General features: G+C 40.5%; 10 protein-coding genes across 17 annotated transcripts; 5 read left to right on the forward strand and 5 right to left on the reverse strand.

The window, feature by feature from the left end:
* Positions 1-128,787: 128,787 nt before the first annotated feature.
* On the forward strand, positions 128,788-168,097 carry RPN2 (ribophorin II). Of its 3 annotated transcripts, XR_009631305.2 has the most exons (19): positions 128,788-128,891; positions 131,252-131,445; positions 135,009-135,104; positions 136,763-136,938; positions 138,161-138,236; positions 143,786-143,920; positions 146,458-146,634; positions 148,023-148,141; positions 148,543-148,648; positions 152,043-152,134; positions 153,253-153,367; positions 154,843-155,037; positions 155,802-155,888; positions 156,618-156,713; positions 157,236-157,311; positions 159,566-159,695; positions 162,762-162,851; positions 166,110-166,149; positions 167,796-168,097. XR_009631305.2 is itself a non-coding variant. In XM_060772220.2 (18 exons), the coding sequence occupies exons 1-17, from the start codon at positions 128,879-128,881 to the stop codon at positions 162,811-162,813; spliced, it is 1,935 nt and encodes a 644-aa protein (XP_060628203.2). In that variant the 5' UTR covers positions 128,788-128,878; the 3' UTR covers positions 162,814-162,851; positions 167,796-168,097. The 3 variants fall into 3 exon arrangements, 2 of the variants coding, with proteins under 2 accessions (XP_060628203.2, XP_060628204.2); XM_060772220.2 differs by lacking the exon at positions 166,110-166,149; XM_060772221.2 differs by lacking the exons at positions 162,762-162,851; positions 166,110-166,149.
* A 799-nt stretch (positions 168,098-168,896) lies between these two features.
* Positions 168,897-176,995, reverse strand: GHRH (growth hormone releasing hormone). Its single transcript, XM_060772222.2, has 6 exons — positions 176,837-176,995; positions 172,953-173,047; positions 172,031-172,162; positions 170,772-170,876; positions 169,610-169,741; positions 168,897-169,193 (listed from the first exon to the last, which is right to left on the reverse strand). Exons 2-6 carry the CDS (start codon positions 173,024-173,026, stop codon positions 169,133-169,135), a joined length of 504 nt encoding a protein of 167 aa, XP_060628205.2. The 5' UTR covers positions 173,027-173,047; positions 176,837-176,995; the 3' UTR covers positions 168,897-169,132.
* Positions 176,996-185,454: 8,459 nt separating this feature from the next.
* MANBAL (mannosidase beta like) lies at positions 185,455-287,219 on the forward strand. The gene is made up of 4 exons (XM_060772218.2): positions 185,455-185,547; positions 191,902-192,086; positions 194,778-194,899; positions 287,209-287,219. The coding sequence occupies exons 2-3, from the start codon at positions 191,937-191,939 to the stop codon at positions 194,883-194,885; spliced, it is 258 nt and encodes an 85-aa protein (XP_060628201.1). The 5' UTR covers positions 185,455-185,547; positions 191,902-191,936; the 3' UTR covers positions 194,886-194,899; positions 287,209-287,219.
* SRC (SRC proto-oncogene, non-receptor tyrosine kinase) lies at positions 226,528-339,748 on the forward strand. Of its 5 annotated transcripts, XM_060772214.2 has the most exons (16): positions 226,528-227,286; positions 272,056-272,122; positions 298,208-298,283; positions 305,939-306,184; positions 307,056-307,155; positions 310,356-310,373; positions 322,346-322,381; positions 324,653-324,751; positions 325,927-326,030; positions 328,834-328,983; positions 332,035-332,190; positions 334,124-334,303; positions 334,963-335,039; positions 336,374-336,527; positions 337,377-337,508; positions 338,885-339,748. In XM_060772214.2, exons 4-16 carry the CDS (start codon positions 305,947-305,949, stop codon positions 339,091-339,093), a joined length of 1,653 nt encoding a protein of 550 aa, XP_060628197.1. In that variant the 5' UTR covers positions 226,528-227,286; positions 272,056-272,122; positions 298,208-298,283; positions 305,939-305,946; the 3' UTR covers positions 339,094-339,748. The 5 variants fall into 5 exon arrangements, with proteins under 5 accessions (XP_060628197.1, XP_060628196.1, XP_060628198.1 ...); XM_060772213.2 differs by lacking the exon at positions 272,056-272,122; XM_060772215.2 differs by lacking the exon at positions 272,056-272,122 and having other exon boundaries at positions 322,349-322,381.
* A 20,419-nt stretch (positions 339,749-360,167) lies between these two features.
* On the reverse strand, positions 360,168-371,696 carry BLCAP (BLCAP apoptosis inducing factor). The gene is made up of 2 exons (XM_060772212.2): positions 371,512-371,696; positions 360,168-362,000 (listed from the first exon to the last, which is right to left on the reverse strand). Exon 2 carries the CDS (start codon positions 361,862-361,864, stop codon positions 361,601-361,603), a length of 264 nt encoding a protein of 87 aa, XP_060628195.1. The 5' UTR covers positions 361,865-362,000; positions 371,512-371,696; the 3' UTR covers positions 360,168-361,600.
* Positions 371,697-374,092: 2,396 nt separating this feature from the next.
* On the reverse strand, positions 374,093-389,878 carry PIGT (phosphatidylinositol glycan anchor biosynthesis class T). Its single transcript, XM_060772211.2, has 12 exons — positions 389,676-389,878; positions 384,631-384,808; positions 383,838-383,965; positions 382,393-382,493; positions 382,071-382,157; positions 380,048-380,135; positions 379,860-379,957; positions 378,660-378,825; positions 377,809-378,009; positions 376,515-376,680; positions 376,304-376,387; positions 374,093-375,245 (listed from the first exon to the last, which is right to left on the reverse strand). Exons 1-12 carry the CDS (start codon positions 389,851-389,853, stop codon positions 374,993-374,995), a joined length of 1,728 nt encoding a protein of 575 aa, XP_060628194.2. The 5' UTR covers positions 389,854-389,878; the 3' UTR covers positions 374,093-374,992.
* Positions 389,879-398,730: 8,852 nt separating this feature from the next.
* Positions 398,731-438,462, reverse strand: DBNDD2 (dysbindin domain containing 2). Its single transcript, XM_060772210.2, has 4 exons — positions 438,096-438,462; positions 413,627-413,782; positions 412,835-412,981; positions 398,731-399,435 (listed from the first exon to the last, which is right to left on the reverse strand). The coding sequence occupies exons 1-4, from the start codon at positions 438,460-438,462 to the stop codon at positions 399,233-399,235; spliced, it is 873 nt and encodes a 290-aa protein (XP_060628193.2). The 3' UTR covers positions 398,731-399,232.
* A 28,212-nt stretch (positions 438,463-466,674) lies between these two features.
* LOC132773193 (neuritin-like) lies at positions 466,675-483,843 on the forward strand. Of its 2 annotated transcripts, XR_009631304.2 has the most exons (4): positions 466,675-467,360; positions 470,432-470,594; positions 480,966-482,289; positions 483,465-483,843. XR_009631304.2 is itself a non-coding variant. In XM_060772209.2 (3 exons), the coding sequence occupies exons 1-3, from the start codon at positions 467,315-467,317 to the stop codon at positions 481,189-481,191; spliced, it is 435 nt and encodes a 144-aa protein (XP_060628192.2). In that variant the 5' UTR covers positions 466,675-467,314; the 3' UTR covers positions 481,192-483,421. The 2 variants fall into 2 exon arrangements, 1 of the variants encoding a protein (XP_060628192.2); XM_060772209.2 differs by lacking the exon at positions 483,465-483,843 and having other exon boundaries at positions 480,966-483,421.
* A 2,712-nt stretch (positions 483,844-486,555) lies between these two features.
* Positions 486,556-498,304, reverse strand: SYS1 (SYS1 golgi trafficking protein). The gene is made up of 4 exons (XM_060772208.2): positions 498,115-498,304; positions 492,022-492,291; positions 488,282-488,349; positions 486,556-488,034 (listed from the first exon to the last, which is right to left on the reverse strand). The coding sequence occupies exons 2-4, from the start codon at positions 492,181-492,183 to the stop codon at positions 487,794-487,796; spliced, it is 471 nt and encodes a 156-aa protein (XP_060628191.1). The 5' UTR covers positions 492,184-492,291; positions 498,115-498,304; the 3' UTR covers positions 486,556-487,793.
* An 18,954-nt stretch (positions 498,305-517,258) lies between these two features.
* On the forward strand, positions 517,259-518,569 carry LOC132777208 (uncharacterized protein F54H12.2-like). The gene has a single exon (XM_060779568.2). It carries the CDS (start codon positions 517,259-517,261, stop codon positions 518,567-518,569), a length of 1,311 nt encoding a protein of 436 aa, XP_060635551.2.
* Positions 518,570-542,680: the final 24,111 nt, after the last annotated feature.

A 542,680-nucleotide genomic window follows, 5' to 3' on the forward strand; every position in this document is an offset into this window, starting at 1 on the left:
AAAAAACTATTCTCCCAAATCTAACACCTTAAGGTTTTCTTTACTTACATTTGAATCAGCATGGCATAATGGTCTGAGTCTGAAACAGGAATCAGAGACCCTAGGGATCAATCCCTGCTCAGCCATGGAAACTCACTGGGTTACCTTAGGCTAATCACATTCTCAGCCTCTCAGGAATGGTAAATGTCCCCTGAATAAATCTCACCACAAAAATTCTATGATGTGATCATCATTAATCAGAGACAACATGAAGAGACATAGCAACAACACAAAGCTACACAGGATCACATGTGTTATGTTGTCATTTCCATACATGAAAGGAGGTTTTAGATTTGGCTTGTGCTACATTTCAGCAGCAGAATAGTGGAGCATGGCATCAAGCAATACTTACAATATGAAATGCAATATTGTACAAATAATCTGAGTGCACATTGTAACTGCCTCTGCCACTGGAAGGTGTTGTCTAACACAGTATCCCCCACCCCCACCCCTTTTTTTTTGCAGGATTCATTGTTTCCCAAAGAACGGACTGCCAGAATGAAAAAGGAGAGTGTCCTTCCCCTAGGTGAGCTTCTACTCAACTGACAATGGACCACAGCAGCCCAAACCACTTCCAAAGACTTAACCCCGAAAGCTATAATTCCTTTTCAATTTGAATTCTGAGACATGTGTTAATTCAGACCAGTGCACATCTCAAACCTCGCCAAAGCAGTCCATTTACCATTTACCACACCCTCAGAACTAAGTATCTAGTTCCTTGAATTAATTGTATCTTTTTTGTCCCAAAAGTATCATTTTAAATGAATTTCTTGTCTTTTTCTACCCTTGGCTATATTTTGCTCCATCTATCTGTGCTTATCTGCATTTGTGCTGATTCCCTGATGCTCATGAGCAGATAATATGGACTTTAAAAGAGCAAAACATAACCCCATATAAACCACACAACCATGTGTGCCACAATTCCAGAATATATGTTGGAGGAAAGTCCTGAGAGTGCCTTGGACTGCGAGAAGATCCAACCAGTCCATCCTTCAGGAAATAAAGCCTGACTGCTCATTGGAGGGAAAGATACTAGAGACAAAGTACTTTGGCCACATCATGAGGAGACAGCAAAGCCTAAAGAAGACAATTGTGTTGGGGAAAGTGGAAGGTAAAAGGAAGAGGGGCTGACCAAGGGCAAGATGGATGGATGGCATCCTTGAAGTGACTGGACTGACCTTGAAGGAGCTGGGAGTGGTGATGACTGACAGGGAGCTCTGGCGTGGGCTGGTCCATGAGGTCACGAAGAGTCGGAGATGACTGAACGAATGAACAACAACTATATATATATATATATATATATATATATATATATATATATATCACTCTATCCTTGAATGTAATAGAAGGCAAATGACATGGACTGTCACTGGTGGAGCCGGCCAGCCTCGGTTCTCAATCAATCAGAGACTGGGTTGGGAAAACTTGAACTCAGACAATGTTAATGCATGAGATTTTTTACTGTATAAGAATGGTTGTATGTCCCATAATCCTTACACTTGTTCATTTTGGACACCCATTGCTGTACTTGCGTCTCTTCTGCAGTTTGAATAAAGCTTCTATTGTTTGCCTTCTATTGGTGAATCGGATTCTCTGGGGACATTGGTTTAGCTAGGCTTGCTAGGTGCAGCTTCCCAGAATTTGTATCTGTAGTCTATAGAACTGGTAACCACGGTCTATAGGATTTAAATTCTGGCTTCAGAGAGAGAACTTGCTTGCAGTGGCACAGTAGCAGAAGTAGCCCCAATGTGCCCTTGCTCTGGAACGCTCCTGGCTGCATAGGAGCAGCTCCAGAGGGTTTTAACCCAGCGCATTCTGATAGCCGTAGACACAGCCAAAACTTTCAGTTTAACTGCTCTGGCTGCACCCTGTGGAAACTTGTGGTTTGTAGGCACTAGAGCTTTCTGGCTGACAATTCTAAACACTTCTCCTTAAAGGGCAAATTCCAGGATTCCATAGGATGGAACTATGACCACTAAAGTAGAATCAAAGTATTACAGTGTAAAAGGGCCCTAAATCAAGAAAGACAAGTCCAAGTCAGTAGTTACCTCATTGTCTAGGTCTTTATGGAAAATGCGCTCAACTGTTTGCCTGATACTATCAATAAATCATGGCTGTTCAACAGTTCATCTTTAAGATGTACTGTGAATATTCACCAGTGAATGAAAAAGCTCGCCACTCTTGAGTCCCTCAATGAGGGAGAGAGGGAGGGATATAAAACAAAGTTAATAAATAAATAAAAGGATTCACAGGCCTTTTGTCAAAAAAAAATCCAGTCCTTATTCTTCTGATGAAATTGGCACGTTCTGAAAAATAGAGCCTCTTGCATTGCGTTATGTTAGTGAGAAAAACCCTGGGACGGTCCCTTTTAAGGCACAAATGACGAAGGTATTCTGGAAGCTCTGGAAAAGAAGTCTAGGAAATTGGCTTCCACATCCACACTATTGGCCATCAATTCACTGTAAATGTCTCATACTGGGCCAAGCTGGCTATTGATGGAATAGTTTCTGATCTAACACTCCTGGCTGCAGCCAAGATCCAGATGGGTCTTATTAACTTTGCAAAAACCATCATTTTAATTGGCTGACAAAGAAATACTTCCAAGAATGACCCCACTTCTCTTAATTCCAAAATATAAATTTAAGCCCCTCTAATGAGATTTGCAGCGGAATCCTTGTTATTTCACTGCTGAGTGGTCATTTCCCCTTTCCCAAGCTATATTTCCCATCTTGTCCACTAGCTTATTCAACTCTATGAAGTATATGGTACATGAACTTTGACATATAGGAATATAGCTGTTTTCATACTATTTTGGGCATCTTTTGGGCAGCTTGACTTCCACAGATTCCTGAGAGGGGGTGTTAAGGCACTACTTAAGCCTCCCTCCTTTATATTATTCTGTCAACTGATGGCTCCTATTCCTCCACCCCCGGCTTTTCCATTTTTCTGTTTCCTATGTCTGCACTCCTGGGCATATTGCAATAAAAAGTTCTGAAAGTGAACCAGGCTGCCGTCCAGACGGTAAAGAATGTTTATATGTTGGTCTGCTTCCACATATGTAGATGACTATTTCACACACATACATACATGAGAGAGAAAAGGAGAAATGGAAGAAGACAGAGAAAAAGAATAAGTCACTGGCTCCTTGTTAACTTTTGTCAGCCAAGTGAATCCAGCCAAATCTGAAGCATTTGGGCCTTTCTGAAATGCAAGAGAAAGGAGGAGGGATGGCAGTGGCAGGGATCAAAATAAAATAACTTTAGGATTTGGAAACTTGCATTTTCAGGGTTTAAAGAGAGTCAGAGGAGTGTTTTGTTAATGTTAACTGCCTTGGCAGGCAATGCCTTCTTATTTTCAAACCAGTTTAATGCAGTGCTTCTGCCGTTACAAAGCTCTTGTACTAAAGGCAACTGAAAGAGAAATATCTCTGGTCAGTGACTTAGAAGCCTTGCTTACTTGCTCTTTTCTGTTTCAGGCAAGGATTTTAAATACTGATGCAATTTAGGATTACTGTACTTTATGCCTCTGCCATCTCCTCTGTGCTGAATTTGTGCATAAAATAAATTATAGTTTAGTCATCTATATATGAGGGGGTGCTGATAAGTCTTTGGCTTTACCCAGAAAGAAATGAGATAGGAAGATGAAACTTTACATTTATTGCACATACTCTCCACTGATATCAACACACATTCTGTAAACCTTGAAAAAAGAAAGATTTCAGTTGTGCCTCAAACCACTCATCCGTAGCAGCCATGGCATCAGAAATGGTGTGAAATTTGGTACCCTTGAGGTGTTTCTTCAGGTTTGGAAACAGATGATAGTCATATGGAGCTAGACCTGGTGAATAAGGTGGATGGTCAACCAGGTTGGAAGCCTAGCTCCACCAGTTTTTCCATGGTCGCTTGTGCAGTGTGAGTGGAGGTATTGTCTTGCAGGACAGCTTGCCACACCTTTTGGCCTTCAAAGCTGCCTTCAATTGGTCCAAAAGTTCAGTGTAATACCTTGCATTGATGGTGGAACCATTTTGATGGTTCCACCCTCCTTATCCCAGAACACAGGTGCTATCACCTTAGTGGCTGATTTTTGCATCCCGAACTTCTTTGGACAAGGAGAACAATGGTACCTCTACTCTTTTGACTGCTCCTTGGCTTCAGGGTCATACAAATAAATCCAGGTCTCATCCATAGTGACCAGTCAATCCAGGAAGTTCTTATCAGTTCGGAAACGCTGACAAAAGGACCAGAAAGTTTTCACTCACATGCTTTTCTGATCTGTTGTCAAACATTTGGGGACCCACTTTGCAGATAGCATCTTCATGTCCAAATGTTCATGGATAATGAAATAAACACATTCACGAGAAATCCCCATGATGTCTGCTATTCCTTTAGCTGAAATTCGCCAATTCTCCAGTATGAAGTTGTGCACAACATCGACAATCTCTGGAACATCATCTCTGGAACAACGTCCAGGAGATTCCTCATCATTGGTGCTGAAGTGGCCCGTATTAAATTTGGCAACCCAGCTCTTAACTGTTGAATATGTAGGGCATTGATCCCCCAATGTCTGCAACATATCACCATGACTATCCTTCACGGAGTTTCCTTGCAGAAACAAGAGTTGTATCACTCCCCTGCTCTCATTTGCTGTGAATATCGCCTTAGACTCTGCCATTTTGGTTTCCCGAGTGCCTAGATTACTGTTACCATAAGCTACGATAGAGTTGCCTTAGAGGGTCTTGAAAATTGCTAGGGAGGTTTTCTCTCTAGGAATTTTTGAGGTCCTCGGTGGCAATGCTATAGTAACTTCTTGTGGAAGTCATTATTTCCAAAAGGGTTCACTATTATCCACATTAGATGGTAAGTTCAGAATATATTCCATGCAGATACAATGGTCATAAAATACTAAATGATGTGTTGGATCAAATTTTTGAATTGCAGTCCTTTTCAGTTTAGTTAATATCAGGCAAGCAAGGTGTTTCATGACAAAATTGTGAAACGGTCAATCTTATTTACATTACCATCTTTGGAGGCTGCCTTTTTTCAGGTTAGGATGCCATTCCTGACAGCTGCTACCAGTAGAAACAGCATCTTGTAAGGCGGTTAAGTATTCATTTATTATTTAAACTGTTTCTCTCCCTCCAACCATCCCACCAGATCAAAACAATAATTTTTATAACAAATTAAAATAGGCTGGAATAATGAATGCATAAATTTGATGTCTCAAGCACATTCAAGATGAAGATCTTTTCCCAAGGTATGATGAATAGTCACAGAGGACAGACTCCTTCTGTTTTTTTCTCCTTTGTTGTTCACAATTGTATGTTGACTCTTCTGAGCCCTGAACAAATGAAGTGAGTTTGCCTGAAGAAAAGAAACAAAAATTGGCATGAAATGACTCACACTGAAACTGAAAATCCATATGGGGTACCTATGTGGTGAAAGGAGCTCTCGACACCATTCCATTAGGAACTATTAGGTCATGACAGAGTCTTTCTGTTAAAGAGATGGAAAGAACAATCTTAGAAATTAGGCGAAGTATAGACAGGGAACAACAAGGATACAGGTTTCTCCATTATCCGGAGAGAGGATGAAGGATGTTCTGTCTCACTGCCAGGCTGTAGTTGCTTGTCATTACAAATCCCTGTTAACACCTCCAAAAGCTCACTTTAAAAGCTCTGTAATTTGGAACAGAACATAATCAGTACAATGGAGACATTTCTTTTCCCCCTCCTGTTACTCACAAACGATGTCACATGGGACTATTAATGTGTCTCCCAATGTGCTGTTGCATTGATGTGGTTCGTGCACTGGAAGTTCAAGGAGATTGTGGTTGGAAGAATGTATTTAACATAGTATAAATACATCCAAATATTCTTAAAAACCATTAGAGAGTGCAGTTCCCATACTAGAGAATAGGAGTTGTTCCAGACATTCTTGTACATTCGCTGGGATTAGGAGCACAGAAGCCCCATGAAAGTGAAAAACCCATTAATTTTTCTTTTGAGCGAACAGCTCTTTAGAAATCTCTAGGTTCTTCAGTGTGTCTCTGGTCAACGTTGTGAAAAACATGGCCGCTGAAGAAGAGGAAGAGGAGGAGGAGGAGGAGCAGGAGGAGGAGGAAGAAGAAGAAGTTGTTTTGTTTATATCCCACCCCCTCTCCAGAAGGGACTCAGAGCGGCTTACCTAAGTCCAAACTAACAGTATAAATGAGTAAGCTAGCCAATGTTAACAATCCAATGTCAGTGATGCCAGATACAAGAGTCCTTGGAAAACAACAGATTACCCAAAAGTTCAGGTTGAGGTCAGAAACATGAAGTACAAACAAACAAATACGCCAGTGCCAAGATACAGAGTTCCAGAAGTTGGTCAGAAATCCTTCAATATGAAGCCAGGAAGAAGAAGAATCAGGTCCTAGATCAAGTCAGGACATAAGCCAGATAATGGCATTGTCTGCAGTGAGGGAATAAGAGAACTAAGATATATATCTCCAGATTTCAGCTGCTCCTTCATGAAAAAGCGTTTTTCAGTTAATCTGCAAGACAGGGAGAGACCGGCCCTCTGTAATAAAGGTGAAAGTAATCCTTCTGTAGTTTGCTCAGACATTTCAGCCTCACCTACAGGGGCTTGCACAGATTGCTGTGGAGTGTTTGGTTTAGTTGAAAGCTTATCTTCAGCAGTGGCTGAGCTAGGCATAGAAGACTCATGGGAGTTGCTGGCCTGCACTTCCTCCTCTGGCCCTTATAGAAACTTCTTGGCCTCACAATCTGAGCTGGCCATGACAGTCTACTTTGCCAAAGGCTGACTCTAGAGTTGGGGTGGAAGACCCAGAGATTACCATAGAGACCAAAATAAATCCGTGAATAATCAAATCTGCTAAAGTTAAACCCACAAGTACAAACTACAACTCTGTTTCCCTGTGTTTTCCATACACTATAACAGCATTAGAATGAATGTTTATATGTCTTTTTTGATTATTTTTTTTTGCTAGATTCTGAGCATATCTGTACTTCCTTGCAATACCCTAATGCCTGAAGGATTCCTTCAGCATAGATAAGACTCCTAAATCACCAAAGGAATCTTCAGCACTTGTGGATAAAGGTTATGGATAAAGCTTTGATTCCTTACAATCAGCAATATCACTGTTGATCCAGGCCCTGGCAAAGTTGGTTAGTGGTTCTGCCACTGTGGCAATGAAAAATCCATTGCATTTCCTGCTATTGTTCTAACTTCAGTGGGAACTCTGCTCATACAGGATGTGATGATGTTCACCTCTTCAAAAGCTTCAGTTCAGTTTTGAACAACTGCAGGAGAGTGGGATGTATACCAAGTGGATTTGTCTCCCTACAATAATGGCTGCCCCTTGAGCCAGGTATGTCTGACAAGCAGAATTCATCATTTCTCATAATACAGAGAAGATGGGGTTGTTCCTCCACTGCACCTCCGGGCAGGAATTAGTCATATTTCAATGGCATCACCTTTTTTTTTTAGCTGCCATTTTGGCTAGCATTGTAAATAGTTTTCAGGAAATATGTTGCATGGGTAATGTATACTACTGCATTTGCAACTGGTTTGGGATCAATTTTACTAGTTTTGGGTTAAAAGGATTGAAACATTGGCATTAAAAATTAGAGGCAAGGGAGATGTTAGGGGTTGCTCTTTGGACTCAAAATTGCTGCATTCAGTCAGTGTGCTGCACTATGTCCATCTCTGATATAAAAGAAAGGTAGGTATGTAAAAGATGCACCTTTATTTTTTTTTAAAAGAGAGAAAACATTGCTGGAGAAAAATAACCCAAGAAACGTAATGGGCCAGCTGTGCCACGTGGTGCTACAAATGGCTTTGGTTATATTAAGTAGTTTATAGAGGCGCACCATTTGTATCTGATTAGCTGTAATAGCTTCATTATTTTCTGTTGTTATTCTGGCTAAGCCAATCCGCAGGAAAGCCTGGAAGAGAAACCTTTACTTAGAAAAAAATGTCCAAAACTAGGAATTTGAATTGTATTGTCTTGCCTAAGCCTACAATATGTGTTGGCTTGAAGATCCTTCTGTGTATTATATTACCAAGCTCCATAAGGAAATCATTGTATAATTAATAGAGCTATTTCACTATCCAGCAACATGAGTGTTTTTATGCATGGTTCTATTATGTTATCTCCAGGAACTGTGCAGTATTTGCAGGATTTATGCTAATGCACTTTCACTGACAATATTTACAAGATGCCTGTCACAAAACATGTTGTCTAGTATTCCTGAAGACATTCATGTAAAAACTGCAGAGTGATATTTTCGATTTTTTGGCAAACAGACAAATTCCTATGGCTCCAACAAATCATTTGAGCATTGGTAGTTTTTGATGCCACAAGAAACAAGATAGCTGATCAGATTGCAGACAAAGAATGGACTTTAGTCCACACTAGTGCAATGCTCTTAAAACCCCGAATGCATTTTTGAATTAGTTATTCCTTTGTGCTTTTGTATAGTACATTTTGGACCTTTGTGCTTGGTTTGATAATGAGCACAAACTTGTCCCTCTTTTAAAAACCAGTATATTCTTAAATTGGGATAGGCAGAATTACCTAAAGGTTGTTGTTGTTTTTTAAGTGAGGCACGTGCATACACATATTTGATTTTATACACTGCTGAACTTTGAGAATGGCATGCACAAGACAGGAGCATATTGTTTATTTAAGATATTCAAGGCATTTGCATGCTTCTTTTTATTTCAAAAACTTGATAGTGGTTCATGATAGCACAATGTTAAAAATGAACCAACAATAAAATAAAAAACACAATAAAATTCTGGTTCAAGAATCTAATAATGGGCAACAGTAGCACAACATTAAAAATGAAAAGTCATAATAAACTCAAGCAATAAAACAACAACAGAATAATAAAGGGTGTCATTAAAAGAGAACACTATGTGCAGAATCAAGACAGGAACAAGGAAGCACGTAGATATATATTGATGGTGAACAAGTGGATAGCCTATATATGTTCAGCCAAAATATATTTTATTTAAAGGTTTGTAATATTTGCCAAGGGGTACAAAGGCATAAACAAACCAGAAATTGTGATATGTCATTGCCAAAAATCCAAGCAGGCACCAAACAGAGTGCAGTGGGAGTAACTTTGGAAGCAGTTTGACATAGTAATACCTCACAAGTGACATGTGAATCAAACAGGATTGAGTTACTGAGGCTGGTTCCACACAGGGAAGAAATCTGCACTGCCCCGAGGCCTTCTGTCCCTACACCAGACCACAAAGCCTGCACTTTCAGTGAAGAGTGTTTAAATGCTCTCCCAGAACCCTCAAGAGGATATCCAGACACCCTAACCCTCTCCCCAAACCCCCTTTAAAACCCCTTAAAAATAAAATAATTTACTTGGTCACCATTCCCCCTTCTTTAGATTTCTCCTGGTGCCTAGAAATGACACACTAAGAGAGCTCTAGAGAAGGGGGAATGGCAGCTGGGTAATTTATTTTATTTTTAAGGGGGTTTAAAGGGGGGGTTTGGGGATGGGGTTACAGCCCTATGGGTTTTCCAGGCTGATTCAGCCCAGAAAACACGAGAGGGATGTGTAGACTGCCCTTTCAGAAGTCCCAGGACTTCCGAGGGGACTGTCCACACAGAACCCATACTGGATTAGACTCAAGTTTTTCAAGAAGACCAGATCTAATCCAATCCCGCTTTGTCTCAAATTAATTTGCTTTTACCAGAGGTGTCGTTTGGATGCCTCTGATAAAAGTGCGTGAGCATGTGCATTTTGGACCCTGTCTGGATGTGCCCTGACTGCCCACTTTCAACATCAAAAGTATATCATGGATAAAATCTATACAAAAAGGGGTTATGTCCATAACCTGAAAGTAGAGCAATGAAATTATGGAGAAGAAAATATGATTTGGAAAAATAATGTAAAGGAAACATAAATGTAAACAGTTTGCATATGGGAAAATCTGCCCCTGGCTACTTACTCTCCCACCAGCAGATCATGTCTGTTGTAGAGTCAGTCGAGAGACTGTAAAATAAACATAGACAACAGAGTATAAAATAATTGAACACATAATTGGAATTTAGTAGTTTAATTTGTAAAGAGCTTATAGGTACAATTAATGCAGACCAATATGGGAATGTTCCTTTTTAGAACCAGAAATAGAGTATTTGTTTTCCTTTCAGTCCTATGGTTATATCCAATATTCAACCAAGTTTGGGAAATCCGTTTTCTTTTTCCTGGAAACAAAAAGTATGCACTTGGCCCTCCATATCCAGGAATTCTGCATTCAGGGATTCAATCAACCATGGAAAATTATTGTGTGTGTGGGGGGGGGGGGGGGGGGCTAATTCCAAAAAGCAAACTTCAATTTTGTTGTGTACCTTGTACAGTGCTCATATGTAAGCATACCTGCTAGCTATTTCACAGAAGCTCAGATTCTCTCTAGTACTCATTCAAGATGTTCACCATTTTCAACATAGGTTGCCATTGTATTAGTGTGACTTGAATATCTATGGATGTTAGTGTTCTTGGGTAAGAAAGGGTCTTGGAACCAAATCTCAGCAGATACCAAGGGTCCCCTCTATTTGATTAACACTGCTTGCTATAGTTATTATTATCTTAAAATGAATTTCTGTCTGTGTACAATATGTGCAACCCACTTCTGTGCATGATCAGAGTAGATCCTAGCACCATCAACGATCTATATTGCATCATCAAATGTACTTTACAATAAAATATGCAAAAACAATGGGTCCTGCCAGAAACGTACAATCTAAAAAATGTATGTGTGCACATAAACACAAAGAAGGGAAGTGGAAGAGTATACAATAAAACAATACAGTACAATTGAAAAATTAATCATCCAGATAAAAAATGAATAAAAAAGCACAGTATAATACAAAGCAAACTGAGCATACATGTAATTAAAATGTATAAGACTACAAAACCATGAACTAAAATCCCCAAAGCTTTGGAAAATATGTAAGTTTTCAACTGAGATTTAAAAACAATGTGGTCCCAGTGTTTAGTGTTAAGAAAGTGGGTACAAGAAGGTAGTAGTTACTAGTGAGTGACTGATGTCCTCTGTGCAAAGCGTATCATCCATCTATCCACTCACTTATGCCAAGGAAAACAATTCCACCAAGGCTGATGTTATCCTAAGGGTGGAACATCAAAGCTACAGATGCAATTAGATATTGCTTTTATCTGCCTGGCAACTGTGTGTGCACATGCGAGCACATACACACACACACTGTATGTGTCAAGCCTGTTGCATTTACTGCAGCTTACTTTGAAGGAAGCATGTACAGGATTTACAGCCTATATTGGTTTAGTACCTAAACCTGAAGGAGCTAGATCTCTGAGTAAAGAAATAACAACATACTGAATAGATTGCAACAGCTATTTCATGAACATAACTATTTAATAACTGGAAAACTGGGCTCTATCCAAGAACTATAATTGCATTCCCTGGCAATTCCCCAACCCCAAATTTAGAGCATTTTAAACATCATCAAAGCTGCCAAAAGTCCAGCAATAGCAAAAGCAACGCCACCTTTCTATCAAGAAATAATAAGATTGAGAGTTTGATAACTCTCATATATGTGTATATATTGGTGTCAAGGTGACCCACAGAACCTGTCACTCTTCTTTGCTCTCTGTGGTATGGCACTCTTTAAATAACCTTGCTTACTTCAAAGATGACACCACTGAAATGGTATAAGACACATCTTTTTCTAATCCTTGATGCAATATGAATAACATCTCAGAGGGAATTCCTCAAATGTTGTTCGTGTCTGTGGCCAGTTGCCCAATCTTTATTGCTATGATGTTGCCTCTTATTACAGAAGGCATTTGGTTGTGCTTTCCTCTGTTTAACCATCCCTACAATTATGTTCAAAACTCATTCTAAATCATAGAACTACTTCCACAAAAACCTAAAATTTGAGACAACAACACAGGATATTTCTACTGATGAACTTTGTTCCTTTCAAGTTCAATTCCTACCCCCTTGTCTCAAAGGTGTCTGATAGCAGAAGAATCCAAATTCTTCTACAGGATAAACATAGAAATAAACCCAAATCTGAGATCTGAAAAATTATCCTAAATAATTTACTGCATAGAGGACCTCGATTTAGACAGATGTTAAGTCTATAAACAGTTACCTTGACACATGGAGAGCAGACTGTGAGTAATCATATAGACTTAGCTACTCAGTGTTTTACTAAGTACTGAGATGTATTGCATTTCTATTGAAATTAAAACAATTAGTTCAAAATTGACAACATACTTATAAATTAGCATTTGCAAATATTATGCAAATGTCTGTTTTATTTTCTTGTGGTTTTTTTGGGGGGGGGGGGGTGTATTTCTTGACAGAGAGGTGATCATCCTAAAAGTACAAGACCATCCTGTGTCTGAATGCACATCTGGATATCACAATCCTGTGCTCAATTAACACCAAGATCAACAGTTGAGTGATTCCCACAAACCAATGCCAAGTGCTAAAACAGCAAGACTGAAATTTAAAAAAACCCCAGTAATACTGACATTCAATGTGTTGTTGAAGGCTTTCATGGCTGGAATCACTGGGTTGCTGTGAGTTTTCCAGGTTGTATGGCCATGTTCCAGAAGCATTATCTCCTGAATGCTTCTGGAATATGGCCATGCAGCCCAGAAAACTTACAGCAACCCAGTAATACTGAACTTGTGATGAATGTAAAAAAAAATGAATGTCTTAAAAATGAAGCTCTTAAGTTTCCACATGTGAGTGTGAGTTTGATGGGAGACAGAACCCAAAAGCTGGCAACACGGGAAACCTCCCATGTTGCCTGGGTGGTGGAGGGAAGCCACGTGCACTGTGCATACACCTTGCTTCCCTCCATATGATTGCCAGGCCAACCAGTGAAACATGGCAAAAGGAGACAAAGCAACTGCTTCCTCCTCCATTAAGAACAGTGCCACCGGAGCATGTGAGATGAAGTCCCTAATGTGATGAGGTAGTAAATTAGTTGGATGATGCACTATACAAACTCTTCTGGATAATATTCCCTTAAATGTCACAGACTTTTTAATTAGCTATTTCCTTAGGCTTTTCAGAAAGATTCCCAAATACTACAAGTTACAAGCAAGCAACCTTCTATGTACATTGCTGTATTCTTATGAGAGAGAATGCAGAGCATTGAAGTCTGAATAGCTGAAATAAATCTCATTAAGCTCAGGTGGTTGTATGAAAAACAGATATCAATTTTCAAAAACATATACTTATGCTTCTACTTGATTTCTGTGAGCTTGTAGGTATTATATATGTTTAAACAAACATGTGCACATCATCTTTATTATCATTCTAAAACTCTTCTATAATTTCAAATATATTATGAGTCAAAGATAGCCCAACATTTTTAGTTATATTATCACCTGTGATCATAACTCTACCATCTTATTTCTCTTGCAAGTCACTGTATATTTTACCTTGAAGATCCATAATTTCATCAATGTGCATCCTCCTCTTGCTGATGCAGATCAAAACTATTTCACATCATCATGTTTATAGCAGCCATGGATTTTCTGGAGACATGCTTCTTTTAAATTAGCTAGGCGTGTCCTGTCAGAGTTTACATTCCTGATCCTTAGAAGGGGCAAACAAATAGTGCCAAAGACTGCATTGACTTGAAACAAACCATGATTTCATTTGCATCACCATTTTCTTTCATGCAGATGTAACCAGAATCAGCAGATAGCTCTCATGGGAAACGGATTCCCTGGGTTTTATTCTGAACTTCAAAAGAGCTATTTGAGGGAGAAGGTTCAATACCTTGAATAGCTCCTACACTGTTTAGGCTTAGGGCCCACATGCATGTCCCACACTGGTTTGAATGGCAGTGTAAATGCAGCCACAAACTCACAGATTAGCTAAACCAAATAATATGGGAGTTACTACTGGATGTAATATTATGGACCTAAATGATGTTGCTTAGATGTTTCTCTCCCATGCTACTACCTCATTCTTCTTAGAATTTACTGCTTTTACTAGTGTTGAATTTGCTATTACTTGTGCAAAAATTCTCCATGTAATAACATCCTTCCAACATAAAAGCAATGTATTGCTTTACTAGTATATAACCTTTTTACTGCATCTGTAGTGCTGTAGTAGAGAACATCCAGGAGATACAGTTTGTAAAGAGGACCATTCTCATCATTCCCTTTTCTTCTCTTTGAATTCGGCTTTACAATCGGTAAAACAAGCAAGCATTTACTTGCACTATGTCATCGATGTTTGCTGTTGTAGCTAAACATTTATCACTCTCATCCCAACTTGAAATGTCTGTCCTACTTGTGATTCTTTTTTTTTTAAGGTTTGGGAGGACTGATTTTAGTTGTCAGTTAAGCACACACTGCCTCACTTTGTGCTTTACATCTCCTCAAAGACCTGCAGGCTGTTACTTGTACTTTCCTTCTCAGCAATCAGTGTTTAGAAATTCTTGTTTGTTCTTAAAGTACTTGTTTGTCATCTCTGTCATGCCCCTCCAAGCTGATGTAAAGTAGAGAAAAAGACTCTTTAAAGACACATATACAGGAAATGGAGAGCCAATTGTATTAAATGCATATACTTAACTCTCCATATTCATGCCCATGGCTTGACAATATTTTGTTTTTTTAAAACAATCCCAAAAGCAAACCTAGATTTTACTTTTTTATATAAGGGACTTGAGACTACAGCAGTGGTTCTCAACCTGTGGGTCTCCAGGCGTTTTGGCCTACAACTCCCAGAAATCCCAGCCAGTTTACCAGCTGTTAGAATTCCTGGTAAACTGAAGGTCAAAACATTTGGGGATCCACAGGTTGAGAACCATTGCTCTAAACATTTCATATAATGAGACTTGAGCCTTTACAAATCTTGATCTATATTGATGGTTCTGGAAGCAAATCCCACTGGATACCAAGGGCCCACTGTAATTAAAACCTGACCAAATGTCATATAAAACAGTCGGTTTTGGCAGCCCAATGGAGGCACAAAGGGACAAAAACAGACTAACTTTCTTTGGGGTGTGGTTCCACAATTGAGGTGCCACTGTAGAGAAAGCCCTGTCCCATATATCCATACCAGCTGCCATTATGTTGAATGTCAGTTATTTAGGGATGCAATAAATTGAATGAAGGGGAAGGGAGTTGACGAGCAAACAGAGATAGCTCAGTTTGTGATATTTCTGTAATGCCATAGAACCAAAATGCCATAGAACCAAAAGCCATACATCATGTCTGGCTTTTGATTTCAAGGGTCTACTCTAACAGGTGTAATCCGCATGTGTAGACCACTGTCTACAGCTGTATCTGCACTGATGAATTATAATAGTTTGACACTGCATTAACTGTAGAATAATGAGATTTGTAAATTTATGAGATATTTGTCAGAGAGCTCTGGTGCCACAAAAGAAATTAAATTCCAGGATTCCATAGGATGGAGCTATGACAGTTAAAGTGGATTCAAATTGCTATAATTCTGTACTGATATACGACCTCTGTGTTGCTGTTAGCTTTCAGAAGGTAATTGTGAATTTTATAAATAGGAAAGCCCTTAGAGGGAATTTGTCTGAGGTGCTAGTGAATGATCAAATTGCTAAAAAACAAAGCTTCCTGCAGGAATCACTTAGCAAATATCATGTTTTCTACTCTCACACCTTTTTCAGAGAATTCATGATAAATGAGAGAGCAACATAAAACTTGTGCTGGAATAGAGTTCCCAGTTTCCTGAATATCAGATAGATTGCTTCATCCTGGAGTTTTGTCCTGAGGAACTGTGTGATGGAAGCATTCTATCTACACCCAATATTCCATCTCATATCCCTTGACTGTTTTGTCTCCTCCTCATCTAAAAGGTTAGTATTTATTATTTTCATAAAGAATCTAGTGTAATCACTTCCCCTGCAGAAATACGATCACTGTGGAATGTTTTAAGGCCACTTCTTCATAGTCTCCATATGAACATCCAATCCCTTTTTCAGAATTTTGCCAGATTTCTGTCTACACTTTGTACAAATGACTTGCAATATTTGTGGCCCTTTCTGAGTAATATCACTTATGGTGTTCAGAAAGGGCTACAGTGGAATTCATTGATTCTGACGTACAATCCAGATAAGGGTTGCACGGATGATCCCATATAAAAAAGCATTACTAGTTATTCACAGCTAACATGCTATGACAAGTAATTCACCTTGCAAATAATTTCACAGGAGTAGCTTTAGCCTATAGAGTTGTAAAGGGTTCCGGTACAGCTTACCTGTCCAAACGCATCTTCTCCTATGAACCATTGCAGAAATTAGGATCATCTGGGGAGGTCCTGCTCTCGGTCCGACCACCCTTGCAAGCACAAGTGGTGGATATGAGAGACATGGCCTTCTCAGTGTGGCCCCTCATCTGTGGAACTCCCTCCCCAATCAGAACAGTCCCCTCCATCCTGTTTTTTTTTGGGGGGGGGACTTAAGACATGGTTATGGGACTAAGCATTTGAGCGATAACTATAGCAATGCAGTACTTGAGATCTCTTAAAGTGATGGATTAATGGACTGATCCTGAAATACTATTTTGAACTTGCGTGATTTTAATTGCTGTTTTAACAATTTATGTTTTATTACTGGCTTTAATTGTAATTGTTATTTTTTGGGAATCTGTTTGTTTGTTTGGGCATTAAATTGTTGCCTGTTGTGAGGCTGCCCTGAGTCCCCTTTAGGGTGAAAAGGGTGGGGTACAAGTATGGGAAATAAACAAACAAACAAACAAACAAATACAGTAGTACAATCATCTCTACTATTGCTTGGAAGAGGATCACTACAAAAGTGAAAAACTGTAAACAAAAAAAACCTGGATTTTTTTTTTACTTGAGAGAACACCCCTCTGGGAACATCTAGGTCCCCCAGCATGACTATAATCCAGTTCAATGTGGATTTTCTATAGCTGTGTGAAAGGGGCCATACTGGAGGAACTAGAAGTTGTTCTCTCTGGGACTGCCTAGGTCCTCTGGTTGATTCCATGGTCAACTTCAGGCAGAAGACCTAGATATTCCTAATGAGAACATTTCCATCAACCCCCCCAAAAATCAAACCTGTAAATGTGGTGGGTCACTTGCATATTTTTACTTGTTCACATGTATGGCCATATTCCACCCAAAATGGATCACAGTTAATAGCAATCTGGCAAAATAAATTACACTTTCATAGGAATTGTGGAAAGCATTTTACAAAAATATTGGTGGAATTTTTCTTTTAAAAAAGAATATAAGAAATATTGAATGTTATAATCAAATTACCAAGTCATAATGCCTGAATACAGGGCTCGTGGCAGTATGGTGGAAGTCTCTATCCACCAGCCCTCCGTTTATTTATTTCTTAGTATTTCCCCCACTTAACTGTTAAAGAAATTCATGGGCCTGCAGAAGGAATCAACACTCCAGCCCACTATAGATCCTCTGGAAAAATTATTATCTAGAGATTTTTTGAGATTAGGGGAGGTAAATGACATCTGCCAACAGGCATGTAGCCGGGGGGGGGGGGCTGGGGGGCTTCAGCCTCCCCCCCCAAAAAAAAATTCTCATGGCCTTACTGGTGCATTATTTAAACTGTTATGTTTATTCATACCATGATCTGATCACCACACCCAATATATCCCATATGCATGGGGGTATTGGGGTAACGATACAAAAGGTTTGCTAGGGTAGACCCTCTTTCACTCAGACTCAGCCCCCCCCCCCGAAACAAATTCAGCCCCCCCCCCTCCTGAATTGAAATCCTAGCTACGGGCCTGTCTGCCAACCAATGACTAAAGATGACACTGCAAACTACAACCAGCTTTTAATTGATTTTTAATTAATCCATTCTAAAAACAACATCTATGTGCATACCTTTAGGTTCCCCTAGTGTCTAGTTCAAGTTTAAGAAATCTTAGGGCTTGGAACACTGACAGAGACAAACATACTGACACTGGGAGTTGTTGTTTTTTATGACAGTTAAAGGGCAGTTCCACACAAGGCTTTAACCTAGGTGCAATCTGGTTTCCTAAACCCGATTGCGCCCAAGTTGAAGTCCATACATCTCTCCCCTACATCCGTGCTTTCCTGGGGGGGGGGGGGGGGGTCCAGATGGCTTACTGGAGTTTTCTTTTTAAAGGCATTTTAAAGGGGTTTTAGTAGGAGGTGGGGGTTGTCTTGGGTTTGTTGGATCCAGGAGCCCAAGAAACCTTAGACAGTTGTGCGGATAGGCACCAGAATTGCACGATGCAATCCCCGGGCCCAATCCACACAACGCCAGCAACTGGAAAGACCCAGATCTTCTGAAAGACCTGGGTCTTTCCAACTGTCAAATTACTTTGAGACAAAGCAGGATTTTCTTGCTTCGTCCCGAAGGAATTCGTTTTTACCTGAGGCGTTGTTTGGACACACTAAGGGAAAACACGGGAGGGTGCATATTTTGGGTGCTTGCAGTTTCATAGCAAGTGGGAAGGTATAAGTTTGTCCCAGTGGTCAACAGTAGATTAACTGAGGACTCTTCTACACAGCTGTATAAAATCTACATTATCTGCTTTGAACTAGATTATATGGCAGTGTAGACTAAGATAATACAGTTCAAATCAGATAATGTGAATTTTCTGCTTTGATAACCTGAATTATCTGGATAGTGTAGAAGGGGCCTGAAAGGCAATCAAAACACTGTATTGCTTCCTACCCAACAACCTTACCTTACTTTAACTAAAGGTTGCCACATTCGCAATCGCAGCCCAAAAGATCAGAGCCAAAGTAGCAAAATCCATACTGGGGGTCAGAAATGCAAACAGTTTGGAATGACACAAAGCAGACACTGTTATTGTCATGTTTCTGCTTTCATAATTTTAAAGAACGTGTTTTAGTTTTAATTCTTACGTTTTAAGGTTTATATTGGAAAGTGTTTATAAAGTTAGTATTTTACTGATGTCATGGCCTATGGCTAGTACAATAAACAATTCATTCATTCATACTTTAACAATATAGATAAGATACAGAAGGGAGAGCACAGGAGCAGATGCCAAGTGTATCGTATCTTTACTCAGACTGAGACTCATAACCAGCAGAAGTAAATATGTTTTCCATTCATATTAGTACTGGGATGTGGAGGTACCTCATTTGAGGATACTTTCATGTGTGCCATACTTAATTGTTGGAAAAATAGCTGCGAAGCAATCTAGGGTAATCTGGTAATTGTTGTCTCTTTATTATGGTTGCTCTTCATGCATTCAAATCAGCTGGAATTAATATTCTGGTGGTTTGTCATTAAGGACATTTCTGTCGAGGCACAGTTCCTTTGTTGATATTCCAGAAAACACTCCGGTTCCTTGTGACCACAGAATGGAGACCAGCAGAGTCTGTACTTTTGTCTCATATATCATTTATCCCAGAATACATGGGAGGATTGGTAAAATGTGGCCATTGTGACATTTGGCTGTATATATCATGTCCCTCCTTGAAAGACATCCAAGGCTCTGTTCTGCATGTATTAAAATTTGCTATTACTGAGAGAAGAATATTGTAACAGTATGCTATTCCTTCCCTTGAGCCTCTTCTGACAATCCTCGACTGTCCTTTGGGCTCTGAAGGAGTTAAGACAGAAAGACTCACAAAGAACTCTCATAAATAAGACACAAGAAACCGAATGAGTTTTCTCTGTGCCAGGAGTTATATTAAATCTAATTAGCCAGGCTGTTTGAGGATGTGCTCTGTTAAAGCCATACATTTCCACTCACTCTATAGTTTTTCCACACACTTGCTTACACGGGCTTTAAAAACAGAAGCCAAGCTATGCTTCACTTCCTCTTGCATTTTTCCATTTCTCCCAAATATGGCTTTGTAATTACTATTTCTGCACATATGCTGCAGCCATTTTGTACTGTGGGCAGGCATTTGTATTTCCACCCCTCCTCAAGTTTTTGACTTCTATAAGTTTATGTACTATGTATGTATCTCTGACAGCAAATGAATGAGGAGAAGGAGAAACAAAAAGGAAGGAAAGGAGAAGGAAAACAAGGTGGAGGTGGAAGCAAAAGGAAAACGCTGATCTTTATTGTACTAGTCAAATATTAGGAAAAATGAATAATAACAATCCCCATTTTTCTCTGCATCCTGTTTTTTCCATAAAGTGTCACCACCAGTTACAGGCAGTCCCCAAGTTTTGAACAAAACAGCTTTCTGTAGATTTGTTCTTAAGTTGAATTTGTAAGTCAGAACATGAACATTTTTTAAGTTAATGCCATCCAAATGTGTATATATTTTAGCTTTAGATAGCATAAGGAAGGGTTAACAGCACACCCCTGTAGTGTTAATTTTGCTGTCTGTGGCCCAGTTCAAAAGAATTCACTTCACTTTCTGTCCCTATGATAAGATTTTGAAAAACTTGGCTTGTTGTGGAAACAATCCTTGGTGAGAAAGCTTCAGTAGAGATACCTTTCCTCCATGGGAAATTCACTTTTTCAGGAGTGAATCTCCCTTTCCAAAGGGTAGATTTCTCTCCCTGTTGTTTGAGCCCCATTCTAAACTATGAGTCATTTGTAAGTCAGATGTTTGTAACTCAGGGACTGCCATTTTAGTCATAAATACATAAGTGTTTGAATATCTAAAGAGAAGCTTTATCTCATTTTGTCATGCAGATTTATCAAGAACTTCAAGTGAGGCTAGTGACTACCACCAATGGAAAAATGATGCATTTACAACAAGAGAAGAGCAAGTTTTGGAAGCAGCCTATAATAGATAGAGGATGTATTTGGGAGCAAAATCCCAGCGCTTGCCACCAATATAATAAGTTGGAGATTTATTTGTGAGCAAATCCCACCTGCTGCAAACCAAATATAATGGATGGAGGCTTTATTTGGGGTGTTCAAAACCCAAAGACTGAACACCAGTTATAAAAGTTTGAGGTTTGACACCAATATGTAAAGATAGAGGGATTATTTAAGAACAAATTCCAGCCTTTGTACACCACTTAGTATGGAATGTGCCTTTAGGCACTTTAAAAACTAAAACCAAAAAGTTGTAATAAAGCTGGAACTTTCTTCTGACCGAAAAATCTTTTGAAATAACTCTGGCATCCACCAAACTTAAAAGCAATGGTAAGCCCTTGGCTTATTTCGGGTATCTTCTGGCTAGAATGTGCTGGATTCGCACCCAGGCCTGTGCACTGAGGCAACACTGAAAAGATCTCTTCTCTAAAATATATGCTGCTACCATTAAACCTTTTACTTCTTCAGTAAAAATGCTTTAACACTTCTTGTACAGAGGCACACATGAGGCAGATGTAGTGAACAATAAAACAAAGATGTTTATTTAAGAGAACTGGAACAAAATAGGCAATAAGCTTAGTTGGTTTGAAAGATTGTCTTAAAAGCGTGTGGTTTCTTTAAGCAGTTCAAAACCTTAGTTGCAAGTAACACTCATTTCTCCCTCCAGAGATTACCGACAAGATTTCTTCTCTGAAAGTAACCCCAAACTGCACACAGACAGTCCCTTTCCTTTGGGATCTGTCTCTCCACTCCCCAGCTATCTTCCCTAATAACTGTAATCTTCCCACTAGCCATCTCTGCTAGCTAACTGACCACTTTAGGCCTCTCTCACTAATCTCTTCTCCACTCTAAGCTCCTTCTCCTTTGACACCCAGTTTCAATCTCTCCCTGACAGGGTTTTAAAACATCCCCTTAAAGTCATTTTCCCCCTTTTCTAAGTTAAGCTCTGCCCACTCTCTCCCAGCCAATCACTAACTCCTCTCATTTCCCTCCAAGTACCTAAGCTCACCCTCTTCAGGAAATGAGATTTTAAAATGGATGCCCTGGCACCCTTTCCAAAACGGCTGCTGAACTTCCTGTGCCTACATTTTTAGGTTTTTCCTAGTCTAACAGGTAGGGAATTCACTACACAGCCCAACCCAGAAATCTTCTCCCAAGGGAGGTAACCATGCCTGTTTTTCAGTACTAATGCATTTTGACCAGGTATTTTTAAAATAAAGATTTGATTAATTTGTTTACTAGTGAGTTGTTTTGATGTTTTTGCCTCTTATTTTGTACTTTTGATATTGAATGTGCCTTTAAAATATTATGAAACATCATGTGATAGGTTTGCCTTAAGTCAGAAACAACCTGAAAGCGCACAGGAGCTTCACTACACATCAGCCTCGAATTCACATGATGAACTTCCTTCATTTACAAGGGATCCCAGGATTATGTTTGTTGCTGTGTGCGGTCAAGCTGTTCCTAACTTAAATCAATCTCTACAAGTCACGCTAGATCAAATATTTTTATACCATCTCACACACAATGCTTTTTAGTGAAGACTATCTATATCTGACTGACTGAAATGAAATTATGTATTAGTGGGGAAACTTTGGTCCCAGGGCTACATGTGGCCTTCCAACTGCCCAACCTTGGCACAAAAAATTGAGGCAGTCTTACTATTAATGTTTTTCTGAAACCTTCTAATTTCAGTAAATGTTGCTTGTTACCTGGTTGTATGACAAGCAACACCTGCTGAAATTCTCTCTTCTACTCAACATCTCCAGTTTGCACTCTAGCAATCCTACTTGTAAGGTTTTAGGTGTCTTCTGAAACCCAAAAATCTTTAATAACATCCATAACCCACTCTCACTCCAAGTTACTCAACCAGGAAATAGGACTATGCTGCTCAATTATATTTCACAAGAATTCTATAACATAAACCACAGTCTGTCTGACTGAGCTTCATGGCTGAGAAAAGATATGGACATGGGTCTCTCAGGTCTTGATCTGATTTTTTAACCACTTCACCACACTGTTGTCTAGTAGTTAGTACTCTGTAGTTAGAAACAGGATTGGAATCCTGTAGAACTCTGCCAAGTTCTCCATTATTATTCTCCCTTTAACCTTTCCCTGTGCTCCCTGGTAATTATGCTTGTAGTTTCACACTGATGGAACTTCTACATGCCAAGTAACCTATTACTGGCTAGGATTGTCTCCAGCTGTTTCCTGTGCAGAGGTAGAGTCCATTTCCCTTTGCAAGAAGCAACTGGTGATGTGTGGATTTTGCCAAAAAATGCAGTCCTTTTGTCATTTTCTCCTCCCAACCATTTGCAGCTGTTTGAGGCACAAGAATGAGCCTTGATGTCACAAAGGAAGAGTTTATGTTCCTTACCTTTAGTCTCATAGTGTGCCAAACTGAGATGCAATCCCTTTCCTGTTCTCCTGGCATTCCCATATGTTCATCTGGAGTTGTGCTAATATTTGGCATCATTCGCAACTAGTGATCGTATTTGGTGTGAACCACAAGTGTTTCCATTTTAAGGGCTGGAGCATTCAGTCCAGCACATTAACTGCCTTGACATTCAGAGTTCAGACTGGGAATACCTTTTCCTAGTGTGTTTCATTTCAACATATTAATCTCATACCATCCAACATTTTGTTGATAAAGACCAGAATGTATGCGGCCAAGAAACATCACAGTGTGGTTATCGAATGTGGCCAGGGCAAAACTTAATTAAGGAAAATACACAAAACGACTATTTTAAGTAAAGGATTCCTAGAATGTAAACTTCAGAGATGGATACAAATCAATGAATATGATACTTTGTATATGTGTGCATATAGCATACTTAATTAAGAAGTGTTGTGAAACTGCGTTCATTCTGCAATATAGATCATTTATGCAAATAGGTAGCTTATGTGAATCTGTAAAAAGAAATCAAAGCTAAAGAGAGGAGGGGAAATGGTTATCTGTATTATATACCTTATTTTAGAGAAATTATAACAAGGGAAATCTGTGTGTCTGTCAGAGAGAATGAAGATTTGTTTACACTTACAAGAAAACAACAACCCAGATTCACCCCAAATGGAAGGCTGTCTGTCTTCACAAGGCATAGTAACTTCCAGTGAGTTGTGGTCTTGTTTTGTTTTGTTTTGCTTTACACTGATTTTTCTCTACTTTGAACAAAGTTGGGGGGATATCATCTCAGCAGTCCTGATGGGTTAAAAGGAAACAAATTAGACAATATTTTATAGACAAATTTTATATATGGTACGTATTTGTACATAACCCATTTCAGTTATGTATTTTTGCATGAAACATATTCTAATATCTACATGTTTGTAGGCAATTTCCCCTAATACACACACTGAACAAAATAAGGACCATTTTTCTTGTGGATTGTACTGTTCTCCTGGAACATATTCCTTCCCCCCAAAAAACACAACAAAACATCATTGCTTTGGCAACCCTCCATTAATTCAACTCATTCATTTATTTACTTCCCCTGTATCTCACACACATAAGTTCCATGTCCTATTATGATGGTCCTTGAAAAACCTAAACAGTGGTTTAGCTTTTACTGCCCATGAGTAATGCTTTATTGTAGAGAAGTATGTAAGCTTGTGTGTACACGGTATATAGCTAGGAGCAATCCAGTTGTTCCTCTTTCTTAAGTGCAGACAATGGCTTTATTAGACCGGCTGTTTTCAACTGGTCCTTTGAGGGACAAGCAAAATCCTTGTTTCCAACCTCAACATCTGGAAGTTGGTCATATTTAAACAAACTGTATTACATAACCATTGACATCTGGAGTCTGTTACCACTGGAGGGGGGGGTTAATCAATATGATCTTTCTTAAGAATGTGGCAATAGTCTCATGTGAGCTGAAATCCCTTATGAATCCCTGCAACTATTTTTCAAAAATTCAATATCCCTGCTGTCCTTTGACCTTTTATCTCTAGTGTTGCATCTGTATGTACCTATGTGCATAATATTCCTCCTTGGCTGCAGTCATAAAAAGAAATGTTGAAGTGATGGACATATGGAGAGAAGATTGAGATAGAGATATATTGCCTAGAAGACCCTCAGGGAGGCTTTCAAAGTCAAAGCAGGTGGAGCAAATGGAGCAGGGCTCAAGGATTCCAAGCTCGTCTCGTTTGAGTTCAAGTTATTTAAGTGCATTGGGAGAAGATAAATAAAACTCACATCCTGGATAAAACAGCATAGTCTAGTGCTCCATGATCCAAAAGAAATGTGCAAGGTTGTGCTTAGGCAGCTGAGAAATGAAATGGAAAAATGCAGGGAAAAATGGTTCTCACTGCGGTTGCAAGGTGAGGCTTGAGAGCTTTTACTTCCACTTTTCTTCTGAGCTTGCATATCTCTGCATCTGAAGATTAAATTCAGCATGATGATTTAAAAAGGAAAGGGCTATCCAGGAAAATGTGATGCAAAAAGAGTGATATGGAAAATCTTCCAAAAGAAGATATTAAAAATAGTAGGAATTACCATAAAGAGAAAAATTGCTATTTAAAGAAATTTCATTGTCTACCCACCATCTGAAAACTGAATGAATACCAAAGATATGAGAGTGGCACATACAAAAAATCATCAAGAAAATGAGTTTTTTTTTAAAAAAAAATACAACACTAAGAAGATCCCATATTGGCCATCTTAGATATCTGAAGGATTCTGCCAGTTGTAGGCCCTAAATACCCTAAAGCAGTGCTTCTCAAACTCTTCTCCAGGTGTTTTGGACTTCAGTTCCCATAAATCACAGTCAGCTTACCAGCTGTTAGGAATTGTGGGAGCTGAAGTCCAAAACATCTGGAGGAGCAGAGTTTGAGAAACTCTGTGTTGAAAATCAGCAGCCTGTGTTTGTGTTTTAGGATCCTGATGTGGGAAATGATAGTGCCGAGGCTGTGGGAAATGATGAGGGAAATGATGTTGCCGAGGCTGAGGTACAAGATGGAGATGGTTTGGCCAATGATTTCCTTACAGACAATGACAGAGAGGCCCCAGTGCAAAGGGCAGTTTCTCATAAGAATATCCCTGGGCCTAGCAGTGATAACTCACTCCTCCTCTCTGTGAGCTCTCGAGATTTGGGTTTGGAAAACAATCTGATACCTGGGAATTTTAATGAGCAGCCAGAGCAGCCAGCTAAGGAGCTGAAGAATAGGTGGCTGGAGATTAGCCAGGATTGGCAACAATCTCAGTATTTACATCGCTCCGAAAGACTGTGCCTGATAAAGGGAAAATGTGGAGGGAAATGAAACCAATTTCTGAGTTTTGGGATATAAAGTTTGCTTCAAGGGAAAACGTGGCAGATCAGGCATCGTTTGGAAACCAAGTACTTGTACAATGGAAGTCTTTTTCAAGGGGTCTTGTTTCTGTGGAGTTTTTTTAGTCTTTTGGATTGTCTTTGCATCCTGCTTGATTCCTGCCTGGATTAATGCTGTCTTGGATTGCCTGTATTTCTTGTGTGGGTTACTACTGTTTATGGACTAATACTTTTTGGAACCTTCGGATTTTCTTAGAAGTATTTATTTCTTCTGGCTATTTCCTAAGCTTCAATAAAAGAAGATTTGTTTCTTTATTCTTCATGTGGTGTGTTTTAAGTCAGAGGGCTTCTTCTGGACCTGGAGTGCAACACTCTTCCCTAAAAGTATCAAATTCTATCGGATCTAAGAAACTAAGCAGAGTGAGCCCCAAATGGGAGACAATCAATTACTACTAGGTTATATTTCAGAGGAACAAACTGGCAAGACTACCTCAGAGTATTCCTTCCTAAGAAAACCTGTAAAATCCATAAGGTTGACAGGCAACCTGAAGGCACATACACACCAAGTATATATCAACACCTATCTTCTCCATTTACAGAACCAACCCCCAAGGTTAAAAAGGCATAGTTTCCCTCTGTAGGTTCGCCATCTCCTTGCAGTATAATATCCAAATGCTGCTCATATTCCCTGACAGGTAGCAGTAGAAATGTGGGATATGAGAGCAAGAAGAAACAATAAGTAGGAATAACACACACTATTTTTACAAATGGAGTTCGCAGCCTGGAATTCAACCACTGTTTGTTTTCAAATGGGTCTTGTTTTCAGTCAGGCCCTATGGTCCAGTGAATTGTGTTCTCTCTTGTTTCAAGAGGGGTTTGAAAAAAATTAGTATCTATTTTAATGGATAATTAAGAAAACAACACGTGCCATCAAGTGACTATATGCCAGGCCAAGATTTTAAAAGGTAAATGCTAGAGAACCTCTGCCATGCAGCATGTCACCCCCCCCCCCCTTTTAAAAAACTAAGTCTCTTTGTTTAATTCTGGAAAGGCTCCTCTATATCAGCATTACGTCTTGCATGCACAATTTTGCTTTATTTTCACATTTGGGAAAATGACCTAATGTCACGATCAATTTTCTACTTATTGTACCCAGAAAGGCTAGGAATAAATGGAAGCAGCAAGGAGAAAAACAAGGGCTTCAATCAGATTCACTTAGTCTTTCATTCTCGCTTGTTTTGATTTGATCCTTTGCTCCCCTTTCCCACCTCCCTCTTTTCAAACTTGAAAGTCACTGCATACTGAATTGGCATTGCCAGTGAGTGACTGTTACCTTATAATTAACTCCATCTCAAAGGTCCATGGGAGACATTTCTGGGGCATTCCATGGCCTGTGTGAACAATGGAAAGCATTTCTGCCATCTAGATGAGATTCAGTTCCTCCCCTGTCTCCCATAAGTAATTCTAATGGGATCTCAGGAGCTATTTGAGTGACAGGAGGGAACAACCAATTTTACAAGGTGCTCAGTGATCACAAAGAAGTATTTCTCCCTTCTGTAAGCCTTTTTTTCTTCCACAGGACTGAAGCAATGTATTCTGTTCTAGACTTTCCATTTGGAGAAGAAGAGAGACAAAATTTCAGAAGAGGGGAAACTGATAATACATTAAGAGAATTGAAGGTTTGTGAAAATACATCATACCTAGTAATTAGACTATGTTTTGTGGCAGTGTGGTAGAGCAAATAGAGTACAGTGTTTGGATTTTGAATATCTGTATTTGAGGTTTTTCCTGGTCCGGAGAAGGAGGTGGACAATCACAACAGTAACAGCAACAGTGACCGCTGCCACCTAAGGAGGTTTTGAGCCACACTCTCTTTCAGCCTAATGTTGTGGTAAAATGGAACAATCTCGTGTGACTACATTAAACTACAGTACTTGAAATACTGCATCACCAATTTTAAAAGATGTCAAGAGAAATTAGGCAAGTATTCAAGTGTAAACCAATGACTCCATCCAAAATGAGATGAATGTTATAGATTGCAAATAGACAGGATCTGCTATTTGATGCAGAATCATAGTTCTATTTTAAAGTGTTCCATGATACCAGGCATTGGGTGTAATTTATCATCATCTGAAGTCAATTTTCTCTGTCACCATGACCATACAATCCTCTCCAAGTTAAAGTGGTTTTGGTAGAGGAATGTTAATTTGGACTCTGAAAACTGACACACTTTGATGTATGTACAGTAGAATCTCACTTATCCAACATAAACAGGCCAGCAGAAAGTTGGATAAGTGAAAATCTTAGATAATAAGAAGAGATTAAGGAAAAGCTTGTTAAATGTCAAATTACATTATGAATTTACAAATTTAACACCAAAACATCTCAATGTATTGAAACATCTGTGGATCAGGGCGGGAGGCAGACTATGTTGGATAATACAGAACTTTGGATGAACAAAGGTTGGATAAGCGAGACGCTACTGTATTCCGAACATACATCCTTCCCTCCCTTTAAATTTACAGCTGATATAAAGCAAGTGGTACCTGGCTTGCTTAAGCTTCAATGTAATTCTGCCCCAATTAAAATAAAGCGCACACTTATGCACTGATCTATACTGTTAATACTTGGAACAAGGCACTAGTATTTGGAACTACATCTGCATAGCCCTGGGTCCCTATTGTTTAGGTCTGTTCAACTCTCTGCCCACAAAGCAGGATATTAATTAATAGTTTGGGTATCCCTTTGTCTGTAAATGCTCCCCTTCCAGCCATGTCTCCTCTCTTATTTTGACTTCCAACATGTCTGCAGTTGGAACATCCAGTTCATAAAACAATTGCTCCTAATTAAAGTTTCTTTGTACAGTCTGGGTAGATGAAAAGCAGCAGTCCAGTAGAGTCCAGAAGGGTACAAGGCAGCCTTACTGAAATATACAGAGAGTAGAAATCAACAGGATAATGAAGATCAGCTGTACAGCCTAATACACATCCTTCAGTACATACCAATTTATTTACTCTTATGTAAATGTGTAGAGATTGCAGTACATCTTTGACAGTAATAAAATATCTGCCATCAGGATTTCACAGATAATAGCCAAGTAAGGGAAGGACAATGAAATGTCAGGATGATGGCAGATGTCAGAATATCAAGAACTGTAAGAGATCAGACCAAAGGATTATTTAGGCCAGAATTCTATTTGTAGTTTCTAACCCAATGTCTCTGGGAAATCTGCAAACAGTACCTCCATGGGTTGCTGTGAGTTTTCTGGGCTATAGGGCCATGCTCCAGAAGCATTATCTCCTGATGTTTTGCCCACATCTATGGCAGGCATTCTCTGAGGTTTGTAGCCATTCCCCCATGAATACAGCCCAGAAAACTCACAGCAACCCAGTGATTCTGACCATGAAAGCCTTCAACAACAGTACCTTCATGCTCTAGGTAGATGCCATTCTGTCTGGCACTGAGGACAAAATATAGCTATCACGAATAGTAGCCATTCCTCCATGAACTTATATACAGTCAGCCCTCCATAGCTATGGATTCTGTATCCATGGATTCCAACAGCCATAGCTTGAACATATTTTTTAATTTAAAAAAGTAAACCTTAATTTTGCCATTTTATATAAGGGACATCATTTTACTACAGCAGTATATATGATGGGACATGAGCATCCATGGATTTTGGTCTGCGCAGGTGATCCTGGAGCCAAACAGTAGCAGAGATCAAATCCATTGTAGTTCCCTTTTAGTGGACATGGCTTAGTGTTAGAGTCCATTCCTAGCAGTGTGTGAAGAAGTATTTTCCTTTTGTCTAAAGCAGCAATGCAAAGAATAATGGATACAGACCTTTGAAGAGAAAGGGTGTCTTGATTCATTGAATCATCTTGTCAAAAATCAACAATTGCAGCAAGAGATGTTTCAAGAATGAAATGTCAAGCACTTCTTTCCCTTCCCCTGACAATCTCCTGACATCCTCATAAAATGAGTCTTTTTCATTTCGGTTAAGAAAAACTCACACACTCCCCTAGGGAAGGGGAAAGGAGAAAGGAATATTGATCAAAAAGATACTGCCCAGTGTTTATAATTGTTTAAAGGCAGCAATTTTCATTTGTGCTGAATTTTTTATGCATTTTGCACACAAATACAGTTACTAGGTGTGCCCATTTATATGAAATGAGCAGTCATACCAATGAGGGAAGTTCAATATTATTTCATTTTTTCTGTCACAGATGAATAAAGTATCAGAATGTAGCTCCATAGTCTTTTCTGATATTCCTACAATTCAGCTGCATTGGTTGAAACTCCCTCATTATTTTCTCAACGCCATCTTAATTTTATACATCCCTATTAGGTCTCCCTTTTTTCAACTTCCTAAAGCTAAAAAACAAACTCAAGTTATAACCTCCCTCATAAAGGAGTTACTTGGAGCCATCAAATAATAGAAAGGTAGTGTTGGAAGTGTCCACATCTAGTCAAACCATACAATAATACACAAGCATATTGTGATATATCTACCTTGTAGATGGCTAGGCCGGAGCCTGCCTGACTGTGGCTGGCCTCCTGGTTGATAAGCAGAGCAGGAGGAGGAGTCAGGCTGACTCCTGATTGGATAGAGCAATCAGGGGAGGAGTCAGGATAGAGAGGGAAAATAAGCTGACAGTTTAGAGAAAAGAGGAGAAGGGTTTTAGCGAGGAAGACAGAAGGTGGGATTTTAGAAAGTGGAAGTTACTGCAGGGGCTGACAGAAGTGAGAGAACTTTTAGGGAATCTCTAAGGCAGGGGTCCCCAAACTACGGCCCGCGGGCCACTTCCGGCCCGCCAAGGGCCCTGATCCGGCCCGCGGAGGAGGAGCGCCCCCCCCCACACAGTGCTCCTCCTTTGGCTGGCTCACGCTATCTGTTAGGCCTGATGGACAGCACGAGCCAGCCAAGGGAGGCTGCTCCGCATGGTCTACTCGCACGTAAAGCACCTCGCGAGGTGCTTTACGCGTAAGTAGACCACACGGAGCAGCCTCCCTTGGCAGGCTCACGTTGTCCATCGGGCCTGATGGAAAGCCTGAGCCAGCCAAGGGAGGCTGCTCCGCGTGGTCTACTTGCGCGTAAAGCACCTCGCGAGGTGCTTTACTCGTAAGTAAACCGCGCGGGCCTGCTCCTCCCTTGGCAGGCTCGCGCTGTGCATCGGGCCTGAGCCAGGCAAGGGAGCCTGAGCCAGCCATGGGAGGCTGCTCAGCGTGGTCTACTTGCGCGTAAAGCACCTCGCGAGGCGCTTTACACGCAAGCAGACCACGCGGAGCAGCCTCCCTTACTCGCAAGTAAGCCGCGCGGGCCTGCTCCTCCCTTGGCAGGCTCGCGCTGTGCATCGGGCCTGATGGACAGCCTGAGCCAGCCAAGGGAGGCTGCTCCGCGTGGTCTACTTGCACGTAAAGCACCTCGCGAGGTGCTTTACTCGTAAGTAAGCCGCGCGGCCTGCTCCTCCCTTGGCAGGCTCACGCTGTCCAAGGGAGGCTGCCCTGGTGCGCCATGCAGTCATGCTGGCCACATGACCTTGGAGGTGTCTACAGACAACGCTGGCTCTTCGACTTAGAAATCCAGATGAGCACCACACCCCAGAGTCAGACACGACTGGACTTCATGTCAGAGGAAAACCTTTAACCAGGAAAATCTTGGAAGATCCAGGGTGGGAGAAAGAACTCTTGTCTGTTGGAGGTAGGTATGAATTTTTCAATTGGCCATCTTGATTGCCATTTCATAGCCTGACAGTTTTTAGGGAGAATCCTTTGTTGAGAGGTGATTAGCTGGCCCTGATTGTTTCTTGTCTGGAGTTCCCCTGTGTTTGAGTGTTGTTATTTATTTACAGTTATAATTTTAGATTTTGTTCAGACTAGAAATAGGAAGATTTCCCATTCTCTGCTCCTGGAATTACTGCCTAAAGAGGGCTAGAAAGAACCCCCTCTAAGAGTCCTTCCACACAGCAAAATAAGATATGTGCAATGTGCATAGGAATTTTTTAATTGATTTTTTTTAAAAAAAACTATAGTCCGGCCCTCCATCGGTCTGAGGGACACTAAACTGGCCCCTGGTTTAAAAAGTTTGAGGACCCCTGCTCTAAGGTTTTGGAATAAGGGGAAGGCAGGAAGCCAGAGCTTTACTGAGTTAGAAGAACTAGTAAAGGAGGGCTGTGCCTTAGTGAGCCTTGTAAAGGTTTCACAGATACCTTATTGCCATTTTGTCTTGGGTCTGTATCCCAGGGAATACTGTGTCTAATAGTAGAACAGTGGTTTAAAGAGATTCTCAGATATAAAAGTTATTATGTCAGAGTGAAGTGTTTGATTCCAGCAACCAAAGTTTTATGATTACTTCAAGATACTGTACCACTCATTACATCGAGTAGTTGTTCATTTTTAATACAAAATAAACTCTTAATTGTTTCATCGTTAATTAGAGTGGACCTCAATCCTTTCGCCTCTTTTAGAAGTAATTCTCTCATCATAGTTATAATATACTCAAGCCAAATTTACCTCGTATACATTCACACCCTGTTTGGTTCCTCAGGCCATATTACTGAGGTGGTGGCGGCTACTACTATCAAGATCAGTAGGTCAATCACTTAGACCAACGTAGGGTCAGCCTTTTTGGTGATTTTTATCCTATTGGGGGCAAAGGTGTGTTGGTAGTTTGACCGCCCTGCCCAGGGTTGACCCTTTAAGTTCCTTTATACATATCACTCCTGGAAGGTGCCCATCTAAGCTCTGTTTAAAGACCTCCAATGAAGAAGAGTCCACCATTACTTGAAGCTATCTATTCTACTGTCAAATAAGTTTTAAAGTCAAGATGTTCTTCATAATGTTTAGCTGGAATCTGTTTTCTTGTAATTGGAATTCATTGGTTCATGTTGTAGCCTCTGGGAACAGAAAATAAGTTTTCTCCCACCCTCATAACATTTTAGTTATTCTTTTCTCCAACTTTTCCACATCTGTGATATCAAGAGGAGTCATGATTTAAACAATTTGCCTGGTCAGTACTCTTCTGAGTCAGCCTGCAGCAGTAGCCACTCTCAGAAGTACACTGAAAAGAGCTTATATGTAGTGACATACACAGCGACACATAGAAATGCATAACAAAACAGTGTTGTTGACACTGCACCTCTGCAGAAAGTACGCATTGCCCCAGAATATTGGGACCATCTACATGGTTTGGATTATAAGCAATAATGCTTCAGAAATAAAATACTTCTAAGACCTCCGACCTCATGCAGAGAGCAGAGATAGAGGAGAAAAAGAACCTCAACTATGGGTTGAATGCCAAAAACTATGGAACCTGGAAAAACATAGGACAGTGGTTAGGAACAAAGCATATATGAATGTTGTAGAGCTCACTGGATTGAGGTTTGCCCTTATTGCTAATGAAACTGCATTTCAGAAGTGAATCAATAGGACAAATTGGGCTTGCATCCAAATTCTTTGGTCTAACAGTGTTGGGGATCAGTCTGTGAAACTAAAGATTGGATGGATTCCATCCAGATTAAAATGTCAAACTAACACAACTGTGATCTATGTTTGTTTTTGTGATTAAAAATCCCTGGAGTGCCACTAGTTTTTGGTTTCTTGGGAGGTTTTCTTATCCTTTAAATTATTCTTTGATATAAGGTTATTTTAGTTGAGAGCAATAATATTTACACAAGTCACTGATCATGCTGAGAATGGATGCCATCTGTTAAACACTACTGATCTGGAACCAGATTATACAACAAAGATTATGGGGTCACAATAGAAAATAGCAGCTTTGTGTTCTTTACAATAATGTCTAGTCAACAAAAATGTTTGACATGATCATCAGTGAGTTTCCTGGCCCCTGATGAACCTTGTATATCTGTCTCTGTGTCTAGATCCATTCATCCATCACACTGCCTTCCTCCCAGAGTGGGAACCAAGGTGGCTTTCTGATGTTTTAGATATCAGGACTTGGGGAACAAAATATGGGGGGGACTGGTGTGATACAGTGGTTTGAGTATTGGATTATGACTTTGTTTGGCCAAAGAAGTCCACTGGATGACTTTGTGGAGTCACACAATTTCAGACCTAGAAAAACCTTTAATAGCTTTAGCTTAGGATTGCCATAAATTGGAATTTAATTTTGTATTTTGCACTAGTTGACAATATCCTTCTGAGCTCAAATGTAACTACTTTTGCAGCCATACATGGCTTGAGAAACTACATCCACACAAGCTTTTGTTATTGTTGTGTAAAGAAACAAAAGTCTCTCATTTACTGTTCCTGTCATTACTACCAGGCATGAAATGGGTGAAAGGAATGGCAAGACTTAGGGTATCAATGCTAGGGAAGTATCATATCCCTATTTAGCCCCAAATGGAGTCTAGAACAACAGAGATTCTGAACTTCAAGATGACCTCAGAACTCTTCAATCATTCCCAGACTAGATGACGAAAACCTCTGTCTGACGATTCCAGATCCATCTAGAGCCAACAAGCGTGTATGCTTTATATGATACCTGCTTTCTAGCCCTTTTGCAAATGGCAGTAACCCATTGGTGCACATCAACCTTCAAGAACATGGAAATATTGCTTGTTGTAGATCACAACTCCAGAATTATCTTCATAATTAACCCAATCAAGCTCACAATTCACCTTGAGATTCTGGCTGCTAGTCTGCTACCAGAGACAATTCAAAGTGCTGGCTTTAGCCTATAAAGCCCTAAATGGTTCTGGCCCAATTTACCTGTCTGAACGCATCTCCCCTTGTGAACCATCTAGGACCTTAAGATCGTCTGGGGAAGCCCTGCTCTGGATCCCGCCTTCATCACAAGTACATTTGGCAGGGACAAGAGACAGGGCCTTGAGTCACCGACAGGCTGAGAAAGGCAGTATAGAAATACAGTAAATAAATAAATAAATAAATAAATAAATAATGCATTCAGGATCTTACAAAATCAGCTTGCCTTGAGATAGCAGTACATCATGAATCATGACAAAATAGTTAATATTTTTCTTGCACCTATACATCGTGATGGGCATTGACTGAAAAAATAGATGAAAGATACTGAAAGAGGTTTTTAAAGAGACGCTGATTGGTCACATGTTGGGAGTGCTTTGATTGTGTATTCCTGCAAAGCATGAGATTAGACTGGGTGGTCCTTGGAGTCTCTTCCAATTCCATGTTTCTATGGTTCTGTGAAGAAACCAACACAAAAACACACACATTTGTTGATTTCTTTAGTATCTGCAACATCTTTCCGGTTTTTTTTCTTCAGTCAATGGCTGCTAGTCAATGACTGTATCTGGACAATCATCAATATTATTACAGTATTGCTTTCCCATATGGATACCAGAGCCACAAGAAGTTTAATGAAGGAGAGCAAAAGGATGGAGTGGGAGGATTTCCTTTTTTTAAATTATCAAGTAATTCTCAAATCCCCCCCCCCCCCCTTACTTCTCAGGTGTGTGCCATGAACATGTGCACAGCTAATATCTCAGCCAGGAAGGTAAACCCAACACTAATCTAGGATCAGAGCATAACTATTTCCTCTTTCTATCCCTGCCCCACGCAAAGGATATTTTGGCCACCTGTTGACCCAGTCAGGCTGCCAGTGGTTGCAAATTCCAGAAAGGACTCTGCTCCCTCCCTGGATCAGTTACCAAAAAAAAGGAAGCTGATTCCCCCACCCGCAGTCCAGCAGGGTATTTTTCATTTCCTGAAAGGCTGGATGCTGCTCCTGTCTCCTCCTGTTCTTGGGGAACATTTACTTTTTTATGAATCTTACATTTGATGTCTATATAACTGAAAATGCATTTTTATGTATGAGTAAAAAGCAGGCAGGCATCCCCCAAAGTTAACCATAAAGGAAAGAATGGCCCATTAGAGACTTTTCTCAAATTTCTATGTCAACACTGATTTCAGTTTGCATCTAGTGAGGATGTTAGGTGTTAGGAATTGCCAAAGTTCCCCGTTGCTTTTGTTCGGAATTGTCCTTGGCCTTCAGCCTCTGTTGTGTGGAGTGATAAACTAGTGAAGGATGGTGCAGATGGAGGTTCTTCACTTGTTTTCCCTACTCTTTTGTCTACTAGTGATAATATGGCTTAGACCAGGGGTCCTCAAACTAAGGCCCGAGGGCCAGATACGGCCCTCCAAGGTCATTTCCCTGGCCCTCGCTCAGGGTCAACCTAAGTCTGAAACTACTTGAAAGCACACAACAACAATCTTATCTCATCAGCCAAAAGCAGGCCCACACTCCCCATTGAAATACTAATAAGTTTCTATTTATTTAAATTGTTCTTCATTTTAATTATTGTATTGCTTTTAAGTGTTTTTTGCACTACAAATAAGATATGTTCAGGGTGAATAGAAATTCATTTGTGTTTTTTTTTTTTTCAAATTATAATCCGGCTCCCTTACACTTTGAAGGCCTGTGACCTGGCCCTCTGTTTAAAAAGCTTGAGGACCCCTGGCTTAAACAGAGAATAATTTTAAAAGACAATGGTCGAGCTTCCAACACACTTAAGTAATTTCTCATAGCTCAACCCCAATCCTGGGGTTTTTAACCTGTGGGTCACGGACAATCATTGGGCCCCGAGGACTAAAATCTGGTCCTCGAGCCTCCTTCTACTTTATTTTATTTTATTTCCACTCCTTTCGCACCACCTGTCACTCCTTCACTGTCACTGACCATGGCATATGTTCTGTACCAGAAACTAAAGCTGATATGGTCTATCCAATGGAATTTTCTGAATCAGCACCCAAACCAAATCTAAAGTTGATAAAAACTAATACATAACCCTTTTGGTACTAATGTTGGAGAGTGGTCCCTGGTCAAAGTGGTTCCTGGTCAGATGATCCCTGGTCAAAGTGGCCCCTGGTCAAGTGGTTCCTGATCAAAGTGGTCCCTGGTTGGGTGGTCCCTGGTCAAAGTGATTCCTGGTCAAAAAAAGTTAAGGACCACTTATGTAAAGTGTACATGCACATTTGCAGTGCAGTACAAACAAAAGAACAATATGTCATTAATAGTTAATCTGATGATATTATAATTAGATCTTTTTTGGAAGGCAACCATTTTTACTGATGTAAAAAAATAGATTATCTGATTCCAGTGGAACTAAGGGGGAAGCAAAAGTAAATGGCAGTAATTGAAGGAAAAGGCATGGTCAGATATCTGTTTTTCCACACTATTATTGCTTAAAAAAAATATAGAAATAGAATACCTAGAATGTATCAGTTATAGGATGAGAAGCAATGGAGACTGATGCCTTCCCTAATAGCAAACCTGAAAAGAATATTTAAAGAGAAAACAGAAGTCTATGTCATAGGGCTAATGTAAACAAAACTTTTTTAAAATAGCATTGTCCATTATGGCATCATCAATGCATTAACTGATTTTTATGGGGGCTTTGTGCAATGCCCTCCCCCACTCCTCTAATCCTCCTTGGTTATATCATGATATACCTTGGAAAATCCATTATGGAGAAAAAAGGGAGTAATTGTAGCATGCCTCCTAACTGCCAGTACTAGAAAAGTTGCATCTAAAATGGCCCTTATGCTCCATTCATTATTTTTTTAAAAAAAATCTTGTCTTGGATTCTTGTTATTTTACTCTACTGTGAATTCCCTACTCCCACTTAACACAGAATGCATTTCAGCAAGGCTTTAATCCTTCTATGAGAGCCTAGGATTTTGAAAACGCATTCTGCAAAGAGGCATGCTAATTCCACCAGCATTTGCGTATTCTAAATACCTTCTAGCAGTGTCTTAATACAGAGGCAGGGGCAGAAACAGAAGAAAGGCACTCAGATTCAGCCTCCCTTTCTCTTCCTGTCCCTTATTTCTTTCTCCCATCTCTTTCTAAACCTAATGTATGTTCAAGTGCTTTCCTGGATTCTTGACAACTGGAAGTTTGACTCCTTTCAAGCAGCAGGATTCCATTTGGTAAGCAAATGCTGCATAAATCACATCACTTGTAGTTCAAGTGTTATCTACACTAGACAGTTTTCATAGAGAAATCTATGTAAAACTGATAAAGTCTTAAAAGGTGTAGGTAGATTCCTTCATTCTCCTCCGCACTTTTCATTTTGTCTACACTAAACTCCCCAACGTTATAGCAGCCTGATTTCACATTTAACTGCCATGCTTCAATACTATTGAATCCTGAAATTTCTAGTTTGGTGAAGTACACTTAATTCTCTGTTAGATATTTCTAGTTCACTCCTCTGAACTACAGCACTAGAGTCCTTTAACATAATTATAAGCACCATGTTTCACTCCAGATCCCAAGATTCCTAAAGACTGAGTCAGGCAGTTAAAGAGGTCTCAAACTGTTTAAACAATGTATTGTCGAAGGCTTTCATGGCCGGGATCACTGGGTTGTTGTAGGTTTTTCCGGGCTATATGGCCATTTTCTGGCTGATTTCTCTGGTTGGAGTAGTAGATCCACCCAGAGGAACAGTGTTCTTGCCATACATCAAGGGAACCACTGACCACATTGGGAAACTGATGAGGAAACACAACATACAAACCACTTACAGACCCACCAAGAAAATCCAACAAATGCTACGTTCAGCAAAGGACAAGAGGGATCCTCTCACCTCTGCAGGAATCTACCGTGTACCATGCAGCTGTGGACAAGGCTACATAGGGACCACCAAACGCAGCGCCCAGACATGCATCAAGGAACATGAAAGGCACTGCAAACTACTCCAACTAGAGATGCAGGTGAAACGTCAGGAGAAAAATTGCCTCCAGAACATGGCCATATAGCCCGGAAAAACCTACAACAACCCTGTTTAAACAATGTACCATAGAAACAATCCACATATCAGAGAAAGTTGTATCAGAGACAAAAGGTTGCATCACTGACAAATATCAAGACTTAAATAGGTTTAATTAGTTCTGCTGCCATAATTTGCGGTCAGCGTATTTGGGGTTGAATGTAAAATGTTCCAACTTTGATCCAACAACTTTGATTCATTTTTTAAATACATATATAATTTATTTATTTTTTTCTGCATTCAAATAGTCTACGTGGTTGGCACGACTATGGAAGCAAATTGCCATCTGCATATGCTGAGATGTTTCTTGCTGTGTTGAACATTGTGGACATTTCCATTCATTGTTGGATTTTTCTTCTTCTGTAGGCATCAGTTCCCCTTCTGGCTCTACAGCAATGCACCGGACTAATGTAAACAGTGTGTGTGCATGTGTGTGCATCAGAGAAAGATGAGTGATCAGAGAAAGATGCATTGTGGTGCTTGGTGATGTCATAACACAGAGAGTGGGAAAAGACTAATATATTGCATTACAGATCTGGCTCAGAAACACATAGTAAGTTGTCTATTCAGACTGCTAAACATGCATCCAATCCATACTTCCATGTAAGACAATCTTCAACTTTGCTGATAGTCAGATATGTACAGTATAAACAGATGTACATAGTTGTAGCAGTTGAAAAGAGAATGCAAGGTTAGGTCAGCAAGAATTAGACTTGCAACTTGAGAAAAATAGGCAAAAAAGATTTTAATTCAAGGGTGGGAAAATGGACTAAAGATGAGTAGGCAAGATGAAAGATCTGCAGAGACAAAATCAAAATGCTTCCACGTGCAGAGGCCATATCAAATAATAAAAAACAATAAGCAATACCAAATAAGAGTAAAATTTGAATGCCATTTTCCTAGAATCATATGCAAAAATAAAACCATGTGAATTATTTGAAAAGCTATAGAGCTGAAGACATATTTCCTGTAGCTGTATAACTGGACCTATAATTTGGAAACAAGACTGCAAACTGTAATGAGGCTATTCACCTAATGGTAGTTTCATAAATACGATACATTATCTGTTCCTGTATTTATTGTTGAAATGTGTGCTGTAGATAACCATACTGAAGTTAATGACTCCCAGCAGAAACATACAATAGAATTGTACTGGAAGACCTAGAAAATGTTTAGCAAGGACATCTCTCTAGCAATATCAGGTCTCCAGTATGACTTTATAGACAATGTCTGGCACAAGCATAACATAAAATCATGCTAGAAACATGCAAGTAAGTGTCATGGCTGTTGGGCTCATATTCTTTCCAACAAACTCCTGAGGGGAGACTAGGTATCTCTCCCAGAGTATCCCCACTAGTTTTAAACTACAACCCCAGGATTCTGTGGCAAAAAGAAAACCTGAAGTTTGCAGATATGTTCATGATCTGTATTGACAAACTAAGCATGAGGAGCTCTGTCATCTGTTGACTCACCAGATCTGATGCTTAAAACAAGAACCTAAGGAACAAATAGGAACCGGTATGACAATTCATGCCTAGAACCTGGTCATCATTGTTTTCCTAACTCAAAAGCAGCCATGTGAACTGCGTTCTTGGAACAGGAAAGCATCAGAATGTGAGATGGGGCTAACCTTTCATTCCTTTTACCAGTTACTTAGGTGTCATTTTATAAACAGAGAGCTTGTCATTTTCAGAATGCTACATGTATGGCGCAGTGGGTTAAAGCACTGAGCCACTGAGCTTGTTGATCGAAAGGTCGCAGGTTCGATTCCGGGGAGCGGCGTGAGCTTCCGCTGTCAGCCCTGGCTTCTGCCAACCTAGCAGTTCGAAAACATGCAAATGTGAGTAGATCAATAGGTACCGCTCCAGCGGGAAGGTAACGGCGCTCCATGCAGTCATGCCGGCCACATGACCTTGGAGGTGTCTACGGACAACACTGGCTCTTTGGCTTAGAAATGGAGATGAACACCACACCCCAGAGTCAGACATGACTGGACTTAATGTCAGGGGACTACCTTTACCTTTACCTTACATGTATGTTGTCTGGCCCCTTTTAATCAGACCATTAGACAGGGAAGGCAGGCTTGATGATTCAAGAAGGTCAGAGCCATGCTTCAACATAATGTCTCTCAATTTCCAATAGATCATGGCACAATCCTCAGAAGGGCCACAGCTGGTGTTTCCAGTGTAAGTGGTCTTGCTCTCTTGCATCTCTTTAACATGTTGCCTTTGCAACTCTTAGGTGTTGTTGGGGTTTTTTAAAGGTCATGTGGGAAATTTAGCAGGTATACATGACCACTTGTGCATATGTGTGTGGAATGCTTGGGAACCCCAATCTTTCTGGTTAACTGCTTTGTGCAAAGCAACAGATGAATTGAACAGATGTGGACAAACACACATGCAACCATCCATCAGACTGGGACATGTCTGTTCAGATTCTGATAAAAGAGATCAGATGTTCTGTCTTCTTTGCCAGGAGACAGTTTCCACCAAACAACTGAAGTGGTGCCAGTTCTCACGTTATATTAGCCACACAGTTATCCTGATCGCTGCTCAATTGAGTCTAATATCATAGAACTGCTAATGCCCAATATTCTGTTCCTGAAAAGATATCATAACCATTAATTAAAACTATATATTTATCATGGCATGCCATAAACCATGAATGTGTCTAATCAACATCTGTAGCCTCCAGTAGAACTGAATGAGGAAATCTTTTCATGGAAATTTCATAACAGTGAATTGTGGCTTGGGATAATCAATATGAGGTTTGGAAATGGAGATGGAACATCTATACTTCTCTAAATATTATTGTACCACAACTCACATTATCCCTGACTTCATCCATGGTGACTGGGGATGAAGGAGTTCTTAACCAACGATATCCAGAAGGTCAAAGTATCTCTGCCACTACTCCAGAGTGGAACACTTCCCTCTAATAGCAAATCTGGGTGTTTATGACTTTGAAAGGTTGTAAGGAACTTCATTCAGAAGTTTACCCTCATATCCAATGAGAATAATTGGAGGCCAAATTGTGGAAGTGGAAATTAATTCTGAAATATCCTTGTTATCCTTCTGAAGGTTTCATATTTGGAAAAATGCATATGACTAGCTAGCTAAAGCAGGTGTAGTCAACTGTGGAAGGCTAGGAAGGTTGCATTAGTCCAGTAAATACCTTGCAGTGGTCCATCTGTTTCTGCAAAAAAAAACCCCCCTATTACAATATTTCCCCTATTTATCTTTAAGGTAACCATTGAATTTTCATGTTCTAGGTTTCAAAAAATTGCTCAAAATTCACCGGGGGGGGGGGGGGGAGGCGTCCTGCATAATCTGGTGGAAATGCACCCAACACTTTCTAATGGACATTGTGGAGCATTTCTGTGCCATTTTTCTTGGAGAGGGAGAATTTTGCAAAAATTATTTTTGACCTCTGGAGAGTCAGAGGATTTCAAATTTGCTGGGAGTGTCTTCCACACCCCCTGGAATGGATTTGTGCCCGTTGCGGACCACAATATAGCCAGGGGATATGCATGTGTCCAGATTATGCCCACCCTGATCTAAATGTATCCGTCATGGGACTACCAATGTAAATTAATGCATATTCCCAAATTGAAATTTCATAATGCTACATGATAGAGCATAGGAAGGTTCAAGGCAGGGAGGGAAAGATGTAAATCTGTCTCTTTCCTCTTAGCTCTCCTGAAACTCACTCCTCTAAGAATCTTGAACAAGATGGTTTGGGCCTTGAGTGGCAGTGCTTATCTTAGGTGATTGTGATATGCTGCAACATTTTGGTTTTTATTTTGAATTCCACTTGAAAGAAAAATATTTCTGGATCAGACTCAAGTTCCATTTAGTCACAATTACTAATCATGGAGGGCAAACCTGCAAGAGGAGCTCATTTGGTGAGAAAGCCAGAGCATCTTGAGGTGGCAGTGTTGGATTATTTAGATCAGTGAAGCAATGACAGAAAAAGATCTGTGTAACTCTTTAATCACACACATATACATTTTATCTGCTCCAAATGTCTCCTATCTAAAGCTGTTGCTTAAAAAATGCTTTTACTTTTCTTCTCCAGAAGATTAAGCTGTCATCAACTCCATATCTCACTCCCACTGTGAATGAAATAAATGGTTTCAGCAAATTTAAATTCTCCCCACAACCAGACACAATGTAGAGAATATCATACTAATCCAATTTAGAACATTATTATTAAGAAGGGTTGTATGGATAATGTATTGACTTTCCAAAATCAATATACATATTCTTCATATCTTCTTCATAGATGATCAGCATAAAAGTGTGAGTACTCTCCAAAATATTCAGGGAAAAGTATCTCAAGTAATTGAAAGGAACTTCCATAGCTTGGTAAATTGGGCATACATTCATTTGCTAGTTTGAATTAAGAAATGCTATTTTATGCCTTCAGGTTGTTTCTGACTTATAGTGACCCTAAAGTGAACCTATCATGGAGTTTTCTTGGCAAGATTTGTTCAGAGGGCCCTTTCTCTGAGGCTGAATGAGTGTGACTTGCCCAAGGTCACCCAGTAGGTTTCTGTGGCTGAGTAGGAATTTGAACCCTGATTTGCAGAGTTGTAGTCCAACCCTCAAAGCACTACACCATGCTGGCTCCACAAATTAATCCATCGACTTAATTACTAAATGACAAGCCAGTAACTGAGAACTATTTTAGTTGCTATGTTTTACTGCCTTAGTTACCACTCAACTCATTGCCAGTGGTATGGAGCTCCCACAAGGATGATAAAACATCCAAACATCTGGGTGTCCCCTAGGCAACATCCTTGCAGATGGCCAGTTCTCTCACACCAGAAGTGACTTGCAGTTTCTCAAGTCATTCCTGATACAAAAACAAATGCCAGTGCTGTTTGGAATTTTTTTTTGTACTGACTGTTTTTAAAAAGCATCTCAAAACAAAAACACTGATGCATTGTCAAAGGCTTTCATGGCCAGAATCACTGGGTTGTTGTAGGTTTTTCGGGTTGTATGGCTATGTTCTAGAAGAATTCTCTTTTAACGTTTCACCTGCATCTGTGGCAAGCATCCTAAGAGGTTGTTGTGACAACATGCTTGCAACAGATGCAGGCGAAACGTCAGGAGAGAATACTTCTAGAACATGACCATACAATGCAAAAAACCTAAAACAACCCAAAAACACCAATCTTTGTGAAGTCTCACAACCTCTGAGGATGCCTGCCATAGATGCAGGCAAAACGTCAGGAGAGAATACTTCTAGAACATGACCATACAACCCAAAAAACCTAAAACAACCCAAAAACACCAATCTTGTGTTTTTGACACTGTCACTTTCCTTTACTGCATGATTTATTGTTATCTTTGTTTGATGACAAAGCCTATGAACTTCAAAAGTTGGTGTAATAAAGGTGTCACTGCAAGGCAGGCTGTGAATAACAAGTCAATATTATATAAATGTCATTAACTCAGGGCATATCTACACATACCCTATAATCTGAGGCTGCTTCAGCATAGCATTAATCCAGACTAGCCCTGGTGGTGGCTACACTCTCTATCTCTGTCCCACAGCAGCAAAATCTAGATTGCCGAGCTGAGCCAAAACCTGTTTGGCTCTTCTGGATGGTTACCTTACCTTGGTTGTCCTGATGGTTTTTGCTGGATGTCCACAGATATCAGCAAAGGTGCCTGGTGATGGCCAGGAGTAATCCCAATCTACACAGCCATCTGCTGCAGCAACAGGAACAGACAAGTTTAAATTAGAGCCAGTCCATCTGTCCACACTCACTCCAATGTGTGGACAGATTGATGGGCTTTGTATGATGCAGAGTAAAACCAGGTTAGCCAGCTTTATCCTGCTTTATAGACCAAAAGTCTCTGGGTGTCATTTGGACATCTAGGAGTGATTTCTGGTACAAATTTGATTTTTGTGCCAGTGTAAAAAGCCTCAGTGGGTGAACTGTAACTGGGGTTACCAATTGGGTTTGACCTTATGTGTTAAAAATAAGCTGTTGTTGCTCATTACAATGTGAGAGCAACCCCCCCCCCTTTTTTTTTTACTAGCTATTTCAATTTTTTGTTTTCAAAAACTTAGATTGATAAAGAAAATGGCATCAAATTTGGAAAAAAGTCCTTTCAAAATGTTTCTTAAAATGACTTAAAATGAATGGTGACCTGGAAATGGTGCTCCTTGTGACACATATGTCAAACCTAAGGCCCATGGTCTGAACTGCCATGTCATTTTATGTTGCCCTCCTGATGCTGGACTACAACTCCATCATTAGACATCAACGACTTAAATCAAGAAATAGTTTTCTAAGATCTACAGAGACACTCGCTGGAACACCTCAGCAAGCGAGAGTCCAAAAGTGGCAGGCTCAAACCCAGAACCTCAATCAATGGCTGATACCAAATGAGAGACTCTCCCCTGGTCACACAGAAATCTGGGCGACTTGGAAGGCGCTGAACAGACTGCGCTCTGGCACCACGAGATGCAGAGCCAACCTTAAGAAATGGGGCTACGAAGTGGAATCCATGACATGCGAGTGTGGAGAAGAGCAAACTACAGACCATCTACTGCAATGCAACCTGAGCACAATGGAGGACCTTCTTGCGGCAACACCAGAGGCACTCCAAGTGGCCTGCTACTGGTCAAAGGACATTTAATCAACTACCAAGCTTGCAAACTTTGTGGTTTGTTTGTTTGTTTGTTTGTTTGTTTGTTAAAAAATGTAATGCAACTGTTTGGTCTGTCCTGACAGGATAAATAAATAAATAAATAGATAGATAGATAGATAGATAAATAAATAAATTAGACATCATGACTAGAGCTGATGGGAGTTGTGATACAACCGAAAGGCTGCAGAAAGGATATTGGGATCTGGGTTGTGGACAGGATGTCCGACTCTAAAATGCCCTTTAACCTCTTCCTATCCTCAGAGTCACAAGTGCTGTTGGGTTGCAATTCCTATGCTTGCCATAGATGAACGCGAAACGTCAGGAGATAATGCCTCTAGAACATGGCCATATAGCCCGAAAAATCCTACAACAACCCAATTCCTATTATCTTCATTCCAAATGTTGTTGTTCAGTAATACCTGGGGACCCAAATTGGAGTAAAAACTAAAAGAGCACTGAGCATTACATTGAAAGAAATAGTTTGCCCTCTCTATCCATGAATTCTCTGTCCATGGATTCAACCATAAGGCTGATGTGGCCCTCAGTGACAACAAGTTTGACACCCCACTTTATGACAGTGAATGTAGCAAGTTTATTCAGACTTGTTTGAAATTTCACTTTCTTAGGGCCCTTCCAAACAGCCATATAATGGCATAAAATCCAACAATATCTGCTTTGAACCGGGGTAATCTGAGTCCACATTGCCATATAATCCAGTTCAAAGCAGATAATATGGGATTTTATACAGCTGTGTGGAAGAGGCCTTGTACACTAATTAGCAGTGCCTGAGAAAGTCAAATGGGTAACTTGTTACCCATAGTTACATTGCTTCAGCTACATTATTTCCAAGCTCTGGGAATCTTCCTGTATTATTACCTAAAAGGGAGACATAATATCTGCATGTCAGACTCAGATTCTACTGGCAGCTGCTTTCCATCACTGGCAGTATCATAACCACCCCTAGTAAAGGCAGAGCTGCACGGCAGATGTGAAATAAATGGTCCAAACAGAAGGGGAGAGCCCTCTCTACGCATAGATGGAGGCAGCTGAGAGAGCTGGCTCCACATATCTGAGCCTCCTCTTCTGAAACACGGCTGGGAGGCCATCTGCTGTCTCCTCTCCAGCAGGGCCCTCCAATTTTAAATAAATATTTAAAAATCAAAACATAAATACAAGGTTTCATGGAGCAAGGCAAGAATGAAAAGCACTTTCACTGTTTTATCTTCCCAGATGCTTTTCCAACTGGCCCAGAGGCACAGCCAAAACTTAACTATGCTGAGAGGCTTTATGAAAAATTTTGATCAATGGGAAAGAAAGCTCAACTTGGAGTATTTGTTGAAACAAAGGGATGCCAGCTATGCCTCTTCTTACAAAGGGTAAGAATCATGTGACATATCCTACCCCATTCTGTTGATATGCAAATTATAGCAAGCTCAAGATGCATAGCTAGATGTGAGGAATGCTAAAAGTTGCAGTCCCACAACATCTGATTACATGACACCAGGGCCATAGCCAGAAAAAAATGTCGGGGAGGGTTGAAAATTGGGGGGGGGGGGTTTGAAACCTGCCTCTTAGCTCACGCTGAAGCAGGGCAGAGCAGCCTTCAATAGCCTGCAGCTCCACCCCTGTCAACCACCTCCACCAAGTCTGGCCTCCTTAATGAGAGCATTCAACACCCCCCCCCCCCAACTTGGTTGCTTCGCTACATTGGCTATTGCTGCAAGTAATGACAGTGTGAATAAATTGTCGATATTTGCTTGAGATAGTGCTTGCAGTTCTGGAGGGACTCTTAATTTTTTGCATCTCATAGACTTAGCATGTGGATTTGGTTAACCAGTTAAAATTCATGAGTAAACCAGGTTTATTTTTTTAACCTGAAAAATTGAGGGGGGGTTGAACCCCTAACCCCCCCCCCTCGCTACAGTCCTGCATGACACCCACTCCTCTGTTCTGCATATACAATGTGTCGCTCCATGCTGACATCAAGCAGGTTACTTGCTACCTGTTTTATAATCAACTGCTCCTATGTTGTGAAATGGCTAGTACAATTATGGCTCCCCAGGACATTTAAAGGTGTCTTCTCATAAATTTGTTATTCTCATAACATCCTTGTGTAAACTTGAGAAGTTGTGATTGTCCTAAAGTCACTCAGATGAGCTTACCTGAGTAATAGGACTTTGCACTTGGTGTATTTCTGCATCCTTGTTCAACATTCTAACCCAAAACAAGGAAACAAAAGGTCTTTCTACACAGGCCCTAAAATCCAAGAGAAACTGGAATAAAAGGGGTGGTGGCTAGATAACATGCTAAATTGCATCATTGGCTGGAAAACACGGGTTCATAAGGTGTGCTTAAAATCCGAGATGGGGGGGATGTGCATATTACTGTATCACTGTATATCCCGTAACTCAAGAAAAAAAATTGAGACTTTGTTATGATATGCTGGTGTGTACTGCTTCAGCGCATGTGCAAATTTTAAAATCTTGAATCATCTGATGAGAGCTGTAAATAGATGGTGCCACAGACACACAGGTTGCTAAATGGAAGCACAAATGGAAAGCAATTCCCATGAGAACTCTCTGCAACTATTCCTTTGTTCTTATATTTATGAAATTAAATAGTACTGTGTTGTTTTAATCCTTAATGATGTTGTACTTGGTTGTATTTGTATATTTTGTAATTGCATATATGCTGTAAACCGACCTGAGTCCCTCAGTTGAGGTGAGAAGGCCGGTATAGAAATCTTCCAAATAAATAAATAAATAAATAAATGTACACAGTGGGCACCACTGTTGCACTTAAACTAGAATTATATCCAAAACCTTGAAAACATGAACATGACCATAATCCAAAGGCTTGATATTTGAACTTGACTATAATTCCAAAGTCTTGAAATTTTCAAAAAAGATTTATAATCCATACAGTTGGCATGGAACAGGAAAACAAGATGCAGAACTCCTAACTCGGAGCTCCCAAGACATGCAAGTTTACGCATGAAAATCCAATGTTGATCTCTGCACCAAACACTGACTCCAATTCCTTAAGAATATTCCCCCTTGCCCATATCATCACCCTTTCTCACACCAGGGCTCCCTTTGTTTATCTTTCAGTCTCTGAGAACAACAAATTTATCTCTGTTTCGCACTATCCCTTCTGATCTGTAAACCCTGTGTTATCAGTAACCCTCCTGTCACCCCACAATCCTTTCAGAGTCAGTCCCTGGCCAAATCTCATAAAGAATTACTGCCTGTTTTCCCAACAGCAGATCTACCCAAAACATTCACACTGTCTTAAAAAACACTTTTGCTTTCCCCCATAGAAACATCAGGCTCCAACAGAAAATCCCCATCCTTATCCTCAGAGGCTTCATAGGCCTCAAAATCAGGACCAACAAAGTCCAAAGACTACATCTTGAGAACCGCTGTCATAGGGAATGGTTGGTTAATAGTCTCTAAAAATAACTCATAATTAATGACTGGCCCAATAAATGAATGAGATCCTTTCTCCATAACTCATTGCTCACAGTTAATAAATTACATTTCTTCTCATGTCTTTCCATCATTATCTAACCGTATTTTTGCTATTCAGTAAGCAATTTCCTCTTATGAGACAATTGCCCAGCATTCCTCAAGCTGAGCATACTTATTTCCGTTTAATATATTTGTTTAAAGACTCACTGTTTCATACACTTTTGAATCAACAGCACTTTTTCATCATAATGGGATTTCTATAGTCCATTTTCTATTACCTCAGCCTTCTATCTGGGAAGTTGTAAACCCATTTAATGAAAGAATAAAAGCAGAGCTTAAGAAAGACTGCACTTAAAAGCAAGAGGCAAAGAGAGACCTTTCATTGCCTTCACAACTATGGCTAGAAAATCTCAGGTTTTTTTTTTATTCTTCTATGCCTTTTTGAAGAAATCTTTCATTTTTAATGAGTCCCTAAGGGCTGGGAAGTATTACATGCAAAAAAAATTGGTCATTTTTGACTGTGTCATTCATGTATTTATTTACTTTATAGGATATTACATAATCACTCTTATTTTCATGGTTGTCACAGTTCCAATTACACACCCCAAAATAGTGGAAAATAAAGTTTATTTTTCCCCCTAGCTCATGGCATGGATCATTTTCAAAGTCTATTTGCCAGTGACACAATTTGATTTTTTTTCTAAGTATTTTCTACCGAGGCTTAGATTTTATATGTTTGCTTTTAGCACATGAAGCCACTATTCCATGGCAATTGTGCAGACATACTGGCACATACTGGCATAACTTCAGTTGCATAATTGATTTGTGGCCCCATGAGCCTAACTTCCACATATCCTCATAACCCATCTTCCTGTACAACCCTTGTCCCCTTTAAAAATATATATTTTAAAGAAATTTTGCAGTTGCAACAATGGTTTGCTTCATGAGCAGGGTCTACCAATCCACATGGAATTAGGAGTGAATTGCTCTGAGCAGATCGCCAAGTATTTCACAAGAAGGAAGCCTAGCCCATCTTTCACCTTAATAACATAGAACCAAATGGCATATACACTATGACTTCCATATCAATGAGACTGGTATCCACTACTTCAATTATCCATATCTTCTCTGGGTATTTACTAGATACTCATTGTGACTCTTTGGTATTCTTGGGTCAAAAGTCCTTCATTTCAATAGGGTTTGTTATTATCCACATTATCATGTATCCATGTGAAGTTTGGGAACATATCCCTCATGGATAGGGGAATTGTATTGTAAACTGGGTAAAGGGGAGGGGGGAAAGTTAGCAACCTCTCCTATTAGTGATAGGTGCATACAAGCAGTTTATGTGTCCATAGATCTTTTTAAAAAAATACTATAAAGGGGTTTTCTTTTACTGTTATTCTCTCCCCAAAAACTTTGTATGCTTAGCAGTTGTCAAGTCTCACAAGAGACTTCTGTTTCTTATGAGAAGTGGGAGATGATTCAGAACATGGAGATTTAGGTGCTCTGAACTACTCAGAGAAGGAAAATACAAGTGCACTCTGCTGGAGAGTCCACCCTTATTTCTCTCCTCCCTCACTGAGCTTAGACCAGCTGCTGCTTTATGATCTGATTTCCATCCCTTCCCAAGCAGTCCTGGGCATTGACAACTGCACAGAGCTATGCACACTGTAGGATTTTGGCCTGTGACTGATTTTTTAGCCTGATCACATGGATGAGGTTCCGCATAGTGATTCATCAGCCTCCGTGGCAAATCTGGGTGTCATTGGGGCAGCAACAGGGCAATACTAGTGCCCTGGCTGTCAGCTGACGCTTCCCCATCAGACATGGGGAAGGGTTGCTGTGTGGCTGACACCCGTGGAAGCCCCATTATTCCTTATGGAACATGGAGAGGATTCTGTGTTGATGGTGGAAGTATCCTTCCATGCTGCCACCCCAGTTCATCCATGGAGCCCCGCTGGAAGTCACCCTACATCATCTGATGGGCAGCATGGGGCTCCATGGGTTAACAGGGACAGAAGCATCCTAAGATACTTTTTTGCTCCATGTAATAAAGCTGTTTATCTTTGTTTTTGTGTGATGTGGGAAACAGAGATTCAGGTTTTCAGTTCTAGAAGAGAATGGTTACCTCCGTTTGTTCCAAAAAGTGGCTGCTAGCATCTGGAAGAAAAGAGCATAGACACAATTCAAATGTTTATCTTTTTGCTCTCCCTTAGAATCATAGAATTATAAAGTTGGCTACTTCCAACTTTAGGGAGGTAGATCCAGTTCAGTTATTGGAGGCAGAGGAGGGTAACCCTCCCTCTGCCATCAGTAGGACATCAATACAAATGGAACTTCTATGCAGCTGTTTTAAGCAAAAAGAAATACAGAGGATGATCAAATTGCAGATCTCCCACGTTATGTCAATTTTGGCCTCCATACAAAAATGCTTTTGCTGAGCAATGCAGTCCAATCGATTAAAACCTAAAACGGGTCTCAAAAATTACTTGAAAATATCTGATCCTGACAACTTGATAAACTTAGTGAATTTTGCCTACAGCAGCTTCAAAGCTTTTCTCTGGGCATGAAGGATTAAAATGGACTCTAGCAATCCTTCCTAAAACAACTTCCTTCCCTTTTCCTTTCCTCACTTGGGAAAACTGTAGCATAATCCAATCTTTAAATAAAAATCCTACATAAAACTCTTGGGCTTTGCCTGTATTTTCTTTCTGATGCCTGCAGATTACATGTTGAAAAATGTGTCAACAAGCCCCCAAATCCAGATTCCAAGGCTCTGTTAAGCTGATCATACTCATATATAAATACTAATAATGTATCTGATTTTAAAGTGATGTTTGCACTACAGATCCTGCAAAAGTTCCAAATAGCTAACAACATTTCGAAAAGAATAGGAACACTGTAATGTCTTGGATTTCTGGAACTTTTAGTCCAAAAAAGTAATTTTTTCACATTCTGAAATCTATTAATAGGGAACACCTTGGGTTCTTCTGTTGACTGTTCCAAGTATGCCATTTTAAAGCAATATTGTTTACCAATATTTATCTCGTTCCAATTATTCTGAGCAATAATATAACACTGTACTGTTCTAAAACAAGATAATAACAAAAGCTCCAAATAGAATGTTTTTTTTTCCCAGTGAAATGACTTTATTGAAACAACTCAACTGTAATCTAAAAGTCCACATGAGATTTACTGACCAGAAATATTCTGCTACCTATCTTGTATCTGCTGCATTTGTCACAGCTCTATATCTAAATTGTATGCAACATACTTGCTAGATCAAACCAGATGTCCTGTTGCAAATAATTTGGGAACACCACTCATCTACTGCTTGGAGATAGGGAAGCACATGGCACAAGCTGACTTTTGGCAAACATTTTTGCTTATAGGCATGCTGTGTTTCAAAAGAGCCAGTTAAGTGGGCTGGAGTGTGCCAGGAATTCTTGAGTCAGCTGCAACCAGGAGAATCATGGAGTGGGCATTGCAATAGAAACCACAGCAATCTGCCTGGCCACCCAGAGACCAAATCTAATCTTCTGTAAGAAAAAAAAGTAATGGTTTCAAAGCAGCTGTTTAAGGATTCAACTCTTGGACAGTCTGACATAGAAATGAAGCAGCTGAACCTTACCATCCCTATTGCCATTCAGTGTGATCAGTCCATTGTTTGAACATGGCCTCTCTCTCTCTCTCTCTCTCTTTTTTGAAGAGCTGTATGGTCAAAATCTGCTTTTAAAGCAATAGACAGAAAACACTAAGGCCAGAGACCTTGAGACCTTGAAGTTGCCCACCAGTTGTTATTGCCTGGACAGCAAAATAAGCAGACACACAAGCCACCTAGTCATAATCTTCCATATTATAGTGGGACTATTTCTATTCAATGACAGTGTTTGTTTTGCATCTATGGATATAAATCAGCAGGTGTAACTTTTACACAGATTGATGTCCCCCTTTATCTTGTTGGTGGTTGTTTTTTGTTCTGTTTTGTTTTTTTAGATGAAGAAGATTGATACATTTTCTCTTTTTGGTATTGCTTTCTGATATACAATATGTGTCTGTAACACTAACAGGGTAAGGGTAAAGGACGGTGTTATTATATCCTCTCAAACAAAAATACAGTTTTATTTTCATATAACAGCTCTTTTCGGCATTAGCATTGCTTTTCTCCCTGAAACATCTGGATACCAATTGGAGCACCAGATCAGTGTGCCATGCTCAGGCTATATTAGACTGCTGTGAATTGAGCAAACGATACTATAGAGTGAAAGGGGCCATAGAAAGAAAGCCATTTTTGATGCACACATGTCAAAAGATTTCATATCTTGATTGTTCTATGGAATCTTGACATTTTCCAATATTAAGAATTGAGCATTGTTTTGGTGGTGGAACCTAAGCTATTACTCTGAGGATTTTGTGCAGAAGGTCTGTGCCAGCATTGCAGAGGAGGGGAGATGTTTTCTAAGGCAAGCAGGGTAATAAAGAATGAAGAAATTGTTATTTATGGAATAAGTGTATGCCCCAGGAAAAGGATATTAGGCCCAAATGTTGCATACCAAAACACTTGTAATGTGCCATGCATATCCTGTATGTGATTTTGCTCAGGTCACAGGAAATGAGATTTTAAAAGCTCGGGCTGCAAAGCTCATAGTGTGTTCCTGTTGTGAATAGACACAGGTTTATTTAGAAGTAAGTCCTGTCAAATGAAATGGAACTTACAAGCAACTTCAAGTATCCATTACTACCTGGATTCTTTTTCTTTTCCCCAAAAAAGTACTTCATTAGCATGTTTTTATAACTGTGATGGAACAATATGTTCCACTATGCAAGACATTTTTTTAAAAAAAAAATAGGGATTCAGTGTGATGTAACTGAGGTTTGGATTGTGACTTGGGAAATCTGAGCTCTAATCCTCATTGAGACGTATGAGGTATATTTTACTGGACTCAGAAATCCAAAGGGTTCTGGGTTTATGGGTCGAGTAAATATTAGATTACTGTGGATGAATCTAACATAAGTAAAAATAAAAAGTACTCACTCCAAAGGTAGTGCTAGCCATCTACATGGTGTACAATGACTTCCAGCAAGAATTTGCACCTTTTACCTTTTACCCAACATTTTCCCACAGTAAACAAAGTCAGGGGATACTCTGGAGAATCCAGCAAATTCTGGAGAATCCTTGAGGTTTGCAGCCATGTGGAGAGCTGAATCAGGTCCTATTTGACTTGATTCATTGTTCACATGCACACCGCCACCCTCATGCTTCCCCTGTTCTGCCCACAATTGATGAAGCAATGACCCCAAGGAGGATCTTTACAGCCATTATATGCTTGCCTAGGAAGGCAGTGGTAGGGCAGAATGAGAAGTCGGTGGTACTGATTCGCATTTAGACAAGGGGCCGTAATATGACATTGGAATGCTTTCATACTATAATTATGGTACTAATTGGCTAAATCTGGGGCAACACCGGGTCAAATTACTCTGGATTTCACCCAGATTTGTGCAGGTGTATACAAAATTAGGACATGAAGCAATAGATTCATACTACATGAAAAGAGATTCCACTTAAACATTACAGAGGACCTGGTGGTCTGACCTGTTCAACAGTGGAACATTCTGCCTCAAAGTGTAGAGAAATCTCCAGCTCTGGAAGCTTTTAAACAGAAGCTGGATGGCCATCTAGTTGGTAGCCATGTGCTATGCAACATTTGCACACAGCGTCTCCCACCTCCTTCCCTCTGTGCCCCCAGTTGTTTTAGGCCTAAATAGGAATCAGTGCTTATTTCACATTTCATTTTAATAGTTCTAACGATTTGTGCTACTACACCCACTATTTTAAAAGTACATATTTGGTTCCCTTCACCCTCATGCTTTTGCTAGTTAAAACATAATTTCCCTCCTATTTTTTCCTGCTCCGACCCACCTCTGTGCTATAGCTTTAGGCTACAGATGACCCATTCATGTCAGAAAAATGTACAGTGCCCTGGGGGCTCAGAAATACCATGGTCTGGGCATTGCTCCTGACCTCACCTGGCTGGAGAGTAAGTCTGAGATGTGCCTTGGGTCACATGTCATTGTAGTCTGGTATTTGCTCAGCTTGGAGCTGTCTATGTGCAGAATCAGGAAATGTAAAAGCAGGCTGAGCTGGGCTTGCCAAGAACGGAGACTGATGAGTATGAAGTGACTGCCACGTCTCTGAGAAGAAACAATGGGCCTCTACCACCAGAGAAGCCAACCAGCTAAAACTGTCCCTAGAATATCTAGGAATTCACATATAATCTTTGTGAATGCTGCCTGCTGCAAGCCAAGCAAACAGATGAAAGGAAACTTATGAGAAGCTTTTGATAATGATCCTTGGAACAGGGGGACAGACTCATTTTGTTATCTACTTTTGGCTGATTTTATACATTCCTGGAGGGTTTATAGTCTAGGAATTCTTGTATATTATTTGATACTAGCATGATGTTCTTATTTCGCATTAGGGGCAAATTAGCACTGTAGTTAGATTTTAAAAATTCTTCCTTCAAAGCTATTGGGCTACAATGTGATGTTTTCAGTAAGCAGGAAAAGAACAAAAATGTGTTGCACTGCAAGCATTTAATATAATAATAATAATAATAATAATAATAATACTTTATTTGTACCCCGCTACCATCTTCCCAAGGGACTCGGTGCGGCTTACATGAGGCCGAACCCAAACACAACAATACAAGCAATAATAACAACAATACAAGCAATTAAAAAACATAGACAATAAAATACACAACAATATCAATAAGACAACACACAATTAAAAACAGTGGAAAAGCCAAATGTAGAGTTAAAATTGGAAATAATGCTGGGACATGGATGAAAGGTGATACTGGTGTTTGTGGAAGGGCATATGAGCAGACCTAAAGAAATGTAAAGTGCTTTGGAGGACAAATGTAAAGTGTTTTGGAGGGCAAAGTGCTATGGGATAATTTATTTCTAGTCTGCCTTTTTCTCAAAGATGGGATCCAATGAAGCTTTAAAAATTAATCAAAACATAAGAAAAAAATATGGGTAGATGAAAAGATACAAAAACTTCACTTGGAGTGGCATTAAGATGTAGAATTAAAAGTTTAAAAAACATTTGAACTGATCATTTTAATTCAAGTATCTTTTTTTACTTCTGGCTGTTTCCCAAATCTGTATCTTGTTTAATGTTTGCTCCTGATTTCCTTTCAGCCTTGACATCTGGAACTTTATTGCATAAACCTGTTATTCCACTACAGCAGCACTATTATTCATAGACATACTGAGTAGAACACATTTGATATTGCAATTCTCTTCATTTACACAATTTCATCAATTGAGCCATTTGTGGTCCTACAATCATAATTGGTGTTGCACTCAAGCCATGGAACACCTTTTAACTCAGCACCACACAGTCCAGTAGTGAATAACTACAGTGGTTTATTTACAAAAGCATGTACAAAAGGGGGAAAGGGGAATTTCCCAAAAAGCAGTAGGAAAGGTACTATGAAATAGCAATAGTCCATATATACAAAAGATCAATATTCCAAAAAAGCAAGATACATGAAATCCAGGAAGTAAAGAACATAGGCATAAATCCATAAACATGAAAACCAGAACTTTTCCCAGGCAAAACTCTTTCTGGAACATAGGCAAACATAGGAGACTTGAATCATGAACTGGAGAGCTGAAACAGGAACTTGATTCTATGGCAACGTTGCCTGCTCTGGAGACACCAAGTAGAAATCACTTAATCTAAGTTCAGGCTTGACCAAGAAGCCATGAAGTCATATCTTTGAGACTTGGGCTTCAAGGACTTCTCACTGAGTCTTTCTGAACACCTAATTAATCTGTCTTTCACTCCCTTCATGAGAAGACCTAATCTGATATCATGGGAAGACTCCCCATCTGCACCATCTGCATCTGAAGGCTGCAGTTGGTAAGGAACAGACATTGGAATCACAAACATCCTGTGTCTCTGCAACTGCAGGCACTTCTCTCTGATCTAATGTCTGTGATTCACCCTGATCACACACAGACTCCTCAGTTGAAAAACCATTATCCCCCTCATCCTCTGAGGAATCCCCAGCATCTTGGTACTGAGCCCCCAAACTTGGTGTAATTGGTGTAACTCCATCTTTTCCCACTACTGTTTTTTTTTAAAAAAAAAAATTCAAAGCAATGTTTACAATTTCAGCTTTTATTGATAAGCAACCAAAATGCAAATATAACTATAAAATATAAAATAAACAGGAAGCAGACATCTTTGGAATATTGAAGAGGGAATGGAGAGAGAAAAAGAGATACCTCTTTCTTGCCTGCCCCAGATACCTCTTTCTTGCCTGAACAGATGTGGAAGGGACCCATCTTACCAAGGTAGGTGACAGGAACAATGTAGGATTGGGAGCTACTGATGGGTTCTATCCATTAATAATTAGAAACAGAATAATCATGGGAATGAGGCCAATATGATATTGTGCCAATATTATTCAAGGGAAACCTATTCATGAACAGTTTTTCTCAGTTCAAAGAGCACTGGTTCAATCAATAGTCATTTCATCCTACCTAAAATTATACTTAACATGCTGGCTGAGGAAAGACTAGCTAAGCATTAGAGACAACGTAAAGAACTTTGAATGATGAAAAGAAGCATTATGTGAGTACGTGTGGTGTAGACCACTGAAAGGTTGCAGAGATATTGGGCATTCTCATAAGATGTACCAATCCATTTTGGTCCATAAATTGAAATATTGAAAAGTATTTTTAAAATCTTTATTATATCAAAAGTAAAACTTTATGAAAAATTAAATAGGGTACAAATGAATGGCAGCTAGCAATATAGGCCTTGAGGATTTCTAACCCCATTATTTTTCCTTATCCAGCTACTCCCTCACATACATTACATCGTACAGTGCTCTAGTATAAACATCATACAAAAGGAAATGATGGCTCATAGACCCAGGCACGTTTCTGAGCCCTTAGGGGGTTGTCTATTACTTCAGGCTGTCAGCTAAATCCAAATCATGGCAATAATATTTCATGGGCAGTCCAAACCTACACACATCTATCACCTGAAGAGCTAATACAACTGCAACTTTGTCTGGAATATGTATTCTGACGCCACTAATAGCTTTTGGGTTTGTTCAGCCTGCAGCCATGGCTAATGGACAGAAAACTATTGAGGCAATCAACAACCCCCTTCAGCAAGTAAGTTCACATGAGTAACCTGTAACAGGGATCCTGCATCTGATCGTCACCGTTTTCCAATTACAATTTGGTTGTTGATCTATAATTCTAAGGATGCTGCAATACAGCCTTTACCTATAACTTTGTAAAGTAACACAACCCAATACAGGAATCAGTTTTTAGGCCTATCCCTGGAGTTATTTGAGGCACTAATTCAAAAACCTGCATTGCATGGGCAAACTTTGCCCATGCAATGCAATTCCGACTGTTAGGAATCGCAGGAGTTGAAGTCCAAAACACCTGGAGGGCCAAAGTTTGCCCATGTCTGAGCTAGCAGATGGCTACTGGTAGATGCCATATGTTCTGTATCTCAGAAACTAGAGCTGATAGGAGGAAACTGGTGCCATTTTTAGAATCACCAGGGCTTACATTTGAGGCACCAAAATCTGTGTTGGCCAGTATAATTGTTCAAACTGTGGACTTTGAATAGGCATCTGATAAGGCTTTCGTTTGAACAGAATGCTGAACTAGATATGTTTTTTGTTCTTGCAGCAGATCTGTTCTTATGTTCTCTTTGACATATTCCACCTTTGCAGATGAGGTCTAGAGTACCATAAATGAAAGCACAAGTGCTAGTCTTTTAAAATGTTTTATTTTTAATGCCAGAGGGATTTTTTCCTTTTTTTGCCTCAAGTGGCACCATAGTCTTTGGCCATCATTAACAAATTACTTGAATATGTGTGGTATTCACAGGTGAAAGCTATGACTTGTAACTAAAATTCTTTAGAAAGGAATAACAAGAATAAGAAGCACAGTAAGTCATAAGGTAAGCCTGGACTCTAAATTGTGCAAGACTTATTTTTTTTGTGTTAAGTTGTTCATTTCTCCTTATGGAGGAAAAGAGCCAAGAAAAAATCATTTTGACAAAGTTTCTGGAACTTTCCACCATATACCCATTTATCCCACCTCAACACCCTCAAGTGATATCTCCCCCCATTCCCTGTCAACACATACACTTGTTCTGCAGCCTGTTGGTGAAAGAGAAAAGTCCCTGAAAGTAGCAGGTGTCCTTAAGACCTGTCAAAACACATCAAGGCTGTATTTGGAGTTCTGCTGGCCCTCAGCACTCAACCTGACCCCTGCATCCAACAGCGCCAACCCAGTCCCTGCGGCCCTGCAGTAATTAGGGCTCAAAAATGATGTGGAGGGGAGCTAGGAATTTTTAGTGTCCAAACTAGTTAAATGTGTTGCATTCTCTCTCTCTCCAAAAACCAACCACTGATTCCAGTCTTCTCCAATCCCAATGTCTCATGCATGAATTAAAGATGCTCAAAGGGCCAATGCTAACATGAGAAACACTGTGTATGTGTGAGTTTAGGTGTCTACAATGATAGCAGCTATAGAAGTTATGCACAATGTGCTAGAGTTCGAGTTAATTGAATTGTTTAGACACTAAAATTTGTGACCCAGAGATATCACTGTTGGGATACAATGCTATGTTGTACACATTCTTCCAAGAATTATACTAACACCCTAATTCTTCCTGTGTCCAGTTCCAGTTGCCTGCCTAACATTTAAAGCATTTAAACATTGTGAGGTCCAAATACCTGAAGGATGTCCTGCTCACATAGCATGCTGCCTATGGCTTGAGATCTTCAAATGAGACCTTCCTCCAAGAGTGCAATGTATTATGTCCACACCAAGAAGGGGAGTTTTTCTGAGGTGGCACCACATCTTTCAAATATTCTCCCTAAGCAGCTGAATGGATTGCTTTAACCTTGCGTGAAATAACTTCACACTGCACTATTTTAGCCTCACTTGTACTTCCTTTTCAGCCTGGAAAGAAGTGACAAGTGGAGTGCCACAGGGTTCTGTCCTGGTTCTGTTCAACATCTTTATGAATGACTTAGATTAAGGGTTAAAAGGCATGATCATCAAAAAAAATTGGTGGGGGAGATAGCTATGCTCCAGAAGACAGGAGCAGAATTCAGAACGATCTTAACAAATTAGAGATAGGCCAAAACTAACAAAAGGAAGTTATTGACAAATGCAAGATGCTCCACTTAGGCATAAAAATTTAAATGCAAAGATGGGGTATGTCTGGCTTGACAACAGGGGATGGTGGTGGTGGTAGGACCTCTGTGTGGAGAAGATGGTGAAATGCTGATGGGGGTAGGGAAAAGGCAGACCTATTCAGCACCTTATTCGCCTCAGTCTTCTCCCAAAAAGAAATCCATTTTCAACCTGAGCTCAACAACAATCCATGTGAAAAATGTGATGTAGCAGCTAAAAAAGCCAATGAGATTTTGGCCTGCATATATGTATGTATGTATGTATGTATGTATGTATGTATTTTACAATTTAGCTAGAGCATTCTCGGATGGAGGGCGATTAATAAGTAATTAAATATGATGATGATGATGATGATGATGATGATGATGATGATAAATAGGAGTCTAGTATCTAGATCCAAGGAAGTCATGCTACCTCTCTATTCTGCCTTTGTCCCACATCTGGAATATCATGTCCAATTCTGGGCACCACAATTGAAAGGAAATGTTGACAAGCTGGAATGTGTCCAGAGGAGGGCAACTAAAATGATCAAGGGTTTGGAGAAAAAGCCCTATGAATAGTGGCACAAAGAACTGGGCATGTTAGCCTGCAGAAAAGAAGGCTGAGAGGAGTCATGATGGCCATGTATAAATATGTGAGGGGAAGTCATGGGGAGGAGCGTACAAGCTTGTTTTCTGCTGCCCTGGAGATTAGGACATGGAACAATGGCTTCAATCTACAGGAAAAGAGACCTTCTTAACTGTGAGAGCTGTTCAGCAATTGAACTCTCTGCACTGTGTGGTGGAGAATTCTTCTTTGGAGGCTTTTAAGCAGAGGCTGGGTGGCCATCTGTCAAGAGTGCTTTGAATGTGATTTTTCTGCTTCTTGGCAGGGGTTGGACTGGATGGCCCACAAGGTATCTTCCAACTCTATAATTCTATGATTCTAAGTAGCCATATGTCTTGCTTTAAGGAGGACAGCACAATTTGAAGGGTTTCGGTGTATAGTCCTTTATCTGAAGGTATCTTTTATTCTAAAACTCCAGCCCAGAATTAGTTTAAAGAAAAATGATTATAAAAAAGAGAGCAGGAACCTTGAAGTTATTTATTAACAGTTAGTAACTGGATGATGGTTTGAGCTGTGTGTGTGTGTTTATGTGCCTTCAAGATGACCCCATAATTTTTAAGGCAAGGAATACTCAGATGTGTTTTTGCCAATTCCTTCCTCTGAAATATAGCCTACGTAGTACTTGGTATGCACTGACAGTCTCCCATCCAAGAAGTACTGACCAAGTCTGACCTTGGTTAGCTTCCAAAATCAGACAGGACTTGGTGTTTTTAGGGTATTTAGGCAGCTAAGCTGAGCAGGCACAGGAATTGGCACATTTATTATTTGCTCACACTGTTTCCCCATGTGAGCAAATAATGGATGGCATTTCCATTTAAATGGAAGTAATTAATGCTAAATGCTCCATGTAAATTAATGCAATTAATGCTAAATGTGCATTAATTGGGACAATTTGTTGTGCAAATCTGTATCCAATTTTATCACTTTTAAAAAGTAATTCATTTTTAATACATTATTCTAAAAAAAAAAAAATACCACTCTGTATTTAGCTCCATCCTCAAGGCTATCCCTAAGCATAGCCCAAGTACTCCAGATACTTTCAGATGGATAAAAGGGACACTCATTATTTTCATGCTATTCTTTTGTTCAAGTGCAAACATTCAGCTAGCAGTGATTTTTTTAAAAATACTGGTCTAGAAATAGGTTTTGTTATAATCCATCAAGGCTTTTTCTTATTCAGAGACAGTCTTTGCAGGTGTGTCCTAGCAGGGGAATCCCTCTCTGGAAAAATATTCTTCTTTCTGGAAAACATTAACCTACCGGTTGGCCAAAATACTTCATCGTATAAGCCATAAGTTGCACATGTTGTCAGAGGAAGTTAAATAATAGGACACAAGTCAATAGCAACAAACAGAATTGCTGCTGAATATGTATTTTTGTCATCAGTGGGCCTGTAAAATCTCTCCCATCACAGAGATCATTCTTGTTATTAAAAAAAAGCATCTATTTAATTTCAAACCAATGCTGGAGATAGTTTTAGCATATTTCTTTGATTGGCCCACAACCTGAAATAGTCTATCAGCTTCAAGAAAATATTTCATCTCAGTGACAGTAAAGGGCAACAACTCGCACAGAAATAACATGGGAGTTGCTGCCTTGGATTTGGTCCACGCATCATTGGTTAGCAACCAGCACCAGATGTTTCTGAGGAAGAAATAATCATTGTAGTAGATAAATTATATATGAATGGTACTTTTCTCCCTCCACAAAAGAATACAGTAAGACCTAAATCTTTTACTGACGCTGTGGCCAAGCAGGATGTATGGACATCTGTCCTCTCTGATTTTTTGTTTATTTCCTATTTTGTAGTTTTAAATCATCTGTATACCCCTTAGCCAGAAGCATTTGTCACGTGAGTTATGCATTCCTGTCTTCTAGGTAGCACAGCATGCGATCCTATAACCAGACTCATTTGCACCGAGGGGGTTTCTGCCTCTACTATCTTCATTACAGTATCTAAGCTAGAGTTTGGAAAAGTTATTGTACTCTCTCCAGATGCATGAAAACTGGAGCACATGTGGCCAAGCAACATTAGAGTGTAGTCAAGATACAAAAGTGATTAATGATGAAGAATCTACAACTAGAAGAAGCTGCAGCCATTGGCTTTTCCCAAAGCTTAATAAGCAAGATTCTGCACTGTCCTTTCCTCCTCCTTCTATGCTACTGAATTAATTGAGAGCAATTGTCTTTTGCATTTTCGGTTTGTTTTACAAGAATTCAAGGGGGGAAAGGAGGAGGAGAGTGACATTTTAAAGGCAGGATGATACAGGATTAATGAGAATTGTCCCTGGCAAACTGGGACTATTGGAGAGTCACTTCACTTAGGTGATCCCTAATTGTCTGAGTATGATGTCCTTCCAAGTGTAGTGTCTTGGCAGTGGATACATAGGTGACTATGGAGCCCCATTCTTGATCCGCATGTTCTTCCACAGTGAGGGCATCTGTTTCCAGGTGGAAGGTGGTCCCAGTCAGGGTTGGCTTGACACACCTTCATCTTGGCACGTTTCTCTCTTTCGCCCTCCATTCATGCCTCTTCGAATTTCACAGCATTGCTGGTTACAGCTGACCTCCAGTCAGAGCGCTCGAGAGTCAGGGCTTCCCAGTTCTCAGTGTCTATACCACAGTTTTTAAGGTTAGCTTATAGCCCATCTTTAAATCTCTTTTGCTGTCCACCAACACTGGAGAGTATGCTATGCAGCACAAACTATTCCCCTTCCTCCATTCGCCATTTTAAGCAGCAGCTGTGGACATACCTGGAGCTTAACAGCTGCAGGGAGGAGGCTCTTGGCATTCTACAAAAGACTACAGAATAGCACCTGGTGCTCCAAAAAAAAGGAGACATATATCCAATCATCCCTCCAAATTTGTGGTTTTGACTCCTGCAGATCAGATTACTTACAGATTAGATTTAAAAGGTTCTCTTTAGGAATCTCTAAGTATTCCAGTGTGATTCTATGGTCATCTTAGGGCCCTTCCTGGAAGGCCAATAACCCCTGACCTGGCTGTCACTGATTTTCCAAAGGTGTCCAAATGATGCTCAGGTAAACCTGAATTAATCTGGAGTAAACTTGAACTTCCCAGTTTACCCTGGATTAATTTGACACCTGGAAAGGTCTGGGCCTTAATGTAAGTCCCTAATCTTTCCAGGTGTAAGATTGTTTCTGCGAACCCGGAGGTCAAGCCCTACAGCAATCCCAATTCTTCAGGCTCCTGGAGCCCAAAGAAGCAGGATGGAGCATGCAGCTAGGACCCTTTTTGGTTTAAAGGTGTGAGGCTTTACCACAGTATTTAAACCAAGGTATATCCTGCTGTATAATAAAATGTCACTCAGGCTTGTGAAACAAATAACAGTATCTTTACTTTAGTTCAAAAGTTCAAACATGATAACATTGGTTTCTTTGAATATAGGCAGATAACAGAGGAATAAAATAGCCCCTTTTAAATAGTTTTTGAAATAAGCCTCATGCCTTAAAATGATCAGTCCTTTAGATAGTTGGCAGCCAGCAATATCTATTCACTGACCAAAGAGAGAACAAATGCAGAATGACAGTTAGAACCGTTGGCCTCAGCTGCTCCTCAGAGGCATCAGCCAATCAGAACCCTGGCCCCTGGTACACTCAGCCAATTGGATGCTGACACATCTCTCTCCAGTTAACCCACCATATCATGGTGTGTTATTTTTCCAAATCCTAACAAAAGGGGGGCTGCAGGCTAGCTTTATGCCCTCCGGGGCCAATCAGAGGTTGACCCGGGAGAGCATGTAGCCACCCCCCCCCCCCCCCCCCAGGGAAAGCCTGGGCTTTGGGGTGGGTGAGTGGATTAAATTCTGGGAGAAACTGAAATATAATTTTCCTTGAGTGTTGTACTCTCAGGTAAAAAAGGGGGACATGTTTTTTTACTTGCAGTTTTTCACTTTCATGGGAGTCTTGTTCCCCTAATCCCAGTGAATCTGTAGGGCTGGCTGTAAGCCACATTTTTGTGTGCACAAATCACTAACAGGATTCCAGCTATTACAAAGCTGCTCCCATTCCCATCAGGCAGAATGACCAAGTTATAATGCTACTTCAATTCTCTCCTTTAAAAAAAGAAGCCCCAAGCAGTAACGTTGGTTCCTCAGCAGCTGCCAATGGAGGCCACTGCTGAATTTGATGCCAGACTGTTCCATGGCCAAAAACTGCTTTCCAAAATAAACAAGATTACTATAGTCTTCTGTTTTCTAAGTTAACTTAGCACAAAAAATCCCAATAAGGCTGGCACATTTAAAAAATAAATATGGCCCGGGCATTTAAAACAAACAGGCCAGTTGGTGAAAAACCTTTGCAAATGAGCTGGTGTGGAGCCAAAGGTCCCTTGGCTGCTTGTCCTGTACATGAAGCTCTATACAAACATGATTGCAATAACATTCATGAGTCCAGGGGAAAGTCAAAGGCTCCATCATCTGTTGGTAGCGACAAAAATATCAAAGTGTTGTGAATATGATGATTATGATGGTGGTGGTGGTGATGGTGGTGGTGGTGGTGGCGGCGGCATGCTGCTTCAAACATCTACAGTACATCCAGCTTTACACCTAACGAAAGGGTTCATGAAGCTATGATTAAAACATTAATACTTCTACTATGAATGTAATTTGAAGCTAAAGACCCGAGAAAAATGAACACAGCTTGAAATGCAAGCCTGTTCATAGATCTCTGTTAGGAAATTATTCCATACTAAGAGCAAATACGTCCTTCTGTTTGAAGTGTTGATTGGCTAGGCCTTCTTCCACTCCTCTGTCTAGCTGTGAAGGACCACCAATCTCAAAGTCCTTTTTCTTCTCTCCCTGTACTTTTTTTTTTAAGTATGCTTATTTAAAAATAAAACCAGCCAGGCATGAAAAAGCAGCAAGTAACCATTGACAAGAATAAACATGTTTGGAACTTGAAAAGCATACTATACTCAAAGCATGTATATGTGACCAACATAATTTCAAAACAAGCGAAGACCTGTATAGGTTTGGAAATATAGACTCTAGAGATATTTATTTGTTAATGTTAAAATAAATAGAAATAAACTATTTGTGGAACATATGGTGGAAGAAAAAACACAAAATTACAGAAAAACCAGTAAAAGGGAAGCAATAAATCCATTTTCAAATCAATTTATGTATACATGTTAATAGTTTAGACTTATATGTAAGTATAGTAGAGCTGTATGATGTGTAGTTTGATATGCAATTGTGTTTGTGGGTGCATAAATATTGTTGTTTATTTGTTTATTTGTGTCTTGTAATTGTAATAAAAATATTGAGGGGAGGAGAATAAGTTTATGTCTATAATTAGTAGCATCACTAGCAGAATCATAGCAAGCAAACACAAATAAAAATGTAAAATTTCCAGAACATTTGGAAATTATTGCACTAGGGAGGCAAACCAGCAATGAATTAGGATGGTCTGTCTCCTGCTATTGATGAGTGAAAACTGTCAATAGCTGCCAATCCTGCAACATTCTCATTATCTATGTTGTGTGATGGCACGATTTCGCTCCTATGCTAGCATGCAGGCGCTGATGTCAGGGAGCAAGAGTCTCAGTAGTATTTGGCCTTTTTAAAATAACTATAGCTACAACTGCAAACATGTTTTTATAGAGAGAGTGAGCAAGATAGAGAGAGAGAGAGAGTATAATACTGTCTTGTCTGATATATTTATAACGTAGCATATTTAAAATATAACTTCAAATTGAATTTTCCCTTTTTGAATTTAATTTTTTGTGTTCATTTGTAAAGCACCCACCCAATCTCTTTGGAACCTTTTTGGTTTTGCCTGTTTGAGAAAGGGCAGAAAGCAATTTTAAAAAACCAGAAGAAATAATCAGCATTAGTAAAACCAAGAATATTACTTTGTCTCCACTAGTTGCCTATAATGTCAAGCAGACATAACACACTTATTCCAGTAAAAAGAACTGAGAAAAGGAAACCAAGACTAGGAATTGTAAAGACCTTATAGTGTACATGGTCTAACTTACAAGTGTTCCTTTTACATAGATTTAAGAAATGATGTTGGGGCAATAAATATGTGAACACGTCTTAAACATTTCACTCATCATTCTAAAAGTAAATATTCCATAATCCAACTGCTTTAAAAATTTCCTGGAAAAATGCTTTTAATGGGGGAGGGAAATGTTATTTTTCTGATTTTTTTTCTGGCTTTTTTTCCTTGAGCCTTCACATTTCTAACCACATGAAGAAAACCCATAGAAAAGTTATGTTTGACTATAACTCCAGAATCCCCTTCCCAGCATGTTCCCAGAGTTTGATAGATTGAAAAAGGATTGCAGGCAATCTCTCAGGCCTCATCTACACTGCCATACAATACAGTTTCAAACTGCATGAAATGGTTAGTGTAGACTCATATAATACAGTTTGGAGCCAAAGCTATCTTTGGACTGAAGCTGTTTTTCAGGACATAATAAGCTGAAACAACTGGCACCTTGTCATCCAAGCAGGTGATTGACCTACTTTTGGTTGAAACTAAGGGCTTGCCTACATCAACCCTTTACCCCAAAGCAGACCAGAAGTCAAACCTGGAGAACATCATCCAGGAACTTCAACTCCTTAGTACAGGATAAATTGTGTTGAGATGGTTAACCCATATTATGCAAAGTCAGGGAATGCTCTTAATTTCATCAAAACTTCATAGCAACTTCCCAGTTCAGAATGAGTGTGTACAGTAGACCGGCTCCAAAGAATTCCAGTCTGCTGCCCACACAGGCAAACATTGCTTTCCCCGTTGCAGCACAGGAAAAGAGCCATAGATTGGGGCCATGTGACTGGGGCCATCACAGTGACAGTCTCCCAGACAGCTCCATGGCAAAGGGAACAGAACGACAAATAAGGGTGACTATCCAAAGGAGCTGAACTGATTTCAAGCTGACTGGAATGGCAGGGCTCCATGCCTGCCAGTGCCATGGCTTAGTCTGAACAGTTCTTTGGCATCCAGGGCTGATCCAAGGCGTTTCTGCTCTGGGCTAGCCCCAGATTTTGGTGTATATATGCACCCCTAGAGGCAAAGAATTTGTTGTATTTCCTAACTAATTTCCCCAAGCCTATGGGGAAATGTTGCCTTAAACATTGTAGGGCATAAAATATAGGGTGAACTTTTAAGTTTGGGTATTATTGCCCAGACTACAAACTCTACTTCATTGGATGTGGCTTGGGTGAAAAATGAAAAATGAAATCTGTGTTTCCGGATTACAAAATATACACCCTTATTTAAAACTATCCTCTTTTTGAAAGGCTATCTAGTCCAAATATGGTTAGATGGTTGAGAACCATAAGAGGAAAGAGCAGTTAGCACCTGGACATTGGAATCAACATACACCCACATAACCAGGTTTCCCCATAAATGTCTAAATACATGCAAATTAGCGCCTGCATTTGTCTCCTTTTTATCCTTCTTTGAATATTCTTTTTGGGTTTTGCTCTTTCAGGAGATGCATAAGTGAACATTCTACATTTATCACAGAGATCTCAAGAATAGTGACTAGGTGAGTATGATGAAGCATTTCTAATAGACAGGGAGTACTGTTTTGATCTTGCTTATTTAGCTAAGACATTTATTTCCTTGATGGTCATGTTGGTTCCTTTTCTTTCTTTCTTTTTAGTCAGAATTGCTAGTGCAGGCATGCAAACCAGGTTTATTTCAGACACAGAACTTGGAAGTAATGTGCAACAAATAATGAAGATATCTATAGCAGGTATCATTATATTTGGGATTAACGACACATGACAATGTTCCTTTTTCTAAAACCAAAAATCAACTGGGAACATTGTTTCATTCCCTCATAGGTATAACAAGTGATATTTACTCATTACTTTGTGTATACTAAAATACTTTATCAGACATTTTGAGGGTTTTTCTGCACAATTTTAGGTGGTTTGAAATGTTAGGTTATTTCTTCCTTTTTTAGATCATTTTTAAAGGAATTGAAAAATAATTTAAAATTAGTCATACCAACAAAGCCACAAGCTATCATGATATTTTATTGGGAAAAGACAACAAGTTACTAGGAAAAGGGCTTTGGAACAAGCTATATAAAAATTACTTTTGTCAAAGTAGCATTCAGTATTCTGTCCTGATCCTCCAGGTCTTTCATGGGATTAAATTCTCACTTTTGCTCCACCATAAATGACATGTAATGAAACCACAGTGCCCTCTGGTGAAAGAGAGCTGGACCATAAGGAAGGCTGAGTGAAGGAAAATAGACGCTTTTGAACTGTGTTGTTGGAGGAATATTCAGAGAGTGACCTGGACTGGGAGAAGATCAAACCAGACCATAGTCCAGGAAATAAAGCCCGAATGCTCACTGAAGGGAAGGATATTAGAGGCAAAGATGAAGTACTTTGGCCACATAATGAGAAGGAAAGAAAGCTTAGTGAAGATAATGATGCTGGGGAAAATGGAAAGGAAAAGGAAGAGGAGCCAACCAAGGGCAAGATAGATGGATGTTATCCTTGAAGTGACTGGCTTGACTTTGAAGGAGCTGGGGGTTGTGATGAAGAGTCGGAAGCAACTGAATGAATAAAACACCCAACACATCATGTCGCCTTGAGTCCCACTATCGGGGTAGACAAGGATGGGATTCTGTGTTTGTGAACCGCTGTGAGTCGCCTTCGGGCTGAGAACAGCGGTATAGAAGCAAAGTAAATAAATAAATAAATAAATACAAGTATGGCAAATAAATAAATAAATGATGTTTGCAGTTGGGGGGTTTTGTGCTTTAAAATCAATGAAGATACCATTTTCATTTGTTATACATCATTAGAATGTTGGGGGGGGGGCGTTATCCTAAAGTAAGACACTAACACATACTTCATAAAATCATGGAACTGGAAGAGAGCACAAGGGCCATCCATCCCGCTATGTGGAAATACACAATCAAAGCACCCTTGATCGATAGTCATGCAGCCTCTGCTTAAAAATCTCAAAAGAAGGAGACTCCACCAGGCTCCAAGACAGAATATTCCACTGCCAAGCAACTCTTACTGTCAGGAAGTTCTTCCTAATAGGTAGATGGAATCTCTTTTCTTGAAATTTGAATCCATTGTCCTAGTCTCTGGAGCAGCAGAAAAGAAGCTTGTAAACTCAAGCAGGTATGCTTTATGTCTTGTAAGGACTTTATCACATGTGGGAAGTAAACTAGCAGTGAAGCAGAACTGACACCTTTGGGAATGGTTCCTATTATGCAATGCCATGCACACCCTTTTCCTGCTCTGACAATTAATCCAACCCCAGCTATTAATGGGCAAATTGATTCCCCTCCTCCGCCATTCTCCCCCTTCACCATCACTATACCTGAGGGGTATTCACCATACCTCAACGTGCAAAATTGCTTTAAAAGAATTTATTTTTAAAACAAATATGAAGCAGTGGAATTGTGAGAAGGCAAAGTTCAAGGTTATGCAGAAGTACAAGTGCAGGGCCATAGTTTTGCAAGGTGATGTGGTTACATGAATGGAGTGATGTGTGATCACAAACATGATGATGGTGGTGGTGATGGTGGTGATTTTGTAGTTGTTTATATCCCCTTTCTCTCTCTTAAATATGACTAAAAGCAGCTAATGCTAGTATGTAGCCACCATAAGTGATCAGGTGCTATGGAATAGCAGCTTCGTGCAGTAAAGTTCTAAGTCATATAAACTTGCTATGCAACCTGAATGAGACAAAGGGAATTTTAATGTCTTGCATCCAACATGACAAAGACCAAAGTATATAAACAAAATCTTGGCTTTTGTAATGAAGATTTCCCATCACACTGTCATAAATCCTGAATAGTTCCATTGACATCAACGAATCATTCTGGGTTTCTGCTGAAATAGCCTAGTCTCTAGAGCCACATGAAATATTTGTAGCCAAATCTAAGATGACATAAAACCCACAAAACTCAATTGGTTTTGAATTTCATTTCAACTCAGGCTCTCAGATCAGCCTCATCAAAAGATTCTTTCAGGTTCATGAACCTTTCAGTCAAATCTTGGCCCAGGTTCAAACTAGCCCAGCTCTGATTTACTGTTTCTGCATTGGAATGATGTGCCGTTCATGGCTTTGGCTCATTGTGATGCAAAACTTGTCAGATTCAGCTCTGTTTAACTTTGAGATTGAGAGGACCCAGAGGGTTAACCCGAAACTCAATACCAAATGCATGGATAGGATGGCATGAGAAACTGTGCTGACTAAAAACAAAATAAAATAGATGCACAAACTCTGAATGCTAAGAAGGTTGAATGCTGAGTTCAGCATAGCAGACTATGACCCTGTCGAGAACCAAAATCAAACCACATCTTTATATGAGCACTGGTCCAAGGTCTGCATCTAACCAAGCCATACTTCAAAGTTGGCATGATTTCAAAGGCAATTTACTTAACCAAAGAAGCACTTAGGATCCATGGCGTCTGCTAACTGTTGAAATACATAAAGACACATTAGTATTATAAAACGGTTTGGAAAATGGCAGTGTTTTCTCATAAGACACTATGATGAAGACATTTTCCTTTTCTCAGATATGCATTTAAGATAACTAAACAAAGTAATTGCTCAGTAAGAAAAAGAGATGAATATCTTTAGTATAAGTGTAACAAATGTTCCAATAAGTGGTTTCTTTAAAAGTCAATATTGCACTATAAGTTATAGCTACAGTTTGACCTCGTGCTTCCTCTCTTCTCTGCTGGAATGCAGTGAAACCCAAATCTTAAACCTTCCTTCATGTAAAGGAATGCAGCATAACACATAAGAGCCTAGGTTGGGGAGTTATTGTGTGTCTTCAAGTCAATTCCATCTTATGCCAACTCTATGATAGAGTTTTCTTGGTAAGGTTTATTTTAGAAGGTTTGCCATTGGCTTTCTCTAAGGGTAAGAGATGGAAACTCAGTGGTTTTCCATTGCTTGAATGGGGATTTGAAGTCTGGTCTCCTGCAGTCTCGGTTGAACACTTAAACCACTTAACTGAAATGAATATTTGAGTACACCATGAATGGGCTAAAAATCTGGAGGAAATATGTATTCACATGGCATACATTTGTCTCTTCTTTCTTTTAATTCAGTGCACTGCACATTTTATATCATTACTATAAACCATATGTGAGAAAATGTCCCTTACTATATTTGGCATAGGATACTCTTCTCAGGGTTGACCTTTGCTAGCTGTTTCACATAGTGTGTAAAATATTTGATTTCCCCAAACAGATTGTCCAAAAAATGTGGGAGGGACACAGAGTTTCATATTATGACTTGAAACCTCATCAGACGGGGTTGACATCAGCAGCAAACATCAGTTCATCAATAGTTTACTCATGGAGCCTTCCAGCTACCACCCCATGACATAGAGGAACTTCTGGTGGGAATCTGTGATTAACCTAAAGTGAAACTAGTTTATATGGAAACATGGGAGGTTTCCTGTGTTGCACCAGCAACAATGGGGGGAAGCCGAGTGGTCAATGCTTCCCCCCATGGGGTGAGTCGGGTGATGCGGGCTGTGGGGTGATGGATTCCCCACACCCCCAGATGGGCACCACCAGATTTGCCACAATGCATGGCAATTCAAGTGGCCCATCTGGTGAGGTCATAATATGTATTGATGCAAACGTCTATACTTTAAATAGCACACCATCAGAAGGAAGACTGTGGCCGGGTGAACTGTACATCTGCTCAGTCTTTTCATGCACATGCTAGCTAATTACAAGGCTCTAGCTGTTCCTTTTTAGGGGTCTTTATGTTTAAACTGGACTTTGACTGAATAGCCTTTCAAGCAGAGTTGGAGAACCACTGCTCTACCCATCTACTCTATATACTTGTGCATAAGTTGACCTCAACTTATAAGTTGACTTCCTCAACTGAGAACAGCATGGAGGGAAGCCAGGCAGTGATGCTTTCCCCTGTGTGATGGGAAAGGCAGTAATTCGGGGCACAGGACAATGGTTTCCCTACTACCTGCTGGATTTGCCTTGCTGCCCCACGGATGCCCCCGCTGTCCCCTGGCTTGAGGACCTCAATGTGATGAGGTCCTAAATCAAGAGCAGGTTTTGGAGACAGAATTATGGATCTTAATAGGACCCATGCATAAGTCAAGTGTCATTCCATGGAGAAGACAAAATGCCAGAGCAGCATCAGGTGGCCAGCTGCCCCATTTTCTTGCTTAGGCATTCAAAAAGCCCTTTTACCACTCTACTCAGGGAAGGTGATGATTTATTTATTTATTTATTTGCCACACGTTTATGAATTCCTTTTTAAATAAAAGTTAAGGTACAGTTTTTACTGTTATATGAAAAAGAGTAATTCCCTTGTCTGAGTAGATGACAGCTTAGGACCTCATCACACTTAACAATTTAAGTGTCCTAGGATGCTTGCCAGCCAGTTGAGGGATGAATGGGAAGACAACCCATAACACGATGTCCCTCAACTTCCAGTGGAGACCCTGCCTCCAACCATCGTGGAAGCTTTCTAGGGCGCTTACTCATCAACATAAGAAGCAAGCACACTTTTGCCCCAATTGGGCGATGCTTCCTCAATGTGATGGGGAAAATGGAGTCTGTGCACCTGCTGTTTCACCATGCTTGCTGGCAAAATGGCATGGGAGGAGGCTGGTCCTATGTGTGACCCAGTGCATTGGCTTTATCTACTTTCTCAGGGCTCCTTTGAATGGAAGCACAAGTAATTACATAACATGCTGTTTTCTGCCTTGTTGCTCTTTTTTGGCAGAAAGATGGTGTAAAAATATTAATACTAATAATAGTTGTTATTAAATTTAGCTTAGTCAGACTTTTGTCCCAAATGCACTTTCAAGGAAGACAGCAACATATCTGCAACCATGACAAATTGGAGCATACTCTTCTAAAGCATAGTTGTGCTGGCAATTTGGCAAAAGACTGGTGAAAGGATTTCCTGACCCATTAGGGAAGACAGATTGGTGCATTCATTTTCTGGCAGCAGTTTTGCATATTACAGAAAGATTTTTTGGAAAGGAAAAGGAAGACTATTTGAGATTTTAGAAATAATTAATGTTCTGCTTGCTTTCTTCAAACAACGTAAGCACTCATAAATCTCAAAACATCCAGAAGCAATTATAAACTTACAAGTGAGTCCAGAATTATGCCCTTTGGGATATTGACTAAGAGGATTAGTTGTTCTGTAATTAAGCACATAACAAAGGCAAAAAAAAAACATTATGTAGCCTGATCTTTGGACAGATATGAACAAAAGACCATCATTTTGTGTCACAAAACATATAATTTATCTCCCGTCAATTCCAATTTACACTTTGGTGGACCACACGAGCCAACTCTAAGAGTGAATGTGTCATGGAAGGACAGCTATATTTGTGTTAAATGTGGATAGGTCATGCTTTTGTTATTGTGTTTTCAGTCTTGCCTGTCACATTTTTCGCTAAATCACATTATTTTTTGTTATATTGAAACAGACTTTCAATTCTACATCCAGTCTCCATACGCCAACTGTCTAATTGTGGCCTAATCACTCTATAGTCTTAAGTACTGTATTAGTTTTCCTGATAAAATTCGATAAGAAGTTTTTTACTGGACACATTGGTAGAAGAAAATGATTCATGGCGTAGGCCCCTTCCACACAGCTGAATAAAATCCCACATTATCTGCTTTTAACTGGTATATATGGCAGTGTAGACTCAGATAACCAAGTTCAAAGCAGATTTTCTACCTTGATATTCTGGGTTATATGGCTGTGTGGAAGGGTCCCCAGTCTTATGTATTGGGGGCAGCTTTTCTCCCTCAGTTTTCTTTAAAAAATATTGAGAGTTATGAATGTCAGTTTCTATGGCAACAGTAAAGCTCTTTTAAAGAAATATTACAAGATATAAACAATCCTATTTTTTATTGTTTCAAAATATCGTGAAATTAAAAGGGAACACACAAGGATGGGGATGAAATGTGTTGAATTAGTCCAGGAGAGTAAAAACATTATTTGGAAATAGATAGTAGCAGGCCCGTAGCCAGGATTTCGTTTCGGGGGGGGGGGGGCTGAATTTTTTTCAGGGGGGGGGGGTTCGGGGGGCTGAGTTTCGGGGGGGTTTGAGTCTGAGTGAAAGAGGGTCTACCCTAGCAAACCTTTGTATCATTACTCCAATATCCTCATGCATATGGGATATATTGAGTATGGTGATCAGATCATGATATGAATAAACATAACAGGTTAAATAATGCACCAGTAAGGCCTTTTCGCGAACCACCATGAGAACTTCGGGGGGGGGGGGGGCTGAAGCCCCTCAAGCCCCCCCCCCCCCCCCGGCTACATGCCTGGATAGTAGACTGATAGACAGGCAGATATGTTAAAAAAAGAAAACTATAGCAACAAATGCCATAAATTAGTTCCAATACATTTGTCCCGTCTGGAGGAGCCCCAGTTCTTCTGTTTATTGTCTTGTAAAGAGTTGAAATCTCTAAAATAATCCCTGGAAATTAATACTCAATGACTGTAATCTGCTGAAAAACCACAAAACATGCATGTGGCTCTGCCTGTCTGATATTTTAAACTGAAACAAACACCTCATTCCGATATGGTTTATTAGCTTGAATGATACAACCAGTCATTCTGCAGATCTTTAGTTAATTGTCTTATTGAGTGTCTCGCCCATCCCCACCCCAACTTGCTTTCTTGGATCATTCATTTATTGCACATTTTTTATTATTAGCTCAGCTGTTTGACAGAACAAGTAATCTACTGTTGTTTTCATGGTGGCTAATTTGAAGTTTCATTGGGTATTGCCTGTTAAGCTAATTGAAAGCATCTGCCAGTGGGCTATTTCATAGCTTTCCTGTCCATCATTGGCTTTTTTGTCTTGATCCTTTGGCTGCTTAGTTTCAGGTTACCCTAAACAAGTAAGATCATAAGCTGTGGCCAAGGTCATGCAAAAGTCAAGGCCAGGGAACAGGAAGGATCAAGAACAAAATGAGTAGAGGCGGAGGATTCGTGCTCAGAATAAGACAAAGTAGGACAACAATTTGAACAACAATAAAAAGGAACTGATGTCTATTATTTCTTTTCTATTTCTATCTCTGGTACCAAATTTTCTATTAAAGAACTAAGGTAAAGGTTTTCCCCTGACATTAAGTACAATTCTGTCTGATTCTGGGGGTTGGTGCTCACCTCCATTTCTCAGTTGAAGAGCCGACGTTGTCCATAGACACCTCCAAGGTCATGTGGCCAGCATGAGTGCATGAAGTGCTGTTATCTTCCCGCCAGAGGAAGGTATTGATCTACTCACATTTGCTGCCAACTGCTAGGTTGGCAGAAGCTGGGGCTAACAACAGGAGCTCACACTGCTCCTTGGATTCGAATCTGCAACCTTTTTGTCAACAAGTTCAGAAGCTCAGTGCTTTAACCCACTGCACCACCAAACAAAATATCTATTTTGTTATCTAAGGGGTTTTTTTTGTAATTGCTTTTTGGACTATATAATGACCAAACGGAACAAATTCACTTTTAAAAGATAACTTTCCAAGACTAGATATTTAAAGAATTATCCTCCATCTTTACAAAACACCAGCTGCTCCAGCAGTATAGAAAACACATTGGTCCTTTGGATTCTAGTTGCACAGATGAAGTGTCGAAAGTAATGATTTTGTGGTTTGAAAACGGCTGGATGCTTCTTTTTCTTGGCTTCAATACTGCCATTATTTTTGGTCTCAGCGTATGGCAGGAACATGATGAAAAGATCTTGCTTGAGCTGTGCAGTCCTCATTGTTGTGTGCCTTGCTTCTTTTGTCTATTATAAGAACCTATCTAAGCCAATGTGGTGTAGTGGTTTGTGCATTGGACTACGACTCTGTAGACCAGCATTCAAATTTCCATTTAGCCATGGCAATCCTTTGAGTATTCTTGAGCAAGTCACATTTTTGCAGCCTCAAAGGAAAGCAAAGGCAAATCACTCTTTAAGCCAGTGGTACCCAACCTTTTTTTGACCAGGAACCACTTGACCAGGGACCACTCTCCAACGTTAGTACCAAAAGGGTTATGAATTAGTTTTTGGTCAACTTTAAATTTGGTCTGGTACCAAATAACCAAATCCAATTGCATTGGATAGACCACACGAGCTCTAGTTTCTGATATAGAACATATGCCATCCAGTAGTCACCATCTGCTTGCCCACAGAAAACCATATTTAATAAGCCTCAGCACTATAAGAGGTTTTGCAAGACCAGTCACTCTTGTTGCAACAGTGTACTAACAACGAGGCTGGGGACCATATTTTAGTTCTTGTGGACCACTGGTGGCCCATGGACCACAGGTTGGGAACTATTGCTTTAAGACAATCTTGCCAAGAAAACGTTGTGCTAGATGCACTTTAGGTTCGGTATAAAATGGAAATGATCTGAAGGCACCCAACAATAAAGAATCAATTTTTATTCATTCCATGCTATTTCTACCACTAGTACCAAATTTTCTGTTAAAGAATTAGCATCCAAGAACACATCTATTTTGTTATCTGAAGTATTCTTATACTATAATAAAATATTATAAGCATATTTGTCATACAGCAGTGGAAATTGGCTATCCTGGAAAACTATAGAATGTTCCATTGTAGGGAAAAACAGTATGGTTTGAGGGATTTTGACTCAAAGTTTTGGCTCAAAACAAAGAAGCATGAAAAGATTAATGGAGAGAAAGAGATAATTTGGGATTATTAGAGTTTCGGTGCTACTTTTTTGCCAGGATTCCTTAATTCCCCTTCTAGAGCCTGCCTTTAGGAGCAACTTTAAGCTGCCATCACCACCTGTCTCAAAATGTAAAGTGCTTTCGCTTTATCTCCCAATGGGACAATTCAATTGGATAAGATATAAATATACCTCCAAGTTAAGGAAGAACTGTGCCAGGGCTTATAAAACTGAACTAAAACTGGAAGGGAGGTTTCTAGAAATAGGCACATCTTTCCAGCAAGAAAGCCTTTTGCTATCCCAGAGGGGATGTTCTGCACAAAGCACGCCAACAAGGAAAAGAAGATCAATTCAATGTGTTTAAGCAAACTTTTCCACCAAAAAACTAACAATATGCCTATGTGAATTGAAACAACCAAGTCAGGTATTCCTTACATCATTAAACAAAGACATTTTGAACTCTGTAAAGACCACTTGAAAGTTTCCTCCAAAATGATTCCAGGAATAGCTTTTTATTTCACCAGCTCCAGTTTTCTTATCATTTCCACATTGAGGCTAACCTTTTTTACCTACACTTGATAACTATTCTCCCCACCAAGACTTAGAGGTTGTTAACTGGGGCCCTTTTTACACTGCCATTTAATCCAGATTAGTAAAGCAGAAAATCCACATTATCTGCTTTGGACTAGATTATCTGAGTCTACATTCCCATATAATCCATTTCAAAGCAGAGAATCTGAATTTTATATGACAGTGTAGAAGGGGCCTGAGTCATGCCTATAGTCACCATTATACATTGCAATGTAATGTTGAAAAGTACCTCGCGTTCACTGTAAAATGGCAATTCCCAAGTGAGTGCCCTTAAGGCCTTTCCACACCGCCCTCTATCCTAGAATATCAAGGCAGAAACCCCCACATTTTCTGCCTTGATATTCTGTGATATAGGGCTGTGTGGTAGGGCCCCCAGTCTGAGCTTCCAAAGAGATCGTGAATTAATGAACCAAAATAGGTTCAGCATCACTCTTAACTTTCAGACTAAATTTAGGAGCAGATTTAGCATCCCACTTACACAGGGCCAGTCACTGGAAGCACAAGGATGATGGATAAGTGTTGTGAAAGTGGATATACAAGACCTGCTTCTTTCCATTAAATGAAATGCACTCCTCAGACTCTATCCCTATTAGTGTGGCGTTATGCCCCATGGCATTATAAAGGACATTTCTCTTCACACATGTCTTTTCTTGCCAGTTTTGCCACAATTTTTCAGTTCTATCCCATGAGTCAGTGTAGTCTCTGCCCAATCCATTTCTAAAATAAAAAACTTTGGAGGAAAAAGTGCACGGGATACTTGACTTTCCTCTCAGAGCCCACTACTCTAGAGTAGACCCAAGCAGTTGATCTTAAATATGGCATGGTTTGAGGGAAAACCTGAGGCCCCTTCCACACAGCTGTATAAAATCCCACGTTATCTGCTTTCAACTGGAATATATGGCAGTAGACTCAGATAACCCAGTTCAAAGCAGATATTATGAGATTTTCTGCCTTGATATTCTGGGTTATATGGCTGTGTGGAAGGATCCTGACTTCCCCCTTGAATCCCGCTACTATACAGTAGACCCAAGCAGCTGATCTTAGACCATACGCCCACCTGACTTTACAAAATGTATCATGCCATGCTCATGAAGCAGGATTTTGAGAGAGAAATGTAATGCTTGGTAGCAGACTGCCCTTACTCAACGTTACTGAAGTGATTCAGTCCAGACAAATTTGACAACTTCTATTCCATGTGTTTTTTGGTATTTTCTTCAGTTATATCCCAGTTCCTAACTCCAGAAGATGTTCTCTAACCATCATCTCCCCCTCCTTTTTTTGGACTATTTCAGGCGTTTCCCTAATGACACGTGATGGACGCTAACAAGGAACTCCCCCTGCATCATGGAAAGGGCTCCATCATAAATCACACCCTCAATGGATTCTAAGTGTTTAGAAAGTGGGACAGTGTGGAATAAAGGACCTCATCATACAGAGGTCCTGAAGCCAGGTGACAGTGGCAGAAACCATTGCCCACACCCTGCATCACCCACTACACCATTTTCTCCATCATATGGGGAAAGCATCATTGCCCAGCTTCCCCCCCATTCTATCTAGAAGTCAGGGGTATAATATGGGAAGCCTCTGGCACTCTCTGGGCAGCATCCTAACATGCTGCCAAGATGCTTCAGAAATAGCCTTATGTCGTAGGATGGACTCCTGGAAGCTTCCTTGGATGATTCAAGTGTGATGAGTTTTCAAAGATTGGGCTACTACCAATCTGCTTTTCCCAAGTGACTAAGAGTTACTAGCATGCCTCTCTCAGTCTCCATCTCTCTCTCACACACACACACACTGTGTCCACAAGATAGGATGGTCTGGCAGCTCTGGATAATATGTGAAGTGTTGACTGTTGCTAGCGCCAGGCTGACAAGACCCCAGGGAGACACTTGAATTAGCTTGTTTACCACTCGCCTTCTCTTTTATTTCATCTAGCCCTTGTTGTAAAACATTCTCAAAGACAACACATCAGGCAGTGCATCCCTTTCCATTTCCTGTTTATCTGATTGGGGTGGGGGTGGTGGTCCTGGCCCAGCTGGAGGGCTAAAGGGTGTGCGTGGTTTCTTTGTCACATCGTTTTCTGTTGCTCACAAGACCACCATTCCTGAGCTCTGTATCAAACTTAATAGGAATATGGTTTCAGTTGTGGTTGTATCTATAGTCTGCATTGTCTCTTCCCTTACTTCTTCCACTTCTGGTACAGGGCTTTCCAAATTTGGTTTTACTTTTCTTTCTTTTTTGCATAGTCTGGAAGTTGTGGGATAAGCTATTTTAAAGAACCTCAATGCAGAGAATTTCTCACACATCACTAGCTGGTTCCCTTATAGCTATATTGAAATTTTCCATCTTAAACAAAAATAAATTAAACCTGGCTTGCTGTCTAGTTTCTTACAGGAGAAGGAAAGCAGGCATCCCCCAAAGAAAGCTTAATTTCTAACAGCCTAAATAAAAAGTTGATAGAACATTGCTGCATTCTGTGGGATAAGGAGACTTTCTGACAAGCAAAGCAAGCTGGAAAAAAGAAAAAGCTGGATGGCCTTTAAATAAGGATCCTGCATACCTGCTTGGTTGGATTGCACATGGCCCATGGCTTCTATTTTGTATCCTCCCAGTGGTTCTCAACCTGGGGTCCCCAGATGTTTTTGGCCTACAACTCCCAGAAATCCTAACAGCTGGTGAAATGGCTGGGGTTTCTGGGAGTTGTAGGTCCAAAACATCTGGGGACCCCAGGTTGAGAACCACTGCTAGACCTTCCCACTCCAAACAATTGTAAAATTTCAGTGGAGCAACTGAGCAGGTTTCTTTTTAAGAAAGAAACTACATTGAAAACCTCTGGAAAATATAATGATCTTAGAGAATTCTTTTTTCTTAGTGCATGCATAGCCAAATTCAATATTCTGTAAATTCACACAAAGCTCATCTCAGCACTGTGTTTAACTTCAGCTGGTTATGTTGCTCATTTTTAGTTGTGTATAATAGTGTGAAATAAAAATGACATTCACCTGTTTTATATGATAGTTTTGATATTTAGTTTAGTGTGGCAAATACTGGCAGAAAAGCCTTGCATACATTTTGGAATGAAGGAATGGGAAGGTTTTGTGAGTTACATTGATGCACAATATTTTTCATGCCTGGAAGCTCACAATTTACAGAAAAGACTGGTTTTCTTGAGAGTGGCTGATTATGTTTTTATCATAATGCTGAAATGGTTTAGAAAACTAACTTACCCAAATGACCTCCTTCTACATACCAGTACCATGTTCTTAATATTCTGTTCAGAGATCCTTCTTCAAGTTCACCTGCCAAATGAAGTGAGGTGAGAGGGTTCTTTAGGTGTGGTTCAGACTTTATTGCCTGCGGTGTAAATTGCACAGTAAGTTAAAGCTTTCCCACAGTTTCAATTCCATATCTGTCAAAACAGAAGCCTTTCTTCTCTTGCTCACACTTTGCAAGCCAAGCAATCCTCCCCACCATATCAACACAGCTGCATTACTTGGATCTGTAGTAGCAATCGCTTGCCCAGGATTTGTACTTATTAGAGGCAGGGGAGAAGATACATGCTGCTATCTTCTCAAGGGGCCTAAGCTCCTCTTTGGACCACTGCTTCATGCCATGCCATCCTACTCAGAGACAATTATAAATACCTTGGTCATAGTTAGAGGAGGAGGTCTCTCCAGCCCTAAGGCAGCAGCAGCCTTTGAAATACAGGCAAAGGAAGAAGTCAATAAGATGGTCACTCTTCCCCTTGCCCTAAAAAATGCCCAGGCTCTACACTATAGGGATAACGGTTTCTAAATTCTTAGTTATTAGGGGTCCCCAGGGCCAAGGCATCATGGAAAAGGTAACTAGGAAAATTACCAGTGCTTTGGTATAGTTGATTTTCAGAGTGTCTCAGCTATGTGGGTTCTTTAGATCAGTGGTCCCCAAATTTTGATCCTCCAACTGTCTTGGACTTCAGAAGCCCCAACAAGTTTGGCCAACATTTAGGAATTCTGGGAACTGATGTCCAAAACATCTGGAAGACCATCATATATATTTTAAAGATGAGTTTTAAAAGAGGAGTCACCATAAATTAGCCCTAATATGGTTGAATATGAATAAACATAGGATACAACACTAGCCTTTTAACAGTAAAGCACACAGTTCCGTGTCAAGATATATAAATATGAAGATTTCTGTTTCTTCTAGGTTCTACTTCCTTTGTTCTCATTATTTCCATCACAATTCTGAATAAATCTGTAGATCTTAGTAAAAGATTTTTTTTGAAATGTACTGAAACAAACTTTCACATATTCTTATTTCAAAGAACATATATGCGAGCTTGACGTCAAAACCAAAAAGTCAGTGGTATAATTTATCAAGTATTAATACAACACCAAGCAGGGTTGGATCCCCTGCCAAGTTCTCTACAAAAGCCAAATTTTATTGGCTCAAGAATGGGCAGAAATCTTCAGCTGGATCTTAATAGAAGGCACTGTTGCCAGTACTTGCATAGAAAGATGATAATCCTACCAAAACCTTGAGGAAAAACTGCACGAGTGTGGAATTATGTCACCCGATGTCTTCACTAAACGATAATTTCAAAATCTTCATCCTTCTTTTTGCAACAAGTTTTATAAAATAATGTCCCCTTATATAAATGAAAGTCAAAATGGTTCCACTCCAGATCTCCAGATTGCTGAAAGTGTACACAGAAGATTAAATTGCATGAGATATTACAAGTGGGATTTCTAGCAAAGTGTTGCAACCGTGGAGTGCTTCTGTTTGGGCTTCCCGCCACTCCATTTCATTACCTTTTCCACTTGCTTTTTCAGTGCCTCCTTGAGCAGCAGAGATGTGACTGTGGGGCAGCCAGAAAATAGGGTATTTTCTCTTTGAAATTATTCTTTCATAGGGTTCCTTTCAAATATGAAGATGCTGCCTTACTTGCTAAAAGCTGAAGGGAAAAAAAATTATTGATCAGTTAAATGCCATCATGTCCCCAGGGCTCATCCACACTGTGAAATTAATGCAGTTTAGGCCCACTTTAACTGCTACAACTCAATGCAATGAAATCATGGGAATTATAGTTTTACAAGGGCTGTAGTGTTAGTCTTTGCTAAAGAGTGCTGGTTCTGGCACAACTCCCTTGATTCCATAGCAGGTAAAGCGATATCAAGCTGCATTGATTTGACAGTGTAGATCAGGCATGGGCAAACTTTGGCCCTTCAAGTGCGTTTGGACTTCAACTCCAAGAAATACCAGCCAGCTTACTGAATGTTAGGAACTGTGGGAGTTGAAATAAAAAATACCTGAAGGGCTGAAGTTTGCCCATGCCTGGTGTAGATGCATACCTAGTTAAATGAGATAAAATGTAAGATTTTCCCCCATTAAATGCGATTGGTTGAATGTTACAAGTTTTATTTTGCTTTAAAATTGTGTTTGAATACATGACACGACGTGTAGCTATGTGATGTAGGATCTTGAACTTTAATTTTAGAGGAGATTTGGGGAAATAATTAGCTTGACCTTCTAGGTAATAAATTTATTTATATATTTGTTTTCAGTATTTATATTTTGCCCTTCTCACCCTGCAGGGGACTCAGGGCAGATTACAATGTACACATATATGGCAAACATTCAATGCCAGAGACACACAACAGATATAGAGAGACAGTCAGAGGCTATTTAACGTTTCTGGCCGCCAGTGGAGCTGTCGCTTTCATTGTCCATCTGCGACACAGATGAAGAACTTCTGCATTCCCTGCATGCTTTGCTGGAGTCTTTTTTATGGCCTCGTAAATTACTTAAATTAACCTCCCCACACATAGGTGGTACCTAATTTTCCTACTTGACAGATGTAGCTGTCTTTCGGGTTACAAAGCTCGACAACAAGCTACACAATTGGTCAGAAACTCACTACGACCTGGGCTGGCTTCGAACTCATGACCTTTTGGTCAGAAGTGAACCTGAAAGTGGGCAAAATGAATAACAAGCAGCCTATAAGGCTGCCACCTCTTCTCTCCACAATAGTTCTCACGGGGTTGCTTCTCAAATCAGTTATTTTATTTACCATCTTCTTGTCAAAGATGGTATTTATAGGAGCTCAGAAAATTTTCAGTCTTTCTGTTTTGGGTTATGTTTACACACATCACATCCAAAACACATGAGACCAGATGCTTTTGAAGGTACATTTCTGTTTGCTTGCTTGTTTGTTTATTATGTCTCCAGAGAGAGGCTTGTGTTAAAAGCCAAACATTGTATTTACTTTTAATAGCACGGACACTTTATGTCGGTGTTGTTGTTGTTGTTGTTGTGTGCCTTCGGGTCATTTCCAACATATGGTGACCCTAAAACAAATCTATCATAGGGTTTTCTGAGGCTAAGAGTATTTGTGTTGTCAAAGGTCACCCAGTGGGTTTCATAGTTGAACAGGGATTTGAGCCTTGATCTCTAGAATCGTAGTCCAATGCTCAAACCATTACACCATGCTGGCTTCTTATGGTGCAAAGCAACAATGGTCCTAAATATCTATATAAACCTTCCATAAAGAGTCACCCCATTCTTTTAGTGGCTGACAGGCTTCTGTGTACTTCATGGCCAGGAGTTCAACAACCTGGATGGTATAGTAACCAGAGATGGGATGACCAGCTGCAGAGGATCTGAGACCACATCCAACTCATTCTCCAATTGCAGACTCAGGCCAAAGTAAACTGTTGCAGCCTTTCCTTGTTTATATTTTCTCTTTCATCAGTATTTTTTTACCATTTAGGCCACACCCTAATATTGCTTGGCAAGGCATCCTGGTTTTCATCAGTGAAATGTTGGAAAGGATGCAATGATAGAGTGCTGGATTTACTGAGGAAATTTAGGTTTAAATTCTGGTCATCCATAATACTTCCTGGGCGACGGTTTTGTCAATCACAATCATGCATGGTAACCTACCTTTCAGGATTGTTATGAAGATTAATGCAACCATGCATGTTGCTCTGCATTGTTTAGTTCTCTAGAACTCAGATAGGTGAGATAGAAGCAAATTTCTCTTAACAGTGAGAGGCACTGAAGGAGAAAGTTTCACCTACTGAATTGCTACCAACTCCAAATGTATTCAAGACAGGAAAGCACTGCATAGAAAAAAAAACCTATTGGCAAACCTAATTCTTCCTTTGTGCGGTAAGAGAAGGGGGAACTCAAAAATGCACAAGCAAGGCTATTTTTAGTAGGACCCATTGGAAGGCAATAGTAAATAATGGAAAGTATTTTCAAATGACTGAAAATAACCCAAAGAACAATGAAGAGTAAAACAGAAAAGAGCCAGAGCTCTTGATGATGTCCTGTTAAAGTAATAAAACAGTTGCAAATCAGGTTGTTTGTCTGCACTGCCATCTGGTGGCTGGCCGATAAGCAGACGCAGGATGGGTTAAGCATCCCTTACCGGAAATTCTGAAATGTTCCAAAATCCAAAGTTGTCCCCCTTTGTTTTTATGCACAAAAATGTTGTGTAAAGTTACTTTCAGGTATGTGAATAAGATTTATTTGAAACATCAATTCATATTGTGTTTAGACTTGGGTCCCATCTACAAGATATCTCATTATGTATATGCAAATAATCCAAAATACTTCTAGTCTCGAGCATTTTGGATAAGGGATACTCAGCCCATACCTCTCTTTGTTAGACTTTATAAGGAACGAGGGCAAAAGTGAAATCTATTCAGGGGAAATTTGCCGCTGCTGCCGCCGCCTCTTCCTCCTCCTCCTCCTCCTCCTCCTTCGGTGTGTCCAAGATCACTCATTAAGTTTTGGTGGCTGAAGCAGGAGATTAACCCCAGGTCTTCCAGAGTCCTAGTACAGCTTCAAATAACTACACAATATTGGCACTCATGAAATATTAGTTAATTGCTTGATTTTTTATAAAACGTCCCACATTAGCCAACATAACACTCAAAATACTTATGCATTGTTGCTTCTTTAGTCGTTCTATTGCTTACGACTCTTCATGACCTCATGGACCAGCCCACACTAGAGCTCCCTATCAGACATCACTACCTCCAGCTCCTTCAAGGTCAAGCCACTCCCTTCAAGGATGACATCCATCCCTCTTGCCCTTGGACAGCTCCTCTTCCTTTTTCCTTCCTTTTCCCCCAGCATCATTACCTTCTCCAAGCTTTCCATAATCTTACACATGATCTGTAATAAACAATATTTTTCCAGCACTTGTATCATAGAGCTGAAATGAACTGCAAAGGCCACGTGGTTCAATCCTTGCCATACGGAAATGCATGACTAAGGCACTCCTGAAAGGCATCTATGATTTTATTTTGTCCATGTAAACAGGACTCTATAGAGCTTGTTCTATTTTTACCTTTATAATAGCCTGACAGAATGCTTGTATGTTCAGAAATTCATGGACCAGTTTGTTTCCCATGTGCATTTTCATTCATAAATTAATTCTGACCCATTTCTACTATTTTTGACAGGAATCAGGAACCCTGGAAAGTGAAGTGGGTTTAAAGGGAAATATTAATCCTGCCCTATCATTACTGCTCCCCGTGACATTTTGCAAAAATATTATTAGCTTTGCAAAAGATAATGGCATTTCAAAGTAGTAAACTGGAGCATTTTTGTGAGATCAATTTTCAAAAATTTGAATTGTTAGTTTAAAAAAGTGATATGACTCCAGGATCCTGGAAATTATATGGTCTAATTTTTTACAATATATATATATATATATATATATATATATATATATATTCATAGCTCTAAAGGGGGGATAATGTTGACTTGCATCATTGAGTAATCCAAACCCATGAAGATCTGAGATTTTTTAATCCATTGAGTCCACCTGTTTCAAGTTCTAGTTACAGTACAGGGTTCTATGCTACTGCTGGCCTGTTGTCCACTCTCCTGGTCTTCTGGTTCTCCACAGCATGACTTTCTTGCAAGCTGTGAACTCTGAGGACACAATATTTTTGTATGAGAGCCAGCACAGTGAGGCAATGGTTTTGGACTCGCCTTCTGTGTATTATCCATCAGTCTCTTCAGAAGGATAAAAGTAGACATGCCATGAAGGTCTATTCGATTGGGGGGGGGGGACCTTGAAGTGTGTTTCTCTTTTGTTTTGGTAGGAAAATATTAGAACAAATCTGTCTTGCTTCTACAATCTTGCTTCTTTATTTTCCATTGCACTAACCTAAAACCTCAAAGCTGCTGAACTGAAGCAAAAGTTAGTGTGTATGTACTAAATCTTAGGGCCCTTCTACACAGCCCTATATCCCAGAATATAAAGGCAGGAAATCCCACATTATCTGAGTGTGGACTCAGATAACCCAGTTCAAAGCAGATATTGTGGGATTTTCTGCCTACCAAGGGATATATTCTGGGATATAGGGCTGTGTGGAAGGGCCCTTAGCCTTCTGATTCTTGCATGTCAAAAACAAGGCAAAAGTACAACTAGACTGGCAAACTGCCTCCATGATGATCGCATTTATTTATTTATTTATTTATTTCATGCATTTCTACCCTGCCCTTCTCCCCCCTAAGGGAGACTCGGAGCAGCCTCACACAAGCATCATATGATGCTATCAGCATATAAACAATCAAAAATTACAATGCTTCTGGGAAAGGACTTAGGCAAATAGCAATGAATATATGTCACCTTATACCACATTTAAAGCACAAGGGGATAGTCCATGTGCTGTCATACCTAGAATATTGGATTAATAGGAGTTGCCAGGTTCAGATTATAATAAAGTGCATGGCTTTTTAGCAGACGCAAAAGGCATTTGTTGAAACAAATACTTCTGTGTCTGAAAATATAATTTTCTGCCTGTTATTTTATCAATTATATGTGGAAATGAGGGGGGATATTTCTTAGTATTTAGATACACCGCAACAAAATATTAGAACTGAACAATCACAAGGTAATTAATGGTACAGCAGTAGCTCCTTCTTGGCTATGAAATTGAGTGCATTTAACACATTTTGAGTTGATTTGCAGAGGTAGAACTTATGGGATACAGAATTTTTGTTATATTCTCATTATGATTGAACCATTTTTAATTTTAGAATTGTATGTTTGATGTTAGGGGTTTTAATATAATCTATGGGCAGAGAGTTTGCAAAGGTTTTTACTCGCATAAAGCTGTATTCTGTTGAATTCCAAGTATCAAACTGAACATTCCTATAAGCTGGTTGTATCTTAAAGTCCAATTCTGCCTCCCATTATTTCATTGGCTGAAGATCTGAGCCTGTTTGATGGAAACCAGAAAACATTATTGGCCTCTGCTACAAAATTCTTAACTCCCAACTTAATTCGGCATCTTCAGGTGAGTCTGTTGTTGCATGTACATCTGCATAACACATGGCTGTATTTATAAAAGGGCAAACCTTATAGAAAGGAAAGGGACCGGTGCCTTTTCACGGCTAGTTCTCCTCAGAAACCCACTGGGAAAATCTCTTTTTATGTTGCTCTGAAGCACCTGTTGCTCTTCTCTTGCAAACATACTAACCTGGTTTGCATTGAAGTTGTCAGTATTTTTTATGAAGCTAACAAGGTGGTAAACCACATGTGCTTCTCCATTTGGATATATGAAACAAAAGAACAGAAAGTACAGATGTGGATAGTAGATAGGCCATCCATTTTTCCCTGTATTTTCTAGAACTCAGAAATGTTATTTTCTTGGACAAAAACTGTCAAAAACCCACAGCCAGTAATTCTTGCTTTGAAATCTAGGGGCTCAAAAATGTTTTTCTCCAAACTTAAGAATTTTCTCCAAACTGTATATTTTCTCGGCCCCAGAAAACCAAAACCCCAAAGAACTACATCAAACTATGGTTAACTGGCACTTTTATTATGCCTCCCTCCCTGTAGAAATGCTCTTCAGTTGACCATATTGGATGGAAAATGTGGGGAATTATTGTCTTACACACCTAAATGTGATGGGGTAAGGTCACAAACTGAAATGATGATAATCCATGTTATGTGGGTGGTTGTTGTTATTGTTGTTTGGTTAGCAGTTATTATGAGTGAGCTAGGCTTCCAGCGGAATAGTTCTGAAGTCTGGTTTCTGTCTTACTGGGAAAGTAGTGAATCTGGAGCACAACCAGAAACAATAAACATTTAAAGATGATTTGATATGATTTAGGCTTTTACAGCAAGGAGCTGGATTTATTGGCATAGGCGCCTCACCAAGAGAGTGACTTTGATGAACTCTCCTTTCTCTCTTTGGTGAACTTTTAAGCAAACGTTCACACATTAGCAAGTCTGCATCCCCTGTGGTGCCACAGTACTAAATCTGATGCTGTTTCCAAAGAACAATAATCCATTGCACTTAGTTTAGGAACCTCCAGGCAACAGAATCCCACTAAGACAGGGGTCAGGACATGTTCAGCCAATGAAGCAAACCTTTGCCATGACAGATGTTATGTCTTCAGGGCCCAAACTGGAAAGCCTTGTCAAAAGAGATTGCAATAATCAGTAGTGTTTGCACACTGCTCCATCTCCAAAAAACAATTATATTAATAAACTTCTTGATTGTAGTACAGCAAAATCTCTCCCTTACACAAAGCTGGTGATAGTCATAAAGCACCAGCCAAACTGGAAAGTAAAAAAGCTCAGTCCAAAGTCTGATTTACACATGAGTCTCCTTCGGAAGAGATAAAACAGGGAATAATAATAATAATAATAATAATAATAATAATAATAATAATAATCCACTACTCGTTACACCCACCTAGTGATGTCGGCAGACTTTATCTGCTCAGAAAATCAGGAGGCAGAGGGCTTCTACAAGTGAAACAAATGGTAGAAGAAGAGAAACATGCACTGGCAGATTATGTGAAAGGCAGTCAAGAACCAACATTGAAGGAAGTCAATAGTAGTAAACTGCTTAAAGTGCAAAAGACAAAGAGTGAATACCGTTAAAACACAATCCAGAGCAGAAGAAAAAAACTGGCAAAAGAAGGTTCTCCATGGACAGTTCCTGGGAAAATTGAGAGCCAAATTGACAAAGAAAAAACATGGCTGTGGCTCACATATGAAACTTTGAAAAAGGGCCTGATTCTGGCAGCCCAAGAACAAGCCATTAGAACAAATGCCATCAAAGCCAGAATTGAAAAGTCGACGACAGATCCCAAATGTAGACTCTGCAAGGAAGGCGATGAAACAATAGATCATATCCTCAGCTACTGCAAGTAGATCGCACAGACAGACTACAAGCAGAGGCATAACACCATTGCTCAGATGATTCATTGGAACCTGTGCCACAAATACCATCTGCCTGTGACAAAGAACGGGTGGGATCACAAGCCAGAAAAAGTTACAGAAAATGAACACGTCAGACTCCTCTGGGACTTCCGGATTCAGACAGACACAGTTTTGGAGCATAATACTCCTGACCTTAAAAAACAAAGTATGGATTGTTGATGTTGCAATCCCAGGTGACAGCAGGATTGAAGAGAAACCACTGGAAAAGCTGACACGATATGAGGATTTAAAGATCAAACTGCAAAGACTCTGGCACAAGCTAGTCAAGGTGGTGCCAGTGGTGATTGGCACGCTAGGAGCAGTGCCTAAAGACCTTGGCCTGCACTTAGACACAATCAGCACTGACAAGATTACCATCTGCCAGCTGCAGAAGGCCACCTTACTGGGATCTGCACACATTATTCACTGATACATCACACTGGCCTAGACACTTAGGAAGTGTCCGATGCATGATCCAAAATAACAGCCAGCAGAGTGATCTTGTCTGCTGTGGACTCATCTTGTTGTGTTTCAAATTATTATTATTATTATTATTATTATTATTATTATTTTATTTGACTTAGAGGTCCATATAAAATATTTGACTTCTTTACCTTGAATAAGTATTTTTAAAAGCACACTTCTTTTTACAAATATCAAAATGGAGGGAAAGACTGAACAAATAGGGTTATGACAAGAACTGGTCAAATTGAGTAGGCACAGAATATAGAGTAGTTAGAGCCACCACCAGATGTTGGGCTGAAACTTCCATCAGACCAAGCAGCAACTCAATGGTAAGAAACACTGGGACTTATTTATTTATTATAATATGCTGTATTTATATTCCATCTTTCTCTACCATGGAGGGGACTCAAGGCGGCTTACAGATAGGTAACAATTCAATGCCTTAGCAGCAATATACAGTTAAAATACATTAAATTTAAAATTTAAAACAAAATTAAGTACATTAAAACATTATAAAATATTACTATCACTATAAAACCATGCAATCCACAATCATTCCAGTAGTCATTGCACATAATTACAGTTAATCTATTGCATGATTGTTCTTCTCTGAAGACTTGATCGCAGAGCCACATTTTCACTTTTTTTTCGGAAAGTCAGGAGGGAGGGGGCTGATCTAACATTGCTGGGAATGGAGTTCCACAGCCAATGGGCCACCACTAAGAAGGCCCAGTCTCTCGTTCTCACCAGTCGCGCCTGCAAAGGAGGTGGGACCAAGAGCAGGGCCTCTCCAGACAATCTTAATCTCCAAAATGGTTTATGGGTGAGATATGTTTGGACAGGTAAGCTGGGCCAGAACCTTTTAGGGCTTTATAGGTTGTATAGTCATTGTGCTTTGTAGCAGACTGGCAGCCAGTGGAGCTGACGTAACGGGGGTAGTGTGCTCCCTGTACACCACTCTGGTAACCAATCTGGCTGTCAACTGTTGCACCATTTGAAGCTTCCAAACAGTCTTCAAGGCATTAACAAAGTGCTTACGAAGTTTTGTAAATTTCATTAGAGTTCTGATATTTTGACCACCAAAAATATGGAAAGACTTTAGAAATGAAGCTCCAGCACCCTCTATTTTTGGAAGGAGTTTAGAACCATTTTTTATGGATCGCACGTGCCTACTTACTACTTCATCTGTGAAAATTTTTTGTCAGTACATACTGACAGTTTGTTGCTTAAAACCATAGACCCAAGTCTCTTGGCTACAGGACCATGTATTTAGGTATAACTTCCCCCATGAGTGCCTTGAACAGTCTGCCACAAAACCACACTCACACTGGTCACAGAGCTTAGAAACCTTACTTTTGGATTGCAATGCCGAAAGTCCTCCATCCATCTTAATCTTGTGCTGTGAGTAGTAGTCCAAAAAAGTGACTTTTCTGAGCACCAATCCCAATTGGTTTCCTGACTGTTTCATATAGCTTGCTCTTTCTCTGACACTACTATTGAGGAACAATGATATATATAAGCATCTGTATAAGTCCATCATCAGTCCATCACATCCAAGTGAGAAAAGATTATTGAATATACATGAGTGTATGTGTGCTATGTAAATACAAATATATAAAATGCAGCTAGAAAGCAAGTGTCCAACTCCAGCAGTCTCTGCATTCTACACAGATGTTTGTGTCTTGGCCAAAAATTACCACAGATAGTAAATGACCTGCACCTCTAAAATGACTATCCACAGAAGGAAGGTTTTTTTTTTAAAATGACCAAATAAATGGAACTGCAACAATTTTGGGGTTTCCTCCAAGATCACAGAGCATAAATCTCCCAGCAGGCTAATTCTGGCTGTGTTGATGTTATAGCTTGAAAGGACAAAATGAAGTTGTAAAATATGAGGTATTCTAGATATGTGGTGTCACTGTCCTGGAGTGGATGATATTTACATGACTCCTTGTGAGAACCTCAGAAGCATGCAGGGGCTGCTGGCAGGCACTAGAACTTGGAAAACATTACATTTTGACTTTAATTCCTAGGATAGCACAGATGGCTGAGTGTTTCTACAAATTGTGATCCAAAGCCAAGATCCCACAGTAGCAAACTGCTCATACTATAGTCCATTGTGTGAGCTGTTCAGCACTCATCCTTCTGATGCAGGCAGGTAGCAGAAGTGGCAATGGGAGCAGGAGATGGCTCATTCTAGTTCACCAATTTGTTGAAAGTTTAGCTTCAAGGAGACCCAGGACCCTTCCACACAGCCATATAACCCAGAATATCAAGGCAGAAAATCTTACAATATCTGCTTTGAACTGGGTTATCTGAGTCCACACTGCCATATATTCCAGTCTAAAGAAGAAATGTGGGATTTTATTCAGCTGTGTGGAAGGGACCCCATTGCTAAGACACAATGGCAGGAGCAACTTTGGAAATAATTTTATTTTAGCATAGACAATCATCCAAGCCACCCTTCCCACAATGCCTTAACTCCAATGACCCATCAAACTAGACATCCAAGAAACAGGAAGCTCTGAGATGAAACAGCTGGAAAGTAAAGGCTAGAGCAAACTAAACTAGACTATATGGGCTTGAAAACAATAACTTGGCTAGAAAAATATAGTGTATGTACATGCAGATGCAGCAATGGGTAAAATGTGACCTGACAATGTGTAATCTACTGTATACTTGTTTAAAGAGATGGCATCTCCAAGGGCGGCTGGCATAGCACGAATGTAGTTTTATACATAGTATGAGTAGCACATACAAATCAAGATGCATTATTGTGATTAGAGGATAAGTCATTTATTTAAGAAAGCCGTGGGGAACCTTAAGCTGTTCTGAGATCTTCAAGTGTATATTTTCTTTATTCCTTGGGGGATTTCCAAGTGACCATTCTGACTAGAATTTCTAAGAGCTAACAGACCAAAATACCTGGAGGGTCAATAATTCCCAACTCTTGGCTCAGAAATTCAGGCCCACAATCCTATGAATTCTTAAATTCAGTGGGAGTTGTCATATTTCACTATATAATAGTCACATTCCCTTTTGCCCCCCCCCCCCCATTTGTATTTTTGCTTCCCTCAGGTAATAGTTGCACTTGATTCATTGTCACAAAGTACCTGGTTCATTTGCTCACCTGCACACCTGCCCCCTTCTATCTACAGTGCTAAACTCATCTACTTTTGGATTCAGCCAAGTGCCACATCTGGAAAGGGGCAGGTGTGAAGGCGCTGTATTTCACTCAGCCAGGTCCAAAAGCACTGCGTTGAAGAAAGTAACAATAGTGTCTTTCTTCAACCCAGTGCTTTTGTACTTAACTGAGTGAAGCACCGTAGCTGAAAGGAGGTGGATGGGCAGGCAAGTAGCAAAAAGGAGGCACATTTTTCACTGCATAATAGTTGTACCTCCATGTTTCACTTTTTAAAAAGGGATATTGACTGACTATTATGAAATGAAATATTGTTGTTGTTTATTTGTTCAGTCACTTCCAACTCTTTGTGACCTCATGGACCAGCCTATGACAGAGCTCCCTGTCCAACATCACCAGTCCCAGCTCCTTCAGAGACAGGCCAGTCACTTCAAGGATACCATCCATACATCTTGCCCTTGGTCAGCCCCTCTTCCTTTTTCCTTCCATTTTCCCCAGCATCATTGTTTTCTCTAAGCTTTCCTGTCTTCTCATGATGTGGCCAACGTACTTCATCTGTGCCTCTAATATCCTTCTCTCCAATGAGCAGTCGGGCTTTATTTCCTGAAGTATGGACTGGTTGGATCTTCTCACAGTCCAAGGCACTCTCAGAACTTTCCTCCAACACCACAGTTCAAAAGCATCTATCTTCCTTCACTCAGCCTTCCTTATGGTCCAGCTCTCACATCCATAGGTTACTACGGGGAATACCATTGCTTTAACTATGTGGATCTTCATTGCCAGTGTGATGTCTCTACTCTTCACTATTTTATCGAGATTGGTCATTGTTCTCCTCCCAAGAAGTAAACGTCTTCTGATTTCCTGGCTGCAGTCTGCGTCTGCAGTAATTTTTGCACCTAGAAATACAAAGTCTGTCACTGCCTCCACGTTTTCTCCGTTTATTTGCCAGTTATCCATCAATCTTGTTGCCATAACCTTGGTTTTTTTAAAAAAATTAACTGCAACCCAGCTTTTGCATTTTCTTCTTTCACCTTGGTTATAAGGCTCCTCAGCTCCTCCTCACTTTTAGCCATCAAAGTGGTATCATCCGCATATCTAAAGTTGTTAATGTTTCTTCCAGCAATTTTAACTCCAGCCTTGGATTCGTCAATCCCCACACATCGCATAATGTGTTCTGCATACAAATTGAATAGGTTGGGTGAGAGTATACCTTTCCCAGTCTTGAAACAGTATGTTGTTCCATGTTCAGTTCTTACTGTTGCTACTTGGTCATTATACAGATTCCTCAGCAGACAAGCAAGGTAATCTGGTATCCCCATAGCACCAAGAACTTGCCGCAATTTATTAAGAAATGAAATATAGTATTTCATTAAAAACATATATATGATTGGACTGGAAGTTGCATGAAAGTAACTCATACACCTTGGCCAGACACTTTTTGATGACTTACAGTCACACAATCCTGCCCAAGGAGGTATTCAGTGCCTACTTGTGCATGTCTTTCCCCAGCTGTACAATGATGCAACTCCACCTCCCATTAACTATGTGGATGTGTCTTTGTGCCAAGTGGCTGTTGTTGTATAACCAGGGAAGTAAAAGTAGTCTTCTTTGGAGGGCAGGATTGGTCTTTCTTTCATGGTTGTCCAGGAGTCCTGCTACCAATCAATGGTGAGACACAGAGCTGCACCCAAGAGTTATCTGAATGCTGCTGTACAATTGAGAATTAGAGTTATCAGATTGTTCCAGGATGGGACTTACAGAAATGTTAGTTGTTAAGTGATCTTAGAGCAGGACAAAGTACCATAATGCTCCATCAATAAGATGAAGGCATTTGTTGTCCATTATATTCCAAACCTGAACTTTCAGCCAAAGTAATCCTCTACAAACATGGTCATTGCTTCATTGATGAAGGCAGAGGGAGGTGACATGGAGGAGCACCTAACGCTGTTCTTGTTTCTGACTCCTCTGCCAGGATCCAATCTGTCCACTTTCCCCAGAACAAAGGGAAAAGCTATTACACTACACAATTAAAGTGCTATCATTCCACTTCAACTTCCAAGGCTCTACATGGCTCTATCCCGTGGAATTCTGAAAACTGTCATTTAGAGAGGCCCTCAGTTTCATTTGAGCAATGAACATAAGTTTGCTACAACAGTGTCCCAAGTGAATATCGGACATGTAACACTTGTAGTAGATCTGGTAGATTCCTTGCCATTTCCCATTCTATTTTTCATTCACATTTTCTCAGATTGCTGGAAAACAGGATTATTTAAATTCAGAATGAGCAACCATAGTTAATTTAGACTTGTAACTGTCTTGTGTGTTTGTGTAGTGCAGCTGTCATCCTGTACTGTGTCTAGTAGAGCTTAATTATGAAGCTTGAGCAGCCATACAGCTGTTGGTTACAATCTTAAGCAAATGCCATGAATTCCCATTTCTGATCACTCACTGAGATTTTCACTACCTTTGGCCATTTGTCAAATATACAGAAAGAGCCTGCAGAGCTCATGCTATACTTTGAGAGATGTGCAAATGGAAAGACATCTGCTGGAATCCTTTGAAATTAGGCAGTTCCTCAACAGCTGGCATAGAAGATTAAATTGATCAATAATGAAAAATTGATCCCAGCTTACTTTTTTGCATTAACATTATGATGGAAAGTGATTCCACATTCCACTGGCCTATTGCAGCCCCCATGGAATGAGTGCCTGGGATTTTAATGATCTCACGCAGCCAAACTTCAGGCCCATGTGCCTCATCCCAGAGTTCTCTCACTTCATGCTGGGATAATAGCAAATTGCTGTCTTGAAAGAGGGGGAATGCTGCCGGCTCATTTTGTAGATTAAAAAGCTCATGTCAAGAATGGTATGGTGATGTCACCCTTTCCATTTCTGACATGACTTCTCATGTCTGCTAGCTTGTCAGGATTTGCTCCTCATTTAGATTCATTTTACTGCACCTGGATGGAACCTCATTCAGTCTAATGATTCCCAGAAATGCCCTGTTTGGGGTGAGGAAGGCAGGGCAAGTTGAGATAAGTGAAACATAAGAGGAAACAACAGGGCGGACCTGTAAATATTTCAGCATGGTGTACATGCTTCTCAGTGTAGTAATGAATCAAGCCTTCTTTGAAGCTATTCTGTTTTATTTCCTGTCCCTTCAGTTTTCCATTCCAGTTCTGGAATTGCATTCATTATTTTGTGGCATTTAGCATACTCTGTTCCCACTAGATGTCTGACAACCTCACAGTCTCTGAGGATGCCTGCTATAGATGCAGGCGAAACGTCAGGAGAGAATGGTTCTAGAACATGGCCATACAGCCCAAAAAACCTACAACAACCCAAAGAAGAATGTCATTTCCTTGTAGATTTAGGATTTCTAAACCTGAAGGTTTAACTCAAGCATTATACCTAGCTTTGAAAAAAAGCTAGCAGTAAAAAGGTGATATGCATTTCACTGAAAAATCATCCTTGGATGCAGTTTGGAAATTGTTTCAAGTTGTTTCTAGAAAATTCACATTTTTTTTGTTTACTTATGCAAAGCTAGACTGAACCTGTTGCTTCATTTCATACATGAATATTGATGTTTTGAATGAAATGTTTATGAAAATATGTTAAACTGTTCTTATTGTGCTTTAGGAAGCTATCCCTATCCTTTCTCTGTTATTTCCACCTCCAGTGCCATATTTTCAGGCCCCTTCCACACAGCTGAATAAAATCCCAGGTTATCTGCTTTCTATTCTTATGTCAGTAGAAAAAGGAAAAACAAGGAGGCGATAGGACCTCTTCGAGGAGAAGATGGGGCAATGCTGACAGGGGATAGGGAAAAGGCAGAACTACTTAATGCCTTCTTTGCCTCGGTCTTCTCACAAAAAGAGAGTCTTCAACCTCAGCAAGATGGAGTGGATGAGGGATTGGAGGACATCCAACCCCAAATTGGGAAAGAAGTCGTCCAGGAATACCTGGCCGCTCTTAATGAGTTCAAGTCCCCAGGACCAGATCAACTACACCCAAGAGTATTGAAGGAACTAGCGGAAGTCATTTCGGAACCATTGGCAACCATCTTTGAGAGTTCTTGGAGAACGGGAGAAGTTCCAGCAGATTGGAAGAGGGCCAATGTGGTCCCAATCTTCAAGAAGGGAAAAAAGGACGACCCAAACAACTACCGTCCGGTCAGCCTCACGTCGATACCGGGCAAGATTCTGGAAAAGATTGTTAAGGAAGTGGTCTGCAAACACTTAGAAACAAATGCAGTCATCGCTAATAGTCAACATGGATTTATTAAAAACAAGTCATGCCAGACTAATCTGATCTCTTTCTTCGATAGAGCTACAAGCTGGGTAGATGCGGGGAATGCCGTGGATGTAGCGTACCTGGATTTCAGTAAGGCCTTCGACAAGGTCCCCCATGACCTTCTGGCAAGGAAACTAGTCCAATGTGGGCTAGGCAAAACTACGGTGAGGTGGATCAGTAATTGGTTAAGTGGACGAACACAGAGAGTGCTCACTAATGCTTCCTCTTCATCTTGGAAAGAAGTGACGAGCGGAGTGCCGCAGGGTTCCGTCCTGGGCCCGGTCCTGTTCAACATCTTTATTAACGACTTAGATGAAGGGCTAGAAGGCATGATCATCAAGTTTGCAGACGACACCAAATTGGGAGGGATAGCCAATACTCCAGAGGACAGGAGCAGAATTCAAAACGATCTTGACAGATTAGAGAGATGGGCCAAAACTAACAAAATGAAGTTCAACAGTGACAAATGCAAGATACTCCACTTTGGCAGAAAAAATGAGATGCAAAGATACAGAATGGGGGACGCCTGGCTCGAGAGCAGTACGTGTGAAAAAGATCTTGGAGTCCTCGTGGGCAACAAGTTAAACATGAGCCAACAATGTGATGTGGCGGCAAAAAAAGCCAATGGGATTTTGGCCTGCATCAATAGGAGCATAGTGTCTAGATCTAAGGAAGTAATGCTACCCCTCTATTCTGCTTTGGTTAGACCACATCTGGAATATTGTGTCCAATTCTGGGCACCACAATTCAAGAGAGATATTGACAAGCTGGAAAGTGTCCAGAGGAGGGCGACTAAAATGATCAAGGGTCTGGAGAACAAGCCCTATGAGGAGCGGCTTAGGGAACTGGGCATGTTTAGCCTGAAGAAGAGAAGGCTGAGAGGGGATATGATAGCCATGTATAAATATGTGAGAGGAAGCCACAGGGAGGAGGGAGCTAGCTTGTTTTCTGCTTCCTTGGAGACTAGGACACGGAACAATGGCTTCAAACTACAAGAAAGGAGATTCCATCTGAACATTAGGAAGAACTTCCTGACTGTGAGAGCCGTTCAGCACTGGAACTCTCTGCCCCGGAGTGTGGTGGAGGCTCCTTCCTTGGAAGCTTTTAAACAGAGGCTGGATGGCCATCTGTCAGGGGTGATTTGAATGCAATATTCCTGCTTCTTGGCAGGGGGTTGGACTGGATGGCCCATGAGGTCTCTTCCAACTCTTTGATTCTATGATTCTATGAACTGGATTATATGGCAACGTGGACTCAAATAACCCAGTTCAAAGCAGATATTGTGGGATTTTCTGCCTTGATATTCTGGGGGCCCTTCCACATAGCCATAGGTAAAGGTAAAGGTAGTCCCCTGACATTAAGTCCAGTCATGTCTGACTCTGGGGTGTGGTGCTCATCTCCATTTCTAAGCTGAAGAGCCATCATTGTCCATAGATACCTCCAAGGTCATGTGGCGGGCATGACTACATGGAGCGCTGTTACCTTCCCGCTGGAGCGGTACCTATTGATCTACTCACATTTGCATGTTTTCGAACTGCTAGGTTGGCAGAAGCTAGGGCTGACAGCGGAAGCTCACGCCGCTCCCTGGAATCGAACCTGCGACCTTTCGATCAACAAGCTCAGCAGCTCAGTGCTTTAACCCACTGTGCCACCGGGGGCTCCACATAGCCATATAACCCAGAATATCAAGGCAGAAAACCCCACAATATCTGCTTTGAACTGGGATATCTGAGTCCACACTGCCATATATTCCAGTTAAAAGCAGATAATCTGGGATTTTATTCAGCTGTGTGGAAGGGCCCTGAGTTAAAGAAATAATGCCTAGAGAGAGATCTAATTAATAACTGAGTTATATTTGTATGTTTTGCACTGAACAATGTACAGGGTTTTTAAAGGTCAAATACTTTCAGATGGTGACTGGTATTTGTCTCAAGACTCTATCACAGATATCTGGTGGGATCTCAAGAATTATTAGCCCACCCAAGCTGACATTTGACTAGTGCAATTAAAAAAAACATTGTATATAAAATGAAATGTTAACTTACATGTGTAGTTTATCCCTCAATGACTGCAGTGGTTGTGCACATACCTGATATGCAAGAGTTGCATCTATGGTATGTTCAGAGAAAGTTAGAAAAGACAGTCGTATGAAATTATAGTATACCTCTGTCATATAAGTGCTCTCTAAGTGTATTAAGCTAGAGCTCACATTATATTCCATATGCAGCTGGAATGGATAACGCAATGTGGACATGGTTTGATGACTGAAAAATTTAACATTTTGATAAATCAGTTTCCTCTGTTATTAGGCTTTCCTTGCCTACAACTTAACTTAAGCATCAATTTAAAACTGAACTTTTCTTCTGAGAAGGTAAAAAAAGCTCTTCTGAGATATGAAAAGCATTCCACTCTCAATTTCAATATGTTCGTCCAAATCCCAATTGCGTTTGCATTCCATCTTTTGTTCGTACCATTTTGTGGATTTCTTCCATCCCACACTGAAATTCATACACATTTTTCATATGCATTTCCCCAATGTATTCAATTGCAATGTGCATTTTTTACTTTTGACTAAAGGGTTTTTTTGTAGATTTTCTTTTCATTCACAGGATTTAACCATGTGCATTTTAAGGAGTTCGCAAGGTTAAAATGCATGCATGATTTTATACATATTTCTGCAAAATGCATCACAAACCTCACAAATATGCTAATTATTGAGGCAAAGTGTGTTCACTCTATATTGTGACCAAAAATTTGGGGTCTACAAAATTGTCAAAGGCTTTCAAGGATGGAATCACTGGGTTGTTGTATGTTTTTTCGGGCTGTATGGCCATGTTCTAGAGGCATTCTCTCCTGACGTTTTGCCTGCATCTATGGCAAGCATCCTCAGAGGATGCTTGCCATAGATGCAGGTGAAATGTCAGTAGAGAATGCCTCTAGAACATGGCCATACAGCCTGAAAAAACATACAACCCAGTCTACAAAATTATTTTCTGTCTGTTTTGAGAAAACCGATAAGATCCTAAAAAGTTGTTCCGACTTACATTCAGCAATATAAACAAGTTCATTTGTGTCAAAGCTGACTCCCACTGCGTATCATTTTCCATATGTTAGTAGCTATGCCACTGCTGATTTGCTAATTTGTTAAAGTTAGAAAAAAGAAGCATCTCAGGAGACTGGTTAACATTAACCAAATTATTCTGAGCTGAGGCTGTCAAGTGCTACTTTAAACAAAGTATTAAACATATATGCTTGAAAAAACTCTAGGGATATCCCAAGTAGGAAAACCATCCACAAAATATATTTTAAAAACTCAAGCTAAATTAGGACGTAGTTGCTACGAGGCCTGTACACCCTAATGGTTCAGGGAACTCAAATGTAATAAACAGCTTTTCTGAGAAAGAAAAAGAACAAAAGTAATTCATAGTCAATTCTCCCCTGGCTAAAGCAGGTGTTGCTTTGTTGTTTCAATATCCCCAAAGGCTCTCTTAATACACAGCTCCAGTTCATTAGAGCACTGGGAGCATGAGAGAAGGTTTAAGGGATTGCCATAGAGCACTGTTTCTTAACCTGGGTGTCAGGAGGGGGTGTCAGAAGGGTCGTCAAAGACCATCAGAAAACACAGCGTTTTCTGTTAGTCATGGGGGTTCTGTGTGGGAAGTTGGGCCCAATTCTATCATTGGTGGGGTTCACAATGCTCTTTGATTGTAGGTGAACTATAAATCCCAGCAACTACAACTCCCAAATGTCAAGGTCTATTTTCCCCAAACCATTTTCCCCAAACTGTTCACATTTGGGCATATTGTGTATCCGTGCCAAGTTTGGTCTAGATCCATCATTGTTTGAGTCCACAGTGCTCTCTGGATGTAGGTGAACTACAACTCTAAAACTCAAGGTCAATGGCCACCAAAGCCTTCCAGTATTTTCTGTTGGTCATTGGCGTTCTGTGAACAAGCACCAAGGAGACAATAGAAGCTCAATAGGCAAATGGGTGGAGGTAGAAAACCCAATGCTAAAACATAGCACTGTAGCCATGGGGAGAGAGAAGCTGTAAGACTGTGGAATGGGTCTTAACCTGAGAAAGAGGACGGTTCTGAAAGAAAGCCCAGGCAGAAACCTTACATGGAGCCCAGGAAGTAAAAACCACACACCCTGTATTCTTCACTTGCTTATGGCTTGCAATGATGTAGATATTTTCGTGTAGATATTTTTGTTAAGAGCACAGATAAGGAGGTCTGTGTTTGTCAAGCTTCTGCAAGTACAAGCAAGGTCCTCCAAAAGGTACAAGCACAAATTCATTGAAAAGCACAAGACATTTTATGCAGTTCTGATAGCTATTCAGACCTCTGTTCCCTTTCCTGATTGGCTGAAAAGCAGGGCCAACTAGGATCAAGGCCAACTCAAGGATTAATCAGAAGTTCCCTTGACATCATAGCCAGAAGGAGGGGATCCCTGTGGCAGGAAGTATAACTGCGGTGGTGGTGGTTCAGTTCAAAGACCCAGTTTGTTGCAGAGGTACCCACGTGGAGGGCATGAAACAAAGGGAAGTGGTGATGTGGGTATGCAGATGACCTTTTGATTAACTTAAGTATCCAGTTCCATTGAGACAAAGGTGCAAGACCCAAAAGACAAAAAGTGACAATATTAAACAATCAGGGGCTCGGATGCCTACTCAGAAGACTAATGAATTCATGCTTCGGGTAATCTGGCAGATAGACAAAGGACAAGCGACGACTAGAATTGATGGATTGACAATATGGAATTGAATTTATGGACTCTGAGCTGGCAAACGTTGAGCACTAGCTTGGTTTTAGGGATTGTGATGTATAATGGATTGTTTTTAATTGTTTTAATTACTGTTTATATGTGTTTTATTTTTATCTTGTTGTTGTGCTGGCATCGAATTGTGCCTTTTGTAAGCCACCCTGAGTCCCCCCTCGGAGGTTGAGAAGGGCAGGGTAGAAGTGCGAGAAATAATAATAATAATAATAATAATAATAATAATAATAATGTTTGTTTAGCTTTTCTTTCTATGAGACTGGTGAGCCTCTAGCCATGTCTAAACAGGATAACATCCTGATGTCAAAAAGGGTGATTTGGTTCACATCTGTACCCAAAGGGTTTGACTTTATCTGGCTTGGGAAATTGCTAGAAAGATCGTCAGTTCATTGTCTAGTGATCTCTGCTTCCAGAAACACATGCAAACAGGGGGATAAGGACAGTGGATACTTTCAGGATACATTTGATACAAGTTTATATACTTAGAAATCGATACAGTATACAAGCAATGCAAGTTACACAAAAAGTACCAGTTTTGTACATTTATTAAAGGGATTAGATTTTATAGAGTTTGGGATACAGCTGCTGCCAGGTCCTTCCAGAGTCTCCAGCAGCTTTGTCATTTCAAAACTTTGAAACTACAGAAAATGTTTTGAAAATTTTAATCATATTTTATACATGTATTAAAGGGTTTAGATTTGATAAAGTTTGGTGTACAGCTGCTCCTAGGTCTTTCCTGAGTCTCTAGCACACTGGTTCTCAACCTATGGGTCCCCAGGTGTTTTGGCCTACAACTCCCAGAGATCCCAGCCAGCTTACCTGTCGTGACCCACAGAACACAGATTGTCTTAAAGAGCAGTTGAGGTGCAAAGTAATAGTATTTTAATGCAAAACAAACTTAATGAGGCACTTAAAAGTCAGTGCAAACAGTTCAAAGGATGTTTTCAAACAGGAACACAAAATGCTAGATAAGCAGGCTTGAATTGCAGCCAAGAAATAACAGGAGATACGATGAACTAGGAGCAAAATACAAAACAAAACAGTCTTTAGGAGTTGCAAGGCATGAAGCAAAGTCCGGTAGGCAAACGCGTAGTCAGTCAGTTCCAAGGGTCAAGAAGCCAGATGTACACTCACGAGTGAAGGTTCCAAGGTCCGAAGCATGGCAGGGAAACAGGATACTGGGAATCCAAAACAAGATTAGGCAGAGTACAACACATAACAACACTTTGTCGTCTGCAAAGGAATAGGTCCCAGTGTGCTCATTTTATTCACTATCAGAAGAATGAGATTCATTGCTTGCATCTGATTCTGCTCCTGCAGCTAAAGCATCTAAACCATGCCAAGTCTGCCACCTTTGCTCTAGTGCCTGATCCTGCCAATCAGTACCCTCATTCCCATTATCCTTAAAATCTTCAAAATCATCACCTGATGTTGCTTGATTGCAAATGTCTCTAATGTTCTGAACCAGAGTCCAGTCTATAGCCTCCTCCATCTCATCCTCACTATCACTGGAGTTATCTGCTGTGTCTCTAAGCCTCTTAGACATAGTGTCACTCTCACTGCCAGAATCACTAGCCACTCTCTTCACTCCCCTGTAATCTGCTTCCATAGCCTCCTCTGGCCTGAATCCTGCAAAGTCTTCTTCATCACTGGAAGCCAGAAAGATGTCACTAATGCGTTTCAGCTGGCGCTGATTCTCCTCTGTTTCTGCATCACTCCTTCTTCTCCTACTACTAGTAGTAGGTATGGTGTCAGAATGCTGACTCACAACACTACCAGCTGTTAGGATTTTTGGGAGTTGAAGGTCAAAACATCTGGGGACCCACAGGTTGAGAACAACTGCTCTAGCACAATGGTTCTCATCCTGTGGGTTCCCAGGTGTTTTGGCCTACAACTCCCAAAAATATCATGGGTCTGAAAAAATACAATAAGAAAAACTAGTAATAGTTCTATAAGCAATGGTACTGATTTGTTCCTGGTGTCACGAAAAGTACAAACCTTTAATGTCTGACATTGTACATTATTTGCACAAGGCATGTGACTTGTTCAAAAGAAAGGAAAACATACATCTGGCTGCTCCTCCATGCCACACTCTTTTTCTCCGCCAAACTGGAGTTTTTTGGGTTTGCTGTTACTGAGCCAGCCAAAAGAAGGGCAATTTCATTATTTTCCATTTTCAGTGGGCAGTCCTGAAGGCCAGCTGGCATCAACTTTCTTTCCATGCAAATTTATTTTGGACTCTCTCCTAAAGATCTTGGAAATCATGGTAAAAAATTGTTTAACAAAAGCTAAGTTTAAACTGCTGTAGTCTTAAAGAGACAGCATTGCTCATTCTGCTCTACCTGAACCAAGGAAAATGGCAAAAGTACTCTTCTTACTATATATCCTTGGCCCAAAGTAAACATTAGAAGAAGATACATGAATGTCATTACCACCACCACCCCATTTTCTCTTGAAGCCCACATCTACTTCCCACCAGAGAATTTGACCTTATAATCATCTCCAATAAAAAAAAAGTCCCAACAAAAATATTAAGCCTTGCAAACTTACAGAAGCCAGAAGCTGTAAAACAAACTGTAAAATCAGGCAAAATCCCTTTAAAAATACAGCTGGCTCCTGTAAGAAATGGAGCCAACTATAGTTCAGGCCTTGTCAACCAACATAAGGCTTCAGTAAACTTTCAGCACTGCTAAGATAGCATCACTTTATAGTTGCAATAGGATATAGATCTCCTGCCAGTAGCATCACTGAAAACTGTCCACAATCCTGAATTTCCTGACCTGCCTTTATAGAGATTTGACCTGATTTCACCTGTCCTGGCCCTACTGTGAAATCTTGGCATGACTTGATGGTTATCCTGGAGAAGATTAAGAGGTGACATAATAGCCATGTTTAAATATTTGAAAAGTTACCATATTGAAGATGGAGTCAGCTTATTTTTGCTGCTCAAGAGATTAGATTAACATGAAACAATGGATTCAAATTACAGGAAAAGAAATTCCACCTAACATTAGGAAGAACTTCCTGATAGTAAGAGCTCTTTGACAGTGGAATAATCTGCCTCAGGTGTGGTGGCATCTCCTTTTTAAAAAAAGGCTGGTGTTAAGAATTCCCCTACTTTCCATGTAACCATATACTCTTTTTAATAAAAATTAATTTGGAAAAAAATGCTGGATGCCATCTGTCAGGATGCTTTGATTGTGTATTCCTGCATGGCAGGAGGTTGGATTAAATAGCATTTGTGGTCACTTTTGACTCTATGTTCTAGGAGAACATGTAAACAAGTAACTTTTCAAAGCCATATTTTTATACATACACCTAGTTTGCATTAGTTCCTTTCAAAACTCTATTAAGTGAAAAAATCGAAAACATTTTGAGGTGGGAGGGTGATTATATCAAATGAAAATATGTTCCAAGACTGTGGTATATGCCTTCAGTGAAGTGCTGAGCCAGAGAAATGACTAAAGGTCAAGTCTTAAGAAGCTCTTGGAGAAATAATCACAAATAATTGGGAAAATTTTAAGATTGGGAAGCAGCATGTTAACTTTTAAATACCTGGAGTATCTTTTAAATATCCGAAGGACTTTGAAGTAGAAAGTAAAGTGAATTTGCTTACTTCTTCTTCAAAGGATAGGACCCAACCCAATGGATTTAAATCAATAGAAAGAAAATTCAGACTAAACATTACAAAGAACATACTGACAGAAAAGAGTCTTTAATACTGGAATAGACTGTCTCTGTTTTTGAACAGCAGTTGGAGGACCTCCTGTAGGAGATGCTTTAGAGATGGATTCTTGCAGTGGCTATAATTCTTGCATATATATGGCTGGAGAGTGAAATCTGACATATCTAGTGCCAATTTTTATCCTGTATGGACTTATGGTAGTTTCTTCTGACTTAAGCTTCACTAGAAATATTGCTGAAATAAAACACGATTTCTGAAAATAACTGTGGAAACCCAGAGTGAATACAGATAAATTACATCTGACAGAGTAATTCTCTCCCAAGGACTGATGTACAGAGAAAATGCATGCTACTCTGTGCTTGGCCAAAGAGCAGAAAAAAATGAGGAGTTGGCAAAAGAGAATGCAAACAGGTATTTGAACTGTAGGGAAAATGTTTAAAAGTTTTGTTCACGCTCATAGTGAGATCTTCCTTACTGTGATGCCAGCTGAACATCATTTTATGGGAAATGTACACACTGATAAATACTTCTCTTCAGCACAAATGCTCATTTATCTTTTTCAAAGATATACCACATTGATTTATATTAAACAATTTTAGCATATCATTTCTCAAAGTAGCCCCCTCAGTTCCTGCAATATGGCTATGGCTCCTAATTTTTCACATGTTCTTTCAGTTGTTTGAGTTCTTTCAAATAGTAGTAGTAATTATTTATTTATTTATTTATTTATTTGACCAGTCATATGACCATTTCAAAATACAACACAAGTAAAAGACAAGGCAAAAAGCAAAGGACAGCAGTTGACCTATTTAGTCAGAATCTTATTTTCCTGGTTCTTCTTTCAGGAAATCTGCTCTTTTCTTGATAGCTTTCAGAATAAAAAGGCTTACTCCAATTATGGTGGATTATTCCTGTCCTTGCAAGAGGAATGTCAGAAGATCATTTCTGTTGGGCGACCTGCAGTTGGATAATATTGGATGTAAATATCTGTATTACACTTCAGTATATGCTGGACAGTCAATTAAGAAATGTTCGATATCTTCCACAGTTTGTTCTCCCCATATGCAGAATCTCTCACTTCTTGGGATGTTACAGTAACACCCGGTTTGCATCATAATACCGAGTTGTTCAAACCTAGCCCTAGTATATATTCTTCTTAAGGGTATTGGAAGTGGGGTTCTCTCAAATAGAATATAGTTAGGCCATGAATAACCCTGTCAATGTGTCACTATTGATGTTGCTATTGCTTGCTACCCTTTCCCTGCCTGCTGACTTTGCCTAACCCATCTTTCTCTAGTCATTCTTCCATTTTGTGTCTCTGGGGAGGAGGTGGTGGTGTTACTGTTTATGATGGCAGAGTTATATGGGCATGCATATGCACACTCAAGCCTGCTTAGTCTTTTCTTCTTCCTCCTTGGTGAGGAGGAGAGAAGGATGGACTGGATTTCTGTGCCGGGAGAAGTAATGGAGAGACAGCAGTTGTACAAAACCTCTCTTTAATCCTCTGGCAAGCACAAGCTGCTCACCAAGGTATGAACGGCAATGCTTGGGGCTTGTCAAACTTTCCTTTTTAGAATCAATTATGCCTCTTTCTAATACACATACACATCACCACACTCTTCTGGGTGTCAGGAAATAAGACCTGCATGAAGGAGACCACATAAAATGTCCTGGAAAAATAATATATTACATATTCTGCAGAATGTCTGGTGATAGTACAAAAGAGATTATCTAGGACTTCATCACATGATTAGCTGAAAATGTCCTAGGAGGCTTGCAGAACAACTGACTGATGAAACCCCATGCCACCCATCACACGGCATAGGTTCACTTCCAGTGGGTCTCTGGGGTGCAAGCATCCTGCAGTGCTGCACCCAGAACAAGGGAGTCTTCCCATATTCCATTGGAAACCACAGGACCAGTGCAGGGGGAAGTGTCCAACAAGGCAAGGCATGGGGATTGCCCCACTGCTCTGCTGATTTGCCATGGAGGCTGGCTAATCAGCCCACAGGACCTCATCAATATGATGAGGTCCTAGTGATACCTTATTATATTTTGAGATTAAATGGCTGCTTGAGGAGGTGGCAAGCTGTAGAGCAAACTAAGCCTTTAGACATTAGAATAAGCTGTACTCTGACAGACATCATGATCTCATGGAACCTCATGGAGGGATGGAAGGAACATGTCCCCTGCAACCAAGAAACAAAAATTTAAGCACGAATATACTGTCAAGGACAGTTGCTGTAACTTTTGCCCTGTTTTGATTTTTCCACTGTTTGACTAGTGGAAATAGATTTGTTTCAAACTTGAGGAGAAGGCAAAATCAATCTCATGTTATCAGGAACCTAATTTCTCTGGAGTTGCATCACTACTGTTGGTGTCATCCTTTAAAGTGACTCGTGAAGTTTCCCCCATGAACCTCTTCCTATTCCAGACAATACTGTAATATTGTCACTAAAGTATTAGACAAAATCAGTGCTAATAAAATAAACCCTGCAGCAATGAAAACAACACTATGTGTTTGGTCAATGTTTAGACTTCCTCTGAAAGCAAATGGACAATCTGAAATACCACCAGATGGGTCTGCACTGCAATCCTCTTTGGCCATTCCATTTTAGAAAGGTTATTTATATTTCCAACCTACCCTTCCTCTCTCCCCCAGGTCCTTCACAAAGCAGGATGCCAAATTGCCTGCAACTTGGTACAAAAGATAAAAACAGGAGCTCTTCACAAAGCCAACCTGGCTGAGGATGTTTTACCTTTCTGTAGGGTTTCCTTTTATCTCTGAAAGCTTTAAGTGCCTGCCAACTCTACGTAGACACAAAAAGCAGCTGGAAGAAAGTTCTCAAGTCCCTTTTCATGTAATAGGGTAATGAATCCCTAACATCTTTCACTTTCATCCCTGCCATATTTCATTAGTCAGTGATACAGATGTGCAGCAGATGTACCCAGGTTATCAAAGAGTCAGTGATGGTGTACAATAAACTGGATGATGATTATTAGGAGAGAAATCCTTTGAAGAGGGAGTGGGCACAGAATTAAGGTGAATAACAGAAATAAATTCTTGCTGTTGCACACCATTCGGCCTTTAAACTTCACATTCAAAGCTACCCGCTTGGACAGAAATATGAAGCTAATTCATCTTGATTGAAGGGCACTTCAGTTTTGAACACATTGATGCATGCATTGATGTATAGCTGGTTAATTCCTACAAACAGTGATCTCTGCAAGCAGGCAATGTGCATGCGAAATATCAGAAAAGTAACTTAATATACATTTAGAATGGGTCCAAACTATTGCTCTTTGTGATTTTTAATGTGAAATATAGGTATCTGATCAAATGTTATTGTGGGGAAGAGGGTATGATAAGCAACTTGCTCTGCTCTTTGCCTTCCTCTCCAATGATCTGAAAGCAAAATAAACAAATGGATAGATATCAATTAATGAAGAATTTGGTTTCTTTTTGAAAACCACTGAATTACTGTGGGTAGAATGATTGACTGGTTCTACTGAACTATGAAACTTCCCCCCCCCCACACACACACACACATACATAGCCATAAATGTGCACACACATGTGTATATTCTCACTTACACCCCAACCAGTCGAAAGGAAAAGAACCAGGTATATGTTTTTATAATGACGTATTTTTGTCTATTTTATTATATGTGTTTTATGTTAATATATTTTGACTCTGTTGTACCCCACCTTGAGCCATTAGGAGACGTGGGATACAAATATATTATTTGAAACACAACAAGATCAGCACATAGCAAACAAGATCACTATGTTGGCTGTTGCATTGGACCACACATCGGACACTTCCCAAGTGTCTAGGACTATATGTTGTATCAGCGAATAATGTGTGCAGATCTCAGTAGGGTGTCCTTTTGCAGCTGACAGCATGGGGGGAAAATTTAGTATTTTTTGACACAAAAGCACAGTAAACGAGATCTATATGCTGGATTTCGTATCAAAAAATCACATGTCGAACACTTCCCAAGTGTCTTGGACTGTGTGAAGTATTTCTGAATGATGCGCACAGATTCAAGTAAGGTGGCTTTTGTAGTTGACAGATTGTGACTTTGTCAATGTTTATTGTTTCCAAATGCCAGCTGAGATCTTTTGGCACGGCACCCAGTGTGCCAATGACTACTGGGACCACTTGGACTGGTTTATGCCAGAGCCTTTGCCGTTCGATTTTGAGGTCTTGATAACAGCTGAGCTTTTCCTGTTGTTTTTCCTCAATGCGGCTGTCACCCGGTATGGCAACATCAATAATCCAAACTTTTTTCTTTTCCACAATCATGATGTCTGGTGTATTGTGTTCCAAAAATTTGTCAGACTGGAACCGAAAGTCTCACAGTATTTTTGCATGTTCATTTTCCACGACCTTTGCAGATTAATGATCCCACCAATTCTTTACTGCTGAGAGGTGGTACTTGTCACATATGTTCCAATGAATCATTTGGGCCACGGAGTTGTGCCTTTGTTTGTAGTCAAATGTATTATTATTATTATTATTATTATTATTATTATTATTAGCATGCCAATGAGTCTCAAATGAGGGCAGCATTGGTATAGTGACTGCTGGTGTCAAGATGGTATTGCCTGGCCATTAAATATGGATGGAAAGAGCTATTGGGCTACTTTACAAAGTGTTCACATGCCCAAACAAGAAAAAAATATCTATGTATTGCATGACTAGGCACATGCATACCAAGCCTGCTTCTGGAGCCCCTTATCCCCACTTTTCTGCCTCTTCTAAAAGCCTACAAAAACAACAGCTTTTAAACAGACTGCAGGTCTCTCAATACTGTTGCAAAGATACCAAAAATGTTTTGACATTTCGGTCAATTATGTGGCCCCAAGAAAATCATCACCTGTACCCAGTGAGGATATTTAGTTTTCATAGCAGTAATGCCAGGTAGGCTGAACTGTTGGAAACTGAGTAAACAGCTTAACTTTCATGTTTCAGGAAGCAGCTTTTATACTATCTCCAATTATCTATCCAGTCAAAGCTGAATTTAACTAGTTCCCATGAAATGTCAACTGTAATTAATTTCCCCTCAAAGGGGAAAGTGAGATTTAAGAAGCCAGTTAGGGATCAATTGCCTGAGTGTGTCACTATTCATCTTCCACACTGTTTGCCATCAGATGATTGTATTAAATTACATCAACCAATTAACACTATCATATCCATGGTACCCTTCCATTTTCTTATATACCAGTCACTTGTTTACTATTCCCTTTGAGCCATATTCTCTTTATTCCTTTTATTTTGGCTTACAAGGCTTCATGCCTAGGAACTACATGGTAAGCCTAACCCTTAATATTTTGCTATCTGACACACAGGCATCCTTATTTCTTTAATATTCAGGCTTAAAGGGACTGAAGTTTTGCAAAATTATATTCCCAAATTAGTGCTCAGTGTAACGGCACCATATTCCTGCCCCGCCATAGAGGGGAAAAAATAGAATGTGTTTACTGCAGATCTTTGGTGTCACTACATGCTATATGAACTAGATGAGAACTTGCAAACTTTGTTCTCTAGCTACATCTGACAGAATCCCATCCAGCATGGCTTGGGGAATTCTCTGAGGTGCTGTCCAAAAAGGAACTTTTCCAGCCCTGAGTATGATAATGATCTTCTGTCTTCTAGATCCATACCAACCCAAATGCTCACTTTAAGGGCCAATGAAGCAATGATAATGCCAGGATGGTGGGTCTGAAAACTTCCTGGCCTGTTAAGTGGAACATATAAATGGACTTCACTTCCTGACTTGCTGTCTATTGATTAGGTGTTAAGCTCTTTTCCTGGCCATGTCTGCTTGCAAGTTAGTGTCAGCTTTGCTCACAAAGCTGTGCTGCCCTGAATGCTTGCAGTTCTCTAAACACATGAATAGGTGCTTGGGTTTAAAGAAGCAGATTTATATGTCATTGCCTCTCAACCTTAGAAAATCTCATCTGAAAATTAATCTGTAAAAAAGCATTAGGTTTGATACTTTGGACTTTTTCCTTGTGTAGGAAACATTTGTGCATGGACCAGTTATTTGTATGTTTCTTTTGTATTGCAGATGTTTAGTCAATTAACAATATTTTTTAAAGTAGGTTGCTGTGAGTTTTCTGGGCTGTATGGCCACTCAGGGAGAATGCTTCTGGAACATGGCCATACAGCCCAGAAAACTCACAGCAACCCAGTGAAAGCCATGAAAGCCTTCGACAAAACAATATATTAAAAAGTTAAATACTTGGGAGGACCCCATTAATTTCACTTGTGCTGAGCAAGATTTGGAGGTTGTGCAACTAAGAGAAACAAGAATAGAGTCAACAAGGCAAAATAAGAATTGGGTCAATGTAATGTATTTTTGTCTCCTGAGCAGGGCTGTGAGATCTCGACCTGAGTTTCATGCATCAACTCTAATAATTTGCTACCCTTTCAATGCCACTTAAAGGCAGCTTCCTGAGGAAGGTGCCTGACTCTGCTGAATAGCAGGATTGGTTCTAAACAAGGAAAAGGACATTTTCTAATAAATGCCTAACATAAGCATTGGCCTCGTTTTCTCCTTTCCACTGAAAGGGAAAAACCATCCTCACCCCATATGCAGCGAATGCAACCCTTTTAACAAACACACACACACACACACACATCTTCCAGCTGTGATTCATCATTCCAAATGTAATAAGGAAAGCAGATTTGGGCCAGTGATGTAGAGAAGTTTCTGTTGGCAACGGAAAAGGTACACTGCCCTACTCAGGCAGGCAGGGTTGACAACAAGCTGCTTTAGCCATATTGAAACAAACGGTGTCTTTCATAACTTCTCTTACACTATAGAAAAACCATTTTGTGTGTGTTTTCCCTCCTTTCCCCTTCCCACTTTTCTTTCCGGACAGCTGCTTAAGAGACCAAAATACACTGAGGAAGCCTGATTAAGAACTGTTACTGCAAATTCAACCAGATACAGCACCCTGGAAAAGGAGAGGAGGGAAGTCTTGAAAACTCATTTGCAAAAGCTTGAGAACATACTTTAGTTGTTTCAAGGAGAGTAGCTTGTGTGGAAAGCTGTTAGCTGCTGTAGCAGACAAGCCTGTAGCCAAAGGGTTGGTTACGGGTTCAACACCTCCTCCCCTTAAAATTTTTCAGGTTTACTCATGAATTTTCAATAGTTAATCAAATTTCCATGCTGAGAACCTCATCACACTTACCAATTTAAGTGCCCTAGGATGGTTGCCAGCCAGTTGAAGGAAGGATGGGCATGCAGCCCATCACATGACATCCTTCAGCTTCTGGCAGAGGCCCCTCCAATGGAGCCAGGACACTTCTGCCCTGTTTGGGTGATGCTTTCCCCATATGATGGTGGAAGCATCGCTGCGAAACACCATGGGGGGGGGGCGGGGGAAGATGTATTAAGACCTCATGTCTATGAGAAGCAAGAATTAGACTTCCTCCAGAACTGCAAGCACTATCTCAACCAAATTTCGACGGATTATTCACACTATCATTACCTACCTTTCTGCTAATTTACATTGCAATAGCAACAATAGCTAACATGGTGGAAGCAACCATGTTTTGGCATAGCAGATATTTAAGCAACATTTTCAATATGAAGATTATGTAATCCGCTGAAACTGACATCAGAATCAAACTACGCAGATTAAACTCCATCAGAAAAACATAAGTTTAAATACAATTGACCATGTTTCCAGTTATATAACAAGTATGATCATTTGTGCTTGCTTTAAAAGTTTATTAATTAATTTCTCCTAAACTATCAAGTATTTTTGGATTCTAGGTACCAGACTGAAGGTATTTTATGTGGTTTCTAAAAAGTTTAATATGTGGGTTTTTTTTTACTTGAAACTTTAATTTTAATTAAGTCTATAAAAATATAGAATGAGTCATCAAATTTAATTATTTTGTATTATGGACCTACTCTTCATGATTTGCTAAAAAATAATAATAGTTTCAAATCCCCTCCCCCACCCCATTTTTTTCTGCTGCAAGTCTGGTTACAGGCATCATGTCAAGGGATGGATGGAAGCAGTCTGAGCTCTCTGTTTTTCATAACCCTATTAATGCTTGGAAGGGTGTCAAGTGAGGAGAGGGAAGCAAACTTACATCCACCCCCCAAACAGGGCATATTGATCCTAAAAAGGGCATTGCTAGAGCTTTTTACCAAACAAGGAAGGCTGTGACGCAACACACCACACACAGAGAGAAAAAGAGCACATGAGGAGGGGGAGTCACAAAGCCCGAGCAGATGGAAAATGTCCCTGAGAGAATGAATCCTTGAATTTTGTCTTTAAGGCAATTTGCCAGTTACGGTTCAGTATTGCATTTGTTGTATTATTACTTACCTACAGAAAGATTGAGAAAGATAGAGAAACAGTAGACAGAGATTGAGAAAGAATGGGTAAAGTGAGCAGGGACAAGAATGGGAAATTGGGAATATCTCCAGGGGACCACCCAAGGAGTTGAATGGTTAGCATCTTCCACAAATTAAAATATCTGCATGTAACATGACAATGCCTTTCTCGATCACTCTACCATCTATCTAACAATTCAGTCTTCCTTAATTTTGTGTCTTCCAGATGTGTTGGACTGCAATAGCATTGAGGAAGGGAAGATAGCTTGCATACAGATCCAGCATCTCCCCACAGGAAGAGAAAAGAGCAAGAGATTAATTCCTAGAAATGGAGTTTTAGATACAGTACTGGCTTCCATTACAGCAGGTGTGGGGACAATGCAGCCTGCACAGCACAACTTGAGAGTCTAGGGGATTAGCACCATAGCATATCCCCTAAGCCCCTAAACCTCCTTTAAAAATTATCCAAATGACCAAAATACATTTACAACAAAGTATTTTTTCTTCCACCCCCTCAAAGAATCTCAAACACCCACAACCAAAAAACAAAACAAAACCAAAAAAAGCAAACTCACTGTAAACTGGAAGTGAGAAATGATTCCTAGTGCAGGTGCCCACTCTTCAGGTAACAGATTAAGCAAACGGCTGTATTAGTTTGCTGCAACAAAATCAAGAGAGTCCTGCAGTATCTTAAAGACATGTGAAACAAAGACATTTTGCTGTCTGGCATGGCCTTGCCCCATCTAAATTATAGCGTGCAGTACCCAAAACCAGTCAAGTTGTTTTTTGGCACATGAAATAGCACAAGCACCTCTCTCCAAAGCTGGCAGTAAAAATTCAAGAACTACACATTAAATAACTTAATATTTTGTGATACACAAAATCTGATACTTGGGGTGCTTAACTCATTCTGCCTAATGAATCCAGCTCTGCAACACTAACATGAGCTTATTTTTTTTTTTACATCATGTTACACCAATAGAGACTGGACATTACTTGGATAGAGGACCAGCAAGGAGTAACAAGTGCTGTGGTTCAGAGAAAAGAAAAGGCAAAACCTCCTTGGAGTGCCCGTTGCCTAAAAAACCCTATGGTGTTCATAGGGATGTCATCATTCAGCAGAAGACTGAAACACACACAACACGAGTATTGTGTTGTCTGTATTTTTGACCCCATCCACATTTATTTTAAAGTTCTGTTTCTAGTACTTAAAGGTCTAACTAAGACCATGTTATCAGGACCTAAGTTTACCTATTGTTAATGTATATCCTGCTGTTCTCCTGTACTGAACCCAAAGCTGCTTATACTGCATGTTAAAAAGTAGTGGTTAAAAAGATAGTGGTGTGATTCTACATTTCTGTTTGATAAAAAGAGGGTGAGTCTGGATGACCCATGGGGTTTCCAAGAAAGAAAGAGGAGAAAGCAGTTTTCTCAGTCTAGCAAAGGCAAGATTTATGAGGACAAAGAAGCTTGAAAGACTCTGATAAGATATTCCTTTCTTACTAATACCAACCATAGTGGGGGAAAGGCTTTTGCCTGATACAAACCAGCTAAAGAAAAAAAATCTTCATTACATACAAATATTAACACATATTTTATGTAAATTTTTGATGAATCAATGATGCAATGCTGTTTGTCATAGCAATCAAGAGAGCTATTATGTAATACACAGGGTTATGCATTCTTGTTCACATCACTGTAGTTTATTTTTTTAAAAAAAACAACTTTAGAAACTTTGTTTCTAGGGCTACTTTTTCCATTCTGCAGAATGCTAAGAATGTGAAGTGTAGTGGTTTTCCATTTTGCAGGAGTTTTCTACTGGCCAGACCTTTAGGTAGTGAGGCAGATGTTGGTAGATATCAATGTAGTCAAATTTAAAACTGGTACCACAGATAAGAAGATCCATGCTCAGTGAGCATTTAAGCTAAACCAAATGGACCAGGACAGAGTAACCACTTACCAGGATGAAGACAATTCAAAGAGGTTTATTCAGTCAGGCCAGAAAGGATGCAAGTACAAGCAAAGATGCTTTAAAGGGTACAAGCATAATATACATATAGAGACATGAGGTTTTATATACCAGACAGCAATTCAAACTTCCCACCCCCACCCCCCTCCCTGATTAATTGAGAACGGGGCTGGTTTGGATACATGCCCTGATTGGCCAGGGCTTTGCTGATGTCATCGTTTCTAGACAGGGATTCCCTCTTGAGGGGAGGAGACAGCAGGGGATTGGTCCCTAGAGAGCCAATCAGCTTTGGGAATGTCACCTTGGGAGGAGTGGAAATTCAGAAGGTCCAAGTCCATATTAGAAAATGCTAATGAGCTTCTGATTGACTTAATTGTCCAATTCCATGTGATGGAGATATGATATAGTGAAACAAAGATATAAGGCCCCCAGGACAAAAGGCTATCAAAGTTTGGGTTTGAAATAAAAGGGTCAAAGAATTTTGAGCTTCTGTTTCCAATCTGATAAAAAACATATGCACTTAGACATAGGGATAGACATAATATATATATAAAGATACAATGTAGGCTAAGAGTTAGAATAGAATGATACATTTTATTAAAGGGCTGAAACAATGGAGTATTTGTGGGGAAGCCACTGCTGCTGGTCCTCCCTGATCTCTGCTGATGTGTGTGTATCAGTAAATATTTGGAGAAGTTAAAAAAGAATTAAAAATTATATTTTTCACCTGCACCCTTGGGAAAACTATAAATCATCAAGGATGGTATGGTGTTCAATAACATCAGCAAGCTGCTGGAATAGAGAGTTAAGTAGCCTTCTTCATACCACCTAAACTAGGCTGTTGCATTCATGTGAAGTAATGTAGTTAGAAAACCAGTGACTAAAGCTTTCCTTGAGAGTTTCTCTGCCCACTCTTTCTCACTCTGTTAGCAGAATGACATCACAAACCTGGGGGTAGAAATCTCCAAGCATTAAAAATTGTATTTCATTAATATCCCCAAACCACTGAATAGTGCCCAATGATGGTAAAAAAAACAAAACCTAACTTCTATAGACATGGTTATGTAGGGTTACCACATTTTGAAAAGCAAAGAAAGAAACTCATTGATCAGGGGACAGCTTCAAGCCATCAGTGACCATAAATGCTGCTACTATGGGTGCATCTACACTGTAGAATTAATGCAGTTCAATAACACTTTAATTGCCATGGCTCAATCCTATGGAATCATGGGATTTGTATTTTTACAAGGTCTGTAGTTTTCTGTGCCAAAGAGTGCTGGTACCTCACCAAACTACAAATCCCAGGATTTCATAGCATTCACCCATAGCAGTTAAAGTGTTGCCAAACTGCAGCAATTCCATGGTGTAGATCCATCCTATATGAGCTTTCTTCCTCTCAAAAAGAGAACATGCCTGGTAAAAGGAGAATGTATGGTAACCCTAGATTATATAACCTATTAAGTGTTAACTGATTTCATAGGCATTCCCTACAAACCTACATTTACATATGGAAACCAGATTTTAGAGGTGTATCCCTTGGTCCCAAGAGGCATGCAATATAACTCAGTTCTAGTCTGCTAGACCACCCTTTATCTTGGATGGGGGAGGGGGAATTAAAAGTCAGGAGACAAAATGGCTTTCAGCACTCCATTTCCTCCAAATAATACAATACCCAACATTTGCCTTATGCCTGCTACATGCAGAAAATACTACTATTATGAGGTGGAATTGAAACCCTTTTAAAAAAGAATCTAATAAAACACCCAGCCCTGGTGTTTACTAAATATTATTTATAGGAATATGACATCATCAGTGACCAATGAGAAAACTCAATTTCTGCTTAAGTTTCTCCTGCTATTTTATATGGTGTTTTAGCAGCTCAATAATAGGATCCAGATCAAGCACGCACAGTTATTAATATGTAATAAATAAAATTTTAAGTCATCTGGCACTTATTTAACATGCTATTGCTATCCAGTTAAAAGAAATTAATATTCTAGAGTCAAGATATTTAATGACATGACACCAGTGGCTTTTTGGCTTTAGCCCTCTATAAACAATACAGATTTTTTTAAAAAAAAAATCAGTCATGACAAACTAAAGAATATAGCTTGGTGGGTTGATGGAGAAGCAAGGGAAATTGGATCAGTTTCTGGATGTGTCCAAAAGCAGAAATCTTATACAGAGTGCCTTTGGAACAAAATAAGTACTTTTGTTTCTTCCAGGAATGACAAAATCAGCTTAAATGTGCCCTTACTGTTGATAGTTCAACAGTGAGTTCAAGCAAAAGTATAAATCAGAGATGTGTTTTCCAAATGCTACCGGACTACAGCTCCCATTGTCAGTTGTCTCTCTCTCTCTCTCTCTCTCTATATATATATATATAATACATGACCCTTCCCATGGTACAGGAACCATCCCTTATCATTGGCTATACTTTCCATGGCATTCAATAACATCTGGAAGGCCACAAGTTGCCCAAGTCTGCTATATACAGAGGTGAGTTACATAAATGTCATGTACAAAGACCTGCACTGGAAAATATTTGGTTTTCAGATGTTTTGTCCAACTGCATGGGCAATGATAATAGATTATGGGAGTTGTATCCTAAAACATCTGGAGGGTCAAAGGTATCTTATTCTAGCATCCCCCACTACAATGGGGGGGGGGTGCAGTGGGTGTAAAGTGCCATGGCACTGACTAAAGTTTTCCTTTAATGTTTCTCTATCCACTTTAATGTTTATCTCTCCCTATGAACCGCTTCAAAGATTAAGATTGTCTAGGGAGGCCCTGCTCTTGGTCCCACCTGCTTCGCAAGCACGACTGGCAGGGACAAAAGACAGGGTCTTCTCAGTGCTGGCCCCTCAGCTGTGAAACGCCCTCCTTAGCAACATTAGATCAGCTTGTTCCCTTCTAACCATCAGAAGGAAAGTAAAAACCTGGCTCTGGAATCAAGCTTTCAGAGAATAGCGCAGTGCAATAATAGACGACAATGATGACAGAACGCCCTTGGCGTACAATTTTTGTATTGTGTGTTTTTAATATTGGATGTAATGTTTTAAATCTTTAACATATATTAATTTCAAATTTAATTTATTTTAAGCTTAATGTTTTATATGTGTTTAAAGGCATTGAATAATTGCCATATGTAAGCCACAATGAGTCCCCTTTGGAATAGAGAAAGCTGGGATATAAATAGGGTAAATAAATAGAGTAAATATAAATTAGCAGAACCATTACATATTCTAAAATTTGAGGAGAGAGATTTCCAACCATGAAGAAATGGAGGTCTGTTGCATAATGGTGACTGTTTAGCCCCACATGAAGAGTGTGCCTTACGCATGCAGAGTGTGCCTTACACATGCAAAAACATTCTGATCATTGTTTTACAAGCTGTCTACAACCCATTGCACACGGTGTTTCATGGTTGATTAAAGCTTCATTAGGCTAAATACTGCTTTTGCCAGTAGTTCTGCCAGCAGATATGCAATCATTAGAAGAGTTTTCCCTAAGTTATTGCACAACAAATGTTTTAGGCTATAGCTTCCACAATCCACAGTCTACATCGGACATCATGACTTGGGCTGATCTGATTTGTTGTTCAGAATATCTGGAGGCAACAGACCGGGAAGGGCTGGATTAGAGGAACAATGCCAGCTTTTGTTCTTTTTCTGCAATTATTATTTTATTCGGGATTCTTTTTAAAAACCCAGTATACTATAGAATTCAATTAATAAACAGATTACTCTGTTTAAAGCAAGGGAAATGAATTGACTTCATACAATTCCTAATAGGTTTAACATATGTTAAAGGAGAATGAACCAGATATACATTAAAAACAACTCTATTTGGGCACTCAGATAACAATCTAAAAGCATGTGGTGTTGTAAATAGTGTCAATGAAGGTCTTAGATTGCTGTATGGATGAGAGATTAAGCAAACCTTCCATACCTGTGTAAAAAAATGGGTAAAAAAAAAAGAATCAGGGCTCACAAACTTTAAGGATGCTTGCCATACAGTAGATATAGGTGAAACGTCAGGAGAGAATGCTTCTGGAACATGGCGATACAACCCAGAAAACTCATAGCAACCCAGTGAGTCTAGTCATGAAAGTCTTTGATAACACATAGAATCAGGGCTGGTTACCTGAAAAATTCACAGACAATGCTTGATGTCTTCCGTCTTCGTTTTCCTTGGCCCTAAGGTAGGAGTATACATTCCATGGGGCCTTGTAGAGCCACATGGAATACGAAAACTGCAATGAATAAAAGCAAATAAATAAATAAGACCCAAAGTTCCCAAAAGTCCATTTCTTTCCCATAGCTTTCGAATACTGCCATGTGTTAATCATCAATAGGGGGTGCAGGGGATGTAAACTGACATGGCACTGACTAAAGTTTTCCTTTAATGTTTCTTTACCAACTCCATTAGCAGAAGCATATCATATTCCAAAATTTGAGGAGAGAGATTTCCAACCATCAAGAAATGCCTCCCCTTCCCCCCATTTTCCTATCACCGTTTTCCAAAGCAGTTAATTTATTCTTATATCAAGAATGAAAAACATAATGTCTGTGGACAACAAAATTTAAAGATGGGCTTAAAGCTAACTTTTAAAAATGTGGAATAAACCCCAAGAACTGGAAAGCCCTGGCACTCAAGCATTGTAACTAAAGGTCATCTGTTACCAAGAGTGTTATGGATTTTGAAGAGGCACGAATAGAGGGAGAAAGTGAGAAACGTGCCAAAAGGAAAGCATGTTGAGCAAATGCATGTCATGATTACCTTCCATCAAGAAATATATGTCCTTTGTGTAAAAGACCATGTGGACCTAGAACAGGTCTTCACAGTCATTTATGGGCCCACTGCCGAAACTCTACCTCTACAAAACAGTCCTGCTCGGCAACAAGTGATTGCCTACGATGGTGATTAGTACTCTACACATGATTGTTGGATCTTTTATTTTGAGTTTAAATATGACATGAAGTGTTCCTACATTTGTTGTCAATTAGTCTAGTATCACTTCACCTAAACTATATTGTATATTTTTAATGGAAAAAGTAAAGAATTCTAGTACCCTCTGAAGGCCAAGTGAAGAATTACATCATCCATTATTAATGCAACAACTTTGTCGGGCAAATGATGAGCTCCTAGTTTTAATTAGTAGGTTTATATATTATATTTTATATCACCATCTGTTTGAAAGTTATGTTCCTAAAAACACCCTTACTAAAGAGTTAAATCTATTAAACTCAGACATATTTACTGGAGAATAAACATACATAGGCGTTGTTAATGCATTTTTTCACATTTTGAATACTGTGATATGTCAAACTATAAATATATAAATCTCAAAGTGTCAGTCAGCTTAAGGACCAAAGAAATGTGGTTGGGGCTGCATGTAGCTCATGGCACATGCACTTTTCCCCAACCCAAGTTTTACGGGTGTCATATAAGATTAGAAACTTATTTGCAACATGAGCCTAACTATGTTTACACAGCGGGTCTCCACTGCATTCAGTGTGATTTATTATTTATCAGCAGAATCAATTCACTTCCTGAATCATCATTTTGAAAATCATTCTAGACATTATGAGGGGAAAATCAGGCTTGCTGCTTAACCCTTCCCATTAATTCTCCCTCGGAAAGTCTCTTTCCAGGTTGTAATTTTGATTGATTCCTCTCTTCCTACCCCAAACTGGGCTCAGAACCAAGGGGGGGGGGAATCTTTGCCAAGGGACAATTGGAAGAAAGCATTTGAAAGGGATAATAATCAGTAGACCCAGAGGAAATATAGGAATTCATCCTATATTGAGTCAGAACATTTGTCTAAACTAATATTTTCAAAGTCAGGGTTATTGAGGTCTGTTCGACTATGTCATCATATCTAGATGGCAGGACCAATGGAAAACAATTGACTTGACTCAAACTTGTTCAAGTGGGTTGACTTTTGTGGGGGGTTTTTTGGTCCAAAAACCATGTATCTCTATCCTTCAAACACATATGTTTTCACCCCAACCTCCAATGCAAAAGACAAAGCAATCCCCCAAGGCTCAGTCAGCAGAGAAATAATCAGCCTTAAGCATTAGGCTGGCCTAATTAAAATTAAGGCAAAGTTCCTGTACCTTTTAATAGCTGTGCGGAAGAAAGGGCTACATGAAATGAGTATTATATGACAAGAGAAATTTTGTCTGTTATGCAACATAAGCATATAAAGATATAGACCTGTCCAAATTTTCATGGGAAATTGGAAGTGTCCTGAGAGCTGGGTGATGTGAAAGGTATTATAAAATTAGACTAAAGCAGAGGTGTCCACTCTTTTGGCTTCCCCGGGCCGCATTGGAACAAGAGCTCCAAACCTAGCTCCAACAGACAAGAGTTCTTTGTCCCACCCTGGTCATTCCACAGATATATAAACCCAATTTTCCTAGTTCCAACAGGCCTCATAACCTCAGAGGATGCTTGCCATAGATGCAGGCAAAACGTCAGGAGAGAATGCCTCTAGAACATGGCCATATAGCCAGAAAAAAACCTACAACAACCCCAGAATCTCCTTTCTTGTAGTTTGAAGTCATTGTTCTGCGTCCTAGTCTCCAGGGCAGCAGAAAACAAGCTTGCTCCCTCTATCTTGTAACATAACCAAGTTGTTTAAAGAACTGCATTTAAAGTACATTCCATTATATATTTTGGAGGAGAAAGGTGTCCATGTTCAATGCAATCAACCTTGGATTTGAAAATTATTCTGATTTGAAAATTATTACCTCATGAATGAACCGGGGAATTTTACTTGTCATGTCTGAATATATATCTAATGACAGGGCATTAATAACAGGTGTTCTGTCAATATTTTTAGTTCGTTGATATTACAAGAACCCCCCAGGGCTGGCAATCGGCATGGTATTTTTCTTGCACAAGCATACTTAAAGTTTTGATGTTGGCCATTATTGCTTGGCTTTCAGTTTGGGAAAAGAACGCATTCAAAAAATGTAACTGAATACAACTGCAACTGTGGAGCACTTGGCTAACCAGTAACTGACTGACAAAGGCAGGAACCTTAGGGATTTCTAGAGTTCTTACTGATGATCTAACATGATGTCCCAGCTTTAACAACCCCAGAGTTGTAGAAGGAAACTAAAGCCAAGATGTTACATCAGAATAAAGCAACCAAGTGCCCTTAATCCAGAATTTCAGTTTACGGTTCCAGTTCCAAGTAAGTTAAGGGGCTCATCAAGACAAGATAAAATAAGAGCTTTTTTGTCCAGTAATTCTATATATACAACTGTGTTTACTACTAGCAAAAAGAAAGGCATGCTCTGTCGCGATGAAGATTAATGTAGACACTCACAAACGTGGAAGCCTTTTGCCTTTGACCAAGTAACAAACTCAGTTATTGTCTTTCGCAGAGTTTATAAAAATACATATATAATGTTCTCTTTGAGACACAAGCCTTATGTAACTCCAAACTCCGTCCAGCAAACTCCTCCAAACACACTTCTCCAACAACCCACAGCAAGGAGTAGTACTTTGGTTCCTTTATTCCCTTTGCAGTTGCCCCACCCTGGCAGTAACCACACAATGTTGGCCAGGTGGTTTAGCTCACTCCTTGCTGCATTGATCCTTGCAGCACTTACTGCTTCCTACTTAAGAAATGAACTCTAGCATGCTGGAACCGCAAAGCCTGTAAATACCCACATGTGCTGAAATAATCTCAAACTGATGATAAATGATTAACCTTGCAGGTCAACATGCCCCATAAAAATACAAATCCAGTGACACCTTAAATATTTGATTTGAACTACAAGTGAAGATCCCAGTTCAAGCGTTTCTTTCATTTGGTCTAAGACTGGTGTAGAAAACATGCAGGCCTCGAGATGTTTTTGAACTACAGTTCCCAGCATACCTTGACACTGGCTATGGCAATATCTGACTTAAAAACTTTGCAAAATGCAGTGTTAACTCAAAAATATTTGATACACAAATCACACTATCAAATACAGTTGCACAACAAATAAAAATAATTAAGAAAAACAAATGCTAAAATAAAGACTAATTATGGAATTGTTTACATCTTTATTTGTAAACAATAAAATAGCCAAAACAGGGCATCACTGTAGCATTGCCTGGCTGCATTTCTGCATGGATCCTTGCTGTAGCTGTGTTCTCCCACTCTTTCTTCAACACTGCTTTTTCTTTCTGATGTCAAATTTGTCTCCATTTGTTTTGTTTTTTTATAGAAATTGAACTATTATTTCTATACCTATGGATGTAAAGTACTACCTTTCAGGGGTGGAATTGCATGCTCCTATGACACCAAAGGCTTTGCTGAAGGCAAACCGCACTGCTAACTGGGTCATCCATGCCTCACAGGCTTTTGCTGAGTCGTCAGATTAAATGTGTCAAAAACATATTGGATGAGTGACATCAGTGGAAAACCTCTTATGCCTCTTCCACACAGCTGTATAACATCTACATTGAAATGAATTACTACAGCAGGTTTTTTGTTGGTTTTTTTCCGTGTCAGGAGCGACTTGAGAAACTGCAAGTTGCTTCTGGTATGAGAGAATTGGCTGTCTGCAAGGACGTTGCCCAGGGGACTCCCGGATGATTTGATGTTTTTGTCAGCCTTCTGGGAGGCTTCTGTCATGTCCCCGCATGAGGAGCTGGAGTTGATAGAGGGAGCTCATCTGCCTCTCCCCGGATTCGGGCCTGCGACCTGTGGGTCTTCAGTCCTGCCAGCACAGGGGTTTAACCCACTGCACCACCAGGGGCTCCACTACAGCAGTGTGGACTCAGATAATCTAGTTCAAAGCAGATATTGTGGATTATCTGCCTGATGGTCAGGGTTACATGGCTGTGTGGAAGGGCCCTTAGAGACGATGTTAGTGGCACCATAGCTAACACTTGTTAATTCTGCACAGAAAGAGGCATGGAACGGCAAATCCTCTTTGAATACCTTTTACCATGAAAACCCTATGGTACGAAAATCAGAAATGGAACAGCAGATAGTGTCAGAAGATAACGCTCCCAGGTTGGATCGACCTCAGAGCCCTTCTACACAGCCCTTCTATCCCAGGATATCAAGGCGGAAAATCCCACAATGGGCTCTTCCACACAGTCCTGTCTCCCAGGATATCAAGGCAGAAAAACCCACAATATCTGCTTTGAACTGGGTTACCTGAATCCACACTCAGATATTGTGGGATTTTCTGCCTTGATATTCTGGCATATAGGGCTGTGTGGAAGGACCCAATATCTGCTTTGAAATGGGTTATCTTAATCCATACTATGGAGCCCCCGGTGGTGCAGTGGGTTAAACCCCTGTGCCGGCAGGACTGAAGACCGACAGGTCGCAGGTTCGAATCCGGGGAGAGGCGGATGAGCTCCCTCTATCAGCTCCAGCTCCTCATGTGGGGACATGAGAGAAGCCTCCCACAAGGATGATAAAAACATCAAATCATCCAGGAGTCCTCTGGGCAACGTCCTTGCAGACGGCCAATTCTCTCACACCATGAGTCACTCCTGACACGACAAAAAAAAAAAGTCCACACTCAGATATTGTGGGAGTTTCTGCCTTGATATTCTGGGATATAGGGCTGTGTGGAAGGGCCCAATATCTGCTTTGAAATGGGTTATCTGAGTCCACATTCAAATAATGTTGGATTTCCTGCCTTGATATTCTGGGATATAGGGCTGTGTGGAAGGGCCCTGGGGCACAGCAGAGAACACCTAAAAGTAGAGATGTGGCTAATGATGCACCTGGGTTCAGACACCATCTACATTGCCATATAATGCAGATTGAAACTTGTTCTGTAGGCCAAATAAGAATGGCCCCCATTTTCCTAGGACCCCTCCACACAGCCCTATATCCCAGAATATCAAGGCAGAAAAATCCCACATTATTTGAATGTGGACTCAGATAACCCAGTGCAAAGCAGATATTGTGGGATTTTCTGCCTTGATATTCTGAGATAGAGGGCTGTGTGGAAGGGTCCCTAGTTTCCAACAGACCTCACAAGCTTTGAGTATGCCTGCCATAGATGCAGGCGAAATGTTAGGAAAGAATGCTTCTGGAACATGGACATACAGCCGGGGAAACTTACAGCAACCCAGTGATTCTGGCCATGGAAGTCTTTGACAACTTTTAACTGTTTGAGGCAAGTGTGAAAGTAGCAATGGGCCACCTTGACTAGCATTGAATAGCTTTGCAGCTTCAAAGCCTGGCCACTTCCTGCCTGAGGGAATTCTCTGTAGGTGGTGTTAGTATGAATAACAAAATTAAGTTTCATAGAATCAAAGAGTTGGAAGAGACCTCATGGGCCATCCAGTCCAACCCCCTGCCAAGAAGCAGGAATATTGCATTCAAATCACCCCTGACAGATGGCCATCCAGCCTCTGTTTAAAAGCTTCCAAAGAAGAAGCCTCCACCACACTCCGGGACAGAGAGTTCCACTGCTGACGTTTGTTGTTATTGTTGTAATCCTTGACTTTGCAGTTTGGGGAAGAGGCATTTAGAAAAAACCTCACTAGACAACAAACCCTAGAATTCCTCAGGGTATTAGGTTCTTGTAGGTTTTTTCGGGCTATAGGGCCATGTTCTAGAGGCATTTCTCCTGACGTTTCGCCTGCATCTATGGCAAGCATCCTCAGAGGTAGTGAGGTCTGTTGGAAATAGGAAAATGGGTTTATATATCTGTGGAATGGCTGGGGTGGGGCAAAGAGCTCTTCTCTGCTAGAGCTAGGTGTGAATGTTTCAACTGACCACCTTCATTAGCATTTGAAGCCTGACTGAGCCTGGGAAAATCTTTTGTTGAGAGGTGTTAAGATGTGCCTGGTTGTTTCCTCTCTGCTGTTTTGCTGTTGTAACTTTAGAGTTTTTTTAATACTGGTAGCCAGATTTTGTTCATTTTCATGGTCTCTTCCTTTCTGTTGAAATTGTCCACATGCTTGTGGATTTCAATGGCTTCTCTGTGTAGTCTGACATGGTGGTTGTTGGTGTGGTCCAGCATTTCTGTGTTCTCAAATAATATGCTGTGTCCAGGCTGGTTCATCAGGTGCTCTGCTATGACTGACTTCTCTGGTTGAAGTAGTCTGCAGTGCCTTTCATGTTCCTTGATTCGTGTTTGGGCGCTGAGTTTGGGCGCAACCAGGCACATCTTAACACCTCTCAACAAAAGATTTTCCCAGGCTCAGGCAGGCCTTCAAATGCTAATGAAGGTGGTCAGTTGAAACATTCACACCTAGCTCCAGCAGAGAAGAGCTCTTTGCCCCACCCCAGCCATTCCACAGATATATAAACCCATTGTCCTATTTCCAACAGACCTCACTACCTCTGAGGATGCTTGCCATAGATGCAGGCGAAACGTCAGGAGAAATGCCTCTAGAACATGGCCCTATAGCTCGAAAAAACCTACAAGAACCTAGTAATTCCAGCCATGAAAGCCTCAGGGTATTGCCATGGAAGTTAAATAGGGCTGCAGCACACTGTAGGGGCGACTGAACCCTTCTGCCTCTTTGAATATGCCTCCTTTGCTATGAATGATGGAGCTCCCAGCCAATCAGAGGCGGACACATCCATTCCCGACCGCCCCCTTCAGGAGTCTAGGCGAGCGTGTTGGACCGTACCAAGTGAGCTCATCGGAGGGGAGAACTCGGAGAAGGCCCAACTGTCATTTCTGCCTGAAAATCACAACCTTATGCCTTATTTCGACTCCTGCGCGTGGAAATAATTCATGAATGTACCGTTCCCTAATGTCCAGTTGTTTAACAAAAGATTGACGTGGAGAGGAATGGTACATTCCGGAGGTCCGGGCGGAAGCGGTCTCTCCTTCCCTTGGCGTGGAGGCGCGGCGCAAGATGGCGGCCCCGGGTAAGGCGAGGCTTGAGGTGGCAGCGTGGAAGGAGGGCTCTTTTTCTCTATTAAAGGAAGGGCATGATGCCCTTTGGTGTTTAAGGCTGAGTCGGGGAAGGTCAGGCTAGCATGGCCCTCCGGTTGTAGCTTCATTGAGTGGAAACACCGAAAGCTGTCAGATTTTTGTTCGGATAGGGTCCTCTGTGAGGCCTTCTTTCGCCCTGACAGCGTCCAACTGTGTTTGGCTGCACCTACACTGCAGAATGAATGCAATTTGGCACCACTTGATGGTATCATGGGATACCAAGATCTTGAGCCTTCTCTGCCAAAAAAGGCTGGTGCCTCACCAAACTACAAATCCCAGGATTCCACAGCATTGAGTCATGGCAGTCAAAGTACAGTGCAAGTCACAGTGGTGGAGGCTCCTTCTTTGAAAGCTTTTAAACAGAGGCTGGATGGCCATCTGTCAGGGGAGCATACAACTCCTCTGTTGCGCCAGCTCCACTGGCTGCCAATTTGCTACCGGGCACAATTCAACACAATTTAGCCTTTAAAGCCCTAAACGGTTCTGGCCCGACCTATCTGTCCGAACGCATCTCCTCCTATGAACCAGTTAGGATGTTAAGATCGTCTGGGGAGGCCCTGCTCTCGGTCCCGCCGGCTTCACAAGCACGCCTGGCGGGGACAAGAGACAGGGCCTTCTCAGTAGTGGCCCCCCGGCTGTGGAACGCCCTTCTTACAGACATTAGATCGGCCCCCTCCTTATTGGCATTCAGGAAGAGAGTGAAGACCTGGCTCTTCGAACAGGCTTTCAACTAAGCAGTGCAATTGATTGATTACTGGAATATGGATTAATGGACAGCGAGATCTGATGCTGATTCTATTGATGAGGCGTGATGGATTGTTGTTTTCCTGTATTGTTGTATTGATGTTCTGATGTTAATTAATTGATATTACTGTTTTAAATGATTAATGATTTTGTACTGTGTTGTTGATACTGGTTGTTAACCGCTCTGAGTCGCCTGATGGCTGAGAATAGCGGTATACAAGTGAAGTAAATAAATAAATAAATAAATTTGAATGCAATATTCCTGCTTCTTGACAGGGTGTTGGACTGGATGGCCCATGAGGTCTCTTCCAACTCTTTGATTCTGTGACTCTTCTGGGTCCCCTTGAACAGTCATCTGTGTTTAGCCATGGCAGCTAAAGTGTCAAACTGTATCAATTCTGGGTTGTTGTAGGTTTTTCGGGCTATATGACCATGTTCTAGAAGCATTCCCTCCTGACGTTTCGTCTGCATCTATGGCAGGCATCCTCAGAGGTTGTGAGACTCCAGCCATGAAAGTCTTCAACAATACATTGTATCAATTCTGCAGTGTAGATGCACCCTTTCTTGCAGCATAGCAGGAGTGATAGAAATGGGCTTTACCTGTTGAATTTCTTATGTTATGTTGTGGGTCATCCTGTGACTTGAAAACATACAAAATATGCAGAAATAACATAGCTATAATGCATTGCGTGGCATGTTCTGTGTTGAGGTAGACATTGTCTTGACAGAATGAAGACAGCAAGGTCAGTGCAATGTTTTAGTCAGAAGGACATCAGTGTTCATTAAACTTTTCAAGTGTTTGAGCATTGGATTACGATTCTGGAGACCGAGGTTCAAATCCCTGCTCAGCCATGGAAACCCAATAGGTGACCTTGGGCAACTCACACACTCTCATCCCCTGAAAACCCTGTGATTGTGTTACTAGAAACCTTAAAGAAGGCATACAACAATAACAACAAAGTCCAATAGGCAGTTTTGATGATGCCACACGTTCCTGGAATTATTTGACCTCAGCACTTACCTCTACATGTGCAGTACTCTTCTCTGTTAACGTATTTTTCAGGCCTTCTATGGGTATTCCTTCAATTTCATGAACTGCCAATGAGGTTCCTTACATTTAGGTGTTTCTTACTGTTCAAGACCTTGTAACTCCATTTGTAAAAAAAACCAATAACCTTAAAATGAATGTTTTATATTCTTTTCAGCATATAAGACATAATTCTTTTATAGTAAAACATTTTGATGCCAGCAATCTTCGGTAACCAAAAAGCAGGCTCTATTCATATCCAAGATTTCTTTTAAAAATACATAAAAATGTTACTAAAGTAAAACTGGCATTTACTGAATTTATTTGCAAATATAGCAGTATTAGATTAGTGAAAGTAAAGGAATGTTAGAAACAAGCCAGACCTTTGACTTACCGTCCCCATTGTAGCCTTCTCTATTTGAAGTGGGTTGCTATCTAGTTTTTTATGTTAACATGTAATTCAGCTAAATGTATTTTTCACAGAGATATTCACAGATGTGTTTTCTCTCTCCTAATTTTTAGGGTATTTTGCATATGTCATCTTAATCTTAATATTTGTGGCAAGCATACAGGCTCTGACTCCTAGCCACTTTCTCACAAAACATGATCTTCAAAGGTTACGAGCTTCATTGGAGCGTCCATTCACTGATTTGGAAGGAAGCTATTACTCTATTGTGGGATTGAACAAACTTGGAGGAAAAGTAGCTGATGAAAAGGTGAGAAAGGACATTGACAAAATTGTCAAGTGATTAAGAGAAACAAATATTATCCCATTACTAACCAGGAGGTTGCTGCTTTTTTGGAGCAGTCCTACTTATTGAACAATCCTGATCTTTCCTCTGCTGTCTGTATTCTTGTAGAGTTAGTGAAATGAATCATATGCAGTCACGGTTGGTCTTATAATTTTTTCTTCTCTCTTTGGACGACAGCAAAAGAAATTAGACTGGCAGAGATAGTCCATTATTTCATTCTAACACTTAGAACTGCTACCAATGTTGACTAGATGGCTGTTGACATTGGCTTGCAGTCAACCTCTGGAAGAAAAAGGAGGCAGATTATCTATGTGGTGTCTTAAATCCTAGGTGCCCATTCACTAACAGGAAGTATCTTTGTAGTAGAAGAGCGCTCTATGACAAAGGTGACCTAAAATCCTTAACAGAACATTACACTTATTAAAACAATCTTTGCTCAAGATTTTGCATGTCCTTTCAATTGCCTGTTAGGTAACAGATTTTATTTATACACATAGACTGAGTTTGGGACAGCATATTATAAGGTCGTATTACACAGAGGATTTCACAACTCTACTGTGCAAGGAATGTAACTACGTTATTTTAGTGTGATAAAATATTTGAGCAATATGTTGTGAATGCAGCCAAGCATCAAAAGTATGGAAACTTTTGTGCCTAATATGAATTTTAATATTGTAGTTCATTGCTAGATATTTTCCCTATGGCTTTTGTTTGTGGGGGTGTAATTCAGCATCAGCACACAAAATACATGGACTTTCCGCCTTTTTTCAGTCTCTTATGTTCAGTATCTCTATAGTTGGCCCTCTCCAGTTGTGGGTTTTGCTTTTGCAAGTTTGATCATTTGTGGATTTGATTGATATGTTTTCTCTGGGACTCTAGGTCCTCCAGTGCAATTCAGTGGTCAGCATCTGGCAAAGGTTGCGCATAGAGTTGTACAGAGTTTTAGAGAGGTGCTCTCTCGATGAAATTTTTTTTTCATTTGGTTTTTTACACTTTGGTGGGGATCCTGTTCTCCTAACCCTGGTGAATGTGAAAGCTGAATGTATATGAATCTTATTTATTTATTATTTTAAACACTTATATTCTGCCCTTCTCACCCCAAAGGGGACTCAAGGTGGAGCACAACATACAAATGGCGAACATTCAATGCTGGGACATGAATTCATTATATGCATACATAAACATTCAAAACATTTGTCTCAACATTAAAATACACTGTTTAAAACCATCTACCATGAATCAGTCACAGGTTTAGTAATAAAATCCCAGTGTCATGTGACACATTGTTTACTATTTAACACAAGCATAGGATGCAAAAATAGCTGGAGTCTCAGGTTTAGAGAAAAGATGAAGTATAAATAAAGGGATACATAACAATAGCTCTTATTCTCCTTTTAATTATTTCATCACGATGTTCACGAGAGGTGAGAGGTTGGGTAATCTGCAAGTAACCTACCTCTATCTTGCACATACGATGTAGTGGATGGAATGTTGGAATTTTTGACATTTGATGTTTGCCACTCCGTTATTTTTGCTGGAAATTGCCCCAAGTCCCCTCAGAGAGATAGAGTGAAATATAAATAAGGTATTAGTAGTAGTAGTAGTAGTAGTAGTAGTAGCAGCATTGTTGTTGTTGTTGTTGTTGTTGTTGTTGTTGTTGGAGGCACCTGGTTATCAAACTTTCTGGGTGACCCAAGCCAAATTGTTCTAAGTCCTGTCTACTTCAGATCCTTCAGCATAAATAACACTATAGTATTCTTGGGGCAAAGCTTCTTAATTTCAATAAGGTTAACTATTCTCCACAGTTTTACTTTTCCATACAAAGTCCAGAAATGTGCCCCCATTAATACAGGGGTTGTACCTAACAGTGATTTATATATTCTTTTTCAGTCATCAATAACAGGCTGACTTTAAGAGGTGGTTCTTCAGTTTTTCTGCAGCATCCTTTTTAGAGTTATCTGTTTTGGCATTGTTAATGTTACCTTTTTGCTACCTCCCCCTTAAGACTCCCCCAGATAAGAAGGCAGAGGAAATCCTTCCTATTAGCTTCACCAGATTCGTGTTTCTTCCTTCTCCTTTCTTCTAGCAATTCCAAAATTGCAGTTTCTCTCCCTTCCCCAACTAACTCAGTTCAGTCAGCATTTCTGTTGCCAAAACTTCAACTTACCTTATTCTCTCACCTCTTCCACCTTGCCTACAGTTGCTCTGGGAGAGTTGTGCATTGTGGGCAAGAATTTCATTTCTTTCTTTCTGGAGAAAAGCTCCCTTTACTACTGTTCTTTCTTTGTCACGTTTCAATACACTTGTAAAATTCAATCCTCCATGCTTTTTTGCTTTTTCAAACCAAGGTGGCTTAAATCTTACTTTGTAAGAACTAGATTGTGCACATATAATTTTTATGGAGTGTTATAATAGAATTCTTCCATAAGGTGGAGCCAAAATGTAACTTGTCACCTGTTTTGTTTTGTTAAGGGTTGCCATTCTCCAGCTCAGTGGTTCTCAACCGGTGGGTCCCCAGATGTTTTGGCTTTAAACTCCCAGAAATCCTAACATCTGGTAAACTGGCTGGGATTTCTGGGAGCTGAAGTCCAACAAAACACCTAGGGACCAACAGGTTGAGAACCACTGCTCTAGCTAATAGCCAAATGATCGGTAAATTGCTTACATGCCTCAATCAAAGCCATTTGATATCTTGTGCTTATTGTTTTGTGCCTTATAGCAAATGTCACAAAAATGCGATGGCACCTTCCTCATCCCTGCTGTAAGTGCTGTACTGAGGCATGTGTGGAAACATACAACTGGAAAAACATGCTCTTTGCTTTATTCTTTATTTGTTTTTTATTTTACCTCTCCATTAAATTCAAGGCAGCATATGATCCTAATAATAGGTCTGTGAAATTGATTGAGTGTTTGGGCCAAGATCTCCCTGGGTTTCATTGGTGAGAAGGGTCTTGGACAGCCAATATTCTCACCTCTGTATCACACTGGTTGTTATTGTAGATGAACATCTTACAGAGGTATATAACACTTGACCAACTAACTCAGGTTGCATTTGTTAACATGTTCATTTTTAGTCTTCCTATAGATGTTTAGTAGGTAGGTCGTTTTGTAACCACCCAACTACTCCTGGGAGTGCAACAAATTGTTTTTATTGCAATAGAATATTTTGTGGAATTATCTTATAATTACTTCAAATTGCATCCATTTCTATACAGTCAGCCTTCCACATTCACTGGGTTTAGGAGTACAAAACCTACAAAAGTGAAAAATCTGAGAGAGCACTTCCCTAGGAACCTCTAGGTCCTGCAGCATGACTCTGTAGATGTTGACCATAGAGTTGCAGCGATGGACCTAGAGATTCCTAGAGAGACAGTTTTAATCAAAACCACAAAAGTCAAAACAGCAAATGTGGAAGGCCAAGTATTTTTCTCATGTAATATATGTTTTAAACAGCGAGGCTTGAACACTTTTGTTAGGTAAAAATCAGGAAGATTCATTTCTTTAAAAGTTTTATCTTGTTTGTACAGGCTGCCTGTAACTTCATCAAATCAAAGGTGGATCCAAACAGCATTGATTCCCTCTTCTATGCTGCACAGGCGAGTCAAGCATTGTCTGGATGTGAGGTGAGTTGAGTTCTTGCAAAAGCAATAGTAATAACAGACATATCTTTCTTCTGGCTATTGGAATGTATAGTTAATATCTTGAAGGCACTTAAGATGTGTGACACATCATATGAGGATTTGAGTATAAATTTGGAATACCCTTTTTTGGATAAATTTAATTTCTGTTGTATTGTGTGTGTTGTGTTGTGTGGGGGGGGGGGGATCTTAAAGAAAGACTCTTCCTGAAATCTATAGTGCAAGAAGTAGTGCAAGGAAGACTGATCATCCTCAATAACCATGAAAATCTAACTAAGTTGGTTGATCAGAAAACTAGAGGGGCCAGGGGATGGTAATGAAGCATTCTAGAAAGGGATCATAGCTGAATACAAACACTGTGTGGCAGATTCGGATGTTGCTGCTTCTACATGCTAAATCCCTTTTTTCAATAGTTAATCTTTAACATTTCCCTTTCCCACAAGGACATCCAGCATGCCTTGGCCAGTGCATTCAAAGAATTGGAGTCTTATATTCCAGAGGAGATAGTTTCCATTGTCAATTTGTTCTTTGTGGTAGATCCTCCGGGGAGGCCCTGTTTTCCATCCCGCCATTGTCACAGGCGGGTTTGATGGGGACGAGGAACAGGGCCTTCTCTGTGATTGCTCCCTGGCTATGGAACTCCCTTCCTGGTGAGATCAGGTCGGCCCCTTCCCTCCTGTCCTTTAGAAGGATGGTAAAAACTTGGCTATGGGACCAAGCTTTTGGGACAGGGCAATGAAGCGGCAATGGGAAAGATGACAGGCCAATTGGATTTGATGCGGATGGCTAGGACGGTTTTAAATGGTGTTATTTTAAATGGTTGTATTTTAATATTTCGATAAATGTTTTTAATGTTTATGTATTCTATCCAGACATTGAATGTTTGTATATGCTGTGCTCCGCTCTGAGTCCCCTTTGGGATGAGAAGGGCGGAATATAAATGTTTTAAATAAATAAATACATTCTATGTTTTGAAGTGGAGTTTCTGTGTAATCATACTCTCAAGGCCTCATCTACACCACCATGTAAAATCCAGGTTATCTGATTTAAACTAGATTATATGGCAGTATAGACTCGGGTAATCCAGTGCAAAGACGATAATCTGGATTTTATATGCCAGTGCAGATGGGGCCTAAGATTATGGAAATTAAGGAGATCTCAAGTTCACTCTACTATTTCCATTCTAAGGAATTTGTTAGCCAGTGTTGGGAATGACCTTTGCTTGTGATCCTGGAGAGTCATTACTGAGTGGACTGCTCATTATTTATTTATTTATTTATTTGCTTTATTTATACCCTGCATTTCTTACCCCATTGAAGGAGTCAAGGCGGATTAGAACTACAGCAAAATTCATTACTCTGGACAAAATATGGCTAAATAAAGAAACAGTGTGACCCAATATAACACAGCTCTCTCTTTCTGGACTTGATAAATATATTTGTAAGCCTTTCAACCTCTCAGATATCATATATTGATTGATTGAATTTTCATCCCACCTTTATCAAGGCAGTTTACAGCAAGTTTTAAAAATGCAGCTAAAACATTAATTTCCTCTCTGACTGAAAAGCAGTATATGTCTGACTATGGTTCATGAAAAGTGTAAAACTGGAATAACAACATTTTTCATCAATTTCCTTTCTCAGGTTGCCATTTCAAATGAAACTAGAGAGCTGCTACTTGCTGCTGTCAGTGAAGATTCTTCAGTAAGCCAAATCTACCATGCCGTTGGAGCCTTGAGTGGCTTTGGACTGCCTCTGGCTTCCCAAGAAGCCCTGACTGCCCTGACATCTCGCCTTAGCAAGGAAGAGAATGTCTTGGCGTAAGTGTTGTTTCTTTAAAACACATTTTTATGCATGTTTATTCAAAAATGAATAAGAAATGAGTTCAGCAGGGAATAGTAGCCTAACATGATTGCTTAAAGATTGTTTCTGCCATTGCACTTCCATGCAGCCACACTTTTTTGCATGTTATTGAATTGTAAAGATAATCTGTGTGCTTTGGATGGATTTTTCAGGACTTTTGTGTAGTGAGAAAATTTCACAATTTCATTTATTTATTAGAAATATTTATATTTGAAAAAAACCACTAAGTAATGTTCATGAGATTAAAATCAAGAACTTTCCAAAGCACTGTGGCATAATATAATACATTTTCCCAGAGCTAATACATTATTTCCACATCGATCACCTTCCAGCCATGCATAAGAAGGATATGCGGTGCTTCTCATTGTAAAGACTGGTTTAATTGCCACAAATACTTGGTATTCTTGGCAACACTTGGAGCTTCTCCATGTTTTGAACTGTACATCATGCTTCCTCTAATGTATTACACCATTCTGGTAATCTCAAATCTCTTTTTAAAATAAAAAGAAAAAAACTGAACCAATAGTTCTTTTGGTGCTTTTGTTTTCCCAAGAAGATACTTTGGCATTGACAAATTGCTTTGCAGCTATATTCCTGTCTATTCCTTGTAATTATTACTTTAGTTTTTTTCCTTGCTTTGCCATCATTTAGTTCTATAGTGCACTGTTTTACCATTAGGAGGAACGATAGTAACCTAGCGGGAGAGATTTTGCTATTGCTGCTCATAATTGCGTAATTTGTTCCATATGCAGTTAGTGAACATAAGTGCTAGATGTACTGATGCTTGAGGTACTATTAGCTATGAAAAGCAAGCCCAACAAATCCGGCTTTCCTACTATGTGAAATATAAATGTATTGCATGGGGTAGATCTGACCTTAGTGATCTCTATTCAGGTATTGAATTTAAACATTTGGGGCTGATGTTTTGTTTCATGGAAGCAATGGCAACTTTATTTTAACATAGTAGCGTGGCTCTTTAATTTTTGTCCTACTTTGTGCATCCCCTCTGCTATGAATGTTATTGGTGCTTTCTGTTTTTATGAAGCACTTTGACACCTCTGGTGATATTGGCAGTCTGCTCTTAAGCACTCTTGATACAATGACATGCCCCAAAGTGTGCGTATGAGAAAGACTGTGTGTTTGTATCTCCCCCACACATTCTGTTTTTTATTGTTTCAGAACAATCCAAGCTTTGCAGACAGCATCATACCTATCTCAGCAGGCAGACCTAAGAGGCATTGTGGAAGAGATAGAGGTATTTAAGTCTTTTATTTCTAATTTTCCCTTCAACTTGAAATGTTCTAGGGTGCAAAATATAAAACGAGTTTAAAACTTCCTTTTACAACATTTCAATGTGTTTCAGATACCATTAAACTTCTAAAAGCAGAAATAAATTGTTGTTAACTTTGATCGAATCAACTTAGACTTATGGCTACCCTATGTATGAGAGATCTCCAGGTTACCCTTATCAAGTCCTGCATATTCAAGGTTATGGCTTCCTTCACTGAGTTCATCTACCTTGTTTATTCCCGCCCAAAATATTTGAAGGAAGATTGTTTTGTATTCTGAAGTTAAAGTACGGTACATGTGCCCCTTAAGAGGAGAGTTTTGTATTGCACAGTACTGGAGAGCAGTGCAGAAATGTCCCTTTTCCTGAAAACCAAGCTTCTGCTGTTGATAGAGCTTTAGGGCAAAATATTTGTCTGGTTCTCAGTCACATTTTCATTTCTCCTTTTTTCCCAAAGCAATAAGGGCAGCTACATTTTCACCTAAACTATGTGAAGCCAGTTATGCAGAGAATATCTCACCCAAATGAGCACACCGTATTTTGTATCTGAACAACAGTTTGGATCCTGGTCTCAAAATCTAAACCATACTGGCTCTAGGTGATCTGAGCTTGCAAGGGACATGTGACAAATATAATTTCTCAGGCAGCTATGGAATATATCAATGTAAAGTCTCAAGTCATATTGCCAATTGCTGTACAAGTCTGTCAACGGAAAAACAACTTGGATTCAGGACTTAATCCTGGAGGAGCGGGCAGATCTGGCGTGCATCACGGAGACCTGGTTGTATGAAGCGGGGGGCGTAAATCTCTCCCAGCTTTGTCCGCCAGGGTTCTCCGTGCAACACCAACCAAGAGCCGGGGGACGGGGAGGCGGAGTCGCAGTGGTCTATAGAGATACCATCCATCTAACCAGGAGCCCCATCCCGCAGACTACAAATTTTGAATGCGTTCACCTGAGGGTGGGTGACCGGGACAGAATAGGGATTCTGCTAGTGTACCGTCCACCTCGCTGCACTACAGTCTCCCTACCTGAGCTAGCGGGGGTGGTCTCGAGCCTGGCGGTGGAGTCCCAACGGCTTCTTGTGCTGGGGGACTTCAACATCCACGCCGAGGCAACCCTCACAGGTGCGGCTCAGGACTTCATGTCCGCCATGGCAACCATGGGGCTGTCCCAACAAATAACTGGCCCCACCCACTGTGCTGGACACACATTGGACTTGGTTTTCTGCCAGGGATGGGAGCAGGGTGGCGGTGTGGAGGAGTTGTCCATCTCTCCGTTGCCGTGGACCGACCACTTCCTGATTAGATTTAGACTCACTGCGCCCCCTAACCTCCGCAAGGGTGGAGGACCGATTAAGATGGTCCGCCCCAGGAGGCTAATGGATCCGAATGGTTTCCTGACGGCTCTTGGGGAGTTTCCCGCCACCGCGGTAGGTGATCATGTCGAGGCCTTGGTCGCTCTCTGGAATGGGGAGATGACCAGGGCTATTGACAAGATCGCTCCGGAACGTCCCCTCTCAAGTAACCGAGCTAAACCAGCCCCTTGGTTTACTGAGGAGCTGGCAGCGATGAAGCGAAGGAAGAGGGTTCTAGAGAGCGTGTGGCGCTCGGACCCAAGCGAGTCAAACCGAACACGGTTTGTGTCCTTTTTAAGGGCATATGCCGCGGCAATAAAAGCCGCAAAGAAAACTTTCTTTGCGGCCACTATTGCGTCTGCAAAAAACCGTCCGGCGGAGTTGTTCCGGGTTGTCAGAGGTCTTTTAACTCCCCCTATCTCAGGTGGGAGCCCTGACAACTCGGCAGCGCGCTGTGAAGCATTTGCTCGGTTCTTTGCAGACAAAGTCGCTTTGATCCGCTCTGGGCTGGACGCCACATTAGATGCAGTCTCCGTGGATGTGACTCAAGCACCTGCTTGTCCGATTTTGTTGGATTCTTTTCAGTTTGTGAAACCCGAGGATGTGGACAAGATACTTGGAGGAATGAGACCCACCACGTCCATCCTAGACCCCTGCCCATCCTGGCTTCTGAAGGAGGCCAGAGGGGGATTGGCCGAGTGGGTAACGGTGGTGGTTAATGCCTCCCTTCGGGAAGGCAAGATTCCAGCGAGCCTAAAACAGGCTGTTATAAAGCCGCTGTTGAAGAAACCATCACTTGACCCCACTAAATTGGACAACTTTCGGCCTGTTTCCAATCTTCCCTACTTGGGCAAAGTCATGGAAAGCGTGGTGGCCTCACAACTCCAGGTATTCTTGAGAGACACGGATTATCTGGATCCGGCACAGTCTGGTTTCAGACCGGGACATGGTACCGAGACGGTCTTGGTCGCCTTAGTGGATGATCTGCGCCGGGAGCTAGACAGGGGGAGTGTGTCCCTGTTGGTGCTCCTGGACCTCTCAGCGGCCTTCGATACCGTCGACCACGGTATTCTTCTGGGGCGCCTTGCAGAGATGGGTCTTGGGGGCACTGCTTTGCAGTGGTTCCGGTCATTTCTGGAGGGTCGTACTCAGAAGGTGTTACTGGGGGACTCCTGTTCAACGCCACAGCCGTTGACCTGTGGCGTTCCCCAGGGTTCCATCTTGTCCCCCTTGCTGTTTAACATCTACATGAAGCCGCTGGGTGAGATCATCCGGAGTTTCGGGGTGCGGTGTCACCTGTACGCAGATGACGTCCAACTCTGTCACTCCTTCCCACCTGCTACTAAGGAGGCCGTCGAAGTCCTGAACCGGTGCCTGGCCGCTGTAATGGTCTGGATGAGGGCGAACAAACTGAAACTAAATCCAGACAAGACAGAGGTACTCCTGGTCAGTCGCAAGGCCGAACAGGGTATAGGGTTACAGCCTGTGCTGGACGGGGTCGCACTCCCCTTGAAGGCGCAGGTTCGCAGCTTGGGTGTGACCCTGGACTCATTTCTGAGCCTGGAGCCTCAGGTTTCAGCGGTGACCAGGGGAGCATTTGCACAGCTTAGGCTTGTGCGCCAGCTGCGCCCGTATCTTGGGAAGTCTGACTTGGCCACGGTGGTACACGCTTTGGTCACATCCCGCCTCGACTACTGCAACGCTCTCTACGTGGGGCTGCCCTTGAAGACGGCCCGGAAGCTTCAGCTAGTCCAACGCGCGGCAGCCATGTTGTTAACGGGAGCAGGACGCAGAGAGCATACAACGCCCCTGCTGTCCCAGCTCCACTGGCTGCCGATTTGCTACCGGGCCCAATTTAAGGTGCTGGTGTTATCCTACAAAGCCCTAAACGGTTCCGGCCCAAAATACCTTGCAGACCGCATCTCGGCCTACGAGCCCACGAGGGCCTTGAGATCATCCGGGGAGGCCCTTCTCTCGGTCCCGCCTGCCTCACAGGCGCGTCTGGCGGGGACGAGGGAGAGGGCCTTCTCGGTGGTGGCCCCCCGGCTGTGGAACACCCTCCCTGCTGAAGTTAGACAGGCGCCCACCTTGATGGCCTTTCGTAGGGGCCTGAAAACATGGCTCTTCGAGCAGGCCTTCAACTGAGTGTATCTTGGAATGACACTGGAATGAACTAGGACTACGAAATTCGGCTATGACCCTAGGACTTGACGAAGCGGATTTTTAGTATAAGTACATGTTATGTTGTATTTGTCTGGTTTGTATTGTCGGAATTCACTGTACACTGTCTTTCTTTGTTGCTGTTCACCGCCCCGAGTCGCCCTCGGGCTGAGAGGGGCGGTCAATAAATGCAAGAAATAAATAAATAAATAAATAATACAAGTGACAGAAAGAGGTTAGCTATAAAAATTAATGCAAGTGAGCCAGAATAATGGTATCCAGTGATTGGGATAAAACTTAGTTATCTCAGTATCTTTATATAGATATTTCAGATGTGTGAAGTACTCAAGAATGACACTTCAGAAGGACACTTCTCTATATCTCAGAGAACCACTGTACTCCCAGGCCAATTTTAAATTTTTGGTGCATTTTTTATTACTCAAAACGCCCCCACCACTCATCCTCTTTTTTCTAGTTCCCTCTCCATGTGCATACATTAATTATATGTAAGCAGCTAAAAGTCCAAAAAATTCCTCATACTAAATATTTCATGATATTTGAATATCTCTTCCCCCAAATAGTTGTTGTTGTTGTTATACATCACAGTCCTAGATGCTTGGGAAATCCATCTTATAGATCTTGTTTGCTGTGACATACTGTGGTTTTGTGTCAGAATAATAATAATAATAATAATAATAATAATAATAATAATAATGGACGCAAGCAGAGCTGGACAGAAAAACAAGAAAATGGATGACAATCCACTACTCATTACACCCACGTAATGATGTCAACAGACTTTATCTGCCCAGAAAATCAGGAGGCAGAGGGCTTCTGCAAGTGAAACAAATGTTAGAAGAAGAGAAACATGCACTGGCAAATTATATGAAAGAATCAACATTGATGGAAGTCAATAGCAGAAAACTGCTTCAAATGCAAAAGACAAAGAGTGAATACCATAAAAATACAGTGTAGAGCAGAAAAGAAAACTGGCAAAAAAGGCTCTCCATTGACAGTTCCTAGGAAAAATTGAGAGCAAAATTGACAAGGAAAAACATCGATGTGGAACTCTGAAAAGGTTGACTGGCAGTCTGATTCTTTCCAAGAACAAGTAATTAGAACAAATGTCATCAAAGCCAGAATTGAAAAGTCGACTACAAAGCTGCTGCAAGTAGATCGCACAGACTGACTACAAGCGGAGGCATAATACTCAGATGATCTATTGGAAATTGAGCCACAAATACCATTTGTCTGTGACAAAAGGCCACCCTACCTGGATCTGTACGCATTATTCGCCGATACATCACATAGTCTTAGACGCTTGGGAAGTGTCCAATGTGTGATCCAATACAAAAGCCAGCACAGTGATCTTATTTGACATGTATTAATCTTTTTTTAAAAGCAAATCTAGACTTCTTTATATTTTTAAACAATTTGCCAAGACTGGAATGAGAGATAAATAGAAGGCACAACAATTTTGTTTTTGTTTTAATACAAACTAAACATGAAAAAACTTCCCCATTTCAATAAAAAAATTCCACAAATTCAGGAAAGTGTTTTAAAAGGTCAAGTTCTAGACATTTAAAACCTACCCCACAATCCTTGTAAGTGGTAAAACAGTGGTGAAGATTCTTTTTGTGATCATGTACCAAAAGAAAACATTCTACAGATAACCTTTATTCCACTTCTACAGGGGTCATGTCGATTTTCAAGTCACAACATCTCCAGACCTGGGCTGGATAGGTCATAAGACTCCTTCCTAAGGGATGAACAGATTTCCCTGTCCTTGAACCATGCTAGGTTTTCCTACAGATTCCTGAACACATGCAACTGAACACATCAGCTATGTACTAATCTTGATGTATTTTAGGCTGTTTGGATGAATAGCATTTCTGCCATTAAATTCAAGATTTTGGTTCAGTTGATGCTAACTTCAGGTTCATCATGAATCTATGAAATCTGATGGGCTACAGCAAAATTCCTTGTTTAACCTTCCTGCAGGATCTTGTTGCCAGACTGGATGATCTGGGAGGAGTGTATCTACAGTTTGAGGAAGGACTTGAGACAACTGCATTGTTTGTGGCTGCTACTTACAAACTCTCTGACCATGTAGGGACAGAGCCAGCAATGAAAGAGGTGGGTACTATTTAGATTTTGGTTTTGCTTGACATTGAATTACTGTAGGGGTTTTGGATAAGACAAGTATTAAGAAGAGCATTTGTTGTCATAATGGTGGATATAGCAATAAATAGCAAGTCCAAAGCAGAAGTGGGATTGATGGGTTGAATGGAATCCATAAACCTGTAATAACTGTCATTATTTAATCACTCTATTAGTTGAAACAGGAACATCTTGTTCCATGTTGTATAAAAGTGTAATGTCAAGGTCATCCTGTTCTAGTAAAGTAGCCATGTTGGACAGTAGTAGCAAAAAGGATCCTGTTTAAGAGCAGCAATTGCCCAGGAGAAGGGCATAGGAAAAGCCAAGCTGGTCTGTGATCATACCATAATGTGGTTGAAGCAAACCAAGGATGGCATATGAGAGACAGTGTGAGAATAATTGAAGACAAATAGGAGTTCAAGGCAGCTGAAGGAAATGATCAGACAAGCAAGAGGCTCTCTAGTAATCTATAAAGCAAGGAATGTCAAATATTGCTGCATGGAGATTTTGGAGTAGCCAAAGAAATTGCTTTGGCCATGCTAATTTACAGCTAGCTGTAATTCAACGCAACTGATCTAATTGTCTCAGCATCTTGTTTGTAAGGCTAGCCAAGCCTTTTCCTTCTCTTTTTTTAGTTAGTGCTTCACTCTCCAGTTCTCAAATGAAGTGTTCAGTATCTGGCTCTTGTACATTGGGTGGAGTTGTACTTCTGAATAGTTGCGGAACAGCTGTCATCTTCCTCTTCCTCAGTCTGGATCCTATTATCTTGGCTTTCTTCTTCCTTATCTGAGGAGGCCTCCTCCAAGTAGGGAATGACAGAAAAATTGAATCATAGTGACGCTCAAGATTAATCTGAACTTGCCTTCTGAAAGGACTTTGTGTGTATTTGCAACATATTTTTCCATCCCCTCTTCATGTAGCAGTCCTTTTATAGCTCCTATGCAAAATAAGTGAAATGGAAACAAGAATTTAAATATGTGTCAGTGTTTTAAAGCTCTTTTAGATTAGACCAGAAGTCTCTCTGATCCAAATATTATACTCACACAGTCGCCACTAGGAAACCTGTAGGTGGTTTCTCCTACTAACCTTCACCAGTAACTGGTATGCCAAAGTATAGTCTGGGAATGTCACAAATGATGAAGTTCAGTTATAGTGACAGGGTGTTAAAACTTTAAACAGAAAGGAGATGAGAAACATCAGGTAAAAACTGATTAAATTGTGACTGAACTTTTGCTGACCTGATGATATGGAAATTGATTGAAATTATAGAGTTTTTATGTGTCACCCACTGGGATATACTTATTTTCCCCCTGCAGATTAAGATCTCAGTCGCCAGACTTCATTTCTTTGAACTAAAATTTTAATTAATGCCTAACATCTCTAATTAACAGTGGAAATGGTAATGGACTAGAATGACCCCTAGGTTATGGATGGAGCAACTCTCTGCCTCTTTTTGAGAATATTGCTGCAAAATAAACTTGATTCAAAAAATATTTCTTGCCAAGTGAATCTGAGGTGACATTTTATAGACTGTGGTGAAAAAAACAAACAATTAGTACAATTAAAGATAATTGTTCAGTTGGAATTATAAATTATGTTGTCAAGTAGTGGTGAGTAGTACACGTACTTTCTTCTCTCCAAAAATTAGAATAGTGGTTATTTTAAATGGAATGAGGTTGTGCCTTTTCCCCAAAAATATATTTGTAGTTATGTCCATTAACAGTGATATGAGGAGTTCTTAGATCAGCACTGGGGATTTTAGGGCAGTATCTGAACTCCTAATTGAATGCAGACATTTAATGCTGTATGTTTAAAAATAATAGCAATCATGATCTTTCTGGACCAAAAAAGGTTAATTCCAAGAGTTCTGAGATTACTTACTAGACTCCAGTTAAAAATATGCTAAACCCATTTTCCTGAACCACTATTTCTGTGCCATCTTTGACCTTGACTCGCCTTCCTCCAGCATTGCAATAGACAGAAGACTTGTAAGGTCAAATGCCAGAACTTTTTGATTTGTGAGGGATTATATCCTTATCTACCCCCTCAGACTTCCCCTATGTCTTCTGAGCATAGCTGTGAGCCTTACTGTAGCTAAGGCTGAAGTGAAAGTTCCCAATAACAGTCTGGTGTTGTGAAGTACTGTTATTATACTCAAGTGTTCAGGAGTGGCTTAGACCTATTAGCTTCCCAGAGTATCTGTTCTAGGTAGAAATGAGAACTCTAGAACTGTTCTAATATGCCTCAACACAGCTCCCTAAATTGTTGAACTTACCTTGGCGGCCTTGCAAGCTCATGCACTTGATAATTTACCACTACAGCACTGCTCCTTTGACAAGGCCAGGGTCCTCACCTGGCCTAGTGTCTTTTGCATTTGTTGGTTGACAGACCCAAACTTGTACAAATGCCATCCCTTCTTGGTGAAGAGGCTAACCTGTCTGGTTGCCTGTATGGGTCCTGAACTCACCCATCTTACCTAAGATTTGGTTTCTGTGCTCTCTTTTTCCTTTTAGGAGCAGATCATCCAGCTGGTGAATGCAATTTTCAGCAAGAAGAACTTTGAGATTCTTTCTGAAGCATTCAGCGTAGCTTGCGCTGCAGCTTCCCTTTCCCAGAATAATTACCATTTGCCAATCATTGCAGTCCCTGAAGGGCCTGCGGCTGTTTCTCACCATCAGCCCATTCTCAAGGTATGTTGTTGCACTGGGATCTCTTCTGCCCATGTGGTCTATAATTCCCAGTGGCTGATTATGCGAAAAGAGGATAAGACTGAAACTGGATTTTGAACTAAGGGTTAGCTATATCAGCCTTTTGTAAACTCAGTTTGGCAGCTCCTACTGTGTGGCCGAAGTGGAGCTGGCATGACCAGCGAAAGCCAACTCTTGACATTATATTTACTGTGGAAATAGATGTGGAAAAGAGATTCTTCTCTTAGCGTTGTTCTACTGTTATCAGTCTTGCCCATGATATCAGATGCTAACTAAACCAATCCTCTTATCTTCCCAATCCCTTCCATTTTAACCATATCTGCGGATAACTTCTTAAAGATGTCAGTCACAAGGAAATTCTTTATAACAGTTCCTCGGGGAAATGGAAGAACTAGATTTTCAGTGGAATGAGAGATGGAGGCTTGGGTTAAGGTTATAAAGTTACTTTGTCAAAGTCCCTGTGTTTAGAAATTAACTTCTTCTCATTACAAAGCTCTAAATGTAACACGTTGCATTATTTTCTGAGCTGTTTGTTTACCTTTTCTTTCTGATAATTATTTATAGTTAAAATTGGTTCGAGAACGTCATAAAACCTGAAACTATCCAGTCAAAAATGAACCTAGAAATGACTTTGAAATTAACTGATCATTCTGTTACTTTGGAAATATGCCCTTGTTCCATTCATTAAATCTAGCTTTATAGGTATGGAGAACATTAGGATGAATGGATGAAACTGAACAGTTTTGAAATATATCTTTCCTATGGAAAAGAATTTTTGCCAAATATCTTTGTGGATTTGGAGTTCCTAAAACATGTGAAAGTCCATTTTACCTCTCAAAGAAGATTAGATACAGATAAACTAGAGAAGAGAGAGAAGACAAGCCACCCTAAGTCTGCTAGATCTACAGAATGTAGATCTAGATCTCACTAGATATCAGGATGATTTGGAGTAGATAAATACATATTTTTCAGTTCATGGCTCACCTGGCCATATTTATGCTACTGACATGAACAAAGTTTGAACAAGCAGAAATTAATTTTGGTGTCTTGAGTTCCTGTGGTCAGAATAGTTAGTTCCAAGTTTGCCTTCTGCAGAAATGCAGAATCTTATTGGATCTTGGGATTCTAGTGAAAAAGTATACCCAGAGTTTGCCTTCTCTGGTCTGCATGATAGGGTAGCAGTCTAAATTGAAACAGCAATCAGATGTTACTCTATGACACATGCACTCAGAGATTGGTGGAAGGGAATCGGGTGTTGTATCTCCATCTGGCTTTGTCTCTTTCTAGGGTTTGTTGGCTGGTTGACTGCTTTTGGAAGCTGTAGCGGAGAAAAACCTACCCTTATCTTTCAAATTTCTCTCATTCCTTAGCTCCAGGTGACAAATGTTATGTCACAGCCACTGACCCAGGCAAGTGTGAACTTGGATCAAGCAAAATCTGTTGCTACTAAAGCCACTGTCCTCCAGCAGTCTGCCTTTGCCCTGTCTGGGTAAGAAGAAGTTGTTATGTGTAAATATTGGATGTATAAAGTTGAGCACCCCATTCTGAATATAAGTTTCTAAAGGATTAGGAAGATTTGGAAGAATTAGGAAAATTTGAAAATACACGTGTCACCATCACTCTGCAAAATACTTTTAGATTTTTGTTTTGACAGCTAGGATTTGACTTGGTTTTGTTTTGGTTTTTACCACAGTTTTGGTAATGGTTATTGAATCCAAGTAACCTAGCCTTCCTCTCTAAATGGTGCTATGTTATTTTTCTATTGTTATGTTATTTTCTCTTTGGGCTAATATAAGCCAGAATGTCAGTTTTGGCTTCTGATGTTAACTATTATTGAGCAAAAAGACAGTCAGGTTCCTGCCATTTTACAGCTATTATTTTTATTAACAGAGATAACTTTGAGCTGAACTTCATGAGTGTTAAGCCTGCCAGTGGCTACTATGATTTTGCAATCAGCATTGATGGAGACAGTCGATTTATTGCAAACAAAGTGGAGGTGAGTACATGTTTAGAAAGTATTTGGAACCTGTAACTGTTTATTGGAGCCATTCTTGTTCCTGGTAACTGAAGTTTTTCATATTTATCCATTTATACCCTGGTCTTCAGTGTCAGGATTAGTTACAAAACCCACTTTTAAACAATAACAACAAGCAGAATGCTTTAAAAGTCTGGATAACCAAAATATCTCAGACTGATACTGAAAATACATCAGAGTGCTGGACAAATCTCATTGGGAAGAGAAATCCTTCAGCAGGATGCCATATACACAGTTAATGCTGACTTTGTTTAAGGTAGCAAGGCTATCTGAAAGTCTGTGATGGTGATCCAAGCCTTGGAGAAGGTTCCTGGAATTAACTGTGTGTACCCACACCCAATTAGGCTTTTGCCATGTAGCTGGCTATGTATCAGAATGTTACAATTGGGCTCAGGATCCCAGCAGACTTCAAAGATGCTACCATCATCACCTTTTTCAAAAAGGGGGAAAGAACAGACTGTGGAAACTGCCAAGGTATCTCCCATCCAACCTCCACTGGGAAAATCCTCACAAAACTTGCAAACCGCCTTCTGCCTATTTCATAAAATATCCTCCCTAGAATCTAAGAACATCTTCTGCCCCTCCAGAGGAACTGTGAATATGATCTTCACTGCACAGCAACTCCAAGAAAAATGCAGTGAACAAAATCAACCTTTGTGCATGGCCTTCATTGACCTTGCAAAGGCATTTGACAAAGTGAATTGCAGTGCTCTCTGGACCATCCTGCAAAAAATTGGATGTCCTGACAAATTTGTGAACATCCTGTGGTTCCTCCATGTTGACAGTGAATCAACTGATTGAATTTTGTGAGGCCAACACTTTATTCGCAACAAACACGTTCTCCAAGCAACTCAAGAGGCGACTATAAACGCAGACATCACCTTCGTGGTAGAAATCAGATAGACTAAACTATTTTAAGCAGAGGCTCCATTTTCCCTGCAAAAACAAGACTGGGAACAAATTGCAGCATAAACCATGAACTACTAATATTAAAAGTTAATGTAAAGCTGAAGAAGAACACTAAATCAATTATTCTGCCCAAATACAGCCACCCATTTATCAAAGATAGAAATGATGATGCCATCAAAAAAGTTCTGATTTTTGGCCTCTCCATTTTCTCAATTTGGAGATGGTATGCCCAACCTGGCACTTGGACAGTCACTTTTGATATCAGTTACTTTGAATTCATTATGGCTCACCTAATGTCTTTGTTGATTAATACAAAATGTAATTTAATATAATTGCAATTCCTACTTATTGCAATCAGTATTTAGTTATATATCTTTAAACATTTGACATTTGAATTTCAAGAAATGTATAATTGCTCTGAAGGAGGCAGGTAGTCCATTTCTCTACAGTCTTCCAAACAATTATAATAAAGCTAAGATGTATTTGCAAAATATCTGAGACAGTAGCAACCATATGCAACCATATGCAACGAATACCTTGCTCGTTCTGATATTTTGTTAGATCCAATAAAGGTAATGCCCACTATATCATCTTAATACTGTTTCTCGAAGATAAACCCAACTATCTTTTGCATGCTGTTCTTCCCTAATTTTCTTTTTAAAAATCATTACCAACATCGCAATAGGTACTGATAAGTAAAATTGAGGAAGGCATTGCGGTTTTCATTCAAGCATTGTTTACTCAGTTTGTTATTGGTTATTTTTGCCTTTTTATTGTCTAATTAATTGAAAAATTAGTATTTAAGTATTGCTGCTCACTCTTGGGCAGCTAAAAGGAGGCTCTTGTTTACAGGCGCTGACATCTGCCATAAATATCAAAATCATTGTGGTAATTGGAGTAATAATTTCTCTTGGGCATCAGAAAAGGAGTGATGGTGCTGCTTGAACACACTGAAAACATAAGTAGTGCTAGTGGTTATGCATTAATGCTGATGGGTTTGTACGAACCCAGCCTAATAATAAGCTACATTTTTCCTGGGGGAAACTGTCAGGGAAGCTGCTTTTTAGAGGCTGTCATTAGTGATAATTCTAATTAATGTACTCAAATGTTTGAAAATTATGATCTTAAGTTGAAGGTAGTGTTCTGGGCAGAAAGACTGCATTACCTGATGTGTGTGTAAGAGAGAACGATTGAGTTAGAGAGAGAAATAAAATTATTTCACACACATGCAGAAGCTCATGCACAAACCAGGCTGACCATAAACATTGCCAAATGCCTTATCCTTGTGCTGTGCCAGAACACAACTATAGTGAGAAGTTTTTCTTCCACTTTCAAGAAGACAAAGGATGACCTTTCCATTTTAGTGAGTCAAAAGCTGGAGCCATATTCAAATTCTATATATGTGGCCATTTTTTCATGATCTTCAATTTCCTTATGCACTGACTGTCTCCTTAAGTTAATCTGCAAAGGAGGCATCTAGCAAAGGTACATTCACTCACAAATTAATGTAAGAGTCCTTCCCCATCCCCAGTTGAAACTTAAATCAAAAGATGAAAATGGTGGATGTTGTATAGAAAATAAATAAGATAATTCTGCATTTGCACGGCTTTTTCCAAATAATGATTTGGTTTGTTTGTTTGTTTACGTAATTTCTATCCAACCCTTTTCAGCCTGAAAGTGACTCAGGGCAACGTACAGAACCGGCACAATTAGATGCCATATATATATATATATATATATATATATATATATATATATATATATACACACACACACACACACACACACATACATACATATCTCAGTTAAAAGCAATTAAATTACATCATACTACATATAGAACCATAGAAACAAACAAGACATTGGTTTTATACATCTATAAAACCAATGTCTTCCAGTTTAAATTCCTCATCCATTTACATCATCTTCACCGTTGTGTGTTCATATACCTATTTGAGTTTACCTGGTCACACTGAAGTTCCAAACGCTTGCTCAAAAAGCCAGGTCTTCAATCTTTTCCGAAAAGTCAGGAGGGAAGGGCCGATCTAATATCCTTGGGCAAGGAGTTCCACAGCCAATTCTGCAAGTGATCATATACTTGAAACTGGAAAATATTTACATTCTTGTAATCTTTGCTACAGTCTTAAGTGTTTCAAATATATATTTTGCTTGAGAGCTGTTTTGTATTTTTAGCATCTGTTCCTGTGTTCAGTAATGTGAGTTGATTTTTTTCTCCATTGTTTCAATTTCCTTCAACACATTCCATTAGTTTTGCCTGCTGGTATTCTGCTTTTATCATAATTTAGAAAAAGAAAGTTATGACAATTTATTTTCTGGAGATTACATCATTCTCATTTTAAGAGAAAAGCATGATATAAATTTGATAAATAAAAAATAGAAAAGTGATGGAGACACCATGGTTTGTGGATTTACTTCTCATTTGCAGCTGAAAGTCAAGGTCTCAACAGAAGTTGGCATTTCAAATGTGGATCTCTTCACTGTGGATAAAGATCAGAGCATTGCACCAAAAACTACCAGGTAAAAGATCACCAGGCTCTATATCATGCTAAATAATAGCCCTGTAACTCCATATCCTTTGCCAGCTTTTTACTGAAGGAAGATTGGTTATCAGCAGATTATCCTGCTGTCTTGCTGAGCTTTGTTTGGGTTGCCTGTCTGCGTAGTACACACAGTTAGATGTTTATTACATTGAAGCAGTTAGCCAAGTAGCAAGTTAAAAGCAAAAAAGTTCCTCACTTATTACTTCCAGTTATTGATTGGAGATATCAAGGATACTTCCCAAACTATTCTTCCTTTCAGCTGGAAAAACATGTGGTTCGGGCTTGGCCCCATGTAAGCCACTCCAAGTCCCCATTGGGGAGATGGTGGTGGGGTATAAATAAAGATTATTATTATTATTATTATTATTATCAGAAACATCTTTACTTTTTCTCCTACCTACCTGTGCTGACAATAGTGGGGAGCTTGATTTGCATTTGTGTGGTGGCATAGAAGATGGGTCCATATCCTTATGCCATTTGAGCCACAAAAACTTTGAAGGGGGGGATTCACCCCCAGCACTAGAAAATTGTTTTAGACCCCTAACTGGTTCAAAGGCTGAGTATTAACTGAGCTTTTTTCCTTGGGTAATCTCAGGGTCCTTCTACACTGCCATATAAAATCCAGATTGGTGAACAGAGAAGACAGTTATACTACCTGAAAGATGATCTTTCCCTAATATATTTGGATCTCTTTCATTCTCGCTTTCCCTCTTGCACGTAGAAATATTGTACTACTAAATGTTGTCAGCTGCCCCACCCCCTTTTTTAAGACAGGCAATTGGCATATCATTAGCCCGCAGTTTGGCCACCACTCCTTATTTAACAGCAGATTGTTTCAATGGAGGAAAACTGCCCCAAATACAACTTTGCTACAGCTTTTATCTCCTTCACAAGATAGACAGTGCCTTAGGGCTTTCAGGCTCACTTATCTTGCAGGGGACTGGCAACAAGAGGCAGAGTTTGAAACTATTACTTATTTGGGCTACAACTCCCAGAGGTTCCAAGCTCTGGCATGATGTAGGTTGTGGGTGAGCAAGAGGACTTAATTGTGTGGTTTTCTCCCAAAGTAACTATTACTTTCCCCCTCTCCCACAGGGTCACTTACCCAACGAAAGCCAAAGGATCCTTCACTGCTGACAGCCATCAGAATTTTGCCTTGTCTTTCCAGTTAGTCGATGTGAACACTGGAGCAGAACTCATCCCTCACCAGGTTAGTTGCTTCACATTATTAACTTGTCTTCTGCTTTCTGTAAGTGGACATGTCTTTGCCAAGGACGTCTTTTTGAGGCAGCCTCTGTAAGGCTTTAACAATACTAAAAATAAATCTGAGTTGCCCAGATTATTTTGAGGTAAGGAAGGCAATTTATTCTCTCTGTGATTTGCTGATTCCATTTCTTAAAAACCTGGGAAACATTAAAAGTGAATAAATGAAAAACATGAACAAAAAATAAAGTTGCTATTTATGTGCTCCCAACAAGGTGAATTTTACCAGTTTGATCACTCGTTCAGCTAACCTGTTAATAAAGTTGTGCAGTAAAGGAGGCCATAGCTCAGTGGTAATTAACCTGTTTTGCATACAAGTGGAGATTTCCAGTGTAATCTCCATTCTTCTGACATACAAAGAGTGATAAAGGATCTGTCTTTGTGACCTTAAAGATCCATCATCAGTGAGAGTTAATGATAGATTTATGGTCAGTCTGACCAAAAAGAAGCTTCACCTGTGGACCTTCTGAAGCATGCTGCCTGGAATCTTTTCAATGTGCGGATCATAAATTTCTACTAAGCTATTACTCCCCTCCTCCCAAATGCTTTATAATAATGATGAAATGATTATTCAGTGTATGTGAATCTGCATTTGGGAAACATGGTTAAGAGAAACACATTCCATATTGTTTTGGAACATAGTTCCCTGCAGAAAAACCACTGTTTTATATTTTTAAAATCACTGCTTTGTGCAAAAACAAAACAAAACTCCAGGTACTTATGTGTGTGTGGTGTTTAGGGTTTTGTTTTTTTTTTTTTGGGGGGGGGGCACAAAAAATTGCACCAAATCACAGTGTGGCTTTTGAAACAATGTTTTTGTCCATGTGAAAAAAATTTGTACAAAATGGACAAATTTTTCACATTAAAAAACTTTCTAGAACCCCACATTTTTTTGTGTGAAAGATCACAAAAGTTTTGTTTGTTGCATGTTATGCTATGTATTATAATAATGAAATAAAGTACATCAAAATGTATTCTCTTAAATCACTATTCCTAGAATTACTTCCCAGTCTTACTTTTCTGTTGGGAGCCCTTTTCTAAAAAGTGGGTACCATGTAATAATAGTCTCCTAGATGCAACATTATACTGTTCTGAAATTGGGATGTAAAACAGAATGGCACACTCTTCTTTTTCCTAGTTTGTCCTTCCATGATTTGTAAGCACTTTTTACTTTTTGGGAGAACAGTGTGGGCAATCACTGAGAAAATGATTGAGCCTTATGATTTATTCCAAGCTCTAAAAGTAACACCTTTACTATTCTCCCTGGACAGAAAATCACATGCTACGTTGTCTCATTTATACCACCAGAAATAAGGGTGGTTTTTTACAAAGTCTTTCATGTTGTGCTATCTGATGCTAAAATAAGTGTAAAAGCCTTACCACTTTTTGTTGGGTGCTAAGTGTAACTGCCTCTTCCTGCAGACCTTTGTTCGTCTTCACAATCAGAAGACCGGTCAAGAAGTAGTGTTTGTTGCAGAACCAGATAGCAAAAATATCTACAAGTTTGAGCTGGATACTTCAGAGAGGAAAACAGAGTTTGATTCTGCCTCTGGAACCTATACTCTTTACTTGATCATTGGCGATGCTACTCTGGAAAACCCAATCCTCTGGAATGTGGTATGTTTTACTATTTGCACACCGCTTGCCTGTAGTATCAGTGTTAGATATATGTAATATCATTGGCGTAAAATGTTTCAACACGTAGCGTCACGTTGTTGTCATGTTGATCTTTGTATCTTCTCTAGGTAAAGCACAATTCTTTGCTCACTGTTTTGAGGGAATTTAAAACTCTAATGCTCTAACCTTTCAGTTAGAAAATTGTCTTTTTCCTCTTTATTTTAACCATAACTTTCTAAGAGGAAAATACTCTAAAGGCAAATGCATTCATGCTCAGATTTACCAAAAAGTGGCTTGTCTGCCTGTGCAGACCCTTTTGGGTGATAGAAAGAGCAATTGAGGGATTAACCATTGCCAAAATGAGGATTGACCCAGTGTAAATCTTTGTTATGTCTATCAAGGCCTAGCGCTCAACTTCTGTCTTTTAAGCCATCATATTTAACATAAACTGAAAACTAATGTTACTACTTTGTGCAGACATTGCACAGAATTAATTCCTAGTGCTAAAAAAGAAAAGAATCAACAAGTCTATTTTATTTTTAATTGCTCCCATTCCCACAAATTTGCATTAACAGACAGATGATCCTTCTCATTTTTTGTGTGCGCACATGAGCACTTGTATTTGTTTTACCAACTGGCAGTGTGTAGGAATGTTCCTGGCGAAAGCAACATATATTCTTAACATAACTATATAATATTCAGTATTAATCAAGCATAAGTAAAGTGTTTATAGGAGGTTCATTTACCAATAACATCCTTTTCAGGCTGATGTTGTCATCAAATTTCCAGAAGAAGATGCTCCATCCACAGTTCTGTCAAAAACCCTTTTCACTCCAAAGCCAGAGATACAGGTACAGTGCAGGAAATAAGTTGGTTACTTTTCTCAATTTTTCTTCTGAGCATTCTTAAGATAATTTTCAATGTTATGTGGCCTTACAGATATCTAGTGTAAATAAACCTACATTTCTTATAGACTAGAGGTCCCCCCTCCCTCTCTCTTCTCCTAGGATTCATAGATGGATGCATACCATGTATGAATTGCGTGAGGCGCCACCTTTTTGCTACAAGATTATACTGTTTTGTTGAATCTGTAGATTTTTTGGCAATTCCGACTCTGCACAAAGGAGGAAGAATTTGCAAGCACCTGAGTGAGGACTCAGTTGGCACCAGTTCAAATCACCACCTTTTTGTTTCTTTTTGATGTTTTCCCTGAATATAAAAACTTAATCTGGCACTTTGGCTGGAGACCTGGTGACATCAGTGGGCCCTGCTATCAACTCTTCATACACAGGGACCAAAATACTTTGGTCTTTAAAGTGTCTTGCATTATATCCACCACCTTCTAGACAGTTTCCAAATTTGGTGGTGATTTAGTATACAGAGATTTCTAGTACCCTGAAAGTAACCAAGAGCACCTGCTGTTTCTGTTAGGTTGAACAACAGACTCTGAATTGTGTGAATTCTATAGAATAGAGTTACAAATAAATGAAGGGTAGTTATTTTGACCCATAGTTTTCTGTCTACTTGCTGAAATGAGCTACTTTTCTGATCAATTTTACCTGGAACTACTTCTTTTATAGCACCTGTTCAGAGAACCTGAGAAGAGACCTCCCACTGTGGTATCTAACACATTCACAGCCTTGATTCTCTCTCCACTGCTTTTGCTCTTTATTTTGGTAAGTTTCCCATAGCCAAACCAGGACATACTTTCCAGTCAGTGCTGGTTTGAAGTTAGAAGTTGAGAGGAGATAAAGCTTGGCCACAGGGAGACAGTGCAGTGCAATGCTAGCTAGAGTTTTATGGGGCCATGTCAGTGTTTATGTTATATGGTTTCATTCTGCTATCAATAAAACATTTAATCAACATAGTTGATGTCTAAACTTTTCCCCCTCTCAAATTTCTACTTTTGTGTATGTTTTCTCGGTTTTAGGTGACAGCCAGTGAGACTTTCCAACACAGGTGTACTCTTTTTATGTAAACAGTCATTTTGAATAGAATTAATTGTAAAAGTTAGTACACTTGTTATGGTTTCTGATCTACATACACAAGTATGCTAACACAGAGATAAATACATGCATACATAATTAGAATCCTTTCTTAAGTTGGTAGATTTCTTATTTTCAGGGAGGATGAATGTGATTTGGTTTAATTGTCTATTGATCTTTTTCACTTAATGCTCTTGTTTTGTATCTCTTCAGTGGATAAAGATTGGGGCCAACATATCCAACTTCAGCTTTGCTCCAAGCACCATTATATTCCATTTGGGCCATGCAGGTAAGTGGCAGAGAGATTCCTCTCCATTTGTCTTTTACCACGTAAGCTCGGAAGCAAGAGCCTGATGACACATGAGCTCACAACCTATTAACTATAATGGGCATAATAGTACCTTTTGTCCTCCCCCCTTCGCCCTATTTCTGTCTCGTAGAATTATTTTTGTGCTGCTAAATACATGTTGCCCATCAGTTAAACAGCTGCCATTAGACTAGGTTTCTCTTGCTTCCATTTAGATACATTTCATAGTACAGAATGTTCCAAATTTGCTTGTTATTTAACTTTGGTGTGTGTGTGTGTGTGTGTATACGTACATAGCATTCTGAAAAAGAGGCTAGGGGGCCCTGAGTCATTTACCTAGTTTACAGACATTACATAAAGTGCCTTGGTTTCTCTGCCACAAGTCTATAGTATTGGCTAAAGATTGCCATTGCATCAGTGCATCTCTTGTTATTTCCTTGTGTTGCTTTTCCTTCATAATACTGAATTCTTTAACAAAAAAAACACGGGAAGCTGTTGTGTCCTGGAAGACATCCTCTACTTCTTTGAAATCCTGCACATAAATTTTTAGTTTTGCCTTCCCCATAGCTTCATGTTTCCCTAATGAAATAGACTATTGTTTAGAAGCAATATATTGGTATTTATTGAGCCCTTTCAAACTAGCTTATTTATCATGTCAGAAGCAAATTGATGGTACAGTTATAATGTATTGAAAAACACAAACAAAGTTAAAAACTTGGCATTATACTAAATGTCCTTTGACCAGAAACTGGCCACTTGAAGTACCTCTGGTGTCACTATGAGAAGGTCCTCCGTTGTGCTTGTGCCAGGGCTCAGGCAGCATTGTAGTAAGTGTTCTCTGGTTTGTTCTTCTCCACACTCACATGTCGTGGACTCCACTTTGTAACCCCAATTCTTGAGCTTGGCTTTGCATCACACGGTACCAGAGCGCAGTCTGTTGAGCACCTTCCAAGTTGTTCAGTCTTCTGTGTGCCCACGGGGTAGTCTCTCATTCGATATCAGCCAAACATTGAGGTTCCAGGTTTTTGCTTGCCACTTATGGACTCTCGCTGGCTGAGGTGTTCCTGCGAGTATCCCTGTAGATCTTAGAAAGCTATTTCTTGATTTAATGCGTTGATATGCTGGCTGATATCCAAACAGAGGATGGGCCAGAGATGTCACTGCCTTGGTCCTTTCATTATTAGCTAATAATGAAACTAGCTAATTGAAAGGTTCAAGTTTGCATGAATTTGAGGTAGATGTTCAGGGCATATGTTGAGTTACATTTATACACATCATGATTTTCAAAGTGGACTTAGTAGGACTTAATTTACATGTTCTGTCACTTTCAGTGATAACTAAATGTGGTTCATATTCAACTTAAAAATTGGAGCAAATTCTTTTAAGCATGTTCAGGCTGAGGGTGTAGATTGCTTGTCTATTGTGAGAGTGGCAGGGGCTTCTCACTAATATTAGTGATGCACAGAAGTTGTTGGATCATTTCCCCTCAGAGCTGCTAAGAGGCAGTCTGTCTGGAATTTCTTACTCCGAAAGACTATGCTCCTGTGAAGGAATTGAAGTAGAAACAATAGAGCACATTTTATTGCAGTTCCATTATTACACAGTACAATCTCACCAACTTTTATATCCAATTCTGTCCCACATGACCAGCCATCCCCCGCAGAGGATTGCTACATATCTTTTAGAGGACCAGTGCCACAGGATGACTCTCATAGTGGCAAAATTCCTAGCAGTGGCAACAAGGATGAGAAAGAAACTAACCTCCGATAGGAGTATTACTTGAAACCATGTAGATGTATCTTGCATAATGAACTTCTCCTGAGATGGGAGAATTTATTAATGACTGTTTGTTCACTGATGGATCTATGGACCATAATTTCTAGTCAACAACATAAACTGCCAACTTTCTCAACTTTCCCAGAATCTAGTTGAGAGATATAGAAATTTCAAAATGCTGTATCCAGTGGAGGCTAATATTTCTGCCTTTTCTATAAGGTCTTTTAGATCTAGCACATATGCACTCTCTTCTTCCCAATCGATAATTGATCACCATTTTGGAATCTGAAGTAATTTTTGTGATATAGCTTCACTGTTACTTCCATGCAATCCAGATAATGATGGAAATTAAGAACTGGTATGCATTTATTCTATATTGCCTGTGCTGTGAATGTTGATGTTCAGTCTTTCCCAATGTAATTTCACCCCCATTGCCTTGGTGTCTTTCTTTTCTTAATAGCCATGTTGGGGCTCATGTATGTCTACTGGACCCAGCTCAATATGTTTCAGACCATGAAGTACCTGGCTATACTTGGCAGCCTCACCTTCCTAGCAGGCAACAGAATGTTAGCACAGAAAGCTGTGAAAAGGTAAGAAGCCAAACATGGATATTATTATAGGTTCTTCTGAAGATAAGCAGGGCAGCAGACAATAAATAAATAAATAAATGGTGTGCTATTTGGAAAAAGCCTAATGCATAATGATCTTCCCAGATTTTTTTGGTGTATTTCTTTTTGATAGCAGCCATTTTCATGAGGTATTACCATTACTCTTGCTGCCTTGTGATGCTGCTGTCTTTCGATTGAGAGGTTCCATGTATGGGGAGATCAAGTGATAAAACAACTCCTGTAGAGTGTTCTTCTTCTAATATATTTACTACACCCTTAGCATGCTGACACACATCCTGGCAGGCCGTCCTCCTTCTGAAAATGCAGCTGAGTATTGGAACAATTGCCTTAATTCCCACAAAGTTCCAATCATAGTGTTGCTCTTTTACATTGTGAGAAATCCAAGCAGCTCCCGCTGACTCTACAATGAAAACTCTTCAGAGGCTGCTGTCTCTCAGTTGGTAATGCTGAAAATTCAACAACTAAAACCAGCATCATTTGCAGTTATCTTCTCGTTCCCCTTTTAGACCTCCAAAGGAAAAACTGGATTAACCCTTAAAATTTTGACCATACAGTCTCATTTGTAGAAGAATGATACATTGGAACAGGAAAGGTTAGCCATCTCCTAACTTGGTGCTCATTGAATGTTTTGAACTAGATTACCTATGATACCTATGATGGTTAAGACTGCTGCACAGTCATCCAACAGGTTTGGAGAGCACCAAGTTGTTTGAAGGAAGCTATGTATAGGCAGAAGTGAAAAGTTCTGAGGGCACAGTTTGAGGACCATTTAGAACAGTGGTGTTTTGACCTACAGCTCCCAAAATCCCAGCCAGTTTACCAGCTGTTAGGATTTCTAGGAGTTGAAGGCCAAAACATCTGGGGACCCACTGGGTGAGAACCACTGATTTAGGACAATGTTGTCATGTGAACACTCCTTGGAATTCTTTTTCTCCCCCATTTACATAACAGCAGGAAAATATGATTTGTCTTTCCAAAGTTAAGAGATCATATTTTAAAACTTCACTTGTTCTGTTGATTTTTCTCTCTCCTTTTTCACACAACTGCAAAAGAACATGCTGTCATGATATTAATGACAAGGCTGGCTTTACAAGCACCATGTGCATCCAACAGGGCATCCTTGTCCAGATGTGTTGGAAAGCTCCCAGGATTCCCCTGGCAGCATAGTTATAATCCAAACATTTCCTAGTTTCCATGTTGGCACAGGGTATTGCTTCTTGATTTTATGACCAGCATTTATATTTCAGGCTGTGAGAGGCACTTCATAGCTTAAACTGATGCCACTGCATATTCACTTAGACTGGTATATTTTTTCATCTACAGTGGGAGTTCAGTTATAGCCATAAAACATTTTCCATGTAATCTTCCTTTACTCATACGAATGCTCCTGGAAGTCAGTTCCATGACCATGTTTGTCATGGGAACAGAATTCATAAACAAGTGGGAGAGAGGGAGGGAAGAGCTGAGCCACAGGTCCCATTGATTCATTGATAGATAGATGTTAAATTTGGCATCTGGGATGCATGTACATTGATGGTGTTGTATAAATAATTTAAATTATGATGATGATACAGCTTGTACACATGTGAATGGGATCCCTGTTCAGTCATTGCACACAGTCCCAATCATGTGTCGTTCATATGGAGACATACTGTTGACCAATGTCACATTTCTGTTGTTTGTAGCAAGAGGCTTGGATATGGAATAGGTTTGATTGCAGCAGTGGCATAGTCCTGTTCTTTCTTTAAAGTATTTGTCACAGAAGCGAGGAACCTGAACGACAATCTCTCGGGAGTTTCATGCTGGTTGGTAGGTGGGACTAAAGCCAGAGGTTGGCACAACTACAAAAAATCAATTTCTCGCTGCTATTTCTGCTTTTCTGTTTTCCTACCCACCTTCAAAGTTACTGAGGAAAGACAGGTTGTTGTTTTGTTTTTTGTTTTTTTGCAGTGACCTGAAATAAATGCTTTTCTAGGGCTCTTGAAATTACATCAAAGACTACATGAGATCAGACCAAGGGCCTCTGTTTGCCCACTTCTGGTTTATTATGCATGAGAAGTTTTGAAGAAGGCTAAAGCTACCAGCACTTAGAAATTGTAACACATTGAGGCAGCAGCTGTTACATTCCACAGGGAGTCATTTTGGTCTTCTACTCTGTTTAAAGGGTGGTTAGAAAATCTTTGACTCTCTGGATGCTTCAAGCTTCCACTTTCCTGAAGTCCTAGCTTGCATGGAACTATGGGAGCTGTGTCCAAAGAGTCAAACAATCTTTTCCCCTGACTTTCCTAGTGGCCTTAGTGCTGTTTTTACAAAGACAGTTTACAAACTGAGAATGCGACACTCAAAGCACTTCACATTTAGTGGTTTGGAAACCCAGAGAAATGGAATGCACCAAGGAACCTACTCTTATCAATGTGACACAGAGTGAATTAAAAATTCCCAGGAGTGTTCACCATGTCAGACATTCTTCCACTTCTTCCTTGCTATAACCTACACTCAGCTATTAGACACTGATAGGAATGACATGGAGGCAAGGCATGCAGTAGAGGCCAGCCAGAATGGGTAGATTACCCACACAACAGCAACAGAAAGTGTGCTATCTAAAATAGCTGCCAAGCAGACTTGAGTTTCTATTTCAATTCTACCAGGGCTTCTAGCAACATAAATAAAATAATAATTCTTGTTAGCAGCAGCTGTGCATCAAGGTTATAATAAAATAGTTTGCATATCACAAGACAAGATTCTCAATTTATTTTCTCAGTCTAGTGAATAATACCTTATGGTAACATTTCTGCTAACATTCTGGTGTTGGATATATTGGTTTCCAGTCACACCTGCCTTTGTGGCATAAATCATCTTCTAAGGTATTATGAAACTCCTTGATGCACACCCATATTTCAGAGTTGCTGGAAGGTCTGGTTTTGCTGCTTGCATGTTTCTTTTTTTAGGTGTTGTCGGTTCCTGGAACAGTTTTTCTCTCCGCTTACTCTCCTGTCTGAACCTTTTATCCCTTTTTCCTTTTGGCAGGATCGCTGCAGAACAGAGCAGTAGGTTGGCAAAATATAGAACACTGCGGTAAAAGGGTTATTTACTAGTGACCAGCTCTTCTTCCTAGAAGTAAGGGTCTTTGGATGTTGCCTTTCCTAAGCATGCTGGCTGCTTCATTTCATGCTTCTTGTTCACCTCTCTCTGTGCCAAATAGAATCTTAACAAATTGCCAAGCACATCCTTGAACCTGAAAGAGCCTCATTCCTTGAATTACAGTTAGTTTAACATTATTCAGATTACTCTCACTTTGTTCCAAGTCTGTGTCATGTGATAATGGATACCTACATGCTAACCTTTGCTTACTAGAGATGCTGACCAATTTAAAACTATTCTAAGTAAATTTGCATTTTCCTAAGTGTCATAATTAGCACTATTGGTAGTACTATCTGCCTCTCCTGTTCTATTAATATCAGGCACTTAGCTTCATTAACATTGCTACTCCACTGTGTCTTGAGACCATAACCTTAGCTCTGAAGGGAGTGTGTGAGAGCTTGTAATGTAATCAATGAACTCAAGAGACAAGCAAGACAAAATGATGTATTTTTCCCCCTACAAATCTGCTATTTAAATACAGAGCAGCTGAGAAAGCCCTTGAAACTAAAATTAGCATTATGGGAAACTGCACTACATACAACCCTTCAGTCTGTTGCTTCATCCACTTATCTCAATTCACATCAAGTACGGGCATTAGGAAGGGAGAAATGAACCTGGAGCAGTAGACTAGAACAGTAATGCACAACCTGTGGTCCTCCAGGTGTTTGGGGCTCCAACTCCCAGAAGCCGTAGCCAGCTTACCCAATGATCAGGAATTCTAGGAGCTGAAGTCAAAATAGCTGGAGGGTGTCAGGTTGTGCACCGTGAGGCTAGAATGTAAAGTACAAGAAGATTAAAGTTCAGCTCCCTTTTTTTGTACACTGCCTTTACTGTTAAAGTTACTAGAGTAGCATGAACATCTGTCAGGGCTTGTCAGATGTATGTTTCTCATGCCTTGTTTCTAATTAAGTCATAACTTAGAATGTAAAGATTTCTTCCTTTTCCGTTTATTTTAACAACCATAGCCTTAAAAATAAACAGATGTAGCATTGCTTGACAGCTGCAGATCTCACCATCCTCCCCCGCTATAGGCTGTGCTGCACTATGTAAATAATACTAATAATGATAATAATAATTGTTATAATCACTGGTTGTACTGACAATTGCTGATGGAGCTTTTTGTCCAATAGTATTGGGGGTATGACATTATTCCCACAACTCTATCGGTTTTTCTCATAATTGTAATGGCAAGCTAGCAGGAACAAAGTGAAAGCTTTTGCTAACCATACTTGCCTAATTGTGTGTCTCTCCTTCCTGTTGGGCTCTGTTGCTTCACTGATCCAAAAATGAGAGGCTTAAGTGTTCAAACTAGCTGTGTTGTTTATTTTTTATCTGAATTAGATTCAAAGTGTTGCATTATCAGTTCATATTAGTACCATAGCATTGTGCCTGAAGTTGTGATTGTAGGGTAAAATGAGTACATTAGTACAGACTGTGTCTCTATATTGTCAGCCATGTGCAAGAGAAACATGTCAGTTTGTCAAAGACAGTGGTTCTCAACCTGTGAGTCCCCAGATGCTTTTGGCCTTCAGCTCCCAGAAATCCTAACAGCTGGCAAACTGACTGGAATTTCTGGGAGTTGTAGGCCAAAACATCTGGGAACCCACAGGTTGAGAACCACTGGTCTAAGAGAACATTTGAGTTTGCTGTATCCTAAAATAATCTAAAGAAGATGCCTTTACCTCTCCTTTTCCCAAACATGCTATTATTTCATGAAGTAAAGAAAAATTAAAATGCTTGCTTCAATTACAAAATTGTAATTCTGAGCAATCTGGAGAGCCTGTTAACGTTAAAATGATGTTGAAGCAAACTTTGCACAGATTAACTCCATGGGAAGAATTTTAAGGAGTAAAATACTCTTGATAGGAGAGACTGAGAAAATTGTTCAAGTAAACAATGAAAGTTATGCTGCTATACTTCTGAGGTTTCTGTGCTTTGATCTTCTAGTATCCATGTAAACAAAAAAAGCTAGATTTTTCTCTCTCTCTGAAAAAACGAATCTTAGTCCATTGGCAAAGAAATTGTGTTCTTCAGCATACTTAAGTCAGCACAATAGTTTGTGTGGCATATTAAGTCTTCTCAGTAATAGAGGAGTGGAGCCCGCACAGTGGGTTAAATCAGAGGTCCTCAAACCTTTTAAACAGAGGGCCAGGTCACAGCCCCTCAACCTGTTGGAGGGCCAGATTATAATTTGAAAAAAGCATGAATGAATTCCTATGCACACTGCACATATCTTATTTGTAGTGCAAAAAAACCTTAAAAACAATACAATAATTAAAATGAAGAACAATTTTAACAAATATAAATTTATTAATATTTCAGTGAGAAGTGTAAGCCTGCTTTTGGCTGATGAAATAGGATTGTTGCTGTTGTGTGCTTTCAAATAGTTTCAGAGTTAGGTTGACCCTGAGGGAGGGCCACGTAAATGACAAGCAACCAGGATGTTGGTCTCCAACATGTCCCACTTCTAGACAGTCCCAAAGGATGCCAGATTGCGTACCACAGCTCCAAATTCTGTGCTTATGTGCTGATGCCATAGATATATAAAATATGCACTCTCTTGCACACATTAACATCAATGAAATATTTTGATGCCAGACTGGATTGTAAGCATACATTCAGGTTTACAAATTCTGAGTTTTGCTCTGCAAAGTGAGTTTGAGGGGGTCTTTGATGACATTTTGGAGTCTTTGATGACACTTTACGAGCACTTTCATTCTGTATTTGAATGACAGGGAGATAGCTTATTTGATTTAAAAATAATTAACAGTTTTGAGCTGGGAAGTCGAGTATGTGTAGCTACAAATTTAGTATGAATTCTGAGTTGCAGTCTCTTCCCTGTTTATCTGTGAAAATAATTCCAGTTTGAGAGGGGTTTCAGGAATGCATTTCAGTGATGGAAATAGCCAGGTTCACAAAGTAGAACCTAATCAAAGTGATCTAGGAATCATGTCTTTGTTCTGTGCATGTCTTCTCAGGAGTAATCCCCAAACCAATTTTCCAGGTTGCAAGTCTAAACTTGTGTTTCATCCATAAACACATCCATCTGCAAACCCGAGCTCATATTTCATGCAGCTGGAATTCTCTTCCCTAGTGTCTACAATTTTGGGATAATACTACCATGTATTGTAAAGCTATTGTAACAATAATATGAGCACTGTTTGGAACTCCTGGTTGCTTGATAGTTAATTACTATAGGTTGTATATACTAAAAATATCCTTCTCTTGTCAAAGGAAAGACATGAAGCTACCAGGTGAGAGTTACCTTAATAAGGTAAATTAACTGAGGCAGCATTGTTTCCTGTGTGCTTTTACCTTACGCCATAAATAAATGCAAATATTTGAGTATGTTTTTTGTTTGAAAAGATACTGTATAATGCAACAAGAATGCCTTCACATGCATATTACTTACTCTTTGTTTATCTAGTAGCCTTTAGTTTTGGAATAATTCCAAAAGTTTAGATGCTTGCTATTATTTTCACCACTCCGCCCCTTACCTTTTAATTGCAGATCATATTTATACACTTTATCCTGCTTGTGGGTTAGCAGTGTGAAATATAGTAAACACACAAGGTATGCTAATTCCACCCTTCCCTTCGTCTTCTGCAAAGAAGAGCTTTCTCTGTTTTTGCAGGTTCTCCCTACAATTTGGAACTCTGGAGGAAAAAAAGTTCCAAATTCAGAACTCTATCTTATGAAAATGGAAGATGAGCCACCCTCCATATGTAGAAAGTGGTGGATGGGAGCTAGTGTGGTCTTCATTTAGGCTTATTATTTCCATATTTCTAAAGACAGAATAAGACTTTAACACTCAGCTTATGTTGGGAATATGAGGGTATTTTAAATTTTGCTACCTCTTTTAAAAAAAACGATTCAATTTCACTGAAAAAATCCATAGATACATGTTTAATTAGGCTATAATGCTGTATGGTGAACCCACCATGTCTTTGCTTTCAGTCTGCTTTGGTAAGCCACAGTTGCTTCCCATGTCTCTGTGGAAGCTTCTCACACAATCCTGTGATTAGCAATAGCAGTGCTTTTGTTTTTTCAATTGTAAACCACCATACAGCTGCCTCTGTGGGAACATAGTAAACAATATAAGCACTCCTGCAAATTCATTCAGGAACAGACATGCAGAAATGTCACTACTGCTGCCAATCGCAAGGCAGCAAGCAGTTTTCCACGGGGATATGGTGACTGGTCACAATGCCAGTATTCCTGCTTGGTCACTTGCAAACAACCATACAGGGGCACTGCTCATTACAGAGCAGCAAGCATGTTCTACAGGGATATGGCGAGTGATAGCCGTGCTCCTGCTTCATCTTCCATGAATGACTGTGTAGGAGTACTGCTTCAATCCCAGGATGGCGAGTAGTAGCTGCACTTTTACTAGGTTGTTACTAGAGGTGCTTTGAATGCAATTTTCCTCCTTCTTGGTAGGGGGTTGGACTAGATGGCCCATGAGGTCTCTTTCAACTCTATGATTCTATGTTTGTGAAAAGCAGCTCAAAGGGGAAAGCAGACAGCTGTCAGTCTTCCTGCCTCCCTGCTCAGTTTGTAATAGGGACTTGAGCATTAACCTTTATTGGTATCTGCAGGGGACCTGAAACCAATCATTTGTGAAAGCCAGGGACCCCCTGTAAACACATAATTGGATGTAAGACCTGTTAAGCACAGTTGTACTTTCAGTTTTGTTAATATCTATAGAATAGAGCTGCAGACATGTATTCACTGTATACAACAACACTGAAGTGCAAAGGTTTGAAATTCAGGTCCTGGCCATCTGTAAATTAGATGTAGTATGGCATAATTTTAGCCTTATGTTGTTATCTCTTCATTGTGTCTGTAAAAGGATAATCATGGCAATTTGGTGTTTTCAATATGGAATTTAACTTTGAGGATATTTTTGTGTACTTGCAGAACACACTAATGTCAGAAGAAAGGAAGAACTGAAGGAAGATCAGTTTGAGGTACAAAGGAAAGGAGCCAAAGAAGAGTTTAAAGGCCAGAAACTGAAATGTGGAAAATAATTGCCTGTAATGTTGGAAAGATGTCTTTTTTTTTTACAAGAAGTGTTTCCCCACTGTTTCTGTTCAGTGTCTGAAATGCTTTGTTTCATGACATAAAAATTCTTGCCTACCACCCGGAATGATAGAAATTGATGAGCCCCAAACCTGTTGTTTTGTCTTTTTTTTCCATTAAAATAAAATTGACAAAAAGGAGCAGTTTTTGCATAAATTCTGATTCACCAAGTTTGTACGTTTGGGCTCTCTAGATCATGTTTTCATGGAGACATACACTATTTCATGAACTACTTGGGGGGGATTTGAATGGCTGAAGAAACTTAAGGAAGTAAAAAGTAGGTTATAATGTGTTTTGAGGAATTAAAAGGCCACTTATATTTGGACTTTCAATCTAGGTATACACCTGTGAAGTCTCCAGGAAAATGCAGTGGCTTTTGAAATAGGAACAGTAGCATAACCAGACCTTGTTCCTTCCTTGATCTGTCATTGCCAGAGGTACATGACCATTCCAGTACTAAAGGGATTGTGCTGTAGGACGTGGAAGCATACAGTTTATATACCTATGATCTATAAACCTTCCTCCCCAATCATGATTTATGGTGCATTAAGTTTTCCTTATATCTTAAGGAATCCTGTTGGTTGGTCAAAATAGAATCATTCAATCACATTTCAAGTAGTCTACTCTACTGATGAGTATCAGCAAATTTTCGACCACATTGATTCAATTACTCTGAATATTTGCTTTTGACTATGAATATTCCCTTAATTTCTTTCAGTAGCTCGCAATAGCTGGAAAAAGCTATCTACAGCCTTGAAATCAGCAAAATTCTTTCCATTAATGTGTTAATTCCCAGTTCATCAGCACAGTTCTTGTTTGTGGTAGTTTCAGTACTGGGAGACATTTCCTCATTTTCCAGTTGATCGCATACATCTGTGTCTTGACATTAACGCTCCATAGAAGACAATAAAGAATTGGATGTATAAAATTTGCTGTATATATATTTTATTTTTGAACCAGACCCAGACAACACATTCACCAATCTATATATGTAGTAAATGTAGGGAACATACATTTCCCTCATGCAGTTGTAAGTATGGTAGAAGATTACATTTCTGACAATATCAGCACTCACAAGCAAATGTTTGTTTTCTTCTAACAGTTTCGGGAGTTTGAATTCTTAACCTTCAAACTTGAGAATGCCATTGACCAGAATGAGATGGGAATAAGCTGATTTATAGTTCCATGAGCTTGGTCAGAGTACTGACTAGATGGTTTTGGTTGCAATCTTGAGACCTAGACAGAAGGGAAATAGAAGAGCTTGACAAAATACTTCTGGTTTACGTCGGATATAGGGTTATCTCTAGGAACACTTGATTACAGAGACTGGGAAACAATATAATGATCGGGGGATATTATTAAAGGGTTTATTCAATGGACATGGAAAGAGATACCTAAACCACTTCATTTCAGTCAGCACTCAGAGCAAGATTATCTGAGGCTATCCTTGTCTGATTGCCCACAAATCCATCTGATAAACCAGGGGTTGGGAAAATCAAGGTGGAAGACTTAGTTATGCATTCATAAATAAGTAGGCAATGTAAACAGACATTAACTCTGTATTTTTAGGTGGCATTCAGTGCTGTGGGTACACCTAAGAATATATTATTGTATAAACCTATTTGTATAATCCAGTGAATATGCTTACTAACCTCTTATTCTGTAACATGGCTCCCAAGAAGTTTCTCAGTACCATCTGCTGGTGATAGTGACTGTCCATAAGAATGCTGTCAGAATGGCGCCTGGTCAAGAATTCATGGTCTTCATCTCCTAGGCTGCCTTCTCTGCAAAAAAAAAAAAAAAAAAAAGCCAGCGTGGTTGTAGTGAACCTAAATGAACCCTGCTTTGTTGTGGAGCTTGCACATTGAGTCTGAAAAAAATTAATTTTAGCCTATCTTCAAATAGCTCATAACTTGATAACATTAGGTCACCTGATGTCCTTGACAAGTGGTACTTGCAAGAAAGTGTCATACTATCAGGACTAACAAATAGGAGCTGGAGTTCAAAACATTTGGGGAGCACTAGGCTGGAAAACCCTGTACAGGCAGTCCCCAAGTTACAAACATCTGACTCACAAACTACTCATAGTTAAGAATGGAGCTGAGGCAACAAATTCTACCTTGAGAAAGGGAAAAGACTTATCATGGGGAAAAGGGGTTTCCACTGAAGCTTTAGCACCAATCCTTGTTTCCACAACAATCCAAATTATTCAAAATCCAATTATAAAGGGGACAGAAAGTGAGGTGAAATCTTCTGAACGGGGACACAGATAGCAAACAAACCCTATGCTACCCAAAGCTTATATATACATCTACATACACACACCTAAAATGTGCCTGTTCTGACTTGCATACAAATTCAACTTAAGCAAACCTACAGGACCTATCTTGTTCGTAACTTTGGGACTGCTTGTAGTCTAAAAGTGCATGGAGAAATGGCATATCCAGTCCAATTACTATCTTTAGATCACACAGGAAAGTTCTTACCATTTTAAAAGAAAGATAAACTGAATCTTTTTATAAACTGGCATGCGTAGATTCTTTAAGAAGATAATAGTCATAAGATCAATGTTTATATTTGTGCCATCAAATGAAGCCCCAGTTTTTTACTGGCAAGTGTGAGTGGGTTCTTGTAAGACATTTTCTTCGAATGCAGCCGACTGTGACTGAACTTTGAGCATCTTTGGAGAGGCATCTCTTACATTCTAACTTCATGAGCTAAATTGGGACTATAGCAGCCTACCCTCCCTAGACCTGAATGCTTGACAGACACTACCAAAATAACAGTGAGAATGAGTAATGATACCCCACTTACCCAAGTCTTTTCCCAACGATGCCCTGCAATAACTTCTGGGCTGACAGCTTGCCTCTGACTTTACGGTAACTGTCAGTGAATATGGCATCTGCATGACGTTGCGTTCTAAAGAAACACAGGCATGTAATCATTGTGTGAGGATGACTCCTTCCAAACTGGCATCATGCATAGAATCATGTGAAGGTTAGCTTCTCACCTCATTTAGATGTAGCAAATCCCATAATTTACATCTTTTTGTGAGCATGCAGCCCACTTCAGGATGGAGAAAGGCTACTTGTGTTGGAGCATTGTGTGCTTCTGAGTATTTGCAAAGTATATGAAGGGACAAGATGGATACAAATAGAAATACTAAAATGTTAAAGATCAATAGCACTTGAACTGAGTAAACCTGAATAAGGTGCATCATGGGAAATGCCTTTATTTTGTTTTTGTTGAAGTAATGTATTGTTGATACAGAGCTACAGCATTCTAACTCTTATATCTGAAATGCCCTGGACCCATCTAACATCTACATGGAAATATGGCTACACTGAAGTACACTGTGGATGTCTTACAACTATGGCCTAAATCCAACAGCCCAAAAAGAGGAGGCACATGGGTTTTACATAATTTTTGACTTGCCTTTCAGCAATTGTTTCCAGAGGTTTATTCAGCCTTGACATTGAAATTAGATTCAGGCTTATAATTTGTATATCATATTTTAATTTTTAAAATATTGATAATGTATTCAAGCTTTTCTGGAAAGCCATTGGTGCTTCCTTCATATATATTGCATAATGAATCTATAAAAGTGACTGGCACAAGATGGGATCACTAATGTTTTTACTAACTTTTTACATCTCAGCATCCATGTCCTCCTATCTGCTCCCTTGGACGGTAGATTTGTCATGACATAAAAACAGAAAAATGTTAGCGGATTACTTGGTTATTATTGTATTTTTTACTGCCAGAGATCACAAATCAGAGACAGTATGCAAGTAATGTGATGGGAATATTGGTAGCTTGTGATCTGAGCAAGATAGGTGGCACCCCCACCTTTTCTAAGTGAGGTGCCCTCATGTGCCCTGCCAGTGTGCTTTTTTAGAAGCAACAGCTCATAGAATGTCTATAGATTTCAAACAGTGTTGATGGGCTTCCTAGCAGCATTTGGCATGGCCACTGAACAAAACACGGTATTAGATTAGATGGACACAAAAGAGTGATCTAGGAATGATCTTGCATTCTTTTGACATGTAGATTTGGGGAGCTAATACACTCACCTTTTCTCAGGAGGGCTAGTCAGAAACTTCTCCTCTTCTTGTTCTTCCACTGAGAGATTGTGGCTCTGTACCGGACCACTTTCTTGTAACTGAAAGCTTACTGCCTTTCCAGAAATGGGAAGTGGACTGTACCTAAAACAGTAAGCCAGATATAATATGACAGATACTCAGAATAATCCTTAATGTTTTGAGTGCACAATACATTCAGAAGAGACATCACCAAACTATCCTGGAAGGGGAGTGTTATCTGTGAGATCCAACTGTACTTCAAAGTGTCTTCTTTTCTCAAAATATCGGTCTGTTTGTTTGATGTGTTGGTTACAATTTCATCCAACTCACCCTCTACACAAAAACGATTGTCCATTATTTCTTGTTTTAGCAGTATTGTTGCCAGTTTGATGCAGAGAAATAAAGTAAAAGCACATACAACAAAACAACAAAGCAACTACACATATAAGAACAATTCCAGCAGAGCATGTCTGATAGCTTTTAAAACAAACATAATATCAATGTTTACCCTTAAGAGCAAGAGCATTTTGAGACAAAGGGCTCTGTGTGCTAGTGATCAGAAGGCACTGTACAGCTATTACACCTCAGTGGGAAATTGGAAAATCAAAAGAGTGCTGTGCGGGGAGGTTAACAACAACCTTGACATCCAGACTTACAAACTATAACTCTTTTATCCCACAACTAATCATAAAACAAAGGATGTGAAATGCAAGAAACAACAGATATTTTATCTGTTGTGTTAAGATATCTTTCACTACTTTAATGAGCCCCTTTTCTAAAAATGTGCCAAGCATATTGCTCGGTTTGACTTCTACTATTAGAGAAACTTTGGGATCCAACCAATATTTTGTTCTGGTTTTGTGAGTTTGTTTTGTTTTGAGTAGGCAGGAAGATAAGGATGAATGCCACCCACCGAAGTGCTGGATAGAGTGGAGAGGAGAGGGAACGCATGACAAAATAGAAGAGGAGAATAGCCCTATACAGCATTTTTCACTCTTCTGGGTCAATCTGTAAAAAAAGAGGAAGAAGAATAGGGGAAGGAGAAAATTAGGATTCATTAGTATTGCAAAGACAGGCTCATATGCAGCCTTGGAGACATTATCCAAATAGTACACCTGGGCTACAACAAGTGGGTCTACTACACTGTCCTCTATGCACACATCGTTGATTTATTTCAGTGACCCACCAGACAGTTGCTGAGCAGTAGTGCATGGCAAGGGGTTGGACTGGATGGTTTTTGTGGTCTCTTCCAACTCTGAGATTCTTTGATTCTATCTTTACAACTAATGTATCAGTAATTTAAAAATAAAAATAGTATTGTAGTAAAGCAAGAAATAAACACAAGTTAGATTGTGTCCAGAAGGGCACAACCCAAAATGATCAAAGTCAAGCCCTATGAGGAAACTGAGGGGACTGGGCATGTTTAGCTTGGACATGATAGCCATATTTAAATATTTGAAAGAATGTTGTACTAAGGAGATGACAGGCTTGTTTTCTGATGCCGTAGGAACTAAGGCATGGTGCAAAAGATTAAAATTGCAGGAAAAGAGGTTCCACCTAAACATTAGAAAACTTCCTGACAGTAAGAACCGTTCGACAGTGGGACTGTTCTTCCTTGGAGTGTGGTGGAGTCTACTCCTGAAGTTTTTAAACAGACACTGGATGGCCATATATCGGAGGGTGCTATAATTGTGTGTCCCTGCCTCGTAAAAGGGGGTTGGACTAGAGGGCCCTTGTGGTTTCTTCCAACTCTGTTTCTAAGTCTAGCAACAAAATGCTGTTTGGAATCTCTAAAACATTGTATTCTATGGTCATTGATCACAGATGTATCCACATGATGCAATTATAGCACTTTGATATGTCTTTAATGGCAGTGACTCTACTCTATGGTACCCCAGGAATTTTAGTTGCAGAGGTTGATACTATTGTAATTCAGAGAAGGGTACTTCAGACCTCAAAACCCAGACTAACAAAGGACATTGCATGGGTAGTTCAAGTGGCAAAAACTACTCTTATTTATACAGTTTGAATATCCACCCAGTTCTCTTCAAGGATTCTCCTTTGCTGATTCTCCCCTTCAGGCCCGTAGCCAGGATTTTGATTCGGGAGTTGCTGAGTTTGATTCGGGGGGGGGGGGGGGGCTGAGTTTGATTCAAAGCGGGGCGGGGGGCTGAGGATCTGCCCTAGCAAACCTTTGTATCATTATCCCAATAGCCACATGTATATGGGATATATTGAGCATGGTGATCAGATCATGAATAAACATAACAATTCAAATAATATACCAGTAAGGCCTTCTCGCGGACCACCCTGAAAATTTGAGGAGGGAGGTGAAGCCCATCAAGCGCCCCCCCCCCCCCCCACGGCTACATGCCTGCTCCCCTTTTGTTTGTGGCTGATAGTATTTAAGTTGCATAATGAATGGCACTCAAACAGCATAGACCCTGGAAACCAAGAGAGCAATTATCACAGAAATGCATACAATTTTGCTTCGAGCTGGAAGACTAGGCAGATTCACTCTCAAGCGGGGTCTCCACCTGCTGTTTTAGAACTGTAAAAGGACAGGAGAATTCATTTCATAAAGTGACCCTTCCGTTGTAATCTACAACACCATGCAGTCTGTAACTGGTCCATTATCCTGGTGCTTCTAAGTGGCTGAAAGGGGGTGTTTTCATATAACAGGATCGCTTTCTGAATGTCAAGGGATGTTGTGCTTGGATTTTCGGGGTTGTATGGATTAAATCTTCATACATTGCTATCTCTTTTTTACCTCAATTAGTTCCTTATATTCCAGAGCCAGTGAAGATTTTTTTTTGGAGAAGGGTTACTACAACTCCCAGTATCTGGGATTTGAGAAGGTGTAGTCTAAAAATGTAAGTTTTCTTAGTTCTGCTGCATGTTTATTATTCATTTATTATTCATTCAATCATGTGAATAAACTTGTGAACACTTTTTTTTTTTTTTTGCAATGTGCAGTTAGGTTTGTTGTGGATCAGTTTTCTATCTAAATGCCATGTTGACTGGTCTCAAGACCAGAATAGCAGTGATAAAAATAGTTATTTTATCTCTCTTTTCTTTTTGTGATTCAAGGGTTTTGATATTTCTAAAGATATTTTTAAAGGGTGTTTCTTTCCTCTGCACTGGATTTAGTTGACAGCTCAACAAGATGTTACTGGATTTAAGAAATTGAAGGCACTGTTGTTTTATCTTGGCTTTGGGATGGCGCAGGAGATAAAGTGATAGATGCAGTGTGCATTATGGAATAAAAAAGGAAATCCATTTTTAGAAGAAAAGCCTTTGATTGTCAACAAAAAATGCATCCCTGTTATCTGATAGTACTTCGAAAAACAGTTGAAGTGCTACTTAATCATAGTTGCAGAGATAATGATGCAGTCACTGTTAGAGGCAGATAAACTGTTTACTATGCCAGGGATTTTACCTCATCAATCTAGAAAATAACACAAAAGGCGTAAAGCTAAAAGCAGTCCTTTAGCCTTGAGTTTTGTTTTGGTATAATATTATACCTACAATCCATTGTTGCTGTGGGGTTATCTCAGCAAAATTTGTTCAAAGGGAGGAAGGGTGCTATTGCCTTCCTCTGAGGATGAGAGTGTGTGACCTGCTCAAGATCACCTAGTAGGTTTCCACAGCAAAGAAGGGATTCAAACTCTAGTTTCCAGGTCTAACACCCAAACCAGTATAACACTACCACTGAGTTTAACAGAACTTGCTTTCACTTAAGTACATATAAGATTGCTGGTTAAGATAGACACTTGAAAGTCTATGTATTTGAAATTAATGGAGCTTAGTTGTCATAATTGCATTGTCATAGCATTTCATACAGAAAATGGTTGTGTAAAAACATTGAAAATTCTAAAAAGGTACCTGCATTAATAAAAGCAAAAAACAAAACATAGGTACATGTTTCTTTTAGCTTTGAAAAGTTTTTATTGACATTTTCACATTTAGATAAAAGTTAATTATGTATCATTTCCTTACTCACTTCCACTTCTAATTTTAACATACCTGCAACCTTTTTTTCCATAAACAAGTTTACAACTAACCTCTGCACTGACTGAATATACATTATTCAAAAAATTGAAATGCTCTTAAATCCAAATGGTCCACATAGATGGCAGATATAATTATACTTTTGTTTTCTAATAGTTCAGTGCACACAAACTTTATTTTGTGCACAAAACTATTTAAAATATTGTGCATAAGGTGCATATGAAACATGAATGAATTTCATGTTTAAACTTGGGTCCCATCTCCAAGATCTCGCTCTCTCTCTTTCTCTCATATTCCAAAATCTGGGGAGAAGCCCCAAAACGGCTCTGTTCTCTAGCATTTCGGACAAATGGACATGTAAACTACTCAATATGTAGTTTACATGTCCACTCTTTTTTTTGGAGTTGAAGAAAAATAAATGAAAAGGCAGGGGCAGATTTTTAAAGTTTTTATTTAAAAAACAACAGGAACGCTGAAGTCTGTGTTAGATATATGAGCTAGAAAATGCTCTGTTTTGCAAGTATGATGAAATCTTCTAAAATTATGTGCTGTCTACATGCTGTCAGAGTCCAATTATGAATATTTCACACTAATTTACAGTCCAATCCTATGTGCGTTTCCTTAAAAATGCACCCTGTTGTGGACTGGTTTCCAAGCCAGAGAATTTTTTAAAACCCTGCAAGCTACAAAGTTTCTTGCAAATAGATAGGGAAAATGAGATGAAGCAGCTCTCTCGTAGAAATGTAAAAATTAAAATTTAAAATCCATGTATCTATTTAAACTTACCTTTGGGAACAACACCCTCACAAGTCAGCACACTCTTCTTTGACCTTCCTCCTCGCCTTCTCTTACTTTTATCGTGTCCTGGGAACAGGGGAGCACTCCAGATTTTTCTAATCTGAGTGACTGGTCTGTTGCTGTTGCATTGCTGCATCCTCTTTTATATCTTCACTCCCTCATCAAACCTGCACGCTTGTGAACGTCAGAGGATCAATTATGTCCCCGTCATTGAAATAGCTCTGTTTAGAAAACTGTGTATTGCAAATGAGGGTACAGGCAAGATGTGAGCTAGTAGTGAGTGGTCAACATGCCAATCATTAACATCACCATAACTTGGTATAAAATTTATTTTGTTGAATAAACTTTTTATTTCTTTAAAACATCTGTTTTAACATTAAAAACAACAATGAACAATACTGCTCATTAATATGTCATATCCTCCCTCTCCTGCAAAAGAACTTGTAACTTCATTCTTCAAGCAGTCATTTCCTGCATGGCAGGGGGTTGGACTAGATGCCCCATGTGGTCTCTTTCAACTCTATGATTCTATGTCTGGTTTATCATTGTAGCATCTTACGTTCTTCCCAATCATCAGCATTGTTCTGTTTCCACTGGAGTTTTTCATTGTTAGAGGTAGAGAAGTTCATGACACAGGCACTTGCAAATGTCTCAAGAAAATAAAGTATCCAGAGATCTTGAATCTTAGAGCTGGAAGGGGTTTTAAAGTTTATCTAATTTCCTGCTAAATTGAAAGAGAATCTGCTGTCTCATCTACAGTAAATTATGTTGTATTATAAATTCTTCATATATTGCTGGAATCACCTTTCTTATAATGAAAGAAAGATCCATTTGTCTGAAGCCTATCTTCTGGAGGAACAGACATTTCCGCCATCCTTATGTCTGTCATATTGCTTCTTCGTTTCTTTTCTCCAAATTTTAACCGTTTCTATAGGATTGCTCCTCTCCACCTTGATCAACCCCTAGACACATTCCAGTTTTTATATATATATATATATATATATATATATATATATATATATATATTATTTTTTACCCAGAAATAGATACAATACTTGAGGTCCAATCAAAGAGGAACAGAGTCAAACGGTTACATCTCCTATCTGGATACTAATTTCTTTTGATGTACCCTAATGTTGCATTTGTCTTTTTGGCCGCAAAATCATTCTGTTGACTGATTTTTCATGTGTGCTAAAATCTCTAGAACTTTCTCATATATTAAAGTGTCTCTGATGATATATTTGAAGAGAGGAATAGAACCATTTTGCAAAAAAGGCTCCCATACACAAAATCCATTGAGCTGCTAGAGAAAGATATTTTTCACCAATTATATCAAGAGCCATCCAAGATATCAAAGGACAATCGTGACAAGAGCTGTTTCTCTGTAGTGTCCATCTTATCTTTGTTTAGTTTTGTTAATTTTGGTCCAGTTTACTATAGTTACAGAATCAAAAACTTTAATATGGTTTCTTAAGAAATTGGTTCTTAAGAATGATCAACTTGGCATTAAGTAAACTATGCATAGGAATATCCATAGTGAAACAATATCAGACTGGGATATCTTGTGTCTCAGAAGACAGAAACAACAAATGCACCTATATGCAGTCAGCCCTCTGTGGATTCAACCAACCTCAGATCGAAATATTTGGTGGGGAAAAGCCATGTGGGACATCTCATCTATCTCCCTACATCCCAACTGATCTATGCAGGCCTCATGAGAGGACCACAGTGGAAGCTGTTCTTCAGGCTGCTCCCTTGCTGAGAAAATTGATGGCTATTTCTTCCACCTAGTATTTCAGCACAACACCAGCATGTTTAACACCTACTTCCACATTTGCAACCCTGAATATCATGAATGTTAATTATCTTTTTTTGTTATTTTGAAACAATACTATGGGGCATGTGTGTTCTAGTTTTCATTTGTGAAATATTAGCACGTATGTGATTATCCTGCCTTTCTTTGTGTAGAAGTGTGCTGGACCATTAAAGGAGTAAAAACTTAATAGTTGAATGCACATTTTCCCACTTCATTCCAGAGCTGAGATCTATTTTGAAAAATGCAGGAAATTGGAATCGTCCACCAGATCACCAACAATCTTAATGGATTGTTGTAGGTTTTTTCGGGTAGCATTCTTTCATGTACCAGTCGATAAAAGTTCATATGGAACAACTAAGCTGACATTATAGTTCCATCTAGGGCCAGAAAATTCACCTCAATAGAAAAAGCAAAAGAATAGAGAATGACATAGAACATGCTGAAATCCAATCGTTTGGCAGTTATGTTGCTTGGATCCTCCTCCATAATAACTGAATGATGTAATTAATTACATCAGATGAAGAGCAAATGGCCAGAGTGGGCACAACCTGGGTTACACTGACCCAGGCTGCCATATATAGGTCTTATCAAGTATTATAACATTTTGTACATTCACAGAATTATTTTGATTTTGATAGGTGTTGCTGAGATGTGTTCTTAGTGCCATGGCCATCATGCTCCACATTGCTCTGACCCACCTGGAGTAATGGGGGAATTATATGAGGATAAATTTTGCAGACTTTAGTTGCATGTTTAACACAATCTTCCAACATAGACTGGAATTTGAACTTATGGATCTTGGATTGCCATATTCAATCTGTTCCTGGATTACAGACTTCTTGTTTGGACATTCCCAGAGGGTTAGATTAGGTAACCACTAACCACACTTCTTCAGCTCTCACTTGCAACACTGGGAAACCACACAACTGTGTGTTGAGTCCTCTGCTTTATACTTTGTACACATATTATTGCACCCTCATCCACCATAACAATAATCATTATCAAATTCGCAGATGATACAACAGTGGTGGGGTTTATCTCAGAAGGGGATGAGTCTGCCTATTGGAATGAGGTGAATCAGCAACTCTCGTGGTTCAGGGACAATAATCTGTTTTTTAACGTAATTAAGACCAAGGAGCTTAAACAAAGAACAGACCAGAAATCCAGCCCTTGGTCATAAATGGAGACCAAGTGGAGCAGGTGGCCAGTTTTAAGTACCTGGGTGTCACTGTGAAGGAGGATCTGACCTGGGACATTCATACATCAGCGTTGGTGAAGAGGGCCCTGCAGAGATTGTAGTATCTAAGACTCCTAAGGAAATAACTGAATGAAAAATGGCTGATGACTTTCTACTGCTGTGCTATAGAGAGTGTCCTAACCTACTGCATCTGCACATGGTTTGGTAACTTCACAATGGCAGATAGGAAGGTGTTCCAAAGGGTTACCACTTCTGCACAGAGAATCATTGGTTGTGCTCTCTCATCTTTGGATCCCACAGCCTAAAGGAAGCCCAGAACATTCTTAAGGATCTGTCTCACCCAGCATATTTTGTTTTTGAATATTACCATTTGTCTGACAGTACAGGGTGACAAAAGCAAGGACAAACAGACTGAGAGATAGCTTTTAACCTGGAGCTGTAACTACGAGGGTTATCCGTATTTGTATTAAATATCCGTATTTGTATTAAAATCCGTATTTGTATTAAAATACAAAGAATGAATATATTTTAATAAAACTTATATGGATTGTAGCATATTATTTTTCCACATAATCACCATTCAGTTCAATACATTTTGTCATCCATGGGATATGTTTCTGATGCCTGTGTCATAGAAGTTTCCCTCTGCCTTTTTCAGTCAGTTCGTCACTTCAATTTTCACCTTGTCACTGTCAGAAAAGTGTTTTTCACCAAGGTGTTCCTTCAATTTAGTGAACAGGTGGTAGTCACTGGGTGCAAGATTGGGGCTGTGAGAGGGTGGCTTAAAACATTCCACCCAAATGAAGTCAACAACTCTTGTGTTGCATGAGCTGCGTGCGGATGCGCATTGTCATGAAGGAGACATTCCCGCCATCAGCATCCCACAATGTTTCTTTGGTTGCCTCTGTGAAGTTTCTTCATGGTCTCACAATATATTCCGTGCCCATTTTGTCACATACTGTCTTGACATTATGTCCTCTCCATAAACTGAAACAATTTCATGATGAATCAAGTATTTTTGCCAAATTTAGTCCAGTGAATGAAAATACATTCTGCATATCAGATATTTACATTACGATTCATATCAGTAGCAAAATGACAGGTATGAAGTAGCAATGAAAACAATTTCATGGTTGGGGGTCACCACAACATGAGGAACTGTCACGGCATTAGGAAGGTTGAGAACGACTGAACTTACTTGAACCTTTGAAGAAGTGAACGTCCATTTCTTTTGCTCACCAGATGTCACTGTTAAATCATTTTTTCCAGCCATTCCAGTCGCAATGTTTCACACCTAGGAGGTTTCCCGTTGCAATGTTTCTTATTTTATTGTCTGGCCTCACTTGTGAAATGTTGCAGTGTATTTACCACCTCTCTGTTTACTGCCATTTGTTTTATCTGGGGTGGGAAAGCCAAAATAGATGCATACCATGATTAGTAATTGTTTGTTGTTTATTCATTCAGTCGCTTCTGACTCTTTGTGACCTCATGGACCAGTCCACGCCAGAGCTCCCTGTTGTCCGTTACCACTCCCAGCTCCTTCAGAGTCAAGCCAGTCACTGCAAGGATCCCATCCATCCATTTTTACTTTGGTCGGCCCCTCTTCCTTTTTCCTTCCCTTTTCCCAGCATCATTGTCTTCTCTAAGAATTCCTTTCTTCTCATGATGTGGCCAAAGTACTTCATCTTTGTCTCCAATGAGCAGTCGGGCTTTATTTCCTGGCATATGGACTGGTTGGATCTTCTCGCAGTCCAAGGCACTCTCCGAATTTTCTTCCAACACCACATTTCAAGAACACCTATCTTCCTTCACTCAGTCTTCCTTATGGTCCAGCTCTCACATCCGTAGGTTACTGTGGGGAATACCATTGTTTTAACTATGCGGATCTTCATTGCCAATGTGACGTCTCTACTCTTCACTATTTTATCAAGACTGGTCATTGCTTTCCTCCCAAGAAGTAAGCATCTTTTGATTTCCTGGTTGCAGTAATCTTTGCACCTAGAAATACAAAATCTGTCACTGCCCCCACGTTTTCTCCCTCTATCTGCCAGTTAGCAATTAGTCTGGTTGCTATATTCTTGGTTTTTTTTAAATGTTTAACTGCAACTTAGCTTTTGTGCTTTCTTCTTTCACCTTGATTAGAAGGCTTCTCAGCTCCTCCTCGCTTTTGGCCATCAAAGTGGTATCATCTGCATATCTAAGGTTGTTAATGTTTCTTCCAGCAATTTTAACCCCAGCTTTGCATTCATCAAGCCCCACACATCGCATGATGTCTTCTGCATACAAATGGAATAGGTTGGCTGAGAGTATACAACCCTGCCGTATGCCTTTCCCAATCTTGAACCAGTCTGTTGTTCCGTGGTCAGTTCTTACTGTTACTACTTGGTCATTATACAGATTCCTCAGGAGACAGACAAGGTGATTTGTATTGTCGAAGGCTTTCATGGCCGGGATCACTGGGTTGTTGTAGGTTTTTCCAGAACATGGCTATATAGCCCGGAAAAACCCACAACAACCCAAGGTGATTTGTGTTCCGTCTTCCAGGAGCATAGTTTGCATTACCATTTAGTTGCTTGGGATAGCTTTCTTTTGCATTTCCCCAGGGCTGCTACAATCTTAGCTGCACTCTGAAAGTTAAGGTTTCAGAGGTTAGAGGCTAGAAAGCCAGCCTGCAGGCCCCTTTTGCAGCTATTGGTTTAGAAAGTATCTCTTTGGGTTTAGAGACCGCCCTTTTTCCAGGGGTTGAGATCTCCATTTTGGAATCTCTCCTGTCTTTTTCAGTAGAGAAGAAAGCTTCAGATGTGCTGTTGGTTAGGCAGGTAACTCTGAAAAAACCATTATAAGAACGATTGAGTTAATTAGATTGAGAAATAGATAGAAAGATCAATACTGATTGAGTTATATAGAAGCATATTGAGATTTAGATAAGCTATTGAGTACTATATAGATAGATAGGATAGGTATTGAGTATATATATTGAGCATTACTTCATCTCCAAAGCTAACCTTGAGCTATAGATGGGGGGGGGGGGGGGGATCTGCTTTTTTCTAAACCATAGCAGCTCAGGGTTAGGGTGAAAAGATCTCAGGATTCTCTTCTGCCTTTTGGGGAAAAGTTATATCAGTAACTAAAGGAAAGGAAAGAAAGATCATCTCTATTGTTTCATCAATTGATTGTTTGGTTCGTAACTTTAACAAGCTGTGCCAAGTCTTCTACTTCTTATTCTGTTTTGATGTTCAAAGCCTGTAGTAGCCTCAGTTGCTGGGAATCTCAAGCTTCTAAAGAAAGACCCCCGCGGTCCGCCCAGGCAAAGAGAGAAGCACATCTTAGTTTTGTTTTTATAGGATCTGGGTGTGATAGCACAATTTGGTATCCCCATACAATCAAGAACTTGCCACAATTTATTATGATCCACACAGTCAAAGGCTTTAGAATAGTCAATAAATAGATATTTTTCTGAAACTCCATGCCTTTCTCCAGTAATTGTAGGAATTCCCTATCCAGAAACATCCTAGCTTTTATGAGCTACCGTTGTGAGCTTCATTTCAAGCAAAGGTAGCAAAAGAGGCCTTGTCAATAAGGGCTTGTTCCTAGAGCCCAGGCCTTGGCAAACTTTGGGTCTCCAGGTGTTTTGGACTTCAACTCCCACAATTCCTAACAGCCGACAGGACAAGTCTACATAGGGACCACCAAACGCAGCGCCCAGACACGCATCAAGGAACATGAAAGGCACTGCGAACTACTCCAACCAGAGAAATCAGCCATAGCAGAGCACCTGATGAACCAGCCTGGACACAGCATATTATTTGAGAACACAGAAGAGCTGGACTACTCTCACAACCACCATGTCAGACTACACAGAGAAGCCATTGAAATCCACAAGCATGTGGACAATTTCAACAGAAAGGAGTAAACCATGAAAATGAACAAAATCTGGCTACCAGTATTAAAAAGCTCTAAAATTACAACAGCACAACAACAGTGGGGAAACAAACAGGCATATAAAATCACTCTCAACAAAAGATTCCCCCCAGGCACTTCCAAACCATTGAATGCTAATCAAGGTGATCAGCTGAAACATTCACAGCTAGCCCCAGCAGACAAAAGTCCTTTGTCTCACCCTGGTCATTCCACAGATATATAAACCCATTTTTCCTACTTCCAACAGACCTCACTACCTCTGAGGATGCTTGCCATAGATGCAGGCGAAACGTCAGGAGAAAAATTGCCTCCAGAACATGGCCATATAGCCCGGAAAAACCTACAACAACCCAGTGATTCCGGCCATGAAAGCCTTTGACAATACAGCCGACAGGCTGTTAGGAATTGTGGGAGTTGAAGTCCAAAACACCTGGAGGCCCAAAGTTTGCCAAGGCTTGGTCTAGATGCAGTCTTAAATATCCAGAATAGTTATTTGCAATGCTCTTCTTAGGGATAAATCCTGATCCTCCATGCCTTCTACATCACAAATGAGAAAGTTAAAGCAACTTGGTTAATATATTTGTATATTATTTGTGTCTAATTGTTGAGTGGCTGAGAAGGTTAATAAAAACCCTATAAAAATACAACTCCCATGATATCTATCCATGGCAGTGAAAAGTGGTGCCAAAGTATATTTATTTATTTATTTATTTATTTATTTATTTATTTGCTGCATTTGTTGACCGCCATTCTCAGCCCTAGGGCGACTGATGGCGGTGTACAACATATAAAAGACAATTTACAATAAGCAATAACAAAAAAAAAGTCAACATATCAGTAAACACAATCATATAGTTACACTAAATAATCCGCTCCGTCTCATCGTAGAATCATAACCAAACTCGTAATCCATGTTCCGTTCCAGTTGTCATTACCAATTTATGTAGCGCTCAGTTAAATGCCTTCTCAAATAGCCATGTCTTTAGGCTCTTACGGAAAGACAAAAGGGAGGGCGCCTGTCTGATGTCTGCAGGGAGGGTGTTCCACAGCCGGGGGGCCACCACCGAGAAGGCCCTCTCTCTCGTCCCCGCCAGACGTGCCTGTGCAGCAGGTGGGATCGAGAGAAGGGCCTCCCCAGACGATCTCAAGGCCCTCGTGGGCTCATAGGCCGAGATGCGGTCCGAAAGGTATTTTGGGCCAGAACCGTTTAGGGCTTTGTAGGATAACACCAGCACCTTGAATTGGGCCCGGTAGCAGATCGGCAGCCAGTGGAGCTGCAACAACAGGGGCGTTGTATGCTCCCTGCGTCCCGCTCCTGTTAGTAACATGGCTGCCGCGCGCTGGACTAGCTGAAGCTTCCGGGCCGTCTTCAAGGGCAGCCCCACGTAGAGAGCGTTGCAGTAGTCAAGGCGGGATGTGATCAGAGCGTGTACCACCGTGGCCAAGTCAGACTTCCCGAGGTACGGGCGTATATTCATTTAGCAGTGTCAATGTCCCTATGGCCAAAGGTTTCCAGTCTTTGAAATAGGTCAATGGAGAAGGAATGGCTCAAAAGAGGCCCTCCCTCTGTGCGACGCCAGGGGGCGCTCGGTTCTCGCTCCAAAAGGGAGGCTTCTCTGCAGCACAGAAAGTAGTAGCGAACGAAAGGCCACGCCTCCCTAGCAACGCGTTGCTATGGGTGGTTGCTATGGGATACCTTGAGCGAGCACTTCCTGGAGGAGTAGAACCGCTTCCGGGGGGAAAAGGCTTGGCGTTTGGGAGGAGGTAAGAAGCATCGTATTGGGAATGTGGAGAAGGATTTTTACATTTCTTCCGTCCTGTGTATTGTATTTCCAAACTTGGAGTCCAGTCTCTGCATACACACATCCTGGTGCTAAAGGTGCGTCCACACTGTCGAATTAACGCAGTTTGACACCACTTTAGCTGCCCTGGCTCAATGCTATGGATTTGTACCTTGGTGAGGCACCAGCCCTCTTTGGCAGAGAAGGGTAAAAGGCATTGTAATGACAAACTGCATTAATTCTGCAGTGTAGATGAGCCCAAAGCAGTTTTTGTTCAGTACAGGTTGAAATTTCCTTATTAGGGTTGTTTTGGATATGAATGTGTATGTGTTTTTTAACTTTGGATTTGTTTTAATGATTTTTTAACTGGGAATTTTAAAATACTGTATATATTTGATCCAGTTTTGATGTTAATGTATGTTTGTGTATTTTGAAATGGCTACAATAACAATAATTTAATAAACTTATTATTATAGTATAATATTATATTAAAATACTATAATATACATCTTATATTATATTAAGTAAAGGTAAAGGTTTTCCCCTGGCATTAAATCCAGTCGTGTCCGACTCTGGAGTGTGGTGATCATCTCCATTTCTAAGCCAAAGAGCCAGCATTGTCTGTAGACGCCTCTAAGGTCATGTGGTCGGCATGACTGCATGGAGCGCCGTTACCATCCCGCTGGTGGTACCTATTGATCTACTCACATTTTTCATGTTGTTGAACTGCTAGGTTGGCAGAAGCTGTGGCTGACAGCGGAAGCTCATGCCGTTCCCCGGATTTCATTATATTCATAAATCTGCACTTTGGCCAATACATTTGGGCCGCTGTCATTGCTTCCTAAAGCTATCAATGGAGCATGGGAACGAGAGCTTGAAGGATTCCAAGAAATGCAACTGCAGCTTAGTTTATATGAGATTTCGGTCAACAAGTTCAGCGGTTTAACCACTGTGCCACCGGGGCCTCCCTTTATATTATATTAGTATAATAATAATATGGAGCACCCGGTGGCGGTGGGTTAAGCCGCCGAGGTGCTAAACTTGTTGACCGAAAGGTCACAGGTTCGAATCCAGGGAGCGGCGTGAGCTTCTGCTGTCAGCCCCAGCTTCTGCCAACCTAGTTCAAAAACATACAAAATTTAGTAGATCAATAGGTACTGCTCCGGCAGGAAAGTAATGGCGCGCCATGGAGTCATGCTGACCACATGACATTGGAGGTGTCTATGGACAATGCCAGCTCTTCGGTTTAGAAATGGAGATGAGCATTAACCCCCAGAGTCGGACACGACTGGACTTAATGTCAGGGGAACACCTTTACCTTTACTATAATAACATAATAATTTATTATATAATAATATATAATAATATATAATAATAAAAATAAAACTCACAACAACCCAATAATAAACTTTATTTATAACCTGCCCTATCTTCCGAGGGGGACTCAAGATGGTTTCCAAACGAAGTGGCAAACATTCAGTGCCATAATGAATCAGAGCAGGAAACAAGCCAAAACAAACTTCGACAATACACAAAACAAACTGTTTGTAAAACAACATTAATAACTAACCCAAAAATAGTACTTAAATAAACATAATATATCATAACAAACCCATTTACAACATAATGAAATCTGGACAACAAAAATGCATTAAAATATAGAATGGTTTTCAGCTGCCAACAGAGCCAGGATAGATTTCCAGCATCTATGCCAGTGGTTCCCAAGCTTTTTTTTTTTTTTTTTTAACCAGGGACCACTCTCCATCATTAGTAACAAAAGGGTTATGGATCGGTTTTTAGTCAACTTAAGATTTGGTTTGGGGTGCTGATTCAGAAAATTGCATTGGATAGACCACATCAGCCCTCATTTCTGATACAGAACATATCCCATGGTCAGTGATAGGGAAGGAGTAGCAGGCGGAGCGAAAGGAGTGGAAATAAAATAAATAAAGAGGAAGGAGGACCAGATTTTCGTTTTCACGGCCCACTGGTGGTCTGAAGCCCATAGGTTAATCTATGCTGATCTATTCTGATGCTTTTATGTAAAGTTGCTTTACATAAATCAGTGTGTTCTGCCCTAGGCATACCATCTAAAGCAGGCATGGGCAAACTGTAGCTCTCCAGGTGTTTTTGACTCCCAATTCCTAACAGCTGATAGGAATTGGAAGTTGGGGTCCAATACACCTGGAGGGCCGAAGTTTGCCCATGCCTGATCAAAAGTGTGCTTATTTATTTATTTACTCTTTTTCTACCCTGCCTTTCTTTACCTTGAAGGGAACTCAAGGCTGCTTACATAGTGGCAATCATTCAATACCTTAAAACACATACAATTCCAAAAAGATTAAAATTAAATTAGATTAAAATTTAACACACACATACATAAGAAAGGGGGAATAGCACATCACAAAACTACAATACCACTGCAAAACAAATTATCTAGATGAAATGCACATTTAAAAAAACCCCACATAATACAATTCAAAGCAAACTCACAAGTATCTGTATTTACAATATGTGAGTTGTCATGAGTATCCCTTCTCTGAAATGCTTGGGACCAGGAGTGTTTTGAATTTGAGGGGTTTTTGGAACACCTTTATTTGCATATATCTAAATGTAAAATTTATTTATTATTCATATACGCTTTATACACATAGCTTGAAGGTAATTTTATATGCAATGTTTTAAATAATTTGTGCATGAAACAAAGTTTGAGTACATTGAACCATCAGAAAGCAAAGGTGTCAGCATCGTAGCCATCCAATTTGGGAGCATTTCCAGATGAGGGATACACTACTTGTTAGAAATTGCCCTGTGGTTTCTTATTATCCCCCACATGATTCTTTTTTTTCTTTTCCTTCTTTCTTCTTTTTCTAATGGCCTTAAAAATAAGAGGATTTTTTCGTGCTTACAGAGTACCTAGCAATTAGTCTAGTTCTTTCCTTCCTAGAGGAGTAAGTGGAAGAACTAGGTCAGGAAGCACTATTTTATCTGTTTCACCATAAAAAAATGAAAATATAACCTCTAGAAATTGAGAATGGGATTAAGAAAGTGAGAGGAAGTAGGTTACTTCACAGAGAGTGATGCCGAAAGCATTATATTTTTTCTTTAAAAATACAGGAAGTGTTTGTAGGATGAATGAAAGCATTTTGGAGAGTTGTATTTTAAACCCGAAGTTTTAATAGGAATGAAGATAGAGTACTTGAGTAGGTGGGGATCTATTTTGGTTGTGACTTGTCGTTCCCTTTTTATGTGAATCTTGTGACTAAAAATAAGTGCTCTGGAAACGCATGGTTTTTATTAAGGGTTTTGCCCACCTCCAAACAGCTGTTTAAATTGCAGATCAAATCTTTTCCCATGGCTTAAACTGTTAATCATGTAAACTTCAATGGACCTAAAAGTCAGCATTGTATTAATTGGGAAACACATATTTCTTTATGGAGTGCTACAAAACTTCTGGTGGGCCAGTGTCGGAACAGAAGACTGAACTGGGTGTTTTTGTTCTAATCCTGTAAACTTTTGTCCCCCTATGTCTTTTCAGTGGCATAACTGAGCCTGGAATAATAATGATAATGATAACAACAACAACAACAACAACAACAACAACAACTTTATTTGTATCCTGCTTCTCTCCCCAAACGGGACCCAAAGCAGCTCACAACCTTTTAAAAATGATACAGATCAAGCATACATATAACAATGACTTATAAAACCATGTATACAATAAGACAATAACACATAAATAAATAAATATATAAACATTTATCAAATATAATTAGAAGTGGCACCATTTCACTCCAAAAAACAAACTAACATAATGAAAGGGGTTTCTGTATGTCAGGTCCATCTGGACCTTGGTTGTTTTAACTCTAAAACTGGCAGCAGCTCTCTGTAGTCCAAGGCAGAGGTCCGCCTAGTTAAAGTACTGAATAGATCTGGGAATTTTCTTTTATCCATTGCATGTAGCTCGCCCATGTTACCGTGATTGTGTTTATTGTAATTTTATATTGCTATGTTGTCTTTTGTTTTATGTAATTGCGTTATTATTGTTTATTATTTGCATTTTCGGTTTTATTTCATGTAATTGTTGTTTTGGGCTTGGCCTCATGTAAGCCGCACCGAGTCCCCATTGGGGAGATGGAGCGGGGTACAAATAAAGTGTATTATTATTATTATTATCCAAACTTTTTCCAGGATTTTAGCATCATAGCAGCTCTAACCAAACAACCCAAAGCCCTATCATTTCTGGTATATAGAAGGGCACAGATCAGAAGAATTATATATTATAAGAGTGAGCAAGTAAAACCAGGTGTTGTCCCACCTGCCTTTAAATACACACACAGAGACATGAAGAAATTTTGTTTGTTTGTTTGGAGAATTTTTGGTTTAAAAAATTATTGGGTTGTATAAATAGAGTTTAACTATCTCCATCATAATACAGGACTATTAAAATACAAAATCAGTAAATACAGGTAAAGGAGATTACATACTTTTCTGGTATAGCTCAATTCCTACTTTCTAATTCCATCTCAGTCTCCTATTTATACCTTTCTCCTTATTTCTCAACCTCCCCTGCCCCCTCCCTCCAGGAACATTTGTGATTCAATTTTGTCTTTTATTTTATTTGTTGGATCATGCATATGGTCTGATTTAGTTCCTTGTATTTTCTTTTTCCATATATGAAGAGATTTTATGAGCCAAGCTTGGGTGTTAGGGAGTAGACGTTGGACTGGCACAAGGCAGGAGAAATACAAAGTTCAGGGAGGAAGCAGCAACATTGGAAATAAATATTTGTATTATTACTTTGTTTAATTGTTTATAAATATGTTCTAGCTGATGGTAGCTAGTACAGGCAGCCCAAAGTTACAAACAAGATAGGTTCTGTAGGTTTGTTCTTAAGCTGAATTTCTATGTAAGTTGGAACAGGTACATTTTAAAGTGTAACTCCAGCCCCCCCCCCCCCCACGCGCACACACACACACATATATGGGGCTTTGGCTAGCATAGGGAAGAGTTAAGAAAGACCCATAATCCTAGTTACAAATCCTAGTTACAGAGACTCCTTTAAACTCTGCTCCAACAACACTGACTCACCTCCGCATATTACTTGGCTGTGGTTCATGTGGATACTGTGGGCCCCCAAAAAGACAAATAAATGGGTCTTAGACCAGATCAAGCCTGAACTCTGTCTAGATGGCTAAACTGAGACTTTTTCATTTTGGACATATCGTGAGAAGACATGATTCACAAGACAAGACAATAATGCTTGGTAAGGTCTGTAAGACCTAAACAGGGCTGTTAATGATAAGGTGAGTTGGGTTACCATAAGTCACTCAACCTGACAATCATTAACAACTAATGTATGAGATGTACAAGGGTTGTATAAAATGAGGAGACACTACTAAAACCAAAACCTAGGAAAGGGTGAAATAGTGTAAAATACTGAGGATCAGTGTGACACTATGACCTGCCATGATGTCCATTTCTGTGTCACTGGAAAACAAGGAGGGCACAGAGAATATCCTGCTCCTTTTTATGACTGGATTCTCAGCTCTAAGGACATCCTCGGGAGCTTCCCCAGGAGCAATGCAATTAGCTAAAGGAAAATAGCTGGATGGATCTATGTTGCTCCTCCATTCTCACATCGGATAGTCTGGCTGTTCATTGATTTTGCAGTCTCTGGGCTGCCGTAGATATTATCAATGCTTGACTTTTGAACTTTCCAGTGTGCAAGAGACTTTATTTTCTAATTAATTCACATTTAAAATGTAATTAATTAACAAACTTAATTGATTTATAGAAATGTTTATCTGGCCTTTCCACATACGAAAGAATGACGCAGTTCATGTAAATTAAAAACCCTTTAAATAGTCATCCATGAAACAAGTTCAATAAAACTTAAAAAGCAATAGATACAATATTCAGTAACAGGAAACAATGGATTCAGGCCATGAACACATTAGAAATTTGTTTGGATAAAACTTTGGCCATCACGGAAAAGGTGGTAAGGAGGGAGCAGAATGATCTGTAAATAGTGATCTTGATATCCTTAATGTCACAACACAAAATGCCTGTCTTTGAGGCTGATAGGACTTATAGAAAGGCCTCATTAATTTCTAGGGCTGGGCTGGTTCATTCTGAGGGAGAACCATTTGTGGCTTTAAAGGTTACAGATATTACCTATCAGACAAGTAAATGTAATCATCAGATTAGCTGGTACCAGTAGGAACTTTTGCAGCAGGATTTGTGATATCTAAATTTTCTGAATAGCCATCATGACTTTGGGGGGGGGGGGGGGGGTACTATACAAAATACTATACAATTATTCATGTCATTGCAGAAACAAGAGATCTGAACTTGTTGGGAACTTCTGTGATGGCTACTGAGCTGGACTTCTCACCCCCTGAAATCCCAGAGCCTACACTCTTGGAAAACATCCTTCACTATGGTCTTTTCTTTGGTGCAATTTTCCAGCTCATCTGTGTGTTAGCCATAATCCTTCCTATTCCAAAGACATATAAAATGGTAAGCAGTGATAAAATAGTTTAATTCCATAATACTAATGTTTAATTAAATTTGTGGATCTTGATACAAATTCTGGCCATGATTGTGCCAATTTAGTCAGAGTTAATGGTATTCTGTAGTGGCAATTTGTAACATCCCACTAATTCTTCCCAGTGAGTTCCACAAGTATGTGTGCCCTTTATATTGTTTTCATGGGTGGGTTTTACTTCCCAAGGTGGTTAATGGAAGAGTTAAGCCATTTGACTGACGGTTGTATTTTAAGTGTATGTTCTGGAGGAGACAAACCACATCCACTTCAAGATATTCCTGAGCCAGAGTAGCGATTCTGCCTATATCACTAGTTTCTCATGCTGAATATTGTCTTTATATGCAGGAGAATCGGTCTTTGAAGCTTTGAACATTAGAAGGCAGCAGTGATGTTCTTTCAGGACCTCTGAACTTTGAGTTCCCAAATGCTTCTTGTTCCATTTTTCTAGAGAGCTGAAGCTCTTTTGGCCATCTTCCTTTGAGTGAATCACATCCTTTAGAAAGCAAGCCAAGTCCTTTCTTGGACTGCAGCATTAGCATGAACTGCAATAGCCCATTTACTTGTGAGAGATTCAAGCCAAGTTCCTTGAAGATAAAGAAGCTATCAGCTGTTCCCCCCTCTGCGGTGTTATCCACACTCTTCTTAGAGGCTTGACATTTGCCTATACCTCAATTTTTCTGCAGCCTTTTCCAGTTGGCACACATTGATTTTGAGAGTCTCCAGAAGCCTAAAAATAAATATTTATACCAAAGCTTGTTTAATGATGAAGAACAATGTGTGGGTGTATGTAGCTTCTTCCAGGAACCTGGTTATGCTCCCATGCATGTGTGGGATTTTTTTCCTCTAAAATTATGAAATTTTGGTTTCCATGGAAAGAATTTTTTCTGCTCACAAATGATAGTAAGGAAATTGTACAGTTGGAAACAGAGATGCATTCTTAACCACCTGGGTTTTAAAATTTCAAAATTTTCAGTTTTCAAATTAGAGTGCATGTTTTTTTTAAAAAAAAAAGTTAATTTATTTCTTATTTTTCTTTGATGGCTAGAGCAACCAATTTTTTTTTAAAAAAAAGTTTGAACTGCTTGAAGGGTTTAGGCATTGAAACTCTGATAAATCAAACAGGCCAAAAGATAAACTTCTATACCCATTTACCATGCCAAATATTTGACTTTCCCATGTAACTCTGATGTTCCTTCCTGTGATCTTTCCCAAACTAGCCCCCTTCAGATGTGTTGGAGTACAATTGCCATCACCAGTTGTGCACTACAATTGCACAAGCTAGCACAACCATTGGTTGTGCACATCAGGAGGTCTTCAGTTTGGGGAATACTCTCATTCAGATAGGCAAAAGGAATACACACACACACATATCTTAAAATTAGTGGCAAATCTCAGACCTCATCTCAAAAGTGCCTTCCCATCGCAAAACTATTCTCTGCTTTCTCTTTTTTCTTCGTATTTAATATTTTTTTCTCCTGTGTTTTCCTGTCTTCTAGCTGTATATTTACCACCAAAATTTGGCAGCAACTATGAAAAGTGTAGTAAAATGTGATGTTTGTCCCCAGCCCCACCTCCAGTAGGTTCTCCAAACACAGGAGGCTGTTCACTCCAGCATAAGCTTCCGTGGCCCAAATTCCATTTCTTTAGCCTAAAATATCTGACAAAATTAGCTTTACTCCATGAAAGTGTATGCAGGGAAGTATAATATACTGGTTAGCTCAGGCAAGGGCAAACGTTGGCCTTCTGGGTGTTTTGAACTTCAACTCCCACCATTCCTAATAGGTGGTAGGCTGTTAGGAATAGTGAGAGTTGGGAGTCCAAAACTCGTGGAGGACCAAAGTTTGCCCATGCCTGGGTTAGCACTTAATGCATTTTTGTTACAACATGTTAAATTGGAGATTTCAACAAGGTAGACCCATTTCATGTGTATTTTATGCACGTCAATACAAAATAGCACACATCACGGGTGTACCCACATAGTGCTAGTTAATCTTAATTCCCCTCAAATCCATTTGGATGAAATTGCCATTACAAACTTGTTTTGTTATTTAAATGAGAGCTTAAATTCAGCTATCTAAACTTAAGTTCAGCCTGTAGACCTTGACATGCTATAAGAATGTGGAAATCCGCCCACTGAAAATATTACGTTGATTAACCAGGATTGACCTGCAATCAGCATTTGGTTTTTTTGACACTTCTTTCATGGTCTTTGCTTCCTTCCATCTCAATCCAATTAACCATTCCCTCTCCATTCTTTCTTTTCATCTTGCTGGTGTCTAGCCCTTAGCCATCTCTTCTCCCTTTTTACATCAATCCCTATCCGTTCTCTCTTGTTTTCTGCCTAAACAGGAGCTGCAGTATATTCTAAAAAATATAAACATTTTATATATGGTGATCAGGCTGCAATCCTATATGTATTTCCTTGGAGTTAAGCCTTAGTGCTCAGTCATTTAAAGTAATGCTGCATAAAACCAGTCTGCATAATGATTTCTTTTGAATTTCCTTTTAAATAGTGTGCTTTAAACCCATGTAAAAATACACCCATCCCTGTAGTTTTATCATGTACTAATATATGACACCAGATACAACTATGGGTTTTTAAGTGTATGACCACTTACTCAAAATCACTGTTGATCTTATTTCTCTAAATAAACTCCTAATAGGATACTGAAAGCTTTGAGATGAAAAATTCAGAAGTGATAAAGAAACCCAAAGCTGCAACTGCTTCACTAAGCAAGAAGCCCAAGAAAGAAACGAAGAAGAAGAGATAAAGCAGCTTAATCCAAGACCAAGATATGGCAAGAAGCAAGCTTTCTTGAAGACAATTTTAAATACTTTCAATAGTATTATGTTCATTATTGTTATGGAACAAGTGGAGGTACCTCCTAAAATAGCTTGGGGATTATTGTAATATATGGGAGGTTTACTGAATTTTGTACTAAGGTTGCCTCTTTTTGTTGTTGAGATGTAAAGTCAAAGTGTCTTGAAAGGAAACTGGACCATAAGATTGCCTTCACCGTAGTCTTTTTCATGTTTTTTTTTTAAAGACAAAGAGATCAAACACTACAACTTTTTATTTTGTGTGACATTTGTATGCATAATATATGTTATTATAGTCAGTTGGTTGAGTTTCTTTAGCTTTATTTCTTAAATCATGTAATTATGCCCAAGTTTAGCTTTTCTTGAGTACTCTGACAGTTTTATCTGTCTCGCTTTGCACTTCATGCCTAATTACATAAGTTATTGCTCTCATCAGTGCTTCAAAACATACTTTTTTATAAAAAGATTCAGGTGGGCTGAATGCATGAGAATCATGATTCATATTCCATGAAAGATAAGCACTTCAATTTTGATGAAAACACAGTACGCCAACTTTAGAGCTTCCTCTGATATGTGAGATTTCATTTTGTTACATAGTTGTCATCACTGATTTTAATTCAGAACTCAGGTGCTGAATTATAATGGTGCTGGTCATTGAGAGACAAGGATGAGGTGGAGAAAAAGGAAATAACATTTTCAGAAGTGGGAAAGCTATATTGGGAGATACATTTTAAAGCTCTGCTCTGATGGACCCTCTTCATTCTACCCTTCAGGATTCATTTTCCTTCCGTGATTCTCCATTTGATATGGGCCAAAGCAAATTCAAATCCACCTTCATATTTGTTGAAGCCATTTTTGTTTTCTTACTAATGATCAGAATCCTCAATCTTATTACTAAAGTAATTCTTACAAGTAGTCTATCAAGTCAATGGGATCTGTCTTAAGTGTTTCCTTTATATTTGCCATTGAATTAGGCAACCCAACAAATGAGAGACCTCCATGAGCCCCAATTATCAACATCCCTGGTCAGTACTTGTAAACTCAGAGGTATGTTTTCTTTGAGTGGACCACTCCATGTGTAGAGTGGCCTTCCTTTTTCACAATGCTTTTCAATTTTTCTAGAACTATAACCTTTTTCAGTATGATATGCCAGCTCATTTTTACATCTTAGTTTAATCAATTTGACTTGCAGTGTGAGAAAATACTTGATGTTTAGTCAGAGCCATTTATCCTTTTGGGGGTCCACACTATCTGTAAAATTATCTTCCAATACCACATTTCAAATATGATGATTTGAACTTAGGTATTTTATGATATAGTTTTATCAAGTGTAGAATATAAGTGTTGACTTTGTTACTCAGCAGTTGATTCAGTGGATCTGTACTAGTTGATTTACCATAATTCATCGCATAGTAGTCACATTTTTAATAATAATAATAATAATAAACCTTTATTTATACCCCGCTACCATCTCCCACAGGACTCGGTGCGGCTTACAAGAGGCCGAGCCCAAATACATCAAATAAACACAACAACAACAAAACAATAAATAACTCATAACAAAGCAAAACAATAACAGTAATATCACGATGCATTTAAAACCTGTGGCAGGGCCAAATGTAATGATTAAAATTTTAAAATGCTGGGCATGTTCAAGAGAAATAGGATGGATATTTTAGGGATAGGTGGGCGTGCAGACAATTCTAAATCTCTTGTAAAGTGCATTTGGGACCTATTGCTAGGGATTCCTTATTCTGGGAAGGCACACTGGAACATCCACGTTTTCAAGCTCCTTCTAAAGACTGCCAACATTGGGGCATACCTGATGTCCTTTTGACAGAAAAAAGGGGTACAACTATTATGTGATGAAATACTGTAGGTCAAGGAATCCAGTTATGGTTTTCTATAAGCTTTGTGTTAGCCCTTTTGAATTGAGTGACAACCAACTTCTGTACTACAGGTGAAAATTCTGTGAACAATTGTGGGACTCACAAATCATAAGTATCTCCCTTTCAATCATCCCCCACCCAAATAAAAATGGAATTTCTGGCTGCCTCTGGAGCATTTGTTTGTGTGTGCGTAGGTAGAGACTGGGACAGTGAAGGGGACATTGTAGGCCACAGCAGGCCACAGAAGCCTCATCTTTGCTATAGAAAGCCAAATATGTTTTCTGCTGTGCGTCTTTGGTCTTGAATATTATCCCCCTGACCTCTAGCTTGCCATGTCTGTTGTGTTGTTTAAAGTTCATTATTGTGTATTTAGCCCTTCTCATCATTTCATGTAAAGAGTACTTGAATCAAATGAAGTTTTGTATTCCAGCCCATCTAAAATCAATCATCCACTTGTGTATAAAAAAAGTTTTCTATTACACATTATAGATGATTGTCACCTGTAATGGGTCAATAGCTTTCTGGTATGCTTAGTATTCCTGTCCAGCAGCTTTAGATGAATAACCCTCATTGTTGCTGTTCCTGGAGGCAGGTTTCACCATTCTGCTTTACGAAATGAGGTCATATCACGCTTTGCATCTCCAGAGCCATCACTTCTTTCGAGTCTTGGAAGAACTGCAACATATTTTTGGAAAATCTGCCTTTCTGGTAACAACGGGCTCTCTTGTAACCTAAAATAGCACAAAACTATTAGGAGAGCTTCGTTATTCTCTCTCTCTGAAATGACAGATTTCCTCAGTAACCTTTAATTTTGCTGTCCTTCAAACTTTTGGGGGCCCTGTAACAAATTCAGAAGACAGTTTTTCTCCAGAGTTGCACAAAGTATGAAAGGGGGTGGACTGGAGAATGAAGTGGCTTGTAGTTCCAATTTTGGGGAGGGGAAAATATGTTAAACAGTCTTGGGGCCACCACAATCTGTTTAAAAGATGAATTACCTTTCCAGAGATTTCCAAAAGAGGCAAGAAATCCAGTAAAAAAGTAATCCAGATGTTCTGGAAGATTAAAAGACTGCAAAAGCAACTTTGAAAGCCACATGTCACACCAAGGTCACACTATGCCCATCTGTGCTTCAGAAAATTAGCATAATATATTCAGAAAACCAGTCTGCACAAAGAACATTCCCATTGGTTAGCTCAACAGAGTCCTTTTTCTCTCTTTCTATGCACATGTTCATTGGCTGACTGGCCATATACATTGCTTTTAGCCACATAATTTTGGATTGCACCAGGGCAGTGGCATGAAGAAACACACAACCAATTTTACATTTTGCTAGTCTGTAAAATACAGAATCCAAAAGTTACTTAGAATGGTGTCCACATTTGTGAAAGAGTTCAAACCTCAGTAGACCGATTTATGCCAGTATCTTTGAAATCTGTGGTCCGTTGTTAATTTTGTTTCAACATTATTCAGAAATAATCGTATTTTGGGGAATTGTGCTTGTCAATCATTTTAAATAAAATTTTAAAGAACAGGGGACATGGTCTGACAGGCTTTTTGTTTAGCCCTTCTCTAAAAAGAGAGGCCACACTCTGCAAGTCATATCTGCCTAGATGTTAAATATCAGAACCTGCAAACTCTCCTAAACGAATTTCGTTAGGGCTGATAGAAGGTAGTCAAGGGAGAAAAAGAGGCATTTTACATGTCTTCAGGGGCAATCCCACCTGTATTATTCTCAGCTTCTCAGGCTCTGGCAAATATTATGTTTAATAGTAAAAAAAAAAAAACCTGATTCCATACATACACACCCATAGCTGTTGTCTACTGCTTTGTGGTCTATTTAACACTAAGCTATTCTCCAGCCTCTTGAAGATATTTTTGTGGATCATATAATTCATAGAGTTGGAAGAGACCACAAGGGCCATCCAGTCTCACTGTCTGCAATGCAAGAACACACAGTCAAAACATTCCCAACAGATGGCTCTCCCGTCTCTGTTTAAAAACCTCCAAGGAAAACTCAACCACACTTTAAGGCAGCATATTCCATTGTTAGACAGCTCTTATTGCCAGGTGTTCTTCCTAATGTTTAAGTTGGATGTACTTTTCTATATTTTGAATTCATTACTCCACAGCCTAGTCTTTGGAGTACCAGAAAAACTTGCTCAATCTTCAGTATAGCATTCTTTCAGATATCTAAATGTGGCTATCATGTAATCTCTCAAATCTTTCTCTACCATGCAAAACATATCCAGCTTCTTAAATCACTCCTCATAAGGCGTGATATTTAAACCTTTGGTCATTTCAGTTACATTCTTCTGGGCCTGGTCCAACTTGTCAGTATCCTTCTTGAATTGTCATGGCCAGAACTAGACACAGTGTTATTCCAGATGGAGTCTGACCAAAACATAATAAGAGTAGGACTATTGTCACTCCCTGTTGAATCCTTTCAGAATCATAAATCCTGGCCTGCAATTTCCATCGGAACAAGGGACATTGTAGTCCAAGGCATTCAGCAGATATTGGGTTGGGAAAGCTGATTGTTGGAAGCCTTTCAACATCATACTTGCTTTGTTAATAGCATATCTTTCCTGTATACCTTATTCCATCCTCCTACCTTTGCCAAGAACAGAAATAAATAAGAGCAAAACTAAATTAAATGTATTCCTCATGAGATGGTTCCCGTCCTAAGAGGAGGGAGCAATAATTGAAAATGCTTCTGGAGAGAACAGTTATGCTCTTATTTTATTTCCTGTTCATTTTTGGTGGGCCTACTTCAGAAATTCCCAGAGGACAATGCCCCAGATTTCTGCAATGAATCAGTTTCTGGATACTTCTCCCTTCTGGCAAAAAGCAACTAGGATAGCAATTCACAGAAGAATACATGCACAGAAACTGGAAGGGTTCTCCTTCAAAATACAGCCCTGCAATTCACCTTGCATGGCTATGACCCAGCTGCATTTGTTCTCCATTTTGAGTAAAAGTGATTAAGTTAACAATGTGGCTTTATGCAACTCTTGTCCTGGTGGCACAAAATCCCTTGAGGCATCGTAATAAGCAGCTCGTGACCAAAAATCTTGGTGGGCACAGTTCATTAAAAATCCATATTAATCTTATTCAAGCCTTGTTCACTTGGGTCCCACTGTGCTCACATTTTTTATCTGCCTCTGATGCACCCAAGCAGAGAGTTGTACGCAGAAAGAAATTAAGCCAAAGCCTTTGGGCAGGTTTGGAAACAGGCCCGCTTCTACCACCACCCCCAGTTTCCCCAGCATTGAAAATTGATGGTTTAAGGCTGTTTCTCAGCAAGTTGTTCTGTTTCTAATAAGGCATGATCCTAAGATTGAACATGTGCATGAAATAACTGGGGGGGGGGGGGGATCTACAATTCCCAGTTCCCCCAGCCAGCTTCTTTTGATGGGGGAGTTGTAGACCAAAATAAAGATCCTTTTTAAAGCACTGGAATATCCAACCAACACAAGCACATAGCTGTAATGTGTCTGGAGACCAGAACTAGGTGTCATTTCCTTTTTTAATGTTTGATTTATATCTTACATTATTTCCTGAAAGCTCTGAACAGCTTACACAAATATTTCCCATTATGCATTGGCAAACCAGAAGGATTTTTTACACAAAGACAGCCTGAAAACAACTCCATTAGTTGCCTTTAGCTCCAAGGGTTTAGAATATGGAAATGAAAGAGATTATATGGGGGAAGAGGCAAAATTCTCAAAACAGGCTAGCTCTTGGGGCCATTCAATAATACATTGCAAAATAGCATTGTATTTTTAAGGAGAGCTGCACCATGTGCTCACCTGTAAACAATGTTTTGTGAGGAACAAAGTGTTCTCTCCCTTTGAATGCAGACACTCAATGTTACTCTCAACCATTGTTTTCCAGTGCACATTTTCTCTTTTTTCTCCTTTTGTGAAAATTCTCAGCAATCTGGAATCCTCTCTTAATTACAAGAATAGACATTTCATCTAAGCGTTAAAAAGTACCTATTTACTGTTTGTAAAGGACGGTTTGACAGCGGAATAAACTGCCTCAGAAGGTGGTGTAGTGTGCTTCTTTGGAAATATTTAAGCAGAGGTTGGATGGCCAACTCTCAGGAAGATGTTGCCTATTCCTGCATGGTTGGAGTAGATTGCTCTTTTTCCAGCTCTATGATTCCACATTAGTTGACATTTCTGAATACAAGCAAAGTCAAACTGAAGTGTGTCCTAGATGGTGCTCCACAAAATAAGGATTGTGTCAAAGCAATATCGGTGCATCTGAAGTATGGGCACACCTCAAAAATACAGATGTTGCAATGAAGTGTTTTACAATACTTTATCCAACCCAACTTTACCCAAAGAATTTTGAAGAGCAGAGGTGAACAAGATGGAAATCATGCAGTCCTCCCATCGGCCATAGACAACATAACCAACGGTGAGGAACACTAGGCATTGAAGATCAACAAAATCTGGAGGCTCCCATGATACCCTTGTTGCAGAGATTGCTGGTAATTCATAAAGAATCTTAGAGACCATCATAGACCTAAAGTCCTAGTTCATTGTGCAAAGAGGGAAAGACTATTAAATCTGATATAATTTCAACCATGTTGATCATATGTTACATTCAGTTCAGCCTCCTGAAATCACATTCACAATTCTTTCCTTTGAATTGTGTTGGTTTCAACATTTTCAGCCAAACTGCTCACACTACAACTCACAACCTAAAAGCTCTTTTCAGTAAGTCACTACCACTGTTCCAGTAATCATGCCAGTGTTTCCATAACTGTAGAGCTTGTTCAGTCAACTGAGAGTGATGCAGTGAGCATTCTTCATAGCCACCCACACAATCCTTTATGTCCAGTTAGAGCCAGGACTAGGCCAAGGCATTGCAAGCAAGTAAAAAAGGCATCCTTCCATTCAGTCAGACCCAACATAAGGCACTCTATGCATGTATAACCTGACCAGAAATCAGCACACTTTTTCCTTTGACAAGTACCCTATCAACTGGCAAACATGTGCTCAAAGACTGTCTCTGAACAGAACCATTCAAATGGCCACTGGCCAACTTAAATAGCCTGCCTTTCTTATATATTGTCCTCTTGCCAAACCTGGCTGTCTGGGAAAGCAGGAACAGTAGAGAAATTGGCATGTGGAATATGCTCCTCCCCAAGTGATTCATTCCACCCGTAATGCATTGTGAATATGAGTGGACATAGAGTTCTAGGAAGGTGAGACAAGGACATGGCAGGAAAGAAGGAACCAAAAGAAGTGAATGGTTTGGAAAAGTCAACATCATTTCGTTGGTTAAATGGATTGATAAATCCATTTTGAAACTTATTTAAAATGTTATGATTATTAGGATAGCAGACTTTTCATGGAATTTCATGTATTTTATGTAGTTTGCAATGTTGGTTTTAATAAATTATTATAGGAAGCTGCTTAGTTATTTGCCACTGCTGCAATCATTATCACATGTTGTGTGTTAATAATGTAATTATTTGGCATTAAGTGCCTGTAGCATTTAAGAGAAGGCCCGATCTCTCTTCCATGTCAGCCATACCCGAGAAGGGAATGAGACTTAGAGAAGGATCTCCTCCTCTGTGAATTTCAGGCTATAGACAGTCTACTATGACCTACTCACCCAGTCCCCCAAGGTTCCTTCTATAAAAGATTAAGGGAGAAAAAAAAGGTCAACACACTTGTGCTTGCTGTCATTTCTCCAAGGATCTGTAATGGCCCTCACATCTCTATGACTCTCTATGATGCAGAGCATCTACCCCCCCCAAGTATTTGTAGTTCGCCAAGGGCCGGACAATGGATTCTGCTGCTTCCTGACCCAGCACACATAACTGGGTTCCTGTTTCCTCTCTGTGAATTCTCTGGCTTGTGCACTGGACCCTGGCCCCTGATCAGGGAAATGTAGTTCTCCGAAGGACATTGCTCCACTCTCCACTACTTGCAGATTCTTTGCGGACTTTTTCTGCCTTCTCTGATTGACTTGGTGCCCTAGCATCACGGACTTCCTCCATTAACTCCAAACCAAGCCGCTTGGGGAGAAGGAGCCCCCGCCTGTATGTGCGTGGCCTTGTTGAAAAGGATCATACCTCAGGAACTCTGCTGCTTATCTCTATCAATTGCTGTGGGTTTTCTAATAAAATTTGCTGGGACGGGATGGGGATCTTTCCTATGAAATCTATGAGTTATGAAAGCCTATAAAGAAAATATATATGAAATATATATAATATGTAATGAAATGAAACAAGATGTACCCTCACCCCCTTCCTTGCCTTTCCCCTCTTGAACTTTGCCCTACAAAAGAGTATGTGACCTGGGGATTACAGTTTAAGGAATCCAATTTCCTTGGAAGAAGCTCCATTCATATTGACATTGCATGGAAAATACTGGCAAATCTATGGCTTTGTTTTTCAGAGTTCAGACAAACAAAAGTCAGAGATTTTGTCAGCCAAAAGCCCGGAAAAACAGACTGATTGCATCAATTATGGTGTTTGTGCATGCTCCCTTGTGACAAAGGACCCCTTTGCCCGCAAGGTTGAAGATCCAGACACCACCCATAGCCACCCTTTTTGCCTATACACATCTTTTATCAGGACCCAGGAAATCCCTTGTTCTCCCCATCCGCCTCCCTGCCGTGAAGAGATAAAAGGTGTTCCATCAGCTGGCAGACGCCTCCCAGGCATTCCGCCCCTCTGCGCTGTCAAACTAGAGCCCGCCTCCTGGCCGCTGATTGGACAATCTCTGGAGGCGCTCCGAGGGCTCTGATTGGCCCTCTGGAGGCAACAGCGGCCGGCGATTGGAGGGAGGGTGGGACCAGCGGCCAAGCCTCCTCCCAGCTGTTCCGGAGCCGGCCAATCAGGACAGAAGGAACTGACAGGAGACGGGCGGGGGATTCAAACCAGGATTTCTTTGTTTTGCCTGTATAAATATGCCTGAAATTCACTGTACTGTATGCTTATAGAGGAAATATCCCTGTAATGCATCCTTTTCAGCTGAATCGCTAAATAAACGCCTCGGTCGCAGATTGCCTCTTCAGCCTCTGGCGAGATTGATTTTCAACGTTTTTGCGTTCTTTGAATTGGCATCCGCTGGCCGCTCGCCAAGGTCAGGACCCCATTCGAGGTCCTTTGGGTCTCCCCTCGCTGGGAGAACCCCCCCAAAAGAGCTCGATATCATCTATAGTCTCAGATTTCAGCATGGAAATTAATCTATGATTATGAGATAAGGAGACACCAAATTTCCATCCACTGGGACTGTTATCAACAATAATAATTAAGTCAGAGTGGATCTGAGCAATGTTATTGGCAAAATGTCCTGGAAATTCTTCACAGTGTGGGGTATCGAGTACAAACCTTGTACCTTTAGGACTGATGCCCCTTCTTTCACCTACACAGACTCAACAAAATATGCCATTCTCTAGATCTGTCAGCTGCTTCTGTTATGTGCTTGTGCTAGAAGTTACAACAGAGTCACATTAGAGGACCTAGCAAATTCCTAGAAGATACCTCTCTAGAAATTTGCTAGCTCCAGCGGGGTTATTATGTGGTAACATCTGGCAGGAGTTGTTCATCTCAATATGGTTCACTATTATCCATGGTTTCCTGTCTCTGTGGTAAGTTCCCATAGACCCACCAATAAAATATCTGTTCTCCCCCAACCACTCATCTTCAAATTGTTATATCAAAGATGACAAATTGTGAGATATGGGGATGGAATCATGTTGTACAACTAATTCCACCTACCCACCCAATCCTTAGATCTACTCTGTTGAAGCCTTACAAGCAAGCAAAAGAGAGAGAGCTCATCGTTCCCAGCCTCATCTAGCCCAGTCTCTATGATATAAGCATGTTCATCCAAAATCAATGCTTAGTTAGTTATGTTTTCCCATTCATCCACATAGCATGCATTCCACAGCAACATTTTCAACCAAGTGACTATTACCAATACTATTTGGGGAGGGTTACTGTGAGTTTTCCAGGCTGTGTGGCCATGTTCCAGAAGCATTCCCTCCTGACATTTCACCCACATCTATGTCAGGAGAAAATGCTTCTGGAACATGGCCATACAGCCTGGAGAACTCACAGCAATTCAGTGATTCTGGCCATGAGAGCCTTTGACAACACTATTCAGGCTGGCAGGCCTGGGAGACAGTTTGGGGACAACCAGCACTATTGTGCACTTCCACCATAATATAACTATCTCTCCACTTCCATATCTCCATCTTCCCTCAAAAACTCTAATAGCTGTTTGCTGATTCCCTTAATCTCCCCACTTATGTTAAAAACATATCCTTACTGAGTATTAAAGTCCTTACTTTACAAAACAGACAAAAACCATATACAATCAGGTATTAAAAGATGTTATTAAGCCTTTACCTAGCAAAGGGGCAAACCCTCAAAGTGGCACCCCCAACCAAGCAAGCCCCTTTTATGTTGTCCCCTTTGACAATAACTCTGTCTTTTACTTTTCTGCACCTGTAAATGTTTGCTTTTATACCCCAGACATGAACTCCAGCTGAATGAAATAGGTGATGGGACATGCTGGATTGAAGTCTTAGTCCTGCAAAGAGCAGAATGTCCCATTGGTAAAGTAGCAATTCAGAGTAGTTACAGAAGATAGCTTCTTTTTCTTCTCCCCATAGCTTCCTGATAGCCTTGCAGTCCTCCCTCTCTTCTCAAAGTGCTGTCTTCATAGATATCATAGAAGTCTTCTGGACACGCCTAGTGTAATACAAGTTCCAAGTCAATAAATCATGCAAATACAAATGGATTGATCACTTTCAGTCATATGAATTTCTGGTTTTCTTTACTAGTGATCGTCTCAGCAGAAGGGATTAGAAAATTCATAGAAGCAAAGCTAATCCTCAACTAACTGGAATAGATTGTATGAAAAGTGATTGTGCCTTTAAACTGCTGTTTATGCTGCTTCTACTATGCGGTTTAGCTTAACAAGATTCACCACAAGTCCTGGCATGTGTCAAACTTAAGACACAGGCTGGCAAAACCTTAATGCAGCTCTTGTTGAAACAAGTTGCCTTCTTGGAGATAGATACCTTTGCCTCATGGTACCACATATGAACTGATCAGAGCAAATGCCTCCTGGCTCCTGCCCTGAGAATTTGCCCTTGTGACCAAAAGCCTGAAATGCCTCACCTTGAGAAGCCTTAATCTGAAAAACATTGCAGGTGAGGCATCTCTTTTATTAGAGAAAATGTATAGCCCCGAGGAACAGGGGCAGCTTAAGGTCACAGGGCTTGGCTGGTCCACAACACATTTACTTTTGATTTATATAGCAGTACGTTCATCACTCAATAACACAGCCACTGCCAGGACTGAAACAAGCTCGTTGGTACGATTGAAACAGATTAACACTCATCTGTATTAGTTTTGGAAGGTTCAATTGAGATGGTTGAGCTGCATTGTGGATTTTACTAGGCATGTGTGCGGCAGTTATATATGACAAGCGTTTTCTGATGTTTTTAATCAATGTGGTTTCCATCGTAAGGCTTTTGCTTTATGTATTTGTATATTGATCTTTTATGAATGCCAAAAATGGTCCAAGGGGCACTTTTGCAAATGAAATGGGATATTAGTTTCTAAAGCAAATACTATTCTGCTCTGTTTACACATGTGGCATTTTTTTTTTACCACTGCAAGTGTTACTCTTACTCCCTGATTTTAGATCTTTGATTATCTCCTGTCATGACCAGAGTTTGGACATTTTACTTTTTGCACTAGAACTCCCAGAATCCCCCACTGGGGGAATTCTGGGATTTGTAATAGAAACTTTTCTAAGTTCTGCTTAAACTAAACCAGGACTAATAGTCCAATTAGGGAGAGATCTTCCTTTGACATCCAGGTTGCTGTTAAAAAGCCAGACAAGATTAAAGGAGACTTCTGTGCAGCGTTCTCATACATGAAAATGTGTGTCTTGCATTATTTTCTATTTTTGTTTTCTTCATAGAAGTGGTTTTCAAGGTTAAAAATAACTATGGTGTGGTCTTTAAATAAACAAAGATACGTTTTATAAGATAATGTTCAAAAGAACTCAAAACAATGTGATGTTAATGTTGAAAGGTTTTATTTAAAAGCCACTCAGATTATCACCTCATGGGAAAGCTTTTAAATCCCACTCCAGAAAACTATATAGCATATAAAGTCATCACAACTCCATTAAATTGACTATACTACATCATTATGACACACAGAAGAAAGTGAACATTTCCATTAGCTTGCAAAACCCACTCTTGGCAACTCTTTCACTGTGGTTGTTGCACAGTATGATTGATACGCATCCCAATGGAGTACATGTGGCCATGATGCCAAATAAGGGTTCTCCACCATTCATCTTCTGTGCTGGCCAGCACATCTGGTTAGCACACCAGCCTTACTTGGGCTTTGGCAATAGCTGCACCATTGATTGCATCTATTAAGAAAGATCAGGTTGGAAATCCTTTGGAGACGAATACATTCAAACTAAGGAAGGAACTGTTAGCTTGCAGATAATGGGGCCAACTGGATCTCAAGAAAAGTTGCTGTTCTATTGCCAATGGAATTGTAATGTAATTGCTTTTTGTTCATGGCTGGCTCTCACAATGTATTTTATTGGGCATACCATCTTGTATGCTCCTGTGTGGTTTTCCACATCTTTGTCTGGTGAAGGTTCGAGTATTGGAAGCTTCCATAGGGTATTTTATGCTTATGAGTTGGCCCAATAAAAATACCGTTGCTTGTATATTTTGTATTTTATTATATTTCGCTGCATGTCCAACACTGTTAATGAAATAGAGCAATTTAAGACGGCCATGAATAGTGAGATCCGGGCCACAGATACCAGAACGTGAAGCCTGGATGCCGAGTCTAATAAGTGGCAACCGGTACCGGCTATCAGCCATCCTTGTGAGTCTGTGCACCTGGCAAGTGAAGAAGCCTGATCCACCAAAATAAAGCTTGCCAAGTTGAAGAAGAAGCCACCGAGTTATTTTATTCAATCAGCTGAAAGTGATGCCAGCTTGTGCTAATCCACCAAAGTAAGATGAGACACATTGCAGTGAAAAGCAGACATCTTTATACAGCATACTTTGAAATTCCCTCTCTGCCCCAGTTGAGCCAGCTCCGCCATGATTGGCCAGGCCCTAATGATGTCATTGGGGGGGGGGGGAATAGGTTTCCATGTCTATGGGGTTTGTGCAGACGCGGATTCTGGGACTTGGGGTAAGGCATAGGCAAGGGAATTATGGATAGGAGGGTGGATAAACAAAAGGAAAAAAAATGAGGTTTGGCAGATAGCGAGGCTTCCAGAAGAACCGGGACACCTAGAGAGTTGGCAGTTGGATGGGGGATTCAGGGGTCCAAAGGGAGACATAGGGTAAAAATCCAGATCCTGGGGGAGGGCCGACCAGTTTTGGTATCCATGGTTAAGGCAAACACAGTTTCTGAGTTAGTAGGTGAAAGGTCTGGTGAATTGAGGACAGGACAATGGATGGAGAGCGGAGAAGTAAAGGAAAAGATGGTGCCTTGAGATTTTAGGATTTCTATGGGGCTGGGGTGAAAATGGCTGGAAGAAACATTAACAACCTCAGATATGCAGATGACACCACTCTGATGGCCGAAAGCGAGGAGGAGCTGAGGAGCCTTCTCATCAAGGTAAAAGAAGAAAACGCAAAAGCCGGGTTGCAGCTAAACATAAAAAAAAGATTATGGCAACAAGAATGATTGACAACTGGGAAAAGAGGGAGAAAATGTGGAGGCCGTGACAGACTTTGTATTTCTAGGCGCAAAGATTACTGCAGATGCAGACTGTGGCCAGGAAATCAGAAGACGCTTCCTTCTTGGGAGGAGAGCAATGTCCAGTCTCGATAAAATAGTAAAGAGTAGAGACATCAGACTGGCAACAAAGATCCGCCTAGTCAAAGCCATGGTATTCCCTGTAGTAACCTACGGATGTGAGAGCTGGACCTTAGGGAAGGCTGAGCGAAGGAAGATAGATGCTTTTGGACTGTGGTATTGGAGGAAAGTTCTGAGAGTGCCTTGGACTGCGAGAAGATCCAACCAGTCCATCCTCCAGGAAATAAAGCCCGACTGCTCATTGGAGGGAAGGATACTAGAGACAAAGTTGAAGTACTTTGGCCACATCATGAGGAGACAGCAAAGCCCAGAGAAGACAATTATGCTGGGGAAAGTGGAAGGCAAAAGGAAGAGGGGCCGACCAAGGGCAAGATGGATGGATGGCATCCTTGAAGTGACTGGACTGACCTTGAAGGAGCTGGGGGTGGTGACGGCTGACAGGGAGCTCTGGCGTGGGCTGGTCCATGAGGTCATGAAGAGTCGTAGATGACTGAACGAATGAACAACATGGGGCTGGAGGGTGGCAGTGGAGTTCGGGACGACTAGTGAGGAGCTGCCCTATGGATAGGGTGGTGAGTAGGTCCTGTCTTGGGGGCCACGGTAGGCCATGTGGGTCACCCCATTTCTGGCCGGGCAGAGGAAACCAGAAATAAAGGGAAGGAAAAGCAAAAAAAAGATGGCAAGGAGACAAAAGCTAAGTATAACTTGATTTTATTGGGGGTTAGAGACAATAAAATGGGTAGATGAGTTTCCTAGCCACTGGTGGCTGCTTCTGGGCTTCTCCAGGCTTTTGGATGTCTGCATAATTAATTACATTAAAAATAAAAACCGAATTAACCTGTGGAACTTTATAATGTTAATATTTTGACACCGGGGGGGGGGGGGGAGGTCTGTGCTCAACATCATTACCTCTTAATGTATTATTTTCCTTTGTAAACTAAGGTGTCTCCTATTCAAATTTTGACAACAGAATGCTAAATAGATTCAAAATATAATCTCTTGTGCATTGCATGCATTCAACAAGGTATCCCTTCAGGAAATATATGTAAGACCTGCAGCAGCATCTGGTGTAACACTTCCTAGCCATCTGCAACATAAAACATCTTCCAATTTTTCCCTGTTTGGATGGCTTGGTGCAATCCCATGTGGGCTCCCAGTGTAGGAAATCGGCCCAGCTCATCCAACCCTGCTCAAAACTCTATATTAGACTCATTTATTCATTGTATGGTCTTCTTATAGAAATAATATCTACTGTAGAATGTTGCTTATCCAACATAAACGGGCCGGCATAAACCGTTGGATAAGCAAAAATGTTAGCTAATAAGGAGGGATTAAGGAAAAGCTTATTAAACGTCAAATTACATTATGATTTTACAAATTAAGCACGAAAACATCATGTTTTACAACAAATCAATAGAAAAAGGAGTTCAATACATGGTAATGTTATGTAGTAATTACTGTATTTATGAATTTAACACCAAAACATCACAATGTATTGAAACAGCTGTGGATGCGTTAGATAATATAGAATGTTGGATGAGCGAAGATTGGATAAGTGAAACTCTACTGTACATGCATACACGCTGACGTTTGATGCACAGGTGTCGGCGGTGGCTGGGAGGGGCTTTGCCAACTGCGACCATATCTCGTGAAGTCTGACTTGATCATGGTGGTCCACACCTTAGTTACCTCTAGACTGGACTATTGCAATGCACTCAGCCCAGAAACTCCAGTTGGTCCAATGTTTGGCAGCCAGACTACTAACTGGGGCAAATTACAGGTAACGGTCAACCCCCTGTTTAAGGAGCTCCATTGGCTACCATTCATTTTCCGGGCCCAATTCAAGGTGCAGGTCATCACCTATAAAGCCCTGAACGGTTTGGGACCCACCTACCTTTGTGACTGCATCTCCTACCATAAACCTGCATGATCTCTCCGATCTTCTGGAGACCTCCTCCTTTCCCCCCTTCTTTTATCACAGGTACAGCTTGTGGGAATGAGGGAGAGAGCCTTCTCCGCTTTGGCTCCCCAACTTTGGAACCCGCTAGCGAGGAGGAGCTGAGGAACCTTCTAATCAAGGTGAAAGAAGAAAGCGCAAAAGCCGGGTTGCAGCTAAACGTAAAAAAAACCAAGATTATGGCAACAAGAATGATTGACAACTGGAAAATAGAGGGAGAAACCGTGGAGGCCGTGACAGACTTTGTATTTCTAGGTGCAAAGATTACTGCAGATGCAGACTGTAGCCAGGAAATCAGAAGACGCTTACTTCTTGGGAGGAGAGCAATGTCCAGTCTCGATAAAATAGTAAAGAGTAGAGACATCAGACTGGCAACAAAGATCCGCCTAGTCAAAGCCATGGTATTCCCTGTAGTCACCTACGGATGTGAGAGCTGGACCTTAGGGAAGGCTGAGCGAAGGAAGATCGATGCTTTTGAACTGTGGTGCTGGAGGAAAGTTCTGAGAGTGCCTTGGACTGCGAGAAGATCCAACCAGTCCATCCTCCAGGAAATAAAGCCCGACTGCTCACTGGAGGGAAAGATACTAGAGACAAAGTTGAAGTACTTTGGCCACATCATGAGGAGACAGGAAAGCCTAGAAAAGACAATTATGCTGGGGAAAGTGGAAGGCAAAAGGAAGAGGGGCCGACCAAGGGCAAGATGGATGGATGGCATCCTTGAAGTGACTGGACTGACCTTGAGAGAGCTGGGGGTGGTAACGGCCGACAGGGAGCTCTGGCGTGGGCTGGTCCATGAGGTCACGAAGAGTCGGAGACGACTGAACGAATGAACAACAACACCAGGTGAGATCAGGCAAGCCCCCACCCTAGCTGCTTTTAAGAAAGATCTAAAAACTTTTTTTGATGTGCCTTCGGAGAGTGACCATCCAACCCATTTTTGTTACTTTCCATTTACAGTTGCCCACATGATGCACTTTCCACTACCCTTAGTGAAGACCAAACCCCACTGCTCCCTCTTCTCGGGCTCCTCCTTTACAGATACACTTTTCTATTTCCTATCTCACCCAGGGTTTTAACATTTTTAACATTATCCTGCACATTTGGCCTGCCCTTTGTGATTGATTTTATTACGTTATTTTGCATTGTCTATTTTATTTGGTTATATTATGTGTTTTGTTATGTTTAATTTTCTGTTGTTTTGTATCTTATTTTGTTGTACTTTTTTTGGGCTCGGCCTCATGTTGCCCCCCCCTCCCCCCGAGTCCCCATTGGGGAGATGGTGGCGGGATATAAATAACGATTATTGTTATTATTATTATTATTATTATTATTATTATTATTATATGTTCTGTATTGCTGTTCATGTTTCCTGTGATATGAACTTGCAGAGCGATCAAGGAAGAGTCACAGGAAGTGGCTCATTCCCATTTAGCCCCTTGAACAAAGAAAGACTGCATTCATCTAGAGTTGCTTTAGCCCAGTGTTTGCAGCAGGAGCCGCAAATACAATCCAGGGAGCTGAGTCATGCCTCTTGGAGCCAATTAGGACAAGTTTCATTTGCCTTGAGGGGCCATCTTTTCAGTTCACTCTGCTGTTTCTTAATGTCTAGCATAACAGGGTATGCTCCTATATTTGTCAAGAACCATCTCAAGATTTTCTGACTGTACCCTTTGAGAACTAATTTCCTTATTACTTCTGTATGTCCATTTATTAATATACTTCTCAAATTTGGCAAGGACAGTCCCAATTCATCCCTTGCTGTCTCAATTTTTCAGCTGCTTTAAAACATCTCAATTTATTTCTCCTCCTCCGAGTTCCACTTCTTCCTCGGCTTGCTTCAATTGCTGGAAACTGGTTTCAAAGTGCAAAAGTAATTTCACTCAATTTAAAAAAGAGGAGAGGAAGATGCATGGGGTGGGGATGGTAGAAAAGTGAGCAGAAGGGAGGAAGTGAAGTCTTGTTTTCCCCACAAGATTCAAGTAAAAGCAAATGCCTCTTGGCATTTTCCCCATATAATTGTTTTTTGCCACCTCGATTACATGCTGATGTTGCTTGGTCTCATATGTTCAGGTTTTCACCCATAAAATGTTGGAGAATATGGAAGATGTGTGGTACAATACTGCACAATGCCAAATTAGATCAGAATTTGCCTATGAGATTGTTTGTTGGAAAGTACTGAAACCATAAACATCATTTTCCATGGAAAGCTCACACCATCTTCCTGGGGCATTTGTGTTCTGAACTGAGGGACAGTTGGAAATAGAACTTTTTGTAAATGAACAGATTCCCATGCTCTCCCTGTTTTCCCTGGTGTTAAAATAAATGAGGGGAAAACAAAACCAAAATTTCCCATAGGTCCAGGTTCTGACTTGGTTACAGATAAATGCATGCATGAAGGTAATTGGAGTGATGCCTGCTCACTCCACCTTAAACTGCCATAATTTCAAGTGCACGGTTTGTGGATGATCTACATATGCATGCACATACTTGTACACATAGTACAAGCATGTGCATGCATATGTACATCATCCACAAAGTGGGGTTTTTTTTAATCGTGTCAGAAGTAACTTGAGAAACTACAAGTCAATTCTGGTGTGAGAGAATTGGCTGTGTGCAGAGACATTGCCTAGGGGACACCTGGATGTGTTACCATCCTGTGGGAGTCTTCTCTCATGTCTCTGCATGGGAAGCTGGAGCTGACATACAGGAGCTCGCCCTGTCTTGTGGATTCAAACCACCAACCTTCAGGTCAGCAGTTCAGCCAGCACAAGGGTTTAAACCATTGTGCCACCGTGGCTCCTGCAATGAGTAAAATTATATGAAAAGAGTATTCTTGATTATACAGATCAGGGATGAGGAATTTGAAGTCCTCCAGATATTACGCTGTAACTCTCAATATGTGCAGCCAGCCTAACCAACAGCAAGGTATCATGGGGGTTTCAATCCATTATTAGCTGTACATCACAAGTTTGCCACCCTTGACATTGAGGATGAAAGTTCAGCCACTGGATGCAAGCCCCCTCATACCATGTTCCATTAGATCCACTGAACATCTGAAAAGTCAGGTTAGAGTCTTGACCTCATACAATTGGCAGGATAACTTAGGGGATCTTTATGGTTTGTGATGTCTGTGTGATCATTAAATGCTCCAGTATAACAAAGGCATGGGACGTTAACTCTTTTCTGCTTATTAATTTCAGGTTTCCTCTGCAGGATCAGCCCAAAACTTAGCATTCTCCAATATAAAATACTATCTTAGATGTCTGAATAACAGCTATCATTGGCCCTAGTCTGCATGGTTAGGAACTGTGTGCATTGTTATATAAAACATCTAGAGGGCAGTGGGACCTCATCTTTGAACCTGTTGCGAGGTCTGCTCCTATATGTTAAAGGCCACTTTTATTATCAAATGCACATTTCATTCATGTGTGTCTCCCATAGGCCCAGACACCAAATCATCTAAAGCAAAGGTCTTAAAACTTTTTAAGCAGAGGACTGGTTTGTGGTCCCTCAGACTGTTGGGGTGCCGGACTATAGTTTAAGGGAAAACATGAACAAATTCCTAAGCACATGGCATATATCCTATTTGTAGTGCAAAAATATATATATGAAAGAACAATGCAATTTTTACAATGAAGAAGAATTTTAACCAACATAAAATGGGAACTGAGGGCTGCTTTAGGCTGATGAGATTGGCTGATGAAGATTGTTGTTGTTTCATGTCAGGAGCTACTTGAGAAACTGCAAGGTGCTTCCGGTGTGAGAGAATTGGCTCTCTGCAAGGACGGTGCCCAAGGGACACCTGGATGTTTTACCATCCTGTGGGAGGCTTCTCTTATGTCCCCACATGAGAAGCTGGAGCTGACAGACAGGAGCTCATCCCACTCCCCGGATTCAAACAGCTGACCTTTCAGTAAACAGTCTTGCCAGCACAAGGATTTAACCCATTGCGCCACCAGGGGTTCCATGGTTGTTGTTGTGTGCCTTCAAGTAGTCTAAAGTTTAGGGTGGGGACTGGGTAAATGACCTTGGAGGGCCACATCTGGCCCACGAGTCTTAGTTTGGAGATCTATGCTCTAAAGTTATAGAAGTGCAGAAAGACCCTTGCTGCAATTGCTTTTCTGCCACTGGCTATCTATTGATAAGAAACTAGTTTTGACTTTTAAAGTGTTGTAACTTCCACATGCCTCTTAGGGCAAGTTGAGCTTTCACCTTTAAGATATTGTTAGCTGTAACTTGCACCAACCTTAACCAGTATAGTTAATAGATTTGCTGTTAGCAAACATGCTGCATGTCTTTTTGTTTCTGCCAGTGTTTGGCCTTTTAACTTTTGCTGACATTTTAAAGTTGTTAACCTTTCACGTGTAGGAAGTTAATTCATGTTACCTTTCAAGCTACTTTAGATGCATATCTGATGGAGAACACAGTGCAGGGGGGGACGGACAGAAAGAAGGATAAAGCAGCAAGAGGAAATCATTTATTTAGTTAATATCTTACCCTTTCTCACAGGCTAGGACTCAAGTTTTCTATAGACCAGACAAGAGTGCAAGAGCAGGTCAAACTGGTTTATTGGGGGGTCATTTGGCAATCGCAGTTTATGGAGGACAGAAACTTAAGCTAAGCCCATCACATGAAATACCATCGGCCACAGAAATGCCTACCAGGAAGCTGTAGATCTCTTGGAAGCACTTTCACAATTAAGAACTTTTCAGTCTAAATTGCTGTACTTGAGAATGCTGATGCTGAGAGACAAGAAGTGAGGACGTTCCTTTCAAAGTCAAATGTGTACATGTAGGCGATGGGAACGTGTTCATTCTGTTCCTGGAAATGCAAGGAAATAGTACAAACAAATCCTACTTGAACCAAATGCACACAATAAAAGTTAATGAAGCAAACGTGTTTCTGGGTATTATTTCTCCAATACAAAATTTGGTACTAGAGGCAAAAACAACATGGGCACCATCGGGTTAGGTTCCTAAACCACAAAAAAGAAGAGCAGTTGAACATGTTTCAGCAAACTTTCTTTATGTGTGAAATGAAACTACCAGGTCATGCAAGCCTTGTGTAAGTAAACAAAATACATTGAATCTTTTAGCAATCATTTGAAGGTTTTTCCAAAATGTATCTAGGGATGACCTTTGATTTTACCAGCCTCTATTATTATTTCCCTTTTGATGCCAGACATAAAGATATAAGCTTTTTTGGCATACAGGGGAGAACTGGTGTGGCTGGTGTATCTACCCTTCCATTTTTTCTCTATTTTTCGCTATTTAGTAAGAGATTCTGGAGGCAGCTGCTGTTTGCTTTGACAGTTGTAGGCTGGCAGGCTTGGCTCTAGTAGAATTGACAATAATAGCATTTATTGTGTAGTTTACTGCAGGTGTGCTGCTACAACCTGGCACCAAAAGTTTTCTCCAGCTCTCCTTTACCATCTTCACAATGCTAACATTACTAAAACTTTATAGATTGACATAGGATGAGGAAAAAGACAAACAAGGGTAATTTCTTTTTTGTAAAAACAGTCACCATTGCCAGAGCTATGGCAATATTTTCTTGTCTACAAAAATGATGACGAAACAGCTTTGTATTAAATACCCAGATAGCTCAGTGTTGCCATTCCAGCCTTCTTTGATCCAGTGCCCTTTGGGTATGTTAGATTACAGCTCCTATAATCCCCTGCCAAATACCTATTGCAGGAATGCAGGCTGATGAAGACTAGCCTAAATGGACTGGTAGAAGGTTTCCAGAGTCTCAAGTAGGGGTCTTTCCCCATTCACAGCAATCGGTTCCTGTTAAATTGAGGTATCAAGGATTAAATCTGTGATCATCTCTATATTCTATCCTCTCAGACAACAAACTGACATCACAGAGAAATGCCAGGCTGCTCCAGTGGTAAACACACAAGGAAATTATCAAGTGACCATGAATTAATACAATAGATCCAAGTATAATTACATGGTAGATTTTGTGTTAATAATAATGGATCTGGACCTTCGTGTGACTTCTTTGCTTCCAGTGACTCATTCGCATGTCATGGAAATACCTCAATAAAGGTGTGGGGAAGAAGAGAGGAAGCAGTGCTATTCACTGAAGATTCATTTTTGGTTTTCTATTACTCAGGGCTAGTTCTCATTGAAACAGCATTAAAAAATTACAAAAATATATCTGAACTAGTTTTCTCTCTCACTCACCCAGACACACACTTACACACCAAGTAGGAAGCAGTTATTTTAAATGCATGTACCAGCTCATAGAAAAGCAGAGCCCCGAGGCCCTAAAAAGAACCCAGCACACTCCATTTCCTATTTTTGTCATCCACATTAACCATGATCAAGATTACAGTTAAGTGATATATTAAGAAATGGAACCAGGTGGTGGGATGAGTCACTACAGAGATTTACAAAGAGGGAATTGAGATCCAGTTCACCTAAAAATATTTCATACTCACTTTTTCTTCCAATTTGTACTGGTTTATGGCACAAGATACATTCATTTTGAAACATATCCTTCCAAACCACATATGTTTCTACCTTCTCATTTATTAGTATGATATTACAAGACTAGACCAAACATTAGTGAAGCAGTTACACTAAGCACAAGGTTGTATTGGGGTGGTGAAGAATGGCACCCAGTGGTTCTTTGATACTGAACAGTTATTGTGCTGTTTTCCTTTAAATGCCATGGCTGCAAGCTGTGAATCTTGGTCTTTATCGATTGTTGAGAGAGACTAGATTCCTTTGGCTGAGAATTCTGGATTTGTTGTTTCCTGGTTTCAAATCATTACTGACCAAGTAGGGATTTGAATGTTGTCTTCGTCTGATACTCAAAACACTATATATACTAACCTTCCTAAATTGCAAGTCTCATGATTTCTTGGGATAGAGATATGACTGTTAAGTGGAATAGTAGTGCTGTAATTATATAGTGAGATAGAATCCAAGTCATTAAATAGCTGATGTATTGCAATAGGGGAAATAGAGCAACCTGATTTCTGCTGATCCAGAGGCTAGAACACAAACCAATGGATTCAAAATGTTGTGCATTCCTTTATGGCAGTGGATTTCAACCTGTGAGTCCCCAGATATTTTGGCTTTCAACTCCCAGAAATCCCAACAACTAATAAATTGTCTGTGATTTCTGGGGGTTGAAGGCCAAAACACATGGGGACCCACAGGTAGAGAAACACTGCTCCATGGCATAGGGTTGGACTACATATTCCTTGCATTTTCTTCCAACTCTATCACTCTGTAACACATGCATTTAGCTGTTATGGCAGTGGTTCCCAATCTTTGGTCCTCCAGGTGCTTTGGATTTCAGCTTCCACAATTCCTAACAGATGGAAAGCTTGCTAGAATTTCTGGGAGTTGAAGTCCAAAATAACTGGAGGATCAAAGCTTGGGAACCACAGAGTTACGGTTTTGATGCAAAAGACCAATACAGATTCTCTTCTAAGTCTGCACAGTGTCAGCATCTACTGATTAGCCAGAAAGGCAGTTATGTAGAGCATGTGCATGGGTCTGTTTCTTTCTGCCAGCTTGAACACAGAAAGCCTAAGCCTATGCATATTTATTTGAACGATAAGTCCCACTGAGTTCAGTGGGGCTTATACTCAAGTACATTTCTGTGTTTTTGGGTCATGGGGTGTGGCTTCCAAAGGCAGTTTTGAGATCTGACATCTCATTTTAACAGCTGAAATGCTGGCAACATGCAGATATATTGCTGGAATTAGAAATTTAATCACAGTACAGTATATAGTACCCCAATTGCAGCATTTTCAATACATATATCTGTTTCTCTCAAAAGGATAACTGGGCACATATAGAGATATAGACATGCACATCATTTTTAGATCAAACCCTATCATTACAATATGAACCTAGAAAATGTAATTATTTGAGATAAAGAGATAAGAATTATATAGACAAAGAGATGGCTCAAAACTCCTTAAGCTATGCCCTAATAAACAGGAATACAGCAGCTTATTCAGGCTTTCTGGAGAATGAACTGTTATGATAGTTTCATTAGTGTTCTGCAATGCACAAGAACAGCTTCCTCATTAAATTTTTAATTCAGCATTTGAAGCACTGACTCCAACTCTCCAAAAACATGGAAATAGCAAGTTTACAAGGTGAGATTCTGGCACATAGGGCTATGGGATAGATGTATGTCTCCAGGTACAAAATGTCTGCCTTCCAATACATATAAAAATATACACAGATTGACTTTGTGGGTAATGACACTGTGAAATCTTGGTGCTACTTATCAATGCAAATGCATGAAATTTAAATACCCATGTGATTTAATATTCTTCATTTGTTTTGCAAATAACATCAAATGTTTATGTTTTTGAATGTTAATTTACATTTCCTAAGAAATACATTAAAATGATTAATGATACATTAAAATGATTAATGATATGCAGTTAGAATTATTAACTTGTACTTGTAATATTTATAGGTGCTGTAGCACTTATAAATATTTCAAGTACAAGTTAATAATTCTAACTGCAGATATAGTCTGTCTACTATGGTCCATGGGGAAAGTGGAACATATGGACTACATGTGGCCTTGGGCGACTTTTGTAGCCCCCAATGTCTCCTGATTTGGGGAGATTAAAAAAAACACATGTTTGCTCCTTCATATATCACTTATAGCATGGGAAAGAATTATCATTCTTTTGTCCCCCACCCTCAACATTTTACCCCCAGTAGAGCATTCCCCCCACCCTCAACAAGTGACATATGATACTACCATATGGGTTTCTGTGAGTTTTTTGGGGATGTATGGCTATGCAAATGCGAGTAGATCAATAGGTACCGTTTCGGTGGGAAGGTAATAAAAGCACCCAGGACCAGCAACACGACCGGGAGGTGTCTACGGACAACAGGCTCCACAGCTTGGAAATGGAAATATAGCACCTCCCCATGACCGGAGTTGAGCACAGTCTCAATTATTATTATTATTATTATTATTATTATTATTATTATTATTATTATTAACTATATTTATACCCCGCTCTTCTCACCCTGAAGGGGACTCAGAGCAACTTACAGATTATGGCAAAATTCAATGCCTCATTATACATACAAATAAGAAGATGAAAGAAGCCGGAGATGAAAGGGGAAGCCTTTACCTTTGTTCTGTATTATTTATGTGTCATTGTTATTTCACTGTATCAAAGGCACTGAATGTTCGCCTATCTCTGTATGTTGTAATCCACTCTGAGTTCCCTTCAGGGAGATAGAGCAAAATATAAATAAAGTGGTGGAGTTGTTCAAATAGCATGGCCATACAGCCCGAAAAACTCACAGCAATCCAGTGATTCTGGCCATGAAACCCTTCGACAACATATACTATCATATTTTCAGATTTACTGCTAAGCAACAAGAACGTGTTTTTAGATTAGATTCACTATTACTGGGATTGGAGAAGGTGGCTTTTGATCTGGATTGTGATTAACTACCTTTTACAGATACTTTGGCCGGGGCATGTTGCAATAGCTTTTGTTTTTGTCTGAAGAAGAATTCAAACAAAGTGGATGAGGAATGGACACCTAACTTGCAGCAGCACACACAGGAACGTTCCTTATCTCCAGCAGCACACACAGGAACATTTGGCTTAGAATCACAGAGTTGGAAGAGGCAGCAAAGACTATGTAGTCCATGGTCCTGCCAGGCAGGGGAATACATTAAAATACTATTGAAAGATTCCCATCTGATCTGTTTGAAAATCTAAAAAACAGAGAATCCACCTCCCATAAGGCAATTTATTCCACTGCCATACAGTCATTAAAGAGTAAAAGAGGTTCTTCCTAATGCTTAGGTATATTCTCTTCTCTTGTTACTCAAATCCAAAGATTTGTGTTCTGACCTCTGAAGGAGCAAAAACAAGCTTGCTTTATCTTCTATATGGCATTCCTTCAGATATTGAAAGATGGCTATCATGTCATCTCTCAGTCTTTTCTTCTTCGAGTTAAATATAACTATTCTCCATGCAATTCCTCGTAAAGTTTGGTTTCTAGACATTTGGTTGTGTTAATCTTCTTATAATATTATTTATTTATATCCCACTTTTCTTGCAAAAATGAAACTCATGGTAGCTAATGACATGTTAATGCAGTGCATATTGAAGCTATACAAAAAGCTTCAATAAAAGTTGAAATATAAAATGTTTAAGAACAGTTAAACAACTGATAGAGTCACAGACATTAAACATTAAAATATTAAAACTGATTAAGAGGTAACATGTCAATCACAAAAGCTAAGAGCCCATCACAGTCAGTTACTGAGAACCTGATGACATAACAATATTTTAACTTGTTGATGGAAGGACAGTAATGATGGGGCCACCCTTTCAAAGTCTGGTAGCAGTCACCAAGAAGGATCTCTCTTTTGTTCCCACCAAATGAGCCTGAGGAGGTGGTGCAGCAGAAAGTAGGGCATCTCCAGGCAATATTAGAGCGGTAATGGGCTCCTGAGGAATCTGTACAAGGACCAAGAAGCAAAGCCATGGTATTCCCTGTAGTCACCTACGGATGTGAGAGCTGGACCTTAGGGAAGGCTGAGCGAAGGAAGATAGATGCTTTTGAACTATAGTGCTGGAGGAAAGTTCTGAGAGTGCCTTGGACTGCGAGAAGATCCAACCAGTCCATCCTCCAGGAAATAAAGCCCAGCTGCTCACTGGAGGGAAGGATACTAGAGACAAAGTTGAAGTACTTTGGCCACATCATGAGGAGACAGGAAAGCCTAGAGAAGACAATTATGCTGGGGAAAGTGGAAGGCAAAAGGAAGAGGGGCCGACCAAGGGCAAGATGGATGGATGGCATCCTTGAAGTGACTGGACTGACCTTGAAGGAGCTGGGGGTGGTGACGGCCGACAGGGAGCTCTGGCGTGGGCTGGTCCATGAGGTCACGAAGAGTCGGAGACGACTGAACAAATGAACAACAACAAAATGGGCTCATAAAAAGAGATCCTCCAGATAGTCGCAACCCAAGCTGCAGGAGTTACTTCCCCCCAGCTAGGTGTTCATGGGACTGCAGTGCTAGTACCTGATCCTACAATGTGTTAACTCAGATATCTGAATTTCTTCCCAAAGGGAATTAAATGTAGTCTCTCACCAGTTATTGATGTTTAGGATAATGCTGCCATGATGCAGTTGGATCTTAGATGAGATTATTTGGGAATAACCAGAAGACAATTAAATGGGGCTTCCTTGAAGGCACAGTACTAGGGCAGGGAGGTCCTTGATGGATTTCACATGCTCCCTGGCTCTACTCAGTTTTACCCAACTCAGCTGCATCTTAGCCTTCTCAGGTTCTGATTCATATAGTAATTCCCATATTTTACTTCATGGAATAAGAAGTTAGTATTCTTGAAGGAACTCCCCTCAATTTTTTATTAGTGCATCGTGCTGATGACTCACACTTCACTTGTGGTCAACTAAGGCCCCTTCCACATAGCTGAATAAAATCCCACATTATCTGCATTGAACTGGAATATATGGCAGTGTGGACTCAGATAACCCTGTTCAAAGCAGCTATTGGGTTTATATGGCTGTGTGAAAGGGGCCTAAGGCCTCTAGATCCTTGCCATATGTTGCCGTAATGTGACTGTACTTTAACTTCTATTAGTGCAGGTACAGAAATGGCTTGGGTTGCTTTTCTCTGGACACATTCCAGATTGTCAATATTCTTGAATTGTGGTGCTCACAAAGGCACATAGTATTCCAATGAGCTCTGACCAAAGTGGAACACAGTGGCACAACAACTTCTGTCAATAGTAAGACAATATATTCTTGTTGATACAGTCCAGAACTGCATTGGCGTGTGTTTAGCTTTTGATCAACCAAGACTCTTAGATCCTTGCCCAGGCTATGTGCTTTTATAGTTTCTACTGGCGCAGGTACAGAAAAAAATCAACAGCTGAGGGCATGACGGCTCCTATTTTAGACTGAGGTTGCAACCTTTACTTTGAATTATCACCCCGCCCCCAGCAAAAACTCCAGTTAAGAAAATAATGTACACAGAGATGCAGAAGGTATCGATCCATCTCTCTCAGTACTGCCTGCTCTACTTGGCAGCACCTCTTTAGGGACTTGGGCAAAAAAAGCTTCTTGTTTCATTTTTCATTGCACTCTTCCACTGAACTCAGTTTCATCCCATGAGTTATAACCTATAGGAAGACTGATACATCTGAGTTGACTAGATGGGTTGGAAGCACCTGGAAGCTGTTAAAGACTCTCATCTGCTAGATCTGTACCAATAAAAGAGCCTCATTTAATTCCTTGGTTATCATTCCCAGGTAATCACACCTAAGACCCAGCCATATGGCGGTAGTTCTGTCTTACCTATAGGGTTTTCTTAGGCAAGGAATATTTAGAGGTGGTTTTGCTTGTTCCTTCCTTTGAAAGGTAGTGTACAGCACCTGGCATTTGTTGACAGCAGATGCAGGGAATGCCATGGATGTAGCGTAGATTTCAGAAAGTCCTTCGTCAAGGTCCCCCATGACCTTCTGGCAAGCAAACTAGTCAAATGTGAGCTAGGCAAAACTACGGTTAGATGGATCTGTAATTAGTTAAGTGAATGAAACCAACGGGTGCTCACCAATGTTTCCTCTTCATCTTGGAAAGAAGTGACAAGCGGAGTGCCATAAGCAGGGTTCTGTCCTGGGCCCGGTCCTATTCAACATCTTTATTAATGACTTAGATGAAGGGTTAGAAGGCATGATCATCAAGTTTGCAGATGACACTAAATTGGGAGGGATAGCCAATACTCCAGAAGACAGGAGCAGAATTCGAAATGAACTTAACGGATTAAAGAGATGAGCAAAAACTAACAAAATGAAGTTCAACAGTGACAAATGCAGGATACTCAATTTAGGCAGAAAAAAATGAAATGCAAAGATACAGAATGGGGGACGCCAGGCTCGAGAGCAGTACGTGTGAAAAAGATATTGGAGTCCTCGTGGACAACAAGTTAAACATGATCCAACAATGTGATGTGGAGGCAAAAAAAAAAAAAAAGCCAATTGGATTTTGGGCTTCATCAATAGGAGTCTAGTGCCTAGATCCAGGGAAGTCATGCTACCCCTCAATTCTGCCTTGGTCAGACCACACCTGGAATACTATGCCCAATTCTGGGCACCGCAATTGAAAGGAGCTGTTGACAAGCTGAAGTGTGTCCAGAGGAGAGCAACCAAAATGATCAAGGGTCTGGAGAACAAGTCCTATGAGGAGCAGTTTAAAGAGCTGGGCATGTTTAGCCTTCAGAAGAGATGGCTGAAAGGAGACATGAAGAGGGCCTTGCATAAATATGTGAGAGGTAGTCATATGGAGGAGGGAGCAGGCTTGTTTTCTGCCGCCCTGGAGACTAGGACATGGAAAAATGACTTCCAACTACAGGAAAGGAGAGTCCACCTTAGGAACAGCTTCCTGACTGTGAAAGCTGTTCAGCAGTGGAACTCTCTGCCTCGAAGAGTGGTGAAAGCTTCTTTGGAGGCTTTTAAACAACTGGATGGCCATCTGTCAGGGGTGCTTTGAATGCGATTTTCTTGCTTCTTGTCAGGGGGTTGGACTGGATGTCCTACAAGGTTTCTTCCAAGTCATGTTACCCCTCTATTCTACCTTGATCAGACCACATCTGGAGTACTGTATCCAATTGAAGGGAGATGTTGACAAGCTAGAATGTGTCCAGAAGAGGGCGACTAAAATGATTAAGGGTCTTCCAACTCTATGATTCTATAATCCCAGTATGAACAAGGGCTGATCCTGCTTTGCTTCCAAGATGAGAAGGGTTTGGGCACCTGGATGAAGGTACAACAGGCATGGGCAAACTTCAGCCCTCCAGGGGTTTGGAAGTTCAACTCCCACAATTCCTAACAGCCAGAGTTGAAGTCCAAAAGACCTGGAGGGCTGAAGTCTGCCCATGCCTGTGTTAGAGCAGTGTTTCTCAGCCTGTGAGTCCCCAGATGTTTTGGCCTTCAACTCCCAGAAATCCTAACAGCTGGCAAACTGGCTGGGATTTGTAGGTCAAAACACGTGGGGACCCACAGACTGAGAACAACTATGTTAGAGGGTGGGGCAGTCCCTTCCATGCTTACCTGAGGGGAAAACAACTCCATGGTTTTACGTGGAAAATTTCTGTTTGAGCAAACAAAACAGGGGGAATTACTGGACCTTCCTATCTCCTTTTCAGATTTTTTGAGGGGAAAGAGGAAGGAAGGAAGGAAGGAAGGAAGGAAGGAAGGAAGGAAAGAAGGAAAGAAAGAGACAGGAAGGATGGAGAGAAAGGAAGGAGAAAGAGGGAGGAAAGAGAGAAGATAGGAAGGAGAGGAAGGAAGGAGAAAGAGGGAGAAAAGAGAGAAGATAGGAAGGAGAGGAAGGAAGGAGAAAGAGGGAGGAAAGAGTGAAGATAGGAAGGAGAGGAAGGAAGGAGAAAGAGGGAGAAAAGAGAGAAGATAGGAAGGAGAGGAAGGAAGGAGAAAGAGGGAGGAAAGAGTGAAGATAGGAAGGAGAGGAAGGAAGGAGAAAGAGGGAGAAAAGAGAGAAGATAGGAAGGAGAGGAAGGAAGGAGAAAGAGGGAGGAAAGAGTGAAGATAGGAAGGAGAGGAAGAAAGGAGAAAGAGGGAGAAAAGAGAGAAGATGGGAAAGAAGGAGAAAGAGGGAGGAAAGAGAGAAGATAGGAAGGAGAGGAAGGAAGGAGAAAGAGGGAGGAAAGAGAGAAGATAGGAAGGAGAGGAAGGAAGGAGAAAGAGGGAGGAAAGAGAGGAGAAGATAGAATCAAAGAGTTGGAAGAGACCTCATGGGCCATCCAGTCCAACCCCCTGCCAAGAATATTGCATTTAAATCACCCCTGAAAGATGGCCATCCAGCCTCTGTTTAAAAGCTTCCAAAGAAGGAGCCTCCACCACACTCTGGGGCAGAGAGTTCCACTGCTGAATGGCTCTCACAGTCAGGAAGTTCTTCCTCATGTTCAGATGGAATCTCCTCTCTTGTAGTTTGAAGCCATTGTTCCGCGTCCTAGTCTCCAGGGAAGCAGAAAACAAGCTTGCTCCCTCCTCCCTGTGGCCTTCTCTCACATATTTATATATGGCTATCATATCTCCTCTCAGCCTTCTCTTCTTCAGGCTAAACATGCCCAGCTCCTTAAGCCGCTCCTCATAGGGCTTGTTCTCCAGACCCTTTATCATTTTAGTCGCTCTCCTCTGGACACATTCCAGCTTGTCAATATCTCTCCTGAATTGTGGTCCCCAGAATTGGACACAATAATCCAGGTGTTGTCTAACCAAAACAGAATAGAGGGATAGCATGACTTCCCTAGATCTAGACACTATGCTCCTATTGATGCAGGCCAAAATCCCATTGGCTTTTTTTGCCGCCACATCACAAAAAAGCCAATGGGATTTTGGCCTGCATCAATAGGAGCATAGTGTCTAGATCTAGGGAAGTCATGCTACCCCTCTATTCTATTTTGAGAGGAGAAGATAGGAAGGAGAGGAAGGAAGGAGAAAGAGGGAGAGAAGAGAGAAGATAGGAAGGAGAGGAAGGAAGGAGAAAGAGGGGGGAAAGAGAGAAGATAGGAAGGAGAGGAAGGAAGGAGAAAGAGGGGGGAAAGAGAGAAGATAGGAAGGAGAGGGAGGAAGGAAGATCCCCACCGAAATGATTAAGAGGGAAATTGAGTAGAGGGGGGAGAAAAAAGTCCTACGACCCTCAGGAAGAGAGCATCCACCTCTCTCCCAGACGTGAAGCCCTTGAGGACCACAATCCACCCCCTCCCTTTATAAACCACCCTCCCCAAGGCCTCCTCCTCCTCCTCCTCCTCCAGGCAGACACCACGCCCGACGTCAGCAAGCGCCTCGTAGACGTCACGCCTTGACTCACCGCGACGTCATACCTCCCTCCAACCCTCCTCCTCCTCCCCCTCCCCTTTTGCCCGGGCAGGACGGAGTCGCGCGGCTCCTTTCCGCCTCTTTCCTTCCTTCCTTCCGCTCTTCCTCTTTCCCCCCAAAAATCAAGCCAAGGAGGCGGCAGCTTGTCCTCCCCCCTTCTCTCCCCTCCCCCCAGCTTCCGGTTCTGCTGCCATATTCCTTTTTTTTATTTTAAAGGCAGGGGAGGAAAACCCGCTGGGAAAGGGAAATAAAGCAGCGCAAGCGAAGGGAGGCAAGGAAGAGCTGCGTCCTGCTCGCCTTCTCCTCTCCCTTTGGATGCTCTTCGGGTCGGAGGAGGCGCTCCAAGGCTTCCTCATTCCGGAGGAAGGAAAAGGAGAAGAAGGAGAAAGGAGACGCCGGGCTTTCTGGAAGCCGCAGCGAAGGGACTGCTGCTGACATCACTTTCTCGCAAGCCGTCCAAGTTCTGGTCCCTTTCGAGGCTCAAGTCTCCAGCGAAGGAAAGAAAAGAAGGGAGAGAAGGAAGGCAAGACCCAGGCGCGCCTCCCGTCCTAGCAAAGCTCCTCCTGAATGAATACGCGGCGCTTCCTCGCTGGGCCGCCTTCCTCTCCCTCTCCTCCTGGGTTGCCTCTGTTTACTTCCAACTGAGCCCCCCTCTCCTTCCTTCCTTTGGGTTTGGGAAGAGGGAGAAGCACACCAAGGAAGGGAGGAAGCCAAGCAGACGTCGTCTATCAGCTGAGACCGAAAAGCCGGCGGAGGAAAGAGGAAGGAAGGTAAGCCGCTCCGCCGGTGGAGAGAAGCGTCTCTCCTGTTTGCAGGGAAGGAGACAGCTCACTACTTGGCTGGATGGGACTTAGACCCTCCAGGTGTTTTGGACTTCAACTCCCACCATTCCTAATAGCCTCAGGCCCCTTCCTTTCCCCGGCTGAGGGGGGAAAGGAAAGGGCCTGAGGCTGTTAGGAATGGTGGGAGTTGAAGTCCAAAACACCTGGAAGGAAAGGCCCAAGTTTGTCCATGGGTGCCGGTTAACTGAGAGTCTGCAGCACGTGTCTGTGTTTCGAATTTCATGTCTGAATATCCCTTTCTTTCTCCTCCTCTCCTTCCTTCAAGAAAAAGGAATATGGATTAATAATAATAATATTTTCGAAGGCTTTCATCACTGGGTTGTTGTAGGTTTTTCCAGGCTATATGGCCATGTTCTAGAGGCATTCTCTCCTGACGTTTCGCCTGCATCTATGGCAAGCCTCCTCAGAGGTTCTGAGGTCACATAGCCCGAAAAAACTTACAACAACTGGCCATGTTCTAGAGGCATTCTCTCCTGATGTTTCGCCTGCATCTATGGCAAGCCTCCTCAGAGGTTGTGAGGTCACATAGTCCGAAAAAACCTACAACAACCCAATAATAATAATAAAACTTTATTTCTAGACCGCCCTCTCTCTCTGAAGGGACTCAGGGCAGTTTGCAGACACAAAACAAAAAGGCAAACATTCAATACCTTCAAATGAATACAAAATACATAAGAATAATACAAGATAATGCACAGAAACAACCGTACACTTGCAACAATTAAGCATCGAGATGGAAATGATTGAAAAGCAATCCAGTAAGAGATGGTAAACTAAAACCTGAGAAAAGCATTACAATGTTTACCCTGTAAGCAATTATGATACAATTACATTGGAATGGGTTGTTTTGAGTTTTCCGGGCTGTATGGCCATGTTGCAGAAGCATTCTCTCCTGACGTTTGGCCCACATCTATGGCAGACATCCTCAGAGGTTGAGGGGTCTGTTTGGAAACTAGAAGAATGGGGTTTAAGCCTTCCTGAGTCCTCCTTTGGAGGTTGAGAAGGGCGGGATACAAATGCTCTAAATAAATAAATAAGTAAATAAATAATCTGTGGAATGTCCAGGGTGGGGGAAAGACCTCTTGTCTGCTGGAGGCATGTGTCAACGTTGCAATTGGCCACCTTGATTAGCATTTAATGGCCTGCAGTTTCAAGGCATGGCTAGTTGCTGCATGGGGGAATCCTTTGTTGGGAGGTGTTCGCTGACCCTGATGAATTCTTATCTGGAATTCCCCTGCTTTTTGAGGCTTGTTCTTTATTTACTGTTCTGATTTTAGAGTTTTTAAAAAACTGGTTTCCAACAAACCCCTCAACCTCTGAGGATGCCTGCCATAGATGTGGGCCAAACGTCAGGAGATAATGCTTTCTGGAACATGGCCATACAGCCCGGAAAACTCACAACAACCCATTGATTCCAGCCATGAAATCCTTTGACAACACAATAATATTAATAATAGGACTTTATTTCTAGAACGCCCTCTATCCTCAAAGGGACTCAGGATGGTTTACAGACACAAAACAAAAAGGCAAACATTCAATGCCTTAAGTAAATACAAACACATCAAAATAATACAAGATAATGCACAAAAACAACAGTAAACATACAACGAAGAATTATCCATCGTGATGAAAATAATTAAAAAAAACAAACCAATAAGTGATAGTAAACTAAAACATGAGTAAAACACTACAACATATACCCTAAAAGCAATTATGATACAATTACAATAAAATGGCTAACACCTGTATTCTTTTAAGATGTATTGTAGCAGCCAAAAAATACAAGTGGGTTATGGATATTGTGTGTATATGTATGTGTATGTATCTCTTTGCTCCTGCTCCTGAATTCCCCTTTTATTCTAATGGCAGCTATTTCCACTGAGTGGGTTCATCTTTCTCCCTTTCAGTAAAGGCGGGGAAAGAAAGGCAGAGCCTGGTTCTGATGCCTTGTTGTTGTTGTTGTTTGTGCTCAGTGTGCGTGAAAGGATGCAGGCCAGGATGCTTGGCCGCCAGGGAAGAGGATCCTTGGGGGGGGGGGGGGGGCTTTCTTTTGTTGTGGTTCAGTGTCTGCTTCTATGGGAGTGAGGGGAGGGGGCTTCCTGTCTGGTCCCAGGTGCCCTCCTCCCTCGCCCTCCCTCCCGCTTCTTACACTGAGAATCAAATCATTTGGGGGAAAAGAAACCAGGGCAGGAGGGAGGGGGAGAGGGCAACCCAGGAGCTGTTATCTAGGCCAAGAGATGAAATATTAATAACACGACCCATTTCAAGGGCTTTTCCAGCCCAACCCCCCCCCCCCCCAATCCCACCCCCTGTTGTTGTTATTGTTGTTCTGCTTCTGATGTAGAAGCCTTCTTTCCAGAGAGGAGTGTCGCCTATGGGTTTATGTTGTATCATCACCTTAAAGCATGCCTATGTCTATGCCTATGCTCCACCCCCCCCCCCCCCCATTAAATATCTCCCACTTAACTTGGTCTCGCCTTAAATGGTGAGGGTAAGGATTTAATCTCCTGGATAATTTGGAAAAGCTCTTTAATTAAGGAACAAATGGGCCTCTCGCTGCCTTCTAACTTGGGATGCTTTGTGTTTGGAAGCCTGAGGAGATATTATAATATAATATAATCCTCTTCCTTGCCATACACATACAGAGACAATTTCTGTGTCACTGAAAACCAAGGGGATTGAGTCGTAATCCTGCTCAAGACCTTAGTGGGGAGGAGGTCAATGGTGTGTATGTGTGAGTGCACGCCTGCCTCTTCTGAAAAATTACAGGAATTTGAAGTGAGTGCTTAGTTAACTCTCGAGTTGCTTTCCAAGGCAATGCTCAGCTTCTGCTAGTGATATTTCTTTCTATGTAGATCAGTGGTTCTCAGCCTGTGGGTCCCCAGATGCTTTGGCCTTCAACTCCCAGAAATCCCTAATAGTTGGTAAATTGGCTGGGATTTCTGGGAGTTGTAGGCCAAAACACCCTGGGACCCACAGGTTGAGAACCACTGATGTAAATAGATGTGATCAATAGGTACTGCTCTGGTGGGAAGGTAATGGTGCGCTATGTAGTCATCCACATGACCTTGGAGGTGTCTACAGACAAAGTGGGCTCTTTGACTTAGAAATGGAGAGGAGAGGAGCACCACCCCCTAGAGTCAGACACAACTTGGCTTAATGTCAAGGGGAAATCTTTATCTTTACCTTGATAGAGGAATCATGTCACTGATAACTCTCAAAGAGAGATGACCTGGAGGATCTGATCCTTTTGATGATGGTGTTGACAATGGTCTTCTGCTCTTCAAGTCAGACCTGCCTTTCTTTCTTATACAAACTGGCTTTCCTTGCTGCTGACAAGGAAGTTCTTTGCTCTCTCTGTCACCTTTGTGACACAATTATACCAGCTGGTCTTGCAACTTCTCCTAAGAGCTTCATTTAGAATATATAGAGATGGTGATGGTTGTATCTTGAAGGGTTGTTGCAAATATTTATGGGTGCTCCAAGAAAAATTACACAAAGTGTAGTTATTCAGTCTTGTCTTCTTGACTACAGTACTTTTTTGCGGGAGCTTGAGAAAAGACGGGGAAAGCAACAATGGGAGAGTTAGTTGTGGAAGGTGTTATATCCTGAAATCCACATAATGCAACATGGTTTTCTAAAAAAACAAGCCCCCCTCATCTTGAAGTGATCCCTTCACATATTTGAGACCCATGTTTACAAACTAGCTTACAGTAAACAAAAACCAAGTCTGAGCCTTGATATGATAAACCTTCAGTTATGAATGTATGCATTTGCAGTACTTGTAACAGTGACACAATATAAATCACAGATATTTCCTTTTCACAACACAATAGTGGCAGATACCTTGAAATATTGTTGAAGCTCATCAAATTATAGTTAGTAGACTCGTTGCTAGGAAGGAGGGGGAAGCCACTGTTTTGACAAGGGATCCATACATTTCACCAGACTGCCCCCAAGGGGTCCATGATACTAAATAAGGCAAACTTTGCCCCCCCCAGGTATTTTGGACTCCAACTCCCACAATTCCTAACAGCCTACTGGAAGTCCAAAACACCTGGGAGGGGGCAAAGTTTGCCCATGCCTGTACTAAACAGTTATAAGCTTCATTTGGCCCCATATTCCTGAAGCCTCTGACCTGAAAAGCCACCCCTGAAATCAGGAAACATTTGTGATGGTCCAGGGATAGGAAGACTAGTAGGAGCAAGTTAGCAAAAGTTGAATAAAGCTATACTGTGTCAGATCATGCTATTACTCAGTAGTATGACTCAAGATATTGGAGCGTAAATTTGCTTCACGACTATGTGTTATATTTGAGAGAACTCCGGGTTGTCTCCAGAATTTTAGCAAATCTGGGCATATGCTAGAGTCTATATCAAGCATGGGCAAACTTGGGCCCTCCAGGTGTTTTGGACTTCAACTCTCATAATTCCTAACAGCTTCAGGCCCCTTCCACATAAACAGCTGAGGGGACAAAGGAAGGGACCTGAGGTGGTTAGGAATTGTGGAAGTCCAAAATACCTGGAGGGCCCAAGTTTGCCCATGCCTGATTATACAATATGAATATCCAATAAAATTAAAGAATATCCAATAAAATCAAAACCCAAAGAGAACTCTCTTCCTCTCCAAGAGTAGAGAGAGATACGTATTGAGTACCATGCCTTTGGGAAGCCTGTCCCACCAAATCCACCATGACAACTGAAAAGTAGGCTAAAGGTCATGTCCAACCTGTAAGAACTATTCTGAACATGGAAGTCATATTTGGTTGCCCATTAATATGCATCAACAAATTTATTGTTTTGGAATGATAAAAAATAGAGACCAAAACAATTCCATTATGCCTAGGATAAGGAGGTGAGGAGTGATAGAGACTGCATTCCTTCAACATATGTAGGTCTACATACTCCCCATTTTTGCTTTCATGAGATGAGTGATTCTGCAGCAATGTCAGTCATTTGATCCAGCATATTTGAAAGGCAACTGAAAATGACTCACAATGAAGAATCTTTCCCAGTTGTAACTCATCAGGGAGTGGCTAGGGTTCCTTCAGCCTTTAAACTCAGCTAACTGTTTCATGATTTCCTCTAGGGCAGTGGTTCTCAACCTGTGGGTCCCCAGATGTTTTGGCCTTCAACTTCCAGAAATCCTAACAGCTGGTAAACTGGCTGGGATTTCTGGGAGTTGTAGGCCAAAGACCTGGGGAACCACAGGTTGAGAACCACTGCTCCTAGGGTAAGGGGAAGAGGAGATGCCATTCTCTTGACAGAAGGCTGTGTTGTTAAACGGTGTTTCTAAAGGGGTTTCCTTTGCAAAGAAAAACCTTAAATTGTATAGTCATTCTAAGATGCCAGAGCAATAGGGATTAATATTACAAGGGCTCTTCTAGACCCTTGTCTGCAGTGGCTACTCAGAAGACCACAAGCGGGATATGAAGACAGTAGACATTTCATGCTGCGATTCCCAGGCATTCAGAGATCTACTGAGTGATAGCCTTATTCTCCGTGGTTGGATTCTCACTCACAGATACATATGGAGTCCAGCACTCTGAATCAAAGTACCAGTTGTCAAACACATAGTTATGGCGTGGGGGTTGTGATGAAAATTGGGAGTGCTAGTTCCCCCTCCTTTCTGTGCATGAAAATCACTGAGTGACCTTCAATAATTCCCTTGCTATTTTTTAATACTCGGATCTATCTTGCATGCCTGTTGTAAAGACAAGAGGGGAGTAGAGATGCAGAGAGAAAGAAGAGAGTCCTATGTGCTGCCTTGCCTTTATTAGAGCACAGACGAAATATCAGTATAAGTAAATTGTTATGGGAATTCCTCATTCTGACCATTTGCAGTCATCAAAGGTTGCTTAGATCAGCACCAGAGACAGTGTCCTACAGTGTCAGTCCTGAATTTCATCACTTGTACAGTGTGACCTCCTTATACACAGATTTGAATTCCATAGTTTCACTTACACACACTCCAGAAAATTTCTGTTCCATGCACCCCAAAAACTTATTTGTTGGGCTTTCTAGATCGTCCAGTGTGATTCTGTGGCAAGAATAGTAGTAGTAGTAGTAGTAGTAGTAGTAATAATAATAATAATAATAATAATAATAATGTTTAATTATAACCCACCACCATCTCTGCAAAGGGGACTTGGGGCGGCTAACATGAGGCCAAGCCCAAAAATACAATACAGCACAATAAAATACAGAATGGAGACAACAAAAAATTACATCAGAAAATACTTATAGTAGCAAAATAAAATAAATAAAGCAAATTAACACAATATAAAGTCTAACAGAATGGGCAGGCCAAATGGACGAGATAAAATGATAAAACCCTGGATGAGGTAGGAATAGAAAATATTTATGTGATGGGAGCCCAAAAAGGATAAAACAGTGGGGTAAAATATGGGATGCAAACAGGAAATGAGAAGACACCTACTTCTTGTGAAGAGAGCAATGACCAATCTTGATAAAATAGTGAAGAGTAGAGACATCACACTGGCAATGAAGATCTGCATAGTTAAAGCAGTGGTATTCCCCATAGTCACCTACGGATGTGAGAACTGGACCTTAGGGAAGGCGGAGCGAAGGAAGATAGATGCTTTTAAACTGTGGTGTTGGAGGAAAATTGTGAAAGTGCCTTGGACTGCCAGAAGATCCAACCAGTCCATACTTCAGGAAATAAAGCCCGACTGCTCATTGGAGGGAAGGATATTAGAGGCAAAGATGAAGTACTTTGGTCATATCAGGAGGAGACAGGAAAGATTAGAGAAAACAATGATGCTGGGGAAAATGGAAGGAAAAAGGAAGAGGGGCCGACCAAGGGCAAGATGGATGAATGGCATCCTCGAAGTGACTGGCTTGACCTTGAAGAAGTTGGGGGAGGTGACCGCTGACAGGGACCTCTGGTGTGGGCTGGTCCATGAGGTCACAAAGAGTCGGAAGCGACTGAATGAATAAACAACAACAAAATATGGGTTTCCTTATTATCCACAGTTTTAGGTATCCACAGGAAGCCTAGGGACAGATCCATTGTGGCCATGAGGATTGTATTGTATCCCCTCTTTAATGAAGTTCTTCATGATTGCCAGTTAGAAATGTTTCTGAAAATGAGAGATTTGCTGAATTATAACAGTGCTGCAGTTGGGGTATTCATTTAACTGAAATCATGCTTACTTTTCAAAACTTCTAGAGATTAATCTACACTTTCAAGAGGCTAACCCTTCAGTAGTACAACTGATTTAAACGAAAGCTACTTTAATCCAAACCTAAATTATTGCTATAATTGGAATGCACTAGAGCAAGGATGAAGAAGCTTTTCCCCTCTAGATTAGTGGTTCTCAACCTGTGGGCCCTCAGATATTGTGGCCTTCAACTCTCAGAAATCCTAACAACTGGTAAACTGGCTGGGATTTCTGGAAGTTGTAGACCCAAACACCTGGGGAACCACAGGTTGAAAACCACTTCTCTTGATGTACCAGAATTTGACTCACATAGTACCTCTCCACTGCCATATGTTTGATGGGGTTGTGAGAAGTTTAGATTGAAATATCTGGCAGGCCAAAGATTCCCTCCCTGATATAGAGACCAGCTCTTCCTCTTTTTGATGGGGGAAGTGAGGGCATGATAGATATCTGACATATAACTGGCTTACCAGCTGTATCTGGAAAATGATTAACATTTTGTTTTTTCAAGAATTCAGTCATCAGTACGTTGCCTATTCTTGGATAATCTGAATCTTATCTGCACCTTTTGACCTGTAAAAATGACAAGTAAACTGTGAGCAATACTGTGTTTGGCCATCAATGTATTTCCTTCTTTATGCTTCTCTATTACTGCCAAATAGACACTCTCATATTTACCCAGGTAAACAAACTCTCTGCATAGCAGAAGAAGAGCTTGGAAATGTTCTAAGTCCCAGAATCCTCCACACAGATAATGACCATATTGATTAGAGGCTTCTGAAAGCTGTGGTTGTAAAACCGTAACTTCTCAAAACTCTGATACTGGGGCGTCTGTGTTCCACTGCTGAAAGAAATATGAAAATGTTCATGCAATGTGATAGGAAAGCACGGGGAACAGAAAGTAAATTGGTTGCACATCCTGTTTTCCCTAAAATTTGACCTACTCAAAACAGTTCTAATTCAGAGCATGTTAGATGTCTGTTCAGTTACAATTCTGGATACTGTGATATGCTGAAAACAATTTGTTCAGTGTACAAGAGGGACAGCTGTTTTAATCAGCAAAACCATGAAACTTGTGACACTTTATAGATGACTATAATGACTGTGTTAATGTTTATGTTCTTACAAGACTTTATACAATAGATTCAATATACAAAATTGAAAATCAAATGAAATAGTATTCTGATTTGGAAACAATGGGAGTTGAATGAACTACTGGAAAGTTGTTGTCAAAGGCGTTCATGGCCAGAATCACTGGGTTGCTGTGAGTTTTACAGGCTGTATGGCCACGTGCTTTTGGAACATGGCTGTACAGCCCAGAAAACTCATAGCAACCCTATTAGAAAGTCACTTGTGACTTTCTGTAGGTGAAGTCTGGAATTCCCCTCTATCCAGTTGCTTGGAAGTGCCATTCAAAACAGTGTCCTAATTCTGATGGTTCCTCTTATTATCTTATTTGATGAAAATATCTCTCTCTATGCCACACCCATTGATCTACCTCTGAATGGATGCAGCTGTATTGAGGATGCATCTTGAGAATGTAGAAGAAATTGATGCAAAATATCAATTGTAAACACCTATATTTCTCATCAATACCTTCCACCTTGAAGGAACCTCCCTTTTTATTTCTCCTTTGGTACTTCTGCCATTGCTGAATTCAGTCTAAACATTTGGCTGTGCTGAAGGATCTCTGTTAAGCATTGTTCCAACTAAGAGACCAAGCTAAGGCATTCTCATTTGACCCGAAGACAGGTCTTGCTTCTCATTCAGTTTTATACTGGAAACACACTACAGAGCATCTGAAATTGCTGTGATTTTTGGTTGGTCGTACATGCGATCAAATGCCTTCAAGACAGGGTAGAGAGACGATAACAGTTCTGGCACTATCCTTTGCCATAATCCAGTGACCTCAGCTTTCATAATGCCATGACCCCTTAATACAGTTCCTCATGTTGTGGTGACCCCCAGCCATAATTTTTTTTTGCTACTTCACAACTGTAATTGTGCTACTGTTTTAAATCGTAATGTAAATATCTGATGTGCATGATGTATTTTCATTCACTGGACGTAATTTGGCACAAATTTGGCACAAATATGCCCAAATTTAAATACTGGTGGGTTGGGCAGGGATTGATTTATATCATTTGGGAGTTGTAGTTGCTGGGATGTATAGTTAACCTACAATCAAAGAGCACTCTGAATTCCACAAACAATGGAATTGAGTTTTGGAGTTATAGTCCACTTACATCCAGAGAACACTGTGAACTCAAACAATAATCAACTTTTGTCATTTATGAAACAGCTTGATTTAAAATGCTCAGGTACTTACTACTTTTTATGGCACAAAGGCTGTCTTTTTAGGGGATCTCATAGAATGAAGTGAATAGGATCCATGTATTCTTCTTTTATACACTACAAAATACTCTCTCTCCACTTCTCCTAATGCCTGAACTATTCTTAGCCATTAATGGAGGAAATTTTAAAGGCTCTCTGAAGATCTACTGCTTCCTGTGCTTAGCAGTTCAGTGTCTAGTTGTGCTGTTGTCTCTTGGAACACAATCCCAGCCAACCTCACTTCCCCAGTGCTTTTGACCTTTCACACAGCTTTGCTGGGAAGCTTTCTGATGATTTATCACTTGAGTCAGTGTTAAAAGTCCACACAAGCTCTTTCCAAAGCCACCTCCTTTCCTCCTCCTCCATCTATGCTTTCCGACTGCTTCTATCCCCAGTGGCTCAAATATAGTCTGTCATTGTTGCTGTGTGTATTGTAGCTGTTTCAAAGTTACAAACCAAAGACAGCTGGATCTGCTTGCTGGATTGAAGAACTGTGGCGAGGAGATTTTTCCTATAATCAACCACACTTGAATTCAGGAGGGGATGTGTTTGAATTCTTCTATATTGCAGAAACAATTCAAGACATCTTGCTGCCTGATGCAGATTAACCAATGACACCTTTCTTGTATCCACCTAAATCAAGGTGTGTTGCATCCATACCAGTCAGGTTAATTTGGCACGTAGAGGAATAACATCCCACAAAGTACATTGTGGGATGTAAAGGTAAAGGTTTCCCCTGACATTAAATCTAGTCCTGTCCAACTCTTGGGGGTGGTGCTCATTGCCATTTCTGAGCCAAAGAGCCAACGTCCGCAGATACCTTCAAGGTCATGTAGCCAGCATGACTTCATGGAGCACTGTTACCTTCCCGCCAGAGCAGTTCCTATTGATCTATTCACATTTGTAAGTTTTTGAACTGGGGCTAACAACAGGAGCTCACCCTGCTCCCTAGATTTGAGCCCCCGACCTTTCAGTCAGTAAGTTCAGCATCTCAGCAGTTTAGCCCATTGCACTATCAGGGGCTCAATGTAAAAGTACAACAATATAATAATTATTGGTTTTCTGCCTTTTCATGGAATGCTAAATCTGTTTGTAAACCCATTTGTAAACTTTCCAGGTGTACCAACCTCTTCTAGCTTTTTGCTCTTTACAGAAAATCTACTAAGGATAGGACTAGGCGCTCTTAATATGGAAACACTTTTCAAAAGACTGACTGATGAGATAAGGAAGCAAGCAAGAAGTTAGTAAGCTGAAAAGAAAAATCAAAGGAACCAAAATAAACTGTGATTTATAAGGGATAAAAATTGAAATCCACAGTTAGGCAATGTTGTTACTCCAGTTTTAAAAAAATAAAGTGCTTGATCATTGTTTTGAGACATGTCATGTTCGCAATAAAGACATTGTCCAGTAGTAGATTTTGGAATTCATAAACAAAGAATAATAAACTTGCTCACTGAAACTCTGAATCTTAAACAACTCTGTGGGTTGTGTTGGGTGGTCTGTTCTATAACACTATAATGTTCTGGAATGAAGTGATTGTGGTTATAGGACTAAAATGGGTTTGGATTATTTAATAATCCTCTAAAAGCAGAACCATCTCTTTATAGTAATGGGGTTCTGGAATTCTCTGAAGTACCTTGAAAAGTCAAAGAGCAGAACTGAAACCATACTCACTTTAGGTGATCCCTCATAGTCCAAGGATGATGTCCTCCAAGTGTAGTGTCTTGGCAGTGGGTCCATAGGTGGCTGTGGAGCCCTATTCTTGATCCGCATGCTCCCCCGAAGTGAGGACATAGGTTTCCAGATGGAAGGCGGTCCCAGTCAGGGTTGGCTTGACTCGCCTTCCTCTTGGCACATTTCTTCCTTTTACCCTCCATTCATGTCTCTTCAAATTCTACAGCACTGCTGGTCATGCCTGCCCTCCATCTCAAGCGCTCAAGGGCCAGGGCTTCCAGTTCTCAGTGTCTATGCCACAGATTTTAAGGTTGGCTTTAAGTCCATCTTTAAATTTCTTTTCCTGTCCACCAACGTTAGGTTTCTCATTCTTGAGTTGGGAGTATAATAACTGCTTTGGGAGACAGTGATCGAGCAGTCAGGCAATGTGGCCAGTCCAGCAGAGTTGATGGCGTAGGAGCATCACTTCAGTGCTGGAGGTCTTTGTTACTTCCAGCACACTGACATTTGTCTGTCTGTCTTCCCAAGAGATCTGAAGGACTTTTTGGAGGCAACACTGATAGAATCGTTCCAGGAGTTGAGTGTGATGTCTGTAGACAGTCCATGTTTCACAGGCATATAGCAGGGTTGGGGGGACAATGGCTTTATAAACAACTCATATATTAGGATGTCCACACAACTCTACATTGCAGTTTCAGAAGTCAATGTTAATTGGATGAAACCAAGGTTTCAATGGAGGGAACATGGCTATTCCAGTTTGCCTTGACTTCCCCCAGCTCTTTGAAGTATACCACCAAGCTTTGTTTCTTTTTGAACTTTTAGGGCTAAATCATCTAACTGGGATCGTTCAAGATTTTTCCCTATATTAGACGGTGCAGCTGTATCCCTGGGTGAATGTGATCTGCCCTGAAACCTGTTGATGTCACAAATATCTTCATGATGCATTGTTTGGGGGAGCTGATTGTCTCATCTTGGATCCCATGTAAGAATCGAAATCATTGCACTTTGTACAGTGCATGTAGTGATACATTTTGAGTGTAGGCTCTAAAAACAAACCCTGTAATAGTTACTGTAGGAAGAAAGGGCCATAATGGATAGTTTCTCAACTGAAATATCTTCTGTATCTGTATTGGCAAACCAGTTTTAATCTTTTTCATCTTTTGTAAAACCCTATCATTTGAGTCTTAACTGACATTAGGGATCAAGCTACCCCATTACACATTGGCAGATTAGGGTATAATTCATACTAATAAAAAATCTTGGTACTTGAAACCTGCAAGTGCTGGCTAGTGGTGATGCCCTAAGACAGTTGCATTATAGTTGTTGCTTTCCCTTGTTTTGAAGGATGAGTGTTGTAAACTAGACCCATCTTCATTCTAAACAGGAATGGATTCAGTGTTATATCATTAAGATTCTGCCACCCAAGCAAACCACCCAAGATGGTAGTTGTGGTGGTGGTAGTGAGCCTTCTTGTTGTTAACAATCTAAGGCAACCCTAAGGAGAACCAATAATAGGGTTGTCCTGGCAAGATTTGTTCAGATTGGCTTTGTTATTGTCTTCCTCTGAGGCAGTTGTTCCCAGGTGTTTTGGCCTACAACTCCCAGAAATCCCAGCCAGTTTACCAGCTATTAGGATTTCTGGGATTTGAAGGCCAGTACATCTGGGGACCCACAGGTTATGAACCACTGCTCTGAGGCTTTCCCAAGGTCATCCAGTTTCCATGGCTGAGCAGAGATGGGAACCCAGCTTTCCAGAATTGTCTACAATGTTCAAACCACTATACCAAGGGTCCTTTCAAACCTTGCCTTTTCTTTGGCAACCTCAAACTGCTGTCCTTCAGAGTCTCACTTGAGCACTTGTGAGCCACTGCAGAATGGACTGTGTGCTTCCAGAGGAACTGCAAGCTGATCAAAGTGTGATGTGAAAACAAGTGGGGTTTGAAGTGTTTGATCAAAGCATAAGACAAGGAATCAGGAACCTTTGAGATCTAATTCTGTCTCTTGATGCCTACTTCCTCAGGATATTTATTACACACTCCCTATCATGGATTTCCCCTTTAGTAATAGGAAGAGTTACAATAGGATGAGGTGAGCCTTTGTACTTCTTTGGTTCAGAGAGTGCTATGTGACACTCCAAATGTGTAACTATCGATGGGGTAGACTGAAATAGCTATTTGCCTGCTTATCTATAATAAGTAGTTAGCTACTGTGACTGGTGTAGTGTTTAAAATAATGATCTGGAACTTGGAAGATAAGAGGTTCAAGTTTCCACAGAACCACGAAATTCGGATAATTGCCAAACTTCAATAGATCAATGTCTCACCTTTGCTTTCTTCATAGAGCAACTGTACAGATTGTATGTCTCTGTATAACATGTGTGCATTTTGAGCTCATTGAAGGAAAGGCATTGTGGAAATGTAATTAATAAATACAGAGCAATACTTTTCTGAATAAAGTGACAGAGAAACCATTATAAACTGGAAGGGAATGTAGTATTTGCTTCTTGCTTGGAAATCACTATGCACCAAATGACCAGTGCATATATGTGGGAATATGAGTTTTAAAGGCCATTTTAGTGTATTTACTGTAATTCTGTTTTTACCACACTGTTATTTAATTGTTTTTTAACTTCCGCATTGCACTTTTTAAGCTTTTTTTAGTGTGGAGTGTTAGCCGCCTTGAGTCCACACGGGGAGAAAGGCAGGGTACAAATAAAGATGATATTTTGCCCAGAGGATTCCCAGATGTTTTACCATCCTGTGGGAGGCTTCTCTCATGTCCCACCATGGGAAGCTGGAACTGACAGATGGAAGCACACCCCACTCCCCAAATTCAACCTGCTGACCTCTTGGTCAGCAGTTCAGCCGGCACAAGGGTTTAACCCATTGTGCCACCAGGGACTCCATAATAATATTAATATGTCCAGACAGGCTGACTGTCAAACATTTTGAGGGATTTTCTGTAATTGGAACTGGCCATGTACTATAATCCTATGTGAGTTTACTGAACTTGAGATGGATAGTTGGAAAATAGGCTTCACTGGCTGATATTAGAAGTGACTTGGTTTCCCACCTGTAAACATTTCAATTTCAGGACGTTCCTCGGAGGGGTAGAACTTTATTTAGAAGAGTGTTTGAGATTAAGAGACATATATTTTAAAACTTGGAGAGAGAAAATAGACTGCAGCTCCTAGAGTTTCCAAGGCAGCGTGGCCACTGGCTAGGGAGCTCTGGGAGCTATCGTCCATAAATAATGTACCTAGGCTCTGAAGAATTCCTACAAGTAGCTTTCCAATGTTTTGAGAAATAACTGTCTCTTTTTTCATGTAATCCAATTGTTCCTTCATTTCTTTGGCCTTGTTAAGACACTGGTTCTCAAACTCTACTTTCTTTAAGATTGTCTTTTTCCTTACAAACCTCTCAGGCTTTATGACTCAGATTATAATAACTCTTATTTTAGTAACACGTATTAATCACTACTGGCATACTGGGAAAGCCAAGTCAGTTAGAAGGGTTTCTTTAATTGGCAAATTGTTGTTTATATGTGTGAAATTTTAGGTCAACCCAACATAGTATTAATGAAATCATGGGCCCTTGGCTAAACCCACTTTAGCCTGACCAGAAATTCAATATTGCTCGTCTTCTGAATTAAGTTTCTCGAAGCAGCATTAGTTCAAAGACTACAGCTAGAGATCCTTTTCTCTAATGCAGTAGTTCCCAACCTTTTTTTTTTTTTTTGACCAGGGACCACTTTGAGCAGGGAACACACTCTAACGTTAGTACCAAAAGGGTTACGAATCAATTTTTGGTTATCTTTAGATTTGGTTTGGTTATTTGGGGTGCTGATTCAGAAAATTGCATTGGATAGACCACATCAGCTCTAGTTTCTGATATAGAACATACACCATGGCCCGTGACAAAGAAAGAGTGGCAGGTGGCACAAAAGGAGTGGAAATAAAGTAAGTAAAATAAATAAATAAAGAGGAAAGAGGCTTGCGGACCAGATTTTCTTCCTAACAGCCCACTGGCAGTCCGCGGCCCACAGGCTAAGAACCACTGCTCTAATGCAGCAATTCAAAAGTTGTGTCTCTTGACACTGATTCCCATAATTTTATTGCTACCAGAAATGTTTTGAGAATTCCATATTATAGGGTGGGATGTTTCGTACAATTGTCTACCATGAGAAAAACTCATTGCATTTTCAAGATCTAAAATTTCTGTCCTTCTGACTTTGAAACACCTTTCTGTAACAGTCTCTTTGTTGTCCCTGGTCAACTGAACACACTTAACCAGCTTGAGCTAGCTCTATTTCGGATTGCAGCTCCCTAGCTGTTATGGTGTCTCAGAAAAGGAAATTTTCCAAGCTCTGAAAGAAAGTGTTGAAAAATACAGCCTCATTAGCAAATTTTATTAAACCTATTCTATGGAGTTATTTGGGAAGGTTCTGATATGCCATTGCCTCACCGAGGTATAATCCAAATCGTATCAGATATTGTTCCTGAACAGGTACACCTGGAATAAGGCGGGGGCATGCTTGGCATGTGCCTTCCCATGATGCTCTTGGCAGTCTCATACCCAGCCTCTGCCTATGGTATAAGCTGTTTTTAAACAATTAAGCTTGCTACTCATGAACACTGAAATGTTTGCTTTTGGCTTGTAATTATGATGCTGACATTCCATCTGGTGGTTTATCTCCCTGCCAAGGTGATTGAATCCTAAATGAGACTGCTACAGTTTTCAAGTTTCAGTTCTTCTGTGAGCACACAGCATGAGGGTATCCATAAGGTTTCCAGAGCCTAAAGGAAAGGAATATAAACTTCAATCAGTTCAATCTTGGCTGCTTTTGGTATGATGCTGGAAGGAAGAATGTGAAGGGAAAGAATGATAGGCTTTAATGCCTGAAGCTCTGTTCTACATTCACTCATCTGGTGTTTGTGTGTGTGGATTGTGGGATCCTTCAGATTGATGAAGCCCATTGTGGTGCTGAAGCTAAATTACTATCATATATACTCATCATGGATAAGTCTAGAAATGTTATTCAAAAATTATTTGTAAAAATCTAAGTCAACTTATCCATGAGTTAGTGTCAGTACTGTACCTTCACTTATCAAAACTGGAGCCATTCCCTTCTCTGAGTAGAGTTGTGAAAGGAGAGAGATTATTCCATTCCAAGAGAACCTAAAATAGGTGCCAATCCTCTCTACTCTCTCTGGCTTTTTTGAATGCCTGGGTGGGGAAATAGTGCTGATAGCTGGGAGTAGTTGTCTCCCTGAGTTGGCATTGGTACTTTCTCCTTTCTGCAAAACAACCCTTGACTTTACAGGTCATATTAAAATCTATAATTTTGGCTCCCAAATTTGCCCTCGACTTGCACATGAAGTTGACTTATACACGAATATATATGGTAATTTCTATCTCCAGCATCATATTTTGAAACAAAACTCCTCCAGTTAATTTAATAAAGAATTAAATAAGTGCCAGACAACCCAAAAGAGGCGTCAACATATCCTATATAACAGGCATGAGCAGACTTGGACCCGCCAGGTGTTTTGGACTTCAACTCCCACCATTCCTAATAGCCTCAGGCCCCATCCTTTCCCCCCTCAACCCCTTAAGCGGCTGAGGAGGGAAATGAAAGGGCCTGAGACTGTTAGGAATAGTGGGAATTGAAGTCAAAAACACCTGGAAGGCCCAAGCTTGCCTTTGCATGCTATAAAATATATTTCTATGACTGATGGGTGGGAGCTATCTTCCTTAAAAATCCACAGTAGTGCTTTCTGATCCAAAGCATTGCTTTTGTGCAACACTCTGAACCCAGATGAAAATTACAGTGAAAGAATTGCGCTCTTAATTACAGTTCAAGAATGAATGTTTCTGCCACCTCAAATCATACATTTGAATGTCTGCAAGCACAAAATTCTATCCGACTTAGTGCTCTGTTTGATACATAGACACTATCAAAGTTATGTGCACACACCATAGATTGCAAAACATGCATACAATAATAAGAAATGTTGGTGTACACACTCTGACCAATATTTTGGTGATGGTGATACTTAAATTAGTGTGTTTCTTACCAAACATACCATATTTAAGAAATATGGTATGTCTTTCCAATGTGCCAGAGATCTCTACCATAGTTTGCCCACTGGCTACAATGTTTTCTTCTTTCTTGGAAACTGTCCAGGGACCAGCAGCCAATCTTTCAGCAACTGGCATTAGTCCATGGACCACCTACTGATTTACAAGAAAGCATACAATCGCATCTGCCTCAAGGCTGTCTCGAACACAGATAATTCCTTATTTGTTTTGTAGTTAATGGATACATTGGGTATTATTTCTTTTTGGTGCCATGCATGAAATGCAATGTTTTAAGGTATCCAAAGGCTTAGTGTGGGGCCTACATACCCATTTCTTTATTATACATGTTAACTGGAGCGATCATGTTTTATGGAGGGTTGTGCAAAAGCAGCAGTATTGATTGGTAACAATATTAATGGAAGTTGAATAGGACAAGTCCTCCAGTTAAGGATGTATAATATAGGTCAGAGATGAGCGGTTTTGCCAGATTTGTGGACCAATTTTCCTTTGGGACCTATGACAGATCACCACTGATAAAAGCCTTTAAGCAAACAGGACTTTTTGGCTTGTTTCAAAGATTTTTTAGGAATTTGCTGCTGAAATGTAGCAGCGCAGCTTGCTACTAAATGGAGGGGGGCTGAAGTGTTACAAAAATTGATGGGAGAGGGTTCATATGTTACCCCAAAACTGCTTGCTGTCCACCCCATCAAAGCTAAGCCAAATCTAATTCTGCAATTAAGATAAAGATAAACTTTATTGTTCTTCTTGTTTGCCTTCATGCCTTAGAAAACCCATAATAGATTTGGCTTAGGGTTGACTTATGGCAACCCTAAGCCTCTCCTGCGAGGGGCTTCCTGAGGCTAAAAGTGTGTGACTTGACTAGTGTTCAGTTCCTTATTCTCACAAAGAAGGAAAGTGATATACATTTAGTTTTTTATAAAGTTTACTGACTTACAAATGTTTGTGTGAATAAGGAACTGAAAATTAGGCCCTAACATCTGCGTTGTAGATCACCTTGTGTTAGAATTTTTGAAAAGCCAGAGTGCTGTTCATCTCTTTTTTCTTTTACAGCAGCATTAACTATTATTTTAGGAGGCTGTGCATGTGCATGAGAGAATTTGGCTAAAACAGGGAGTTTCATGAAGGGCCCCCTTATCTCTCCTCTTGTAATTGGAGCACTGCATCTAAGCAAGCCACTTTCAACTTCTCCAGCTGTCTGCAGAAAGAAGATGATAATATTAAACTACCATTCAGGGGTCTTATAACGATTTAACACAAAATAATGCATGTGAAATAATTTGAGCATTTAAGAAGCTGTGTAAATGTTAAGTGAATGATTATTGCAGCACCCTGCTGAGGCTGCTTGAATCTCCAAGATGTGCCCCAGCGTATTCTAGAGAGGAACAAAGATGAAGCACAGAGTTTTGTTTGGAATTGCAATCAGGAAGGTTATCTTGTCACAGTTGTGGGAGAAGGAGAGATGGCCTTATTTTTCTGAAAGCAGTTTCGATTTCTGTGCTTCAGAAGGTTGTTTTGTCTGGATGATTGGGCTGGCAAAATAATTGGCAGATAGATAGCATCCCTCCCCCTTTTCTCTCTGAACTTGCGGCCCTTGTGGTCTAAAGTTCTGCCTTTGCAAGTCCTTCCCTGTATCTGTGATTGCCTTGTTTCAGTGGCAATATCATTACTGGCTGCCATGCAGTCTACGACTGAAAAAACAAAATCCTTATTGCAAGTGTTAATAACCTTTGGCCATCTGGACAATCTGGGTTTTAGCTCTCATTGCAATTCAAAAATCTAGAGTAAGGTTTCTCAGCCCGATTTCCCTAGGATCCTAGTGTTCCTGAAGAGATAATGATTGGGATTTTTTATTTAGTTTCCCTGAGATCTGAAAATAATAATTTCAAGGATCTCCCATGGTACAAAGTTTGAGAAAAGTTGATCTAAACGGTGAGAACCCCCTCCTCCCTGTTTTTATAATATCACTGGATTTAGTCATATTAACTGCTTTCAATCAGCCATGCTCATGTTGACTGATTTGTTAAGATGAGAAGTCCTGGTTCCTTTCAGTAAATATATATCTATAATATGCCAATAGTGTTGACTCTATATACCACTACACTATATGTTTATAATGTAGTGGTATACAGAGTTGACACTATTGGTGCATTATGTCTTATGTGGATCTGACTGGTTACCCAACATTATGAAGATAAAATTGGCATGATTCTGAACCCAGCTGCTTGAGGTATCAAGGTGTGAATATAAATCTCTCTCTCTCTCTCTCTCTCTCTCTCTATATATATATATATATATACACACACAAACACACACACACAGAAAAAAACCATATGTTCCATCATTTCACTTGGGCACATCTCTATTCTGTATTTTCCATACAGTATTTGCTTGCATATTAGAGAAATCCAGCAGACTTTTAGACTGGGCACCAGGTAAACAGAAAATAGTATACAACACTGTGTGTGATGAAACTTACAGAGATTTAAATTATGAGAGTACTGAGAGATTGCCATGATAGAGGAGAGTTCAGATGGTGATTCAGGAAATGTTGATGTGTAAACTGAATACTTTCCTATTAACAATTTTCTTCAAGAGCTAATCGTAGTAATAGTAAAGTAGAAAAAGAATATGGGTCTAAATTGGCTCTTTTGCAAAGGAAGGGAAGTTGGCTGTGACTTCACATCAGAACTATTTCGCCGTCACTGTTGAGACTAAACATTCTGAAGTATTTTAATTGGTGTTGCAAAGAACTAAGAAGAACCCTTTGCTTTTTTCAGAAGGGAGACTTGATGTAAGAACTGGGTAAGGAGAGAGAGAATATCGTCGTATTCCATTCCAAGTAAAGAAGATAAATTCCTGCTCATTGAATCAAGTCACTGTTTGGTGCCTTCGCATTTTAGGTCATCCCTAAGGCATTAAATACTCTTTCTTCAATGAACTGCTGAAGAGCAATTGCTAAATGATTTTTTTGGCCATGAAAAAAGTCAGAAAGCTGCACTCCTATACTTATACACAGAAGTAAATCCTACTGCATTTAATATAGCTTACTACAGCTTAACAAGTATAAGATGACAGTTTCTACATGTAATGCACATACAAGAATTTCAAAGATAAAGGCTAAAAGATGATTTTTTAAAAACAGAATGAACATCCACTAAGTGAAAATCGTTGATCATTGATTCACTTCCTTGAAGCTAGTCAGCCTAGATTCTGGTGATCTGAGCAGGAAATGAACTTAATCTAATCACAGTATGTTTCCCTATTTCTAAAACAGTTCTGATTCTGTGGGTAGATTTCTGGTTCTGTCCCCCCAAGTCATTTCTGGCAAATCTATCATGGGGTTTTGAGGCTGAGAGTGTGACACACCCAAGGTCACCCATTTGGTTTCCATGGTCATGTTAGCAATCAAACCCTGATCAATACTTAATTGTAGCCAAGCTTTGTAATTAACATTAAATAACGGTATTATAATTGAAAGAGCTAGTATAGTGTAGTGGTTTGAGTGTTGGACGTGGACTCCTTGAGAGACCAGGATTCAAATCCTTTCTAATCAGTGGAAATCCACTGTGTGATCTAAGGTAAATCACACTCTCTCAGTCTCAAAGGAAAGCAATGGCAACCTCACTCTGAACAAATCTTGCCAAGGAAACCCTGCCGTAGATTACCCTTAGGCTTGTCATAAATCAGAAATGACTTGAAAGCACACAATTGAATGCCCTAATAAATATTATAATCCACTATACATATTCATTATAATTGAATCTGTAATAAATAAGCTTCCCAGGGGCCATATTTGATTAGTCCATTTGGCTATGAAGAGTTTTCCTATCTAGCTGAATATGAAGAGTCATCACATTTGGCTACAAAGAGTCCTCTGCAAGTGAAAGTATGAATACTCCAAGTCCCAGCACAGGCAGATAAAGGACTTCTTCTCCAGAGCCTGAGAAAATATCCTCTTTTTTGGCTATAACACCTCAACTCTCCCAGCCATAATTTTCTGCTTGGGGATTTGGGGAGATATAGTCCCTCAAAAGTAACTTGGTCAGCCTCTACTCCTATCATGCTTTCCTCCCACACCTCAGACTAAGTAGACTGTCATCTTTGCTGGACTTAGGGGCACAAGGTGCCTGTAAAAGTGAAGAACCATAAATAAAATTGCATTTTAATCTCAATTTCTGGTCTTCTGTGGTCAACATCTGCTGGAGACTGGCCATAGAATTGCACAGGAGAACTAGGAGATTCCTAAGAGGGATCTTCTTTCTTGACCCGCTAGCGTGACTCTAGGGTCAACATCTGGAGGACTTAGAGATTCTTCGAGAGAGCCTTTTCAATCATACCCATGAATAATCAAATCTGCAAGAAACTGCAAATGAGGAGGGATGACTGTAGTGTTGAAGTGATGTAGAGACCCACTCTCCTTGTCTCTCTCAATCTCTCATGCCTCTCTTCCTATCTTATAATCACCTCCGCCCCTCCTCTCCCGCCCCCAGGCAGCTCACAAGTACTGAGTGGAAGAATTGCTCTTTTTTGTTTCTGAAGCTGCCTTAGCGCAGCAGGGAGTTCAGCTGCAGCACAGGAAGAGATGCCTTGTCAAGGAATTCTGGGAGTCTCAGCTGGTTCCATTAGTGACACATCACATAGGCTCCGAGTCAAAGGCATTAGACTGAGTGACTGGAGCTGTCCCCCTCCCCGAGAGACAGGGAGAGAGACACAGACACATTAATGTGGAAGTGAGCATCTGTCCCCACTTGGCACCCTCCCATACTGTAACCGACCGGAGATAATTCCCTCTGCCTTTATCCAGAGGTTGCCTTATTAAGCCACAAGAAACCCTTTTGTTTTCCACCCATTTTAAAAATGTTATTGGGAATATTTGCAGGCATCTCCTCATTTGCACATGTCCTAATTAAAAAATATAAATAAATATTCGATTCTTTGTGAGTGATGGGTTTTCTTACCATTGAAAGAAAGAAAAAAGCTGGCTTCTTTCTCCAGTCACATTTTAATTGATGGAGGACAGCAGTAGATCCTAAATCTGTTTTGTTGCAAATAAACAAGAATTATAACCCATCAGTACACAAGACAAGTCTTCCTGTGCTTTGTTGCTGTATCATACTGTGAATGTTTTATTTGGATTATTATTTTTAAATTACAGTTTAGATGTGACTCTTCTTTCAGAGAGCTCAAAGAGTGAGTTCTTCTGTGTTGTTGCAGGCTTTCATGGCTGGAGTGACTGGGTTGCTGTGTGTTCTTTCTTCCACCCTGGACATTCCACAGATATGAGGGTTGAATGAAAAGTAATGCCTCCGCCTTTGTTACTCGGGTTTGGATGGGAATATTGTAATAAATCAAATGCAGAAATAATCCTTAGAACGTGCTCTTTAATGTGCACTATTCACTTTCCCACATAATCACCAGACAATTGGATACATTTCTGCCAACGCTGAACAAGTTTTCTGAAGCCGTCACGGAAGAAGTTGGCACTCTGATTCCGCAACCCATCGTGCACAGATCTTCCAATAGCCAAGAAAAGCAATAATGTGACCCACACGATCTTGTGAAATGTTGATTATGCTTGAAATTTCTCTCTGAGTGATACGGATATCATCCTGAATCAATTTGTCAACCTTTTGCTTGTGAAACTCGATGGTTGCTGTCACAGGACATCTGACTCTTTGTTTATCACGCAAGTCAGATGTTCCCACCTCAACATCTTTAAACTTACTCTCCCAACGATGCACAGTAATCACATCAACACAATCACCATAAACAGCTTGCATTCTCTGATGAATCTCCTTTGGGGGTGACACCTTCTGCTGTCAAGAATTCAATGACTACACATTGCTTAAGTTGCATTGACTGACCGTCTGTGCAGGGTTCCATACTTTGCGCTTTAACAACACAACCGTTCAATGCTAAGGCTTCCTGCCAAAATAGAACTGTAGAGGAGAGTCTACTGAACAAACCAGTACCTGCTGCATACCAGTACTGCCATCTGTTGAGGAGTTACAAAGGGGGGGGGGGTTACTTTTCATTTAACCCTCATATATAAATCTCACTTGCCTAGTTTCCAACAGACCTCACAACCTCTGAGGATGCCTGCTATAGATGTGGGTGAAATGTCAGGAGAGAATGCTTCTGGAATATGGCCATATAGCCCAGAAAACTCACAGGAACCCGGTGAGTTCTTAGTTTTATTCACAACACAGGTAAAGGTAAAGGTTTTCCCCTGAAATTAAGTCCAGTCGTGTCTGACTCTGAGGTGTGGTGCTCATCTCCATTTGTATGCCAAAGAGCCAGCATTGTCCGTAGACACCTCCAAGGTCATGTGGTTGGCATGACTGCATGGAGTGCCATTACCTTCCCATCGGAGCGGTACCTATTGATCTACTCACATTTGCATGTTTTCGATCTGCTAGGTTGGCAGAAGCTGGGGCTGACAGCGGAAGCTCACGTTGCTCCCCAGATTTTAATTTGCGACCTTTCGGTCAACAAGCTCAGTGGTTTAACCCACTGCACCACCAGGGGCTCCAATTAACAACACACCAGATAAAGATATTGGTTTGATGCTGATATTTCTATGATAAATGCATCTCAATCTGTTGTGTCATTACATACTTTTGTTTTACTTCTAGAAATGTTCAACTGTTTTTAATTAGTTACTAGTTTTAATGGGTTTTCTTTTCAGAAGTGAGTGAAGCATGGGCCATTATAGAACAACCAAACACAATTCCTAGCATTTAGCATTTAACAGTATGGGATAGATTTCAAGCCATGTTGGTGTCAGAGAATAGGTGTTATCAATACACATACTCCTGTTTTAATTTATGAAATGTTGGAAGGCGTGTGCTCTTTGACAAAGCAGATAGTTATGAGACTAAACCCCATTAAGCTCTGCTGCAGATTATCCTGTCAATCCTTCACAAGGGAGAAATTCGTCTTAATTTTTGGAAATACAAAAAATGCCATGTGGTACTTTAAAAACACTGTTCACTGTGTTCTAGGTTGTTGTGGACTCTGACCCAGTTCCTCATATTGTGTCCTCCATTGGCAGGTATCTGAATGTACAAATGTAGATCAGAGGTAGGAAGAGATCCCTGGAACCTCAGAAGTTCATTTTCATGCACACAATAAAAAAGTTTGTCCTAAGCCAAAAATGTTCTAGAGAAGGTGAAAAACAGCAAAATATCCTGTTATTGGCTGAGCCTACGTTTTAGGCCAAAAACACTTAAAAATGAAAAATTGGAGATGTGGGAACAACCCTCCAGTGTTTAATGGAGGGACAGCCAATATTGCCCATCAACTCCTCTGTGTGTTGTATTAAAATGTGGACTGACCCATAGAGGAAAAATCTTTGGGTTGCCAAATGTATAGAGTTGAATGCCAGGTTCCAAACTGGGACTTAATGTAACGTAAAGTAATGTACATTTATACTTCAAGTCATGATGGGGAATCTTTGGCTTTCCAGCTGTTTTAAATTACAAGTTCTACAATCCCTTGCTAGTTGCCATGCTCAGTAAAGTTGATCTGAATTGCAATTCAAACAGCAAGAGGTTCATGAAGCTAAAGGCTCTCTAAGCAGACAGACAAACAGACACACACACACGCATAGGAATCTCAAGCTTATATGTAAGGAGCAAGTATCACTCACAATGAGACAAGGAAGAGTGTTGAAGGACTCTCCAAAAAGCTAATGAAACTGTGAGTTTGGGCATATCTCTTGGTTTAGAGTTGTGCCACTTTGGACGTTGAACTTCCAAGAAGTAAAGAAGCACTGGTGGATCATTCAGCCCTTTTAACAATTAAGAAAAAAGTGAGAGAGGTAGAAGTTGAATACTGGGAGAGGTTTTCAATTTATTCAGAAGCATCAAGGAGGTAGTTAGGAGAGTGGGTCCCTGTCTGTGTACATCAAAGAGATTTGAAAAGTGACAGGTATGTTATTATCTAATGGGGAAACTAGGCTGCTGTATCAGGTGTACTGGATTTTGAGACAGACAAGCATTTTGTTCTTATGCCTGTTTTCCGCAGTAAATCTGTAAACCTTTTGCTGATTACAACATTTTCCACAATGAGCTTTAAGAAGAACAGATTTTATTCACAGTTGGTAATTCTGTAAGACGATGCAGCTCTTACTGGAAATTTACATTAAACAGAATCCCTAATATGACAGACCAGCAGTTGTTGTCTTTTTGTATTTTTAGAGGGGTTGTTTTAGGTGCAAGTAATTTGCTTCTTAGTTGATAGGTAAAGTGGAAAAGACTGGTATGGGAGCTAATTAGCACATACAGAAGAGGATGGCTTTAAAAATGAACTACTTACAGCTGGGTGTTTAGAGGCTGATGGAGCAGTGGATTTGTATTCATGTAATAGCTCATGGTGGTCATCCAAGCTAGAATACATTTCAGGCATATTGCTTTCTGCTATTACATTCCCAGTTCAACAGCAAGGAATAACAACTTCATAGGGTTGTAAAGGCATAAGGTTATTGATTCTCTACATCAGTGGTTCCCAACCATTTTTTGACCAGGGACCACTTGACCAGGGCCCAGGGACCATTCTCCAACATTAGTACCAAAATGGTTACAAATCAATTTTGGGTCAATTTTAGATTTGGTTTGGTTATTTGGGGTGCTGATTCAGAAAATTGCATTGGATAGAACACATCAGTTCTAGTTTTTGATAGAGAACATAGGGTATCCAGTAGTTGCTATCTGCTCACTCACAGAAAACCATATTTAATAATCTAGAGCTGATGTGGTCTATCCAAGGGTGTGGGGCTGGTCAGTGACAGGGAAGGAGTGGCAGGCGGTGTGAAAGAAGCAAAGATAAAATAAAGAGGGAAGAGGCTTTCAGACCAGATTTTCATCCTTGTGGTCCACTGGTGGTCCGCGGCCCACAGGTTAAGAACCACTGCTCTACAGGGAACATTATCCATATGTCTTACATTACAAATACATTTGGATCATATAGATAGGCCTTATTTATAGTATCTTTAAATGATTTCAGGTAGAAGTCTTTCCAACCTTATCAGATGAAAGCAGGACCTAACTTGTCAGCTACCATTGAGCTATGGCCTTTCACTACACTCCATATTTATATTGGAAGGAATTTTAACCAACTTAATGTTGAATTTGAGTATTCAAAAATACCACCAGAAGCAGGAGAGGATTGCTGCCTTCATATGTGGCTGTAAGGTTCCTATGTGCATTTATTTGACTGCTCTGTCTTTTACCCTTCTAGATTTTTTAGATTTCTGCTGGTCCTAATTGTAAGACTTTATTGCCTCTCCACATGAGTAGCAGAAACTAAATATTTCAGGCACATATTTCCAATTTGCATAATTTATGCAGGTTACACATTTATTTCCATATGCAAAACTGTATACCAGAGCTATAGTGTAATTATGGTATGCTTTACTATTCATGTTTACTGTGGACATCTGTTTATAATATTCATAAACTGGTATACATATGTTGAAGATGGCACCAATTGCTTATTTTGTCTACTGTTTGGCAGTGGGCAAATGATTTCCACCAGCGTGCCTAATTGGCAGTACAACAATTTCTCCTTTTTAAAGCACCATTGCTTGCCAGTGGTATGACAATTTAACAAAAACTAAATTGGAAAATGGACTTCAGAGAACCGAGAGGGAATCCTGGGACATACTACAACAAAGATGCATTTTAGAGTATCCATAAATAAGCTGGCTTAGACCTCTATTTCCACCAGACTCATCTCAGTAGATGGGATGTCCACAGAATGTTCTCCTATACAGGTGATACAGTAGAGTCTTGCTTATCCAACTTAATTGGGTTGGCAGAATGTTGGATAAGCAAAAATGTTGGATAATAAGGAGGGATTAAGGAAAAGCCTATTAATTGTCAAATTACGTTATGACTTTACAAATTAAGCACCAAAACATCATGTTTTACAACAAACTGACTGAAAAAACAGTTCAATACACAGTAACGTTATGTAGTAATTAATGTATTTATGAATTTAGCAACAAAAATCACAATGTATTGAACTTGTAGTGGATCCGGGCAGGAGGCAGAATGCTTTGGATAATACAGAATGTTGGATGAATGAAAGTTGGATAAGCAAGATTCTACTGTATAAAGGAGGAAAGGTGATGCAGGCCTTGCCTTTTGATCAAGTTCCTAGAAATAGTCTTCTGTGTTTAAGGAATAAATGTTATAACAGCTGGTAGGTAATCTTAATGTAATGATCAAGATGGCATCTTTTTTGACCAGGGACCACTTGACCAGGGCCCAGGGACCATTCTCCAACATTTTCATCCAGTATGTTGTCTTCAGGAGAAACATTTCAGGTTTCTAGAATGGGATGGGAGAACAGTTCAAAAGCAGGATAGCCATCAAACAGTGGTCATGGAGGGCATAGCCATGTGAAGAACTGCAATGAGCCAGATTTAGGCCTGGGGCATCAGGCTCCCTACCCTTGTCGTAGACATCAGTGAGCTCAATGGACCAATGAGTTTAGTCTATATCAAATAAAACTTTGATTTTTAGAGCTGTAATCCAGTGTGCATTTTCTTGGAAGCAAGCTCTGTTGTGTTGAGTGAGGCTTTCTTCCAGAATAGCATGCATAGCATTACAGCTTCTGTAGAGAGGAAATCACTGTTATAACTTTTGAAGGGTTATTCTTATGGGCTAATATAATGGCTGGTTGAGTTTTAAAGCACACAGTGAGTAGGAAGTCAGCATGTGTGAGAACGGGTTGATGATCAAGGCTGTTCTATTTTGATAGATGTTTGTGGGTGGCAAGTGAGAAAGATGAGCACATGTGGGGCAGCTGTCATGTAAGGCAGTCGCATCCCAACTGGCTTCAGGACGCTGTGTACTGCAGCCATCTGTCCGTTTCTGAAGCAGGCCTTGTCACCACTAGTTGCATGTTGCTAGAGAAAGACATGTTAGTACCCCCTTTTCAATGGCTGCGTTGCTGTAGGATTTGGGAGGTTGTAGTCCAGATTTCCCCAAGCCATGTGTGGAAGACATATTTGTCGTTCCCAGCTGTTTGTTTCACAATGCACTCAGAAGTGGAAGTCACTTAACAATCACACTCAAAAGGAAGAGAATGAAGGGCAGATAATTCAACATGATGCTATCAATCAATCAGCATGTTGATAATGTGTAAACACTCTTAAGTCATACTTTCTATATGCAGTAGAGTCTCGCTTATCTAACCTTCGCTCATCCAACACAATCTGCCTACCACCCGGATCCACTGCTGTTTCAATACATTGTGATGTTTTGGAGTTAAATTCATAAATACAGTAATTACTATATAATGTTACCATATATTGACCTGCCCTTTCTGTTGTAAAACATGAAGTTTTGGTACTTAATTTGTAAAACTCGAGAGCAGCACGTGTGAAAAAGATCTTGGGGTCCTCGTGGACAACAAGTTAAACATGAGCCAACAATGTGATGTGGCAGCAAAAAAAGCCAATGGGATTTTGGCCTGCATCAATAGGAGCATAGTGTCTAGATCTAGGGAAGTAATGCTACACCTCTATTCCGCCTTGGTTAGACCACACCTGGAATACTGTGTCCAATTCTGGGCACCACAATTGAAGAGAGATATTGACAAGCCGAATGTATCCAGAGGAGGGTGACTAACATGATCAAGGGTCTGGAGAACAAGCTCTATGAGGAACGGCTTAAGGAGCTGGACATGTTTAGCCTGAAGAAGAGAAGGTTGAGAGGAGATATGATATCCATGTATAAATATGTGAGAGGAAGTCACAAGGAGGAGAGAGCAAGCTTGTTTTCTGCTTTCCTGGAGACTAGGACGCGGAACAATGGCTTCAAACTACAAAAAAGGAGATTCCATCTGAACATGAGGAAAAACTTCCTGACTGTGAGAGCTGTTCAGCAGTGGAACTCTCTGCCCCGGAGTATGGTGGAGGCTCCTTCTTTGGAAGCTTTTAAACAGAGGCTGGATGGCCATCTGTCAGGGGTGCTTTAAATGCATTTTTCCTGCTTCTTGGCAGGGGGTTGGATTGGATGGCCCATGAGGCCTCTTCCAACTCTATGATTATATGAAATCATAACCTAATTTGATGTTTAATAGGCTTTTCCTTAATCCCTCCTTATTATCCAACATTTTCACTTATCCAACGTTCTGCTGGCCTGTTTATGTTGGATAAGCAAGATTCTACGCCAATACCCATGTTTTTTTTTCAGTCTGGAAAAACTATTGTCCAGTCTCAGTATTGCTGAAGATTGTGCCATTTCTGTTTGATTTTTTTGTCTTCCTTTCTTCTTACAGATGTGGATGTCAGTAAATAATAAATATGTCCTCTATGTGGGAATTACCTAGTTGCTTTTTATCCTAAAGCTCTTTTATTTCCAGATTCTGAGTATAAGGACTCATTTTAGAAGGGCAAATTGAAGAACAAGGTAGAATAGAGTGGAATCTTAATAATCAATTCAGTCAGATTCTAAAGACCAAGGCAAAATGTTTCATTTTAAAAGCTATATAATTGACTATGTTAATCTATCTACATGTAAACATAATGAACAATGCCCCTTTATAAACTACTACCAGGTAAGCGAGGTATCTTCTTCAAGGTTGTCTTAAATTAGAAAGACCACACAGTTCTTGCTGTAAGTAAAAGGTGCTATTTTTTCCAGAGGAAAATATTCTCCATTAAAATTGATATTTCTTGCTTGAATATAGTCTAACACTAGACCAGAGATCCCCCAAACTAAGGCCCATAGGCTGAATGCAGCCCTCCAAAGACATTTATCCGGACCCCGCCTTAAACGTTAGACTTAGGGTCATGCTAAGTCTGAAATTACTTGAAGGCACCCAACAACAATCCCAATTAGCTTGACTGCATGGAGTGCTGTTACCTTCCAGCCAGAGCAGTACCTATCGATCAACTCACATTTCCAATTTTTCGAACTGCTAGGTTGGCAGAAGCTGGGGCTAACAGTGGGAGCTCCCCCCTCTCTCCCTGGATTTGAACCAGTGACCTTTTGGTCAGCAAGTTCAGCAGCTCAGCAGTTTAACCCACTGTGCCACCAGGGGCTCCTTACTAGTAAGTTTATATTAGGTACATTATTATTTCATAGTTTTTTTGCAATACAAATAAGGTATGTGCAGTGTGCATAGGGTGTAGTTAATGTTTTTTCAAACTATAGTCTGGACCCCCAACTGTCAGAGGGACCATGAACCGAACCTCTGCTTAAAAAGTTTGAAGATCCCTGATCTAGACCAAGCTTACTGTCTTTTGAAATGGCAGTGAGCCAGTTCAGTTACTGCCAACTATCCCAAAGAACTTAGAAATGACAAAATAGACGACAGGCTCATCTTTCTTGACACCGTGAAACTGCTAACAGGGCAGGAAGTTGTGATGATACCAGATTGGATATTTATCAGCTGGAGTAAATGTGTAAGGAAACATTCATTATAATTTGCAAATTTCCAGTTCTAGAGAGATCATCTGTAACTCCTGAGATATTGAAGAGATTGCTGTAAATGATTCTGAAAGTGATTGAGCAAGACCTTACAGCAATCAGTAAAAACAAATCATCATTACAAAAGCATTTTATAGTATTGACATTCTCACAGGATTTCTCGGAATCAAGTTTAAACTTCAAGCAGCTAATGAGTTGATAGCTGGAATTTGCAAAAAGTCTCAAACTTGAGGAATACTGGAGTAGGGTTTAGTCTGCATATCACCCTTGCGTACTGATTCATACTCACAAACTACAGTACAGAATGATAGTCTGTACTGGCTACAAACATTTGGAATTGTAACAGGAGAAGAAGTGGCATAGTTGAGCCTGATCTTTAATCTCTTTTTTATTATGAGAAGCTACATTGCTCAGTGGTCCATGTCCCTCCAACAACTTGCAAGGAGACTGGTCTGACTTGTTTGTAGTTTGGGAATGGTGATCTTGTTTGTAGTTTGGGAAAATTACTCCTTGGGATTGCTGCTCCTTAAATCTTGCAGCCAACATGGACATTGGTCATGCCATCTAAGGTATTCTGACAACTGTGATTTTAGAAAAGCATGTTTCAAGATCTGAGTAAACAAGGAATATTACTCTATGCATTATTGCAAATTGAATCATTCATGGCTGGTTGGTTTGAATGAATAAAACCAAGAAACCTGGCTCTATTCAGTATAACATAATGTACAGTGTTTCTCAACCTTCCTAATGCCACAGCCCCTGAATACAGTTCCTCATGTTGTGGTTACCCCCAAACATAAAATTATTTTTCGTTGCTACTTCATAACAGTAATTTTACTACTGTTATTAATTGTAAGGTAAATATCCGGTATACAGGATGTATTTTCATTCACTGGACCAAATTTGGCACAAATACCCAATACGCCCAAATTTGTATATTGGTGGGTTTGGGGCGGGGCGGGGGTTATTTTGTCATTTGGGAGTTGTAGTTGCTGGGATTTATACTTTTACAATCAAAGAGCATTCTGAACTTCACCAATGATGGAACTAAACCAAACTTGGCACACAGAACTCCTATGACCAACAGAAAATACTGGAAGGATTTTGTGGGCATTGTCCTTGAGATTTGAAGTTGTTGTTCACCACCATCTAGAGAGCACTGGTGACTCAAACAATGATAGTTCTGGACTAAACTTGACACGGATACTCAATATACCCAAATGTGAACACTGGTGGAGTTTGGGGAAAATAGACCTTGACATTTGGGAGTTGTAGTTGCTGGAATTTATAGTTGACCTACCATCAAAGAGTTCACCTATCACCAACTATAGAATTGGGGCAAACTTCTCACACAGAACCCCCATGAGCAACAGAAAATGCTGTGTTTTCTGATGATCTTTGGTGACCCTTCTGACACCTCCTCATGATTCCCGGAGGGGTCCTGACCCCCAGATTGAGAAATGCTGACATAATATCATCTTTGATATAAGAGAAGATTGGAAAGGAGGTAGCCATGTGCAATGTGTAGGGTAAGTTTAAGAGACAGAGATCAAGACTTCCTTACCTTAATTGTGCGGAAGAGGAAATAAGATATACTTGCTAAACTCCATTCTTTCGCATAGATAAAAGGATATAGAAGCCCTACCTTTGATTTAATGTGGCCAACTCCCAAAATAATACACCATAGGCGGGGCCAGCTCTAGCAAGGCAGCAAATGCCAAGGAGTGCAGGATGGCTATTGTTATATAACCCCTGTGACTTACTCCATGATGCCTAAACTATCTTGGTGCCTTCAGGTGCAGAGAGGGAGAGGAATGCTGGAAGAAGACTCAAACGACAGCAGCATTATACATGAACATGAGGTTAGGATGAAGTGCCATGTTTTCCTTGCTACATGCAACAATATGCTATTGCCACACCCTGCTCACAGTGTTGTATTCACTGTATTGTCTCAGCCAGTAAGCTTCTTACATTTATATAAATTTTGGTGGATAATCAAAAGCGATGGGAGTTTTCATTCTATAACATCTGGGGAACCAAGATTGGGTAAAAAAATAAAAAGCACCAGCCACTATGTAAAAATTATAGCTGACCCTCTGTATCCACAGATTTTCCGTCCATTGATTCAACAGCCCTTTGAAGGCAAACATAAGGCTGATGTAGCCCTCAATGAAAATGACTTTGACACACCTGTTGCAGGGTATGGGCTTCAGGAGATTCCTATCAATGCCAGCTCCCACCAGTGGTTGAGTTGGGTTCCATGCTGGAAAAGCCATGTCATACATTAAATACATGACTAAATTGGAGGGTTGGGAGTTGGGTGACCCTCCTGATGTTGCTGGATTGGATGCCCCAATGCTGGGAGTTGCAATCCAACAGAATTTGGAGAGTTGCATGCTTTCTACCTCTGCTCTAACTTCCCGAAAAGAATATTTTGAAAGAAAATCAGGGTTTTATTTTCTGCTCTGACATATTACTGACTGGTGATAGAACAGTTGGGTTCAGGTAAAGGTGTGCAGTTGTCTTTTCCTCTGTGGCTAAAGCAATTGCTGCAGGCCAGACATCCTGCTCCCTGTCTGAAGGTGTCTGAAATCCTGAATCTCCTATATTCCTGTCATTTGGTGTGACTAATAGATGCTGATGGGCAGGGGAGTGAAGAAAACACAAGAAGCGAAGCAAGGTGTTGTATTATAGGGAGCCGATTAAAGCGATCATTGCAATGTAGATCTAATGGGGGAGGAATGAACCCAGCCCTGCTCTTCTCTCTCCCTCTGAGGAGGCTGTTCTTAGGGATAAAGGAGTGGCAGGCGGGGATGATTTTCATGCATTCATCTCTTTGCGGTGAAAGAAAAGTGACAGCTACAGGCTCATTTTCCGCTGGGATGTGTTTGGTGTCTGTCCACCTGCCTTGATCTTTGGTTGCCACCTTAGGAAAAACCTGCCACCTCTTCCATTGTTGCCATTTGGATGCCTCTTCCTGCATTTGGAGTAACAAAAGGTGGGTGTGCCCTTGTCGCAAGTGCTTGACCTCCTCAGCTGACATTTCCGCACAAGGTGCCTTGTTCTGTGCTCTGTTTTCTAGTCATTTTATAAAGGGGATGCTTTGAAATGGATTAGTCTCTTCTTTTTTTTTAGTGGGAGGGTGAATCAGTTGAGAGAGAGAAATCTGCCAGACATTCTGAGGATTAAACCAATAAGGCTTCTTTTCTCCCCAAAGAAGGCTATAACCTATTATTCCTCCATCAGAAAGATTATCTTTGCATTCAGTGAGATTCTTCCTATAAGGGATTATCATTTGCCCTTTGTCCTTTTTTAGAAATAAGAAAAATCACAGGCAAGGTCAATAAGTAGCCTTTGTCCCTGTTATGTCCTACGCTGTATCAGATTTAGATAATTTTTGCCTTGTTGATGTTGACTAAACACTACTGTTTCACCTTATTGCTGTTTTAGAATCCAAAATAGCAATCTTAATGGTAAAGAGGAAAATATTAGAACAAACTTTGTGTTGCCTTTGCTTCTCAAACAGTTTTAACATTTATGGCTCATCTTTCTGGGACTCTCATAAATGCATATTTAAATTGTCTGTTGTCTAGAGCTGCAGCTTGTTGGTTGAATTAATTTTTGCAAAACTCTGTGTGTGGTTGCATATATACTGATATTTTTTTTCATGTCAGGAGCGACTTGAGAAATTGCAAGTCGCTTCTGGTGTGAGAGAATTGGCCATCTGCAAGGACATTGCCCAGGAGGCACCCGGATGTTTTGGTGTTTTACCATCCTTGTGAGAGGCTTGTCTCATGTCCCCACATGGGGAGCTGGCGCTGACAGTGAGAGCTCATCCGCGCTCTCTCCAGATTTGAACCTAGGACCTGTCGGTCTTCAGTCTTGCCGGCACAAGGGTTTAATGCATTGCACCACTGGGAGCTCCTGTATACTGATATTCTGGCTAAATTTAAATCCTTGGTGAACCATTTTTAGCTCTGAGAACTTTTCCAGAGTTTGAAATATTACTTTTGAAAAGTTACTTGTTGGTATAGTGATGCTTTTACATTTCTGACATTTTTTTTAGTTCATTTATAAAAATGCAAAAAAATCACTCCTCAGTGTTTAGGAATAACAAGTAAGACTTCAATAAATACACATGTAGAGTGAGAACGTATCTGTTATTATAATTGTTTTCTTTTTAAAAAGAGTAACAAAATTGTAATGAGTTCAAAATACAATGTTACATTGTAGGGATACAAAATATATTATAAGGTTAATAGCGATATATTACAAACTCTGAGCTCTGCATAGAAATCTGGATTTTGTGTGTGTGTCATATTTTGGGGGAATTAAATGGATAAATGAAATGAAAAAACGATTTGGCCAGAAGAGTGTGGATTGACATGATGGATCATTAAGACAATCTGTATTGAGTTTTGGTGTGTTTGTGTGTTGACTGCACACTAATCTTATTGCCACATGGTCATGAAATGAACAGCTGGTCCTCAAGCACACATTGAAGTCGCAGAGTGTTGGCATCCCTGTGCTTATGCAATGCTGTACCAAAAATACAAGTCCAATTAGGCATTTCTTTTCTCCAAGCATATGTAGACTATGTGCTCAGTTTTATACATTTTTTCAAGCATTTTGCTCCTTTTATATATTTTCCCTCATTTATTATTGTGTGCCATAAATCTTATTAAAGTGATGAGTTTTGGCTGCTGAATATACCGATCCTTGATCCCTAATATACAACAGAATTCTTATGTACCTCCAAACACCCTGCTGGTTCAAGCCAACAATCCTTCTTATCCAACATCCTATTTTCCCAAATGCCTTTAGGAAAGCTATAAACAGAGCATGAAGGTAATAATTCTCTTACATGCCTGTCATTTCTTCCCAGAATATGATATTGAGAGGCATACAGCCTTTGAACCAGCTGGTTTTATCTAGCCATCATGAATTGTAGCTTTTGGTGCTCTTATCTTCCATGAATGTGTCTAATCTTTTTAAAATCATCTAAAGTTTTTTTATGGTGTCAGAAGTGACTTGAGAAATTTCAGGTTGCTTCTGTCTACAGAGATGTTGCTCAGGGGATACCCGGATGTGTTTCTATCCTATGGGAGACTTCTCTGGAGCTGACAGATGGGAGTTCAGCCCATCTCATGGATTTGAACCGCTGACCTTCATAAGGGTTTAACCCAGGTATGGGCAAATCCAGGCCTGAGGACCAGATTCGGCCCCTTGGGCTCTTTTCTCAGACCCTCTCTCTCTCACCATGCTATCCTTCCTTCTCTCTTTCTTTCCTTCTTCCTTCCTTACCTCCCTCTTTCTACCTCCCTCTCTCTTCCTTCCCTTCCACTCTTTCATCCTTTTTTCCTTCCCTCTTTCCTCCCTCCGTTCCCTCTCTCTCTTTCTCCTTCCTTCCTTCCCTTTTGCCTTTCCTTCCTTCTCCCTCCCCTCCCTCCCTCCATTCTCTTTCACCCTTCTCTTCCTCCCTTCCTTCCCTTTTTCCTTTCCTCCTGGGGGATTTTAGCTGGGAGAAGGTCGAGAGGGGATATGAGAAGCATGCTTTAAGATTTGAAATGGTATCCCATTGAAGAGGAGGGGAAAAACTGACTTTCTGCTGCTCTAGAGATCAAGGCACAAGGGAGCAGGAATAAGGAATGAGATTCGACTGAAAAGATTAGGAACAACTTCCTGAGAGTAAGAGCTGCTGGAGAGTAGCATAGGCTGCCTCGGAATGTGGTAAAGTCTCCTTCTCTGGAAGCTTTTCTGCAGAGACTATCTATTGGAGTACTTTGGTTGTGCCTTCTTGCAAGGCAGTGGGTTGGACTGGATGGTCCTTGGGGGTCTCTTCTATATCAGGTGTAGGCCGTACAAGGTCTAATGGATCCACTTTTTCTCTCCCGTACACCATCTCGTTCTGACCAAGGTTAACCCTTTTGGGATCCAAATGTTTTCCATATTTCCTTCACTTTCTGCCTCCAAAAGAGAAGAGGAAGGGCAGGGCAGGGCAGGGCAAGGGGGGACTTGGTGAGAACCTCTCTGGCCCACCCACATGCTCCAGCCCACCATGCGGCCCCCAAGTTAGAAAGTTTGCCCATGCCTGGTTTAACCCATTGTGCCACTGTGGATCCTATCTAAAGTCATCCCAACAGATTTTGAGGTTGTTTTTTTTTTTTTACTTTTGCAGATTTGCTTATTTATGGATTTCATTAAAATGTTCTAGAAATCTCTAGGTTTTCTAATGTGACCTTTTGATCAACATCCTCTAATCCTTCCAGCAGAAGCTGACCATATAGTCATACTGGAAGACCTAGAAATTCTCAGAGAGGTGTTCTTGCAGGTTAGAAACAATAGTAATTTCTTCTCAGTTTTTCATTTTTACAAAGGACCTGTGCCCTTAACCCCAGCAAATGTGGAAGACTGACTGTAGTTAAAAAATCACATATTTTAGACAGTGTGACCCACAAATTATTTTTATCCATCTATCTGTCTGTCTAGGCTGGCTATACCATGAGGCAGAATGGGTTTGAGGGATTGATTCATTGGCTCTAGTTTGACCTACTAATAGGGTTTTGGCCTTTGCTTAGAAAGTGTCTTGAAGAAGAAGAGGTTGAGGGGCTGTGATGGTCATAAATTGACTATCTCTTTCTGGTGGTCCAGTTATGTAGATCCTTCAGATATTACTGAACTGCAGCTCCCAGCAGCCCTAGCTAGCAGAGCAAATGGTGAGAAATGCTGGACTCTTACTCATTGCAAAACAAAAAGAAAATCCGAGGTATAAATTTAAAAAGGGCAGATTTAAATAAAGACATCATGCAGCATTATGCATAATTAAGAATAGCTGTTTTTGTTTTAACTTTTTCTTATGCTCAGTTACCTCACACTTCTATTCTTAGAAAGCCAAGAACACTTTTGTTCCTGTGATCTTCTGAGTATAATCAAAGTACACTTTTCATATGTGTGTCATCCTTGCGTATCCGGATGTTTGAAGGTATTTTCCCCATCCTCAACTTGGTACCTTTTAGATAAGATGTTTTGCAGCCATAATTCCCAGCCTTACTTTCTGGGGTTATGGGAGCTGCAGTTCATCAGATCTAGAGGGTACTAAGCTAGGGAAAACTGGTCTGCTTAAATATCACTCATTTCCCTTAGTGTCTTAGGAACTGAGCATGAAAACCATTCTTCATGTGCTCAGTGGCATTGATTAAGAGGAGAACAAACAGAAAAGCCCAGTAGGATATTGGTTTGGTTTTTTTGTTTTTTGTTTTTTGTTTTTGATATTGTTTTATGTCCTCTCAACTCATGCACCATTGTTATGGAATCTGTACCTTATGTTGTAAGGATTTTTATTTGATTTTAAAAGAATCTTTACCCTCTCTTTTCACTGCAAAGAATTCACCTAAAGGCTGTCGCAATGAAGATGAATGTAGACACTCACAGATGCGGAAATGAACTCTAACAAAGGCAACTTAGAAATCAATACAAATAATGTTGTAAACTATGAACCATAATAATTAAAGTAACATATAAAAACAAACATTGCCAAGAAGAGCAATCTCAGTCTGGAAATCATGCTTCCCTTTGAATGTTCTTTCAAAGGAGAAGGATTTGGAATATCAAACATAATGATGATGGCTATAGGCATAGTTTTCCTGGGAAGGAATTAGTAAGATAAAAGCAGTTGCCAAGTAGAAGAACTGCACACTGCAGTGATCGCTTATGCCTTGCCAAAATGAGGAGGAATAGGCCTGCAACAAGAGAGTGTGGATTTGCTTATTTGTATTTGTGTGTATAGAAGTAAAACCAGCAATGTATTGTCAAAGGCTTTCATGGCTGGAATCACTGGGTTGTTGTAGGTTTTTTGAGCTGTATGGCCATGTTCTAGAAGCATTCTCTCCTGACATTTTGCCTGCATCTGTGGCAGGCATCCTCAGGGGTTGTGAGGTCTGTGATGGTCATAAACCTCTGAGGATGCCTGCCATAGATGCAGGCAAAAACATCAGGAGAGAATGCTTCTAGAACATGGCCATACTGCCTGAAAAACCTACAACAATCCAAAACCAGCAATGATTTTATGTCTTAAAATGAATATAATGTGTCTCAGAAAGAGGAGAACTGAAACTAGGTGAACTCTGTTCTTGTTCATTCTGTTGCACAGAAAGCAAGAGTGAGAGCCAGTGTGGAATAGTGGTTTGAGTGCTGGACTACGGCTCTGAGAAACCAGTCTTCAGTCATAACAACCTACTGGGTTACACTTAGCAAATCATATGTTCTTAGCATCTAAGGGAAGCAATGGCAACCTCCTCTGAATTAATCTTGCAAAGAAAGCACAGTGGCAGGATAGCCATAGAGTCACCATAACGTGAGAATGACAACAACAGAGCAGGGACAGCCAATATGCAGCTTCACTTATCAGTGTAATGTCAATATATATTGTACAACTTTAAAATCTCCATACTGCTAGCTATGAAAGAGCTAAGTTGTGGAGGATTATGAAGCATGCGTGAAACAGAAAAGGAAGATGTTACAATAGACTAGGAGGCTGGGCACTGAATTATTGAGCTGATAACAGTGGGGTATAAATATAGCAAACAACATTTCTTCTCCCTCTTTGCTCTTCTCCATTGCATCTGACTATGCTAATGAGTAAGTGGTAGTGCAATGAATGAAATGTAAATAAAGATAAGAGCTGCTACTGAAGCAGAAACAACTGTCTGAAGTCAGTTAATTGGATGATAAGAAACAAGTTGGCCAGCAAATTGCATTGATACCACTGCCTCCCCCCAAGTTAAGTTAAAAAAAAATCACTTTTGGAAACTATGGGAGAAAGTTGTTTTTTGTTTTTGTTTTTTTATCTAGACAACCTATAAACTGTTGCAACCAATAGGAACAAATACATTACTAGCCTCTGTCACATGGGGAAAGGAGGATTACCCGTCCTTCAAATCAGCAGGTACTTTACCATATGCTGATACTGGCTTCTGCTCATGCTTTTTGATGCTCTTTAACTATTTTTGGACTATAGCACCCAGGGTCCCTCAAACATCATGTTCAGTGGTCATACTGGCTGATATCTTTTGGGAGATATAGTCCAAAATTACTTTTCCCAAGCTCCTGTGCATTTTCTCTCTCTTGCTCTCTCTCTCTCTCTTTCTCTCTTTTCAAGAAAACATACTCCTCAGTACAGCCTGGCTTTCAAGCCATTGCTTCTCATTCCATGTCCATCTTTGTTTCTTTCATTTACACTAACCAGCAATTAAAGGGCATTTAGAACATGGTATTAATTGAGTTGCTGTGAGTTTCTGGGCTGTATGGCCATGTTCCAGAAGCATTCTGGAGAGGAGAGAATGCTACTGGAACATGGCCATACAGCTCGGAAAAATCACAGCAACCCAGTGATTCCGGCCATGAAAGCCTTCGGCAACACATTGTATTAATTTCCTAAAAAGTAAATATTTCCCCATCAGCCTATAAGTCAGGGAAATAATAAGTCAGAACAGCCTAGGGAGCAATCTGCTCATCTTCAGTAAAGTTCTGCTTATGTAGCTGTATGTAAGCCCATTCTCTCCTTTGTGCCAGTGTGCTTCCTCTTAACAGAAGCTGAAAATGGTAGTTTATTTTAGAAGATCATTAGTGCTAAATAGAAGTCTTCAGGAAGAGACAGATCCCTTTCCTCTTATTTTTAAAGTTCATTCTCAGTTTGACCCTGGTATCTTTCATATTTCTTGTGGTGATTTGTCAAATTGCTTTCCACTCGAAGCTTATCCTCTAAAGCCTCTTAATCAAACAAAGAAGACAAGATCAAAAATTGAGCTGCATTCTTAGATTAATGGCTAGTGGGGAGAAATAAAAGAGCAGTAAGGAGCCAACAAAATAGTTTTTCCATGCTGGTTGTGTCATCGAGTTCTTTATATATATTTCTCTAAACCAGGGGTGGATGACTGTGGCAAGCAAGAGGGGGTCATTCTGTCTATGTTTTGGGGCCTCACATTTGGGGTGATTTGTGAGGCAAAAATTAGTTTTGACCATTGGGGGAACCTGAGGGAAAAAGGTAAAGGCTTCCCCTGACATTAAGTCCACTCGTGTCCAACTCTGAGGAGTGGTGCTCATCTCCATTTCTAAGCCGAAGAGCCGGCGTTGTCCATAGACACTTCCAAGGTCACGAGGCCGGCATGACTGCATGGAGCGCCGCTACCTTCCCGCCGAAGCAGTATCTATTGATCTACCGTACTCACATTTGAAGGTTTTCGAATTGCTAGGTTGGCAGAAGCTGGAGCTGACAGCGGAAGCTCAAGCTGCTCCCCGGATTTGAACCTGCGACCTTTTGGTCAACAAGTTTAGCAGCTCAGCAGTTTAACCCACTGCGCCACCGGGGGCTCCAGGGGGAACTTGAGTGTGGGCTGCAAATATGATGGCACTCTCTAGAACAGTGTCTTTCAACCTTTCTAATGCTGCGACCCTTTAATACAGTTCCCCAGGTTGTGGTGACTCCCAACCGTAAAATTATTTTCATTGCTACTTCATAACTTTAATTTTGCTACTGTTATTAATTGTAAGGTAAATATCTGATTATGCAGGATATGTTTTCAATCACTGGGATAAATTTGGCTCAAATACTCGACATGTCCAAATATGAATATTGGTGGGGTTGGGGGAGATTGATTTTGTTATTTGGGAGTTGTGGTTGCTGGGATTTATAGTTAACCTACAATCAAAGAGCATTCTGAACTCCACCAATGATGGAATTGAACCAAACTTGGCACACAGAACTCCCATGACCAACAGAAAATACTGGAAGGGTTTGGTGGGCATTGACCTTGAGTTTTGGAGTTGTAGTTCACCTACATCCAGAGAGCACTGTGGACTCAAACAATGATGGATGTGGACCAAAATTGGCACAAATACTCAATTTGCCTAAATATGAACACGGGTGGGCTTTGGGGAAAATAGATCTTAACATTTGGGAGTTGTAGCTCCTGGGATTTATAGTTCACGTACAATCAAAGAATATTCTGAGGCCCACCAACAATATATTGGGCCAAACTTCCCACATGCCCAATAGAAAATACTGTGTTTCCAGATGGTCTTTGGCGACCCTCTGACATCCTTTCGTGACTCCCCCAGGGATCCCAACCCTCAGGTTGAGAAGTTCTGCTCTAGAAGAGCCAGAATGGGTAAAATATTGGTTGCTGAGAGTATGGTTAGGTTTTCAAAATAGTAATAAGGGATTGCTGAAATTCTTGATGCGACTTAACTATTAACAAGTTTATGTGCTGTCCAGATCCTAGTTAACCTAGCTTTGTTTTTCTCTGTAAAATTAGCATATTGTCCATGCTTACAGATTACATGATGTAGTTCTGTTTTTTGCTCACACTCTGAAATATAGTGTTTTGGCATCTCCTTTAGTCTATATTAAAAGGAAAAGCTTTCTGGTCCTCACAGAGGGCATTCTTTTAATAAAAGGCAGCTGCCAGCCCTACAAGGGCTTTCTGAACCTCAAATAAGGGACCTCTGTTATAATAAATTATGCTGAGCAGCACTACTTGATGATAATAAGAGTGCTTTTCCTGATTAGAATGTATATTACTGGTGTGCAGTGTACAAAAGCTCACTGTAGTTGTGCATTAATATTTGCCTACTTCTCTCACAGCCAAATCTGCTGCCATCCAGATGTGCTCACTACATTGCCTATCAGCCCCAACTAGTTGGAGACACCACCACTTTAGCCATGGAAGATGGACAGGGTGAAGGGGCCTCTTCTCATCAGCAGCAAACCAAGGCCAAGAAAGCTGCATTGTTCAAATCGTTCAGCTACAGGAGCTGCTTTGATTCCTCGCAGCAGGAATTCTTGGCTTTGAATGAGTGAGGGCCCCAAATGTAGCCATGGAGAGGTTTCTCTTCCCCTCCATTGATTCAGAGTACATTTTACTGACAAAGCTTGACTTCATGCTAAAATGAAGAGGGAGATGAAGAATATAAAGGAAGCTTTCTAAATAGTTGGAATGGAGGCACCCTGTATCAAGGAGCATGTAGATGGCCAGCATCAAAGCTAGAAAAAAATGCCAGTGCATTTGCAGGTGATTTGATAGGGCTCATTCAGAAGATGGCTTGGCATAGATCAGGTGTTCCTGTAATTTGCCAGAATCCCCATTTTGCAAATGACAGGAACACTCCATTGATCAGACTGGATAGGTTTGCATATTCATCCTCTCCAGTGGTCACTGCTATTCTAGTTATCTTTTAGCTATTTTTATCTTGCTTTTAAAGGAGATTTTCAGGATGTTGATTTCAAAAATGAATAATTTCATTGAGTTGTTGTGCGATTTCCAGACTGTATGGCCATGTTCCAGAAACATTATCTCCTGGCGTTTCGACTGCATCTGTGGCAGTCATCCTCAGACGTGGTGAGATCTGTTGGAAACTAGGAAAATGGGGTTTATATATCTGTGGAATGTCCAGGGTGGGAGAAAGAACTCTTGTCTGTTCAAGATAGGTATGAATGTTTAATTGGACACCTTGATTAGCATTAAATGGCCCAGCAGTTTCAAGGTGTGCCTTTTTAGGGCCTCAGGGAATCCTTTGTTGGGAGATGATTAGCTGGCCCTGATTGTTTCTTGTCCAGAATTCCCCTGTTTTTGAGTGTTATTATGATTTTACAGTTTTTAAATAGTGGTAGCCAGATTTCATTGCTTTGCATTCTTCCCCTCCTCCAAACTTGCTTATCTAGAACTCAAAATCTCTGAGCAAGTAGCAGGTTTCATTCCTTTGCTGTTGTATGCCTTTAAGTCATTTGCGTTACGGTGACCCTAAGGCGACTCTTTCTTGGGAAGAGAGCAGATTTGTCATTGGCTTCCTCTGCTCTAAAGAAACCTTCCAAGTGGGTTTCCATGTTTGAATGGGGTTTTGAACCCAGTTTCCCAGAGTCCTTGTCCAATGCTGAAATTACTACATCACATTGCCTCTCCTGTCATATCTTAAATACATTTGTGCATACTTAGATTGGCAATATGTTGCATCCAATTTGTGTATACAAATACACAGTGACTGCTTTTCTGATGCAAGATATTGATGGGAAAGAAGTAATTTGAAAGGGCAAAGGAGGCAAATAACATTTGTTGTCACACTCAGACTTTGGTACTTGCTTGCACTAGGAAGTTTATTTTGCTGCATTATTGGAATTCATCTGCTTCTTCTTAAAGGAAGCTTTAACCTGTAGAAATTACATTGCATTGCTTAATAATAATGGTTTATAATATTTCAGGGTGTAGAAGTGACATCAGAAAACTCCCACTTGGTACTTGTCAGCTGCTAGGTAGTGAAAGAACATAGAATTGCATGTGTGGAGCTATACATACACCTAGGGTCTCAGTCATTCTATATTACTGCTAGTCTGGAAATGTATCTAGTACGGAAATTGGGGGCATAATTTATTTATTTATTTAAGAAACCCCCTTTAAATTGCCATATCCACAGCATGTATGCTAGCCCAGACAATGGGACTGTTTGGCCCTCCTTATTTCCAGCACTCCTCACTATCGGCTGTGCTGGCTAAGGCTGCTAGGAGTTCAGCCCAACCACATCTGGAGGGCAGCATGTTTCCAACCATTGTTGCTATCTCCTTGTTTAGGGAATCATTTGGAAGCACAATTACACATGGCAAAAATCTTATTAACCTTCAGGTTCATATTCCAAAATCTGAAATGGTCCACTTGGATGGATGAGACTGTGACACTTTTGCTTTATTGTTGTTCCATGTACGCAAATATTTTTTCCTGCACAACATTATTTAAAATACTGTATTTTATTGTATTATATAAAATAACATTACCTTCGGGCTTATTGAAACTTAAATAAATTGAGGCTTGACTATCATCTCCAATATATCTGCATGCATGCAGATACAGGTATTCTAAAATCTGGGGGGAAAATTTAAAATCCAAAGTACTCAATTGTTCATTTCCTTTTCCAGGGCTAGTTTCACCATCAGACAAAGTGAAGCAATTGCCATAGGCAGCAAACTCCAAGGGGCAGCAAAGGTAACCTCTTGAGTATTCCTGTTAGACTTACCAGTTGTTCCCTTTTGTTAAAGAACAGAGTTGTACATGACACAAAGTCTCTCCTGGGTCCCTTAGACCAGTCCAATGCTTCAAATGTGGTAAAAGGATGTTATAATATTGACAATGTGGAAATAAAATTCAACTGCAGCTTCTGTGCATAGAATTCAGAATGGGTACCATCTTGCCATTTGCCTCAGGAAATAAAATGTCTTAGGCTAACCTTGATGTTTTCATCATTATACCTTGAAGCCAGGGAGAATGTTCTCTCTGCTTTTCAATCAGTGTAAAACTGTGTACTACAGACTTAATGAACACAGAAAATGAAGAAGCGCCTTTAGCAATAAACAGGCTTGCTTCAGTTAACAAAACAGGGCAAAGAGGCTTCTTTTTACAAAGTCTTTTTTCACCCATCCTGTCCCTTTCCTCCTTCGGCTCTACCTAGCCAGAAATTTCTTAATTGGCACAGGCATGAGAAAGATGGCAAAAGAAGATTGGAGAGGCACGGACCCTTGGTGTTGAGCTGAAGCAGTGGGCCTGCAGGAAATAATGCAATAAAGCTTAAGTTGTGAAATAATGGGATTTAAGTGATCCTGATATAGCATGTGTGCCTGCCTACAACAAGCAAGGGCATGGAATCTGTTACTGAAGACCAAAACAGAGAGAATAGGTCTGCCTCACCTGCTGTCTGCAGCATGTTAAATAAAGAACATTATATATATATATGTGAGAGTGGTGGCCTTTATAAAGAATATCTATAAGTATGGCTGGAGCCCACAGTGGCACAGTGGGTTAAACCACTGAGCTGCTGAACTTACTGACTGAAAGGTCGCAGGTTCGAATCTGGAGAGCAGCATAAGCTCCCGCTGTTAGCCCCAGCTTCTGCCAACCTAGCAGTTCGAAAATATGCAAATGTGAGTAGATTAATATGAACAGCTCTGGTGGCAAGGTAACGGCACTCCATGCAGTCATGCTGGCCACATGACCTTGGAGGTGTCTATGGACAACACCAGGTCTTTGGCATAGAAATGGAAATGAGAACCAATGCCCAGAGTTGAACATGACTGGACTCAATGTCAGGGGAAAACCTTTACCTTTACCTATAAGTGTGGACACTAAATGTTGTAGGAATCAAAGCAGGAAGGAAGATATACATCGGCTTGGAGGAAATAGGAACATCTAAGACAGTGGTTCCCAACCTTTTTTTGACCAGGGACCACTTGACCAAGTACCACTCTCTAACATTCGTACCAAAGGGGTTACATATCCATTTTTGGTCACCTTTAGATTTGGTTTGGGGTGCTGTTTCAGAAAATTGCATTGGATAGATCTCACCAGCTCAAAGTTCTGATACAGAACATATGCCATGGTCAGTGACAGGGAAGGAGTGACAGGAGGTGCAAACAAAGTGGAAATAAAATAAATAACATAAAATAAACAAGGAGGAAGGAGGCTCGCAGACCAGATTTTTGTCCTCGTGGCCCACTGGTGGTCCGTGGCCCATAGGTTAAGAACCACTGATCTAAGAGAATCAAACCGATGGTAAGTGTATTCCGTAGTTTTTAAAACAAACACAGGCACACAGGTGTTCTAGAATATTGTTCCAGTTTAAGTTTCCATTGGTTGGATATGATGCAACTGCAGTTCTCATTTCCTTATTCTCTTAATACCTCAAATTCCACTTGGCCAAGAGAATGCAGTGTGAAACCGTCATGCACATGTGTTACAAGACTATCATGCGTATGCATTGGGGGGACTTCCATTGAGACAGCCTACCATGTGATTCAAAAATACTTCTCCATTCCACCTTAATTTTTAGATGTAGGGTCTGGTGGGTGGGGATAGCCTCCTAGGATTCCATTCTTTGTTGATTTGTTCTTCTTTTTAGCCATTGAACAGTTTCTAGACATTTGTTTGATTCTTATTTTGTTGAGTTTTATTCACATATATATTTATTCATATAAAAGCCCCTGATGTCACAGCGGGTTAAACTACTGAGCTGCTGAACTTGCTGACTGAAAGGTCGGTGGTTCGAATGTGGGGAGCAGGGTGGGATCCCATTGTTAGCCCCAGCTTCTGCCAGTCTAGCAGTTCAAAAACATGCCAGTGTGAGTAGATCAATAGGTACCACTTCGGTCTGAAGGTAACGGCGCTCCATGCAGTCATGCCGGCCACATGACCTTGAAAACGTCTACTGACAACGCAGTCTCTTCTGCTTAGAAATGGAGATGAGCACCACCCCCCAGAGTTGGACACAACGAGACTTAATGTCAAGGGGAAACCTTTACCACTTTACCTTTATGCCACCTTTGTCCCAGAGCAGGACCCAAGATGGCTTCCAAAAACAATAAGTTAAAAACATTCACAACATAATGTTAAAAAAATTAAATCATGTGTTCAAAAATCAATTGAAAGCTACACAAGTTAAAAGATATATAATGCATGCCCAATATAAAGCCTACCCTTATTTTGGAGGGTTGACACTTTCCTAAATAATACTGTCTTCAGCTACAAGTGAAAGGCAAATTATAGCAACATGAAAGGCAGACTCTAACACAAATATATTTTGCAAGCTGTACTCAGAGGACTGGCCTGTGTTATAATCTGCTCCTCATGTTGCTACATTTCGCCTTTCAGGTTGAATCTTCCTATAGTGGTGGAATTTCCTAAATGCCTCCTTGATCACAGAGTATTCATTTTCTCCCTCTTGTGCTGTCTTCAGCAATTTTTAATGAATACATTTATGAGTTAAGTTTTTGGTAACAGATTTTACTTGTATTCAAGCTCAGTGCATGAATTCTGCATGTATTTGGAATTCATTCACTCTTCCCCGTGAGTTTTGTTCTTTCTAATGCTTCTTGTTATGCTGATCTATGGTCGTAATAAAGAAAGATTTGATTTTGACTTGAATGCTTCTTGTAATGTGCTGCATCTTTGAGAGATATTTGCATGTGTGCGATTCTTGCAACTCAGGGAGATAGGGCAGAATACAAATAAAGATCATCATGATGATGATTATTACCATAACTTTGCTTACAGAAATATTGTCAGGATTGAAACCTATTCTACAGAAATGGATTTAAACTTTGCATTCCCTGATGTTGGTCCACAGCATCCATCATCCACAGTTATTATTGGTCAATAGTCTGGATTTATAGGACTGCAATCCAGCATCTGGAACCCAAAATTGGAACCTGTTGAGAAAATGCAAATCTTTGTTTTGTCTTCTCAAACATTCTCCAAAGAAGGATTCATAGTTCAAAGTTGAAACATAGTTTTTATATGGATAAGGTTTCAAGTTCAATCTCTGACATCTTTTGGTTTTTGTTTTTTTAAAAAAGAAGATCTAATAGCTTTTGAAAAGAAAGCCCTTTGCCTGAAACTCAGCTTGGCAATAACTAGTTCAATTTCACTAGATGCATGCTAACTTATTTTCCCCTTCTTCTGTTCTAATTAAGAACACTCATTATTGGATATCACGAAGAGGCTTTTCCTTGTTTGTTATTGGAAGTTTTCTAAAGAGGAGAAGGATGTTTGGATATCACTGGGATTTTAGAAACCGGAGATGGCAGCAATTGAACTTTGGATGTCTGGCCTTTGCATTCAGATCATGTCCACTGGCATTGATCTTTGCTGACCGTACTCCTTTCTTCTTAGTGAATAAGGAGATAGAGAATGCAATTGTTCAGTAATACAAAAGAGAGTTCTGCATGTGCTCAGAGGTACACAAATATTTCTCATTTAAGAATTCTCCAATCTTGATTCAGTAAACCAATCTTTGCAGCTACTGATAATCACACTGCATGTTGCAATGGATCAGTATCTTTTGCAGATTTGATTGTTCACAGACTTGATTAAAGTGTTCTCTCTTAGAATCTTGCACTGGATAGATCACATCAGCTCTAGATGATTAAATATGGTTTTCTGTGGACATGAAGATGGAGACTTCTGGATGGCATATGTTCTGTATCAGAAACTAGAGCTGATGTGGTCTGTCCAAAGTCATTTTCTGAATCAGCACCCCAAATAACCAAACCGAATCTAAAGTTGACCAAAAACAGTTTCATAGAATCATAGAGTTGGAAGAGTCCAACCCCCTGCCAAGAAGCAGGAAAATTGCATTCAAAGTACCCCCGACAGATGGCCATCCAGCCTCTGTTTAAAAGCTTCTAAAGAAGGAGCCTCTATCACTCTCCGGGCAGAGAGTTCCATTGCTGAACAACTCTCACGGTCAGGAAGTTCTTCCTAATGTTCAGATGTAATCTCCTTTCATGTAGTTTGAAGCCATTGTTCCACGTCATAGTCTCCAGGGCAGCAGAAAACAAGTTCACTTCTTCCTTCCTATGACTTCCTCTCACATATTTATACATGGCTATCATGTCTCCTCTCAGCCTTCTCTTCTTCAGGCTAAACATGCCCAGCTCTTTAAGCCGCTTCTCATAGGGCTTATTCTCTAGACCCATGATCATTTTAGTTGCCCTCCTTTGGACACATTCCAGCTTGTCAATATATCTCTTCAATTGTGGTGCCCAGAACTGGACACAATATTCCAGGTGTGGTCTAACCAAGGCAGAATAGACTTCCCTGGATCTAAACACTATACTCCTATTGATGCAGGCCAAAATCCCATTGGCGTTTTTGCCGCCGCATCACATTGTTTTGTAACCCTTTTGGTAGTAATGTGGATTGTGGACCTTGGTAAAAAAAAAAAAAAAAAAAGATTGAGACCACTGCTATAGATCCTCCAGCACAACTCCAGGTCAATTTCTACTGGAAGCCGACTACAGAATCACAATGGAGGACCTAGATAATAGTACTTTTTAAATGGATATTTTTTTCTACTTTTGCAGGTGTGCTGTAGAATCACTTTGATAAGCTTTGTATAAGTAAACAAAAACATTTTTAATCTTTTAGAGATAATTTGAATGTTCCTGGACACAGTGGGGGTGGAGGGGTCTCCTAAGACTGAATGTGGAGCTGACAAAAAATTATTTATGTCTAATGTAATTGGTTCGTCTCCAAACCATAAGCTGTTAGTCTCTTTGTCGGGGGTGAGGAGTAGGTCTGTGGGGTGCTCAAGATAATTCAGAATTGGCTTTATGTGGTGGAAGACTTTAATGAAACTCTTTGGGGGAAAACTCAGCTCTTCACCCTCCCATCTCCTTGGTGCTCTTCTATTGTCGATGACAACAAGGAATCCAAAGAGGAAACAACGTGTCTAGACAGACCAGGGTTAGAAAGCAGGTGAGATGAATGTCTGAGATAAGGATCGGATTCTTTGGTTGCTCAAGATTATGTCACCAATGTGGAGATGACTCACAGTCTAAAGTAAAGAACAATAATCTTCAAGTGTAGCTGGTGCCTACAAATAATGGGGTTGCTACAAGGCTCCTGCAGCCCACCATGTTGCTCCAACTCCTCCTCCTTTTCATTTTAGGTTCTCTAAAACTCTATCTATGGAAGCTCTTTCCACAAAAAATGATATCTAAATAGAAGTTCTACGTTCAGAAACAGAATATCTTATATCTTGCAGATGAAGTTCTCATTGTCTTTCGCTGCTATGAGATACACAGTGCGGACCTGCACAGGAGCTCACAGTTGGAAAAATTACTTTTTCAACTACAAGTACTAGAATTCCCCGGGCACTATGAGCTTTTCCAATCTCCACCCAATCATGCAAACCCAATCCCCACTTTGCATCTTCAACAGTAATCTTTGCAGAAAAAGTTTTCACAGTTAAAGAGCTCTACTTTTTCTTTTATTTTCAAACTCTGGGAAAGATACAGGTGATACTGGCTGTGAAAGGGAAGACTCTGGGTGCTGCAATCTAAAAAAGTAACTTTTCCAAGCTTTCATTTTTAGCCCTGGCCAATAAATATGAGTACTCCACTGTCATTCCCAGCCAAGTCTTGGCTCTTCCTGTCACTGAGTCTTCTGATGGCAATCCACTGCTGGATGTTTACAGATCACTTATGTGTGGAATGTTGCCTGTCTTAGCAAGTAATTTGTGTCTTGCTTGCTTGCCAAGTCAAAATATATCTGATGGTGACAACTTGATTGTCTTTCTTATCCAGCAGGAAGGTATGTGAAACCTGTGTAATCAAGACTAGGACTCTTGTTTGCCATCTAATCTGAGATGGGTTTCAAGATGTTTGTTTCTTCAATGCTTTCTTGGTCAAACACAATTGCTCTTTTAAAAGATTGTCTGTCTGACTGACTATCTCTCTTAACTGAAAGCCAGCAATTTGGTTCTGGACCTTTCTTCTTTGAGGAGAGGGAGTGACTGCTCTTGTGCTTAATTAAATTCTCCTTTCCTCCTTTCCATAACCTTTGACTTCCAGTCTTATATTATCCTCGTGATCTCAGATTTGCTAACTAGGCTGTATCCTGATCTTTCCTGTGTTTATATATATATATATATAGAGAGAGAGAGAGAGAGAGAGAGAGAGAGAGAGAGAGAGTATTATATCAAAGATGGTTCACTTGATTTCCTTTTGATTTTGTTAAATTGTTGTCTGTCCACAAGTGCTAAATTCCATAATGCTAATGAGACTTGGTAGCTGCATTAGTCCATTTTGCTAAACTATTTAGCATCACAGGCATGAGTGTGAACTAGACACAGAAAATCTTGGGCTGTTGTGCTCTCCTTTCTCCCTCATGTGAAACCTTGAAGAGGCTTATGAAAGCTTCTGGTTAACCATAGTTTAGTCTGTAGTCTAGACTTGGAGGTCTGACTCACAATAACTATGTTTTATTTAAACAAACTAGCCTTAGAAACCATCATTCAGTAGCCAAATGGATGACTTGTTTTATTAACTATGGTTAGTGATAGCCAAAGTCTGTTGCTTCAGGTGTTTTTTGTTTTGTTTTTTTTGTCATGTCAGGAGCGACTTGAGAAACTGCAAGTCACTTCTAGTGTGAGAGAATTGGCCGTCTGCAAGGACGTTGCCCAGGGGATGGCCGGATGATTTGATATTTTTTATATTCTTTGTGGGAGGCTTCTCTCATGTTCCCGCATGAGGAGCTGGAGTCAATAGAGGGAGCTCATCCGCCTACCCTCAGATTTGAACCTGCAACTTGTCGGTCTTCAGTCCTGCCAGCACAGGGGTTTAACTCACTGCGCCACCAGGGGCTCCTTGCTTCAGGTGATAACAATAAACCAGGTGAAAGAAAATAAAAAGTGAAAGCTTTGAAACTTTTGCTTTCTACTGTTTTTTCTTGTTCATACTCTAACCCAGACATGGGCAAACCCAGGCCTGTGGGCCGGATGCACCCCTTTGGGCTCTTCACCCCAGCTCCCGTCTGCTTTGGCCTCCCTTTCAGTATGTGGATGCAGTGACCCACTGCATTCCCAGGCTGAGAGGAGAGTCAAGGCAGAGTATTTGGCAGCGGCGTGTTTGTCTCCCTTCTCTGGTTCCAAGGAAGGTGGGCCGCTGCCTTCTCGGGCTCTAGAGAAGAGTTGGAGAGAGAAACATGCCATTGCCAAGTATGCTTGACAGTGGCATGTTTCTTTCCCTTCTCTGGGCCCGAGAAAGGCTGGCCGCTGTCTTTCCAGAGCCCGGAAGAGCCAGGGAGACAAACATGCAGTTGTCAAGCACCAGCAGTGTGTTTGTCTCACTGGAGACAGACCCGTCACCACCCCGCCCCTTCTTACCCCACCCCCTTTTCAGCCCATGACCCTGCCTCTTCTGGCCCCACCCACACTCCATCTGGCCCAGCCCTTGCAGCCAAGCCCACAAAAAAAGCCCCAGGGCAAAAAAATTTGTCCATGCCAGCTCTAACCCATGTTTCAATGTGTAAACATGTCCTCTGTGTAAATGCGTGACTTAGCTTTGATAATAATCTTCTAGACCACAATGGTAAAATTTTTGCCAACTATGGACTTCTGAATCCAATGCTTCCGTCTGCTGTTGTATAGCATAACATCACAGTTCAGATTGATAACAGCAACCAAGGGTGAACATTTCCATTTCTAATTCTTTTTTTTTGGGGGGGGGGGGATAAGCACACTGAAACTAGGTATGTAATGAGGTATGGACCTTGCGTTAGAGAATAGCTGCTTATCTGGAAGGTTTTATGGAATACAATTAGCTGTGATTGCTTTAGAATAATGCAAAAACAAGGTATTTTTTCTTTTCTTTTTAGGGACTGCAAAAATGGTTGGGACCTCTGTATGCAATCCATGGGTTGGGTTTTGCCCATCCTTGTTGTAGCTGATGGGGCACATAAACATTGGCAAAGCCAAACCCATGCTGTCATTAGCTTTATGTGCAGATGACTCCAGACAAGAAAACACTGTGCTGACATTAAATGTCCTGGGTACCACAACATGGCTGCATTTCAAGTTCTGATCTGTTGAGGGTGGGTGTGATGTCTGAAAATGCTACAAACATATTATCACTTCAAGAACTGTAAAGAGACTTCCTGTGGCAGATCAAACTTGCTCAGGTGTCAGAATGTGCTTGGCATATAATCATCCCAAGCAGGCCCCTAGACTCTCCCGCAGCCTCATTCCACATAAGAATTGCAACAGGGAGACAAATAAAAATCTATAATTTTGCCCCAAAACTTGCTCTCAAATTATACATTTAGTCAACTTATACTTTATATGAATTAAATATGTAGGGTCTCATCAATTGCCTTCAGCAATCTGTTTCTGATCTCAAAGCGATTTGAACAAAAATGCTAAGGACGGTAAGATCAAGGATGTGGCCAACTGGGATTCATTACTGACACACGATCTCTTTGCATAAATAGGGATTTATGAGTGCTTATCTTGTTAAGAAAAAAAGTAATTGTTGCCCAGTACTCTTCTTTGCCATGTGATTGTTTTTTAAATAGTGTTACAGCCTTACTATCAGGGTGCATTGGCTGAGTTTTATGCTATCTTTGAAGTCTTGCCTTTTTACTTGGGTCAAGATGTACCAAATATGAAACTTTAACCAATCCGGAACTACTTTTCATATTGCTGGTAAAATGCCAGCTTTCCAATGAAACACTTCAATACAAAGAGCTTGGAATAGTTGCTTTTTAGATGCATATCTTCCTCAACCCACCGTACTGCAAAGCCAGAAGATTCTGAGAGATTTCATCCACAAAAGCAGCCTTTTCCATTTCTGTGCAATATTTCAAACTACCTGAAGACAGAGTGATAATCACGAGGAGTATGGAATTTATTTTCTTCTGAAGCAAAGGTCAGATTCCGATGAATGAATTCATGAGCATTTTATGGAAGTACGTTATGTTTTCTTTTAATGGTATGCTAGAACCTAAAATTTTGATGATGATGATGATTGTTGATGTTGTCATCATAGTCGTGATCATTTATTTATTTATGTAGCACCATCTCTAGATGGAAGTGAAGAAGAAACAAAACTGTTCTCTGCTCTCAGACTTACAGTTTAACTAAAACATAACACAAAAAGAAAAATAAATAGCCGTGTAGGAGGGGAATAAGTCCAGAGAATACTACCTTTTTTCTCTCTCTCTGTGGCTAGGGAAGTGGCAGTTGGAATGGAGGGAAGGTCACATTTTTGTTTTAGTATAGTTATGGTCCAGCTTTAGCACAGAAAGTTAATCACCAGCTGCAAGTGCAGTAAATTTTGCCAACCAAGAGGTTGACAGTTCAAAAGCTGGGACAAGGTGAGCTGCTGACATTCAACCCAGCTCCCCTGCCCATCTAGCAGATTGAAAACAGCAATGGATGTAGATGAATAGGAACCATATTAAGCTGAGAGGTATTTTAGGCACCGTGTTTTGGAGGAAAGTTTACAAACAAAGAAGGCTCTTTGGCAAGGAGATGGAGTGACACCATCCCCTGTGGCCAGAACTGAGCATAGCCTCCAAAAGATGCTGAATGATGAGAAAAAAAAGCCTAAATCTACCTCTATCTGTTGTCTGTCTTGCCGTTGTAGAATCAGCATTGAATGTTTGCCATGTATGTGTTCTGCAATCCGCACTGAGTCCCCTTTGGGGTGAGAAGGGCAGAATATAAGTACAATAAATAAATAAATAAATAAATAATGTTCTACACTAAAATATTGTGACCACCTATCCAGCAAGGGTAATAATAATAATAATAATAATAATAATAATAATAATAATAATAATATCTTTATTTATACCCTACCACCATTTCCCCAAAGGGACTTGTGGCAGCTCACAGTAGCACTCCAAGTGCCGCATATAAACAACAATACTGTATATACACAGTTACATAAATATAAAAATGACAACACACATAAAATCTCAACTAATAAACTGTAAGCATTGTGAAAATTTAAAGAAATTATAAAATTTCCTAAAATGCAGTTGAACCTGTGAATAATGCTATCTGCAGTAATAAATCAAGGTGTGGAGTGACACAGTCAGTGGATCATCAGGCTGACCAGAGATTACACAGGGTGAAAGGCCTGTTCTGAAGAGCCAAGTTTTCAAACAAGGCGGTGAACCATATTCCTCCCATGCCCACTTAATCTTCACAACAATTCAGTGAAGTATGTTAGACTTAGAGGTTGTGATTAGTCCAAGGCATTCAGTGTTCTTCATTGCTGAGTAGGATAACTACCGTGCTTCAGTGAAAAAGAAGGACGTATAATTGTGCAATTACTAATTTAAACATTTGGATTTTGCTACATTTCTAATAAGCAGTTTATATACATGCCCTACAAGAAATAGATACAGTACACAGTTTGAAAGACACAGGTTACACAAAAATCATAAAATCGATACAATTTATTAACGTGTTAGGTACAATATAATTTGTGGAGGTACAGCTACTGCTGAGTTTATTCCCGAAATTCTAAAGTCTTGAGCGTGCACAACTCCAGATCTCTGGGAAAGGTTTTCTATAAAAAGGAAAAAATCATATTTATTTGTTGTCCTTTGGAGAACTATAAAATCTTTGGGGGGGGGGGTGTACCATTGTTTGATAACAAAATAACAGGGGCAGATAGGAGCGGGTTGTGCTTCAACCCCTTTTCTAATTCCACCACTGAATTAGAGCTCCAGGGCATAGAGAAGCAAGTTGAATGCATAGACGGGATAGTCTAGTGCTTAAGCTGAAAGGAGAAAGACAGAGGGGCAATAGATGCCCATTGATTGGGCTGTCTGTTGCCTTATGTTGCAAAAGTCATAGAAAAGTAAAACAACAGAAGTAGTGAGAGGAACAGGAAAGAAAAACAAAAACTCAAAGAAAGCATGAACACTCATCTCAATTTCTAAGCCAAAGACACCTCCAAAGTCTTTGGCTTAGAAAGGACTGCATGGAGCACTGTTATCTTCCTACTGAAGCAGTACCTATTGATCTACTCACATCTGCATATTTTCGAACTGCTAGGTTGGCAGAAGCTGGGGCTAACAGCAGAAACTCACCCCGCTTCCCAGATTAGAACTACCAACCTTTCGGTCAACAAGTTCAGCTAGATTAAGGTCATGCAGGGCAAAGTGTGTCATCAGCAGTTTAATCCACTGCACCACCTGAGAGCACTGATATTATAAAACTAATGCAGTTTGACACTACTTTAACTGTCATCGCTCAGTGCTGTGGAATCACTGGAGTTTAAGTTTTACAAGATCTTTAGCCATCTCTGACGAACAGTACTGGTACCTCACCAAGCTAAAAAATTTACGAGATTCCATTCCATTGAGCTATGGCAGTTAAAGTGATGTCAAACTGCATTAATTCTACAATGTAGATGCATCCTGGGCCCTCTGGTGGTGTAGCAGGCTAAACCGCTGAGCTGCTAAACTTGCAAACTGAAAGGTTGGAAGTTCGAATCCGGGGAGTGGGGTATGCTCCTGCTGTTAGCCTCAGCTCTTGCCAACCTAGCAGTTCAAAAATATGCAAATGTGGGAAGGTAACAGCGTTCCATGCAGTCATGCTGGCCACATGACTTAGGAGGTGTCTGCAGACAACGTCGGCTCTTCAGCTTAGAAATGGAGCTGAGCACCACCCCCAGAGTCTGACACGACTAGACTTAATGACAGGGGAAGCCTTTACCTTTACTTAGATGCAGCCTGAGTATATGTTTCATTGAACAGTCTATGTATATTATGCAAGGCAGATGTCCACAAGAGTTTAGAGGCGTTCCAAAAAGTAGTAGCTGAGAAAAGCTAATCCAAACTTAAAGAAGCAAGCTTTACTATCCCCAAACTGCTATCCTCCCAATAAGTAATTTGAGCACTGCTACAATTCACTGACGGACATACATAGTTGGAGTTGGGCTGAGAGTACCTCCTAAAGTAGAATACGGGTTGGGAGGCCCAGGATCTAAAGGTTTGGAAAACACAGGATTAAACTGACATAAGATGCTTGCAGACAGAACTATATTGTACACTTGCCAGATCCTCCTAGCCCCTTCCCACATATAGAAGCTGACTAGCTTGAAGATTACTTTGACACTGATGTGGGGAGACTGTCTTCTACTACACCCGCAAGGCAGCCAGCTAGATTAAGGTCATGCAGGGCAGACAGTGTGTCATCTGCAGTTCTTGTCCTCCAGCACTTTGCTGTTGCTTCCTGCCTCAGAGCATCTGCCATCTCTGGCGACAGACCCTCTGCCCAGCGGTGGAGCCAAACCTGACAATAATAACCCTCCTTCATCCATCGAATTCTATGCAAAATTCAGACTTTTTAACTTCTGACTTGGAATCCTCCTGGATTTTCTCTGCCAATTTTTCTTTTTTCCTTCCCCACAGAAAATCCATCAGAGATAAAAAGACTAAAAAGCCCTCTGACATCTTTTTATTGGTAGCACATTCTGTGCTGGGTTTGGCACTAGAAAGCATTTAATGATTGTATTTCCAATTTTTATGTATGGTTGTAAAAACTGGACTGTGCAAAAAGTTGGCAGGAAAAAATCAACTTCTTAAAAAGGTAGAGCTGGAAGAGAATTCTACAGATATCATGGAGGGATAAAAAGACAAATAAGTGGGTCCAGGAACAAATCAACCCTAGACTCTCCCTAGAAGCCAAAATGTCCAAACTGGGGCTATCATACCAATATGAAAGACAATAATGACTGGTAAAATTGGGTGCATGGGAAAAAAGGAAGACTGCATTACAGATGAGTACATTCAGTCAAGAAAGTCACAGCTCTGAGTTTGCAGGAGCAGAGCGAAATTGTTGATAATAGTCTTAGAGGTCTTTCATTAACAGGGTTTTTTCGTGTCAGGAGCAACCTGAGAAAGTACAAGTTGCTTCTGGTGTCAGAGAATTGGCCGCCTGCAAGGATGTTGCCCAGGGGATGCCCAGATGTTTTACCATCCTGTAGGAGGATTCTCTCAAGTCCCCACATGAGAAGCTGGAGGTTACAGATGGGAGCTCACCCTGCTCCCCGGATTGGAACCACCGACCTTTTGGTCAGCAGTCCTGCCAGCCCAAGGGTTTAACCCATTGCGCCACTGGGGACATTAACAGGTGGCCATAGGTCAATGCTCACCTGACTGTATTAATAACAGCAGTCCCCAATTGCAAACTATTACTTTGCCCGCAATACAGGCTAGAGGATAATCTTTCCAAAATTTAATCAGTTTGCTACAATTTCCTGATCTGAGCTTCCCTTGGGATACAAACCAAATTGGTGGAAAAAGTGGCAGAAAGCCAACCTTGCAAAACAGACCACATTAATGACTGAAGTCCAATGATATCCAGCTGCATCGAGTGTTCATTCAGTTCTGTCTGTGAAATATCCTTGATTGACTACTCACTGCTGCTCCAGCATAAAGGAGTATTTGTCACATCCAAATATCTTGAGGCTAGGGTGAGATCAATGAAGTTTTGACAGTTGTGTGTGACATACACACAGAAAGCGTAAGGAGGAGGGAAAGTAAGAGAGCTAGCTCTTTACACAGGTTTCACAATGAGAAGCAGCAGAACAAATAGAAAACAAATACATAGAGCAGGAAACAGTGACCTTCCAAGAACTACTCAAATTTCCCTGGCAGCTTTGTCATACTGGCCATAGGATTATGGGAGATACAATCCAGAAAAGTTGTTTTTCTAGGCTCTGGATGTAATTAGCCCAAAGTCCTTAAGGAAGTAAACTATATAAACAAAGATATTCATCTGGGAGAATATGACTCTTCACCAGCATCTTTATTGCAGGCAGAAGATTAGAAGACTATTGACCCAGAGTATATTCTGAGAGCATGTCGTGCAACCCCACTAGCTAAAGTTAAGCAAGTCTAAAGCTGGCTAGCGCCTTGATGGGGGAATGAGTAAACCCTAGTACTCTCTCTGCCAGCCTGCTAGTCCATTTGCAACCTTTCCTGTAAGCCTCAAAATTTTATTTATTGTGTCAGAAGTGAGTTTAGGATACAGTAAAAATTCACTTAAAAACACAAAGTTTTTAAAAGAATTTAGCATTATGCTAACTGTCCTTTGACCAGAAGCTGGGCACTTAGTGTGCCTCTTGTGTCGCTGTGAGAAGGTCCTCCATTGTGCATGTGGCAGGGCTCAGGTTGCATTGTAGTAGGTGGTCTGTGGTTTGCTCCTCTCTGCACTTGCATGTTGTAGCCCCATTTCTTAAGGTTAGCTCTGCATCTTGTGGTGCAAGAGCACAGCCTGTTCAATGTTTTCCAGATCATCCACTCTTCTGTGTGCCCAATAGCGAGTTTCTCATCCGATCTCAGCCACTGATTGAGGTGCTAGGTTTTAGCCTGCCACTTTTGGACTCTCGCTTGCTCAGGTGTTCCTGCGAGTATCTCTCCAAGATGACATCCTTCAAATCTACCATGTATGCAGCTGTAGCCCTGCCCCACTCTCCATTTCTTTGTCGAGAAATGTTAGCAGGTTGATCCATGTGCCAACCACCTGTCATCTTCAGTTCCTGTTGCTGGACCAGACCTCACTATGCAGCGAACCACAGTAATATGTTAGCAAGGTTTTAAAAATAATTCCCTGAATTCAAAATTTGGAAGAGCCAAGGACATAGTGACAGCCAAAGGCGACATGGTGGGAAAACAACAGGCTCATAGGGGAAACTCTGTTTGAGCAAAGAACCTAATGGGCCAAAAGTGGGAAGCAGCTATGACAACAGTGTGAATCGTTGCAAATCTCCATGACTGTATTTTCAAGGCATCAGATGTGTGGGATCAGTACTCCCTCTCCTCATCCAAGGAACCAGTTTGTGCTGTATTATTATTGTGCATGCACTGTTTCCTGAAAACTTTTTGTGGACTGGAAGCTAATGGTTTACACACATGCGCCAACCACTTTGAGTAGCATTGCTCTTAAAATTGGATGGAAAGTTGCAACTTGCCATAGAATCTTATTTTGTTTTGGTCTGTTTTCCAGTATTCTGTGCCTGCATTGTGGGTTTGCTCTATTTGAGAATTACTGGTTTAATCATGGAATGGACTAAGTCTTGTACTGTGTGTGTGTGTTTGAAAGAGGTAGAAGCTATTTCACACACCTTTCATATGTGTTTGATCCATCCTCTTGAACTTGTATTGGACTCTAGTTCTGACAGGAACTACAGACTGAAATTGCCAGAGCAAACAAGGAAATCACTACCTTGTCTGCTTTCCTTCCTCATTTTCTTTGGCAGCTGCTGCTGCCTGCAGTAGTGAGAGAGAAGAAGTGGGAGAAGCAGTCACAGTCACACAGAAATAGGGAAAGGAAAACCGTAAGCAATAGCTTTTGCTTCTCATTTTTCGCCAACAATTTGGAAATGCATTGCTATGAGGTTAGTGGGCAATGGCAGCAACAATTCTTTCTTTACACAGAAATGGCAGCGTTTCCCAACTTTGGTTTCTTTAGATGTTCTTTTTCAGATGAGGATCTTATTGTTTGGATCCATTGTTTATATTGACTGGGGATGATGGGAGCTGCAGATAAAATAATGGGTTCCAGTACTGGGAAAGGCTGGATTAGTTCTTGGGAAGAAGTGGGAGAAATCTTGCAATAATGACCAAATTTGTAAGAGCAAGCTTGGTTGAGCAAAACATTTTTCATAGTATGTGAGAATAACAGAAGTCTAGTTTTCACAAACAGCTGAAGAAATAGATGGCTATGTCTGGGGATTGCACCACTTTAGACTTAAGCTGTGCACAGCCCTGATTGGGTTCTCTACCATATAATAGAACTGTGCGTTCAAACAAGAGAAATTGGTGAAGGAAACCCTAGTTTATCCTTCTCCCTGGTAAGCCAGGGCGTTTTAATGTTCAAGGGGCGATGAGCATTATATACAGAATATCTGACCAAATGAGTCTCTACCTGCAGTCTGAAGTAGTGCAGTCCAGACCCAGCTTCATCACTTTATTTGTTCCTTTGCAAAAACAAAAACGAGTGTCCTGATAGGACACCCTGACTCAAGTTTTTCCTTGAGGTTTTGAAGGAGGGAAGGGGGCTTGACTCATAGCAGTTGTAATCTCCTGTATTGGTCCCATTGCTGCTCCAGAGGGGTTACATCATGCTGCCTTGGCTTTGTTCTAACTCAGAATAGCAAGAAGTGGGTATTGCTCACTCTACAGCAGTGGCTCCTAATCTTTGGTCCTCCAGGTGTTTTGGACTGAACTTTATGAGAGTTGAAGTCCAACACAACGGCAGGACCAAAGGTTGGGAACCACTGCTCTACAGCAATTTTCCATATGTTCTGTGGAAACATCTATAGAAACTTCTGCTTTCCAAAGAAGCACTGCTTCTATTTAGGATTATTTGTGTTAGCTATCATTTCCCTAAGAATAGAGAGTCCCAGAGAACACAGTTGGTCAACGTGTACCTTTCCAGATGTTCTGAGGCTGTGACTCACATCAGTCCTTATCATTGGCTAAGTTAGGCACATTTGAGAACCATAATTTTACCACCCTTTGCCACAGAATAAGGGTAAGGAACTTTTTTGTTCTGTTGAGGGCCACACGTGGTCAGACCTGACATACGCGGTGCAAGATACAATAGGCAAGCCTGGAACACCCCTTTTTTTTCTCTGCCCCACTGCCTTCCTCTCTGTTGCCCCCTCCCTACTTAATGGATCAGGGCTGTTCCAAGATATTTCTTTTTGTCTGCGGAACAGCAGAAAACCCAAAATTGTGTTGCCATATGGTATTAAAGGACAACCAAGGGTTTTTGTCATCTAAGCTTGAAAATCCCTCAGGTACTTTATCTCCTAAGAGTGGAAATGCAATAATAACTAAGGACGCGAGAAGAACCACGTAGGGTAGACTGGAGGCCAATTTAGTCCACCATTCTCTTCACACAGTATATCTAATGCCCTTTCATGTTTCCTCAGGTTTGCTGCCTGAGACAGACATCCAAAGGAAAGGCAGGCTGGCAGTGGGCTGCCAAGGGAGAGAACTGAACCGATCTCTTGCAGAGGGGCTGTAAAATTAGCCCGGGGCCACACATCCTACTCATCTACCATATAAAAAGGAAACATGGGAACAAATATCATAGACTTTGGGTCTTTTGCGGGATCTAATGTAGTTTTTCTTTTGTTTGGAAGGACTTTGTATGTTGCTGCTCTATTTACTCGGTTTATTGGAATCAAGAGCACTGGGGCTTACTGCAGATCAGTCTTGGGTATTGCAGCGAGGGGGGTTCAGCGAGGAGAAAGAGATGCTGCTTGACATGCTTGAAGTTGAATTTTACAGCTGGCTGTCTCTTTTTTAATTGTGTTGGGGAGGATACAAGTGAAACAGTGAGGGACCAGTTTCTCTGGTCTACCACATTTGAGGAAAAGGAACAATGTCTTGCCTTACCTTATACAAAACTTCCCTAAGTCTTAATGATAGCAATTTAGATTTTCTGAAACACTTCCTGGAAGGATGTCATCACAGATCTCCACATTCAAAGACATCTCTGAGGACATTAGTGACAAATCCTTGGTTCTTCAGCATCTTGTTCTAATATTTATCAAAATAATAGAGGGAAGGGAAAGTCAAGGGGATTACATTACAAGTGTACTATGACACTTATTCTAGAGGGGTGAACAGCAGTGGTACCTCAATCAGATGGAAGTTATAGGTAGGTGTGTATGTTACAGGTATGTAACAGGTATACATCAATCAGATGGATAGATGGAAGTTATAGGTAGGTGTGTGTTGCAGGTATACTGGTGGCACAATGATTTAAACCCTTGTATCAGACTGCTGACCTAAAGGTCGGCAGTTCGAATCTGAGGAGTGGGGATCCTGTCTGTCAGCTCCAACTTCTCATGTGGTGACATGAGAGAACCCTCCCATAGGATGATAAAACACCTGGGTGTCCCCTATACCCCATCCTTGCAGACAGACAATTCTCTCACACCAGAAGTGACTTGCAGTTTCTCCAGTCACCCCAGACATGAAAAACAAAACCTTGATTTTATGGAAGTGCAAAAGGTAGTGTTGATTGTCCAATTTTAAGACTTTTTGAATGATTTTTTTAAAAAATAAACTACTTTCTATACTAGTTGTGGGAACCTATGGAGGGTCTGAGAAGTATACTTCCTTTCTGAGGGACAAACCATATCCTCAAAACTGGAGTCGATATTTAAATCACCTCTGGTTTCGATTCTTCAGCCTCTTTGTGGTGCAGGGTTCCAAAAAATAAGATCAGAGGCTCAAATATATAAATTCCCATGTAGTTGTCAGCCCACACAATCCATGTTCTAAAGCAGGGAGTCCCAACTAAGGCCTGTGAGCTGAATATGGCCCTCCAAGCTCATTTACCCAGCCTCCGCCCTAAACTTTAGACATAGGGTTGCCCTAAATCTGAAACGAGTTGAAGGCACACAACAACAGTCCTCATTAACTTGACTATCATATCAGCCAAAAGCAGGCCCATACTTTCCATTGAAATACTGGTAAATATATGCTGGTCAAAATTGTTCTTCATTTTAAATATCGTATTTTTCTTTCATGGTTCTTTTGCACTACAAATAGGATATGTGCAGTGTGCATAGGAATTTGGTCTTGTTTTTTTTTTTTCCAAATTTAAATCTGGCCTCCCTACAGTCTGAAGGATTGTGAGTTGGCTCTTGACTTAAAAAGTTTGAGGACCCTTGCCCTAAGTGAACCTATCATGGGGTTTTCTGAAGCTTGTAACTTCAGAAACTTGACTAAAGCCCCTTCTACACTACCATATAATCCAGATAATCAAAGCAGATAATCCACATTATCTGCTTTGAACTGGATGATCTGAGTCTACACTGCCATATAATCCAATTCAAAGCAGATAATCTGGATTCTATATGACAGGGTCTAAGGACACCCAGTGGTTTTCCTATTCAAGCAGGGATTCAATCCTGCTCTCCAGAGACAGGAGTCATAATCCAACGTTCAAACAATAATGCTACACTGTCTTAATGCACACATATTACCTTGTTCAATAATAATAATAATAATAATAATAATAATAATAATAATAATAATAATCACCACTATCAAGTCTAACAAATAAAAATAACACACACACATTTTTGTCTAATGTGTAGTTGACCTGAGATTTCTCCCCCTTGCCCTAAGAACTAGAAAAGAGGGGCGAGGTGCTGAAATCTGGCAGCCTTGGTATGTATTTATGCATTAAAAACCGTGCCCTTTATGTTCTAGAAATGTCCTTTATTCAAAAGTCAAATGCAATGTCACAGATGAGGGCAAGGAAGGTCTCATTTGTATGTACTGCGACACTTAATTCAAATGCCTGACTTCATGCAGTAGAATTATTGCTTGGGAAATATTAGTCAAGTACAAATTATGCCTCATCCTCTCTTGAAGTGCTGTCAGTCAAACACTGCTTATTTTCCTAATCAAGCATACTTTAAAATGTGGGAATGGGAGATTGCTGACAGAAGACAGACTGGCATAATGAGATAAAGCAACTGTTCTGTTATCCGGTAATGTATAACTGATGTACAAGGTTGCAATTTAACACAAAAAAAGTAGCTAAGAATAATATTTTCCCCACCATCACCTCACACATATGCGCCGGCAGACTTTGGAAAGTTGCTTTTAAGAAAAATGAGTATAATGGCAGGAGAAGCAGTCCATATTTGAGCGGGACAGGTAATGGGATGATATGCATTAGTCCCAGAGAAGAATTTCACCCTCCTCACTTATGGATGGTTTCAGTGTGTTATTGCATAATTCCTTTTCGAAACAAAGCTTGGAAAGAAATTAGTATTTCAAAGTACAGCTCCCAGAATCTCCTAGGTAGCATGGGATTGTCCAAATAGTACTACATTCTGCATTTCTGTTATATGTTTATATGTTGTGGTGCAATGGGTTAAAACCTTGTGCTGGCAGGGCTGAAGACCAACAGGATCGGAGGTTCGAATCTGGGGAGAGCATGGATGAGCTCCCTCTGTCAGCTCCAGCTCCCCATGTAGGGTCATGACAGAAGCCTCCCACAAGGATGGTAAAACATCAAAATATCCAGGCGTCCCCTGGGCAACGTCCTTGCAGACGGCCAATTATCTCACGCCAGAAGCTACTTGCAGTTTCTCACGTCACTCCTGACACTGAAAAAAAAAGTGTTTAACTGATGATATATGTGTTAGTTTAATGTTGTTGTTCCCTGCCAGAAGAGGCGTCTAAGGATGATGATGATGATTGGCTTGCTGTGAGTTTTCCGGGCTGTATAGCCATGTTCCAGAAGCATTCTGTCCTGGCATTTCGCCCGCATTTATGGCAGGTATCCTCAGAGGCTGATGATGATTTCTTGAAAGCTCTGATTATTTATTTACACCATTTATTTTATTTTGATGTGTCTTAGATACATCAGTGCTTTTTATTTTTAGGTTATCTACTCCAGGATCTGGGAGTATTCACATTTCTTCTTTCCTCCAAATCCTTCTTGAAAATACATTACTTGCCCTGTAAAGCTAAAAGATGGCTGGCATTTTGATTTCTTTGTATTCCTTTAAACTCCATACATTTCTGACTGCCAAATCAATGTGTCTGGCTAGACATGACAATATGACCACTTTGTTTATTAACTGCTCCAAGAGCACAAATATTGTACAGGCTGAGTATCCCTAATGCTTGGGATCAGAAGTATTTGGAATTTTGGATATTTTCAGATTTTGGAATACCTATATTTCCATAGATGTACCCTGTTTCCCTGAAAATAAAACATCCCTTGAAAGTAAGACCTAGTAGAGGTTTTGCTGAATTGCTAAATATAAGGCCTCCCCCCAAAGTAAGACCTAGCAAAGTTTTTGTTTGGAAGCTTGTCCACCAAACAGAACAACAGAGCATGCACCTGTCATTCTTTTTAGACAGCCGCCGTTGTCCCCTACCTTCACTATCCATTGCAGAGCATTTGCAATATTGTCCTTGATGTACAAGTGCTCCAGGAACTGCTGCGGGAAATTGTTACAGTCTCCAGACAGTATGTGAGAGCCAGGTACTTTGCAGCCCTTAGTTTTTGTGGCCTTGTGTGTGAGTCAGATGTTCCAGAAGATGATGACATGAGTGTCATTGAATAAATCTTGCATTGTGTTCATAAATATCGGGATCGGTAAATGTAGCATAGATTGTTGTACATGGAAATAATGGTAGTAACAAGGAATTCTTGATAGGATTCAGAGTTTGTCTGGTTATGCTGGTTTGTGATGACAACTACTATACAGTATATAATAAATGTTCATTTTTTTTTGTTCAGTAATAAATGTGAATTCTTCTTCATGGAAAAATAAAAGATCCCCTGAAAAATAAGACCTAGTGCATCTTTGGGAGCAAAAATTAATATAAACACTGTCTTATTTGGGGGGGGGGGGGCAACAGGGTACCTATTGAGATATCTTGGAGATGGAATCCAAGTCTTAAAAACATTTATGTTTCATACACACCTTCTACACGTTTGCTTCTTCTGTTTTAAGATTTGATTTGTGGACTCCAATTATTTTTTCCATGAGACCCTCCATAACACTGTTGGAGAGCTTGGTTTGTGTTACAGAATAATAGGAATTGTAGTTCAACAGTTGCTTTGATATTCTGAATTCAGATTTCCTTTTGCCATCATGATAAAGGGCTGGAAGGAAGTTAAAAGGCTTGCAGGCCCGTTACAGACTTTAAGGCCTTGCCCTTTGCAAAATTCCTTAATCTGAATTAATATTATAATAAACTGGTTCTGATCTGAAAGTAGAGATTGCAAGGAAGATCTGAGGGCCCTTCTACACAGCTATATAACCAAGAATATCAAGGCAGATAATCCACAATATCTGTTTTGAACTGGATTATCTGAGTCCACAATACCATATAATCCAGTTTTATGTGGATTTTATACAGCTATGTGGAAGGGGCCTGAGACTCCCTTTTTGTGGGCCATTGACAGACCCTCAAAAAATATCCCTAGGAAGGTACTACAAGCAAAAATGATTCCAATATTGTAGCAAATTTATCTTTAGATGAAAGTTGGCCTTAACTGCAATATTGTACAACATTCTGCTTTTCCAGTGCTCCTTATTTAAAGCATCCACACAACATTGCTTTGCTACAACCTTACAGTGATCTTGCAATTTAGAGCAGTATTGTTCCCTTTTTGCAGTTGGAGGTTAAATCTGGTAGAAGAAGCCGACTGTGGGCCACATAAACTGGATCTACACTGCCATACAGTCCAGTTTCAGAATGCAGGTTAGCTGCTTTGAACTGTGGGCCACATAAACTGGGTCTACACTGCCATAGAATCCAGATTCAGAATGCAGGTTAGCTGCTTTGAGCTGGATTACATGAGTCTACATCGCCATATAATCCAGTTCAATGCAATTAATCTGTGTTCAGAAACTGGATTATATGGCAGTGTAGATGGGCATGTACATGCATTAGCTGAACTTCAAAATCATCCATACTGTGAGTCTGCATGGGGCAGCTGCCTCAGGCAGCAAATTTTAAGATGTCACTAAATAACTTACTTGGCTTTGGATATTATGCAGCAAGGAATATGCATTTGCCATGCCATATCCAAGTAACAGTGCTTGCCTAAAAAGGATTGAAAACTGAGTCTTCCTAATGAGTAGCCTTTTTAAAGCTTCTAGTTACAGATCCAAGTGATGGTGCCAGTTTTCCTACTCCAGCTTCTCATCTGGGAGAGGAGTTCCAGCAGGCAGCAAAAAGATGCTGTTTAAACTCAAGGTGGCTGATGCTCCTCCTTAAGCTGATTTTCGGTGCTAACTTTCTAGAAATCAAGTTAACATTAATTACAATGCAAATGTCTTTAAACACAGCAGGACACAAAGGACTCCAAATGTATGGTTCCTGATTTAAAACACAACTACATGAAGAAAAAACCACAGTAATTCATCTTCTACCAAAGCACAGTTATTTTAGCAGACAGAATTCAGCAACTGCAAACAGTACAATGGTTAAAACCCTTCTTCTACTGGGTTGCTGTGAGTTTTCAGGGCTGTATGGCCATGTTCCAGAAGCAGAGGAGGCCTGCTTCTCTGCTTCTGGAACAGAATGTCAGGAGAGAATGGGCAGAATGTCAGGAGAGAATGCTCAATTAAAAAAAAAATCCAAAAAGCAAATCTTAATTTTGCAATTTTATATAAGAGATACCATTTTACTATAGCATTGTACATAGTGGGATCTGATTATTCACAGATTTTGGTATCCATGAGGGATTTTGCGAACAAATTGAATGAGGGTAAACATTGAATCCATACAAGACAGAGATACTCCTGGTCAGTCAAAAGCCCGAACAGGATATAGGGCTACAATTTGTTATGGATGACACTCCCCTTAAGACACAGCGGCTCTGGGGTAATCCTGGATTCATCGTTGATCGTGGAACCCCAGATCTCAGTGGTGGCCAGGGGAGCTTTTGCACAATTAAAACTTGTGCGCCAGTTGTGTCCGTACCTTGGGAAGTCAGACTTCAGGAGGTGGTCTATCTTCTTGTTACATCTCAGATAGACTACTGCAACACCCTCTACGTAGGGTTGCCTTTGAAGACTATTTGGAAGTTTCAAGTGGTTCAACAGGCAATAGCCAGATTCTTCACTGGGGCAGTGTACAGGGAGCATGCAAACCCCCTGTTATGTCAGCTCCGTTGGCTGCCAGTCTGCTACCGAGCACAATTCAAAGTGCTGGTTTTAGCTTATAAAGCCCAAAAATGGTTCCAGCCCAGCTAACATGTCCCTCTATGAACCATCTCGGAGGTTAAGATCATCTGAGGAGGCCCTGCTTTCGATCCCACCTCCCTCGCAGGCACGAGTGATGGGGACAAGAGATAGGGCCTTCTCAGTGGTCGCCCCTTGCTTAGGGAACTCCTTCCCCGGTGAAATTAGAGCAGTCCCCTCCCTCCTGACCTTCAGGAAGAAAGTAAAAACGTGGTTATGGGACCAAGCTTTTGGCTAGAAAATTTGTGCAATTTGAGACTATGGAATAATGAAATAACTAATGGAATGGCCTTGGATTTTATTTTGGATGACATGATTTTAATAACTGGTTTTAATAGTGATGTTTTAATTTCCTGGTTTTAATGTATATGTGTTTATTTTACTGTATGTATGTTATGGCATCGAATTACTGCCTTTTTGTAAGGACGCTTGGAGTCCACTTTGAGGTGAGAAGGGCGGGATATAAATTTAGCAAATAAATAAATATATTTTGATGTATTGTCGAAGGCTTTCATGGCTGGAATCACTGGGTCGTTGTAGGTTTTTTCGGGCTATATGGCCATGTTCTAGAGGCATTTTCTCCTGACGTTTCGCCTGCATCTATGGCAAGCATCCTCAGAAGTAGAGAGGTCTGTTGGAACTAGGAAAAAGGGGGTTTATATATCTGTGGAATGACCAGGGTGGGACAAAGGACTAGGTCCAACAGACAAGAATCCTTTGTCCCACCCTGGTCATTCCACAGATATATAAATCCATTTCCCTAGTTCCAACAGACCTCACTACCTCTGAAGATGCTTGCCATAGATGCAGGTGAAACGTCAGGAGAAATGCCTCTAGAACATGGCCATATAGCCCGAAAAAAAACCTACAACAACCCAAATATATTTTGGAACCAAACCCCAGTAGATATGCAAGATCCATTGTGTACATTACAATTTACAGATTTTATGCAAATTACTGACCTCTTTGGCCTTGTTTCCTTTAGTGATATGCAAATGTTGGCTCCATATGCATATATGTTCTAAAGAAAGAGGTAGAAAAAACATAAAACTCAAGCAAAAAGTCAGTTCAGTCCGGCATATTAAGCTGGTTAATGGTAGGGCACTAAGTGTGAGGATTTCTCAACTACAGAAACAATGTCTTTGATTCTCGAAAGTAAGTAAACTCTGTACAGGGTATGTTATATGTTAATAGATACATATAAAAGTAAAATTTGAGACAATCGGAATTTGGGATATGTGTACCTTGTGACTTTAGGCTCTTTTTAGAAATGTGTTATGTATTTGTAACTGTGTATTTTAAGGTGAGGCTATAAATCTTCCTAAATTTGTATGAGGAATGACTGGGTATAAATCAAATAAGTAAGTAGTGTAGTGTAGAACTTGGCAACTGCACCAAGACCACTTGAAGAACAAGAGTGTTTCCCTGACCAAAACCCATATTTAATAGCGTTGTCTCTGTCTGGATGGCTGCCCCTGTGGGCTCTAGATAAACATGGGGTTATTTCCTCATCAAATGCTTCACTGCATACGCTTGGTTCATAGCCTTGGGCTGTCGGCAACCACCACTTCTTTTCCTTGCCCGGTTGACTTGGTGAAGTGGAGCGGAGAATTGTCCCTTCTTCACGCATGATGGATCAGGAAGGCAAGTCTGCTGCCCCCACCCATTTTGCAATGATCTACAAAGATGGAAAGTGTGCAAGGAGCTCACACCATTGTTTCACACTTCTTTTTTATGCTTTAATGGTATCCATCTTTTAAAATGGACATAAGTCGGTGAGGTCATCGTTTTAAAATTAAAGGCATAGGAATGGAAGATATTGGGCACTTCTCCACATTGTATTTTCTGTATGTGAATGTGTGTGTTTTCTTGAGATGACTCCCCCCCCCCCCATAATATGGAATCCCAAAGAATTCCCTCTACTGTTTTTGTGTACTCCCACCAAACTGTAAGTTTATATACACTTAGATATCCACTTGTAACTTTATAAGCAGAAGCAAATATTTCCATTTCTCTCTGTTTTTAGGTTCCAGAAGAGCTGCTCTGGATTGGTCATCTGCCCTCCTGTTGTCTATAGGGACACTGTCGTCTGACAGAGCTATGTGAGTCATCTCTCCCTCTCTCCCCTTTATTTATTTATTTATTTATTTGGAGTGCTTCTATCCCGCCCTTCTCAACCCCCTAGGGGGGACTCAGGGCGGCTTACAAAAAAGGCACAATTTGATGCCCAACAATTCACAAAGTACAATATACAATTTATAATTTAATCCCAGCTACTTTTCCCAAATGCTCAAAAATTGGGAATGTTTCCTTTTTAGATGGCAATGATAGCCTTATAAAAGCTGTTGTAAAGTTCTTGAACTCTGTTGCCAGTCTTTTGGAACTGTTCATGCATTTGAATGTGTGTGTGCTGTGTGTGACATTTTATAGGTTGTGTAAACAACATGGTTGCATCCTAACAATGCAGTATGAGGGACTCAGAAGTAATGTTCACAGAACAAGAACCTGTTGAACACATTGCAGCAGATGAGGAAATCAGATAGTTTCCGAGCTTCAGTTCTGACTCAAAAAGGGTGTTATGTGTCCTTCACTCATAGCCTCCAATACAGTGTTTCTCAACCTTCCTAATGCCATGACCCCTTAATACAGTTCCTCATTTTGTGGTGACCCCCAACCAAAAAAATATTTTTGCTTCATAACTGTAATTTTGCTACTGTTATTAATTGTAATGTAAATTTCTGATTATGCAGGATGTATTTTCAATCACTGGGCGAAATTTGGCACAAATACCCAACATGTCCAAATTTGAATATTGTTGGGGTTGGGGAAGATTTATTTTGTTATTCGGGGGTTGTAGTTGCTGGGATTTATTGTTCACCTACAATCAAAGAGCATTCTGAACTCCATCAATGATAGAATTGGGCCAAACTTCCCACACAGAACGCCATGACCAACAGAAAATACTGTGATTTCTGATGGTCTTTGGTGATCCCTCTGACACCACCTCATGACCCCCCCCCCCCCCCCCAGGGGTCCTGACTTCCAGGCAGAGAAACGCTGCTCCAATAAGTCACTGATGTAATGATAACACAGTTCTCGTTGATTGAATAGTAGTTTCATTTTATCAAGACCAGGTGCCCTCCTCTCCTCAATTGATTTTCTGAAATGGAGAACCCAAATTCTTCAGAGTAAGGAGCTATAATCACTCCCTACTCAATATAACAAAATATATCAGTTCCTTGTTGTTCATAGAACCTGGAAGACTGGAAATTGGTAGCCCAAGAGCCTTTTCTGACTTTTCATGCTCTGCTTGTTGAATTGATTTTGTGTAATGTGCCCTCTGTCTTCATAAGAACAGGCAGGAGAATCATGCAATTCTCCAGATGTCATTGGACTGCATGCCTCTAGCAAACATGGTGAGGAGTTCTGGGAGTTGCAGTCCAACATCATCTGGAGGACTGCATGATTCCTGCCCTTGCCAAAGGAGGAACCAGTACCAGATCGGGACCTGATGATACATCTTTGGGTGATTTCCAAAGTCTGCTAGGATTTCCTGATAAAACATTTTACTCCACTGTGACCACCAATACCCATACCTGCAAATCTAAATTGGGTTGCTGAAATTATAGATGAAAGGGCAGCCAAAAGTCTAATTTTGTATGAATCTTACTGTATTCCCAATTCAGTTTTGATGTTGGAAATAAATTCTTAGTCAGAGCTATGTGTTCAGAGGCATACCCTATTCCTTAATATTCCACACATATGCCTCCATAAGCTACTATTTTGCATCAAGTGTCCCCAGGGCAAAGTCCTTGCAGACAGCCAATTCTCTCACACCAGAAGTGACTTGCAATTTCTCAAGATGCTCCTGACACACACAAAAACACCCCCCAAAAAAACCCCTGAGCATTTTTGTAGGTCGTGAGGTGCTGCCCCCCCCCTTGCTGCCCCCCCCCCCCTTGCTTTTTTTAAAGGCCAGTCCTGGGATCATGAAATCTGTTCACCCTTGTGCCAGGTGGAAATTTTAGTATCCCTACAATTGTAAGCATTCTCAGGGCACAAAGCACAGATATTCAATACAGCAAGAGTCTCAAAATAACTCTGTCTCTTCACAGTTCTTTTCCTTCAAGCCTCTGCCAGTTTGGACTTGTCTTCATTGCTAATCTAGTTGCAGGAAGGTCTCCCTTATTATGCCATGTTTAATCAGTCAGAAACCATCCTTGGAGAATGCTGGCTGCTTCCAATTACACTCCACTTTACCTTGGTATAAAGACAGGGCAGGGGGAAGGTAAGCGGGGGGGGAACAACCTCAATCCTGTCAAGTATTCATGTTTGATCCATATCCCTGGCAAACCAGGTGTGAAATCAGCTGCAAGTACATTAAACAAATTAATGATAGATTTTGAATGCTATTTCCCCTCCTCAAAGAGACTTTGGATTATATTTTTAAATAGTATAAACACAAGAAGTAAGGAAGAAAGAACAGAAACATTTGGAATATTGTGGCCTTTATGGGATGTTTGAATTTGCCCTGAGGCTCTGTCCTTCCTCCACGAGGGCAAGAAAAGAGATTCAGCACCATCTTTTGCTTTCAAATTAATAGTCATCTTTCCTCTCCTTGCTATAGACAATAGGTCACAGTTTATGAAATGGAGACTGACTTAATAAATAACACGGATGAAAATAAGACTTCCTTTACATCCAAAATCGTGTCTGTACAGGATAGTTATATCACTTGATACCGCTTTAAGGAATCCTTGGATTTGCAGTTTACTTAGAAAGCTTCGGTTTAATCTCCCAAAGTAATATTTGCAAGATCCCCTGAGGATTAAATCAAGGGTACTTTGAGGAATTTGATTCAGGAGAGTGAACTAGAGCTCTCAAGCAGAGAATTTGATGTGCCTCACTAAATCACAAAGTGCAAGATAGCTTCGGATGGAGTCATAACAGTGAAAATATTATCAAACTGATAATGAGCTATGCAGTGCAGAGATCTCTGTTCTTTGTAAAAGCTCTTAATTTGTAGAATTGCCTATTTAGACTAGTCCAGCTTTTTCTCCCCCATAGGAGGCTTATTTGGCTCTATGTCTAGTCTCTTTCTGCCTGCAGGCAAAGATCTTTGTATTAGGGCAGTCCTTTGTCTTTTAAGTTACTGTGGCGAGAAGATCTTTTTAATTGGGGTCATTATGCTTTTTACTATGTTTTAATGTGCTTGGAACTGCTGTAATTTAGTGTTTTAATACAACTATTGCATTTTTTTCAAATATTTTATCAAGTAGATTTTACTTTATTTTATTTTTTTGTGTCATGTGAGCCACCTTGGGAGCTATACCAGGAAAAAGCAAGGATATAAATCAAACAAAGAAACAATGCAAATATCTATGAATTACCTAGTTCTTGGTAGTGGATTGTGTTTGTAGGTCTTTGAATTTTCTGCTTATTAGCTTTTTTCCTCACTAGTGATTTTCCTTCTTTGTCACTTGGCTCTGCTTTTGCCTCAGCATCACTGCTCTCCTTGTTTTGTTTTGCAGTGAAATGTAAAGTCTGCGCCTCTACTGATACGGTGCCCTACAGCGCTTCCTTTTCAGTAGACATGTTCTATTTTTTGCACCCAAATCCCTGAAAAACATTCACAAGGAAAAGGCCATGTTCGGCCATGTCAGAGCATTGCATGCTCAACTGCGGCTCAGCAATAACCCTTTGAGAAGGAAGCTGTGTACACGATGCTCAGTCAGCCATAAAGCCTGAACCTGCTATGGACGTCTATCCAAAGCAGCAGATATATCAGAGATACAGATTACGAGACCAGATGTGCCATATGTTCATACCCACTAAGTTTTGAAAATCTTAAAAAAAGAGATTTCAAGTCCTTCCTCTGACCTTGAAACTCCTATTTTATATCCAAATGCACGAAGACTAAAAATAAAGTATTACAATTTGTATTCTTCCAGCTCTTATGCCTAAATTGTAAATAAAAAGAATTTATATGGTGCTTGAAATTTCAATTCATCAAAACCCAGGAATAGTTTTTAAACTGGTCTGTTCTTAAGCCCTGCAACACTAGAGGTGTTCAGCTGCAAGGGAACTGGGTTCTTGCAAAATAAATAAGAGAAGCTGCCCAAAATTGTCCAACTTACTGAGGCCTGACTAGAAACACATCTCAAAGATCTCAAGAAGACCATTTCCTGTTATCTGCAGCCTGAGCCTTTCAAACTGAATGTGCTAGAAACTGAACTTGAGACTTACTGCATTCGAAGCACATGTTCTATCACCAAGTCTCTCTGCTTTTCTTCAGCCTTTTCTGTTTTGTGCATAAATGCCAGGGATAGTTCTTGCTTTATGTACTTTGTAGTCTTAGTTCTTGCACTGCTAATCTTAAATGCCAACATCAAATAATGTTTCCATATGACAGTGGCAGGGAATGAGTCCTTCTTCATAGCTTTATTCCTCAAAGGGTGAGTGTGTGGAGTAGAGTGAGAAAATGTAACAGCTAGCAACTTGCCACCCTCGGATGTCTTAGGCTGCAGCTCCCATCATTTCTTATCTTTAGCCATGAAGGTTGGAGCAGATGTCCCTTGTCATTGGGTACAGCCACATCTGCATTGGGCCAAACAATGTGGGCTCAACCAGCTGCACTGGGAAGTCGTTATGATGCACAACCAGATCCAAAGTCCATCCATCCAACATTCCTATCGCTGCATCTCTAGCCATGGGCAGCTTTCTGAAAGTGGCTTGCTGATGATGTTGCTTCTACTAAAGTTACAGTAGGCACTCAGACACATGACTAGGAAATGCCACATTGACAGCAGGCCTTTGCCAGAGAGCTACTTGTGGATAGCAGTGCAGTGTCCCAATGCACTCTTGGCTTGGCCAGCTGTCTAAATATTCAAAGCACTCTGCACACTCCCAGCCAGCATTAAGGAGCAGTTTAATTGGCTGCATCAAGACAGGTCTGGGTTAATTGGTAAGTGCACACACGGCCTATGATGTCTATTAGCAACAGCTATCATGGCAAAAGACCAGAGCATATTAGGGTCTACTCCAATGAGTTGGTAGCTAAGATAAGGTAGAACTAAGGGCCCATAGATCTCAGGGCAATTTTTGTTGCCCAATTGAATCCAAATGTATTCTGCCACATCATGCTGAACAAGTAGATTTTAAGTATGCATAGGACTATATTCTCAGTCATTATGACACACCAGTTCCTTTTTGCTCCACAATTAGTCCCATGGTAGTGAGGTGTGTGTGTAGTCTAAAAAAAGAAACAGAGAGGGATTCAATGTAGTTTTTATATTTTTCTTAAGGGAAACATGGCTATTAATCTCAGGGCAGTTTCCAAGATTATAGCAGAAGGTCAGTGATGACCATGTAACACTAGCCAGTGAGTATGTTAGTTTCCTGCAGTATGAAAATACCTGCTGCCTGTTCTTGATGATGGCTTCATACAGGGAGGAGAAGTTATCTAATTCTGAATCTTGCTGTGAGAATATCCTCCCTTTTATCTCAGTAGGGTGATTGACTTGTACTTATGTCATTCCGCAAGAGAAATCCCAGTGGGTCTGGCTATTGTATAAGCAGTGGAGCATCAGAGCCTCACATTCTGTTGCTCTTCACCTGAACGCCTCTAAATAGAACCATCTTCTTTATCTAGCTGGGTTCATTGTTTTCATAGATCTCTGGCTTATAGACACTGACCTCAGAATTCCTTAGATAAGAAAAGTTCAACAACCAATACTAATACTACTGTGTTTGCCTCAGCTCTCTCCCTCTGCCCCAGTTTCCATTCTGAGGGTATAATTTAAAAGCTAACAGGAATGTAAAGAAAATATGTGACATTTTGAAAAGCCTTAGTGCTGTACAACTTCATAAGAGGATCAAGGTTGGAACTTGGATTGATATGTATTTATATGTAAGTCTGGCCTTAAAAAGTAGTTTGGAATATAAATCCAAAGAAAGAATTCATCTCAGCTTTATGGTCTTTTGTTGCTGTAAGTATTTATATATTTATATTTCAGTTTTGCCTTTTTTTTTCCAGCGATCTCAAGGTAGTCCACATGCTTCTCTTCCCTCATTCTCCTATCTTCACAACAACTTTGTGTGATAATGTTTAGACTGAGAGATAATTACTCATTCAAGGCCACCTTGTGAGCTTCCTTGCTGAGCAGGGATGTGAATGAAGGTCTTTGTGAATGCTAACTAAGTACTCCTAACCAATGCAACTTACCATATTGGACTCCTTTAAAAAAGGGTATTAATATATCATACTTTAATGAGGATAATTCTCTGTTTGAAGGGTTGGCAATTAGAGTGCTGCCCATACCACATCTAGTTTAAAGATAATGAAATAAGACAACTTAATGTTAGTCTCTGGACCAAAGGTTGAGATTATATTCATAGGCTGCTGCTAAAAGGACATGCCTATTTTATGATGCAAGATAGTAATGGCTGTGCTTTTGACATTTTGTTGGTAGCTGTCATAAAAACCTGTCCCTAGGTAAATAGAGTATGACAGACATTTTAGTATAAATAACAAATAAGTCTACACAGTGCATACAGAATTAAGTTGAAAATATGCCACACATGTTCCAATTCCAGAAGACAAGGCATCTCATGATACAATGTATTGTCGGAGGCTGGAATCACTGGGTTGTTGTAGGTTTTGGGGCATTATGGCCATGTTCTAGAAGCATTATCTCCTGACGTTTCACCTGCATCGATAGCAGGCATCCTCAGAGGTTGTGAGGACCTCACAACATCTGAGGATGCCTGCCATAGATGCAGGAGAAACATCAGGAGATAATGCTTTTAGAACATGGCCATATAGCCCAAAAAACCTACAACAACCCATCTCTTGATACAGCTTTCCCTTCCTGTTTTGCTTTTGCTCCTCACACAGATACCCACTTGCTTCCCACACATCCATGCAATGGATGATTTAAAAGCAAGTCTAAAGAACAATTTATTGCAATATAGACTTTTATCAGATGCATAAAATGCTGCCCTCACTTGAAAGGTTGAAGTACACTAGTATAATGCATATTTACATACATGCTTGCTGTCTCATTCACAGAGAAGCAAAAGACGATAAAATGCATAATCAAAGAGGCTTTTCATTCTTGTATTCAGATTTCAAAAGTACACAATACAATATACGTTGATGGCACTCATGTATCCGCTGAGGTGACATCTAGTGCCAGAACATTTATGCCTATGCCATAGTAACATTTACAATATCTTTAAGGTGCCATAGAATACTGTTGTTGTTTTTTGCTGCTACTAATATGGTTTTTTTTCCATAAACGTGTGCATAGATTAATAATTATTTCAAATCATTTACAATTTCATTCCACTCTTCTTTCTATGGAGTAATATAGCTAATTTCTCAAAATACTGTGCAATAACCAAAAGGGGCATTAACCAAAACGAAACAATTTTCCAGATGCCGGAGATGGAAAAAAGGGGAAGGCCTTTTCCTTTGTGTTGTGTGTCATTGTTCACTGTGTGTAAAAGTCACTGAATGTTTGCCTCATATGTGTGTATTGGAATCTTCTCTGATTCCCTTTGGGGTGGTAAAGCGGACTATGAATAAAGTGTTTATTATAATCATCATCATTATGTCAGGGCTGATTGTTCCTAATCCTACTTCCTTTCATTTGTCCAACTTTATATTGATCAACCCTACACCAAAATGTAGGGTATTACATTTTGGGTGGTCCAAGAACTGTTGCTTAGCATTTGCTGTCATCCTCTCTTGCAGCTTGGGCCATGGGGAGCAGTAAGAGCAAACCCAAAGATCCCAGTCAACGGAGACGCAGCCTCGAATCCACGGAAAATATCCATGGCGGTTGCTCTGCCTCTCAAACACCCAACAAGACCACAGTCCCAGATGCTCATCGGACCCCCAGTCGTTTATTTGGAAGCACAACACCAGAACCAAAACTCTTTGGAGGATCAAATACATCTGATACAGTCACCTCTCCTCAGCGTTGTGGGGCTCTAGCTGGTCAGTAAGAAAACATTGGCTGGTCTTTTAATTTTGACTTTTGTCCTATGCCTAAATTGCATTTTGATTTATGTGTAATCGAGGGGAGGACAACTTTTGACCCTTTAGTGGTTCTCAATCTGTGGGTCCCCAGATGTTTTGGCTTTCAACTCCCAAAAATCCTAACAGCTGGTAAACCGGTTGGGATTTCTGGGAGTTGTAGGCCAAAACACCTGGAGACCCACGGGTTGAGAGCCATTGCTTTAGATCAGTGGTTCTCAACCTGTGGGTCCCAGATGTTTTGGCCTTCAACTCCCAGAAATCTTAACAGTTGGTTAATTGGCAGGGATTTCTGTGAGTTGTAGGATGAAACACCTGGGGTCCCACAGGTTGAGAATCACTGCTTTAGATGTTAGTGAAATGTAGCTCACATTACTGCTGGCTGTGCTGGCTTGGTGACAGAGGTTTAAATCTAACAAACAACATCATAAGGGGCTACAACCTAGCTACGATTCAATTGTGCATATCTTCAGATTGAATATTAAAATTATGTGAGCAGGGTCACTTTCCAGATCAAACTTTTACACTGAACATGAAGCAAGATGGAAGGTCCCATTCACGGATGCACACCTAATAATTTTACTGTGTTCTATGTGCAGGGAGTTTGCAGAACTATACCATGCATGTGTATATATCAAAAGATAGAGCTCATTGGCTCAATGCTGCTTTAATGACACATATTCATGGCGACACTATAAAACACTTTCAAAGAATTGCAGGACATTAATTTCTTCTGAACATTTCACATTTATGGTGTGTTTTACTTTATGATATATATATATATATTACATGAAAAGGCATTCACCTGTTGCTTGAATTTGACTTTTTGCAGGAGGAGTCACTACATTTGTGGCCCTCTATGATTATGAATCACGGACAGAATCGGATCTTTCTTTTAAGAAAGGGGAACGTCTCCAAATCCTCAACAATACGTAAGTATCATTTACTTAGGTGTCAACTAAGACACCCATTTAATTCTGTAGTAAACCTGTGCCTTCACAGCTGTTGTGTGCCTTCAGGATGCTTCTAATTTATGACAATTCTAAGGTAGTCCCATCACGGGGTGATCTTGGCGAGATTTGCGCAGAGGGAGTTTGCCGTTGCCTTCCTCTGGTGCTGAATGAACGTGGCTTGTCCAAAGTCAAACAGCAGGTTTTCTTGGCTGAGCACAGATTCAGACCGTGCTCTCCTGGAGTCCTGGTCCAGCTTTAAACCACTGCACCATCCTAGCTTACTTTTACTATATTCCTTAGCTAACTGTGCCCATGCTGAGATGTAACATACACGTTTACACTTTGTTCTTCCTTTGGTTGAATTTGTTTCCAGCGCTTTCTTAGTAGAAAACAAACCAATTACATGAGAGGATATATTTGGACACTTAAAAACTTGGACTTTAGAGGGCAGGGATGGAGATAGGAGTACAATTTATTTTTTTTACTGCTCTAATCTCCAGTGGACGATAAACCTCAAGACCCAATCCATACCAGTCTAGATTATATTGATTTCTTCTTCTGATCTTCTAGGGAACTTCACCTCCTTTCCCATGTGCAGCGATAGACTATTAATCATATTGCCTTGTACATATTGGCTAGTAATCAATTCGTTCCTGTCAGAGCTACCCATAAAAAATTATAAGGCCTTGTATCAAGGGAATATGTTCCTTCCAGCCTCTCTGTGTTAGAACCAAATAACATTTTAAAGGGAATTATATAGTGTCCCACTCCATTTCCTCCCTAATTTAACAAGATGTGTGATATAACATTACTGCATATAATCTTTTTTTTTCTGTACTTGTTCTCACTGGCTGATTTATTTCTGAGGGGGAAATGTAGGAAGAAAAGAATGTGTTGTCTGACAGCATCATACGTCTTATTTAAGTTAAGATTCTCAGGGAGGTGAGGAAAAGAGGAAATAAGATGGCAGATTTATGTCCTGCATAATATGTACACTTCCGGCAAATAGGACTGAGAATCAAGGTATTTGCCAGTTGCAAGAAAAAAGGTCATGCTTTCTTTTTCAGACCGTGTTTTCTACATCAGGAAGAGGATTTCTCAACTGTTTTTCCAGTAATAGGAAGAAATTAAAATTTGGATACCTAGTGAATTGGAACATAAAAGAATTAATATTAGTACATAGATTTAGCTAAGGCGATGCTGTAGCTTCAAACGTGAAGGTCTCCCCTAATTTTTACATAAATCTCATATGATGTGCTCTTTTTGGATGAGAGTATCCATACTGTTGTATGACTGGAGAAGGAGGAGCATAGCTATGGGATGATTTCTGATGTGTATCCCACATTTGTATGTATGCATACATACCATATAAGCAACTGGATGCTGCAAAATGTAACTGTTCAGCCATCCACCTTCATCTCCTGGAATACTCTGCAAAAAGATGACCCATGTCATGGAGATATTTTTGTCCATGAGCCCAGAAAGGAAGCTTTCCTTAAAAGCTTTTCATTGAACAGTAGAGGTGCCCTCCTGGAGGTGAGTGTGGTCTTACAAAGAAAATGGGGAATCACCCTTTTTCCATCTTAGATTTTAGGAAACCTGTATTGTTCTACATCATAGGATAATTGTGGAGGCAAACAGGATAAAGACTGTAGAGCACTTAACACATTAAAAGCACATTGTAAACAATTAATGATGTTATTGCCATATGACTGAGCAGATGGAAGTGGACCCTTCATGGCAGATGTTGCACCCTCCCCCTGCTTCCTTCCAGCACGCATGTTTTCCACTCATTGCTCTGCTATCTAAACACTGGATCTAGCTATAGGCTGTCTAGCTTCTCTGTAGCCTGCTACAGTCCTTTCTTCTTCTCTTGGCTAACAGTTACCCAATGACAATGAGAGACCTTTCTGAAAGGTTATGTGTTAGTTAACTATTAATCCACCCACTCAAGTTTGATGGCTGCTACATAGGGTCTGCCTTTCTTCCCTTAGAGGGCAAGGATGCAATTTTAGTCAAGGCTTGCTTCACCCAGTTCAGCACATCCGCAATCGTCAGAGGCATGTGGCAGGTGCATCAGTGAGCCACATTTGAGCATGTCTTAGGGCTACATGTCTCAGGTTCTGATGTTTCTTACGCATTTGCCTTTCTAGATTGGGAAAGGGGGAGGGTAGGAACACAAAGGCCATGAATTTAGCACTGCAGACTTCAGGATTGCAACTGAACCAAGGAGAGAGCAATATAAAGCATGTGGCTTGTGGAAGGGAGTAGTTTGATCAGGAAAGATAAATCCATCCCATCTCAATCCTAGGGTAACATTTCTCAAATATTTTTGTTCTATATACCAGGAAAATAACAACAACTTTATTTTTATGCCCTGCCACCATCTCCCCAAGGGGACTCAGGGCAGCTTATGAGGAACAAGACCAAAAGTACAGATTAAAAGTACACAATAAAAGAAATCAACAACAAACATCAAAAAACATTACAATCATGGTGCACATTTCAAAAACTGTTCCTTGGCTGAAAGATTAAGTGCTTAGTGCAGCGGGATCAGGGAATATGCAATAATTACTAGATAGAGCCAAGGGGAAGTGCAAGATTTGCTTCAAATTCAATTCAAGTCAGAGCCAGAACAATTGGCATTTACAGGTGGGAGGGCCAAAGCGCTATGGTGAGATCGAGCTAATTTCCTGGAAAAATGCTTAATCAAATGCATAACGGAACATCCAGAAAATGGATAGGGTAGGTGCATTCTGATTTCCTTAGGTAGAGGTAGAGAGTGGGGCTGCCACCAAGAAAGCCCTCTCCCTCATTCCCACCAGCTGCATTTGAGTCGGCAGTGGAAGTGAGAGCAGAGCCTCCCCAGATGATCTTAAAGTATGTACTGGTTCATAGGGAAAAGCCTTTGCAAAAGGATCATGAGACATTCTAAGTTTCAGCATCTATTCACTCAGGCTAATTTTCAAATCTTACAAATGTTTTCTGTGATGAGTCAACAAGCATTTAAAAAAACCCAAAAGTCCCTAAGAATGTCATTTTAAAATACAGTCATGCCGCTATTAGCCTTTTTATGCAGCTTTTCCATTTTCAGCAGCCCTTCAAAACTGCACTTCTTTTAATCTAAGCTTTCTTTCTCTTTCTCTTTCTTATATCCTGAACCTCATGCTTTCATTTAGGAGAAAGGTGGATGTCAGGTGTGTATCTTTTATTTGATTGATATTGACATAAACAGAAAAAGCTAACTTGATCTTTGATGTATTTTCTGTGCAGAAAGGGACTGGGTTTGGGGCTGGAAAGCAGAATAAGGTTATACAAACAACTTGAGTTGTTTATACATCTGCAGAATCAGTGATTTCACTGGCTTTTAACATTCTTATCTTTTGCGTCCAAGGAAATTGCATATTCTCAAAGTGTTGCTTCAAATAATCAAGGTTCAGATCAAGCAACAGTTTTATCTAGGTTCATGACAGGACTCTGAAAATCTGATTGATTTATGGTCACAACATTGTAGAGTCACTTTTTAAATTTGAAGTAGAGGGAAATGCTACTCGTGTCATGAATATATTAAAACCATGAAAGCATCCTTAATTTAAATGCATAACATTATATTGTTGCATAATTTTTATCTCCTATTAATTACTTATTATCTGATACTGTTGTCCTGTACATCCCTGGCTAGCTGTTTAAATGTACAACAATGGGATATGAACGGCCTTGTTTAGAACTATTTGCCATGAAGATGATGAAATACATGTACCTTTTTCATTCCATTTCCCAACAAACACCTGTTCTGTCACTTCCTCTTGATATTATTTTCACTGATGCAACTGAATTCTCATGTTAGGGCTAAACAAATACTATTTCATATATGACCATGTGGAGACAAACACCAGAAATCTATCTATTGGAGTTCTAATGCATGGACTCTAAACAATTTTTTTTTTGCTAAGAACCTTGAATTGTTCCAACTGGAGTATATGTGTTATCAATATGCCTTGCAAAAATTGGACATTTCTGACTCCCATTGTTTTTTCGCTGCCGTGCTTTGTAAGTTCCAAGACCAGTAATTTTGCTGACGTTTGTAAAAGTATACAGTGTCAAGGAAAGGTTCATTGTTGTAGTTCCCCATGTATTATTAATCTTTTGGAATGCTTATAAGCTATCCTTTATTTACTCAAAATCGCTTGAATTTCAATATGGGGTAGATTAATTCTGCAAAGGAAATTGTGTTCTGCATTTCTCTTACTTCTTTAAGTTACTGTCTTGAGGACTTCATTCAATACAAAGCTTTTTTCAGTGCTGCAAATTTCAGACCTAAAATGAGTGAAATAAGATAAAAAATAGAAAGTGCATTTGAACATGTGTAGTGTAGCTGCATTGTAACTGTTGTTGATTTATACTAATGTATAAGTTGACCTTACATATATGTTGAAGGCAGGGTTTGAGACCAAAATTATGGATTTTGATCTGACCTGTGGATGAGTTGAGAGTAAAACTTGGGGCTCATCATGGGGTCCCCTTAGATCTCCAGAGAGGTTCTCCTACAATAGATTAAGCTCTTGTCTTTCGCTACCTGGAGAAGGTGGTTCCTTTTTTTTTGGTAAGTTTAAGGTATAGTACTCACATTAACCTATGGCCAAAGCCATTTCCCTGGCTTCTTTTTAAACATCAGAACAAACATGTAAATGCATATTCCACTGAAAGCTCAGTTTGCCAACAGCGTCTTTGTACAAATTAGTAAACATGTTACCATTTTCATTGAATTGATACAATATTGTGAATATCTGTGATTTCACTGTTCTCTCTTGGATAAATAACATTGAGAACAAAATGAATGTCAAAATGAGGTGTTTACGTTTATATATTTAAGGTCATTATATTAAAGCATGAAGGAGCCAAATGAGTTTCAATCTATGCATCCCACAGTATCCAATATTAGTTCTCTGTTGGAGTTTGGAGCAAAAAAATAGACTCTCACAGTGATAACCCTGGCAGTAGTAAATGGTGGTTTTTCAAATGGCCGAAATTCTTGGCCTTTTGCCTACCAACACATTGCGAAGGAAGGATGTTTTTGTCAGGTTGTGCTGATCCAGCGGTAGCATTTGATCATTATAGCTGTCCTTGATTCAGGGATATGCAAAGGAGAGGAAGCCATTTCAGACCATGTTTAATGTAGATGGCTGTCTCATTTGAAATGCAGATGAGAACTGAGAATCACACCTCCCTCTTTTTCTATTATTCTTTGTGAAATCACACTTATGGGGTGGGTGCAGGGCTTTTATAAAGGAAAAACGTTGCATGTCACAGTGGTGTGTGATCCTAATTAGCACATGCCACTACAGCACACTGGTGCATTTCCATGCCCATGTATACATTTTTGAGTTGCATGTGATATTTAGGAGCCTGCATAGGATGGGAGAAAAACTTCAGAAGTGGGAATATGACGGCACTAATTAAGAAGCTTCCTGCAAGACTAAAACCACTAACAATACTTTGATTGAAGTAATTTATAATACAAGAGAAAGTGTGAAATTCCAGTTTCAGAAAGACATTGTAATGGACTTCAGATAATACCATATGTCTATGCTGCTTTCAGCCTCAAAGGTTTCATGGGTCTAAACAACATCACAGTGAAGAATGATATATTTCGCTTACTGTAGTAAATTATTGATATTGTTTTTTGGATTTATTGCTCTTATTCATAGCAGACTTTCCCATATCTCATAATTTGGGGAGGGGGAATAGGCTATATGGGCTCACAGGAGAGGACCTTCTCCACTGTGATAACCTGGTTGTTCATTCCCATTGGAGAACCAATTAGCACTGACGTTGGCTTCATTTCAGCATTCAGTTAAAATTAGACTTTTTCTTAGAATTTTAGTGCTTAGTGGGCATAGTTGGACTTAGGTTATGGGGTTGTGATTCAGGATGCATTTATGCTGTAGAATTAATGTAGCGCTATGCAACTCAGTGGCTCAATGCTATGGAATCCTGGGGTTTGTAGCCTGATGAGGCACCAGGACTCTGGCAGAGATGGCTAAAGACCTTGAAAAACTACAGCTCCCATGATTCCATAGCACTGAGTATGGCAATTAAAGTAATGTCAAACTGTATTAATTATACAGTGTAGGTGTTTCCTCAGTGTATATGGATATAATTAAACAATTTGTGTTTTAATTAATTTAAATATATTTTTATTTAAATTGCTTTACATTTTTCTATGGATTTTTTTTAACATTTTCTTTTTTATTGTGCTCTGTTCAGAGATTGCTTGCTATATGACTTTGGATCTTGTGTGGTTTGAATAATTGATTTTAATGTATTGATAGGCTATGATTTTTTAATTATTTTTACTGATTTTAATGTATGTGTATATTGTATTTGTATGTTTATGTTTGTATGGCCTTGAATTATTGCCAATTTGGAAGCCACTCTGAGTCCCCTTTGGGGTGAGAGAGAGCGGGGTAAAAATACAGCAAATAAATAAATATGGCAAGTTATAAATAATTTAAACGTGAAAAATAAAACAAATGAACAATAAGAACTTTGTATGGATTCAGAATGATTTTCCTATCTCTTGGAAACACTGGCACACATTCTGTGAACAGCATCAGTGGAATATGTGTCTGTTTTGACAGGGATGAGATAGATTTGCTCAGTCGGGGTCCAGATTTGTAGAGGATCTTGGACTACTTTTAAACTGACTTATTTTATATTGATTTAGATTAAATCCTTATTTTATATTGATTTAATTTGTTTATATCTAACATTTCTCCTGGAAGGAACTCATGAAATCTTTGCACAACATGTGCTTTTGAGTTGCACAAATGTTCTGTACAAATACGCACCTTTTCCTGTAAGCACAAATTTTGTTTGATTGTACATTTTTGAAAACCTTTGGGTTTATGATTGTGCAAAGCAGTTTCTTAAAAACCGAAATAAATGTTGGCACCGGGAGCAGTTGGCAGCTCCTAGTTCTGTGTACCTCGTCCTTGCAAATTCATTCTCCTTGTCCTGACATAAGAGTAATGCCTCCTAATTGGTGTGGCTCTCAAATTTTAAAAGAGATTAATTGGGTTTCCGAACTTATCTCATTAAACACTGTGGCTCTGCAGGATTACATTTTAATAATTGCAACCAGACAAATTGGAGGAGGAGTATTCCCTTCCTAGTGGCTATGCCTTTGTCTGTCTTGAGATCTATATTTAGGGAATGGAAGATTTTATGCACTGTCCTTACCTCAGTAATGGAATTGAACTCTCTTGAGCAATAAGGATCATAGACTGAAATCTTGTTGGAAAGCCCTTCTGGCTCAGTAACATATGATTAATTACTGCTTGCCATTGTGCAAACAGTGATGGCCACTGGGAAAAATGTGATTTATGCTGATGCAGTATGGTCCTGGAGGTCTTGGTGCATGAACGGCAAAAATGTCAGAGTGATTGCACTGTGCAGTCTGTTGCATGAACAATTTGACAAAATAGGATCCTGGCAGTGGTTTGATTCTTAATCTTGACAAGTTGTTATCCATTCATCCATGGGCTACACGCATCCCCCCAGGACTATATTTGTGGCCTCCAGGGCTCAGGTTTGGAAAAACAAACACTCTTTTTTGGGGGGGGGGTCACTTTTTCCTCTGTTGGTAGTTTTCTCCAGTGTCCCTCCAGGTCATGACTTCAACTCACATTCTGTTGTTTAAAAAGAGGATCAGAAGACTAAAAGGGCCTGGGGCTGCCGTGAAAGCACAACAGTAGTGCTTCCTACTTCCCCAGAAAGCATTTTGAAGGTATTTTGAGGGCAATTTCTTATTTGAGGGTGGGGTAATGGGTTGGCCTTCCAGGCTTTTCTAAAGTAAAAGAAGTTGAGCTTTTCACTTTGTGCATTTGTTTTGAGATTCCCCTAGTCCAGTGGTGTCCAACCTTTGGCTTTCCATGTGATTAGGACTCCAACTCCCGGAAGCCCTGGCCAGGTTGTCCAATGGTCAGGAATCCTGGGAGCTGAAGTACAAAACACCTGGTGGTTCAAAAATTGGACACCACTGTCCTAGTCCATGTGGCTTGGAAAACCTGGTTGATGATTTGTGATTCTCAGCTGAGTGTGCTTTTTTAGTAAAGGTTGTTGGAGCTTGCAAGAAATCAGTTAGTGTGTGTGTGTGTCGAATGTAAAATAAGATGCATGAAGCAGATTGGTCGGGTTACGCCCAGGGAGCAGGCTGAGCCTGGGACTTTTGGATACTGTTACGTTTTTCAGGCTTAAGCTATGCAAGCCTGAAAAGAGAGAAGCAGAGAGAGACAGAGTTTGGAGTATGTTTTTGCTTGATGAGTTGCTGGAGGAGTTTATCCACATGGGCAAAGAAAGACGATTTTCAGTCTCCCACAAAAGGACATTTTGTGAGTTGTTGAAACTGATCTCATTGTACATATGTTATTCTGAACTACGAAGAGTAAACTACTTGTTCTTTATTGTTCAGCTGCGTGACATATCTTCTTTCTCTGGCAAGGCAGTGTGTGGGCTGATCAAACGTGAACCACACATAGTTTATTTTACATTATACCACAAAGGTTATCACTTTTTTTCCTATATAATGTTTCCCTTTGCATTATGAATCTGCATTCTTGGACCACACCAATTATTCATCTTACCTTATCCAGTAATTGATTTCAGCTATCATTTTCAGTTAGACATTGGGTTTAGTAACAATTGTAGGAGTCATTTTAAGCAATTTCACCCTGCCCTTTCTTTTTTTATTATATCTGCCAGCATTTGGAAATCTAAGAGATGTTTAAGTGGTCTTTTATAAAATGAAATTCTCTAAAGCTTTCCCTATAATTCCATTCAACCCTAGAGCAAATTGTTCCTATGTCTTTCTACTGAAAAAAAAAATAGATTTCCCATCTTGTTTAAAGTTAAAAGCCAAACCTGGTTGTTACTTCATCATTTTTCCTCAGAAGTTCTAATCTCATTGTCACTTGCATCTTTTAAAAGGATATTGCCTAATGCAGTGTCTTTACCTTGCTGCTTGGTCCTGATAACAGATACTTTACTAAGTTGCTAATATCATCCTCTCCAAAACTCATTGGGTATTCCATGTTCTAGTGTGTGTCATATAAAACAACAAAAAACAAACTAGGCCAGATAAAACAAAAATACTGTGGATTGGCTGCTTTGAACATGTGGTCAGACACTACATGGGGAGGTCTCTACATGTAGTCCTTTGTATGGGCTGCTTATCATTGCATTGAAATAGCAGGCAAATACTGATAGGTAGAAGAAGAAGTCTAAGAAGTATCCAGATGGTGAGTAAATCTTGGTGGGTGGATGATTATGTCAAAAGATGGAGATAGAATCATAGAGTTGGAAGAGACCTCATGGGCCATCCAGTCCAACCCCCTGTCAAGAAGCAGGAAAACTGCATTCAAAGCACCCTCGACAGATGGCCATCCAGCCTCTGTTTAAAAGCCTCCAAAGAAGCAACCTCCACCACACTCCAGAGCAGAGAGTTGTGGAGGCTCCTTCTTTGGATGATAAAATTTACCCTCCAATTATCTCACTCATCTCATGGATTTCCTTGACTTTTGTTAACCCGCTTTTCCACAGAATTTTCCTGTCACATCAGCATGCACGGGAACCTCGGGACTTTCCTTTTACTTGGATGTTCCCATTGTTGATGTCTCTTCCTCAATCTCCTCCCTTGGAGGAAGGATACTGAGAAACTCCTGATTTTGACTCACCATTAATTGTGGCAGGAGAGCCTTATTAATGGAGTGTGCAGTGTTTTTATCTTTTCTGCAATGTATCAAATATGTTTTGAACAGTTTTATTGTTTTTTTTAAAAAAAAATGTTTTAATTGTTTTAATTTCTAAACTTTTTTCTTAACTTCTATGTACTGTTTTATTCACTTAAGTGTGTCAATTTGCCAGCTGGTAACCACTAAGCACAAAATATGTTCAGAATTAACTGTGGATTTTATTGAGCTCCATAACTAGGTTTTAATATTTACGGCTGTAGGTTTACCATTTTTGTATTTAACTGGGCAACTTGAAGGGGGTCTAAAGCACATTCTGTGTCCTTCATCTAACATACTAGTATTTATTTATTTATTTACTTACTGTATTTCTATTCTGCCCTTCTCATCCCGCAGGGGACTCAGGGTGAATTACAATGCACGTATACATGGCAAACATTCAATGCCATTTAGACATACAACATATATAGACAGACACAGAGGCAATTTAACATTCCAGCTTTCGGCTTCATGAAAGTATGCTCGATTCCAGCCACAGGGGGAGCGGCTGCTTCACTGTCCACCTGTAACACCGAGTCCTTGATGGAGTACTTCCTCATTCTTATGCACGCTGCTGGAAGGTGATATGGTGTCATAAAATAATTAAATTAGCCTCCCTGCATAAAACGGTACCTAAATTTCCTACTTGACAGGTGCAATTGTCTTTTGGGCTGCATAGGTCGACAGCAAGCTACACTATTAATGGTCAGGAGCTCTCTCTGACCCAGGCTGGCTTTGAACTCATGATTTTTTGGTCAGTACTGATTTAATGCAGCTGGCTACTAACTAGCTGCGCCACAGCCCGGTTTGTTATGTGCCTTGATCAGATTTATTCAGAGGAGGCTTGCTATTGCCTTTCTATTAGCCTAAAAGAATATGGCCAACAGTCATCTAATGGATTTCCATGGCTGAATGGGTTTTCATATCCAGAGGTGGATCTACACTAACTACCTATCCTGGGACCTGTCTGAAGTGGTGGATGCTGGCTCAACCCCCAAATGGTTTTAACTGCCATCCCCTAGCTCAGTGGTTCTCATCCTGGGGTCCCCAGATGTTTTTGGCCTTCAACTCCCAGAAATCTTAACAGTTGATAAACTGGCTGGGATTTCTGGGAATGTATGCCAAAAACATCTGGGAACCTCAGGTTGAGAACCACTGCCTAGCTACTGTAGAGGCAGGAAACAGCCTGGGTTGCACACAGCTGGGCAGCCACCTTCTTGTTGTCGTTGCCAGCAGGCACAACATGGCTAGCATTGGTTGCTTGTCATCTGAAGTGATATTGTCTCCTTCTCTTCTCTGATATCCTGGTCTAGAATCACTCCAGGCAAATACAACACAAGCCATGTTGTGCCCAATGGCTGCTATGACAAGGAGAAGCAGGGGCACTGAGTGCTGTTTCATGCCACCAGACCCCAGGGAATATGCAATGACTATTAATCAGTTGCAACCAGTTCCATCTCAGAACCATCCAAAATATGTACATGGGCCCAAAGTCATAGTTTGCTCTGGATTCTCGGGGAGTATTTGGAGCCAGCTGCAGCTTTGGTGTTACAGATATTTGGGAGTTCAGTTTCTCGCAAAAAAAAAAAAAAATGCTGAAGAATCCTAGAGTTAAAAGTGCTCATATTCATCTTCTCCATATGCTCCTGCTCAGCACAGAAAATTTTAGAGGTAGTATATCCTCTAAAAAGTCTACCCAGCTTATGTTTGAAGACCTGTGGTGAATGAGAGAGGGTATCACCCCTGAAGGTAATTGGTTCCATGGTTGAACTGCTGCAATCTTTTATCTTTTCAATTGTTCAGTTCATATCTACCCTCCTGTAACCAAATCCCATTAGATCCAGTGCTGCTTTTTGAAGCAGCAAACAATGAAACTCTATTCAGGTGTTAGTCCAGGAGGAGACAGTAACAAACGAAAAATCCAGGGAAGTCTTATCTGCCTGGCTCTTCCAGCTGTCACTGGGCTGAAAGTGTTTTCGAAGAGAAGCCTTTACATGAGCAATAATGGAAGAAACTGGATGTGTATAATTAAATGACACAAATTGCCTGGATTGGTCTCAAGTTCTTTGCCCTCTTTTATGTTATGTTTTATGTTCAGCTGTTAGGAAAATTGTGTCATGTCCTCCCTTAGTCTTCTAAAGATATAGCTGGCCTTGTTTCTCTCAACATTTTAGGGTATTTTTGAGTCTTTCTTTGTGTTCTCAACTTATTTTGGAAAGTAAGGTGCAGCGGGTTAAACCGCTGAGCCGCTGAACAGTTGGAGGTTTAAATCTGGGGAGCAGGGTGAGCTCCTGCTCTTAGGCCCAGCTTATGCCAACCTAGCAGTTTGAAACATGCAGATGTGAGTAGATTAGAAGGCACCACCTTTGCAGGATGGTAACGGTGCTCCATGCAGTCATGCTGGCCACATGACCTTGGAGGTGTCTATGAACAACACCGGCTCTTCAACTTAGAAAGGGAGATGAGCACCACTCCCCAGATTCGAACACGACTAGACTTAATGTCAGAGAAAATCTTTATCTTTACTTTAAGCAAGCAAAAATTTTGCAAATTGGCTACCCCTCCTTCAGCATAAGAGGAGGGTATTGATAAGTTTTGTCATGTATTCCCAGTGGCGCAGTGGGTTAAACCCCTGTGCCGGCAGAACTGAAGACCAACAGGTTGGAGGTTCAAATCCGGGGAGAGCACGGATGAGCTCCCTCCATCAGTTCCAGCTCCTCATGCGGGGACATGACAAAAGCCTACCACAAGGATGATAAAACATCAAAACATCTGGTCATCCCCTGGGCAACGTTCTTGCAGACGGCCAATTCTCTCACACCAGAAACTACTTACTGCAAGTTGCTCCTGACATGACAAAAAATGTATTCTTACAAACTTTAACCAGTTTAACACTATTATATCTCAAGAGATAAAGGCAGTGACCCATTTTATTCTGACACCAATCCTGCAAGGTGAAAGAGGCAATGATTTTGAACTCAATTCTCTCACACCAGTCAAAGCAAAGGAGAGATTTGGCTTTTGTGGGGTTTTTTTGTTTTTGTTTTTTTGGTTCTACCAAGTTACTCATTCTCATGAAAGGTTGGTCTGAAAAGTTTATCGACTTCTGCTAAACTCTCTCTCAAGTGTACCTTGGAAGAAAATGTTAGGGATTTTTTTCAGCTTTGTTTTTCCCTGCGGTCATAGAAACGCGAAATATCATGGAAAGAAGGCAAGGGAATTTCACTCCTTACCGCTATAGCATTTGTAGTCTCTTTCTCTGATGAATAACATATTCACTGTTCCCTGGCATTTTCCTCCATACATGCCCCAATTACAAAAATTCCCTTAGGTGGCATGGGGAGGGGGAGTAGGATATCTGAGAACCCTTCTTAATAGGCCAATCTCTCTAGGCACACTATCATATTTCACCTGTCATCCCTAACAAAGTATTTCTTCCCATAACAGTGGAACTAGTTTCATTGTGCTTCATTAAGTGAAGACTCGACATGATCAGTAAGCCTGCCTATTAACTATACATTACATTTTAGCTGGATATACAAAATAGCAACAATAATTTGTAACCAGCAATGTAAAAAGTATGAGTCCGAAGGTCTTTGTAGACAGCACCCCTTTTATTTATTCATTTAGGGAGTGAATTGCATAATATTTGGATTCTTGAATTGATGAAACTGCCTTTCTAGTACATTAACTCCAACACAGTCTGATAAAACTGTTAGAAAACATTAAATTGGTGCTGGGTTTGAAATGATTATTCTCTGCTGTTCCCAGGCATTTTTTGAGTCTAAATATTTGCCACCCGCTACCATTTTGCTGCTGGCAGTCCTGAATGTTTCTGCAAGATAAAGGCATTCCAAACCACCTGGACATTCTGTGACTGCTTCTAAGCTTAGTCACGCAGGCGGAAAAGAGGAATGCTGGCCAGGGGTGTCCTGGTTGCATTCCTCACCTCCAATCTTTTCCCACTCGCAGATATATTGCATTTATGCTTATGGTACCACCCTTGCATGGACACAGCTGGGGCCTGCCTGGAAACTTCAGAGATTTCGTAAACTCTTTTACTGAGATCCAGAACATATCTTATAGATAAAATTTGTATAATTGGTGCATTGAATTTCTGTGAAGGGCTTGGACTTTATTACCCATATATACTCGAGTATAATCCGGGACACCTAATTTTGCCACAAAAAACTGGGAAAACTTATCGACTTGAATATAAGCCGAGGGTGGGAAATGCATCAGCTACTGGAAATTTCAAAATAAAAATAGATGCCAATAAAATTACATTAATTAAGGCATCATAGGTTAAATGTTCTTGAATATTTACATAAAACTGTTATTTAAGATAAGACTGTCCAACTTTGATTAAACCATTATTCTAACCTTCTTCATTGTAAATGTCCTTACGTATACTTCCAATAATCACCATTTTTTAAATTTTAACGATATATTTTGGGGGAAATGCTGTATGTATATGAATAAGGAAAAGTGAAAAAGACTGGCTTGGAAAGGGAGTGGAAAAGAAGGACTGGAAACAGGAAAAAGTGGGAATGGGAAGGGTTGGTTGAAAAAGAAGGAAAATTAGGTGGAAAAGGGGTGGTTGGAAAAATAGGACAGTTTGGGGTGGGAAGGTGGCAACTGGGGAAGGGGGAATAAGTGAGGTGTGAAAGGGGGGCTGGAAAGGGAAGCTCAGTCAGTGTTGTATTTCAGTGTCAATGTTGACTCTTGTGGCGAGGTGGCAGCCAAGGTAGAGGAAGTGGTCAATGTTTTCTAACGTTAAGCTGAATTTCTGGCATTGCAGAGGGATTGGCTGGTGACTAATGGAAGAGCACCAGATCTCTTTAAGATCCCTTTGAGTCCTCTTGAGGAGAAAGATGGGGCAGACATAAAGTAAATACATAAATAAATAAGTATGGGTCACATCTGAAATCACTAAAATGAAGTTTTGTCTAATATTTATTTGAAATGTCTCTTCCTTAGTGAAGTTTCTGTTCAATCGAGAAGACTATATAATCCCCCACTAAGACAAGTTGCTTCAGTAAAATATGTTGCCTTACCTATTTGGTATAGTTTAGTTTATCCAGTTCCGTGGCACTATTTTCCTGCTACTCTCAGCTTAAGCATGCTTTTGTCCTTTTCCAGGATGTAGAATTCTTCCTCCATCACTTATTTCCTCACCCCACCCTACCCCCAGGCTGCATGTTTGTGCTTTAATATTTGGTTCTGACTGTGGCTTTGTGCTATTTGGTATTTCAACTTTGTTTTGGAGCAATGTATTTCCTTTTTTTATTATCACAATTCTTTCTTTTGTGTTTGTTTTGTGTGTGCCTGTTTCCTCCCCATTCCTACCTCTGCTTTCTTGGACTCTGCTTCCTATGCAGCAGCCAGCTCTGGTTCAGATACAAAGGGCTCCAAAGGTATTTTCAATGGGTACTTGACATGCCTTTTAAACTAAGGAAGCTCCTTATTTAAAAGGACTGTGTGTTATGTGTCACTTAACCAAACTAATAAGGTGCCAGCTGTGCAATCTCTGATAATGACACAGCTCAGTTGCCATGGGGACCACCTTATTTGCTTGAGTTGCCCTCATTACCAGCATACCCCACAGCCATGTGCTGGGGAACGCACTACAAAGAGAAATCCTACCTTTTTTTTGTGGGGATTTATTACATAAATCATGCGTCCATCTACAAGATCTGTCTCCAGAATGAAGATTGTTGGGAGATTATATTTTATTTAATTGCCATTTTCCTCCCCACCCAAACCAGGAAGGCCAACCTGTGGTCTTTAAATGGGAGACGGGAGTGCTTTCTTTTCCAATCCATGGCAGATTTTGCATGTGTTTTCTTTACCTCTAATTTCATCATATTCATTCTTTTCCCTAATCTGAATTTTATTTTTAAAAATCATAAAACATGCATTTAAGTATGTATGGTAATTTATATACGTATATATGTATATGTTGGTGTGTGTATACATATACATGTATAGCCTCAAAATATGTTTACAAGCATATTTTAAGACATGTAATCTACCAACAAGTGCTTCACAACATTTGGATTTCGTATTCCTCTGACTGATAGCTAAACCCAAATTCACATCTTAATTCAAGAGATACAGATCCAGTTGTTTTGTCAAAGAACTATGCAAGATTTTGAGGACTGCTAATGAAAACCAAGTTATTCAATTTTACTACTAAAAATTATAATAGCAGCATCTTAGGGTGTGTTGTTTCCTAAATATTTAGTAATAGTTGTATTATTTTGTACAATCTGGAAATATTTTAATTATAGATCTGGGTTGTTGTAAGTTCTTCAGGCTGTACGGCCATGTTCCAGAAGCATTCTCTCCCGACGTTACGCCTTCATCTATGGCAGGCATCCTCAGAGGTTGAACCATCTAAACTGGGCTTTACAGGCCAATGGGAACTTCAAAACAGACATCAGAAGAGCTGTAAGACCAAGAACAAGCCATGAGAGTAAAGACAAAGATCTACCCCAAGAAAAAGTGTTCTTGCCATACATCAAGGGAACCACTGACCGCATAGGGAAGCTGATGAAGAAACACAACCTACAAACTATCTACAGACCCACCAAGAAAATCCAACAAATGCTACATTCAGCAAAAGACAAGAGGGATCCTCTCACCTCTGCAGGAGTCTATGATATACCATGCAGCTGTGGACAAGGCTACATAGGGACCACCAAACTCAGTGTCCAAACACAAATCAAGGAACATGAAAGGCACTGCAGACTACTTCAACCAGAGAAATCAGCTATAGCAGAGCATTTGATGAACCAGCCTGGACACAGCATATTATTTGAGAACACAGAAATGCTGTAACAACTATTGTGTCAAACTACACAGAGAAGCCATTGAAATCCACAAGCATGTAGACAATTTCAACAGAAAGGAAGAAACCATGAAAATGAACAAAATCTGGCTACCAGTATTTAAAAAAAAAACTCTAAAATAATAACAGTAAATAAAGATCAACACTCAAAAACAGGGGAACTCCAGACAAAAAACAATCAGGGAGAGCTAATCACCTCTCAACAAAGGATTCCCCAGGCAGTAAGAAGCCAGACCTTGAAACTGCAAGGCCATTAAATGCTATTCAAGGTGGCCATTTGAAACATTCACAGCTAGCTCCAAGAGTTCTTTCTCCCACCCTGGACATTCCACAGATACATAACCCCATTTTCCTAATTTCCAACAGACCACACAGCATCTGAGGATGTCTGCCATAGATGCAGGTGAAATGTCAGGAGAGAATGCTTCTGGAACATGGGCATATAGCCTGGAAAACTTACAACAACCCAGTGATTCCAGCCTTGAAAGCCTTCGATGATACATTAATTACAGATCTGGTTCAGTGGAAGACACCAAATCTTTTGAGAAGCACATTCATTTTTCATATGTTGATGATCTCATACCATCCCAGTACATCACCATTACTGGCTGATACTTAACTTCATTGTAGAATCTGATCTTCTCTGTGTGCATTGGAGACTTTTTCCCCCATAAAAGCTAATGTAGAGTGAGCCTCTACATGCAATATGGCTTTCCCAGGTGAGGCAGGATGAGCTGGTTTGAATCAAGTGCTGGAAATACCACAAGGCTGCAAAGATAATTTGATCTACATGCTTCCAACTGATTATGTTCTCTTTTATTTTTGTGTTTTCCAGGGAAGGAGATTGGTGGCTGGCTCACTCTCTCACAACTGGTCAGAAAGGCTATATCCCCAGTAACTATGTCGCACCCTCAGACTCCATCCAGGCTGAAGAGTAATTAAAATTTTTGGACAATTAAAAAAACATACCTCATAGCATTTGGTCATAACACCTGGGCACATCTTAAATTACAACAATTATTTGTTTTTTAATTGGATGGGGTTTAGCTTGTTTTTACATGCATACTTTCCTTTGATTGGTTGTATCAAGTAGTAACTCAGGATTCTGAGCATTAGCCCCCAAAATAAACTTTTCTAAGCTCCCGAGGTTCCCAAAACAGGATGTTATTTTCTTGCTTGGCAATCTGAATGCCTTCAAAAATTGAAGGCATTGGTGGTAGGAAATTATGAAAAAATGTGGTCCATTTCTTCACTATTAAGATAAGAGATATTCATAGCCATAATCTACAATACTATGTGCAGATAAACCTCAAAATGTCCAGCAACCCTTGCCAAAATCTAGATCTATTTCACACTGTCTTTCATCACAGGATAAGAAATAGCGTAAATTCTTTTTAAAAATTTAACCACAAAAAGACCTCAGTTGATCCAGACAAAAAGTCAATTTTAGTCTAGCACTGTTCACCAAAAAAGCTAGTCCTTTGCTTCTCAAAAAGACCACAAATGGACATGAAGTCAGTATCTTCTCCTCCTGTTTACTTCTCCAGTATTTAGTATTAAAGTAGTATGCCATGCTTAAGCTTGGAGTTTTAGTGCTTAAGCTTGGAGTTTTAGTTTAGCTAATAGCTCCTAACATTTACTGCTTTATGTAAATTCAATATCTGGATCCAAAATATAAAGGCTCAGAAGTTCAATCCCAACATTGACCAGACAGCTGTGGTACCTTAGCATGTAATGTGGAAGATGGTACATTCAGCTAGACCAGAAGTTCTCAATCTGTGGGTTCCCAGGTGTTTTGGCCTACTATTCCCAGAAATCCCAGCCAATTTACCATCTATTAGGATTTATGGGAGTTAAAGGCCAAAACATCTGGGAATCCACAGGTTGAGAACCACTGAGCTAGATATCTACAGAAAACAAAGTTCTTTATATGAAAAGGGGCCTCTGTATAGCCACTTTGAGTCTATATAGGGTATAAACAAAATAATAATAATATAGTATTTTCACATAATATGCAGGGACATGGGTATAGGAGAGGAGATGAACACTGTATGAGGGCACTTGGAAATATGGGATTTTTCCATGGTCATCTCTGTTCTACTGTTACAGGTGGTATTTTGGCAAGATAACTCGCCGAGAGTCTGAACGGCTACTACTCAATCCTGAAAATCCTCGAGGAACGTTCCTGGCAAGAGAGAGTGAAACAACAAAAGGTAGTTGTCACTGATTTAAAAAATATCTATGTATCTCTGAGAAAACTGGGCTCCCATTCGACTTAGGACAATATTAATATTCTATGATTGTATGATAGTGATGCCCAATTTTCTAATAAAAGGGATTTCCATTTTCAGCAGAAGAGGAAAAATGGTGGTCCTACAGATGTTGATGGACTGCAAACTCTTATCAGTCTTAACCTAAATAGCCAACGGTGAGGGATGTTTGGATTGTGGTCCAACAACACTGGAAGAGCAACATGTAAATGCTTTAAAATAATATAAGTGATGTCAAAAAATACCAAGCTGTAGAGTATCTCATATTTTATCAGATCAGTGTTCTGGGTGTGCCTCTAGATTCATGTAAACTTATAACAGACAACTACCTCTGATGAATGATAATTCTTTTTATAGCTGTGTGGTTGGGAGTGATTGAAACTCTCATTTTTCTCAGATGTTGATGACATCTGATCAAAAGGAAGCAAACCCAGAGCAATTCATCATAAAGACATGAAACGAGGACTTCGCTCCACGGGCCAGTAACTAAGCTTACAGAAGCTTCTATGAAATGACCCGTTAATGTGTCTTCTGACATGCCATATGAGAATGACTATTCTAGCTGGATATTTTATCTCTCTTTTAAGCTTCTTGGGACAAGTCACACATTTATGCATTTAAAGTGAACCTCTGTGGGAAAAGTACAATAGACTTGTATCTCAGTTCTGCTCATATCTGGAGATCTTGATTTCTGTTAGTAAAAAAAAAAAATCATTTGGGGAAAATACCATTATCCATCACACATTCAGTGTCTATCCAAGGATGCAAGCATACAAAAATATATATCTGCAAATCTGCTTTTAATTGCGGGCAATCTTACACTGGAAGTTTTTAAACCAGGGGACTTAGACCTTGAAGACGCTCTGCAAAACCACCAAAGTCATAGCTCAAAATGTTTACAATCAAGGCAAGGAGGTATGTTTCTGTGACATCCCTATTATCCCATCTTCTGCCTGTATATGGTATCTAAAGTCAGTCCTGTCAACAAGGCTGGACTCCATCTGTTTCCCTCCCCTTCCAATCTGATTCGTGGAGAGCTGGGCGGGATTTGAATGTAAACAGAGACTCCGGTCCTGTGCCTGTCCTCTTTGCAGGAGAACGGTGCCGAAACTGGGTCACTGAGCTGGGAATAGCTGGGTAACCAATGGCAACAGAGAACTCCACAGTTTCCTCCTTTCTTTGCTGCCAGGGGCTGTTGTTTGTTGTGGTTATGGGAATTGTTTAATGGAGTTTGAGAGTGTGTGGCATTGTAGGAAGTTGTTGACAGAAACAAAGAATGGGTTCAACATATATTTAACATCTACACACTAGCAACAAAACCCATGTGACTACAGAATCTAGCAATAGATGTTTTCTGTCCTGACCTTTCAGTTCCTAGTATATATAATAGGTTTATCCACAAAGGAAGCGGCCACCATACCTATGTCAAGGCCAGATATTTATCAGACTAGGGAGAGGGATATGGGAGAGGGTGGATGCTTGGTCATTAGAGCTATGGCTGCATGTCTGCCTAGCCTATTCTCTTCAAGATTCCTTCCTGCATTCCTCCGTTGAAATATTACTTATTGCAGTATGTTAAATCTTTGTACGCTGTCAGCCGATGACATGTCAAAAGGAATGCAGGATTTATCATTTTTGCAGCAGTCCCCATATTAGGTTGCTACAGCAGTATGCACTGAAGATGAAATGCTTGAAAAAACTGTTTATTCCATGGTTTTGCTTATGTAGAGAGTAGAAGTGTAAATATTTGCTAATTTCATTCTCGAAAGGAAGCGGAATAATCATAGCCAAACCCCCCGTCCCGTCCCTCCCATTTTCAAGTGTGGTCAGTGTGCTGTTGACGGCCAGATTTTCAAATGAAGGGGAACACTCAGGAAATGGAAGTGAGCCACTCTGAACAGCCACTCTAAAAAATGCAACTGCTTGTGTTTTAGAAATGCTTGGCCAATCAATGCAAGTTTGCACATAATATCCAAAAGCTGGCACTTCAGGCAAGTTAATAAAACAGCACTTTTGCCCTGTAATTGGAACATCATATTAGCTGTGAAGGTGGAAGCCACATTTCCCTATAGATCAGCTGCCAGAATCTCTTCCTCCCCTTGAGGTGTTGCAGCAAAGGTCTTCTGTCTCGGAGCTCTGTGTTAACCCCACACAAATTAGTTGGTGAGCTTTGACAGGATCAGAGTGAAGGCTGATCCAGCTGGAAGCCATAATTAGACAGCTCTGGCCTTGCTGGCTTCTTTTTGTTCTTCAAAGGTAGCCGCTATGCATTTCCCCCCATTTTAATCCTGCTGTGAAGTGACTATCCTGCTGATTGTAGCATATCCAGAAGATATACTGTATTTGTGTGTGTGTGTGTGGAAATGGCATCAAAACATTCAAGTAGCTGAAAGGCTTGCTTGAAAATCTATGCGAAGGGTTTGCTAGGAAATCTTTCCCCATTTTAAAGTGCCAGAAGGAAATGATGAATCAATAGGTTTTATGTATCCTTTCACTGTATTTTGTTCTCATTTCTTACAAGGTAGGTCAATCCAGACAATTAAGAGTCTAAACATTTGCTTCAACGTGGGCCATTCTGTTCCTTGGGCTTCACAACCTTTGTAGTGCTGTTTATATTATAACTTTTCAAAAGAATGAATAATGCACATAAAGTCCTGTCGTTCTTTGGAGGGACAATCCTGACAAAGATTGGCTCTGAAGTATCTCTTAGGCAGAATCTCTGAACGGTGTATGTGTTCTTCAACAGGTGCCTACTGCCTCTCTGTCTCAGATTTTGACAATGCCAAAGGACTCAACGTGAAGCACTACAAGATCCGCAAACTGGACAATGGTGGTTTCTACATCACCTCTCGCACCCAATTCAGCAGTCTTCAACAGCTGGTAGCATATTATTCCAGTAAGTGGCCCACAGCATAACTTGTAATAATGCAGAATTGTTTGCTGAATAAAGATGTCTTCGTCAAGGTACTTGGAGCAAAAGTATGTAGTTGAAGAAATTTGAACAGCTTCAACCATGAGAGTCAGGAAACCTCATTGATCCTCCATTGGACCTTGTAGAGTTCACTGCACCTCCTGCAAAAGCCTTTAGCAGTGTTCCTCCACACACATGCACACACTCCTCCCAGCATTCCCTAGATCACTGGTTCTCACCCTGTGTATCCCAGAAATCCCAACCAGTATACCAGTTGTTAGGATTTCTGGGAGTTGAAGACCAAAACATCTGGGGACCCACAGGTTGAGAACCACTATCCTAGAGGGTCCAGAGGGTGATTTCACCAGATTTTAGACCTCTGCAAACCATATTAGGCCCAGGGGAGACCTCATTTTTATAATGGAAAATGATTTGGATGTTTGACTTCTGAATTATATAGAATCAAATAGTTGGAAAGGACCCAAGGACTCTTGCGTTCAACCAGTTTTTCCCTGGAGGTGGGGGACCATCTCCTTAGCCAAACATATGTATGGCAGAACCTTCTGGAGTAGCATTTCTCAACCAGAGGGTCGGGATCCCTGAGGGGCCATGAGACGGTTTCAGAGGGGTCACCAAAGCCCATCAGAAAATAGATATTTCTGATGGTATTAGGAACTCCTTTGGCAGAGAAGGCTGAAGATCCCTCCACCTGTCCTTCTCTTCCTTTTTGGAAACAGACAACAAATCCTCCCACCAAAAGCCCTCCTGCTGTGATTGGCCGGCTTATCAGCTGGCCTCTGAGCCAAGGGGAGGGCTGTTTCTGAGACTCCAATCAGGGAAGGGATAGGTGTGCACGGCGCAGTGTGCGTGTGCGGTTGTGGGAGAGCGGCGACGCTGGAGGGAGGCTTGTGTCCCTTCAAGGCGGGGGGGGGGGGGGTGCCCTTTGATTGTAGCTTAACTATAAATCACAGCAACTACAACTCCCAAATGGCAAAATGGCAACCCTACCAGTATTAAAATTTGAGCATTTTGGGTATTTGTTCCAAATTTGGTCCAGTGAATGAAAATATATGCTGCATATCAAATATTTACATTACAGTTCATAACAGTAGCAAAATTAGAGGTATGAAGTAGCAACAACAATAATTTTATGGCTGGGGGTCAACACAACATGAGGAACGGTATTAATGGGTCGTGGCATAAGGAAGGTTGAGTACCACTGCTCTGAAGGGTTGGAGAGGGGCAAGAATCAAACATTTTTTCACTTCATTGAGCTGTTTTCCCACTCTTAATCTTAGAGGAAGCAAGAGATTAAGAGTAGAACTGGATGATCTAAAAAAAAGGCCACCATTCTACCACTATCCAGCATATTTATTGACTCTCTATGCATCAATCCACAAAATTCAAGAAAGCCAATTTTCCAAGTGCTATCCTTTGTCCATTACCTTTATGATTTTACATGGCCCCTTAAGAAGCCCTCTAAAAGCATATACAGCTGAAATATGTTAGGCTTTTTATCAATAAATTATGCTTCAACTGAGCATTTTGAGATGTGTCTCCAGTTTTTTTCTGCTGATTTCATTGATTCTCGCTTTCCCTTCTTAACTGCCATAACATCATAAAGCCTTTGACCTACTTATTTACAAGACCCCAGATAGAATAACAAGGCAGAATAAGGTGGGCCTTATCAGCGGTCCCTGCTTCAGAAGTAAAGATCAAAAGAGGTGAACATTTTTAGAATCGTATGATATTGGTACAGAGGTTACTGTTATGGCAGAAAAGAAAGAAGTGGTAATCCAGTGAAGACTCTAAGATAGTAACCTATAAATAGGGAGGTAAAGTGAATAAATATAGTTTCATGGGGTGTCTCTCAAATTCTTTCTAGCACATTGATCAGAGAGGCTGGTGCTCCTTTTTAACATAGAAAACTTACTTATCTGCATTTAATTAGGCAAATACAGAAAAAATGGCCCTTGTTACTGACCATTGAGGCTTGGCTGATTGTTGGGTAACCTGTGAGCCCAGATAATTCTGGTCATATTGGTTGTATGCCATTCTTTTCCAGAACAGCAGTCAGAGATCAGTGTTTTACAAATGACTACAGTTCTCTCCATTTGGTACTTTCCCATTAGCTGAGGGCTGAGTAATTTGTGGTTCTCTAGCTAATATTGGACTGCAACTCCCATCAGCCTTAGCCAAAATAGCCAGTGCTGTCCAATCACACTGGAAGAGCCAGAGTTGCCCAAGCTGTTGGTACAGCAGTGAAGGTAATATGGCAATTTGATGATCAACTTGCTTCTTATTATCCAGTTAACTGACTTCAGACAGTTGTTTCTGCTTCAGCAGCAGCTCTTATCATTATTTACATTTCATTCATTGTAATAACACTTACTTGTTAGCACGGTCACAATGCAAGAGAGAAAAGAAAGAGACAAAACAAATGGTGTCTGCCATATTTATATCCCATTGTTATCAGCTCATTAATTCAGTATCCAGAATCTTTTGCAACATCTTCCTTGTCTATTCTACGCATACTTAAAAATGTTCCAAAGATTAACAGCTAGCAGCATGGACATTTTAAACTTATACAGTATATATTGACATTATACTGATAGGTAATTGTGAAATGGCAGTGAGATTCTTTCTGGTGGGAATCTTTCTTTCATATCGATATGTTTTAAAATCCATATAAACATTGTAACATATCTGATGAATCCGGTTGCTTGTAAGGAGCTTTTTCCCTTTCTTACTAACTACTAGCACTCCACACATCTGGCTTTAGAAACCAGGCTTGTTGGGTTTCTTTTTAACAATAAACAAATTGCGGAATTTGGCAGAAATACTCAGTTCAAGGCCCTAGAAGGTGTACTGATATTTATGTCCATCTAACTGCTTCATTGATCATTGGTACTAGCTCCAGATTAATTATATTGAAATGCACAATAATAGGAATTCAACCTGCATTTAAGAAAAAGGAATGGAATAGATATTCTTAAAGTAATTATTCTTTCTGTCTTATGCCACTTTCTTTTGCAGAACATGCAGATGGCTTGTGCCACCGTCTTACCAATGTCTGCCCAACCAGCAAGCCTCAGACACAAGGCCTTGCCAAGGATGCCTGGGAAATCCCCCGGGAATCCCTAAGATTAGAAGTGAAGCTTGGACAAGGCTGCTTTGGAGAAGTGTGGATGGGTAAGAAGTTCTAGCAGGTCTATGAGTCGCCCCAGGGCTGAGAGCGGCGGTTAATCGCCCCAAGGCTGAGAGCGGCGGTTAATAAATGCAGCAAATAAATAAATAAATAAATAAATAAATAAATAAATATGAGCCACTGGGATTCGATGGCCATTACATTTCTGGAAAGGAAAATTAATTTTAGAAGGGTGAGATCTGGGAAGACAACCACTAACGCTGCTTGCAAAACAGGCAGCTATTTGGCTGTTTCATAGCTTTCAAGTTCACCTTGTATCCATCTGAGCAATCTGCAGCCAGGCTGTATAGTCTACTGTGCAAAACAAAGGACTAACAGGATCAAATACAACAGAAGCCTTAGTGACTTTCATGAAAAGTATGTTAGATGTTGCATTTGGAGCAGCATAACAGCCATTGGTACAGCTGCATTGTGAAAGGTTTGTCAGTTATTGGCAGTAGGACAGATAGAAAGGAAGGGAGGAAGGAAGGAATTCCAATCAACAATATTAAGTATAATTGTTAACCATAATTATTTTATCATTTGAACTAGGGTTTCCTCTTGGGCTAGTACAATGTAGCTAACTTAAAGCAAGATTGAAATAGTCTCTTTCAGATCAATTGAACCTAGGCTGGATCTACACTTCCGTATAATACAGATTATCAAAGCAGATAATCCACATTATCTGCTTTGAACTGGATTATATGTATCTACAATAAATAAATAAATAAATCCTGTTTAAAAGCAGATAATCTGGATTTTATATGGCAGTGTAGAAGGGGCCTTAGTCATGCTTCATATATGTTCACCTGATTTCATACTTAACGCTGGAACTAACATTTGGTCACTTAATAAATCACAAGATGTTACCCCCTCCCCCCCTCCCCAAAAGGATTAATAAATGTTCATCTGATTTCAGACTTAATGCTGGAACTAATATTTGGTCACTTAATAAATCACAGGATGTTACCCCCCTCCCCAAAAGGATTGCAATTAATTTGCATCTTTTTACATTTAGACATCATCATGTCCCTTAAAGGATGCTACATTAATTTGAAGACAGAGAATAATCAAAATGATGAGCCAAATAGACCGAATTGTTCCATCTTGGAACCAGAGAAATGGTGAACCTATATAACACCTGGATGGGTAGTTGCCTTTGGAACTTCACAAACATCGTATTTAATTATTTGGTGGGGAGGCTGGAGCCACTGGTGGCACAGTGTGTTAAAGTGATGAGCTACTGAACTTGCTGACCGAAAGGTCACAGATTTGAATCCAGAAAGTGGCGTGAGCTCCCACTGTTAGCCCCAGCTTCTGCCAACCTAGCAGTTCAAAAACATGGAAATGTGAGTAGATCAATAGGTACCACTTCGGTGGGAAGGTAATGGTGCTCCATTCACTCATGCCAGCCACATGGCCTTGGAGGTGTCTACGGACAATGCTGGCTCTTCAGCTTAGGAATGGAGATGAGCACCAACCCCAAGAGTTGGACATGACTGGACAATGTCAGGGGAAAACCTTTACCTTACCATTTTTAAAATAAGTCTGAAAATATTTCTTTCCTGAGAACCAAAATGTGACATTGATCTCATAAATATTACTTCACGACAACTAGTTTTGAAATGGAGAATTAATATGCTTCAGACTCATGAGCAATCCTGAGAGTCAGTATGTGTCAGCAACTGTATCATCCACTGGCTCTTTTCCAGTTCTTCTATACAATTTTCAGCCATCCTTAACCTATCAATCTTGTGCAACTTTACCAATGGTTGAAGAATCACGAGTTCAAATCCAAAAATACCTGGAGGCACCAAGCTAGCGGCAATAGCTGTTAATATCTTGTCATATTCTAAGATACTTGCATGTGGTAAAATGGTACCACATGTTTCTCAGTGAAAAGTGTGCCTTGCTAATCTATTTCTGTTTCTACTCCAGGGACCTGGAATGGCACCACCAGGGTGGCAATAAAGACTCTGAAACCTGGGACAATGTCTCCAGAGGCATTTCTACAGGAAGCCCAGGTCATGAAGAAACTGCGCCACGAGAAGCTGGTGCAGTTGTATGCTGTGGTTTCCGAAGAACCTATTTACATTGTGACAGAATACATGTGCAAAGGTGCTTAATACATTTATATATTTATTTATTTACTCTATTTGTAGTCCACCTTTCTTTACCCTGAAGGGGACTCAAAGCGGTTTTACATAATACTGTAAATATTCTATATACTATAAATATACTATAAATGCCAGAGTGGTTGGATACTTGGTGTAGATGCTCTTGTTTTCAAGCTATATGGCAACTCCAGGCAGACTAGAAATTCAGGCGAGGAGGGGAAAACACCAACAATTACCACTTGTCTTTTTCACTTAGCTCTAGGTGGAATAGGCAGCACATTGTGCAAAGACCAATTCACACAACCAAATTAGTGTGCTGCAAACGTAGGCAGAATGGATTGGTGAAGAAATTAGCAAGTGTTAAAGAGACTACATGACTCTGCCACACGGGCAACTCACAGCTCATTGCTCCTTTGCTATGCCTCTATAAAAGGAGTGTGAAGAGCTGCAGTAAATCAGGATGTGAGAGGAGGCTCTAATAGATGGCTTTACAAGACATAAATGCCTTCCACTTTTTAAACAGCTGGTTAGCCCAATTAACATTTTTTTCATTCTTTGAGTTTAAAACAGCTGCTGATCTGTGAAAGAGTATGAGAGAGAAACACCTGCATACATTGAAGGGTTGGTGTTATTTACTGATGAATGTGTGTTCAATTCTAGGAAGCCTCTTGGATTTCTTAAAGGGTGAAATGGGCAAATATCTGAGGCTGCCCCAGTTAGTGGACATGGCTGCTCAGGTGAGTGTCGCATGCTTCAAAAACAGTCTTGCTTATTGTGAATACATTCCTCTGAAAATCATATTCCTGAACAGAGACTGTCAGAATGGTAGACTATGACAATCTGTTTCTATCATATACTATTTTATCTGTGTGTAAAAAAGAGACTGGGAGGGAGAAGAGGATTATTGGAAAGTGCATTAAAATATGAGTTTCTCCTTCTGGGATGTTGCAGTTTTTGGGTGGAAAACATGATATTCTTAGTGCTTCCAGAGGAGGCCTCAAATCTGCAATGGCATTTTTTATTATCTTTATTTTTTTATTATTTATTTACTATACTTGTATACCACCTTTCTCAGCCTATCGGCGACTCATTTTTTATTGGTTGAGCAGATGCCATTATTGATTTGAAGCCTTTATCCCATGCTTAATCTTGCATTGACTGTATTAATCCTACGCTAGTTCCTTTTAAAATTCAGAAAAATCCAGTATTTTATAATGACTAAGGAGAATAACATTTTTATATGTAGCTGTAAGTCCGTTAGGGGTAGGAATGGTCCATCAGGCGGCTGGATGATACTGGACATGCACAGTCTTCTTCATTGCTTGCCATGCATTTGCTGATTTCACATCTTGCAAAAGTAGTATTCAGATCAATCTATTTCCCCATCCCCTTGAGTGACTAGTCAATGAACCAAGGGCAATGGCAACAGTAGTATTTATTTATTTAGCCTTCATCTTCCTGTTGCCTCCTCCCAGCTTTTGTTCTGTGTGTATCTAGGGAGAAACTGAACACAACTGACTGGGGAGCAAGAATCTGCAGTCACACAAATGGACAGGTTCCACATGGTGAGACCATTCAACGGTTTCTACCATATGCAGAGTTACAAAGTTTGAAAAGCACCAAGATAATTATCAAGCTTCCAACCTTTGCAGGAGGCTGAGAAACCTTGAAAAAAGGAGCAGGAGAACCGTCACACTATATTGGTTGCTATGTCAGACAGTGCCACTTCCTAATAGTGAGTGAGTGAGTGGTATTTTATTTTTCATCTGTTTTAAGTTCCTTCAGCTAGAGAAAATCCACATTTTCTTGAGTCACCATCTCCAGTGAACTGCAGGACATTTAGCTTTCTTTTTCAAATGCTCATTCAGACAGTTAAAGGTAAAACAAGCTGAATGAGCATTTAAAAATGATCCCTACCACCCAGCAGCTTAACTACATCAGCCAGTGTATGGAATAGCTACAAGAATTCACCCTGGGTCAATGGATTCAATCTTGTTAGGCATTATACTGACAGAATATAGCAGTAGTTCGAGCAAATTTAGAGTGTCTTTTGCTTTTGGAATGTTTCCAGATTGCATCTGGCATGGCATACGTGGAGAGAATGAACTATGTTCACAGAGATCTTCGAGCTGCCAATATCCTTGTCGGGGAGAACTTGGTGTGCAAGGTGGCCGACTTCGGACTGGCTCGCCTGATTGAGGACAATGAATACACGGCAAGGCAAGGTATAAACCACATATTCCTGTGTTATTTGGAGACAGTTTCCAGAAGCAACTAGCTAGGGCTTCAGGGAAGACATTAATGGAACAATGCAACAAAATGGAAGAAGATACTGGTGAGATTATATACAAGGAGATCTACAGAGCTCACTGTTTAGATCTTTTTAGCATAGCTGGTTAAAGATACAGAAGTAGTTGTAGCCTCAAATCATCATTCCTAATTTCTCCACATTTTGTGAAAAGAAAAAAGAAAGAAAGAAAGCATGCTTATCACTTTTGCAGGTGATGTCAAACTGGACTGGAAAGGTGGTTAATATTTCAGAAGACAGAATCTGGATTCAGGATTCAAAGTGACCTTAACAGATTAGAGAGTGTGCCAAAACTGACAAAACAAATTTTCACTGTGATAAATAGAGAGTACTGTACTTGAGCATATGAAATAAGATACACAGGTGTAGGATGGATGATACCTGTCTTAACAGCAGTGCATGTGAACAGGATATAAGGCACTGTGAGACCACAAGCTTAATTCAACTCAATAGTGTGATTTTGTAGGGAGCGGTTAAGTTCTGGGCCACATGAAAAGAACTGTGGATCAAGGAAAGTGATAGTATAATTGAGGAAACTGTTCTGCTCGTTCAGTTCTTAATGCAAGGTATGATAGAGCACAGTATACAGTTTTCCTATTCTTGAATTTTAACTCTGGAAATGCATTTCAGATGGCCTTACTACAGCAAATGACCTTTGGATTGGCACCATATGGCTTTGGGATCCTTCCCAATCTTACAGTTCTATAAGAATGGTCATTCTTGAACTTTTTTTTAATTGTCATCCTATTTACCTTACCTTATACAGGTGCTAAATTCCCTATTAAGTGGACTGCTCCAGAAGCTGCACTTTATGGCCGGTTCACCATCAAGTCAGATGTATGGTCCTTTGGGATACTGCTGACCGAACTGGCCACAAAAGGCCGAGTTCCATATCCAGGTAAATGTGTTTTCAGGTTTGCTACTTGTTCTGCAAGGGCCATTAAACCGAATGTAGGAAATTCATTCACTTGGGATGGAGCCATTTCCTCAGTGAAAGAGCATATGCTTTGCATGTAGAAAACTTCCCCACAGTCAGACAGACAGCATAGTGAGGTCACAGAGATCTGTTTGAGATCATAGCGAGCGACTGTGGCCAGGTAACTCTAATGTCAGCTGTTTTTATAGGAAGTATTCCTTGGTGTTACCAGTCAAAATACATTGTGTAGCTATTCTGCCTTCACATCTCAATAGATTTATTTATGTGGTTTGAAATGAGATGGAAGAAGTTGTAGGAAAATATAAGATGTGTAAATAAAAACTATCTTCATCTGGATGTCCAATAGTTCTGTGAATTGTGCAATTCTTCAATGAAAGTTTTGCCTGGAAGCACTCTTGGTATTTAGAAACATCATGTGTACGGTCCCTAGTAATTTAAAAGCACAGCAGAAAGCTGCCACAGTCCCCTTTTGCTTTGCTGCCTCTTAGTGAGTCTTATTTGCTACATCCTAAGTGACAGCTGCATCTTATCCCTCCAGGCTTCACACCATCCCTGGGGACTCACAGGTATCCTTGCCTTGCCCTCTGTTCTACTTCTAAGTGCTGATACAGCAGTGGAAGAAGGAACTTCAAGGCAGATCCGGGAAGACGTTTTCTCAGTTGCTGCCATGCTATGTGGAGAATTGGTTTTTTAAGGAGGAAAAGGCTTGATGCCAGATTAAGGCATACTTAAATTGCTTCCTTGCAATCTTATCCAACTATACTGAGTTAACAAGGAGTTAAGGCCAAGATGCTTTAGTGCTAGTGGAGCACCAGTCTTCGGTACCATACTTCTGCTGCACCAGTTGCACAAAATAATGTGATTTTGCCGAAGGACACAGATGCAGAGATGGACAGTAGAGGATCCTAGACACCATGCAGCTGCAGTTGTGTGGGCAGGAAAAAGGAATAGCCATTGCACTCCTGGAGCTCCACTGAGGGCAATAATTTTCCCAGCTATATAACTGTAACTAGATTGGGTCTGGGTCTCCCATCCCTCCCAGTCACCAGGGTTATATGTTACCATCAAGTTGCAGTTGCACTAGAGAGCAGGGTTGTTGCCGGAAATGATCCGGTATATACACTGGAAAGGATAGAAGTTTATACCGGCATATGTCACCAGAAAGATTCTGGCTTAATTTATTAATGTCTGTGCATATTGCAATGGGATGATAAGAGAAGATAAACAACCATGACATGTACGGCTTTTTCAAGAGAACTTTGAATATTTTTCCATGTTTGCCAGTAGCTCCAATGCTATTACTGGTATCAATAACTCATTTTTTCCTGTACTGATAGGTATGGTGAACCGTGAAGTGCTAGATCAAGTGGAACGAGGCTACCGGATGCCCTGCCCACCTGAATGCCCAGAATCTCTGCATGATCTAATGTGCCAGTGTTGGAGGAAGGATCCCGAAGAAAGGCCCACCTTTGAGTACCTTCAAGCTTTCTTGGAGGATTACTTCACGTCAACAGAACCTCAGTATCAGCCAGGCGAGAACTTATAGATCTAGAAACCGAATCTATTGTCAAAGACTCAGTGCTGCTTCTACTGCATAGGTGCTCAAGGGATATACTTTGAGACATACTTGGAACATCTCTGGAGCACCTGCTGAGGTCTCTTCCTCATTCTGGTGATTTGCTCTTCCATCCGAGAATAGTTCTGGGCCCATTACAAAGCAGATGTGGTGTCCTTGCCTGTTTTGGGTTAATGAAAGTCTTGATTTAGCAAAGTGTTACGGTTCTACTTCCTTAATATGAACTTGCTAGTGGTTCAGTTGACAGAATTTCAGAAAAGTCAGGTTATTCCAGAAGCAAACAGGCTAAGTGAAAACCAAGGGATGCAGTTTATGAGGGCCATCTACCTTTTCAAAAGATCTGTCCTTCCTCAAAACCACTCCAGACTAGTCAGAAGGAAGATGATGGACTTGATTCTGATAGCAATGATGCGCTTTATAGTCTGCATGACTTCATAGCACTTGTGTCATCTCTGAGTGGTTGATGCTATAGAATTCTGCCTTTTGGATTCAGATGGCTTTTGTCCTTTATGTATAAAACCAGCACAAATTTCTCCTTTCCCTCCTGTATCAAATCCTACTGCCTGGAAGTGGACCAACTGCTTCACTCCAAGAAAAAAATAGTTCACTAATAATCTGGGCACTACATGTTTCCATGTTTGTGTGAATCTCTTTTAATCTGCCACTGAAGATGTCGCTGTCTCACTGTCCATGCAGTCTAGTCCCATTTGTATGCAGAGCACTTGCAGATCCTAGCCATATAATAAGCTGAACTAGACACACTGGTTTTGCTTGGAAACTTGCAGAGTTTTGTATTTGGCTAGTCCTCAGCCTCTGGGGGTGAAGTGCAAAATGACAAAGACTTCCTGGGGGGGGGGGGGGGGGCTGGTTTTGACATATGATACTTGTAGTGCCAGTGGTGATTTATATATTCTCAGGACTATGTTAGGTATTGGACTGCAGGCTTGTCTTCCATTTTAGCCTTTCTGTCCAGTAATGAGAGTCTCTTATCCAATTAGATCTGCTGGGAAAAGAACCATTCGGCAGACCTGCAAGTTCTTCTTTTCCCTACATAGAAAATACTACCAGCCACTATAATGCCAGTTTCTTCCCCTAGTTAAGACTAGCATTGGCATTCTAAGAATGCATGAAGCACATAGTTCCTTTTCTTTCCACATTGCTACATCTTAAGCTTAACTGATTCTGGAGCTCCTTAGTGCCTCAGAAATGTAATACAGGTCAAACTTTCCAATTGTGATGTCTTAGCTGTGTAATACGTACCCTTAGCCTAATCTCTGTAGAGGAACTGGAATGCAGTTCCTTTTCTCTCTTGCAACTTGTGATATTTGTGAAGCAGGTCAAAGGTTCCAGTAAAGCAGTATTAGGAATGCCCATAAGGGGAGGGGGGATTTTTCTTCTAGAGTGTTGAATCTGTTTTCCAAGCTGTGTATGATCCTGGGGATGAGCTTGTTCCAATGAACTTTAGATGAAAAAGTTGATTCAGTTGCCTGTTCGAGAAAGTACGCACAAGAGAAAACTACATGCAGGCTCCTTGCTCAGAATGACTCTTTAAGAAATCAAACTCCATGTGTTTTGCTTCATGTTTGGTTGTGACCTGAAAGTTATAGTTCTTTGTTTGATACAGATCATACCAAATGTTTTGGTTTTGCCTGTTGGCTTCCACTCCCCACCATCATCAACCCTTGGTGGTCAAAGCAATGGAAAACAGCAAGGAGAAGTATTTCCCTACATGTTATATGCAGCTGCATATACCTTTTCTGTATTTTTTAAAATTTAAAACTATCTTTCATAGTGTAAATTTTAGGAAAGTAATCATAGACATCAGAGTGCTTCTTCTTTTTCTCTTGCCAGTTCTTTTTTGCCTCATCCCAAGCTGACTTTAACTTACAGGGAAAAGATGGCTAGGATGGGGTTCCAATTTTTTTGAAAAGCAAAAGAAGTACAAATGCACATGCATGTGTGTGTATCCACAATATGGTATCATTCCTTTGCTTAAAACTCACAGCATTAGGGGCTATTTAGTGGGTTTTTTTTAAAAAAAAAGAGAGAGAGAAATGATCAACAGCTACATGTAGCACTTAGTTTGGTCATTCTATTTCTTCCTTACGGATGCTCAGGCTTCTGCTGGATCAGACCCTGTGCATCTCTTCTTCAGTCATTTATTTCCTTCCAGGAATACTTGCAAGAGCTTTCCAGCCTCATATCTAGCCTGCTGTGTTTCAAAAGCTGTTTTAAATGCAGCAAATTGTAGTTTACATTTGAGACATTTGACAATATTTACATGGGGTGGGAGAATGCTTCTAGACTAGTCTGTAAGGCATTGCTTCTTTGGGGAATGGGCAAGAGACTGGGCAGGATGGAGACCTGCATACCAGAATCTATTCCCATCGGCTGTTGGTCTTGTTGTGACTTTGCTTCGTGAGATTCACCCAGGGGAGCCAAAATGCAGGTGTCTTCGCTGGAGCCTGCCTGTTACATTAGTGTGCAAGCCAAGGAATCATCACCCGAAGGCTGGCTGGGCAGATGGAGGGAGACTGAGCAGCAGCACGCTAGGAAAGACCTGAGATGCACTCCAGGAACTGACAGGAGAGTTCAGGCTTTTGAATCTTGCTGTTTCCTTAACTAGGCCAAATATCTCTACACAAATAGAATTGCGCATTTCAGATTCCTAGCCCTAGAAAATGCCTCAGAGTCACTGATAATGCAGCTTCTCTGAAGAACGTGCGAAGAGGTGTTTTTCAAATGACAAGGTCACTGCAGTATTTAAAAAAGGGTATTTTTTTGGAGATATGTGGAGTATGCAGTTAATCTGTAAGCTGATCTTACCGTTATTGTTACCCCAGCACCCTACAATTCTGATGCCTATACTTTGATGTTCCTTTCTGTCCATCAAAATACATGTGCCCAATATGTACAAAGCAAGAGCCACTGTGCCATACCTCAAATATGCCAGCAACACCTAAATCACAGTTGTTCCCTCTGCTGCAATTAGATAGAGTATCTTCCATAGAATATGGTTGCTTAACTGAAAATCATACTTTAAAAGTCTTCTTATTTGCAATTTTATCCCATTACTTTCCACAGAATATTGAAAAAACTTGTTTGCTTTAGGATGTGGCCTTTGATTACAACTGAGGTCCCAAGCCTACAATCCAAGAAACCACCCATCTTCCTACACAGCAAGTGATATGGTTTTGGAGTAGACTACAGAAGGCTAAAGAAAGGGATCTTGCTATCCCTCTAATGCAAGAGATAGAAAAATCTTAGGAAAGCCAGTCCAGCAATTTCTCTAATGTGGCCTGCTGCCTTCTATAAGAGCTGTATAAAAACATGGAAGTCTAGGCAGAAACAGTAAGACAAGCCATATGTAAACAAACCTGCCTTTTTTCTCACTGGTTACTGCCAGGATGGTTCCAAAAAGTCATCTGTAGTGCATATGTTTCATTTTATTGGGATAATTTCTTACCAGCTGTAAAATAGTCCCTCTTTTGTACATAGCTCTTTAGTCATTTGAGTTCTTGGTGCTCAGTGGTTTGGGATGTTGACTTGTGCATGTGATTTTTACAACCATGAGAATGTTGTTGCAATTATATTTAGCTGATGTCCATTGTATTTAGCTTATCATTATGTTATCTTTCATGTGCAAAATCTGGATGTTCTCTAATGTGCCAAAAGAAAAGGGGAAAAACACATTGGCCTTCAGTGTTAACATGGGCCAAGACTATGATGTTGTTTCCCAGAACTTAGTTGCTTTAGGCAAATACCAGTAAGTTTTATGTTGCCCTATCAAATCTTATATGGTGTCATCTCATATGTTCAAGATGTAAATACTTCTGATCAACTCAGTGTTAGGATAGGGAGGCGTTTTGAACTCTTTTTTTCTCAGAAAGATCCAAAATGGGAATCTGATAACTGTCCTTCATGCAGGGAAGATAGTGTATGTGATTGTTGAAAATACATATAGGGAGCATAGAACCTATATCAGTGTTTCAGTTACATCCTCCAAGACCACTGGCTTAGTAACAAATTGTTTCCACCAGAAACATACGTTGCAAGAAACCAAAATGCTCTGAAGTGATAAATGTTTATGTGTTTACCTTTCATTCAGTCCTGCAATCATGCCTGTGTCTCTGGAGTGATCTGGAACATGACAGAGTTCCATTTTTACACACACTCCTTCCCCAGATAATCTGGATTCATATTTTTATGGCACTGAGAACCAAATGTCATCCATCTCACAGCAACTTAGCCGATCTTCAGTCTTAGATCAAGGTTGCTTGTGTACCTCTAGTGCATTACCACAAATGATTCTTAAAATCTACCAGTGGGTTAGCATAGGTTGAACAATGTGAAGACACCATAACCAATCTTTTAACTAATTGCTTTGTTCTATGCCCAAATCCCTACCTTCTGCAGAACTGCTATAAAGGTCCACTGTCCTTTCTCCGGTATGAACATGGTAACCGTAATACATTGTGGGAGGTGATCTCCAAGTTAGCAATTCTTTCTTGCTTTTCTGAATCTCTTTTGCATTGCTCTTTCATAAGATGTTTTTTCCCCATACCCATGCATTGCTTTTTAAAACATTTGTTTTCCTCTGAGGTCTTGAATTCATATTTTGGTGTCATTAGAAATGCAGGGAGATCATATGGGGCCCTTTTGGCCAACCTACCACAGTGAACAGAAAAGTTCTTAAGCTGGGAGTGATGGAGACTGTGCCTTCTCAACCCTCCAAACCTTCAGTTTCATTTCTTTGCCACCCTGAACATTACCTTCTTTCTACAGTTGCTGCTGGGACCGGAATGATTTTCTTCCTTGAGCCATTTCTTAGGATTCTGATTTGTCAACATCTACTCAATTCCACCTAGTACCTTCCTTTATTAAAGCAAGGTTTGTTGAAATGCCATAGTCAGTTGCCTTCATGGGTTTGATATTTTATGTCTGGTTAAATTGCTCCTTCCAGTCATGTTCAGTTAAGGATTTCCACACTCTGTAATTTTAAATGAAGTGGTAAACGTAACTGGGCTATACCACCAAGTGAGGACTAAAAAAACCTAAAACTCTCCACAACAAGGAGCATTTTCTTATGAGTTCCCACTTGCATTCCTTCTGGGTTTGGCCCAATGCAGGTTTACCACCTCAGTCAGAAGAACCTGGCCTAAACGTCTGTATTCTCTTGAATCTGTGACTGAGCCATTTCACCACCATGTAATATTGCTGTATTTTTTTAAAAAGCACTCTTTATTTGTGAGCAGGACTTGCATTTTCATATTCACGTTACAGTTACATGTGTTCAGGGTTTTTTGTACAAGCTGGAACCGTTGTTTTAAAAGGGGAGACTTTTCTCTCCACTGAGATGCCACTTTTGTTATTATTGCTGTTGAATTAAATATGGAGAGAAGCCCCTTTTGCAAAAGGGGAAGGGGGTACTGCTGTTTTGTGCCAATGACTCTTGTATAACTTATATGATTTATTTTTAAATGTCTGCTACCAAGGAGGACCAGCTTCTTGGCAAATACAAAATGGAACATATACCAAGCTGCGGGGAAAGCTTCACTGTTGAAGCGAAAACCAGGGTGTGTGTATGTCTCTGTACATATATATGTATAGATATTAATGTATAAAGATTCCTCTTTTTTCCAAGTATGTACATTTTTTTAAACAAAAATCAAGACAAATAGGTCTGTTTAAAATCTCTTGGTTTTGGTATAGCAATAATAATGATGGATACTAATTTAAACAAACAGTGTACTTAAGTCTTAATTTTCTTTTGTCAATGGGAAAGTTTTGAAAGAAAAAAATGGATCAAATTTTCTTTTTACGAACTTCCCAACTCTCTTTCATGCATGATGTAGAAACTTTGCTAAAGATGAAAGATGCTTGTTCGGTAAAATGCAGGCAGTCTTAAGGTAGATGCGCCACTCTTTGCAAGAATTAACAAAGTGAAGAAGGAAGCATTAAAAGCGCTTCCTGTGTTAATGTTTATCGTCCTTCTTTATATTCACTTCATTTTTTGTAAAGCTCGCAATGGAGAAATCTCTTGCAGCGAGGCTCTTGCATTGCTTCAATGACATTGAAACAAGTCTGTACATTGATGTCTTCTGCTATTATTCTTTTTTTATAGACACACAAACATATGTGCGCGTGAGCACACACACACACTCTTTGTAAAATCTACAGATATCTATGCAGAGAATGTGATGACCTTTCTCTTTTTCCCTTGCCTTCTTAGTGTCTGAATACTTAATTCTTCTTTTTTGGAAAATAAAATGTTTTGAAAAACGACAGTTCCTAAATGAATGTAGGTGAAGGTCCTCTTTCAATTCAGCGTGTGCCTCTTCCTCTTTTTATGTAATGTCTGTAGATGTAGATGTCACAGTGTCTGTGCGTGGAAAGACGTCCAGAGAGAGAAATGAGCTGACATACCTAACATAACAAATGCTACGTTAGTCCATTAATCCCATGTTCTTGTTGTGTGCCGTCAAGTCAGTTCTAACTTACAGTGACTCTAAAACAAAATCTATCATGGGGTTTTCTTGGAAGAGTTTTTCAGAGGAAGTTCATCTTTGTCTTCCTGTAATACTGAGAATGAATGAGTTGCCTATTGTCAACTAGTGGATTTCCATGGCTGGGTGGGGATTTAAACCTTGGTCTCCAGTGTCCTAGTCCCACATTCAAACCACTACACCATACTGGCTCTCATTCACAATATAATTTGGGGGTAAGTTCCCTATCAATGTCCCAGGCCACATGTGATGTTGGTCAGCTTATAATTATCAGTTCCTTCAGTTACTTCAAGAAAGGGCAATAAGTTGACCTATGCTGATATAACCAGAGTGCAGAGAATGAGCTGAGATGGGGGCCACTGCAGATGCCTATAAAAATGTATGTATGGAAAGAGTTCTCTTTACTCCCTTCCCCTCCCCCCCCCCACACACACACATACCAGAAATGGGGGGAGGGATGTGCCCCTGAAAACATTAGATTTTGGCTGGACTTCTGCTTAAATGTCCAATGAACATAAATGTGAATTGTGATGGTGTAAAGCAGATTCCTTGTGGTGGTGGTTTCAAGTTGTAGCTGACATGGTGAGTCTAAGGGGTTTTCTGGTGCTGAGAGTGGCTCACCCAAAGTCACCAGTTGGTTTCCATGACTGACAGATTTATGACAGGAACAGGATTCCACCATTGCTTCTGGTAGCTGCTTCAGTGTGCTGTGGATGTGCACCATTATATGTTCAGCTTGTCTTTTATGAGGAATAGGCCAAGGGACAGGTATAGTAGTTGGTATTGTATGCTGGCAGAGGAAAAAGAAGTTTGAAATAATATGCCCGGCAGAATAGGGTTGTTTTTAAAAATAGAAAAAACAGTCTTGCACAAAAGTGTAGAGGCAGCTTAGTCAGTCCTTCATTTTCCACAGTAAAATTTGATTGCGCAACATTCAAACCATCAAAGGCTACAATCATGCATATTAATGTATTCCCATAGTCATTATGCTTTAACAAAACAGTGTCATTTTTCACAAGGCTGTATTTGCAAGTTGGCATTGTAAAAATAGAAAATATGTTGTTGTTGTTTATTTGTTCAGTCGCTTCCGACTCTCATGACCTCATGGACCAGCCCACGCCAGAGCTCCCTGTCGGCCATCGCCTCCCCCAGCTCCTTCAGGGTCAAGCCAGTCAAGGATACCATCCATCCATTTTGCCTTGGTCGGCCCCTCTTCCTTTTTCCTTCCATTTCCCCCAGCATAATTGTCTTTTCTAAGCTTTCCTGTCTTCTCAAGAAAATATGTACAACTATAATATTCTTTCCAGAAGTTCTTCCTCATGACCAGTGTTTGAGGGCCTCCAAAGGTTTTAGTTTTTCATCAGGATGTGTGATCTGCTGTCACCACAGAGTAGCTATCTACTTCAACTCCCCTTTCTCTAAATCCCTTTACATTCTTTGAAAATGGTAAAACAAAAGCAATGGACTATTATCTCCCAGTCTAGAGGCATCGCTGGTGTTGGTATCACCCATGCCAATAACTCATTTCTAGGGACCTCCTCTCCTACCAAACCACAATATTGTAGCTAAAAGTCCAGAAAAGTTGACAAAATCAACAACAGTGGCAATATAAATAATAGCATGTGATTGTAGTCTGTGCAAATGAAGCCAATTACAATTATTGAAAACATGGTAATGGGGCAATAATGACATCCATGACCAGAGCACATGCACATGCACAAAAAGTAAATCACCATAAATTCTAGTCGGGGGGGGGGGGGGAGAGGTATCAATACCTGCAAACTGGGCATATGAATATATATATATATTGTGGTTATATCTAACTATAGGGATGTTTCTATGAAACGCAGTATAATTTTTTTACAGACAGTAATTTGGGTATGATCCCCTCTGTTGGTGTCACCTGGAGTGGTTTGTGCTCCTTACACTCCACTAGTGATGCCATTGCACCCAGTCATTCTACCTAAAGCCAATTCCTAAGATTTCAGAACACTTTGTGATTTCCTGGCTCCTGCTTTAATAAAATGGATGCTAGCTGTTATCTTAGCAGACAACAGAGATCTTTCATCCTGTCTTTCCCTACACCTGTCAAATATGACTGCTGCGCCAGATGTGCGGCTGGATTCAATTTTTCTCATGACTGTGGGGAGAATAATTTAAACCTTGTGGGTATGATTTGCTTTATCTGACAGCTTTTAGAGCTCAGTCCTTGGCAGTCTTCTATAACCCCAAGAGATCAAAACCTGAGACTTTTGATTCCCTTGACACGGAGATATTCTAAGCTGAATATGTTTCACCTTTATAAATATGAAGGTTCTTACCTAATTATACTGCACAACTCTAGTATTTTTTCTTGGTTTGCTTACTGCCACCTAGTGTCAAAATTGTCTCTTGAAAATTTAATTTACTAGAGACCAGCCTGTCTTCAGTTTCAAGATGCTATGATGGAAGCTGAAACTTGGTAAGTGCTTCTTGCTTCAAATTCTACAAGCTAGAAACAAATTAAGCCTCATACATTGACACCTTTCCAAATTGTGATTATGCCTATGATTACTTACCCGTCTCTTCATAAGGATTGAGACAGGAAACAACAACATATTAAAATACAACATATACAATAAGTTTAAAACATATAATCCAATTAAAACATCCATTTGAAAGAACATATACACTCAGTATATATTAAAACAACTAGTACACAATTTAAATTCATAATTTAATATTTATCTGGATAAGCCTGTGGAAAATAAGAAGCCCTTGCTGTTTTAAATTCAGACAGCATACTCATCTGTGAGAGCTCTTCCGGCAGGTCATTCCACAATGTAGGGGTGGCTGCAGAAAAAGTCATCTGGATTACCATTGCTAGTCTAGTTCTGGTTGATTGGAATAAACGTCCCTAAACGTACCTGGAAGATCATATGGAAGGAAGTGATCCCATAAGTAACTTGAACCCAGACCATGTAAGGCTTTAGAGGTAATAACCGACACTTTGCATTTCGCCTGGAAACTAATTGGCAGCCATTGACATGATTTTAATATACCTGTATTAACTCGAGTCGAATGCGCCAACAAATCTAATGTTTACCTCAATTTTCAAAACCCTGAAACCAACAAAGTGCACTCTTTGTAATTTGGTGAAAAAGATGTGCATCACCATTGCTACATGCTTAGAATTCCTTCTTTAAAAACAAAAGTGTTAGAACACTAACACTTCCAGCAATGGAAAAGAAACCCCTGGGGTGCATTTATGCTGTAGAATGAATCTACTTTCATTGCCCTGGCTCAATGCTATGGAATTCTGGGGGCTGTCATTTTACAATGTTGTGAACCTTCTCTGCTAAAGGATGCGGATGCCTCACCAAGCTATAAATCCCAGGGTTCCATAGCATTGAGGAATGGCAATTAAATAAGAGATCGTGGCCCTCAAAAAGGAGCTCCAAGTGCAGCTCCTCAAACAACTTTCCCTTTTGGTTTGGCTCAGCACTAAGATTACCATATAACATGAATCTAATGTGCACCCCAATTTTGGTAAAGTAATTTAGCCAACAAAGGTGAGCCTTAGATTTGAGTAAATAGGACAGGTATAATATGTTCACTACTAAATGTACCAGTGACCATATTTTGAACTAATTGGAATTTCTAAACATGGTACAGGCGTAGCCCAGCATGCAACGAATTGCAGGTGATTTTGAGGTTACCAATGCATGCACTCTGATACTGCTTTGTAATGAAGGGTAGAGCTCATCATCTCTGATGTCTCTCTCTCTCACACACACACACCCTGTCTGTGACAAGTCAGCAATGCTATCTCATTTCTGTATTTTGAATCTTTAACTGGCAGGCTTAAGATCTGTAAATGGGATGCATCCAACTTATTATGATGGATTACACAAATCCACAATACTTGTTGTGCTTTATCTGGCTGTTATTATTTTAAAATAGAAAATAACAAATGCACACAAACAGAACAAGTTAAAATATATGCCTCAAGAAATGACTAAATGGCAAAAGAGAACTTTTTTTTTCTAAATTGTATATATGAAGTAATTTCAGCAAAAGTACATTGGCTGAAGTTTCAATTTTAAGAATATATAAAGGAAATTTTTACATGAGACCGAAGAATTGTCCAGCATTTGTCATGGGGCACTTCACCTGAATGGCCAAATAAAAGCACTACAATCAGCTCTCAACATTTGTTGGGATTAGGGGCACAGGGCTTCTTTGAAAGTGGAAAAATCACAAATTTCAAAGGACTTTTCCAACAACAACTGAGAGAACACCTCTCTAAAAGTCTCTAGATCCTTCAGCATAATTGTATGGTCAGCATCTGCCAGAGATGGACCACAGAAACTGGAGGATCTAGAGCCATGCTTCCCAACCGTAGTCCGAGGACCACGAGTAGTCCACAAGAACTAAAATATGGTCTATGGCCTCGCCATTACTACACTTATTTATTTATTTCTTTTTATTTATCGTGTCATCAGCAACCAGACATTTGTATTACATTTTTAACAAAAACAAACAGACAGACAAGACACAGAATTTGCAAGCTTGGTAGCTGATTGAATGTTCTTTGACCAGTAGCTGGCCACTTGGAGTGCCTCTGATGTTGCCGTAAGGAGGTCCTCCATTGTGCATGTAGCAGGGCTCAGGTTGCATTGCAGCAGGTGGTCTGTAGTTTGCTCTTCTCCACACTCGCATGTCGTGGATTCCACTTTGTAGCCCCATTTCTTAAGATTGGCTCTGCATCTCGTGGTGCCATTACTATACTGTTGCAACAAAAATTGCGAAACCCTCTTATAGTGATGAGGCTTATTAAATATGGTTTTCTGTGGGCCAGTGGATGATCACTACTGGATGGAATATGTTCTGTATCAGAAACTAGAGCTGATGTGGTCTATCCAATGCAATTTTCTGAATCAACAGCCCAAATAACCAAATCAAATATAAAACTGATTCGTAACCCTTTTGGTACTAATGCTGGAGAGTGGTCCCTGGTCAAAGTGGTCCCTGGTCAAAAAAGGTTGGGAACCACTGATTTAGAGATTCCTAGACACCCATTTAAACCAATAAATGAATAACCATATCTACAAAAGTCAAACCTTTGAATGTGAAGGGCCAACTGTACAATGGGTTTGAACTCTGCAGCCTCACCTGCATGTTGCTACATTTTTCATTTTGAGATCCAGCCTCACTCCTAAAACAGGTCAGCAACATCTTCCACTGGGCTGCCTCAGAAGATTTGAAGTGAGCCTGGCTGCATTTTTTCTTCCACCAGCAAACATTAGCAAAGGAAGAATTGCAGCTAAAGCAGAGTATGATGCTTGAACTGAGTCAGGATTTCCCATTTTTCATGGTCTAGACTGGCAATTGGCCCATATGTTAAAAAGGGTTAGAGGGCAGCCTCAGAAGTATGTCTCTTGGAGGATTTCTATATTTTAAGCATGGAATTCTCAAGTGATCAATGATTGTGGAATATGCTTGACCTGCAATTTCATAAATGACAGGTTTTGAATTACAGATTTTGCACAGTAACAGTCTTACAAGTGTTCAATAAATAAGGAATAATATTAGGTTGCTGCTGTATAACAAGCATCTGAGATATATAAATGCTAAATTTAAATTACCTTCTCAATCAGCCTACATGATCGTTGTGCATAGAGGATAGTTTTTCAGAGCTGCAGAGGTGGTACTGTAAATCTACTACTGCCATATTATGGCTCTAGAATATTAAATATTATTATGGCTCTAGAATATTAAAAGGGGAAAAAATCCTAAAAGCAAATGTTGATTTTGCCATGTGCCAAGCATTATGGTGATATAGGCATAAGTGTTGTAGCCTCCTCCCTGACACTCATTTGAATTGTTTGCCATTTAAATAAGGAACTATTGTATGTTCCTGCATGGCAGGGGTTGGACTGGATGGCATTTGTCAACCTTTTCAACCCTATAATTCCATGATTCTATGAGTGTCAATTTAATACATCATTGTCTAGAACAGGATTTGAGCACCTATAGATTTTGGTATCCGCCATGGATCCTAGAATCAAAATCCAGCAAATACCATAGAACACCCAAAATTCCCAGAAACACGTCTCACATATTGCTGTATAGTTGTTGGGTTTTTTTTTAGAGTTATGTGGAGACTGTGTGTAACATAGTGGGAGCACAGCCTCGTGTCTAAATGCATCTTAGGAAACGGCACAAAGCTATAGTATACTCCCAGCATCCCAGAAACTTCATGGAAATGTTCTTAGGAATTTCTGCTTGAGTCAATTCACAAGTCCATTGGAATTGCATGTGCCTTGAGAAGTTTCCTTCCGTTTCATTTGTACTAGAAAGGTAGTCAATCCTGTTGTTCACTTCCTGTATAATTATTCATGCAAAGTCTCCCTTCTGAAAAGCCAGGGGCCTGGAAGTACTTGCACCTGCTTATTTTCAGTCATTGATTTCCTGACTTTGACTTGCTTGGCTCCTGCCTCTTATTCCTCTGATCAAGGCAGGCTGGTAAAAGGAGCCACACTCATCTTCTAAATGTTTGATGCTTTGTACTACACACCCCTCTTTAAAGCAGCATACAAAATGAAAGGGAATCGCTCTCCGCAGCAATAGCTTCCCTGCAAGTCTCTGTAACTAGGACTGATTGCCTAATTGGTACATCCATTTCTACTTGGAGAAAAGGTAAAAGAAGATTTCTGCCAGCAGCTATTTCCTTGAAATGTAGAAAAACACTGAGACAGCATGATACAAAGAAACTAGGACATATCATTTAGCACAAATATCTCTGGAAGGAGGTGCCATACAGATGAGGTGTTCCCTAAGGTTTCTTGTGTACAATTAGCAATAAACCTGCCTTTTTTCAGTCCAAGGAAACAGTTCTAAAATACTCATACAGACATGCTATTTTTTTCTTTTGAAAACAATTGTTCAAACATCATTGCCACCTTCATGCACTGCTCTGCCACTAGTCATGCTAACACTCCTTTATACATGTAGAGTCTGCTGTGGAGGAAGACATCAGAAACCAGAGCACATATCACTGGAGGTCAGTTTGTCAGATGCAGCTTGGGAGTTCATGGTATCCATGACAAACATGGGCCTATCTCAGTTGGTTTCTGGATCGACGCATTCACCAGGACATACAGTGACAAATGCAAGATACTCCACTTAGGCAGAAAAAATGAAATGCAAAGATACAGAATGGGGGATGCCTGGCTCGAGAGCAGTATGTGTGAAAAAGATCTTGGAGTCCTCGTGGACAACAAGTTAAACATGAGCTAACACTGTGATAGAAGCTGAAACTTGGTAAGTACTCCTTGCTTCAAATTCTACAAGCTAGAAACAAATTAAGCCTCATACATGGACACCTTTCCAAATTGTGATTATGCCTATGATTACTTACCCACCTCTTCATAGGGATCGAGACAGGAAAGAAAGCCAATGAGATTTTGGCCTGCATCAATAGAAGAATATTGTCTAGATCCAGGGAAGTCATGCTACCCCTCTATTCTGCTTTGGTTAGACCACACCTGGAATATTGTGTCCAATTCTGGGTACCACAATGGAAGGGAGATGTTAACAAGCTGGAAGGTGTCCAGAGGAGGGCGACTAAAATGATCAAGGGTCTGGAGAACAAGCCCTATGAAGAGCAGCTTAAAGAGCTGGGCATGTTTAGCCTGAAGAAGAGAAGGCTGAGAGGGGATATGATAGCCATGTATAAATATGTGAGAGGAAGTCATAGGGAGGAGGGAACAATATTGTTTTCTGCTGCCCTGGAGACTAGGATGCGGAACAATGGCTTCAAACTACAAGAAAGGAGATTCCATCTGAACATTAGGAAGAACTTTCTGACTGTGAGAGTTGTTTGGCAGTGGAACTCTCTGCCCCGGAGTGTGGTGCAGGCTCCTTCTTTGGAGGCTCTTAAACAGAGGCTGGATGGCCATCTGTCGGGGTGCTTTGAATGGATTTTCCTGCTTCTTGGCAGGGGGTTGGACTGGATGGCCCACAAGGTCTCTTCCAACTCTATGATTCTATACCTTTTGTGCAATTTTCAGCTTGGATCTGTAGGAGAAGTGATCTATATCTCCAAGTTGTCATGGACAGATCATTTTATGCTCAGGGCTAGTATCACAGCTACAAACCACCTCTGCAAGGATGGAGGGCCTGTTAAAATGTTGCACCTTTGAAGGCTAATGGAGAGGCTTAACTTAGGTACCCTCTCCTCCAGATCTTTTATTATAACCTTCAGTAGCTCACTGTGATGCTTTAGAACCAGCTTAGATGTTGTCATTGGAGCAGAAGCCAACAAGGTGTCCAGCAACTTTGTGAGTGGGATTACATTGGATCAGTTTCAATTGGTGAGTACTGTTGATGTGGAAAAACTGTTGGGACAAGTAAGGAAGACAAGCTGTGTTCTTCATTAAGGAGGAAACACAATTCAATCTCAAATACAACAAATTATTAACGTATCATTCAGGGAGGGGATTTTCTATCCTGTTTAAAAGTAGCAGTGCTGAAAAAGCCTTCGCTGGATAGCCTGGACCTCAATAATTACAGACCGGTCTCTAAGCGTCTGAGGACGAGGACAAGGACCTGGTGTTTCTGTGGGGGAAAGCAAAAGTGTTTTGGGTAGATCTGTGATTAGAGAAACAGGCAATGATTCTCATGCAAATCGGCCAGGGATTCACTCTGAAAGGAATGTGAACGAGACAGGAGGGTTACAGATAATTACAGATTCTCTGCTTCCCATTCAGCTTCTGTAATGCCGTATGTCCTCCCAAATTCTTATGATTATGAGTTAGCCATACCTTGCTTCATTCATTTGAATGAAGACAGTGGATTCTCTGCTTTCTAGCATAGAGATGGATGGGCATGCTGAGCATCAAAGTATTTAACAATGCATTGATTGACTGATGTGGAAAAGATCCCACAAAAGTGAAAAACCACAAACAATAAATTGCTATTGTTTTACCTGTGAGAATATCACTGTAGGAATATCTAGTTTCTCCAGCAGGATTCTGTGATCAATTTCTGCTAGATTGCACCGGAGGACCTAAAAAGTGTCATCTTTAGGAATTTCTAGCATGACTCTATGATCAACATCTTGTACAAGTTAACAATAGAGTTGCACTAAAGAACTTTGAGACTCCCAGAGATAACATTTTTATCAAATTCACAAATCATCAAATCCACAAATGTCAAATTTGTAAATGTGGAGGGTTGACTATTTTGTTTAATGGAAGTTGTGAGGTTTCTTTCTAACAGATAATCAGTATTTCCAGAAATTGTCCCTTGCTGCATATTTCTAGCCTATCACCACCTGCCCCCAACTCCTACCAAGCTCAATTCACAGTGCATGACATTGTAATCCTTTACAAGTCATAGGTCAGGATAGTTGCTAATCTTAAACTGAGTTGGCTGATGAGCCTTCAGGAGATTATCTTACTTGGCTCCGAAAGGAATTTATCTTACTGCTTGTGTTAGCATTTGATTACAGGCAGTCCCCAAGTTACAAACATTCAAGTTACAAATGACTCGTAGTTAAAAACTAAGGAGAGACAACAGAAATGAGAGGAATCTACCCCTAGGAAGGGAAATTCACTCCTGAAAGAGTTATTATAGGATAAAGGCTTCTCTACTGAAGATTTATCATTAATCCTTGTTTTCAGAACAAGCCAAATTTTTCAAAATTCAATTATCACAGGGACAGAAAGTGAGGTGAAATCTCCTGAACAGGGGCACAGATAGCAAAACAAACATTATGGGGTGTTGATCCTTCCTTATGCTCTCCAAAACTAAAAGATATGTATATATTTGGCTGGAGTTACACGGAAGTGGCACCAGAAGTCCAAAAAAAGTACTGTAAATGAAATTTAAGAAGCTTGAAGCTATTTCATTTCTAAAAACACATAGAATCTTAAATATTTATGTATCTGTTCTGACTTACAAGTTCAACTTAAGAACAAACCAACAGAACCCAACTTGTTCGTAACTTGAGCACTGCCGGTACTTGGCAATCTAGAGATAGGGTTTGAATACAACTGGTGTCCAAGCACTAAGCAAAAGCGGTTCCCAGGTGCCCTACTGTGCTTGTTTCTGTTGTGTTCACATTAATAAGTGAATCTGCACTATTTGTTTTCGAAGGGCCATTCAGAAGCTTATGACTACTATGTAAGTAAATTTCACTCTGGAGTGCAGAAATTATGGTTCAGGGTAAAGTAAGCATTGCTGTTCCAGAGGATTTGGACTACAGCTCCACAATGCCTTCCCACTGACCATCTTCGGCACATCAAATGTCCCTTTGTACTATTGATTCTGTTCATGGGGAAGAATTTTCCTCAGCATGACAGAAAAATCCTATAGTGAGGTTGATTAAAATGAGATTAGATTTATTCAAAAGGTCTACAGCAGTGGCTCCCAACCTGTGAGTCCCCAGGTGTTTTGCCTTACAACTCCCAGAAATCCCAGCCAGTTTGCCAGCTGTTAGGATTTCTGGGATTTGAAGGCCACAATATCTGGGGACCCACAGATTGAGAACCACTGGCCTACAGCTATAAATGACTACTCCTGATGGTTATGCTACCGAAAGAATGAGAAACCGCCTCCCTCTACTACGGAGAAGCAGTAGACTATTTTTATTATATTTATTATATAATAATATAATGATATATTTATTTATATGCTTTTTCTCTCTTAAAATAGACTATTGTGCTATATTATCCCATGATTGTATTGCCCCTCAAGTGGTGGTAATTGCAATATCTGGTCAACACTCTCTTGGGATCATTGTGAATATTACTGTATTCATTTGAGTCTAATGCACATCCTTTTTGATTAAATTACATTGCCAATACTGAAGTGCATATTAGATTTGATTGAGCGTTAAAATCACTCACATAAACTGTGGCTGCGCTAGTCTCAGGACTCCATGGCATCAGGAGGAGGAGCACCCAGCTGTCAACCCAGACTTTCCTGCCATTTAGCCATGGAGGGGTTGCTGACCAAAGAAGCAGGAAGCTCTGAGCCAGGGCTCAGTCATGCATCCTACCCTTGGGAGTTTCTTGCCTGCCCACCCCTGAGGCTCGGAACCATGTGATTCCCAACTGGCCTCATTCTTGAGATCTTCAAGATCTCCCCCTCAATTTTAAAGACTTCATGGGTGAGTCCAGTTGGAAACGGCTGGTGAATCTCGGCGATGGAAGAGCCATGCCCCTCCATCAGGCAGAGGTTGGTGAATCCAAGAGGTTTCATTCATGAGGCCTTCAACTCACAACCCCTTGGTTTTGAAAGCCATGTGAATGAGGCCAGTTGAGAACTGTGTGAGGCTGGTGAGTTTGTCAGACTTCACCTGATGGAAGAGCATGGCTTCCCAAATGGCCACATTGCCTGCCTCCCTGTTGCGTTATGCCTACATCATTGGACACATTACATTGGTGGAAAAATCCATCTTTTTGTAAGGTGCACCTTCAAAACTGAGGTGTTCATTATATTTGATGTTGCATTATAGTTGAGGACATATGGTATCTCTGAATTCCATGGATATTGTTTTGGGAAAGGAAGAGTTAGTCTATGTCTGCTATGATAAAATTATCATTATAAGGAAGTCCATGCTTCTTTCTAAATGAAAGCCCAAGGTTATGAAGAGACTGTGGCTACAGCCTCTTCCCTGTCCTCCATTACTTAGTAATGGGTGAATAGTGATCTGTTAAACCATTCAGCTTTGGAAACAGAAACTTTGCTGAACTGTCCAGGAGAGAAGAATCGCCCTGTCATTCATTCACAGGAAAGAAATAGTTCATGTTGATAGATGGGGCCTGCCACCCTCTGAAAGGTAGAATGCATAAAGGGGGAGTAAGTAAGTTTGCCTATTTTAACCTGTCTTATTCTTGCCTCGAAGAACAAAAGGTCCCTTTCTTCTTTTCAAGTATAAGTAATGAATCTTGGAATGAGTTGTGACCTTCCCTATAGGAAGTAAGATGCAGGCTTCTGCACAATTTTAAAAAGGGAAAATACAAATTAAGAATAAGCAAAGAAGACTAAAGTATATCTAAAAACAAAGGAATATTAGGTGCTATAGCCTCAACCTTCTTGCAAAGCAGTTGATGATATACAAAACAGAGGTCGGTATGATTCTGCAGACAGTTTTCATTTAGACTGTGAATGCCACACTCTGGTTGTGCCTGAGACTGCACATGCTCTATAAATGCAGATCTTTTCATGAGGAAGACATGCCAACTTAAAAGAGCATATCAATAGAATCAAATAGAGAATCTTACAATATTTTCATTTAATCCATCCTGTTATCACAAAGAGAGAACCATTCCACTTTCCTAATCTAAGAGAGAGGACGGTTTCAGAAGTGTTGCTTTAAAGTGGATTTTTCAAAATTCTGATAGTGAAGCGTTAATGGTCTGCTGAACTGCCTTGTTAAACAAATGGCAAGGGAATTTCTATTGGGTGAGAAACTGAGCACAAGAATGCTTTTATTGAGTACCAAGTGAACTGTGATAATAGAAAGAGAAAAACCACAAAGAGTAAAGTAGATAGAACTAATAATAAATCTGTGATGTGGGAGGAACACACAAAGGGAGTTTCATGGTTGCAAGCATGAATTGGCTAGAAGATACTGGAGTGGACAAGTCTAGTGTTACACAAATTTCTGACTCCCCTTCTCCCCCACTTCCCTTTCTGGACTCCTCCCGTATTGGAGACTTCTACCCCAGATAGAAATAAGAGCCATATTTTTTCTGCTCCAGTAAGGAAACCTTTTCATCTACAGAAACAAAACAGAAGATGAAAGTGATTGCCTGCACCACCTATCAGTCTGCACACTATGACAGTGTTCCAAACCAACACAGGAAAATTGCTACTAAGCCTGTTTTCTACATCACTGCTTTTAAAGCTATCTGATGCAGGGGGCGGGCAGGATTTCCACCTACCCCATATGCCATGAACCAACATCATATTTTTGCTATTACCTACAATGGATTATTTCTTTATTGGAAACTCACTTCACACCACCACTGACTGCAGACCACTGTGAGCAGCATTATTTTATGTGGTCCCCATCAGTGTGGGCCTGTGACAATTAAGTGCTTTGGTTCTGGACCCTAGGAAGTGTTACAGAAAATACACTCAGTGTCCAGTGAGGGGAAATTGACATGAGTAACCATCTTAGTTTTCTGTATCTTTACAAAACCCATACTCCTGCCCCCAAAATGGTGAGATCTCTGCTACCTGGCCTTATGCTGAATATTTGGAACCATTTAATGTCTGCAAAAGTAGATGTGTTTATAGCAAGACTTTGTGGCATTCACCTAATACAGAATTGGCCTCTGTCATCTGTCACTAATCCCATGACATTACAACACTCTTTTCTAGCCAGTGCCCTGCCTGGGCATTGCAATAGGCTGAATCAGGGCTAACGCCTGTCTTGCTTATGAACACTTCATCTGTTTACTTCAATTGTGCCCCATCTGATCTGGAGCACAACATATTCCTCTAAAGGACTAAGTATGTAGTTTTAGGGTACTATCAGATATATAGTTGTCACTAGAGGCACAATGGTTTAATAGCTCACCGGAATGATCTGGATTATGATTGCGGATAGCGTGGTTTTACAGTGATTGTAATGTTTTTAAAATGTTATAATGTATCTCTATTTTGATCCTAATTCAATTTAAATGTTTATTTTAATTGTATATTGTTGTTGCCTATCTGTAAGCTGCCTTGAGTCCCCTTCGGGGTCAGGAAAGGCGGGATATAAATATAGTAAATAAATAAATAAAATAGGGTTTTTTTAGATTAAGTGGATATGCCAAAGTCAGCCCCATCCTACACAGAGGTAACATCTAGGCTCCAGTAATTTCCAATTTGGATTACTTTGTTTTATATGTATGAGCTACTGGCAAGTTTTAAATACCTTATTTCATTACATAATAGTTGCCATCACATAATAGTGATCATAGCCATCACTGGTGCATAACTACAGTAGACTTTGAAATATCAAGCAAGCAGTGAAAGTTTTAATAAAACCACTAAGTCCCACGCTTTCAGATTTTGCCAAATCACTACCGAGACATGTTCTTAAAAGATATCTGCTAACATGGCTGTCACAAAAGAGAGGGGCATGGAACCCAACCAGTCTAAACACTGCTCCCTTTCTATTCCTTCACCATCTCTCTTTTTCCTCCCAACCTTTCTGCAGGGAAATTCTTTAGTACCACAAACTTCAGCGAAAATTTAGGCTGCACACTGTTGCCTAGAACATCTACGTTCTTACTTTTTTTTTTAATTTAGGGGGGAAAAGGCAAATAGAGCATTTTGAGATGATGAGCTGGTGAATGTCAGGACTATCACATCAAAACTCCTGAATTGTTTATGTTTAGTTGTTTGCTTCATCTTGCTATTAAATTACCCTGGAAACAAAAGGAAATGTTGGGGGAGAAATGAAGGAAATAAGGAGTTAAACTGTTACCAACTCAGAGGCCTTAGTCCAGCAAGAGTGACTGCATCACAAATGGCACTAGTCCACAGACCAAAGTTTATAAAGCTTTATTAAACCTGTTGAACAGCTGTGCAATGAACAAACAAAAAATAAAATAAAAATTCTCTGTAGAAGTTTCACGATTGCTTTCCCTTGGAGAAAAAAAAAAGTTTTCAGCAATACTCCTCCAGGGAAGATTGTGCGAAGCCAAATGAGTGGCAAAACAAGAAAATAACGTTTTAAAATTACAAGAAAAAAGTGAATGTTTGCTTTCCTCCAAAGGCTAGTTATTTTTCTCACAAGCAATCATTCCCTATGGAAGAAAGAAGAGATACGATTCTCTGAAAACTGCTGATGTGCAAGAGAAAAGAAGCTAAACTTGGGAAAGAAGGTATGTGGAGAAAAATAAAGCTATGATCTTGGGACCATAAAAAACAGCTTTGCAGAAATCACATAAGGATCTGCAGTCAAACCGTCTGTTGCTTTCTTCTCATATATCTGAGCCATGGGTCATTTGCTTGTGAACAAAATAATACTCTTGACTTCAGAGAAAGTGAAAAAAGAAACAAGTAATATGTTGTTCAAATGTCAGCTCCAATTCAATAGTGAAAAGTAGCCCATACATCTCATTTCAATACTTGCACGTTCAACCCCCATCCCACCCCACCCCTGCACTCCCTTTTCCTTTCCAAGTTAAAAAGACCGAGAGCTTAAAATTCAAAAGCAAAAATGGTAAAAAGGACACAACATTACAGCAAAGCATGCTTTCTTCCCAACCTAAGACCTTTGTAAACAAGTAAATTTTTGGCAGGGGGAAGGGGTGAGACAAGCTTCAGCACCTGTGCTGTAAAAGTGGCATCATGACGACGCTGGAATTTTTGAGCTATGATCTGGGCAGATAAATAGTTTGGAAAGCTTTCTGGCAGTACACACATTCCTGTTCGGCCTGGTCAGATGAATCAGCAGCCTCTGGCTCCACAAAGCTCTCAAGCTTATTAGTCATTTGCAAGTTCCCTCTCAGACGTTCAGAAGAACAATCACTGGCTGTTTATCAAACACAAGATGGAGAAAAGGCTTTCCAATTCTCTCAACAGAACTGGAAGACACATTCCAGAAGGCTAATAGCGGCATCCTAATCTAGGAAAGGAGTCAGATCAATGCTGCTCCAGTGTCAGGCAGTACTCAACAGATGTCTTCACCACCAAACCAGAAATGGAAGGACCAAGCTCAGACAATACAGAAGGTAGAAGGGGGAAGAAAAGCTACCCTTGGGCAGACAGCAATGTCAGTTATCACTATGAACAGACTTTGTACAATTTTACAGGCAAATTTTGGAAGTGCAGGTGATAATGAATGAAACACTTTAATCCAGACATACAGACAGGTTGCTTGTACTCCCATCATATGCCTTAGAATACCTCCTTCCCATAAAACTGTCCCTTTAAAAGAAAAGGAAAAAAAGAGGAGTTTGCAACCATTGAACATTTTAGGTGCCCACTATGTTGGGGTCATGAGCAGAGTCAGGCAGCTGGGAGCCAGAGCAGTGGTACAAGAAACAGTTCCCCCAGCAACTGTAGCAGATGAGGAACAAAGCAGCCAAGAAGACCAAGGCACAGATTGTGCAAGGTTTCCGCTCCAACAGGAAACTCAGTAGATAGAAGCCCATGAACATTGAGTGACTGAACCACAAGGCTGGGTTGAGGGGCTTGGGGATGAGGAGAACAGGCAGTAACCACTGGAGGCAGTACATGGTGTCGGTTGATCAAGGTGTCACAGTGATGACAGCAATCCAAAGCAGCAGTGCAAAACTTCTCCTCTGTGCAGCCAACTCTTCAGAAATAAGATCAGCAGACTTCATAAAATCATGTGATAATGTATGAGTAAGTCTTGATGGAAGCAAAGAGAGAGGGAGAAAAGGATTAAATCAGCAAATTTAATTATCCGTCTATTAAAAATGTGCACTTCTTATAAGTTCAACTCACCACAAACTGCAGACCCACATATGCACAACTTTCAACAACTTTAATTCCCATATAGAACTGAACAGCCTCCCTTTTTTCATCTGCCACTTCAATGCCTTGACCTGCAGAGCCCTAACTGCTTCTTCCAGTCTCCCCTCCTTGAATAACCAGGAAGTATACACACATTACTTGCAACATCACATTCCTAGCAGTGTATATTTTCTTCCCTGTGCATTGTTATTTCAGTGCACACTTTTCAAAAAGGTAAAAGTCAATGCCAGTGTATTGACAGCTTCCATTCACATAGTACCTGAGCTGGAATGACAGTTGAATTCTTTTGAAGTGCTATTGAAAGTGCTGGTAAATGGATCAGTGTCACTCCTCAAGCCATTGGCTGTTGGTCCTGACAAATTTCCAGGAAACTTATATTCCTGCTAACTTGGAAACATCTAAGAATCCTGCACCCAATGGGGGTACAGCACATCAGAAAAAAATACTGCTAGTTCTCCACCTCAGATGGCCTGGTAAGTACTGCTCTAAAACACATATTCAAGTTCTACAGAAAATATTCATTATATTGCCACTACATTCTGAGTACTTAATCATATAGCAAGCAAGTAGGAAACAGCATAGAAATAGCAACTGTCTATTTTGCGCACATACTTCTTTATAAAGCTGGAATTGTCAGAACTGGATGCCAGAATTTATCAACTTCTTGGCAGGTGGATAATTCTGCCATGTTTCCCCTCCTCAACTCAAGTTGGAGAGACCAGAAGATAAGCTGAAAGTCAAACTATAATTTGATTTTGTGTTTGCTTAATTTATACCCTCAATTTCCCCTAGTGCAGGTTTGAAAACAGGACTTCTTTTTTTTTTGGGGGGGGGGGGGGGGGGGGCTAAAACAGCCAAGGAATATAAATAATAAAGAATGGGAAACAAGTTTAGTTTTTTAAAAATAAAAGTGAGAAAAAAACCAAGGGAAGTAGAGCATGGTCCTTCCAGGATAAGCATGGGGGAATGAAATGTTATTTAAACCAAACCTGTACATATTTCAAAGTATTTTTGGAATTAAGACAAGGTTACATTTAATTAATGTGTCAAATCCTAATATTATCAAAAGTGCTCTTCAATATCTTCAAATAGGAGGTAATGATTGCCCCTCTTATATCTACTCTGCCTTCTTGTAATTGATGAAGCCGTCTGCGCACCAGCCCAATGTGATATCAAGCATTTCTTTAAATTCTCTTCCTATCTCTATCCAAAGGACGCAGGTTAATGCCCTTGCACCCATTGTTAGAAAACATCTGGGCCCCTGAGAACAGAGTGCCATCACAGAGAATTTCCTCTGATATGTATCTATGCTCAATGCTGTAGAATCCTTCCCATCAGAGCTTCTGAAAGTATTGTCATAAAAGAATGGAGCAATGAAGACAATCTTGTGAGTAATATTAAAATGCCTCTAAACTATCATTTCATTAAGACTAGCCACAACAGAACTTAAGATGTGAACGGGAAGAACAATAACTTTACACTTGACTTTACCTGTCAATGAAGAGCAATGAAATTTCTGTATATAAATGTTTCTCAGCATGGCTGCAAGGCTCTTGAAGAGCAGAGAGATAAAAAAGAACAGTGAGGGGTTGCAGTACTGTTTCACTCTAGCTTCCCCTTAAAAACTATCATACATGGCTATGTCAAGCAGAAGAGTATTATGCACATTGCCATGGAAACATGAGATAAGGCTAACTAACTTGGAAACATCTACGAATTTTTCAGAGTCCCACTCCACTGATTACATCAAATGCATGGCTCAGATCAACAGAAGTGAGGCAGATTAGCGTACGCTGTCTCCTGGATTTGTCTCCTGGATTTTTCTTATAGCTGGTGAAGAAAGAAATTCCTTTGTTGCTCTGAAGCTACGGTGTGCCTGAGGGAGCGCTCAGTCACAAAATTAGAAAGAGCATCCTTAAAATATTATCCTGGTAAGTGCTTTCTCTAGATTACTAAGAAGAGAGCTTTTAGTTTAGTTGCTGAAGTTTCTATGAGTGCTTTTAAAGGCCTATTATTTATTTATTTGTTTTAAAAATGTAATACACCCAACATATACATTACAAACATATACATGTACACATACTTCGACAACCCGCCACCCACAGTACAATTACCCCTCAACCCACCCCCAGTGCTACCCAATACTTTGGCTTCCATCACTGATCCCTGGATCTTAAACAGGCTTCTTCCATTTAAGTACCATACTGAAATCAGACACAGAATTCCACCAGCAGGACACAAAAGGAAGACAATATTATCCGATTCCCTCTCTCCTCAGGAGTCCTTTTCACCCAATACAGGTAGATGATCTTCAGGGGGTGGAATAGGAAATCAGTATGGTGTGAGGTTTGAGTATTGCATTACAGCTCTGGAGAACAGGGTTCAAATCCCTACTCAGACATGAAACATACTTGGGCAAATCACACTCTCTCAGCCTTAGAGGGAGGTAAAGGCAAACTCCTTCTGAATAATATCTTGCCAAGAAAACTACATGATAGGTTTCCCTTAGGGTTGCCAAATCAGAAAGGACTCGAAGACACGCAACAACGATTGGGAGAGCTGCAGAAGAATGGGGGAATCAAATAAAAGCCATTTTGCCTGCTTCTAAGGGTTGGAGCACCCCATGTGGGGATGGACCAGTGGAAGAAGACACATGATCCCAGCTAATGTTAGCACTGTTCTCTGGAAATTTTCTTTTTCCTCCTACAGTACAAGTAATAACTATAATGGATATGCACTCAAAGGTTTTCTCACATGCATACACTTCAGCTGTGATACAATTCTTTATAACGGCTATCCCACTTGCCATGCTCTTTACACTATTTCCAAGCTCAAATGTGTCAGGAACATCACCCTGAATTTTGTCCTAGAAACCACTTTTATCAGGGGACAGCCTGAAATATCATTGTGTTGTGCCAGTCATTGATCATGTTGCACTTCAGTGTCTTAGGGACAGGAGACTAACACTAGTGAGAATGGGAGTTTGTTCTACACAACAAACACTTCTAGAGTTAGAAGCCGTTTTATATAGCCCTGAAATTATCAATGTTCTGCATTTTGTTGAATTAACAACTTCCAACTCTATGATTCTATAATGCAAATTTCCTGCTTCTTGGCAGGGGGTTGGACTGGATGGCCCATGAGGTCTCTTCCAACTCTATGATTCTAATAGAGGTTGGGATTTTTTGGGGGAGCGTGTGTCTTTTTGTTTAGCAAACTACATTTTTATCTAAGCTGATTAAATTTTGATTTGGGACTTCAAGTTTGTTCACTGATATGCACTGAGGAGATCACAACTCCTTGGAATCATAAGATCAAGCTGATTTTAGAATCCAGATCCTCTATGTTGCTATAATTAATTCTCGGCATCTTGACTGCTGTTGGCTATGACACAATAGCTTAGATTCATTAACTATGAATTGAGGTTTATGTTAAATCTCTAAGAATAAAATATTTTATAGTAGATGGTCAACCTGTCAACATGGTATTTGTTTCATAATTCAAGAATCTAAAAGAGGTACCTTTTTAATTTCTTCTTAATTTTTTGCCTCCCTCCGCTCTCTTGATCTTCTTCATTACAGATTTAATCCCAACTTTGCTACTCACCTGGTAACACACGAGATCAGCATCTAGGAGCACTATGGAACAAACTATGGCTAGTGCGCTCTCTCTCCAACTCATATACACTATGGCCATGCCCTACTTCATACTTATTAATAGTGAAGATCGCAAAATTGTTTATTAACTCCAGAATGCTAGAGAAATTATGTCAGTTAGTATCTTATTGTCCCAGAATCTGAGGCATTAGCTATTTGGAGATGAACAGCAGTAGGAAGAACGTGTGACCCTTCAGATATTGCTAGACTGCTAACTCCCTGGATTCTTTATCATAGTAATGCCAACTATCTTAGCTTAGAAGAAAGAATTGCCAGTGGCTTTAAAAACAGAACAGACTAGAACAGAAGATGTCGCTTGCAGCCCTTAAATGTGCAAACCATAAATGAAGGAGTAATGATTGCTGTTCTGATAATTTTCAGAGACAAAAGTGGTATATTCATTCCCATTCATAGTAACAGGGGAAAAAACTAGCAAAACATTATCAGGTATTGGAAGTTGCATACAATAGAGTACAAAGCCACAATATTACAACCATTCTTTTCACCATTTTAATGTGGTCCTCAACTACTTTAAAGTGTCTGCTTGGGGCACTTCTGTTTTTTTTTAATCTGTACAATAAACATCTTTACTTCAGCAAGTGTTCCTGGAGGCCACTTGAAAAAAAAATCTCAAAATAACCTGTATAATATTATACCAAGCAAGTAGCAATGCTGCTTCCACTTCAATTGTTCGCCCTTTTATATAAAGGACTCCATTTTACTATGCCATTGTATATAATGGGACTTGGTATTCACAGGGCCCAATCCTATCAGATACTGAGTGCACACTGTATATTTAATTACTTTCTCATATTATCAAGAATTTGACAAAGTAGACTTGGTCTACAAAAACTTAAGTTATTTATTTATTTAAAACTTTAGTATCCCGATCTTCTCTACCTCGGTTACTAACTTCATTCTCTCAATGTATTGTCGAAGGCTTTCATGGCTGGAATCACTAGGTTCTTGTGGGTTTTTTTTCGGGCTATAGGGCCATGTTCTAGAGGCATTTCTCCTGACGTTTCGCCTGCATCTATGGCAAGCATCCTCAGAGGTAGTGAGGTCTGTTGGAAATAGGACAATGGGTTTATATATCTGTGGAATGGCTGGGGTGGGGCAAAGAGCTCTTCTCTGCTAGGGCTAGGTGTGAATGTTTCAGCTGATCACCTTCATTAGCATTTGAAGGCCTGCCTGAGCCTGGGAAAACCTTTTGTTTTCCTACCGTATACCATGCAGCTGTGGACAAGTCTACATAGGGACCACCAAACGCAGCGCCCAAACACGAATCAAGGAACATGAAAGGCACTGCAGACTACTTCAACCAGAGAAGTCAGCCATATCAGAGCACCTGATGAACCAGCCTGGACACAGCATATTATTTGAGAACACAGAAATGCTGGACCACACCAACAACCACCATGTCAGACTACACAGAGAAGCCATTGAAATCCACAGGCATGTGGACAATTTCAACAGAAAGGAAGAGACCATGAAAATGAACAAAATCTGGCTACCAGTATTAAAAAACTCTAAAATTACAACAGCAAAACAGCAGAGAGGAAACAACCAGGCACATCTGAACACCTCTCAACAAAAGGTTTTCCCAGGCTCAGGCAGGCCTTCAAATGCTAATGAAGGTGATCAGCTGAAACATTCACACCTAGCCCTAGCAGAGAAGAGCTTTTTGCCCCACCCCAGCCATTCCACAGATATATAAACCCATTTTTCCTACTTCCAACAGACCTTCTCAACCTCTGAGGATGCTTGCCATAGATGCAGGCGAAACGTCAGGAGAAATGCCTCTAGAACATGGCCCTATAGCCCAAAAAAACCCACAAGAACCTATTCATTCTCTCAATTAGTCTCTAAGGTGCTACAAGATCATTTTACATACTGATATTCCAGACTAATACAGACACGTCTTTGAATTACTTTCCAAAACCAACCTCGAAACAAAAATGCAGTTTTGCCATTCATGTGTTACAAGTACCCTGTTTTTTTTCTTGGAATCTCTAAATCTAAAGGAGTACACAGTGCTTATTTATACAGCAGAAAATGCAGTACAATGAACAAATACTTTAGAATTGTTCAGGATGAATGAAGCAAAGATAAATACCTTAGAACAGTGCATACAGCTCCACTAAAGGAAAATTCACCCTCACTGCCTCATTGGTAATTTTGATATTTCATACAGTTTAAGAAACACTGTACTGTCTCAAGGAAAATGTAGTCATCTTTATTGTTGAAAACATCAGTAACTGTTTGACACTATCTTATATGAAAATGTAAAGTTATATATTAAATAACAAGGATCATGAAAATGTGGGTGAAACAAAACACTGGCAGTACCTTTCTTTCTTAGGTTGCTTTCTTTAAAATACACCAATACCTACAAGATAAGGGCAAACTTACTCAACATTTTCTGCAAATTAATCACCAGCAAATGAAATATGGTACTAAGGTATTCTTTGAAAACTTAATTAGCTCTATCAAGACGTTAATGCAGTATAGCAAAAAAAAAAGAGGAAAAAAAGAAGGCAAATACACACACTGGAGTTATTAATGCCATGAAATTCAGGGATTTGTAATGTTGTAAGAGATTTCTCTGTTAGAGAGCTCTGGTGCCACAACCATCTACAAATTCCAGAATTCTATAGGACAGAGCAATGATGGTTAAATGCCATAATTTGGCAGTGTGGGTGGTCTATAGGTCTACTTCCTCAGATGCACAAAAGCTCATGCTACCAACATAGTTCTCTTTTTTACTAAGGTGTTACAAGGTGTCTTAGAATACTGACATTCCAGCTTAACACAGCTATGCCTTCAAATTCTATATAAATGCACTACAATCTTTGTTTTGTTCATTCTTTAACACAACACAGAATAATCAAATGAACCCATTGTCCAGTGCAAGACCAGGGCTCAGTTCTCCCGAATTAAAGTTCGATACCCACCCCAAGGAACTAAGCATCTGTGTGGACCCCAGCATTTTCCTCTGATTATCACATGGTGGCAATTTTTAGTGAATTGCAGAGTGCTCCAATTTCACATTTAGGCTCCAGCCTGCTTATTTGCCTCTTCCATGCATAAGTGTGAGACACTAAATAAGCATGAATAAAACAAATGCGATTCTTTTTAAAAAAAGAAACAACATGGGATGAAGACTGGACTGTAGAGACCATTCCTTTTCTGCCAAATTTCCAAAATAAAAGAACTACCGTATTTCTGGATCAAGTAGGGCCTTTCCTTTCCCCACCCCCGTATTATACAGACATAGGCCAACTTGGGCCTTCTCTCCAGGTGTTTTGGACTTCAACTCCCGCCATTCCTAACAGCCTCAGACCCTTTCCCCCTGTATTATACAGGCATGAGCCAACTTGGGCCTTCCCTCCATGTGTTTTGGACTTCACCTCCCACCATTCCGAACAGTCTCTAGCCCTTTCCTTTCCCCCCTGTACTGTACAAGCATGGGCCAACTTGGCCCTTCCCTCCAGGTGTTTTGGACTACAACTCCCACCATTCCTGACAGCCTCAGGCCCCTTCCTTTTCCCCCTGTATTATACAGACATGGGCCAACTTGGGCCTTCCATCCAGGTGTTTTGGACTTCAACTCTCACCATTCCTAAAAACCTTGAGCCCTTTCCTTTCTCCCCTGTATTATTTATTTATTTCTCGCATTTCTATCCCGTCCTTCTCAACTCCCGAAGCGGGACTTAGGATGGCTTACAATGGGCCCCATTCCAAAGTCATTACATAACAAATTACAAAATTAAAACCACAATTAGACACAAAAGCATAATTAACAATACATAAGCCATCGTTAAAGCAGTCTCATCAGCCATATCGTCATTCCAGTTACATTCCCTTAAAGTGCTGCTTGCATCTATTGTCCAAAAGTCTGGTCCCAAAACCATGCCTTTAGTTTATTACGAAAAACTAGGAGGGATGTGGCCGATCTTACCTCAGTTGGGAGTGTGTTCCATAGGCGGGGGGGCCACACTGAGAAGGCCCTGTCTCTTGTCCCCGCCAGGCGCATTTGTGCTGTTGACGGGAGCGAGAGCAGGGCCACCCCTTAGGTTTCGAGGTGGGACATAGGGGTGGATGTGTTATACAGGCACGGGCCAGCTTGGACCTTCCCTCCATGTGTTTGGACTTCAACTCAAACCATTCCTGACAGCCTCAGGCCCCTTCCTTTTCCCCTGTATTATACAGACATGGGCCAACTTGGGCCTTCCCTCCAGGTGTTTTGGACTTCAACTCCCACCATTCCTAACAGCCTCAGACCCTTTCCTTCCCTCCGTATTATACAAGCATGGGCCAACTTGGGCCTTCCCTCCATGTGTTTTTGCACTTGAACACTCACCATTCCTAACAGTCTCAAGCCCTTTCCTTTCCCCCCCTGTACTGTACAAGCATGGGCCAACTTGGGCCTTCCGTCTAGGTGTTTTGGACTTCAACTCCCACCATTCCTAACAGCCTCAGACCCTTTCCTTCCCTCCGTATTATACAAGCATGGGCCAACTTGGGCCTTCCCTCCATGTGTTTTTGCACTTGAACACTCACCATTCCTAAAAACCTTGAGCCCTTTCCTTTTTCCCCTGTATTATTTATTTATTTCTCGCATTTCTATCCCGTCCTTCTCAACCCCCGAAGTGGGACTCAGGACGGCTTACAATGGGCCCCATTCCGAAGCCATTACATAACAAATTACAAAATTAAAACCACAATTAGACATAAAAGCATAATTAACAATACATAAGCCATCGTTAAAACAGTAAAACAGTCTCATCAGCCATATCATTCCAGTTACATTCCTTTAAAGTGCTGTTTGCATCTATTGTCTAAAAGTCTGGTCCCAAAACCATGCCTTTAGTTTCTTTCGAAAAACTAGGAGGCAGGTGGCTGATCTTACCTCAGTTGGGAGTGTGTTCCATAGACAGGGGGCCACCACCGAGAAGGCCCTGTCTCTCGTCCCCGCCACACGCATTTGTGCTGTTGACAGGAGCGAGAACAGGGCCTCCCCGGATGATCTTAGGTTGTGAGGTGGGACATAGGGGTGGATGTGTTATACAGGAATGGACCAACTTAGGCCTTCCCTCCAGGTGTTTTGGCTTTCAACTCCCACCATTCCCGACAGCCTCAGGCCCTTTCCTTTTCCCCCTGTATTATACAGACATGGGCCAACTTGGGCCTTCCCTCCAGGTGTTTTGGACTCCAACTCCCACCATTCCTGACCGCCTCAGGCCCTTTCCTTTCCCCCCTGTATTATACAGACATGGGCCAACTTGGGCCTTCCCTCCAGGTGTTTTGGACTCCAACTCCCACCATGCCTGACCGCCTCAGGCCCTTTCCTTTCCCCCCCTGTATTATACAGACATGGGCCAACTTGGGCCTTCCCTCCAGGTGTTTTGGACTCCAACTCCCACCATTCCTGACTGCCTCAGGCCCTTTCCTTTTCCCCCTGTATTATACAGACATGGGCCAACTTGGGCCTTCCCTCCAGGTGTTTTGGACTCCAACTCCCACCATTCCTGACTGCCTCAGGCCCTTTCCTTTTCCCCCTCAGCCGCTTAAGCGGCTGAGGGGGAAAAGGAAGGGGCCTGAGGCTGTCAGGAATGGTGGGAGTTGGAGTCCAAAGCCAGAGCCTCCCCTTTGCCCGCTGAAGCCACAGACAGGCGTGGGCTCTCCCTCTCCACGAGCTGACCAAGCCCTTCCGCCAGGTGCCTCACCTCCGCTCCTGGCCATGGCTCCGCCTGAGTGGCCCTTCTCTCTCTAGGCCGCTCTCTCTCCTTGGCCTTCCCCGCCTTCCTCGCTCTCTCACTCTCTCGCTGCGTCTCTCGCTCTCCGTAGGACCCCGCAATTGCCGTGTCAAGACCCCAACTGAGGCGTCTACCTCACTGCCTTTTTTTTTTTTTTACAATGCCTCTTCCGGAACGCCAGGCAAGGCTTTTATCCTGCTTACGCTTCTTCTTCCATGTGTCACTAAACACTTCCGGTAAAATGCTTGAGAGACAGCTGTGTAGTATTCTGAGCAGGCATTGGTGTAGACAGCCCTCAGCACATACACAATGAGGCAGAGGAAAATGTATCTTTTTCAAATGGGGATGAGCAAACTTCAGCCTTCCAGGTGTTTTGGACTTCAACTCCCACAATTCCTAACAACCAACTTAAAATTCAACTTAAGAACAAATCTACAGATGTTCCATGTGTTGTTGAAGGCTTCCATGGCCAGAATCACTGGGTTGCTGTGAGTTTTCCAGGCTGTATGTTCCACAAGCATTCTCTCCTGACGTTTCGCCCACATCTGTGGCAAGCATCCTCAGAGGTTATGGGGTGTATTGGAAACTAAGTGAGTGAGGTTGGCCATCTGTCAGGGGTGATTTGAGTGCAATGTTCCTGCTTCTTGAGAGGGGGTTGGACTCTGAACCTATCTTGTTCAAAACTTGGAGACTGTCTGGACTCCACCCAGATTGAAAAGAGGAACACCCCAAATTAAGGATTCTAAATAAACTTTTTGCCCAATGCACTCATGTTTTGTTACAGCTTTTAAGGCAGGAAGCCATGGATAAGTATTGTTCTTGCAAGCCTGGAGTTAGACCTAGAGTTGGCACACCCCATTCCTGCATGACTTGCCACTACCACCATTTCTGCAGTCGGGCTGGTATGGCATTCCTTACCTCATGAGGAAAGGCACCTTAATAACAGGTCTGTAGAATAAGGTCATCTATCATTACTATCATTGAGCAAAGTCAAGTTTAGTAGAGAAAGCACAAACACATTCACGGCACTGAAAATTCCCTGTGTCCATGTGATGTGATTCATTCATTCTCTACACTACAAACCCTCATAAGAAGACAACCACAATGAAAGAAAAAGATTAAACCAATACAGTCTTTGGGACCATAACACTCTCCTAGGAGAAAAATGAAAGGGATGACTACTTCAAGGGCTTTGCTGAAAGGAGGGACATGCATTAAAGGAGAGGACTTCCAGGTGTTTTGGTCTTTTAACTTCCACAATTCTTACTGCTTTGGTCAATAATTAAGGATTCTGGGCACTGAAGTCCAAAATACATGTAAGTACCAGAATTTGGGAGGCACTGCATTAAAACAAAACATGTATTTGCACATGTTTCTCCTGATCTAGCCACTCTTATGCATCAGAAGACGGCATAAGTTATATTTACAGCTATCTCTACCAGGTAAGGCATGAAAAACCATTACTGGAAGTCATTGAAAACAAGGCCATGAAAACAAGGCCTTCAGCTGGGAGACCTTTTAAAAGGGAAATTCAAATACTACAATTCAACACATCAGATGCCCAGACAGCAGTTGCTTGAGCAGTTGCTCAACCATTGACGATTGTTCAGTGATGATGGTACAGCAACCACTCTAGGTCAGCGTGTACAAAATATGCAAAAACATATATTTAAGTCCCAGGCGAGTTGCATCCTACTATGTTGTGCCAGCCAGGAATTCCCAGCTTGAAGACCACAGGATTTTCATGAACTCTGAAGTGATAGCTGAACACAGTCTAAGATGGTTTCTACCACTGCCCAGAAGCAACCTCATTTGAAATAAATAGTATTATTACAAAGTACATATGCAAAACGTAGATTTAAATTGCAATTTTATACATCTCCCAATGGAAAAATAATTTTATTGCAGCAATAGTGGGGATGGACTGTGGTTCAACATTGCAATACATGCTCCTGCATGTAAAAGGCTTAGGTCCAATATGTGGTGCAGTATGACTTTCTTACTTACTGTATGCTTAACAAAATGCCACCAGCACAATGGGAAATGTTTGTCTAGATCAGGGGTCCTCAAACTTCTTAAACAGAGGGCCAGGTCACAGTCCCTCAAATTGTTGGAGGGCCGGATTATAATTTGAAAAAAGCATGAATGAATTCCTATGCACACTGCACATATCTTATTTGTAGTGCAAAAAACACTTTAAACAATACAATAATTAAAATGAAGAACAACTTTAACAAATATAAACTTATTAGTATTTCAATGGGAAGTGTGGACCTGATGAGATAGGATTGTTGTTGCTGTTGTGTGCTTTCAAGTCATTTCAGACCCTCGGGCCTTAGTTTGAGGACCCCTGATCTAGATCCTCCATTGTGATCCTGTGGTATGTTTCCAACTCAAGTATAGGCAACATATAACTATTATTTGTGGTTTCGGGTATCTTTGGGGACTTGCATAGAATTTCTATCACTTAAATAGACTTAACAATTGCCAATGGCTACCAGGTGATTTGGGAATTAACAGAGCTGGGTAAACCATAGGTTTTCCAAAGACATTGGTACCACAAAGTATTTATTTCTTGTATTCTTCAACCATTTCTTACACACATGTTGGAAGGAAATGTAGGAGGGCTTTTCCTTAGCAAGCATACAAGCAATCTTCATTCCCCCTGGAAACTGTGGCTCTCCAGAAGTTGCTGAATTGCAATTCCCATCACCTTACCTTTGCCTATGCTAATTTGGGCTGGTGGGAATGGCAATCCATATGTAGAGTGTTGGTCATTCCCCACCATGGTCCAGACTCCTGTAATACTAGTTTTTAATGTCATATTTCCTAGTTCTGCCTGACCACATCATGTTCCAAAAACACATACAACTTCTCCAATAAGATTTAATTTCATTTGCCAGTTACTCTCCACTGTACTCCATTAATATTTTCTATAAAAATGACAAGATGCAACCTGCCAAAACTCCATGACTATATAAACCATACTCAGACATAAATAGAATTTTTTCCTTAGCCATCACATTTTTGTTGTTACAATTTTTGTTATGCTTTTCTTGACAAATTCACCAATTGCCTATATTTTCCACATAGCAGCACATTGTGAGGAGTTGCATGCGGAAACAAACCCAGGCTGCTTAGAGAAGTGAAGGGGCGCCAGTCCAGTAAGCCCAAGGAGCAAAAAGTTCAGGTGTAGATCACACTTATTTTCCATGTCTTTCAGAAGACCATTAAAGTTATTTCATAACTGAACGTTTTCTCCCTACTATTTTTTAAATATAGTCCAAAAATTGGTGATAGTGCATACCTGTCATGAACCAGGAAAAATGGTGGATCTCTCAACAATGAAAAGAGGGCACAGTATCTTACCTAGCCCTCTAGCAGATTTGTCCCTGCAAATCCTAGCTTATAGAGTTCCTAAAACCTTGAGAAGTGGCATCACCAGCTGCCCTCAAAGAAGTGGGACACCTCTAATTTTACGAATGATGTTTGCCAGTCGCTTGGCTAGGCCTCCTCTGTTGGGTTCCTCTATTTGGAAGGTTCTGGTCAGCAAGTTATAGAAGGAGCCGTAGCACACAGCTACCACAGTGCAAGTCAGGCAGATGACGTTGTATGGCATGCTGAAGTCTGGGGTTGGCAGGTTTACTAGCAGCGGTTCTGTATAAAGACGCACAAAGTAGCTTGAGCCATCAGAGGAAGGAAACCTGGCAGGTCAAAGAGAAAATGATAGTATCAACTGAGGCTTCAGAGTGAGATGCTAATGTGGTGCAATTCTACAGTGACTTCATTTCAAATTTTACATCTGGAGGTCATGTGGGGGAGACAGAATGCCACGTTCAAAAGGTAGCTTCAAAACAAAACTGATAAATAATATCTGCATATGGAAAGCTATGATATGAAAGTGCTTTTCCTACAAACAATACTCACTTTCCACTGTATCATATGAATAATTGATCCCCAAAGTAAAAGTAAAGGTAAAGGTTTCCCCTAACATTAAGTCTAGTTGGGTCCGACTCTGGGGGTGGTGCTCATCTCCATTTCTAAGAGCCGGTCTGTCCAAAGACACCTCCAAGGTCATGTGGCCAGCATGACTGCACAGAGTAGTTCCCTTGCCACCAGAGAGGTACCTATTGATCTACTCACGTGTTTTTGAACTGCTAGGTTGGCAGAAGCTGGACCTAACAGTGGGAGCTCACCACACTCCCCAGATTTGAAAAGGCAACCTTTTGGTCAGCAAGTTCAACAGTTCAACGGTTTAATCCACTGCAACAGTTTAACCCACTGCACCACCAGGGGGCCCTTTTTCCTGAATCCCTATATAGAATTTCATGAAATACTGAATTTCCCCAAATGTTAGCTTATATAAACAAACATACATAGGGTAGAAAAGCCAAGTTCACTGTTAATTAGAAGAAGATGTTTGTTCTCTTGTTGTTGTGTGCCTTCAAGTAGTTTCTGACTCATGTTCTAGGCCAGTGGTTCTCAACCTGGGGTCCCCAGATGTTTTTGGACTTCAACTCCCAGAAATCCTAACAGCTGGTAAACTGGCTGGGATTCCTGGGAGTTGTAGGCCAAAACACCTGGGGACCCACAGGTTGAGAACCACTGTTCTAGACAATACAGTTCAAAAGTCTGATCCCACATATGACCTCTCACATAGATGCAGCTTCAATTCAACTCCAGGGATCATCAGTATCAATTCCATGGAAGCTACTCCTTGCCAACCACCCCTTTTCTCTTTTCAAGCATTCAGTGCACTCACAGTGATGTAAAGAGTGGGCTCAGATCATCTTCTTCCTCTTTCATTGCAATGATACTTGGCACCAGGGAACTCAAGACAGATGAACTGCAGATCGAGAGGGAGAGAGAAGCTGAATGTAAGCTTTGCATCTTCTGAGAAAAGAAACAAGTACAGCCAGACCACAAAGAGTCAAACCTAGACAGTATCTGGCTAAGGAATGTTGCAGCTTTACCTTACGTAAAAGCCATGGTTAGGGTCAGGAGTGTATTCTGTCCACTTCAACAAGGCTCTCTCAAACTGGATGGTGATCTTTGTGACAGAATTTGCAGGTAGTTGGATCAGCATCTCTAGGAGATGGGGCCGCCGTCGATCCTGAGCAGGTTGATAGTGAATATAGCCTAGCACCAAAGACATGTGATCATCAGACAACACTTTGTCAAATACATAAATAAAAATAACACTCATATACAGGCCCCACTGACCTCCAGGACCTCTACAAGGGCTTTGTGGAAGGAGGATGAACTCTTGAGTACTGCAAATTTCTCTGATAATTCTCTGTTTTTGTTTGTTTATGTGGAGTATCGGTTCTTGTAGATTTAGATAAATCACAGTCAAGGACTTGAAAAACAACAGAAGGCCACAATCCTATGCCAGTTTACCTGGGGTGACAGAACCTTTTTCAGGTCAGCTCCAAAGTTCCAGCCCTTGGTCTCTTGCTAACTCTTCTTGCCCTTTTACCCTCAATATCTTGATCTGATATTATTACTACTATACTAGACAAATGGCTATGTTGACCAGTGAGTTCAGTTGGTAAAGTGTGACGAGACTTTCCTTTCAATTCTTAAATGTAAATAGCATTGCATAATAAATAAGCTAAACAGAAAATCCTTGAACTCTTTCCATTTTCCCTGTTTACAAAACACTATTCAGGTCTTCACTCTTACTGCCTTAAACTAGTCCCTTTGCATTCTGCTGCTATCTCTTTAAATAAACCAGCCTCAAATTTATATCATTTCTCCTATATAGCCTCCCTTTTACAGCATTTCTTGATCTGTGATTGTCTGGCTCTAACCAGGCTTGCCTAGCTTCTCACATCATCACTGGGTGTAAACCTAACTGCACTCATTAGCTTTCAGATAATTCCCTACAGAACTGCACTGTTCAAATGCTATCCTATACATACCTACCCATATAAAACTGGACCTCAGATTTCAACACATTTGGTCTCAGAGCCTAAGCTAACATGCAACAGAATGGTTGAAGAAGTACCAAGCTTGTGCATTCTCAGATTCATATACTATCGCTTCCAATATATTTGATTGTAACAAACAGTTCAGCTCCACAGCTCAGATCTCAAGTACCATCACAAAGCCAACAACCAAATCAAGGTAATAATAAAAGTAATTTAAAAAAATCTAGAGTGACATATGTGCACCATTTGCTTCTACAAAGCAAAATGTATCTCCGCTCATCAAAAACAGAAACAACAAGAAAAAAACACATGTTTTAAAGAGGTTAAATCTTACTTGGTTTGTTTTCCTTTCCTTTTGTGATAATTGTCAGTGTGTGGATGTAGAGTCTCAAATACCAGGGCACTGTCTCCAGCAACAGAACAGGGAAAGCTCGGTATGGATGTGTGTTATAGACGAGGGTGCTGATTTCTCCTGTCTGAAGGCCATAGCCACTCACATAGCGCTGAGCATGCAGCACCGGGGCTGGGAGATCCACTGCAAGGAGGAGATGAAAGAGTGGGTTAGAGCTCATACTACAGAAGCAACAGTCATTCAGTTTCTAGATAGATCCTCTGCATCAAAGGTCCAATTGTGTATTTCTACTGATGGTTGTGTATCTTCCTGGCCTTTCCTGGTGCCATCTCATGATCTGATAGAGATGGCTGGGAAATCCTCTGCCATATTTTCTAGTAGTGTAGTGGGTTGTGAGAAAGAAGAAGAACATAAAAGCCCTCCTCAAGTATGTGGTTGAATCCTAGCTTCTATTTCCCAACCTGCTTTGGATCCCAATCTTTCATCCTCCATTTTCTTCTGAGAATTTGTTCTGATTGCCAGATCTTAATGGAGTTCACACAATCTTCCACACAATCTGGTTCTCTCAAGCTCCCTCCCCCCCCCCCCCCTTTTGGCAGCACAGCTTAATGTGGGAAGAAAGCATTTACGTTGCTGTTATTGTTAAACAACTGAAAGCCAAAACTCCTTGGCAACTTGTTGAAAATAACCCAGAGATCCACCAACAGATCTATCTTGCCCTGCTCTAGTGTGACCCATTGGTTGCAGGCTGTGTCCCTCTAACCCAGTGGTTCTCAACTTGTGGGTCCCCAGGTGTTTTGGTCTTCTAGGCAGGAAAGCTACTCATAACTCACAACCATCCTGAGGCCGTTTCCATTTCAACTGCACATTGAGGCTGCGAGAACCATTGAAGAGTGCTGGATTCAGAAGGTCATAGACTGCATACGTCCTCCTGTCACCTTGGACAGCTGCTTCGTGTTTGGACAAGGGAGCTGGAGAAACTTCTAGAAGTTCTTTCTCCTGAAAACATAATAGAAACTGCCATTAGACACCAGAAAGGCAGCCAATCCAGTAGCATGTCCTCTATACCAAAAGGTTCAGTGTAAATAGTTTGGATTGTAATATCTATAAGCCTCAGTAAACTGTATGGAGCTGTAAGAGTTTCAGTTGAAAACACCTGGAAAACACCACCCATATAACAGAGTAGTGTTAACAGAACTTGAAGGCTTTATTGTAGAAACTACGTTAAAGACAAGAAAGGTACCTAAAGGGGACAAGCTAACACAGAATAATAGGACTGTTTCTTTTTCAATAGTAGTGAGATAATAAAAGAACAGAAAAATAAATTAAAAGATCCCTAGAAATATCAATTTACATCTCAGACAGCTTAGATCAGATGAAGAAGAGATGAGGAGATATTGGGTTACTGGAATCTATTTAAAACTACCACAGTGGCTCTCTCTAAAATATCTTTAGTTCTTTAACTGCTGAGCATTGCTACATTTGCAACAGGTTATACTGTAGAAAAAATAAATGAAGCTAAGTAGAAAATGTTTGAATGCATTCTCTTGTCACGAATAGGCTAGACCAGTAGTTCCCAAACTGTGGTCCGTGGACCACCAGTGGTCAGCAAGAACAAAAAATATGGTCCATGGCCTCACCATTATTACACTGTTGCCTCGAAACCATGCAAAACCCACTTATAGTGCTGAGGCAAGGGGGATGTCGGAGCAGAGAGGCTGACTACCCACAAAACATTACTACTACCACATCAGCTCTAGATTATTAAATACGGGTTTTGGTGGGTGAGCAGATGGCAACTACTGGATGGCATGCGTTCTGTATCAGAAACTAGAGCTGATGTGGTCCATCCAATGCAATTTTCCGAAACAGCACCCCAAATAATCAAATCAAATCTAAAGTTGGTCTAAAGTTGACCAAAAACTGATTCATAACCCTTTGGTACTAAGGTTGGAAAGTGGTCCCTGGCCAAAAAGAGATTGGGAACCACTGGTCTAGACTTACTAGAATATGGTTGAAAAGGGAAAAGTTACCTGGCCTCGACTGGAAATATCAACATAGACTTTGCTTTGAGATGCCAGAGGACATGCTTCCGTTAGAGTACGAGAGAAGATCTTAAAAAGTGACCAATCTGCAAGAAAGGTAACATAAAGGTCAGTACAGATGCTGGAATCAGCTATAAAAGCAACTATTCTTGATACCACAGGGAAAGCTTGCTTACCTTTCTTTCCATGGCCACTAACAAAAGAGTCGAAGACAACAGTGAGGGTCTGTCTGAGTTCCCATGACACACTGAGGCAAGAGGCATCCTAAAGGAAAAGGCAAAGAGAAGTACAAAGTGAAAATATGTTTTTACCTCAAAGAATCCTCCACCTTATGTGACTGTGGAGCAGAACAAACAACTCTACATCTGTGTGCTTGTCCACAATGTCCTGCCTCATGTACAATCGCTGTTCCTGTTTTTGGTCAAAAAATATTTAGCAGCTTGTGATCCTTCTATTTTCATAAATTTTATACTTATTTATGCAATGCTTTTGATACAAAATAAATAAAATCTCAAAGATTCCTACATAGCTTGATGGATCTGGACCTAATTTGGTACACATACCATTCATTATCCAATTTGAAATGCTGAAAGGGTTTAAACTGGAAAAAAGAGCTAATTCTTTCAGGGCCAGAGCCCCAGTCATGAAAATTAGGGCAGGCAGGAAGTCCCCCAAATCTCACAAGAGTAAGGCTTTTCACAGGCTCCCGATGCTCTCACAACATCTTAAATCTCACATGCCCCTAAATTCCCTCACAAATCTTGTGATAGCAGGCTCGCAGCCGTTGCAAAAGAAGATATATACTCCATTGCTCGGCCTAGCTGGAATAGAGGAAGAGCTGGCATGATTCCAGCCCCAAGGGAACACTCTTGTTTTGTTTCATTCCTTCCCATCCAAAAAGTAGTGGCCCAATGAAACAAATGCTTGCAATTTCAAGAACAACAAAAAAATTACAAATTTCGAAGTGTAAGCAATTTCTAAAATAATAAATTGAGGCTACTTCTCTGACTGAACTATCACTAAAATCATAAAGCTAAGAATGAGTATTTCTAATAAATATCATTAAAAATAATATATGAAAGCTGACTGGCACAACCTGGGGATCATAACCAGACATAGTGAAGGCATCTGCCTTTGCGCTTTGTTACTCTGCTGCTAAGTACGCATTCCCAATGTGGAATACATTTCACCATGTTAAAACAGTGGATGTGGCTCTTAATGAGGCATGCTGCATTATCATAGGATGTCTATGCTCCACACCACTGGAGAAACTGTACTGTTTAGTCGGTATTGTACCACCAGACATCTGTTAGGAAGTAGCAGCCAATAATGAAAGGACCAAGCCAGTAAAATTTCTAGACCTCTGTTTGGATATCAGCCAGCACACCAATGCCTTAAATCAAGAAACAGGTTCCTAAGATCTGCAGGGATACTCGCAGGAACACTTCAGCAAGCGAGAGTCCAAAAGTAGCAGGCTAAAACCTGGAACCTCAATCCATGGCTTAGACTGGATGAGAAACTCCCTCTTGGGCAAAGAGAAGACTAGATAACTTGGAAGACACTGAACAGGCTGTGCTCTGGGAAACGAGATGTAGAGCCAATCTTCAGAAATGGGGCAACAAAGTGGAGTCAACAGCATGCAAGTGTGGAGAAGAGCAAACCACAGGTCACTTACTACAATGTAGCCCGAGCCTTGCCACATGCACAGTGGATGACCTCCTTACAGCAGCACCAGAGATACTCCAAGTGACCAGTTTCTGGTCAAAGGACATTTAGTATAATGCCAAGTTCTTAACTTTGAGTTTCAAGTACATTATAACTGTATGCTCAATTTGTTTCTGACACGATAAATAAATAATTAGAAAATTCATTCCTGGGCAAAGATGGGTATATATGCTAGTAACTTATAAAAATGAATTGAAATAAAATTCTCATTCATCTGCATTTAAATAAATGTTTGCATAAGAAAAACAAAATACAGATTATCATTGTGGCTCCTTGATCAATTTTTATTCCTTACGGAGATGCCCACCTGTCCAGCTACTCAAAGCGTCCACAGTTATAAGGGGAGCAGGCTTTATAACATAGACATGCACAGTAAGTGAGCAAAGGTATATTTAGAAATTAAATGTATTAATTTTGGAGATCCTGTGTCCAGCTCTTCCAAGCTACTGCTCTACTAAGTACAGCCAAACTCACCCTGCAGATGGGACGGATGTGAACACCCTGGGAGTGATAGCTGCTGTGAAACAAGCGCTCAGCTTTCAACAAAACCGCCAGTCCAGCCTGGGAGGAAAAGAGGGGGAAATGGCTGAAGTAATTTCTCACAGAATAACTAGAGTAAAGCTTAGGAAGTATGCAGTCAATGACAACTATTTCCCTCAACATCAAAGTATTTGCTCTAAATGAGAAGGCAGATGTGAGCCCATAGCTACATATGTCCAAATATATTTTCCCCAGGATAAAGGAGGAGAGGATTATACCATATCAAGTTACCACAACCATGTGATGGGATGCTCACCTTGGAGCTGCATGGCAGCAGTTTCTTCCAGGGTGTGAGATTCTCTGTGCAGACAACTTCACGGGGCAATACAGCATATCTCAGGAATCGATGGTCTGACACTAAATGAAGGAACAGATAGGTGAGCTTCTTGGTGGGCCGTGATACTCCATCGAACATCTCTTTGAAAAACACCTGAATGAATTTAACCTCTCTTGGGAAAAAGAACCGAGACTGACAAGCTAGTAGTAATGCAATCAATGGAATTTGGAAGGGGACTGTCTAGTTTTAAAATTCAATTTTAATTGTCTTTTTTACTTTCATACTCATGACACAATATTTAATTGGCTTTTAATTTGAAATTTTTTATTTATAATATTTATAATGTATTTGCCTTGTTTTTAAATTCTCTTGTATTGCATCATGTCATTGTTAGCTGCCTTAGGTCCCTATGGGGAGAAAAATGGAATACAAATAAAGTAAAGTAAAAACAAATCAGCACCTTTATTGATTTGAGGGATCAAAGAAAAATAAGTATTCAAGCATCATGCATTCAAATGAACTGGTGCAAAAAATTTAATAGCTCAAAAATTGAGAATTAATTCTATGGCAAACATATTTAATAGTGTGTGAAACTTTGGGAAACTTAATATCTGCAAACTGTGGCAGTTCTTATCAGGAACAGTAAAGAAAAAACATGGAAAAACATGATATTGGCTGGTCATCTTTTATTTCTCTCTTTTTATGAAGTTAACAATATCACATTGGCAAATGTATAACTGTTTCAGTCTTCTAAAGATTGTAGTAATGCTAGAAAATGCTGGTAGTGAGGGCATATTTGGAAGGTCTTGAGAGGCAGAGAGCTCTATATTGTGAATTATCTGAATGGCAGAACAATTTTTAAAATCCACTCAAAGGCAAGATGACAGGTTACTTTTAGAAACCATTGGCATCATGTTTTGTGCCAATTATGAATTCACTGTATCTGAGTAAAATAACCTTTGCTCCTCCAGATATTTTGGACTACAAGTTACACAACCCTTCACAATTGCCAAGTAGGGCAAAGCTAATGGGACTTGGACACCTGAAAAGTCAACGTTCTTGACTTCAGTCTTGGCAAAAACACTGTTTGACATAAAGGGAACACTATTATACATGATTGTTAAATATAACTGCACTACTGCCTGTGAAAAATTCGAATAAGTAAGAACACACATGTACAAACCAGTCTCCACAGTTTTTTCTTCTCTATTTGCAGTTGAAGTTTTAGCACTTTGTTTTAAAAGCTTGCCATTGTTATGTATTATAGGTATGGGTATTCATATATTGATGCTAAGTTGGATTTTAAAAGGTGTGTTGCTCCAGTAATTGTGCTGCCATATTGTTTTTAAATTATCCATGATGGCTCCAGTACTTTGTTTTATAATGTGTCTAGTTTAATATGAAGAGTCAATACAGTTTCTTACCATTTGCCAATCCCAGAGGTTTGAAGGACGCTGTTGGCGTAACAGTGTTGGTGGAATCAATGAAGTTCAGGGAGGCACAGAATATCCCTGAGAGGATATTACTGAGGTCTTTCCAAGCTTTGTCAACACTGGATAAAGAAAATTACAGGTTACATCCCTGTGGGAAATTTCCTTGAAACGTACAAGATGGGTTTTATGATTTTTTTCAAAATGATGTTTATTTTAAAGCTTAAGTTGAACACACCATTTCAAACATCATTTGAATATCATAGAGAATAAAGTATATAAAATCTTTAAAAATATAACTTGGGCTCTTTTCCCATTTCAGCAGTACCTATCACAGCAGAAATTCAACAATACAAGAATTCACACTAAGGGATTACAAGTTTTATGTGGCTGTAAGGAGATTATTCAGGGCTGCATCTTTTCCATTCTTAAACGACATCCTAATTTTCTGTAGAATGACCTTCTAGATGTTATGGGACTGCAACTCCTATTCAGTCCTAGCCAATATGGCAGTGGGGAAGAATGAACTGTGGGAAAGGTCAAATCATCTGGACAGCCATATGTTCCCATGCATAAGAATCACTGTTTATGATGAGCAAAGAGTCTCTCTTAAATTGTGCTCTTCTTTTACCTATTGTAAAAAATTTTTTTAAAAAAACTTGTATTGCATGCATTATAGATCAAGATCAGGGTTGGGGAAGAAAAGAAAACTGTAATGATTTTGGTATGATTGCCCATGACCGAGAGGAAGCACATGCATAAAACAAGCAGCAGGTCAGACACTTACTCAGAGACAGAGTCTTGAAACCAGACCCAGAGCTCAGCCCCAGCAGGAGCCTGCAAGGAAGGCTGTCCCCAGCTCCTCGTCCGCCAGAAACCCTGAGTGAGAGAGAGGTGCAACTCACGCACTGAATATTTGGAAATGAGCTGCCCCAGGGCTTTAGGGAATAGCCGGTAATGAGAGACTGTGGAAAGCAGAAAAAGAACAGAAGTCACAACAATATGTTCCTTGTCCTCCGACTTCATCTGCCCCAGCCCCAAACCAGTCCCTTCTCCTTCTTTCATACTTAAAAGAGTGGCTTTTTGAGACTACGATTTCTAGTATCTGCAGTCAATATTGCCTTTCTGCTGGAAAAAAGACTTGCTCCCCAAAAAGCACTTTTCCAAGAATAGGAATCAAGTAGCCCTTAAAATGTTGCACTACTTACAACATACTGTTATTTCACTTTAACTGCAATGGTTCTGTCCTATGGAGTCCTGGAAGTTGCAGTAATTTGGGGAAAGGACACTGAGAAATCTCAGCCAGCTAACACTAATGTTGCCCCAAACTACAATTAGAATCACACAATCGTCAACTTGGAAGTCATTACAAGGGCCATCCAATCCAACCCCTTTCACCATGCAAGATCATACAATCAAAGAACCTCCGCAGGTTGGATTATCTCCGCAGGGAACTGGACAGGGGGAGTGTGATCCTGCTGGTTCTCTTGGACATCTCAGTGGTTTTCGATACCATCAATCATGGTATCCTTCTGGGTTGGCTCGCCGGGATGGGACTGGGGGGCACAGTTTTGCTGTGGCTCCAGTCTTTCCTGGAGGGTTGTTCCCAGTTGGTGAAGCTGAGGGACACCTGCTCGGACCCCTGGCCATTGACCTGTGGGGTCCCGCAAGGGTCTATTCTGTACCCCATGCTCTTTAACATCTACATGAAACTACTATTGAGGTCATCCAGAGTTTTGGAGTTCGGTGCCATCTCTATGCAGATGACACCCAACTCTGCTACTCTTTTCCATCGGAATCCAAGGAAGCCCCTTGGATATTGGACAAGTGCCTGACCGCTGTGATGATCTCGATAAGGGTGAACAAGCTGAAGATCAATCCTGACAAGACAGAGGTCCTCCAGGTCAGTTGCACATCTGACCGAGGTATTGGGTGGCAACCTGTGCTTGACGGGGTTGCACTCCCCTTGAAGATGCAGGTCTGCAGCTTGGGGGTACTTCTGGATTCAGTGCTGACACTTGATGCTCAGGTGTCAGCAGTAGCTGGGATGGCCTTTGCACAATTAAAACTTGTGCGCCAGCTGCAACCATACCTCGTTAAGTCCGACTTGACTACGGTGGTCCACACCTTAGTTACTTCTAGACTGAACTATTGCAGAGTGGCCAGGGGACAGTTCCATCTTGTCTCCTGCATATGTCATCAGTTGGGGACCCCTCCCCCCAACACCAACTGCCGCTCTGGGCCAGAGTGAATAGAGAGGGGGCCAGGGGACAGTTCCATCTTGTCTCCTGCATAACATCAGTTGGGGAGTTTTCCGCACAGCACCAACTGCTGCTCTGGGCCAGAGTGAAGAGAGAGGGGACCAGAAGACAGTTCCACCTTGTCTCCTGTGCTATGCTAATATAAAATAACGTAATATAATATATTGTATATAAATCTAATACTTATAATAATATAATGTAATACAATATAATACTAATAATAATATGATATTGTAATATTACTAATAATATTACAATATAATGGTATAGTACAATATAGTAATATATAATACTGATATTGTATATCTTGTAAGCTGCTCTGAGTCCCCATCGGGGTGAGAAGGGCGGCATATAGATGTCGTAAATAATATAATACAATAAATAAATAAATAAAATGCACTCTACGTGGAGCTTCCCTTGAAGATTGCCCACAAACTTCAACTGGTCTAACGTTTGGTAGCCAGACTGCTAACTGGAGTGAATTACAGGGAGCGATCTACTCCCCTGTTTAAGGAGCTCCATTGGGTGCTGTTCATCTTCCGGTACCAATATAAGGTGCAGATTATCACGTATAAAGTCCTGAATGGTTTGGGATCCGCCTACCTTCGCGACCGCATTTCCGTACATTTTCCAGAATTGAACACACTATTCCAGGTGTGTGTGGTCTAACCAAGGCAGAATAGAGAGGTAGCATGACTTCCTTGGACCTAGACACTATGCTCCTATTGATGCAGGCCAAAAATCCCATTGGCTTTCTTTGCTGTTGCATCACATTGTTGGCTCATGTTTAACTTGTTGTCCACGAGGACTCCAAGATCTTTTTCACACGTACTGCTCTCGAGCCACGCGTCTCTCATTCTGTCTCTTTGCATTTCGTTTTTCCTGCCAAAGTGGAGTATCTTGCATTTGTCCCTGTTGAACTTCATTTTGTTAGTTTTGGCCAATCATCTCTCTAACCTGTCAAGATCATTTTGAATCCCGCTCCTGCCTTCTGGAGTATTGGATATCCCTCCCAATTTGGTGTCATCTGCATACTTGATGATCATGTCTTCTAATCCTTCATCTAAGTCAGGGGTCCTCAAACTTTTAAAACAGAGGGCCAGGTCACAGTCCCTCAAACTGTTGGAGGGCCAGATTATAATTTGAAAAAAAATTGAATGAATTCCTATGCACACTGCACATATCTTATTTGTCGTGCAAAAACACTTAAAAACAATACAATAATTAAAATGAAGAACTATTTTAACAAATATAAACTTATTAGTATTTCAGTGGGAAGTGTGGGCCTGCTTTTGGCTGATGAGATAGCATTGTTGTTGTTGTTGTTGTTGTTGTTGTTCTGTGCTTTCAAGTTGTCTCAGGCTTAGGTTGACCCTGAGCAAGGGCCGGGTAAATGACCTTGGAGGGCCGTATGCGGCCCCTGGGCCTTAGTTTGAGGACGCCTGACATAGACACTATCTCCTATTGATGCAGGCCAAAATCCCATTGGCTTTTTTGCCTCCGCAACACATTGTTGGCTTATGTTAGTTTGATAATTTTTATTCAAATTTTCAACAGTATACAATAAAACAAAAGAAGAGTCCATTTAGACATCAAGTAAAAGCTCAATATCCAAACCGGAACATAAAAAGAAAAAAGGAAGATGAAAAAAGAGAGAGAGAAAGAGAAAAAAAAAAACCCAACACCCTAAAGTGACCTCCATTCATCTTACTTTGTACTATCCAATAAGCCATTAGTCTTTCACAGTCTAATATGTTATAAATCATAATAATAGCATATTAACATACGCCTTATACATATTAAATCTTCTAATCTCCTATTTCTTTCTCAATTTCAAGACCAATTTTCTTTATTCTCTAAATAATCTTGCAATACCGACCAGTCTGTAAAGTTGATTACTCGACCCTTCCAGTGCCTAAGCCAATATGTAAGTTCATCCATGTCCTTAATATCTTTTACTTTAGCAATCCAATCTATTTTAGTCGGTATGTTTTCCTGCTTCCACATCCTAGCATAAACCATCCTTGCCGCCGTGGTAAGAAAAGTGAGAAGTTTTTCCTTGTTTTCATCCTTCAACAGCTCTGAGTCAAACATCCCTAATAAGTAAAGTTCGGGCTGTAAGTGAAATTCGGTTTTTAGTATTTTTTTACATTCAAGGTGGATCATTTGCCAATAGTTCTTAGCTTTTTCACATGTCCACCACATGTGGTAAAAGGATCCCTCGTGATTTTTGCATTTCCAGCAATCTGTATTCATTTGTTTGTACATTAATCCTAATTTTCGTGGAGTCATTGTTGGCTTATGTTTAACTTGCTGTCCACAAAGACTCCAAGATCTCTTTCACACGTACTGCTGTCGAGCCAGGTGTCCCCCATTTTGTATCTTTGCATTTCGTTTTTCCTGCCAAAGTGGAGTATCTTGCATTTGTCAGTGTTGAACTTCATTTTGTTAGTTTTGGCCCATCTCCCTAATCTGTCAAGATCGTTTTGAATCTTCCTCCTGTCCTCTGGAGTATTGGCTATCCCTTCCAAATTGGTGTCGTCTGCATACTTGATAATCCTGCCTTCTAACCCTTCATCTAAGTCAGGGGTCCTCAAACTAAGGCCCGGGGGCTGGATGCGCCCTCCAAGGTCATTTACCTGACCCTCACTCAGGGTCAACCTAAGTCTTAAATGACACAACAACAACAACAACAACAACAAGAATCCTATCTCACCAGCCAAAAGTAGGACCACACTTCTCATTGAAATACTAATAAGTATATATAGTATTTGTTAAAATTGTTCTTCATTTTAATTATTGCATTGTTTTTAAGTGTCTTTTGCACTACAAATAAGATATGTGCAGTGTGCATAGGAATTCATTCATGCTTTTTTCAAATTATAATCCGGCCCTCAAACAGTTTGAGGGACTGTGACCTGGCCCTCTGTTTAAGAAGTTTGAGGACCCCTGATCTAAGTCATTAATAAAGATGTTGAACAGGACCGGGCCCAGGACGGAACCCTGCTGATGGCACTCCGCTCGCCACTTCTTTCCACTGTCTACACTGACTATATAATGCAGTTTCAAAACTACATGGCAGTGCAGACAGGGCCTGAATCTTCTGATTTCTTGAGTGCAGTTTCCACTCTTAGGGTTCATCTCTACACCGAAGTATGTATGGGAAAACTTCGGCCCTACAGGTGTTTTGGACTACAACTCCCACAATTCCAGGCTTGGAGGGCCGAAGTTTGCCCAGGCCTGATCTACACTGTAGAGTTGATCCACTTTAACACCCTTTTAACTATGATGGCTCAATACTATGAAATATTGGGAGTTGTAATTTGCACTCTTTGGCAGATCAGACCTACAGAACTACAACTCCCATGATTCCATAGTATTGAGCCAAAGCAGTTAAAGTGCTGTCAAACTGTGTTAATTCTACAGTGTAGACGCGCCCTAAAGACCCCTCAAGACGAGAACAATACTGACTCACCAAACTACAAGTCATAGCAGTTAGAGCGGAATAATCGCGCGACTGTTGTGTCGTGTGAACGGGCTCCCACCCCTCACCACCCACAATAGCGCTTACCGCCCTCCCGCTGCAGGTCCGAGTCCCAGCGAGTCCGGAACTGGAAGGTGGCGGCCAAATCCCCGGACGGGAGCGGGCTGAGGAGCAGCTCTTCCCGCAAGGAATCCCGGGGAACCTCCGCCGCCACCAGCCCCACCAGGAGGCACAGCTTGACCAGCTCCATTCCCATCTTGCCCATGGCCCCCAAGCCCCGCCCTCCATCCGGCTCTCGCCAGCCAATGGGGAAGCGGCCCAAAGGTGACCGACACTGATAGCCCCGCCTCTTGCTTCCCTGCGGCCAATGGAAGCGTTCCTTAAAAACTACAGACATCCGAAATATAGAGAGGAATACCCCCAAGCTATGGATAGCAACATTCCGAGTTGATTATGGAAAAAACATCATGAGTAGGAAGCAAATGCAAAGCTGGGGTGAGAATTGCTGGAAGAAACATTGACAACCTTAGATATGCAGATGACACCACTCTGATGGCCGAAAGCGAGGAGGAGCTGAGGAGCCTTCTAATCAAGGTGAAAGAAGAAAGCTCAAAAGCCGGGTTGCAGCTAAACATCAAAAAAACCAAGATTATGGCAACAAGAATGATTGACAACTGGAAAATAGAGGGAGAAAATGTGGAGGCCGTGACAGACTTTGTATTTCTAGGTGCAAAGATTACTGCAGATGCAGACTGTGGCCAGGAAATCAGAAGACGCTTACTTCTTGGGAGGAGAGCAATGTCCAGTCTCGATAAAATCGATAAAATCGTAAAGAGTGGATGAGGGTCGCAGTGGTCTCAGAAAGTAAGTTAAGGTACTGCAAGTCCCATCATCCATCAGACTGGCAACAAAGATCCGCCTAGTCAAAGCCATGGTATTCCCTGTAGTCACCTACGGATGTGAGAGCTGGACCTTAGGGAAGGCTGAGCGAAGGAAGATAGATGCTTTTGAGCTGTGGTGTTGGAGGAAAGTTCTGAGAGTGCCTTGGACTGCGAGAAGATCCAACCAGTCCATCCTCCAGGAAATAAAGCCCGACTGCTCACTGGAGGGAAGGATACTAGAGACAAAGTTGAAGTACTTTGGCCACATCATGAGGAGACAGGAAAGCCTAGAGAAGACAATTATGCTGGGGAAAGTGGAAGGCAAAAGGAAGAGGGGCCGACCAAGGGCAAGATGGATGGATGGCATCCTTGAAGTGACTGGACTGACCTTGAAGGAGCTGGGGGTGGTGACGGCCGACAGGGAGCTCTGGCGTGGGCTGGTCCATGAGGTCACGAAGAGTCGGAGACAACTGAATGAATGAACAACAACAGGAAGCAAATGCTAATTCCTGGATCTGTGGATGCATCTACCTCCCTATAGAATTAATGTAGTTTAACACAACTTTAATTGGAATGGTTCAGTGCTGGGATTTTGTAGTTTGTTGAGGCACCAGCACTCTTTGGCAGAGGAGGCAACATACCTTGTAGAACTACAACTCCCATGAACTGCTTATTCCATGTGGTAATGCTAATATATTATATATAATATTAATAATGTTGTAATATTATTTATTTATTTATTTATTTGCAGCTTTTATATTCCGCCCTTCTCACCCCGCAGGGGACTCAGGGCGGATTACAGTGTACACATATATGGCAAACATTCAATGCCAATTTTTGACATACAAACATATACAGACATAGACAGAGGCTATTTAACTTTTTCTGGCCGTCAGGGAAGCTGTCGCTTTCATCGTCCATCTGCAACACTGATAAAGCACTTCCGCATACTTCCCCTCTGGAATGCTTTGCTGGAGTCTTCTTTATGGCCTCGTGGATTTTAATAACTCTTTCAAAATGATGTTTATTTTAAAGTGTAAATTGAACACACCATTTCAAACATCATTTGAATATCATAGAGAATGAAGCATATAAAATCTTTAAAAATATAACTTGGGCTCTATTCCCATTTCAGCAGTACCTATAATAGCAGTAATTCGACAATACAAGAATTCACTCTAAGGGATTGCAAGTTGTATGTAGCTGTAAGAGGATTATCCAGAGGTGCATTTTTTCCATTCTTGAATGGCATCCTAATTTTCTGTAGAATGGCCTTCTAGATGTTATGGGACTGCAACTCTTATTTAGTCCTCCTAGCCAATATGGCGGTGAGTAAGAATGAATTGCAGGAAAGGTCAATCATGCCACATGTTCCCATGCATGAGAATCAGTGTTGATGATAAGCAAAGAGTCTCTCTTAAATTGTTTTCTTCTTTTACCTATTTTCTGAATTTAAAAAAAACCAAACTCGTATTGCACACATTATAGGTCAAGATCAGGGTTGGGGAAGAAAATTTCTACTTGACAGATGCAACTGTCTTTTGGGTTGCAAAGGTCGACAACAGGCTACACACAATTGGTTGGAAACCCACTCCAACCCGGGCTGGCTTCGAACTCATGACCTTTTGGTCAGAGTGATCTTAATGCAGCTGACACTCAGCCAGCTGCACCACAATCCTGGTATCATATATATACTGTATACTACAACTTATGATACAGTACAATATATGATATAATATATGATATACTATATTATATAATAGTATAATATTATATACTGGTAGTGTCTTATATATATTGTGGTATACTCATATAGTACAAAATAAGAATCTATAATAATATAATAATTGTATATTATATGTTATGTGTAGTATTACTAATAATATTGCAGTATATTATATATGTACACACACAATATATTAACATAGCACAATATTAGTATTATATATTACTATATTGTACTATATCACTATAAATAAATAAATACAAATATTACTATATTGTACTATACCACTATAGTACAATATAGTAATATATAAAGTAATATTGTGCTATGTTAATATATTGTATATACATATAATATTGATAATAATATTGCAATACAATATAATAATACAACATAACATATAATAATGTAATATAGTAATACTAATATATTAAATATATATAATGTTTTATTATTGTATTTGTGTATTTTTTAAATTGTAATTTTTTTATTGTGACCCGCTTTGAGTCTCTATATAGAGAGATAAAGCAGGATATAAATAAATACATCTGGACTAGATGTGCCCGCACTAGCCAGGTAATTCAGTTTCAAACTGTATTATATAAGGGACTGTAGATAGGGCCAAAATGTAGCTGGGCTGCTTAAAGTGCCTGTAATATATCTATCCAAAACTTCCAAGTGCATTTAGAAAACAAAAACGTCCCTTTGTCAGAGGTAACCTTGTGATATTGGAAATAAGGGATGTACATTTAATGCACCTTGTTGCTGGCCAAAAACAAAAGTCTAGAATGATTTGTAGTAGTAACAAGTGATATGAAGATAGACGCCTTGTTTACATGGCAAATAGTGCTTGTCAGGTGCACACGGGGATACTCAGGTTTTATTTTCACATACACACACTATGTGTAAATTCATCCAAGTGAGTAGGAGTGATACCGAGATCGCCCCAGACCCCTGCTTTCCAGCTGATCTGACCAGCTGCAGGGAGTTCCGCAGTTCCTGGGTGCCCCGTTGGGCCAGCACTGATGAAATGTGCCCCTTGCACCAGCCTCAACCAAGGACTCTTTGCAGCCTTGAGTTCTCTCCTTTCGCTTCTTTCCCCAGCCCAAACATTGTAACATTACCCTAAATAAAGACTAATTGAATTGTAACCTTCACATCTTCATAGTGATACATTGTGTCCTCTTCCTGACTCACTAAACTAAAAAGCATGAATTTACCTTTTTCCGGGCCACGAGCAGCCGCTGGCCCGCGTGGGATGCCTTCCAGGCGTGCCAGGGAGGCTGAATCTGCGTTTCTTCAAACCGCAGATACGGAAACCCCTCGAGCCCCCCGTATCCGCGAGTTGACGGAACAACTCCATTTGGGTGCCATATTTTTCCTAGCTAAATTCTAACACTATCTGCTATCTCGCTTTCTGCATTCCAGGTTCCTACGCTCAGGGAATAACCTTTGAATTTTTGAGAATATATTTTATCAAGGAAAACAGCTGATTGTCAAAACCAAGCCTCGCTGCTGCTGCGCTGCTCCCTCCATTGCTGTTTTTTCATTCTCCTGGAGCCCCAGGACCCGGGGACTTGATGCGGTTACCCCATGAGGCCTTCGGGGAGCAGATCTGTCACCTGGCTCCAACCCTTGGAGAGAGTTATAGTTTTCCAAGGACCAAAGGACACGCTTCAGCCTCAGCGATGCAGAGCCCTATATCTTGGCTCAGTGGAATCACCAAACCCCTCCTTATGATTTTTGGACCTTTTTGCCCCACCCCAAGACTTTTTCTCCCTCTAAGGACTTTCTTTCATCAATGAATTCACCCATAATGGACTATGGGCATATTTTGAGCCATGATCAAGGCTCTTATCAATTTCTCAATGGGACGAGTGGGGGGATAGGTGGGTATATTTTCTGTATTATGATTTCTCTATTTTCATATTTCTCCCTGTGTATCTGACCTTTTCCTGGCCCTTTTGCCCCATTCCCCTGATACGAACCAGCTAAAGAAAAAAAATATTTTTATTGCATACAAATATTCATACTTACTTTTATGTTAATTTCTTGATGAATCAATGATGTAATGTTGTTTGTCACAGCCAATCAACTTATGTAAATACACAGAGTTATACATTCCTGTTCATATTGCTATACATTGGGGGGAAGCCAGTTTAGAAAGGTGTTTCCAAGGGCTTCTTTCTTCTTCGGGATGCTAAGAATTAAAAGCTGATTGATTTCCCATATTTGGAAGTGTTTTGGGGGGGGGGGGAATCAAAAATTCGCTGTCACAAAACCATTGCAGATTTGTTTATTGTGTTTTAACTTTTGTCTCTTTATTTTAATATGTGTATGATATATGCTTGTATGGTTGCATTTTAACTATACCAATACATGATTTTATAGATGTATTTAACTCTGTTGTGCCCCAACTCCTGCCAAAAGCAGAGACTAGCCAGCCATATATATAGATATATATATATATATATATAGAGAGAGAGAGAGAGAGAGAGAGAGAGAGAGAGAGAGAGGTGTAAAGATTTTTCCCTGACATTAAGTCCAGTCGTATCCGACTCTGGGGATTGACGCTCATCTCCATTTCTAAGCCAAAGAGCCATCGTTGTCCGTAGACACCTCCAAGGTCATGTGGCCAGCATGACTGCACACACACACACACACACACACACACAGAGGGAGAGGGAGAGAGAGGGAGGAAGAGTTATATAGTTACAGTATATTGTTATTGTTATTATAGGTTAACAAGGGTGGAGTAGCTCTTAGAGTCTATGTCTGAGGGATTCTAGTTTTGCTGATATCCTTATGGAGCTGTTAATTATATTTCCAAAAACAGACTGGAACATTTCATTTTACACTTAATAGGTGATGCTCTGAAGCAGATTCCTGACCTGGGCAAATATTTCTTGGCTCCAAGTGATGGCTTTGAGAAAATTTAGATTCCTGTGGAGTCAGGAGAGCCAAGGTGAAAGTTTTCTTCATCAACACTTTATGTATATTTTCCACCTGGCTGTGTAGTAAAAAAAAAACAAACCAAAAGTTCTGGACAACTTGTAAGCATGTGCACTCTTTTGGTGTTTTGTGTGTGTGTGTGTGGCAAACCACCAAAACCGCTACAAGTGTGCAAATGTACAAATCGTCCAGAACTTACAAGTTGTCCAGAAGCTTGTTTCTGTACTACATAGACAGGTGGAAAATTCTGGTGAATTGGAAATCCCACACATGTTTTTGAGGCTTACTATCTAATTTTAAGAAAGTTATTGCTTGTGTGAATTTTTACTTAAATATTTTGCCACTAGAGGGCAAGCATGACCGTTTTGTATGTTAATCTTGTCAGTCTAGACGTGTGCTATAATGCTCAAGAGTCCACCAAGTTATTTTTAAGTAATGTACTTGAGCACACCACAGCCTTCATTTGAAATAGATACTGATTAATGGTCTCATGGGGAATATCTTGGTTGCATCAACTGGGGGCCCTTCCATACAGCCCTATATCCCAAAATATCAAGGCAGAAAATCCCACAATATCTGCTTTGAACTGGGGATTTTCTGCCTTGATGGATGATGTCAAAGACAATCCAAAAAACCACTACAGAGGCATAGTTGCCCAGCCCTGCTCTGTTGAAAAATGTCTAGTGTAATTCAGATCATGTTGCAGGTGATTCTGAACTGATGTATATGCTATTAAGTTTACAGTCTGTTGTTTTTATTGGTATCTACACAAATCTAAGAATGCATCTTCACTATAGAGTTAATGTGCTTTTAGCACCCCTTTAATTTTCATGGCTCAGCGCTATGGGACCATGGGAATTGCAGTTTTACAAAGTCTTTAGCCTTCCCTGGCAAAAAATGTAGATGTTATATAGTACAAACTTTCTAGATAGTTTCATTGTATCCATAAAATCATAAATACAGGCAGAGTTAGTGTAATTCATCCATTAATTTCATTAACCAATCTGATGGATGCCTACCCACTTCAAATAATTTCCCCATGTGGTTTACCAGAATTTGCACTTTGCTGTTCTGGTAAATGCACATTTGTTTTGATTTGACCTAATCAATATGGTTTATATCCCCTGAAATAGAAAGTCTTTCTTCTATTTTTCTCCTTGGGCTGGCAATGCCCCAAATGTTCAGTGGCCACCAAAGCCAGTCATCTACAATTTCCACAGGTCGTACCCATTGCTTGATATTACAGTGTTCCTCATATCACACTTTCATTCTTCATACTTCATTTCTGATGGTAGAGGGAGAAGGATGCAAAATATAACAATGCCAGGAAAACATAAATTTGATTTAGGTGTATGCAGGGAGAAAGGAGTTGTCTGCATGAGTGATAAAAAAATCTGGTGTTGACATAGCACACACAATTGTGGATTCAAATCTAATTAAGTTATTTTTCATGCATGAGGGCTTACATCCAAATAAACAGGTTGACCTTTTATCCTGCATTTTCTGGGAAACCCATGTTATATTACACCTCCCCATGGTTTGAGTCAGCTTTGGTGCTAAGCCAGGGAGTGGCATTTTGGGTGAGTAAGTGGTGCATGTAGGTGAGAGCTACCCTGATCCTTCCCACTTTGTTTAATGGGATGGCCAATACCATGTCGAGCCAAGCATATAATATATAAATATACATATATGCAATTTTTAGTGTGCATAAGGAGAAATAATAGCGGCCACCACTGTGTAGCCAGAAATAGTGCAAAGTATAATACATGTGATCATTGCAGGACCACCCTTTAGCACCAATATGAGTTCAGATAGGGGAAACGAATAGCTACTAATGCTGTTCCCTCTTAGATTTAATCTGAATGTGTGTGGTGTGAATGCAACCACTATGGATCCAGAAAATGTGAGTTGAACCAGACAACACCCTGTCAACTTTTTTTCCCTGTGGTATGCTCTCAGTGTATCCAGAGATGTCCTTCTGATAGCTGTCTCTTGTCAAAGAGCTTCAACCATTTGAATTGTCATCCTTTTAAAAATGTAAAATCCAGTACAGTACTTTGAATCTACCTGAGTATGCCATTGTAAAAGCCATTAAAATAGTTGCACATGGCTTGCACAAGGCAATTTGAAAGGTAGATGTCACCTGTAGTCATTCTTCAACGGTGCTTGCAGAACATTAACTCCTTTACTATTTGCATCAGTGTAATATTGGAAAACTGACATCATATAAAATAATCGTCTTCATGATGCTACATGGCCCTGTTACTTTCCTGTGGAAAAAAACAGCAGGCTGCATTTTCAAAGCCGGTTCCTGAAAAAGCGCTCTTATGCAAATGTTTTCTTTTCTGTGCAGTTCAGCAGTTGATGCTTTTAGCACTTGTATTTTTCCACTGGTTTCCTCATTGTTTAGGGTGGGTTGTTTCCCTCGCTGCCAAATCTCTCTCCCTGAACTCTTTCCCCGCCCACCTGTTAGTCCCCTGAGTCACTTCCCTTTCTCAGTCCTGCTTTTTCTGTTCAACTTCTCTCTGAAAAGCAATTACTATTGCTGTGTTTGCAAGAAGACAGGCAGAGAGCATGACTCATTTGCACCTGGATGGAAGCTCTAATGCTGGATGTTGCAGCCGGACCCAGGAGGGCGGTTGATGCGTTAAGTCAGTGGCTTTGCCAGGGAGCTTCCCAGGAATAGGGCTGGACCAGGATTATTTATAAACCAGATCCTTTTCATTTCTTTTTGGGATTATGCCACTCTCACAGAAGTTTTGTTTTTTCCACTTGTAATAGTGTTTCCACCTGCCTAGCTGAAACTAGATAGAAGTTTTCAAATAGTCGAAGAGCTGTGTCCAGTATTACTACTTTCTAATTTTTCAATATGTGAGGAAAAGCATGCAAACTAGATGGATAACATGTATTAAAATTGTGTTTATGCATTTTTTCTGTCTGTGCACATAATGGGAAGATAATGCACATAATGGGAAGATGTAGTCCACCACAGCTTCTCTCAGCACATGCCAACCCATCAATGTATGATCTACATCAGAGGTAGGGAATGTATGGTTTTCCGAGTCTTGGAACAGTGGGAACTGTAGTCCAGCATCTGAGTTACAGTTCTGAGTTCTGGGTTATACAGTCATATAACCCAGAATATCAAAGCAGATAATCCACAATATCTGCTTTGAACTGAGGGCCCTTCCACACTGCCATATAATACAGTTCAATATGGATTTTATATAGCTGTGTGGAAGGGGCCCAAAAGGCCACACATTCCCCATCTGTGATTTATATAGTTTGCTTTTTTTACTTTATACATTTGCAGTGTTTGAAGTTGGCATCCCTTTACTAAATCCATTGTTGTTCTCATTAAGCCATTCTTCGGCTTCTTACCTTCCCAACAGGTGTAGCATACTCACAATATGACAACGCAGAATCAGATGAAAGAACAAGTAGCCAAAAGCTCTGTCTCCGGGTCCAGCATTTTCCTTCTGGGTTTCTAGGCCTTTGCTATATTTTGGCTCTTTTGTCCTCATTCTTACTAGCCACGAGCCTTCAGTGGTTCTTTCCCAATAAAACACAGTAACACAGTTGCTTGTTTTGGAAAGGAATATAATTATCTATTATGTTACAGTTAAACATTTGTCATGTATGTATGTATGTATGTATGTATGTATGTATGTGTTTTGGGATTCAAGAGAATGCAAGTTTGGATGAAGGTCTTGCATGAAATAGTTACAGCTGGGCCCTCAGCCAATTTGAGGAGTCAAAGTGAGTGAAGCAGGTGGTTAGCCATGAAAGTCTGGAGAGTTAGATTTGTGTGTGAGAGAGATAATTTGTTTTACAGTCCCCATACTTCACCCTGTTCTCCCCCTTCTTGCTTTCTCCAGGCATTGACCATCCTGCAGAAGAGAGGATTACTCTCTAATCCTCCCCCACTAGGACCAATGGGATATAGGGAACTTCGGTGGGGTTTACTCAGTGGGAGTCAAAGAGCCAGCCAGCCAGCCATTTTCCATCATGATTCTCATGCTGGCAGGGTCCATGCGGTGGGTTGGATGCAGAGCATGGCCAAAGAACTACACCCCTTTACCCTGCTAGCTTTTGGTCTCCTGTTCTTCAGGGCCATCGTGCTGTAGGTCCTCTTCATCCGATTGTACCACGGGGGTCTCAGCCCCCTCCTCACTAGTATCCAGGCTGTTCAGGTCTGTGGAGGCTGAGGATGTGGACGAGATCCTGGATTTGACCTCACCGGTGTTGGGCACTTGCAGAGAAATCTCCTCTTGGTAATGGTTGGAATCTGGCCAAGGAGAGAGGCAAGAAAAGGAACAAATATCTGAAGAGTATGCTTGCACTTGGCTGCCCTCTGTGCCCTGATGACTTTCTGGCGAGCCAAGCTAATGTGTCCTACCCACATCAACCTCTATTATTATGCTGCAGAAGGAAACACATGCACTGCCGCAGCTTCTCCATGGTACTTGGGCCTTGCTGGCAACTGCAAATGGTTAACAAATAAATATCCTACACTATTAATAGAAAATACCCATGTGCCAAATCTTTTTTGTTTTTTTGTTACTGCAGCAGTAAGTAGTACTATCCCACATGCAGAGCCTTGTTCCATCCTAACATTTACTGCAGGCAAAGATATCAAGAACACAGAACACAGAAGAAATGTGAGTACCTGCATTGATATTTTTGGCCAGAGGAGTTCAAACTTCATTTAGTCATGAAAATCTTTCCTTGACGCTCAAACAATTTCATGATGCATTTTAGGGCACCCTTTGTCAAGGTGGTCCTATCATAATTTTGGATTACAGCTCCTAGTATTCCTGACAATAGACCATGTTGCCTGAAGCTATTGGGAGCTGAGGCTTTAAAAACATGGCTGCTTAGGATGGTGCCCACATTAGAGAGCTATTTACTCACATGCAGGATCTCATACACATAGAATACAGGTTATGCAATTATAGGTACTGAACCTTTTGCTCCTTAAAGTCACTATGTAAAGAAAGGGTGAGTAACATACTTAGTTGAGGCTAATGCTCACCTTTTTTGGCTAAATTACATTGATAAAATTGAGGTGTACATTAAATTTGATGGTGTGTTAGAATCGTGCACATAAGCCCATCTGCGTGAAAAGGCCCGAAGGAACCCGGAACCCCAGAGACAGCCTCAGGGCTTTGTGGCACCAGAGGAGGATACAGAGGAGAAGTGCCTAGCTGGTGACTTCAGGGTTTTCCCTGCTCCCTCCAGGCTTAGTTCTATGCAGTTCCCAACTAGTCCCATTCATAAGGCTTCAAAATCAAGAGGGAATTGTGTGATTTCTCCAGTCTTGGCCTGATGGAGAGGTGTGGCCTCTCCTCCATCAGGCCAAGCTTCATGTTGCCTGCTTCCTTAGTGCACTTTGCCTGCACAGTTGGGTGCATTGCATTTGAGGGCAAATCCATTTTTGTAATGTACACCTTCAAAATTGAAGTACATTATACTTGAGCAAATACATTAATTTGTTGCCCTCGGGATGATTTCACATTGCAACTTTCATTATTCTTCCATATTTGGTTATGCTAATTCTAGGGCAGATGGAAGTTGCAGTCCAAAATTTAGAGGGCCATCCAGCTTCAAGAATAAATTGGAGGTGTGACACACTTTCACATGGCTGGTGGGATAAATCTTTGTCTCAACAAAGGAGTTATATGTAGCAGTGTATTTTTTTTATTTATCTTATAGTGTCTGACTTTATTTAAACTATCATATAGATATTTTCCAGATGTTGCATTTCACAGATTTTCACAGAAAATTATAATTAGACAAGCAGCCCCCACCAATGTATCCGTGTTATCTCCTCTCCCCGCAACACCCAATGTGGTGATTCCCCCCTTTTATCTGCACTGGTTGGTAAAGCATGCCAAATTTCTACCAATGTCTCGCTCAGCAGGTTGACTGTTCAGTTTGCACTGTGGAAATTACAGATATGGAATTGGCAGATGTAGTTACAGTGCTATTACATGACTTTCTTTGCATATCTGCAGGCACAGACAGAAGAGAGGATCTGCTACGCTATGAACATATATTGATCGCCTGCGGGTTTTGCTGGACAAGCATACAATCTTGTTACTGAGGAGAATTCAAGTGTATATGACAAACTCAAGAGGAAAGAAAAGTAAACAAGTTTCTGTGCTTTCAATACGGATGAAAAATGTCTTAAATATGTGCAGGATGTGCATTATACTGTTGTTATAGTGTTTGCAAACCTAGTAATCCAGAAAATATTCTACAATAATTTCCTTTGCTATCCTCACCCCGTAGTTATTACACTCAATGCCTGCTCAGCCATGTACAATCTACAGCCCTACTCCTTTCTACTATTGCTTCACTCACAGCCAACGTAATAATAGGAGGATATTGGAACACTTGCATTTCAAAAAGAGAATTTTTCAAAAATGACATTTTACTAAATTTATTTCTTATTTCCTGGTTCGTGAATTAGTATTATCTTAGGAAATAATGTGTGCTACATTTGTAGACCCTGTTCAAAATATTGTTTAGTAACAGTCCCCTGTGGTTTGGATCCAGGCTGCTAATGAATCATTAGCAAAAGACAGCACTGCTTCTGTGACACAGTAACCAACAGAGATTGGGTCAGATTGAGCCACTGACCTGGTAACCCTTCCATCAAGGGCAAGGCTCCCTGTTTGGCCAGAAGACGTCCTCCCTGGCCCTGTATCATTATACAAAACACGTGCCTTGCATTCCTTCTCCATGTTTGGCAATGGTTGCTCTTTGTGCATGGCTTGTGAATAACACAACTTGGAGATCTCATCAGTGAGGCTCTTTAACTGGAATGCAGGAGGCTCTGCTAGTAAAGCGTTTGAATCACATTCAGGCTGAATCACTAACAGGCTTTTATTGCTTTCCAGTTGACCTTCCACTGGACCCTGAAGCAAGCCTTTCAGAATAAGAATAAGTATAATGGGGATGAAGATAATAAAGAGCTTCAAGCTGCTACATTTATCTCTTTTTTGCCCATCTATACATGTTTAAGCCATTCAGTCCAGTGTTTTCAGATCAACTGATGTGTGTGTGTGACTTCAGATTACCTACACACTATGGCAAACCCATTAATTTCAAATGATTTTCTTAAGCAGGGAATATTCAGAGGTGGTTAGCCAGCTCCTTCCTCTGAAATGCAGCCTCCAGTGTCTGCTGTTCACTGATGATCTCCCATCAAAGTTCTGGAGCCCCCAGTGGTGCAATGGGTTAAAGCTTTGTGCTGACAGGACTGCTGACCAACAGGTCAGCGGTTCAAATTCAGGGAGAGCGGGTTGAGCTCCCTCTGTCAGCTCCAACTCCCCATGTGGGTACATGAGAGAAGCCTCCAACAAGGATGGTAAAACATCAAACATCCGGGCATCCCCTGGGCAACGTCCTTGCAGACAGCCAATTCTCTCACAGCAGAAGCGATTTGCAATTTCTCAAGTCACTCCTGACATGAAAAAAAAAATCAAAATACTAACAGTAACCAGATCAGGTGGAATTTGGTGTATTTAGGGTATTTAGGCTGCTTCCAGAATAAAACTACTGGTTAGAAGTTATAGTGCTTCTTTTGTTTTGTTGCATGCCATTGTTCAGCCAATTTAATGCTATCTTTCTCTTAGTGGGGAGTGGTGTCTTCATGACAGATGGCAATATCTGGAGTTAGAGTTTCCAGCCCAACGTTATGCAGATATATTTTCAACAAGGAATGGAATTTCTACTCCAAACATATGCAGCTATGTTTCTACTTCATACAGGACTGAGTTCACAAAATTTTGGATAGCATAACAAGATTCCCTCCTTGTTGAATGTAAGTCTGATTTTAAATAAACAGGGGCTATTCACAAACTAGAAAATTCAGGGAAAGGAAGGCAAAATCCTGCATCTTGCTCATCTTATTGCTACTTACTTATGGTTTGTTGTGCTTTTCACTAGAGTTTGTTCTGTATGGTGATGACCTCTACATGACATGGGTTTTAAGCATGATCACCTGCTAATACCTGGTATTAAGGGCACAATAGAGGTGGAAAGGAGAAATCTTGTGAACAGGGTTTGCTTTAAGCTTGTCACCAGTAACCAGGTAACAGGGATTCACCAAAGAGACAGGGGAGACTTGGAGACGCCACTCTTAGGTCCCCTTTTTCATTACAGCAATTCTTTTTAATTTATCTTATGTGTGACAATTACAAGATTCCTTCAATGAGCTCCAGGCAGTATATCTAGTTCTCCTCTTCCCCACTCTACCTTCCCAAAGTCTCCCATTGAATTTCATGGCTGTATGGAGACTAGCATTTGCCTTTCCAATGTTTCAGTCCATCACTTTTTTAACTATTACAATGCATGGGTTGCTGTAAGTTTTCTGGGCTGTATGGCCATGTTCCAGAAGCATTCTCTCCTGATGTTTAACCCACATCTATGGCAGGCATCCTCAGAGGTTGTGAGGTCTGTTAGAAACTAGGCAAGTGGGGTTTATATATCTGTGGAAAAATGTCCAGGGTGGGAGGAAGAACTCTTGTCTGTTTGAGGCAAGTGTGAATGCTGCAAATGACCACCTTGATTAGCACTCAATGGCATTGCATCTTCAAAGCCTGGCTGCTTCCTGCCTGAGGAAATTCCTTCTTGGGAAGTGTTAGCTGACCCTGGCTGTTTCCTGTCTGGAATTCCCCCATTTTTTTGGGTGTTGCTCTTTATTTACTGTCCTGATTTTAAAGTTTGTTAATACTGATAGCCAGATTTTGTTCATTTTCATTGTTTCCTCCATTCTGTTGAAATTGTCCACATGCTTGTGGATTTCAGTGGTTCTCTGTGTAGTCTGACATGGTGGTTGTTAGAGTGGTCCAGCATTTCTGTGTTCTCAAATAATATGCTGTGTCCATGTGCTCTGCTATGGCTGACTTCTCAGATGGAATTAGTCTGCAGTGCCTTCCATGTTCTTTGATTTGAAGCTGCAAGGACATTCAATGCTAATCAAGGTGACCAATTGCAACATTCATATCTGCCTCAAACATTCACATCTACCTCAAGAATTCTTTCTCCCACCCTGGACGTTCCACAGGCATATAAGCCCCACTTGCCTTTTTTCCAACAGTCCTCACAACCTCTGAGGATACCTGCCATAGATGTGGGTGAAACATCAGATGAGATTACTTCTGAAACATGGCAATACAGCCAAAAAAAAACTCACAGCAACCAGTGATTCCAGACATGAAAGCCTTTGACAACACATTATTACAATGCACTTGCTATTTGTGTGAATTGCTGCCGTGATAACAGAAATGGTTGGCAAGATACACAAGGAATTTGAGTCATCTAAATGTAAAAATGTCAAAGCAGATGTGACTGAACCAAAGAAGCGGGTACAAACTTATCTTCAGGCTGAGGAGATATGAAAAAAATACAAGACAACACATGAGAAAAGACTTTCAAGGCTTTAAGCTTTGTTCAGATAGACAGATAAAGCTGGCACCTAATGTATGGGAGAAACATGTTAGACACTCATTCTCAGTGTCAATTGCTGCTTCCTTTCTGAAAGTCCTATACATTTCTAGATTTTGGAAATTTAGTGTTGCAATAGCTTTATTCATAATGCACCATGGGAGGGATATTTGAAAAATGAAGGCATTAATTATGATGATAATATAATTATAAGTAAAGTAAAAGTTTCCCTGACATTAAGTCTAGTTGTGCCTGACTCTGGGGACTGGTGCTCATCTCCACTTCTAAGCCAAAGAGCCAGTGTTGTCAGTAAACACCTCCAAGGTCAAGTGGCCAGCATGCCTGCTAGGAGCACCATTACCTTCCCACCAAAGCAGTACCTACTGATCTACTCACATTTGCATGATTTCAAACTGCTAGGTTGGCAGAAGCTGGGGCTAACAGCAGGAGCTCACTCCGTTCCCCACATTTTAACTGCCAACCTTTCATTCAGCAAATTCAGCAGCTCAGTGGTTTAACCTGCTGTGCCACCAAAGGCCCTAATATAATTATAATTTTGTAAAATAATGCAACTATGGAAGGGACAAGTAGGGTTTAGTTATTGTACTTAAGAGTGCATTGAGCCATGGCAGTTTGACATTATTAACTGCCCTGGCTCAATGCTATAGAATAATGGGATTTGTAGTTTTATAAGGTCTCTTGCCTTCTCTGCTAAAACGTTCTGGTGCTTTACCAAACTACAAATTCCAGGATTCCACAGCAGTGAGCTATGGCAGTTAAAGTGGTGTCAAATTGCATTAACTCTACAATGTAGATGCACCCTAAGACTCCTGAAGATTAGGGGTCAAGCAGAAACATACTGGGTGGCCCTGGAGAAGTCACATTCTCTCAGCCTTAGATAAAAGCAATCCCAAACCCAATCTGAATAAATCTTGCCAAAAAAAAGTGATAGGGTTGCCATAGGCTGCCAAGGCTCATAACGACAACTTCGTAACAGTATGTAGCATTTTTATTCATTTTCTGTCTCAGTAACATCATCTCATTACTTCAAAAACTAGTAGAGTCTCCCTCCTCCCTTTTCTATTTTTAAAATGTATTTATGGGAAAAATGGAAAATGTATGTCTTAGTAACACATTGCTTCTTTTTGAGAAGAGCTAAAAACCCGTTTGAATCAATCTTGTCTTTAGAATATATCCACTAGTATTCATGCAAGACAAATTAGGTTTCTCAGTTGTTAGACTGATATACCTGGTTATCTCTTTGAACTGTTAGGAACAAAGATTATGTCAATGCAAAAAAACAAAAAAAAAACATAGCAGATCTTCAGAAGTGTTATTTCAGTTCCCCCAAAACATCTACTCTCCCATAAAATATAAGGTAAAGGTAAAGGTTTTCCCCTGACATCAAGTCCAGTCATGCCCAACTCTGGGGTGTGGTGCTCATCTCCATTTCTAAGCCAAAGAACCGGCGTTGTCCATAGACACCTCCTAGCTGATGTGGCTGGCATGACTGAATGGAGAGATATCTATTGATCTACTTCCCGCCGGAGAGGTACCTATTGATCTACTAACATTTGCATTTTTTCAAACTGCTAGGTCAGCAGAAGCTGGGGCTGACAGTGGAAGCTCACGCCGCTCCCCAGATTCGAACCTGCGACCTTTTGGTCAACAAGCTCAGCAGCTCAGCACTTTAACTCACTGCACCACTGGGGGCTCCCCCATAAAATATATTTGGTTTTAAATCATGATCTCTAGAGACAAAAACAAGGAGTCTTCATTAAAAGTAACAGCTGTAACATCATGTATTCAGCATACAGGCACATTGCTTATCAGTTGAAAGTTTAAACAGTAAGTTCTCTGAGGCATTCTGTTGCAGTCTTTTCTCTGTCTTATGCCTAATGCATAATGAATACTGACTTTGTTGTTGTTTATTCGTTCAGTCGCTTCCAACTCTTCGTGACCTCCTGGACCAGCCCACGCCAGAGCTCCCTGTCGGCCGTCACCACCCCCAGCTCCTTCAAGGTCAGTCCAGTTACTTTAAGGATGCCATCCATTCATCTTGCCCTTGGTTGGCCCCTCTTCCTTTTTCCTTTCATTTTCCCCAGCATCACTGTCTTCTCTAAGCTTTCCTTTCTTCTCATTATGTGGCCAAAGTACTTAATCTTTGCCTCTAGTATCCTTCCCTCCAATGAGCAGTCAGGCTTTATTTCCTGGAGGGTGGACTGGTTGGATCTTCTCGCAGTCCAAAGCACTCTCAGAACTTTCCTCCAGCACCACAGTTCAAAGGCATCTATCTTCCTTCGCTCAGCCTTCCCTAAGGTCCAGCTCTCACTCCATAGGTGACTATGGGGAATACAATTGCTTTAACTATGCGGATCTTTGTTGCCAGTGTGATGTCTCTACTCTTCACTATTTTATTGAGATTGGACGTTGCTCTCCTCTCAAGAAGTGAGCGTCTTCTGATTTCCTGGCCGCAGTCTGCTTCTGCAGTAATCTTTGCACCAAGAAATACAAAGTCTGCCACGGTCTCCACGTTTTTTCCTTCTATTTGCCAGTTATCAGTCAGTCTTGTTGCCATAATCTTGGGTTTTTTAATGTTTATCTGCAACCCAGCTTTTGCACTTTCTTCTTTCATCTTGGTTAGAAGGCTCCTCAGCTCCTCCTTGCTTTCAGCCATCAAAGTGGTATCATCTGCATATCTAAGATTGTTAATGTTTCTTCCAGCAATTTTAACCCCATCCTTGTATTCATCAACACTGATTATACAATACAATATACAACACAACACTGACTGAACACTCACTTCTAAAGTGGAGTCTCAGTCTGAAAAGTCCCAGATCTGATCACATGGTCTGCCCCCCGCTTCCACAACCTCAAAAACATAGAGTTAAGGGGAAACTGCATACCAATACACACATATAAAATACAGTAAGCAATCTGAATTATATACATAACAAATAGCCAATATAGGAGGCTTGTAGAAGGTTGCTATTTCCAACATTGTCATTAAAAAGCAACAGATAGTACTAGATTTGGAGAAAAAAAATCCCAATCAACCAAACTCTACGTCAATGTCACTGTTTTTTGGTTGGGAGAAGGGGAGGCGTGAAAAGCGGGCTTCTGTCTAGCTCTGTCTAGCAATAAGCTTACAGTTGCTAGGCAACAACCTCTAAGTTCTTTCCATCAGCAGAAGGGCAGACAGAGCCTCCTGGTTGTCCATTGACAGTCTGCACATTGGGCTGAACAGGCACATGGGCATGAGATATACAGCATTTCCCCCCAAATTATAGTAATAATTTTTACATTTTGTTTATAGGCATGCAAACAAGCACATGCAAATCTCACATAAATCTGTGACTTTTTAAAGGGAGTGGACAATGTGTTATCCTTCTACCTAAAGATGCATCTACACTGCAAAATTAATGCAGTCTGATACCACTTGAACTGACATAGCTCAGTGCTATGGAATCATGGGGGTTGTAGCTTTACAAGGTCTTTAGCCTTTTCTACCAAAGAGTGCTGGTGCCACCCCAAACCACATATCCTTTTTTTTGTCATGTCAGAAGCAAGTTGCTTCTGGTGTGAGAGAATTGGCCCTCTGCAAGGACGTTGCCCAAGGGACACCTGGATGATTTGATGTTTTTATCATCCTTGTGGGAGGCTTCTCTCATGTCCCTGCATGAGGAGCTGGAGCTGATAGAGGGAGCTCATCTGCCTCTCCCCGGATTCGAATCTGCAACCTGTCGGTCTTCAGTCCTGCCGGCACAGGGGTTTAACCCCCTGTGCCATCGGGGGCTCCCACATATCCTATGCATCTAGATCACTGAGCCCTGGCCATTAAAGTGGTGTTAAACTGCATTAATTCTAAATTGTAGATGCACCATTAGTCACTACAAACATTGTGCAACTAGACTCCCACTAAATGCAGACACAAGAACAGAGATGTAACTACACCAGAGATGGGCAAACTTTGGCCCTCCAGGTGTTTTGGACTTCAACTTCCACAATTCCTAACAGCCTACCGACTGTTAGGAATTGTGGGAGTTGAAGTCCAAAACACCTGGAGGGCTGAATGCCCATTGCCTGTTCTACACTGTGGAAGTAATGCAGTTTAAGACCACTTTCACTGCCATGGCTGGGGTTCAATAACAGGTCCTAATCAATTTAGTAGTATCCTCACATATACTTTATATAGATGGCATAGGAGTCAGATAGGCCGGTAGTTCCTGGCATTGGAGACATCTTTACCAGGTTTTAAAACGGCAATTATCTTAGTTTTCCTCCATAGTCTGGGAAGTTATTGAACCTCAGCTTATTGCACAAAAAGCAGGTTTCAGACCAGGGAAAAACTGTACAGCCCAAATTCTTAATCTAACTGAGTACATCGAGGAAGGATATGAGAAAGGTTGCATTACTGGAACAGTTTTTGACGAGCTTACAGAAGCCTATGACATGGTGCAACATTGAAAAATGCTGCAGAAAGTCTACCATATTATCCGATACTATGATTTTACAAAAACTATCCAGACTCTCCTAGAAAACCTTAGTTTGTGGAGTTTCAAGGCAGGAAAAATAGATGGAGGAGGAAAAAGAATGGTTCTTGCATTGACCTTGATTAATATCTTTACTAACGATCAGCCACAACCACCACTCACAAAGAGCTTTAAATATGCTGATGACCTTGGCCTAACAACACAAGCAAAAGACTTTGAAACAGTTGAAATCCAACTTACTAATGCCTTGATAGAGCTCTCCAGCTACTGCAAAGATAACCACCTGAAGCCTAACCCTGCCAAGACACAAGTGTGTGCTTTCCACCTATGCAACTGTGAAGCCAACAGGAAATTGAAAGTCACCTGGGAAGGTCAAGAGCTTGAACACTGTTTCCATCCTAAATATCTCAGTGTCACCTTAGATCGAACATTAGCATATAGGGTACACTGCTTGAACACCAAGCACAAAGTAGCTTCATGCAATAACATCCTGCGGAAACTTGGGGTGCAGACCGAAAATTAGTAAGAACATCAGCCCTAGCCTTGTCTTACTCAACTGCTGAGTATGTCTGCACTGTTAGGCATAGGTCTGCCCATGCAAAGCAGGTGAACATAGCATTGAATGAAACATGCAGAATTACCACAGGATGTATTAAACCTACACCTGTTGATAAACTATATAAGCTAGCTGGCATGGCCCCCCTGATGAGCGATGAGAAGTTGCTGCTAAATGTGAGAGAAATGAGGGTGAACACTGTGAAAGCCATCCACTACATGGCTACCAGCCTCCTCCCAGTAGACTCAAATCAAGGAAAAGCTTTATGAGAACTACCACTCCACTTGGTGTCCCCCCCGTCCCCCCCCAGCAACAGCAAGGGTATCCCTCTGGGCAGCTAAACCAGGAAATCCCAACTGGATAGCCCCCCCCCCCCCCCCCCACAAGGGTCTTCCTCCACAGGCAAATCAAGAATGGGTAACTTGGAAGTCCCTGAACAGATGCAGAAGTGGAGTGGGCAGATCAAAAGACAACCTGGCAAAATGGCACTACCTAAAAGAATCCCACACCTTGTGTGACTGTGGAGCAGAACAGACAACTCTGCATCTGTATGCTTGTCCTCAATGCCCTACCTCATGTACAGAGGAAGAATTGTTGGAGGCTACAGACAATGCCATTGCTGTTGCCCATTTTGGGTCAAAGGTTATTTAGCCGCCTGCACTCCTTCTATTTTTATCAGTTTTATACTAATTTATGCAATGCTTTTGATACAAAATAAATAAAAAACTGCTACGGTTCAATACAATGGAATTTTGGGAGTTATAGTTTGTCACGGTACCAGCACTCCTTGGCAGAGAAGGCTAAACCTTGTAAAACTACAACAAAACAGTCCAGTGATTAAACAGTCAAACAAATTTGGTGTGTAATCTGTCATCTAGTCTTGTTTAGATGAGTTCAAATAAGTACAGAGAACATACGAAATGAATATGAGTTATTTTTAACTAATTCAGGATTTATAGATTTTGGAAAAGAAAGAAAGGAGGAGGAGGAAAAAAAGCAATAAGCAGCACAGAATGATCCCGGCCAAATAAAGCAAGGCGTGAACATAAAGCAGCAGGAAAAAGGGAGGGGAAAGAGCCATTGCTACGCACAAGTAGCAAAGTGTGAGTTGATCATATGATCGTTTTTGAATTAACACAGTGGCATGTGATTGCTTCTGGGTTTAAGCTAATTGATTTCAGGCATCTGGATTTCTCAGCTAGAGATGACAACTTGTGTATCAAAACGCAATCAATTTTTTTGTATACAACTTTTAAAAACTTCTATAATCTGTTTTGGCCATTAGATAATCTGCCTTGCAAATGAGGATGATTCTGCCTAATTTACAAATCCATCCAAGAGGTAAAATAATCTCACTTCAAATATCAACGTCTGCTGCTATTTGTGACATAGCATTTCATTACAGAGTAAAATAAAATGTCTATTATTGACTGTGGAGTAAAATATGTCTTTCATGCTGGTGAAAATACACAGATACAAACATCATTGCCTGAGGCAGAAAGCTGCAAGAGTTTTGTTTTGTTTTTCCTTGCCAAACAAATGGAAGGAGGACAAGTACAATGATGTTCCTATATGCCTGAATTAGTTTTGATAAATCATAATCTAAAATGGGGCTCATTCTGGTTATCACTGACTTTTAAATTATTAGCCTTTGATCACTGTTGCAGAAGGAAATCTAAATCCATGTAGGAACTACCACAAACATAGAAATGAAAGGCTACATTAGGCAGCTAGTCTGCTAGTAAAGATGTCTATTTTCTGTCCAGTTAAGCTTTGGACTGGATTTCGAGCTCTTTGCATTTACAATGAACTATACAGGTTGAACACCCCTTATTTGAAAAACTGAAATACTAAAAAATCTGAAATAGTTCACATTGGTGGCTGAAATAGTGGCACCATCTCATTCTGTTGGTTCCTGGTACACAGACAAAATCCTTTAAAATGCTATGTGTGTAAAATATATATGAAACACTCACATACACACACAAACACACACACACACATAGTACGTGTATAACATATATATGAAACACACACACACACACAGACTTGGGTCCATAATGTTTACACTTGAGTCCATATTTCATTATTTAAGTACAGTCAGACCTCTCAAAGATATGTCCATGGCATTTCTAGGTTCTTCTAGTACGATTCTATGGCCAACTTCTCATGGAATTACACTGGAGGATTTAGAAATGCTTAGAGATGACGTATTTTTTGGTCACATGTAGGGCAGCAGCAGGGGTGGAGGCAAAAACAGTAATCTACAAATAGAATAATGGAATCATAAAGTTGGAAAAGACCTCATAGAATCATAGAACCAAAGAGTTGGAAGAGACCTCATGGGCCATCCAGTCCAACCTCCTGCCAAGAAGCAGGAATATTGCATTCAAATCACCTCTGACAGATGGCCATCCAGCCTCTGCTTAAAAGACTCCAAAGAAAGAGCATCCACCACACTCTGGGGCAGAGAGTTCCACTGTTGAATAGCTCTCACAGTTAGGAAGTTCTTCCTAATGTTGGTGGAATCTCCTTTCCTGTAGTTTGAAGCCATTGTTCCACATCCCTGTCTCCAGGACAGCAGAAAACAAGATTGCTCCCTCCTCCCTATGACTTCCCCTCACATATTTATACATGGCCATCATGTCTCCTCTCAACCTTCTCTCCTGAAGGCTAAACATACCCAGCCCTCCTCTGGACGCATTCCAGCTTGTCAACATCTCCCTTCAATTGTGGTGCCCAGGATTGGACACAGTAAATAATCAAATCAATGAATGCCTAAGCTGCAAATGTGGAGAAATCTGAACGCTTGAACTGCAAACATGGAGAGATCCCAAAATTGAAGGGGATGGGGGGGGGGGGCACAATAATCATAGATTTGCACAAGACCACAAGAGTATCCAGTCCTACCCGGATTATACAATCAAAGCACTGTAAGCAAATAGCCGCCCAGTCTCTGTTTTAAGAAACCTTCAAAGACGGATACTCAAGTAAGCTCCAAAGCAGCATATTTCACTGTAGAACAGCTCTTACCATCAGGAAATTCTTTCCTAAGATTAGGTGGCATGTCTTTTGGTCCCAAACATTTTGGAAAAGAGACACTCAACCTATACTTCAAAATGATCCAGAAAGATCTGATGGGTCTTGAAGCTTCTGGGAATGGCTGCGTAAGTTGTACATACCTGGCAAAAGAGTGGCTACGTTGTTGTTATCCTCTGTCCCACAGCCGAGGAACACATCCACAGTGTCTTGGTCAGAGAGGTCCATCATGTCCATCTGTTCCAGCATGTCCACATTCACCTCCATGGAAGATATGCTGCCCAAGGGAGCTGGCAAATACAGGGAAACTATCAGATGACAAACAGCACAACATCAAGGTGGGGCTTCAAGAATCTCAAGGGGCATTACAGGCTGTACTTTGCTTGATAAATGCTTACACTTGCCATTGTAGAAATGGATAATAATGTATCTCTTTCCTCAACTAACAAAAATGCAAAGCAAGCCAGTCAGACAGATCTGGAATGCAAGTAGAACACATTTTTTTTCCCTTGGACATTATTGCATGAAGCCACCATCTCACATCATCCAAGAACGTACTGAGTGGACATCTTTGTTATAGCATGTCTCTGTGATGCCACAACTTGGCTGCTCCCTGATCCTGCATGCCAGCACAGAAGCCCCTAGAGACTACTACACAGACAAGTTCTAGGATTGTGGCCCATCAATACCTGGGGACAGCTTTGTTGTGGGGAGGTGGCAGACCAGCAACAGGTATCACATGTGTAATACTTCCGTACTGGTTTGCCACTTCCATGCAAGAAGGTTTCTAGACTCATGCACTAGGGAAATCACTTTTTTGGATTATAACTCCCAGAAACCCCCAGCATTTATCCTGGTTGGAAACTTCTGACAGCTGCCGTGCAAACCAGCGACATTTATCCATTTTGGTCTGTAGTATCTTTAGCAGCACTTACGTCTCCTGTGTTCTATCTGCAGGTGGGATACTGGGAAGAAGAAATCAACATCATGCTGGAAAACCTCCTCGAAGAATCTCTGCCTCTCGCGGAGTTTGAGCTGTTGTTGCTGCAGCTGCTCTGCATCGAGTCCCCGCTGCCCATTTTCCATGTCAGCTAAAATGGGGCCAGAGAAATGAAATGTTTAGGCAGAGAACAGAAGGAATCAGAAGCAGCATCCTTTCAGGTTCTGAAAGACTATATCTCTATATAAGTCTGCGCAAATATTTAGATCACTGTGAGAGGATTTTCTTTTGGTCCCACATGGGGAAGAAGTTCAGTAAAGCACATTTGGTAAGGACATGGGAGATACCCATCTTGATGGATACTTCTAGGTCATGGAAATCCCTTCCACAGAAGAATCAATTGTCTCCATTCTCAGCTTTCTTTCTGCCAGAAGATAAAGACCTTTTCATTCAGGAGGGCCTTAAAGTGTGTGGGAGAAGGGTTTTTTTTTTTTTGTTTAATGTGGTACGTTGTGCTTTTTTCCTTTTTCATTATGTTTTGATGAAGTTACCACAGAGCCATATTGGGAGATCTAAGAAATTCCCTGAGAGGATGCCCCTCTAGTAATTTTCTAGGCCTTCCAAGGTGACTCTATGGAAATTTCTGGCAGGAGTTTATTCATGGTTTACTGTTTCCACAATAAGTTCAGGAAGACATCCCTCACACATATGAGGGCAGTATTGTATTTTGTTTTAATTTGTTATAAACAATTTTGGGTCCTATGTTGTAAGAAAGGCAGGATATTAAATAAATAAATGAATCCTCCTGATTCACGCTCAAGAGGGAAAAACATAGATGGGCACAATATTTTTGGATTGAAACCAAAGCTTGGAAAAGATATATTTCTGAAAGCTAAATTCCCAGAATTTCATCTAAGATTGATATTTTTATGAAACTCTCAAGTGGCTATATATGTACTAATAGATTCTGGCACTTATAGTCCAGCAAAATATTTTTCTAATGTCTGGGTTATGTCAGAAAGGTCATTCCTCCTCACCAAACTGTTACTTTTTGAACAACATGGTTTAAACCCCTATGTCCCACCACATCCCCCATAAATCCTTTTTATCAGAGGTGATAATGAGATGAGCAAATACCACTATTAATGGTGATGATGGAAGTGGTGGGGAAGCACTATCATTTTTGGCCGGCAGAACCACAGTACAGTCAGAACAGGTACTTTTTTTGTATAACTCCATATATATATATATATATATATATATATATATATATATATATGTATACACACACACACACACACACACACACACTTTGGATAGCACAGGAAAGAGTTAACACTCCATGTGGTGTTTGTTTTGCTGTCTGTGTTCAGAAGACTTCACCCCATTTTCTGTCCTTGTGATAATTGGATTTTGAAAAAAAATGGCTTGTTGTGAAAACAAGGATTAGTGATAAAAGTTTCAGGAGAGACACATTTTCCCCATGATAATATCTCTTCCAAGAGTAGATTTCTCTCTCACTTCCGGTTGCCTCGCCCCCATTCTTAACTACGAGCTGTTAGTAAGTCTGATGTTTATAACTGGGGGAAAGCCTGTGTAGCCCACATAGTCACAAAATCAACACCAGCAGTTTCATTTATACATATGCAACAGAATATGTCCTTTCAAGATATTTTTTAGGTCCTGTATCACAACTCTATATATTCATAGGCTGGAAGTCTTTTCATTTCAATAGAATTCACTACTATTATCCATGTTTTCACATTTCAACATGAAGTTTGGGAATGTACTCCTTGCTGGTACAGGAGTTTGAACTTTACGTTCTACAAATCTGTAGCATGGTGGCTGAATAAAAGATGACAGAAGACAGATGAGATGCCAGGCTTTTATTTAGCCTTTCTGATCAATCGTTTTTCACAGCTCTCAATTTTTAAAAAGTTCTTCTAGACTTCATCAATAGACCCTCAAGAATCACACTTATTTCCCTGTCATGCCATGGACACAATGCATTGCTTACTATTCTTACTCCCTCCCAATTTCATTATAAAAAAATCCAGAAATGAGAGAAATATAACCTTCTCCCTCATAATAAGAGTGCTTCACCTTCTATCTCTACTGACCAATGCATGAAACTAAAAACAATGGCAGATATTTTAATATTTGCATTACAGTGTTGATGCATGTGCTTTAGCACATACAAGGAAAGAAACATTAAAATATTTCATAATGCCATATTTCAAGGCTGAACAGACTACAGTATTTAAGTGTTGGCAAGATCTCTTTGCAAGTCCTTTGATCTGAGCTCTGCTTTAGCAAAGTTTCACTTAATTAATTTGCAGTGTTGCCGAGATACTTATTCGAAAGGGTTCTTCTTGGAACTAGCAATTCAGATTCTGCTTGGATTAAGATGTTGAAAGAAACTGCTTGATCAAAGCAAAAAAAGAAAAATCAGTTTCCTGGTAAGTGAATTGAATTTACACAAGAGCTTTAGCCGTGCAAAAAGGTGAATCACCATGATATACCACCAGAGACAATTTGCCACCCGTGTGAAACCTTGAAACTAAGCACAGTAAAGACAAATACTATAAATACAGCCTTAAAGGAAATGGAGTTCCATCCTTGGAGACCTTTTGTGTAAATGGAAAAGACCAACATGTCTGCTCATTCCCAATGTTTTGAATGCATAAGACATCCACTCATAATTCCCTTCAGTCCTCTAATCCACCCACTCACTTGAACATGAACATAGATAACAAGGTCCCTGCCTATTTTTCTAAAGCATTCTTTTAATATTTCCATGAGGCAGAACTAGCGGAGTGCCATGCGAAGGAAAAGTACCATTTTCAATCAAGGAGCAAGGCAAGCTCAGCTTGTAATAAATAGGATGAGGAAAGAGGTGGAGGTGAATCTCCATGCGATGATCAAAGCAGCACAGGAGAATGAGGAAGAAGATGAAGTTGTCCCTGGACCATAACAAATCTGAGATGCTCCAGGCACCGAAAGCACCTCACCACCTCCATTCCATAATCATTGATGCAGAGCCCAGTTAAACTGGTATAAGGAAAATGTGATCGCTGAACTGGGCAGTGCCATAACCAAGGAAACCAAACAAACAGTGAAAATTCTAATTGTGTCTGTGTCATGCAAAGCAGGCTTGTTTGCCGCCTCAAGGCAAATTTCTGCCATGGAGCCAAGAGGCAGGAAGACAGATAAGGCAGAATCGTTCTACTGGGACCAAGTTATTCACTCCAAGTTCCAGATTTAACCCAAGAAAGCGTGAGCAGCTACTTAATGAGAGAAATCAAGCCACAACACTCAGACAGGCCTGTGCTATCTTACAAATTTTCTATAACAGTAACTACACCAAGGTTAAATACAGGCATGTTGTTGTGTGCCTTCAGGTCATTTCCAATTTATGGCTGGCTACCCTAAGACAAACCTGCCATAGGGATTCTTGGCAAGTATTGTTCAGAAGGGATTGCCTTTGCCTTCTTCTGAAACTGAAATGGTGTGACTTTCCCAGGGCACCCAGTGGGTTTCAATTGCTGAACTGGGATTCAAACACTGGATTCAACACTCAAACCACTATGCCACACTCAAACCATGCTGGTTTCCTTAAATAGGTATGCCTCGTTTAACAAAGCTTCGAACAAAAAGTTCCTTTTTAGCCGGTCTGAGTCCCTCTACGGAGGTAGAGAAGATCGGGATACAAAAGTTTAAAATAAAATAAATAAATAAAAAATGTTTTTGCACCTGCTCGACTTCTTTTTCTCCTTATGCTGTTTAGCTGGAAGGTTTTTTTTAGTAGTATCAGTGCTGTCAAAATGGTGAAGAAAGACATTTTTTTGGAATCAGGTTGCCGCAGCATGTCTACTGTAAACAGTACAATAAAATTTGTATTGAGTAAGAATGGGATTCTACTCCACCGTAGCAGTGGCTGGATCTACACTACCATACAATCCAGTTTCTAAATTCAGATTATCTGCTTTGAACTGAGTCTAAGGTATATGACTCTAGGGTAAAGATAAAAGTTTCCCCTTGACATTAAGTCTAGTCATGTCCGACTCTGGGGGGGGGGGGGGTGTTCCTCTCCATGTCTAAGCTGAAGAGCCAGCGTTGTCCATAGATGCCTCCAAGGTCATGTGGATGGCATGACTGCATGGAGCGCTGTTACCTTCCTACCGGAGTAGTATCTGTTGATTTACTCACATTTGCATGTTTTCAAACTGCTAGGTTGCAGAAGCTGGGGCTAACAGCGGGAGCTCACCCCAAATTTGAACCACCAACCTTTCAATCAGCAAGTTCAGCAGCGCAGCAGTTATTTATTAATTAAAATAAATAAAAATGTTTAAATAATAAGGATTCCTTAAATTCTGATTTCTAAAGACTGATTCTTTGCTACCAGGTTCTGGTTTATGGATCTCAAAATTGTAAGTGTAAAATATGTTGATCTGAAAATCCTGAGGTCTACCTGCAGTCGGTGAGAGAATTATAATGTGCCTATATACAGACAGCCCTGGAAGCCCCTGGTGGTGCAATGGGTTAAATGCTTGTGCCAGCAGGACTGCTGACTGAAAGGTTGGTGGTTAAAATTCGGGGAGTGGTGTGAGCTCCTGCCTGTCAGCTCCAGCTCCCCATGTGGAGACATGAGCGAAGCCTCCCACAGGATGGTAAAACATCCAGGTGTCCCCTGGGCAACATCCTTGCAGACGGCCAATTCTCTCACACCAAAAGCAACTTGCAGTTTCTCAAGTTGCTCCTGACATGGGGGAAAAAACCAGACAGCCCTATGTATCTGTGAATTCTGCATCCACTGATTCAACCATCCATGGCTTGAAAACATTTTTTAAATCCCAAATTAAGCCTTGATTTTTGTCATTGTATATAATAACTGCCATTTCACTGCACCACTGTATATAGTTGGATTTGAGCATCCACAGATTTTGTTATCCACAGGGGTTTCTAGGACCAAACCCAGGCAAATACCAAGGGCCCACTGCTAAATCAAAGTTGGTAATCTCTCCATTATACCCTCATGATTAGAATTTCAGATTCAATTCCAAGAAACCGTACAGAATATGGCCAGTAACAAAGGAATAAGGGAGCAGTGGACCAAAATATCTGTGAGATCAAAGATTTGCCATGGTGGAGACTAGTTAGCTGGAGTAGAAAGGGACATCTTCTTTGGGGAAACACCCACCACCTCGAATTATTCCCCATCAGGCAGAATCCAAGTGTTCATCATTTCTGCTAGAAACAAAATATTTTCTTGATGGCTAGCAGTGTCAGTTATCTGTGGACTTTAATGAATGGTTTCAAATTACTGCCTTCTTTGTTTTTATCAATTTTGTTTTTGTAAACTTTATCATTATTTTAAATAATTGGTTTTGTTTGTTGCTCTAAAACAATTAAATAGACAAAACAGCAAGCTAATATAAAGGCTTCTTCCTAAATTTCTACTTCCAGCCAGGGATGTACAAGATCATTCAAGATTGTTAACAGGGTCAACTTCCTCTCAAACCAGGCGACTTCATTCAAACAAAGCATCATCTACATCACAACTGGAATCCATTACTAATAGGCTAGGCCAGTCAGCTGCCTAGTCTACTTTCCTCACTTGAAGTGGCCAGCAATTTAAAGCAAGAACAAACAAGTGATGAAAGAGGTTGACGAAAGGGATTTACATTGCTTTGAAAACAGTCCTACCTCCAAGTCTAAACATTCGCAGTCAGGCTGTTTGACTTTATAAAACCATCAAATTCTGAAAACCAACCAGATCCTTTTGAGGCTTAAATTTCAAAACTAAAAATAATAAACAACCACTCACTTCCCACACGGATGGAGTTCCAGAGTAGTTTCATGGTTTGGAGTTTGGACCCAAAGAACAAGAGACAGACAGGGAGGAGTCCTGCAATTTTTCTTGGCTGGGTGCACACTCTTTTCTTTTTAAAACAAAATAATCAGAGCCAAGGTAACCCACAATCTTCTCCCTTAAAAAGATGAATTGTGCAATGTGTATAGCACACAGATTTCACACAAATGTGCTCTGTTTCTATGAGGTGCGAGGAAATAAACAAAGTGAAGGCACCAAAACCTGCCCACCAGACAACTGTAAAATATAGACAATACACATGGCTTTGGAAATACCACCAGACATATCTAGCCTTCAGATATAAGATTAACTTTGTATTAAAATGACTAGAAACTTGCATTTAAAAACACCAGCACCATGACAGCAGAACAGTATTCCATAAAGGGGATGTTCCCTTCTGAAAGTTCTCAACACTTTTATCAATATATAAATGTAATTTTCATTTGTGGGAAGCACATAACTCAAACACCACAAAATGACACCAAATTTTGCCACAATACACCTACTAACCCAAGGAGTGGCCATCATTCAAAAAATCACCAAAACAGTGAAAAGAACTTTAAAATCCAAAAAGGTGGAAGATGACACAGCACATGCATGCAAATGAAATTACATGGCCCTGCAAGCGCAAGAGGCACCGCCAACCATCCTCCCTTTTCCGGGAGAAAGAGGGGGTCCAGTGAGGGTGGGTCTGGCAAGGGGTAGAGCCTCATCTGCCCCCAGGAAAAGAAGGAAAGAGGGAGGGAAGGAAGGAGATAAGGAAAGAAGGAGAGAAAGGGAGAGAAGCAAAGAATGAAAAAGAGAAGGAAGGATGGAAGCAAAGAGTGAAGGAAAGAAGGAAAGAAAAAGGTAGAGAAGGAAGAATGGAGAGAAAGCAGAAGGGAAAGAAAAAGGGGGAAGGAAGGGAAAAGGAAGAGAAGGAAGGAAGGACAGAAGGAAAGAAAGAAAGGGAAGGAAGGAAAAAGGGAGGGAAGTAAGGAGATAAAGAAAGAAGGAGAGAAAGAGGGAGGAAAGGTTGGCCACAGCAACATGTGGCGGATACAGCTAGTTTTTTATTAAAAGATTTCTGGCAGCAGGACATACCAAGGGAATGTTTGTCTATCTTGCACAGTGGTTCCCAGCCTGTGGTCTGTGGACTACCAGTGGTCCGCAAGAACTGAAATATGATCCGCAGCCTCAACGTTACTACACCGTTGCAACAAGAGTGACTGGTCTCGCAAAACCCTCTTTATAGTGCCGAGGCTTATAAATCTGATTTTCTGTGGGCAAACGGATGGCAACTACTGGATGGCATACGTTCTGTATCAGAAACTAGAGCTGATGTGGTCTATCCAATGCAATTTTTGGAATCAGCACCTCAAATAACCAAACCGAATCTAAAGTTGACCAAAAATGGATTCGTAACCCTTTTGGTACTAATGTTGGAGAGTGGTCCCTGGTCAAGTGGTCCCTGGTTGGGAATCACTGATCTAGCATTTTCCCCATCAGTCTTAACATAGCTTGATTTTAAAACCAACCTCTCTGTTTAGTTCCACTGCTGCCTAGCCTCAAAACCACATTTTTATTATGCCTTATTACATATGTATATATGCCACTCTTTAACCAAAGGCCCCCAGAACAATTCACACTGCTTTGAAAAAGACTATTGAAGCTATTCTCTATTTAAACTAAGATTGTAGTAGAGAGCCTTTAAAAGATTAAGGACCATTAGAAGGCACAGCAGAGACCTTGAATATCTCCAACTGGGTTGTAATCTAAGCAGACACACAGCCTTTCTCGGCTTTGGTGTGCTGTACTCTATTTAAATTAGAGTAATTTGTTCGGCATATGCCTATTCACCTATACATATATACTGTAGTATGCATATCAATATGCATGTCCATTCTTTTACATAATGCACAAACACAGGTTGGAAGTAATGTATAACAAATAATCAGTAATTTCTTTCTGAAATCTGTTGTTAATGTGCCTCCACGTACAAAGAATAATTAAGGAACCCGTGCAATGACAATTTGGAATGTCTATGATATACAATTTCTGGCTCATGGGATTTTAATGTTTATACTAGGATGCTTTTATGCTTGTCTGAATGTTTAAATTTTGTGTATGCCTTATGTTTAATGGGTTTAATTCATTTTAACTTTTATGATTTTATGATTCTAAAAGTTCATAGTTATTTTTAGTAATTCGTTATTATGATTTCTATGTGTACTGTATGTTGGCACTGAATTTTGCCATTAGTATGTTGTAAACTGCCTTGAGTCCCCCCAGGGGTGAGAAAGGCAGTATATAAAGACAGTAAATAAATAAATAAATAAATAAATAAATAAATAAAACTCCAATTTATGATGCTCCTATAATAGGATTTGCTTGACAAAAATTCTTCTGAAAAGGTTTACCAATGACTTCCTTTAAGTGTGAGATAATGTGATTTGTTCAAGTTCACACTGATCTGAGTAGGGGTTTGGGTTCGACACTCACTCACACCATGTCATATTGGCTAATTTTCTGAATTTACGAAAGCATAACAAAGCTAGGCTACAACTGAAATGCAACATGGAACCAACTTCACGCATTTTATTTGTAACTATGTCTTAGTGACATTGAAAATTACAGTGTAACTGTGGCTTAATGACTTAGATGTGTTTTTGTTGCAGCCTGGTAGCTTGCATATTTTGTCAGAAAAGAGCTAGTAAACAAATGTTATACCTAATTTCTTTTGAATAACATTAAAATCAAGTGTTGTTGAATTTTGTAACTCTGTGTAGGAATGCACCCTTTCAAGTCATCTGTTGACTTGTGGCAACCCCATGGATTTTTTAAAGGGATCCTGTGTGACTTTTTCAAAAGCAACCCTCTGCGTTCCTTCCTGAAGTTGCTGTGCTATCTGCTACGGTTTAATACATACTGCTGAATTTCACCCTATGATTTTTAATGGGATAACGCCCTAGCACCTTAAATGATCAAGTTCATCCCTGCAGTAAGAAAGAGTCCATCTTCTTTGCTGCTGAATAGCCACAGCTACTCCTATTAACCTCTCTCTCCAAATCTCAGATTAAGAGTCTGGGTTTCAGCTCAGCAGCAATAGCTTCCAGGCACGCTTAAACCCAGGCACCTGGAATGAATCCCAACTCTTATTCCATGATTGGATAATCTGTTATTAGCACACTCCAGGGCTCCTCTGCCTTGTCCTTGGCAGGCTAGATCCAACCACTGAGGAAACAAACCAGGAAGCCAGGCCATCGAAAAGGGCAGCCATCTGGACAAAGAGAGATGGGACCGACTGGTACTGTGTTTGTGTCAGTACATGCCAAAGTTTGTACAAAACATCTTATGTTAACAGCCTGAATTAAAAAAAAAAGATGTGTTGGGATTTATTCCTCGGATAAATCCACAAATCTGCTGATAAATTCCCCTGATGAGATTTTATTAGCCATCTGGGCAGCTGGCCACAAGCACTGAACTGCCATTATGTAACCAATGCAGATAGCCATAGGGTTGGAGGAACAGCTGACGACGGGTCCCAGCCACCCCATGATTGCAGTGAGGGTCAGAGACAGTGTTGTCTGCTTCCCCCCATCTCTGCTTTTTTGTTTACTATCCTTTCCATTTATATTGGGCTGGATGAGAAGCACAGAGCCTTGCAGATGCATGCTGCTACTTTGCTGAGACAGGAACAGAAAAAGAGGAGAGTGTACCATTCCCCTTTGCCCTGTGACTGATGGTCTTACACTCACACTACAATTGCCTCACTGGGATGGCATGTTCCCCATGACTGTTATGCATTCCTCTACAATGCTGCTCCTTGTAAAGTACAATCTGTCATCAAAGGGAGGTCAGGGCAGGGAAAGGGGGGAAGACTACCTGCTGCGTGGGTTTTTCTTTCCCATGGCATGCTACCAATGTGGCAGCCCGCCCCATACATATTCACACAGCTGGGGGAAATGCAGTAGTACTTCTCCCTTGAAGTGGTGACCTCCCAACACGCAGCCACTTGGCTTCCAAGATCATCAAATGGCCACCAGGTTCCCCACTGCCTGCTAATCCTTCCGGCTTTTGCTTCTCGTTCATTAGCCACTTACACATTGAAGCCTGAATTATAAGCATGGGGATTTAAGGGAAGGAATGAAGCTGGACGTGAGGCATTGGGTTTTTCTTCTAATTCGTCTATTCATTGTTTGCTTGCAAAAGTTTTGCAAAGAGGAGAAAGATGGAAGGTGGTGAGCTGGTGACATGAACAAATGCTTCACCTGTTCTCAAGGGGAAAGGGGAATAAGCCTCAGGTGAAAAAGGGCCAGCTTTAACCATTTCTAATGACCGTATTCCTGCGCATAACTGTAGTGAACACAGCCTCTTGTTTGTTTCATTAAATTTTAACCGTACACTTTCTTGGAGAAGCAGTGTGGTGTAGGTGGTTTCTGTGTTGGACAATGATTCTGGAGACCATGTTTCCACTATGGAGGCCCACTGAGTGACTTTGGGCAAGTCATATTCTCTCACCCTAAGAGGAAGGCAATGGAAAACCCTCCTCTGAACAAATATTGGTATGAAAGCTTCACTTTAGGGTCACTGTACATTGGAAATTACAATGTCCTTCCTCCACAGAGCTCAAGATAGAGCAAATAGTTTTTCAGCTGGCAGTCAGATACTGAGCACAATTCAAAGTGCTGGCTTTACCCTACAAAGCCTTAAACAGTTCCAGCCTAGCTTAGATATCTGAACGCATCTCCCTCTATGACCCACCTTGGAGGTTAAGATTGTCTGGTGAGGACCTGCTCTTAGTCCCTCCTCAATCGCAGGTGCAGTTGGTAGGGTCAAGAGACAGGGCTTTCTCAGTGATGGTCCCTCGTCTGTGGAACTCCCTCCCCAGAACAGCTCCCTCCCTCCTGACCTTAAGAAAAAACGTAAAAATGTGGCTTTGGGACCAAGCTTTTGGACAGTAACCTGCAGTGCAATTAAATAAATATGGAATAGTGCAATGACAACTGGAATGGCTATGGACTACGACCTTGGATTATGTGGTTTTTAGTTAGTTGCTGTTTTTGGTTTTAACGTTGAGATGTTTTTAGCTTGTTGTTTTAATGTATTTGTGATTTTATTGTGTGTATGTTGTGGCATCAAATTTGTGCCTTGTTGTAAGGCCGCTCTGATTCCCCTGCGGGGTAAAAAGGGCAGGATATAAATTTGGTAAATAATAACTATCCTGCAGGATGGACTAGGCTTATAGACAGCAGAACTGACCTGGGGTCATTCAACAAGTTTCATAGCTTAGTGGAGATTTGATTCAAGGATTCCTTGATCCCAGTCTAAAACACTATCATCACCATAGCAATGCACAGTAGCTATTCTGCATATTTCACAGCAGCTAGGGCCTATTAGCATGCTGTCAGATCTGTTCCTCTCAGCCTCACCCATCCTGGCTGGTAGTAATTAGAAATAATGCTCCATCAACACTGGGAAGGCCACACGTTTCCCAGCCATGAATTAGGCTCTTATTATGAACCCAGGGCTTCCTGCTGGGATAACGCTGCTGACCAAAACTATTAAAACTTGGAGGCTTATTATGCATTGGATCAATTTGGCTACTGCCCACAAAGGCTTATAACACACGTAATAGTATCTGTTGGGTTCTTTTAAGGTCTCACACAGCTCTTGGTTGTTTTTCCTGCAGCAGAGAGGCATGGCTATGACGCTACTCTTGGAAATGCTATCTGGCCGTTACTAAAAAGACATCCAAAATGCTTTCATCTTTCCCCCTGTATGACATACTCCTGCCAACCTAAAATACATTGGACACAATAAATCACCAGCTTTTTGGAATTAGCATTATGGGTAGAACTGTAAGAATCATTTCATTTTGTAATGTCCAGTGAAAGAGGGCTGCAGTTGGACAGGTAAGTTCAAATCCCAATTCGGTCATAGGCAGCATTATACAAATAATTTTCTCTTTGTTGTACATCTTTAAAGTAATAGTAACAGTGATTTATTAGGATTGTGGTAAAAATATAAAGGAAGATGGTGGTGCATAAACCCTGGAGCTGGTTCAAAACTCCATTCAACTTTGGCCAGTTATTAGGGGTGTGAACATATCCATTTTGAAAAACAGGCTCTGCTGGTTCAGCTCTTTTGGTCAGCTGTAAGGACACAGGCCATGGGGCCACTTTTTTCAGCTGCAATGGATCACAAGGCTGCCAAAAACAGCTGCCTTTGGTTTCTTTGGGCTACATGTGGAGTGCTGAGAGGGAGGCAGGTTTCCCTGTGAGGCTATGAGTTCTGTTGACTGCCTGAGCCAATCAGATGAAGAAAGCCACTCACATGCTCCATGTTCTATCTGTTTCAGTGCCTAATTCCAATCTTTTCCTTTGGCAATTATGGGCTGTGAAAGGGCATTTGCGGGAGGGGTATCTGTTTAAACTGAAGGGAGAGGACAGCCTGACTCCCTTGAATCCTCACAGGGAGAATTCAATTTCTCCCCAGGTCTTGCTGAAGGAGACTAAAGGGAAGGGGTTTCAGTAGGGGTTTCTTAAGCTTGATACTTTAACCCAGGGATATCTGAAGAAGATTAAAAGAAAGGACCCTAGAGATAGGAATTTCTTAAACCTGATGTTTAAGCCAATTTGGATCAATTTTGCTACTGCCCACCATAGCCAGAAAAAAATTTGGGGAAGGTTGAAAATTTGGGGGTGGTGGTGTTAGGGTCACGCAGAAGCAAAGAGCACAGCAGGGGGCAGAGCAGCCTTCAATAGCCTGCAGCTCCGCCCCTGTCAACCACCTCCACCAAGTCTGGCCTCCTTAATAAGAGCATTCAATACCCCCCCCCCCAACTTGGTTGCTTCACTACATCGGCTATTGCTGCAAGTAATGACAGTGTGAATAAATTGTCAATATTTGCTTGAGATAGTGCTTGCAGTTCTGGAGGGACTCTTAATTTTTTGCATCTCATAGACTTAGCATGGGGATTTGGTTAACCAGTTAAAATTGATGAGTAAACCAGTTTTTTTTAACCTGAAAAAATTCGGTGGGGGGGGGGGCTGAACCCCTAACCCCCTCCCCCTTGGCTACAGGCCTGGTTTAAACCCAGATCTAGCTGAAGGTGAGTAAAGAGAAGGGTGTTAGAAAGAGGAGTTTCTTAAACCTTATGCTTTAACCCAGGACTATGTGGAGAAGATTAAAGGAAAGGACCCCAGAGATAGGGATTTCTTACACCTGTTGCTTTAATCCAGATCTAGGTGAAGGCGAGTAAAGAGAAGGGTGCTAGAAACAGGAGTTTTTAAACTTTATGCTTTAACCCAGGTCTAGTTGAAGGAGATTAAAGGGAAGGATACCAGAAGTAGGTGTTTCTTAAGACTAATGCCCTAAAAATGGCAGAAAGGGGAGCCTCATAAGTTCCCCATTGCCACCAATGGGCCAGATCTTCCCGGATCTTTCGGCTGCGGTGTTTGCTGCGGTGAAATTGCATACCCCTATTGATTATAGGTTTTCAAAATTATTAAACTCATCTATGCAAGATGCTTTAAACATATTAAAAGTAATGGGGGTGGACCTCCAAAGATGTACAGCTTCAGCCCTCAAAATCCCTTATATCTGTCATAAATACTAAATTACAGAAATGTAATTTTTGGACTATAAATCTGATATTTTTTTCCAGGCCAACATAGCCACTACCAATGCCAGCTGAAAGATTCTGGTCGCTCAAATATGAGCAACTTTTTCAAGCTCTGCTAAATTTTTACTGAGCCTTAGGAACATTTCCTACCTTTTTAAGGGCAGACTCTTCATTCTCACAGAGGACCAACCAAATGCCTTGAGGCAATTTATCTTGAAGGCAATCACTCCTTCAATGCTGTTGCTCTGAAAGGAACTGATATTCAGCAGCCTACTGCTCCTGAACAAGGAGGTTCTTTTGGCTAAATAAAAAAGCCCGGCACTTAACAGCAGTTTGATTTCTTCTGTTTCCTCTCATTTAGAAACAGTCAACACCAGGAATGACCTAGAGGACTGAAGTGTGTGTATGTGTGTACAGTGATATTAGGAATAGGCTTAAACTCAGAGTTCACAGGGGTGAGGATGCAATCCTTAGATTCTTTGAGTAGCACTGACACCAGTGAGCAATGCCTTATTTTGACCAAGCATTGACAGGACTGTCTGGCTGCATTTCCGTTGGGAGTGGTGGCATTTGTCATTTCTTCCTTGTTCTGCTGGACCCTGAATACAAACGCCCTCTGTGCACCAGGCAGTGTGAATGAAAGAATGAGGCAGAGGGGGAAGCTTGTTAATGTAGGCATAAAGCCAAGAAATGATGAGGGGAGGCTTTTCTTTATTTTCAAGGCTCTTTAAGTTCTTTGAAAATGCCCAACAGCTTAATGGGTAAAGGACTCTAAGGGAGTGATAACGCCTAAGGAAGAGTCCAAAGTGAAGATATAGAGAATAGCAATATAAGTATTTGGGGGCCACAAAGGATGCAGATTCTGGAGTTGGTTAGGGAAACTGATGAGTCGCATTCGGCTATCTAGCTCATGCTTCACAGGTTGCCCACCCAGCCGCAACAGAAAATGAAATGCTTGCATGTGTGCAAAAGCTCACCATTTCCCAGGCCCCATTACTGTTGCTAGAGCAACCCTTTGGAGCGTCATAAAACATAACTGCTTGTGCTCTTTGCTGATCATAATCAATCCGTGTGTGAGACTGCAAGGTGGATATTTTGGACTCCACCAATGGTTTCTAGCTCTCATAGCTATACAGTAACAGAGAGAGAGGTGTGGGGAAATGTTCTGATAGAAAGATTCAGAAACAGAAAGATAACTTATTTGGTCTTTTCATAGAACAGAATTTGAACCAGAGAATAACCTGAATCTCTGGGTTGTTGTAGGGTTGTTTTTTTGTTTTTTTGGGGGGCTATATGGCCATGTTCTAGAGGCATTCTGTCCTGACGTTTTGCCTGCCTCTATAGCAAGCATCCTCAGAGGTAGTGAGGTCTGTTGGAACTAGGAAAATGGGTTTATATATCTGTGGAATGACCAGGGTGGGACAAAGGACTATTTACTGTTGGAACTAGGTTTGAATGTTTCAACTGACCACCTTGATTAGCATTTAATGGACTGGCAGTGCCTGGGGCAATCTTTTGTTGAGATGTGATTAGATGTCCTTGATTGTTTACTCTCTGTTGTTTTGCTGTTGTAATTTTAGAGTTTTTAAAATATTGGTAGCCAGATTTTGTTCATTTTCATGGTTTCCTCCTTTCTGTTGAAATTGTCCATATGCTTGTGGATTTCAGTGGCTTCTTGAATCTCATTCTCAACAGCAGCATTCACATCAATGATATTAACTGGAAATTTAATGTACCCCATGGCAGGCATTTTGTCCATGCTCAGAGGCAATTGTTGCCACCCAATAGCCAGAGCCAGTCTCTTCCATATCTGGATTTGAGTTCACTGCTTCTATACACAACTCAAAGAAGAGGAAGAAGAAAAGAAAAAGAAGAATAATGTTTATTTAGGATTCCAAGAGAACCCTGGCTGAGAAACTCTGATCCAAACAATACAAAGATCATTTGTCATTCAGAAGAGTATTTGACAATGCTGCTGCTAAATTTATTCAATCCATTTATTTCCAGTTGTTAATTTCACCACAGGGTTCTGCATTTCTTACATGAAAGTCACAATCAAAGCCAATTCTGCACTTGGATAGCAGCCGGAAAGAGCATTTTCACAGAGCATATGCAGAACACAACTCCATCCCAGCCTGAAACAATATGTACTTGGACTTTAAGTGGCACGGGTTTCCTCAACAAAGGACAGGGCTTCCATCTAGGGTCAGATGCCCATTTTCTTTAAGCAGTGTATTCAGAGCACTGGTTTAATCCATTTTAAGGCTGTTTGGGTGCCCTGGAGGAGACCTTCAAGAGAGCAGCAAGATGCAGGACATATCTCCCCAAAAAGGAATTCATTAGAAATGCTTATGTTTCTGTCCAGAGCCAAGGCCAGAATATTCCTTTTGACAGAAACACTTCTTTCTGAGGTTAAACTAGGCAAAGAGAAGCAGGAACAAAGCCAAACACACAGACTCTGACACCGTTTGTTGTCCTTGATGTTTGGAGAGCCTCTTGCCCTCACCCCTCATCCTTGCTAATGCGCTCATGGCTTTATTCTACTCGTCATTCTATATAAAGTAACTCCTGGCCCTGTAAATAGCAGGGTCTTATGATGTAGACTCTGCTGGGGAGAAAGAGCTCTGGACAGTGGGGATATTTTTAGCCCTGTGACTCGAGGGATTTGAGGATTGGCTAGTCTGGCTTTCATTATGAATTTGTGACAGGGAGAAGGGTCATGAGGTACCACCTCCTCACCCCGTTCTCTCTTCACTCTCTGCCAAAACCACTGCCTCTCTTGGCTTCTACGCCTCCCGTGCTTCTTCTTAACAGTGGTTTGCATTTGATGCTATTGCTGCTGCATCATATCCCAAAGGAAGGCTGCGGGAAATGTTTCTATGGAAGTCTGATTTTTTCTCTCTCTCTGGTTACAGGCCAGTTCATTCCGGGAGGTTTCTGTATCTAAGATCTGCTTCTCCATCATTCCCACGAAGAAGATTGTTTAGGAAGGCCATGTTCCTCTAAAGAAGAATACAGTCTGGATTACTCAGAGGAAATGCTACTAGATTGCTCTTTAAAGGGCTATCATTCAAGAAAAGGGCTATTTAACCAAACAGGAAGAATTGTCTGCTCAGATTCTAACCCAGATCAGCTGACAAAGAAGGGCTGCTCAACCCTTAGAATTACTCTAACAGCCTCAACAAACTAAGTGCCAAACCGGAATAATGTTAAATGCATCTTTTGCATTTAATGCATTTAATGTGCAGCTAAAATACACAATTCAGATATATTCTTCCTGGGGGAAAATGTTTACTATTAGGAATGGTGTGTCTGCAAGGTGAAGAATACATCAAGAGGAAGGGAATGAATTATAGCATAGTTGTGACAATAGACAATGCTTGGGTACCTTGTTAGCAATGGGCAAATTTAGGGTTTTTTCGTGTCAGGAGCAACTTGAGACACCGCAGTGGGTTAAACCCTTGTGCTGACAGGACTGCTGACTGAAGGGTTGGCAGTTCAAATCCAGGGAGCAGGGTGAGCTTCCGTCTGTCAGCTCCAGCTTCTCATGCAGGGACAAAAGTTTCCCACAGGATGATAAAACATCTGGGTGTCCCCTGGGCAATGTTCTTGCAGATGGCCAATTCTCTCACACTAGAAGCAAAGGCAAGTATAGTGCAGAGTGTATGGGGCCACAGGAATATGGCAGAATGGATGAAAAGGTTGCATATGGAGGAATGGTGGTGGAAAGTAATAAATTCCAAAATAAGGTAGGTATGTCCACAGGGCAACTGGAAATGCATTCATTCTTCCTGTCATTTGTTTCACTGAGGTGGCAATCATCTTGTCATTGTGACTTATTTATCTTTTTTTTATTTATTTAAGTCTTAATGCATTTATTTAGTAATTGTAATACAATCTGCTCCACTCCAGAGTGGCAACAGCATCTGCACATATTCCCTACAGACAAAGAGTTAAGTAACATAAAATCCTTCTCATCTTGGGTTGGGAGGGGAAAGGACATCTAGAGCATTGAGCACATTATGGGGAGTAAGCAGAACAAGAACGGAGTGGACCCACAGCCTGAACTTTTGTTTCTTTTGCTGTTTCTTGTGTGCCTTCAAGTATTTTATGACCTAAGCTGACCCTATCATATGGTTTTCTTGGCAAGGTTTGTTTAGAAGTCATTCCCTTCCTGTGCTGTTTTTAGACTCTGAAATTAAGAAGAGTGAAGCAACTGCCTCAGGTGTAGTGGGAGCCTTTGGCATTTCCCTCTCTTGCAAGACAAAGCTGTGTGTGCCACGTGCTTTGGCATTCAATTCGCTACCATCCTGCCTTCAGTTGTGATCAAAGATATTATCTCAATACTATATTATACCTAATGGACCAGCCTGGATACAGCATATTATTTGAGAACACAAAAATGTTGGACCACTCTAACAACCACCATGTCCAACTACAAAAAGAAGCCATTGAAATCCACAAGCATGTGGACAATTTCAACAAAAAGGAGGAAACCATGAAAATGAACAAAAATTGGCTACCAGTATTAAAAACTCTAAAATCAGGACAGTAAATAAAGAGGAACACACAAACAACAGGGGAAATCCTGACATGAAACAATCAGGGCCAGCTAATACCTCCCAACGAGAGTGACTGGTCTCACAAAACCCTCTCACAAAACCCCCAGGCAGGAATCAGCCAGTCTTTGAAGCTGCAAGACCATTAAATGCTAATCAAGGTGGCCAATTGCAACATTCACACTTGCCTCAAGCAGGCAAGAGTTCTTGCTCCTACCCTGGACATTATTCCACAGATATATAAACTCCATTTACCTAGTTTCCAACAGACCTCACAACCTCTGAGGATGCCTGCTGTAGATGTGGGCAAAACATCAGGAGACAATGCTTCTGGAATGTGGCCATACAGTCTGGAAAACTCTCAACAACCCAGTGATTCAGGCCATGAAAGCCTTCAACAACACATTATCCCCATTGCCAGTGCTGAAGTAAGTTGTTCTCACTGACTTTTGTACATGAAATGGAGGAACCTCTGTTTTGTCCATGCCTCAGGTAGTTACATGTCTTGGGCTGGGCTCTAGCTGGAAGTATGATTAAGCTAAAATGGAAAGTGGGACTTTTATGGCTTGAGAAGGACTTTCTTATCTTTCCCTACTCAACATTCAAAAAACTGCCCTAATGGGTAATATAGATTACAGCTTGGTACCCATGAATCCAGACATACATCCCAAGTCCACCTCCTGCCACATTATGAGCTATGGTTCTTCCTTTCCTTGAAGGAAATGCTTTCATCTACTCCTTTACTGATGACTGGGGAGTGATGGCCAGATCTACCATTAGTGAAATGCTTCAAGCAACACATGTTGGGTTGGATGAAAAAAACCCCCACCATTTTTCCTGTAAAACAGTGGTTCTCAACCTGGGGTCCCCAGATGTTTTTGGCCTTCAACTCCCAGAAATCCTAACAGCTGGCAAACTGGCTGGGATTTCTGGGAGTTGTAGGCCAAAAACATCTGGGGACCCCAGGTTGAGAACCACTGCTGTAAGAGTTGTTCAACAGCAGAATAGATTTCCTTGGAGGATGGTGGACCTTCCATCTTCAAAGGTCTTTAAACAGAAGTTTAATGTGCAATTGCTTATCTAGACAAGACAGAGGTCCTCCTGGTCAGTCAAAGGCTGAACAGGTTATAGGGTCACAGCCTGTGATGGATGGGGTTACACTCCCCCTGAATACTCAGGTTCACAGCTTGGGAGTGATTCTGGATCCATCACTGAGCCTGGAAACCCAGGTCTCGGCGGTGGCCCGGAGACCTTTTGCACAACTAAAACTTGTGTGCCAGCTGCACCCATGCCTTGGGAAGTCTGACTTGGCGACGATGGTCCACACTCTTGTTACATCCCGAACAGATTACTGCAACATGCTCTATGTGGGGTTGCCTCTGAAGACTGTTCAGAAGCTTCAACTAGTCCCTCGGGCGGTAGCCAGATTGCTCTCTGAAGCAGCGTACAGGGAGCATACCACCCCCCTGTTGCATCAGCTCCACTGGCTGCCAGTTTCCTATTGAACACAACTCAAAGTGCTGGCTTTGGTGTATAAAACCCAAAATGGTTCTGGCCCAGCTTACTTGTCCGAACATATTTCTCTCTATGACCCACCTCGGAGGTTAAGGTTGTTGGGAGAGGCCCTGCTCTCAATCCCACCATCCTCGAAGTGCGATTGACAGGGGCAAGAGACAGGGCCTTATCAGTGGTGGCCCCCTGTCTGTTATTTTTATTTATTATTTATTTATTATTTATTTCTGTGGAACTCACTCCCTAATGAAATCAGGTCGCCCCCCCCCCCCTCTATTCTTTATGAAGAATTCAGGCATCTGAGCAGCAGACACAGCAATAATAATTGGAAATGATTTCTGTGATTGACAATGGGCAGACCTCAGATTATGCCTCTGGATTAGGATTTGTCTTATTTTAAATGAATGTTTGAATTTTGCCGTTTCAAGTAATGTAAAGTTTGCAGACGACACCAAATTGCGAGGGATAGCAAATACTCCAGAAGACAGGAGCAGAATTCAAAAGGATCTTAACTGATTAGAGAAATGGGCCAAAACTAACAAAATGAAGTTCAACAGTGACAAATGCAAGACACTCCACTTAGGCAGAAAAAATGAAATGCAAAGATACAGAATGGGGTACGCATGGCTCGAGGGCATAACATGTGAAAAAGATCTTGGAGTCCTTGTGGACAACAAGTTAAACATGAGCCAACAATGCGATGTGGCAGCAAAAAAACCAATGGGATTTTGGCCTGCATCAATAGGAATATAGTGTCTGGATCCAGAGAAGTCATGCTACCCCTCTATTCTGCCTTGGTCAGACCACACCCGGAATACTGTGTCCAATTCTGGGCACCACAATTGAAGAGAGATGTTGGCAAGCTGGAATATGTCCTGAGGAGGGCGACTAAAATGATCAAGGGTCTGGAGAACAAGCCCTATGAGGAGCGGCTTAAAGAGCTGGGCACGTTTAGCCTGCAGAAGAGAAGGCTGAGAGGAGACATGATGGCTATGTATAAATATAATATGCTGATGACAACGTCGTCTGTGCACATTAAGAAGAAGACCTACAAGCCACTCTAAATACCTTTGCAGAAGCATATGAGAAGTTCGGCCTGTCATTAAACATCGAGAAAACCAAAGTGCTCTTCCAGTAAGCACCAGCCAATCCCTCTCGAATGCCAGAAATATAGCTTAATGGTGTAACATTAGAAAATGTTGACCATTTCTGCTACCTTGGCAGCCACCTCTCCACAAAAGTCAACATTAACACTGAAATACAACACCGCCTGAGCTCTGCGAGTGCAGCATTTTCCCGAATGAAGCAGAGAGTGTTTGAGGACTGGGACATCCGTAGGGATACCAAGGTGCTTGTTTATAAAGCTATTGTCCTCCCAATCCTGTTATACGCCTGCGAGACGTGGACTATCTACAGACATCAGATGCAACTCCTAGAACGATTCCATCAGTGTTGCCTCCGAAAAATATCTTGGGAAGACAAGTGGACAAATATCAGCATGCTGGAAGGAGTGAAGACCACCAGCATTGAAGATATGGCCCTCCGCCATCAACTCTGCTGGACTCCACATTGTCTGGATGCCCAACCACCGTTTCCCAAAGCAGTTGCTCTACTCCAAACTCAAGAATGGAAAATGAAATGTTGGTGGGCAGGAAAAGAGATTTAAAGATGGGCTCAAAGGCAACCTTAAAAACTGGCATAGACATTGAGAACTGGAAAGCCCTAGAGGTGCTGTAGAATTTGAAGAGGCACAAATGGAGGGTGAAAGAGAGAAATGTGCTAAGAGGAAGGCGTATCAAGCCAACCCCGACCGGGACTGCCTTCCACCTGGAAACCAATGCCCTCACTGTGGTAGAAGATGCAGATCAAGAATAGGGCTCCACAGTCACCTACGGACCCACCGCCAGTACACTGATCTTGGATGACAATCCTACTCGGACTATGAGAGATTGCCTAAGTAAGTATAAATATGTGAGGGGAAGTCATAAGGAGGAAGAAGCAAGCTTGTTTTCTCCTGTCCTAGAGACTAGGATGCGGATCAATGGCTTCAAACTACAGGAAAGGAGATTCCACCGGAACATCAGGAATAACTTGCTGACTGTGAGAGCTGTTCAGCTATGGAACTCTCTGCTCCAGAGTGTGGTGGAGGCTCCTCCTTTGGAGGCTTTTAAACAGAGGATGGATGGCCATCTGTTGGGGATGCTTTGGGTGCAATTTTCCTGCTTCTTGGCAGGGGTTAGACTGGATGGTCTATGAGGTCTTTTCCAACTCTATGATTCTATAAGTAATGTCTACGTGTGATTTTATTACTACAATTGTTGGCATTCAATGTGTGCCGGTTGTGAGCTGCTCTGAGTCCCCCTTTGGGGGTGAGAAGGACGGGATATAAATGTCTGAAATGAATAAATAATAATAAATAATTCTTGCACAGAAGAAGGTTGGACTACCCGGCCAACACAGATTCTATCATTCATGAGTCTGCATCCCACAATTATTCTTTTTTCTTGGAGAACACAGACTGACCTGACCTGATCTGTCACACACACTGACCTAATACACTAAAAAAAGCCAAGACTGCTGTCTCAGCATCGACAGAGAAAATACAATCTCCCTACAGAAGTCAAAGCAGTATTTAAATAACAGGCAAGTTAGAATCTTTATGTTGGTGAAGGGATGCCATTTTGTCCTTTACTTCCAATAGCAAAATATCATAGGCTATCCCCTTGGATACTGCCACAAAATGCCCAAACTGCACCTACCCTACTCCCCTAATATAGGTGGGCAGAGGCCTCTGAAAATGTTCATGGGCACATGCAAAGGAGAATAAATTGTTCAGATCTGTTGGCTTTTTTTTTTTAAAGATCACTTTCACAGAAAGGTGCAAAGCTGACAGGTATGTGTTTGTAGGGTGAAGCCGTGCAAAACAAGGCAGGTTGGGAGGGTAGATAAAAGAGATCATGAAGGCAGGCCTCTGAGTCAGCTCCGCTGGGTGAGACAGGAATGCTGTGGGCTGCTGTTTGCCTGACACACAATGCTAATGGGGTGACTACAGTGACAAGACAATGGCGGGGAGGCTTCCCAGCTGTTGATCATTACTACGAGGTGTGAATCCTTTAAGCTGTGCCCAGAGCAGCTTCCACATAGTAGCTGCAATCTATGCCAACTGGTTGGCCCATGGCTCTCCACAGCAAAAACAAGCAAGTGATGTTTGGGTCTGGGATGAAAATAATAAAAGTGGCTTTTCAAAAATTGAAAATGGAGAGATGCTGACATGACCTGAATATTTACCGAGCCCCTCCTAAGTGTCCATGAAAGCTCCCTCCATTTAGGCTTAGAACCCTGTTAATATAGAGACTAGGCAGGGTGGAGTCCAGTGAGGGTTAGAAATGGGTTGCTGTGAGTTTTCCAGGCTGTATGGCCATGTTCCAGAGCATTCTCTCCTGACATTTCACCCACATCTATGGCAGGCATCCTCAGAGGCTGTGAGGTCTGTTGGAAACTGGGAATGTGAGGTTCCACAGATATATCTGTGGAATAATGTCCAGGGTGGGAGAAAGAACTCTTGTTTGCTTGAGACAGGTGTGAATGTTGCAATTGGCCACCTTGATTACCATTTAATAGCCTTGCAGCTTCAAAGCCTGGCTGATTCCTGCCTACAAGCATTCTTTATTGGGAGGTGTTCACTGGCCCTGATTGATCCACTTTAAATCTGGTTTCTGCCTCCTGCAGAATACTGGGGTTTGTAGTTTAGGGAGGTGGTTAAAGTCTCCTCCCTAAACTACAAACCCCATAATTCTGCAGGAGGCAGCAACCGGATTAAAAGTGGATTCATTCTCTAGTGTGATGAGGTCTGGAATCCCCCTGCTTTTTGAGTGATGCTCTTTATTTACTGTTCCGATTTTACGGTTTTTTAATACTGGTAGCCAGAATTGGTTCATTTTCATGATTTCTTCCTTTCTGTTGAAATGTTGCCCTCCACCTCAGTTACTGGTAGCCTGAATGGTTTAATGGTCTGAGCTTTGGTCTATGACTCTGGAGATCAGGGTTCGAATCCCTCTTCATCCACTGAAAGCCACTAGATGACCTTTTGGGTGAGTCACATACTCTCAGCCCCAGAAAACCCAGGTTGCGATAAATCAGAAATGACTCGAAGGCACACAACAACAAGATGAGGAAACCATTAGAATGTATGTTTAGGGAGCCAGTATGGCATAATGGTTTGTGCATTGGAGTCTGACTAGAGACCAGGGTTTGGATTTCTGTTTGGCCATCGAAAGCCACTGGGTGACCTTTTGGGTGAGTCACACACTCTCAGCTCCAGAAAACCCTGGTTTCAAATAAGCCAGAAATGACTAGAAGATACACAACAACAAGATGAAGAAGCCACTAGAATGTATGTTTAGGGAGTCAGTATGGCATAATGGTTTGTGCATTGGAGTCTGACTGGAGACTTGGGTTTGGCCATGCAACCCCCTGGGTGACTCTGAAGGCAAGTTACTCTTTCACAGCCTCTGGAGAAGGCAGAGCAAACACCTTAGGGACAAATGTTGTCCCCCTCACGCCCAAAATATGACAGGTTTGTCCTAAGGTTGCTGGAAGCCAGAAATGGCTTGAAGGTACCCAACAGCAGATGTATTGGAATGGATAACAGCTCCCACTATCAAGAAAAACCTAGTGATTGGGGTCAGAAACATCTTGAAGGCACACAACATCCACAACAGCAACAACAACAGCAACAACAATAACCTCGCTTGCTCCTGAGAACATGGGAAGGCGACATCTTCCTTGGACCCATTTCCCAGACATAAGTTGAGGCTGGAAAGTGAGCCAGGGTGGGCAGTCTGCTGCTCCCCACCTAACCCCAGACGCCCCACCAGTTCTTGGGTGCCCAGCCCCGACCCAAGGGAAGACTTACAGGGCAGCCGCCGGCTGTGGCCGTGAGCTTCGGGTCCGGACATCGCCTTCAGACGGCAGCCCAGGCGGTGGCGGCCCGCCTGCTTGCTTCCTTCCTTTCCCTTGGGGAAAATCAGAGGCGTGGGGTCCTCCCTCCCGGCGCCCTTCTCATCTTCTTCCCAAGGAGGGCTCCAGCTTCCCGGTTCCTCCCGCAGCCAAGGGAAACTGCTGCCTGCCTCGGCTCCTGGCTCTGCGAGAGGAAAGGAGAGAGTCCGGGCGAAGGCGGAGCAAACCGAGGGAGGGAGGGGAGGGGAGGATGTACCAATGTCACGGTCGCGAGTGGAGAAGGAGAGGCGGGAGCGAAAGCGGACCTGTGGCTCTAGTGCCATGGAATCAGAGAATCCTAGAGTCGGAAGGAACCCCAAGGGCCATCCAGTCCGGCCCTCAGCCATGCAGGAACGCACACTCAAATCACGCCCGGCAGATGGCCATACAGCAGGCACGGGCAAACTTTCTAACTTAGGGGCTGCAATGGCGGGAAGGAGCGGGGTGGGCGAGCCGGGAAGGAAGGGGTTCTCCCCAATTCCCTTCGCTGCCCTTTCCATCCCTTCCTCTTCTCTTTTTTGGAGGCAGAAAGTGAAGGAAAGATGGGAAATGTTTGGCTCCCAAAAGGCTTGGTCTTGGGGCCCTTCCACACAGCCCTCTATCCCAGAATATCAAGGCAGAAAATCCCACATTATCTGAGTGTGGAGTTAGATAACCCAGTTCAAAGCAGATATTGTGGGATTTTCTGCCTTGATATTTTGGGATATAGGGCTGTGTTGTGTGGAAGGGCCCTAGGTCACGATGAGATGGTGGACGGGATAGAAAAAGTATATCAATTAAACCCCATATTGCCTACTCCTGATACAGAATCCTAGAGCTGGAAGAGACTCCCAAGGGCCATCCAGTCAAACCCCCTGCCATGCAGGAAGGCACAATCAAAGCACTCCCGATAGACAGCCTCTGTGGGAAAGCCTCCAGAGAAGGAGACTCCATCACACTCTGAGGCAGCCTACTCCACTCTTCGACAGCTCTTAGGAAATTCTTCCTAATCTTTTCAGTTGAATCTCTTTCCACAAGGGAGCCATTTCAAACCCTTGCTCCCTTGTGGCCTGGTCCCTAGAGCAGCAGAAAGCCAGTTTTCCCCCTCCTCCTCAATGGGACACCGTTCAAATTTTGAAACATGCTTCTCATGTTCCCTCTCAACCTTCTCTTCTCCCAGCTAAACATCCCCAGGAGTGAAAAGAGGAAGGAAAAAGAGAAGGAAGAAAGGGAGGGAGAGAAGGGTGGAGGGAAGGAAGGGTGGAAGGGAATGGAGGGAGTGAAGAAAGACAAAAGGGAAGGATGAATGGAAGGAAGGAGAAAGAGAGAGGGGAGGAGGGAGGAAAGAGGGAAGGAAGGACAAGGGGGCAGAAGGGAAGGAAGGAGGAAGGGAGAAAGAGGGAGTTAAGGAAGGTAGGGAGGGAAGGAGGAAGGCAAGAGAGAAGGAAGGAGGGATAGGATTGTGTGAGAGAGGAGGGCCTGAGAAAAAGAGTCGAAGGAGCCACATCAGGGCCTGGGTTTGCCCATACCTGCCATACAGCCTCTGCTTAAAAACCTTCAGAAGAGACCTTGTCACCCTTTGAGGCAGTGAGTTCCAATGCCGAATAGAGCCCAAAAAAAAAAAAAAAAAAACTCACAGCAACCCAGTGACTCCAGCACTGGCCTTCAACAAGACATGAAATGTCCATATTTCTAAAAAATACATTTTCTTAGAGATCTATAAAATATAGATTTATGCACAGCTAAAGCAGTAAAATAATAAGTGCAATGAAGTGTTGGAATTGGACACTGGGACAGCAGGATTCAAATCCTTGCCCAGCCTTGGAAATCTATTGGATGATCTTGGACAAGCCACACTCTCTGCCTCAGAGGAAGGCAAGGGCAAACCATCTCTGCCAAGAAAAGTCCAGAATAGATTTGTCTTGGGTTCATATAAGAACAACACAGTAAAGTCTTCAGACCACTGAATGATATATAGTGAAAGTTTATTTTTCCAGTCTGTCTCATAATGAGTGATGAAGCAAGATTCAAATGCCAATCCAATCCATCTTTGCACATGGGAATTGCAGGGTGAAAGATCTGCACTTTTGCTTTAGGCAGCATAAGATCCCAGTGAAGCTTGAGCTGTTATTATTTAGAGTAGAACAAAACAGAATTCATATATGGATTACATAATATAGATAAGACAGCCCCAAGTGCACCAACAGAGAAATGAAAGCAAGTGGACTAAGTTGAAACTAGTTCTGCATCTCCACTTCCCTTTCTTTCCAACACGCGGCTTATAGGAATGCAACACATACAATCCCCGATTCTTTTTCTTCAGTCTGTTCATAGATCCAGCTAACTTAGCAAAGAAAGGAGAAGAACCCAGGCTGTAATCTGTTTTGGCTCTGTGAAAAAGCTGAAGTGAGGGGCTTACTTTTGACTTTCACACCTCATTTCAGAGGCACTCGGGCATGTAGGGCAGACACCACAATACAAGTGCTAAAACCAAGGATGATACTGGTGATGAATTCTCAGTGTTGCTCAAATTGTCCAGGGCATATGGTGATACAGTAAGCAAGTTTCTAAGCAGTTTATATACTACAGGCAAGATTTTCAGCTCTTCATAGCACTGGGAATCTAGTGTTATATAATCCAGCATCTAATATCTCTCCTGTGCCTAAAGCTCCCATAGTAGACATCCTATTCCCGATGTGCATTTATTATGAAATGATTTGATCTACTTTGTTCTATAATTAACTGCTCTGAAGTGCTTCTGAACACTGTGCATAATTAATTTAGAGGAATTTGTGCCACAGAATGTGTGGCTTGTTATGGCCACTAAATTAGGGGGCTTTCAAAAGGGATTAGACAAATGCATAAAGGATGAGTCTCTCAATGCCTTGTAGTCCTCATGGCTCCATGGAACCTGAGTCTGGGGCATTATGCTACTGGTACCAATGGCATATGATAGTGTAGCTTGCCTCCATTCATCTTATGCTTAGGTTGGCATAAGGCGAACCTACCTGAAGACAAGGATTTCCATAGTCAGGGTGCCACTCCAAAGAAAGTCCTGCCTTTGATAACTACCAATTTATCCTCCCCACAAAGATGGGGAGGATAATTGAAATATTTGAGTATTTAAATTCATGGCCAAATAGCCAAAACTGTTGAGAGTCAGTGCAGCATCATGTTTGCAACATCAGACTCAGGTTTTCATTCTCATTCAACAATGATGTATCCCAATTGATAATAGTCAGGTCAGCCTCTCCAAGCCTTACCTTCCTCACAGGGCTGTTGTGATGATACAGTGGGAAGGGAGGAGAACCACGACTGCCCACCTGGAGACAATGCAAGACATAAAATGCTTATGAAATAGATTGGGAGGGATTGCTGTGAATTATAGGGAGAAGCTAGAAAGAAAATGCATGCTGAAATTGCAAATGCTCCCTGAAATTCAGAATGAGCATGTCCAGACGTAAGTTGATCCCAGACAGCAGTTAGAAAGCCGCCCACTCCTGCCCCTTTTCTCCTTGCACCATACCTATCATCTCCAGTGCTGCTGTTTGAGTGGATTTGTGGCTGTTTTGCTAGGAAAGCATGTGAAAAGATGGATGTAACAGTTGCCAAGAAACCACTGTTGATACTCCTCCGCTGTGTTCCCCAAAGCAAAACTAAACTGCCTGGGGGAATTGGGGAAGGGGGAGCCAACGTAGGGGAAGAAAGATAAAGGGAAGTAAATGCTTGGCTCCCCACCATGCCCACCACTTCCCTCTCTTCTTGTCCCCTGATGAGAGGAAGACTTAACAGCTAAATTCAGCTAAAAGGGAATGAGAAACCGACTTTCACATTTAGTGTACTTGTTCATTCAGATCACATTTTGAAACATGAGAGAAACATTCCCCATTCGTCTCAGTGCTTGCTGATGATGAAAAGATTCAGCATATTTTTCATACACACATTGTTTCTAGATTTCCCCCCAGATATATTTACATTTTGGGATTACAACTTCTAATATGGGGACCATACGTGTTGGGGGGTTCTGGGTCTAAAAAGGTAATTTGTCCACAGGCCCGTAGCCAGGATTTTGATTCAAGGGGGGGGGGGGCTGAGTTTGATTCGGGGGGGGGGGGGTGAGTCTGAGTGAAAGAGGGTCTACCCTAGCAAACCTTTTGTATCGTTACCCCAATACCCCCATGCATATGGGATATATTGAGTATGGTGATCAGATCATGATATGAATAAACATAACAGTTTAAATAATGCACCAGTAAGGCCTTCTCGTGGACCACCATGAGAATTTCGGGGGGGGGGGGCTGAAGCCCCTCAAGCCCCCCCGTCCCGTCCCGGCCTACATGCCTGCTTGTCCAGCCTCTGTACCACTTTGTTTCATCATCTTAAGACTAAAAAGGACAAAGCCATTGAAAAGAAAGAGGATGTGGTAACCTTGAACACACACACTTCCAGATGTGAGAGAGACACATAAAACTGGCTGGCTCTGTTATTAGGCAGATTGAGGAAACTGACTCAGGCATAAGATGCCGGGGAGACCTACATATGCCATACAGGCTACCATGAGTCCTCTAAACAAGTCTGTTGGTTACTATGAAGTTGATGATATTGTCTTATTAACTGACCATTTGCATGTGTATGAGGAAAGAGGATGGGGTGTCATGTTGCCCTTCAATATCTTGAGTCACCACCCTTCTGTTGGCCTCCGTTGGCCTAATCTTGCTCTCAGCATTTTCTGCTCTTTCTCTCTTGCAGAATTGTTGCCACTTTGAATGTCTAGCATGTAGTCACCCATCACTGTCACCTTGTGGGACTCCAGCCAAGAACCAGGCGTTGGCTGCTCACGCCTTATTATGCTGCCAATACAGCTGATCAGGAAATGGGAGCTGCAAGCAATACAAACTGGCTAGAAAACTGAAGCCCAGGGCTAGAAAGGCAGGTGCCTACAGAAGGCCAATGTCACTCCATATCTTGCTATATAATGTCACTCCACGTCTTGCTATATAAACCCCAGCCTCTGCTCTGGCTGTTCAGTAATCACAGCAGTTTTTTTCTGTTTTAATAAATCACTCTTGGCTTCTGAAGAGTTCTCTGCAAGGAAAAACACAAAGCAATGGAAAGCCAAGAAGGAACAGCAGCAGAATAATAGGACTATGGGAACTAGTTATGGGTCACAATAGGAAAGATTGGCATAGAGAAAGCTGACAGAGATGTGCTGTAGCAGTATTTGTTTCCTAAGGAGGGTTGTAGTAGAATGAGGCTCTATGGGGTCAAAGTGTCAGACTTTTTTTTAGAAGGGAGAAGGATATCACAGACTTCTCTTATTCCTCTGAGTTTAGCTGCAAGCCTCATGGTGATGATGGCAGTGGGTAAAATGGAATTTTTCGCAACACTACATCGTGCATTCATGTGTTTATGAACATGTACAAACATTTAGATGGACCAGGTTAGATATGCTTCTTTGCTCTGGGACCAGGAACTTGTGACTTTTCAAATGTTCTTGTATTCCAATTCCTATCACCCTTAATTGGGTCATGCCAGATGAGACTGATGGGAACTGGAGTTCAACAATGGCTGAAGGTTTTATAGTTTTGCCCTACTTATTTGGCTACTGGCTTCCCAAGATGTCCTCCTAGTCTTACCATCTTAAAACTTTCACTTCATGCTGCCACTCTGATTTTGGATATGTTAGTGTCAGACGACTTGGTCTTACTTCCATCTTCACCACCACAAACTAGAATCCTGGGGTTACATTCTGTCCCCCATGCTCTTCAACATCTACATGAAACCACTGGGAGAGATCATCTGGAGTTTTGGAGTTCAGTGCCACTTCTATGCAGATGATACCCAACTCTACTACTATTTTCCATTGGAATCCAAGGAAGCCCCTCGGATACTGGACGAGTGCCTGGCTGCTGTGGCAATCTCGATGAGGGCGACCAAGATGAAAATTAATCCCGACAAGACAGAGGTCCCCCAGGTCAGTCCCACGTCTGACCAGGGTATAGGGTGGCAACCTGTGCTTTATGGGGTTGCACTCCCCCTGAAGACACAGGTCTGCAGCTTGGGGATCCTCCTGGATTCAGTGCTTACACTTGATGCTCAGGTGTCAGCAGTGGCTAGGAGGGCCTTTGCACAATTAAAACTTGTGTGCCAGCTGTGACCGTACCTCATGATGTCTGATCTGACCATGGTGGTCCATGTCTTAGTTACCTTTAGATTAGACTATTGCAATGCACTCTAGGTGGGGCTACCCTTGAAGATGGCCCGGAAACTTCAATTGGTCCAACGTTCGGCTGCCAGATTGCTAACTGAAGCAAATTACAGTGAGCGGTCTACCCCAATTCAAGGTTCAGGTTATCACCTACAAAGCCCTGAATGGTTTGGTACCCACCTAACTTTGTGACTGCATCTCCTTCCATAAACCTGCACAATCGCTTCGATCTTCTGGGGAGGCCCTCCTTTCACTCCCACCTTTATCACAAGTATGACTTGTGGGCATGAGGGAGAGAGCCTTCTCTGCTGTGGCCCTTGGCTTTGGGACTCGCTGCCTAGTGAGATTAGGCAAGCCCTCATCCTGGCAGCTTTTAAGAAAGACCTAAAAATTTGGCTCTTCCGATGTGCGTTTGGCGAGTGAACATATATTCCATATTTTGTCTGTCCCAACTACAGTTCCATCCTCATGACGCACTTTTCCTCTGCTCTTAATGGAGATCTAACCCCATTGTTCATTCCTTTTGAGCTCCTCCCTCAAAAACACATTCTCCCACTACCTATCTCATCCAGGGTTTTATCAATTTTATCCTAGTACATTTGGCTCTCCCACTGTGTTCTATTTCTCTATCATGTTATTTTGAAACTGTTTATTTTATTTTGTTATTTCATGTATTTATTTTGATGGTTTATAATTATTATTATTGGGATATGTTACTCCTCAGTAAAGTCTTTTTGGTTTCAATGTGTTTCTTATACATGTGACTAAAACTTCATGTTTTCACTGATCTCAGACACTCCATACGGATTTGGGCTTGAAAGACCAAGTAAAAGTGAATGATTATGGAGAATCGGTTCAAAGCAAGTAGTGTTTGTGAAAGTACACAATGTTTCCCTGCATCATAAGCCACATCTGCTCAGGCACCAGACTTCGTTCCTAATGTGTTGGTTTTGAGGAGCTGGAGTCAAGATGAAACATGAGAGGCTGGCCTTCGACTGGCAGGATCCCTATGGCATGCATATGTCTACAGCAGAGAGATGAGTGAAGATGCCAATAAAAGCAGATTATATAGTGGTGAGAGACTTGGGCCATGGCTCTGTAAGGAGGAAGGGAGAATTTCGTGATTGATCCAGTTTGGGCCTATTATGCTCTTATTGAATTTGCATGCACAGCAATCACAGAGGCCGCTTTTGAAATCTTGTCGAGAAACATGCCAAGAATCTGCCTCTCAACAAAAAAGAAAAGAAACAAGAAACAACATTTTAAAGAGAGAAAAACAATTACCACTAGCACTTATTGTTTGAAAGGTCAAATTAAAACCAGATTTTTCCTAAAGTGGCACTTGGTCAAAGAAAGTTCAGTGCAGATATGATAAGTTATGTTTTAATATAGGTAGCTACTGTTTTGTACCTCTTCATTCAGGTGATGCTTTTAATGTTACTTACTTGATAAACCTGAGAGATCCCTCTCTATAGTTCTGGATCAAAGGAGGGAAGCTGGCAACCCTGGCCAGCTGCCTAAGTTTATATGTCCCTATCTATGGGAGATGAGAAGGCCAGAGAGAGAGAGAGAGAGAGAGAGAGAGAGAGAGAGAGAGAGAGAGAACAGAAAACAAGGTCTAAATAATAGCGTTTCTCAGCCTGGAGGTTGGGACTCGGGGGGGGGGGTCATTTCAGAGGGGTTGCCAATGACCTTCAGAGAACATTATTCAGAAAACACAATATTTCTGATAATATTAGGAAAGCCTTTGACAGAGAAGGCTGAAGATCTTTCTGCCTGTCCTTCTCATTCTCTTTGGAAACAGATGGCAAATCCTTCCACCAAAGCCCTCCTCTGCTGTAATTGGCCAGCTTCTCAGCCAAGGGGAGGGCTGTTTTTGAGACTACAAGCGGGGGAGGGGAGAGCAGGTGTGCTCGACGCATGGCAGTGTGATGCGCATGTGCAGGCGAGGGAGAGCATGTGAGGTTGGAGGGAGGCTCGCACCAGTGAGTCTCTCCAAGACATGGGAGTTCTGTGTGGGAAGTTTGGCCCAATTGTATCATTGGTGGGGTTCAGAATGCTCATTGATTGTAGGTGAACTATAAATCCCAGCAACTACAACTCCCAATTGTCAAGGTCTATTTTTACCAAACTACACCAGTGTTTACAATTGGGAATACTGAGTATTCATGCCAGGTTTGGTCCAGATCCATCACTGTTTGAATCCACAGTTTGAATCAACCACAACTTCAAAACTCAAGGTCAATGCCCACCAAACCCTTCCAGTATTTTCTGTTGGTCATGGGAGTTGTGTGTGCCAAGTTTGGTTCAATTCCATCGTTGGTGGAGTTCAGAATGTTCTTTGGCTGTAGGTGAACTGTAAATCCCAGCAACTACAACTCTCAAATGACAACATCACTCCCCCCCCCCCCAACCCCACCAGTATTCAAATTTGGGCATATTGGGTATTAGTGCCAAATTTTGTCCAGTTAATGAAAATACATCGTGCATATCAGATATTTACATTACTATTCATAACAGGAGCAAAATTACAGTTAGGAAGTAGCAATGAAAATAATTTTATGGTTGGGGTTACTGCAATGTAAGAGGTCACCACATTAGGAAGGTTGAGAAACACTGGGCTAAAGTCAACAGATCCTATATGATCTTGAAATCCAAGCAGGGGCAGCCTTGGTTAGTACTTGGATGGGAGACCACCACTGAATAGTACTGTAAACTCTATTTCAGAAGAAAGAACTGGTAAAAACCACCTCTGAATACTGTTTGCCTAAGAAAACAGTATGAGATTTGCAGAATTGCCATAGGTCAAAAGACAACTAGAAGGCACATGAACTCCAAAACAGGATAAGCCAGGCTGGTCCCTTTGCTCAAGGAAAAACATGCTCTATGCAGATGAATTCCTGCCCAGCCACACACGCACACTCTTTTTGCAAAGCAAAGAAACATTGTGAAGGAAGGCACTCTCAATGAAGAGCAGTGTGGGTGGAAGGAGGCAGTAGTAAACCTGGCATCCTCCAGATGTGTTAGATTATAGCTGTGTCGTCACCCTATCTAGCCTATCTTCCACATCCTATCTGTGGTAGTGGAAGCTGGGGGTGAGATAGGAATGGTTCTTCAGCACATCTGGATGGTATCAGGCTGAGGAAAGTTGGGTTAACACTTTTCAATGTTAGCAGTTTGTGGATTCTATGAAGGCTAGATAGTTGGCAAGAAAATTCAATTGAATAGGGTGATGAGGGAGAGTTCTGTTGAAACCATGGACAAATAAATGGGTTTATAAGCAAAGCAAATCTGAATTAGAAGCCAAAAAGACTATCATATTTTGGATGTATCATGATACAACAGAGTTCATTGGAAGTAGAAGCTATAGGAAAAGAGGGAAATTGTATTACAGGTGGGCACAGAGACGGCCCTAGGTAATTTTCAATGGTAAGCAAACAGTATTTTGGAACCCCCCCCCCCCCCCCCCACCAATCACTGATATATATATTTTCTGTTTGTTGTGGGAGTTTTGTGTGCCATGTTTGGTTCAATTCCATCATTGGTGGAGTTCAGAATGCTCTTTGATTGTAGGTGAACTATACATCCCAGCAACTACAACTCGCATATGTAAAGGTCTATTTTCCCCCAAGAGCACCTCAAGAGCGCTCCTGGGCAAAATCAACTATACTGTAAATGCTTACTTTGCGTAATGGGTTGAGCCACCCCTGGGTGGGCAACATCTATCAAGGAAGCCATAATTCTCAGTTTGCAGAACCTGAGCAGGGCTATTGATAACTGAAGCCCTAAGACATCTCTCATCCAGAGTCACCATAAATAACAGGGGTAAACAATGGGGTTCTAATATTTCCTCATTATCAACTTTTGTGTGCCTCTGTGTTCCTAGTGACATATTTATTGCCATTTGTGGAAATAAGTGATGATCCAATACACCCAAGGAAGGAAGGAAGGAATGGAAGAAGTAAACCTTTGGAATAAATCCTCTTAGAGGGGCTCATCTCCGAGTAAAATATATGACTTTCTGTAAATGTCTTTCAGGCATAAACTGCAGAAAAAAAACAGTCGGTCCTAGATTCTGCATCCATAGATTCAACCACCCATCATCAAGACTTGGCTCTTTGAGCAAGCGTTTGCAGATACAATTTAAAGACAAGGAGAAAAAAACAGAACAACTCGACAATGCTATTGGGTAACTCTTTTAACTCAAGTTGATATGTTTTTAATGATATTGATTGTTTTACTTGGTTTTATACTTAAATTGACTGTTTTTAATTGTATTTTATGTCTTTGATACTGACTATAAACCACCCTGAGTCGCCTGCGGGCTGAGAGGGGCAGTATATAAATGTGGTAAATAAATAGATAAATAAATAAATAAATAAATGTGTGTGTGTGTACCAAAAAACAAACTCCTAAGATACATGTGTATCTTAGGAGATACACATGTACAGATATATTGGAGACATCATTTAGAAAATGATGTGACATTATATAGCTGCACTATTGTATATAATGGTACTTTTGTTGGAAATAGCAATCTTCTCAAGCCTCCACTAGTTATTTGTTATGTATGTAATTGCGTACTGTATTACATGTGTGTATCGGTTTGCAATTTTATCTAACTTCTTTGTTGTGGGAGGGGTTGCAGACCATGTGATCAGAACTAGGCATGTTCAGGCTCAGACTCCATTTTAGTTTGTAGAAGCTATTAGAGTCTTAGAGAGCGTGGAAGCCACGTGTACACTATTAGAAGTCAGTGTGTGTTTGCATCAGTAGCAGTGAGTACAGTTTAGACTTCAATATAGGAACAGTGTGCTATACAGAAGCCATTAGGCTCCATTGGACTATCGGCTATTGATTCTAAGGAATCTATGTGTTACCTACATAGAGAAACTATTTAAAATCCTATTGTAACTGGATACATATGCAAAGTGCCTGTATGCTGTATACATGAAGTTTTGTGAGTAAACCAACTATCTTACTTTTAAAGAAGACTGTTTATTTTGGCTCTTGAGAGCATATTTAAAGGCAAATATATTTTAAGGAAGAGATGTTTTTGGGAAACTAAAAGTAACACTTCTGCAACTCTGCTGAATATGTGTTTTTGTGCATTGGCATGTCTTTATTCCTAACAGTTCAAAGACATTCCTAGGTACATCGGTTTAACACCTGAGAGACCTAATTGGCTTGTATGAATGCTGGTGAACATCATTTTTCAAAAGGTTGTGACCAGCGGTTTTTCAAAAAGTTTATGAATCCCATTTCCCAAATTGTTATGGGATTCACATTTTCCAAAAACTTGAGCACGCATTATTTTAATACCCAAGGGGAATGCCGGGACCACCCCCCTGTGGATGCCAAGGATCTACTGTATTATACTCTTTATTTTAACAAAGGAATGAATAAATACACTGAAAGCTAGGTGGTAGTAGAGGGACTAAATTTGATGAACAGCTCTGGGAAACAACCACTAAGGGGTCCTTCCTTCTCTTATTTGGGGACACTGAACTGTGCAAGGCTGTCCCCTGCTGATGAAACACAGAAAAGCACACTGTGGTTTCAGCATTGGTCTACTCATTGGTCTACTTACTTAATAACTCTTTCAACCATCCAATCAATTTATGTAACAAGACTCTTCCTGTTTGATCCTTTCATCATATTCCATGTTCCGCATTATAATATAGAACTGGCACTCCTCCATCTCTCCACATTGCCCTTTTAACTGTGATTGATGAATGAAATTGAAATATGTGGCTTTACGGTCAGAATGTGCTCCCAAAGTTTTACTGCAGAAAACATTATCAGTGAAATATAGAGGAAGCCTGAACTACAAAGAACCCACAATGGCTAGCTGTGTCCTGTGCTAATTTTGATAATAAACTCTGATGACATCTGATTTTGCATGTGTCTCTTCCCCTTCTTATTTATTTATTTATTTACTACATGTATATACTGCTTTTCTCCCCCTAAGAGAACACAAAGCGACTTCCAACATTATAAAGGCAAAATTCAATGCCATACATACACGTGAAAACCAAAAGATAATAGCAAGACAATAAAATATAACTATAAATTACTGAACCAAATTAAAAATATACATAAAATAACATTTAGACCTAAAGCATAAAAATTAAACATCGATAATATAATAACATTTATATTAAAACTCATCAATAAACAACATTATTTAAAAACAGTCATTAAAATTATGCAATCCAAAATAGAGTCTGTAGTCGTTCCATTGGTCCATCCACTATTCCTTATTATCTTATTGCACTCCGAGTGTTGCTGTCCGAAAGCTTGATCACATAACCACATTTCTTTCTTTCTTTCTTTCTGAATGTCAGGAAGGAGGAGGGCTGCTCTAATTTCACAAAACCACTGAATGCTAACACTATTATTACTGAAAATGCAGTTTTTCCTTTTTTTGTACTGGATATACCATAAGCCTAGGTTTGAGACAAAAGAATAGCCCATACTTTAGTATACTTTGCAGGGTAAAGAGGCATCCTTCTTTTCCCTCCCTGTACTGCCTATATCACAACCGCCACACACCCAATACAACAGGGCTAGAAACTGTGGATGGCTGTTCTGTTCATAAGTTGTTCTCCATTTTCCCACTTGTTTCCCATAATCTAGTGCAGCACCCAAAGGCAGAGACATCATTTGGTTCACGAGGCATAAATCTTGCAAGCATCTCTTCCCATCTTTGGTTGTAAAAGAGATTAGTGCTCTTTTTTCGGTTGTTTGAAAGGGCAGAAAATACATTAGTTGTTTAATTAGCAGTTTTTCAACTAATGCAGTTTCTGCTCTTTCAAACAACCCCAGTCTGTGCCCTAAAGCAGTCTCCCCATTTTGCTTAATGGCAGGGCTGGCTCTGCTCCCTCCCTTCATCCCTCCTTATCCTCATCCAGCTCCCTTGTCATAGCTGGTATCTGGGTAGCGATGTCACAAAGAAATGACGTCACAGCATAAGTGTGGCTTAACATTATGGCTCTCTACCTTCATGGGACCAGTAGCATTTCAGAGCCAGAGGGAGCAGCCACCTTTCTCTCAGCTTATCTTGCTGATGTGCTACAGAACCTATTGCTGATGCTCTTGTGAAACCATCTGAAGGACAATGAAGGCCTTAGAGAAGAAGAGAGAATTCCCCAAGGTTGCTCATCTTTTATCACTTCAAATAGTTCATAGGACAAATATTTCTCACTTATTTCATTGGTTCCAACTAGAGTTTTATTTTTTAGGTTGATATTATTTTGTTCTATGTGGAAATGATCAACATCTGATGACTATTGGCCCTTCCACATAGTCCTATATCCCAGAATATCAATGCAGAAAATCCCACATCTGAGTGTGGATTCTGATAACCCAATTCAAAGCAGATATTGTGGGATTTTCTGCCTTGATATTCTGGGATATAGGGTTGTGTGGAAGGGCCCTTACTTTGCTGTACTTCACCTAGGAAGCTGTCCAATACAATCTTATATATATCTATTCAGAATGATACTATTTTAGTTTTTTGTACTATTTAGAAAGGAGATTAGTAGGGTGTCTTTTAAAAAAATGTATAACATTATATATAACTTTATTATAGTTGTATTACTATTTTCCTTTTATCAATAAAAATAGTACTAGCTAATAAAAGAATGATCCCTTCTTAAGGTCATTAATATTAAGTGCCAGATAAGTGTGGGTAGAGTGGTGACCTATATTATCAAATGCAAATAAACATAAAGAATAATGAACAGGAATAAGAAATCATGTTTTTTGTTTGCATTTACAGCTACCTATGAAGTGTATTTCAGGATGTAATGATGAAAGTTTGGACTACAATTGTCAGAGGGAAGTTTTTAGGGAAAGACACCGACTTCTCCAATACAACACCAAAAGTTGATTTGAAACTCTCTCCGTACCTCATAGTTAGATTCAATTATTTATTTATTATTTTCCCATACTTGTACCCTGCCCTTTTTGCCCCGAAGGGGACTCAGGGCTGCCTCACAACTGGCAACAATTTGATGCCCAACAAATAGATTCCCCAAAATAACAATTACAATTAAAACCAGCAATAAAACATAGATTTAGACTAGTGCAATTAAAATCACACAAGTTCAAAATCGTAGTCTAGGATCAGTCCATTAGTCTGTAACTTTAAGAGATCTCAAGTATTGCATTGTCATAGTTACTGCTTGAATGCTTGGTCCCACAAGCATGTCTTAAGTTCTGTTTCTGAAATATAGGATGGAGGAGGCTGTTCTGATTTCATTGCAGAGGGAGTTCCACAGGTGAGGGGCCACCACTGAGAAGGCCCTGTCTCTCATCCCCACCAGTTGCATTTGCAAAGGTGGTGGGACCGAGAGCAGGGCCTCCTCAGGTGATCTTAATCTCGGTACTACTCTAATCAAGCTATGTCTCCTTTCAGTGACACCACTGTTTGGTGCTTTCTCAGCTTTTGTACAGAGTTGTTTATGTTCTAAAAAGGTTGAAATATCTCTCCTAAAATATGGTTACTGGTAATAAGAGCTCTACAATAAAATAGGCTGGCATTTTTAGTTCTATTGCATTACTTTTGTTCCCAACTCTCAGTACTGAAACATGTCCCCTGAAAACAACCACCCAGGGACCTTTGCACTGAGGTACTGTTTATTATGGTAGCTAGGGTTGCTGAACAATGAAGCTGAACAATATCTGGAGGGTTGCATGATTCCCACACCTTCTCTAACTCATGGTTCTCATTGTAGAAGATAGGCCATATAAGCATTACCATTGATCAATGGAAAAAAATAATGAATTTTCAATGAATGATAGACAGAACTGATCTGGCACCAGCTAATAATGACGCAATATTTGCAAAACTGCATGGTATTCCTTCTACGTCTATATCTGCCTCTCAGTTTCTCTTTGTGCAATTCCACCTCTGCAGGCCATATGAATGTAGGTCTGTCTAAAATTAAGTCAAATACTAGATAGCACTGAGCTACAGATATAGCACTGAGCCCCAGTTCTGGGAAGCTTTCGGAAGACCCATGCCTTTTCTCTTGAAATCCAGGGTCAAGTCCATGCCTTGAGCAGACCATAAGATGTAGCATTAATGATGTATACTTTGAAAATTGTAGGAATAAGAGTGGGGCATATTGGTTCTCATATTATGACAAAGTTTTGCTGAGGTCAAAATCCATACACCTACACCTTTTCCATCCCCACACCCACACATCTATTTTCCATGTCAAGGGTTTTGATCGGACTTCACTGGGTAATTCATAGTTTCGAGTATAAGTTCTTTTGTGTGGCTATTATTGATACACTATAGCATTTTTTTGGGCTGGGTTCAAACTTATTCATGCTCTGATGACTCCAATGGGATGTGAAAAATTAATACATTGATTTCAGTGGGTCAACTCTGTCCATACCTAAATGTGGATCAAATCCATTGCTTTTAAAATGGTGATGTAGATTTCCCTGAGAACTTATGCAAGATACAAGGAAAATATTTTTTTAAATTAAAGGATATATTAAAATACATGTACCGAATAAATGTACAGTCAAATCCAATATGAGTTGGTTCCCAAGTAAGTGCATATGAGATTGTGGCCTCAGCAGCCATAAGTAGATTTCCTTGTCCTTTGGTCACAAAACTGAATGACCCATGTTGTTATAAGCTTTATTTATAGTCCGGATCATAAAAAGATTTAAGGAGATATATTTTAACAATTGTACAAGGATACTCTTGTTCCTGAAAGGTTAGTTGTATATTATATATTACAGGTTATATTACTAATAATATTGCAGTATATTGGTATAATACAATATAGTAATATATAACGTTAATATTGTACTATGCTAATAATTATAATATATTTTATGTACATATAATGTTGATTATACTATTGTAATACAATATAATATCAATAATATAATATAATAATTATATCTATATTATATTACATGTAATATTACTAATAATATTGCAGTATAGTGGTATAGTACAATATAGTAAAATATAGTGATAATATTGTGCTATGCTAATAATATAATGTATTGTATGTACATATGACTTGTAATTTGCTTTGAGTCCCCTTCGGGATGAGAACAGTGGGATATAAATGTCATAAATAAATAAATAAATAAATAAATAAATAGTCTAACCTATACAATATTTATATTTTGAAAGGCTCTTTACAATCAATTTTTAAAACACAATCCTGGGAGTTGTAGTTTTACAAAATCGTTAGCCTTCTTTGCCAAATAGTGCCAGTGCATCACCAAACAACAGCTCCTAGGATTCCATAGCATTGAGCCATAGCAGTTAAAATGGAGTCAAACTGCATTAATTCTGCAGTATAGATGCACCTCTATTTTGGAAGATTTTGCACTGATAAACATTCTTTGTCATGTCGAAAATATATTAAGCCTAAGTGATGTCTCTTTCCCAGATCAATGATGGAGATAATAGTTTATCTCAGACCAGCAGCCTGGTACTCATAAGGAGTCACCTGAGAAGGGTAAGATGCTACTTCTGTTTTATTTCCTCAGGGTTTAAATTGACCAAACCCAAGATTAGCCAGAGTAATTTGAAAGGAGACTGATTTGTTTGTCAGTGGTTACCATTGCGCTTACTGCTGGATGTCCGTACAGAGAGGATTTGCCTATGGTTTTCATTAAACCTCTGTCCCCCAAAGAGCAATTAGTTCCCAAGAAAATTGAAGCAGAACAATAACTGCCCAAATACTTCAATCTGACCCCCATCTCCAAGGTGGATACATTCCTGGACTTTGTGTAGATATGTGAAATCATGGATAATTGTGAACCCTATTGAAATAAATACCTTTTGCCTAAGAATACTATAGCGTTGTGCTGGAAAACCCATAAAATGCCTAGAGAGGCCATATTTGGTCCAACATGAATAAATGATACAATGAAAACCAGTCCTGTGGATACAAGGAACATAATGGACTGGATTCAGTGTATTTCAGAGGAGGCTCTTGATACAGTATTAAAATGTACATTGGTTCTGAATTTAGAAGCATTTTTGCAAAATACCAGTAAAGGCTATAAATATCCTGCATGTGAGGACATAATAGTAATTATATAGAAAAGACCTCTCATTACTATCTCTAGTTATTCAACTCAAAAAGAATGAAGGTTGGAAGATAGAGGAGCTATTAAGTTATGGTGGGGTCTTAGTATGTAGTTGACGTCATATGTCTGGACATCATCCTCATTATTTTCACTCCATCCATAGACAGCATGATCATATCCTACAGGATTCTGTGGTTTGCAATTTGGCATAAAATTCTAAATATGGAATCCTGTAAATTCCAGGATTCCATGGGATGTCACCCATTAAGATGGAATCCTAGTCTTATAATTATGTCATGGGAAGGGGCCCCAAAAGAACAAAAATGGGCAAGTGTCCAGATAAATCCTTTTCATAGAATCATAGAGTTGGAAAAGATCTCATGGGCCATTCAGTCCAACCCCCTGCCAAGAAGCAGGAAAATTGCATTCAAAGCACCCCCGACAGATGGCCATCCAGCCTCTGTTTAAAAGCCTCCAAAGAAGGAGCCTCCACCACAGCCCGGGGCAGAGAGTTCCATTGCTGAACAGTTCTCACAGTCAGGAAGTTTTCCTAATGTTCAGGTAAAGTCTCCTTTCCTGTAGTTGTTCTGCGTCCTAGTCTCCAGGGCAGCAAAAAGGAAGCCTGCTCCACTCAAGAAAAGGATGAGACATCTCAAGATGCTGGAAGTGATCTTTATTAGCCAGGGATGGATGCTTTGAAGCCTTTTCCAATAATGCATGTATATATATATATATATATATATATATATATAATATTACATGTAATATTACTAAAAATGTTGCAGTATAGTGGTATAGTACAATATAGTAATATATAATGCTAATATTGTGCTATACTAATAATATAATATATTGTATGTACATATAACTTGTAATCTGCTCTGAGTCCCCTTCGGAATGAGAACGGTGGGATATAAATGTCATAAATAAATAGTCTAACCTATACAATATTTATATTTTGAAAGGCTCTTTAGAATCAATTTTTAAAACACAATCCTGGGAGTTGTAGTTTTACAAAATCGTTAGCCTTCTTTGCCAAATAGTGCCAATGCATCACCAAACAACAGCTCCTAGGATTCCATAGCATTCAGCCATAGCAGTTAAAATGGAGTCAAACTGCATTAATTCTGCAGTATAGATGCACCTCTGTTTTGGAAGATTTTGCACTGATAAACTTTCTTTGTCATGTCGAAAATATATTAAGCCTAAGTGATGTCTCTTTCCCAGATCAATGATGGAGGTAATAGATTATCTCAGACCAGCAACCTGGTACGCATAAGGAGTCACCTGAGAAGGGTAAGATGCTACTTCTGTTTTATTTCCTCAGGGTTTAAATTGACCAAACCCAAGATTAGCCAGAGTAATTTGAAAGGAGACTGATTTGTTTGTCAGTCAATGGGAGAAGTTAGATGGAAAAGTAGGATGCCACCAGAAGTCCAAAACCCAATCATGGCCATCAATTTAGAAATAAGGAGAATGATACATTGAATTAATTGCTGTTTTCTGTGCTTGAACAGATAATCAAAAAGCTGATTGTCCTCAAAATGCTCAAGAGTGACAATCGCAGAATCAAATGTCTCTGTGGCTTAGCCAACAAGTACCGGAAGATGCTGTCACAGGCGGGACCTTTGGACGCCTCGACTTCCTCTGCAGGGCCAGTGACTACGGATAGAAACATGTGAGTGTGTATGTGAAAGTCAAAGGGGAAATGAAGATTTCTTCTAGCCCAGTGGTTCCCAACCTTTGGTCCTCCAGTTGTTTTAGACTTCAGCTCTCAGAAATCCCAGCCATCTTACCAACTGTTAGAAATTGTGGAAAGTCCAAAACACCTGGGGGACCAAAGGTTGGGGTAACTGTTCCAGTCTAACTCAGGAGTGGAGGAAATGCAAGATGCTTAGGGCCTCTTTTTGATGATCCTGGATGCCTTTCCAGAAGACCACCGCATTTAGTTTTCTCAAGTGATTTGTTACCCTCAAATATGCCAAAGCTGCTAAAAATATTGGCAACATGCAGCAGTTTTGTTCTACTACACCCTGCCATCAATGCTGTTCTCAATTAAATCAAATAATTAGTCCTAAAAAGAGAACAGCAATTAAAACAAAGCATACTTGATAAGTCAACACTTCATGTGAATTCCATTGATCCAATGGATCTACTTTAGTTGGCACTAAACATTAGATTTAAGCTTTGGGTTTCACTTTTATGAGAAGTTGAGAATAACCAAAGAGAAGCTACACATTATCCTAACCACATAGTCACGGTGCAGTTAAAATAATGTGTAATCCCACATCAGTGCTTTGAAAATAATGAAGTAGTAATACTCTTCAAATTGTACCAGACCTGTTCATTCTGGTTAGCTGAGGTCAATTCATACTCACCAAAGATAGCCATGAAAGAGACTACTGGCAAGATCTTGTATGAATAGGAATAGCAACAGTCACTTTAAGTCATTCTCCATTGTAGACATCAGAAAACTGAGGAGGATCTGAAAGTAACAGAATAAATATGGAAATCTGAGACTTTTCAGTTGGCAGAGAAACCTCCCTCTCCTAGGAACAGAAATAATGAAAAGTGACCTCTTGATTCAGAGGTGATGGCTTTTGTACTTCAGCAACAGTTACACTAAACCTGTCCATCTGCTATTTCCTCTGATTGGCATCTTTGAAAATGCCAAGCTCATGGTGGCAAACTAAGCATTGCTGCAAATTTCAAATATTTCCAGCCTTGTTAGTGAGCACATAATAATCTTATGTCAACTCAGACAGATGAGGAAATATAGGTCTTATCTACCTTGCCACATAATGCAGTTTGAAGCTGCATTATATGGTTAGTGTAGACTCATACAATGCAGTTAAACTGCATTACTATCCAAATCCAGATGCCATTTTTGTAATAACTTCTGTGAAACCATTACATGGCTAGGCTTTGGTTTTCCCTCCACATAGTTTGGAAAATTTTGTTTCTACAACATATATAGTCAATCTTCGATATTAGCAGATTTTACTTTTGCTGATTTGGTTATTCATGGATGTGATTAATATGATTTCATTATGAATCTCTTGGTCTTCCAGTTCAAGGCTAACCATAGCATTGTGCTGGAGGATCAAGAGATTCCTAGAAAGAATACTTCTCTAGACATTGGTTGACCTTCCGATGTGATTCTATGATCAACTTCTATTGAAGGACCTAGAGCAGTGGTTCTCCCTGTGGGTCCCCAGGTGTTTTGTACTACAACTACCAGAAATTCCAGCCAGTTTACCAGCTGTTACAATTTCTGGGAGTTGAAGACCACTGATGAGAAACACTGACTCATCAGTGTTTCTCACTGAGGGGGGGGGGGGGTGGTGGTGGTGGTGGTAGTTTTTCAACTTTTGCTTGGGTTCTTTGCCCCTAATTCCAGTGAATGTGGTGAACTCACTGTAATACCAGTTGAGGATAATGGGGGTTGCAGTATAAAAGGAAGTCTTCCAAATTTTGAGCTTTCCCTCCTACATGAGAGAGAGCAAAGGCAATGTGGACACTTTCACAAAACTTCTCTTCTTCTTGTATATTAGAATAAGTGTCATCACTGAAAATCCTCCAAAGCCTATAGCAGATGTGGTTGCTGAGACGGTCATGGATGTTATTAAGTATATCGTAGAAGTTGAGAAGGTCAACATTAACAAGGAGATCGAGGCTAAACCTCTGGCGGAGACATCTCTGAAGTCTTCCTCTGCAGAATTGTTTAAAGCACTCCGCTTGAAAGGCCTGCCTCAGCGGCTTCGCATGCCTGCACCTAGAATGCTCTGCAGACCATCACGTTTGAGATGGATCAAACCCTGCTGCACTCGATCATGTTATGAGAGTCTGGAGAATGTCATCAGCATCCGTTATTACAAGCGTCCCAAGCTGCATTATGTAAGCAATTTAACTTTGACTTCTCTTCTCTTGAGGTGGGAAGTATATTTCTAGGAACTTCCATCTGGATGCTCCTGGAAATGGGCTGTACAACTGAGTCTCCCTGTGATATTTTCTTGAAGCACATTACTGCAAGACAATCTGGAAATATGTATCAGCTACTCTGATTTGTGACATTTCGGTTCCTCCAGAACTTGATCAGAATATAGATCCAAAATTTGTAGGCAACAGCTCAGCTGCTGCAAGTGGTAACTAGGTTTAATTATTTACAGCTCAATAGGAGTTAGGTTAAGCAAGAGGTCCAACACCTTGGGTGCTTCCTTTAACTGTCACTGGCCTAATTCCCTGTAAAGGAGCCAAACTAAGAATAGGAAATGAGAGTCTTTCTTGACTTCATCTAACTATATTGAACTACATAGACTTTTACATGATACTAGTGAGAAGGGTTTGGTGAAAAGCTTAGTGAAGAATGAGAGCTGGGCTGTTGTCTGTAGGTCTAAAAGAGGTCAAAAGGACACAATGGAAAAGGTTGCCAGTTTTCAGTCCTACATTTAAGGATGGAAAGAAACACCAGAAGAAGTTTTACCTACTAGTAATAATTAATTACTAGTAATTTAACTAAATGCTACAGCAACTGGAAACGACAAATGGAATGGAATGTAGACTACGAGATTGGTTGATCCTATGATAAGACGAAGCGGATTTTTAGTGTAATTAGGTGATAGTGTATTATTGTTATGTTGTTTATAGTGTTTATAGTGCCATGGTAGCTTATTGTATGATATGTGTGTTTATGTTGTACACCGCCACGAGTCGCCCTAGGGCTGAGAGCGGCGGTTAATAAATGAAGCAAATAAATAAATAAATAAATAAATAATAATGGGATCCCTGATGGCACAGTGGATTAAACCCTGAGCTGCAGAACTTACAAACCAAAAGGTTGCAGGTTTGAATCTGGGGGGCAGCGTGAGCTCCCACTATTAGCCTCAGCTTCTGCCAACCTAGCAGTTTGAGAACATGCAAATGTGACTAGATTAATAGGTACCACTCCGACAGGAAGGTAATGGCGCTCCATGTAGTCATGCCGGCCATATGACCTTGGAGGTGTCTACAGACAACGCTGCATCTTCAGCTTATAAATTGAGATGAGCACCAAACCCTGCAGAGTTGGACACAACTGGACTTAATGTCAGGGGAAAACCTTTACCTTTACCCTAATAATAATATTGGGTACATTTATAAACTGTTGAATTAATGCAGTACGGCACCACTTTCATTTCCATGGCTCAATGCTATGAAATCTTGGGAGTTGTAGTCTTGCAAGGTCTTGAGCCTTCTCTACCAAAGAGTATTGGTATCTCACCAAACTATAGCTCTCCTGACTCCCTAGCATTTAGCTATGGCAGTTAAAGTGGTGTCAAACTGCATCAATTCTGCAGGGTAGATGAGTAGTATTTTGGAATCGTATTTTGGAATCGTAATTCAGAAATTCTAGCACTTGAGAATCTTCACCACATTTTCTCCTTTTAAAGGAACCGGAGCGACACGCCTGATGCTTAGTCCAGATGTTCTGAAGCTATTGAGAGGAGCCTTGAAGATATAAATCTATTGAGTGTCCTATTGATTCATATTCCTAAAATAAAAGGAATATTGAGCCTCATTCAAATGCAAAACTTTTTTCTGTTTTACCAAAAAAAAATTGAAGAGGGAGATGGAGAGGAAAGAGATACATTTTATTTGGAAACTTGAACAATGAACATTGCAAACTGAAGCTTCCAAATCTTGCACAGAATACAGAAATGCTGCTGCTTTGGATCATGTAGAAATAACAATTGTTTCCCATGGTTACCATTGCGATTACTGCTGGATGTCCTTACAGAGAGGATTTGCCTATGGTTTTCATTAAACCTCTGTCCCCCAAAGAGCAATTAGTTCCCAAGAAAATTGAAGCAGAACATTAGCTGCCCAAATACTACAATATGACCCCCATCTCTAAAGTGGATACATTCCTAGACTTTGTGTAGATATGTGAAATCATGGATAATTGTGAATCCTATTGAACTAAAGAACTTCTGCCTAAGAATACTATAGCATTGTGCTGGAAAACCCATAAAATGCCTAGAGAGGCCATATTTTGTCCAAAATGGATAAATGATACAATAGAAGCTCAGTCCTGTGGATACAAGGATCATAATGGACTGGATTCAGTGTATTTCAGAGGAGGCTCTTGATAACTGTATTAAAATGTACATTGGTTCTGAATTTAGAAGCATTTTTGCAAAATACCAGTAAAGGCTATAAACACCCTGCATGTGAGGAAATAATAGTAATTATATAGAAAAGACCTCTCATTACTATCTCTAGTTATTCAACTCAAAAAGAAAATGAAGGTTGGAAGATACAGGAGCTATTAAGTTATGGTGGGGTCTTAGTATGTAGTTGACGTCATATGTCTGGACATCATCCTCATTTGTTTTCACTCCATCCATAGACAGCATGATCATATCCTACAGGATTCTGGGGTTTGCAATTTGGCAGAAAATTCTAAATATGGAATCCTGTAAATTACAGGATTCCATGGGATGTCACCCATTAAGATGGAATCTTAGTCTTATAATTATGTCGTGGGAAGGGCCCCCAAAAGAACAAAAATGGGAAAGTGTCCAGTTAAATCCTTTTCATAGAATCATAGAGTTGGAAGAGATCTCATGGGCCATTCAGTCCAACCCCCTGTCAAGAAGCAGGAAAATTGCATTCAAAGCACCCCCGACAGATGGCCATCCAGCCTCTGTTTAAAAGTATCCAAAGAAGGAGCCTCCACCACAGCCCGGGGCAGAGAGTTCCATTGCTGAACAGCTCTCACAGTCAAGAAGTTTTCCTAATGTTCAGGTAGAGTCTCATTTCCTGCAGTTTGAAGCCATTGTTCTGCGTCCTAGTCTCCAGGGCAGCAGAAAGGAAGCCTGCTCCACTCAAGAAAAAGATGAGACATCTCAAGATGCTGGAAGTGATCTTTATTAGCCAGGGATGGATCCTTTGGAGCCTTTTCCAAGGACCACTTAAAGAGAGGACTGCAGCAGTTTCTGAATGATGGAACTCAAACCCTATTGACTGATAAAATGGAAATAGTATTAGAGTTCCTTATTCAGAAATTTCTGCCATCTTGACTTTTAGTGTCTCCTGAAGAAGGTATCAGAATTTCCATAGGCTGAAACACACTGGGGTTTTTTTTAGCTAATAAAGAGCATATACTAGCATCTTGAGATGTTTCCTCCTTTTCTTTTGTGTATATCACTTGGCAACTTTGTCTCATGTCCTTAAAGCAGGATGAACAACTGTGAAGTCCAGGTGGTTTTGGCCTACAGCTCTCATAGACAAAGAAGGGCCAAAAACCATCTTACGGCCCATTCCTGTCATTCACAGTGCTTTCACATTTTTATGAAGTCTTGTTTTTAAAGATACTTTGGCATCTATATGGGAGAATATTGGTTATCATAGAAATTTGTTTGAGAATGTTTACAAAATGTGCAAATAAACAGAGGTCTGGGAAAAAGGTGAAGAGGGGCTGGAGAAACATAGACTTTTGGTGTCAGTTTTTTTTCCAGGTCAGGAGCAACTTGAGAAAATGCAAGTTGCTTCTGATGTGAGAGAATTGGCCATCTGCAAGGACATTGCCCAGGGGATACCCGGATGTTTTACCATCCTGTGGGAAGCTTCTCTCATGTCCCTTCATGAGAAGCTGGAGCTGACAGATGGGAGCTCACCCTGCTCCCCAGTTTTGAACCACTGACCTTTTGGTCAGCAGTCCTGCTGGCACAAGGATTTAACCCATTGTGCCACTGCTGTCAGGTTACAGCAGCATATCTGCAGTAAAAACAAATGTATTAAAGTTCGAACTGGACAAGAATGGGCTTCTGTATCTATGTCTGCTTGTCTGAAACAGGAAAAATAAACTAGCTCTCTTTTCAAAGTATCCCTGTGTCTTCTTTCTTCTTCAGTTGGGAATGCAAGTATTCAGTGTCTGTGTGTCAATGAATCCATTCCAGATTTCAGTTTTAACAGTCAAGGGACTATACAAGTAGCTAATTCCTGTCCCCAAAATAACTTCAGTAACCTTGGATAGTTCCTGAAAAGTTAAGAGCCACTGATATCAGAGCCACAAGCCTACAATGCTCTTTTGAATGTATCAACTAAACTTTTGCAATTTAACTGATAAAAGCAAATTCAAAGAGGTCTAAAATATTACTGCATATATATATATATATATATATATATATATATATATGAATGTATCAACTAAACTTTTGCAATTTAACTGATAAAAGCAAATTCAAAGAGGTCTAAAATATTACTGCATATATATATATATATATATATATATATATATATATATATATAAAGATGAATTCTGCCTGTAGTCAGAGAAATGCAATAAAATATTGATAAGGCTGATAATGGGGTGCAGATGGGGCCCTTGCACACATGTCCAGACACATGAGATGGAAGGCTTGTGCAGTACCTGTGTCTTCAATGCCTCTGTACATCAATACCAATGGGGAACACTTTAGCTGAAATCCTGTTACTAGTCTCAGTAAAAATAGATCTGTTGAATCAATTGAAGCTTAAGAAATCAACATTAATGTCAGTTTCCTTTGAATCAGTTGACTGCAGATAAAGCACATTGCAGTCCAATATGGATAAAGAACTACGGTTTGATGGTGGCTGTCATTAATAATTCTGCTCAATTTCGGAAAAGTTGAATTGGTTTAAGTATAAGGAAAAACCAGCAGGTGGTGCTAAGTTTTTGAATTATGCAAAATGTAATGGAATGATATGTCACTTTTTTCCTGCAATCTGATTTCTGCTAATGATTAATTATTGTTTATTTTTATTTTCACCTTTACAGACAATAGTACTAGCTAACAACAGATAGGAAATATTGTGTTTGTATGTTTGTAAATGTAAGCATATATATACAGCTCTCCAACTTTGCTTGGATTAGAGGCACATAATCCCCTTGTAAGTGAAAAACGTCTGGTAGAAGTTGACCATAGAGTCAAACTGAAAGAATTAGAGATTTTGGGTAGAAGTTGATTACAGAGTCATGCTGAAACACCCAGAAATTCCTGGAGAGGTGCTTTTTGGCTTCTGCTAGAAGTTGACAATAGAATGATGTTGGAGGACCTAGAGAGTCATAGAGAGAACATTTTAATCGAATCAATGACTAATCAAATGCACAAAATTCAAGCCCACACAAGCTGAGAGGTAACCACACACAGACTAGCATAGACTTGCACAAAACAGTCTCTATATGTCTACTTTAAAGCCTATGAATGCCAGTTCATACCTGTCTGAATTTCAGAGGCATGCATTTGCCTTTTGATACATTGTGGTCTGTTATATTCTTGATATACTCTGTTTTGATATATTGATATTCTTGACTGGCTCCATGCCAAATCTGCCTAGCACTTCCCTCACAGTGATATTTCCCCCTCTGGACAAGGTCTCATACCCTGCACAATGACTATACACCACTGGGGAAGTCAGTGGCTTCTATGGAATTTTCACTGTGAATCCACTGTGAGTTTTATTCTAGATTTTTAAAGAGCTGCTATTCACAGCACTGTTTCCATGTTGAAGAGCAGTATTCAGCACCTTGGAGAGCTCCATTCAAGCCCAATATAAAATTTATTGCCTCACCACCATGGAAAATACCCGAGAGTAAGGATTTTCCAAATTACTGATGATCCCAAAGTAATGCTGAAAGTGCACGTAATAAGTAACTTGGAGTTGGTTATGTAGAACCTGCAGGTGTAAAAACAACATGCTATATTCTGGGTTAGTTGTTCTGTTATTTTCTGCCTTCTAACGGACTCTGATTTACAGTGAACTAAAGTTGTCTACAAATATCTATCTTAAACTTTGGTGACTGGATGTTGTATTTTGGACTTCAGTTCTCATTACCCCCAACCACTCTTGGCTGCAATGGTGGAAGATGCAATTCAGAAAATCTGGAAGGCATCAGATTGGGGACAGATGTTCTAGATAATGATCCAAGTACATAAAAGGTGCATTTTGCGAATAGGTCATTTAGTATTCTTCAAATGTTATGGGCTACTACAACCAAAGTCAACCCAGGCAATTGGATGTGGGCTGATAGGAATTGTGAAGCACAAAGCTATATACCTCTAGGTGTCATACACAGTACACACTTAATGGTTACATAAGAAGAATGTCTATATCTGATTATTTCACAGATAGTTGTCCATTTTTGGATGATGTATGCCTTCAGTTCTTGGGATTGCAGAAACACACACTGAGCATTCCTGTTGCTCAATAAGTAAACACACTGACAGCTATACAATCATTTCCCAGTGCCAATATTCAAGAGGAAGGTGGTGTAATGCAGCTACCCAGAGTGTAGATTTACACCATATAAACACAATGTAAGATCTCAGCCTTGCTGTAAGTAAACCAGATTTTTGTGATCTTTCAAGAATTTTCTGTAGGCTTCTACTTTAAATGCTCCAGATTGCAGCCCTGTGTACTCTAATTACTTTAATCAGCAGCAGCAGCAGCAATAATAATAATAATAATAATAATAATAATAATAATAATAATAATAACTTTATTTATACCCCACCTATCTCCCCTAGGGGACTCAGAGCGGATAATAATGATGATGATGATGTATTATTACTCATCTCTACATGCAAGTTGCAGGTCACTTCTGGCATGGGAGAATTGGCTGTCTGCAAGGATGTTGGCCAGGGGACGCCTAGATGTTTTGATGTTTTACCATCCTTGTGGGAGGTTTCTCTCATATCCCTGCATGGGGAGCTGGAGCTGACAGAGGGAGCTCAACCCACTCTCCCTGGATTTGAACTGCTAACTTGTCAGTCAGCAATCCTGCCAGCACAAGAGTTTAACCCATTGTGCCACAGGGGACTTCTCAAGTCGCTCCTGACACAGGGGGGGAAAAACCTCTAGATGTGGCTCAAGGTGGGTTCAACATAGTTAAAACACTGAGACAAAACAAAGCACTATTAAACACACAGGTAAAATACAGCTCAAAGGTAAAATGCAGGTTAAAATTCACAAGTTAAAATTGACTGGGTAGGTCTGCCAGAAGAGATGGGTCTTATATCTGAGAGCCAGAACAGTGTCATAGTTTGAAAATTGGACTACAACTCTGGAGACTAAGATCTGAATCCCTTATCTGTCACTGAGTGACCTTGGGCAAGTTACACACTCTCAGCCCCAGAAAGTCTTTGAGTCATCATAAGTCTGAAATGGTTTGAAGGCACACAACAACAGCAGCAGCAGCAGCAGCAAACATGCATTGAGTTCTTCTGCTGCAGCTTAGGGAAGAAGTCAACATTTTGAACTACTGCTTCCAGAACCTCCTATCCAACAGCATCGAGAGATGCCTTTTTTGGACTTTTGCTGCCACAAACCTTGCTGACTGAGGTCGTGATGGGAGCAATAGTCCAAAAAATAATCCTTTCCCTGTCTCTCTGCCTATGTCCAGATCAGGAGACTGCTCCCTCTCCACTTTACGCACCTCCTTTCTCCCCCTCCCTTCACTTCCTGCATGCTGTTAACCTGGCATTTTCCACGCAAAAAGCACCGTGGCTAGTTCTCCGGGTTAATCTCCCATCGAGAGGCGCTTTCCCCCCGAACTCATTGGCGGGCAAAGAACTGCGGAATAACTCTTCCCTTGAAAACGGAAGAGCGACAAAGACTTGGAGGGTTCCAAACTTTGGTGTCCACAATAATTTCGCCTTCCTTTGAAGCACCGAGGAAGCGGCAATCCCAGGAAGGAAAGGCTGAATTGAGGCAAAGGGACTGTGTCCTGCTTTCCAAGGTGGGGATGATGGGTTTGCTGGAGGCATGCGGCTGAAGGCGGGATGGAGTCCATTTCCTGAAGCAGGGAGCAGAAGCAGGAGAAGGAGGAAGAGAAGGAGAAGGCAGCGATGGGGCAGCGGTTGGGCACCAAGGCGCTGCTCCTCCTCACTTTGGGTAAGTCCTGGCCAAGTGCCCAGTCCAAGAGGTACCTTTCTCCAGAGTGAATTCAGAATTCTAAAGGGTTCATGTTCAGAACGGGGAAAAGTTCCTTATGTTGTTTGGATTACAGTTCCCAGAATCCCCCAGCTTGCTATCTGGGGGATTCTGGGAACTGTAATCCAAACAACCGACGGAACTTCCCCAAAGTATTGTAGAAGGCTTTCATGGCCGGAATCACTGGGTTGTTGTAGGTTTTTTTTTTGGGGGGGGGGGGGGGGGCTATATGGCCATGTTCTAGAGGCATTCTCTCCTGGCGTTTCGCCTGCATCTTTGGCAAGCATCCTCAGATTGTGAGGACCTCACAACCTCTGAGGATGCTGCATGGATGCAGGCGAAACGTCAGGAGATAATGCCTCTAGAACATGGCCATATAGCCCCCAAAAACCCTTCAACAACCCAACTTCCCCAAACTTTCAAGTGTTGATACAGTAATCCAAAATGGTCCGCGTGGCTGGCTGAGATAGTGACATCTTTGCTTTCTGATAGCTCCAGTGTACACAAACTCTGTTTAATGCAAAAAATTGGGTTGCTGTAAGTTTTCCAGGCTTTATGGCCATGTTCCAGAAGCATTCTCTCCTGATGTTTTGCCTGTATCTATGACAGGCATCCTCCGAGGTTGTGAAGATAGATGCAGGTGAAACCTCAGGAGAAAATGCTTCTGGAACATCACCATACAGCCCAGAAAACTCACAGCAACCTGGTGATTCCAGCCATGAAAGCCTTCGGCAATACAATGCACAAAGATATTTTTAAAATAGTACAGTATATCAAATTAATCTATGTATGGGCCCTCTGGTGGAGCAGCGGGTTAAACTGCTGAGCTGCTGAACTTGCTGACCAAAAGGTTGGCACTTCAAATCTGGGGAGCGGGGTGAACTTCCACTGTTAGCCCCAGCTTCTGCCAACCTAGCAGTTCGACAACATGCAAATATGAGTAGATAAGTAGGTAGCACTTCTGCAGGAAGGTAATGGCATGCCATGCAGTCATGCTGGCCACATGACCTTGGCGGTGTCTACAGACAACACCAGCTCCTTGACATAGAAATGGAGATGAGCATCACCCCTAGAGTCAGACACAACTAGACTTAATGCAAGAAGAAACCTTTACCTTTACATTACATGTATAAAATGTATATAAAACACAATCAAGATATCATCTCCAAGACATCTCATTATATATATATGTGTGTGTGTGTGTGTGTGTGTGTATGTGTGTGTGTGTGTGTGTGTGTGTGTGTGTGTATATATATATATATATATATATATATATGCATACATGCATGCATGCAAATAAAGCTATTAAAATCTGAAAGAAAATCCAAAACAGTTCTGGTCCCAAATATGTTGAATAAAGAATGCTCAACCTTTACTAATACAGTCTGATTTTTATCTCAGGGGAGGCACATGCCTCATAATAGGGTTGCCAGACACCTTAGATAAGGGTGCTCCTTATTTGGGGATCAGAAATTGTGCCCTTTATTGGGATGGCAAGTGTTCCTTGTTATTAATGAAGTATCCTACTTGAGGGTTGGGAAAGCTTTTCCTTTTATATAGACAAAATGACAAAAATGGCTGTATTTTGGGATATAGGTCCTTCAAAAAGTCAGAAATGTCTGCATCATGTGAAATATAAATTTGTGTTAATTTTACAGAGAAACATTGGCAAGGTTAAGTGAAATCAGTACATTGATTTGATATTTAAATTGAAGACAAACTTGTTAACATAGCTGCTTTCTTATTATCGGTCCTGAATATCATTAATTTTGGCTGTTCTTTATTGCTATTTTGCAAAACTAGCAACAGAGGTTCTCACTAGTGATCGATTTGAACTTCATTATCAACACTGATTTTTTTTAAAGTGTTCAAATGGATAATTGTATCCGGCTGAGATCTTACATTGTTTCGGCATACCTGCTGGCCAAGTTATCTTACACATTCCCGATAGTGAATACCAATGCAGCACAATATATGTGGCTCAGTGTTTAATGAGCTTGGCTGACAGCCCATCATTTAATTGCAATTATCTAGTCCAATGTGCAATGCACAAGGACAATGCATAGAGCCAATTCATAGAGCCAATGCATAGATACACACTACTTTGTGTATTTTATTGTGTGAATACATGAACATCTTCAATTATCCCGTCAGTTGGAGTATTGTGCATTGCTCCAAATGTCATTATGTGTGTGTAAAGCAAGCTATACATGTGTAAGTCACTAATAGGATGCCAGTTAACATCCGTTACAGCATTCAATGGAAAATGTGAGAGTGAGATGAAGGAACTATGTGGCACCTTTGTGCCTGATATAGTTTAGCATGAGCCCTCCTACGACTTGTGTACATCACTTCGTTGGGGTTGTGATCCTGACACAAGATGCCCATGGCTATTAATTTACAATGTGTTTCACTTGGCTTTAATTCAGTAAAAAACTTTTGTCTTTTACTTCAAGGTTTTACAGAAAATCCAAACCTTTAGGAATGTGGTGTGCTTCCAAGTGGCATTGCTTCGCTGTGTTGTTGTGAAGGGGAGTTAGTGGAAACTGGAAGTGGTTGGTGGGAGGTGAACATTTCCACCAAGAAGCAGCTTTTTCCAGGGTTGAAATTTATTTATTTTTAAAAAGAAGTTCGTATGTATGGGTGTGTACACGTGTATACTCATACATTAGTACATTAGCATTAGTGCACTTCTCCTTAAACAGAAAATACATGTATCCACATGCATGACAGAATAACAACCACAAGAGTGGAGTGCCCACAACTACGTGGCTGAAAATGATGTATTAGTAATGTAGTGGCCTAAGGACACTCAGTGAGCAGAAATATAGTTACTTATATCCATTAACTCTGGTCTTCTGGATATAAATATGAGGCACTGTCTCGGGTCATATATTCTAACTTGTAATTTCCATTCTATATATGAGCCTTAAAGAAGTTGATTTCCTGTTGAAAAGCACAGTTCCATCTTGAGAGAAGGATGCTTGGCAGAGACTTAGGATGTTACATGAACCTCCTTTCTGTTTACACAGGGTATCTGCTCAGGTCTCTGACTGCAGAAGCTCAGTGTCAAAACATTTATCAGGATTTCTCAGACTGCATCTTAAAACTGGGAGAAAATATGGCCAGCTATGAGGAGGAAGAGGAGGAAGAAGAGGAAAAGACCCCGGTGCAAGGACTGCATGTTGTTTGTGGGTGAGCAGCTATCTCTGACTTCTGTACTTCATACATATCAAACTACTATACATAGGTGGATGGTCATATGCTGGGAATGTTTTCATTGTGTATTCCTGCGTGGCAGGGGGCTGGACCGGATGGCCTTGGGATCCCTTTCAACTCTATGGCTCTATGTGCTACTAAATCCACTCATAAAGAAAGAGTTTGTTTCTTCATATTCAGAAGGATTCCATCTATGCATAAAATAAAGTTCAAGCCCTAAACTGTAAGACAAAAATCCCTACAGATGTATTGTAGAACCCAGACAGTGTGAAGATCAGACCAGATGTGCATTTCTTAAACATTAGAGGTCTTTGGTTCAGAATTCTTAACACCTCTCCTTCTTAAGCTAGGGTGAGTAAAAATTTTCTCTAGTGACCAGTGACTTTTCAAAAAGGTTATGAATCCCATTTCCCAAAGGGAGATGCACATTTTCCAAAATCTCCAAACCCCCGGATATTCAGAGATACACTCCTGACTACCCAAAACAGGACAAAGTCAGTTTAAAGCCAAAAACACCTTCTCAACAAACCCCAAACACAATGGTGTTCACCAGAAGCCATTGTATGTTATGAGGACAGCCAGCAGCCCATGCATGGTAGTATGGGATTTTTGTTTTGTTTTTTTGTTTTATTTTTTTTGGCCTGTGTAGATAAGTTCTTAGTCTGCACCTTTACAATAAGACATTTGAGGCGGAAGTGGGTTGCAGCCATTTGTTTCTTCCTCATCTACGGAATGTTAAGTAGCAAAACATCATCAAGGCTGTGGATGTTCAGCTTGGAGCATACTTGGGTGAAGGGTCTGATTAAAAGCAATGACAGAAGAAGGAAGAAATGGAGAGTTGCCTGAGATATATTACATTTCACCGAAGGTTCCAATTGTGAACATACTGGATGAGAAGGGTAGAAGGTGAGTTAGGAAATGTGGAAGGCAATTTAGGAAAAGTTGAAAAATGTGGTGGCAATGAAATACCTAGGCTGGTAGAAGCAGCGCTGCTGAAATCCAAAAAGCAGAGAAGACTATAAATAAAAAACAGGGACAGCGGCAAGAGCAGGCTGGATTAAGGGACAAAGGCATTTCTCATCTTACACGGAGAAGGATTAATGAAAAAAACAAAAAGGTCTCAAAAAGGAAAATGAGGTGAGTCTGAATGGGGAAACAGATACCTAGATGAAGAATCCTGAAGAAGGAAAATGTAACAACAAATAAGAAATAGACTATGATTTAGAATCTGAGGTCATTATTTTTTATGTACATCGTTTCGGCAAACAGATACAGATATTTTGGACTGCAAATTCTATATGCTCCAGTTAACATGCCCAGTGGTCAGTTGCATTTTAATGTGAGTTATATTTTAAATCACTTTAGAACAAAAACCACAAAACCCTTTTTCAATACTCACCGGAGATTGCTGAGCATCATGGGGACAGTCAGTGGTCCATCTGAGGTGTTAAGGTGGGGTGTTTTTTTTTTTTTTTGCCAGTGTAGACAAGTCCTTAGTCTGCATCTTCACAAGAAGACACTTGAGACTGTGTAGACCAGTGTTTCTCAACCTTCCTAATGACACGCCCCCTTAATAAGTTCTTCATGTTGTGGTGACCTCCAACCATAAAATCATTTTCATTGCTACTTCATAACTTTAATTGTGCTACTGTTATGAATTATAATGTAAATATCTGATATGCAGGATATATTTTCATTCACTGGACCAAATTTAGCACAAATAACCCAGTATGCCCAAATCTGAATACTGGTGAGGTTGGGGGGAGGATTGATTTTGTCATTTGGCAGTTGTAGTCGCTGGGATTTATAGTTAACCTACAATCAAAGAGCATTCTGAAGTCCACCAATGATGGAACTGAACCAAACTTGGCACACAGAACTCTCTTCACCAACAGAAATTCTGGAAGGGTTTGGTGAGCATTGACCTTGAGTTTTGGAGTTGTAGCTCACCCACAGCCAAAGAGCACTGTGGACTCAAACAATGATGGACCTGGACCAAACTTGGCATGAATACTCAGTATGCCCAAATGTAAACACTGGTGGAGTTTGGGGAAAATAGAACTTGGCATTTGGGAGTTGTAACTGCTGGGATTTATAGTTCACCTACAATCAAATAATTTTTTGAACCCCACCAATGCTAGTATTGGGCCAAATTTCCCACACAGAACTCCTATGACCAACAGAAAATACTGTGTTTTCTGATGGTCTTTGGTAACCTCCCTGACACCCCTTCACGACCACTCCCAGGGATCCTGACCCCCAAATTGAGAAATGCTGGTGTAGACAAATGTAATATTGCCTTTTTCTGGCCTTGCAACTGTCCTTTGGATTACTCAATATTATTATCCCACATAATAATAAGATGGTGGTGGAAGTTTAGATGGGCGAGACTTAGGCAGAGAAAGTAACTTGCCTAGATATACTTAGAGAGTTCACGGGAGAAGAATATATTGAATCAAGAACTTTCTAATTTGTAGCTCAGTTTCTTAGTTACTATATTGAACAACTGTACTACCTCAGCTTTGAAAAGCTACTTCTAAGACTACAACTTTCAGGATGCACAAACCAGCACAACTAATGGTCATGCTGGTTGAGGATAGTTCTGGGAGTTGTTGTTCAGAAAGCACTTCTTCTTCTTCTTCATATAAATTTTTATTGTGATATATGAGAAACAAAAATGACAACAACAATCTTCAAAATTCAACAAAGTACAAGTATTGTTTCCTCAGTCTCCCCACCTCTTCATTCTCACTTGTGAACCAACACCCATGACTTCCAACACCATACCATATGGAACTAGTATCTAACAAAAACCTGGCCTTGTCATTACTCATAAATCCCCTGTTTAGCTATTTCAAAATCTATTTTTGTCTTCTTTTTTAAATACCCAAAGGCCAGTCTCCATCTTCTAGCAAATTCTTCACTATTTCCTCGCCTTAAGCCATTGGAGAGCTTGGCCATTTGGATATACTCTACTGCTTTTCTTCTACAATCCTTGATAAGTAGTTCTTTCCCCCCCGTCCCATGATTTTGCTATAATAATTCTCTCTGCCACATAATTATATTGGCAAATTTCTACATCATCTTTACCAATTCTCTTATGAAACAAACCCAATAAGCACATTTCTGTGTTTTTCTTAATCTTCTTAGCAATCATTTTGTCGGTTTCTTCAGCAATTTTTCTAAGCTCAAGGTGGTAAATAGCAAAGCTGATGATGATTATACTGATTCAGTTTAAGTATGATATCAGTCAACTCCTAGGCAGCACAATAATGTGTGATATAAAGTACTATAAAGAGTAGAACTCTCAAGACTGAGAGATCTTCCTGACAGATATTTGAAAATGAAAATAACATGAATTTGTTTTTTCTTGCTCAACACATTACATTTGGCTTTCCCTACCCTGGCTGCACCACACTTTACCTGAATCTATGCCAACTCAGTATTTTGTATCTATGTTGGATCACAGTTCCCAGAAACTGTGAGGATAATGGGAATTGTAATCTAACAACATAGAAGATATTGATTTTGAGAAAGCTGTCCTACAAATCTATTCTGAAATGTTGTGACCTTTCCTCTGATTTATATTCCAAATCTTTGCTTTTGCTTAAGATTGCACACTGTGAGTTCTTGTATGTGCATGGGTTTTGTCAACACTATCAAGGAGCATTTTCCACTTTAACTCCCTTTTAATCAGACAAACCATAATGGATCAGTAGTTGGCTGTTAAGAATCAAACCAGCTCATATTAAATGATCACAATTTTTATACACTTGGTCTCTGCATATGGCACATTTGCCTTCTATGTTAAAGTGTGTCTAACTCTGGGGGGTGGTGTTCATCTCCATTTCTAAGCTGAAGACCTGGCATTGTCCATAGACACCTTCAAGGTCAGAAAGGAGTGCTCTTACCTTTCCGCTGGAGCGGTACCTATTGATATACTCACATTTGCTTGCTTTTGAACTGTTAGGTTGGCAGAAGCTGGGCCTAACAGCGGGAGCTCACCCTGCTCTCCAGATTTGAACCACTGACCTTTTGGTCAGCAAGTTCAGCAGCTCAGCAGTTTAACCCACTGCACCATTATATTTATTTTAATTTTCTTGTCAGTAAATTGGGTGCCCCAGGTCTATTTTATTTATTCACATATATTTGCAAAACTCCTGGATCCTTGGGAAGAGCTTAAAGAGGTGATGTTGAATGTGAATAGTTTCAAGCACTGTGAGCTTTTGGAGCAGTGGTTCTCAACCTGGGATCCCCTGATGTTTTTTTGCCCTCAACTCCCAGAAGTCCTAACAGCTGGTAAACTGGCTGGGATTTCTGGGAGTTGTAGCCTAAAAACATCAGGGGACCCCAGGTTGAGAACCACTGTTTTGGAGGCTTTAATTGCCAGTACTGGGTAGATAATAGATGGAACCTGGAAGCCAGAAATGGGGAACACATGGTCTACCAGATGTTGTTACATTGAAGCATCCATTGACTATAGTCATCATAGTCAATGGTGAAGGATGATGGGACATGCAGTCTAGCAGCATCTGGAGTGCCACATGTTTCTCACCCCAATTACAAATGAATGGTTGCATAATTTTAAATGTTACATTATAGGTTCTCAAAGTGTGGCTCTCCAGATGATGGACTCAACCTCAAGCAATCTTGGCATGCAAAGACAATGGTGAGGGTTACTAGGAGTTGTGTTAAAACATCTGGTGAACTGCATGAAACTTAAAACAGAACTTGGGTAATTGAGACCCTTCAGCCAGCATGACTAACAAACATATCCCCACCAAATGGTTTGTGGGACTTTTACCCAGGGATAAACCTATGGTACTGCAGTGTAGAAAACATGAGATATCACAGTACATGCATACCAACAACAATTACGTATTGGAGGCATATTGTGATGGAGTGCAGCTTCAGGCCCGATTAGGATTAATGATATCTATTAGCATGCAGAGTAATTGACTGAGCCCCCTTCCTCTGGAAGGTGAATAAAGGGATAATACTAATTGCAGGCTTTGCTGCTATTACAAATGGCATAGAGAACAAGCCAGAGAATTATGAAAATAATCAACCACAGGCTGGATATCTTTATAATGCAATTATATTCTTAAATTCTGGTAGCAGTTTAAATGGTAGCACTTCTTTGCATTATGTTTTGCTTTTCTAATTTTAAAATTAAAGACTGCGTTTCGGCTGGCTGAAGACATTTGTTCAAGCTCAGTGTGTTTGACAGATCGAAACAGAATAAACACAGTCAAGTGATTAGAGCTTGCTCCCAAATAGCCATGCCTATGATTGCAGTCACGCTGATTCTAATCAATTGTGTATTATGCTATGCACTGTTGGTCTTGTGTGTTTGGGTGCACATGCACATATATGCACATACACTTATGAATGAAATATCGCATGGAGCAAAGCATTCACAGTCTCGAGCAGGGCTCTCCAAATGAAGGCCAGATGAAGCCCTCCAAGGGGATTTACCCTATGTCTGAAACAACTTGAAGGCATACAACAGTAACAATCCTAATTAACTTGACTATCCAATCAGCCAAAAGCAGGACCACACTTCCTATGAAATACTGGCAAGTTTCTGTTGGTTAAAATTGTTTTTCATTTTAAATATTGTATTATTCTTTCATTTTTATTGCACTACAAATAAAATATATGTAGTGTGCATAGAAATTTGTTCATGTTTTTTTCAAACTATAGGCCGGCCCCCAACAGTCTGAGAGATCGTGAACTCTGCTTAAAAGGTATGAGGATCCCTGGTCTAGACAGTCTAGGGTTCCTTAAAGCCAACTTCCAGCTCTAAAGATATTTATTTATTATTTATTATTTATTTATGGCATTTATATCTTGACCTTCTCACCCCGAAGTGGACTCGGAGCGGCTTACACGTTATATGTACATACAATATATTATATTATTAGCATAGCTCAGTATTAGTATTATATTACTATATTGTACTATTGCACTATATTGCAATATTATTAGTAATATTACATGTAATATAAATATATATAATTATATTGTATTATTAATATTATATTATATTACAATATTATGATCAATATTATATTACATACAATATATTATAATGATTAGCATAGTACAATATTAATATTATATATTACTATATTGTACTATACCACTATAGGTAAAGATTTTACCATTAAGTCCAGTTGTATCCGACTCTGGGGTGTGGTGCTCATCTCCATTTCTAAGCGGAACACCTCAGCAAGCGAGAGTCCAAAAGTGGCAGGCTCAAACCCAGCACCTCAATCTGTGGGTGATACCAGATGAGAGACTCCCCCCTGGGCACACAGAAGACTGGGCAACTTGGAAGGCGCTGAACAGACTGCGCTCTGGCACCACGAGATGCAGAGCCAACCTTCAGAAATGGGGCTACAAAGTGGAATCCACGACATGCGAGTGTGGAGAGCAAACCACAGACCACCTGCTGCAATGCACCCTGAGCCCTGCCACATGCACAATGGAGGACCTCCTTGCGGCAACACCAGAGACACTCCAAGTGGCCAGATACTGGTCAAAGGACATTTAATCAACTACCAAGTTTGCAAAATCTGTGTTCTTTTTATCTGTTTGTTTGTTTTGTTCTGTTCGAAATGTAATACAATGGTATGGTTGCTGATGACACGATAAATAAATAAATAAATAAAAATAAAGCGGAAGAGCCAGCGCTGTCCGTAGACACCTCCAAGGTCATGTGGCCAGCACGATTGCATGAAGCGCTGTTACCTTCCCGATGCAGCAGTACCTATTGATCTACTCACATTTGCATGTTTTGAACTGCTAGGCTGGCAGAAGCTGGGGCTGACAGTGGAAGCTTACACTGCTACCCGGATTCGAACCTGCAACCTTTAGAGTTTAGCAACTCAGTGCTTTAACTCACTGCACCACAGGGGGCTCCACTATACTGCAATATTATTAGTAATATTACATGTAATATATAATATACAATTATTATATCATATTATTATTATATCGTACTACATTATATTATCAATATTATATGTATATGCAATGTATTATATTATTAACATAGAACAATATTAGTATTATATATTACTATATTGTTGCTGGGGTAGGGGCTCTCAACTGATGATCCAGGAGACACGGTGGAACTGTCTTCCTGGCACCAACTCTCCTCTGGCCCCAGAGTGGCAGTTCTTGCTGGGGGAAGGGGCTCCCAACTATAGTGTTAATATAGTGGCTCCCAAGATAGTATCAATACATTTGTAAATATTTTGTCCATATAGGATACATTGTCAGAAGCTACAGAAAAGATGTGAGTTCCAGAGCTTTAATCCCCTGTTCAGTCCCCCCCCCCCCCCCGCTTGTCCAGTAAATAGCAGAGATATAAGAAACAGAATACAATGAGCAAAAGATGCAATTATATTCCATCTGCCCAATTAACCTCCTTTATATTTTCCTTTATATACTCATCTGGAAATTTTAGTGAAAAAATTAACCCCCAAAACCTGAGCTGATTTAACTATAGGTCAATGTGAGTACTGTCCCATAACCTGTATAAAAAAGGAACAATTTCCTGGCCTCTAAATCTGCCCTTGACATGAGGTTGACGTATACATAAGTATATATGGTCACTGAATATAGCTTTTGTGATGGACAAAGTGCAAGGAAAAAAATATGGAGTCTGTAGAGCTCTCCACATTGTAATGCAAGACTTGATTTTGCCTCAGTTTTCCCACCAGGAGAAAGACAAATCCAGGAGGACACACTTGATTGCTTTCTTTCCTGCTGTCATGTATCAGAAACACAGTGGTTTCGAATCCCTGCACCTTTGCTGTTAGTGAGAATAGGCTAGTCAGTGACAGATATGGAGATTGGAATAATTGATGCCCCTGGAAGCACCATACTATGAAATTAGTTTCCTTCTTGTTGTTTTTTTTTACTTGTGCAACATTCCCTTAAGAATCTGATAAGTCACGTGGCCTTGGTTTGTCTTCCTGAACAGATGGAGACCTCAAAAAACCCAGAGGCATTTGGGGAATAGCAGTTATTCAGTGGGAAGTTGTCTTGCAGAAAGTGAGAGGCAGAAAACAACCTTAAGTGGAAATTGACACTTTTGAAAAGTGTCAATTTTCAATGTCACTTAGAATTGCCCCCTAAGTGAATTTTTACTTTCTTCCACTATATTTATGTAGGGTTCAGGGAAAAGTCTCTGTTATAAGACAAAAGTGAGTTAACCTAGTTTGGCAACAGCGTCTGTCATCATGATCTCAGGATCTTATTTATTCTGCCACAATAGTTCTATTTAATGAGCTCTTTGCAGCTGGTATTTAGATAAATGACCTAAGCTAAAACAACAAAACAAACAAACAAACAGTGTTGTTTCATGATTGCACAGAGACAGTCCTGGAAAAGGCTTCCCGACCTGGCACATACAGCTCTATTGGACTACAGTTAGCCCGTATCTACCAGGATTAATGGTAATAATTGCCATTGAACACAGCTGGAGATGAGGGGTTGTAATCCAACGCAACCAAGTTGCAGAAGGTGCATATTAGACAAAGTTTCTTGTTTCATTATAACAGAGCCTGATGGGATCTGAAATCACGACTTATGTAAAAATAGAACCTTGAAATTAAGTGTTTTTCTATTATGAAAACATGATATTATCTACGATATTATGTACATTGTTTCCTTTTGTTGTAAACCACCTCGAGTTCCCTTGGGGAGAGAGGGTGGGATATATGTAAAGCATTATTATTACTATTATTATTATTATTATTATTATTATTATTATTATCTTACTGACACAAAACACAGTATGTCACAGCAAACGAGATATATATGCTGGATTTCGTATCACAAAATCACAAGTTGAACACTTCCAAGCGTCTAGGACTGTGTGATGTATTTTCGAATGATGTGCGCAGATCCAAGTAAGGTGGCCTTTTGCAGTTGACAGATCGTGATTTTGTCAGTTTATTGTTTCCAAATGTTGACTGAGATCTTTATTATTATTATTATTATTATTATTATTATTATTATTATTATTATTTTCAGCAAGTCTAGTATAAGAATTCAGTTCTTCACTAACTACTGCACCAGTTACAGTAAGTGCCAAGTCCAGAAAATACAATGGACCATTTTACCTTTCTCTGCATTTCTCCGGTCGTTTGAGAGCTTGTGTGGTTTAGTGGTATTGGACTAGGACTCTGGAGACCATTGTTCAAACCCATGCTCTGTCATGGAAAGACTGAGTGACCTTCAGCAAATCAGTCTTTCAGCTTCAGAAGGAGGCAAGGGCAAACTCCCTCTGAACAAATCCTGCCAAGAAAATCCCATGAAACGTTTGTCTTAGGGTCACCATGAATCAGAAATGACTTGAAGACACAGAACAGCAACAATAATGTTTGCATTGATTAGAAGGCAGGAAATCCAAAACATGTTTTTATAGACAGTTTTTACTATCTGGGTGTGCTTGATGACAAAGCATAATAAATTAGGAGTGGGGAGCTAGGCTATGAACCTCAGGGGTCAAATTGTCAAATGAAAGGGCTCTTCTATCAGTTGCATGCCAGCAGTGTGCATCCCATTCATTCATATACACCGTTCATACTATTGAGATATACACCTCTCACATCGTAAATTCACTTTTTAAAATGTTCTTCTCTTTCTCTGCAACTCTCTGTCACACATGCCTTTCATACCTATAGTGTCCACAACCTACTAATACATACATACACACTTACAAGCATTTACTACTCACCTTCTCTGTTACTCCAGAAAAACCAGTGCAGGGCATCTAGTGCCATCTAGTGACTAAACCACACATTCATTTGGTGCCATAGTGATCTTTTTCTATAAGATAGAATCACTCTAGGAAGGGTGAGATCAGAAACTACACCGAATGTGTATGTGTATGCGTACCATCAAAATGCCTGTCAATTTATGTCAATTCCTGGATTTTGTAGGGTTTTCCTAGGCTTAATCATATGGGGAAAAAGTCCAGGTTTTTTTATTGTGACAGAAGCGACTTGAGAAACTTGCATGTTGCTTCTGGTGTGAGAGAATTGGCTCTCTGCAGACACGTTTCCCAGGGAACACCTGGATGTGTTACCATTCTGTAGGAGTCTTCTCTCATTTCCCTGCATGGGAAGCTGGAGCTGACAGACAAGAGCTCACCCCATCTTGCGGATTCAAACCTCCAATCTTCAGATCACTTCAGCCAGCACAAGGGTTTAACCCATTGTGCCACCACGGCTCCAAAGATCCAGGTACTAGGGAATGTTTTCTTCATGTATAGATCATGTTTAATGGCAAGGAACTAACAGAATCCTCTTTCTCCTCCTGCTGCAGATATTGGGATGAGTTTCATACTTGTGCCATGACTGCCCTTTGGGAGTGCCAGAGGGAGGCAGTAACGATCTGGGAGATGTTAAAAAAGGAATCGACAAAGATCAAATTTCAAGGCAGCCTTTTCGACCTCTGCGCACCTAGTGACTCCCAGAATCTCAGCTCAGTACAGATTCCAACTCCATCAATATTAAGCATCACTGTTATGGTCACGTGGCTTAACTTATAAAAGGAGTTCTGCAACTGTGTACAGATGTACATATTTTTCTCCTCCTGAATCTTGGCGCCATGAAGGTTCCACCTATGTTATTTTTAAGCATCAGTCTTATGGTCACTTTGGTTAAAAGGAACACTTCTGCAATTGTATTCAGATGTACATATTTTTGTTTCTAAGTTTTCTTTTAAATAGTGTTAAAGTTGTTTGTTTAGTGAATGGACACATTTCCTAATCTTTAGTTTGTCCAGTAATCTGGGTTATAAATAGGAAGTGTGGTAGGATCCAGTTCAATCTTGGCCACTTTAAGATGTTAAATTGAAGATTTAACCAACTGAAATATAGTTTGTATGGTACAAGCTGGCACCATTGCCTTCCACAACTTAATCTGCTAGTTTGGATATGCTCTGGTGAAACTAATCTCATGCTGTTGTATTGACTCTTTCTTCCCATATCTATAAAACCATAACATAACACATTTGTGTGAAAATATAGTGGACACCATATTTGAACAGAAAACATGGGAGATAGTAGCAAACCACCTGAAATCTTTGATGCCATCAGTGCTGGATTTCCCCAGAGAAACAAACTCTGAAGGTGCTTGCCAGGCGAAACGTCAGGAGAGAATGCCTCTAGAACATGGCCATATAGCCCGAAAAAATCTACAACAATCCAAACTCACACAATGTTTCAGTCCCAAGAAATATCTACTGTTGGATCTATATGGCTGCATTTCCATGTTAATCTGGATACAGACTGCTTTTATTGATCTGTACAGTTGCATTTGAACACATGATTACAGAAATTCCATGATCCAAATAACTGTATGCTGTAAAAGGGTAAACTACATTGGATTATAGCTTCAGATGGATACCACTAAAAGATGCCTGATGCAAAGATGGAATCTCAGGTCTACCTGTAAAATGGAACATTTGCACTTGAATCTACCTGCATTTATGAAGAAGCTTTTCTTCCCAACAACCAATGCTGGTCTTTCCTACTTTTCTGAGGGGTTATATGCTGGTGATCTTGAAACTGAAGATGATATTCAAAGAGAGAAAGGTTGTTTTGCAGTTTTGTGGTGATGTGCATCTGCTGGAAGGAGCAGAAGAGGTGGGTATTCTGTTTGTAAATTATCTTTTGCTTTATGACCTGTGTTCTTACATAGTTCTAGTACAGGGTCAACCATGTTGACCAGCCCACATATTGCAACCACTCCACATCTCAATTGCTTTGCTTACTGTATTTGCAATGAGTCTCTCTCTCTCTTCTAGTGTCAGGAGCAACTTGAGAAACTGCAAGTTGCTTCTGGTGTGAGAGAATTGTCAGTCTGCAAGGACTCTGCCCAGGGGATGACCAAATCCTGTGGGAGGCTTCTCTCATGTCCCCTGATGAGAAGCTGTAGCTGACAGACAGCAGCTCACCCTGCCAACCTTTTGGTCAGCAGTCCTGCTGGCACAAGGGTTTAACCCATTGCGCCACTGGGGGCTCCAGTGAGCATTTTTTCTGTGTCAGGAGCGACTTGAGAAACTGCAAATCACTTCTGGTGTGTGATAATTGGCCATCTGCAAGTGAGAATATGAGACAGTATTAAACCATAACTGTAGTTAACTACTGCAGGATCTTAGACGAAGGTCTTTAATGTGCAATGCCAGGGACCAAACCTTAGATCTTGCACTTCTTAGCCCCTTCTGTTTTCTGCTTGTCAAACTGCTTCTATCCGTGGAAAGAGAGGAGAGTTTGCAAACAGGCTGTCTGCCTTGCATCCTGTCACTTAGGGTTCATCTACATCTTAGAATTAATGCAGTTTGACACTACTTTAAATGGCATGGCTTAATGGAATCATGGAAATTCCTCTGAATGCCCCATTTCTCCACATGCCCCTCACTTTTCTTTTGAATGGCCCATTTTGGGAATTAGTGTTGGATTTAAAAAAATGAAATTCAGGAACTGGAGGGTTCAGGTTTTTTAATCCACACACCTTTTGTGGTGTGAACCATAAAGATACGTCTGGGCCAGACAATCACATGAATAAAACATGGATTAGAGTATGCATCACATTTGCCTTTAAGACCACAAAGTTTTAGTCAGACCTACTTTTCAAGAGATGGAGGTACAGGGCTACTTTGGGGAGACTACAATGCTTGGCAATGTTTATCTCATATTTTATGTGCAATTGTTATACATTGTCATGTGGTCACTTACACTCCAGAAAAAAAAAATTGTTCATTAAATGAAATTGAAAAAAAAATGACTGTTCTCATTTCTGTTCCTATCAAAATATAAAGATGCTGAATGAAATATTTGCAATCAGACTCTGGAACAGAAGCAGCTGTTGTGGAAACACATTCTGGGAGCAACTCCTCAAGCGCTGACAGCCGCCTGCTATTTACATGCTCTGTGGATCTATCAAAGCAGAAGAAAACTGGTCAAAACACAAAGAGAAGTGGGCTTCATGAGATAAAGATGGTGGCAAGCGGATCTATGGAACAATCGGATACATTTGACTGAAAGTAAGCCCCACTGATGTACATGCTTTTACTGATAGGCAATTTGGGTCATACTTATTACATGTCTTTAGAAAAAATAAAGAACAGATGGTCACTAGGGTTTGAAGAACAAAATAGCGAAAAAGAATATACATTTGTCTGATATAATAATAATAAATATTATATTGGCAGCCTCCAAGTTACAAACATCTGTCTTACAAATTACTCATAGTTAAGAACAGCAGTGAGATAACAGGTGATAGAAATCTACCCCGAGGAAGGGAAAATCACTCCTGAGAGTTATCATGGGGAAAAAGTGTCTCCACTGAAGCTTTCTCACCAATCCTTGTTTCCACAACAAGTCAGATTTTTCAAAATTCAATTATCGCAGGGACAGAAAGTAAGGTGAAATCTTCTGAACAGGGGCACTGTCAGCAAAACAAACACCACAGGGGTATTAACCCTTCCCTATGCTATCCAAAGCTTTTATACACACACACTTGAGTGGAGTGACACTTTTTAAAAATACCTGTTTCAACTTACATACATACACAACTTAAGAACAAACCTACAGAACCCATGTTGTTTGTAACTTGGGGACTGACTGTATATTGGTTCTATGCATTTTAGTGTCTTCATTTACCCTTCTTGTGGCTGCCCTTGAAGAGAATTAAGAAAACGCAGCTAGAGCAAAAATAAAGCAGCGAGAGCCCTTTGTATATGCTTCATGGACCATAACGCAATGTTCTCCTGCCAACTATATCAGCTCCCAATTCATTTCAAGTCTAATTCAAGGCTGTAAGTCTTATTTATTAAGTTCCTAATGGTGGGTAGTCAAGATGTGTGAATACCTTCCGCTTCCATGTGAACCTCTCCCTAATATTCAGTCTTTTCCAAAGGCCCTGTCCTTCCAAGGGACATAGGAAAATTCAGTATTTTATTGATCTCCTTACCAACATCAAGGAGATCAACATAATATTGAGTTTTCTTTTGTAGGTGACACAAATCAGAATCTTCCTTCTTAACAAAATCAGACCAACTAACTATTTCAGGTGAGTCACAAAGATTGTTTTACTTGGGCTCATATTTGAAGAGTTTAATTTTTATTTTGTTCTCTGCATGGTATAAAGACGGCCTTGCTTTGTTCTTAATTTTACTGTTTGTTCCTGAAAACTGTATACTGCCTTAGGGACCTTTGGGGCAGAAAGATCAAATCAGAGTACCACTCTTGATGGTTTGTAACTAATGTTACAGTGGTATGTACTCCTGAAGTTACATAAAATCACCACCATGCTCAAAATACTGGGCAGGAGAACATATCACTTGCCTGTATGAGATTCTTCCATCTTACCATAGGGTGTCCTCCATTTTAATTTTATTTTTTACCTGAATATTACTGGCTGCACTGGTGATAAATTTTGAAAGCTGTAATCCAAAACACTTCCATATTGGTGAAACTCTCCCTGGCTCAAAACCTGTCATTAAAGTTGAAAGGCCACCTGGAAGCCAACCCATGAAGGAACTTTGCTTAAGTCATTGGAGAATCATTGGCTTCATAATTTGACAAAATTAAACTAAACTGATTGAGTACAGATAACTTCAAATGGCATTTCCTGCCACTGCTTGGAAAATTTATTACTTAGGAGTACAGCAAGAGAGGATCTATGGGAACTGAAGTTCCAAAGAGGAGCCACAGTGGTGCAATGGGTTAAACCCTTATGCCAGCAGGACTGCTGACCTGAAGATCGACGATTCGAATCCGTGAGACGGAGTGAGCTCCTATCTGTGAGCTCCAGTTTGCCATGCGGGGACATGAGAGAAGCCTCCCACAGGATGGTAAAACATCTGGGCGTTTCCTGGGCAATGTCCTTGCAGACTGCCAATTCTCTCATACCAGAAGCGACTTGCAGTTTCTCAAGTTACTCCTGACACACACACAAAAATAGTTCCAAAGAGTAACACTTTCAAGCTCTATATATTTACTGAAATGATGTTGTAAAAATTGCCAGAAAAAAAGTTTTCAATTGAGAAGAAACTATTGGAAAGAGATGGCTACATATGCAGTGTTCAGCAAGAGCAATCCCTTTTTGCACATTGTACCCTGCTCAGAAGACAACAGTGCCATCCTGTGGAAGCCAGATGACATACTGTTCTTTAAAATATTCTAATATAAGAAGGAGTAACTGTCACTTAACTGTATTGATGAAAGCCAGCATGGTAACAGTTTTGAGTGTTGGACTATGACTCTGATAGGGTTTAAATTCACACTCATCCATGGAAACACACTCAGTGACTTTGAGCAGAGGACCACAAAAGCAAAACCCCAAATGAACAAATCATGTCAAGAAATCCTTGTGATAGATTCAAGGTAAAAGTTTCCCCTGATATTAATTCTAGTCGTGTCCAACTCTAGGTGGTGGTGCTCAACTCCATGTCTAAGCTGAAGAGCCAGCATTGTCTGTAGATGCCTCCAAGATAATGTGGCTGGCATGACTGCATGGAGAGCCGTTACCTTCCCGCCGGAGCGGTACCTATTGATCTATTCATATTTGCATGTTTTCAAACTGCTAGGTTAGCAGAAGCTGGGGCTAACAGTGGGAGCTCACTCCGCTCCCCGGATTTTAACCACCGACCTTTTGGTCAGCAAGTTCAGTAGCTCAGTTGCGCCACCGGGGGCTCTCAGATTCTATATAAGGTTACCATAATTTGGAAACAACTTGAAGTCACACAAGACAGAGATATTCTTGAACTGTAAAAATTGAGGAGGAAATGTCCTGCCTTTTTCCCCAATACCATTTCTGAGGATAATGAACAAAAGATGAAACCTTGACAAGAGCTTCTACCTGCAAAAGACAATCAGGTGCAGAATCAATGGAACCCAACAGGCACATTTGGCGAGATGGTTTATCAAGTTCTCTTTGTAAAATGTTCCCTCTATTCATTACAAACCAAGCATTAACTTACCAATATAATTTATACAAACTAATGACGTTCACAGATATTTACATACAAGGAGAAGTTCAGTGGCAGAAATGAAAACAAAACACTTACAACTGGGAGTTGCAGATTAACCCTCCCTTGAAAAAGGAGGGAGTTAAGTAGTTACTCAGAGCTATGTTAATAGGAGACAACTAAAATTGAGTGTGGAGTAAGTTCCTCTTAAATGTGATTCAGTTTTGGTAGTAATCCTAATTTTTTGCAATTTTTCCACACAATATACTGCAGCAGAGAAAGCGTATCCTTGGTTAATAAATATTAGAATCTGGTGATAAGCAGAAAGTCCCAGATCTTTATGGAAATACATTCATTGTAATACAAAAAAAGGCTCATTGGAAGCATATCCATCCAATTCTGAAATCAGAAATACCTAGCCAGATGTGGTCAACAAGTCTGCCTGGCTGGCTGACTTGTCTTATGTACTCTTTATCTCCTCAGAGCTGGTAAATTTAAAGTTTCAGTATCATGGTTCCCTGAATTACATTTCTATACAACAGCACCCTTTAATCCACAATGCAATCCTGACTGGTCAATAAATTGTAATGTCCCAATAAAAAGTTGATTTTTTAAAAACGTTTTTCAAAGATTCTTTTTCTCAATCCAATAAATATGATCACTTTTTTCCCTGAATCTAGCCAAACCTTCTAGCACCACAGCAGCCAAGTGAGAAATACAGCATCACATCCACTTATACTGTTTTATCTCCTTGATTTTCAATTCAAAGGACTGTTGGAAGTAAATCACGGGGACAGGGGGGAAAGCAATCTCACATTTTCATTGCAAACTGCCTGGAGTCAGCTACCTAGATGGTGTCCATGTTACGGAAAACCCGGGCTGGGATCATCACACAAATTCTCAAGAACAGTTCATTGTCTGCTCTATGGTTCTATTATTGGTGTCCGTCATTGAATGTGCCGCTTGAGCAAAATGGATGAGTCTACACGAGGAGCAAGAGGTATGATATTGAAATAACACTCTTGTGCACATGGAAGCGTTACAGCCCCAGCCTTCCAAATGAGGTTTCTTAAGCCATCCAAATTGACCTATTGGGTTTCTTCACTGCATTCTCATGTACAACATCTTAGTACCCAGATGCTAAAGCTGATAGTGAGGGGCGGTACCTCTGACAGTCTATACGTTGGATTTAGGGGCTGAATTCAATGGGATTTCCTTCAGTTCTGTTCTCATACAGAGGTACTCTCCAATCACAGCCATGAGTGCCGTGCAAACAGTATGTACAAGCCACCAGGTTAGAGCAGTCGGAAAGTGTGCGTTGTAAATCCAGCAGCCCAGCAAGTGGAAGAAGTGAACTGTGACAGTGAAATCCAAACACTGCTTCCCTCGTCGAATGAAATACAGCAAGCCTATGGCACTGTGAAGGAAGACACACACACATATATAATTATTGTTTTTTTCTGGAACTGTAACATTCAGAGCAGATTATGCAACCAAACTCCACGAGACACTTCATTCCTTATTTTCACAATTTTAAACAACACAGATCATTTGAATAGCTCTGTTTCCCGCAAAGGACAGTTCAGCACTAGTCTAATTCCTGATTTCATCACTGCTAAAGATACTTTCTCTTAGAAATGTCAGCAATCAAAATGGTGACTTACCACGTAAGTGCATTTAGGATAAAAGCCATCATGGCAAGTCTCCCAGGTGAGGTGGAAAATCCCAAAACCTGTACAGTATTATAAAGATAAACAAGATGGTTCAAGATGCATTGAGCCCTCTGTTTCTATACATGTCATCCACAGTAAAGTCTAAATAGCACATTCTTCAAATTCTGAAAGAAAAACAAATTCGACTAGAAGAGAGAGTGCGTAAGTAAATTTACAAAATTAATCAGAACTGGGTCAAATAAATTCCTTATTAAGAATACTTACACATTACCGAAAGACTGACAATGACTGAATTTCATTTAAAAGGATGTGAAATCCAGTTTCAACAGAACAAATCTTTAATTTTGCTGTTTCAAAGGTAGGAAGACAAGGAGAACTGGAGCTTCCCAGAGGTTAAGATCTTCTGGGAAGGCCCTGCTCTTGGTACCACCACCTTTGCAGGTGCGACTGGTGGGGACAAGAGACAGGGCCTTCTCAGTGGTGGCTACTCAGCTGTGGACCTCTAGTGAGATTCAATCAGTCCCTTCCCTCTTGTCATTTCACAAACAAGTGAAAACTTGGCTTTGGGAGAAAGCATTTGGCTCAGCATAATTATCTGTACAATTTGTAAACTAACTTAGCTTATTATGGAAAACAGCCAATGAAATTGTTTCCTGTTGCATCCTTATAGTTACAGTAAAAAGTGGAAGCATTTCTAACGTATTAAGAAACTTTGCAATGTCTAGCTTACTCTGATTCATGTTTTCCACATTCCATGTTTTTATTCTATGCGCTGTACAGCTTTGAACTTTCACATCTGAGCGTATCAGCAGTTCACATTCTTTCAGCATTAGTCCAGCTGCATCATTAGACACAGCACTATTTGTACTTGTCCTTTGCTCTTCCCCAGTGGCAGTTTGAGTGGCTTCTGATCTGCTGGTCTCATTTTCCAGCAATATCTCTTGATTCCTTTGGGATTGTTTCATCATTTCTTTTTCAAATGTTTCTTTTAAGAGCCTTTTGTAGTTTTCAGTGTTTATATTATTCCCTTACCAACCCTACATTCAACTATAAGGAAAGTAAACAATTTCATCATAGAGTTTCCAAGGTAACAGATGCTCAAGAACAGCAGTTTCCAAACGGTGTTCTGTGGAAGCCTTGCCAGAGGATTCCATGTTGAAATTCGATGTACCTCTTCTTTAAAAATGAAATTTAAATTTGTACCCCTGAATGATGAGGGCCCTTCCATCCATGCCCTATATCCCAGGATCTGATCCCCGGTTTTCTGCTTTAAACTGGATTATATGAGTCCCCACTGCCAGATAATCTGGGATAAACAGAAAACCTGGGATCCGATCCTAGGATATAGGGCCTGTCTGGAAGAGTCCTGAGCAATGGGAAGCAGAAGAAGGAGTAATTTCATTATCTATGCAAAACCAAGATGAGGAGAACAAGCTCTATGAGGAGTGGCTAAAGGAGCTGGGCATGTTTAGCCTGAAGAAGAGAAGGCTGAGAGGGGATATGATAGCCATGTATAAATATGTGAGAGGAAGCCACAGAGAGGAGGGAGCAAGCTTGTTTTCTGCTTCCCTGGAGACTAGGACGCGGAACAATGGCTTCAAACTACAAGAGAGGAGATTCCATCTGAACATGAGGAAGAACTTCCTGACTGTGAGGGCCGTTCAGCAGTGGAACTCTCTGCCCCGGAGTGTGGTGGAGGCTCCTTCTTTGGAAGCTTTTAAACAGAGGCTGGATGGCCATCTGTCAGGGGTGATTTGAATGCAATATTCCTGCTTCTTGGCAGGGGGTTGGACTGGATGGCCCATGAGGTCTCTTCCAACTCTTTGATTCTATGATTCTATGAGGAGCAGACTATGATATAGGATAACGTCAAAATTTGCAACACAGAAGAGCAATAAATCAATCACAGTCCCAAAATAGTATGTAAAGACCATGTAAAAACAGATATGTAAGATGATTATGCAAAAAGGTCTTGCATATAGTCAAAAGAAAAGAAAAGTCACAATGGATTGCTGATGAAACTCTTCAAACCGTTGAAGAAAGATGAAAAACAAGTGAAACTGACAGAAGTAGAAACAGAATCCTTAATGCAATTGTTCAGCAACTTGTACACAAGGACATAGGGAATGTAATAAGCAAAGATAAAAGCAAAAAAAAAAAAAGAAAAGAAAAGAAAAGACAACAACAAAAAGGAAGGAACAAGAGACATCTTCTACAAGATCTCTGAGGACAAAGGGAATTCAAAAGTTGGGTTTGCGTATCAAACAAAAGTATGTTTATAGTCAGGACACAATGAAAAAAAATGGAGAACAATACACTGAGGACTAAGCAGAACAGGTGAAACAATGACAGATCCCTTCAAAGTAAACCTTTTGGTAAAGAATCTGCAATTCTAGAAAGTGGAGTGGAACCATGAACATGATGGCATATTAATATAGCCATTTTTATGCTATACAAACAGAATTCATCCAAATTCTAATGAAAACGTGCCTCCAGATTTAGAATACAAAACAAAAGTCCAGACAGTGGAAATACTCTTGTCTGTATTCTAGTCACAAGGAAAGAGTGTATCAGGAAAAGAACAACACTGGCCAACACACATTTTGGTGCCTCAGATGTTACCCCTGTTCATGAATATATCTGAGCTGCTGATGCCAAAAATTACACCAGTTTTCTCTATTATCTCTATTTTTTTGAGATACAGAAAATATGTCATATACCAGTCTTTATTTGCTCTCCCATAAAAAAGCATAATAACCTCATCTAAGAAACTACAGCTGATGCGGTCTATCTAATGCAATTTTCTGAATTAGCACCCCAACGAACTCCAGGGCTGTGCAGTTTAAGATATATGAAAGCTGAACAATGAAGAAATATTACAGAAAGAAAATCCATTAATTTGAAATCTGGTGTAGGACAGAATGGACTCCCTAAAAGACAAACAAATAGGTCTCAGAGTAAATAAGGCCAGAGCTCTCACTTGAAGACAAGATGACTAAACCGAAGCTGTTGCATTTGAGACATATCATGAGATGACGTGACTCACTGGGAAGATGACAATGCTTATAATGCAGAAGGCAGCAGAAACATAAAAAGGCTAGACTACATGAGGGTAAATTCAATAAAGGAAAACATAGCCCCAAGTCTACTGCTTGCTAAGCAGTGCTCTTGGGAGGTCTCTCATTTCAAAGGGTGGCAGAAGTTAAAGTTTGATGGCAAAAACCAACAAACCAGAATCAGACTTCAAAAAAGCTCTCTCTCATACACACACACAAAATCAATTCCTGGTTCTACTCAAACATTATTTTTCAGCAACTGTATGGGTGTCTATACGTGGTTTTAGTTGGCTCTCTTGTTAGACAACTGGGAAAAAGAAACTTGCCAATTTGCCATAATTCACCCATTATATGAACATTATACCCCAATGTCTTTCTCTCTGCCCATTTTGAACTAAACCAGAGCTGAGGTAGGGAAAACATGAAACTTTTCCTTTGTTGATTAGTTTATTTCCTTTTTCCTTCTTTCTCAGGCTGCCCTCTCTTCATCTGAAGGGAGCAGGAAAGCAAACTGGATTACAGGTATTGTATTTTCTCTCAAGGATTTCTTTTGGAAATGAAATGTAACTGATGGAAACAATCACATACACTTGCAGCATTTTCCCCAAAGCCTTCTGATTCACCCGTAACTATGCAGATTTCATCCATATGCCCTCCCCAAAAAGAATGTTTTACCTCATAACTGAAAATCTGGTCAAGGGAAGGACTGTTTTGAACCAAGCTGTCCACCAGAGCCAACCAGAGTCCCAGAGAGCTGTAGTAAATGGCCTGCATCAGCACAATCTGTGAGAGAATAAGAGCAGGATCCCAGACGTAACTGCGGAACTGAGGAGCCATCCTTACAGCAGAAGCCGGCTGGCTGACTATACACAATCCAGTGAAGTTAAATAATCAAGTGCACATGTCAAGGCTTCTAGACCATGGAGAGAGATCATCCATCAGCACCTGAAAGGAAAGAGAACAATGTGTCACTTCAGACTGTTTGTGGAAGAAATCTCCAGTCTATCCATTCATCAAAACTCAAGACTAGCACTGGAATCCTTTGGTATTTATTTATTTATTTATTTATTGCATTTGTGCCCCATCCTTCTCACCACCAAAGGAGACTCAGGGTAGTTCAGCCAATACTTAGATTATAAAACAGTTACAGTTAAAACAACAGTTAAAATCAATTATTAAAACATTCATGTAAACAAGTTCCACCAGTTCAGAATCACAGTCCAATCATAGTCCAAAGTCAGTCTATTGACGATCACATAAAATCACTGCTCAAAGACTTGGTCCCACAACCACGCTTTGAATTTTTTCCAAAAGGATAGCAGGGAGGGGGCTAATCTGATCTCATTGGGGAGGGAGTTCCACAGCCGAGGGGCCACCACTGAGAAGGCCCTGTCCCCCATCCCCACCAGTCACACTTGCGAAGGTGGTGGGACTGAGAGCAGGGCCTCCCTGGATGAACTTAGTCTCCTTGATGGTTCATTCATAATTGTGCTACTTCTTGGCATAGTTATTTATTTATTTACTGTATTTATATACTGCCTTTCTCAGCCTGAAGGCGGCTCAAGGCTGTTTGCAATCGGCACAATTCGATGCCCCCAACAACATAAAATACAATTTTAAAAAACATTTAGCAAATAATATAAAAACCATACAAAACTGATAAAAATCCTCAGTGTCTTCTTACTAAAATCATTTTCCAATTTTAGTTTTAAAGGAAGGCCCCTTATAAGCAGGCACAAGTAACCTATTAGATCTTTAGAAGAAATGAAAAGTTGCATAGGTGGCATTGGAAGTGACAGCACAGAAACTGGATCATAAAGTGATATTGGGTGAGTATGCACTGTAGGATTATTTTTCCAAAATATATACTTTTAAGACACTCAAGCATAGAGATCTGGGCCAGTTTAGAACATATTTAACATAGAGGATTACATCAATATATTTAGTAAAATTAGAATTTCCATAAAATCTCATTCTTCAGAAAAAAATCATAACATTTAAATGAGGAGCAGGAGGATTAAAAAAATAGTAAATACAGTATTGCCTTTTGGGATCTTAATGGTAATATAGATACATGACTGGATCTCTAAGAGTTGTCAAACAAATGCCATTCAAGGCATACAATTAAGGACCAAGGAAGAAAGGTTTACCATTCAGAAACACCTGATAATCAGAAGAACATTGCTTCTGTAGAAATAGGTTCTTTCATTTAGCTATCTTGGTTAAAGTAGACAGCAACCTTTTCTTCCATCATTTCTTGGTTCAGAGATGATATGTCTATCAATATTATGACATATGTTGGGAGTATTGAGAATTAAATTGCACCCATAGAGCCATGTACCTAGAAATATGATCTGTTCAGCTTAATGTATTCACTTCTCTGAAGACATGCAAATAATTTTATTGCCACCTACAATTATTAATAGGCAAAGTTTTTCAAATTAATCCTATGCATGTTTTCCCAGAAGTAACCACAACTGTGGATAATGAGTCTTATCCCTTTGTAATTGTGTCTGGGGCTGTAGTCAAGCTAAAATCCTATATATATTTCAAGTGGCATGGGGGGAGGTCTTATTGTAGTCATTGAGATTTTGCTTTGACTTGTATCACTAATTTACTTAGGCTTCACCAACATAACTCATCCCATGCTCCCAACCATCTTGTGGATGTTATCGCTGTCCATATGTATTTGGCCATAAGTGGCCTTGCAAAGAGTTTTCAAGACATGGTATCTGTGATACTACTCTTGTTCTTTATGAAAAGGACTTATCCTCATCATCTTCATTTGCATCCCATCTTTTCCCGCAGAACCAGAACTCAAAGCAACTTACTTAATGCAGATTGTGGTAAATCAAATGAGGAAACCTGGGTTTTTTTTTCACACCACTGAATAAAATTCCACATCTTCTGCTTTGAACTGGAATATATGGCAGTGTGGACTCAGATAACCCAGTTCAAAGCAGATATTATGGGATATTCTGCCTTGATATTCTGAATTATGTGGCTGTGTGGAAGGATCCTTAGTCTAAACCCTCAGAATTATTACATCAAATCATAAGGAAGGCAGAAATCACTATTATCAGATGCAAACTCTAATGGAGATCCTGTGCTTTGAAAAGCTGTGTTATACTGTTACTGTCACACTGTGATAGCAGAAGCTATACCTGGTGAATTACTCTCTTAAGAGACATATCAGCTTTTTTAGAAACTCAGTATACCACACTTGATCAGAGATACTCTATAGCAGTGGTTCTCAACCTATGGATCCCCAGATGTTTGGCCTTCAACTCCCAGAAATCCAAACAGCTGGTAAACTGGCTGGGATTTCTGGGAGTTGTAGGCCAAAACACCTGGGGACTGCTCTATAGATTCTACAATATAAACATATGATGGGAGTTATGTAGGACTAATACAGGAATTAGGATCAGAGACTTTACGGAGGGTGAATATAAATACTTTACAGACCTCTGATGAACTAACTGCTTTCAGTCTTGCAGCTGGTTTCAATGGATTCTGGGGTGCTAAACTTTAAAACCACAATACCACAGACAGCTCTTTGACAAATGTCATTACTAATTTCAGTACTAATGTCAGTCATATCTTAAAACATCAATACAAGTTTGGCGTGTGTTGGGGGGAGACTGTATGTGATGAAGCAAATCTGAGGTCATCTTTGTATTTAGACTGCCAAATTCTTACAAAACCAGCATGCCATTTTAAAAAGAAAGACTGCATGACTGTCAGGCCCCTTCCACACAGCTGTAGAAAATCCCACATGATCTGCTTTGAACTGTTATATGGCAGTGTGGACACAGGGCCCTTCCAGACAGGCCGTTTATCCCAGGATCTGATCCCAGGTTTTCTGCTTTAAACTAGATTATATGAGTCTGCACTGCCAAATAATCTGGGATAAACAGAAAACCTGGGATCAGATCCTGGGATAAAAGGCCTGTCTAGAAGGGTCCTGAGTTCACACTACCATAAAACTCAGTTCAAAGCAGATACTGTGGATTATCTTGCTTTATATCTTGGATTATATTGCTGTGTGGAAGGTCCCTCAATTTAGTGGGACTGTATTAATTTACCAACCAACATATGAACAGATGCACGATGGACCCTTCTACACTGCCATAACAAATCCAGATTATCTGCTTCGAACAGGATTATATGGCAGTGTAGACTCATACAATTCAGTTCAAAGCAGATAAGGTGGATTATCTTTTTGGACAGTCTGGATTATATTGCAGTGTAGAAGGGGCCTCACAAGGCTATTTGCTTTTGTGACAAGACTTTCTTTCCTGTATTTTAACCTTGACGAGGAATCAAAACAGAGAAGGAGTCTGGCCTTTCGTTTACTTCCTGTCATTAAGAAGATATGTGTGTATGTGAAAATACAAGGAAAATAAAGTGGCAACCTTTGATGTCAACACAGAGATCCACTTACAAAAATCACCACAAGAATAGATGGGGATCCTAATCTCCATTTCGAGATCTGTCTCTATTTCTGGTCTTACACAAGTGTCGTGCTAGTGTGGATGTGTTTGAACTAGAAATCCCAGGGTTCCATAGCATTGAGCTATGGCAATTAAATTTATTTATTTATTTATTTATGACATTTATATGCCATCCTTCTCACCCCGAAGGGGACTCAGAGTGGCTTTCTCTCTCTATACATACATACATACATACACACACACACACACACACACACACACAATACATTATATTATTAGCATAGTACAATATCAGTAATATATTACTATATTGCACTATACCATTATATTGTAATATTATTAGTAATATTACATGTGACATAAAATATTATTATACCATATTATTATTATTAGTATTATATTGTATTACATTATAATATCATGCGAGTGCGGAGAAGAGCAAACCACTGACCACCTGCTGCAATGCAACCTGAGCCCTGCTACATGCACAATGGAGGACCTTCTTGCGGCAACACCAGAGGCACTTCAAGTGGCCAGATACTGGTCAAAGGACATTTAATCAACTACCAAGTTTGCAAAATTTGTGGTTTTTTAATCTGTTTGTTTATTTTGTTCTGCTAGAAATGTAATACAATGTTATGGTTGCTGATGACATGATAAATAAATAAATAATATTAAAAATATTTTATTTATATACAACATATTATATTACATTATATTATATTATTAAAGTTGTGTCAAACTGTACAGAATAGGTATGGGCAAACTTGGACCCTCCAGGTGTTTTGGACTTCAACTCCCGCAATTTTATATACAATATAATATATTACATTATATTATATTATTAAAGTGGTGTCAAACTGTAAACTGTATAGAATAGGTATGGGAAAACTTGGACCCTCCAGGTGTTTTGGACTTCAACTCCTGCAATATTATATATATTATATACAATATAATATATTACATTATATAGTATTATTACAGTGGTGTCAAACTGTATAGAATAGGTATGGGCAAACTTGGACCCTCCCGGTGTTTTGGACTTCAACTCCCGCAATATTATATATTATATACAACATATTATATTACATTATATTATATTATTAAAGTGGTGTCAAACTGTATAGAATAGGTATGGGCAAACTTGGACCCTCCAGGTGTTTTGGACTTCAACTCCCGCAATATTATATATTATATTACATTATATTATATTCTTAAAGTGGTGTCAAACTGTATCGAATAGGTATGGGCAAACTTGGGCCCTCCAAGCGTTTTGGACTTCAACTCCCACAATATTATATATTATATACAATATATTATATTATATTATCAAAGTGGTGTCAAACTGTATAGAATAGGTATGGGCAAACTTGGGCCCTCCAAGTGTTTTGGACTTCAACTCCTGTAATATTATATACAATATATTATATTACATTATATTATATTATTAAAGTGGTGTCAAACTATATAGAATAGGTATGGGCAAACTTGGGTGTTTTGGACTTCAACTCCCACAATATTATATACAATATAATATATTGTTGTTGTTCATTCGTTCAGTCATCTCTGACTCTTCGTGACCTCATGGACCAGCCCATGCCAGAGCTCCCTGTCGGCCGTCACCACCCCCAGCTCCTTCAAGGTCAGTCCAGTCACTTCAAGGATGCCATCCATCCATCTTGCCCTTGGTCGGCCCCTCTTCCTTTTGCCTTCCACTTTCCCCAGCATAATTGTCTTCTCCAGGATTTGCTGTCTCCTCATGATGTGGCCAAAGTACTTCAACTTTGTCTCTAGTATCCTTCCCTCCAATGAGCAGTCCCAATGAACTGGAGGGCCCAATGAACACTTGGGCCCTCCAGGTGTTTTGGACTTCAACTCCTGCAATATTATATATTATATTACATTATATTATGTTATTAAAGTGGTGTCAAACTGTATAGAATAGGTATGGGCAAACTTGGGCCCTCCAAGTGTTTTGGACTTCAACTCCCACAATTCCTAACAGCCAGTAGGCTGTTAGGAATTGTGGGAGTTGAAGTCCAAAACACTTGGAGGGCCCAAGTTTGCCCATACCTGGTGTAGATGCACCCTCAGAGGAAGGGAAAGATCTGTGATAGGTTTGCTATCAGTCAGAGAGGACTTGAAGTCAAACAACAACAACAACAACAAATCCTGACTTGAGCAAAAGCCAGGAGAGGAAACCCTCATTAGTATTATCATCCTCCTCATCAGTACAAATATGGGAAGGAGTCATCCCTCCCAAGCCTCTCCCCTTGCTCTCATTTACCCCTCTAACTTTCCTCCACTTCCCTACCTTGGTCTCAGTGGCAGCCAGGCCAGGGTTCTCCTCTCCATTCCAGCCACGGAAAAGGAGTCCACACTCCCTCTCTGCCTTCACCTTCGCCTCTTCCCAGCCAGCCACAGAGCTACCCAGCCGCCGGACGCCTAGAGCGGATACCGTCTGGATGGAGGAACATCGCGGCACCAGGAAGCAGCCATAGAGAAACCTCCACCGGTTGCCTAGAAGGACAAACTCAGACGGGAAGTGCATATTGGACTTACTAGCCGGAACGTCTATGGTTTCTCCGCACCGGCGCTAGAAAAGAGCCGTTACCAAAGTCTAGTCCGCCATGTTGCTTTTGGACTTCAACTCCCAGAAGCCTCAGCTGCTGTGGCCAAGGGTGAAGGATGCTGGGAGTTGAAGGCTTAAAAACCCCAGAAGGCCATAATTTGGCAAACACTCTTCCTTCTGAATAGGTATCGTTCAATTCAATTGTGCTTGGTAAAAATAAGACCCGTTTATCAATCTGTACAGCAGTGAGGAAATTTTTGAGTTTACTTTTTAAAGAAACAATAAAGAGTTATAGTATTGTCGAAGGCTTTCATGGCTGGAATCACTAGGTTCTTGTGGGTTTTTTCGGGCTATAGGGCCATGTTCTAGAGGCATTTCTCCTGACGTTTCGCCTGCATCTACATCTTAACACCTCTCAACAAAAGATTTTCCCAGGCTCAGCCAGGCCTTCAAATGCTAATGAAGGGGGTCAGTTGAAACATTCACACCTAGCTCCAGCAGAGAAGAGCTCCTTGCCCCACCCCAGCCATTCCACAGATATATAAACCCATCTTCCTAATTCCAACAGACCTCACTACCTCTGAGGATGCTTGCCATAGATGCAGCGAAACGTCAGGAGAAATGCCTCTAGAACATGACCATATAGCCCGAAAAAACCCACAAGAGTTATAGTCTTAGGTGTTCTCTATTGTAGTCCCTGGGAGCGTCTGCACTGTGGAGTTAACGCAGTTCGACGCTGCTCTAACTGCTCAATGTGATGAAAACCTGGGATTTGTAGTTTTTCAAGGCCTTTAGCCGTCTCTGCTGCCTGACTAAACTATAATTTATAGCATTGAGCCACTGCAGTTAAAGTGGTGTCGAACTGCGTTAATTCCACAGTGTAGATGTGCCAGTAAAATTGCCAGGTTTTCGAAATAAGAGACTGAATGGAAATGCTAACAATCAAAAGCCTAACAATCAAAGCAGCTGCTAATCTGTTTAAATGTTTTTAAATATATATATTATTTTTAAATATATTATGTTTAAATATATTAAATATATTATGTTTAAGTATATTTAAATAGATTATGTTTAAATATATATATATATATATATATATATAATGTTTAAATATAATCTATTTAAACTCTCAGTTGCCTACGGGCTGAGAAAGGCGGTGTACAAATACAGTAAATAAATAAATATCAGGTCATTTATATTGATGAGGATGTTAATTTTACGGAGAAACCCATGGCTAAATTACAGGACACGCAAACTCCTGTATTTAGAAAACTCCAGCTTTAATAGGAAGGAAACACCTCTCATTTTGGCCCCATCTACACTGCCATAGGATGCAGTTTAACTCCATTATACCAATCTATCTTACTATACGATGTACTTCTATGCAGTTAAACTGCATCCTATAGATAGGGCCTATGTTTGAAAGATTGAACAATCCAAGTCTGTTGACCATCAATGGTCCTGAACAGGTCGCTTGGTCACAATCTGCCATACTTGTTGAACCTTCTGGTATTTCTAGTTAAATTACAATATCTTATATATCAGGCACGGGCAAACTTGGGCCCTCTAGATGTTTTGGACTTCAACTCCCAGAAATCCCAGCCAGCTTACCGACTGTTAAGGCCCCCCAAAAGTGGCACAAGGGGTTAAACTGCTGAACTGCTGAACTAACGGTTGCTGGTTTGAATCTGGAGAGTGGGCTGAGCTCCCACTGTTAGCCCCAGCTTCTGCCAACTTAGAAGTCCTAAAACATTCAAAAGTGAGATCAATAGGTACCACTTCTGTGGGAAGGTAATGGCACTCTATGCAGTCATTACAGCCACATGACCTAGGAGGAGTCTATGGACAATGCTGGCTCTTCAGCTTAGAAATGGAAATGAGCACCACCACCCCAGAGTCGGACACAACTAGACTTAATGTCAGGGGAAACCTTTACCGACTGTTAGGAATTGTGTGAGTTGAAGTCCAAAACACCTGGAGGGCCGAAGTTTGCTCATGCCTGATATATACGTGCCCACATGATACTTTTGCAGTTCTTACGTCTTCGTTTGCCTGTGATGCATAAATGTCCATCCTCAACCTTGCAAAATTTGGAAGGGAATGCATTACTCCGGCCAATCAAAGTGACTGTTTCTTTTGCCCATATATTCAGGAACAGATTGTGGAAGTGTGGAAGGGATCGTGGCTTAGTAAAAAGCACACACGTTGTAAACAGAAGGTCTGAGATTTAGCCTTTGGCCCTTTCCATTTAATGACTTACTTCATAAAGTCAGTGATAAGAAAAACCTAAACAGCAGCTGCCAGTGAAAAGAGGAAACATAGGGCAAAACAGTTGAGTTTAATACGGTATCTCTCAAGGGCTTATTGGGTATCTGATCCAGACTTAAGCTCACACTCTGGCAATAGGTTCAACAATTTGAACCCAAAAATAGTATAAGGAAGTAGGAAAATCCCGAATGAGGATTGATGAAGGTGAGCAAGACCTTGTCCGTTTGACTCATCAATGCTTGTGGCCAAAGGAAACAGGGAAATTGCATCACCTGGTGCATTTAGCACAGTAATCTGTTTTCTTTCGTGATGTGGTGGTTCATTTCATTTCCAACATGCTGAAGTAGAATTTTCTGGGATTTCCTGACCATAATGTGCTTTGCATTTCTGCATTAAAGTATTTGTCTCTGACTATATTTTCAAACAGGCAAATTAGGGTAGCATGAGAAACAGCCACAGAAAACTATGTCAAGGAGCAAAGTTTGTCCACTCCAACTCTCCTTACAAAACTGTGGAAGATAGAAGGAGAAGGCTACATCGTACCCAACTCCACCAGTGGTTCTCAACCTGTGGGTCCCCGGATGTTTTGGCCTTCAACTCCCAGAAATCCTAACAGTTGGTAAACTGACTGGGATTTCTGGGAGTCGTAGGCCAACACACCTGGGGACCCACAGGTTGAGAACCACTGCTAGACTAAGTGAAATAAAAGGATGCTTGACTATCTCTTCACAGCTAAAGCAGTGGTTCTCAACCTGTGAGTCCCCAAATGTTTTGGCCTTCAACTCCCAGAAATTTTAACAGCTGGCAAACTGTCTGGGATTTCTGGAGTTGTAGGCCAAAACACCTGGGGACCCACAGGTTGAGAACCACTGCTCTAAAGGCACTAAATGCCATCTGGTTTGGGAAGTTAAGCAGTAACTAGATCTAGTTAGTACATGTATGGGTGGCCACCAGGCGCTATGAGGTATATTTCAGAAGAATCATAGAGTTGGAAGAGACCCCTTGGGCCAAGAAGCAGGAAAATCACATTCAAAGCACCCCTGACAGATGGCCATCCAGCCTCTGTTTAAAAGCCTCCAAAGAAGGAGCCTCCACCACACTCCAGGGCAGAGAGTTCCACTGCTGAACAGTTCTTCCTCATGTTCAGGTGGAATCTCCTTTCCTGTAGTTTGAAGCCATTGATCCGTGTCTTAGTCTCCAGGACAGGAGAAAACAAGCTTATTCCTTCCTCCCTATGACTTCCCTTCTTCACATATTTACACTTATTTACTTACTTATTAAGGTGATCCCTTGTAGTCCGAGTAGGATTGTCATCCAAGATCGGTGAACTGGTGGTGGGTCCATAGGTGACTGTGGAGCCCTATTCTTGATCTGCATATTCTCCTGCAGTGAGGGCATTGGTTTCCAGGTCTGGGTTGGGTTGACACGCCTTCCTCTTGGCACGTTTCTCTCTTTCACCCTCCATTCGTGCCTCTTCAAATTCTACAACACTGCTGGTCACAGCTGACCTCCAGCTGGAGTGCTCAAGGGCCAGGGCTTCCCAGTTCTCAGTGTCGATGCCAGAGGTTTTAAGGTTGGCTTTGTCTTTAAATCTCTTTTCCTTCCCACCAACATTTAGTTTTCTGTTCTTGAGTTCGGAGTAGAGCAACTGCTTTGGGAGACGGTCATCGGGCATCCGGACAACGTGACTGGTCCAGTGGAGTTGATGGTGGAGGACCATCTCTTCAGTGCTGGTGGTCTTTGCTTCTTCCAGCATGCTAACATTTGTCTACTTGTTCTCTCAAGAGATTTGCAGGATTTTTCGGAGGCATCGCTGATGGAATCGTTCTAGGAGTTGCATGTGATGTCTGTACATAGTCCACGCCTCATAGGCGTATAGCAGGGTTGGGAGGACAATAGCTTTATAAACAAGCACCTTTGTATCCCTACAGATGTCCTGGTCCTCAAACCTCTCTGCTTCATTCGGAAAAATGCTGCACTCGCAGAGCTCAGGTGGTGTTGTATTTCAGTGTCAATGTTGTTTTTTGTGGAGAGATGGCTGCCAAGGTAGCGGAAATGGTCAACATTTTCTATTGTTACACCATTAAGCTGTATTTCTGGTATTGGAGAGGATTTGGCAGGTGACTCCTGGAAGAGCACTTTGGTTTTCTCGATGTTCAATGACAGGATGAGCTTCTCGTATGCTTCTGCAAAGGTGTTTAGAGTGGCTTGTAAGTCTGTTGAATGTGCACAGACGACGTTGTCATCAGCACATTATATTTATACATGGCCATCATGTCTTCTCTCAGCCTTCTCTTCTGCAGGCTAAACATGCCCAGCTCTTTAAGCTGCTCCTCCTAGGGCTTCTCCTCCAGACCCTTGATCTTTTTAGTTGCCCTCCTCCGGATATGTTCCAGCTTGTCAACATCTCCCTTCAATTGTGGTGCCCACAATATTCCAGGTGTGGTCTAACCAAGGCGGAATAGAGGGGTAGCATGACTTCCCTGGATCTAAACACTATACTCCTATTTGCCAGAAGGAACTGGCAAAACTATCTCTGAGTATTCTTTGCCTAAGAAAACCATATGAATATCATGAGGTCACCACAAGCCGACGGCGACTTGTTCAAGGTTCACAAACACACACAGCTATGTACGTATTTATTTCCTTGATGTCATACTTCTTTGTTGTCACTAGAGGGCAAGTCTCTTACAAGATGTCAATGTAGTAATTTTCAGACCTTTCTCTATTATTAACTTTAAGTGCAGGAAGTGAGAAGTTGTTTCTCCTTTCCCCACAGGCGACTTTCCTCTGGTAGGATTTCAGTATTGTGGGTACCCCTAATTTCCTAGCTTTGCATATTACAAAGAACAGAGGGATCTCCCATATAGCAAGTTCATTGTGAGTTCCGTAGCCAGTGTAGTTTGGGCTGTTAGAAAAGATGAGGTAATTGAAGTTCATGGCCTCATAGCATACCTCTCCCATGGAGCCAGAGAGTGAAAGATGATGGGTAATAACAACCTGTCCTGTGTCATCACCTGGTTCACTGTGAGCATGCCTTGGTCAATACTGTACCACTTTTCTAATTTCTCCCCTATTTTTTCTGGTTGGGAGTGGCTAGCTCTACATTTCTATGATTACATTTGTTCTCATTATTATTTACTTTTAAGAGCAGATGTTCCTTTCTATGACAAATTGGTGCTTATTCCTAAGTAAATGTTTGGCATCAGGGCAGCAGAAGGAAGGTATATATTGTTCTCATGACTCTGGGCAGACCTGAAATTGCAGAAGATAGGAAAGAGGGAGAGACTAGATGTCATCAAAAAACAAAAAAACTTCCAGTTCAAGATATTCCAGAAGGTTTGTCTCCTAGCACAAATAACAAACACTTTATCTCCAAGTTATCAAACTAGTTCTGGAAGTTTTTAATCTCCAGTAGACGCAGGCTTTTTGGAAAGTTAATGGACCTTAATTGCCCATTCCAAAGCAAGCCACCCTAAAATATTTTGCATTGCAATAGGGATATATCATAATATTATTGTTGCTGGGAAAATTCGTACTTTCCTCATTCTCCAGATATGGAGAAGTAGAAGAGGATATAATCATCCCTGCCAATCAGAAAGTCCTCCTGGTGCTTCAACCGACTGAGTTCTGGATCTGCTCTTCCATGGATTGGATCAGATGGGGGGTTAGAAGGACAAGAATGAGAAGTTGGAGTTATCTGTTATCCATGGTACTGAGGCAAGCCTAGGAGCCAGTCAAACTTGGAACTACACTTAATAATAAGAATAAGAATAAGAATAAGCCTGAAAGATTGAACTGCAAAGACTCTGGCACAAGCCAATAAAGGTGGTCCCAGTGATGATTGGCACACTGGATGCAGTGCCTAAAGACCTTGGCCTGCACTTAAATACAATCAATGCTGACAAAATTACCATTTGCCAGCTGCAAAAGGCCACCTTACTGGGATCTACACGCATTATTCACCAATACATCACACAGTCCTAGACACTTGGGAAGTGTCTGACATGTGATCCAATACAACAGCCAGAAGAATGATTTTGTTTGCTGTGGACTCATCTTGTTGTGTTTCAAATATTAATAATAGTAATAATAGTAATAGTAATAATAATAATAATAATAATAATAATTTATTTATATCCCACCACCATCTCCCCGGAGGGACTTGGGCCGACTAACATGAGGCCAAACCCAAATAATTACAATAAAGCAAAGTACATATAAAACAGACGATAACATCAAATGAAAACGCTTAACAATAACATAGTAATGCAGGAAAAATAATGACAATAATATAATAGAAACAAAGTATAAAACGCTAAAAGAGTTAAAGAAGGGTGAGCTGGGCCAAATGTGAAGGGTAAAAATTGGCTGCTCATTAGTAGCAAAGAGGGATGTAGAACAAGAAATGGGCTTGGAACGTTGATTAAAAGGGAGAAAAGGCATGTTCTGTGACACGTGGAAAAGAAAGAGTATGGGTTAACCTGCCTTCTAAAGCAATGGGTAGAGTGGAAGGATACATTTGGGCATTGTGAGGTCCTTTAGAGTCTGGTGACCCATAATTTCATCTGCCTTGGATTTTAAACTTTAAAGGACCTGTTCACAAAGTTGGCAGTAGAGTTCATTATCATTTAATGTTTAGGTTAAATCTCCACTGGTATTGGAAATGCCAGCTTGCTCTAATGAGCTACCCCATTTCTATTCAACACATTTAGAATACTTGTCAGCTCAGTTGTCTTAGCACTGTAGCTCAGCGTTAAACAGACTTTAGTTTTCCTGTCTCTATTTTATGTTTCATTAGAGCCTTGAATTCTACCAGGTGCATGTAAGTGTTTAAAAGGCAGGTAAAAGATAACAAAAAGGTATATTAGAGTACCTATTCTGCTCTGAAATCCAGAACCTGTAGCTGAAGACTCTGGGACTTGTACTTTGTTAAAGAGCATGTTGTTTAGGAAAGTACAGCACCTGTCAAAATTCAAGTACTAGAACAGCTTGAGGAACTTGTGGCCATCACAAGGTTTCTGAACTTTAATTTTGCCGTCATCTAGTTAGTGGTGAAACATGATGAGAGTACACTACTGGTATATCAATACTGAGTGGATGAAGTTTATATCCTACAGAATTTCCCCAAATTCCTCTTCTCACCAATATCCCTGGCTTCTAAATATCTCAGTATTTACCATAGTATTTTATGGTTAAGAATGTTGTTTATTCTCTTCTCTTGATCTGACATCCAGTTTCCCAACAGGGATCCTCCAGATGTTTGGGATGATAATCTCCTTCTGCCTTAACCATTTTGGATGGGACAGATGGAGTCTATGATCCCAAATATCTGGTGGGTTTCAGCTTCAGGTAAATCAGACTTACATTGTTAGACCTCTTACGCTTGATCATAGACTGGAATGATACAAGTGTATCTAGACATAATTGGCAAGTTAGCCTCAACTTGTTCCTTATGGTAAGGGCATACCATCCAGGAAACCCTGGCCAAAGTATACTAAGAAAGTATTTGCTTACTTTCTTCCCCTAGATTTGGAGCTTGTATAGGAATTGCCTAGGACAGAGCAGCAGGATGCCACAAGCATGGCACAGTCCACTGCTCTGATTTAATTAGTTTAGATTTGGCCTTTCGTATCCCAAAGGTATTCATTTATGTGTGAGTTCCTCATCCCTCCCCAGCATTTAGACCATCACCTTGATTTAAAAACAGATGAAGCCACTTACAGCAGAAGTAGAACAATACACATTAAGAAATGGAAAAATTAAGAATACAGTAATGTGGTTGACATAACATGCAGGCTCTGCACAATGGTGAGAAAAGGAAAATGTTCTCACATGGTCCATTGCTCTAACCAGCTACCACTGGAAGATAAAATTAGGTCATAAATTTGAACAAATGTCTTACTTTACTTTGCAAATGAAGTTCGGTTAAAAGTTGTGGGTTTTGTGCCACCTGTTTCCTCTGTCTTCTTACTAGGACTGATCTTAATTAAACCTTACAATTCCTTCAGATGTATTTGACAAGAGCTCCCATCACCTAACACAACATTTGTTGTTGTGTGCCCAAGTCATTTCCAATCTATCGGGACCCAAACTCAGAACCCTTGAATTGTTTATGTTTCTTTTGTCTTCTCTGATCCACATGCTGCATCCCAAACGGTTTCTCAGTTCCCTCTCACTTTCAAAGCAGCTTGTTTGTGGCATGGAGAGGAACTGTTTAAGGTAAATGTATTAAATAAAAGCCCCATTGTTATGATGGTGTTTATTACAAATGGCTTATGGGAGTATCTCTTCGTATCTTGGGATCTTTGCTTATTATTTTGCCATTTGTTAAATCCTCAAAGACCGATCTTCTTTGTTCACAAAGTGTAACTTGTTAGGGGATTCACTATATTTATTCAACATCTGTGAAACCATTTAATACATTTGACATAATCTTAAAAATGTAAATTGCTAACATCCACTCTTAATGATAAACCCACAACTTCTAGCTTGTTGGTGTTATTTAAACTGTACAAGATTTTTTGACTTGTTAGAAGAGTCTTTAGCAGATATGTAGCAAGTCTTTAGTATGTGGTGGGTTCTTAGATATGAGATGGTCTAGAGAGGTTTATTTACTTTGTGTCAAAAGCATTGCATTTTCATAAATAAGTTTAAAAATGATAAAACAAAGGGATCACAAGCAGCTAAATAGTTTTAGACCAAAAACAGGCAACAGCAACTGCATTGTTTGTAGCTTTAAACAGTTCTTCCTCTGTGCATGAGGCAGGGCATTGTGGGCAAGCATACAGATGCTGAGTTGTTTGTTCTGCTACACAGTCACACGAGGTGTGGGATTCTTCTAGGCAGTGCCATTTAGCTTGTCTTTTGATCTGCCAACTCCACTTCTGAGTCTGTTCAGGAATTGCCAAGTTGCCCGTTCTTGGTCTAGAGAGGTAGTAACGGCCTTCCTCCAAGTGTTTCTTTTGTTCTGCTATTTATTTGAACAAAGAGTCTAGAGTCAGAATTATTGAGCCAAAAAGCACATGTATATTTGGGGAAGTTTCTCACAACCGAGCACTCTCAAGATGAGTTGAACTACAACTCTAAGTAGACATGCTGGCTAAGGATGTTGGAATTGTATCTCAAGCCATTTGGATGGCATCAGGTTGCTACTGGTTGGAGGTCAAAGATCCAGAACTGATTAGGCTTAATAATCTCAAAGCAGAGACTGTGAATTGACAGCCATAAAGCCAAATCACCAAAGCAATTTGAGAGAGCTCTAAATAAATCTGCAAAACAGAAACAAGAAACCAGTAAAACTGAAAGAAGAGCTGAATTTAAAATAGTTCCATTTTGTTTGTGTAAAAAAGAAGTACAAGTGTTTTAATTCTGCTGTGCAGACACAAGGACATATAGGCAGACTGGTGAAAGTTAATCCAGGGCATGATTTAAGATGGAGCTTTCCAAACATTTCACGTTGGTGACACACTATTTGAATATGCATCATTTTGTGATACAGTAATTCAGTATTACAAGCAAACTAGAGGTTGAACCAATGGCTTATGAGAGACACATACTGTACATAAATTGTAATCACAAAATGTATGGTTGTTCAGGGCTGGTTTTGCCCATTTGATGCCTTTTAAAGGTTGCTCAGGGCCTGTTTAGGGTTGTTTTGCCTATTTGGTGCCTTTTACAGATTCCGGCCATGAAAGCCTTCGACAACACAGAGACAAAAATAGAATCAAAATTTCACTGAAATTCACCAAAACGATTAAAGTGAAGTTATTATATTTTGGACACATAATGAGATAACACAGTTCATTGGAAAAGTTGATAATTATTGGTAAAATTGAAGGCAGTGGGAAAGAGGAAGGTCACATTAGAGTGGACACTAGAGTGCAATCCACAGATTTCCTACCAGTGAGCAGAACTGTTGAGGTCTGAGGCTCCTGAAGGTCATTCACAGGGTCACCATAAGCTACACAACCTGGTGGCAAACACCATCAACAACAACCACTGCCACACTATACAATGCTAGAAAAGCCAATTGCTTATCTGTGGAATGCTATTGTGGCTCCAGATAACTTGAGGAAAGTTATGTTTTTGTAGTATAGTGCCAAAAATCTTCTAAGAGACTCTGAACTAGTACTAGTACAGATGGTACTAGTCCAAAAGAGTGAATTTTTCATTTTGAATAAATAATAATATATACAATAATTGTATACAATATATACAATGGAGATGAGAAACTTGAGGCCTATTAAGGATAGACAATTGAGCAGCATCACCGTGTGAAACAAAAATGGAAAGAGTCCAATTACATGAATTGTGTGTTGTTCAAAAAGACATCATGTCTCAAGTAGGTAATGAAAAAATTCCCATACATTGTAAACAGTAAGAGGACAGGTTTCTTGGACATTTCATCAGAGTGTTTTGAATTTTCCCAGTGGTTGACAGGGAAGTTTCTTAGGTTAGGTAGTACTGCTTCCCTTTTTCCTATGTGACATCACAGGATGACGGTGACATGCTTTGCTTTCCACACTTGGCCGCTCTCCCAGTAGTAGCTTTTCTTCTACGTAGCAATGGGGAGGGAGTGCTGCCTGAGTGGCTGAGGTTTTTCCAGGCAACAAGTTCTGGCACAGGGCTTTCCAAGTTATTTGATTCTGATGTAATCAAACATTATGCCTGGGAAAGTCCCATCTCAGCTACACTGCCTGCTTTTGCAAAGAACCACAAACCACAGCACTTCCTATTTTTAGCAGGTTTTAAAAGCTTATTAATTTCTATTTTCCAGTTCTGTTTCTGCAAACTTGATCAGAAACTTAGAACTGCAACCTAATTTTTACCAGAATGTAAAAAGGTACTATTTCAGAGGCCATATCTACTACAGTCTGCCAGCCAACGTGGACTTGTGGGTTGTAGTCTAAAAATAATTCTTTTCAAGTTCTGATTTTTACCTTAAAACAAGAAAGAATAAGTCACTTTTGGCCTGTGATCTTTTACTGCAGCGTTTCTCAACCTGGGGGGTTGAGACACCTGGGGATTGTGAAAGGGTGTCAAAGGGGTCACCAAAGACCATCAGAAAACACAGTATTCTCTGTTGGTCACGGGGGTTCTGTGTGGGAATTTGGCCCAATTCTAAAAGTTCTCATAGTGACAATGGCTGACACTTTTGGTGCAATAGTACTGTTGTGGGCATATCAGAGAACACATTCAAAACACTATGCAAAGCTGCACATGAAAGTGTGTGTGTGTGGGTGGGGTGTCTACAAACATAATGTGATTTCACCTGGAATCTCAAGAAACATGGAAACTCTATCCTTTCATACTTTTAAGCCATGGTAGTTAAAGTCTCCCTGTGGGGAGAAAAAGCTGGGTATAAATAAACATTATAATGAGGAGGAGGAGGTGGGAGGATAATGAAAAGGTGTCAAACTGCACTCCTTGTCTCTAGAACAGATAGGGTTTAGAACAGCATTTCTCAACCTGGGGGTCAGAACCCTTGGGGGGGGGGGTCACTAGGGTGTGTCAGAGGGGTCACCAAAGACCATCAGAAAATACAGTATTTTCTGCTGGTTATGGGGGTTTTGTGCCCAATTCTATCGTTGGTGGGATTCAGAATGCGCTTTGATTGTAGGTGAACTATAAATCCCATCAAGTACAACTCCCAAATGTAAAGATCTATTTTCCCTAAACTCCACCAGTGTTCACATTTGGGCATATTGGGCATTTGTGCCAAGTTTGTTCCAGATCCATCATTGTTTGAGTCCACAGTGCTCTCTGGATGTAGGTGAACCACAACTGCAGAACTCAAGGTCAATGTCCACCTAATCCTTCCAGTATTTTCTGTTGGTCATGGGAGTTCTGTGTGCCACGTTTGGTTCAATTCCATCGTTGGTAAAGTTCAGAATGCTCTTTGATTGTAGGTGATTTATAAATCCCAGCAACTAGAACTCCCAAATGACAAAATCAGTCCCCCCCAACCCCACCAGTATTCAAATTTGGGCATATCGGATATTTGTGCCAAATTTGGTCCAGTGAATGAAAATACATCCTGCATATCAGATATTTACATGACAATTCATAGCAGTAGCAAAATAACAGTTATGAAGTAGCAACAAACATAATTTTATGGATGGGGATCACCAGAACATGAGGAACTGTATTAAAAGGTTGCAGCATTAGGAAGGTTGAGAACCACTGTTCTATTGAAAGGATGTCTAAATTGGATTAATGTAAGCACCATTTACCTTCATATATTTGAGGGCCACAAGACATGAACAAATATTAAATACATATTTTTTACTGTTACGTGTATGTTTTGTATGCAATAACATTTAATCATTTACAGGCTAGTTACGAACATCCGACTTACAAATACCTCAGAATTAAGAATGGTGCTAAGACAACAGAAATGGAGAGAAATCTACTCCAAAGAAGTAAATTTCACTCCTGAAAGTTATCATGGGGAAAAGATGTCTCCATTTAAGCTTTATTACCTATCCTTGTTTCCACAACAAGCTAATTTTTTCAAAATTTAATTATCACAGGGACAGAAAGTGAGGCAGAATCTTCTGAACAGGGGTAGAGACAGCAAAACAAACACCACAGGGGTGTTAACCCATTCCCAATACTATCCAAAGCTAAAATATATATGCTGCTGTCTGGAATTACACTTAAAAATGTCCCTGTTTTGACCTGCATACAAATTCAACTTAGGAATAAACCTACAGAACCTATCTTGATTGTAATTTGGGGACTGCCTGTATTTAGTTTTTATACTGGTAATGTGTATTATGGTTGTTTCAATAACTACATCACACACATATACATACCACATGTTTTTAAAATCCAGATTGATTTTAATATATTTAAAGTATATTTAATAAGGCCATAAACTACAAAAACATCTAAGAAAAATACATCTATTTGCATTTCATCCGCATTAAATGAGATTGCCAATAATAAAAAGAGTAAAAACTGAAATGAAATGTACCTATCTCAATATTTATTTGTCCTTATTCCTGACACAAAATAGCCTTAAAATTAATATTCAAATTCTTAAATCTATATTTTATTCACTATGACCATTAAACTTACATTTTAATCTGGTAGACTTGCTGTTCACATCTAGAAAATAATGATAAAGCTTTAAATGTTTTTATTTACCTTTTATTTTAATTGCAATGCAAAAAGGAGTTCAGTCAACATACATCTGTGAACTATAAATTATATATCAAAAGAGCCACATGTGGCTTGTGACTTGTGATTTGGCCATCCCTTTCTAGTGATATCAGTGAAAAGACCACTTCCAACTGATCTGCCTGGTCTTCTTGAATTGATATTTTTGTGGGTAGAAAAAAGTCAGAAAAAGTAGTGGAAGCGATTGGAGGGAGAGAAATGAAGACATCCTTCTATCTCATCTCCCCAAATCTAATGAAACAAGACAATTGTATGATAGAAGCATGGCTTGGAAGTAGGCAATATTGGTCTGGATTATAAGGGAGTCATGTGATCAAACACTATTTCATATACAGAATGCAAACACAGAGCCATGGTCTGCATAGTTTGCATTCAGTGAGAAGTGACTCCTGAATGTCTATATGGTGTCCAGGGATCTTTGATTCTTAACCTAGGATAAACATGTTAAATCGGTTTAGCCCAGTGTCATGAAAAATTGGATAATACTTTGGAGTTTGGGTGAAACTCCAGAGAGATTCATACTTTGGGGACTGTGTGGACAGCACAACTAGATCAATGTGGACTCGGCTTCTAACATCCTCCTTTCTCTGCTCATCATCACAGGGAAAAGGCAACAGATTGGCCCCGTATTACAGACAACCACAGAGCTCCGGGAGAGCTCCTGACCACTGCCAGTGCCCCATTCTGACATCACCAGAGGTGCCCATATGACCAAGGCAAAGAAGATGGAACCATCCCCTACTTCTCCCTAGATATGTGGGCATGTTGATATCAGCATGTGGCATCTCCTGGAGGGGAAGGAAAGGTGACACTCCAGCTACGCTGAATTGGCTTTGGCCTAAATGGACAGTGTAGACCAGGCATGGGCAAACTTCATCCCTCCAGGTGTTTTGGACTTCAACTCCCACAATACTAGCTGTTAGGAATTATGGGAGTTGAAGTCAAAAACACCTGGAGGGCCGAGGTTTGCCCATGCCTGGTGTAGACTCCACTCACCACAGGTTGAGCACAGAATATATGGGTATCTTTGATGTTTCCAGGGCCAGTCTGGAGCCTTTCTTCAATAACTGACCATTGTAGATGAGACTTAACTGAGAGAAAAAAGCTCATAGTACAATCTTTTACAGACTTAACTCTTCTTCATCAGATGCATGTAAAATTTCCATTTTCTGGGGCCAGAACCCCCAAAAACTTTGTGCCAGCATTAATAAAAAATGCTTAGTCCAAAATCCTTTTTTCAAGCTCTAAGTGCAAAAACCCATGCACACACTTTACTGACGGAGTGAATGCCCCACTATTTGTGAATGAAGGGGGCGATAAGGGATTGGGTCTGGCAGTGCCTCTCTTCAACAAAGCCACAAAAGGTCCTGAATTGAATTGGTGTTGTGGCACTTGAAAGAGAGGTTAATCCTCTTCCTGTGCCATTTCTCCAGACAAAATACTACATCAACAACAACAAAACATAACAGGAAGATATGCCAATTCAAGCATCCCCCATATTGTTGTAACTCAAACCCCTTTCAGGAATGCGGACTGATTTAGTTTGTTTTTTATTGTTTGGCCATTCTTCCTGTATTCAACAGCTTCTCTAAGACCTATTCCACACAACTGTGTAAAATACACATTGAACTGGGTTATATGGCAGTATGGACTCAGCTAACTCAGTTCAAAGCAGATATGAGTAGTAAAAGGTGGCACCTCTCGTCAAACTCAAATTTGACAGGTACCACGCCCACTTTTGGGGAAGGCCCCTCCCACGCCCCTCCCACGCCCCTCCCACTCCAACCCCTGAAGTCCCGCCTCTCCTAAACAGGAAATGGATGCCAGAGAGCCCCTCCCACGGCCTGAAACCCCACCCCCCTGCCCACCCCACCCCCACCCTAACCCCTTTGTGTGGAGCATGGCCCGGACAGACCTATCCCCGATGAATGGTGTGTGGAAATGAACAGGCAGGGGCGTGTGTGGTAGCTCTAAGCTGACATCACGTGAGGCATAGTAGCCAATAGGGAATGGTATAGGCCCCGTAAGATGACCATGTGATAGTGGGGGCCAATAGGCGGTGTTTTTAGGGTTTAAATAACTGTAGTAGAGTTTTAGGGAGACCGCTCTGACTATTTTGCAGAACAACCCATAATATGGATTCGCCCGCTGGCCCTTCAACCTCCGCGAGCCTTTCAGTACCAGATGCCCCTAGAAAGAAGCAATCAACTATGAAGAGAATAGCTGAAAGCGAGTACAGGTACTGGTCTTATCCGATCACAGAAGGGGCAACAGGGTTTTCCATACCGGGAACACCAATGAGCAGTCCTAAAAAGCGGCGAGAATCCTCGAGTGCAAAACCTCCGACAAGACTCAACTTATTACCGGGTCTTTATGATGTTGAGCCTGATTTTTATGGTCGGGGTACAGAGCGTGTCGAACTGAAAAAGCTTTTCCCTGAAATGCCGAGAATGCGATGTGGCAAAGCTGATGTGGATGTTAATGATGAAGGGTATGGAAGTCTGACTAATAACCTTGGCTACCTGGTCGAAGAGATAGTGCCTGATACAGACCCTGAGGATTTGAGAAGATGGCATGCCAAAATGGAGGAAAAACGCCGGGTGGAGGCTGAGGCTGAAAAGATGGATGTGGATGATGGAATGGACTGTAAAGCAGACTATAAGGATACGAAGAGTATGTGTGAAGGACCAAACCCAGCCAGAAGCATTCGGAGGTCTCTCCTATCTGAGCTGATGAAGGATGAGGCAGAGGAAAAGGAAAACATGTCTGTTGATGAAAACACTTCTGACGGTTTTGAGAGTTCTAAGGTAAGCGTTAGAATGTCCAAACTGTGTATGTGTGGGTGGGGTGGTGTTGGGAAAGAGAGAGTGATGAAATTGTGTTCTGTAGACTCATTGCTATTTATTTGATTTCCATAGGGAAGTATCCACCTTTCGGGTGATGTGCGGAATCGTCAGATCGGGGACTCGCAGACCAAGGAAGTTTCCATCATGTCCTGGCTTTAAAACAAATCCTGCAGAATAGAGATGCTATGTGTGTTTTCTCAATAAAATGAGTTTGATCTGTACCCTTGTGTTCATTTCATGCATTAAGCATCATGTCAGAATACGATGAAATCCTAAAGAAAATATATTATTCGCCGGGGAAGGTAGGAAGTCTCGGAGGCGTTTATCCGCTTTTTCAAGAAGCCAGAAAACATTGCAAAAGTGTGAGGAAGAGGGATGTTACTCAGTGGTTATCCAAACAAGACAGTTACACGTTACATAGACCAGCAAGGATCCATTTTAGAAGAAACAAGACCGTTGTTTCTCGTGTGGATTCTCAATGGCAGGCAGATTTAGTGGATATGCAGCGACTTTCAAAGTTTAACCGTGGTTACAAATACATTTTAACAGTGATAGACATCCTGTCTAAATACGCATGGGGAGTACCTCTGAAGGATAAGTCAGCTAGAGAGGTGGCAGCGGGGTTTAATGCAATCTTTACACAAGATGGTCGAAAACCTGAAAAATTACAGACAGACCGGGGCCGGGAGTTTCTAAACAAGTCAGTATCCGCTCTGATGAAACATCATGGGGTCCATCACTTTGTCACCAACAATGAGGTTAAAGCCGGAGTTGTGGAGCGATTTAACAGAACTTTAAAAACAAAAATGTGGAGATATTTCACAGCTCATAACACTTTTACCTACATAGATGTTCTGCCTTTGTTACTCAAAACTTATAACCACAGTTTTCACCGCACTATCAAAGCAAGACCGGTAGATGTTAACGACTCCAACGCCTTAGACGTGTGGAGGAGAGTTTACGGGAGCCCTGTGAAAAGAATAGAGGTAAAAGCAAACCAAATCAGAAAAGGAGACCACGTGAGGATTTCCAAAAGCAAGGGTAAATTTGCTAAGGGGTATGAACAGAACTTTACCACAGAGATATTCATTGTGGACCAGGTTCTTCAAAAAACAGACAAGCCGGTGTTTCTTTTGAAAGATTATGGGGGTGAAGACGTCATAGGCAGCTTTTATGCTGAAGAACTGCAAAAGATTAATACAGACAAAGACTGCATCTACAGGATTGAGAAAATTCTATCCACAAAAGGCCAGGGGGCGAGAAAGCAATACTTAGTGAAATGGTTAGGATGGCCTAGCAAGTTCAACAGTTGGGTTCAGGCTTCCGAAGTAACAGAACTTGGCTAGCTGAGAGGTTTTTATTCCTAAGGAAAGAAATGGGCGATGGTAGTTTTTATGTCACATTACCTAGCAACGCCAGTGCTAGAGCCTTTCCAGGGAACTCCATTTCAAACTTCACTATATCATTAGCAAAACCTCTAGAGCTCTTGGGGAGTTGGGAAGTAGGCCTAGTTGAAATACAGTATCCCCACACCTGGGATAATCTGACGACCGAGCCTCTTTTTTATATTGTACAGGAAGAAAAGAAGTGGGTCTCCTTTCTGGAGAACGGGTATTATTCTAACATCCCAGAGCTGCTGAGGCATATGAACGAACGCATTTCATCACTATTGAACCCACCGAATACGGTTCTTAAGTATGATCCGGTGACCAGAAAGGTGCTGCTTAAACCCGAGAATAAGTATACAATAGAAGCTGCCGAGGAATTACAGTATATATTAGGGTTGAATCCCAACATTCCGGCCAAAGAGTCAGCTTTCTCAGCAGACATCACAGGAGGTTTCAACACCTTATATGTTTACACTGATATAGTCGAGCATCAGCTCGTTGGAGATTTCTACGTTCCTCTGCTGCGATGTGTGCCGGTGCAAGGGAAGAATAACGAGCGTATCAACATCAGTTACGATAAACCCCACTACATCCCGGTGAGCAAACACCACATAGACACTATCACTGTTGAGATAAAGTCAGACCAGAACAAAAACGTAGCATTTCGTTTTGGAAAGGTGATCGTGAAGCTGCACTTCCGCCCTAGGAGGACCTGGGATCTTTAAAAATGACCATCTTGAAATCCTACGGGGATGCTGGGCTTTATAAAAACTATTACAGAGCACAAGCTGGAAACGGTCTACCGGGGTATCATGGTATTCCACAAATGTATGGCACGGGCCTAGGCGGGATTTTCAGAAGCCTTTTCCGAAAAGCTGTACCGCTTTTGAGAAGAGGTTTTGACATCATCAAACCCCACGCAAAAACAGCCGCACGTAATATAGCCAACGACATGGTCGGCCATATCACCCAAGCTGTTCTAAACAGAACAAGACCTGCGAGCCCTCAAGAGGGATCGGGGCTTATGTATATTAGAAGGAGAAGAGGTTTAAAAAGAAAAGCATCGCAACTGAGATTGAAAGGACCCCCTCACCCCATTAAAAGGAAAGTGCAACGTAGAAAGAAACCCCAGAAGCGTCGAGGAGCTAGAAAGAGGAGGAGGACACAGCCTACGAACGATATATTCTAAAAGGCAGCATGGCTTTTATTCACGGCTGTTCTGAAGAGTGCACCAAATCCGAACTTGATTTGTTTAGCATCGGGCCTACACAAACTAGTATTGAGAGAAGCCTTTATATTGAAGTTCCACCATTAACCGCCCTCACAGAAGCCTCACCCTTGGACTTTTTTATTGCTGGAAATGGTGAAGACTATATGGATCTCAACAACACTCTTTTATATCTGACGTGCAAAGTGGTGAATGAAGACGGAACAAACCTGGCCAACGGGGCTGCGGTAGGACTTGTGAATTACCCGATAGCCTCCATTTTCAGTCAGTTAGATGTGACTTTAGGGGACCGTCTCATCAGCCAAAGTAACAACTGCTATCCTTACAGAGCATACATTGAATCTGTGCTGAACTATGGCGAAGACACACTAGCCACGCAATTTACGGCTGGAGCTTTTTATAAAGACAATGCAGGGGAACACGAGATTACGGCTCTGGATGGGGCAAATAAAGGTTTTAGCAAAAGAGCATCCCTGGGAGCTGGTAGTAAAAAAATAGACTTGTTGGGTCATCTCCATGCTGACATGTTTTTCCAAGAAAAATTGCTGCTGAACGGTGTTGATGTGAAAATTAAACTTACCCGCAATAAAGATACCTTCTGCTTAATGAGCAACGATGCAAACAGGCAATACAAATTACAGATTTTATCAGCCTCCCTCTTTGTCAAAAAAGTGAAATTGACACCTGGCGTCCGCCTAGGACACGCTGAAGCCCTACTGACGTCTAATGCCAAATACCCAGTGGACCGTGTAAGCATGAAAGTATTCAGCATACCGGTAGGGAGCCGTGTCTCCAATCAAGAGAACCTGTTTTTGGGACAACTTCCTAAGCAAGTGGTAATAGGATTGGTTGATAACGATTCTTTCAGCGGAGCATACAGTAAAAACCCTTTCAACTTTAAGCATTATGACATCAATTTTGCGGCACTCTACCTGGATGGTGAGCAGTATCCTATGAAACCATTTCAACCCAATTTTGAAGAGGGTAATTGTGTGAGAGAATATATGAGTTTAGTTCAGACCGCTGGCAAGCACATGAGAGACAGTGCCCTTTTAATTAACCGTGAGGAGTATGCAAAAGGCTACACACTCTTTGCATTTGACCTGACTCCGGATCAAGAATGTGCAGACCATTACTCGCTGATTAAAACTGGAAACCTGAGGGCGGAGCTGCGTTTCGCCAAGCCTCTGCCAACAACCGTCAATATGGTGGTTTACGGCGTTTTTGACAACGTGATAGAAATAAATCACAGGAGAAACGTCTTGTTTGATTATATGTGAGATGGATACCCTGCAGTTAACTCGTCTACTAAGCTCAAACCCCTATACTCAAAACAGTTTCTATGGTGTGTTACCCTGTGACAAGCTGCCTAGAAAGCACCTGCAGCAAAGACCCGTAGCGCTGATTATCAATACTCATCCCCATAACCTTCCCGGAGAACACTGGTTAGCTGTTTACCTACCGAATGAAAGGACAGCTGAATTTTTTGACTCATATGGACACCCTCCTGACTATGCTTTGTTTCCCAAAGCCATTGTGAACTTTTTAAGAAGAAATGCCAGCAAAACTGCGTTTCAATGCAAACCTGTGCAGGCCTCAGACTCGGTTGTTTGCGGACATCACTGCGTTTTTTTCATTCATCAACGATGTATGGGGGTATCCTTTAAAAATATTAGCGCGTTATATTCCGACGATTTGGATAAAAATGACAAAATGGTTATGCGTTTTGTGAAGAAAATGAACACAAGGACCCGTTCCTCAGATATGTTTCAAACGATGCAACATTGTATGTCCTGTAGTGCATTTCATAAACGTCTTTTAATAAACAGCTCCTCATAGTGGGTGCTTTTGGAATATGATGTGTGGCTCTATTTTTCTCTTTTAAAAGAACAGGCAATGACAATAAATCCGAATTTAAGAAAAGAAGTATTTTATTCGGTGAAAATAAAATTATTATAAGCTAATCCAGGTAGGAGAACTAGCTTGGCGTTGCTCCCTAGAAGATTTGCGTCTTTGTGCTGGGGGTGAACCCGTTGGGTTTTTTAAATAATCCAGGAATTGACGATTGGCCGTATTACCTATCACGGTTGTCGGGGTGTTTATTTCAGCCAAGGCTTTCATAAAATCACCCCATCCTTTAGGGAGACGTGTAACAGAAACTGCATTAGCTTGAGTTGCAGTTTTGACTAAGTCCAAGATGTTAGATCCAGGAATGACTTCACCTTTATACACGAAGGATCCTTTGTCATCCCATGTAGAAATATTCCTGTTTAGGCTTAATTTGTTGAGTATCAATCTTGCTTGATTCTTGTATTTAACAGGCAGGCTGTCTACCACTTCACGAAACACATTGTCAGCAACGGGGCCTGATGTTTCTTCAGCAGTTGGTTCAGGTAGAAACAGATTTAAATTTTGTTTCTCAGTATCCCTCTGTTTTAGATGGATTAAATATTTTTGAAGTAAGGTATTGTAGAGTCGTGCTTTTTCATGTTCGGATAAATCAGTCCTGTGTAGAATCCCCTGCATTTCTCGATCTAGGGAGGAGATGGCCGTAGATCGTATGTTTTCATCCTTGGGAAGCGGGGTTCTTAATTGATCCAGTTGACGGCTGGGGACCAGATACATTTTTTCAGCGTGCTCCATCACTGCTTTGTTAAAAGGCCGGTTAACAGAGGAACCGCAAAACTTAGCAGAGGCCCCAAAAACCCTCCGGACTGTTTCACAAGACACTTCTTTTTCTGAAGAGACACTTTGCTGTTTCCCAGAATTCTAATAAGTCGGCGTCTTTTTCTCAACGTTCTTAGCTGATGCGGGGCCAAAGGGATGTTTCCTTTTAAAGTATTGAGGGCTATTTCTGAGAGAGTAGCAATTAAATCGTTGGAGCCCGTGCACAAAATGGCTTTTCTCTGACGTGGAGGTACCTTAATAAGCAGTTTTAATAGTTCCAGGTTTCTCTTTACACGGGTGGACATGTTGCAGCGGTGGAGGAGCAGATGGCAGCTGGTCCTATGTTGCTTAAAACAAAGACCTTTTGTGATTCTGTGGATTTTTCTTCATCAAATATACCACAGGCCAATCTGGCGGAAAGATGCCGGTTCTTAGTCTGTACGCTTCTGGTGTAGTACCATGCAAATCTACCACTAAATAACCGTGAGGTTTGTTTGTTGCATCAGAAAAAGATTCCATGAAAAAACGTGTGTTTCCAGGGTACATCTGACGGGCCAGGGTTGCGATCTGTAGTTTATCCCTCGGGTTTTTAAATAGCACCATATATTTTGCATTAAGGCTGATGGTTCTGTTGCTTTTACCTTTGCAAAAAATATTCTGTGTGATGAGGAAAACACTTATATTCCGATGGTGGACATACTGTGTGAAACACATTTCCAAACCAAGGCTGTCGCAAGCAGACTGCATCAAATCATCGATAACGATAAAATTGACTTTATTGGCTGGTAACAAGTCATCATCATCAAATTTTTCAGGTAAGCCCTGCACAAACTGGATAAAGGCATATTTACATCGGAGTTCGTTGTACAAGGGCTGCCAACAATTGTAAAACCACACAATATTTTGAGGTAGTACAGAGAACACATTTTCAGCATGATCCAACATGTTTTTTATAAAATACGTTTTGCCACAACCGCTAGGACCAGCGAGAATTGCAGAGAAGGGGTGCTGCCAACGTGTCTCCAAATCAGTATCCATAAGGGAGCGTTGTAAACCCTTCTTTAATCACTCTTTTATCAAATACAACCTTTTGAGTTTTTTTGAGAGTTTTCGTGTGAAGCGTCCACTGGCGCTTATTTCGAACAATACCTGGCTGGTGTATCACAATTTCACGAGGCTGACCATCTTTCTTGTCTGAGACGTAATCAAATGCCAAGTCTTTAAGACTAGTAAAATTAATTTTCTCACAGTTCGCGCTATTCAGGGTGATTCCCTTCACCTTCATACATGCTGTACCATCAGACAGTTTATAGCCGTAGGATTTTGGGCCAATGCTGACAAACTCTGTAATAGTCTGATCTGGCGGAATTTCACTTGTGAGATCCCCTAAATAATCTCCTAGAGGTGGTTCCCATTCCCCTTCCTTACTTACAAAAATGACACTGTCCGTGTCATGATACAAAACACGTCTGCCTAGTCTATCTAACAAATTGTAAAGTTCAAGCCTCGCATATGCCGTGGTAAAACATGCTATGAATTCATTTTTTCTCCCAGAGGTTGTCACACGGTCCTCGGAATATTTCCACGAGAGACAGACAGCCTCTTCATCCAGAAACTCACACATGGACACCTTATAAGCCTCAGAAAATAGAATTTGAAAGAAATCCTCTGGATCTCTCAGCACTTCTGTGACTGGTAAATTTGTTCTCTGTCCAAACTTTCCCCACAAGGAGTTTAAAAACAATTTGGCAATTTGACGCTTTGCAGGATTCACCGCAATTTCTTTTCTACGTAAACGCACGCCCTCCCGTGCACGATAATCCCTTATATACTTAGATTTATCCTGCTTACTTACACACCATTGAGGGTAACCTGAAGCCTCCTGCTTTTGACGAAGATGCAATTTTATATACTCCGAAAACAGATCTACAGAACGACGCTCAAAATGCCAGACCTCGAAAATCTCGACAACTCTATAACCCTTTGCTATAGCTACGTTCAACTCAACTGTACACCATGTACCTGATAACGCTCTCTCCTCATCTGTGTGGTCACAAGGCTCCTGATGTTGGGATTCTGCACAGCTTGAGCACAGGACGAACATGAGTTTTCCAGAGATTCTGGAAGGCAAAACTGGGAAATAGAGATTTCTAGGGGGAAAAACCTTGGCTTTTACCAGTCCGAAATAATTTGAAAGGGGCTTAAAATCCTTGTAGATGATTTTAGGATGCCCCAAGGGGTACGCTTTTGTTTTGTTGACATAGGGATACAGACTGGTAAAGTCATAATATTTCATAGTTTCCCCATCTTTAGTCTTGTAATAGAGACATACAGCATTTGTGCGACCGCCAAAAAGCGCGTCGCGAGGTTTTAGCGGATCTGGAAATTTGGCGTTTGCAAGATAAGCCTGGACTTCCAAATCTGTTTTTACCATATGTCTCCATTCATGCTCCCAAATGGTTCGCACTTCAAACCCTAAGCATTGGAGGTCGGCACTCCTTTTCTGTGTCGCATTAAAAAGAAACTCGTAACTTTTTCCCACCAGGGAATTGACCTCCTCTGGAGAATAACAATACAAACAACCATGAAAATAACAACCCAAAAATTCGTAGGCAATTTCCCTTCCACCCACAACTGCATAACCGTCTAGAAAATAATTGCCAACTTTAACCTCCCCGCCATTCAGAGCATGGCGTATTTCAACCTTTTCCTTATGACTGACAAAAGAGAGCCACTGTATAGACGCCGTTGAGAATCGCTTGTACTGATTATGATAATCATTACAACTTGGGATAGCTATAGTATCCTTCCTAAGAAATTTGAACCTGTACATTGCTAGAGCTACGCCTGCAATGGTCGGATATTGTAGAGGATCTATAGCCGCTCTGTATTTTATGACTTTTTCTTTTTTCTTGCCTACGAGAACTTTCCTGATCGCCGTTGTGAGTTGAACTATTTCGTGTCTGTACTTGGTACAGGCCTTCACCAAAATCTCAACATCCTTCTGACAGTAGTATGCTAACTCTTTTTGCATATCGAAGGTTTTTGAGCGGTTCTCTTCATACCACTTGGTGAAGGCTGTCTTTTCAGCAGGCATCATGTATTCTATGCCATAGTATTTGGGCAGCGGCAAAGGCCCCACATAATTCCAATTCTCAGCTGTGTTGAAATAATGTGGGAAATAACCTTTGACCTCATCGAACCCTAAAGCTTTTGGTAATTTAGAGAGTGCCATGGGTAGGTGGCTGAGAGAGTCAATGAATTTTATGTCTAACGCTGCAATTGTAACACAGATTAACTTACCACCTTGTGCTATAATATTAACATCCAGCTTCTCTTTCACTAACTGGTTGAGTATAAAGTAACAGTCATATCCCTTTGAATTGTGGGCTATGAATGTTGATTCTCTGAAGGCTCCATCTTTTGTAAACGTCTTAATAAACTGTTCAATACAGTTTTCACCCCTAAATTCCCATGTTTTACCTGCAAACTTCCAGGGGTCTACACCCCCCACTATTTCATCATCACTATCCTCAGACCCGCTATCCTCTTCCACATAATCTGGTTTAAAACACTCCACTGTTTCCCCCGGAAAAGCTTTTATAAAACAATACACTGGCTTATGAACCCCCATTTCTTGCTGTGATTCAAAGTCATAAAACATGTATTTCACAGAAAGCTTTGGCCGAATAAGTGTTTGCATGTAACACACATGGTCTTCATCTTCAACAATGTACCCCCAACAAACCATACACTGTCTACCTTTGCATCTTTCATCATCATGATCCGCATCCTGATAATGACAACACTTTGCACAATACCTCCTCGCTGGACATTTGACTTTCTTCTCTAAGAACAGTTGTCGATGTAATTTTAAGCAAGCGTTAGACCTACAATGAAACTTACATCTCAGACAACGGACCTGCTCCTCAACTACATTAGAGCATTCCTTTCTCATACACATTCTACAATAAAACAGGCAAGAATGTCGGTCATGATTATAGAGTTTGCGACAAAATTGACAGTAGTTACGCGTGCCAAATAGAGCTTTTACATTCAGAACCCCGTAGAAATGTTCTTCATGTAAGAGTAACGTATAGGCTTGGGGATAAATGGGCCCTTCTGTTTTAAAAACGCACCATCCTGTCTTTTTTGAGTAATAGGCTACATCGATGTTGACTCTTAAATGCTGCTCGACTGTAGAAATGTCCTTAAGGGTTACCTTTTTTTTATCAGACCAACCAAGCTCCATATGCAGATTTTGAGCAGCTGTCAACATTTCTGAATCTGTGGGTTTCTGTAAACTCATTACCCCGAATAAAGCACCCCCAAAGCATAGATTGCTTCCTGAATAATTCAAATCTATCAAATATTGTCTTTTTCGGGCTATTATTTCACTAGCGGGGATTGAACCCAGTTTTCGATGTGCTCCACCTCGTAGTGGTTTTGTTACAGTAACCACGAACTCAAAATCACCGTGAGCACATATTTCCATACTACTTTGTAAGAGGCGACTAAGGTGTGATAGAAACTCCTCAGCGTTAAAAAGTTCCCTACTTCTTTTAAAAGAAAAGAGTGGATTTCGTAATCCTGAGGCTTCTAGTCTCACCTGAACAAAATCATCAGGTTCGATTCTAGGCGCCAGCCGGTCTAATATGTCCTGGATTGCGCTGTATAATACCGTTACAATCTCTGCGTATGACCTAATCATTTCTAAATTTCTGAAACGGTATACCTCAACGAATCGCCATGTGCTGAAATCAGGAATTGGATGTTGCCATGAGTGCACGCATTCAGCAAACACAGGTTGTGAACCATTAACTTCATCAGCATTGTGGGCTTCCTGTTGGATTTGATCATTAACATTAGATACATCTCCTAAGTGTTGGGGCTCTGGAGAATGCGCCACCCTCTGACTGTCTGTACTGGTCGAAGAAGTCGTGTCTGGCCTCATTAAGGGGCATGCTCTTTTATGTTTTTTCTTACTTTTGGACCTGGCAAGAGTTTGTCTAGCCTTTTTTATCCATTTACGTCTTCTTTTCCAGTACAGATCTCCAGGACAGGGCTTCTTTTGCTTTCTTTTCCCCCTAGTGTGCACTCCCCCACCCCACTGATAGTAAGCTGACTTTGTAAGCATCCGATATTTTTCTAGTGCTTTAATTACTGAAAAAACATATGGAAAATCACGTGCCATGATTTGAACATTTCTCTCATGATTGCGGCTCACTTCCGCAGACAATCTATTAAGTTCAGCATAACATTCCTTCAACGAAGTAAATTTTCTTTTTTGGGGGTCTTGGCCTTGGGCATCTTTGACGTCTGCGGCGTATTTCTGCTTTTTGCTGGGTTTAGATGCCTTCTGAGTTTCTGGTCTGCCACGTTTCATGCCTTTTCCTAAAGTAACAAATAAAATATCAATACATGAATAACTAATTCTCATATGTGCATCAAGACATTCTGTAGGAGAGACAAACACATCATTACCTTGATTTTTTGAAGTTGACGGTTTGGGTGTGGCACGGTTATCGGTATGTTTATCTAGAAAATACAATTACAACCACATGATTAGCTTGTCCTAAATACTTCCTTATGCGTGGTTATCTTATTTATTTTTAGTGGGATGTTCTATTGTTTTCTGTAAGTTTATTATTTCATAGGGTTGAGACTGTTTATTGCTTTGATTAAATTTTATTTAGTATTTTAATTAGTATTTTATGTTGTGTTTTTTGGTATACAATGGTCAGTTTATATTTCGTGTGGGGCAAACAATACCTGTTTTTATAGAATCATGGGTATCAGCTTTTTGGACAGCAGCAGCAGCAGCAGCGGCGGCAGAGGTGTCATCAATGAAATCAGAAAATACTTCTCCTTCTGAAAAATAGACATGTATTTCAGAAAAAACACGCAGACACACTCATTGTGCATTCATTTTATTATTATTATTATCATTATTATTATTATTATATTATTTCAGGGTATACGAACAAACCTCCTGTCAGTTGAGGATCTGGATCTTCCACCATTATAATTTCATCATCCGCTAAAACATCATGTAGTGCCATATTTGAATCGCCGTATGGTGGGGGATGAATGATAGCGGCAGTGTATACGTGTCTCATTTCTGGCGGGATGGATGTGATGTATCTAGCATGGGCGAGAAGAGGGAAGTATGGATGAATTTAGAGAATTAAATTTGACATGGTTCTGTTATATATGCACTTAGAACTGTGGTTTAAAATTATGAAAAATAACAAAAACGCCTGTAAGTTTAAACAGTTTGAACTAATAATACATATTTGGTTTGAGGGGTTGTAGAAGTGGTTGAAAAATGATAGGAACAAATAGTAAAGGATATAACATTCTCAATGAGAAGTGGGGTGAAGATTTAGGGGTAAAATAAATGAAACAGTATGGGTAACAAATATGTAGACACAGACAGCTAAAATTATTACAATTTAATATGTAAACGCTACCTAACATCGTTAAGAATACCGAGTATAAATAAAATCTATGCAGCATTGCTGGAAAGGGTGTCAAGAATCATACACACACACACACACACACACACACACACACACACACATATATATATATATATATATATATATAAATACAATTGTGTTGGCAAAATGATAAAGGGAGGCTAAACATAAAATAACATTCTCAATGAGAAGTGGGATGAAGATTTTATGGTAAAAATAAATGAAACAGTATGGGTAACAAATATGTAGACACAGACAGCTAAAATTATTACAATTTAATATGTAAACGCTACCTAACATCGTTAAGAATACCGAATATAAATAAAATCTATGCAGCATTGCTGGAAAGGGTGTCAAGAATCATGCACACACACACACACACACACACACACACACACACACACATATATATATATATACAATTGTGTTGGCAAAATGATAAAGGGAGGCTAAACATAAAATAACATTCTCAATGAGAAGTGGGATGAAGATTTTATGGTAAAAATAAATGAAACAGTATGGGTAACAAATATGTAGACACAGACAGCTAAAATTATTACAATTTAATATGTAAACGCTACCTAACATCGTTAAGAATACCGAATATAAATAAAATCTATGCAGCATTGCTGGAAAGGGTGTCAAGAATCATACACACACACACACACACACACACACACACACACACACATATATATATATATATATATACAATTGTATTGGCAAAATGATAAAGGGAGGCTAAACATAAAATAACATTCTCAATGAGAAGTGGGATGAAGATTTTATGGTAAAAATAAATGAAACAGTATGGGTAACAAATATGTAGACACAGACAGCTAAAATTATTACAATTTAATATGTAAACGCTACCTAACATCGTTAAGAATACCGAATATAAATAAAATCTATGCAGCATTGCTGGAAAGGGTGTCAAGAATCATGCACACACACACACACACACACACACACACACACACACATGCATTCACATCCTGAGAAGAGAGTGGGGTAAATAGATACTCACCAAAGATGCCTCGAAATGGACGGATAGAGTACAGTTTTTGGACAGGGTTTTTATACAATTTTTAGCCAGTGGGGGCGGGCTAACTCCCCCCAATTTTTGAAAGTAGGTTGATTTATTTTTAATAAATCAGATATTGGATTTAAATTAAATCAAGGTCTTTTTGAAGTATGAGATATGTGTATATTGATAATTTTCATATGTACGGTGTGCTTTACAGTATGATACCTTTTTGATGTAGAAGTCCTCAAAGGCTGTCACACCGAAGACCCCCCTATCAATCACGAGACATATGGTAAAAATATATTAAAAAGTCTAGGATGAATTATTTTTAATAAATGAGAGATATTGGATATAAATTAAATCAAGGCCTCTGATGAATAAAGCTATAGGAATTTTGATGCTTTTCATATGTGCGGTGTGTTTTACAGTATGATACCATTTTGATGTAGAAGCCTTCAAAGGGTGTCACGCCAAAGACCCCACCTATCAATCAGGAGACATATGGTAAAAATATTTTAAAAAGTCTAGGATGAATTATTTTTAATAAATGAGAGATATTGGATATAAATTAAATCAAGGCCTCTGATGAAAAAAGCTATAGGAATTTTGATGCTTTTCATATGTGCGGTGTGTTTTACAGTATGATACCATTTTGATGTAGTAGCCTTCAAAGGCTGTCACACCAAAGACCCCCCTATCAATCACGAGACATATGGTAAAATATTTTTAAAGTCTAGAATGTATTTATTTTAATAAAATGAGATATTGGAAATAAATTAAATCAATGCCTCTGATGAAAAAAGCTATAGGAATTTTGATGCTTTTCATATGTGCGGTGTGTTTTACAGTATGATACCATTTTGATGTAGTAGCCTTCAAAGGCTGTCACGCCAAAGACCCCCCTATCAATCAGGAGACATGTGGTAAAATATTTTTAAAGTCTAGAATGTATTTTATTTTAATAAAATGAAATATTGTTCTAAATTAAATCAAGGCTGTCACACCATAGGTATTTTGATAATTTTCAGATGTGCCACCTCTTCCCAGGCCCCCCCAAAGAAATGGGATTTTACCCGGTATGCTTTACACAGAGGGCTGTCTTCAATACAGCCTAGTTTCTGACTTAGAAAACACTACACTTTTAAAGTTTGAGGAGAATAAAGGCAGAAATGACATTCTGTTTTAAAACATTTATTCCACAGCCTTTTAAAATACATTTTACAGTCGCATTAGATTCCGTGCTTTTTAAAACTGCCGATAATACCCGGCGATTTCACAAAATCCGTATATTTTCTGTTTTTCAAGATGTGCCTCACCTGTCTAATTAAGTTCTCATTACATCTTTTCAGCTCATCAAATAAAAAATCATGTGGAGATTCAGAAGACCCCACCTTAATTACCAAATTCATGATATAATCCAATGTTTCATTAGTCAGAGATAGACATTTTTGGGAATAACTAAATAATATATACATGTGGAGCGTGTTTCTAAAGCACAAATTGTCACATATATCTCTTAGCTTCTTATTAAAGAATGTTATATTCCATGACACACATTCATGCGCTAATTGAGCCGGCTGCGCTTCCAAACATCCCGAGCATTCCGAATATAATATCTCGTTTAAATTGTGATCTAATAAAACCAAAATTAGCGTTCTTGCAAATGCATACATGTCTGGTTTCTGGTTTTCATCTGCTGGTTGAATAACCCTGTTCAAGCCTAGTATGCTTGACACGACCTCATGTCCTGGGCGCTGAATAGCTGCCATTTCAGGGGGCTCCTATAAAAACAAAATAATCATGTTAAAACACATACAATGATCATTATCCCAACACACACACACACACACATGTTCCTTTTTCAACTTACTTGTAGCTGGCCTGGTGCAACACCGCAGAGCTTCCAGAGAGCAGAGATAGGAGGATTTTCAGCAGCGCCCTAAAACGTTTTAAAAGATCAGAGTGTTAGTAATTTACAGGTTATACAACTTCATCCTTTTGAAACATACCCATCACCCCTTTTCAACCTAAGAGGGGTCAGAATAATAGCTTATAAGTATTACCTGCTCAACGTGTGATGGTGTTGAAAGCGTCTTCAACGGACTATTCACAGATTCATGAACTACACATTCTTCCTCCCGAGATCTTTTAGCTTCTTCCCCTTCTTCCTCATCATCCTCAGATGAGCTGATGTACCTTTTCCTACATAGATCATCATCCACTGTTGAATCAGGCAAGTCCATAGTTGATGGGTCAGCGGACGAATCCATATTATGGGTTGTTCTGCAAAATAGTCAGAGCGGTCTCCCTAAAACTCTACTACAGTTATTTAAACCCTAAAAACACCGCCTATTGGCCCCCACTATCACATGGTCATCTTACGGGGCCTATACCATTCCCTATTGGCTACTATGCCTCACGTGATGTCAGCTTAGAGCTACCACACACGCCCCTGCCTGTTCATTTCCACACACCATTCATCGGGGATAGGTCTGTCCGGGCCATGCTCCACACAAAGGGGTTAGGGTGGGGGTGGGGTGGGCAGGGGGGTGGGGTTTCAGGCCGTGGGAGGGGCTCTCTGGCATCCATTTCCTGTTTAGGAGAGGCGGGACTTCAGGGGTTGGAGTGGGAGGGGCGTGGGAGGGGCGTGGGAGGGGCCTTCCCCAAAAGTGGGCGTGGTACCTGTCAAATTTGAGTTTGACGAGAGGTGCCACCTTTTACTACTGATATGGTAGATTATCTGCCTTGATATTCTGGATTTTATGGCTGTGTGGAAGGGCCCTTGCTCTTATTTGTATTTGAGTCTTAAAGCTTTACAATACTTTGTACAATATTTATCAATGTAAATTATTGAAAAGTGTTGAAAGTGTGGGTGAAGGGAATTGCTGTGTTTTCCTGTCTTTCCTCCACTGAAGAAAGCACATTTTAGGGGAGGGACATTAGATGTGGTATTTGCTTTCTTTTCACTGCTTTCACAACAAACAAGCATCAATTATGACTCTGTTGGCATACAACATTGTGGCATTTGGGATGTTTTTGAAATTCAAAGTGGAATTCTACACATTTTAGAAGGAAGACTCAATTTGTTTAAGGGGAAACCCACATTCTTTAAATAAACATGTACATCAAAAATGCAGCATCTAACTAAATGCATCCACTGAAAAAATGTCAGATAGGAGATAGAGAAAGAAGCAAATTGACAGACAGAAACAGAAACAGGGACATGCTGAGCAGGTGTCTCATAGAGACACCATAAGAGAAAATGAAAAAGGAAACATAAATATGACACTTGTAGTAAAAGCAAAGAGAAATTCATAAGCAATGAAAGGCTGTATTGGATGTGGGCAAATTATGGTCTTACACAGTAGCCCCACCTTGTCTTTGACTCTCCTGTGCCACTTGTTCTGGTCCAGAATTGAGAGCCCGTCTAGATAGTACTTTATTCCAGGAGCTTCCGCAGCAAACAGGAGGGTGGCCAGACACAGTTCCTTGTAAACATGGAAGCAATTGCTACAAAAAGCAAAAAAAAGAGTGAGATTTCCAGGTGCAGGAATATCATTGTTTCAAGCCGAATATCCACACCTTCTAATGTCTGTATGTCCCTGCAATCGGAAATCACAGGATTTTTAATCTAGGTTTCTTCCCGGGTTCCTGGGAGCATCTTTTTTGGTTGATTTCTAAAAAAGATGATAGTTGAGTAGAATGTGAAAACTTTGTTTGTGTGCCAGAAACTTTATGAAACATGTGGAGGGCACTTTTTTTCTGGTCAGGACAAAATTGTGCCCCCCTAGTAAACATATATCTTTTCGCAAGAAGAGCAATCAGGCGCATTCATATATAACCCAGGAACCCTGTTGTTTGATCCCACAAGTACACAACCAAATCTGTCTGGACAGATGACCAGGCAGCCAGGCTCTAAAAAGTGTCAATAATGACAAAGTTCTATTCCTGGCTTGAAAGTGTGTGTTCCTGTTTGATTGTGCAGTGCTGACTTGGGCAGAAGTAGTCCTACCCCATAAACTTTGGCAGATATTTCATGAAATGTCTGGAGGGCAAGTTTCTTCAGCCAGGAAAAGGAATGGAACTTTTGCAATGACTTGCTGCAGTGATTCTCCACAAATCAGCATATCTGCATCGTAAGAGGGTTTTTTTTTAAGCCAAAGTTTCTGACAGAAGTCCCACAGCAGCCATATTGGGAGCATCTAAATCTCACAACAAAGCAGTAAGTCTGAACAGTGGAGGCAGAAATCCTGGGACCAACAGGTCTGTATGTGGACCTCTTCTGAAGTCCTGGGATTTATTTTTTTTTGCCTCGTTTAAAACCCATGATTTATTGCTGTCTGGAAGCGCCCTGAGTGAAGTTCTAGGCATCCCTAAAACTGACAAATTTTACTGCTATAGGGTAAATGTTGCAGGTAAATGATGAAGCAGATGGTATAGAGCAGACCCCTTCCGTAAATGGTATCCACTGCAACCCTCCCGCCAATGGGAGACCTGGACTCACAACCAGCTAATTCTTCCTAGACTATCCCTGACTAGCAGTTCAATTCTTCATGCCCTAAAGGTTTCCTGTCAGCTCAAGATGACCCCATTGATTTTATAGGGTTTTCTTAAGCAAGGAATATACAGAGGTGGTTTTGCCTATCTCTTCCTCTGAAATATAGCCCACAGCACCTGGTATTCATTGTCTTCCATTCTTCAACTTATCTTCCAAGATCAGATGGGATTTGGTGCCTTTAGGGCATTTAGGCCTTATTTTGTAGTCGCTACCTAAAGGGACACCTGGGCTGGGGTGCATTATATGCACATGTCAAAGCCAATTGAGAATGGATTCCCAAGGATTACTATATATAATGCAAGTGAAATGGTAAAAAATCAAAGTGTGCCTGCATAACCCACTCATCATTGCCATAGCTTTAGGAACTGCGGATAGGTTAGCAAGAGTGAAAAATTCACTTCATAAGTCCGTTTCCAGCTCTCATTATCTTTCCTTAGTTTCAAATTGCCAATCAATCAATCAACCAATATTTTTGAAATAAAAGAAAACACTAATAGAAATTGACCTATTCTATAGCACTAGATAACGATTAACATTTGTACTTTAAAGCCCATCTACCTAGAGGCCAACGCATTACATTACTATGAGCCATCTTAGAGTTTAAGATAGACTGGGGAGGCCCTGCTCTTGGTCCCTCCTCCTTTGCAGGCGCGATTGGCTCTGTGACCAAGCCTTTGGAGAACTTGTGTAATAGATATGGAATGATGTGCAATGACTATTGGAACGGCCCAGATTACGTTTGAGGATTACGTGATTAATTGTGAAGATATTGCCTTAAATGTTTATAATCGTTTTAATGTATTTTATAATGCTATGTAAATGTTTATTTTAATTGTACATTGTTTTATGGCATCAAATAGTTGCCTATGTGTAAGCCACCTTGAGTCCTCTCCAGGGTGGAGAAAGGCGGGATAGAAATGTCATAAATAAATAAATACTATATCCTCATTTATTTTATTTTTGTTAGTTTTGTCTAAAATGACTAGGTATGTCTCTCAGAAGGAGTAGTTGGCTTTTTCTGCATTGTTTCTAGGCCTGCTTTAGTCCCATGGCAGGGGCTTTTTCCAGACAAGAAGTGACTGCTATTTGTCCCTAACAGTGATGTTTACTACAAACAGCGCCTTCACTTTCAAAGGGGAGAGGAAGGAGGAGTTTTCCAAAGGAAACTGAAGCAGTGTATCTGAGTTGCTCAATAGACAGTATTGATTTCTCAAAAAGAAGTCACGACAGACTTATCTTACCTTTCTTTGGATAGAGTTACAAGATAGATCACGGAGTACAGTGGATTAGTATCTTTATTTCAGCAGCGCTTTTGACAATGTCTCCCATGATATTATTGCTGGCTAACTGGTAAATTATGGGCTAGAGAGCGCTACAAAGTGTAATTGGTACAAAATAAGAAAATAAAATAGAACAGAAGTTTGCATGAAATATACAATGCAGATTGTATTTGTGGGAGATACATTCTTAGAATATGCTTAAATATATTGGTTGTTGTTGTTGTTTATTCATTTTGTTGCTTCTGACTCTTCGTGACCTCATGGACCAGCCCACTCCAGAGCTCCCTGTCGGCTGTCACCACCCCCAGCTCCTTCAGAGTCAAGCCAGTCATTTAAATATGTAAAACCACAGATAACAGTGAACCCTACTGAAACAAACAACTTTCTATTGAAGGGGGAAAAGTTGTGACTTAATGGTCTATCTCAGACTGCTTTTCAGAGACTACTGATGAGCAAAGTTGAGGCTTTTTATTTGTCTTCTTCAGATTTCTTTTATTACAGTAGAGTCTCGCTTATCCAACATAAATGGGCCAACAGAACGTTGGATGAGCAAAAATGTTGGATAATAAGGAGGGATTAAGGAAAAACCTATTAAACGTCAAATTATGTTATGATTTCACAAATTAAGCACCAAAACATCATGTTTAATAACAAATCCGCAAGAAAAGCAGTTCAATACATGGTAATGTTATGTAGTAATTACTGTATTTATGAATTTAGCACTAAAACACTGCAATGTATTGAAACAGCTGTGGATCCGGGCAGGAGGCAGACTGTGTTGGATAATACAAAACGTTTGATGAGAAAAGGTTGGATAAGCAAGACTCTACTGTACTAAATTGTATTTAGCTTAGATATCCCTTGAAGGCAATTACAGTAGCAGATGTCGTCTATGAGATATGGCTCAAAGTCACCACAGACTCTTCAGTGTAATAGTGACCAGTTCAAGCATGTTTTTAAAGAAGTGTGTATATTACAATGTGGTTTTGGGCTCTGAATTCACATAATTTTCAATATTTTAGCCAATAAGAGTTTTGAGGAATGACCAAGCAAATTTTGTTCTGCTTATGTTGTATTTCCAAACAGTAATGTATTGGCAGAATGGGAGCAGTATGATATATTTACTATTGCTGTGTGCCTTCAAGTTACTTCTGACCCATGGCGACCCTACAGATTTGGATAGAAAATTTCAGCATGAATTGTGGGTTGTTTTTTTTTAAAGGGCCAATTTGTATTGACATACATTTTTTTTTCTCTATGCGCCCATTTAGTCTGTTGCTTTACATTGATATATCACAAGGTTTTTACAGGAAGCAAACATCCTCAGTTTTTTTAAAAAAACCCAGCTACTCTGCATGGCTGAAAAGTGCTAACTAGAACTGTGAATTTTGTGACCATATTGTAGGAATCAATGTAGCATTTACAGCTTTCATTATAGATCTCGGTGATAGTGGGGGGAAACCTAGTAGTATATGTTCAGGAAATGTTAATTTATGTTATGCAAATATGTCAAGGGGGAGAAAAAACCTACAACTGATTTAATCCATTTTCCATTTCATGTATTACTCCTACCGACCTCAAGCCAGGGATCTTTATTTAAGAGATCTTTATTTATCTTATTGGTAATAGAGATGATTTTGGTAAAAACATGTTTTGGCTGCTCTTTTCAACTGAGGGTGTGATGAATGTATTCATGATTAAAATTTAATTATTACAGTTTAAAGTTTGATATTATACATGTGAAAAGCAAAACCACAAACTGACCCAAAGATGTGGCACATTCATCCCCACTAGTTGGGACTTTATTACCATTTTATGCTAACTGTGATAATAATGCTGCACTTCTGAATTTCCATAGCAAATTGCCTTTGTTCCCAGCTTACTGTCATAAGGGTGACTTTGCTTTTCGTGCACACACTTCCCCATCATTTCAAAGCAGAAATGTAGATGTTGTGAACACAACACCGCCAGCTTTCTTCTCTGAGTGTTATTTTACTATCTTTGCTTGATGAAGAAGCTTGGTAGCTTCAAATGGTAGTGTGATGCATTTTGCCTCTTTGGGTATCACAAAATAAAAGTATCACACAAGATTAATTCCTTATATTTCTGAAGCACTCCCAAAAGCGAGGGTCTGGGAGTGCATAAAAACTTCTAAAAGAAAAAAAGAGCTTCTTCAGTAACTGTGGCATGCCTGTTCCTCCCTGCCTGCTGTATTTTACCATAGTGTTTGGCATATCATTTGGGAAAGAACTGGCAGAAAAGAAACTAATAGCAGCAATGGCAAAATTAGCCACTTACCTCTGTTTTCTTTATACCAGTGAATTTTCCCATGACAAAACGCCCCAGATTGGAATCTCAGCAGCAAAATGTTCAAGTCATTTTTCCTTTGTGTTAACTTGAAAGGTCAGAAAAAAAATCTGTTTCTGCTTAGGTTGCTAAAAATGTGAAAATCTGTGAGTGGATGTGAACTAGGTACAAGGCTTCTGATTTCTTCTTTCCAATAGTTATGCTTTGCCAGTGGCAGGGTTCGGGGTGAAATGGATGTCATGTCTCTTCAGGGTTAGATAGTATTGTTTGCCAGCTGGGTACTTGCCATGTGGAATGGCAACTCCTGTTGCTTGATAACTTCAGTTATATAGCTAAAGGTAAAGGCTTCACCTTGACATTAAGTCTAGTCATGTCCGACTCTTGGGGGTGGTGCTCATCTCCATTTCTAAGCCGAAGAACCGGCGTTGTCCGTAGATGGCATGACTGCATGGAGCACTGTTACCTTCCCACAGAAGCATTACTTGTTGATCTATTCACATTTGCATGTTTTCAAACTGCTAGGTTGGCAGAAGCTGCGCCTAACAGCTGGAACTCTCCCTGCTCCCCAGATTTGAACCTGCAACCTATTGGTCAGCAAGTTCAGCAGCTCAGCGGTTTAACCCACTGCACCACCAGGTGCAGTTATATAGATTCATAAAATTATAGAAACACAGAGTTGAAAAAGACCCCAAGGCCCATTGGTCCAATTATCTGCTATGCAGGAGTACACAACCAAAGCACTTTTGATAGATGTCGTCCACATAAGGAGACACATCACACCCCAAAGCAGTGTATTCCACTGTTGAACAGTTCTTTTCATCAGGAAGTTTTTTTCCTAATGTTTAGGTGGAATATTCTTCCCTGTAGTTTGAACCCAATACTCCATGTCCAATCCCTGGAGCAGCAAAAAACAAGCTCACTCTCTCCTCAATAAGGCATCCTTTCTAATGTTTAAATATGACCATCATGTTCACCCTCAGCCTTCTCTTCTCCAAGCTAAATCTATCCAGTTCCTTAAACCACTCCTCGTTGGGCTTGGCTTCCAGATCTCTTTACCATTTTGTTTTAAACCTATTTTTCAAACAGCCCAATATCTAAAGATAGATATGCTCAAACAACAAGCATTTGGGACCTTAAATAAGCATGGGAAAACCCTGAGCACAATACAATGGAATGTATTATCATCTCTAGCACCAGGTTAATGCTAAAATGTTAATTCAAAACATTAAAATAACATCAACCAACTTAAGGAAGTACTGTATAAAGAAGAAAGTGAAATGAACCAGCTCAGGGAGGAGTAAGAAACAAAACAAAAATTAGTTGCCATAAAGACAAGAGAGGAGCAAGAAGACAACATTACTACTTTTAAAGGAAATTTCAATGCCAATTATTGACTTAACAAGAAATGCCTTTGAAAGTGGAAGTATTTGATTAATACTGGCTGGAAATAGTGGGGGGTGGTAGTTAGGGTTGGCATTACTAAACAACAGTGTAAAAACCTTGGCATTACTAAACAACAGTGTATAGCAGGCATGAGTAAACTTCGGCCCTCCAGATGTTTTGGACTTCAATTCCCACAATTCCTAACAGCCTACCAGCTGTTAGGAATTGTGAGAGTTGAAGTCCAAAACACCTGGAGGGCTGAAGGTTGCCCATGCCTGGTGTACTGAGTTATCTGGATTATATTGTGCAAAATTAAATGGTTGAAAAAGGCATACGGGCGGTGTTTTCTTCTTTGTCCATCTCCCAATCTCCTAGTTTGTTTAGCTTCCCATTCCCTTCAAACTCCTGTCAACATTAACTCTAGCTTACCCCTTTCATTATGGCTTGTTTACTGGTAACAAATGGTACAAAATACCACAAATACACTGACAGGGTTGATATGGAGATAGTCACAGCATGGAGGAAAGTGGAAAAGGTAGGCTTATGGAAATAAAGAGGAGGGGAGAGGAAGAGAGGTCGGAGCATTTCTGCACAATCGGCCTTTTGTCCTGAAGGTTTCATTTGTTACTCATTTGGATATGCACCATCCGCACAACTTCCTGTGAGGCTTTGCTTGTGAAGAAACCATACTTTCCAATCAAAGGAGTTTGTACTTCAGAAAACATAATAATTCCCTAGTGAGATTCAACTTTTCAAGGAATATGGTTGGGGACAGTGACAGGATAATCTCTGTGATATGACAGAGATTTAGCGTCTTGCTACTGTCATACCAGTTTGTCAACTTCTTTGTTTCCACACCCAACTTTTTTGAGTTTTAATATTGAAATTTATTGGTTATGCACCCTGGCCTTGCAAAAGTGCACCACTGATATACTTGTTCAGAAACATGTTAAAGAGCAGGTCATTTTGTAAAAACAACTTTTCTACAAATGTGGGGAAGTATGCATGTTCACTTTTTAAATAGTGTGTTATCTTACATGCAATATTCTCCCCAAAGCACCGTTTTCTTTGTATGTGGGCAATACACCTGGTCTTTTGTAACTTTTCCAGGTAGAAAGAAGAAAATCTATTGAATTTAATACAAAATAATAATAATACAATATAATACTATAATTATATATTACATGTAATATTACTAATACTATTGCAGTATAGTGGTATGGTACAATATAGTAATATATAATACTAATATTATGAGATGCTAATAATATAATATATTGTATGTGCATATAATATTGATCCTAATATTATAATGTAATACATTATAATACTGATAATACAATACAATATAATAATTATATTACTAATATTGCTAATAATATTGCAGTATGGTGGTATAATAAAATACAGTAATATATAATACCTATATTGTGATATGCTAATATAATATATTGTATGTACATATAACGGCGCTCCATGCAGTCATGCCGGCCACATGACCTTGGAGGTGTCTACAGACAATGCTGGCTCTTCGGCTTAGAAATGGAGATGAGCACCACACCCCAGAGTCAGACATGACTGGACTTAATGTCAGGGGACTACCTTTACCTTTACCTTACATATAATATTGATCCTAATATTAGAATGTAAGACATTATAATACTGATAATAATACAATATAATAATATAATAATTATATTGCTAATAATATTGCAGTATAGTGGTATGATACAATTCAGTAATTTATAATACTAATATTGTGCTAGGCTAATATAATATATTGTATGTATGTATATGTATGTGTGTATATATATATATATATATATATATATATATATATATATATATACATATGTGTGTGTGTGTGTTTGTGTGTAACTTTTTAGTGGCTCTGAGCCCCCTTCGGGGTGAGAGAGGGCAGGGTATAAATATAGTAGATAAATAAATAAATAAATGGTAGTCAGAGTCTCACTTAGAAAAAGGAACAATAGTCTTTTCAAAAACTTAGACTGAAAACAGCATGGCTTTGGAACAGTGTTACAATGTGTTCACAGTGGGTTGTCCAAACCATGAAAGTGTCTCTTGTGAGTTACAACCAGCTTGTTATAAGTAATGCTGAAAAGCCCAGAGAGTCTAAACCGGTGCTTCTCAGGTTCCCAGTATAACAGGCAGTCTGATGTGTTGACCCAACATTTCTTCCTCATATATGCCAGGGACTGAGATATTTATCTCCACTGGCTACAGTTCTTTTCTGGAAATTCTCCAAGGACTAGCAGATGAAGGCTTGTGACCAGCAGTGCTACATGGACCACCACTTCAAGTAGTTCAGTTCGAATCTGTGTCACAGTCTGGTCTTCGGCCCTGGAGGGAGCCACTCTTTTTCTAGGCTTATTCTCATTGCTAAGATTGCTATAAGGATTCATCCTAAAATATCCTAAAAGAGATCACAACACAGGGATGCCACTTATGTACAAATCCCAAACTGGGAACTTCTGGTATATGTCTGTTCCCCTTTCAAGCTTGAAACAGTATAACTTGCACAGGATGCCCCAAAAGGACAGCTGCCTTGGGCCAAAACTAACAAGATGAAGTTCAACAGGGACATATGCAAGATACTCCTCTTAGGCAGACAAAAATGAAATGCAAAGATACAGAATGGGCGCCTGGCTCGGCAGCAGTACGTGTGAAATAGATCTTGGAGTCCTCATGTACAACAAGTTAAAAAATGAGACAACAATGTCATGCAGTGGCAAAAAAAAGCCAATAGGATTTTGGCCTGCGAGACGTGTCTAGATCCAGGGAAGTCATGCTAACCCTCTATTCTGCCTTGGTCAGACCACACCTGGAATCACACTGTGTCCAGTTCTTGGCACCACAACTGAAGGGAGATGTTGACAAGCGGGAATGGGTCCAGAGGAGGGAGACTAAAACAATCAAGGGTCTGGAGAACAAGCCCTGTGGGGTCCAACTGAAAGAGCTGGGCATGATTAGACTGCAGAAGAGAAGGCTGAGGGGAGACATGATGATGGCCATGTATCAAGACGTGAGGGGAAGTCATAGGGAGGAGAGAGCAAGTTTGTTTTCTGCTGCCCTGGAGACTAGGACATGGAACAATGGCTTCAAACTACAGGAAAGGAGATGCCACCTGAACACAAGGAAGAACTTCCTAACTGTGAGTGCTGTTCAGCAGTGGAACTCTCTGCCCCTGAGTGTGGTGGAGGCTCCTTCTTTGGAGGCTTTTAAACAGAGGCTGGATAACCATCTGTGAGGGGTGCTTTGAATGTGATTTTCCTGCTTCTTGGCAGGGGTTGGATTGGATGGCCTGTGAGGTCTCTTCCTCTATGATTTTATAAGGAGGCCTGCAGCAAATGCAAATGCAGCAAATGCTGCCCTTTGCACATGGGTTCTGTTTCTCTCTCTTTAATAACTTTATTTTTTATACCCCGCCCCCATCTCCCCGAAGGGACTCGGGGCAGCCCTGATAACAGAAATTAAAACATAGCACACCAGAGTCATCAACAGCAAATTAAAATAACAACTACAACATACAAAATATAAAACCGGTGTCAAAACCAAGAGCAATAGCAATAACATGGTCAAGTCTTGACATGAGTGGGTGGCCTGGTGTTCAACAAATCAGAGGACAGGACAGATGGGACAGCAGGAAGGCTGGCAGAAGTCAACAGGTAAAACTTCCCCTATTGTAGCATAATGATATATGCTACAGCTTCCACTGGTTTCACTAGCCAGGAACCACTCTGGAAAATCTCCATGAATCCAATCGGGGAATCTAACCACTGGCCACACTGAGCTTGTTGTTGTTTATTTGTTCAGTTGCTTCTGACTCTTCGTGACCTCATGGACCAACCCATGCCAGAGCTCCTGGTTGGCCGTCGCCACCCTCAGCTCCTTCAAGGTCAATCCAGTCACTTCACTCCATCTTGCCCTTGATCAGCCCCTCTTCCTTTTTCCTTCCATTTTCCCCAGCATCATTGTTTTCTCCAAGCTTTTCTGTCTTCTCTATGTGACCAGAGTACTTCATCTTTGCCTCTAATATCCTTCCCTTCAATGAGCAGTCAGCTTTATTTCCTGAAGTATGGACTGGTTGGATCTTTTGGCGGTCCAAGGCACTCTCAGAATTTTCCTCCAGCACTACAGCTCAAAAGTGTCTATTTTCCTTTGCTCAGCCTTCCTTATGGTCCAGCTCTCACATCCATAGGTTACTACAGGGAATACCATTGTTTTAATTATGTGGATCTTCACTGCCAGTGTGATGTCTCTACACTTCACTATTGGTCATTGCTCTCCTCTCAAGAAGTAAACGTCTTCTGATTTCCTGTCTGCAATCTGCGTCTGCAGTAGTCTTTGCACCTAGAAATAAAAGTCTGTCTTGCCTCCACATTTTCTCCCTCTATTTGCCAGTTATCCATCAGTCCAGTTGCCATAATCTTGAGGGTTTTTTATGTTTAACTGCAACCCAGCTTTTGCACTTTCTTCTTTCACCTTGCTTAGAAGGCTCCTCAGCTCCTCCTCGCTTTCAGCCATCAAAGTGGTACCATCTAAGGTTGCATATCTAAGGTTGTTAATGTTTTGTCCAGCAATTTTAACTCCAGCCTTGGATTCGTCAACAATGTGTTCTGAATACACATTGAATTGATTGGGTGAGAATATACAGCCCTGCCGTACTCCTTTCCGCAGATATATAAATCTCATTTTCCTAGTTTCCAACAGACTTCACAACTTCCGAAGATGCCTGCCTGGGTTGTTGGTTTTTTGGGCTATATGGCCATGTTCTAGAAGCATTCTTTTCTGATGCTTTGTCTGCATCTATGGCAGGCATCCTTAGAGGTTGTGAGGTCTGTTGGAAACTAGGAAAATTGAATTTATACATCTGTGGAGTGTCCAGGGTGGGAGAAAGAACTCTTGTCTGTTGAAGGTAGACGTGAATGTTTCAACTGGCCACCTTGATTAGCATTTGATGGCCTGGCAGTTTTTAGATATAGCTTGTTACTGCCTGGGGGAATCCTTTGTTGAGAAGTAATTAGCTGTCCCTGGTTGTTTCTTGTCTAGAGTTCCTCTATGTTGGAGTGTTGTTCTTTATTTGATGTTATAATTTTAGAGGGGCTGAGGCTGTTAGGAATGGTGGGAGTTGGGTGATAGTATGACAGCTCGGTCCGGAAGCACCAAGTGTTACAGAGATGCCGCAAAGGTGGCTGTGAATAAGGGAAGAGAGGGGGTGGAGTGAGAACGAGGAGAGCGAAGGAAGGATAGAAAGGAGGAGATGCTTATGGTAAGGGTTAGGGCAAAGTTTAGGGTTTGGGTTTGGGTTAGGATTTGGGGTTACAGTTAGGGTATGGTTTAGGATTAGGGTAAGGTTTAGGGTTTGGGTTAGCGAAAGGGTTTGGGTAAGGGTTAGTGTAAGGGCTTGGGTAAGGTTTAGGGTTTGGGTTAGGGTAAGGGTTTGGGTAAGGTTCAGGGTTTGGGTTTGCATAAGGGTTAGGGTAAGGGTTAGGGTAAGGGTTTGGGTAAGGTTCAGGGTTTGAGTTTGCATAAGGGTTAGGGTAAGGGTTTGGGTAAGGTTTAGGGTTTGGGTAAGGATTAGGGTAAGGGTTTGGGTAGGGTTAGGGTAAGGGTTAGGGTAAGGTTTAGGCAGGCCCGTAGCCAGGATTTCATTTGGGGGGGGGGGG

The sequence above is a fragment of the Anolis sagrei genome, chromosome 4 (assembly GCF_037176765.1).
Source record: "Anolis sagrei isolate rAnoSag1 chromosome 4, rAnoSag1.mat, whole genome shotgun sequence".
NCBI classification, from domain to species: domain Eukaryota; kingdom Metazoa; phylum Chordata; class Lepidosauria; order Squamata; family Dactyloidae; genus Anolis; species Anolis sagrei.

What these genes read in the sequence shown, in the direction of transcription:
- SYS1 (XM_060772208.2), bottom strand. Translation starts at nt 492,183, where the DNA reads ATGGCTCCTCAGTTCCGCAGTTACGTCTGGGATCCTGCTCTTATTCTC. An exon ending in ACCAGATTTTCAGTTATGAG is followed by an intron (nt 488,350 to 492,021) that starts GTAAAACATTCT and finishes AATACTGTACAG; the next exon opens with GTTTTGGGATTTTCCACCTC. An exon ending in ATCCTAAATGCACTTACGTG is followed by an intron (nt 488,035 to 488,281) that starts GTAAGTCACCAT and finishes CTTCCTTCACAG; the next exon opens with TGCCATAGGCTTGCTGTATT.
- LOC132777208 (XM_060779568.2), top strand. Translation starts at nt 517,259, where the DNA reads ATGGCTTTTATTCACGGCTGTTCTGAAGAGTGCACCAAATCCGAACTT.
- RPN2 (XM_060772220.2), top strand. An exon ending in ACCATCAGCCCATTCTCAAG is followed by an intron (nt 146,635 to 148,022) that starts GTATGTTGTTGC and finishes CTCATTCCTTAG; the next exon opens with CTCCAGGTGACAAATGTTAT. An exon ending in CAGAACTCATCCCTCACCAG is followed by an intron (nt 153,368 to 154,842) that starts GTTAGTTGCTTC and finishes CTCTTCCTGCAG; the next exon opens with ACCTTTGTTCGTCTTCACAA.
- MANBAL (XM_060772218.2), top strand. Translation starts at nt 191,937, where the DNA reads ATGGCTACTGAGCTGGACTTCTCACCCCCTGAAATCCCAGAGCCTACA. An exon ending in TTCCAAAGACATATAAAATG is followed by an intron (nt 192,087 to 194,777) that starts GTAAGCAGTGAT and finishes AACTCCTAATAG; the next exon opens with GATACTGAAAGCTTTGAGAT.
- GHRH (XM_060772222.2), bottom strand. Translation starts at nt 173,026, where the DNA reads ATGCTGTATAGGGCTATTCTCCTCTTCTATTTTGTCATGCGTTCCCTC. An exon ending in CCACTCTATCCAGCACTTCG is followed by an intron (nt 172,163 to 172,952) that starts GTGGGTGGCATT and finishes TTACTGTTTTAG; the next exon opens with GTACAGTCCACTTCCCATTT. An exon ending in ACTAGCCCTCCTGAGAAAAG is followed by an intron (nt 170,877 to 172,030) that starts GTGAGTGTATTA and finishes GTGTTTCTTTAG; the next exon opens with AACGCAACGTCATGCAGATG.
- SRC (XM_060772214.2), top strand. Translation starts at nt 305,947, where the DNA reads ATGGGGAGCAGTAAGAGCAAACCCAAAGATCCCAGTCAACGGAGACGC. An exon ending in AGATACAAAGGGCTCCAAAG is followed by an intron (nt 322,382 to 324,652) that starts GTATTTTCAATG and finishes TGTGTTTTCCAG; the next exon opens with GGAAGGAGATTGGTGGCTGG. An exon ending in GCTGGTAGCATATTATTCCA is followed by an intron (nt 328,984 to 332,034) that starts GTAAGTGGCCCA and finishes TTTCTTTTGCAG; the next exon opens with AACATGCAGATGGCTTGTGC.
- LOC132773193 (XM_060772209.2), top strand. Translation starts at nt 467,315, where the DNA reads ATGGGGCAGCGGTTGGGCACCAAGGCGCTGCTCCTCCTCACTTTGG. An exon ending in GCTGCTCCTCCTCACTTTGG is followed by an intron (nt 467,361 to 470,431) that starts GTAAGTCCTGGC and finishes CTGTTTACACAG; the next exon opens with GGTATCTGCTCAGGTCTCTG. An exon ending in GGACTGCATGTTGTTTGTGG is followed by an intron (nt 470,595 to 480,965) that starts GTGAGCAGCTAT and finishes CTCCTGCTGCAG; the next exon opens with ATATTGGGATGAGTTTCATA.
- BLCAP (XM_060772212.2), bottom strand. Translation starts at nt 361,864, where the DNA reads ATGTACTGCCTCCAGTGGTTACTGCCTGTTCTCCTCATCCCCAAGCCC.
- PIGT (XM_060772211.2), bottom strand. Translation starts at nt 389,853, where the DNA reads ATGGGCAAGATGGGAATGGAGCTGGTCAAGCTGTGCCTCCTGGTGGGG. An exon ending in GGACCTGCAGCGGGAGGGCG is followed by an intron (nt 384,809 to 389,675) that starts GTAAGCGCTATT and finishes TGCTTTCCACAG; the next exon opens with TCTCTCATTACCGGCTATTC. An exon ending in ACCTCTGGGATTGGCAAATG is followed by an intron (nt 382,494 to 383,837) that starts GTAAGAAACTGT and finishes TCCTTCATTTAG; the next exon opens with TGTCAGACCATCGATTCCTG.
- DBNDD2 (XM_060772210.2), bottom strand. Translation starts at nt 438,462, where the DNA reads ATGGCACTAGAGCCACAGGTCCGCTTTCGCTCCCGCCTCTCCTTCTCC. An exon ending in CCACAGCCGGCGGCTGCCCT is followed by an intron (nt 413,783 to 438,095) that starts GTAAGTCTTCCC and finishes GCCCCATTTTAG; the next exon opens with CTGACATGGAAAATGGGCAG. An exon ending in GCAGATAGAACACAGGAGAC is followed by an intron (nt 412,982 to 413,626) that starts GTAAGTGCTGCT and finishes TGTATTTGCCAG; the next exon opens with CTCCCTTGGGCAGCATATCT.